The sequence below is a fragment of the Caretta caretta genome, chromosome 3 (genome assembly GCF_965140235.1).
Source record: "Caretta caretta isolate rCarCar2 chromosome 3, rCarCar1.hap1, whole genome shotgun sequence".
NCBI classification, from domain to species: Eukaryota; Metazoa; Chordata; order Testudines; family Cheloniidae; genus Caretta; species Caretta caretta.
The window spans coordinates 36,083,321-36,660,036 of record NC_134208.1 but is presented as its reverse complement, the minus strand read 5'-3'; the positions used below and the strand labels follow the sequence as shown (position 1 = coordinate 36,660,036).

General features: G+C 42.0%; 8 protein-coding genes, 2 long non-coding RNA genes, 1 other non-coding gene and 1 pseudogene across 27 annotated transcripts in view; 9 read left to right on the top strand and 3 right to left on the bottom strand.

Annotated features, from left to right (window-relative positions):
- The window catches only part of EIPR1 (EARP complex and GARP complex interacting protein 1), a 171,771-nt gene extending 21,723 nt beyond the window's left edge, over positions 1-150,048 (bottom strand). The window contains exons 1-6 of one of the 5 annotated variants that reach the window (XM_048845414.2): positions 149,860-150,048; positions 135,726-135,809; positions 128,840-128,972; positions 63,148-63,304; positions 31,652-31,751; positions 1,837-1,973 (exon numbers count right to left, since the gene is read on the bottom strand). In XM_048845414.2, coding sequence (XP_048701371.1) covers positions 1,837-1,973; positions 31,652-31,751; positions 63,148-63,304; positions 128,840-128,972; positions 135,726-135,809; positions 149,860-149,901 — 653 coding nt within the window. In that variant the 5' untranslated portion in view covers positions 149,902-150,048. Of the gene's footprint in view, positions 1-1,836; positions 1,974-31,651; positions 31,752-59,707; positions 59,807-63,147; positions 63,305-63,451; positions 63,470-128,839; positions 128,973-135,725; positions 135,810-149,859 lie in introns of those variants that run through there. The other 4 variants (XM_048845416.2, XM_048845415.1, XM_048845417.2 and 1 more) reach the window with 4 other exon arrangements.
- On the top strand, positions 81,765-125,027 carry LOC142071508 (uncharacterized). The gene is made up of 4 exons (XR_012667567.1): positions 81,765-83,475; positions 117,879-117,956; positions 120,508-120,981; positions 123,699-125,027. It is a non-coding gene; the product is annotated as an uncharacterized LOC142071508 (long non-coding RNA).
- Positions 150,047-230,493, top strand: TRAPPC12 (trafficking protein particle complex subunit 12). Of its 2 annotated transcripts, XM_048845412.2 has the most exons (12): positions 150,047-150,174; positions 153,318-154,537; positions 160,213-160,329; positions 172,434-172,547; positions 174,658-174,796; positions 203,046-203,158; positions 208,692-208,764; positions 214,090-214,163; positions 222,458-222,556; positions 227,314-227,414; positions 228,214-228,301; positions 229,732-230,493. In XM_048845412.2, the coding sequence occupies exons 2-12, from the start codon at positions 153,323-153,325 to the stop codon at positions 229,972-229,974; spliced, it is 2,376 nt and encodes a 791-aa protein (XP_048701369.2). In that variant the 5' UTR covers positions 150,047-150,174; positions 153,318-153,322; the 3' UTR covers positions 229,975-230,493. The 2 variants fall into 2 exon arrangements, with proteins under 2 accessions (XP_048701369.2, XP_048701370.2); XM_048845413.2 differs by lacking the exon at positions 172,434-172,547.
- A 27,625-nt stretch (positions 230,494-258,118) lies between these two features.
- ADI1 (acireductone dioxygenase 1) lies at positions 258,119-266,226 on the bottom strand. Of its 2 annotated transcripts, none has more exons than XM_048845428.2 (4): positions 266,094-266,226; positions 262,211-262,330; positions 260,256-260,435; positions 258,119-258,632 (listed from the first exon to the last, which is right to left on the bottom strand). In XM_048845428.2, the coding sequence occupies exons 1-4, from the start codon at positions 266,211-266,213 to the stop codon at positions 258,519-258,521; spliced, it is 534 nt and encodes a 177-aa protein (XP_048701385.2). In that variant the 5' UTR covers positions 266,214-266,226; the 3' UTR covers positions 258,119-258,518. The 2 variants fall into 2 exon arrangements, with proteins under 2 accessions (XP_048701385.2, XP_048701386.2); XM_048845429.2 differs by having other exon boundaries at positions 258,524-258,632; positions 260,223-260,435.
- Positions 266,227-266,336: 110 nt separating this feature from the next.
- Positions 266,337-290,858, top strand: LOC125634531 (uncharacterized). The gene is made up of 2 exons (XR_007355954.2): positions 266,337-266,476; positions 288,306-290,858. It is a non-coding gene; the product is annotated as an uncharacterized LOC125634531 (long non-coding RNA).
- Positions 268,649-296,318, bottom strand: RNASEH1 (ribonuclease H1). 7 transcript variants are annotated; one of them, XM_048845423.2, is made up of 9 exons: positions 296,096-296,318; positions 295,226-295,297; positions 294,831-294,952; positions 290,854-291,048; positions 289,866-289,965; positions 289,256-289,310; positions 288,226-288,310; positions 284,390-284,514; positions 277,034-280,518 (listed from the first exon to the last, which is right to left on the bottom strand). In XM_048845423.2, the coding sequence occupies exons 2-9, from the start codon at positions 295,273-295,275 to the stop codon at positions 280,432-280,434; spliced, it is 819 nt and encodes a 272-aa protein (XP_048701380.2). In that variant the 5' UTR covers positions 295,276-295,297; positions 296,096-296,318; the 3' UTR covers positions 277,034-280,431. The 7 variants fall into 7 exon arrangements, with proteins under 7 accessions (XP_048701383.2, XP_048701380.2, XP_048701379.2 ...); XM_048845422.2 differs by having other exon boundaries at positions 295,226-295,294; XM_048845424.2 differs by lacking the exon at positions 296,096-296,318 and adding an exon at positions 295,416-295,480 and having other exon boundaries at positions 295,226-295,294.
- Positions 270,792-275,886, top strand: LOC142071356 (uncharacterized; annotated as a pseudogene).
- A 12,930-nt stretch (positions 296,319-309,248) lies between the features above and the next one.
- Positions 309,249-321,527, top strand: RPS7 (ribosomal protein S7). Its single transcript, XM_048845434.2, has 7 exons — positions 309,249-309,324; positions 310,036-310,117; positions 310,845-310,916; positions 313,461-313,604; positions 316,067-316,131; positions 320,200-320,350; positions 321,411-321,527. The coding sequence occupies exons 2-7, from the start codon at positions 310,043-310,045 to the stop codon at positions 321,486-321,488; spliced, it is 585 nt and encodes a 194-aa protein (XP_048701391.1). The 5' UTR covers positions 309,249-309,324; positions 310,036-310,042; the 3' UTR covers positions 321,489-321,527.
- Positions 321,090-321,301, top strand: LOC125635031 (small nucleolar RNA SNORA73 family). Its single transcript, XR_007356127.2, has one exon. It is a non-coding gene; the product is annotated as a small nucleolar RNA SNORA73 family (small nucleolar RNA).
- A 152-nt stretch (positions 321,528-321,679) lies between the features above and the next one.
- COLEC11 (collectin subfamily member 11) lies at positions 321,680-370,332 on the top strand. 3 transcript variants are annotated; one of them, XM_075126428.1, is made up of 7 exons: positions 321,680-328,287; positions 336,236-336,391; positions 342,087-342,158; positions 363,385-363,456; positions 365,082-365,135; positions 369,091-369,186; positions 369,364-370,332. In XM_075126428.1, the coding sequence occupies exons 2-7, from the start codon at positions 336,262-336,264 to the stop codon at positions 369,753-369,755; spliced, it is 816 nt and encodes a 271-aa protein (XP_074982529.1). In that variant the 5' UTR covers positions 321,680-328,287; positions 336,236-336,261; the 3' UTR covers positions 369,756-370,332. The 3 variants fall into 3 exon arrangements, with proteins under 3 accessions (XP_074982529.1, XP_048701390.1, XP_048701389.1); XM_048845433.2 differs by having other exon boundaries at positions 369,346-370,332; XM_048845432.2 differs by having other exon boundaries at positions 328,287-328,367; positions 369,346-370,332.
- Positions 370,333-373,222: 2,890 nt separating this feature from the next.
- On the top strand, positions 373,223-421,011 carry ALLC (allantoicase). The gene is given in 15 exon segments (XM_075126181.1): positions 373,223-373,251; positions 380,638-381,449; positions 391,411-391,463; positions 393,445-393,495; positions 398,041-398,089; positions 398,092-398,124; positions 399,372-399,515; positions 405,872-405,939; positions 407,364-407,496; positions 410,078-410,233; positions 418,203-418,276; positions 419,372-419,480; positions 420,279-420,331; positions 420,333-420,407; positions 420,832-421,011. Coding segments are annotated over 15 exon segments (1,992 nt in total). The 3' UTR covers positions 420,985-421,011.
- Positions 421,012-425,627: 4,616 nt separating this feature from the next.
- On the top strand, positions 425,628-539,719 carry DCDC2C (doublecortin domain containing 2C). 3 transcript variants are annotated; one of them, XM_075126427.1, is made up of 13 exons: positions 425,628-426,375; positions 429,022-429,073; positions 445,276-445,352; positions 450,292-450,369; positions 454,035-454,172; positions 464,024-464,069; positions 480,500-480,665; positions 482,468-482,568; positions 502,956-503,018; positions 508,426-508,467; positions 513,562-513,631; positions 529,289-529,406; positions 532,038-539,719. In XM_075126427.1, exons 1-12 carry the CDS (start codon positions 426,026-426,028, stop codon positions 529,375-529,377), a joined length of 1,272 nt encoding a protein of 423 aa, XP_074982528.1. In that variant the 5' UTR covers positions 425,628-426,025; the 3' UTR covers positions 529,378-529,406; positions 532,038-539,719. The 3 variants fall into 3 exon arrangements, with proteins under 3 accessions (XP_074982528.1, XP_048701393.1, XP_048701392.1); XM_048845436.2 differs by having other exon boundaries at positions 450,238-450,369; positions 464,027-464,069; XM_048845435.2 differs by having other exon boundaries at positions 450,238-450,369.
- Positions 539,720-576,716: the final 36,997 nt, after the last annotated feature.

Here is a 576,716-nt window from a genome sequence, read left to right as displayed (position 1 = left end):
TATTGATAAGACCCTGCTTTTTTCCCCAATGCAAATCAGTTATGCACTTCTGCTCTGTCCAAGCTCAGAAGCTCCATGGGTCTGAAGAGTCCCTCCTGCAGAATTCAGTAGCTTAAAGAACAGATCCTATGCAAAAATTCTGGTGTACAACTCAGTCCCGTGAGCTCCTAAACTCTGCAGAGTGGAAGCTTCAGACAAATCTTGGGGGATGTCAGAACTGTGGTTCAATATGTCTATACACCAACAGGTCCACATGCAGTTGGTGCAACATTTTCATACACATATAAAACGTGGGGAGCTGGGGCAGAATAGTTAAACTCCAGGAAATACAGTCACTCTACTTATTTAGTAGACAAATCAGACTAGCCTCTTTCTAGAGATACCACAGTCTCTTTAGCTCAGAGTTACTCTTGTTTGTATTTTTTTTTCATGTAGATTGCAAATAGTTCATTGTCTGAAGTCCATTGCTCTTCAAACTGGTTTTGGGACTGTCTAATCTGAGCTATGATTTGTTCTATAGCTTCTATTTTGTTTAGACAAGCTGTAATTGTGAAGTTTGCTTTTGTAAACCATACCGTAGCATTTTTCTTTCAGTTACTGTTAATAACCTGAATAAATATTTTTCATTGGTGTTTACTAGGATACCTCATTAAACACAACGTTCAGAAGATTCCTCCATTAGGACTAGTAAGAAAGAGCATAAAACTTAAATGTATTGTGTGCATGGTCTTCAGCACTTAAACATAGTTAGGCTTTAAGCTCAAGTGTGAATACAACATGCTGAAATGAGATAATTACAGAAAACAAAGGAAAAGCCCCAAAAAATCCTTCTCCTTTGCCCTTCACCATTACCTCCTATATGTTTTTATTAAAGGCAGCCATATTTATAAATATGAATTTAGATTTTTGCATGTCCTCTTACAGAACAATGAAAACGACAAGATGCTACAAATACAAGAAAAAATGGTTTTTGATGATTGTATATATGTATAGTTAGCTTTGCTTTATGAAATTAAACAAACCTTTTTAGCTTGGGAAACATGGGGACTTACTGCTGCACCCTGGGCTTGCAGGAGCCACAGAACTAAATTTGAAATCATCCCCCCTTTAAGGCAACAGAAGTTATTACAAGACATCCGTTTTCTCAGTTTAGTGATAAATTACTGTGTGCTAAGGGGATAAATGGTATCTTAAAAAAGCTTGCAGGCTTCTGTTGTTATGGCAACATATGTGCACATCACCACTCCTTTGCCTATCAAAATCACAACCAGAGCAGGTAGAGAGTCCCTAACTTGGTATATCTGCAGCATTTTGTTTATCTTGGCTCACTTTTTTTTTTAAATAAAGTCTATAATTGTGTGGAACTAGTATGTTATAATCTTAGATACAGTAGTTACTAAAATGGTAAAAGTAAAAGGTAAACTTACCCCCAAAGATTAAATTACCTTTAACCATCATACTATGGAGATAACAATTAGTGCATCATCAGTACCCTGATTTAAACAGACATTGATTTTCATGCTGAATTATGAAACAGCTCTAGCTTAAGCAATACTTATATTGTGTATTGAACCATCACCTTGGGACTACTGCATAGTTCAATGACACTCAATACACAAGGTAGATTTGAAGCTTAGAAAAAACCCCATGAGTAAACCTTTTACTTGAAAGCTCTGAATACACCAACAATGCAATCCAAATCCATTCCATTTACAATTATTTATGCAGTCACATCTTTTCTATCCTTTTTTTCAAAAAACAAGTCAAAAGTGATGAAAATTAACCTCCAGTAGAGAGTCTATTCTTTAAGAACAAGAGAGCAAATTTTTTTGTTACCTCATACTTCGAGTATCCCATCCTCGAATGGCAGTATCATTAGCTGTTGCAACCTGTGTACAATTGTGGTGTGGACTCCATCGTCCAGACGTAAATTTTAATTGCCCTTTTCCTTCCAATGCAGCAGAACTGGAGAGCTGTGCATTAAAAAAATGGGGTATTTACAAATAAGGCTAAAATTAAAATAAATGTAGGCACAGTAGAAAAATTGCAAGCTGACCTATTGCTCCAAGTGCAAGAAAGTAAGGTAGAGATACTAGGATACTAATGGGGGGGAAATAAATAAACAAACACACACGTAAAAAAGTAAGTATGTAACAACCCAGACCAGTAAGTTTGTTTTCTAGCCCACACAATCTGAAGTAATTTTTATGAGGCTTATCCAGTGTAAGTTACTCAGCAGACAATGGATGTAAAGATTATTTTCTAACCTTCTTTACATTTCCAAAGAAAATTAAATTGTTTCATATAATTTGTTGAAACTTCATGGGAGTATTCAAACATCTGAAGATGGTTAACAAGCACAGATATATACGTACATTCAGTTACATGGAATTGCTCACAAGATATATCAATACTCAATGTTACTCAATACAGGAGTCCCAGGTTTAATCTAAATGAATGCACCTTCATTCAGTGTGCCCAGCCATTTCATAGCATCCTCATCAGAGCCAGAAGCCCACTGTCAAGTAACTCAGTGGGCACTTGTCAAAGATATGTGACAGAGTCTGAAGTTGCCACATCTGCATTGTGGGTCATGAGAAAAACCCCATTTGAAGCGATTGGACACATAATTGCCCTGTCTTGTTTGAAACTGGTTCAGGGATGATCACTGGTACCTTGGCAGGTCAAAACCTGGTGGGAAGATGGTTGGGTTGGTATGAGAGAGCGACTAATGACTGTCGTCGCTGACCAGTCATTAAGCCAAGCAGATGCCAGCATCTTGTCCTGTGGAGTCATACGTGACCATAAAGGGCATCCAGAAGACATACAAATTGGTGGGTGGTTGAAGAGGTCAGAGTAGAGAAGCAAGTCACTGTCCTCATGGATCTTGGCCAGGAGCATAATGGAAACCCCTTCATGGTGAATATGGGATGGTGCTATGTTACTAAGTATTGGCAGCCCTGGCAACAGTTGCACGTAAAGTCCTGGTAACAATGAGCAGAGCTTCAGTAAGTTCTACATAGACCAGCCTTGTGTGAGATGAGCAACACAAGACAGGAGCACAGTATTCTGCTGTTGAATAGCAGAGAGCAAGGGCTGATGTTCTAAGTGTCCGGGTGTTCACATCCCAGGTTGAGCCAGCCAGTTTTCTGAGCATGTTGTTTTGAGTGCTAGTGGTCTTATTCAAGTGACTGCAGTACATCAATGACCTATCCAATATCAGGCCAAGGTAAACCAGATTTGGGTCATGCTGCAGGTGTTGGCCGTTTAATAAAGGCCAATGTAATTTTAAAAAAATTAAAATCCTGGTCCATTAGCATATAATCTACTACCATATAGTGAAAGGTGGATGATAGGTCATATGGCGAGAGTAAAAAGTTCTCGTTTCAAAGTACATAAGGAGGCTTGGAAGGGAAGCAGGACATAGGTTAGGATCTCTGGTTTCCTCTCTGCACTCTCATTCACCCTCTCAACACTGACAGAAAGACCACAATAGGTAACTGACTTTCCACAGAAGATGGGAAGATAAGTTCTCTCCAAGCCAAAGCGAGCAGGAAGAGGCCTTAAATATTGGAGGGTCAGAGTAATATTATTTAATTTAAATACCCTTGCTAAAATTAGGGGTTTGTATTTTATATTTTAAAGAAAAAAAATAAACCAACCTGCTATTAGTCACAGCACAACACTGTACAATTTCCACATGACTAAGCAAAGAAGTTAAAGATGGTCATTTTGTTCATCCCCCTCCTTTCACTGCATTCTCTAAGTGATTTATGTAGAATACATTTAAATTGCTTTAGTGATACATATTCCACACACTATGAGATCTCACTGTAAGGAACTTTTGACCAACACCCAAAGCCTAACTTTTCCATGGCTCAACTCCATCCCATTACTTCTTCCCCTTTCTTGTTTTTTTACACTCCACTTACTACTATAATTTCTAAATATTTGAAGTGAGCAAGGGTTAAAAGAATGCTTATTATGTTAAGCGACCGTATTGAGTTTTCACAGGTATAACCAAAGCTAAACATATCTAGCATCCATCTACTTGTAGGACTTTTAACAACTTCAGGTCTATGTTGTCAATATTGAAGAGATGTGATGCATAAGTTTATGCTTTATCATATTATAACAACATACACCTTTGTATTTTGCAAACCTTTTACTGCATCTGATAATTCAGACACAAACTCCTCCTCACTGGGGATTTTAAACTTAGCAATCGAGAAACCTTCAAAGCCAAGTACAATTTTTCAACCGCTGAAATTATTAAACTGGCTGAGATGTGCATGTCTTCAGAAACCTTTGCAAAGTATTTGTTTGTTGTGGTATAACAATGTAAGAGACCTATATGCATGGTTATATTTTGCTTATGTTTCCATCTTTTGAGTACACTTATGCCAAACAGTACTGTGAAAATTATTATTTGCTGTCCGAACAGTTTTTAAATCTTTTTGAACTGAAAACTTTCTGTTTACCTTGGTACTCATGGTTGGTCTATCAATGTGGCATCTAAACATCTTTCTCAATAAAGTTGTCACTGAGCTCCAGTCGAAAAGACAGAATTCATCATGGAAAGATATTTCCTTTAAGTCAGGGCTTTGAGGCTCCGAAAGAAAGTGGTGCTGGGAAACTCACACAATTGTAATTGAGCTGTTTCAACTGTGTGGTTAAATGGGCACTTTTCTTTAGTGCTGTGAATCCAGCACCTACAAGGAGCACTTAAGTTTGTTTACATAAAATTCTGGTGAGCTTTAGAAGAATCCACAGATATCAACATTTGTCATCTTCCATAAAAAAAAAAAAAAAAAAAAAAGACAGCCCTTGATGCACTTCGAGCCAAACACCTCCCCTATTGCATTCAAAATGGATATTCTAATCACCATACCAAGTCCATTTAGAAGATGGCTTCCCACAGAATTCAAGGAAAGAATCTCTCTTGACCAAATTCTTTTAAAAGATTATTTTTATATTTTTCTTTAACTATTTTAGATCAGTACATTTACCACACTACTGATGTAATTCAGACAAGTTTACAACACTTGCCCTGATCACCACAAGGGATTACTCCCTCAGCTACACATCATTGTTCCATTAAAGCAGGCATTAAACAGTTTGTCCATTATCAAGATCTGCATAAAAAGGGTTCTTCCTCAACAGAAATTAACGGATGTCCACCCATTTCTCTACAGGTTGTCAGTGATTTCATTGTGGTCAAGCTTTTAAAGCCCTTCTAATATCCCCTACATCCTGTCAGAAAAGCTGAGGTTTTCCCTTGTTCAGGTAAGAATGATCTTAGCCAGGTAGGTCTGGACACAGTTTTAATGACTCGCCACATCCCTTTTTTAAAAAGCTGCAGTTTATTGATAAAGAAGAAATAAGATGGATAACATTCATCCATTGGATTCAAGATAGTAAAAATATACTATACCATACTGTTTCTGTGTATGTATCATTTCATATATAGGATTTACTCCAACCTACACAGAAGTGCACAGGACCTGAATGGGTCATCTCAAAAATTAAATTAAGCTTATTTAACCTTGAGAAAATAAACTTAGATAATCAGAGGGAAAGAAACAATAACACGGAAAATATACAAGAGTTCCAAATAAAATAAAACCACACATTTCTGTCTTATTTTTTCCATATTTACTCCTGGGGTAGGAAAGCCTCCAAGCATTGTGTATCCAAAACATACCCCAGTGGATTAGTTCTGTCAATTTTAGGAGAGATTTTTCCCATTTTAGCAGACATTTTAGGAAACTGATCTTATCTTAACCTCCACTGTCTAAAGTATTATGCACAGACCTTGTGACCCTACACTTTAATGCACAATCCCTCACTGGTCTGGATTGAACCCCAGAACATGACAGACCTCTTCCAGGCATCTAAACGTGATTTGGGACTGTCACACTTCTAAAGATCAACCTTGATTCAGGTCTGAAATATAAAGGAGAAACTGTATACATTTAGAATTTGCCATTCCACCCCAGTTCTTCTCACATAATCCTTTCACCACTTCTATGAAATGAAACATACTTTTTCCAAGAAGGGAGGGAACACATTTACGGTTCAGGTCAAGTTGCCAATCAACTCAACACAGATTCCTACTGTAAAAAACATTATTTCAAAAACAAACCTTTCTTCCCCAGTGGATAACCATTCTCTGAACCTCTCATCCACACTTCTACAGCCACTGTTACACCACACAAAATGCAGTCAAAAATGAATTATCTTCTACTAAACTGATAGTAAAGAGCTACATAAGAGTCAAACTGTCCGCACCCTGGCTCATGAGTCCTGGAACAGAAGAAAACTCAGATGGCACTGAAATAAGAGCCTGTGGGAAACAAATACAGTTTCAAAACCTTAGCTTTGGTTTTCCTTTGTACCTGAATGTGAGAAGAGGAAGACCGAAAGGAAAGGATCTATCTTCATCTCTTACTTCCCCCTCTCTGAAGGGGAAGGACGTTGATAAATTGGAGAGGGTTCGGGTAAGAGCCATCAGAAAGATTATAGGATTAGAAAATATGCCTTATGGTGACAGACTCAAGGAGCTCAATCTGTTTAGCTTAACAAAGAAAAGGTTGGGTAACTTGATTACAGTGTGTGTACCTACATTGAGAACAAATATTTAATAATGGGCTCTTCAGTCTAGCAGAGAAAGGTATAACACGATCCAATGGCTGGACATCAAAGCTAGTCAAATTCACACTAGAATTAAGGCGTACATTTTTAATGGTGACAATTAATCAATCATTGGAACAACTTATTAAATGTTATGGTGGATTCTCCACTACTGACAATTTTAAAATCAAGATTGGATGTTTTTCTGAAAGATCTGCTTTAGGACTTATTTTAGGGAAGATCTGTGGCCTGTATTATACAGGAAGTCAGACTAGATAATCACAATGGCCCCTTCTGGCCTCGGAATCTATTATTTTGGAGGGAAGGAACAGAAGAGAAAGGAAGTTACTATATTTCCAGTAGTGAACAGAGAAGGGCCTTATTACAGGTTTTGTCTACACAAACAATTAGACAGGGGAAGCTGGGGCGTGAATCTACAGGATACTAGTTTGCCCCTAGTTGACCCTGCTAATTACATTACAGCACTTTGATCTAAGTCCTCTTTGAAACAAGACTAGCTCAAAGCCCATTAACAAACTGCTAATGTGCTACTCCTGGGGGAATTCTGTGCCAAAAAATTAAAAATTCTGCAAAATTGTGCATATTTTATTTGTCAAAATAACAAAATATAATCACGGCAGTTTCAATTATTTTGATCATTTATTTTGGTATTTATTTCAAAATATCTGTGAACAAGTATGTCTGTAACAATGCAGACAAAAAAAGATTCAGGAAATGTTTTTGAGAAACAGATTCCTTACTAGGCATATTAATATATAACTGAGTAATAATTCATTTAAACTACAATACAGAAACATATTTCCCACACCTCAGAAGCAGTGCAAAGGTTTGGGGAAGTCTGGAGTAATGGAAGAGCTGAGGGAGAGGGAAATCATTGCTGGGAAGGAGCCTGGGAGTGAATGTGGAGGGTTGTTGGGTCTGGGTGCTAGAAGTATGGAACAGGTTTTTGGGGAGGCAGAGGAGGGATTGTTAGGTAGTTGGGGAGCCTCTCCCATGCAAAACCTGGCTGACCCCTAGTCTCTCCCACTCAGGCACACCTGCCCCTATCCCCATGTGTCCCTGCACTCCCTTTCCCCCATCTCCATGGGTCCCTGCACCCCCATTCAGCCACCCCTTCTCCCCACATCCCCATGTGGCCCTGCATTCCCCAGATCCCCATGTCACTCTGCATCCCCATTCCCATTTAGTCCCTGTCCCAGTCTGTCCCCCACAATAGCCTTTTTGAGCCCTAGTCTATGTGTCCTGTCCCCCCCCAGAAGCCCCATTTGCCCCACTCTATCTGTCCCCTCCATATTCCATACCTCTTCACCTGGCCCTGCAGGGCACTGTGAAGAACGCAGCCTCTCCTCCTCCCTATTGGTGCTACTATTGTTGGTGAGCTGGCTGCCCTCTGTTTTGCAGTCACAGCAGCCCTGGGTTGGTGAAAGGCATAACTGCAGAGGCTCTCTGGCAGAATGTATTTTCTAGAGAGGAAAAAAAAAATCCACTGGGGACCTGAATTTGGCGCGTGCACAATGGCACAGAATGCCCCCAGGAAAAACGTGCATCAACAGACTCCACATGGCCAGTTAGACCATTACAGGCTAGTTTCCCACCCCCCTCTCCCTCAGCTTGCTGTTGTTTAATTGTACATGTATACAAGCCCTTACAGTAAGGGATCTTTTGGATCCCTGTCTGTCCATAGTTGAAAACATTCAGTTTAGAGTAAGGAATATACAGAATGCAGAAAGAGGAAAGACACCTGTTAATATGCCATCCTGAACAGCCAAAATCTCAGACCTCAAGTTATCTGAAGTGGCTTACACATTGTAATTTTGAAAAGAGAAAAGCTTATTTGTTGTATATTTTTAGGGTATGAAAGCAATGCATATAATATTCCTAAATTGTGTAAGAAACTCACATTGATTTTAGGATAGATATCCAAGAGAAAATAAAACATGAAAAGAGAGTGGAATGATAATATATGAGGGCTCTGATCAAGCAGAACCCTTAACTATGTGCTTAACTGCTTTGCTGGATCAGGGCCTAAATTTGGTGACATACAAGGAACTGTAAGTTTATAATGTAATAAAATTATATAAGAATACTTATTTAACAAGTGAAATAGAAAAATCTGGGGGAATTTAAGGGACATGAGACGATCTACACGGTTTTGTACCTGAATAGCCCTCATGGAATGATGAGTTTCAAAGACAGAAAATATCTTGAATGGCCAAAAGTCTTCCTAGTTTTTAAGGACAGGTTTGAGTGTATTAAAGTATGAAATGTCTGGCCAATTTATCAGGATTCTGTCCCACATCACCGAAATATCAAGAAGGAATCAGATATTTCATTTTCTGCTTCAAGCTCTGGCTTCTCAAAGGCCGAATTGGAAAAAGGAGAACGAAGATATCCCATTTTCAAGCCAAAATGAAACTGAAGCCAAATTTCCTAAAACAAACATATACCATACTTAAAAAGAAAAGGAGTACTTGTGGCACCTTAGAGACTAACCAATTTATTTGAGCATAAGCTTTCGTGAGCTACAGCTCACTTCATCGGATGCATACTGTGGACACAGTTTCCACAGTATGCATTCGATGAAGTGAGCTGTAGCTCACGAATTGAGCATAAGCTTTCGTGAGCTACAGCTCACTTCATCGGATGCATACTGTGGACACAGTTTCCACAGTATGCATCCAATGAAGTGAGCTGTAGCTCACGAAAGCTTATGCTCAAATAAATTGGTTAGTCTCTAAGGTGCCACAAGTACTCCTTTTCTTTTTGCGAATACAGACTAACGCGGCTGTTACTCTGAAATATACCATACTTGTTCACTATGTAAAACGCTTAATCTAGAGTTTATCATTCCAAAGTGGAAAGAGACTGCTGCAGAATTCATAAACTAGAGGTGAGATTGAATGGAATCTGTGGTTTCTATTGCATCAACAGTACGGTCCAGCAGTAAGAGCACCAGAGTGAGAGCAATGGGTCCTAGGTTTTATTTCTAGATTTGTCATTGACAAATTGTGTACCCTTGGCAAGTCCCTTGAGTTCTGTTCCTCAGTTTCCCCATTTGGAAGATAGAAGTAATGATTATGATTGCTATTGATAAATACATCAGAGGGATAAAAACCAGGAGAGGAGCAAATTAAATTAAAGGGCAATGTTGGCACAAGAATAAACAGATATAAACTGGCCATAAACAAGTTTAGGCTAGAGATTAGAAGAAGGTTACTAACCAGCAGTGGAGTAAGGTTCTGGAACAACCTTCAACAAAAATAATGGGGGACAACTAGTTTTAAAATTATGCTTGATAAATTTATAAACTGTGTCATATTTCAGAGTAACTGCACCTGTATCCCCTCTCCACAGCCTCTACAGAGCATCTACTTAAGGTTTCTGTCTCCCTCATTGCTGACTGGGATTTCAAGGTAACACAGCTCACTGCTTTATACTGCAATATCCTTAACAAACCAGCCTATCTAAAGGCCAGCACCTAAGCTTTTCTTTTTCTTCTGGGGCCCTGAACAGTATATTGCTAGCAGTTACAAGTTACCATGCAGCTTTTTGTAAGCAAGCACATTTATTCTTAAGGTAAAAGCACTACAGAGAAAACAAAAAAAAATAAGAGTTCTGTGACAAAGCTCTGTCCTTGCCTCCGTGGGTCCCGCGTTTCCTGGCAGATTTCGCTAGCCTCAGAGGCTCACCGTGACCCTGCACGTAACCCTTCTCTCTCTGGAGACAAGGGTCACAGTCTACTGAGCCATTTTCATCATAAGCCAGTGAGGGAGGTGAGGAGAAGTTATCCTTCCTTGCACAGTCTCTGTTGTCTCCCAGTCTCAGTGATTAATCAGGGGCAAAGGTGTGTGTGTGGGGGGGAGGGAGTCCAGGCCCACCCTCTACTCCGGGCTCCAGCCCAGGAACCCTAATGGTGTCAGCTATGGTAGCTGGCCTTTTAGAAACATGACATGTACAATTCCCTGGGCTACTTCCCCCACAGCAGCCCTCACTTCCTCAAGCTCCACTTCACCCTTCCCTCAGGGCCTCCTTCCTTGTGCCTGATATGGTGTGTACTGCTCAGCCTCTCCAATAGCACAACTTCCTCCCACAGCTCCTGACATGCACACCCACCTGACTGACTGGGAGGCTTTTAACTAGTTTCAGCCAGCCCCTGATTGGCTTCAGGTGTCCCAATCAACCTAGCCTTCTCCCGGCCTTCTGGAAAGTTCTTAATTGGCCCCAGGTGTCTTAATTGACCTAGAGCACCTGCCATTTCACTTATCCTGGTACCAGGGATTTGTTTAGCCTGGACCTAATATATCTATCTCCCACTACTTTTCTATAGCCATCTGGCCTTGCCCCGTCACAGTTCCTGTACGCATGCTAGCAGCTTACCAGAGGTCACACATGAGTCTAGCCTGTTTTTGTGGTCTCCTAGTCACAAACACAGAGTCCATTTCTTTTCCATCATGTATATACCTTTAATTCTCAGTTTCCAAACATGACAGGATGTAGCTCAGGTGTACAGCAGGAGGAGCCTTTCACACAGTTTTTCTTCTCTATGCAGCTTACCCCCTTACTTCCTGTTCCTCCCAATTATATATCCTCCCCTTTACTATGCCAATTAACACATTAGACCAGCAACTATGACCTAGGGTCAGTAATCCCCACCCAGAACAGGTTGACTGATTCCAATTAAGCCTGCAGCCTTCTCTGTGCTGCAGCAACTTCAGGGACTGGGATGCTACAACTAGCTCTCCATCACAAGGTGTTTATAGCCTGAGTGATTCACCTTAATCACCCCACACTGGAGGAGCTAAAAACAACCCTCCCTTCCTGGAGTTGCACACAATCCATGGCCCAGATTGATACATAAATCATTTATAACCTTAACATAATACCTTCCCCCAAATGAAATTACATGACGGGATTATCTGCAGTAGTGGGGGACTAGATTCAATCATAGAATCATAGAACTGGAAGGGACCTTGAGAGGTCATCTAGTCCAGTCCCCTGCACTCATGGCAGGACTATATTATCTAGACCATCCCTGACAAGTGTTTGTCTAACCTGCTCTTAAAAACCTCCAATGATGGAGATTTCAGAACCTCCCTAATGCAATTTATTCCAGTGCTTAACTACTCTGACAGTTAGGAATTGTTTCCTAATGTCCAATCTAAACCTCCCTTGCTGTAATTTAAGTCCATTCCTTCTTGTCCTATTCTCAGAGGTTAAGAAAAATAATTTTTCTCCCTCCTCCTTGTAACAACCTTTTACGTACTTGAAAACTGTTATGTCCCCTCTCAGTCTTCTCTTTTCCCAACTAAAGAAACCCAATTTTTCCCGATCTTCCCTTATAGGTCATGTTTTCTAGACCTTTAATCACTTTGTTGCACTTCTCTGGACTCTCTCCAATTTGTCCATATCTTTCCTGAACTGTGGTGCCCAGAACTGGACACAATACTCCAGTTGAGGCCTAATCAGCGCAGAGTAGTGCGGAAGTATTACTTATTTTGTCTTGTTTACAACACTCCTGCTAATACATCTCAGAATGATGTTCGCTTTTTTTGCAACAGCGTTACACTGTTGACTCATATTTAGCTTGTGGTCCACTATGACCCCCAGATCCCTTTCCGCAGTACTCCTTCCTAGCCAGTCATATCCCATTTTGTACGTGTGCAACTGATCGTTCCTTCCTAAATGGAGTACTTTGCATTTGTCCTTATTGAATTTCATCCTATTTACTTGAGACCATTGCTCAAGTTTGTGCAGACCATTTTGAATTTTAGTCCTATCCTCCAAAGCACTTGCAACCCCTCTGAGTTTGGTATCGTCCACAAACTTTGTAAGTCTACTCTCTATGGCATTATCTAAATCATTGATGAAGATATGGAACAGAACCGGACCCAGAACTGATCTCTGTAGGACCCCACCTGGTATGTCCTTCCAGCATGACTGTGAACCACTGATGACTACTCTCTAGGAACGGTTTTCCAACCAGTTTTGCACCCACCTTATAATAGCTCCATCTAGGTTGCATTTCCCTAGTTTGTTTATGAGAAGGTCATGCGAGACAGTGTCAAAAGCTTTACTAAAGTCAAGATATACCATGTCTACCACTTTCCCCCCATCCACAAGGCTTATTACCCTGTCAAAGAAGGCTATCAGGTTGGTTTGGCACGATTTGTTCTTGACAAATCCATGCTGACTGTTACTTATCACCTTATTATCTTCTAGATGTTTGCAAATTGATTGCTTAATTATTTGCTCCATTATCTTTCCAGGTACAGAAGTTTAGCTGACTGGTCTGTAATTCCCTGGGTTGTCCTTATTTCCCTTTTTATAGATTGGCACTATATTTGCCCTTTTCCAGTCATCTGGAATCTCTCCCGTCTTCCATGACTTTTCAAAAATAATTGCCAATGGCTCAGATATCTCCTCAGTCAGTTCCTTGAGTATTCTGGGATGCATTTCATCAGGCCCTCATAGTATCATTAGTGTCCACATGGATGAGTAGCATGGGGTAGTAGTCAGACGGCCGGATGATCCTCAAAAATCCCTCCATAGCATCTCGGATATGGGCCCTTGGCAGGCAGCATGCTTCCTGGGATGCCATGTCAGGGTGACAGATGAGTGCCTCTGAAGAGAGTAACCAAGCACCACTACCTTACATTTCCTCCTGGGAGTGGTGGCTGTGATCCTCCCAGCCTTGTGGGTATATGGCTTCTCCTCCTCCACCTTTCCTTATCGCTCGTTGCCAGAGCAGCATATCGGTTTTCCATCACCACAGTGGATGGGTTGGGAGTAGGGATGGAGCAGTGCCTGCTGCCAGAAGTAACCAGCTGCCTGTGTCCTCCCTGTGACAGAGCCATATCCTCCTCCCCCGGTGCTCTGACAGCCGTCGTCTGTAGCTGGATAGCTTCTTCAGCCTTGGATGTCTCCATATTAATACTCTTGAGGAACTAATCATGGGAAGAGATGCTCCTCAGTCTAGCCACCTCCTTCTGTAGCTCTCTCACCTGCTTCCTGAGAGATTCCACCAGCAGGCACCTTTCACACTGGATGGTCCCCCTAGCCTGGCTTTCTGTGAGTGGGAAATAAAGGCCACAGTCTATCCAGATCCTGGTGTGGATTTTCAGAGAGGCATCCATGGTTAGGCTGTCTGTCTGGATACAGACGCAGGTGGAGGAGACAGGAGCAGCATTGCCAGTGGTGATGCAGCTCTTCCTAACTTAGCGATTATATTACAACTCCCACCTACAAACTCCCTCTCAAACTCCCTTGTTCGCTAGCTAATCCAGAAGGTCCCTTCCAGTCCTATCTCATATGTTTCTATGATCATCTACCTTTGTAAAGTACTGAGACCTAAGGATAGAAAGCTCTATAATAATAATAATCATAACAACAACACTAATGATTCGCTGAAAATATGGCAGAATGGAGGTGCATGACATTTTCATTGAGAAAGTTCAGTACGTTTGACTTTTTTTGTTTTTCACAGAAACATTTCAGTTCTTTAAATGTACAACTCTGAAATATCAAACATATTACAGTCTTATGCTTTTGAATTATTTGAAAAATCATAAATAGAAATTTGAGAAATATCTAATTTAGAGAATGAGAAAATTCCCTTTAGACCTCTCTTTCTCCTTAATGAATTTTTGTAATATTTTATTAATTTCTACAGTGCCTCTCTCCCTCTCTTCAGCAGCTAGGCACTTTAATTCCAGATAATAAACCACAAAAGAAGAACGTAATAAAAACAGTTCATCAAATGCTAACAAATGAAGCTTGCATCTTGCCCTGAAGGTTGCTAGACTAAAAACTCTGATGGACCTTCAAGTACAGTGAATTCCAATGTGAGACCCTTAATTGAGGAAGCCTTGCCTCCAAACATGAAGTATTCAGTATGTTCAGGTAGCACACACTTCTCATCATTACTGTCTTTACAGGTTATAGGGTGAAAGATGGTATCACAAGTAATGAAGTCCCTAAAGATCTAAATCGTTAAAGATCACCATCGGAGATAAATTAACTCATGGCAGTGAGCCTCACCACTCAGGAAACAGGCAGCTGCACTCTGCAGTAGCTGGAGCTAGGAGGTGGACTTCAGGGTAACCCTATGTAGAAGAAAGAAAAGGAGGACTTGGGGCACCTTAGAGACTAACCCATTTATTTGAGCATGAGCTTTCGTGAGCCACAGCTTCATCACTTCATCAGATCACGAAAACTCATGTAGCTCACGAAAGCTCATGCTCAAATAAATGGGTTAGTCTCTAAGGTGCCCCAAGTCCTCCTTTTCTTTTTGCGGATACAGACTAACACGGCTGCTACTCTGAAACCTGTATAGAAGGCACTGCAACAACCAAACAGGAAGTAACAAAGATATAGAAGACTTTTCTCAGGTTCATAATGCAATGAAATGAGTAGTCTTCTGGCTAGCTGGAGATGCTGAATGGCACTATGAACCATAATACTATCTGAGAATTCCAATTGGACCCTGATGCTATCAATCATTTTGCATAAAATTGGATACATAAAATGAGAAGAGAAGACCCAGCCTCCACTCTTCACTCCTCCATGTTTCTCATTACCAACAAGCATCCGTTCGGATCCAATTTGAGCTACAGGCAGTTCAACTTCATCCAGATTGCTCTTTAAAGTATATATTGGGAAAGTAATGAGACTGTAGAACCTGAGTTCAATAGAAAAGTATTGTAGAGGCAAGTATCATCAGTATAGTGGTAACACAAGAGCCTTCTGATCACACCCTAATGGTTTCATACTAGTATTGGGAAAACAAGGAACAGGGAAGAACACAAAATGGAAATTTGTAGGATCCCACATGCTAGTGTTTTTGGAGAGAACCAATTGCCCAGTAGTTGCTTTTAGTACTTTTCCAAGGAGTGAGCTGACAGAATTAGTATGGACACATTATCTTGTTCATTAAGAAAAAATAAACATTCATATCAATACAGTTTTAGTCCCATGCCAGGTGAACACTGACAAACAGAGATCAAAGAAAATTGTGAAATCCAAACAGGGCTGGTGCATCATCAATATTCAGAACTTCTACTGGTGAACCAGACAAACTATCGATAAAGATAGCAGTGCATCAAGGATCAGCACTGAGCCCTTTCTTGTTTATAGTTGTCCTGGATATCCTCACAAGGAACAGACAGAAGGAGGCACCTTGGTACATGCTGTTTGCAGATGGTCTATGCCAATGGTCCCCAAACTTTTCATGTCATGCCCCTCTTACCCCTGTCTGCTCCCCCACAGCTGCAGTTGGGAACTGGGCTGCAGCTCCGGGGGGTGGGGGAGGGAAAAGGGCCCGCAGACAGAGGTGCTGGGGCCAAGGCTGGGGCCAGAGCTGCAGCCAGGGCTGGGAGCCAGGTGCTGCGGCAGGGCCGGGGACTGCAGTGATGCCAGGGACCACAGCGGTGCTGGGAGCCAGGGGCTGAGGCTAGAGCTGGTGGCTGGAGATGTGACCAGGCCAAAAGCTGAGACTGTAGCCAGGAGCTAAGTTGCGGCCAGGGCCGGATAAGAGCTGGGGTCAGAGCAGGGCTGGGTGGTGCTCCCTCCCTGCCATGCCCCCCTGAACTTTCCTTTGTGCCCCACGGTTTGGGGACCACTGCTCTATGCAGTGAAGAGAAAGATGTAGAACAGGATCTGGATAAATGGAGAGATGTGTTGGAGAGACATAGGATCAAAATAAGCAGAGGAAAAATAGAGTATATAGTATGTAATTTCAAACACGTGAACACTGAAGAATTATCTTTGACGCTAGAGGGGCAGACAACAGGGGAAGTTTCAAGAACTGGATTCCACAATCTGGGGAAATGGAGGATGGAATTAGAGCTCAGATAATAAATGTCTGGCTCAGAAGGAGAGAGAGAAGTACTGTAGTATGTGATAAGAAAACACCAGTTAAGATTAAAAAGGAAAGTTTATAAAACAGTGGCTCATCCAGTTTTAATATATGGTGCTAAGCATCAGACAAAGAAGAAAGAAGAACAAATGATCTCTTCCATAGAAATGCAAATATTGAGATAGATGAGTGGTGTAAGCAAGAAAGACCGCGGGAAGAACGTATATGTTAGAGACATGCTCAAAGTAATACCAACAAATGAAAAAAAGAGGGAGTGCAAGTTCAGACGATTTGGTCCCAACAATTATGTGTGCAGGACAGTCCAAAAGACCAAAAATGAAAGAAAAAGACAGAGGCTGATCCAAGAAGTAGTAGAGGGATGTCGTAAAGCAGGGGTTCTCAAACTGGGGGTTGGGACCCCTCTGGGGGTTGTGAGGTTATTACAAGGGGGGATCCTGAGCGGTCAGCCTCCACCCCAAACTCTGTTTTTCCTCCAGCATTGATAATGGTGTTAAATATATAAAAATGTGTTTTTCATTTATGGGGGGGGGGTTGCACTCAGAGGCTTGCTATGTGAAAGGGGTCACCCGTACAAAAGTTTGAGAACCACTGTCATAAAGGAAGACAGGTTAGCATGTGGTGTGCTAGAGAATATGGAATTGAACAGGACACTTTGAAGGGAGAGGACTTGCAGAGCAGACTCCATGAATGGGATTAACACAGGAGGAGGAGGAACAAGAGAAAGAGAACACAAATAGGAAAAATGAACAATTTAGGAACAAATTTAGGAACTCTGACTCATAATGAAACTAATATTTAGCAAAACTAGGGATAATGCATACTTTCCCAATATAAATGGTCAAATACATGTAAAAGGCCCAGAAAAATAGGCGACATAGGTCATTTTGGGGAGGCAAGACAAGACAGTTTATACATTTGCTGGCAAACAACAACTCACCACAGTTCTGGTATGAGTATTTTGTGATTGAGATGCAAAGAACATGCAAAATGTCCATGATTCAATGCCTCTGTCTATTTCATTCTATTGCAATATGTTTAGGACAGCTGAAGATGGCATCTACTTGCATAGGAAGATCTACCTGATTTAGTGACCTTGGAACTATAGTCCAGTTGAGGAACTTTTTCACTTTCTCCAACAAAACCTAAAGAGATCCTGTGAATTGTTTGGGCTTTGGACCTCTTCTCAGTTCAACTAATGATTATAAATAGCAAAGAATAACTGATTTAATTTGAAAAGGTCCTTATCCCTTTTGATTAGGATGAGAATTATATGTAATGAGACAAATTTACACCAGAAGAAAGCTGTAAAATTCTTGGATCATCAAACATTAGCAATTAAGATAGGCTCTTAAGATTGTAACTTTGAAGATCTCATTACTTTCCTTAACTGATATGGATACATTGGGCCTGATTCCGCTTTCAGTCAAACCTGATTTACACTGAGGTAATTCAACTGACTTCAGAAGAATTATTCCTGATTAAAATGGATGGTGGCATATATGGCGTTATCTGAAAAAAGTTTGACAGGCAATGAGAGCAATTACTTTCCGATGGTTTGAGAAGCATGCACCTATAGAGGTATAGAAGCTCACTGGTCAATTACTTCTTCAATATTCTCTTCCACAACTAATCAAGACATCAGGACAGGATTGCTGCTGTGACATTCTAAGAAGAAATGATATCTGGGGACACAGGACTGGAAGGGTCCTCCTGGGTCACAAAGTCCAGCCCCCTGCAATCAAAGGTGATCTAGTTATGTAATCCTGTTAATAAATGTACCCATCTTCACCTTAAAACTAGTTTGCTTCCACTACTCCTACTGGAAGGCTACTGCAGAACCTCACTCCTCTGATAGTTAGAAACCTTTTAATTCCCAGCCAGAATTTATTCATAGCCAGTTTACATCCATTTGTTCTTGTGCCAACATTCTGTTCATCTTAAAGAGCTCTTCCTCCCTCCTTGGTGTTTATCACCCTGATGTACTTATAGAGAGCAATCATACTCCTTCTAAACCATTTTGCTAGGCTAAACAAACCAAGCTCTTTTGGTCTCCTTTCGTAAGATTGGCTATTAATTCCTCCGATTATCCTACTAACCTTTCTATGTACCTGTTCCAGTTTGAATTCAATAGTTTATCTTAGTAGGCATTGTTTATTGTATATTTTCTTCTGAGTAATTTGCTTGCAAATACATTGAGGAAATGGACATGGACTTTTTCCTTTACCTTGAAGACTTTTCTGGATACCTGCATTTGATGTCTTGTATAATTGATTATAACCTCCAAATCAACTGTGAAGGACTCCAATGGTCTTTCTTTAGGAGAGCTTTTACGTAAAGACTTTTTGATTATACATTTCATTTTTTGTTAAATCTGGTGAAAACAGATTTTCTGTGCCGTAGGTTAAAGCTGCATTATGTTTTGTACCTGTTTTCAAGGCCCACACAACTCTGTTCTGTTTTGTTAATCTCCCTGAGTAGCCTGCTTTTATTTTTACATACACAGACGTGCGCACAAACAGAAAAACATTTCAATTTAAAACTTTGTTTTTAAAGTTGTGATTTACTTCGTACTCAACAATCCCATACAAACAGGTTGTACAGAGACATAACAAAATTTTATCTGTATTGACATCACATTCATGTTATATGAGGAGGTGATGGCCTAAGTAAAAAAATACATTTATCATGCACTGTTAATATCAATACCTGTTTTCTGCTCACTAATCCATTTGCAAGGGATTACCTCTAACATTTCAAATCTCAGAACAGTGATTTTTTTTAAAATCATCTTGCTAAAGAAATGTTTCCTCCTCCTCCCCTCAATTTTTGAATTTCCCCTCCTTGTTATGGGCAATATTTCATTCCTGGATCAGTTTTTCTACATATCAAAGAGCCATAGTTTTGAAGCCCAGTATTTCTCAGCACTGCATGGCTAGAAACCTGAAATTAATCCCTTTGAAAAGGGAAGACTCCAAGCTTCCTAATGGAGCTCAACAATCTAGTCTAGCCCTATTTAAGCCTGGAAAGGCTAAAAATATTTGACTTAAAATTGTCATAACTTTAAGGATTAGAAAATCTATTTTAGATCTTATAAAGAGGTTTTTATGACCCCCTGTACGTCTCATACAATTGGACTCATAGTAACTAAGGCATCTAGATGGAAACATACCAGCTTTATAATAATTGATACATTTGGCCAAGATTGAAATGCTGGTAGATCTGTGATTTTGAGGGGAAAAGCCTTCATTGGTTTTCAAAATTCAGCTGTCAAAGGAGAACCCCTATCCACAAGTGGGTTCTGGTTCACTGAAGAAGCAAATATCATCTAAGGGCTTGTCTATACTGGCAATTTACAGCGCTGCAACTTTCTTGCTCAGGGGTGTGAAAAAACACTCCCCTGAGCGCAGCAAGTTGCAGAGCTGTGAAGTGTCAGTGTAGACAGTGCATCAGCGCCGGCACGTTTCTGTGGCCCCTCAGGGGGAGGGGAACAGCGGGTCTCTGTGCACTGCTTGTGCCTGCAAGTACCGCCCCCGCAGCTCCCGTTGTGTACTTTGGAAACTTCCCCCTCATGGAGGTGGTTTTTTTTTTTTAGAGATCTGGGAGAACTCTCCCCCAGCGCTCTGCCGCAACCACACAAGCCACGTTATATAGTGCTGCCACGGCACTGCTTTAGCATTGCTAGTGTAGGCTCGCCCTAAGTGAAACACTAAGAACATTGCTGGGGGCAGAAGACTCATCATGGCAGAACAAAAAGAACAGGCGTACTTGTGGCACCTTAGAAAGACTAACAAATTTATTAGAACATAAGCTTTCGTGGGCTACAGCCCACTTCATCAAATGCATAGAATGGAACATATAGTAAGAAGATTTACACATACAGAGAAGGTGGAAGTTGCCATACAAACTGTAAGAGGTTAATTAATTAAGATGAGCTATTATCAGCAGGAGAAAAAAAAAACTTTTGTAGTGATAATCAGGATGGCCCACTTAGACGGTTGACAAGAAAGCGTGAGGATACTTAACATAGGGAAATAGAATCAATATGTGTAATGACCCAGCCACTCCCAGTCTCTATTCAAACCCAAAGTTAATGGTATCTAGTTTACATATTAATTCAAGTTCAGCAGTTTCTCGTTGGAGTCTGTTTTTGAATTTTCTGTTGCAAAATTGCCACCCTTAAGTCTTTTACTGAGTGGCCAGAGAGCTTGAAGTGTTCTCCTACTGGCTTTTGAATGTTATGATTCCTGATGTCAGATTTGTGTCCATTTATTCTTTTGTGTAGAGACTGTCCCGTTTGGCCAATGTACATGGCAGAGGGGTATTGCTGGCACATATCACATTCATAGATGTGCAGGTGAACGAGCTCCTGATGGCATAGCTGATGTGATTAGGTCCTATGATGGTGTCACTTGCATCCGATGAAGTGAACTGTAGCTCACGAAAGCTTGTGCTCAAATAAATTGGTTAGTCTCTAAGGTGCCACTAGTACTCCTTTTCTTTTTGCGAATACAGACTAACATGGCTGCTACTCTGAAACCTTGAATAAATATGTGGACAGAGTTGGCATCGGGCTTTGTTGCAAGGATAGGTTCCTGGGTTAGTGTTTTTGTTGTGTGGTATGTGGTTGCTGGAGAGTATTTGCTTCAGGTTGGGGGGCTGTCTGTAATCGAGGACTGGTCTGTCTCCCAAGATCTCTGAGAGCGAGGGATCATTTTTCAGGATAGGTTGTAAATCTTTGATGATGCGCTAGAGGGGTTTTAGTTGGGGGCTGAATGTGACAGCTAGTGGTGTTCTGTTACTTTCTTTGTTGGATCTGTCCTGTAGTAGGTGACTTCTGGGTACTCTTCTGGCTCTGTCAATCTGTTTCTTCACTTCAGCAGGTGTGTATTATAGTTGTAAGAATGCTTGACAGAGATCTTGTAGGTGTTTGTTTCTGTCTGAGGGGTTGGAGCAAATGCGGTTGTATTTTAGAGCTTGCCTGTCGACAATGGATCGTGTGGTGTGTTCTGGATGGAAGCTGGAGGCATGTAAGTATGTATAGCGGTCAGTAGGTTTCCGGTATAGGGTGGTGTTTATGTGACCATCGCTTATTAGCACAGTAGTGTCCAGGAAATGGATGGCTTGTGTGGATTGGTCTAGGCTGAGGTTGATGGTGGGGCAGAACACTGATTCCTAGAGAAAAAGTTATTCAGAAATAATTGAAGTTTTCAAAGTACACGATGGAAGCAGTGTGCTCACCATGAGATATCAGAATATTTTAGATGGGGTTATGGAGGAATTGATGGAGCTTTCTATTGTCTTTCCTGAGAAAGTCCTAGAAACACTCCTAGCCTTTTCAAACTAAGGCTTTTCACAGACCATCCCAACACGCTGCAATCTAAACAACTCAGTCACATATTGATATACTACTGGCCACATACTTATCTTGGGCTGTCCTTTAGACTTCCACTGACTCTAATTTGGGTTATTCATATTTTTCAGGTGCAAGCACATAAGTGTTGTCCTTGGCTAAATTTCCTTTGTTCCTTTATCACTGACCTTGCCCCCTGGAGCCATTATTCTGCCATCAATCGCTGATGTAGTACAGGCATACTTCTATTTTGAAAGTAACAGAATTTATAAAATATACTAGCTAAGCAACACTAACTGAAATACTGATGGATCAGCAATCTTTTGAATCAGAAGCTGGATATTGCTTTAATGATATAAGCATTGATTTCAAAAGTTATGCTGAGATTAAATAATATGTATCACTTATATACCTCTTTTCATCGGTAGGTTCAAAGTGCTTTACAAAGGAAGCCAGTATCATTATCATAAACAGCTTTGTTGTGGCTTAACCAGCTAGATAGCCATGGTGAAGAATCTATTGTTCTCAAAAATCATCGGTAGACTCCAATACTGGGTGATGGAGGAAAGACCAGAAAACATAAGTATGTTCATAAATGTCTGCATGACAGAGAAAGAAAGTTAATTTAGGGGAAAGGAAAAGCAAATGGAAGGTATCTAACTGACAGCAACAAATTTTAGTAAGTAGAACCCTGGCCAAAAAATTAGGAAAAAGCCCTAACACTTAGACATTCTTTAGAAGATATTTTATTAAGAAAGTATGACTAATGACAGACTGGACAGCATCCTGAAAGAAATTATATTTGATATAGACTGGAATTAGGGAGAGGCATGGTAACTTTAAGATTGTGTCAGAGAGTGGCTAGGACAGTGAAAGTCTAATTAACATTCAAGAGAATCTTAAGCAAGGGAAGACAGAGCAGCCCAAAGGGAACATGGAAGGAAGAGAGGAAATGCTAAACACGTCTGAAAGAATCCAGCACTTCAATCGGACAAGGACAGCTACTGCATGCAAATAGACTTTATCCCAAAAAAGTAGTTTGCCAAGAGGTTTAAAGGTTCCTGTGTGTTACATAAGAGGAAATTAGAAAAATAATGCAGCATATCCAGCAATTACATCTCTTAATAAAAGTGAATGCAATGGGTATTATGCCAGAGAACACAGACTGATGAACTTTTTAGGGGCTGGATTAAGCAAATCTCATTGTCAATTTGCTAAAATAAAATATTACTTTGCAGCTCAAATGGCAATGCAGGTGGTTTGGGATACTGAACGCTGTAATACCTGGTACAAGCTGTACAGGAAAGACATTAGATTAAAGAGCTGTATGTAAAGGATATCATAGAATCTAGGAAGATAAACATTTTCAGTGGACAGAACCACACAGTCAAATGTATATGGAAACAAAACCACGATGTGAATGTAAATATATTAGTGGGATTATACTATTGGCCTCTTAATCAAGGAAATGAAATTACATGCACAATGTTGAGAGGCAACAAAATGATAATAATGGGGGACTTCAAAGACCCACATATAAACGGCCAAATGGGACAATGGGACAAAGTTTAGAAAAACAATTTCTTGACTGTTCTCAATGGTATCAGATGACAGAACGAGGAGTAATGGTCTCAAGCTGAAGTGGGGGAGGTTTAGATTGGATATTAGGAAAAACTTTTTCACTAAGAGGGTGGTGAAACACTGGAATGCGTTACCTAGGGAGGTGGTAGAATCTCCTTCCTTAGAGGTTTTTAAGGTCAGGCTTGACAAAGCCCTGGCTGGGATGATTTAACTGGGAATTGGTCCTGCTTCGAGCAGGGGGTTGGACTAGATGACCTTCTGGGGTCCCTTCCAACCCTTATATTCTATGATTCTATGACAAAAAGAAAAGGAGTACTTGTGGCACCTTAGAGACTAACCAATTTATTTCATAGAATCATAGAATATCAGGGTTGAAAGGGACCCCAGAAGGTCATCTAGTCCAACCCCCTGCTCGAAGCAGGACCAATTCCCAGTTAAATCATCCCAGCCAGGGTTTTGTCAAGCCTGACCTTAAAAACCTCTAAGGAAGGAGATTCTACCACCTCCCTAGGTAACGCATTCCAGTGTTTCACCACCCTCTTAGTGAAAAAGTTTTTCCTAATAGCCAATCTAAACCTCCCCCACTGCAACTTGAGACCATTACTCCTCGTTCTGTCATCTGCTACCATTGAGAACAGTCTAGAGCCATCCTCTTTGGAACCCCCTTTCAGGTAGTTGAAAGCAGCTATCAAATCCCCCCTCATTCTTCTCTTCTGCAGACTAAACAATCCCAGCTCCCTCAGCCTCTCCTCATAAGTCATGTGTTCTAGACCCCTAATCATTTTTGTTGCCCTTCGCTGGACTCTCTCCAATTTATCCACATCCTTCTTGTAGTGTGGGGCCCAAAACTGGACACAGTACTCCAGATGAGGCCTCACCAATGTCGAATAGAGGGGAACGATCACGTCCCTCGATCTGCTCGCTATGCCCCTACTTATACATCCCAAAATGCCATTGGCCTTCTTGGCAACAAGGGCACACTGCTGACTCATATCCAGCTTCTCATCCACTGTCACCCCTAGGTCCTTTTCCGCAGAACTGCTGCCTAGCCATTTGAGCATAAACTTTCGTGAGCTACAGCTCACTTCATCGGATGCATGTGCAAATGTGTAAATTGGTTAGTCTCTAAGGTGCCAAAAGTACTCCTTTTCTTTTTGCGAATACAGACTAACACGGCTGTTACTCTGAAATTTCTTGACACTGAGTGCTGCTTATTGGAACAAGTAGCTCTGGAGCACCCAACAAGACAGGTTATTCTTGATTTAAGTAACACACAGGAGCTAATGATAGAAGTGACAGCAGCTGAGTCACTACATAATAATGACCGCAGTACAATTTGAACCAACATTCTTGGGGCACATAGGATACCAAAAAGTGACAGTGATACTAAACTTTAGGAAAGGAGATTTCAATAAAATGAAATGCTTAGTTAAAAAAAAAATTAAAAGTAGAGGAAGTAAAATCCTTAGAGGTGATATGGATGCTACTTATAAAAAAAAAACAAAAAACCAAACACAGACTCAAAAGACAGGTGTACCACTGAACAAAACGAGAACCAGGAAGACAAAGAGTAAATCAGTATGGCTACATTGCAAGTTCTGAGATGCTATTTGAGCCAAACAGAAACCCTTCCAAAGTTTGAAGTCTGATCCTGCTGAAGCCAATAAATAGGAACATAAAGTACAGCAGGCAGGAAATAAGGGTTAAAATGGACTTTTATGAACAAATAGCCTAAGATATTAAAAAAAAACCAATGCATGGGACTCTTTAAGTGTATCAGAAACAAAGTTATTTTGATCAGTCAGATCAGAGAGACAGAGGAACGTCAACAAGAATTAAACAAGCCAGCTGAATGGTCAATACAATAACAAATTAAATTCAGTGTTGATGAATGCAAATTAGCACGCACTGGATGGAAAAATTTGAACTACTCGTACAAGTTACAGGATTCTAAATTAATTGAATCAACTCAAGAAAGGGATCTGAGTGTCACTGTAGATGGCTCAAAGGAAACCTCTACACAATATGCAGCTGCAGTCAAAAAACTAATAAGATGTTGGGCTACATAAAGAATGTGATTGTGAGTAATAATGATATTATTATAGGCTTCATACAAATCAGTAATGTGGCCTCACCTGCAACACTGTGTGCATATGAGTCACCAGATCTCAAAAATTGTATTGCAGAAGTGAGGGGGATTCAAAAAAGACCAAAGAGAATTGAAGGGCATGGAAAAACTCTCATATAAACAGAGACTGAAAAAGACTGACTGTTTACCTTAGAAAAGAGACAAATAGGAGGAGACAAGATACAATATAGGAAATAATGAACAGTAGAGAGAATGTAAATCAGGAAATACTATTCTCCCTGTCCAATAAAGCAAGAGCAAGGTGACATTTGATTAAATGGAATGATGGAAAATTCAAAATTCAAGATTTTTCACACAATCTGTATTTAAAGTTTTAAACTCATTCCCACAGGAAATTGTTGAGGCCAAGAATTTAACTAGATTCAAAAAGGTCTTTATATGACCATCAAGTACATTCAGAGTTAACATAATTAATAACAGAAGTTTTGAATGGGTTATTAAATCTCATGTTTCTGGATTAATCCAATCTCTAGTTATTAGAGATCAAGATAACACCCAAAATAGGGGACAGATGATCCCACGTCTGTTAATTGTGTACAACTTCTTCTGAATTGTCTGATACTGGCCACTTTCAGAGACAAAAATAATGGACTAGATCAGTGGTCACCAACTGGTCAATTACGATCGACTGGTTGATCCTGGAGCCTCTACCAGTCGATTGTGATCTCTGGCCGCTAAAAATCCAGCAGCACAGCAGGGCTCAGGCAGGCTGCCTGCCTGCCCTGGCCCCATGCCGTTCCCTGAAGCGGCTGGCTGCTGGCACGTCTCTGTAGCCCCTGGCCAGAGGGAGCATGAGGCAGCTCCACATGCTTCCCCCACCCCCAGATCATCCCCGCAGCTCCCATTGGCCAGGAACCGGCCAATGGGAGTGGAACTTGCAGGCGCAGGCAGCGCACAGAGACCTGCTGTTCCCCTCCCCCTCAGGGGCTGCAGAGATGTGCCAGCAGCCAGCTGCTCCAGGAGTGGTGTGGGGCCAGGGCAGGCAGGCAGCCTGCCTGAGCCCCGCTGCGCCACTGACCGGGAGCCCCCTTAAATAAGCACCCCTCTCCGAAGCCTACAACTTGCATCCCCACCCCAGCCCTGAGCCTCCTCCTGCACTCAAACTCCCTCTGAGATCCCTCACCCCCTTCTGTACCCCAACACTCTGCACCAGCCTGGAGCCCCCTCCTGCACCAAAACCCTCCCAGAGCTTGCACCCCTCACTCCTGCACCCCGACCCCCCACTCCTAGACTCAAACAATGCACACCACACAGTTGAGAACGTTATACTGATTTGTGATGTGACGTGGTTCGGTAACAGAGACCCACTTGGGACTGTCACCTGATGTGCTGGAATTACCTCTGAGCCAGTTTTCCCTGCCAGCTTGGGACTCCAGAACTCTGCCTTGTTGAGCCAGACATGCTAGCCTGCTGCAACACAGACCCAGGTCTGGTACACGCCCCTAAAGCTGCAGACTTTAACCAAAAACTGCTCAGCAGGTCACCTATCTCCAGCACCCAGACACCCAGTTCCCAATGGGATCCAAACCCCAAATAAATCCGTTTTACTCTGTATAAAGCTTATACAGGGTAAGCTCAAATTTTCTGCCCTCTATAACACTGATAGAGAGATATGGACAGCTGTTTGCTCCCACAGGTATTAATCACTTACTCTGGGTTAATTAATAAATAAAAATGATTTTATTAAGTATAAAATGTAGGATTTAAGTGGTTTCAAGTAACAACACACAGGACAAAATAAGTCACCAAGCAAAATAAAGCAAAAACACACAAGTCTAAGCCTAATACATTAAGAAACTGATTACAGGTAAAATCTCACCCTCAGAGATGTTCCAATAAGCTTCTTTCACAGACTAGACTCCTTGCTAGTCTGGGCCCAATCCTTTCCCCTGGTACAGTCCTTGTTAGTTCCAGCAGACATCTTAGGTGGAAACTAGGGGTGTTTTCACGGCTGGCAGCCCCTTTGTTCTGTTCCACCCCCTTTTATATCTTTGGCACAAGGCAGGAATCTCTTGTCTCTCTGGGCCCCCACCCCTACTTCTAAATGGAAAAGCACCAGCCCTCTAAGATGGATTCCAGTATCAGGTGACATGTTCACATGTCCTGTGAGACCCCAGCCTCCGTTCTTCCAGGGCTGCCCCGCAGGGACCCAGGAAGGTTTGTAAGTAAACAGACCATTTACAACCAATTGTCCTGGTCAATGGGAGCCATTGAGCTTCCATTAATGACCCACACTTTGTATAATTACAATAGGATCTCAGAGTTATACTTTATATTCCTAGTTTCAGATACAAGAATGATATATTCATAAAAATAGGATGAACACACTCAGTAGGTTATAAGCTTTGTAATGATACCTTACAAGAGACCTTTTGCATAAAGCATATTCCAGTTACATTATATTCATACTCATAAGCATATTTCCATAAAACATTATGGAGTGCAATGTCACATGTGACAATCCCTGAAGGATTTTGGATCTATAAACCACAAATGACACTAATAAAAAGTAAAACTCACAAAATGTCCAGTGGATTCTATGAGATTAGATGCAGTGTGACCATACGACTCCTGCATCCAAACTCCCTCCCAGAGCTTGCACCCCTCACTCCTGCATCCCAACCCCCTGTCCCAGACTCAACCCAGAACCCACTCCCACACTCTGAACCCCTCGGGCCCAGCCCAGAGCCTGCACCTCCTCCAACACTCCAACCTCCTTCCCCAGTCCAGTGAAAGTGAGTGAGGGTGGGAGAGAGCGAGCGACGGAGGGAGGGGGGAATGGAGTGAGTGGGGCAGGCCTCAGGGAAGGGGCAGTGCCTCAGGAAAGAGGTGGGGTAGATCCTGGTTCAATCTTAAATTCAAAAAGTGATCTTGTGCGTAAAGGTTGGAGACCACTGGACTAGACAGAACTTGAGTCTGATCTAGTATTGCAATTCCTATACTCCTATGGGATTCAGTTCACACCTATCCCCCAAAGAAACCTCAGAGTACAACCTCATCTCATATCTTGATGCAACATCCTTTTCTCTGGCCTTGACAAATGCAAGCTTGCTTCACTCATATGCATTCAGAATGCTGCTGCAAAGATCATTTCCCTACCTTGTCACTTTGACCACATCATCCCTCTCTTTGAATTCCTCCCTCGGTTTGTTCTTCTCTATTACATCAAACAAACTGCTTGTATTTACTTTCAAAGTCCTCCACAGTCTATCCCCACTCTACCTAATGTCTCTGATTCGATATCCAGCTATTAATTCTCGCCTCTGACTGGTACCACCGCTGTAATTAAACCGCTGTTGCATGGCCACACTATGCTCCTTGTGTCAGTGCAGCACATGCACAATAGCAGCGCTTGCATTGACAAAGAGAGCAGAGCACTGTGGGTAGCTATCTCACTGTGCAACTGGCTGCAGGGCGCTTTGGGAAGGGTTTGCAATGCCTCATGGGGCAGGTACAGTGTCAGATGAGGAAGGTTTCTCAATCCCATCGTTTCATGGGCATCCTACTGGATTGCCAGCTGCTTTTCAATTGCTCTGGTAACCTGCAACCTAGCCATCTCTGTCAGAAAACATGGATCCTGCACTGCTGTTCAGTATTGTGCTGTACGTGATAAACGAACCGCTATAAGAGGAGCCCAAGGGCGGGCTATTCGGTTGACCCTGGCATTGTTTGTTTCCACCATACCATGAACCTTGTAATTATTTCTACATGTGCCTAAAAAGTAACACATTTTTAAAGTAGCACTGAGTAATATGACCGAACTGACATAGCTGAACACAAAAACAAGAAGCCCACAGAAGTGTGTGTGTGTGTGTGGGGGGGGGTGACAGGGAGTGTGTGTGTGTGTGTGAGAATGAGAGAGAAACAGACAGAAATGGGGGAGCGCGTGTGTGTGTGTGTTGGGTGAGAATGAATGTGTCGGCATGCTGTCTCTTTACATTCAGACAGCAGCAGGAAGCAACCAATCCCGAGGCAAAAGCTGGTGCACAGACAGCTGGTGTCCCGCCCCCAACTCAGCAGAGACCAGTGCATCAGCAGTGGGAGGGGAACACCCAACATCAGACCTTGCCTCCCTCCCTGGCTCTACACAGCACAGCATGAGCCTCTCCCCCACCCGAGCAGCACCCTACCTGCCACTGTAGTCCTAGTGCCGGGAGAGCAGGATTCCATGTTCATGTTTTGATTCTGTGATTCCCTCCAAGTTCTCCCACCCCCTCCTCTCCCTGCAGAACAAGGAGATTCACCCCTCTCCTCTGTATTCCAGGTGGGAGTGTGTTTGCTGCTGGGAGCCAACATGCTCAGCTGAGAAGTAGCTATGTGAGCTCCCCATGCTGAGGAATTTCAAAGCTTCCTGGGGCTTTGAAAGGGGAGGGGCATACATGTGTGTAATTGGATGCAGGGAGGCAGAGTTCAAAACAGTGATCAGAATGCTCACAGTGGGCATTGTGGGATAACTCCTGGGGGCCGGTTACAGTGACGCAAGGAACGCAGTGTCTGTACTGATGCTTTGTCGATCTAACTTTACTGCAAAAAGCTCTACGCCTTTTGTTGAGGTGGTTTTATTTGGTCAGCAAAGCAGGAGAGTTCTGTAGGCAGGAGGAGCACTGTAATGTGTACTCCACTGTTTTGTCAACAAAAACTGCCTTTTGCCCACAAAACTGTGAAGTGCAGACAAGGCCTCAGTCTCCCTGGCTGAGAAGTGGGGAAATCCAAATCCCTCTGGGTTGTTCTTTACTTGGTGTCAGTGTCTGGGTGACTGGATTTGCCATTGTCTTCTCAAATGCTCCATTCATATAGAGACCAAGCCCAGACAGCTAGGCAACACCCACACCTATGTCACTTAGCCTGCTCTGGAAGCAAACAGTTCTTTTCCACCCACTGGGTAACTATGCAGGATAGAGGGGAAACTTAAGCACAGAGAGGACTCAAAAATATTACAAAATACTCCCACTTTCTCACAGCCCCACACGCTTGGAAGACGTTCCCCACAAACATCTGCAAAGCTAACTCATTATCCACCTTCAAATCCCTCCTCAAAATTATCCTTTGATATGATGCCTAAAAAAAACACCCCTTGAGAATGGTCAGGCTGCTGATGTGCAGAAACCACTGTTTTTCATGCTGGCCAGCACTGTTTACTTGTATTTCCCTGTTGGTCAGTCTGTATCCATCTATTGTTTCCTGTCTTATACTGAGACTGTAAGACCCTTGGGGCAGGGAACCATCTTTTTCTGTGTTTGTACAGAGCCTAGCACAACGGGATTCTAGTCCATGACTAGGGCTGCTTATGTACTACAGTAATACAGATAAATAACAGCAGTGCTCACACATTGAGATAGTGACTTGCGATACTGTGATGCTAGCAGACAGAGAATAAGTAAAAATCTCTCTCTCCACGCTCCCTCTCCCCTCTTTGGGCTCTAGGACATACATGAATACTTGTTTAAATCAATAACTTCAAGATTTAACCTCTCTTACCCAATCCTTAGACTAAGCTTTTGTTCCATTGATCTCTGATTTAACTGGATTTTCTTTAATTTGTCTAATGATCATTGCTTTATTAAAATCATTTTGACATTATACTCACTGGGGTAACAACCACAGGCAATTCAAGCAGACCTAATAAAATAAATAAATAATAAAAGGTATAACTGTTGGTAAGAGAGAAGGGGGACAAAAAGTCACCTAAGCCTGGAACATTCAAATCCAAAAAAGGACCAGAGTGCCTGTTTCAACAAGCTGCAGCCTCAGAAAGGGAAGGGAAAGCCTCAGAATTGTGAGGGGCAACAGGAAAAGGAGACTAAAGTTTCCATAAACCCAGGATTATCGCATTTAATTCACGCTAACAGTAGTCTCAATAAACAAGCTTTAAGTCCTATTCTTAGGATGTTAAAAGAAAGTTCTTATGCTAATTTTAATGAAATTGGGTAAAAATTTAACTTTTAGAAGTTAGTAGCAATATATTTGAGAATCCTTATAAAATGTTGAGTTAGATCATATACCATACCCGGCCATATTATAACTTACAAGCAATTTTTCTTACCATGGCGTTGCTTGAGCTTTCTTGCAAATCCCACAATAATAAGTGATTATCAGCCAGTGAAATTATCTTTTTACCATCTCCCATTGGCTCCCATATAACACTGTAAAACAAACATATAACATAAATAAAACACATGAAAAAAACCCAGATCAATGAAGTCTTGCAATTGTCAGTCATTTTAATTATGTGGCGCTAAATCTGTCCTCAAACACAATGGTGAAACTCCCATAATTTTCAATATAGATTGGTCCTTTTTGTCTGCAGAGCAGAATTTGACCATCCTTGTCAATATGTAGTTAGTTACATACAAAAAACGCCAACATTAAAATAATATTACAGAGGTAAAGACAAGCACTCAAAAGTTAGGAAATGCCAGAGTTAAGGTTGCCCATACAACCTTAATTTAGCCCCTTGGTGCATATATATTATGACAGTCCTGCTCAATATCACATATAAAGTCTGTGGCAGACGAAGAAACAAGTGGTGTTCAATTATCACTCAGAGCCAAGGAATCTGACAGAGGTCTGCTTCATTCAGTGTCAGAGCTCTAACTGATCAGTACTGCTTAACACGAGTAACACAACTGGTTCTAACTAGCTCTTGCCAGAGCCTCTTAAAGGTACATTTCTCCACATTGTCCTTTCCCAGGCAATTAACAAAGAACATTAGCATACTACAAAATTTCAAGTACTTATAACCAAATTACTAACCAAACTAACAATGCTCAATTTTTCTCTGAGGTGCACTGTACTGTCACGTAGACCTGTAGACCTCACTTGAGACATCTGCACCATTGTATTCAAGTGGCAGTAAGTCCATTAACTCTGGTTGTGCCATGTCCTGGGGCTCAGACTTCTCAGTCTGCTATGGTTGTAGACCTCCTCTAGCAAGACAGCCATTCAGGGCCACTTGGTTCCAAGTGGATCTTGACAGAGCCTCTTAAAGGCACAGTTCCTCACAGGACAGAACCCAGCTCTCCTGGATCCCAGTCTGCCTAATTATAAAACAACTTATTTTCTCCACTAGCATCCCTCTGCCTCAATTACTGTCCATTCTGGGCACTGGATGAGGCAACGGTCATGGAAAACAAACAATGTAATTAAACACTGAATCAGAGATCGGCAACCTTTGAGAAGTGGCGTGCCAAGTCTTCATTAATTTAAGGTTTCGCGTGCCAGTAATAAATTTTACATTTCAGGGGCCCCACGACAGAACCCCAGACTGGCAGCAGGCTGAGCAGGGCCGGTGGCCAGGACCCCAGACTGGCTAGGCGGCTCAGCGCGCTGCCGGTCTGGGGTTCCGTCTGCCACCCACGCTGCCGGTCTGGGGTCCCGGACGTCAGCCCCGCTCACCCCACTGCTGGCCTGGATGGATGGAACCCCAGACCAGCAGCAAGGGCAGCAGACGGAACCCCAGACCAGCAGCGCGCTGAGCGGTTCAGCCTACTGCCGGCCCGGGGTTCCATCCATCCAGGCCAGCAGCGGGCGGCGGCCAGGACCCCGGCTGGCAGCAGAGTGCCACTAACAATCAGCTCGCATGCCACCTTTGGCACGCATGCCGCAGGTTGCCGACCCCTGCACTGAATCATAATGCACATGCACAAAGGATCCAAATTACAGGATAACTTTAATTGTACCATATCCTAACTTTGGAGTGCTTTTGGAAGACAGTCAGACTAAATGGACGAGATTTGCCAGATTAGTTACTTGAGTTCTGCTCCCAGCTTTTATAGAAGTGACTTTTTGTAATCTCTCAGGTACCTTATCAACACAGACATGGAAGCAATCTCGACACCCAGGCGGTGGGGAACATTTCTAAAATGGGTGAAAGATTCGTACCTGCCTCCTATAGTAGGAATATAAGGCCCAGATGTATTGGGCTATGAAGTACCCAAAATTAACACCAGGTAATGGAAGAGCTGAAACAATAACTCATGGTCTTCTCCACACTCTTCACCCACTGACCCTTTCCTTAGGTGAGGTAATGGGGAGATAATGGTAGTAAGGACTGGCTACTGCCTGTACATTCCTTCTATTGTAGAGCTTTAACTCTGTAGGAGACTCAATGTAGACGGTAACATGCTCAGTGCAGTTCATTTGTAGTGAACTCCATGATGCTGCGGGATGCTCAATACATTTGGCATGTTATGAATTTTAGCACCAAGCCTCTAACACAAAACTAGGACTTCCCCTACCAGAGCATAACCAAAACTACCTAGTCTTTCCCTAATCATCATCCTAGAAATCACAAAATTATACTGGAAGGGACCTTGGAGGTCATTTAGTCCAGTCCCCTGCACTCATTGCAGGACTAAGTATTATCTAGACCATCCCTGATAGGTATTTGTCTACCATGCTCTTAAAAATCTCAAATGATGGAGATTCCACAATCTTCCTAGACAATTTATTCCAGTGCTTAACTACTCTGACAGTTAGGAATTGTTTCCTAATGTCCAAACTATACTGCCCTTGCTGCAATTTAAGCCCACTGCTTCTTGTCCTATTCTCAGAGGTTAAGAAAAACAATTTTTCTCCCTCCTCCTTGTAACAATCTTTTATGAACTTGAAAACTGTTACCATGTCCCCTCTCAGACTTCTCTTTTCCAGACTAAAACCCAATTTCTTCTAATCTTTCCTCTTAGCTCATGTTTTCTAGTCGCTCTTTAATCAATTTTGTTGCTCTTCTCTGGACTTTCTACAATTTTTCCACATCTTTCCTGAAATCTGGTGCCCAGAAGGTGGTTACAATACTCCAGTTGAGGCCTAATCAGTGCAGAGTAGAGCAGAAGAATTACTTCTTGTGTCTTGCTTACAACACTCCTGCTAATATATCCCTGAATGATGTTTGCTTTTTTTTGCAACAGTGTTACACGGTTGACTCATATTTAGCTTGTGATCCACTATGACCCCTAGATCCCCTTTTTGCAGTACTCTTTCCTAGGAAGTCATTTCCCATTTTGTATGTGTGCAACTGATTGTTCCTTCCTAAGTGGAGTACTTCGCATTTGTCCTTATTGAATTTCATTACATTTATTTCAGACTATTTCTCCAGTCTGTGCAGATCATTTTGAATTTTAATCCTTTACTCCAAAGCACTTGCAACCGCTCCCAGCTTGGTAGTGTCTGCAAACTTCATAAGTATACTCTCTATGCCATTAGCTAAATCACTGATGAAGATATTGAACAGAACTGTATCCAAAACTGGTCCCTGCAGGACCCCACTCAATATGCCCTTCCAGCTGGACTGTGAACCACAGATAATTATTCTTTGGGAATGGTTTTCCAAGCATTTACTCACCCACTTTATTGTATCTCCATCTAGGGTGTATTTCCCTAGTTTATTTATGAGAAAATCATGCAAGAAAGTATCTAAAGCCTTACGAAAGTCAAGTTATACCACATCTACCACTTCCTCTCCATACATAAGGCTTATTACCCTGTCAAAGAAAGCAATGAGGTTAGTTTGACACAATTTGGTCTTGACAAATCCATGCTGTTACCTATCACCTTATTATTTTCTAGGTGTTTGTAAACTGATTGCTTAATTATTTGCTTCATTGTCTTTCTGGGCACTGAAGTTAAGATAACTAGTCTGTAATTCCCCGGGTTGTCCTTATTTCTCTTTTTATAGATTGGCACTATGTTTGCCCTTTTCCAGTCCTCTAGAATCTCTCCCATCTTCTGTAACTTTTTGAAGAAAATTGCTAATGGCTCAGATATCTCCTCTGTCAGCTCCTTGCGTATTTTCTAGGATGTATTTCATGAGGTTCCGGTGACTTGAAGATATCTAACTTGTCTAAGTAACTTTTTACTTGTTCTTTCCCTATTTTAGCCTCTGATCCAACCTCATTTTCACTGACATTCACTATGTTAGATGTCCAATCACTACTAACCTTTTTGGTGAAAACTGAAACAAAATGACTGAACTGTTTTCATTGAAACTTCAGAAAGATTCAGTCTGAATCAGAGAGCAGGTTCAGAAAATGTCACCCCAACCAGTTATAGTTTAGCAAAATTATACACAACTGAAAACAAGTCAATACAATTGAAAACATTAAACAGCCTAAACAATAGGCATCACTATTAACTGCCTACAATAATTAGAAGTAGCTAACTGGTTTTAAAACTGTCACTTGGTATCTACAGAGACACACGGTGGGGGAGGTAATATCTTTTATTGGACCAACTTCTGCTGGTGAAAGAGACATGCTTCTGAGCTACACAGAGCTTTTTCAGGTCTCTCTAACATCCTGGGACCAACATGGCTACAACAACAACTAACTTGGTAACTACATTTCATAATGGACACGTTATTCCATAAAGTTCTGTTCCAGAAGACATGCATTAGCTCTTTGAAAAGATTAAAAGCATTTTATAAACACCATTAAAAGGATAAAATATTAAACTCATTTCAGACTTTCTACATCCAAAATGAAATAAAAAGGACTAATGACCATTCCAATTTTGAAAATGGACTGGATCATGGAACAGTGAAAGTGTTTCTCACACCAAATGATAGGGAGCATACCAAAAACCTCAGTGACTTTTTTTTTAATTCAATGATTATTTCTGGATTACAGAAGAGGACAACAATGGATATTTTGGCCTATTTTATTAGATAACATTTTTGATTACTGGCAATGAAATTTGGTTTTGCCAATTACTTCTGTAGTGATTATTTGGCAACAGAGATAAAAACTAATTTTCTAAAAGCCATTTGTTATAGGTGCTGATGTGTTTGCCCCTCACTTGAACTAATCACTGGGCATTCAGCTGTAAGGACTAAATTGGAAGCACTTTTTTGATGTTTTCAAAGGCAAGAAGAAATTTCACATCTTTGAGTGTCACTGAGCTTCAAGATAAAGAATTTTATAGCTGGAAAGTGTGGTAATTAGAGCCAATTATAACCCAACTGACATACCCCAGAATTAAAAGGTCTAGGAGCTTTGTCCTTGCAAGATGACCATTTTGCTACTCTTTAATTTATCTGATATGGAAGTTCACCGTTTTATATATGTGGCTGTAGCGATCATTCAGATTTTATGATCAAGTTGAAGGTTACCCAAATCACTCTTTGTAACATGATTTCACTTTAAGTGGAGACCATTTTTCCATAGCCATAACTCAACTGTTAGAGTAATAGGAAAACACCAGGGTTTGCAAAATTCACTCATACCTCTTACCACTGGTGAGTGAGAAGCTTTGCTTTCAAAGTAAAAGGGCTTAAGCCACCAATTTCTGCAGGATTTAAGTTATTTTTTAAGTTTCTTTTCATTATGTATATGATAATCTTCAAAAGGTGAACAGAAAGGAAACCAGTGCAGCTTTGCCTTCTTGAGTCTGCAAATAGTGGCAGTCTCTCAGTTGAAACTAGCACATTGTCAGTCTCAGAAAAGTTAGTCCTTGTCTAAAACAAGGATTTTAAACCAGATCAAATTGAGTTAATCCAGTTTGAAAATGCTTGTGTATACACAACACAATCCACACTAATTCTGCATTAATCGAGAACTCTGGAGTCCTCCAGAGTACCATTCTTGCAATACAACTTTGACAGCTCTCCGGAAGCTCTATAAAATGGCTCACGCAGACTCTCGGAGCTGTGCTGAGACCCAGGATCTCATCATCATCTGGGGAGAAGTGTTGGTTCAGGAAATTCTTGTGGCCAGCCACTGGAATAAAAATGCTTTTGTGGACATTGCCGAACAGATGCTCATGAGGGGTCACAGCCAGAATGCTAACCAATGCCAGATAAAAAGCAAGCAGCTCAAGAGAAAGTACATTCATACAAGGGACAAAAGTATAGACTCTAGCAGGGATGTGTGGCCTATCCATTTTTTTAATAAGTAGACAAGATTCAACACGATTATAGTACAACTCATTTCTGACACCATTTGGTGCCTTTTGTGTCCTACCACTGAGGACAATCGGCAAACCCATCGGAGGATGAGCAGGAGGATGCTGGACAAGAGCTGTCCCCTAAGCACCAAGGTCTTTTTGGGACCCAAGACACTGACATCAGCCAGATGGAAGGCCAGTCCTGCCCTGTGCCAACAGGCTGAGATTCCTGCCCTGCATTGTTTAGGCTTGAGTCCCAGACCAGGACCAAAGAGAGAAATCCCCTGGAGGGAACTTCAGCACATAAGAACCTATCTTTACAATTTATTTATTATTATTGGCTGTACTGAGGTTCTGGATCTGGGTGCCCTCTGGCCTCAGTCATTGTTGGCAGATGTGAGCTAGGAGCATTTCCATGTATCAAGCCCCGAACTCCCTTGGACTGTGCTGCCCATTCAGCACCCCTGTAAGTTTCCAAAATGGCAGCTGCTCTGCCCAGCAATCAGCCTCTGTGGCATGCTAAATCCATGATTTATCCACCGTTTTGGGGGCCATTGCATGGATGGCATTTGCCCATCCTTTCCCCTTCCTCCATCTGTCCTGATGGTGAAATTCGCCCCTCCCATATTTCCCGCCTCAAAATGGCAGCCTCCAATGGCTCACACTACCTCTGTCCATAATAGATTTGAACAACAAATGCATTGTGCAAAAAATCATCAGTTTATAGATAGTAAGAACAGACAGGAAAAAAGTTTGGTTAGAGTTCATTGTTTACATGAGGCATAAATGGATACTGTATAGCAAGTAAAGTCACTAACAGTACTACTCCCACTGAGGTACAAATGACACACATTCTAACCATAACCTCTGACACCACAAAAATACCTGCAAAACCTAAACAGAAACATCATTCCAACCCGCCCTATCCCCCAACCTCCCAAACAGCATAATAGCATATACAGCAAACAGAAACCCCAATACACCCAGCAACCTCCTCACATGCAGACACTTATCTCTGAGGTTCTTCCAAGATTGGTAAGAGTTTCATGGAGGTAAATTAACATATATATATTTTTAAAATGCTATTACAGCCTGACTGGAATACGAACAATAAGCAACTGATCTTTTAGCCCCTTACTCCCATAGTCATAGCATCTGCAAAAGCTAGACCATCAAGGACAGGGCTTCTATGCACTGCTCAGAGGCTGATCAACCTGAGGGGGAGAAAAAGGAAGATTCAGGATGAGATGTTTGCAGAATTTGTGGCCGACTCCCAGGGGAAAATCAGACTGGCTGAGAGGCAGAGGTTGTACATGACCCAGGGAGAGAAAGAAATGCAATTCTCCTAGAAGACAGTGGCAGTGGCCAGAGTCAGCATTGCCACAGTCAAAGAGAGGATGGAAAAGGACGGGGAGACATTGAGGCAACTCATGGAAGCTATTCTGAGTCAGAATGCTCTCCTCCAAACCATGCTCCTGGCTAGGCCAGCAGGCCCCTGATTTGGGACCCAGCCATGTCCTTCAGCCCCTGGACAATTCTGATTACTGGAACCAGCAGCAACTCCTCCCCACGGTATCCACAACAGCAGTGCTACCAGTCGCCATTCCCCTCTCAGAACTAACCTCAAGACACAGAAAATACTGGCTCTTGGGAGCCCAGTGCTTTTGAGTCCAGAAGTGCCCCTGACAATTTTGAGCCATGGCTCTCAACCCCAGATCCCAAGTGGACAGAAAGAGGCAGGGGGAAGGCAAATACATACCTGTGACTTGAAGCTCCCCACCCAACCTTGTTCTATTTGAATGGTTTGTTTTATTGCCAGTTTTGCCTGAACTATTGCTTTAATTAAATGTTTGTTTATAAGTGCATTGTTAGTAGATTGTTTAGTTAAATGTATTTTCAAATATAAAATAGTTATTTTTCCATTGGTTTACTTAAAACTTTATTTTTGGTTTTGTTATTGTTCTTTCATAATAAAAAATGTTTACAATCCATCCATTACAAGTCATTAACTTAGAAAACCTTTAAAATAAAGCTGAGATAATTCATAGGGTTTTACAAAAGTACATAGGGATAATTTCACTTCCACCACAATACACAATACAGTTATCACAATGGATCTATCCCAATACCCTCCTCCAGCAGCTAACCACATGTTCAGACATGTGGCTCAAAATATAAACAATAGGCATCCCTGACAATATTCCCATGGGTGTTAGTGTTTTCTACGGGATGCCTTGCTGGGTAGTTTAATCATCAAGCAAGTCTCTCACCCATCATTAAGGCTGTCTCCCTTGCTCTCACAAATATCATGTAGAACACAAAAAAGCAATTATAATGGTCAGAACATTTTTTCCACTGCTACCAACCTATTCCATGAACAGTGCCACCTGCCTTTTAACCAGCTAAATGTACACACGACCACCATTCTTCAGCTACCGAGGAAGTAGTTTAAATGTTCCTTCCTTCTGTCCAAACAGCCTGAAATGGCTTCATTAAGTAACACATCAGATGATAAGATGGGGTGTCTCAGAATAATTGAACTAATCTTCACACCATTAATGTTCACAGTAGTCTTGGGAGTAGCGAGCCCTTTCTCTATTAATTTAAATAGAAATGAGTTCAGAAAGATCCTAGCATCATCGACCCTTGCAGACAACCCTGCATGTGTGTCTTTAAACCTGCTATGGTGGTCAACAAGTCCTTGGAGAACCATAGAGAAATATCCCTTTCTGTTTATAAATTCCTGAGGATGGAGGGTAGTGGGGAGAAGGAAGATAATTGATAGACAAGTGAGTTCCATCAATTACCTCAATACAGTTTGGGAACTCTGTACTGTCAAAGATCTCGTGAATATTACCCAACTTTAGGATCTGGTTAGACAGAACCTTGTCAATGACCTTCATGAGAATGGCCCCAACAGTTGATCTTCCCATGCCAAATTGGCTGTCTACACAGAGGGTGGCATTCTGAGGTAGCCAGCTTCCAGATGGCAATGGTGACCTGCTTCTCCTCAGGTGTGGGGCACTGCATACGTTGGTACATTGTTGCTGCAGCTCCGGGGTCAATTCCACACAGTGTAGAAGGGTGGAATGTTGTTACTGCTGCCAAGTTCTTACAGCTGCTCGGTGCTTCAGTCCTTGGAGCTCTGGTGTCATCAGCTCTAGTAGAGAGCACAGCCTGCTAATTCAGCAGATCTCTGTGTTACTCATAGGGAAAGACCACAGGTATGGTTCAATGACAAACGCACTCAGCCAACTTTACTGCACTCAAGGCACAGTCCTAAAGACTTGTAAGACTTGTACATTAACACAGAAGTGCCCCCTGGCAAGGAGCAGCTCAATCTGCAGTGGGAGTGTCTGCTGTTCCCTCAGCCACATAAAGGGTTAAGGGGAGTGTGGTGGGGCAGAGTCACACCCCCTAAGAAAAAGGGCTGAACCAGGCCAGAGAGGCTGCGCAGACCAGCAGCCAATCAGTGAAGGCCTTCTTAGGAGTGTTTATGTTTTAGCAATGCTATCAGCAATTTTGCCAAGTTCATATACCAGATGGTGAACTTGTAAGCATCTGTTTGAATACATGGTTTGACTTGGGTTCACAGCCTCTGGTTCAGGTCATACACCAGGCCCAGAGCTCCAGGTGTGCGCATTCGCGCTCTCTCTCTCTCTCTCTCCTCTCTCTCATTTATTTATATTACACGTAGAGCTCAAACAGTTGCCTTCACCATTCTGAAATTCTCTTATCACTGCTGGTCATCTCAGGCTGCAGAATGATCCTTTCTCACCAACTCATGCTGGTTTCCCAGGATCATAAATGGTGCTGAATACTATGTAGCTGACCAAAGAACTATTCCTCTAGTTCCAACAGCTTGGCATAAACCTATTTTTTTTATTTGAACCCCCTTTGTTTCCCACTTGTCATAACATACTTTACTAAATAATTAAATTTCAGTGAAATACTTCACATGCTATATTTACTGGTAAAATGTGGGTCCAAATATTCTTCTTTCTATTAAGTTAGTGCCTAGGATTCCTAGTAACAGACCAGTATCCCATTGATAGGGCTCTACCAAATTCACAGTCCATTTTGGTCAATTTCACAGTCATAGGATTTCTAAAAATCATAAATTTCATAATTTTTGCTATTTAAATCTGAAATTTCAAGGTGCTGTAATTGTAGGGGTCCTGACCCAAAAAGGAGTTGTATGAGGATCGCAAGGTTATTGTAAGGGGGGGCTGCTACCCTTATTTCTGTGCTGTTACAGCGGCGGCACTGCCTTCAGAGCTGACTGGCCGGAGAGCAGCGGCTACAGGTCGGGAGCCCAGCTCTGAAGACAGAGCCGCTGCAAGCAACAGTGAAAACGTATGGATGGCCTGGTTAGTACTGCCATCCTTACTTCTGCGCTGCTGCCTTCAGAGCTGGGCCCTCGGTCAGCAGCCACCACTCTCTGGCTACCCATCTCTGAATGCAACAGTGCAGAAATAAGGGTGGCATAGTATGGTATTGCCACTCCTACTTCTGCGCTGCTGCTGGCAGGGCGCTACCTTCAGAGATGGGCGCCCAGCCAACAGCCGTGCTCTCCAGCCATGCAGCTCTGAAGGCAGTGCAGAAGTAAAGATGGCAATACTGCGACACCCCCCCCACACACACAAATCACTTTTGTGTCAGATGGACCCCCAATTTGGGAAACAGTAGTCTCCCCTGTGAAATCTGTATAATATAGGGTAAAAGCACACAAGACCAGATTTCACGGTCCATGACATTTTTTTATGGAGGTGAATTTGGTAGGCCCCTACCCATTGGTCTAGGCCAGAGGTGGACAAACTATGTCCCATGGGCCACATCCGGCCAGCAGGACCGTTCTGCGCAGCCCCTGAACTCCTAGCCCAGGCAGCGCTCTGGGTGACATGGCTGTGCGCTCATGCAGGGCAGTGTGGCAGCGTGTCTGGCTCCAGCCAGGCGGCATGGCTGCCATACATGCTGCTCTGAGCAGCATGGTAAGGGGGTCAGGAGGTTAGATAAGGGGCAGGGGATCCCGGGGGGGCAGTCAGGGGACTGGAAGCAGGGGGTGGTTGGACAGGGCAGAGGTTCTGGGTGGGGGCAGAGGACAGGGAACGGGGGGATTGGATAGGCTTGGGGGTCCCGGGGGGCCTGTCAGGGGGTGGGGGTGTGGATGGGGTTGGGGCAGTCAAGGGACAGGGAACCGGGGTGGGGTCGTGTGGGGCAGCTAGGGGCAGGGGTCCTGGGAGGGGGCAGTCAGGGGACAAAGCAGGGGGGGTTGGATGGGGCAGGGGTCCTGAGGGGGGCAGTCAGGGGACAGAAAGTGGGATGGGGGGAGGGGCCAGGCTATTTAGGGGTCACAGTCTTCCCTACCTGGCCCTCCATATAGTTTTGGAACCCCGATGTGGCTCTCAGGCCAAAAAGTTTGTCCACCCCTGGTCTAGGAATTGTACAAACAAAAAATAGTCCCTGTCTCAAAGAGAAAACTACAGATTTACTCAATGGAATTTGGAAGACCATATTTTCCAGTACCATTCAGACAATGATATTATTGAAAGAGTTCGACTTAATGCTGCCTCAAAGGAAATTGAAAATACCTTATTAGTCTCTATTTCTCAACATTATTCAGTATGTCTAAACAGGAACAAAACTTATCCTAATTCCATATAAGTAGTAGTTCTATAACTCGGAAGGCCAAAAAAGAACTTGAAGAGCATCTAGCCAAAGACTCAAAATAATAACAAACATTTTTTTGAAGTACATCAGAAGCAGGAAGCCACTGGACGATAGAGATGCTAAAGGAGCACTCAAGAATGATCAGGCCATTGCAGAGAAACTAAATAAATTCTTTGCATTGGTCTTCATGGCTGCAGATGTGAAGGAGACTCCCAAACCTGAGCCATTCTTTTTAGGTAACAAATCTGAGGAACTGTCCCAGAGAAGGTTTTGGAACAAATTTATAAACTCAACAGTAATAAGTCACCAGGACCAGATAGTATTCATCCAAGAGTTCTGAAGGAACTCAAATGTGAAATTGCAGGATGACTAACTGTAGTATGTAACCAATCATTTAAACCACCTACTGTACCAAATTACTTGAGGATAGCTAATGTGAAGCCAGTTTTTAAAAAGGACTCCCGAGGTGATCCCGGCAATTACAGGCTGGTAAGCCTGACTTCAGTACCGGACAAACTGGTTGAAACTATGGTACAGAACAAAATTGTCAGATACATAAATGAACATAATTTCTTGGAAGAGTCAATATGGTTTTTGTAAAGGGAAATCATGCCTCACCAATCTACTAGAATTCTTTGAGGGAGTCAACAGGCACGTGGACAAGGGTGATCCAGTGGATTTAGTGTATTTAGATTTTCAGAAAGCCTTTGACAAGGTCCCTCACCAAAGGCTCTTAAGCAAAGTAAGATAAGAAGAAAAGTCCTCTCATGGATCAGTAACTGGTTAAAAGATAGGCAATAAAGGGTAGGAATAAATGGTCAGTTTTCAAAATGGAGAGAGGTAAATAATGGTGTCCTCCAGGGGTCTGTACTGGGACAAATAGTATTATAAATGATGTGGAAAAAGGGGTGAAGACTGAGGTGACAAAATTTGCAGATGATACAAAACTACTCAAAATAGTTAAGTCCCAAGCAGACTGAGACGAGCTACAAAAGGATCTCACAAAACTAGGTGACTGGGCAACGAAATGGCAGATGAAATTCAATGTTGATAAATGCAAAGTAATGCACACTGTAAAATATAATCCCAACTATACATATAAAATGATGGGGTCTAAATTAGCTGTTACCAGTCAAGAAAGATCTTGTAGTCTTTGTGGATAGTTCTCTGAAAACATCCACTCAATGTGCAGCGGCAGTCAAAAAAGCAAACAGAATGTTGGGAATCATTAAGTAAGGGATAGAGAATAAGACAGAAAATATCATATTGCCTCCATATAAATCCATGGTATGCCCACATCTTGAATACTGCATGCAGATGTGGTCACCACATCTCAAAAAAGATATATTGGAATTGGAAAAGGTTCAGAAAATGGCAACAAATGACTGGGGGTATGGAACAACTTCCATATAAGGAGAGACTAATAAAACTGGGAATTTTCAGCTTGGAAAAGAGACTACTAACAGGGAATATGATTGAGGTCTATAAAATCATGACTGATGTGGAGAAGTAAATAGTGTTTTATTTACTTCTTCTCATAAAACAAGAACTAGGGGTCACCAAATGAAATTAATAGGCAGTAGGTTTAAAACAAAGGGAAGTATTTTTTCACACAATGCACAGTCAACCTGTGGAACTCTTTTCCAGAGGATGTTGTGAAGGCCAAGACTAACAGGATTCAAAAAACTACTAGATAAATTCATGGAGGATAGGTCCATCAATGGCTATTAGCCAACCTGGGCAAGGATGGTGTCCCTAGCCTCTGTTTGCCAGAAGCTGGGAATGGGCGACAGTGGATGGATCACTTGATTATTACCTGTTCTCTTCATTCCCTCTGGGGCACCTGGCACTGGCCCCTGTCAGAAGTCAGGATACTGGGTCTAAGGTTTGGACCTATGGATAGACCTATGGTCTGACCCAGTATGGCCATTCTTATATGAAAGCACTACAAACTCCACAACAAATATTTTTTCTCCATTCATATTATAATCATTGGGGTTGCTCAGGGCTGGAGCGCATCAAACCGTTAAAGTGCGAATAACATGCCAGGTGTACCAAAACTCAGTCAGGTGCTGCAGCAGATAGGGCTTGCAGCCCTGGCTAGCCTGGGTATAGCCCAATAACCACTCAGGCACACAGTTAAGTGAAAGGGTATTTTAGTAGGGCTGGCAGGAAAGAGAGAGGTTGCAAATACCCTAGGTACAGAGACTTATATAGTTACAGTTCACAGTGAGCAATAGTGGTTCTTGTTTGAGCCCATGGGGCAGTCCAACCGAAAGCCAAGAATCTTCAAGCCTAGTGCCTAAAGTACCCTCTACAGCCCAGTCTTTGTTTAGGCAAATAGGAGCTTGCCAGTTTTATAGGCCAGGATCACTTAGTAGTCTCTCTTTCACTGGGACCCCTACGCATTGGCTCTCTGCTCAGCCACATAAGTTCTACACAGACCTGCATTCAGCTGCAGTGTCCAGCAGTTACAGTTTGTTCCACATACAACTCTGCATCTACTCCTGGGTGTTCCTCTCTGCATCTCTCTTCCAGGCAGCTCCTTGCTTGCCAGGAGGCCACTGCTTCCCCACAAGACCCCATCAGCCAGGCCATTTCCTAGATCAGAACCTTATCCTGATCCTTGTTAAGGCAAGAGGAAGTGCAAAGGGGAGGAAGCTGATGGGACTTCAAGTCCCCTGATTGGCAGGTCCATCACAATATTTTATTTTGGAGTTAATTGATCATGTAGTGTCCAGACATTATAGGCAGAGTTTGGTCCTATTAATAAGACTCTGGTGCTACGAAGGTTGCCAGATACTTTCCATTATAAGACCCTTTTTCAGTTGTTTATAACTGCCAAATTTTAATCATTTGGCAAAAATATTTCATGTGAGATGTCTGCCTCAGGTTGATATTTATTTGATTTACCTATTTGAAATTTCAGCCAAAACGATTCAGCCATTTCTGAAAATGAGATTAAGGAAAATAACATTGATTTTCAATGTTAAAACAATTTTGGCTACCTTTTCTTTGAAACTCTAGTGTTAGTGACTTGAAACTTGGCAGGAGGGTAGACTGTGCGTCAAGGATATGCCTTTTGCCATTCCTATGAAAATCTGCCAAAATATGGTCAAATTAAAGCCTTTGAAAAAAATCAGTTCATTCATGCTCAGTAGAGATTTACAAGAGTTTAACAGGTAAAATCTGAAAATCCTGTCTTCACTGAAAATGCTCAGGCTTCTCACAGCTCCTAGTGCTGACCAAACTCCTACTGTTATCAGTTACTCCAGTAGCTCAAGAGGTAGAGGTCTGTGGCTCTGAAGGTTCTAACCCTGTTGATGAACCTGATGACATATGCTTCTCCCTCCCAGTTTACTTACAGAACAAAAATAAAAAGCAAAACTCCACTACATTAAAAACATTATTAAGGTGGTGAAGTCAAGCACTCAGAAGTTGGGAAATGCCAGAATTAAGGTTGCCTGTGCCTAGGATCCCTGCCTCATTCAGTGCACAGAATGAATGCTGTTCATGTAATAAACAGCTGTTCAATCTTTTATTTTAATTCATTGTTGTTCACTGCACACTATTCAAACCCTACACTGAGGACATAATTAAGTTCCTCATGGACTATGGTGCTCATCACTTCAGAATTTGAGAGCTTCCCAAACATCAATGAATATTGCCAACTCTCAACTTTATAGTGAGAGAGGCAATTTTGGTGCTTCCTGTAGGAGCTCTTACCAGAGGACTTAACTAATCTCAGTACCCCATTGTGCTAGGTCAGTATAAAAACATAGCAAGAGACAGCCCTTAATCCTACAATCTACTGCAAAGCATGGTGAATTTGGGACATGAAGCTGGAACTGGGATTCAAGCCCATCTTATGAAGAGGCTGCTGAAGTATCAATTCCTACTGAGATAGGGAAGAGTTAAATTGTTGATCTACAGGTGAAAGGTTCTATAATTCATTAGAAATGCCCCGATGTATGCAGTCCACTGTAAATCTAATGTTACACCTTTGAGAACAAGGCTTGCTTTCTGAAAAGATGGTTTAATGAATTTACAGGTGTGATCTTTTTGGACACCATCAGGGTATTCCACTTTCTGGACAGAAAGGCAATATCTTCCACACTTTGTTCTCAGTCTGAGACAATGTCTCCATTACGGATGCCCACTGGCACAGCTACAGCGCTGCAGCTGTGCCCCTGTAGCACTACCGTGTAGCCCAGTGGTGGGTAGCCTGTGGGCTGCATGCGGCCCATGAGGGTAATCCTCTGGGACAGACAGTTTGTTTACATTCGCAGCTCCCAGTGGCTGCGGTTCGCCATTCTCGGTCAATGGGAGCTGGGGGAAGCGGCGGCCAGCACATCCTTGTGGCCCATACCGCTTCCCGCAGCTCCCATTGGCCGGGAATGGCGAACCGTGGCTACTGGGAGCTGCAGGCAGCCGTGCAAATGTAAACAGACTGTCTGGCCTTCTGCCAGCGGATTATCCTGACAGGCAGCAGGTTGCCCACCACTGGTGTAAACACTTGCAACAGTGATAAAAGGGGTTTTCTGTCACTGTAGTTAATCCAAGCTCCAAGAGGTTGTTACCTAGCAGCTCTGTGTCCTTGGGCGCAGGACCCAGCCTGTCTGATTCACAAAAGACCATCCCCCCCGCCACCCCAGCCTCTGCTTGAACCAAATCTGCATCAGAAGAAAGCCTTACAAAAAACAATGAAAAGGCAGTGGGAGACACACCTAAACCACTGGGATAAAGATGACTGGATTATGGAAACTCCCCTAGCTTCATTTGCATCAAAGATGGGACAAGGAGGCATCTCCATTAGCATACAGAATGGAGAACAGAGATTCCAAGGCAAGAACCACAGAACTCTGGGACCAGGAAAGCACTGCATGATGGGGGATCTCTGCTCCAGATGTTAATGAACACACACCCAGTTCAGTAGTTATCAGACCAATTTTAGTAATAAATCCTTTGGTATCCAAAATAGTGAAGCTCCCTAATTGCATTGTGACTTCCCTCCAAGGAACACCGCCCACAGCTAGAAATGATCAGCTCCCATTGTCTAGCCTGAACAAAACATCTTTGGTATACTCTTGAGCCATCAGTTTACATATAAACAAATTTAGTATTTTCCCTTGAACCATTGTTTTTTCTCCACAAAAACCCCTATCCATGCTCAAGTAAGTGTTCTGATGCCTGGATCCAAAATCTGCATCAGTTCCATTGGGGACTTCATCTTCTCCTGACTGATCATGCTGGGGCCTCTACCTGTCTCCAGCACTCTGGACCCTCAGCTACCACCTGGGATCCCTGATCGATTCAATCTTCACGGAGTGGTGAGAACCTCTCTAGGTATAGTCTTCTGACCCTGACTTATGTGATCAGTTATAGTTTTGTAAACCTGACTTTTATAATCAAATTTAAGTTATAATATTAAATCTAACTGTTCTTTTTTTTGTTTTTTGGCTCGCCTATGGTTATTACCTGGCAATAAATAACTTTCATGATTAAGCTGGTTGCTTCTCTCTTCCCCCCCACCCCACTCCTGTTTGTGTTTTTTGGTTTTCTCATTCGTTCTGCAGCAATGCTCCTCGTACCTAAACTAAAAGATTCCTGCAGTGCCCAAAAATCCTGTGGGGTTTGCTCATCAAGTGGGTTACTACCAGAACAATTATAACATGAAAGTGGGGATAGAGACGTGCCAAACCTAGGACATATGAGAGTGGCAGCTTGGAAGTGCTGCTCGATCCAGTCTGCTGAGTTGAGGGGCATATGAGGGTGGCAGATCGAAAGTGATGCTTGACTCAGCCGGCTTAGGCATGCTCTATTCTGGTGCGGTGCCCAGGGCCTATGAGGGGGACAGCTTGGAGGTGCTGCTCGACGCAGCCTATGAAGTCCAGGGATATATAAGGGGTTAGCTTGGGAGTGCTAACTAATCTGGTCCTCTCAGATGTGCTCTGTTAGTGTGTGTGAGCGCGCGTTCGTTCGTCTGATTCTGGGGCTGGAAGAACCTAGCCCTGGGGAACCTAGGTCCTGCAGGACAGCTCCATTGTGAAGGAACTTGCAGCAGGGAGAAGTAGAGCTCCGTTTGAGAACACAAGTGACAAGCAACACATTGATAGCAACACCATCAACATGGTGGTGTCTGCACGAGGGCTTAGGTCAGCTTACATCTCTTAGGGGTGTGAATTTTTCACACCCACTGAACAATGTTCACCTACGGTCAACCTAAGTTTTAGGTAACCAGTTTAAAATGCACTCTGAAGGCTTGTCTTCACTGCAAAGTTAATTTGAGCATTGGAATCATAGAATATCAGGGTTGGAAGGGACCTCAGGAGATCATCTAGTCCAACCCCCTGCTCAAAGCAGGAGCAATCCCCAATTTTTGCCCCAGATCCCTAAATGGCCCCCTCAAGGATTGAACTCACAACCCTGGGTTTAGCAGGCCAGTGCTCAAACCACTGAACTATCCTCCCCCCCACCATTAGTCCTTACTCAAGTCCCGACCATTAACAAAACCCACCCCCATCTCGAGTGAGGGGATGCTTTTAACTCAAGTGGCTGGCCCAAGAATGGGTATATGCTAAAACTAGAGTGGACACAAACTGTCAGCCGTTAACATGACCATTTGGTAGTTTGGACTACTCGAGTGCAGCTAGTTCATGATGTATTATGGCCTATTCATATTAAAAGAAGGGAAGAAGAGAGGTCAAGAGTAAATCCTGTTGAACTCAGTTATGAAATAACATTATATTTTGGTTTACTAAAGGATGCTAAGTGAGGAAGTTTTATAAAGGATCAGAATACAAGGTTAGGAGGTTATTGGAAATGGGCTGGAAGTATTCTAATCAAAAGCAAATCTATTTCACTTGTTATTTGGTAAGTTTTCCCAAAATTTTCTTTTTATTATTCTTTGGATTTGATAGCTGCTTTCAACTACCTGAAAGGGGGTTCCAAAGAGGATGGCTCTAGACTGTTCTCAATGGTATCAGATGACAGAACGAGGAGTAATGGTCTCAAGCTGCAGTGGGGGAGGTTTAGATTGGATATTAGGAAAAACTTTTTCACTAAGAGGGTGGTGAAACACTGGAATGCGTTACCTAGGGAGGTGGTAGAATCTCCTTCCTTAGAGGTTTTTAAGGTCAGGCTTGACAAAGCCCTGGCTGGGATGATTTAACTGGGAATTGGTCCTGCTTCGAGCAGGGGGTTGGACTAAATGACCTTCTGGGGTCCCTTCCAACCCTTATATTCTATGATTCTATGATTCTATGATTCTACATTTTTCAGCGTACAGACAGGTCATGAAGAACATAATTTCAAGAAATTAAAGAGGTGTGAAACAATTTAAGTGCTGAAAGTTCTTTGACTCTGTCTACAATGAATCAGCTTCATATCTTGATATATCTGAAATTTTGTGCACCATGTAAAGAAAATGGAGGGTCTAGGATATGCGTAATAGACAGGGCTTAAATTTTCAGACAGTAGTTCCCAGAGCCCTCCATGCCCTTCTCCCCCACAACATGCTATAAAAACACCGGAGCGGGGGAGGGACTTGAAAATATTTACCGGGGTACGGCTCCAGACAGCTCCGCTGAATGTAAACCCTGGTAATAGACATTAGCATGTGATGTTATATTCTCTGGCAATTTCTGTAAAAGGAAAATGGTTCCTATGATCCTGATATTAAATGTGCCCAGCTGAACCTGCCGAACTTGCACAAAGCCCCTCAGATACTTTTGCACAGCCTGCAGAATTGAGCATCCCAGCCCAGGTGGACAAACTCAGGCTATTGGGGCTCACACAAGTGAACTACAAATAACTATGTAGACAATGTTTTGAAGTTGCATCTCAAGCTTCAGAGCCCATCCCATTTTCTAGGCTTCAGACCCTGAGCTCTAGCCCAAGCCACATCATCAAACTGTTGTCTACACAGCTATTTTTAGTGAACTAGTGTGAGCTCCTCTAGCCCAGTTCTGTCAACCTGGGTTGGGAGGCTCACTCCTGCAGGTTGTGTAGACATACCCTATAAGGCTTCAAAGGGGTCTACCCAACCAGGGGTCGTGAGCTCATCTATTTTTAGTAGTAGGTCCTATCATGTTAAAATAAGTGATAATTTTCATTTGTTCTCAAGGCAAAATTACTCATCAGATTGTTCTAATTACACAATTTTTCACTATGCGAACATATAACCATTTAAAATGCTATCAGCAGATTTCTGATTTTCAAAACAATTTGCTTGATATTAACTTTACTACATCAATTTATATATTCAGTTTTGTTTCCTTAAGCATGCAACCTTAATACTGCATTAATGAAATGAAATCTTAAAGACAAGTCAGGAAATATGATAATATTTGGATTAATGTTATTATCAGACCCTTAACGATAATTATTCCACAATACTACTGAGGTGGAAGTCAAACTCAAACAACTTAATGGGTCTAAATCAGGGGGCCCAGACAATTTCCATCCAAGAATATTAAAGGAACTGGCACATGAAATTGCAAGTCCAATAGGAAGGATTTTTAATGAATCTGTAAACTCAGGTGGTCATAAGCAATGACTGGAGAATTGCTAATATAGTTTCTATTTTTAAAAAAGGGAAAAATGTGATTCAGGAAACTACAGACTTGTTAGTTTGACCTCAATTGTATGCAAGATCTTTGAACAAATTTTGAAAGAAAAGTAGTTAAGGACATAGAGGTGAACAGTAATTGGGATAAAACACAACTTGGTTTTATAAAAGGTAGATCATGCCAGATCAACCTCATCTCCTTTGTCTAAAAAATCAGTTATCTTCTCAAAGGAAATGCAGTAGATCTAATCTACCTGGATTTCAGTAAGGCATTTGATATTGCTCCACATTGGAAATTATTAGTTAAATTGGAGAAGATAGGGATTAATATGAGAATTAAAAGGTGGATAAGGAACTGGTTAAAGGGGAGATTACAACTGGTCATACTGAACGGCGAACTGTCAGGCTGAATTTCCTCCGGGATCGGTCTTGGGACCAATCTTATTTAAACATTTTTATTACTGACCTTGGCACAAAAAGTGAGTGTGTGCTAATAAAATTTGCAGATCACACACAGTTGGGAGGTATTGCCAATATGGAGGAGGAAAGAATATCATACAAGATCTGGACAACCTTGTAAAACAGGAGTAATAGAAATGGGATGAAATTTAATAGCGCAAAGTGCAAGGTCATGCATTTAGGGACTAACAAGATTTTTTGCTATAAGCTGGGGATGTATCAGTTGGAAGTGACAGAGATGGAGGAAGACCTTGGTGTATTGGTTGATCGCAGGATGACAATGAGCCATCAATGTGCTGTGGAGGTGAAAAAAGCTAATGCAGTCCTATGATGCATCAGGCGAGGTATTTCCAGTAAAGACAGGGAAGTGTTAATATCATTATACAAGACAGTGGTGAGACCTCATCTGGAATAGTGTGTGCAGTTCTGGCCTCCCGTGTTTAATAAAAATGAATTCAAACAGGAATAGGTGCAGAGAAGGGCTACTAGGATGATCTGAGGAATGAAAAACCTACCTTCTGAGATGAGACTCCAAGAGCTTGGCTTGTTTAACCAAAAGATGGCTGAGGGAGATAGGATTGCTCTGTAAAAATACATCAGAGGGATATACCAGGCAGGGAGAGGAGTTATTGACGTTAAGTGCCACCGTTGACACAAGAACAAATGGATATAAACTGGCCTTCAAGTTTAGGCTTGAAATTAGGTGAAGGTTTCTAACCATCAGAAGAGTGAAGTTCTGGAACTGCCTTCCAAGGGGAGCAGTGGGGGCAAAACACCTAACTGGCTTCAAGATTGAGCTTGATAAATTTATGAAGGGGATGGTCTGATGAGACTGCCTATAATTGCATGTGGCCCATCAGCAACTGCCAGTACCAAACATCTCTAACAGCCAGAGATAGGACACTAGATGCAGAGGGCTCTAAATTAGTACAGAGAATTCTTTCCCAGGTAATCTGCCTTGTTCTTGCCGACATGCTCAGGGTCTAACTGACTACAATATTTGGGGTTGGGAAGGATTTTTCCAGTGGGTCAGATTGGCAGAGACCCTGGAAGTTTTTTGCTTTCCTCTGCAGCATGATGCATGGGTCACTTGCAGGTTTAACCTAGTGTAAATGGTGAATTCTCTATAACTTGGAAGTCTTTAAACCATGATTTGAGGACTTCAGTAACTCAGACAGAGGTTATGGGCCTATTACAGGAGTGGGTGGGTGAGGTTCTGTGGCCTGCAACATGCAGGAGTTCAGACTAGATAATCATGATGGTCCCTTCTGACCTTAAGTCTATGCATCTAATGAATATTTCTAGCTAAATATATTCATAACTAGTGCTTGAAAATGTTGCCTGCATGCAATGCAAAGTGTTACAATTATGAAAAACTTGTTTTTTGCATTTCCTGATCAAGTTTTTGTTTATTCATTTTGTTAGTGCATATGTCATTTAAAAAAAATCAAAAGAAAATAAACTTACATTATGGGATCAATAAACACCAGAAAGCACTTAAGTCCATCTCCATGTAGTATGGCACTTAAGCCTGTGCTTAATTGTCAGCATGTGATTGTGTCCCATAGAGTTCAATGGGATTTAAGCACATGCTTAAAGTGAAGCACATGATCAAATGCTGTCGTGAATGGATTTATTTTTCCAGAACTGGGGCCATAATACATTCCATATAGTAATATTATGAAGCTGTTACACTTAACTGCGAGTGAAAAAGACTTGTTTGTTAAACTAGTAGAAATCCATGTTTATTGCAGTCAAACTACCTGGCACAGTTTCTGTGACCATACCAGCTAAGAAAGGATGAGACTCGACAGTTCTCGGATAAGAAACCTCAAAGGAAAATCCAATTCGTATAAAAGAGGCACTAGTAAACCAATAAAAAGCAATGTTCTGCTACTTGCAGATTGAACCGTCCGGGGGTATTGTGCTGTGAGATGGTGGGTGCTTTTATTTTTTTTATTTATTTTTAAGATGTGACCAAACGGATATCCAGATGAGTTTTGGTCCTTTAATTTCTCATGGAACTACTTGAAATTATAGAAACAACAATCTTAGCATTCTGGCCACATTCTACTTTGGGCAATTATATTGTGCGGACTTAAATTCCCCTACCTTTTAAATTGGATGTGGTATAATTCACTTGTCCCATACCCTAAACTTTGATAGATCATGAAAAAGATGGCCCTTAATGCAGCATTTTGGTCTTAAACTTTGTAGAGAAGTAGGAGGAAACTGCTTGATTTTAGGTCTTTTTACAGAATTATCAGGTTTTCAGATCACCAAAGTGAAAATTTTCCTGATTGCCTCTTAAACTCCATTTTAGAGTACAAATGAAGGAAGGGGCTATATAACATAAAAGAAAACACAATGCCAAGAACAGAACGGAGACAGTGAAGACCAGAGAGAAGGGAAAAGGAAGGAGGGGAGACTTTGGCTGTAAAGTTAAGTATCAAGTCAAAAGAAAGGGGTCTAGTTACTGAATCAACCACACATGAAACACCTGCATGCTCTTTGTCTGGCTCCTACCCATAAGTTAAGGATAACACTGCTTAAGCTTAAGAGATGTGGAAAGACCACAACTTGTGATAGCTGGAAGTACAGTAACCATGGATTTCCATCAGTACATCATATGACCTTCTCACTAAAGAATATCTATTTCCTGTGGAGCTCATAAATGCCTCTTATTATTAAAGCCCACACTGTAAAGTTACGTAAGGATTAATAAGAAATCTTCTCTTTGAATAAAATGCTGGTTTAATTTTCAGTCATTAAGACCAACCTCCTGCATTGACAAATGGCTTTTCCTGTGCCAAACACCTGCATTTGTGCTGTCCCCAGTTCTAGTTATTAGCATAAATTGTTGCAATTGACTTAAATCCCATGAGCTTCATTGGTTGGTATATTCTGGGAAGGCATCAAATGCTTGTCTTTTTCAATCAAATTTCTGTGTATGAATTAAAGTTTTCGTGGCTCTGATCCCTCCTAATTAGAAGGATGTGGGAAGTCACAGAGAGAAACATGAGGCACTCATGCAGAAAAGAACTAGCCCTGCCACTGTTTACTCACGCAGGGGGTTAATCCTGCCATCACCAATTTGGCAGACACATGACTGCCCCAAAGGAACGGATAGGGGGGAAAAAATAAATATTGTGGATACCTCATTTCCATTAAGTCTGTCACTAATGGTTTGCTGACTTGCCTACCAACTTAAAGTGCAAGCAGAAGGAGCAACTCCGACTTAAGTAGTAAAAGGAGTATGATTTTCTGTTTTTCCACATTTTAAAAGGGATTTCCCAAATCATAAGCAATGTGAAAATAAGCCTTTTAAAGAGAGAGATTAATTTTTAATTAAAACACACTGAAGACAGATTTGGTTAGGGAAGAAAGCATTTATTTTCTATTTAATGTCTCAGTGCCTTTATAAGAGCAAAATTAGATAACTCTTTTGCTAGAAAAGCATCTTTCACTCCATAAAGAAATATTAATTTTCTCCCCTACTTGACAAAAGGCTTTTGGTACTGGTACAGTGGTTAAATTTATAGTACTATCTATATTCTTACAGTTTACTTCACATTTTTCAGATTGCTAACCAAATGCATGCTCAGAAAATTACAATGGATTATACAGAGTGATAAATACCCTATCTATCTTCTCACACAGCAGGTCTGCTCTCTTCATATACTTAGAGCAGAGGTGAGCAAACTACGGCCCACGGGCCACATCTGGCCTCTGGGACCGTCCCGCCCGGCCCCTGAGCTCACGGCTCGGGAGGCTGTCCTCCCTCCCCTGCAGCCACACCGCTATGCGGCACAATGCTCTTCAATCTCTTTGGTCACTCGATTACAGACCTAAAGTTGCAATTCTTCAACAAAAAAAACTTCAAAAACAGACTCCAACAAGAGACTGCTGAATTGGAATTAATTTGCAAACTGAATACAGTTAATTTAGGCTTGAATAGAGACTGGGAGTAGATGGGTCATTACACAAAGTAAAACTATTTCCCCATGTTTATCCCCCCCACCCCACTGTTCCTCAGACGTTCTTGTCAACTGCTGGAAATGGCCCACCTTGATTATCACTACAAAAGGTTTCCGCCGCCCCCTCCCCCCCACTCTCCTGCTGGTAATAGCTCACCTAAGTGATCACTCTCCTTACAGTGTGTATGCTAACACCCATTGTTTCATGTTCTCTATGTATATAAATCTCCCCACTGTATTTTCCACTGAATGCATCCGATGAAGTGAGCTGTAGCTCACAAAAGCTTATGCTCAAATAAATTTGTTAATTTCTAAGGTGCCACAAGTAGTCCTTTTCTTTTTGCGAATACAGACTAACACGGCTGCTACTCTGACTCCTACATCTGTAATTCCCTTTCTGATCCAGCTGTCCTCCCACTCCTGAAGGCCTATAAGTCCTAGTCTCACCTCAATGCTATCAAAGCAGAAACAAGTTTTAGGAAACCCTCACAATGCATATATTGTTAACCAAAGTAATCACAGAGTCCTATTGTTGCTTGTCTCCCCTTTCCCTTTGCATCTCCTGCCCCCACAGCTCATTGTCCAACTTCTCTTGACATGCAATATCTTAACCCCAATTGTAAGTTCTTCAGGATATTACAATCTATTTCTCTAAAATGCCACACACTATCACTATATAAATAACAATTAAATACAGGACCTTTTCTTGCAAACCCTTGTGACATGGTCAGTCCAGATGGCTATAGGAGAGTAACAGAAGGCAGATATATTAGCCCCAGGCTAAGTAGGTCCCTTTTCCCTCGGTAAGGTAACAGGGAAGGTTCCAGAACAATCAGGAACCTTCTGGAGACAATTAAGACAGGCTGATTAGAACACCTGCAGCCAATCAAGAAGCCGCTAGAATCAATAAGGCAGGCTAATCAGGGCACCTGGGTTTTCAAAAGGAGCTCACTTCAGTTTGTGGTGTGCGTGTGAGGAGCTGGGAGCAAGAGGCACTAGGAGCTGAGAGTGAGAATGCAGACCGTTTTGGGACTGAGGTGCACAAGCATAGTCAGACACCAGGAGGAAGGTCCTATGGTGAGGATAAAGAAGGTGTTGGGAGGAGGCCATGGGGAAGTAGCCCAGGGAGTTGTAGCTGTCGCACAGTTGTTCCAGGAGGCACTCTAGACAGCTGTATTCCACAGGGCCCTGGGCTGGAACCTGGAGTAGAGGGCGGGCCCGGGTTCCCCCCAAACCTCCCAACTCCTGGTCAGACACAGGAGGAGTTGACCTGGACTGTGAATTCAGAAAAATGACCAAGCTGAGGGCTGCCGTGAAGCTCCAAGGCGAGCAAATCCGCCAATGAGCGCAAGACCCACCAAGGTAGAGGAGGAACTTTGTCACACCCTTAATCTTGCAAGTTATCCCACAGAAATCAATGAAACAATTTACAGACTCAAAAGAGAAGCCGAGAAAACTCTTTAAAAGTGAACTCCGCTTTCAAAGCCAAGAGTTGGCAAGCATAATTTTATCAGCAATTTCCTGAGATTAAAATGTTTCAGTTTCTGAGCAGACTGCTTTATTTCTTTAGAGTAGAGGCCCTCCCTCTGCTACTAACTCTTGGTATGTGTAACAATAACTGTATTCTAATTTCTAGAAGTACAATAGACTAAGTTGTCAGACCTTTTCTTACGTGGTTGATACATAAGAACAGGGGTGGGCAAACTTTTTGGCCTGAGGGCCATATCTGGGTATGGAAATTGTATGGTGGGCTATGAACGTTCACGAAATTGGGGGTTGGCGCGCGGGAAGGGGTGAGGGCTCCGGCTGGGGGTGTAGGCTCTGAGGTGGGGCCAGAAATAAGGAATTCAGGGTGTGGGAGGGGGCCCTGGGCTGGGCAGAGGGTTGGCGCGGGTGAGGGCTCTGGCTGGGGATGGGGGCTCTGGGATGGGGCTGGGGTGAGGGTTTCAGGGTGCAGGAGAGTGCTCTGGGTTGGAACTGAGGGGTTCGAAGGGCAGGAGGGGGATCAGGCCTGGGACAGGGGTGTGGGAGGGGGGTCAGAGGTTCAGGCTCTGGCTAGGTAGCTCTGTGCACTGCCCTGTCCGCAGGCAGCGCCCCTGCAGCTCCCATTGGCCGTGGTTCCCGGACAATGGGAGCTGCGGGGGTGGTGCTTGTGGCAGGGGCAGCGTGCGGAGCCCCCTGGCTGCCCCTATGCGTAGGGGCTGGAGTGGAGACATGCCGCTGATTCCGGGAGCCACGACACACACAGAGCAGGGCAAGCCCTCGACCCCACTCCCCGGCGGGTGCTCGAGGGCTGGATTAAAATGTCTGAAGGGCCGGATGCGGCCCCCGGGCCACAGTTTGCCCACCCCTACATAAGAAGTACATCTAGAAAAGAGGAAACTTATTATAAAACTGTAGAAGTTATAGGTGGAAAAGACCTACGTTATTTATGCCCCAAACTAGCAAAGCACTTAACAGAACTTCACAAGTTTAAAAATAAACACATGCTTAAATGTTTTTTTGTTTTTTTTTGAAGTGGGGTTCATATTCATCTCCCTGCTCATTCAAATGCCTGCTATATCTAGAGTAAGAATTTTGCTAACTCCAAGATACATTGAAGCTTAGCAGCAGTACAGATTCGTGTAAACTGCAGATGAATAGCAGTTGGTGGTATTCAAGTACTGATAATACGCATGGCAAGAAGAGCTCCAAATGTCTTTGTCCACAGATGTCATGGTTAGTTTTGTCAGGATATGACCGGAAAAATATTCCAAAAGTCTTTGAGCAGAGGACACATGAAGCTCAGAGACAGGTAAGAAAAATTTAGAATTTTTGTCATCACACATTAGGCATTCTTTTTTTGTCTTGGCTCAGAAGAAAATACACACTGTAGTGGGTGTATTATATGGTGTGTGTGATTGTTCAAAAAACGAATTCTGCATTTCTTTGTATCTTCTTTACCTCATTTCACTTTTGAAAATCTATGTGCCAGTGTCCTTGTCACGTCTTCTTAAAACATTAAAAGAAAGAATGGTCAGTGAAATAAAATGAATACCTAGCATCCTGGCAGTGAAATAATTCCCTTCTCACCCCGTACCTCCACCCCCAAGTATTTCTAGAATACACAGTATTAGAAATATAAATAATACCAGAGACAATATTCTAACTATAAAAGGCCTTCGCCAGGAAATGAACATAGGAAAATTAGCTGTAGAGAAAAGAACCTGAGGAGCAGGATACAATGGGAACAGTGAAAGGAGAAAACATGGGCAAGAAAAGGACAGTGTGAAAAACAGGGGAGTTTGGTAATATAGTAATGCTACATGCACATTTTAAATTTAAATTTCTCTCTTTCCTTCTCTTTTCCTTATAAAATGCAGATAAAGAGATTTGATAATTGCAATCTTCTTACTAATCTTCATTCCAACCATTCATTTCAAAACTTGACTTAAAAAAAAAAACTTTTAAAATCTGTTATCACCTCAAATGTGAAATTTCAAGAGCTGTCATGATTCAGTTAACGACTCCCTTCCCCCCTCCCATCCCCCCGAAACCCCAAACTAACCTGGACGGAGTGCCAGACTGCTCAGAGAGGGTGTAATCACATTGCCTCTGATAGCTGGACTACAGAGCATATAAAACCTTTAGTTAAAACCAGCAGGAGTTCGTGTTTTTGGAATGAAACATTGACCCGGTAGTCCAGACAGCCACAGCCAGCAATCTGAATGATTAACATGACATTTATGTAACCAAAGAATCAGCCTCCTTAATTTAAGTGACCCATTTGACTATAAAAGTTTCTCATGCATTTTCATGATGATTTTTAAATACTTTGGTTTTCTTCAAATGAAGGAAGAATGTTCTTGTAGTTAAAGGTAAATTCTAATCCCAGTTCTTCCATGAATATTTGGAGTGATTTTGGACAAGCCACTTAGTTTTACAAAATACCTAAAATACAAATATTGAATTAAACAACAAAACAGATTTTTAAACGTCTAAATAGGCACTTGTCAACACATTGTTTTCTGCTTGGCAGTTAACCTACATGTGGATGAAATTAAAAAACCACTGTCTTGTGTTTCAGAATAAAACCTTAAAAGTAATATTTTGAATGATGCAAAGTGCAGAGTCCCCTGTACACCAGTTTTTTGTGTATACTTGTATAGGCACTGAAGGCCAAAGTGTTTCAGTGGAGATCTCAGGACAGGATGCTACTCTATCTGGGACCAATTCTGGTTGGTCTCTGGTCAAACTAGAGAGGTGTTCAATTAATAAAGGTAATTTAACATTGTAAAATGATTAGGGATACCTTTGGGTAGTTACTTACAAGGAAGGAGGTCTTTAAATACAGTACTATTTATTAGTTTTAATCCTTACTAAACTAATTATAAGCGATTCTGAACTGAAACCCCCTATACAAATTACCAAAGCCACACCCAAACCCCAACTGAACCCACACCAACTGGCCCTCCAGACCTTGCCTTCAGGCCCTTGTCCCGCAACCTCAGTTGGCTGAACACCATCTAGCCGATCTGTCTCTGAAACACACCCAGGAAACAATCGGTATTCACTCATGCTTCACACCATCCACATCTTTGCCCTGGTGTCCCACCCTGACACCAAGTGGCAGGACCTGCTGCCACCTAAGGAGGACCAGTCTGTACTTCACTCTGGTTCTACTGCCCTCCTGGGATACTAGCTGATGGCTCCTTCATGGAATCATGAGCACAGGCATGTACCTGGCATGGTTCAAGAACTCCCCTGACACCTGTTCTTTCTGTGGCCAGAGGGAGATTCTGGCATACTTCTATGTAAGGTGTGTCAGATTGTAGACCCTCTTCTGGCTCCACTAGAACCTCTTACAGATATCCTGGCTGCACTGTCACCCATACCTCCTTATCTCAGTACACCCCATCCATGGGCCCAGAAAGTCACGAGACCTCATAATCAACCTCCTCCTGGTGCTGGCCAAGTCAGCCATCCATCATAGTAGGAGAAGGAAGCTGAATGGGGCACGGGTGCTCTGTGACTGTGGCCTAATTCCTGTGCCTTATCTGCTCACATATCACAGAGTTCTTCTGAAGAGCATCCACTGACTCCTTAGACTCCTTTAAGGAGCAGTGGAAGCTGTCTGGCATTCTCTGCTTCGTGCGTCCCCATCCCCCCCAATCCCTCATTATTACCCTCTGACTTCACGCCTGATCCTGTTTTTTTCATTTGTTGTCTGATGTAACCACCTGATGCCTGGGTCCAGTGGTTCCTCATTCTTAATTGAGGGGGAAGGCCTTTTGTTTTGGGTAGGCCTGTGCCTGCCCACCCTCAGTGCGTCAAACAGTACCCACACCAACTCTGAAAAAGTCTGAATCCAAACTTTGCAGGTTTACTACCCAGGCACTTCCTTAAAAAAATAACAGACACACAGATTAAGGACAAAACTTTGGAACCAATGCACACCGTAGTGAGCACACTCTAGTGAGCACCTAATCACTCACGTAGTCTCATTGGGTTTCCACAATATGGCCTTAAGAAAAAAATTAGAAGAAAAATAAACAAACCAAAAATAATAGGTTGGGTTTATAAACAATAAATCCCGTTGAAAATGTGATAATTTTTGACTGAATTGCAAAATGAATAGATATATAAAAATAATTAGTCAAGCAATTTTTATAGGGCCTCACAAAATGTTAACTTGAAGTTTAAATTATATTTGTCTTAGATATAAGGCTTGAAAGCTAAACAAAGGATTGCAAACAGAAGGATAACACATTCCCCAAGACAGCAGTGGTACAGATTCAGAGAGTTAGTGGGGTTTGGGAAGTGGGTAGAGGTGAGACTAACCCACGCTGGGTCCTCTAACTGACTGGAGAAAGCCAGCAGGAGGGGAGATCTGCTGATGGCTATTCTCCAGCTTTACCTTTCACCTCTAACACAGGACAGGAACTTTTTAAACCCTGTCTTACAAAAAGGTCTAAAAGGAAGCGGAGAATTTGAGGAAATAGGGTTGAATCCAAGTGCTATTTTCTTTGATGCAATTTCAATAGACTCCCACAAGAAAGTCATAGAGCAACACCTGACACTGCATAAGTGTGTTATGCTGCATTGTCCAGATTCAATGTATGTACATATGATGCAATATCTCTCAATTCCCATATCTCATCCTCTCCCTCCTCATTCCACCCTTTTCTGGGTGATATCTTCAAAGTTCTTTGGTGGTGGTAGTGCAAGGGGTCTGTACACTCTGAGATCATGGTGCTTCGTTCCATGGTCTGGCTCACACACAAATATTAGCCAGTGCAGAGAGTTCTCCTGCGATTAGTACTGCGTTTGCTGGTGTAAGAGTGGAAAATGGCCCAGATGTCATTGAAGATGCCAAACCAGGCTGTTATGACCTATGGGCTGAGTGTCAACATTCTGTTGCCTTGCACAGAAACATGCTATATAGATACCCACACAGCTAGGTGCTCATGAATATACGGTGAGCAAATTTCACTCTCTCAATCAAATAATGAAAAGAACCTCTATGATAACACACTGCAATAATCCAGCCCTCATTACAAATTTTTAGTTGACAGAAAAGAATAAAGAGGAACCATGGAACATAATCAAATCTCCCCCCAATAAACAATAATTTACTTATATTTATACCAAATAGAGCAAAATGCAGCCAGAAAAACAAAGATAAAAATGTGATATCAAAATTATGTTCTGTACAAAGACTAAAATGTTAAGTAGAGCACCTGTTTGTGTGCAACAAAGGTCTTGTATGAAAGGGGGAAGGCACAGCAAAACAGTACACAGGCTTTTACAGCATGTGTTTTTGCAAGGACTATAATACATGTTTTTAATCTATGAAACATCTGGGACCAAGAAATCAATTTGTACCTTTTTTTTAAGATAGAATAGTTTTAAAGTTTGTAATCCAGTTTCTGCAATATAAAACTGCACAAAACTAACAGCACAGGGCTTTAGGCTTTTCTTGGGAATATAAAATATGCAGAATCCTACCAGGCCATATTGCCATGGGCTGTGTTGTCAAGGTGACAGAGTAGCTCCAGGGTTTGAGTGTTGCTTGATGAATCATCAGGGGATTCATGACTGCCTGATTCCAATTCCTTCGGCATCCTCCAAACAGCCGCACATGTCATGACTTTACTGTCTGAAGCTAAGCAACAGAGGATAATGTCAACAGATCATTGTACAGGAGACATACTGTACACATGCATCAACATCTACGCAAATCTTTAAGCAATGCACATCTGCTGTTTAAAATATTTAAAATATTATATTAAGCTGAATTCAAAGAACATACCACACAGATAAAGGCGCAGACCTCAAGTCAGCAATCAGTTCACTGCAGAACTCATAATTAGCATACATTTAACCCACTTTTCCATGTTTTAAAGCCAAAATTCAGTTCTGATGAAAACAGATTTTCCAAGTCCCATTCCCCATATGTTCCTTTCAATTAATGTTAGAAATGAAAATGACCCCTTCTCAAGTGTATAGTTTGCACCTTAATGGTAATAATTTAGCCACAATTTTAAAATTTGTTCTTGTGGATTTGCTGGGTTATCCCCAGTTTGCATGTATGGCACTAAGTCACATCCTTTGCTGTGAAAGACTGTTTAGCAAAGAGAGTTCTCCTCTAAACATATATGCATTCAAATTCCTCCCTTTAATTCCAGCTGTAAAAACAGAGTTTCCAAAAAAGACAAATACAGGATTTATTTTTATTTATTTTTAAAAAGCAGCAACATCTCTTGAAACCCCTTCATGTTTAAATTTGCCTTTTAAAAAAAAAGTGATGTTGCAAAATATAGGTGTATCTATGAGATAAGTCTATCAGCACTAAAGGGAAAAGAATGTTGTGGGACCCATCTTCATTCCTGCACCGTGTGTAGCAATTTGCATCAGTGCAAACTGGGTGTAAGCATTACTAGATCAGAATGGCAATAATTTGCAACCACTTTGCACTGGTGCAAATTGCTATGCAACAGAAAATCTGGTCCAAGGTCAACAAGGGAATAGCACAGGGGTGGGCAAACTTTTTGGCCCAAAGGCCACATCTGGGAATAGAAATTATATGGCAGGCCATGAATGCTCAGAAAATTGGGATTGGGGTGTGGGAGGGGGTGAAGGCTCTGGTTGGGGGTGTGGGATCCAGGGTGGGGCCAGAAATTAGGAGTTCAGGGTGAGGGAGGGGGCTCCAGGCTGGGGCAGAGGGATTCGGAGGATGGGAGGGGGATCAGGGCTGGGGCAAGGGATTGAGGTGCGAGAAGGGGTGCAAGCTCCAGCTGGGGGTGCGGGCTCTGGGGTGGGACTAGGGATGAGAGGTTTGGGGTGCAGGAGGGTGCTCTGGGCTGAGATTGAGGGGTTTGGAGGGCGGGAGAGGGATCAGGGTTGGAGGAGGGGGTTGGCGCGCTGGAGGGGGCCGGGTTGCAGGCTCCGGGCAGCACTTACCTCAAGCAGCTCCTGGAAACGGCAGCCATGTCCCCCCCATGTCCTATGCAGAGCCGCGGCCAGGCAGCTCTGCACACTGCCCTGTCTGCAGGCACTGCCTCTGTAGCTCCCATTGGCTGCAGTTCCCAGCCAATGGGAGCGGGGGGATGGCGCTTGGGGAGGGGGCAGCATGCAGAGCAAGAGCCAGAGCAGGGCCTTGCTGCTGTTTCCGGGAGTGGCCCCAGACTCCACTCCCCAGCGGGAGCTCGAGGGCCAGATTAAAACAGCTGGTGGGCCAGATCCAGCCCACGGGCCACAGTTTGCCCACCCCGGAATAGCAGGTCAGTACAAGATACTGCTGCACACAAAAATCTTACCATTGATGGCAATAGTGAGGAGACCACTAATAGTAGGGGATTGGGTTGGGGGGGGCAGTTTGGGGAAGATAGAATCCCTATTAAAATGGTCTATATGAAAATCCAATGGGTAAGTAATGGTTAATTTAAAAAAAAAACAAAACATTTCCTTTTGAAGAGTCGCTTTGTATTAGGAACAGAGATGAGGGACTTCCCTTTCTGAGTATATATGACTGGTTTTAGTCCGGAGCTATGAACTGAGGCGGTTCTGCTGACTTTGAGAATTGAGGGAAAGGAAACGGAAGCAACTGTACTACAAATCAGTATCTTGGACTAAGGTGTCAGCTACATGGATACAGAAACCAAACAAGTGCATATTACAAAGCAGTTTGACGCAAATATATACGAATTACTTTCCCAGGGACAGAAAGAGTGTAAGCATTTAATCCAAAATAATTATTAATAAATCCTAGTTATCAGTGAGATACAGGAAAAGTAACTAGATAAAAATTGAATGAAATTAGGAAAAACCAATGGAAGAAGATGACAAGCACTTCAAAGGAGGAGGGCTGAAGGGGAGGCTTAATTTACTGTGCAGAGTTCAGAATTTGTTATCTGGTAAATGTATACACTAGGATGCGACAAGAACAGAGTCTGGAATTTGTACATGAATTTGGTCAAAGAGGCGATTTAGAATCATACGGTGTTGGACAATCCCCTTTCGTCTGTTGCTATGCAGACAGACCTGTACTAATTGTAGTGCATGCTGAGTGATTGATCAATATTTAAAACTCAGCAAGTACTATGCCAAATTCCCCACTTCAATTCAATGTAGGTACTGAACAAAAAAGAAAAAGCAACTCTATACTGTATTGATACTTTTCCTTACGAAAGGGTAAAGCATTGCACCTAATACACTACGCACCTCCACCATACAAATAAGAACTACCTACTTAAGCTAAATTTACAGTAAGTTCGGTGAAGACATAATTTCTTGAGAATGCTATGTTTGTGTACTCCGTATCAGCGATGAGAAAGCATATGGTTTAAAAAAAAAAAAAAAGCAAGCACCTGGAGGGTGTCCCACCAGCACTGAGAGATGCACAGAGAATCATGAAAGGAGTAAGCAGCTCAGAAGAGGCCATGGCACATAGACTCTCCAGAGTCTTAACTAGGGTTAAGATCCATAGTGCCTTTGGGGAGAAAATGGCAAGTGGTTTTCAGCTAGATTCTTTTTGGAGAGTGGTGAGTTTGGTATCGTCTTTGGTAGAAACTTCATTTTCATACTGTTGGTGGTGGTGGTGGTGGTTTGGTTTGGTTTTTTTTCTGGCAAACTACCTATGACTAAGTTTGTCTAAAGGTAAAGATCATGATAAACTCCTCCTGCTCCCCATCAAAGGGTGAGGAAGATCCAGGACATCACCACTTTTTGCTTTAACAAATTTAAACCCTCTTTAACATCACTTCATTTCTTTGTCTGAGTCTGCTAGATGATCCACTATTATTATTTATATTTGTAGTGTAACCCACACACCTTCTGGGTGTGGCGTTCTGTCCCATCTAGTGGCACCAAGACCACTTAGAGCAGAGGTGGGCAAACTACGGCCTGCGGGACCTTCCTGCCTGGTCTTTGAGCTCTCATCCTCCCCTGATGTCCCCCCACCCCTGTGGCCTCAGCTTGCCATGCCACCCGCACTCTGGGCAGCGGGTCTGCGAGCACGTGCTGGGCAGCGCGGCTGCGAGACCCACCGGCCTGCCCTGGTGCCCTAGACTGCGTGGCGTTGCGACTGCCAGTCCTGGTGCTCTGAGAGGCATGGTAAGGGGGCGAGGAGATTGGATAAGGGGCAGGGAGTCTCCGGGGGCAGTCAGGAGACATGGGGTGGTTGGATAGGCGTGGGAGTCCCGGGGGGCCTGTCAAGGGGGGGAGGTGTGGATGGGGTGGGGGCAGTCAGGGGACAGGGAAGGGTTGGATAGGGGGTGGAGTCCCAGGGAGGCAGTTAGGGGTGGGGGTTTCCAGGAGGGGGCAGTCAGGGGACAAGGAGCTGGGGGGGGGAGGGTTGGAAAGGTCAGGGGTTCTGAGGGCGGGAAGTGGGAGGGGGCGGATAGCGGGTAGGGGCCAGGCGGTTTTGGGAGACACAGCCTTCCCTACCCGGCTTTCCATACAGTTTCGGAATCCGATGTGGCCAAAATGTTTGTCCACCCCTGACTTAGAGAGTTAAATGAGTCTGCTCTACAGCCTTGACTAACAGGCAGTTGGCTATTAGCTCATGCTGTAGAAGCTCATGCATTGAGCGCCAGTGGTCCCAGGTTCGATCACGCCTGCCAACAACCGGGGTCTGTCAGCATTACAGTAGTACTCAAGTGTGCTAGGCACTAAACATACGCACAGAAAGGCTTCTCTCTCTGCCTGAAGAGCTAATAGTCTAAAAACAAAGACATTTTCCTGCAGTCATCTCCAGACTGCAATGGCTATAAGCGGAAATGAGTGTACCCTAAATGAGCTGGTTAACTGAGACAGTGCCCATATGCAGCTTTACACTATCTATTATTTACTGAAAAACATGGTGGAGAACAACTGCACTCTGATAATTTCCTGTTCCATGAAACCCAAAGTGGAGATGCCGGCTCTGGAACACAGGAGTCCAGCAGAGATTGTGATCCAAATTTTAACCCTCTGAAGTTAACCCAGACTCTGAACATGTGAGCAAGACTCCTCAGCCAAGCATCTAAGAAAGAGAATTCTCCTGACCACCTCAATGCACCCTCATTTTGTGCCTTATTTCCAGCTACAGCCAAACCCTGATGCTTTAGAAGATAGCAAACAAAACAAAACAAAACAAAAACAATACAAAGAAAAAACCCAGAATACACCTGGCCAATCGTAGAAAGGGAAAAATTCCTTCAAGAGCCCTGCAGACAACCAGCTTGCACCCTGAAGCATGAGATTTTATTGTATGATTTTATTCGATTCATCTCAGCAAAGAAAGTATTTTAAGCTCTGGAAAATATATCTGGGATCTTAATTTTAACCTCGGAGTATTTCTGCAAATGTTGAGTCTAAGGAAGATAGTGTAACTTGTCAGTTGGAGCCCCACTTAAGCTATTCTCATCAGTTTGGGATTTCACCAAGACAATACAAAAGCCAGCACATCACACAGATGCTTGGAAGAGTAAAGGAAAATAATTACTAATAGCAAAGAGAGCCACCTAACGACTGGAGGGAGAATCTGAAGCGGGGCAAAGTTATCAAAAGCACCAAAGTAACTTAGGTGCTTTTAAAATTTTACCTGCAGCCACCAATAAAGAAAACCCACTTAAATTTCAAGTGTGTGCAGTAACTGGGCAAAGATTCTATCTAACTACAGTAACTATAAATGCTGTCAAGACCAAGCCGGAAATGTGCCTTACTATTGTATGCACAGGAGACACCATTGGGTGGTGAAAGCATAAAGATATATCATACTTCCACATCTTGCAGACTTGGCTATGCCATTCCTTGGAGCCCAGTATACAGTGTCCCCTCTGAGAGGCTGTTTATCTACTTTGATATGATGTATATCAGATGCCATTTGTTCTCCCAAAATGCAAGAGAAGCTTATCTTTTTGAAATGTAATTTGACCAGAACAGATTTACTGCATTAATGGCTGTTATTTTGTAGTACTTACTTGAAGCAGCAATTTTTTTAACTATTCAATTTTCATCTTAAAAAACTGTTCTAAGCTTTGCTACATTAGTGCCTATCTTTATAATACGTTACCATGAAAACTAACACACACTTACAAGGGGGCCCTCTAGCTGAGAAGTCATTTGTCCCTGTTCACTATGGGTACCTCTACACAACTTGTTGCAGTGACCCTCACAGCCCAGGCTGACAGACTTGGGCTAGTCAGGCTCAAGCTAGCACTCTAAATATGGCTGTGGAGACAGTGCTTTGAAGTTATGGCTCAGGCTGGATCTCGGGCTCTGGAGCCCTGAGCCCGGCAAGCCCAAGTCTGCGGATTAGAGCTAGGGGGCTCACTGCCGCCAGCTGAGTAGACATACTTAAAGGAGGAAGTAGTTCAGTTATTTAGCCTTCTCTGGTCCAAATTTACAGAAATCTAAATGAGAAACTTCTATCCATGATTTATCAAGATTAAAAATGACCTATTGTGATTACGCCCTCTTCCCCACTCTATAATGGAAAAAAGCATCAACCTCACTGTAATGACAGTATTTCCTAAAATTTAATATTTACTAAAAATGCTCTCCCCAATGCTAAGGAGATGGAAGTATCTGAATTTAAAGGATAGCAACCCTTCACTTCGTAAGGCAAATGCTTTTGTATGAACCAAACAGATGCCAAAAGGTCTAATGCAGAAGGGTGGCTCAGATTTTCATGTGTAAAATGGTATAACATTGCACATCAGCTTAACTTCATTTGGGAGTGGCTAGGGGATGGAATCCAGTATGCATCGAAGATGGGGAGTCTTCTTGGGACTATACAACTATCTTGCATAGTAGATGCACAAAATGCCCAAACGTATCATCTTAAAAGACTTTATTCATAGCTGGATTTGGAAATGCTCAAGGAAACTGATGGGCCAGTATCAAGCTCTCATACTATGGTCTAGTCTCAAGAACTGTATGTTCCTTGCAAGCCTTACCAGTTCTATTTTTAAATTTTGAAAGTATGCTGAAATTAGATGTTTGGCTGATTTCACTGGTGCAGAAGTACTTAATTCAGAGCACTTTTCATCTTCCCTTACACTCATTTTAATGTACTTATATACAGCTCTAACAATTCATTCCCAGAGGTGTGAAAACAAAATGGAATTGCCATGGCCTCACATGGAAGCAATTTTAGGTATGCCTAGTCTAAGCCTGGGTTTAATTTTCCTTTTATATAAAGTATTTAAAAACAGATAGTTTTCTCTCTGGTGAAAGTACCAGGAAGGCCTGGAATAGATTGTAAAGCGTCAACCCATTATTACAGATGGAGTAAAGTTCTATTGTGGGTCATAACTCCTCAAACCAAATAATCAGCAGCTACAGATCTATAGGAGACTCAGTATAAAATAGCTCCACCTACATATGAACAAGGCTCCCACAGCCAGCTTCTCAATGAATATACAACAAGGGGATCACTAACTGTACAGTACTTGCAGAATTGGCCATACATTTCACGCCCATGTTACTTTGGAAGTCTCTCATTACTTTACATTTTCCATTTTTACTACTATTGAACAGTATCACTTTAGCCCTTCATTTGTCTGTTCCCTTAGAAAAGATGTGAACCTGCACCTTCATGCAAATAGAAATGTATATTTCATTATGCAAGATGCCACCCTATGGAATTCCCTTTGGAGATCTCTGCTACAGTCTTAACTCTCCCCAGTTGTGACATGCAAATAGCTTTTTACCACCTTCTCACATACTATTTTTCAGATACAATATCAAACATTTTTTTCTATAACTTTATACACATGCAGTACTCATCATGTTACACAGTTAAATAATGATTCCAAATATATTTGACGTAAATCAAAAAAATCTTTTCTTTCGAAAACTATGTAATTTAATTTTTATTGTTTATTTTTAGGAAAGTATAAAACAAAAAGGGGACATTTAAATGAATAAAGGAGTTATTACTAATATTTAGATAAAAAATGCAAACATACAAGGCTACTGCACTGGACCTTTAAGGTTCTTTCTTTTAAGCCACTTAATCATAAGTCACATAGCATATTAATTTCTTTCCAAGCAGCCACCAAGCCTTTCTTAGGCCACATCTACATTAAAGGATTTTTCCTCCCCATTGGTGGTAGCCCATGTGTAAATATACAGCTATAGTTACTTCTACTGTTTGTTTTTACACCAACACAACCTGCTGACATTCTCTTTGACTAGACACCATTGGAACACCTATCTTAAAGAACCTTATGAGGTACATTCAAAAGGAACTACTCTCCTGCTCACCTTAAGAAGTCTGTAGATTAGAGTCCCTCAGTAAACCTTAAAAAAGTCTGAAACTCTTACCTTACAAAAAACCTCAGTGAATGAGGCAAGGACTTCTACTGAACGTTTGCCACATTCCCTGCTCATCTTACAAGGCTGAGCCCTTGTCTCATTCACTGTACACCTTCTATACATTTTTCTCTGTCGATCTACATTACTTAAATGCACCCATACAGCATGGCCTCGTTTAGCTGCACACTTTACAAGTAGAGTGAGAAAATGTACTGGCATGCACAGAGTGCAATTTTTGGTGGGTCACAATTCAGTTAAATCAATACCAATTTTCAGTGGAGTACTCAAAAGCACTTCTCAATGAGGGCTATTTCCATGCTATTTCAACTTTCCATCACAACAACTGCTCAAAAAGAAGTTGCAAGAATGTGTTGTAAACATGTAAAGTATCCTATTTTCTCACCCCCAAACATGCTCCCTCTTGGACTCCAAAACAGTTGAATAATATTTGTTCCAACTCAAAGTATTCCCCTTTGAGAAGAGGTCAAGGATGAAAGAAAAATTTGAGTCTAAAAGGTGAACACTTCAGAAAGTTGAAAGCAATGATAAGAATTAAAGGAGAAAGATGTGTAATCTTAGCTACTAGTCTGCTGCTGCTCCTGCTTTACAGTGCATTACATACAGTAATCCACTGGCTCTCAACCTTTCCAGACTACTGTACCCCTTTCAGTAGTCTGATTTGTTTTTCGTACCCCAAGTTTCACCTCACACTTAAAAACTACTTGCTTACAAAATCAGACTTAAAAATACAAAAGTGTCACAGCACTCTATTACTGAAAATTTGTTTATTTTCCTGTTATTACCATATAATTATAAAATAAATCAATTGGAATATAGACATTGTACTTATATTTCAGTGTACAGTATAAAGAGCAGTATAAACAAGTAATTGTCTGTATGAAATTTTAGTTTGTACTGACTTCGCTAGTGCTTTTTATGTAGCCTGTTCTAAAACTAGGTAAATATCTAGATGAGCTGATATAACCCCGGAAGACCTTTGTGTACCCTCAGGAGTATGCATACCCCTGGTTGAGAACTACTGCAGTAATCAACCCACTTAACCAAACATAAGCTAGAATGCAGTAGTCCCTGTACATGCCTCTGCAATGCTACACAAACATCTAGGAGCTGGAAGCAAACGAAAAATGTCAACGAAGAAAGGCAGAACTGATTCCAGATGTATATATTTGTTCAGGACACTTGGAGAGACTTCCCCTTTATGAAAGGTGGCATGGGACCTATTATAGATTCATAGAGTTTAAAGCCAAAAGGAACTGTTGTAATCACCTAATTCAGTAGTTTTCAACCTGGGAGCTGCAGACTATGTCTAATATTTCCAAAGGGCCGCACCTCCATTTTAAAATTTTTAGGGCTCCGCAAATGTAAAAAGTTTGAAAGATGACTGACCTAGTTTGACCTCACGTAAGACAAAGGCCAAAGAGTTTCACCCAATAATTCCTGCAGTTGAGGGAATTATTCTTCCCTAATATGTAAGCAAATACCTCAGGTCCACAAGTTTACAGACTGGACAGTAATGGTTGAAAGAGAGCCATTTACAATCACTACATAGAAATGGGGTTTGTTTTGGGGGCTTTTTAAGTAGAGTATATACTGGAAAGCTGCAACAAGTTGAGCGATTGGGTATTAAGTAAATTTGTATTTGGAGACTTTCTGAAAAAAATTATCTTCCTTGATAAACAGCAGCTTTAAAAAGGGACACAGCATATAATTTCAATGGATATACTGAGAAACTATTTCATATTTAGATGACTGACATGGTAAATCTGAATAGATCCATTAGAAGCAGCTGCAGTCCAGCACACCAATGTGGATAATAAGTATACTGAATTAGAGTTCTGTTATTATATAAGAAAAAAAAACTACACTCACTGGTGTTTGAATCGTAGGTGACTTTCTGAACTAAAAGAAAAGGAGTACTTGTGGCACCTTAGAGACTAACCAATTTATTTGAGCATGAGCTTTCGTGAGCTACAGCTCACTTCATCAGATGTTTACCGTGGAAACTGCAGCAGACTTTATATACACACAGAGAATATGAAACAATACCTCCTCCCACCCCACTGTCCTGCTGGTAATAGCTTATCTAAAGTGATCAACAGATGGGCCATTTCCAGCACAAATCCAGGTTTTCTCACCCTCCACCCCCCCACACAAATTCACTCTCCTGCTGGTGCTAGCCCATCCAAAGTGACAACTCTTTACATAATCAAGTCGGGCTATTTCCTGCATAGATCAAGGTTTTCTCACATCCCCCCCACCCCCATACACACACAAACTCACTCTCCTGCTGGTAATAGCTCATCTAAACTGACCACTCTTCAGGTTTAAATCCAAGTTAAACCAGAACATCTGGGGGGGGGGTAGGAAAAAACAAGAGGAAACAGGCTACCTTGCATAATGACTTAGCCACTCCCAGTCTCTATTTAAGCCTAAATTAATAGTATCCAATTTGCAAATGAATTCCAATTCAGCAGTTTCTCGCTGGAGTCTGGATTTGAAGTTTTTTTGTTTTAAGATAGCGACCTTCATGTCTGTGATTGCGTGACCAGAGAGATTGAAGTGTTCTCCGACTGGTTTATGAATGTTATAATTCTTGACATCTGATTTGTGTCCATTTATTCTTTTACGTAGAGACTGTCCCGTTTGACCAATGTACATGGCAGAGGGGCATTGCTGGCACATGATGGCATATATCACATTGGTGGATGTGCAGGTGAACGAGCCTCTGATAGTGTGGCTGATGTTATTAGACCCTGTGATGGTGTCCCCTGAATAGATATGTGGGCACAATTGGCAACGGGCTTTGTTGCAAGGATAAGTTCCTGGGTTAGTGGTTCTGTTGTGTGGTATGTGGTTGTTGGTGAGTATTTGCTTCAGGTTGCGGGGCTGTCCGTAGGCAAGGACTGGCCTGTCTCCCAAGACTTGTGAGAGTGTTGGGTCATCCTTTAGGATAGGTTGTAGATCCTTAATAATGCGTTGGAGGGGTTTTAGTTGGGGGCTGAAGGTGACGGCTAGTGGCGTTCTGTTATTTTCTTTGTTAGGCCTGTCCTGTAGTAGGTAACTTCTGGGAACTCTTCTGGCTCTATCAATCTGTTTCTTTACTTCTGCAGGTGGGTATTGTAGTTGTAAGAAAGCTTGACAGAGATCTTGTAGGTGTTTGTCTCTGTCTGAGGGGTTGGAGCAAATGCGGTTGTATCGCAGAGCTTGGCTGTAGACGATGGATCGTGTGGTGTGGTCAGGGTGAAAGCTGGAGGCATGCAGGTAGGAATAGCGGTCAGTAGGTTTCCGGTATAGGGTGGTGTTTATGTGGCCATTGTTAATTAGCAATTACAGACTAACACGGCTGTTCCTCTGAAATCTTTCTGAACTAAACAGCTTTAATTTTTAAAATTTCTCTCTCACACTATCTTCCTCCCTCCGCCCTATTCTCTCCCGTAACCCCCCCCCCCCCCCCCGAAAGTAGCTAGAGACACAAAGAAATCCAGTTAAGAAAAAAACGGTTACTAACCTTCCATAACTGTTGTTCAAGATGTGTTGCTCATGTCCATTCCATGACCTGCCCTTCTACCCTTTGTCGATGGACTGCAGGGATGACCGAGAGGGGGAAGATTCCATTTGGAGGCCCAAGTGAAATGTCTCCACTTACCCAAGTAGGCCACCTTTGTGGAGGGTTTTCTGTTACCTAGCAAGATTTTCTGGACCTGCTCCAAGCAGGCTCGCTCCTCTAGGTTCAGCCATGCAGTAGCCACGCTGTCAGGTACAGGGAGGCGAGGTTCAGGTGGAGCAAGCAGCCTTGGCTCTGCGAGATTAAGTCTGGGCGTAGTGGGAGCTCTAAGCGGGGTTGTTACCAAGAAGCCAGGAGTGTGCCAAACCAATGCTGGCATGTCCACACCGGAGCTATCAAGGTAACTTTTGCCTTGTCCTTCTTGATCTTTAGGAGGACGTTGTGAACGAAGGATATCAGTGGAAAAGCGTACACAACAGCCCCTTCATCATGAGAATAGGAAAATATCAGACAGGGAACCCTTGCTGAGCCCATGCATGAAGCAGAACTTTTAGCATTTCCTGTTCTGTCTGGTGGCAAACAGGTCCACCTGTGGAGTCCTCCATTTCTGGAAGATGGCATTGAATACCTCTGGGTGAAGGGACCACTCATGGTGAGAAGACCTGCTTAGGTGATCCGCCAACGCATTGTGGTCTCCTGGGAGGTGTGATACCTCAAAGTCCCACAGTCAGAGAGTCTCTTGACACAGGAACAAGCTCCCCCTTGCTTATTAATGTAAAGCATCGAAGCCGTGTTGTCCATCAAGACCTGCATTAGCTTCCCTGAGAGATGGGGAAGGAACACCTCGCAGGCCAAGCATTTGGCCCCGAGTTCCCTGACGTTTTTGTGCAGGGCGAGTTCTTCTTGGGACCAGAGGCCCTGTGTTCTGAGACCGCCAACTCCCCAGCGCAAGTCTGAAGTGTTGGAGACTAGAAACACTGACAGGTATGGGGCAGTGATTGGCAGCCCATTCAGCACCGACTCAGGGTCTATCCACCAAGTCAACAATTCCAAAACAGACGACGGGATCGTGAGAGTCAAGTCTAGGTGGTGCCTGCCCGGGACTAAACTGACACCAGCCACAGTTGCAGGGGTCTGAAATACAGCCGCGTGTACTGCGCCACTGTGCCATGTGGACTAGTGACTTGAGGAATACCCAAGCGGTCGTGAGCTGGTAGTCCTGACTCAGGCGATTAGCTCCAACATAGTTTGGAACCAGGATTCCAGCAGGTAGCCTCTGGCCTGAGTGGAGTCAAACACGGCCCCTATAAATTCTGTTCTCTGTACTAGAACTAGTGTTGATTTCTGCTCGTTTATTAGCAGACCCAACTCTCGACAGGTGGCCCTTACTACGTCAATGCAGTGCTGCACCTGAGCCTGCAAACAGCCCTTGAGTAGCTAATTGTCAAGGTATGGGTAGATTTGGATGCCCCGACATCTCAGGTAAGCTGCAACCACCGCCATACACTTTGTAAAAATCCTTGGGGCTGCCGATAGTCTGAAGGGCAGCAAGGTGAACTGGTAGTGGTGTTGGCCCACCGCAAATCAGTGCCCACGGAAGATGGAAATGTGGAAATACACATCCTTTAAGTCAAGGGTGGCATACTAGTCTCCTGGACCCAGGGAGGGAATGATGGAGACCATGCAGAACTTCAACTTCCTGAGATATTTGTTGAGGCAACACAAGTCCAGGATGGGCCTGAAGCCCCCTTTGGCCTTTGGGATTATGAAATATCGAGATAAAACCCCTTCCCTGTCAAATCTTGAGGAACTTCCTCCATGGCTCCCTCACGCAGGGCGGGTTACACCTCCTGAGTGAGAAGTTGCTAATGAAAAGGGTCCCTGAAAAGGGATGGGTTTGTGCAGTGGAAGGGAGGGATGCACAGAAATTGCTAGTGTGTACACAGTTGACACAGTACTGAGTGCCCAAAGGTTCAATGTTATGTGGGACCACGCAGTCTGGAAGGGAAACAAGCAGTCCAAAAACAAAAGGGGGGGGGATGGATCCAGATATGCAGTCCTCGGACACACCCTCAAAAGGCCTGCATAGACCCACCAGGGTATCTACCCAAGCTTGACTGAGAGGCTGAGGCAGAAGACAAGGACTACCAGTGTTTATAGCCCTTTCCCTTCTTTCTAAAGGGTTTGTGCCTGGGAGACCCTGAGAACCTGGGAGGCAGTTGCAGCCAGAAATGTTTTCTGGAGGTCGTAGGCATGTACCGTCCCAGAGAATGTAGCCTTGCCCTTGAATCTTTCAGGCCATTCAGCTTGGCATCCCTCTGTTCAGAGAAAAGCGCATTGCCCTTGAAAGGAAGGTCCTGGACCAACCACTGCACCTTGTGGGAAAGGCCCGATGACTGGAGCCATGAACATCACCTCATGACTGCAGTAGCCACTGATCTGGCTGCCAAGTCAGCTGCATCCAAGGCTGCCTTGAGAGAGGCTCTGACCAGTCTTGCCTTCCTCCAGGATAGCAGCGAACTCCTGCTTAGACTCCTGTGGGAAGGAGTTTCTGAAATTGGTCATTGAGTCCCACAAATTAAAGTCATAGTTCCCCAGCAGGGCCTGTTGGTTTAATCTGATGAAGTTCAACAAGGACAAGTACAGAGTCCTGCACTTAGCAAGGAAGAATCCCATGCACCGTTACAGGCTGGGGACTGATTGGCTAAGCAGCAATTCTGCAGAAAAGGACCTGAGGATTACAGTGGATGAGAAACTGGATATGAATCAGCAGTGTGCCCTTGTTGCCAAGAAGGCCAATGGCATATTGGGCTGTATTAGTAGGAGCATTGCCAGCAGATCGAGGGAAGTGATTATTCCCCTCTACTCGGCACTGGTGAGGCCACACCTGGAGTATTGTGTCCAGTTTTGGTCCCCCCACTACAGAAGGGATATGGACAAATTGGAGAGAATCCATCAGAGGGCAAAAAAACGATTAGGGGGCTGGGGCAAATGACTTACGAGGAGAGGCTGAGGGAACTTGGGGTTATTTAGTCTGCAGAAGAGAAGGGTGAGGGGGGATTTAAGCAGTGGGGGAGGTCTAGTTTGGATATTAGGAAACACTATTTCACTAGGCGGGTGGTGAAATACTGGAATGGGTTACCTAGGGAGATGGTGGAATCTCCAGCCTTAGAGGTTTTTAAGTCTCGTCTTGAAAAAGCCTTGGCTGGGATGATTTAGTTGGTGTTGGTCCTGCTTTGAGCAGGGGTTGGACTAGATGACCTCCTGAGGTCTCTTCCAACCCTAACCTTCTATGATTCTATGACAGGGGTGGGCAAACTTTTTTGCCCGAGGGCCACATCGAGGTTGTGAAACTGTATGGAGGGTCGCGTAGGGAAGGCTGTGCCTCCCCAAAAAACCTGGCCTCCACCCCCTCCCACTTCCCACTCGCTGACTGCCCCCCTCCGAAGCCCCAACCCATCCAACCCCTCACCCCCCCATCTCTCCCGCCCCCAACAGGCCCCCGGGGACCCCGCCCCCTATCCAACCCCCCCGCTCCCTGTCCCCGACTGCCCTGACCCCTATCAACACCCCCGCCCCCTGACAGGCCCTCCGGGACTCCCACACCTATCCAACCGCCCCCCAGCTCCCTTACTGCCTCCCCCACCCCAGAACCTCCGCCCCATCCAACCAACCCCCACTCCCTGCCCCCTTACCATGCCGCTCAGAGCAGCAGGCGCTCGCAGCCCCGCTGCCCAGCCGGAGCCAGCCACACCGCCGGGAACTCGACGGTCGGGCAGGATGGTCCCGTGGGCCGAACATGGCCCGCAGGACCATCCTGCCCAGCTGAGCTCCCAGCAGCATGGCTGGCGTGGATGTGGCGTGGCAGGCATGGATGTGGCCTGCGAGCCATAGTTTGCCCACCTCTCTTCTATGATATGCGAAGCTGTAGGCTGCCTCCCAAAGAAATCCAGTCTCTTGGTCTCTTTATTTTTCAGTGTGGCACTGGGCTGCCCTGCCTGTCTCTTTTGTTTGCTGCCAACACCACCAGGGTTCTAGGAGGGGGATGGGAGCATAAGTACTCATATCCTATTGCAGGCACATAGTACTTCTTCTCCACCCTTTCAGATGGGTTTGCCAGAGAGTCTTTACTTGCCCCTACTTTAGAGGGGGCCGCAAAAGCCAAGATGTCAATTACGCTGTGGGTGGACTCTTTCAGTTCCTCCACTTCCAGCCCAAGGTTCATGGCGACCCACTTCAGGAGCTCTCGATGAGCCCTAAAATCATCCGGTGGGAGCAGGTTGGAAGGTCCTGCTACCACCTCATCCGGGCATGACGATGAGGCAGCTAGTGCTACGGGAAGGGCTGGTACCTCCTCCTCAGCCTGTCCCACCTCGTCTCGGACCATTTCAGCCACCTCGGTGCTGTAATCCACATCCGGTTCCAGATGGGAAAGTACCACAGTGCGTCTCTCAGATGTCACCAAGTGGGGTAGGGGCCCCGGTACCTGGGGGAACCTCTACGGGTTCCAAGAGTGCCACTGCATTGGCCAATGCTCTGGTGGCCAAGCTGCGGCTGCAGCGCCGAAGTCTGATGCATATTCCAGTAACCGCTACCCTTTCTGTGGCACTACCAACTCAACTTCAGACTCCGACGATGACTCTTCATCCAGAGACCAACGCAGAGCTGTACCTGGTTCTGCCTCCAGGCGGTGCAGGGGAGCTGATGACTGGTGCTGGGCTGGGGGACTGTTGCATCAGGGCCATGCAACCCCTGGAAGGTGCTACTACCGCTGGTGCTGATGAGCTCTACGCGCCCCTCTGCCGCTGTGACTTTGGCAGGAGCAAGCACTTGGGGAGTGGGCAGTGCCAGGAGGGACAGCAAGTACTTCACAGTCTGGAAAGCCTCCAGAGTCGAGGGTGCCTGGAGACATGAGGGACCATAACCATTCCCAGGAGTCGGAGGTCACAAATTTGGCTCGGTGCCCTCAGCGGGGTTGCTGGAGCTGACCACTGCTTTGGGGATGATCTGTGACCCAGCACAGGTCTCATCACCTCTCCCCTTGTGTCCCTCTTTGGCACCGGCAAGCATCCTCTCTCTGCATGTTGTTTATTAGGCCTCTTCCTCGGCACCGGGGATGGCAAACGGTGCTGAGAAGAGCATGGTGCCAATGGCACACTTCATACTGAAGATGAAGAGTTCGGCATTGATTTGGAGCAGGACATTCAGGCAAACTGTCTTTTTGAATCCCCTGAGAGCCTAATACTTGTCTTTGACATGAGCTTCCCCAAGGCACTTCGGACAGGCTGAAAGTGGGTCGCTCACTTGCATAGAATTTGCTGCAGGTGGAGCATGGCTTGAAGCCTGGAGTCCCTGGGACGTCTCCCTTCAGAAATGGGACAATTAGCTATATTCTAACACTAAAATAACTATCAGTACAACTATATACAAAAACTGTGAAGACTAAACCAGTAAAGAAGGAAAGTCTTGCAAGAGCAAGAAGCCGTTTCAGCAACCGTCATGGATGGTAGGACGGAACAGAGAGGGTCAGGAACTGGTGGTACCCCTTATACCGGTGCATAGGTGCAGGGCTCCAGGGGGCACTAGGGCCAGCCCTATGGATTCCACTAAGGGGGAAAAAAACCTGGCAGCTGTGCATGTGGTGCGTGCACAACTAGCATAGAATCGACATAAGCAAGCACTCAAAGCAGAACTTTACTTTTTGTGTTCTGCACACTTAAAAAATTACATTTGAAAACTACTTTGGGGGCACTTCCAAAATTCAGATATGCTAGACCCAAGGATGACTCAGGGGACTGGTAATAGACTAGGGAGCCTATCATTAAAAACCACCATGAGAATTGGCACTAATTGAAATCCTTTGTTTACAGTCCCAACAGAGAAGCCCAGGCCTGCACAGGTGCAGAGACTCAAGAATTCCCTTAACCTTACACATGGTCCTTCCAGGTCAGAGCTGAAGCTCACTGGAAGGTCTGTGTGAAGAAACAAGCAGTGAACACAGAACAAAAATAAGGGAAAAAATTTAAAAAGGGTTGACTAAGCTGTTCCAATATTTCTTTTTTTAAATGGCAGTTTCCAGACTGGAGTACATTTTCTAATGGCAAAGTTTATTTAAATAAAAAAAATAAACCTCTTGAAAACAGGATTTTAAAATGTGAAAGCACTGACAAACCCCAAAATTGATGCCAGTAGGTGCTGCCATAATATAAAAGAGAAAACCAAGGAATAAATTAAAATGTACACACAAGAGAGTACTACAAAAAGATCCTGTAAAGACTCAACTGGATTTAGATCACAATTATGTAGGGAATTGTCAGCTAGCATTACAATTCACAGCTGTTCCAATCATCTACTTTTTATTCTTCTGGCGCCCCTTGCTGAATAAAATCTACATTGCCACAGAAGTGTGCTCTGACATATACATCAATTGCAATCTTGACTTCTGCCATGAACTTACAGCATTTACATGCAGACCAGTTCTATCTGCTGAGACCTCCCTAATTATATTATTTTATACAACTATAGATTTACACCTATATCATTCTTGACTAAATACATACAATAAGCTGTCCACGATCACTTCCCCTTTTCCATGAGAATACAGTAAGCCAGCTATTTCTAGCCTTTTGTTTCAAGACAATTTAAAAAAGGGAAAATATATTTTTCTAGGTCTCTATTAGTATATAAGATGTATTGTAATACGTTTCTGTAATTAATAACTGTACACATTAGACTTATGTAAGAGTTGCATTCTCAGTCTAATCTTTCCTGTCATTTCATTTCATTCCCCCATGTTTAACCTTGAAACCCAATTGATAATACTTTCTACATCACTGCCTGCAGATATTCACACTGGAGCAGGAGGAGCTGAAGTTTCACTGCCTGACAGGGTTTGCTCTTTGATCAGCTCAGGTGGTGCAGAGCCAGCTGGGCTGCAGTTATTCTGTTGCCCAGGGAACAACAACTGAAGTGTATGCTTCCTAAATCTGCACAGGAGGCACTTCTGCACCATTGCCACAGCAGCTCTTGCTGTGCAAAGCTGAAGTGGTGTAGCTGCTATAGCTAGAGCCCAGCTGGTGCCCATTAATGCTCTCGGTATGACAGGAACAAACAGCTAGTTTTCAGAAACCTCATTCTTTGCATTGACAAACAGATTTATGACTCTCCTTTATTAATGAATATAAACATCCTTTCCGCCCTTGAATAAAATGGAGAAATTCAAAAGAAATCATTATTTCAATGATGCTTTATTCTAAATAATACTTTTGTAGTCTTTAGTTTGCTCATAAGGAAATGAACTACATTGCCTCTATAAAGTAATGTCTTATTACAATCGCAAGATGTAAAATACTTCCTTATTCTGTCTTAATACTCAATTAACAATTTTAAAAAGGGGTTTTGCCTTTTCAAAACACAAGAATGCAAGTTTTCATTCCTGTGCATGTAGCTATTTCATATATTTAAAAAAATCCCAGTATCAGTTTGATGAAATGTAACCACTGCAAATACTTCAGATGCTTACGTCTTTTCAGACACTAAGACCAAATGTTTGCTTTTGAAGATACATTTCCACTCTGCTCCTGTGTAGGCAGTACAGTAGCTTATTGTAAATCCTGATGGAAGCATGTGTATAAGCACATCTGACAGCAGGCATGGTTCGGAGATAAACACAGTTGCCTGATATAGTACAATCCAACCCAGACATGTCCATACACAGGTCATTCTCCATGATTAGCAGCTGGATCACTGCTTCAACGTGTAGCAGGAACTATATAAATTGCAGAGTTCTCATTATTTACAGGCAGATCACAGGTAACCACTACTCATAATAAATTCACAATTACATCATATCAATCCAAAGGTTACGTTTTAGGTCTCTGGACAATCCACTTCCATATTTGTACTCTGAATACTGACATATGATTAAATTAAAAATAAAAACCACACACATTGGACAGCAAACCAGAGATCATGTTCGAAACAGAATGTGGCCAAAAGGACATTTGGATGCGACACAAAGGAGAGACAGATTTAATAGTCACATTACAGAGAACTGAGTGACAGAACCAGCACAGAGCAGGCAGCTAGCTGGTTGAATATCAGAAAGGGCACACATCAGAAAGGGCACTTCCTGCATACTGGTGTACTTTACACTCCAGATCAACAGTTTTTTCAGTGACAGCATATGAGTACTTTCTGAGTCTATGGGCTGAACATGCCCCTTTTCATTGTGATGTGCCTTACTTTGGAGATCTACAGGTACATCTATGGGGGACATTTTATGGTTTGCTTTTTTGGGACTCAGTAATATACTGCATTTACTTTCAATGCAACTTTCAAAGCCAGATTCTGAAGGTAGGAAACTGGACAACAGATACAAAGCTGTACCTGGATGGAAAAGAAATTAAACAGAAGATGCTGGGGAGTGTGATGACATTTGAAGGTGGCTGCAATACAGATATTCATACAAGATTAGGAAAAGCAAACACCACTTTCAGAAAGATGAACTATGTCTGGTCAAACAGAGGTCTTTGCACCAAATGGAAAGTCAGATTATACTATGTAACTGTACTGAGCACACTACGGTACAGAGCAGAGACTTAGCTGATGATGGTGGCTAACAAAAAAAGATCGGAAGCTGTCTATCACAGATGGCTGAGGAAGATACTACACAGTTCATAGAAAGACAAAACAACAAATGCAAAAATAAGGGAGCTGACAGAGCAGGACATGTGAGGAAATATCAAAGAAAGAAGGCTCAGACGGCTGGGACACGTACACCATATGGAAGATGGGAGACATGCTAATCAAGCATTGAATTGGGTACCCAAGGGATGAAAGAGAAAGCAAGGAAGGCGAAGTATGAACTGGCAGAAGACAGTGACAAAGAATACTGAATGCTCTGACATCATCTGGGAAGAAGTTCCACAACTAGTGAGCAACTAGTCAATGGACGAACTGGACTGCCCAATGTGTCAGCAGCACAGGAAGAACTAAGGTCTCAGGTAAGGAAATATTTTATTACAGCTAATGTTTAAAATTAAATTTACACAAGTTAAGAGGGAAAGTACTGTACATCTGGGGTCAGGCTCAAGTTATAAGGGATTACAAGTATTGGTTACAAGGTTCACAGGACACATACATGGGTTATTGCATAGAATCATAGGACTGGAAGGGACCTCGAGAGGTCAGCTAATCCAGTCCCCTGCACTCATGGCAGGACAAAGTATTATCTAGACCACCCCTGACAGGTGTTTGTCTAACCTGCTCTTAAAAATCTCCAGTGATGGAGATTCCACAGCCTCCCTAGGCATTTTATTTCAGTGCTTAACCACCCTGACAGTTAGGAAGTTTTTCCTAATGTCCAACCTAAACTTCAATGAAAAGGATGGCAACATCTCCAGGTATTTTAGCATAACGGGGCAGAACAGAAGGACTAACTCTGTCTACACTGTTCTTTGAAAGTTTTCCTACCATTGTTATACCAGTGCAGCTCCTACAGTGGTTGGAATAGTGGGAGCCTACCATAGGCCAGGTTGCAGGTGGCCACTGGCATTTTTAAACATTGTGTTGTCCAGCCCTGTACCACAAAGATCTACATGACATGGTGGTATAAACCCCATGGCCAGCTGAGCCTGACCTATTCTTGGGCTCCCACCAGTGGAGCTGAGCCAGCATTAACAATATTGAGACATTATTTCAGAAAAAAGGCTGGTATAGACAAAGCAGGAAAGTGTAGTGGGGGATTGGCTTCATCACCAATGAAAATCACCGCAAGCATCAGTTACATGAGACTGGATTAAGACAATACATTAAGATCCTTGGTTCTTTTCCTATAAAGGTTCTGAAGCACACTTGCCTATCCATTAAGTTCAATGGGAATTGAGGATGGCTCAGCACATCATGGGATCAGACCCCGACTGGTCCCTTTTCCACTAAATTACCATATTTATTTAGAATAAATAATTTGTGGAGGTCAAACATTACTGCACATTAATTCAAAGACTGGTATAACAATTTCACTTGATAGATTATAGAAATCTACCTCAAATAGACAAATCTCACTATACTCCAATAAGAGCATTTTGTTATGTAGATGCTGCCAAGGAAGTGCTGCTGGACCACCAAAATGATCATAAATGATCATTCCTCAACATAAATGAATTCAAACTAATTACGTACTTTCTAAAGTGTCCTATGCCTTTTAACCCTGTATTGGAAATTTTTGCAATCCCACTTTCTGCGTCTAGGCCTCCCTGTCAGAGGAAATTGTGTTATTACCTTTGTAAACACACAATACTTTGTTTCATCAGTGAAATGTGCTGCTCGCTTGGGATATGAGCCATTATTTTGCTCTGTGCTCTACATTATCTGGATACATTTGCTAACTTTCAGAGTCAATTGAAACATGCTCACACATCAAGCATAGAATGCAATTTACGGAAGAAAATATTAATGATAAACAACTGGTTGCTACATATAGATTCATTTTATTTATTGTCCACATAAACTTGAAAATAAAAATGCCCTGGAAAGAAAGCTATGTTACTGCAACCAGAAATTATAAAAATTACTAAAAGATAATGGTTTTCAGTTGAATCCCATATAACGGATATGTCATAATATCAACAGCCAATGGTCAAAAAGCCAACACCTCCTGCTCCAGCAAAAAACTGACAAGATCAAGCAGCTATATCAGCAGCATCCAGAGAGGCCTGCAGGGATGTTCTGACAGGCTGCTGACCCTCTGTGATGACAGCCTAGAATTGTTCTCTCTGCTCTGGTGGAAGGTGCTCAATGAAGGAATTAAACTTGGAATAATTGGTATGGTTATATTCGCCATGAGGAGCTGGTAATTGACTATTCTAAATTGTAGAGTAGCCAATGAATATGACTTACGACCCAATAAAGTCACTTTTGATCTTTAACATACAGCATCGATTTTGTGTGGTGCTGCCTTCCATGTCTGTTAACAGCATCAACCACATGGGAGCTGGGATAGGGATGAGAAAATAAAAATTCTGAATCCTTAGAGGGACAGAATACTTTTTATCATCCCTTTTACAAATGGGTGGTATTGTATCCAATTTCTTTTGAAGTGTCTAGCAGAGACTCATTAACAGGTAGCACAATGTGGGCAGATGATGTTGTGTGAAAAATGTCAAGCAATAAATGCTGTGACTCTCTAACATCCTTGAGTGGTAGCTGTACAGAGTCTGCTATCCTTTTAATGAGGTCATGGAACTGCTTTAAGTCATCAGCCAGGGATGGTGGAGGAGGCACAATGGCTTAATCTGGGGATGAGGAAGAAAAGTTGTTTGTCGGGTTGACCTCTTCATCCATCCTTGCTTCCTGCTCTTCAAAAGGACTCTTCCTGTGGATAAGGCATTCTAGAGTGTGAGGATGGTGAGGGACTGTTTGCCCTTATCATGGCGAATAGTACTAGATGCCTTGGAGAATTATTGTTGGTAAGCTGCCCAGGGACCATAGTATGGCCAATGAAGGGACCCAAATGGCATGGGTGGGGGCACCCGGGGGTGTCCATAGCATTAGGATGAAGTCTGAAGGTATCTTTCCTGGGGATGTTCTGACTCTCTGGAAGTGTCTGGGAAAAGGGGAGAAATGTGTACTGATATTTGAAAGATTGAAAAGAAGTTCCCATCATCATCATCATCACTTGGAAGAGGCAGGGCACCTGTAGAAATAGGCGGTGACTCCAACAGCACCAGACAAATACCTAGAGACAGAGGTCCTCGGTACTGAGAATGGATCAGTGCCAAACAAAGGGGATTCAGATGTGTCTGTTACCACCAAGTCCTGAGAGAATCTAACTCTTGCAGTACCAATACAGTCATTTGGTCAGAAGTAATTGTGGCAGAAGGAGCCAACAGTACCATAGGTCTTACATATTCTGAGGACTGACCACTAGGTGTATGGTTTTCTATGGTACCGAAGCGTTAGGTACTGAGGGCCTGGCAGATTCTATCAGCACTGATTTAGAGAAGATGGTCTTTTTCTTCTTGCTGCTCTGATCTCCTGATAGTACCGGAGATCTTCCAGAGCCTGAATTCCTAGAGTCTTCAAGTTTGTTACTGCTCACAGTACCTGAGGAACCTGCAGCCTCGTGGGTATCAAGCCAGAGACTAGTGGGTGCCAAAGCAGTTTTCTCAACTACGGACTGTGATCTCTGAGGTAGGTTCCGTATCAGAGGAGCTTTAAAACCATTCCATGGAGTCCTTTTCAGATGATCCTTGACTATTCCACTTGGGGGCTGTAGGAGAGTGCTGCACCAATGAGGTAGAGGCAGTTGATTTGCTGGGACACCGGTGTATGGGGAGGGGAGGACCTGGCCAGGTATAAACTCACCATAATGAGGAGACATAATTTAATCTCACAGTCCTTTCTGACCCTCAACTTTAGGGCCAGGCAGAGATGACACTTTTGAGGAGCCTGGGACTCCCCAAGGCAACAGACACACCAGGAAAGTCCATCTCTCACTAGCATGAAAGACAATGTTTAAACCTGGTAGATCCTGGAATGCCTATCCAGGATCTGAGTTCCCCATAGGGAAAAACAAAGTGAAAGGACAGCCATTCAAACACCTGCCCTCATTTTTAGATGACATTGTAAATAAGAAGCAGGCAACATTATCTCCCATAAGTGTCAACAAACTTGCTCATCTTAGTCATTCGCTGAACCAAAAGTAGCACTGAGTGGATTTGTAGGTCTAAAGTTTTACATTGTTTTGTTTCTGACTGCAGTTATGTAACCAAAAAAAAAAAAAAATCTACATTTGTAAGTTGCACTTTCATGATAAAGAGATTGCACTACAGTACTTGTATGAGGTGAACTGAAAAATACTATTTTCATTATCATTTTTACAGTGCAAATATTTGTAATCAAAAAATAAAAATATAAAGTGAGCACAATACACTTTGTATTCTCTGTTGTAAATTGAAATCAAATATTGGAAAATGTAGGAAAACATCTAAAATATTTAATAAATTTCAATTGGTATTCTATTGTTTAACAGTGCGATTAAAACTGCGATTAAGAGCAATTAATTTTTTTAATCATGATTACTTTTCTTAGTTCATCGCGAGTTCAGCATGCAATTAATCGACAGCCCTAATCCTGATTTTTAGGGTTTTTTTGTTTTTTTAAATCTTAAACCATTCTCCAGCAGCCAGACTATTCCTCGGCCCAGTTGCCTCACCCAACATCCTCCTCTGTGCTGATCTAACGTACCCTTCCAATATTCTGAACAAACATAAGAACAGTGTAAAATGAATTGAATTTAATATTAGAATAAACAGGGCTACTGTACTCATTTGCATTAATCACTGGACTAGGACTAGCTGGACAAGGACACGGGGATCCGGGAGAAGAGGAGGAAAAAAGGGAGGCTAGAATCAGCTAGCAGAGACTGGGACTGAGATGAGAAGCTTAAGGAGTAGAGACTGTTACTGTCTAGGAAAGGAGCCAGTGCTGATGAGAATATAGGACTCAGACAGGGACAGGTTGGAAGGGATGAGACAGAAGGTTCTGTAATCACTGGAACACATTCCCATCCCAAGTGTGGATGGGTACCAGGATATCCGAGACTCATCATTCCTCTGTTGTTAATAAACAGCTGTAAAACCCATGGGCAAAGTGTGTGTCTCATCCCACTCTAGTGCTGGTCCACACAGTCAGATCTGTTATGTATTTTTGATTCTTAAAGTATGCCTTATGGATAACCAGTCTTGTTGTATCTGGACCTGCTCTTTGAATCCCATGTGGTTCCAAGCCAGCTGGGTCTGGGCAGACACCACATACTGTCTCTAGCTCTAGGCTTCTAAGGGTACATTTACACAGCAGCTGGGAGGGTATTTCCCAGGACAGGTAGACAGACATGTGCTAGCTCTGCTTGAGCCAGTGCACTAAAAATAGCAGTTTAGGCACAGTGGCACGGGCAATGGCTTGGGCTAGCCACCAAGAATGTACCCAGGGGGTCACCAAAGCTCACCAAAGCTTCCAAATTCTTCAGTGGAGCCCTATCGTAAGCCAAACACTCAGTCCTGGAGGTAACAAAGGCAAGGTTAAGTGTCCGTGTGTCATGTGGATAGACTTCTCTTGCCCTCTTCCATCTGTTTCCTGGCAAGGTTTAGCTGGTGAGAGCACTAGTCTGGAGCAAACCCTGCCCTTACATAAAGTTTCAGTCCCCGCTCTCAGGTGATTCACTGACCAGCTCCAAAACCCAGTCAGGTGGCTAAAGTCCCAGCCTCCTAGCATCAAAATGGGAGAAGCCATTTTCTTTAGCTTGGTCACTCTCTTTAATAAATCCCCCTTTTCTATAAGGGAGAGCTGTTCGAAACTGATGGCCCCTTAATGGCTCTCATTCAGGATCAGACACGTAGGTACCAGGCCCTCGTAGTACAAGAGTGATGTTACAGTCCAACATTACAGTATACAGAAAAGGAATTAACCAAAGTCCCACTCCAACCGGAGGCTGAAAAACATCATGTTTTTCACAAAATCAGAATGGAGACACAGACATAACCCCAAAAGCGCAACGACTTTCTACTGCTACTGTACTCTATTAGCTCAAGTGGCAGAGATCTGTGCAGGAGATCTAGAGGTTCTAGCCCTGGTGGTGAATCATGTGGATATCAATATAATGCCACTTGATGGAATTTCTTTCAGCTTGCCTTTTTTTTTTTTTTTAAAAAAGAGAGCAAGTTACACACAAAAATACCTAAGTGAAAACAATCCTAAGGTTGCAAAGTCAGGCAATCAAAAATTAGGAAATGCTAGAACTGAGGTTACCTGTACAACCTTTCTGTTCCTTTAACAGAGTGTGAGTTACAGAGTATAGGGTAACGAGGAATCCTTGGGGCACCTTGCATGGTGACAGTTTTCAGAGTGGTAGCCGTGTTAGTCTATATAGTGTTAGTCTGTATTATGGGAGCAGTGTTAGAGTCGTATAGCTGAAATAGTCATTTTTTCTAGTTTACCAAAAGATTCCTATGCAACTTAACGCATCGTTTAATATACATCCCAGCTTCTTTCTGATACTTGATATAAATAAAATGACAATTAGTAAGCCACAGACACAAAATCACTGAATATGTACAAAGTTCAAGAATGCTTACATGATAGTGCCAGACAACTATACTTTCACCATACTGAGAACTTTGGAAAGAACTATGAATTATAAAGTATTTTTAAGATTACATTTCAGATATTTTTATCCTTATGACTCTGATCTCATATATTGTTAATTATATGAAAATCAAAGCAATATAAAAAAAATCCCAAAGAGCTAGGGTTTCTCAAACAGACTAGTCATCCCTGCTGATCAGCATGTGCAATGCAAGTCCATCTAATACACATGCATATCACAGAAAATTATTTTAGCTGAAAAAAAGAGATGTGATATGGGCTTTTAAGATCTTGTTATAAGCATGTGCAGTTATGTTTGTCCTTATGTGCTCCTCTCTGTCCTCCGTCTCCCGCCCTGGGGTAGGATGGTGCCTAGATATTTGTACTTCACGCCTTAAGTCAAGAGCAAACAAGGGCCACATCCACTTCAGAGAAAAAAAAATTAAAAAATGTTTTGCAAGGAGTTATATTTTGTAGGTAGTTAAACAGAATTTTGTAGGTAGTTAAACTGGCAATAGTTAGCTTTGTCTTTAGTCTGTAATCATCATGTAAGCATGACTGTGGGCCACATATCACTCATGGGCCACACTTTGAACACACTGAATTTAAAATAGAAGTGATTAACATACTCCATTGATTTTTTTCTTAATTCAATCTATACTATAACTCACTGATTAAGCTAAGATCTGATTAAGTTACGATAATTTTTATGCACCAGTCAACCCTAGAATTTTAAAGTTGCTTTCATAAATTAAGCTGCAGATGATGTTTTGTTTTAAAGAAAAAAATGCTGTCTGATTATTGTGGTTGGGAAGTGATTTGTATTAAAACTTTCTAAACATTTATACAGGGTTCATTTTACAAAAGTAATACTAAAATCCCAAATTAAAAGTTGATTTTGTTGATTTTATGCAATTGCTTAACATAAAAACAAATATTTAAGACTTTTTTAAAAAAAAATAGCTACCACTGTTTCTTATAGTCAATGTTAAACAACTTTCTTAAATTTCTTCACTGAATGATCAAGTTTTATCAGCTCAAAGTGAATAAATTAGGGCAGAAAAAGGTGAAGATAAATACATGCAAATTATTGGGTTCCAAAACTGTTGGTTCCAAAGTAGTAAGTGGAGGATTGTGGTAACCAGTGATTCTGTTGGAAACGTCTGCGCTGTTTATTTTGCAGTGTGTACTTACTGTATTGAATTATTTTGGAGGAGTACTAACCTATGAAAGAAACAAACATATGCTAAATGTAAATTAGATATTTATGGTACCTTGTAGTTCTTTTGTGAATGCTCAAAAAACAAAGTTTTCATCTTATTTAACCTTCTTAATCCAGTTTGTTCTGCATGTTTAATTACAGTAATCCGGGTCACACATCCAAAGCTTGACATTTAAATCATGCTATCTTCCTCTTGTTTCTTAAAAAAAAAAAAATTAAATGAATTTTGTAACCTGCCACAATTTATCATTTTTCAGATTGCACCAGATATCTACATGAGTTAAATCAATAGCTCCTACAACTGACAAAACTTCATCACCTTACTGAACTCATGCATGGCTCACAACAGTATTTATCAAAATGAAAACTTATAGTTGCTGCAGCAGTTTCTCTTAAAATAGTAGCACCTATACTCTATGTTAATGGTGTGCTAATATAGCTAGTTTATACTTCAGGGTTTTATTTTAGTCATTTGGCCACACTTTTCAGCCCTGGGCTGACAAGTGGCATATGTTGAGACGCTGTCACACAAGTGAATTCCCACATCAGACTCCCCCTCTCCCCAACAAGGATTTAGCTCAGGGAAGCTGAAGAGGGTACATCTTGGTGGTTGTGAGAGGGCTTCAGAGGCTGATGTGAAATTGGGAGAAAAAGTCTTTAAAAGATTGCTTGAGAGAAAAGACAGAATCCAACTGTAATTTCAGTTTGACTGGTATAAATTAGGAACAATCCCACTGAAGTCAATGGAGTTAATCATGCCAGTATGAAATCAGTGGAAGTGAAAAAAGAATCAAGCCTCTTCAACTTCTTGAAATTTTTTTTTGAGTCCCCTGTATCACCACACTATTCCCCAAATCTTCACATCAAGAAATCCATCCCAATGCCCAATATCAATTTAGTAACTAGTATGACAGCACAAAGCATTCAGGAACACAGAACAACAAAGTTTGAGAGGTTTCTTTAATCTTTTCTCAGGGAGCAAATGCTTCTAAGAGTAACCACTTTGAAATGTGTTGTATGACAAATGTATATAACCCAAACAAAGACGAGTGGTATGCAACACTACCTAGGCTTTGATACCTGTAACCCAGCCCAAATGTCGGATTCACTATTCAGTTTTAATTATCTACACTGCTTATCTGTAAGGAATCAAAGCAATATAACTTTCAAGAATGTGATATATATAAATAATCAAAAGCTGAAATTTGCACTCCACTATCCTTTATATATAGTACCTAGCAAAGGCATAAAGTAGTAGAATCTCTGATATAATTAGCAGAAGAATGCCAAAGAAAAGTCCACTGGCCCACCTAGCAAATTTATTGTGGCCTTTCCTACACAGATTTAAAATGAAATAAGAAACTCATATTAGGGCTGAATGAATCTTTCAAGTCAGAGGGGTGGGGAAAGGCTTCCAGGACACCAAGATATGTACAGATTGTTAAACTGGAACCAGAGAATAGCCTTCAATGCTTGGGTTCAGAATAGCTTCTCCAGTACATATAGTGCACATATTGTAAATCTTAATGCTCCACAATACCTGGCATTCAGGTAATTCATCAAAATCATTTTTAAAGTGAAAAGAAAAAACGTATTTAATTCCACTGGGACCCTACACACTTAGTTCTGTGAACCACAGTAGGAACAGGACAGAAGAATGTTAATTTCCTTCTACCCTGTGAATCCCTCTGCTCTGTCGTTTAAATTTTTCTTAATGGTATAGTGATTTCAGATATTCTTGATTAGAAAAGCAGAGGGAAATGTGCTAGCCCAAATTGTGTTTCCTCGTCTGCCATCAGGATTGCTATGCCACACCACAGCTGTAATTAAGGGCTATAATACCAGCTTACATCAGTTGCAAGCGGCCGTACAACCACCAAATTGGGCTCAACTGTGAGTGATTATAATATTTTTTAATAGGGCTCCTGAGTCGTAAAGTGAGGATTTTATCCCAGGAATGTAAAAGCTCTCAGAAGACACACTAATGCAGACAATAACTGCTGTTCAAATTTTTATCAGGTTCTATGTAGTTCTGGTATATCAGAACTTTTTGACTAACAGAAGAACCCAAACTTCTCCTGGTCCATCTGCCTGTCAACTGTTTTTATAACTAATGAAATTTTGGGAAATATTTTTTTAAATTAAAAATAAAGATGTCTTGTTGAATCCAGCAATAAGAAAGAGAATTCACATAATGACTCAGAAAATTTGTGAAGTCAGGAAAAAGAAAGGCACTCCGGGAAAGACAGAGACACATAGATTCAGGGTTTGATTTCATTTTTGTGTAGGGAAAGAAGTGAGAAAGGAAGATTCATTCAATCTGTATCAAACAACTATGAAAAGTTGGCTAGGAAACTTCATTGCATCCTAGTACACGATAATTTGGCCTCTCTTACACACACACACACACTCCTTTGTCACCTCCTGTTTGGACTACAGCAATACGATAACCTAACCATGAAGCCCTCATGAAACTCCAACTTATACACAATGTCTCCTCAGGCAACTTTGAGCAGATCGGACTTGTCCCCCTCTCTTGACAGTGGCTTCCCACAGAATATCAAGTCAAATTCAAAGTCTCATCCTTATCTTCAAAATGCTCAATAGTTTGGATCCACTTTATCTAAAAGACAGACTAAAGATCTGAGAAGATGATTGTGGAAGACTAGTTTGTTCTTTCTGGTAGAATGGAACTTGCTGCCATAATGATAAAGCTTATCTGTGCTGGAAACAGAATTTTCTCAGGGGTCAGCCTGAGATGGTGGTTCAAACTCCCAATGGAATTACGGACCTTGACAAACATCTTGCTCTCTCAGTGCAAAGTACATTTCTTTGATTTTGCCTTATTTAATAATAAACAGAGCAGCACGTACATTAACAGAACAAACAAAACACAGCACGGCACACACAATTCTCCACCTGGGAAGAGGGTGAGAGAGACCGACAAAATCACAGATAACAGATGCGCTTTAATGCACTATGGGAATGAACTAAGATATTGTGGTGGTAGGAGTAGTATAAGAACCTACATAGAAAAAAATAATGAATAGCTATAACTATCATAGCACCACAGGGAAGAACAACAAAGCAACAGTGATCCGATCCTGGTCAGACTGACTTAACTGCTCCTCTTGAGCCATGGGAACGAGCTCTCTTGCAGCAACCTTCCAGTGATGCTGAGAAAGGGATCAGGGAAAAAGAGATTTGTATCTCTTTTTCCCTTCCCTCCCTGAACAGCCCTAGCAGAAGTACTGTATGATTACACCTGTGCTTCTGCTGCATGGAATGTTTTTACTGTGGCAAAGGACAGCAAAAAATATTAGATTAATTTCACCCTGTTGTCTGCAGCACTTGAGAAGCACTGTGTGTGCATTAACAGCAGCATTATTTCAATCCTTTCTTCATGCAGGATTTGCACTGCAGGAGATTTTTTAAAATGCAAACGTGTTAATGGAGGGAAAGGATGGAATGCACCAGATACTTATGATCTCACATCAAATTCAAACCCTTGAAATGAAGGAATGGATTTTTTTTAAAAAAATAAAGAGACTGCTAATTATTTTTGACTGAACAAAGTCTGATATGTTGTGGACTTATAAAAACATTATTTATCATAAATACCAGCACAGTGGCAAGTGTCTTGTTTGCGGAAGCAAACAAACAAAAAACAATACAGAAGATATAGATGGATAATCGGCCTGCTTTACACAAACATGTTTTTGCCCTCTGGTGGCTTCATATGTCATTACATCATTATTATATTGTTCAATGGTTAAAAGTCACATGTATTAGAACAGAGCTGTCAATTAATCGCAGTTAACTCAAGTGATTAACTCAAAACAAATTAACTTGATTTAAAATTATTTGCGATGAATCAGTTTTAATTGCACTGTTAAACAATAATAGAATACCAATTTAAATTATGTTTTTAAAAAGTGTGGTCTTCCCTGCTTTTGCTGGGGGATGCCGTGGTGGTCACAGAGCATGTGCATTGTGAGCTCCAACACTAATTGATGGGAAAGAGTGTTAAATCTTGAACAAATAAACTTTTTCCAGAGTTCTATTAGTCACTGGAATTAAACAGGTTTTAAGGAAAACTAAAGAATCTTGTAAGTCTATATGGTGCCACAGGACTCTGCTGCTTTTACAGATCCAGACTAACATGGCTACCCCTCTGATACTTAAAGAATCTTAAAAACAGTTTGACTAAATGACACTTTCTTGGTCAGTACTTAGCATTCAACCTCTTAATTCTTGTGGTCAATTTCACAAGTTATCCAGTCTTCATGGTAGACAAGACCAGAATGTGTAATTTAAGAAAAGTCAGCAGGAAACAAAATTTTTGAAGAAGGAGAGGAGAAAAAAAACCCACACTCTTTTGGCCTTTTTTATAAACCAAAAAATACCACATGCTCAATTGTTTTTCCTTTGCAGGCTGATATTCAACATATATGCATTTATTAATATGTAATATAAAAACTATCTGGACAGAATTTGTTCATCAAGATTTCATTTAATAATTTTTTGCCTCCCATTTCCCCACCCTTTTTCTTAAAGAAGCCTCACTCTATAAGGAACAAGCACATGTCAGCATAGGTACACTGATTTATATCATTGTGCTTTGTAAAGTGAATGCTTGTAATTTAACAGGTCTGCCAGAAACCTTGCAAAATTAATAGTCTGTGATAAGCATATATTTCCATACCTGTGGATGCATATACTCTTAAGTGCATATTAAAGATGATCCCATGGCTTATTTATTTCAAAATGTTCATAATTTCAAAATTGCTGACCTGATTTTCTATGGAATTTTCAGATCTCAATGAAAAAATAAACCTAGTTTGAAGGAACTCTTTTCAGTAGCTTTAAATTTACTAACAAGCTGTCCTTTCCCCTACAAGCACTGTTCTAAGCCCTCTGTTGTGATGACTTCATTGTTCTGGTAGCAAAACAAAAACCAAAACAAAAATTAGGCTCTACACTGGGGAAAGTAAGTACAGAGCAACCAAACATGTAAAGGGATAGGACACCACACATGCCCTCTCTGCCTTGTCCCAAATACAGATGACTCCTGTTTCTATGATAAATTTGCATGAAAAAGCTTATTACTAAATTAGACCTTGCTTGTGCTAACTCAAATTGACTATGATCCCATGACTCCTAAGCTTCCACCAGAATATTTACTGACCGATCCACTCACAAAGCATCTGCTTACAGGCCACACACAGTCTCTTCCCCAGACATTTTGGAATTGGGGCAAAAAGCTTCCACCCCCTGCTGAAGCCAAAAAGATAAAGAGTAGCTTTTCTGGAAGAAGCATATGGATAAAAGGCGAGCCAGTATGTAAAAGTAAGGTAATCCAGTGCTGTAGAGCATAATATATTGTTGGCTCTCAATTAAGTCATCTAAAAACTTGTACCTTGGGGTGTACAGGCAATTGGAACTTTGTTATACAACTCCTTGGAAAATTCCGTGACCCAATAGTTCACCACAGGCCTTTGGCAAACAACTTGGTTAAAGATTAACCTGTCCAAAAGCCAGACAGCAAATAAAAATATATTTAGATCATGTCACTCTGCCCACTGAGTGAGTGAATGTGTTCAAAACCACCATGAAGTTCAACTAATTAAAAAAGAGGGACTGGACACTAAATGTTTTAACTTCATGAAGGATTCATGTGGGAATTTTAATGAGACAATCAGTGGATATAAACCTTTTCTCCCCCAGCGGACACCTACAAAAAGTCTGATAAACTCTATATTCATTTTACTGCACCTGTTTCTTATGAAAATTATCTCAAATGGCTTCTGCCATGCCTGCTATCATTTTAAAACCTCCTATTTTATTAAAAGCTTATTTGAACCTATTGAACTCAAGGGCACTAGACCAATTGAACCTGTATGTGGCAAATCACTAGAGAATTTTCGTTACAACTGAGGTCTGGTCTGGTCTACACTACAAACTTGGGCTGATATAAGTCACCTTCCATCAACATATTTGTGCAAGTGTCTACACTCAAATCTGTCCATCACTGATGTGAGCAACCCATTATGGAGATGGAGTAAAACCATTTCCCTGAACAACGATGAGGTCGACGCAGTGCGAGAGCAGATAACTACATAGAATCATAGGACTGGAAGGGACCTTGAGAGGTCATCTAGTCCTGTCCCTTGCATTCATGGCTGACTAAGTATTGTCTAACTTGCCCTAATAGTCGTCCAGCAGCTGTCGCACAATTCCCCATTCTCTGCAACAGTGACTGCTCTGGTAGCAATTCTGAATTCCACTGCCTCAGGGTCACAGAGACCCAAAGCCATCACCCCTTTTTAAAACACCTGTGTATTTTTGAAAGACCTTTTCTTGATTGCCCACATTGGCGGGCACACCTAGCAGCTCTCCCTTCTCCTGTGAAACTGCTGAAACGAACATGCCAGCTCCTGCCTGGATCTCCTGGGCCTGTGGGGAGAAGAACCTGCACAAGCACAGCTACAGAGCAGTGGTAGAAACGTAGACATCTATGAAAAGATTGCGAAGGGGACACGAGCAAAGGAGTATGAAAGGGTTTAGCATCAATGTCAAGTGAAAGCGAAGGAACTGTGCTAGACATACCACAAGGCCAGGAGGCCAATCAACCAATCAATCTGGTGCTGAGCCACAGACCTGCCACTTTTTACAATGAACTGCATGCCACACATGGCTGAGACCTGATCAGTATCCCACAGACCACCATGCATACATTGGAGGAGACGGATACCCCTGTCATTAACAGTGAGAAAGGAGGAAGAGGAGGAGGAGGGTGGACACATGGCGGATTGGTGGGGGTTACTCAGCCATGCCACGAGCCAGGACCTGTTCCAGACTCCACCACAATCTAGTCATTTCCACCACCTGAGCACAGATGAATGTGAAGAAGGGGAATGAACCCTATGTAAGTATGCGCATGCATTTTCACTTACAAAGTTTAAATTTAAAGATGGTGCACAGCCCATTGCCAAGATAACAAGACACAGGCTATGTCTACTCTATAGCTTATGTTGGCATAAGTTATGTTGCTCAGGGGTGGGAATAAGTGCCAACTGCCATAAGTGCCAATATGGACAGTGCTATCTCTGTGGGAGAGCTTCTCCTGCAGACATAGCTACTGTTAGGGGGCTTATTCCTTCACCCACTTACTTCCCTGGTCCTTCTCGCATGAACAGAGAGCAACAATACCCGAAGTCCAAAGGTGCAAACAATTCAATGTTTATTGGGGTGAACTTCCAGCAAGCATGATTCCAGTTTCCTTCCTTAGTATCCTCCTTCCCAGCTCTGACACCACTTACACCTGTGTCCCTGTTCCCATTCCTACCCTAGGACAAACATGATTCCAATTTTCTTACCCCCATTCCCTGTTCCCATCTCCCTCCCCCCCACACACACACCCACTTCCTCATTGACTACAGATTATATAGTAAAACTTGAGTTCTGCTTAGCTATACCTTAACCAATCATTTTCCTGAAATTTAACTAACCAATCCTAACATATTGTAACATGATTATGTAACCAATTATATCCCACCACCTTAATTAGTTTACACCCAGCAAAATTAATTATACAGCAGACTGGAACAATCACAGAACCAGAGAGATTATACAGACAAACAATAGCAAAGTGGGAACTATAATGACAAAACAATACAGAAGTGAGGATTTCACATCCCAGCTATAGATAAGTGAGTTCTTGGCAGACAGGATGCTATCAAACTAAGTTTCCTTTTACATTTTCTAGGCACTTCCCTTTCTGTGGAGGCGATAGGAATACAATCCTGTCCTGATAGTGCCTAACAGCCCAACAGCACCTTATTTCAATGTGACTAGTTTGGAATGTGAGGATGTGACTGTTCGCTTCCCAGCTTATGGCTGCCTCTGCTGCTTAGCCAAAGGCCTTAGCCTAAGAACAGGGCCTCAGACTGTCACAGTAAGAGAAGGCCCTTACACCAGCAAATAGTGATTTTGATTCTTTCTTTTATACCTCTATAATTAGCCAAGTGATAAGAATACACCTAAATTCTTAGAGTATAGGCCTTTACAGACAGGCCTGAATATCTATATCCTAACAGCTACCACTGCTCGCAGAGGTCGTTTTATTATGCTGACAGGAGAGCTCTCTCCCATCAACCTAGATCAGTGGTGGGCAAACTGCGGCCCACGCTGCTTTCCGCAGCTCTCATTGGCCGGGAACAGCAAACCGTAGCCACTGGGAGCTGTAGGCAGCCATGCCTACAGACAGTCAATGTAAACAAACTGTCTCACGGCTCGCCAGCGGATTACCCTGATGGGCCGCTGGTTGCCCACCACTGGCACAGAGCGTCTTCACCAGACACGCTGCTGCAGCGCTGTATTGTGGAAATGCCTACATATATTGTCTTTTCATTGTTTCACTTGGACAAGCAGCAGCTGTGGTACAACAGAGATAGATTTGGTATCTGCTTTTCATTCCCAGAAGGATTAGGAGGGGTTGGGGGGGGCTGTGGAGCAGTTTGTGTACGCATATAGGGATGTCCCTTATATCCTCCCAAATGAAAATGAAACTTTCATGCAGATACTCTGCAATCCTCTTCCTTAAGGTTTGTAGGGATGCCAGCTTTATTTCTACCTCTACAGTAGGACCCTTTCCCATGCTACTCCGCCATGAGTTCATCTGGCAGCATTGCAGTAAACAGATTAGTGGCATATGGGCCTGGGCTGCTTTGGGATGTCAGTAGCAGCTGTGCTCTCTGAGCCTTTATTACCCTCAGGATTTAGCTATCAACTAAAATCAACACCTCTTGTGGAAAATAATGCCAATATGCACTATGCTCTGTACTCGTACCCATGGAAGAGAGACCAAATTGTTATTGTTTCATACAACCAAAAATCTTTAATACACCCCCTCCTTTCTTCCCTCTCACCCCTGGAAGGTCATACGCACCATGGCTAGTTCTGGAGATCAGTGCTGTGCAGACACTCCAAAGCTGAAGTGTCAATAAGCATGTCTTATTAGAAGATTTTATGGGAATACGGGAAGGGAGTTTTGAAACATATCTTTCCATTTCCATTGTGACTGTAAATCCAACGATACATTTCCCTGTTTTTATAAGAAGCTACTGTTGTTGCAGCCTTGAGGGGTTCCCTCTCTATACCTGCAGAACACCTAACTCTGATCATGAAAAAGAAGAGGACTAGGGAGGACACGTTCAGCAAGTTCCTGCAAGCGAGTGCTTCAATCGGACCACAATCAAAGGGCCTGGAGGACAAACATGGCAGATGGCACGGAGAAGGAAAGAGCAGACACTAAAAAGACCGAGCAATCCCAGCAGGAAAGAGAGGGGGAGATGAACCAGGATACAATGAAGCTTCTTAGACAGGAAATCCAAACGCTGAAGACCCTGGCTGATCTACAGGTCCAAAAATCCCAGACTCCCCAGCCTTTGCAGTCCTTAGAGAACATGGTAGCTCCCTTCACGCCCAACATACCATGTAGCATCACAGGCTGTATCCTTACTCTCAGTCCTCCTCACTGGGGGACAGCAAGGAAAACCACAGCTTCATATACATCAATTGTGGTTCTCATAGGTGAGTTTATGTGTAGCCACAACAGACTACATTTCTGCAATGAAATGGACAGAAATGTTTGCTGCTTTGATCGTTTAAAAATTCCATTCTGTTAATTTATGTTAGGAATCTGTATTCCATTGTCTGTTTCTTGCACATTCTTTTTCTGTACTCCTTTTGCCATTCAATACATTTCTACTTTTTGCAAATAAAATCTTCTTTATTAGTTAGAACACACATTGTAGAATGCAGGGTGGTACCCAACCATCCAGTAGTTGTAAGCGTACTTCACCACAGAGGTCAGAGATAAAGCTCATTCAGATGTATAAGTGTATGATAAACAAGCACAGTCGTAGTTATAAGCATACAAGCAATATACAGTTCCTAACAGTTCCCAAAGCTTCAGGCCCAGAGAACAGTCCAGCACCAAACAATGTGTCTGACCGTTCAAGTGCTCTTTCAAAGACTCCCTCAACAGCATAGCTCCATGTTGAGCTCTTGGAATGGCTCACATCTGGCTGTTTAAACTCAGCAGCCAGTTTCTCCACCTCCAACCTCCATCCTGGCTTTTCCCCTTTGCCTCACAGATATTACATAGGACACAACAAGCAATTTTTCTCACAGAAGTGACAATCTAGTGAGTAAACACAGGCAGCATCCCTTCAATCTACCAAACGCAGATACAACTGTCATTCTGCCACCTGCTGAGCCGGTAGTTGAATCTTTCCCTGGTGCTACTGAAGTGGCCAGTGTGCCTTCATGAGGTGTCAAGATAGATTCATGAGCCTGGGCAGCAAGGAGTAGGTGGGTCCCCCCAGAATCACTATTGGCATTTCAATATCACCAGTGGTAAATCTGTAGGTTGGGAAAGAATGTCCCTGTCTGCAACTTCCTGAACAGTCCTGTGATCTTAAAGATGCGAATATCATGCACCTTCCCTGAACAACCCCCACTGATATCAGTGCAGCATCCCTGGGGATCCACCAACACTTGCTTAACCAAAGAAAGTTAGCTCTGTCTGTTGCTCCATGGCAAGATGGGCTGATCCCAAAACACAGATGTGTATGCCATCCAATGCCCCGCGATAGTTCAGGAACCCCACTGTTGCAAATCCATCCACTATTTCCTGCATATTGCTGAGAATCACAGTCCTGCATAGCAGAAGACGATTAATGGACCTACACACTTGCATGACAACGGCCCCCACTGTGGATTCTGCCACTGACCAGTAGCTATCCAGAATTGCAAGCTTCAAGAATATAACTGCCACTCGCTTCTCAACAGTCAATGCAGCTCTCATGCTGGTGTCACTGTGCTGGAGAGCTGGGGCAAGCTCAGCACACAGATCCAGGAATGTGGCCTTTCATATCTGAAAGTTCTACAGCTACTGCTCATCGTCCCAAACCTGCATTACAATGTGATCCCACTAGTCAGTGTTCTTTTCGCAGGCCCAGAAACAATGCTACACCGTCTGTTACTGATCTGTGAACACCAACAACCTTGAATTGTTTTTTGCCATGTCCCTTTGCAATCTGTCCTCACAGGAATAATCACATCTCCGCTATTGAGGTACTTCCTGTGGGTCTGCAAATACTGGAGGATTGCGCATCCTGTATTTGCTATGCTCATGAGAGCAGTGCAGATTTCTGCAAGCTCCAAGGTTCTGTTAGAGATGGCGGACACTGAAAAGCACTGCAGGGATTTGTGGGATTTTTTTTAAAAGGCACAAAAATATGGGATATGGCATTACGGGATGGAGAAAATTGCATGCTGAAAACTTGACACCGAGCTCCCAAAGATCCTTGGGTGAGTCATTTCTACCCCACAACACATTGCGAAAGTTTCCCAAAAGGCATTACACAGCACGGTGACATGTAGCACACTGGGATACTACCTGGGGTGCACTGTACTTTGCATCAACATAACCAGTCCTGGTGAGTAAACACAGCGACAACACAAACAGCCAAATATGCATGTGCACAAGTGATATACAAACTCTGGTGGCTGTACACCAAGTCACTTGCATCAACTGAAGACTGTAGTGTAGACATGGCCTGACTAATAGAATTACACGTGGAATGAATTTGGCATATCATGTAAACTACACAAAATATTGAGCCCAGATCCCCTACCATTACCTATGGTTCATCTCCTTTGGATGTATCTGTCAAAATATTAATCATCATGCTTTTTCTTAGCCCTATATGTTACCTTACATCCACTTATGAAAAAATACCTTTTGAGCATGTTATTCAGACTCTGATCTGTCGGTTCTGCTGTGTTGCTGGTTAACTCATTTTTACACTAACAAATTCAGCCACTTCTGGAAGTGAAGTCTCTGCTAGGTAATTTCTGCTAAATAAATAAATAACTTTTCACCTCTGAAGAGCTTCTCATCCAGCTATCTGAAAGTACTTCAAGACACATACAGGCAAAGTCATTTATCCAAAGCAACACAGCGAGTCAGTGGCAAAGCTTGAAACAGAAGCCAGATTTTCTGATACCCTGTCTGGTGCTGTATCCATAGGGCCACACAGCCAATCTAAGTGAGCTGAGCTATGAACCATAATGGTAGCTCATGTGCTCTTTCCCTATAGTACGAACCATTACTTTTTTCTAATATCAGTGCCTTCTTTTTGAGCATAATCCATTTTTATCCTTTATACCAACTCTCTCCAACATAGAATCATAGAATATAAGGGTTGGAAGGGACCCCAGAAGGTCATCTAGTCCAACCCCCTGCTCGAAGCAGGACCAATTCCCAGTTAAATCATCCCAGCCAGGGCTTTGTCAAGCCTCACCTTAAAAACCTCTAAGGAAGGAGATTCTACCACCTCCCTAGGTAACGCATTCCAGTGTTTCACCACCCTCTTAGTGAAAAAGTTTTTCCTAATATCCAATCTAAACCTCCCCCACTGCAGCTTGAGACCATTACTCCTCGTTCTGTCATCTGATACCATTGAGAACAGTCTAGAGCCATCCTCTTTGGAACCCCCTTTCAGGTAGTTGAAAGCAGCTATCAAATCCCCCCTCATTCTTCTCTTCTGCAGGCTAAACAATCCCAGCTCCCTCAGCCTCTCCTCATAACTCATGTGTTCCAGACCCCTAATCATTTTTGTTGCCCTTCGCTGGACTCTCTCCAATTTATCCACATCCTTCTTGAAGTGTGGGGCCCAAAACTGGACACAGTACTCCAGATGAGGCCTCACTAATGTCGAATAGAGGGGAACGATCACGTCCCTCGATCTGCTCGCTATGCCCCTACTTATACATCCCAAAATGCCATTGGCCTTCTTGGCAACAAGGGCACACTGCTGACTCATATCCAGCTTCTCGTCCACTGTCACCCCTAGGTCCTTTTCCGCAGAACTGCTGCCTAGCCATTCGGTCCCTAGTCTGTAGCTGTGCATTGGGTTCTTCCGTCCTAAGTGCAGGACCCTGCACTTATCCTTATTGAACCTCATCAGATTTCTTTTGGCCCAATCCTCCAATTTGTCTAGGTCCTTCTGTATCCTATCCCTCCCCTCCAGCGTATCTACCACTCCTCCCAGTTTAGTATCATCCGCAAATTTGCTGAGAGTGCAATCCACACCATCCTCCAGATCATTTATGAAGATATTGAACAAAACCGGCCCCAGGACCGACCCTTGGGGCACTCCACTTGATACCGGCTGCCAATTAGACATGGAGCCATTGATAACTACCCGTTGAGCCCGACAATCTAGCCAGCTTTCTACCCACCTTGTAGTGCATTCATCCAGCCCATACTTCCTTAACTTGCTGACAAGAATACTGTGGGAGACTGTGTCAAAAGCTTTGCTAAAGTCAAGAAACAATACATCCACTTACTAAATTTATAGATCATTACTTTGTACGTGTACAATACGTAAACCTGTAGATTATGCTTGGTTTCTTCTTTTTGCTATTAGCTTAACAGCATACTATACCTATTGCTGGTGTCCCAGAGTCTGAGGCAGTGAGCAATTAAGGATTTTTTAGTTATACATGAATTCCACAAAAGTGGAAATTAATATTTATATCTATCTTTCTATGAACATAGGAACTACCATACTGGTTACGACCTGAGGTCCACATAATCCAATATCCTGTCTCTGGCAGCAGCCAGCACCAGATACACCTTCCTCTGAAGCAAGAAAACCCCACAGTAGGCAGATAATCTGCCCCCCATAAAGGTCTCAACCCAATCTTGAATGGACAAAGGTTTAAACTTTGAAACATGTGGTTGCATCTCCCTTCCAATACCCCTTGTTGTTATTAACTATTATTTATTATTTGTATGACTATAGTACCAAGGAACCCTCATGCTAGGTGCTGCACAAACATAACAAAGACTGCCCCTGCCCCACAGACTATACCTTTGGATATTCTTGTTATCCATGAGTGTACAATCCCTCTCTGAATCTTGCTAAATTCCCGTGGCAATGAATACAACAGTCTAATTATATATTATGTGAAAAAGTATTTCCTTGTTATCAGTTTTGAATTAATCATCTTTCAATTTCATTGAATGTTCCTTTGTTCTTGTGTTAAGAGAGCGAACAGAAGTTCCTGATCTACCTTCTCTCAACCATTCATTATTTTGTATACCTTTATCATGTCCCCTTATTCATCTAATTTTAAGGTACTTCCATGGCCCTCATGAGTGAGTTTTTCCACAAATTATTAAATGAATTTTACCCTGATGACACTCCTGTAATGTAAGGAAATAATATCCTCATGTTACAGATTGGGAATTGAGGCACAGGACAGATTAAGTGACTTGCCCAGGGTCAAAGAGGAAGTCTTGTGGCACAGCCAGGAATTAAATCCAAGGGACCTTGATTCCAAGTCCAGTGTTGTATCCATGAGACCATTCTTCCTACCGTACAGATGGCAAGTTCATGCAGATATCTCCAAAATTCACCACCAACTAACATCAATTCCATACAAGCAATACTGATACAAGTCAGTAACAAGAGCACGAACATCTGATTACTTGATTTAAAAAACAAATTAAATACTCAGTAGTTTATTTGTACGGTCAGTATACCTTACCCCCATAGCCTTGCAGGAAAGAAACATTTTTAGTTGTTACCAAAACTAATTCTAACTTTTTTCAGCCTACTTTCCTTCATTTTTTCTTGTGCAATTGAGACTAATGACCTAACCAATTTCAAACACCAATCCTGAACACTGTCTTTGTGACCAACACACCACATTCAGATTCTGAAGCTTTTATTTTAAACAGTTTATACGGTTAATCTTGCAAGCACGAACCAAGTGGTATAAATCCCTGCAGTAAGATCTTCCTGAGCCCAAAAACATACAACCTGAAACAATTACTAACATTTGTGAACTATCCAGTCTCCCATTCATTTAACTGGGGTATTGATTCTAAAACCTAATGACAATAACAAATGTCAAGAAATTATTCTATTACTGATCATTTTATAGGATGGTATGGAGAGTGAATTGGGAGTTGCTCCAGGAAGGAAAATACAGAGAGAAGAAAGGAAGAACACAAAGGCAGGAAGGAAGGGAAAAAAATAGAAAAGAGGATGATTAAAAAAAAAGGGGGCGGGGGGATGTAACGGTGGTCAGAGAAATAGCATCACTCAGCAGAGAAACCTAAAATGGAAAACAAAGCACCTTACAAATCATAACAATTTACAGCAATAGTCTACCATGCTTACTGAAGTCAAGTAGTAACTTACTGTGAAGTATTCCCACTGTTTTCCATTGACCTATTGTAGAGTAAGGTACTATGCAACATCAGCAAAGGTGGCACAATCCACCCTTACATTTTTAGTTACTACATAAAGGCCATACTCTATTTCTGAACCTTATAAGACAGACCAGCCCTGCCTCCCTGCCCCAGCCAATATCTACTTCCTCCAATTTGTTCTCTCTCACAGGAGAGCTTCTTTGGCTTTAAGCACCCTAACTACGTGGAGTTTCTCCATTACAAATATGATCTCTCCATCAACCCTTACATTTTTCCTAGCCGAACAACTTTACTTCTCCACCCTGATGAACTATCTCCGTAATCCCAGCCACCCATTTGCCATATTTGACTCCTTCTTTAAAAACCTCAACACCTTTCATGCTTTCCCCTCTCAGGTCAGGATCTCACTAATGTTTTCAGTGACAAAGTTAATGAGATCTAACATGACTTACCCAGTGTCCTCTTCCCATTCACCCTTGTCCCCTTCCCTCTAACCTCTTCTCCTACCACTCTCTCCTTCTTCTCCCTTGTCACCGAGCTAAGTTTCTTGACTGTTCCTTCTCCTGCAACGTCTACCTGCCCAAGTGACTGCATCCCATCTCCAGTCTCTACCCTCACTTCCTCCCTTACCCATCATCTCAGTCTCTCACTCTGCACAAGTTCCTTCTCCTCACAAGCATGCTCTAATAACTCCCACGCTTGAATCCATCTGCCTCTCCAGTGAGAGCCTCATCTCTCCAAATATGATTAATACACAGTCTACAACCACTGCACTGACTTCCTCTACTTCAAACTTTTTTTTTTAAAACCCTCCAGTCTGACTTCTGCCCTCTTCACTGAAACTGCTCTTCTAGTCTCAAATGACCACTGCCTGGACAAATGCTAGCAGCTTACACCATTTTCAACCCTCTTTGGACTCCAGCAGTATGAGACCATTGACTACTCTCTACTTCATTAAATTCTGTCCTGCATTGGCTTTTAAGTCAATAAGAGAATCAGGAGAGAGGACCGACTCCAACTGGTCCTTCACCATCTCCTTCTTTCAGCATCTCCCAAGACTCAGTCCTTGGTCCTCTGCTCTATCAGATCTGTGACTATCAACATATTTGCTCATAAAATCAAAGACCTTAAATTCTTACTTTTTTCTGGCTATAAATTGCATCTTGTGTGTCAGAAGAGTGGGTCTTCCCTTTAGCAATCTCCTCACTTGAGGGTAAATAAAAAGGGCAGAGACAGATGGCAAAGCAGCTTCTTTAGATAGTATATCAATCAAAAACAAGAACAAGATTCACCTACACCTCCTCCTTGCTGAACAATCTCTCCTCCCACAAATTTAAAAGGTTTATTTATTTTATACTCCCAATGCCAAAGAAGAAGATTATACTGGAATTGCAACAAGCATCATCATTAATGAATCCATGTATTCTAAAGGCTCCTGTCTCTGTCTCTCCACAAGGTTTCCACTTTCCTCACCTAGCCCTGGAGTTAAGGTTAGAAATTTGTAGTTTCCTGTAACATTTAAATACAAAATTATATTAGCTACCCTCCAGTCCACAGGTACTTCCCCCCATCCTCAGCATGCTTTAAAAGTCTCTTAAAATGGCTTTCCTATTTCCCTGGATACATTGTGAAAATTAAGTAATGCAGAGAGAATATGTGTGTTGTATTTCAACTAGGCCTGGTGCTTTGTCAGCTTTTCCTTATTTTAATTTCCCCAATTTCTCCGCTCTAGCATAATCTACAGCCTTTTTGGCATTTCACCTTAATCCAGGGAAAAATTTATCCTAGTCTAAGACATGATGCTTTCCAGCTCCTGATAATATCTACTACAAACTTCAAATACTTTCCTTTGGTAGGGATACTGAATGGCTATGCTTGGATGGCTACTGGTTTCTTATATATCTGAAGCCTAATTTATCTTCATGATGGAAAGAGTCCAGCAGAGGGCAACAAAAATTATTAGGGGGCTGGAGCACATGACTTATGAGGAAATGCTGGGGAACGGGGATTATTTAGTTTGCAGAAGAGAAGAATGAGGGGGGATTTGATAGCTGCTTTTCACTACCTGAAAGGGGGTTCCAAAGAGGATGGATCTAGACTGTTCTCAGTGGTACCAGACGACAGAACAAAGAGTGCAGTGGGGGAGGTTTAGGCTGGATATTAGGAAAAACTTTTTCACTAGGAGGGTGCTGCAGCACTGGAATACTGGTTACCTAGGGAGGTGGTGGAATCTCCTTCCTTAGACATTTTTAAGGTCAGGCTTGAAAAAGCCCTGTCTGGGATGATTTTGCTGGGGATTGGTCCTGCTTTGACCAGGGGGTTGCACTAGATGACCTCCTGAGGTCCCTTCTGTCAAGGTTCCTTCCCCACTTTGAACTCTAGGGTACAGATGTGGGAACCTGCATGAAAGACCCCCTAAGCTTATTCTTACCAGCTTAGGTTAAAAACTTCCCCAAGGTACAAACTTTGCCTTGTCCTTGAACCATATGCTGCCACCACCAACCGTTTTAAACAAAGAACAGGGAAAGAGACCACTTGGAGACGTCTTCCCCCAAAATATCCCCCCAAGCCCTCACCCGCTTTCCTGGGGAAGGCTTGATAAGAATCCTCACCAATTTGTACAGATGAACACAGATCCAAACCCTTGGATCTTAAGAACAATGAAAAAACAATCAGGTTCTTAAAAGAAGAATTTTAATTAAAGAAAAGGTAAAAGAATCACCTCTGTAAAATCAGGATGGTAAATATCTTACAGGGTAATCAGATTCAAAACACAGAGAATCCCTCTAGGCAAAATCTTAAATTACAAAAAGACACAAAAACAGGAATATACATTCCATCCAGCACAGCTTATTTTACCAGCCATTAAACAAAAGGAAATCTACCGCATTTCTAGCTAGATTACTTACTAACTTAACAGAAGTGCTGAGGCTGCCTTCCTGATCTGTTCCTGGCAAAAGCATCACACAGACAGAAAAACCCTTTGTTTCCTCCCTCCTCCAGATTTGAAAGTATCTTGTCCTCTCATTGGTCATTTGGGTCAGGTGCCCGCTAGGTTACCTTAGCTTCTTAACCTTTTACAGGTGAAAGGGTTTTGCCTCTGGCCAGGAGGGATTTTATACCACTGTATACAGAAAGGTGGTTACCCTTCCCTTTATATTTATGACACCTTCCAACTCTGATATTCTATGATTTGACCCATTACTACATTATTTCTCATTCATTCATTCATATCTTTATTTTACAGTTGCATTCTTGATCCTGACTTTGTCCCGTCTTCAGTCTTCCTTGATATTTACAGAGTATATTTCCACTCAAGTTGGTTTGCTTTTGCTAATTACTTTGTCTCCCTTTTTATTCATACTTTAAAAATGTCATTCCTGCCCAGTTCTAATTTAGCAAATGTAACTCTTCACTTTTAACTGACTGGAGCTAGGTCAGGATAGTATGGGCCATGGGAGTGCAAAGTTCCCAGCATTGTTCTGCCAGTGCGCCTCATTTAACTCGAGCCTTCTTCCTATTTCACTAGTGGGCCACTCTCTGGAATATACCATAATCTGGGCCAGGCTGGAGATGGTATTTTTGTGATATGGACAAATATCCACGGGGGAATGAAACCCGAGAACCAAATTCATTTCAGTTTTGACCTAACCAAGATGAATGCAGGTTTTCAGAGTCGGACTGTTTGCCAGTTAGCCTAGTGAACTACAGTTATTCCTTATTACTATTTTTATTACTAAATGCTACTCAAAACCTATGAACCTAGGACTACTTTCTTTCAACTATCCACTATTTTCCCCCAACCACTCCAAGACCATCTGATTTTTATTTTTTTTGGGGGGGGACACGTAGTTTGCAGTCTACTGCAATTTACCATTCTGTGTTTAGTGTCAAATTTAATTTCAGGCCTAATAAACTGTTAATTGATTTCTCAAAGTCTTTGCTACTTTCGGGTTTTCAATCATAGCCTGTTCTGCGTAAAATGAAGTCTAATATGGCTTATTTTGTGATTAATTCACATACCTATATGAAGCGAGAGGGGTGGGGAAAGCTTGATGCACCAGTTTGTTTTGTGAATACATTCCAATATTGCTTACGAATGAAGAAATTCATCCTGGGTAATTTAACTCTTCTCTTTACCATTACTTGAGTCTTCCTTCCCTCCCACTCCTTGCACATTCAAACAGCTTTTAATCCATTTCTCTGTGTTGGCCTCCTCACAGCTTCAGGTATACCCCCGCGTGCCCTAAGAATTAAAGGGTCATCATTTGTTAAATGCAACTCATCTGGAGCTATATATTTTTTTTTTTATGTCATACACACATGAAAAATCCCCTTGTCTACACCAGTTTATGTTCTTATCCAAAGCCCACTGAAGTCAATTAAAAAGACTCCCACCAACTTCAGTGGGCTTTGGATGAGACCGTATGCTACCATACTCTCAAACTTTTAATTTTGTCTTGTCCATGAACTTGAAGAAAGAATAATTAGTATCTAAAAAGAGACAGCTAGCTACTAAACAGATCCTATTGCCAACCTGCCCTCGTTCCTTAAATTTGGTTTTCAGATTCTAAAATAATTCTATGACTATCCTTGGACATAACCTTCTACAATTACTGCATTATAGGCAGCGCAGGTAGCAAAACCTGTAGTTAAGGATGGCTAACACTTCCCATTCTAAGACCCTATTTTCAGTTGCTTATAACTTTGCAAAACTTTAACAGTTAGGGCTCAAGTTTTCCATGCCATGCATCTGCCTCAGACTGAATTTTTTTTGTTTTTGAAAGTTTCATAAAAAAATGACACAGCTGTTTCTCAAAAAGAGGCTAGGGAAAACTGTTTTGCCCATAATAATAAAAAAAATCTTAAATTGTTGCACTTGAGAAGCTCTTGTGTCTCCTTGTTTTGGAGCAGGGACTTGAAATTTGGGAGTTGTGTCAGGGATGAGTCTTTTCTCCATGAAAATCCAACTAAATTAGGCCAAGTTATAAGCCTTTGAAGTCTCAATACACTAGGGTGACCAGACAGCAAGTGTGAAAAATCGGGATGGGGGGGCTAATAGGAACCTATATAAGAAAAAGCCCCAAATATCAGGACTGTCCCTATAAAAATCGTGACATCTGGTCACCCTACAGTACACGTACGCTGAGACACATTCAATTTTGGCAATCAAATTGAAGACTGTCGGTACTGAGCATGCTCCAGCCGAGACTACGGAGTCTGAGCAGGACTTGCCATGCAATTGCTTCTTCCCCTGTCCTGGGTACCAGGCACAGGAACTGAGAACAAGGACATTATCTGGCCTGTGTTCTCAATATGCCCACTGCTGGCACTCAGGCAGTGAGAAGGAAAAAGGCAATCTGTCTGAATGCAGAGGGGAGGAGCAGCAGCAAGAACAGGCTTGAAGGGGTCAGAGACAAGCAGTCTGTAATACAAGGGTACACTCCTCTCAGAAACAGGAATGGATCACAGGATTCCCAAGCGTCACCATTCGTCTGCCATCAGCAAATAGCCATGAAACCCACCCACTGGCAAAATGTGTGCCTCATATAAGTCTAATGGCTGCCCCACATAGAGGATGACAACCAATTACCACCATCAATTACTCTGTCCAAATAGAAGAAACTCTGTACTGCAAATCTAAAGGCTCCAACCCTGCTGTTAAAACATGCAGATATCAATAGGGTTTCACATCATGGAACTTGTATTTTCACTTTTTTTTAATTACATACAAAAACATTAAATGAACAGTAAGGTTGCAAAGTCAGGTGTTCAAAAGTTAGGAAGCAGCAGAACAACCAACATGGCAAACAAGAATTAAGTTTGTCTGTGCAACCTTAAATTTGGCTCCCTTGTGCACATGCATTACAATATAGTCTTTAATTACATGATCACATATTATGTTTAACTTTCTACAGGATCACTGCCTAATTCAACGCCAGAATGGACAATGCTCAAATGAAGCAGGATTGCATAGTGAATGAGATTGCCTGTAGGATCCCTGCCTCATTTCTTGCAAAATTTGGAAAGTGTGTAATAAATGAAGCACTGAATTGTAGGAAGAGAATGGAGGTTCTCACGGTTAAGGCAATTGAATGGATTCTATCCCTGCCTCTAGCATGGAGTTTCTACACAATGCTAGTCAAGTCTCTTAAAAATCAAACTTTTCATAGACAGCCACTAATTGTGTTTTCACTTTCTGGGTGCCCAATTTGAGACACCTAGAGTCTGATTAGCAGACGTGCTGAGTACTCCCTCTAGTGCAACTGGAGTCAATGGGAGCTGTGCTCTGAAGAAAGTGCTATACAATGCCGAGTACACTGACAAATCAGTCCACAGCTTCTCAAGCTGATAGCCCCAAAACAGTGTGCACTTTTAATCTTGATATGAATGTGCCTCCGTTTCCCATCTTTAAAATTCAAATAATACTCTCATCTCACAGAGATGTTGGAAAAATAAACTCAATCATTTTTGTGAAGCACTCAGAAGTTATAATGATGACTGCCATAGATAAGATCGTTCTCAGAGCAGTGTTTGCTTTGCGTGTTGTAAACCAGGCCAGCAGCCACACATTGAACAAAAAGGATAAAATAAAACATAAGAGCTGTTCATTCAGTGAGCACTGCACATTTTGTCGATTGAATGAGGCAATGAGCTTGTGGAAAATGTGTGTGTCATGTCATTAAAGACTTCTTATAATGCATCTGCAAAAGGGGGCAGAATTAAGATTGCACAAGCATCCTTATTTCTGACATTTCTTAATATTTGAGTGCTTGACTTTACAACCTTAGCGGTCTTTTTAAAAAAAAAGGGCAGGGGGAGGGACATAACATGTAGTTTGCTTTTAAGGAAAGGATAGAGGGTCACTAATATAGTAGTAAAGCAAGGTATATAATAAATATTGTCTAACATACCTATAAGGTTCTTTTATTCACCATGCCCGTCTTTACCATTCCAGCTTGTAAGGTTACACAGACCCTGATAGGAATGATGAGTGATTTTAAAATGTATCTTGCAAAGCTGATTTCAACAGAAGTTGAAACATGAGAAGAGTTACGGTTTTTCTAAAAATATTTTGGTTAATCTTGATGTTAAAATCCCTACAGGAAAAGTTTAAATTGTTTCATGATCAACTCTTTATAATGAGTTAATTTATGCTCTATTTCCCTCTATCGTAAGGATCCACGCAAACGTTCCATTTCAAAAATCTAAAGGATAAGTAATTTTTAGAGGCCCTAGGTGGAGTGAAATTCTCTATGCTGCAAGAAATCTTACCATAGGGGTATGGGAAGGGAAAAGTTATTTACCTTATATTTATACTTTTCTGAAGACATGATCTTCCAGGAGTCTCACTCCTAACAGAGATTGGTTGAACCCCAAACTCTAAAGATTTTCTTTATTTCTAAAGGACAGCAGAAGCTAAAAGCACTATGAGAACATGAACTCCCTCTGTTACTGGTCGTCACCTACCAGTACCATCATCATTGGAACCTCAAATTAGTCTTCTATTACTGGGAAATGAAAGGCTGCCCACACAAAACAAAGCCAATTTCAAAAATAGGAGAAGGGGGAAGTCAGTGCCTTAAAATGGCAATAATAAAGATAAAAAACACCTAAAAAAGGCTCCCCTCCAGATTCTGAGGGAGATAGGTAGGTGAGTGAAATTCCTTCAAGATGATAATATCTTCAAAGAAGCAGAAGTAGATGCAAATGTTTCCTTTTCTAAAGACACCATCTGCGCAAGATTTCCATGCCTGGGTCATGTCCAGACTAGGAAATCAGATGTTGCTTTAAGCTGTGTTAGCTAGCACATTTTAAAACAGGTCCTTGTACCTAGAATAGACACGGCAAGTTGTGTTTAAAAACATTAGCTCATTGTAGTTAATATTGGGCTCTGCCTTAGGGATGGCTATGCTCAGCTAACACAGTTTAAAACAATCTATTTTCCTAGTGTAGACATGGCCTTGGAGAGCAGCAAGGCCCAAGCTATTACCTGCCGACTCTTACATCCTTTCTACTCATGGAACCATTCAGCTCTTGGAACCAAGGATCATTAGATACTACTGGAGATCAGCACCCTGCTGGCGCTTCTGAGCCAGCAGCAGCCTGAGAGCTGAAAGCTCAGCAAAACAAAAAGAAACTAAATGAGAACAGAACCTAATGCAAGGAGATTAATCAAAGCAAAGGAGCTGAAATGGGCTGAGAGCCAGAACGGGAGATAAAGAGGTAGACCGACAATGGGAAAGAAGGGTATGACCAGAAAATTTCAAGGGCAGTGGTTAATATCAAGGGTAGCAAGTGACCAGAAGCAGGGGGTGGTTCACAGTCCAACCCACTACCATCTTTAGGAACAGAAACACGTATTATTGATGGGGGTGGAAGTGAGGGTGGTATCTGCCTGTCTCACTTTAGGGAGCTTAAATCCAGGAGTGAGAAATATGCACAGATGGTACTCTTTAGAGAAGACAAGAAACTAGTTTCTTGCAGATCAATGAGATCAGGAATTAATGTTGTAAAAAAGAATGGATGCTGTAGAAGAGTAGTCTCAGTAGAAATTTGATGTATATCCTTACCCAAAGCATTAAAATACACACAAGAAAACCTTGAGTCATGACTAATTCTTTGATGAGCCTCACTTGTCTTTGGATGCAGTGATTTATGGCTCTAAAAGATAAAGAAATCTCCTGTGTGAAAGTAACACTTTCCTGCCATTGATCCTGAAATGACCTCCAGCTACTGGGATGGAATATTATTTCCAAGTTTACAAGAAAATAGTGGCCCTGAACAGTTTCCATTACAATCTGTCTTTAAATAAGAAAAATAAAGGAAGAAAGGTATGGCCAACTAAGTTGTAATGAAAACCCTATAAATCTAGATAAATGTAATAAAAAGCAGGCAAGAGAAATACATGGGAAAAATAAATTTATACAAAACCAGCAGGTCCAGATGCGTACATTCCAGGGTGTTTAGATTTAGCTAATTAAGCCATCCACAATTATTTCTGAAGAGATAAGAAAAACGTGAGAGATACCAGCAGTCTGGAATAAAAATAATCGTACACAAATGTGGAATGCATTTGCACATTCCTGATAAATGCAAAGTTGGGCACCTAAAAATATTAGCAAGTTTAAGGCAGGAGGGGGTGAGGAAGGAATACTTCCTTTAAAGGATAACAAAACAAAACAAAATAGAGATCAGAGGCTTCTAAAAAACACCATAAGATAAACTTTAATTTTTAAAATCAAGTTGCATAAGTAGTAGTAGAAGGGAACACAATGAATATATAATATTTAGATTTTACTTAAATAACTATTAATACAGTGCTTAGCAAAATCTTAATGGAAGAGTTAATAGAAACTGAGCTGGAAAAGAGCACTGTCACAGACTGAAAACCAATTGAAGAACCATTAACAAAAAGGCAATGATAAATGACCATATACTGAGTTTGGGGAAGGTATCCATCCAGTGGTATACCAGATGGATTGTTGTCAAATCTAGGTTTAATATCTTTATTAATTTATAGGACAAAGGGGGTAAAAACAACACAGAATCATAGAAGATTAGGGTTGGAAGAGACCTCAGGAGTTCATCTAGTCCAACCCCTTGCTCAAAACAGGACCAACATCAACTAAATCATCCCAGCCAAGGCTTTGTCAAGCCGGGCCTTAAAAACAAGTAAGGATGGAGATTCCACCACCTCCTTAGGTAACCCATTCCAATGCTTCACTCCCCTCCTAGTGAAATAGTGTTTCCGAATATCTAATGTAGACCTCCCCCACTGCAACTTGAGACCACTGCTCCTTGTTCTGTCATCTGCCACCACTGAGAACAGCCTAGCTCCATCCTTTGGAACCTCCCTTTGGTAGTTGAAGGCTACTATAAATCCCCCCTCACTCTTCTCTTCTGCAGACTAAACAAGCCCAGTTCCCTCAGCCTCTCCTTGTAAGTCATGTGCCCCAGCCCCCTAATCATTTTCATTGCCCTCCACTGGACTCTCTCCAATTTGTCCACATCCTTTCTGAAGTGGAGGGACTAAAACTGGACGCAATACTCCAGGTGTGGCCTCACCAGTCCCGAGTAGAGGGGAATAATCACTTCCCTTGATCTGCTGGCAATGCTCCTACTAATGCAGCCCAATATGCCGTTGGCCTTCTTGGCAACAAGGGCACACCGCTGACTCATAGCCAGCTTCTCATCCACTGTAATCCCCAGGTCCTTTTCTGCAGAACTGCTGCTTAGCCAGTCAGTCCCCAGCCTTTGGTGGTGCGTGGGATTCTTCTGTCCTAAGTGCAGGACTCTGCACTTGTCCTTGTAGAACCTCATATTTCTTTTGGCCCAATCCCCCAATTAGTCTAGATCACTTTGGACCCTATCCCTACCCTCCAGCGTATCTACCTCTCCCCCAAGCTTAATATCATCCACAAACTTGCTGAGAGTGCAATCCATCCCATCATTCAGATCATTAATAAAGATGTTAACCAAAACCGGCCCCGGGACCAACCTCTGGGGTACACCACTTGTTACCAGCTGCCAACTAGTCATTGAGCCGTTGATCACTACCCATTGAGCCCGACAATCTAGCCAGCTTTCTATCCACCTTATAGTCAATTCATCCAAATCCATACTTTTTTAACTTGCTGGCAAGAATACTGTGGGAGACCGTACCAAAGGCTTTGCTAAAGTCAAGATACATCACGTCCACTGCTTTCCCCATATCCACAGAGCTAATTATCTCATCATAGAAGGCAATCAGGTTGGTCAGACATGACTTGCCCTTGGTGAATCCATGTTGACCGTTCCTGATCACCTTCCTCACCTCCAAGTGCTTCAAAATGGATTCCTTGAGGAACTGCTCCATGATTTTCCCAGGGACTGAGTTGAGGCTGACTGGTCTGTAGTTCCCCAGATTCTCCCTCTTCCCCTTTTTAAAGATGGGCACTATATTTGCCTTTTTCCAATCATCCGGGACCTGCCCTGATCGCCACAAGTTTTCAAATATAACGGCCAATGGCTCTGCAATCACATCAGCCAATTCCCTCTGCACCCTTGGATTCATTAGATCTGGACCCATAGACTTGTGCATGTCCAGCTTTTCTAAATAGTCCTTAACCTGTTCTTTCACCACTGATGGCTGCTCGCCTCCTCTCCATACTGCGTTGCCCAAGACAGCAGTGTGGGAGCTGACCTTGTCTGTGAAGACTGAGGCAAAAAAAAGCATTGAGTACTTCAGCTTTTTCCACATCATCTGTCACTAGGTTGCCTTCCCCATTCAATAAGGGTCCCACACCTTCCCTGACCTTTTTCTTGTTGCTAACATACCTGTAGAAACCCTTCTTGTTACCCTTCACAGCCCTTGCTAGTTGCAACTCCAGTTGTGTTTTGGCCTTCCTGATTACACCCCTGCAAGCTCGAGCAATATATTTTTATACTCCTCCCTAGTCATCTGTCCAAGTTATCACTTCTTGTAAGCTTCCTTTTTGTGTTTAAGCTCACAGAAGATTTCGCTGTTAAGCCAAGCTGGTCGCCTGCCATATTTGCTATTATTTCTGCACATCGGGATGTTTTGTTCCTACCCCGCCCCCCCATAAGGCTTCTTTAAAGTACAGCCAGCTTTACTGGATTCCTTTCCCTGCTCATATTAGCCTCCCAGGGGATCCTGCCCATCAGTTCCCTAAGGGAGTCAAAGTCTGCTCTTCTGAAGTTCAGGGTCTGTATTGTGCTACTCTCCTTTCTTCCTTTTGTAGCTCTGGGAAGAAGGATAAAGGAGTTTGAGGCACAAGTTGTGTTCTCGTCCATCCTCCCTGTTGAAGGAAAAGACCCAGGTAGGGACCATCGAATTGTGGAGGTAAATGTGTGGTTATGCAGGTGATGTCAGAGGGAGGGCTTTGGATTTCTCGACCATGGGATGTGGTTCTGGGAAGGATTGCTAGGAAGAGATCAGATCCACCTAAGGAAGAGAGGGAAGAGTATCTTTGCAGGTGGCTTGCTAACCTAGTGAGGTGGGCTTTAAACTAGGTTCGCCGGGGGATGGTGACCTAAGCCCTGAGGTAAATGGGAAGTGGGACATCAGGAGGAAACACAAGGAGGAGGGTGCAACAGGGGAGGCCTCTTGATTCATATGGAGAAAGCAGGGCAATTGGCTAGTTATCTTAGGTGCTTGTACATGAATGCAAGAAGCCTGGGAAACAAGCAGGAAAAATTGGAAGTCCTGGCACAGTCAAAGAACTATGATGTGATTGGAATAACAGAGACTTGGGTAGGTAGCTGACATGACTGGAACACTGTCATAGATGGGTATAACCTGTTCAGGAAGGACAGGCAGGGGAGGAAAGGTGGAGGAGTAGCACTGTATAGTAAGAGAGCGGTATGATTACTCAGAGCTCCAGTATGAAACTGGAGAAAAGCCTGATGAGAGTCTTTGGCTTAAGTTTAGAAGCGAGAGCAACAAGGCTGATGTCATGGTGGGTGAGTGCTATAGACCACCGGACCAGTGGGATGAGATAGACGAGGCTTTCTTTGGACAATTAACTGAAGTTTCCAGAACACAGGCCCTGGTTCTAATGGGGGACTTCAATCACCCTGACATGTATCTTGGAAAATTATATAAAACATAGCTTCAACAGGAGTGAAATACTTGAAAAAGCACAAATTAAAGACAAAAAGCTGACTATGACCTGGGGGTGATAGAAGATACTAAATTACATAAACTTGCAACATGGCAGCAAAAAGAAATCCAATACGAGTTAGAGCAACAAAACACAAAGGTATTACTACTTTATGGAAGAGATAGTCCCTTTCTATATAGTATGTAGAACATTGCATAGCATCCTGGACACATAACTAACTGAAAGATGGGCATAATTTGTAAAAATATAGGGACGAGCAGGAGAAATGGTTACTTAAGCATTTGAGAAAAGAAAAGTTTGAGAAACAATTAAAGTTATATTTTACATATCTATCTTCACTAAACAACAATTGTGTGCATACATGCAAATACTGCGGGGAAGTGGAGGTGAGAAACAGGACAATAGCTACGACTCTTTGAAGGTCGTCAAAGCCTACAGAGGAAGTGAAAGAATTCAGAATGGTCCACCAAGATATAGCGAGGAGTAATGTGATACAACTCAAAAAACTCCAGGAAGGCAACATAGTCTAGTAGATAAAAAACCACCCAATTGGCATTTAAGAAACCTGAATTCTTATCCTGGCTCTGCCAGTAACCTACTACGTTACCTTGGCCTAAGTCACTCAACTCTGTGCTTGTATTTCCCTTCAAATCCTTTGTATGCCTTACTCCACAGCAGGGGTTCCCTAACTTGGTTCGTGGCTTGTTCAGGGTAAGCCCCTGGGCGGGCTACAAGATGCTTTGTTTACCTGAGCGTACACAGGTATGGCTGCTCGCAGCTTCCAGTGGCCACGGTTTGCCATTCCCAGCTAATGGGAGCTGCTGGAAGCGGCGAGGGCCAGGCTACTGCTTCCCGCAGCTCCCATTGCCCAGGAACAGCGAACCGCGGCCACTAGGAGCTGCAAGCAGCCGTACCTGCGGACACTCAGGTAAACAAAGCATCTTGCGGACCACCAGGGGCTTACCCTGAACAAGCCACAAACCAAGTTTGGGAACCCCTGCTCTACAGTGTAAATTTTCAAGGTATGAATAGTGTGTCTCACTGTGTGTTTGTACAATGCCTAGCACAATAAGGCCCGACTATTGGTTGGAAACTAGAATATCATAATTAACAACATACAGACTGCTGGAAACTTTTTCCAAAAAGTTTCATCTCTCTCTGTGTGGAATTATCTCCCTCAGAAATCTGAAAAAGTAGCAGAAGTCACTGTAAATGACAAAATAGGCATTTTTACATATAATAGATAAGAACCCTACAACTAGCAGAGAGATTGAAAAAAGTTAATTTGGCAATCTCAGATTCTGTGGATTTTCTAAAGTTAAAAAAACTGTTTGGATTTTTTTAAGACAGGTAGTGTCCAAGTCTATTAAGATGGGATGATCTAGATGTAAAATATGGTTGCAAGAACCAAAATATTGGTTAAAATGCTAGCAGTTGATGTGATGACAAGGAAGAACCCATTGGACTGGATTCCCTGTTAAGAATGTAATAGCAAATTAGGAAACAATAGCAACTACTGAAGTGAATGGCAACACGAGGGCTGGGTTTTGTTGTTGTGGTGGTGGTGGTGGTGGTGGTGGTGGTATGTGTGTGTCTGTTTTTAAATCAATTTAGTTAAAGGTATCCTAGTAAAATAGCTTTGGTAACTGAATTCGGAGTGTTCCAATTGAATGTATTTATTTTACAAGACATGTTTGCATAAATAGCATATTCAGTAGACGTATTAAGTTTTTCCTAATTTTTCAAGAATGAAGAGATACTTGGAATAACAACATGTTTGACCTCTCCAATTTCACATGCAGAAAATTTTACTTGTCTTCAGGAGTGACAACTTCTTCTTGAGAAAGCAGCAGGTCACCAAGCTGTTACAGGATGAAGATTGTTAACTTTGTTTCACCCACGTGCAAGCAATCAGTGAATATACAGATGAGCTTTAAGTACTATTCAGTCAGTCTAATCTGTCACTGCCAGAAGTAAGAGTGCATAGTCTATCTTCAGCTGTTGGGAGATGTTTGGTATTTTCCTGACAGGAAATCTTGTCTAATGCTTCTCACCAAACAAAGTTCATCTTGAAACGAAGGTTGGTGTATGGTTGCTGACAATGTAGTTATTCATAGGTGAGCAGTCCATGAGTTTTATGCTTTACCTGAGGAACAAAACTCTCTCTTACTACAAGTACATACTCTACTCCATGGTAAGGCATTTCTGGAGAAATACCCAGGTGAGTAAGCAGGAAAGGAATTTTCTTTGACACCAATGTCTAAGTATCTTGTTTAATGTTTGTAACTTGGATATGCACATTACTGCCAAACAGAAAAATGCCCACGGAACACTGTATTGAGTTATTGTTGACAAATCTTCAAGTCATCTAAGACTAAGGATTTTCTCATCCTTAATTATATCAATAGGTGAGCCTGTAGAACAGAGTTTAGATGCCTTTTTGCAGAACCCTTGTTTCATAGGCACAGAACATATCCTTTAGGAACATAAAGCTTTAACTCTTTTCCAAAACTAAGATTTATTTTCTTATCTTTTTGATCTGGAGAAGCACAAAACCTTCAGTAGGGAGAGTGGTCATATCAAGTAACGAAACTACAGCAGAATCCTCTGTAAGGACTTCTCTTAGAAGCTCAGAATGTGTCAGTTGCAGAGGGTAAAATAGTTTAAAAGCTTACAGATAACCATACCTTTTATATGATTCTCCCACTCACATAACTTGAGGGGAATCATGAACAGGTAGGAATGGAGAAGAGTAATTATTTCCTGATGAGCAGATTTTAGTAGGGATGAAGGTACACAATGCAATCCAAAAGCAAGTCTGCAACAATCCTGGTACTTCAGAATCAAGTTTTACCTAAATACAAGCATCCCTAAGTTCTATAAAAACATCCAAGGTAAATGCTAAATACTAAGCACACACAATACTAAGCATTTACCTTGAACAACTAATATCTAAACATCAATTATGCTCAGAGATAAAATAAGAAAAATAGAACTTTAATCAGTTAACCAGGACAACCAGTCAAATTGCTAAAGCATCAAAGACAGATTGAGTGACACACAAAAAAAGTAAACAGCAATCATGCTTATTTCAGGTACCCGATAACCTCAGATAAAATTCACACAAGAAAGAACCCAGCTATTCATCATTCGGTCCTGAACGTAAACTAGTACACACAATGCCAGCTACACAAAAAGCCCTTTCTGAATAGGAAGGTAAGTCAGAGGAACTTAGGTTCTTCTGAAAATGTAACTTTCACTCCCAAGTCACAGACAGTTTTTGAAAATTTTAGTCATGATATAATAAGTAGCCAGAGGTAGATCTTACTATGAACTGCAGTTTGTGTGGGTTACAGCTCCAAATCAGATGGAAGGAGATACTTGTGCACTGAAACAAGTACTCACATGGTTTGATCTTAAGAAACTTTCAACCCTTACTTTAAGCAGAGGTAGACTGCACAAAAATAATATGTAAATTTGATAGCTAAGTGCTATCAAAATCTGTTTTAGACTGAATGAGTTGCATAATAATGGTTATATTATTCTAAAATGTTTTCAAGTAACAGATTTTACTTCTGTCCCTCTGGATTTTGAGATCCTTAAGAAAATCTAATGTGTACATCATGAAGGCCTAGCCTAATGAATAACAAATTTTAGATATTTACTGTAATCATAACTAACGTTGGAAGTGAGATTGGAAATGAAGCATATGTGATGTTCCACCTTTGTCTGCCATTAAAAAAAAAAAAAAAAAACAGCCATCACATTACTGTGAAAAGACATTACTGGAAGTAAGATGGTGTAGTTAGCACCTCTTCTCTCACTGCTACGTGAAGTTGGTTTTTCATGTTTTTAAAATATTCTTGGTAGGTCTAGAAGTACTTTAAGTAGCATGTTTTGTATTTCTGCGTCCCCATCATCATTCCCTCCACACATTTGTATCCTTTGGTCATGTTCAGTTTGTTCTGCAAGCTGTTCTAACAAGGATTTTTAATTTCCTAAAAATATTTGAAACTATAACCCAAAATTGGTTCAGATAGTATGGTGGTGAGTGTAGTGAAAAGTGCAGTGTAAGTCACTAAACAGAACAGATCCTCTTAATAATCAAATAATGTTTCTGTACTATGTAAATACTGCTGAATGCTAGCCCCATCAGTCAGCTTACTGTATAGTAAGTCATGACTTGTGCAAGTTGTCAGTACAGTGGTGGTATTTGTGCCTTTTTTAAAATCTTTCCTGTAATTTGCCAGAAAGAGAAACAAATAGGAGGCAAAAATAAAAAATACATCCTAAAGGAAAAAATTTTTGGTATCATAAAAATCCCCACCATCATCTCTCAGTACAGTTCTGGATGGGAAGCAACACCAAAAATCTTCTGACTTTTTAATTAAGGGTTCACAGTTTCTGACAACTCAGGAGCAGATGACAAGCCTGGACATGTACTGAATTATTTAAAAAAAAAAACAAACAAACAAACCTCAGCCTCCTCACCTTTCATAAGAACAAATTCTATCACACACATAAATACAGGCCCTTCACCAGAGGGAAATGGAATGGTAGTTGTTACCTCTTTAAAATACTTTGATTTTGCCACTATTTAGGGATGTAAATAGCATTTAAAAACATAACCGTTTAAACTATTAAAACTATATCAGTTAAACATTTAACCATTAATGAGTTCACAACATAGGTGTGGGAACTAAGGATGTGGGGACTGCTCAAGCTCCCCATGTTTTACCCAGGGCCCCAGCTGCCAGCCCAGCACCCACCAGCCAGCCCCACTGAGGTCCCAGGGCTCCACTCCCAGCCCACCCCCAGCTTTGACCCCAGCCTTGGCCCCCTTACCATTTACTGAATGCATTACCGGTAAGACTGATGCTTATTGGTTAACCAGTTAACATTTTACATCCCTACCACTATCAGCTTTCTCCTCCCAAGATTCAGGTTCAGCCAGCTGTCTCATCCAGATGCTGATCGCAATCAGAAGAACCACCGTGAAGCTATTCTAAAGTGACGAACCTGTACTGCTGATATTTGAGACCACTGCACTTAGCAACTTCCCATTCATCCCCAATGGAGTCACATAGATGTTTAAAGAACAGAAGACAGAATCATGTTTTGTGGGACTCCCTCAAGTCTGGTGAGTGCTCTGAAGTAAAGGAGCACTTTCCCAACACCACACTTTGTGAGCATCCTAAAAGGAAGGACCAGAGCTATTTCAGAGACTTCCCATCAACACCTACTATGTCTCCAAGACAGGACAGTAGTTTGCCATTATCAGCACTGCACACAGATCCAGAGGGATGAGTATGAACATCCTCCCTCTGTCCATGGGCAGGGAAAGTGCCATAAGCATGAAGAACACTTTCTCTGTCCCATGACTTGGACTGAACCTCATTTGGCAAAGATCCATAATATTGGTGTGGATAGGAATGTTTAAAGATAGTTCTTTGCCAGCTTCCCAGTTATCTTGTTCAAAAATGGGAGGCTGGATACCAGGTGGTATTTTGTAATCTTTGGACTAACCAAACCTTATACAGCTAGACAGTAGCTTTAAGGTGAAAAAGTAGCACTGACACCCTCCATCAGTAGAGATCCTGGGTGTTGCTTTCACCAACAATATGCACCAGTCTCAATCACAGATAGTGAAAGATTTCTATCAGCGCTTTTACAGTGTCTTGCTCCATAAATGTACCAGATGCCACGGGGCAGCGAAGAGGTTGTGTGTTGTCCGTCTTATATTTTGTATATAGCTCCTGCTTCCAAACATGGCTTCATGCCTCTTGTGAAGGTGGTTTCCCAGCCAGATGGTTGATTCAGAAGAGAAAATCTTACTATTGCAATTGTAGCTCTGGGTGCAGCTGCTATGTATTCTGGGAAGTTAAAGGCAGGAGTAGATGCTAGAAAGAGGCTCTGACTTTTTAAAAGCCTGCCAGAGGTGCTGATGAGTATCATCATCTCGTTACTCTTGAGGAAATATATGAGAGACTCTGTAGGAGGGCACTCCTCTTGATCAATAAATTAGTTCATAGTCTCCATAACACAGGAGGAATGACCAAAAACATCACAACGCTACACAATACTGGAAGTCTGCTTTTTCTTCTGTTAATACTATCATATTATGAAGTGATTCATGTTTCCCATTTCTTCCATTTTAGATCTTGATCTCTGAATGGTGTAACTTTCTGTAATGAGTGTATGTTTCTCTTAGCCAGTTCTTACAATACTTTGAACTAAAATTAAAACAGACATCCTGTGGGTTACAAACCATTTTGTAGTACCATGGCTATGTGTGCTGTGTCTCAAAATATACAAGATAAGGGAAACATCTCAGAGTAATGAAGTCCATTAAACAGAACCAAAATGTTAGCGCCCTCTGTTGAGTAGATGCCATTACTATAACATCTAAATAACTTAAAGTTTAGATGTGTAATATCTAAATAACTTAAGTGCAAAAGATGGATGGATTGTACTGAAAATTGGAGGGAAAGGTAACAAAGAGCTTGCAAAAAATATTTTCACCCTAAGCCAGGAAGGTACAGAGAAAAATAGGGAAACAGCTAAGCTCACAAAAAAATTGTTTAGGGAAACAGAGTAGTCAAGATAATCTTGTAGCAACACAGGACAGACTAACTGAAGTTAGAGAGTTTAGGAAGAAAAGTAGTCCATCTCAAAAGTGATACATCAGATTGAGTGAAAAACACTGAAACAGAGGCAAGATTACACTAATATGCATTAAGCCTCACAACAGATGTGATATAAGTAGGGAATATTATTCAAGTAGTAAAAAATGGGGTACACAATCTGTATTATACTCAACCTCCATCTAAAAAATGGAGGTTCAAATTTCATGATAGCTTGCAAAAAAAAAAAAAGGTAATTATGTCTATCCATTTAAATATATAGAAAGAAATAATTAAGATTCACAAATACTTCGATGCATATATACTGTGCTTTTTTCTGGTTTATGAAACAATAGGAAGCCACAGTTCAGTCTTGACTTTGGTAGTTAAATATACTTCAAAAAACAAACAAACAAACAAAAGTTATTCCCACTGAGGTTATTCCCATCCAAGGCTTTTTCGTATAATAAGTTTGCTCTTGTATTTAAGGAGACTTGTACAGAAGGGGTTCATAAGTGCTTTACCCATTAGCTTTCTCTCAAAGAGCTTTGAAGTGAAAACATAATTATCCCACTTTTCTTCTTCCCCAGATTTTGCCCATCGTTTTGGTAACTTCAAAGATAGCTACTAAAAATGGCCACAAGTCACATTTTTCTTGTGTCCTGCATTAGCACAGCACATCTCTCTCTCATACGCACAATTTTGAAGTGTTATTGCCATCTTGCTGAAGTACAAGTGCTGGCAATAGACTTTTTCAGTCCCAGTTTGAAGAGGGGCAGCAGATAACCCAGACTGACCAAAATGGACAGACTTATTTGAAGGGTGGGTGTGTGTTTTTTTCTTTGAAGGGAAAGACAGTGACCTTGTATTAATTACCTAGTCTCATCCAAAAAATTTCTTATCAATTTCCAGTGAAATGTAGCACCATAACATCATCTTTTCAAGTATCAAAAATTACTAGACAGCACTTATGTAATTGTCCATTACAGAGAAGACATCTCCCTATGCGTTATAATAATCAAGTTAAAAACAAGCATATAACTAAACAAATATGTCCAAGAGAAGAAGGCAACTTCTGTTATGGATGACAAACTAATTTACAAGAAGTTCAAACAGAAGAGATCCAGAAAGAAGGAAAAATAAAATATTAGAATACCCTCTCAGTTTTCCATGTGGCACTAACATGATTTAGCAAATACTAAGTTGAGGAACACAGCTGATTAAATGGTCTATGGGGGGTAAGTAAATAGAAATAGGGAGACACAATATAGTGCAGTGACTTGAAAGCTAAAATTAATATTGTGGTTGAAAATGGGAGCCTATCTAAATTTTCCAGAAGGAGTCTTATGCTGCTAATTGAGAGATGGCTTCAATATGAATAACTAAGGCTATCCCAAGACAACCCCTCATATGTCTGGTAGCTAGACAAGAGGAAAGTTAGAGGCTCTTCTTACAGTGACAAAAATATGCAGCCAAAGTAGTAGCTTTAAAAGGGTTTTGATTGTTTCATTTGCTCGCATTACTACTTAAAGTAAGTTGCCCATTACATTCAATATTCCTTGTTATAAGAACACCACACTGTGTGTTTTCTACTCCATACATTGTTAGTTAGAAACATCAGTAATAAATTTCTGAATCAGAACTTGTTTTCTCTTAAATGCTTGTGGCTGATTATTCTAAATGAAGATGCATGAAGCCCACATAATACAACTTAATATACATAAACTTGTTGAACTAAACAAACATGAGCTAGAATACACACAGGCCAGAACAGAAAAATCAAACATGTGACCTAGACATGGGTCCAAGCTGCAGAGATAAAAAATGAATATAGATTGAAACAGAACATTACAAAAAAACTGAGGTGTTTAGATTCAGCCCCATCATCTCTAGTATAAAAATATTAAATAAGCTACCTATTAAACAAACGCAATTCTTAAACTATTACACATATTCCTATTACAAACAATGCAACATGATACAGTCTTGAACAGTGATTTTAGAAAGATTTTCATTAAAGTTTAATATTTTCTAGAAATAAAAAAGTCCGAAGATAGCTGTAGACATAGTTTAAAACTATTAATGTTTACATTCAAAATTTTATATGTAAAAACTGAAAAAATGAATGGGACATCATCTACCTACTTACTCCACTTGCTGTACAACCGTAAATAAAAACAAGTATCTAATTTGTTCTTTAACACATTTCACACTATGCACAGTTCAAAGCTCTTTAAAATTTGTACTCACCAGCTCAAGAAAACTAACAAAAAACAGCATTAAGAAACTAGGGGTTTTTTGGTTTTTTGTTTGTTTTTGTTTTTTTTATAAACAAACAGAGTATACATGCACATTACCAGGTGATTTTATCAAGGAGCTACTGAGAAACTATCCTGAAGTTGTTTAAATAGGTATAGAATTTTAGGACAGATTCCAGCTCTTTCAACCTTCCCCATGGATCACTGGCAAGGTGAGGAAGTTATGCCCAATAAGTCACGCCAGTAACATTTTGTCTCTGTCTTTCAGCCCAATTCCCCCTTCAGAAAACCAAAAAAGTTTGTTACTGTACCCATCCACTATGAATTAGTCTTAGTTTTGTTAAGTGTAAGAAAACGTTATTTATTACCATTTTTATTAATGGGTTAGAATACCAGCAGTAAGTTAACAGAGTCTTAATTTCACAGATACAGCAAAAAGGTTGAAGTATGAGAAGTAGCTGAGGCTCTGGATCGGTCTCGAGATTCAGGAAAATAAATGTTAATTTATATTCCATTCACACTGAGAAGGTTATCTTCAAAAAAGTATGGCCTAGAATTTATTTTAACGAAACTGAATATTTATTCAAACTACTATCACAGGTCCCTTTGCTTGCCAGAGATAAACTTCCCACTAACTAGTGGGAAAAGAGTGATTTTTTTCAAACCTCAGAATATGTAGTCTTCACATATTCTAGCCCAGGAAGCATACAGAGCATCTTCAGACAATAGCTGTACATGCAAGTTTAGGCTGGCCAAAGAGTCTTAAGCTGTTGCTGGTGAGATATTTTAGGTAAAAACTATACAATCCTCTATGTGTGTATGAGTATTATATATGTAATTTGTAACTACTATATTAAAATGCTTCTGCACTTTCTAGAAGAGATTAGTGATGGCAGTACACTATTTTGAAACCACCTTTTACGTTACCAGTTTGAAAAACCAGTAAACATTAACTCTAAAAGTACCGAAGCCTACAAAAATATAGATATAAGGCAACTCTAGTTCAGTAAATTTAATCGGGCAAACAACTTAGATTTATTTTTTAATCTTGCTTCAATAATGTATATTTAAGAAAGCGTTTTGGAAAAGTGCAAAGAGATCCCATTTTAAGCTACTCGTGTATTGCCAGATGTGCAGCTATTGTAAATCCCATAAATATTAAAACACAAGTTCAAATAAGTTGTGAAAATGCACTTACTTTTATTGTAGCAGGTTGCTAGCACACCTTTATCTGCAGGACTGGCACTAATGTGCCAAATTTCACCCACTTCATGGATGAGAACATTTTTGTTTATAATGTTATTTTCATCATCAAAATCTATTATGTGAATCTACAAATACAATAAAAAGATAACATTAGGGCTCCACTGTTTTCCTATGGGTCTTAATTATACATGATGACAGCACAGAACCATGTAATATGAGTTTTATGACTGATATCTACTTTAATTAATTGTTATACTAACAATATAACTCTTTAATTTCATACAGGATATTTTCTCTAAAAAAAGTGATTATCTAATTGTGAAGAAATCCCTTTTGTTTTTTTTCCCTGGTGTTGCAACTACAGCATACAACTGCATTTTCCATTTGATGGTTAACAGAAAATGAGCTACTAGAGCCCTAAACTTGCAGCTCATCACTTTGCTAGCATTCAAACCCTCCATTAGATGTCTAAGATAATTCTGTATCCAGATCAACAGAAATGAATCTCCCTTAAATGGATAGGAGGAGGGATTATTAGTAGATGTAATAGGAAAATTGATGCCCTCCTAGAAGTTTTTCAGCACTCTCTCTTCAGCTATTGTATATACATCTGCACTTATCACCGACATCAGGAAATCTGTCACCATTTAAAAAATTGACATGGAAAAAAAATTCAACCTTTCAACTTATAACAACAGTCAACTTAGAATCTAGCCAATTGTTTATAAGTTTTAACAAGTGGTTTCAGGTGTTACTCACAAACCTCCCCCTTGCCAATTTTTTCTTTTGTTTTATAAACACTTTTCCCTATTTTTAAAAATTAGCTTTATTTCCTCAGCTACCATGTGGAAGACTCACACAAAAAGCAGGGGAAACGGACTACGACTGCCCCCGAAAAACACTTAACATGCATGAGTAACTTTACCCATGCAAGTAAGCCCTATCAGAGGTTCAACAACAGAACCCTCTGCATGGCGAAGAAAAGAAATTAAACTAAGACATCCTATTCCCTACTATTAAATTAGATCATACTAAAAGCTTAGCCACACAGTGCTGTAGGCAATTTTTTGAAGTGTCAATGTGCTAGATAGAACCAATCAAGCCAGTTTTAGGATTTGTTTAGTTTTGCAGTACTGAGTATTCCCTTCACTACTAGATGATCTTGCTCTCAATCCATCAACTCCCAACCATAGCAAGGGATATATCCTCTAGTCTCGTTCATCTCAAATTAGTATTCATCTTTTCCTCACTCTCTTCAGTGCTGCCATCAGCAATTACTTTCTTAAATTGGACTTTGGTTCCCGATACTAGTACCATACTCCTAGTCTCCTGTCAGACTCTAAGACATCTAAGAATCTAAAATGCTCAAGGAGCCATCTCTCTCCAGTCATCATCTGATGACCCAAACCATGAATCCATCTATGAAGCGAAACATTATTCATCCCCTATACCAAGGCATATCCATCTTCCTGTCCAATTTAAAGTGACCCTCTCCCTTTCAAAATATTGTCCCTGGTTTCACATTACCTTAACTCTTGCTTGAGCATAATCTACTCTGCCAGACCCTACCTTGGCCTCCGCTACATCCTGTTCCCACAACTGCACATTATGACTTGTGCTGCCTCATCTATAATGATTTCTCCCTCATTTCATCTTTGTACCTGACCTTCAGGCCTTCTCTTTGTAGCTCTTGTCAGTCTCTGTAAAGCATGTTGTGAGACTCTTTATCAAAGGTAAAATGCATACTTGTACTGGATAAACTTACAATTCCAACTATTTGCAGACAAACTGGGAGCAAAATACTGTATATATTAATTTGGGACGTGAAGATAAAGAGAAGACAATAGCAATGGACACTGGAATTAGTCAGTGGAAGAATTCCTTCCTTTTATAACTCTTTGGCCTACAGTACCTCTACACAGCCCCAAAGTAAGGACTGAAGGGCAATTCCTATTATTCCTGCGACGTGAATCTTTTACAATTGCTTCTCAGTCTTACATCCCTGAGACAGTGTATTTGCCACTGAATGCATCCGATGAAGCTCACGAAAGCTCATGCTCAAATAAATTTGTTAGTCTCTAAGGTGCCACAAGTCCTCCTTTTCTTTTTGCGAATACAGACTAACACGGCTGCTACTCTGAAACCTGAGACAGACAGGATACCTCCAGTTCACCATTTCAAGTAAGAGAAAGATATATAGCAGGATGTTTAGAATGTGAGAATCACTGTACTATCCTGCATATGGGATAAAACTTTATGCCTATGCTGCAGCATGCAATACATCAGTCCTGCCTGTTTGCATCTTTTCCCTACTCTCAGCTTCCTCAAAAAATGTGAAACCTTCCACTGAAATTATTAAGTAGACTCCTTGCAGTGCAATTCGTTCCCTAAAGAAGAACTACAAATCAAAAATCCATTTACTTCAACAATGTGTATTATATGTCCCCCATTAACCAGGGTAAGTGGGTCATTCAGCACATGAACCTAAAGAATACCTTTTACCCTTATATAAGGCCCTTCAAAGTCATATAGACAGTTTCTACTCTGCTGTGAACATTCTGCTTCAGCTGATCTCACAGCTACCAGGTAACTTTGCAGAAGCGAAGAGTCAACTCATGCAGGTTGAGGATAAATCCTTGATTAAAATAAAATTTCACATTTGACAAAAGGTTATTTATTTTTATATCCTTTTGGTGTAGGGAAAAATATGAAATATCCTTCCTTGGTAGCTCTGACATGCATCCTAGGTACAAGAAGAGATGCTACAGTGAAGTGTGAACATGTTGGCCTGCTGTAAGTAAGAAGGGAGGGGGCTTAACAACGGAAAAGAAATATTTTCTCTCCACGGTTTTTGTGCTGTTCTTCTTAGCCTGGCCATTGTGAGCATTCAGCACATATTTCTAAAGCTGATGAAATCTTGTTAGTTCTTCTGTCATTCATATTTAGTATTTTCTTCAAATACATTTGGGCCAAATTTATACTTAACATAATCCGATGCCATAACGGCAAATAAGACAGACCACCTCATATCACACTCTCATATGGGCTTCAACTCTGAAATGTACTAATCAATGTTGTTCAAGACAGACATCAAAGATCACCTAGGATGCATGTCACAGCTACCAAGGAAGGATATTTCATATTTTCCCTACACCAAAAGGATATAAAAATAAATAACCTTTTGTCAAATGTGAAATTTTATTTTAATCAAGGATTTATCCTCAACCTGCATGAGTTGACTCTTCGCTTTTGCAAAGTTACCTGGTAGCTGTGAGATCAGCTGAAGCAGAATCTTCACAGCAGAGTAGAAACTGTCTATATGACTTTGAAGGGCCTTATATAAGGGTAAAAGGTATTCTTTTGCTTTATGTGCTGAATTATTATTGTTTCTACACTTTTAATATAAATGTTACAAATTAAGTGGTTTTCTGTTTTCAGTTAACCTTCTGTAAATACCTACATTTCTTCAGCTGCAAAGCTGTTTTCGAACCTCCTACCTCCATAAATCAGGACAGCTCTAGAACTAGCTCTCTTCTACAACACACCTTTATGTGACTTGAAACAGAACAAGAGATTCTGCATATATTGATGCTATATGAAAAACCCTCCTGACTGTATAGAGCCTCATTAGAAGTCACAGCACCAAAGGTGCCAGCCAGCTACTAAAGATAGGTCAAGTAATGGGAAAAAAGTGGTGCAGAATTAAGCAATAATGATTAAGGCCTATAACATTTCTTGGGGATTAATGACTAGCTGGGAGAAGATGATAGCATGAAGCACACCCAAGTGCCATTAACCACAACTATTTGTTAATAGTCAGCTAAAAGCCCTGTACCTCTAATGTTAGTTCTATTCCCTTGAAAAAGAGAAAAAAAGTCAGATAGTGAAAAAAAGTGCTTGATGCAGGGTCAACATGTACCTACCCGGTTAGAGTAAAGAATTAGTAGTGCCCACGGTCACCTTCTCAGAACCATGTCAACATTTCCCTTTCAGTAAATGTTAATGATTTGAAACTCATTGGATATTAGGTGACAACTAGAAGCTGACTTCGTCCTTAAAAACTAGTAATTAAATCCTCTGCTAAATACTCCGTGAAGTCAAAGATAGTTTATCCTAGGCACAAAATTACATATAATTACCTAGTTAGTATAAAACACCTTCACAGTCAATAGTTAATCTTCAGGCATTTCACTATCTGAGATATAACAATGAAAAAAAGTTTTGCTCCTTGGTTTTTTTTAAACTAAATTTTTTCTGTAAGTCATTTTCTTCTCCCTCTGCCAACCATAGCTTATAAAGATATATAACACTGCACCCAGATCTTTATACCTTGAACAGCTTCTCTTCTTATTATTTATACACCATGTGCTTTCCCCTCTCCAAAACTCAGTTTCAGGTAGCTTTCCATTGCTAACTTCAGCTCCAGCACTATCTGTTCTCCCTTGCATGCTAGGTTATATTTAACAGGAGAAAAACAAAATAATCTGAATTTTGAAAATACTCTAGGAACATTGATCCCTTCCCTACATTTTCTATCGCAGGGGTGGGCAAACTATGGCCCGTGAGTCAGATCCAGCGCCTCAGGGCTTTGGATCCAGCCCACAGGACTGCCAGCCCCGTGGCACCGCTGACCCCACACCAGGAATTGGCCGACACCACGTCTCTGCGGCCCCCATGGGAGCAGGGGCAGAGGGCTCTGCGTGCTGCTCTTGCTTGTGGGTACCTCCCCCGAAGCTCGGTTTGGCCAGGAACCAGAAACTGGGGCCAATGGAAGCTTCGGGGGAGGTACCCACAGGTAAAAGCAGCACACGGAGCCCTCTGCCTACCCTTCCTGAGGGGCTGCGGTGCCGGCTGCTTCCTGGAGCAGCGCAGGGCCAGGGCAGGCTCCCTGCCTGCCTGCCCTGGCCTCAGTGCGCGCCGCTGCCATCCCAGAGCCACTCCAGGTAAGCAGTGCTGGGCCGGAGCCCGCACCCCAAACCTCTCCTGCCCCTCGCACCCCAAACCCCTGTCCTGAGCCCCCTGCTGCACCCTGCACCCCAACCCCCGGCCCTGAGCCCCCTCCCACACTCTGCACCCCTCCCTGCACCACTGCCCTGAGCCCCCACCCCCTCGTGCACCCAACCCCCTTCCCTGAGCCCCCTCGTATGCCCTGCACCCCTCCTCTGCCCCAACCCCTTGCCCTGAGCCCCTTCCTGCATACTGCACCCGCTCCCACACCCCACACTCCCTCCCACACCCCAACCCCCTGCCCAAGCCCTACATTCATGGCTAATTTCCCCACCCAGATGTGGCCCTCAAGCCAAAAAGTTTGCGCACCCCTATTCTATCGTGTCTCCTCAGTCTCCCACTCTTGGTATGTTTTTATTTTTCCATCATATTCTCTGTCAATTGGAAGGAGTAAGCTTTTCAGGGCAAAGGTCTGGTTTTCATACTACAGAGTGCCAATGTGACTGTACGAACAAACAAGGTGAAACTGCTGTGTTTGCTATGCCATTATGGATGCTGTGTTCAGTGGTTAAACTGAGGTGGAAGGTGGTGGTACTGTTCCAACCATATGAACCACCAAAGTGAAACGCTGCTCACACTGGATTGTACAGCTTTTCAAAATATGATTGTGCATGTCCTCTGAACTCAGCTCCCCATTGACAGAGCTTGACTTTGTCCATGCGCTCTGCTAGGCTCCTTGGGCTCAGCTCCTTCTTGACTGGCTGGGGGGAGGGAGGGGAACATCTCTCAAACTCAACACCTACTAGTAGCACCAAAATGAGAAACAGAACATGAAAAACAAAACAGTTCATGTTGACATTTAAGTTACTACTGGGCATCTGAGACAAAACTTCACTAAGATGAATGGTGATGAGCTTCTGTTCCAGGCTCTCTCCTCTCTCTAAACATCTTTATGTCATTTATACCCTTCACATTTGAGTTTTCTTTGCAATCATAACAGCTAGAGATTGACTTTTAAAAAAAAAAAATGAAAGCTGAGATTCTGGAGAATAAGAAAGAAGCTTGAGAGAAGTGTCAGCACACTACAGCACCATGCACCTCCTGAATCCAAGCTCTGTTTGTGCGCTAAAGGTATTAGTGAATAAATACTGTTTCTGAAACTATTCTAATGTGAAAAGTCAGTGACTGTACTAACACTATGGGTTTTTTAATCTAGTTTAGGGCTCCAGCCTGCCATTCAATATAAAGGCTTATCCTAAAGTTAATCTTATAAAAAGTCAGTTATTTTACTTTTACAAGGAAAGATTGGACAAAAAAGATGGCTGTGTATAGGCTGTACGTCACTGTAGCCTTTACTCCCTGCAGAAACACAGTGATGGAAGTTTTATGGATATTCACAGGCAAAAAATGAAGTTTGTCTACAGCTCTATTCCCATGAGCCTATTACCTACACATACATGTCTTTAAGGAGTTCCACTGAAGTAAATCATGAGGGCCTAACTACAATTTCAAAATGGAAAGCAGGATTTTATTTTAATTGGGTTACCTGTTCTGCAGTTTAAACTGGTTCTACAAAATCAAAAGCAGAACTTAGTAATAGAACTGGTCAAATAATATTTGTTAAATAACTCATTTGATTCATTTGTAATTTCTCTCAAATAAGTTATGATAAACATTTTTAATTAATTATTCACCAGTCTTAGAAAATGGGGCGACTATGAAATTATATTAACCTTTTAAAAAAAAAAAAAAAAAAGACTTCTCATTCACCTAACTAGTTATCAAAATGTGTACATTTTGTTCACATAATACATTTTTTAAAATAAAGCATCTAATGCTCAAACTTGGCAGGAAAGTGAAGTAATAGACCAGTAAAAAAAGTTAAAGAATATTCCTGATACTTAACATGTATTATTCTGACAAAAGTTTACCTGATTATCATATTTGAGAGACTGTGTCCCAACCAAAAATCGAATGGCATCTGTTTCTGCTATCTGGGGTGTTAAAGCACGTGCCTAGCAAAAAAGAAAACCATTATAAAAATACAATGCAATACGTTATTGATAATTTGTGAAAAATCTTGGAACATAAAAGACATCCCAGTTGATCACCTTGAGCACCAAACTTTTACACTGCATCTTTCTCCTGAACTTTATCTGTATTTAGGCTATTTATCTAAGTTTTCTAGTGTAAGGATTGCTTCTCACATCTGTAAAGTACCTACTATACTCTCAGCGCTAAATAAATATGGACATATTTATTTATTTTTAAAAACCACGATTCAATGTTAAGGATTTCTCCCAAATTAATTATTCTTAATGAACCCAGAATCATGGAACATGGGAAGGACGCAGAAGTGGCTGCAAAAATACTTAAGCCGGCTGCAATGACAAAGGGCATTCTTGGACAAATTATTCAAAATAAATATTTTACACCTTTAAGTAAGATCCGTGAACTCACACAAAGTCACCAATTCATTCTTTTCCCTACTATTCATAGGAGAGAGCAAGCTAGAAGGAAAGAAGTTCTTGGTCCTCCTTGCTTTTTAACATTAAGCCACTGAAGCTAAATCCTACAAGAATGACCAAAATGGAAATTATCACCCTCCACCTACTCATAAAAAAGGCACAGCACTGACAGTGATAATACAGCCTTTCCCGTCCTACCCTGCCATTTGCTTCCACCCTGTCCCCAAAGGACCTCCTCTCAGCGGTAGAGGATATTTCAGTCTTTGGCCAGTTTGCTAAAGAGACCAATAAGATGCTGTAATATAACGTCAGATAACTTTGGAATTCACATCCCCACTTGCTCTTAAATATCCCAAATCTGTAGATACTCCAGGCAAAGCCAATATTTTTAAGCAGGCATTTTGGAAGGACTGAGGTAGCCAGTAGCTCTGCCCACCTCCACTACAACCATTCTTTTTGGCTGACGTAGTTAAATGCTGGGTGATTAGGTCCGGTTTTGTTTTACTATAGCCTTATTGATTAGGAATCAATTTTTAATTAATGACTAAGGTGGCTAGAACTTTAGAGAAACACGCTTTTAGGAGTATTATTATTTTATTTATTTCATTTTAACCACAAGTTAATTACAGAATAGTATTTTGGAAAAACCCACTTAGATCTTCATTGAATAAAACAAGCAGTCCAACCATCTGTTTAGGGGGTTATGATCAGATTGGACCTCAAGTTCAGAATTCATTCTGGAACATCACTGAACAGATAAACATTTCAGATGCTAGACTGAATACTGATTTTAATGAAAAACTACATTTTCTACTTTAGATTTAAATCTGACATGGGTAACAAGTGAAATGAGTTTACAGGTCAAAAACTAGTACACAGTGAGCATTTAAACAAATCATAAAGTGAGTAGAAATTTTGATTCAACTGACGGTTTATTCTCAGGACATGCTAAAATCTGAAATAATAGAAAAGAATCACTATGGATTTACAATGGCAGATCTATGCAATGAAACTTACATCGCATCTATCTGCATTGTGTCTATACAGAGCCAGCGTTGCTAGTCTGTAGTGTTCGGTGACAGCAAGAAAATTCACCAAAAAGCTTTTAATTTTTATAAAAATTTACATTGTGGATTTCCCCCCAGCCATGGTGAGAACTTCTTTTCATTCCAAATCCCCTGCCAAGTTCTTTTCACGAAAGCACCACTAGAAACAACCCAGTCATTACAAACCTTCTTCAATCAAATAGACTTCAGTTGTTTAACAAGGAGTAGAACAAAACAACAACAACAAAAGATCTCCTGGGACTTTCATGGAATAAAGAAATACTGGTAAGAACTTTGTTCCCTCCTCTTTAAAGAGCCTCTTTTTAAAAGCAGTTTAGACTCAAGGTGCACTTTAAAAAAAAAAGGGGGGGGGGGAAATGTCACCATATGCTGACATTTGTCTATCAACTTTTTCTTCTTCCTCCCCCTCCAAAAAAAAATTAAAAATGGGAATTGTATTTTTCCCCACTCTGTTGAAAAATATGAAAAGTTTGGGTTAAATATCTGAAATTGTAATACATTTCAAAATAAAGAACTGACTTCCTACATGTTATCCTTATTCAAAGGATGGAAAAATGCATCTGTGTTTATCAGATTCAGATCTGTCAATAGGGGCTTACCAGTATCTGAGACAGTTTGATTCTTAATAGGGATAATGGACCTTCAGATGGCCCATCCACAAGTATGCAAATCTGTTATTTTTTATAGTGTCTACTCAGGCAAGTTGATTCAGAGAAAGTCACAATGGCAAAACAAACAGCTATTGGTGTGCAGAAATTACTGCCTACCATGCTGACCAGTACTGCCTCTTGTTTAATTGTACTTCCTTGTTTGTGTATATCCACCTGTTGTCTTCCGTCTTAGACCTAAATTGTAAGCTCCCTGGGGCAGGGACTGTCTTTTTGTTCTGTGTTTGTACAGCACCTAGCACAATGGGGTCCTGATCCATAATTAGGGCTCCTCAGTGCTATAGTAATACAAATAAACAAACAATAATTTCAACAGGTGATAGACGTACTTCAGATGGACAGAACATGTGGTCAATGTATAGGAGAGTAGTACTTCAAGCTTTGGCAACTGGTTGTTTAAGCTCTCCTCCCCTACCCTAATGATAAGCGTTGGTATTGAGTCACTGTGCACTGCTGCTGTCCTCCTCCATTTGAAGCATGCACAGCCTAATTCACCAGAAAGCTTGAGATACAGAAAACCTCAGCCCCACAATCATATCCACAATTGAATAGGTATAGGTATACCCTAGTTAATACTGAAATACAATGGTTATACTGAAAAGCATATGAACCACAGAGACGTAATCTAGTCAAGTGAATAAAATGAACTGGCATTTTCATTTACTGCATCCTAAAGCAGGTTATAGAGCCATGAATTACATAGCTGGAGAGGAATAACCATATGCATGCAAAAAAAGGGTCTATAATGCAACATCTGTTTCCAAGGTAGTGAAACTATCATACTTTTAGTAGCAGCAGTATCAGCTCTGAATCAATTTAAAACAAACCTTCCACCCCTCCACTACAGCAAAAAAGGAGACAAAATATTACTTCAAGAAAACAGTCATGGGATAAGAGGGAAAGTCTGCTCATGGATCAGTAACTGGTTAAAAGATAGGAAACAAAGGGTAGGAATAAAAGGTCAGTTTTCACAGTTGAGAGAGGTAAACAACAGGGTTCCCCAAGGATCTGTACTGGGACCAGTGCTCTTCAACATAATCATAAATGATGTGGGAAAAGGGATAAACAGTGAGGTGCCAAAGTTTGCAGACCATACAAAATTACTGAAGACAGTTAGATCCGAAGATGACTGTGAAAAATTACAAAGGGATCTCACAAAACTAGATAACTGGACAACAAATTGGCAGATGAAATTCAATGTTGATAAATGCAAAGTAATGCACACTGGAAAATGTAATCCCAACTACACAGACAAAATGATGGGGTCTAAATTAACTGTTACCACTCAAGAACGAGATCTTGGAGTCATTGTGGATAGTTGTCTGAAAACATCCAGTCTGTGGCTGTGAACAGCTCTGAGTTACCGAGTGTTTTTTCTCTGATGGAACTGACACTATTTGTCATGAAACTGTCATCTGACGTTCTTCTCATCTGGGGCCTTTGACACATTCAGCCGATGTCAAACAGCTTGGTTTGGCATGCAAGTGGTCAGCTTAGGGCTAGTGGTTGCTGAACTGCGCAGACTAATCAAATTCCAGCATTTCCAGTTTGAGTGAGTGATATCTAGATTCTGAGTCATCTCGTCCCATCATGCCCATCTAGTAGCACCCAGTAACTCAATTAGATGGGTCAGTTACATTTGGATCACCAGAGGATTCATATTGAACGGAGAAGTTGAGCATATTTAGCATCAAGGCACAGTGTGTAGACTAGATTATGGCCATGCTTAATGGATGCGTAGGCAGCTTTGAAGATGGCTTCTCAGAAATGACTGAAAGCTACATCGACGGGGAAGATGCGCGATGGTACAGAGACAAGACCTTATTCTAAAGCATCTGTGTACTTCTTCCAGTCTGCATTTCTGAAATTCCATCTTGGTTTGTTAAAGATTCTAATGATTGGGAGCTGTAGGCCAATGTGAATAATAGAAGGTCTGTGTTGGTTGTGTGGGAATCTTCCAAGACCAGACATAATGCAGGTTGGGAGTGACCATCCACAGATAACACCCAGCACAAATCAGGAGAGTATTCACAAGATCATCTGGCTTAGCAGAAAGTGCCTCTCTGCTTTGCATCATGGAGGAGGGCAAGATCATTGTTAGATGCCCACTCCACCAGTTGGTCCCCATTAGCATCTGATGCCCCAAGTATCCCCAGTCAGGATGGTGACTGTTGAAGTCAGCAACATAGACTGCTGCGTGAGATAGTCTTGACAGAACTTTCTGGTCCCAATTAAAATACGGTGGCTTGTCAACATTTGTGATCTGGAAACTTTCCACCCGAGTCACAGAAACTAGTAGATGTAAGCTCAGTGGCATCTGAGATGTTTGAACAGATCAGCAATGGATCAGCATCTGATCTCTGTGGCAATGGATCAACATTCTTATTGCTCTCCCTGTGAATACTCAGTTCATACTTGGGAAACTGATGACCTAACCAGCAGACCACACTGAAAGTCCTTTCTAGGGCTGAATTTCGATCACTTGCCAGATGACATTCTTGATGCAATTCCTTCCTCCAACATTTGACCCATCAGGCTAGCCCTGAGTACTGCAACTCAACATTGCAGGATTGTCAGTAGCCAAATGCAGCAGCAGCAGTGATTTATCCTGTTGTCACAACAATGACATCATCTGCCTGCACGAGATGCACACTTCCACTGCAGAAACTGGGACTAGACAGCTGGGGATGGATCACTTGATAGCTGCCCTATTTTGTTCATTCCCTCTCAAGCATCTGGCATCAGCCACTATTAGAAGATACGATACTGGGATAGATGGACCATTTGTCTGACCCAGCATGACCATTCTTAGTTCTTATCACATTGGTGACTCATATTCAATTTGTGATTCACTTTTAAGCCTTATCCTTTTCAACACTACTGCTGCTTAGGCAGTTTTCCCCCATTTTGTAGTTGTATGTTTGATTTTTGCTTCCGAGATGTAGCACTTTGCACTTGTCTTTATTAAATTTCATGTTGTTGATTTCAGAGTAATTTTCCAATTCGTCAAGGTCACTCTGAAATCTAATCCTGCCCTCCAAAGTGCTTGCATCCCCTCCCAGCTTGGTGTCATCTGCAGATTTTAGAAGCATACTGTCTGTTCCATTATCCAAGTGATTAATGAAAATATTGAACAGTACTGTACCTAGGACAAATCTCTACAGGATCCTACTAGATATATCCCCAAGTCTGACAGCAAACCATTGATGATTATTCTGTCAACCAATTTTGCACTCTTCTTATGGAAATTTCATCAAGATCACATTTCCCTAATTTGTAGAGCTGTGTCAAAAGCATTACTAAAAATCAAGATATACCACATCTACAATCTCCGTCTATTCTCTAGGACAGTAACTGTGTGAAAGAAGAAAATTTGGTTGACTTGGCATGATTTGTTCCTGACAAATACGTTGGCTATGATTATTATTACCCTATTATCCTCCAGTTGCTTACAAATGATTATTTAATAATTTGTTCCAGTATCTTTCCAGGTATTGAAATTAGGCTGTCTGGTCTATAATTCCCCAGCTCCTCTTTGTTCCCATTTTTAAAAATAGGTGCTATGTTTTTCCTTCTCCAGTCCTCTGAGACCTCATCCATCGTCCATGAGCTTGCAAAGATAATCACTGACATTTCTGACATAGCTTCAGCTAGGTCCTTCAGTACCCTAGGATGAATTTCATCAGGCTCTGACTACTTGAATACATCTAACTTATCTACACGTACTCTAACTTGTTCTTTCCCTATTTTGGCTTGTATTCTTTCCTCCTTGTTGTCAATATTAATTGTGTTAAACATCTGGTCACCATCAACTTTTTTAGCGAAGACTGAAGGAAAATAGGCATTAAACACCTCTGCCTTCTTGATGTCACCTATTATTACCTCTCCTTCCCTGCTACATACTGGACCTACACTTTCCTTTGTCTTTCTCTTGCGCCTAAGGTATTTACAAAACCTCTTCTTACTGCCTTTTATGCCCCTTTCTAGGTTTAACTTATTTTGTGCCTTAGCCTTTCTGATTTTGTTCCTACATGCTTGTGCTATTCTTTTGTACTCATCCTTAGAAATATGACCATTCAGTGTTCACTCTAATTTTTCCCACACATGCACGGAATGAATTTTGTTGTGTGTCACACATCACCTCCAAATTGGTGCACGTAAGAAAATGTATGTGTTGGGGGTGAGGCTGAGGGGTTCAGAGTGTGGGAGGGGGCTCAGGACCAGGGCAGAGGGTTGGGGTGCAGGAGTGTGAGGGCTACAGCTGGGGCTGTGGGTTCTGGGTGGGGCCAGGGATGAAGGGTTTGGGGTGCAGGCTGCCCCAGGGCTATGGCAGAGGACTCTCCCCAGCTCTCTTTCCCCGCCGCGGCAGCTCAGGTCCTGGGCTGAAGGGTTGGGGTGCGGGCTCTGCGGTGGGGCCAGGGATGAGGGGTTTGGGTGCAGGCTGCCCCGGGGCTACTATGGGGAGAGAAGACTCCCCCCAGCTCTCTCTCCACAGCAGCAGCATCTGGGCGGAGCCCTAGCCGTGGCAGGTTGGGGACCAGGCTGAGTTGGGGCCGGGGCACCTATCCTCCAGCTGTGCCGGGCGAGGAGCACCTGTCCCCCCATTCGTGGCAGATCCACCGGGGTTGGGTTTCCCAAGTGCCTGCATAGCGCTTAATAGACTGCTGCTCGGCCACGCAGCTTACAGGGAATTTAGGACCATGCTTCCACTTTTGTTGGATTTCTTTTTGATTTTCAAGTCATTGAAGACCTCCTGATGGACCACACACCGCCATTCACCCAGCAAACAAGCAGCAGACATATAGTGATCCAAGGGGATCCATTCGCCACATACTCCAGTTTAGATGATCAACCTTCCCAGATGTAGTCCTGGACTGATGAAACCTGATCGGGTCCCTCAGGCTGGGACTCCCCAGGGATGAGCTACAGGAAATTTAGAAGAAAGAAAAGTTGCCTCAGGTGTAGCTTCACTCCAGAGACATCTTCATCTGCAAGCCTTCCATCCACCCTCAAATCTACTACTTAGGATATACGCACCTTCTGCTTCCATCTCCACACAAAACATGCAAATATCCAAGCACAGAAAACACAAAACACCATCATATTTTCTTCACAGCATCATCCAAACAACACTACTACAAACATACAAACAACAACTTCCCAATATGGGAAAACACTAGTACAAGCTTTTTCTACATAAACAATTTCCTCCATTTAAAAATCAAACACACAAACAAGATTAGCTAAAAATCTACACCACACACAAACACCCCCCTAACTATATACTACAATCCAACATACCAAACAGCCAAAAAATATCCATTTCTATTCTATCCGCTCTGTGTATTTGGGGATTAAAAACTGTACATTTTACATAAATATGTAAAGAAGAGATGTCATATAGGTAAGATAAAAGAGAACGCAAGCTTTGGTTGCAGACTGCCAGGGATGGCTAAGGACTTAACTAGGGATTTCCTGGACTCTTCTTTGGTTGTGCTAGAGAAACATTCACTTGCACAGCCTTAACTGATTTTTAAATGAAGATTTTTTGTTTTGTTTCGTGTAATGAAATGCTTTTTGCATGAATTTTTTCTCTGACATTCAACCTAAGTTTTCCTCTGTCATTCTGCTACTCTTTGTTGCACCCTGTATGTCACACTAAACCGTTGTTCTCCTTTATTTGCATGTGTATCTTTCAAATTTGGGGAGCCTTATATCCCTAATTGTTTTTTGGTATTACAGCAGTACATAGAGGCCCCAGTTGCGATCAGGACCACGTTGTGCTAGACTCTGTGCAATCACATAGTCCCTTCCCATCCCAGAAGAGCTTACAATAAAAATAGACAAGCCAGAAAAAGGATGGGAGGGGAAAACTGAAGCAGAGAGGTGACTTCCTCCAGCTTACAAAGCCAGTCAGCAGAAAAACTGTGAACAAAACTTGTTTCTCTCCTGAGTCCCAGTACACTGGACTACACTCTCCACCTCTGACATCATTTGTCTCTGATGCCCCTGGGTACATTTATAGACATTTCTATGGCACTCATCACTGTAGTCCAGCAAATACACACTTACAAATTATACTACAATATGGCAACTTCTTTCTGCTACAGAGATGCTCAAAAACTAATACAAGCATTCTTGATTTGGTCTTACTATTTCTGTATGGAGAAGAGCTAGTGTCTCTAGTTCAAGATATGATCCTACACAAGCAGTCAAAAAATTACTGGACATTTTTGCCACCCTCCTGCATTAAAAGCTAATTTAAATCCAACTGCTACTATTGACCCTTAATATTTTCATAATTGTTTAATTTCTGCAATGCTAATACTTAGTTTACAGATAGAAGCATGGACTAAGTTTCAGCAAGTTTTGTTTTGCAACAATACTAATTTTCAACTTTTAAGCTTACAAAGCACAACAGTCGTCCAATGTATGTCTTTTAAGACTTGAAACATATAAGCTTTCCAGATAAAACTTTATTGAAGTCACTCTCCGCAACACGAGAAGGGAAGCTCTCAAGGTACAGAAATGGAGAAAGAGGAGAAGCCTAGACAAGAGTTAATTCAGGATTACTGCACATTTTAATTATCACTTGAAAAAGTTCCATCATGGTAGGATCTGAGCCAAAAAAAGTTCAGTTATGGTTTTGTACTGAAAGCAAAACAAATTCTTAATTCACAACTATTCTAAATCCAAGGTGGGCAGAGAGAGGGAAGAGATAAGAGGAGCATTTAAATAGTAGATTAAAATCTAATCTGTGGGCCAATAGTGTTTGTTGTGGTTGTTGTTGTTTTTAAATGCTGTTCTAACCAATAAAGTACATGGATTTTAAAGTGCCATATTTTGGGGAAGATGGTCTGAAAATACATTTAGAAAATTTATTTTAAGCATTTTTTCCATTTTATCCATTCTCTCAAATACTCCAACCTATAGATTTACTTTTAGTATTTTGCTAGTGGTACAAGTTTAGGGACTGATACAGTTATACCTAGAATATCATTGTAAAATAATCTTTCAGGGCAAGATTTTGTAGTTAATGAGACTTCTGGGATACTCATTGTTTAATCTATCTGAATTAGAAGATTATATGTCACTAGTTCAATTTCAACCCAAGTAGATAGCACTGAAAAGTCAATGATATGTGATAGAGTTTGGCCGCATGCATAAAGAAAGTTTGTAGTCTCTGGCTACCACTCAAATACCACTACACCACAGCTGATACCCTTCTCAGCAGAAAGGCCAAGACAAAGGTGAGTATGATGCTGAGGCACACTGACAAGGCAACATAGGGAAATTTGTCCCGGTGCTGCACCTGTTTTGCAGATAAAAGATAATTTTAGTCTCCAGGTCAGTCAAGAGGACATCTTTCACTAGCACTAAAATCAGTCAACAACTTTAAAGAAAGTGTCTTTCTAACCCTTTGGGAATTCTGGATCATTACTCAAACAGCCAAACATTCATGGGACAGCCAGTCTGGAAAATGTCATCATTCTAAAAGCAAAACTAGTTCATAACTGATTCTGTGTAATGAGGTGCCCTATTTCTCAGTTCTTCTCTCTTTACAGCCTTCTAGCTCTAAGCAAGCCTGTTGAAACAAGTGGAAAATATGATTGGCTCAGTTCTCTTAGAACATGCAATGCTAAATTTAAACTGTTAGATACTAAAAACTAACTTAACTTAGCTTTATCAGCATTATTCAGTTCTATATTTGCCTGGGATCTAACTGTGGGAAGAGAAGAGCCACCGTTAATTCCAGGCATAGAAGGGAAAGGCAGCCCAAGGGATGGAGTTGTGCCCTTGACAAAAGAGGGCCTAAGTAACAGCTGGGCTCTCTTGACGTACTGTTACAACAAGACCTCAGCTGGAGCTGGGTCCAAGGAGGTGGACCTTCAGCAGACTGAGGGAAGAGCTTGCCTATATATATGACAGAAAAATCCTGGTCAGGGGAGTAAGAGTGGTTGACAAGAGCAAACACCAAAGGTTTGGAGGATAAGAAAGGAGTCATCCTGTGGTGACACATACGTTGGCAATCCGAGGAACTGCAGGAGGCAGCTTGTTTGTGGGCCAGCAAAATGGCAGTACATCCACTTAACAGCAGGAAGTGATCTGCCTTGGAGAACCCAGCAAACAGCAGTAGCCAAAGCCTAATCAAACAGTTAGCAATTAGCCCTACAGGAAAGGCAAGACAGACCAAAGTCAACATTCATTTGACTAAGGAACATACTGTATAAGGAGGGCACAAGTGCAGGAACTCTACTTACGTTTCCTGGGCAGCAAGGGACTGAGGCTTAGAACTGCCATTCATGAACAAATAGAAATGTTTGTGGCTTAGAACCAAGGCCCTGTGTACCATGAGATTATGTGGCTGCATAATTCTCTGTTTTGTAAGGCTGCCACATAAAGGGATGTCAGGGGCTTGGCAGCTGGGGAGTCTGGAAGTAACTGAAGGAGCCAAACAAAATACAGGCAACAGAAAGAAGCACTTGCTCCAGCAGAATTTAAGAGCTCTCCTGGAGAGGTATTTCCCACCAGTGCTTCCTCAGTGCTCCGGGAGAGGTTACGTCAAAAGCTCTACCAAAGTGGAGCTGGGGATGGCTCCTTTCCTATGTGCCTTAGGAGAGCTATAAGAGGGAATGAGTCTATCCTGCGTAGTTCATGTTTATTTATAGGCATTTCTATGGCACTCATTAATTTAATACCTAAGCACTTTACAAACTTGAATTTATTCATATGAAAAACAGAAATATTAGCCTCATTTTACAGATAGGAAACCTGAGGCACAGAGGAGTTTGCTTAAGTGGCTTGCTTAAGGTAACTCTATGGAGGCCAGAAATACCTAGGAATAACACTGTAGTCTGTGAGCTCCTTTGTGCCTCATCCACAAAACTATCCACCCTTCCTCCCCATTCCAAAACTGCTCCAGAGCAGAGCTCTGCCACATAGACACTTCCTCCTGCTCACCATTAACTTTTACAAATCCCCCGTTAGAGCTACAGTCTCAGAAGGTCCATTGCCTTCTATGCTCCCAACCAGGCCTAATTCCAGTAAAACCTAATTCCTATCATCTGCTGCATATTTCCCAAACAATAAGTGGAACTGCTCAGTGCAGACTTGTGAAAAATGGTTAGGATGAGATCTAAACGATTTGCTACACAATTTACATCTACTATATCAGATAGTACTTTGCTTAGAACACAATATACATTCTCTGATCCAAAATAAGAGCCTATGGGCTAGAGGTATTTAGGCATCTAATGCCCTTTAAAATCTGGAATTATCAACCCTGGAGAAATAGGAGGACATATAGCCTCTGTGATCCAATCACATAATGGTTATGATAGTCAGACTTGAGCTGATTTAACATCCAATAGCGTACACACAGAAACACAACTTGCAGAAACAGCCCCATGCTCTATTGATAATAAAAGCAAATACAACTGAATGGAAGGTGGCCAGATGGGGCAACAGGGCTGATACAGAGAATCATCACCAATAAGCATCATTAAGCAAATTCACTTGCCGTTTCTTCGACCATTTCAGTTCTGGGACCTGCAAAAAACTATCCTGGTGTGACATGAAAACACAATGGTATAACAAACAATTTTTCTTTGTGGGACAAATTCATAAAGGGGGCAACTATAGCACCAGCAGCAAATATCTAATGATTTAGGGTAATTTGATGAATGGTAATGTATTACAAGATGTATTTCAGTCTTCTTCATGAGCCATACAGGCTGCCTGCCCTGCAACAACGAGCCAGGAGTCTCCCCACTCTGCAGGAGAGAGAAGCAACCAAGAGCATATACCTTCAGAAATTTTTGGCATTTCTCTTCCCCTGCCCAGACCGAGGCCAAGTGTTCTCCGTGAGTGCACTGTAAGGAGGCCACTCAGGATGAGCCAGGGCTACAAAGGAGGTTGACTGGGGTGAAACTGGAACTTACAAATTCTATTCTTTTGACTATTTGTCCATAGCTCTATAGCAGTTAATCTATCCTGTCTATTAGATTGTAAGCTCTTCAGCACAGGGACTACTCTATACTACGTCTGTACACGGTCTTGCATAATGCTCCCCACCCCCATCTCCCTCCCCATTCTAGCTAGGGCACTCAAGCACTAAAGAATACAAATAAATAAAACTAACAAGAGATACAGAACACTGGTTATTGAATAAAAGAGGCCACAGCGCTTCGTACGTATCTGACATATCTTCCTACTGTTCGTCTATCCTCCCAAATATGGCACAACTCAAGTCATGCTGCACAAGCAGTTCCCTCCTCCCTGAACTACTAGCTCAGAGGTGGGCATACTACGGCCTGCGGGCCGCACCCGGCCAGCAGGACCCTCCTGCCCAGCCCCTGAGCTCCTGGCTAGGGAGACTAGGCCCCCAGGCCTTCCCCTGCTTTCCGTCCTCCCTCACCAGGCAGCAAGCACCTGCTGCTCTGAGCTGCATGGTAACTGGGCAGGGGCGTTGGATAAGGAGCACGGGGTCCCAGGGAGCAGGGGCAGGCAGTCAGGGGGCAGTTGGATGGGGCAGATGTTCTGGGGGGAGGCGGATGGTGGTCAGGGGATGGGGAACAGGGGGTTTGGATGGGGGGGTCCCATGGGGGGGCGGTTAGGGGCAGTGGGTCCCAGGAGGTGGCAGTCAGGGGACAAGAAGCAGGAGGGGTTGGATTGGTCAGCAGTTGGGGGGGGGGGGGCAGTCAGTGGGCAGGAAGTGCAAGGAGGCAGATGGCGGTAAGGAGGCCAGGCTGTTTGCGGAGGTACAGCCTTCCCAGCCCTCCACAGTTTCGCACCCTGATGTGACCCCCGAGTCAAAAAGTTTGCCCACCCCATACTAACTCCTCTTGCCCGCAGGCTGTTAGGCACCTTAACAAGTGGTTGTTATATTACATGTGAAAGCAGGCAAGGGTCAGAATTAAGGCTGTCGCATAAACATATTTCGGGGCTCAGGAAGAACCCCTGATCATCAGCTATGTCGGGGGGAGGCTGTAGAGAGTCTGATCACCTTGCCTAGTATCAGCTGCCCCCAGCGCCTGCTGCTCTGCAAGGGGCTGTCCCCTTCCACTGCCCACCACGCTGCCCCCTGAAAAGCCCTGTCACACACCCCAAGTAGGCAATGGCCACCCCCCTCCCCCGGCCAGCAACAGCCCCCCTCCAACACCCCCCTCCCCCGGCCAGCAACAGCCCCCCTCCAACACCGCCCCTCCCCCGGCCAGCAACAGCCCCCCTCCAACACCGCCCCCCCCGGCCAGCAACAGCCCCCCTCCAACACCGCCCCCCCCGGCCAGCAACAGCCCCCCTCCAACACCGCCCCCCCCCCGGCCAGCAACAGCCCCCCTCCAACACCGCCCCCCCCCGGCCAGCAACAGCCCCCCTCCAACACCGCCCCCCCCCGGCCAGCAACAGCCCCCCTCCAACACCGCCCCCCCCCGGCCAGCAACAGCCCCCCTCCAACACCGCCCCCCCCCGGCCAGCAACAGCCCCCCTCCAACACCGCCCCCCCCGGCCAGCAACAGCCCCCCCCCAACACCGCCCCCCCCCGGCCAGCAACAGCCCCCCTCCAACACCGCCCCCCCCCGGCCAGCAACAGCCCCCCTCCAACACCGCCCCCCCCCGGCCAGCAACAGCCCCCCTCCAACACCGCCCCCCCCGGCCAGCAACAGCCCCCCTCCAACACCGCCCCCCCCCGGCCAGCAACAGCCCCCCTCCAACACCGCCCCCCCCGGCCAGCAACAGCCCCCCCCCAATACCACCCCCCCTGGCCAGCAACAGCCACCTCCACGTGCTCCCTTCCAACACCGCCCCCCGGCGGGTAGTAGCTCCCCCCCTCTCCTAGGGTCTCCTCTCTCCCCTCACGCGCACCTGGAACTCCAGCCCATAGATCACTGGCGCGTCATCCTCCATAGCCTCCCCACGGCTGCGCCCGCAAGGCCCCCCGTCTCGCCCAACAGCCGCACAGCCCTTTCCCCGAGCTTGAGCCGGCCCCCCTCTTTCACGCGTTACTCGCTAGCCCAGGGGGCTTTCTGAGCCACTGCGGCATCCGTTGCTCTCCCCTTCCGGGTGATGTGAAGGAGACGCAGGCGCCGTAGAGACCGGTACCCGGTTGTGAGCGCAGGCGTAGTCGCTGCTGGAGCCGTCGGGCGGCAGCGGTGCAAGGCTGCTGCGGGCGCTAAGCAGGTGAGGGTCAGGGCCGTAGGTAGCAGGGAGCGGGAGGCCGGGCCTGGCGGGGCAGCCTGGCGTGGGGCAGGTAGCGAGCGGGCCTGGGGTTCCCTAGCGTGGAGCTGGCCGGGCAGGGGTGCGCCGGGGTCCCCGTTTGGGGTGAGGCGGCAGCAGAGGTGCCTCCCCGAGGGGCTGTCACTTGTGCCACGACTTGCCGTGGATGTGCAGGGTCTGGCTGCCACACGCAGAGCAAAATCTTTCCCCCCGCGGGGGGGGGGGGGTCGTGGGACCTGCCTGAAAGTGAACCGCAGTGAGAGGCCCTTGACCCCCCCCCCCCCCGAGGGGTTGGGACCCTTCCCTTCCTCTGTTAGACAGTGGCCACGTTCTTCCCCTGCACCCAGCACCGTGCTACCCGGAGCAGTAACCAGACTCTGTGCTGTCGCCCTGCTTCTACCCCGCTGCCTGCGGATCTTCAGCCCTGTCTGCGGTACCTACCAGGGCGTTTCAAACCCACTCGCTCTACCCATGGGAGATAGTGGGTACTGACTGGCCAGGCCAAAGGTTTAGCCTGGTGAATTAGCACAGATGCCTATGAAGACTCAGAAACGTGGAATTCCATGGCAAAGCTGTGAGCATACGTCAGGGGTAGGCAAATTTTTTGGCCCGAGGGCCACATCGGGATGCAAAACTGTGTGGAAGGCCGGGCACTCACCCCACAGTGCCTGCAGCTCCTGGACTGTGGCAGGGCTTGGCTCTCTGTTCTGGGCTTTGCAATCTCCAAGTTGCAGCGCAGCTCAGGTTTGGCGCTGCCCACTTCACTGGACCAAGTTTGAGTGAGCGGAGTTGTGACCTGGCTCATGGGGTTGCAGTGCCACTCTAAACTTTGGCCTACCCAGATGCTTGTCATCCTGATGGCTGGGCTAAACCTGCGTGGCACTGGGACTGCAGAAGTTGGAGTGCCTGGACCAGGGAGGTGAGCCCCGCCAGCCCCATGGGACAGGAGCTGCTATGTGACCCTTTGAAATATTCAGGCAACCCAGTTTTGGGTCCCGACCCACAAGTTGAGTAATCCAGTTAGAGACGACAAAGGAAGAGAATGAGCTTCTCACAGAGCAGGCTAAAAGTATTTTCAATGAGTATAACTGGTAGAAACTTTTCATTGCGATTTTAGAATCGCTTTGGCCCATCCTGCAATGAGACCCATTCCTGTGCCTGTGCAAAGCACTGTTGTTTTCAGTGGGATTCTGCATGGATTCAGTACCAGGCTAGCTATAGTTTTATATATAAAAAGAGAAGCCTTCACTTCATCAAAATAAAAAAAAAATGTAATCATTACTTAGTCTGAGATGAGAAGCAAATTAGAAGCCTCCAAGGTTAAAGAAATAAATTCATCTCCCAGAAAAATTTGCTTCTTTCTCCAAACCTGCATAGGTTTTAAAATATGGGAAAATATAGCTTTTTTGTTTGTTTAAGTTTTTCACAATCAAAGGGTAATAGGTCAAAGGTAAAATAGAGTGTATTTACTGAATTTTGCCAGAAGCAGTGATGGAGAACCCCATTTGGGGGTATCCAAAGTTTAGATGTTAAAAAGAGAGGTTTAAAAATGCCAGTTAGATTTAATGACAGGTTTCAGAATAGCAGCCGTGTTAGTCTGTATCCGCAAAAAGAACAGGAGTACTTGTGGCATGTTAGAGACTAACAAATTTATTAGAGCATAAGCTTTCGTGGGCTACAGCCCAGTTCATCGGATGCATAGAATGAAACATATAGTAAGAAGATATATAGATAGATATAGATACAGAGAAGGTGGAAGTTGCCATACAAACTGTAAGTGGCTAATTAATTAAGATGAGCTATTATCAGCAGGAGAAAAAAAAACTTTTGAAATTTGAGAGGCAAACTCCTAGACTTGAACAAAAATTTCAGAAATCTTAAGATGCGTAATCCTGTCTTTCTGTGGGTCCCAGAACTATTTTTAGTGGAATCAGTAGCAAAATGCCCACTGTCTTCAGTGGGAGCAGGAGCAGGTGCTTATTGGTTTTCTCCTTTCCCCTATACCCAAACACGTTTATTATTTATTATCATTAATATTTATATTCCAGTAATGCCTAAAGGCCTCAGCTTAAGCAAGTGTAGTAGGCACTATACAATTTAATTCCCTTCCTTAAAAAGCTTATAGTGTAAAAGGAAAGAGATATAACAGGTGACTGACAGAAGCATAAAGCAGAGCGATAACAAAAATAGTGGTTGCATGAACAATTTTTAGCCAATCAGTAGCAGTAATCACAATTCATCATCTGAATGCCACCTACCTAAATCATTATTGAATGAGTGACCAAGAAAAAGGAAAGTGTGAGCTATTAGTTTGTCAGGCAAGCAACCCCCCAAACTAGATCTTCCTGTCTCCGTTTTCCCTTTGGAAAGAATATTAACATTTTGTAGTTTAGATAAAACATTGTGAGGTACATAGATGAATAAGAACCTGTATCAGGAGAGGTGGTGATGTTGAGAGAAGTTTTCTGAACAATCCAAAGGAAGTAAACCTAGAGGGCAATGAAGTCTAATACCCATAGGATACGAAGATGTTTTTGGTCAAATAGGGAAGAGGGACTCTTGCCATGGGAGAGAGTAAGCCTACATTTTTGGCCTGCTTTAGATGTACTATTTGATTCTTGCAGTATCAAAACCAAGGAGGATCAGAATAAGTAATTTTTAGCAGAAAGATATTTTTGTAAGAAAAAGACAATCTGGTCCATTTTTAGTGTTGATTTTTGGAGCTGCCTCTCAGCTAAGTATTTTGTAATATTATTTGTTTAACTGGAAGGAAATATTTATCAGCATAATGCTAAATATCTTTCTGGGGAGGCTGGAGTGGTTGAATGGGAGCGTGTGCACGCACACTCACACACCATTGCCTTCCTGAAATTTATAATGTTTTGAGACTCACAAGTTCATAGTGGCAAAAGGTAAATTTAAAACATTTTTGTGCCAAGTACAGAATAGCTGGCCAACAATGAAGTGACAAAAATAAATATTCTAATAATCAAATGACTACATAAAAAGTCCTTCTGTGCCTTTTTAATAAATACTCTTGAGTTTCAGAACAATGATTTAAATTGATCAATAAAATTAACTTTTGGAATATATTTCTCTTTCTTTAGTCACAATGGAAAATAATCAATGTAACGATGAGGATGCTAAGAAGAGCGTTTCAGATGAGGAGGCAAGTGGAAATGTAGTTCAGCAGAGGGCTCAGGAAGAACTTCTCTTCCATGAGGAAACCATTGATCTTGGTGGAGATGAATCTGAGTCTGAAGGGAATGAGACCATCTCAGAGGATTCCAATAACTTCATAGATAAACTTAATGAACACATGATGGAGAGTGTCATTATTTCTGATTCTCCAAACAATAGTGAAGATGACACCGGTGAACTTGGTTGCCTGCAGGAGATTGTGGAACAAATGGAAGTCAAGGACATTTGTACACCAGAAGAAGAATTGAATAAGGAAGAAGCCCTAGGTAATGACAGTGAAACTGAACATGAAGAAACACCTAAAGATATTTCTGATATTGGAACAGATGATCAGGCATCTTTAAAGGAAGAGTTGATTCAAGAAGCAGTGAAAGATGAACTGAAAGTGGGAAATGAAGCTCTACGTGACTCAACACCAAGTAATATTGATGAAAGTAAATCTGAGGAGCCAATATCATCACCCCTTGCCAGCAAATCATCTCCTGAAGCTGAGCCTATCCCTGTATGCACCATTTTTAGTCAAGCAAACAATGTTAATGCTCAACCACAGTTGTTCATACATGATGGCTTTGAGCCTCAAATGGTGAAGTCTCCTAGTTTTAGTAGTGTACATGAGATTCCGGTGAAGTCTCATCCACAGGTGGTTCAACCAAGTCCTAGCCTAAGCACATTTTTTGGTGACCCTATTAACACTAATAATCTAGCTGCTGAGTTTTTTGATTCATTTACTACATCTACTTTTATTTCTGTCAGTAACCCTAATGCAGGTTCTTCAGTCCCAGAACAAATGTCATCTGTCAGTACAGTTGGAGACAATTCCAGTGACTCTGCTGACCCTACTTACTCTGTAGGAAATGAGAGATCTGAAGCAGGTAGTCCCCCTGCATCTTTAGAAATGTCACAATCTCCTAAACCATTTTCACAGATCCAAGCTGTTTTTGCTGGAAGTGATGACCCATTTGCCACAGCCTTGAATATGAGTGAATTAGATAGAAGAAATGATGCCTGGCTTCCCAGCGAGGAAACTAGAAAGGTTTTAGTTTCAGTAGCCACTCAGCAATATAGTACTCTGTTTATAGACAAAGAGAATCTCACCATGCCTGGATTAAAGTTTGACAACATCCAGGTAAGAATCTATAGCTACATCCTACTTTTTGTTCGTATGTTAGGGCAATGAAATGGGATGACACATCTAGTGGTCTATTCTTTTTATTACCCTGTTTTACAGCCTGTGTTCATCTTATGTGTACTATTGCAGTCCTTATTAGAGCATTGAAGATGACTGACTGACCAGTCATTCATGAAAGGACTCAAAAAACTGACTCGCGTGTAATGATCCGAAAGCTTTGTTACTTATTTGTAGAGACTGATGCAATCAATTTATATAGAATCTAGGTTTTCATTTAAAAAGTCATTTCTAGCTTTTGCAAAGATAACATTCCAAACCTGAACTGGATATAGATTAAAGCAATGTGGTGTCCTATGAAGTTTGCAGACTGGTAACTCCAGCGCTTTTGCTTGTAGTATTCAGTGCTACAGCAGAGTGACGAAAGTCTTGTCGTTTTTCATAGCTGATGTTCAGAATGCTACTGGTAGCACTGACATTGTCAAGAATCAGGTCATTTGCATTCTGACACTGCTTAGAAAGCTAGGAGCAGCAACAGAGGCAGGCATTGAAGCCATTTACTGGTGAGGAGGACCCAAAATGAAGGTTGGTGGAGGGATAGAGTAGTGGAGACCCATTCCCTTCTCAGCAGCCAGGCAACACTGCAAAGGAGAGAAGAAACACAAAATTCCTTTCTTCTAGATTTTAGCAAGACTAGAATTTTAAGTTTATCTGACATCTGTTGTCCAGAGGCTGATGTGAAAGCAGTATGCAGAGACTGCTTCATAATAGAGATTCTTGTATCCTCCCCTGTCCCGGCAGCTGAGACTGGCTGGGTGATTAAGCTTCTCAACAGAGTTTTGCCTCTGGACTTCACAGGTCATGTTCCTCATCCTCCTCTTTCATCTCTACACCTCTGGCTAGTAAGTTTTGCCTTTCAGATGGTAGAGGTCAGGTAATACTGGTTTTTTTTAAGCCTTATTTAGTAGTACCATAGTATAAAATTCATTATCGTTCAGTAGTGAAATAAGAAGTTTCAAAATACCTGTCAACAAGTATGTCTGTCAAAATACAGACAACAGAAAATAGTTCCTCCAGAAGTAGAGCGTTAAAGAAACCCCCTACGACAACTTAGTTCCTGTTTCTCTGTTATGCTTTTGCTGGGCACCTCAGTCTGGGTGTGTCATGTGCCAGCTGGACACATCTGGAGGGGGGGAACCTCTGGTCTCTGATACCTGCACCACCTGCCTCACAGAGCCCAGCCATGAGGCACCACCCAGCCCAGATACTTGCTGTGACCCTGCACCCCATATTTTTCACAGTGATATTATTATATGATTATGGTATAATTCTGATGTATATTAATCCATTGCACTCGCATCCCCAAAGACTAGCTGCAGAGCACCCTCCCGCATCCCAGACACCCAAACCCGCTACCCCCCATCCCAGACACCCCCCAGCCCTCCCACCCCTGCCGCCTGCTCCCCTCCCCCCCCGCACAGACATCTGCACTCCCTACCCCCAGAGCCCAGGCATTGGACAACTCTCCCAGCCCAGACACCTGCACTCCCTACCCCCCAAGAGCCTAAGGATCCAAAGAAAGAAACAGCCTGATGCTGGGACCAGGTTTGTACAAAGTTTCCTGCACGCCACCTCCTCCCTTCAGGATGTGGTGGGAACTGCAGCAGCCAGCCTCCAGCTCCCCTTCTCCCCCTGGCAAGTGTCCTCTATTTGTGAACTGGGCTCTGCTGCGTGCAGCGGTCCACAGTGGTGGCCAGCAGCTCTGCAGCACCAATTCTGTGGGGAAAAATGAAATTCTACACAGAACATTAATTCTGTGCAAATTCTGCATTGCATAGTGGTGCAGAATTCCCCCGGGAGTGTATATTACAGTAGTGCCTAGAGGTCCAAGTTGAGATTGAGGGCCCTTTATGCATGACACAGTACAATCACACACTGAGAGAAAGTCTCTGCCTCGAAGAACAGACAAGTCAGACAAAGGATGGGAAACAGGCACAGAGAGGTGAAGTGACTTACACAAGGTCACATAACAGGTGAGTGGCAGAGCCGGGAATAGAACCCAGGTCTGGATTGACTTCCAAGCCATTGCTCTCCCATTTGATCACACTGCCTACCCCAAGCAGTATAACACTACCTGCTCTTCATTCAGTGTCTCTCTAATTTGCAAACTGTTGCTTTCTGGGGTTTTTGCTACCATTAGTTATTTTTGGTCACTCCTGATTTGATGTCGTCTTTATGCTCCCTGCCATTGTCTTCTGTTTTGTGCCAATTTTTCTCTTACCTCATTTCTTCTTCCCCCTGCTTTCCCTATTTGCTCATTTATTGACCTCTATTTTACCAGCTGCCACCGTTTCCTCTTTCTTGCTCATTTAATGTATTTCTCCCAAATTAGCTTCCTTTCTAGCACGTTTAGATTCTCCTCACCACTATTGTGATTTAAATTGTCTATTTTTCAGACTATAGATGGAGGCAGCAACTAATATTGATTTTTTTTTAAGTTAAATTTGCTGGCCAGTGATGGTGATAGTAAACTATTTTCTGCCAATGAGAATAAAACTAAGTGCACTGCAAAATAACATCTTTGTAATTGTGTTTAAATTCAGAGCTGAATTGTATCTAAGTGGTGATTGTGCTTAAATTAACAGTTTTTTTAAAAATCTAATAACTCCTTTTAAATTTTACCCACTGTCAGTAAAGAGATTAGAGGATCATAAGGGCTAAATGATTCTGGCCCTCTCTGAATGTAAGGGTATTGAATTGCTGAAATCTTGTGCAGGGAACATGTTTGTATGACTCTTACCCAGCATGACATCCAGCATTCTGCTCCTGTTGTGGAACCACATATGCTGCTATATTCTCCTCTTCCTCCTGGGTGAGAATAGAGAGAATGTTGTTCTGTGTGGCTAGTGGAAAAGGGAGGCGGGGGAGGTACTACAAAACCTCCTCAGTCAGTAAGCTGTTAGTTTCTGTATACTGTTGTCCTCCAGAAATGCCCAGCAAAACTTACTGTAGCTCTCTTTTGGACTATTTTGTAAGGATGGAGTATGTGGAGGAAGGGTGGCCTAGTGGTTAAAGCGTGGACTGGGCCATGAGAGATCTGGATTAAATTCCTGGCTATGCCACAGGCTTCCTGTGTAATTTTGGATAAATTAATCTCTTTGCCTCAATTACCCCTCTATAAAAGGCAGTGATGATATTTCTTTTCTCTTACCATGAAAGAAACAGCTCTGAGAGGTGAGAACTGCTCCATTTATATCAATGGGGGATGTCAGTGCTGATGTACATGCTGAAGCCTGACAATTTAAATCCCCATATTCACATTTTTACTAATGATCTTTTTAGCAGGAGCATGCAGGTGGTGTAGAGGCACGTATTTTGGCAGGATGCAGTGGGTCAGCTATTTGCCACCAGAAAGGATGAGGAATTCAGATCCTCCTCCCTCTCCTCAAATTTGAAGTCCCTCTGCCCAAAATGGGAAGGAAAAGAGAAGACGCGTTTCTTAACCTGTGAACGTTGACTGGATCCTGGTGTGGTGCTGGCCCCTACGCCTCAACTGAACACTGACAAATACATAGCTGGGAACCACTCTGGTTCACCTATGTGTTAGTATTGTTAAAATAGGTATTAGATTTATAAAAATGTCTTTAGACTTTATGAAATATTTGTAAGTTGCTATGTGCATTAGTATCACTTATAATATCTGTATCCCATGTTATAAGGTAATATCTAAGTGTTTGCTCTGTAACTGCAAACCACCAGTCAGGAGAGAAGCATTACCAAGTGTGAAATACTAGTTTGCCACAGAAAGTTATCTTCTTCCCAGCAAAAGAAGGCCCATAGACACCAGACAAACCATTGTGGAATATCAAAGGACACAATACTTTGTTGAGTGCTTCCTTCCACAGCCGTGAAGAGGAGATGTGCTTGTGGACTTGTCCCATCAGCTTGGACTGTGGGGGAAAGGAATAAAAATCCCTAACGAGGAGAAACTGTATTTTTATGCTGCTTGGACTCTGAGGGCCAAGGATTACTAAGCATAAGCAAAAGATCCCCAGTGCTTGACCTGGGTTAGCCCTGCAGGACATATAGAGCTTGCTTATTAGAGAAGCTTCTACCACCATTTGGCACCTAAGACTCTAACTCACTTGTATATGTTTATCTGCTTTAACCATGTTGATAACTCTTATTTCTTTTTCTTAGTTAGTTAGTTTCTTGTAGGCTACAAGGGTTGTCTTTTATGTAAGATTAAAGTGTGATTGACCTGTTTCTTTGGGACTGGGAATAATTTGAATATTGTTGTGATTTTTAGTGTAAGGGACCATCTATCACAAAGGCAAATTTGCTTAGGTGGCAAGATAGACTGGATTACCCGAAGGGAGAGTCTGTGACTCAATGGTTAGACTGTTAGAATGCCTGAGGAATTTACACTTGATGCTTGGTTGGTGAAATTTAAGTATAGCAGTCACAACCAGTTTGGGGTTTGTGCCCTGCTTCATAACAGTTTGCCCTGAGTTTGGTACTCACGCTCTTGAACCACTGCAGAGAGCTTGACACCTGGTTATCAAAAACCAGTCATATTGCATGATTACAATGGTCCCTTCTGGCTTTATAATATATGAATATATCAAATCTCAGGTTTGTATAAAAGCTACCATCACTATGGTTTTGAAGTGCCTCAGTACAAGGATCCGCAGCACATTTAAAATTTGACAGAATGTAATAAGCTGAATTTAATATCAAAATAAGTAACCAGTACTTCTCTGATTGTACTACTGGACTGTGGGGGATAAAGGAGGTCAGAGATAGTGATGGGGCATTGGAAAAAGTGCTGCATAAATGTGGGTGTCTGCTGCATAATTTAGGTTAACATACCACATAGAACATGTGGCCTTGACTATGGGCAGAAGTTAGAAGAGCTCAGGGAGCCAGCCCCAGATCTGATATATCTTGGTGCTCTAAGTTGTACCATTAACATTTGCTCCACAACATTTCCTTTCTGCCCTATATCAGACATGGGAGTGGGGCCACAGGTGCCAGGACCCAACTGCAGCATACTTGTGGCAACAAGGAGGTCGTCTTCAATGGAGGAATTTTCTGCTGGGGAAGATTGACTCCTATGCTTGTCACACAGCACAATGGGGCTGTAAGCAGCAGAGTACCCGACCCTATGACAACAAGGGGAGTAATATAAGAAAAATACAAATCCCAGTGTTAGTATATATAAACTAAGCACAAAGGCATGCTGTTAAACTAGCACCCATAGCTAAACTATATCCAAAAGTATGTTATAAAACTGTCTCACTGTAGCCAAATTCATTTAATAACACGCATTAAACTAGCCTCTACTCAACTAAACTGCATGTAAAATCACAGTATAAACCAGCTTCAATATAGCTAAATATAGATCTAGTGATGGGCGGATCTCAATGCACAAAGTTTGGATGCCTATCTCATCCTAATTTTTGAACTTTTTATTTTGTGGAAAAGTCTCAAATATGTAAAGATTTGCATTCATTTTACAAAAACAATTCATCCTTGAAAACAAACACTTTCACTGAAAATATCTTTCCATTAGAAGTATTTTACTTGTCTTTTCTTTCAAAGTTTTTTGTTACTAGAAGAATGTAAAAATGTTTTTTTGGTTATAATCTGTGTTTCCTCTTTCCTTGCCACAGGGAGATGCAGTAAAAGACTTAATGCTCCGTTTCCTGGGTGAGCAAGCAGCAGTGAAGAGGCAAGTTTTAAATGCCAATTCCGTAGAACAGTCTTTTGTAGGCTTGAAACAGCTAATTGTAAGTAAAAATACTTCTAATATTCATCATTTAATTTTTATTAATGATTGTGTAACATATAAAAAAAAGTATTCATATATCTCTCCATGATTTGCTATAAAACTAGAATCAAAATACTGCCTTTGATTAGCATTTGTGCTTTTAAAGGACAAAGTATGATAATAATCAATATTTTTAACATGGGCAAGCTAAATTTAAGATTGTTTCAGATACATAGCATAGTACACATAGTACATTTTAATTTACTCCCCGGGGGAATTCTGCACCTACAAATTCTGTGCACAATATTTTAAAATTTTGCAAAATTCTGCATATTTTGCTTGTCAAAATAACACAATATAATCACACTAGTTTCAATTATTTTGGCAATTTATTTCAAAATACCTGTCAACAAATACAGACACAAAAAAAGATTCAGGAAAAAAAAATGACAAATAGATTCCTTAGTAGGCATATTAATACAGAACAGAGCAATTCATTTAAACTACAATACAGAAACGTATTTCCTGCAGCCCTCAGAATCAGTGCAAAGGCTTGGAGGAGTCAGGGGTAATGGAGGACCTGAGGTAGGTGGAAGGAGGCTGGGAGTAAATCTGGGTGGTTTCTGAGTGTGGATGGAACAGGTGTATTTTCAGGGGAAGGGATTGTCAGGGAGTTGGGGAGCCTCCCCCACGCAGACTCTGGCTGACCGCTAATCTCTCCCATTCAGTCAGGCACATCTGCCCCCATCCCTGTGTGTTCCTGCAGTCCCTCTACCCCATGTCCCTGTGTGGCCCTGCATCCCACCTCCCATTCAGCCCCTGGCTCAATGCTGTCACCCCACTAGCTCCTGAGCCCATGCTCCAGTCTGTCCCCTGCCCCCCAGCCCTTCTGAAACCCAGTCTGTGATTCTCACCACCACCTTAGCAAAAAATAAATAAATAAATAAATCTGTAGAAGACATAAATTCCACACACGCACAGTGGCGCAGAATTCCCCCAGGAATATTAATTGAATAAAAGTATCGTGAATGGTTTCAAAGCAGAGTTTGTAGTCATTGTTTACAGATTCTTACAGTTCTGCTTACCCACCATGTTTCACTAATGCTTTGTGAGTTTCTTAGTCAATGAACAAACCTGGGTTCTGAAAATCTCTCACATTATTTTGTCCTGTTTTTGGGAAGAAGGGGGTGGAGAAAGGGTATTTTTCATTTTTTGAACTTCTGTTTCACTCTGAAGCATTTACATGAACATAACATACTTGAAATTCTTTGATTCTAGGAACATTAGATTATAATTTCAATCTGTCAGTGAAAAGTTTATTTTATAAATTAAAAGGAAAATGACAACATCAGGGTTCTTGATACATTTATTAGCAGTCAGACAATAACAATGAAATGAAAAGATGAGAGCAATCATCCTGAACTTCCACATTCAGCAAACATTCAGCAAACTATTTAAGTATCAGTGTGATGCAGCTGTGAAAAAGGCAGATGTGAGTATCAGGAAAAGCATTTCCAGTAGACTTAGAGAAGTATTAATGCCATTTTACTAGGCACTGTTAAGACCTCATTTGGAATACTGTGTACAGTTCTGGTCACCCATGTTCAGGAAAGATGTATTTAAACTGGAACAGGTGCAGAGAAAAGCTATTAGGATGATCAGGGAAACAGAGGGACTGTTTTATGAAAGGAGACTGGAAGATCTTGGCTTGTTTGGCCTAACAAAAAGAAGGCTGAGGGGATATGATTGCTGTCTATAAATACATTGGAGGGTAAATATCAGAGAGGATGAAGAGCTGTTTAAACTAAAGAACAGTGTTAGCACATGAACAAATGGATATAAACTAACCATGAACAAATACAGGCTAGAAATTAGAAGACAGTTTCTAACCATCCAAAGGGTGATGTTCCGGAGAAGCCTCCCAATAGGAGTCGTGGTGTCAAACAACTTAGTTTTAAGAGAGAACTGGACAAATTTAGGAGTGTGATTTATGACAGAGGTACATGTGATGGCAGGGCTCAGCAGCCCTGGGGCTCACTTGCAGTTTACATCTTAATGTTCCTAAGTGCTCATACTCCAGAGTTTCAGCCAGACACCTGCAGGGGTCAGGAAGGGATATTCTCTCCCCCCTCTCCCCCCCACCCCCCCGTGTATTCTAGGTAAGGGTATTTTGATCTCCATCCTCTGAAGGAGGATGTCCACTGCTTGAAATGGGACATTGTGTGGGGTGCACCAGGGCTCTGAGGTGGCACCAAGCTTTCTCTCTCTCAGTGGCTTGGCTGGCTGGTTCTTGAGCACATGCTTATGGGTCTAACTGATTCCCATTCCCAGGTACAGCGGCAGCTCTTACAGTGGCTGGTGAGTTCCAGTGAGGGAACTGGAAGTTGGGTGATAGGCCAGAACTACCTAAAATAACTCTGTGGGATGACCCTGATGTCTTTTTGCCAACCTTTAAACAGGTAGCTGTTAATGCCAGATGGGACAAGGGTGCATGGGCACTGCAGCTAGCCCCTTACCTGACCAATGAGGTTCAGGTGGCTTATATGGCCCTAAGCAAACACCAAGCTAAAAACTATGTATGATGGGTTGCCCCCCTTTAAGGTGCCACCTGATGTACTGGGATACCACTGAGTCTGCCTGTTCTTCCAGCCTGGGCCCCCTTACACTGTCTTGCTGAGCCAGGCTCTTAAGCCTCCTCTAGTGCACATGCAGGCAGGGCCACGCCCAGCTGCAGAAAGACACAGACACTGAGATCAGCTCTGGGAAGACTCAGTTTAAGGGACTTGCCGCAGAATTCAGGTACCCACCTCCCTTGGAGTTCAGACCCAAAGGTATATTGTCTTGTGCTGTATAGAAAAATCTGCACAGCACAAGCTCATAAAAATGCGCCCTCTCCGTCAATATGAAGAGAGATATGCACAGCTTCTTGCGCCTCCCGCCCCTTCCTTATATGAATTGCACAAACTGGGTTATGTTATAAACAAACAAGAAATAAGTTTATTAACTACAAAAGACAGATGTTAAGTGATTATAAGGGATAGCAAACAGAACAAAGCAGATTACTAAACAAATAACACAAAATACACAGACAGCTTAATTCACTAAAGAAACTGGTTACAAAATGTAATTTCTCACTCTAAATGTTGAATTAGGTGGGATGTAGAGTTTCTATAGCTTAGAGTTCCAGTTATCTCGTCTTACAGACTGGACCCCTGTCTCAGTCTGGACTCACCTCTTAGGTACTTTCAGCGGTCTTTCTTCTTGGGTAGGCAATGGAGGAGAGTCTAGATTAACCTCTTCCCCAGCCTTAAAAAGGATTTACCTAAGGCAGGAAACCTTTGTTCGATCCCCATCCCCCTACAGAGTACCAGCAGTGTCCAAGGTGATATTTTGTATCAGGTGACAGGACCACCTGACCTTGTAGTGTCACAGCTACATCCCAGGATGCCTCTCAGGAAGGAGAGAGATTAGTATCTTCACAGTCTTACTGTTTCTTCCTAATGGCCCATCAAGGCTGTGATGGCCGATTGTCTGGTGGGTGTCTCCTAAATACACACACAGTTGTCATTTGTTACATAGTCCACGTTCTTAACTTTAGATAGAGAAACGATACATGCATTCAAATTGGATAATCACATTCAGTAAATCATAACCTTTCCAATGATATCTTACATGAGCCATCTTGCTTAAAGTATATCTTAATTATACCATATTCATATCATAACTATATTTCTGTAAAGAATATGGGGTGTAACATCATACTATGGGTACACTTAAAGATGCTATTTTGGACAGGGTGGGCTTGTTGGTGAAAGAATACCACCAAAAATCCCGAGCAGCTAGATAGAATGGTGGGATATGTCCCGGGGCTTTTGCACAGAAATTGTCAGACTGGGCCAGTCATTGTTTAAGGCCAGAGAGTCAGAACTTTAAAGGCCCTCACGGACTCAATTATTCTGGAACAGTTTACACTGAGCCTCCCCAAGGCTATGAGAGTCTGGAGACATCAGTCAGAATTGTTAGAGGCCACTGTAAAATTAAAAAAAGGAGCATGTGCAAGCAGACTTTCCATGAAAAGAGCTCTGTTCTCTACAGCAAGGAAGGGAGGAAAGAAGCTTGAGGAACCTTTTTTATTGAAGGCCTGGAATTGGTCACGAGAGGTAAACAAGGGTGCCCCAATTGCCTGCTTAGTGATTTGTTACCAGTGCAGTGGCAAAGCTCATATAAAAAAATACTGCACCTATAGGACTGTGGGTTTGCAGAATTCTGTGAGTGGACAGGTGTAAAAGGAGGACCTGAGATAAAGAAAATTCCCATCAAAGTAGGCCGGATAATTACAAAGGTATATTATGGATTCAGTGGAAGCATGTTCCCTTGTACAGAGCACCTTGGTTAGACCACAGTGTCAACAGGAGAGAGTGACAATAACCGTGTACTGTGACGTTATTGATTTGAACTGGGACCATATAGATCATTGTTGCAACCAAGATCCTGTAGTGGCACCAAATCTTATATAAAGGGGGTCAAATGAGGTGTCTAAGACAAGGTTATGGTTTGCTGGTTATGATTATGCTATCTGTGTATGTGTATCATTTTATAGTTGAAGTTATGAATATTGGCTCTATACTGTCTGTATTTCAAACTTATGCTATGCTTCTGGGTGACACCCCAGACAAGTTGGTGTCAGCTCTGTCTAGCCTGCTTGATGGCCCATTAAGGACCATCAGCCATACAATTGACCCATTGAGAGAAGGCAGACATGTCTTGGGACTCAGCAAGGTATGCAGGAACATGCCTATGGACAGAACTCTGAAGTTTTTCCAGGCCATGTGATGGACAGCTTGTTTTGGAACAAAGAAAGAAAGATGACATGGCAAGAGAATATAAAAAGCTGCTGCAGCTCCTCCATTGGGTCTTCAGTCCTGCTTCATACCTCTGGAGGAACTTTGCTACACTGAAGCTTTGAACCAAGGACTGAAAGACCCATCCCAGCTGTGGATGTACTCCAGAGACTTGATTTGAACCTGCAGTTTATTCTATCACTGCTGCAAGCCTGAACCAAGAACTTTGCCATTACTGTATGTAATTGATTTCTTTTAACCAATTCTAGCTCTCATCTATATCTTTTCCTTTTATGAATAAGCCTGTAGATTTTAGATTCTAAAGGATTGGCAACAGCGTGATTTGTGGGTAAGATCTGATTTGTATATTGACCTGGATTTGGGGCTTGGTCCTTTGGGATCGAGAGAACCTCTTTTTCTTTTACTGGGGTATTGGTTTTCATAGCCATTTGTCCCCATAACGAGTAGCACTGGTGGTGATACTGGGAAACTGGAGTGTCTAAGGGAATTGCTTGTGTGACTCATGGTTAGCCAGTGGGGTAAAACCAAAGTCTTCTCTGTTTGGCTCGTTTGGTTTGCCTTGGTGTGCATAGAAACCCCAGCCTTGGGCTGAAATTGCCCTGCTTTAAGCAATTTGTCCTGAATTGGCACTCTCAGTTGGGTCCCGCCAGAACCAGCACTGTTACATGTACATGAGGAAAAGAACACTTATCCCATGGCAGTTGTTCCATTGGAAGTGGAAGGAAAGTTTAAATGGCAGAGAGTGGGTGTACTAAATCCATTGCCTTACTTGATAACACTAGGAACTTTCTGGAGTCCATTTCTCATAGTAAAAGGGCAGATGAGGGGAGTGAGCAACCCCAACAGATAGGTCCGTGTAAAGAGAGCACTAATGTAGACCCTCCAAGTAGCCTTCCAGGTGCAGTGTTTAATAACTGTAGACATCCTATAACAAGCCCAGAAAGAACAGATGTGCTGGAGGATTTAGGAAAGAAAAACTTGAAGAAGGTACTAGATCAGGGAGTACTAGATCAGGGATACCTAAAGGAGCAGGAGGGCAGAGGCTCAACCAACTCCCAGGAGGACCAAGCCATGTGCAAGGTACATGATGATGAACATACAGAAGAGAGGGAGAAGAGTCCCAGTAAAGAGGACTTGGCAGGCAAACTTGCCCCAATAGTCCCAAGCCCAGGGGTATGAGAAGTCAGGAGTTAGTATTACTCATTGAATTTACTGACACTCAGTACTACTTTAAAGGTGAAATTATAAAAGGAAGATCTGCCTATTTCAGCTATTTATTTTTTATCACAACTGCATCTAAAATGATAGTATCATAGAGTAACAACTAAATTTTTTGCTCAAACATGAGAATCCTTAGGAAAGAAGTATGAAATAAAAAAGTTTTCCAACCTGAATATCCTGCATTTTCAGACATGTTCGTTTCATCATCTTCAACGCAGCTTCCTCCTGAGAAGGAACACTTCTCATGACGTTGTTTCATTCGGGCAACTGGGCCTTGCATTTCTTTGGTGCACTGTTTGCATTTTGCACTTATGCTTGTCTTACCCAGAGGTAGAGGAACTTCATTAAAATATTCCCAAACTGGATCTCTTTTACGGCCTGCTCCCAGAGGTTTTCCCTTAATGAGAGAATGGTATGGTAGATCTCAAATCAACGAAGGCTACACTCAGAAAGACTTCAAAACTTCTGGAATATGCAGCTCAAACAGGTTCACTTTAGTTTCTACTGCCTGTCCCTCCCTTCTCACATTTATCTCCAGGCTTCTTCTCCTTTTCCAGATCTATTCTGCGCCCAACAATCTTCTATTCATTGAACTTTTTGAAACTTTGCACTTTTAGAGAGAGGTAAGGGATTGACTCTGTGTACACAAATTTGCAGAGGGACAATGAGGTTGAGGTCTGTTATTTCTCACCTCTATATATTTATTTATTTAAAAATATTTTTTGCTGTTAACAAGCATGTTATCTATGGAGACACAAATCCATAGTTTGAGAACTGCAAAACTAAGCATCTCTAATGGTATCTTCTAGACTGAGCTCTGAGTCCCATTGGGTAGATAGAAATATTAACCTAAATAATCTGTACAGAAGCCCCTGGAACCCCATAAAATTGGGTCCCTAATCCATGAACTATTGGAACTCATTTACAAAACTTTTCTTAAACGTATGAATATATTGTCTTATACTTTAGAATTTATAATCCCTATTCCAGGATGGGATATCCATGAGTTATAATATATCTTAATTAAAACTATCTTTAGATAGGTTTTTCCCTCAAAAAGCATTTTATCAAAAAAATCTAATTTAAATAAAACAAATTATATATTTTTTATTTTTATTTTTTTAAATCATTGATTTTTATCCACCCTGCTGAGAAGTACCACCAGAGGGCAATATGACCATCTTGGCCAGTCCCTATGTGTTGCCCTGAATTAAAGAGTTGAAGAAAGGCAGCTACAGTTGGAGGTTTCTCCCGAAAAGGTACAGGGGAAATGCCCCATCCCAGAACCATCCTACTTAGATCTGTGACTCATGCTAATACCAGGGGAAGAGTCTCCTTTGCTTGTCCCCAGTATGCTGTCTGAAGAAAAACTAAAGAGGCCTATCGAACTTCTGGATACAGAGCCAGATGTTCAAACTTTGCCAGATGATAATGTGGATACGTCGTCATCTTCCCCTCCAGAAAGTATGCTCCAGTTACACAAACTCCTACAAAGGATGGTTCTACCTAAACATCCCTTTGTTAACCTTAGAGGAAACTGTACACCCAGTTTTCAGTATTTGGGTTCACCCTTCAGGAGTTCTGGATGGTTTATTGCAGCCAGCAAAAATACCTAATTAAACCCAGCATCTGAACCATGACTAGTTAACCATCTGTCACTTGGGAAGTTCTTGTTTATCCAGACCATCCAGCTCCAGATTCATTGGCAGTGTTGACTGCCACGAAAAGAGATGAAGGGTAGCAACTCCACTATGCCATTTCAGCTAGAGAGGGTGAGAAGCTAGACTCTGCATGGAAAGTATATTCTCCTCTGCCACATTTGGACATTACAGTGGTAACCTATCAGACAGTAGTGTCCACATACAAATATTGGGAGAAAATAGCATTGCTTGTCCAGTCATTACCTGAGGACCAAAGAAAACTGGCCAAAGCTCTGACTACGCATGCCTTGAGAGCATCCTTTAACACTTCTGATGTGGTATGTGGCGCTGTTGTGGCATCCCAAAGTAATTTGAATAACCACTCATGACTACATTCATTTGGACTTCCTCTGGAAACAAAAACCCAGATAGAGGATCTCCCATTTGATAGCGAAGTGCTGTTTAGCTTTTGAACTGACAGACTTCTAGAGAAGTTGAACCTGCAGTGTCCCTGAGGATTTCTCAGAAAAAGATCTGATGTACTAGCCTTTTGTTACCAGAGGCAATCATATCCTTCCTCTACTTCCTGTTCATTTATAATGAAGCAGTACCCACAAGAGCCTACTATTCAGCAACAGTAGAGAAGCGCAAACTATAAACCATGGGCTAAAGGAAGACCATCTCCCTCTGTTCTGGCCCCTTTTACTCAGGTTTTACAAGACGCATGAGAATCCCAGATTAGTTTTAAACCTACAAGTTGCTATCACTTCATTTTAAAACTACATCTCCTGTTTCTTAGATCCGTAGACTGCTATCACCACGGATCTTGCAGATTGTCCAGCAGGATTACTGCATTCAATTCTATGCACTCCCTCCCTTCCACCCTTCTTACCCATCTCTCTTCAGGAACTCTTTTCAAGAGAACTCACTAAGATCAGAAGTCTATTTACTACTTGAGCCAGGTGCCATAGAGGAAGTTTCTGAAGAGTTTGAGGGGAAAGGCTTTAGTCCAGGTACTTTCTGATCCCAAAAGAAAGATAGACGTCTCTGACCCATTCTAGGCCCTAAGTAGCTGAACTCTTTCATCAGAAAGTTTAAATTCCACATAGCTTCAGTTATCCCCTTCTTATATTCCCCACCCCTCCCCCCCATCTCAATCAGACCTTCACATTTGAGGAATTAAAGGCAGCGTGTTAGACTTTCAAGTCCTTTCTCTCTCAGCTATAGAGCAGAGTGGCTCAAATAGTTACTGACAATACTTCATTAATATTTTACATGAACAAGCAGACTAGAGCACATTCCAGCGAACTGTGCAAAGAGGCCATAGCTCTCGGGCAGTGGTGCATGCTACAGCAAATTCATTCTATAGCTCACCACCTTGCAGACAGGGACAACGTAAAAGGTAAGTCAGCTGAGCAGAGGCTTACACAGTCAATGCTAGTGGTCGCTCAGGAATTCAGTAGAAAATTATATCCTCTCCCTGTGGGGGTATAGATTGAATAAGAGTTGAAATTGGATTTATGCTTTTGGTTGCCCATAAAAAGAACCTTTCCCACTTGTGATCATAACACTGAACAGCCTAAATCTTCAGGAGATAGACATGATTGTAATAAGACACAGTTCAAAATGTCAAAGGTTTGCCCCAGAGCAACCAGTCCATTTCAGATGTGTCTCTTCTGGACTGCAGGGTAGGTCACTTCTAGGTGTTCCCTCCAATTCCTCTGATTTTCCTGAGGACTCTCTAAATTAAAGAAGACAGAGTCAGGATTGTTTTGATTACCCCAGTGTAGATGAGACAACAATGATTCTTGGATCTCCTGCAGCTATCACAAGACTATCTGTCTCTCCCTGAAGTTCCAGGTCCAGCAGATAGGTTGGATTTGCCAGCTGGACCCAGACTCTCTCCACTTGAAAGCATTGGCCTTAGGATTTTTACAGATCTAGACTATCCAGTGTTATGATGGCAAATGGGAAAGGTTCTTTTTATGGGCAACCAACAAAAGCATAAACCCAATTTCAGCTCTTATTCACTCTATGCTGAATTACTTACTTCATTTGAAATCCTTGGGACTCTCCATATCATTGGGAAAAGTACATTGCTAGTCATCTCTGCTTATTATAGCTTAGTAAAGCAAATGACTGAATTCGGCCAGGATATAATAAAACAGTTCTTGAAGAGGTTAATAAATGTCTACCCAACAGAGAACCTGGATGTACATGGTACCTCAATCTAGTATTTAGTCAGCTCATGAAACCTTTCTTCAAACCTATGGGAGAATGAAACTGGGGACATCTTTCAGTTAAAACTTTTACTGTAGCTACTTCATCTGCTAGTGAACAAGCTGCAGGCACTCATGGCTAACACCACCCCCTTTTTGCAATCAGTCACAAAGATAAATTGGTCCTTTGTCCACATCTCATATGTCTCCCGAAGACTGTAACAGAATTCCATCTAAACCAGTCCATAAAATTGCCTGTATTTTTCTGTAGTTCTCACACTCACTTGGGAAGTTAAGTTACACACTTTAGATGCTAAGAGAGCATTAATAAGCCTAAGGAATATAGGAAATCACCTAGACTGTCACTTAGGGGAAAAGACGTAACTTCAAGAAATTTCCTCCCAATGCCATTGCAAGTTGGTTACATACTGTACTAATGTGTGTTTTAAACACATTGCTGTTCTTCTTCCAGAAGGGCACGGAGTATACTTGGCTAGAGTGAGGGCTATGTCTATGGTTTGCCTTAGACATTCCCATATTAGAAATCTGTAGAGTTACCACTTGTAAATCAGTTCATACTTTCACAAAACATTATTCTCTAGATCTGGCATCTAGATCAGATGCACAATTTGGTAAAGCAGTATTACATTCTCTATTTAACTCGACATCCTTGTCCCACTGTCCAGGGAGGAGTACTGCTTACTAAACTCCGACAAGTGGGAATGTGTAAAGGTCACTTCAAGAAGAAATGAAGGTTACTTTGAGATTAGTTCTGCACACACTCACTCCCTTCCCACCTTCTCCACTTGGAGTCCTAATTTCAGTTTGGACTTAAAGAGGTGCTGGAAGGCACTTAAGTGGTCATTGCACTATGCCCTCTCTTATAGCTCTGTCCTTTGAACATTCACAACAGCAAGGAGAGGGGCAGGAACAACAAGAAGGCTTCAATAGGCACAGCTATTAGAAGTTTTCTCCAGTTCAAGATGCACCATCGGTGCACCCCAAGAATGTGACACTGCAGGGGTCATCCCAGAGAATACTGTTTACAGGTGAATCTTCATTTTTAAAACTTTGAAAGGTGTGTCTAATGCATTCAATCCAACTGCATTTTCTGCACCTTAACCTTCATCGCTGTCAGTATGGCAACTTCCTGTTCTGTTAATTATTATTTTTATTACATGTAAGAGATTTTTATTTTGGAAAAAAAATAGTGATTTACTCTTTTGTTATGAAGTGTAGTGTAATTTTGTGATCTCTAGTGGGCTATTAGACATTACAATAATACAGATGATGATGATAATAATAATACAGTAATCTTCATTAAAGTTTTTCTACAAAACAGAAAATTTTTGAGATTATCAATAGAATATCAATAGTTGCTCCAGAGTCCAGGTTAAAGTCTCTGGAAATGTATTTGGTGTTTAATAGGCTTCAGTAGAGTACACAACAAGGTAGAAATTTAAATTTGCTAGTAAGTGCATAGTTATAAAGCATGATATGTCAGTGCAACATATTGAGCTGAGTTGAGGTTGATTTTTTTTTATTTATGAAAATAAATATTTAAGTATCATATGGTGTTTGCCCTTGAGAAAGATTAAATGTAAATTCAAATGTTTAAATAAAAAACAACCCTGCAATCTGTAATTTTAAATTTTACATTTATTCTCTTAAAAAACAAACTATTTTCTCCTCCCTCATTGTTGTTAATTATTACAAGACATCCTGTGATTGAATGAACTTCACCAAAGAATTGATCCTACGCTATTGAAATCAATAGGAACAGCATCGGACCGTAAATGTGTTATAATATTAGAGTACTTTGGGTAAAGTGGATATGATAGGACTTGTTTTTATTCTACATTCTTTGAGATGGCAAAAAGTGTTGAGTATTGTGGACGGATTAGAAAAATATGATAGATGGCTTTAACTGGAAAACCCCTGTGATGTTTTTATACTTTGTGTATACTTTTGTTTTAGTGATCTAGGCATCTTAAACTATATCTCATGCTCAACTTCATTTTTTGCCTAATTACATATGTGCCTAATTTACTCTTTTTACTGGCCAGTTTTACCTACCTTGTCATTTTTATTAATGGCTAGATATAGTTGCTTCAAGCAAAATAAGCAGCTGTGCATTTTAGTAGCTCATTTGTTGGTTGGTTACTTCATTCTTTTTCACAGAACAGCAAAAACTGGAGAGCAGCAGTTGACCTGTGTGGACGACTTCTGACTGCCCATGGTCAAGGCTATGGCAAAAATGGGCTACCTACTAATCATACAACAGATTCTTTGCAGGTATGGTCACCTTACAATCATGTGTGGTGGTTAAGGCCCCATTCCTGTAAAGGAATCCGCATGGGCAGACTCTTAAGTGTAGTCAGATCCCTTTGCTGGATCAGTGTCTAAAGTTGTACCCTATTGGTACACAAAATAGTTCTCCCATCCAGTTTTATAAAAGTAGATTTTACTTTAAATGACTGCTTAATAAAAGTAAGTTGATTACACACATTTACATATAGCAATATAGCACACTTAATTTCTTTTGACTAATGTGAGTATCTCCAAAGGTTCATGCTGTTTTTTTCCTTCATGATCATTATAATTAGATTATGACGACTTTTTAAAACGAACAATCTATACAAATGTTAATCTGGTTATTTTAGATAATGTTGATTCAGATATTGTAAACATGTTTTGTGATCATGTTGAAATAAGTTGCTAAACTTACCTTTTAAGAACCTTAAATCAGTAAAACTTCATGGAAGAATGACAGATGTTCAGATTTATAAAATGTTACTGGCTGAAAACACATACCACTCTTCTGATTCTTTTCTGCTAGTAACTAGCAAGATCATGAAAGTTCATGAAAGTCAGAGCAATTTTTTAAAACTGCAGAAGAAAGGAAAAATGAACATACAAACCTCAAATATAAATTTATTGAATTATAATTACCTGAAATTTCTGGTAAAATAACTTGAAAATTGTAATGAGGCTTAGAACCAGGTTTGCAATATTGGCCTGTTGTGATAATTGGACCTAGCCTAATTATGATCTCAACTGTGAGAAGTGAGTAAAGATTATAAAGTGTCTCAATAATCTGTAACACCAAATGTTGGAAAAAAGGTGCAAAAAGGAGACAGACTGAATTAGTCCAAACAAAAAGGCTTACTGATATAACTCAAGAACTGTGTTAAGATCATACCCGGTAAAGAACTAAGTATGGAACCAGACATCAATGGACCCTAATTGATGTGTTGGAAACTAGTCCTAATTGGTAGACAAAATAAAGAGGAGGTGGGCTTTTCCACCCATCACTCCCTTTTGAAGTCCTTAAAGAAAGAGACTTTGGCTACTGGAACAAGCTTCACCCTCATGGCTTCCATCCCCTCGGAGCTAGGGCCTTCGTCATCCTGATCTCAAGAGGTGTCCCAACTAGATCGGGCCAGGGAGAGGGTAGCAAGTGGAAGGTAGGAGTGGAGGTGCAGAATTCCACCAGGAGTAAAGCAGGAAAGAGCAGTCTCTCTCCTCCACTTGCTACCTGCTTTCCCTAGGTGCCTGGCTAGACTGGATGTAAACTACCTTGTGGGTATTACCACAGTAGCAAACACATTTGAAATACAGGTACATAGTCAATATTCATAACTTCAGATACTAACATGATACGTGCATGCAAATTGAACAATCATATTGAGCAAACCATAAATTTTCCATTAACACCTTGCATGACATATTTTGTACAAGATTTGTTGTAATTACATAACAGTGGTAGCAACGATGATCTACATAATCATATTTTAATCATATAACGTCACAACCAGAATGACATTATTACCATCTTTAATACCATCTAAGAGATGCTCAGTCAAGAAGGGTGGGGAGTTTTTTTTCCTTCCAAAGACTTCAGCTAAAGGCAGAGGGAACAAAGATGTTGTTAAAATGAAAGCCTTACTTAATATTTTACATTTCAGATGCTTTAACTGTTTTTCCATCTTAATTGTGTGTTCGGCATGGTACTGAACAGGCTGAGGTCTCCGTATACCAAACCCCAAACTTTGTTTAAAATTTTTAAGTGTTGGACAGTTTTAGGGCTGTTTGGGGTTCTTTGGACCCCTTTATTCCATCTAACTTAATGATACAGATCTCTCTAGAAACTTCCACTCAAAGGTTCAATACATCACAACTGATCAAAATATCATTTTCCTGGGTTCTACTCTTTTGTTAACTTTTTTTCAAAACTGCTACATGACAAGCATATATGTTTTACTCATGCAGATCTGAGATTAGTTTTTTGACTGTTTAATTTACTAGACCTGAAATGATTCAAACACTGAGAGTAATTTTTAAGTTTGATTTACAATAGAAGCCGATAACTGATCTGGGATTTTCATATCTGTTGCAATTTTAGCTATGGTTTGTCAGACTAGCACTGCTGGTGAAGTTGAATCTTTTCCAAAATGCAGAAGCGGAATTTGAGCCATTTGGAAACCTGGACCAACCTGATCTGTACTATGAATATTACCCTCATGTATACCCAGGACGCAAAGGTAAGGCATTTGGTTTATGCTATACTTTTATCTCAGCTGTGAACAATCTCCTCCTCATTAAGTCCACAGATTTCAAATAAGGAACCCAAACTATCATCCATTTTTTAAATGAAGTGAATTCTAGCTGCTGTTTAGAAGAAAATCATTAACGGTTATGCAGATGCATTTCTTATAATATAGAGAAAGGATAACAAGAGCTTTTAATATTGTAGGCAGGTAGAGTTCTGTGTATAATCCAGTACAGTAATATAGCATCTGTTCCAGAGACACATGGTTTTAGTTGGTATTTTACCCTTAATTTAGTGATCACATTTTATATATAGTTTTTATCTAATGCACTTAGTATTTAAAAAAAATAAAGAAATAAAAATAAGAGGTTGTAGTATATGTTTCTGGTGGGGAAGTGGGCAGATGAGCATTGACAAAGTCGCACAGAATGAGGAAAAAAGGATTCCTGGATTAAAGTAAATTATCTCTTTTGCCTTCCTTCCTAAACTCATTCAATGTGCTGTGAACAGGCTAAATTTGCAGGAGTTTGCATAAACATTTTAAGAGTTGAGTAGAGGAATAGGTAGTGAAGAAAGATTAAAAGGTAGCAAAAAAAAAAGAAACTTAGACTTTTGCTGGGGTGTTGTTTTAAGCAGGTTACAAGCAACTAAATACATAGTGATGTATTAACTATAGTATTGGTATTATAATTTTAAAATAGAATACAACAATCTGGATAAAAGGAAAGTATAATACCAATTACAATATGTAGAAAATGATAACCTGCTTCTCATACTATACTACTTGTACCTTTTGTTCAGAGTATTCCAAAGCTTTTCTTAAATCAAAGCTGTTTGTAACTGATTGAAAAATGTTAGTTACTATAAGAAAAAGAGGTAAAATTAAACTAAGCTAATCTGAGAATTAGAAATTGTTTTCATGAAAAAATACTAATCAAATGTGATATTGACCCCCATTTAGTAATTAAAACTAAAAAGATAATAATAATAGGTCTTTAGGCAAATCCTCCTGCTGCATGAAAAGATATTGCTAATATTTTAAGAGATCTCTGTCCTCCTGTTCATGCTGTCTCATTGAGGAGGTTCCATAAATTTCAAGTATCACTGCTGAAGTTCAAAACGTGAACTTTTGCTAACTATATGTGGGCGCTTTTCACCGTTTTAAACTTCAATAACACCACAGCATTGGTGCTAGATGATCCCCAGGTTTATCATAGTTGTTCTTTATTTGAACAAAAAATTATTGTCCAGTGGTTCATAAGCAATAAAATAGTAAAAGAGAGATTTTTATGTTCCACTTGAACAATCTGGGGGGGGGGGGGAAGCCATAACATATTTCTCATTGTTGAGAGTAGGGTTGTTTATAATATCACACTTACAATCTATTGATCCACATTCTCCTCCACCCTGAGTATTAAATTTAAACTGGTTCTTGCTACTTAAAATGGTTGCCATGTGGCAGCAGGATTTTAATTTTAAGTGTAGCCTAGCTCCTTTGTCCAGCACTACATAGGAACCCTCCAGTTCTTCTCTCTTACTAGGCATAGCAGCCTTCCCTAACTCCATGAGTTACTTTCCACAGTATTCTAATTCACAGTTGATCGCCGTTGCCAAGGAAGGACGTTAAGAATATCCAGGATCTTTCACATTTATAGAAGACGAAATTATTTAATGCAGTGCATTGTATGACTTTTTCTTCCATTGAAGCATCTCAGTAGACCAGCACGGCCAGAAAAGACGAGTTTGGACTCTCTCAAGTGCCAACTCTCATAGGTGAGGGGCAATCACCAAACAGAGTCATTGATAGTGAACTTGGCAGAGATTCTGTGTAGCACCTTTAAAATGCATAACACAACTCGCAGCACATCTTATGTAGATTTGCGGATAGCTATGGTGTCTTTAAGCCATCTATGAGCTCTTGCAGTCCTGGGCTGATCTGAGGTTTGGAGAGGCCTCTGATGTAACTTAAACAGCCTTGGAGGCCCAGAATCTCCACAGTGCTGTAAGCTGTAGCTGTTTCCTTCTCAGCACCCTTCTCCTGCAAGGTTTGCAAGAAGTTCCTTGGTAATTGGCCTTCCCAGGTTCCTAAACTAGGGGAATCCTCCTTAGCTGGATATGGGGCTTGTAGGGCCCCTTTTTGTCACTCTGGCTTTTTTAGGCTACTTAAAGGGGCTAGAGCGGGGATGAGGATCTCACTCCTTATCTCTAAGCTTTCATACTCCCCCCCCCCCTTTTTTTTTTTTTTTTTTTTTTACATTTTGATGCTTTACAAGTATTTTTCTTCTTTCTTGCTGTGTTCCTTAGGATGTGATGTTAGCAGTAAAGGTGATATGTTGACAACTTCTTCAGCTTTAAAAATAAGTAATTTTAGCCCAGAAAAAAGTGTGTACAGTTTGTGCCAATGCATGAGAGCTTTTAGCCACAGGAGAGTTTTGAGTAATATGCAGAATTTAGAGTGGCTAAGTCATTATGCAAGGTAACCTATTTCCCCTTGTTTTTTCCTACCCCCCCACCCCCTTCCTCAGACATTCTTGTTAAACCCTGGATTTGTGCTGGAAATGGCCCACCTTGATTATCATACACATTGTAAGGAGAGTGATCACTTTAGATAAGCTATTACCAGCAGGAGAGTGGGGTGGGGGGGGAGAGGGAGAGAGAAAACCTTTTGAAGTGATAAACACCCATTTTTTCATGGTCTGTGTGTATAAAAACATCCTCACTGCATTTTCCACTTTTATGCATCTTATGAAGTGAGCTGTAGCTCACGAAAGCTTATGCTCAAATAAATTGGTTAGGCTCTAAGGTGCCACAAGTACTCCTTCTCTTTTTGTGAATACAGACTAACACGGCTGCTACTCTGAAACCTGTCAGAATTTAGATAGCAGACTGTATATAGTAAGCTATTCGGCAGATATTGCATTGACTCCTCCTTCTGAGACTGGATATGAAATACTCTGTTTCTGCAGTGCCATTACACCCAAGATCTGAAATGTCTTTCTTTAACAACAGCTTGTCATGAACTTCATACAATTGCTAAAATTATCTGTAGTGGAAGGTATGAGCTGTCGGCAAGCATTCTATTTCAAGATTACATATCTGAGGTGCCAAGATCACAGAATGAAGATCTTACAACAGGGAGATTTTGACCTCATGCCTCACTTCTTATTTACAGTAAGATGTATCAACCTGCTCTGTAATCTGATCACCTCTAAGAGAAATCAGCTGAAGATTGTATGGAGCTGACCTGCTTCTTATAAGGCATGGGCTGAGTACTAGATTAAGGCTTGGAAGCACCTATCAAACCTGCATGACTCAAGTTTGGGAAGCGAACTACGCTATCTTGCAGAGGACGAGAGAGAGAGAGAGCAATTCTGATTCTGCCTTGAATTAAATCACACAGTGTTGGGATATGAATAAAAGGAAGATAGAATCTATGCATCATTAACCAGCTAATTTAAATGATGAACACAAATCATACATATATTTTTCGATAAAGTGCATGAACATGTATCCACAATACACTGCTGTTTTCTAATTTTTCTTCTAATTTTGTGGTGTAACAAGCATAAAAGTAAGAATTTTTTATTCACAATATATAGATGAAGCAGGCGATTAAAATTCACTTTAAGAAGAGTATATATACAAATAACTTACACAAATTAGTTTTAATACATTTATTTTAAATAGTGTGCATAATATCTACCCATTGGAAATATTAGTAACAGGAAATTTAATAAATTACAAACTGAAACCATTAACTTTTTATGCTCCAGCCAAGAAATGTTAAATATTTCTCTGGGCTGCTTTTAACATGATTTGCTCCTGCAGGATTGGAGAGGCTTGCAGCAGAATCCGGTTTTAGTTCTTAGCCCCAAAATTTCCCTTCTCCTAATTTAGCTCCCACTTCCCATGGAACCCCACTGGACTCTGTCATCTCCCTTTTACACCCTGTCTTGCGTTCTATTGCAGCTGGTACTCACAGATCTACCTCTCTACTTCTAACTCATCTCTTTCAATCCAGTCAGACATCTGTCTTTGTCTCTGACATCTCTTCTTTGAATACCTTTGTATTACAGTAGTGCTTGGAAGCCTCCAACTAAGGTCAGGGCCTTATTCTGCTAAGAACTGCACAAACGTGTAGTCAGACACTATCCTTGCCTCAAAGAGCTTACATTCTAAGTAGGTGAGAGAGAGAAGGTAGAAGAAAAAATCTCTGTCAATTAAACTTATTTTGGCCAACGTGTACCTCTCCTATTTCCTCTGAAGCTCACCAGGTCTCTCAGTTTTCTATCACTGTTGACAACGCTACCAGTGATGCCAGCCTTGTTGTCCCATGTGACAGTTTAGGAATATGTTGTCCCTCAAGGGTATAACTAGGAAATCAATGCTCTCGGAGCCAGGTGGACTCTGGGGAAAACATGTTTAAGCAACTCTGGGCTCAGAAGAGGTCTGGCACTGGTTTAGGGGGTCTAGACAGTTGGACTCCAGGGATCCCATTGCTCAAGAAGGGTGTCAAACATAGAGTCTGCAGCTGGGAGTGTACTTGAGACCCAGAGCTAGAAACAGTGATCAGTCACTAATAGTACTGGCCAGAAAACAAGAACACAGTTTCACAAAAAAGTTGAGGTTTTGACTTTTTTTTATTCCAGTGCAGAAGGAAGATGAGACCCTGTTGTATTTTTTAAAAAAAAAACATGTGTGAGAGACCCACTCAAGAATAGCCTGTAGCCCTAGGTGGTAGGGCACCCAACTGGGTTGTGAGAGACTCAGGTCAAGTCTGAATGAGGCAGAGTAGGGGCTTGAACCTTGATCTCCTACATCCCAAGCAAGTGCCCCGATCAGTAGGCTATCAAGTCAGTCGTTCTTTTTGTGGCCCAATGAATATTTAATTGATCGTATAACATGGAACAGCTCCAACTGGAGAGACTGAGAGAGAGAGACTGAGACTATAGCCTAGAACAGGGGTTCTCAAATTGGGGGTCACGAGGTTATTACGTGGGGGGTTGCGAGCTGTCAGCCTCCACCCCAAACCCCGCTTTGCCTCCAGCATTTATAATGGTGTTAAATATATTAAAAAGTGTTTTTAATTTATTAGGGGGATCAGAAGCTTGCTATATGAAAGGGGTCACCAGTACAAAAGTTTGAGAACCACTGGCCTAGAATATAGGAGATGCAGGTTCAAATCCCTGCTCCAAATTGGGCAGATCAGGAATTTGAACGTGGGTCTTCGGTGAATGCGATAATCAGTGGGTCGTTGGCTATTTTGTAGTGGGTTTTTCTTTCTTTGGTGTTGGTCTTAACTAATTTGCATTATTCAGTTAAAAACATATCAAAAAATTTCTGACCAGCTCTAGTCACAATTCAGGGCTGAGAAGCACATGGGATTCAGTGTTTGGATTCTTTCACAACAGATTGGTATATGTCCAGAGAGTGGGACTGGGCTAGGTTGTGATGCCGCATTAATCTGATCTTCACACAATCATGTCCATGTTTTTGTCTGTGTTGCCCTCTATGCTTCTGGAGCTAATATGCTAGGTCACTACTCTCTGTTTAAATTCATCCTTAAAACTCACTAACAGCAGCAACCAGGGAGTAACAGGACAGAAATTGGTGGATAGTTTATGCGATTAAAATAAAAGCTACCAATATATGTGGCAACCTTTGCCCTGGCCATTCTGCTTGTATGCTTCATCCCCTTTTTCCACCTTCAGTCAGTTTTCTGTATTTCAGATTATAAAGTCTTTTGTTCCTGTATTGCTACATTCTTTTGTGGGTGAGGTCTGAAGAAGAGCTCTGTGGAGTTCGAAGGCTTGTCTCCTTCACCAACAGAAGTTGGTCCAATCAAAGATATTACCTCACCCACCCTGAGTCTCTCATATCCTGGCACCAACAGAGCTACAATAACACTGCAATGATTCTTCTGTGGCACTTTCCAAAGTGACTGGTGGTACGTTTGGCCAACTGTAAATCCAGTAAAACAAAAATGTATTTGTGTGGATGATTACCCCCATTTGTGAGCCAGAGCAGATGCTTGTTTCAGGAACAGGTTTTGGTCTCTGTAATTACTATTCCTTAACCCTTCTGTGTGCATTGCTACTGTCTGCTAATCTATCAAGGGATCTGCCAAGGCAATTTCATTCGGGAAGAAAGGAAGGCTATTTTGTCTGTACATACAAATACATACTGATATCCCATAATCCCCTTTTTCTTTGGAATCTGCAAACAGCCTTGAGGCTGAAGAGAACAGAGAAGGTGAGGTGAATATGGCCTTTATATTTGCAGTTGGAATTTATAGTCCATGCATGTGAGCTCCTAATGAATTTACCGGTTTTGAATTGTTTTGTGGTTGGCAAGGCATGGTGTGCAACATCCTACACAGTGGTTCTGTGGAGGCAATATAATCCTATAGCACTCTGTTGTCAGTTGGCTTGTATTCTTTTGATGTGCTGTCCCAGCTCTGCGCAGATAGCTGGTTCAATAGACCAAGTGCTGAAGGCTGGAGTGTCGTTGCCTCAATAATGCTGTTCATGCTGCCCAGTGCTTCTGTCCTTGAAGCTCCAATGTTATCACTACTAACAGCAAATAAGGCAGCCTGCTCATTCAGCAAATCTTGATGTTACTCATAAAGACCACAGGCACGGTTTGGTGACAGACACTTGGCCAAGTTTATTGCCTCCTATGCACAATATTGGTGCTCTGGCTCTGTGATTACAGGCAGGCTAACACATGAGTGCCTAATAGCAAGGAGAGGCTCAGTCAGCAGTGGGAATTTCTGCTCTCCCCTAGGCCACACAAAGGATTAAGGCGAGGTACCCCAACATTTATAGGCTGAGACAAACAACTGGAAAACACAACTTACATGACACCTTATATAGTTCATGACATCTGTTACCTCTCCTTGTTCCTGATACCTTGAACAAAACATCCCTATTCATTATTCTGTCAAACCATCTTATCTTGTACTATATTGGTGTATAGCTATACTAGCATTGAAATATATTTATGTAAATATCTAAATCTTAATACGCTAGCAACAACTCTATCAAATTCATAAACTTATAACCAGCTACTTTAATACTTGGCCTAGCGTTAATTCACGGCCTCTGATTCAGGCCTCAGATCTTGTACCAAGCCCAGTGCTCCAGACTCTCTCTACTACAGACTCCATCCTAACTTCACCTGTGATATGGTATGCCCCTTTTCCCTTTTTTAGAATTAAACTTACTCTATCTCACACTAGTTTTCTGTAGGTTTCAGAGTAGCAGCTGTGTTAGTCTGTATACTCAAAAAGAAAGAGTACTTGTGGCACCTTAGAGACTGTAGGGAGCCAGGGTGGCTCCCCTCCGAACCAGAGGGTAAAGAGCCACCCTCTGAGCCTGAGTGGGTGGGGCCAGGCCACGCTTCTGCCAATCCCTGGAAGGGGAAGGGTGGGACAGGAAGTACAAAGGGCAGGGCCCTCTGCCCAGTGAAGAGAGCACCAAGGAGGGAGACAGACACAGGCTGCTGGCTGCTCCCTCGCGATCCTGCTGTTGACCCAGGCAAAGCCCTGGGCAAGGAGGAGCCTGACCGGGGGGAAGGCCTGTGGCAACCAGGGCTGCCGGCCGCTGAATACCCAGAGGACCTGGAGGGGCCTGACTGCAGCCCGGGCCAGCGTGAGTCTGATACCGAGCGGGAGTGGCCCGCAGCGGAATACTCGGACGAGATGGAAGGACGGGAGTGGCCCGCAGCGGAATACTCGGACGAGATGGAAGGATGGGAGTGGCCCGCAGCGGAATACTCGGACGAGATGGAAGGACGGGAGTGGCCCGCAGCGGAATACTCGGACGAGATGGAAGGATGGGAGTGGCCCGCAGCGGAATACTCGGACGAGATGGAAGGACGGGAGTGGCCCGCAGCGGAATACTCGGACGAGATGGAAGGACCGGAGTGGCCCGCAGCGGAATACCCGGAGGAGATGGAGGGACCGGAGCGACCCTCCTGAGAGACCGGGTAGGAAGTAGCCCGGGGCCGAACTACACTGTGGGGTGGGTGTGTTTGGTCAGCGGGCGCGGACAGCCCCGCTGACCCAGCGGCGGGACTTTTGCCTCCTGCCACTGTCAGGGCCCTGGGCTGGAACGCAGTAGAGTTGGGTGGGCCTGCGTTCCTCTACCCCGGCGCTCCCCTGCCTGAGGGGTGCGCTGTTGACTCTTGCCGGCGCTCCCCTGCCTGAGGGGCGCGCTGTTGACTCTTGCCGGCGCTCCCCTGCCTGAGGGGCGCGCTGTTGACTCTTGCCGGCGCTCCCCTGCCTGAGGGGCGCGCTGTTGACTCCGGCCAGCACACCTTCCCGCTAATTCCCCAATGCCCGGAAGGTGTGGCCAAGGTCAGCCACGGAGACCATAGCTCTCCATCGCCCCTAGGGGCTCGGAAGACCGACCGACACCTGTCACAGAGACTAACAAATTTATTTGAGCATAAGCTTTCGTGAGCTACAGCTCACTTCATTGGATGCATTCAGTGGAAGAAATTTCTGTAGGCACACATTTGTTGGAGTCTTTCTTTTATGCCTACTGCTGTATCTACATAATTCTCCCCAGCTCTTCTAATTTACCTTTATTTCCTTGTCTCCTTTCTCAGCGGTTTCCTGTACTGAAGTCTTTTCTGTATGATACTCACTAACTTTCCTCATAGATGTCCTTATTTTTAAAGTAAATTTTCAGCTCCATTTATAAAATACTTGTGTTCTCAATTGTTTGAGTGGCCACATAAATACTTTGCTTCAGGCAAGATTTATACACATACAAAGAAATCCAAAAGACTGCCAGCTTGTGGAATAGAATAGCATCTGAAAAGAAACAAAGTTGTTTACTTGGATTGCTTTCTTTCAATGGACCAGCCAGATTTCAATAAATTATCTAAAACCATATCTGTTAGTTCTGTTTTAAAAAGAAAAAATCCATACGCTGAATGTTCTGGGAATTTATTACATTTCTTAGGCGATGTCTACACTTACCAGGGATCGACGCTACGGCGATCGATGCAGTGGGGGTTGATTTAGTGCGGCTATTGAAGACCCGCTAAAATGACCACAGAGCGCTCTCTGGTTGACTCTAGTACTCCACCAGAACGAGAGCATCTCCAGTCAACGCAGTGCAGTGTAGACAGTGCAGTAAGTCAACCTAAGCTGTGTCAACTCCACCTACATTATTCACATAGTTGTAGTAACGTAACTTAGGTCGACTTACCCCAGTAGTGTAGACAAGGCCTTAGTCTTTGAAATCCTTAAATTGTAAACTGAAAAGGGAAACACACTAACCTGTTTTCTTATAGTTGATACTTTGGACCTGGTTCCAGAGATTATTTTGGTAAAAGAGAACATTAGTGTGAGTAAGAAATCAAGTTTGATCTGAGGAGACATTTTAAGGTGAAATAAGATAACCAGCCTATGTTGCCTGTATTTGACCTGCTGATTCAGAATATCTAGAATATCAACACTATCTCCAGGAGTAAAAATAGTCTCCAGAAAACTTGCCTCCAAGTTTCTTACCTCTAATATGCAACTTCAGATATTTTGGAACATATCATGCATTGTCTAAGCTGGAGAAAGAGGTAAACGTCGTTTGAAAGCTGTTGACAGTTATTTTTATTTCTAATTCTATAGTCTTAATGTGACTAGCTTTAAACTAAAGTTGCTTACAGAAAATAGTTTGATATATTTTGAGAAATCACATCTAGAAATACAAACAAGTGATTTTAATGTGTACTGAACGATATTAATGAATAACTGTAGTTTGTTATAATCAGACTTTATTCTTAGAAAAAAAAGGAGTACTTGTGGCACCTTAGAGACTAACAAATGTATTTGAGCATAAGCTTTCGTGAGCTACAGCTCACTTCATCGGATGCATTCAGTGGAAAATGCAGAGGTCTGTTTTGCTCTTCTTTCTGCTCTGTAATAGCTAATGAAAGTAGGCTCGGTATTTGGGCAATGAGCTGTCTTCAAAATTGCTGCCTGCACGTCTGCTTTATATAATACACTGGGGCATCTGAGGCTAAATATTTGTCATGGCTTTCATGAGTCATGGATTCCATGATTTTTCATGGGGTTGTGGTTTTTCGTTTGTGTGTACACAACCTACGCTATTATTAAACATAGCGGTTGTGTCTGTGTTCATTACAATAGCAGCTTATAAAGCCACCAGCAATAATAGAGGTCTTTTTCCATTTCTGATTCCTATGTTTCTGTGAGAGGATTGATGGAAAAGATTTCAATTGCTATCCAGTTCACACCTGGGATGATTTGGGTTTGTTTCTGGTTAATAGACTATTGAAAATTAACATTTTCTATTACATTAAATTTAAACTCTAAATTAAAATCTCTATTTGAATGTTTTAAATGCTACAGAAATTGAAGATACTATATCTTGTGTTTTTTCCCAAATTCACAACACAGATAGAAGGTGTCAGTCTGAACTCTAGGGTACAGATGTGGGGACCCGCATGAAAGACCCCCTAAGCTTATTTTTACCAGCTTACGTTAAAAACTTTCCCAAGGCACAAATTTCGTCTTGTCCTTGAACAGTATGCTGCCACCATCAAGTGATTTAGACAAAGAACAGGGAAAGGACCACTTGGAGTTCCTATTTCCCCAAAATATCCTCTCAAGTCCTTACACCCGCTTTCCTGGGGAGGCTTGAGAATAAACAAGATGAGCACAAACCAGCCTTGGATTTTTAAGACCCAAAAAACCCAATCAGATTCTTAAAAAACAGAACAAAAAAAGATAAGAGAACAACTCTGTAAGATCAGAATGGAACATAATCTTACAGGCAGTCAGATTAAAAACATAGAGAATCCCTCTAGGCAAAACCTTAAGTTACAAAAAGACACACAAACAGGAATACATATTTCCTCCTGCACAGTGAATTTCACAAGCCAAAACAAAGAAAACATAACGCATTTTCCAGCTAGATTACTTTCTAACTTTATAGGAGATGGAGGGCTTGCATCCTTGATCTGTTCCCAGCAAAGGTATCACACAGACAGACAAAAGCCTTTCCCCCCCCCCCCCCCCTCCAGATTTGAAAGTATCTTGTCCCCTCATTCATCATTTTGGGTCAGATGCCAGCCAGGTTACCTGAGTTTCTAAACCCTTTACAGGTAAAAGGACTTTGCCTCTGCCCAGGAGGGATTTTATAGCCATGTATACAGAAAGGTGGTTACCCTTCCCTTTATATTTATGACAGAAGGGGTGGGAGGTTGACCTACTAAAGTTCCCTTGCATGCACAATTCACTACCTTCTTTCTTTTAACTTCCTCCCAGTGTTGTCATTGTTCTTATTCCTTTGAAATAAAATCAGCCACCCAGTCCCTCATTGTCTTGTGGAAAGTTAAATGTAGATGCTAACTAAGGAACATGTTCTTCAATATTTTATTGTAGAAGTCCAAGAAACTGATTTCGCACTGTGCACCTTCTCATGAACAATGTTACTAGTCTTAGTACAAGTACTTGGGTTTTCAAGTTGCAGCTGTATTGTAGCCACAGGATGATACTTCCGGGTGACTGGTAAAGGCAGAAAATCTTATGGTGAGAGTCTGTGAATGGTGTGAGTCTAAACAGCCCTCAACTATTTATTCTAGCGGTTTTTGCTTTTTGCTCCCTGTAACTAGGACTATGTTCCCTTTGTGGCTGACTCCTATCCAAGAATAATTTGAGGTTTTAATAGAAAGTAGGGCTGCCAATTAATAGCAGTTAACTTAAGCGATTAACTCAAAACAAATTAACTTGATTTAAAAAATTATTCACAATTAATTGCAATTTTAATATCACTGTTAATAGAATACCAATTTAAATTTATTATAAATATTTTGGATGTTTTCTACATTTTCAAATTTGTTGATTTCAGTTACAACACAGAATACAAAGTATACAGTGCTCACATTATATTATTTTTGATTACAAATATTTGCACTGTAAAAAAGGAAACAAAAGAAATTGTATTTTTCAATTCACCTCGTACAAGTACTGTAGTGCAATCTCTTTATCTTGGAAATGCAACTTATAAATGTAGATTTTTTTTTTTGGTTACGTAACTGCACTCAAACAAAACAATGTAAAACTTTAGAACCTACATGTCCACTCGGTCCGAGTTCTTGTTCAGCCAATCACTTAGACAAACAAGGGGTTTTTTTTTTTTTTTACGTTTATGGAAGATAATGCTGCCCACTTCTTATTTACAATGTCACCTGAAAGTAAGAACAGGCGTTCACATGGCACTTTAGTAGCCAGCGTTGCAAGGTTATTTACGTGCCAGATATAGTAAACATTCGTATACTAAACATTTGTGCCTCGGGCACCAATATGCTAACCCGTAAAGTAACTCATGCTGTTGAAAAGTCCCTTGTGCTGATTTCTTGTGTGGGACATAATATATACAAGATGAAATTGCACCTGGTAAATGCATGTGATCGCAAAGAAGCTACTGAAGATCTAACAGGAAACTTGCCGTATGCCTCTTTGTCACAGAGGCACATTTATTTTCTGTGCCTACACTTATTCAGAGTTTTTGACCAATAGCTGGTGAATGTGTAATACAAAAATGTGTCATGTCCTGCTTACATGCCTGAGTTCTTCTGGAACCTCTGCTCCCAGATGGGTTCCAAAAAGACTAGTTTCGAGGGGCATAGACAAAACAGAAGATCACTGTGGGTTGGGAAACTACGTATCCACACAGTCTCACAGCAAATGTGCTGCTGCATCTTCAGGTGAAGTGGCAGCTGACTGCTTGAAAGCCCCCTGTCTTGCTCTTGTGTGGCCCCAAAGTAGCTGAATATGTGGAACAACTCACTTGTATAGGGTTGAAGATTCAGAGAGCAGCCTCCTGGCCCAAGCTTTTCCCCATTTTTGTGACTTGACTCAGCTTTGAATGATATTGGTGGATGTCCATCAACAAATAACCTTCTGGTGAATGGGGAAATTGAAGTGAGATTGGAGCTACCAGAGAGTTGTGAAGGAATAGGGAGTAGGAGAAAAGTGGTGGGTAGGTAAGAAACAGAACAAGTGGGGAGGGAAAACAACGAAAAAAGAACAGACAGGAAAAAGAAAAGTGTGAGAGAAAACACAGGAAAAAAAAGATGGCAGAAGCTGTGTCAACTTATGGGTAGCAGACATTTGCTAATCTATTCCACAGGTAAATTGCGCCCAAAAACAAAAAGTGGGACCCTTGTTATATATGCTGTCAACATTCCTATCTGTTGCCACATGCAATGCAGTTGTGGCAGACCTCCAGCGTTAGCAAAGAGTTCATCCCTCAAGCCCCTGATGATGGCAGGAAAGATACTAAAATCTCTAGCAGAGCTGGAGAAGTTTGTCAGCTATTGTGTTTGGGTTGTGTGACAGATCTTTACAATCCCTTTAAATTTATGTGTATTTTGATGCTCAGCCTTTATCTTGTTCTGTCTTTGAATAAATCTTCTAATACAGCATTTCACAAATTGTGATTAACACCAGGTGGTTCAGGGTGGGTATATTTGTCTGTTTAATTTATGCAGCACCATGGCAAAAAGGTAAGTTATGTAGTCACTTGTATGGCTGCTTAGTCTAGTTACACATGGCACTCTTTAGAAGTGAGCAACCAAAAGTGGAGATTGGTTACTCACTTCCAAATTCTAGCATGCTATGTAATTTTCAGTGGAGAAAAATTACGATGGTCACCAGTGGTAAGAGAACCACTGTTATTTCTGTTCTGCCATCTTCGTATTTCTTTATCTCTTTCTTCCAGCTTCATTATCCTCCAAACCCTTGAAAAAGTATTTTTGCAAGATTTCCAAACTACCTCTCAACTCATAATAGCAACCAATGCATTATATGTATCCAACTGGTTTGTGTGTGTTTAATTTGTAAACTGTTTGATGTGGGTACCAGCAAATAAAATTTTCAGAAGTGCCTAAATCCCATTTTCAAAAATGGCAGGCACTTGGGGAGCCTAAATCTCATTGAAAGTCTGTGGGACTTAGGAGCCTAAGTGACTAAGGATTGTCTACAAAGTGGAATAATGTATACTACGGGGGTGTGATTTCTAAAGTGCGCTAATGTGTGTTATGCATTAATTGGTCTGTATAGACCCTACTCATATGCACTAAAGGTTCCCTAGTCCACTTTAATGTAGTACTGTTTCAAATAGCACTGCATTAGCTTTAGGAACCTTTAGTGTGCACCAGCAGGGTCTGCACAGACCAGTTAATGCACAACACATTAGTGTGCTTTGGAAATCACACCCCCATAGTGCATATTAGCCCAATGTGTAGACAAGCCCTAAGTCACTTCTGAAAATGGGCTTTAGGCACTTTTGAAAATTGTGCCTATGTCTCCATATACATTTGTGCACTTCCAAGTATACAGTTGGAGCTAAATAATTTGTATTTTTTTCTTTCTCCTTTTGCTTTCTCTTTTTTCCTTTCCTTTTCCCCACTCCCTCCTTTTAGTTTTCTGTATTTCCTCCTTACAAGGATGCTTGTTTCCTTATACAACCTTTCTAGGTGGAAAATGTTTAGTGTGTAGGAAGATTATAGAAAGGTATGAAAGAAATGGTACAGATCCAACATGACTTCCGGAGACTGGGGTTAGTATTTTTCCTTCTACATCAAGGGTTTTCTTACAGATGAAATTCATTAGGATCACATAGCTAATCCTAAATAGTTTCTCTTCACAGTGAGCGCCACAGCCTAGTTAAGCACTAATTTGATTGCTGCTGGTATTTACCACCCATGATGCATTTGGGCAGGCTGTAGACAGCAGATCAGGAAGCATATCTAGGCATTTTGGGTGTGAAGGGGAAGCACTCAATTGCCAGCCGTTGAAATCCTCATTTTTTTGGTCTAGAACTGTTGCAGCTACATTCTGGTCTCTCATTTTAAATTTGGTGATTGGCATCAGGTGGTGTTTGTTATGACACCTGTCAAAATATGTAGCTGTTCTTACTGGAACATGAATTGGAATGTTTGGCCTTAGCAAATTTTACCTGATCTTACTGATTGTTCCATCTGTTCCAAGGTCTTTGCATTATCTATCCTGCTTTTAAGAGAGATTTATTTTTTCTGGTACCATTCAATTTTGCCTTCTTTTATGCTATTAATATATTAAAAGGACAATGTCAACCTGAAAATTATATTCTCTGAAAATGTTGAACCTACTATAATTAAAAGTAACACCTAAGGTAACTCATTGGGGAAAAAAGTAACTTAAATTCCCATTGTCTATACTTTTTACTATACACAAAGCTGCTTTTAGAACCCCAAAAGCTATCAACAGTGTTTAAATTTAGGGACCTTGAGTATGGAGACCTCCAGCACCTGAGTTAAAGGAGAACTCCAGTAGCTGGCAGTAGAAGTAGGCTGTTCTCTTTTGTTCACTAGCTTTTCAAGTGAGTAATACTGTCAGTGTTACTTTAGCTGTTCTGCTGGATAGCCAGTCAATTTCTCCCTTGCTGAAGAAAACCTTATAAACATCAACTGGAGAGTAGAAAACCCTTTTAGCAATATATATGCTTTTGAATTTCAGGACCTACTATTTGTTTTTATATACTGCTATTTGGAGGTGTACTTGTTATTTGATCAGCATCAGTATATTTGGTACAGTATTCAATAATATATAATAGAGGACCTGGTCTCTACCCGAAGGAGTTTATAATCAAAGTCTCTGATCTTGCGGAGGGCTGCATACAGCCGGTCCTCGATGTGTGCATCACATCCCTTTGCCTAGTGGGATTCTACATGGATGTATATGTCCACCTATGTAAGGGCCCTTTGCAGGGCTGGGCTTAAGTTAGGCAGTGCAGTTCAGACCACAGAACAGCAGGTAACCAAGTACAGGGAACGCTTTCAGACAATATAGTTGACACTTAATTCTGTAGAATCCGAGGCTGGGAAAGACCACTGTGATAATCTAATCTGACCTCCTGTATAACACAGGCCAGAGAACTTCCCCAAAATAATTCCTAGAATATATCTTTTTAGAAAAACATCCTATCTTGATTTTGAAATTGTCAGTGATGAAGAGTTCACCATGACCTTTGTTAAATTGTTCCACTGGTTGATTAATTATGTAATATAGCACATTTATTTCTGTCATAGATTAGTATTAATATACTCATACTTTCTTGCTTTCTCTTTTCCCATGTAATCCATTGGTTATTGAAGCAGATATATTCCCTTTTACTGTCTTTGATCCATAGGTTGATGAGATTAAATTTCATTTGATGAATTCTGTAATCCGTTTATCAGATCTTTATAATACTATTGTTGTTATTGAGAGGTTATAATACTCAACAAATATCATTGCTGCTTCTCATTTTTTTTCCAGGTAGTTGAAACAATGTATAAAACAAAAATAACAATCCTTTCTCCATACTGATATACTCTCTGTCAATCACCTCTTCCATCTTGAAATACTTCCATTCAAAAGCACCCAGTGTTTTCAACATGCAAATGATTACTTCATCCATTCACGCTGCTCACTCTCCCCAACTCTTCCACTATGACTACTTCCCTCTTCGAGGAAGGATGGTGTTATGATTATGTCAGTGGACTCAGTGCCCAGACTCTCTGGGGGACTTTGAGCAAGTCACTTGCCCCAACTGTAAAGGAGGATAATGGTACTTCCTTTCTCTCATGGTTGGTCTATATTGTCTGTTTAGATTGTAAATTCTTCAGGGAAAGATTTGTCTCTTACTACGGTATTTTCTTTTATGGTACCTAGCACAATGTGGCCACAATCTTGGTTGGTGCATGTAGTCATTGTATGTAAATTTCATATCTGAATGTTAACATTATGTCTGTCGTATTTCCGTGCACCTCATACATGGTTGCACAACATTGATTTTCTTTGGTCTACAAATTAAATATAGCAGGAAACTAGTTATGACCCACTCTGATTAAATTTGGGAAGTGGTTTCCATTCTAAGCCCATTTATTCAATTATTCAGAACTTCCTGAAACTTTCAGATCATGTGCTGAAATTTTCCATACTTGGTTTCTACCTGAAAGTTTTGGACAGTTTCAACAAAACAGTTCAAATACTTTTAAGCAAAGGAAACGTGAGGAAAAAATACTGTAAATAATAATAATAAAATTATTTTTGTAACTTTGTTGCTTAGTAATATAATCCTAAAGCTGAAATTATTGAAATTTGCCATGGAAATTTACTTCAATTTTACTGAATTGTGGGCATTGGGAAAAATCACATACTTATCATGTGTCACAGAGTGCACTTAGGGCCTGATTCCATTTAAAATAAAATGTTATTTTTTAATATAGCCAAATGCAAAGGTATACACTAGGAACAAGGACTGCAGATCATATCTATAGAATCGGGGACTGTATGCTGGAAAGCAGTGATCTGAAAAGGATTTTCCAGCATCATAGTTGACAAGCAAGACAAGACATAACAAGAACCAGTGGCTCAAAGCTGAAGCCAGACAAATTCAAATTAGAAATTAGGCACACATTTTTAACTGGAACAACGTACCAAGGGATATGGTGGATTCTCTCCTCCTTTTGATTGATGTTCTCAAATCAAGACTGGATGGCTTTCTGGAAGATATATTTTAGCCAAACACAGGTTATGTTTTAGTCAAAAATAAGTTGTTGGGCTCAGTAAAGGGGTAGCAGGGTGAGTTTTAATGGCCTATGATATACACGAGATCATATTAAATGATCTAATGTACGCTTCTGACCTGAAACTCTGTGAATCCAGTGCCTATTGAAGTCAATGGGAGCCTTTCCATTGATCTAAATGGCTGTTGGATAAGGCCCTTGAGGAAGGCTGTGCATTCATATGTACTCAAATTAGTTTTCTAGGCAACTGACTGATCACTTGTAAATCTCCTAAAGAGTATGGGATAGGGCATGCCAGGTGTGTCTAGCCAACATGGAGGAGATGGTATGATGGGATAACATGGTTTTGGTAATTAAATATTCATGGTAAATAGGCCCAATGGCCTGTGATGGGTTTTTAGATGGGGTAAGATCCAAGTTACCCGGGAAAGAATTTTCTGTAGTATCTGGCTGATGAATCTTGCCCATATGCTCAGGGTTTAGCTGATCGCCATATTTGGGGTCGAGAAGGAATTTTCCTCCAGGGCAGATTGGAAGGCCCTGGAGGTTTTTCGCCTTCCTCTGTAGCATGGGGCACGGGTCACTTGCTGGAGGATTCTCTGCTCCTTGAGGTCTTCAAACTACAATTTGAGGACTTCAATAGCACAGATATAGGTGTGAGGTCTTTTTTAGGAGTGGTGGGTGAAATTCTGTGGCCTGCATTGTGCAGGAGGTCAGACTAGATGATCATAATGGTCCCTTCTGGCCTAAATATCTATGAATCTATGAATCTAAATAGTTCTTCAATATGTAATTTACCATGCTGCTTTTTTTTGCAAGCAAGCAGAACTTTGAAATCTTGGAGAAGGATACTTTGTTTTTGGCGTGTCCACCTTTTTTCTTTTTAAATTTTAAAAAAATGAGTTGTTTTGTTTTAAACTATATTAATAGACTGTTAAAGTTGCATGGTTAAGTATTCAAAAGGCATGAAGTGACAATTATGGTTCCCCTTGTGCGTATATGTTACAATATTGGACTACATGATGTCATATTATTTCTCAGTTAATAAAGCAGAAGAGCCCTATATACAGGATTTTACGTTCTGTTTGGATATACAAAGAAGTGCACAATACTGTGTGTGTGTGTAAAAACCATACTAGTTCAGCACACTACATAGAACAACATGTGACAGTGAAAATTTGCTGGTTATGGAAAGGCCATCAAAGTTCACAGGCAGATGAACTTTGATTAATTCTCTCATCCTTTGATGTACACTGTCTGAGGAAGACTGTGCTGGTGATTCAGAAGAAAATGCACTCTATGAAGTTTACTGACCAAAGGCCTGGCTGATTGATTCTTTCTGTTGGTTTCAGTGAGTGCTGAATCAGGCCCAAAGGCCTGCAAAAAAATTATGCATTTGAGTAGTCCCATTGAATTGAATTACTCATGTGCATAAGTGAGTTCAGTTGAATTACTTGTGTTCATAAGTGTTGGCAGGTTCTGGACCAAAATTATTAAAACTGAATATGTTAGAGAAAAGATACTTTATCATATAGAAAGTGTCAGTAATAGTTTAAATTGTTTTCACAGTGAATATAGTGTAAATATGTAAGAATACAATATGCTGTAAAGTTGCAGAAAAAGTATATTACAGTTGTATTACTTTAGAGATTGTATAAAATCATGTGACCAAGACTATATTGTATTGTATGTGCACAAGGGAAGAGATAAAAGTTGTGCCTGAAACCTTAAGTTTGCACACTTAATCATGGATCCTCAGTGTTCTATTAACTTTGTTTTATGTATGGGAGTCTAAGAAATTCCTATTCCTTGCATCTGTTGTTCTTTATTCTACTTCAACTACTTTTTGCACTACCTTGCTTAAGCCTTGTCAGGTTTCCTTTCCCTCTCTGAACTCTGTGGTACAGATGTGGGGAGCTGCATGCAAGACCCCCTAAGCTTATTTTTACCAGCTTACGTTAAAAACTTTCCCAAGGCACAAATTCCACCTTGTCCTTGAACAGTATGCTGCCACCACCAAGTGATTTAGACAGAGAATCATGGAAAGGACCACTTGGAGTTCCTGTTCCCCCAAGCCCTTACACCCCCTTTCTGGGGGGAGGGGCTTGAGAATAAAATCCTAACCAATTGGTTACAAAGTGAACACAGACCCAAATCCCTGGATCTTTGGACACTGAAAAAAAATCAATCAGTTTTTAAAAGAATTTTTTTTAAAAGGTAAAAATCCCCTCTGTAAAATCAGGTTGGAAGATAACTTTACGGGGTAACAAAAGATGCACAAAACACAGAGGAACCCCCCTTTAGCCTTAGTTTCAAAGTTAAAACAAAACAGGGATGAACCTCCCTCCAGCAAAGGGAAAATTCACAAGTTGAGAAAACAAAGATAAACTAATACGCCTTCCCTGGCTGTACTTACAATTTCTGTAATATGAGAGACTGGTTCAGAATGGTTTGGAGGACATGGATTAATGTCCAGTCCCTCTTAGTCCCAAGAGCAAATGAATACAGAAACAAAGAACCCAAAACAAAGTCTCTCCCCCACCCCAGATTTGAAAGTATCTTTTGTCCCCCTAGCTTCCTTTGGTCAGGTGCCAACCAGGTTATTTGAGCTTTTTAACCCCTTACAGGTAAGGAGGAATTTTAGGCTACCCTTGTGGTTATGACAGGCCTTACTTAGCCATACTTATGGATCTGCATTAATCTGTGAACACCTTTTTTATTTTTCTCTATTTTCTGTTACTTCAAGTACTTGATTAAGTTTCAACAATTTCATGGATTTTTCCAAAAGTTTCTCTACTGAAGTGTAACATCTTGTTTTATCCTTTCTTAGTGAATTATCTGGATGTTAGTTATTGTCCACGTCTTTTTCACTTTTTGTTTTTCGTGATCTATTAAAGTGATGCAGGAGAACATTTTAAATAAAAAAATCATAAATTGTTAGTTTATAAACCATGGGGCCCTGAGCAACATAGTTATACCAACCTAGCTCCCAGTGTAGACAGTGCTATGTCAACAGGATGGCTTCTCCATCGACATAGCTACAGCCTCTCGGGGGGGGTGGAGTACCTACACTGACAGGAGAAGCTCTCTCGTCCGTATAGGTCCCATCTTCAGTAAGTGCTGCAGTGGTACAGCTGCACCAGTGCATCTCTTTTAACTAACTTTTTTCGCTTTTCCTTTTAACTTATTTTCTTCTCCTTTATTCTCTGACTATATCATTCATGATTTCACTTTATTCTGAGTCTTAAATATTATTTGGTTCATTTACATGCGACTTTTATCAAAGTAAATCTGGAATTTGGCCCTCTTCATATTTACAGTATCGTATCGCTTATTGCCAACTCCAAATGTTCAGAAATCATAAATACCCCCCAAAAAATCATGAAATTGACTTTAAGATCATGAGACTTAAGAAAGTAATAAATGTGGGGTTCTTGTGATTTGCTTTCTAGTTTCTGAGCCTTTAATGTACACTTGGGCCGTGTTTCCAAGCTTTTCTTCACCGCCATGAAGGCTAGAAAGTTACTTTTCCTTTTATTGTGAGAGTCTCACCTTTCATTAGCACTTGTTTTCAGGCACTGGGTCTTTAAATAAAACCTAAAATAAAACATAATATATCCCAAGACTCATGATAAAGTTGCAAGAGTTGGCAACTCTGAAAACTTACCAGAGTAGTAATTTAGCAGGTTTGAAATGAAGAGAAATATTTTCCCTATTTTACATCTGAGATTTTTAGTTTTCTTTTCTTTATACAATGTAGATTTATATAAATACAGAAGATTAGTCTTTTAAAAGCTTAAATATCTCAAGAAGAATGAATTCTTAGTGCCTGAATTTTCACCTTTCCCTCCCCCCAAGTGTGTTTTTTGTTTTTTGTTTTGTTTTTCCTTAATACTTTTTTGGCCTAGGTCTGGATCTTGCTCCCTTTAATGTCAGTGGCAAAATTCCCTTTGACTTTAGTAGGGTCAAAATTAAGCTTGTAGTGCTGAGTAACACTAAAGCTGTTTAAACAATAATTATTGCAAATATTTGTTTTGAGCTGTAAGAGCATGCTTAGAAGAGAACTGCAGCAGGTTTTCTTCCACTGCAGTTTACTGGGGAGCTGTTGCAGAGAGGATTGGGTGTTGCTTACAAGCTGCCAAGTTTTGATGAATTGGGACTGAGAGTTTTGTTTACTTTGTAGAAACAATGAGGGGAAAAAAAGAGACAAGACTTGAGGGAATATTGCAATAATAATGAGAGAACAACAGTTTCCTGTTCTTGCCTTCATTTCTACAAAGCTTCGAAGGATCCCTTCCTTTTCATAGCAGAAATATTAATCACTAGTGGCTATCACAGATAGCGTGTAGTCATCAAAAGTTTACGTAGCGTTAAAGCTCCAGAATACTAATTGTTGCAACTTCTTCTTTAGGCAACTGTTGTGAAATACATATGGTCTTAAAGAATTCTCTTTATATTCCATAGATAATGTTTTTTGTGCATTCCTGGGTAAATCTGATTATATGATCCTGTTCAACTTGAATTTTTTTTTTTTTATTGTAAGAGGGTAGTGGTGCTCTCACAGCTCATAACCTAGATATCTCCAACATAATCACATGCAAGACAATTCACATAGAAATGCTTTACAACAATATAAAATATTTAAATTTCACATTTCTTGTTCAGCTACGGTTTTAGTTTTCATGTTTTCTCATCACTATAATTGATTTATATTGTAAATATACCTAAGTTCTCCTATTTATAGATTCAGCAGCATGCTATTTTAAAACTACTTATTGTATTATTCATGTTTCATATTGCAAAGTCCGGTCTGTCCGCTTAACATTGGCGCCCATCACCCTGTATCTGAGTACCTTCCACATCAAATCAGTAGCAGTAGTGAACTCCCTAATGAACTGCTTGGAGTCTCCAGCTGTCATCCCTTTTTAAGGAAAATACTGTGGTGTTTTTTTTGTTTGCTTGTGTTTTAGGTTGTTTTGATTTGTTACATATTTTTATTTTTTGTGGGAGGTGCTTGAGTAGATGGAGAGGCAGAGTGTCAATGTTGTGAGTCATTCTCTCCATCAGTGTTTATTAGTTTGGCAGTATACTTGAATTTCTTTCTTTCCAAACTGGAACAGTAGATTTTTATCCTGTGTTTTGCTTATAGTAGCAAATATATTTTTTCTGGTGTCTCAATATGCACATACAAAACTCCTCAATTTGTCACATTTAACAAAAAATACTGTTTGGGTGACTTATTACCTCACAATTTAAGCAAATCTTTATAATTACATATTCAACTATGACATTATTAAACTAATGTAGAATTGTTTTGTTTCATCTTGTTTCAGTAATTATTTAAAACCATATGTATTCATTTCAGAGAGCAAAATTTTAAGTATTATATTTTTACTATAGATATGTTTTTCCTTCAATATTTTAATTAATAGAAAGATGAGCTTATATTATTTTCAGTGATCCTCTATGCTAACTTCTGAAAATTTATTTAGATTATTTTCTTTGGTTCTGTGTTTAGTATATCTTTTTTAGTATATTTAGTATTTTTTTTATCTTTAGGATATTTTCATTGTCTTTTTTTGGGGGGGGGGGGAGCAAGGTTTGTTACATTTGCAGTACTAATATTCTCGGTATATTTTTCCTTTGTTACTATCCTTATATTAAGACCATCAAAAAGATTTTTTTTTTTTTAAATCAAAAGGCTCAACATCCATAGGACAGTGGAAGCTGTGTTTGGGGTTGGTTTTTTTTTGTTTTTTTTTTTGTAGATTTGCCCTTTCCTACTAGAATGGGCTCTTCCATGTCAGCTCCTTTGGCACTGGTTTTCTTACTCTCGGCAGGAGGAAACTGAAAGACATGCTTTTGATTCAATATGATGTGGTGGTGTCACAGAGCAACAAATCAAAGTCCTATTGTTTAGACCAAAATTCTTATTGAGCTCTGTTAAGTCTTCAAAGTCAGCACTTTCTGTGATTCTCTCATTAGATTGCTTTTTACCTTTTATCAGTAGAGCTTGATGAGACTTCACTGAAGATTCAGAAGAGTCATATTGCAGTTTGGTCTTTGCCTTTTTCATTCTCCGTTCTCCCCATGAAATTCTACTGACCTGCTTTTAGAGCCCATTATGCTCATAACCTTCCCTTCCACCGTGATACCCACATAGGTCACCTTGCAGAGTCTTTTGATAACAAAGATTCACAATCATCCACCTTCTCAAAAGATTTTTAGTAACTTGCTATTGCTTCTGTCATGATCTCACGGTCTTTCTCAATGTTTTTCTGTCACAGCAGTTTAAAGATAATTATTCCTCTTCCTCAATCTGAAAAAAAGCCACCGATTCAATTTTTGGATGTTAGAGATTGTACAGTAGGTAGAAAATATTGAAGTATTTTTGTTGGTTTCTTTTAAAAAATTATTCTAGAGTAAAAATAAAACTTTTTATGAACAAACCCTTTTAGATGCAATTTATAGGGATGCCATAAAAATTTTCAAGAGAAGTTGATTTGTTTGTTTTATGTCTATGTATTTTGAAGGTTTTAACACTTACACACCAGTGAAGACTTTTAATGTCTAACATAAAGTAATGATCATTATTTTTCCCCAGAAAAATAAGTCCCCAATTGTTTCTTAAATTAACGTAATGTCATGTTTTCATATGGGTGCTGCTGAGTTGTACCTAAGAGTAACCACATCAAAATCATTTAATAAAAATGAAGATAGATGTTTCTAGATCCAATATGGGGTAGGAGATCAAGCTGATTTATCTGAGAACAGTTTTTGGATCTCAAACTTTATTGTCCAACAAGGAAAACATCCCAGGGTTTTTCTGTAAACAAAGTTAGTTCTTAAAATTAAGATGTGTATGTACATACGTTTCTCCCTTTCAAAGGACCATTTCCTGATCTGATTTGACTGGCAGTTAGAAAATATTGGGGAAGTTGACTGATTGGAGTGCCCTATCAGAAGTTCAAGTTAAAAGTTGTTTTCTCTCCTCACTGGATGGCAACAGTTCCTTTTACCACATTTTCATGAGAGCATATGCATAGCTATGTGCATTCCTCCCAAAGTGAAACTTACCAAGAAAAATAATTTAGCAAAGAAAGTAACCAACCAACCAAGCAAATCATCCTTTTTTTTTTTTTCTGCTATTCAATAGGATATGCAAGGAAACTGAGGTGGGAGGGCAGTACAGTCAGTGCCTTCAGGATTTTTAAGTTCAGGTTGGCAGCCTGTTCAGTGAACAGTAAGTAACTGAATTTCAGTTGTCTGATCCTCGTGTATACTTGCCCTGGCTGCTGGCCAATAAAATTTTTCCAGATATGCTTGGATCACATTACTATAGTAAAAATTATTTTACTTAAAAGGATTCTAACTATATTATCAAGATTTATTCCAGGAGAGGCAACAGAGCGAAGAAAAACCACCAGTGTGTTGGATCCTTCTGGGATGTCAGCATGGGCCACAAAGAGCATAAAATAAAAATCTAGGGGTGGAAGCAAGGTATTGATCTCTTACTTCCTGTGAACTGGCTCCATGCTGCGGTACTCTTTGATGGACGCTGTGACATCACAGCAAGGTTCATACTAATGGTTCACATTTGAGTGGTTTCTGGCCAGCTGCCCTCAATGAAGTAGCGCTTCATTTGTGCTTAACAAATAATAAATTAATAATACAAATAAAGTATATTTTTAGGTAATACTATGCTGGATGCCCATCCTAACTGAGCTGTTGGGGACTTTCAGCGTGTACCAAAATTGGTATGTGACTTTTTGCAGGACACTATGAGTTCCCATAGCTTTCTGCATCAGAAAATAATGAAATGAGTTTTTCTACTCACACAGGAAGTGTGATTTATAAGCCAGATACAGTCGGCCTTCAGCTCCATTCATCTCTCTAACATAAGGTGACACCAGCTTTGGTGATACGGCTTAGTAATGTGGTTCTGGGTTACTCCTTCCCTTGCTGCCTCTGATAGCATACCGCCACACACACTAGTGGCCTCATGCAGCAATGTAGAGGATCAATAACTTTCCAAAATAGACAGTTCCAAAGCTGGTTTACATATTCTGTGATGTGTTAGTGAGAGGCATGTTTCCTCTGTGGAACTGCCTATGGGCTGAACTATGCTGATTTGGTTCCCAAGTCAGGTCTCCCACATGATATTACTGCTGCTGTGTTACTGGGTTGATTAGTTTGTACAAAGAGAGCCAATAATACAGCCTTGTTCTGAGTTCTTTTCAGGGTTGTTACTGGTATAACCCTTTCATCAACAAAAATTGATTCAAAGCCTTTAAATGTTTTTCCATTTTATAGTCCACATTCTCTGAATCTTTGCTACACAAACTGGACCTAATTTGCCTTTTGCTTGACACAGAAAAATCTATTAGAGTATATCATGAGTTGCATGGATCATACCACACCAGTATGTGCCAACTTTTCTCCAAAATAACCATACTGTCTATGCATTTCTCGTTATTACTTCTTAGGAGAATTATTACTTGAAGGTTGAATTACAGCTCATTGATCCAACGTTGTGGTAGAGAATATGGCCAACCTTAGGTCATGTTTTTAGATTTGCAAGACAGGCATTTGAGGTTCATAGCATTCTGCTACAAAACCGTTTTAGCGCAGTGTTCCCTGATGAAGAGTCTGCAGTGCTTACACTTTGGTTGTCCCCAGCTTGCATGCCTGGCTCTCTAGCGATCTAGGCACTTTTCCTTATCTTGTTTTGTCCTGTATTGTGCTTGATTACTAGTCAGTATAAGGACATACTAATCTCTTTGCTATTGGTTTGATAACGTTTTTAAATGTTTCCTTAAAAAGAATTCCAAAGACATTTTTGCTTTCTTTAGCTGCATAACGCATAAGGTATACAACACAGATTGTGTGTACTCCTACAGGGGGAACACTTCAGTCTCTAAGAGGAGCCTTTGGGGATACTTACCTTTGGAGAAAGGGAATTTACTTAGATGTAATTGGAGTTCTCTTAAGGTCATAATTAGTGAGTGGTTTTCTGGTTAAGATTCTGTCTTGTTTTTTAAAAAAATCTTTAGAGACAATAACTCCTTGTATATTTCCCCCTTTGATACATGTGCCTTATTAGAGCAGATGCAAAATCTCAAAAAAGCTCCTGAATCTTGTTTATGAAAACTGGTGGGCCAAAAATGAGACTCTGTGGAGGATAATCCCTTTAGTTTAGAGTATGCCATCAGGTTAGTGTACTAGACTTTTATAGACAAGCGTGTTTTCTCTCTCTCTCTCTGTCATCTTCTCCCCCATCATAGCTTTCCCGTTTGTTACTAATAACTTTGTTTCTTAGGATCTGATTCTTACCTCAGATAGTTTTGCTCAGTGTCCATTGAAGTGTGCAAATATCTGAGAGCAAATAAGGTGCAAAGTGGCTCTGAGTCTCATTGAAGTCAATTAGGATGCCGAGATACTTGCAGGATTGGGTCCTTAGATTACTGGGTGTTTTTTTTTTTTTTTTTTTTTTACTTTCTAATAACATTGAAAGAAGGCAATCTTTTTGTTGCAAATATTGGTTAAAGTTCTCTTTCCCCACCCCTTCCGTTTGGTATCCTTCTGTCTCATTGAAAGGAAGACTTTATTCAGTATGGGATTCACAGCGTAATGAGTCCCTCCATAGGAACACTACTGTCTTCACTGGAGACAATATTTAACACAATAAAAACTGAACTAAAGGGGTAGGGGGAGAGGTGGGGAGCTGTTTGGTGTTGCAGGGATGAGCACATTGGATCCCAGATCCTTACTGGGGCCTTTGGGCACTATTACAATACAAAGTACTGATAATAGAATCTCAAATAACATATTTTACTTCCTTGTTTTTCTTTAATTACACATCAGATTTAATATACCTTTGTTACAGTATTCCTCTTAAGTTTTTGTTCAATTTGCTATTTTCATTCTCTTACCTAGTTTCTTTTAACATATGTGGGTTTTCTATCTTTATTTTTTTCTTTTTGTCTTTTTTTTTTTTTAAGGGGCCCTTTAAATCTGCTTTTTATTTATTTGGAGGAAGCGTGAGTGCAGGGGACTGGACTAGATGATCTCTCAAGGTCCCTTCCAGTCCTATGATTCTGTGATTTAATTTTCATTTAATTTGTGTTCCTTTCTTATTTGGTTATCTGTCTCTCTCAATGTGTGTGTCATCTTTAAGAGCTACCATCAGAAAATCCATCTTAAATTCTTCAGTACTATTGTTAAATTAGGGGTTATTGTATTTCTGTAGCAATTTTGTAGTTAAATTGTAGATGAGTTTCCATTCTAAACCCTTATTTTTCAGTTGCTAATAAATTTCTCTAATTTCTTTTGGACTTCTAGACACACCATATGCTATTATTTTAAGGATGAATTGGTTGCACACTTTTACCATTGTGATTATGCTTGTCTGTAGATATTTATATTTCTCTGTTCAAAAATATATTATTCTATAAAGTAGCAAACATTTTCCTCATTTAACATTTAGTTATTAAATCAAGGGAAGAAGAGAATTTAGAGATTTTAATTCCTAATCACTTACTCTAGTGAATATGCCTAGGATATGTTTTAAGAAATACCATATAGACCATTGGCAACAATATGCATTGATAACTGTAGCAATCAAATTCAGAAACATTTCATTATGATTCTAGGTTCCATGGTTCCCTTTTCCATGCGGATTTTACATGCTGAACTTGAACAGTACCTAGGAAATCCCCAGGAGTCACTTGATAGACTGCACAGCATGAAAACAATCTGCACAAAGGTAAAAGCTTCTTTAGACCAGAGGTTCCCAAACTTTTTTTGCTGTGCCCTATTCTCCATGGGAGTCATATAGCCCGCCTACCCTCCCCCTTCCAACTCCTGGTTGTCCAAGGCAGAAAGTGACTCACTGAGGGGAACAGGCAATGCACACTTGGGACGTCAGCAGGACGTGACTGGCTCCATGCCTGGAGGACTCCAGGTGGTGTGGTGTGGAGCAGAGCAGGCTGGGGCTCCTTGTCCTCCCCATGCCAAGAGCTTCTTGCTTCTGCAAGCTCCGGAGGGTTTAAAATACATGAGGCTGCAGCCGGCTGGGTGTCTGGGCTGCAGCAGGGCAGTACATAGGAGAGGACATAGGGAGTCCCCAGCAGTCAGGGAGGTGAGGAGAGGGAGAGTAGCAGGCTGCTCCTGGGACAGGGCTGGGCAGGACTATGCCCCCTGAAAACCTCCTCGTGCCCTCCCCCCCAGGGCAGTACACCACACAGTTAGACAAAACTGTGCTCTATACAATAGAATCTCTTAATGTTTATGCAGGTATATTTTACTGCCTTTACCCAGAGGATCCAGTGTAGGACTAGATTTAGGCTTTAGACTAGCCCCGACAATGGGATGGTATTTAAGTGCAGGGCCCCAGAAATTGCACAAGGAAAGGATTGTGCCACTCCTTCCATAGCTTCTGGGGAGTAATTTACTTTCACTCCTTTTTGGGATGTAGAATTCTTCCCTCTCTCACCATGCCTGCCAGCTCTGTTGACTGGGGTAAGGGAGACAATAGCTGGGTAGAAAAATGGCTGCATCCTGATAGAGACTGTGCATGCCTGAGTAGGAGGGTTTATCTTCTTGTACAGCTGCATGAAACGAGAGCATAGTATAGCTCTTACTGACCAAGAAGTCTGCTTCCCCCCATCAAAAGATATTAGCACTCTGGATAACTTACAGTGGAAGTGAGAAAGTGACTGAGATAGTGTCTTCTATTGGACCAACTTCTGTTGGTGAAAGAGAGACACTTTCGAGTTTACACAGAGCTCTTCTTACGCTCTTTTCTTACTCAAAAGCTCGGCTTTTTCACCAGCAGAAGTTGGTCCAATAAAAGATATTACCTCACCCACCTTGTCTCTCTAATATCCTGGAACCAAGATGGCTACAACAACACTGCATACAGTGATGGAAGTGACAGTTATTTGGAAATTCTAATCAGTTATTTTTAAAAGATTGATATTTAATGCAGTGTTAGTTCTTGTTTTTAACAAGCGCTTTTCAGTGCTGAAGTTAGACTAGTACTGTTGTGGGTACTCCTTGTACGCAAATGTGACAAAAGCTTCCCTGTACAAAGTTTACAACAAATACCTCTTCTAGTATCTCAGATTAAGAGATACTGTTTTTATTTATTGTAAACTCTATTATAAATTCCAGATTAGCTCTTTAAAGAACTGTAACGTTGCATACAGTTGTGATACTGAAAAATTTTGCAACTTTACCAAAGATAAATAAATATGAATACCTCAGTGTTTGTTGTATTTGCTATACTTACTCTCAGAAATACCTTGAATAATACAAATGCAGAAGATAGATAATTTCCAATGTTATTTTGTTGTTTAAGACAGTTGGCAAGTTTTACCAATGTATTTAATAAAACAAAACATAGCAGAATAACTAGGATTTTAAACCAAAAACCAGGACTCCATTCTTTCTGCTGTGTACAGGGTTTGGCAAATGAAGGGTTCTGTGGCTCTTGCCGTACTGTTAGAAAGAAGAACTGTTTGGAAACACTTATGGGATGTACAGAGTTTGGCAATTGGGAGAAATTCTTTTTGGGACATTTTTCATCATCTTGCAGAGTGTATCTGCTGTTGTTGGGTTTAGTGTGTGGGTAGTGTTGGTGGCCTCTCATCTGCGGATCCCTTCTGGCCTTAGACTGTGACTCTGACTTTCTGACCCACTGGCTTTATGTCCTGCCTCTTCTCTGACTTTCCTTTACATGCTCCTGGATAAGCACTCTTCCTTATCTTAAAGAGACTCACCTCCTAACTGCTTCTGAGCTCAGCATCAGCATGGTACCTCCATATTGAATTTTGCATACACTGGCATACAATATATTATAGTGTTTCAAATGTGTGTCTTGTGCTATCTGGTATTTGAAGTGCCACACTCTTTGGCATGTGTCAGAGCTTGCAGCTGGCTATGTTAAAATGGACAAATCCCACTTATGACATAATTAGCCATGATTCCCTGCCAGAACAAAGATGTCTGGTCACCCTTGAGATGAAAGATATGCATTTCCTCTTTTTATTTTTATTTTTAAAGGATATATTGCTATTCAGTTATTTTAAAGGCCTAACAACCATATGGCTTTAGTTGTGTGCCATCAGATACATATTTTGTCTTCCAGTGCACCTCTAAGACAGGAATTGCAGGAACTGGTGTAAGGGAGAGAGAATGAAATAAAGAGGAAGATGCATAAACAGGACAGATGAGAAATTTTACAAAGTTGGCAATTTAACCACCTAAAACATTTGAAATTGCTTAGAAAAAATTACTAAATCTGACATTTCTGCATATATAATTGGTCACACAAATCTGTTAATCAGGACATTGTCTGCATTGTTCATAAGTAGAACACGTTCTCCACATTAAAAGAAAAAGTCATGGCACAACCAAAAAAATAACATTAAAAATAGGGGGAATTGATGACGGGGGATCTTTGCAGCCATAAACCAATAGTGTTTTGTTTTATTACTTTAAAAGTGAAGGAGGAATATTTCAAAATCCTTAGCCCTCCTTCTCAAGTACAGAAGTGTCTGTGGATACCTATTATGTAAATCTGATGATCTTGGAATCATAAAAGCTAGAGGTGCGAAAAGACGTATTAGCTCACCTTTTAGCTCCCTGCCAATGCATGATTGTTTTCTAATGCTTAGTCTAGTTTTTAATGAACCAGCCTGTGAGGTTGACACCACTTCCCTTGGGAGACTATTCCACGCTAATACAGTAAGAAAATTTCCTAGTATTCTGTTTTCCTTTACTTAATTTCATCACATTACCCCTAATTTAAACTCTGTATAATCCTAAATATTACCTCTCACTCCATGGTGTTTAACCCATTCAGATATTTGGCTAAAGTGACATCTACAATCTATGCACATCACATTTAACTCTTTCATTCTGCTCTTAACTTGGTCTCTCCAGCCCCCTGATCATTTTACTCTTATGTGAACTCTCTCGCATTTGCCAGTGTGTTTCTATAATCAGGTACACACAATTGCACTCAATATTCAAGATGAGTTCTGATGATGTTGCACCCAAAACTTCATCAGATATAAACATGAGGCATGAAGTCATCTCTAAGCCAGCCAATCAGTTTTAGTCATATTAAATATTTAGTCATGTTACAGTATAAACTGTAGCCAAAGGGGCAGATCCTATTCAAGAGAGCTCAAGGACTGGCATAACCAAAGCTTTTCAAGTGCATATCAAGGGGCATAATCAAAGTTTCTGTGGTCAGGTAGTACAGCGCCTGCCTGCGTAATCCTTATTAGGATTATAATATTAATATAGAGTATTATAATTCTCCTATTGTGATAAACACCAAGTGCACACAGAAAAATAAAGTTTACCCTAATCAGGGTCATGCATGCATAACTAGAGTTTTGTTTTGCATTCCTTATGCAGATTGTTGAATGGAAACTTTTCCCAGAATCTAGTTTTATTTAATCAAATGTATAGCTGTGGATATGCCTCAAGGAGGAATTTAGATCATGTACATTTTTCCACTGAGTTCAAATACAGCTATGAATATAACCAGTGAAACAATCACAGGAACTGCAGAAATTGCATGTTCTACAATTTGTGTCTCATTGCAAATTCTGCCTTTTTCTGCATAAGTTAAGTTTCTTGTTTTAGGGCAGGGAAACGGGGTGGAAATTGCTAATACACTGTGTGGTACCACTAGTCTTCCCTGCATAAATCAATATGCTGTTGCCCTGTTAAGCCAGCATTGCAGAGAACTGTCTCCAGACAAACAGTAGCATCAGCAGCAAAGGTATAAACTGTTTCTTCCATTTACCTCAAAGATGTGTTCACTTGAAAATCTAGCTGGGACCATTTAAATGCTAATACTACCGTGAAAGAAACTCTAACAAACACATACCTGGAGACAAAAATTTAAAGAGAAGAGAAACCTGCCTTGGACTAAAATCATTCCTGGTGTAACCAGAATGAAATCAGTGTAATTACTTCAGAGTTGCATTTTAACACATGATTCTCTTCTGTTGCAAAATAAACTTTCCTTTTGCCTGCCTGTTGACCTAAATGGCCATTTTTTAATACACTGCTGAAGAGGCACTAGGCTCCTAGCTGCATCTTTTGGCACCTAAACTTCTTTAAAAATCTATTCTTTAAGTTCCTGAACCCCATTTTCAAAAGGCTCTTCATGCCTAAGGCACTTTTCAAAATAGAACTTAAGCTCTGGAATCAATTGATCTCTTTTGACAATTTTACCTATTTCTTTTATTGTTTGGAAAGCACAAAGCACATTTTGAGTGCTACTGCACTGTAAATAATCTCTCTTTAAACTGTCATGAGCTGAAAGCACTAGGTACGCAGTGCACTGGGCTCCTAGGAGAGGGAGTGCCTCCTATGTTGCTGATAAACTAAACCCACCAGCTAATTAAAGAGTGAGTGGCTTAACAGGCTCTTAAGGGAGTCCCACTCAGTCTACTGTGACCAAAAAGATGAAACTGAAATGCGGTGATTTATGAGGGGATGGGAATCAGCAAAAATAGGGTAATCTTCAGGAGTCAGAGAGACATTTGGATACACCATAGCGGGATTGGAGAAATGCAATTGGCTTAAATTGCAAATGAAACTGTAGATATATATATATATATATATATATATATTCAAAGTGCAGATATCTTAAACCAGATGCTCCAATAGTTATACATATTCATTCTCCAGATAATCCAGCAAACATAATTTTTTGCTCACTCCGTAGCTTATATTATTTAAATCTCAAATAAAAAACAGCAACAAAATCCCAACTTTGGGAAGCAAATGGAGCTGAGAGTTAGAAGGATCATTATTTAATTTAAGAACAAAAAGGGGGCAAATTCTGTTTAAAACCAGAGCATCAATGAATTTATGGGATACATAAAATAAAATTTAAAAAAACCTCTTAGTTCTCTTCTGGAATCAGTTTGACATTTTTGCAAGAGCTGAATCATTCTCTTCTGGAGCATATTTGATATTTTGCTTAACAAAATGCATATGTCCCTGGTATATGCTGTCTTTTAATGCTTTGTGAGTATCATAAACCTGAACTCTAACATCAGCACTACAGTTCAAAGGCTTTCTGTTATGATTGATCTAGCTATAGTAATAATCAGTGATTTTGAAATCTGTCCATGTGAAACACTCCTGTTTGAATTGTTTTACATACAGACTATGACAACTGTAGATAACTTGCATATAATACAAAATGCTGCCTAATTCCAGAATGCCTGTTTAAACTCATGTTAGTTTTAAAAAATTTGCTACAGATACTAGAAAATTTGGCGCAAGGCTTAGCAGAAGATGGACGTATGACTAACATTACACAAGAGAACAGACAAGGTAGGCATTTTTTTAAAATTTCTTTTTACAGGCAGTGTATTTTTATAACTTGCCCAGGTATGCCAAAAGTTTTCAAAAGACTTCCCCAAAGCTGTTAAAAGAGTACTTTTGTGATATTATAGTCTCTTCAGCCCCTGAAATGATACATCTTGTATTTTTATTTGCTGGAATTCATTTAACAATTTCACCTTTTATTTTGATCAAATTGGTGAATTAAATCAAATCTCCTTTGTAGTTTGAAGAAACAGAGAGTATGACTGCCATTCTTTAGTGTTAGGTGTACAAGAAAATCAATGCATTGCTGAGGCATTGGAGACAGACCAGATGGGTATCTGTCTTAAGAGGCTCATTGCCTCCATCAATCTTCTCCCCTGAAATCTGAGAAACTTCTTGAGATCCAAATTTTCCCTCCTTCCCTGTTGGTCCCAGCAGATTATATTAATTTGAAAGGTCTTTTGCTATGTATTACCATATTTTGATTTAATATTTATAGGAGACATTTTCTTTTTTCCTTTTTATTTTAATTAACTTATTTATTAAAGATCATGGGGCAGGAAGAAAGGGGATTGCATCGGGAGCTGCTGATAGAGAATCCTGACAAGAAAAACATTCCTTTTTCCCACTTGAGAGCCTAAGGCTCACTGAAAATCAGTGAGATTTGTGGATCTGGGCCTTAGCATCCCAAAGAGACTTAGGCTCCTAAACTCCACTACAATTCATAAAACCCTGTTTGGCTGCCTCCTAACCCTAAATTCACTGAGTACCTAAATTTTTGCTTTAAAAGTTCCCAAGACACCAAAGATTTTGCCTCTGTGCATGTGCACAACACCTCACTCGTGGCGTCCAGATGCCTAACCTGCAGCGGGATCCTCAAATCAGGGGAAAATAGGCGGGGAGATGCCTATCTTTTCTGTTGGGCCCAGTCCGGTAAGCATGCAAAGAGCGTGCTTAATGGATGGGGACTCTTCAGAATCCAGCTGGAGGAGGGAGAAGTGGTGGTTGTGCTCTCCCTTATAACATTTAGCACAGTGGTTCGAGCACTTGCCTGGGATATGGGAGACCTAGGTTCAGTCTCCCTCTACTTGATGGGGGTACTGGATTTAAACAGGGGACTCACACCTCTCAGGAAGGTGCTCTAACCATTGAGCTATGGGATATTCTGATGTGGAGTGCTCTCAATCTTTCCTGCTGAAGTTGGATGTGAAAGAGTGATTGGAGCTGGGGGACTGGATCTAGGGTCTCCCACATCCCAGGTGGGTGCCCTAACCACTGGCCTATAGTCTCATTTGCACTTTCTCTCTCTCTGGCCCTATGCTTATGTAAGTATTAATATAAAGTGGAACAGCTTCAGTAGGAGAGACTGAGGGAGCCCCACATCAGACTATTCCTTACCACATGGTTAGTACACTCTTCTGAGACGTGAGAGGCCCCGGCTTAAATCCTTTGGTCCCATCAAACAGAGGTGAGATTTGAGCCCAGGTCTTCCACATCCTGCGTAAGTGTTTTAACCACTGGGCTAAAAATTATACGGGAGATACCATCGCCACCTCCTCCAGCATTTCTTGCAAGGAACCACTTAGGCACCTAAGTCATCTGACACCATGAGAGGGGTTTCCAGCTGGGGATTGCAAGCAGACATAAGCTCCTCCCTGACTTAGGCACCTAACTTTGTCAGAGGAGTGGGGCTAAGGATACACCCCTCTCATCAGCCTCTCCCATTGGCTAGCTTAGACATCCCAGCATCATCCTTTTTATGAGGTAGTTGTCCCAATAAATCTATAAGGGAGCTCAGTACACTGTCAGCTTTCAAGTTTTATGGGCTGAGCGTCATCCTGGATGTGCCTGTATTTTGTACTTCAGAAGTGGCAACCCTAGTCACTTTTTTGAAAAACGGGACTTAGGCACCTAAGTAATTTAAGTGCTCTTGAAAATTTTATCTGACGTGAGGTTTTAGGCACTGTAACAGGGCAGGTGTACCCCTTACCATGTCTAGCAAGCTAGGGGTTAAAACATCTATCACAGGAAGCCAGAAGCCTTTCTTCCACTACCAACAATCTATGAGTTAACCTGGTTAACATTCCTCAGGACACTGTTCCCCTACAGGGTCTAGGAAATCATTGTCTACCATTAGGGTGGGAGGAGAATAAATCAGTTTGTCTGGGTATAGTTGCCAACCAATGTGAAATTTTGCTTTAGACAAATCTCTAAGTGCTTTTTAGGGGGAAGGGGCATGTGCAAGAACCCATCAGCCAGTTATTTGCATATGTATTCTGGTGAATATTAAATTTACTTCTTTCTGGGGACAAGACCAAAAAGCAGAGAGAAATACTTGGCCTTTCTCAAAAATTATTTGAAAAAATGAAGCTCCTTCTCTATGTGGCTCTGTTTTCACCTTCTATTCCCTCTCCATACCTGGCTTCCTTCATAGGATTTCACTCTTTTCCACTCATTGGCTTTCTCCCACATGGATTCCCTCCTCATTTTCCCCAGGTCTTTTTGCCATTCCCCACCCTCTCTCTAAAAGACTGACTGCTTTTTGTCACATATGCAGAGACTTCTCTCCTAGCCACTTACTAGCTCTGTCCCCTGCAGGCTGCCCCTCTGACCTGCGGGTAACTGGCTCCTTGCTCTACGCCACTGTGTCTGCAACTGCCTTTAGAGCTGTGCTCAACTCAGCAGGGGGAAGAGCTAGAAAAAAGGTAGTCAGCAGGAACCAGGGGAGGGAGTAGCTGAACAGCTGGGAGAGATGCTGCTGTGCTTGGAGTACAACTGCCTGTCTGCCTAACAGTGCCAAAGGACTCTGGGGATGCTTGCAGGGACTGTTGGCTGCTCTTGCCTGATGGGGTTGGTCGGCTCTGCTCCCTACTTGCCCCTGTGCTGCGCTTTGAGCTGCAGGACGCTTTTATTTTTGTGGAAAATCCAGCTGATACAAACCTTATTAACTGTGGCTGAAGACAACCTTAAGTCATTATGGGGATTATGTCTGGGGAGTAATTTCCTTATTGCCAGTGTGAGTAGGTGCTGCACCAACCAGCCCATGACATACATCTTCTCTAGTGTGGAGCAGAATGTCTCATTTTCCAATTGTTCAGTAGGAGAGATTTAGCACTGCACCATTTGCCTGGCAGCACGTTTGTTTTCTGTAAGGAACCAAGTCTGCAGCTGCACCACGCACAGAGCTCCCATTGAAATGAATGGGAGCACATAGAGCCACTGTACAATCAGAGCCTAAATTAATAACCATTAGGAAGGAATGTTCAGATGGATAGTGTAACAGCAAGGGCTTGCAAGGTGAGTTATTGTCATTTCTACTACTGGGTTACTACTAATAATCATCAGGTATTGGGTTTCTATTTTTTGTTTTCCCATGTCATTCTTTAGCCCCTTGCTGCCAGCAATAAGAATCCCTCCTGAGTGTCCTTTTAGTGCATCTTGCATATTTATTCAGCCTTCGGACTTACTGGGCCTGAGCTTGTAGCTGCTCAATGTTCAGAACTCCCATTGTCTTCTGTGTATTGAGCAGCTGTAGAAATGTACGCAGCCATCTAGGTTCCATTTTCCAGCATATTTGAAACTTCTCATTAGCTGCTGTTTTTACTTTATTCTCTGCCTGTCCTGGCTACCACACAGACATTTTAATAGTGCCAGCAATAACAGAAAGTGTTCTTTATAACCAAGTGATGTCACAACACAAAACAATAAACTATAATCAAATGCATTCTTTTTTAAACACATCACAGTAAGTTTGAAATATGTTATGAGCTACATAATAGCTTAATTTTCAATCAACTGACTGGATCTCAGATCAATGTAACCCAGATTTTTTTAATATTAACGTTTAGAGACAACACAAGCACAAAAACATCAGGAAATGCACTTGACAAACCTAAAATTGCTTCAAAAATGGGATGTTAACATCATTGGAAAGAGTTATTTAACACTGCCCTGTTTCTGCCATGGGCTCAGAAAGAAACAAAAGGTAGAAAACATGGGGTAGAATGTCCTCTCATGGTATGCAATGTACTCTCCAGTAATGGCAATACATGTTTTACATGAACTTGGGGTGGAAAATATATAAAATATGACTTCATACTGCTGAATGATATAAGAGAGCTATGACTAAGGAAGCTATTATAAATTAAATACCAGGTCCAATCTTGGAGACACAACTATGCACTCAATTTTTAATGTGTCTAGAACATAAAGTTATATTTTTTTACCTGTCTCACCAAGCTTTTATTACTTGTAATGAATGGCATTTGTAAATCCATTAAAAAAAATTAACTCTCTGTAACCTGCCATGGTTTTTATAACAGACCCCTTTATTGCTACACAAGAACAAACAGTTATCACTGTTCTGTTGCAATCCACCCTTTTTCTTCCTGTCTTTCCAACCCCAATACAGTAACTTTGAGAGTTGATCGTCGGGGTGAGCCGTAATATTTGTTTTCAAATAATTTAATTCAAAATCAATCATGTACCAAATTAATATCCCTAATGTCTATTTTTGAAGGACAGAAGACTACATTTATTTCTAGTACTGATCTATAGAGCCCTGCACGAATACAAAATTTTTATGTGCATCCAATCCGTGATCTGTAAACGTGGTCTGAAGATATAAAGCGGATATCCTCAGATTTGCACGTCTCTCTGATCTATGGTCCCTGTGACAGTGGATACATAGGGAGAACCATTCTCTTACAACATCATGAGTCTGTCTCAAACCAAGGGAATGAGCAATCTGCTGCTGCAGCCTTTAAAGCCTGCAAACTCCAGGAGCGTGGAAAAGACAGACAGACTTGGCAGATTTTTCCACCAGATCACTAAGCCAGAGGAAAACAAATAGTCCCAGACTGAGTGAGCTCTGACCCTGCATGTTCTGGCTTTGAGATGAGATTTCAGGCTACGTTTGGGTTTTTAGTTGATTAAATTTAATCCCATAAATTACACAGTTGTATGCTGATGGTAATAATTATTTAGATGTTTCTATGTATCTTCTGTTCTGATATTAGAAAATGTGTGGCTTCTTTTAATATTTAATATGTTGCCTGAACTAAAAGCTGAAAGGTTGTCTGTTGCTTTTGCATCGTTGCATCATTTATGCAGATATTCTTTTCCTAGAACCAATCGAATTAGTCCTTTTAAGAGAGGCAGTATTTTCTATCTGACAGTATGGTGTGGCAAAGAATTAAAAATTCTATGCTAAAACCCAGTGATTTTAACAAGGGGGATCTTTTAAATCAGAATTCATAGGACCAATAATTGATGGCTAGAAAAAACCTCTAATTTATTTGTGCACATTCACAAGCTGCTCTTATTTTGTAGCCTCTGTTGAGCTGTGGAGGTCACGTCTGGGCCGGGTGATGTACTCCATGGCAAACTGTCTGCTAATGATGAAGGTACGTGGGTGGCAATAACTGCAGAGTTACCGTATATACTAGAATAGAATGTCAGAGAAAGTGCAAGAGAATTACTGGTGCGTGGATAGGGGAAGACTACCTGACTGTACAAGGTTTAGCTTAGTGAAGAATTAATTAGACTTAGTAATTACTTACTTAATAGATAACCACTTGCAGCAGTGTTCTTTAGGACCATATCTACACTTATTTCTCCTGAAATCATTTCAGAGCACATGCAATAACAATACAGAATTTGCATTTTTAAATTGAATTTTTCAAACACTTAACTAAATACTGTAATTAAAACCAATTATATGCTCTCTCTGTCTTTCTCAAACGATGTACTAGGAATGTTGCTCTAGTTGCACACAGTAATGATACTGTAGGCTTTGTGTGTGACAGAGACTCGAAGCATCCAAATACATCTTCTGCTTTGTCCATATGTCTGTGCAACTAGATTCTGACCCTGGAGTTTTTAGTCTCCTATAGCTGCAAAGGAAGGAACAGTCAGAGTGGAGTTGGCTATTTTTTGCCTGTTTTTCCACCCTTTCCTGTAAGCCTTCCTACTCCATTTGGTGCAACAGCTTCTCCTTGCATTCAGAAAGAGGGAACAACAAACTTCTTCCAAAGTAGACCTCGTTGCCATGGGAATAGGGATGCCCCTGTGCTAAGCTTGTGGCAAGAGCTATGGACTGCCTCAATCCAGATCTTAAAGCTACTTTATGGATCAGTTAGCAGCAAAACCCCAGAGCATCACTGTCCGCACTATAACCTCTCACAGACCAGGCTCTGAACTTCTCCATATTCCTAGTGTTCAAAACTGTAACGGTTCAAAAAAGAATTAGATAAGTTCATGGAGGATAGGTCCATCAGTGGATATTAGCCAAGATGGTCAGAGATGCAACCCCATGCTCTGGGTTTACTTAGCCTCTGACTGACTGCCAGAAGTTGGGAGTGGACAACGGGGGGGTGGATACCTTGACAATTGCCTGTTCTGGTCATTCCTTCTGAAGCACCTGGCATTGGCCACTGCCGGAAGACAGAATACTGGGCCAGATGGACCATTGGTCTGACCCAGTATGACTGTTCTTATGATCCTAGTTACCCAACAGCATTCCTGAACCTAGCTTTCCATAAAGCTGAATAAGCTGTTCGTAAGCCTTGTTTTCTTGATGGTTTTTAACACTCAAATAATATCTCAAATAGAGTACAGGTATGAAAGTGTCAGTTACTCAGAGACTGCCTTAAAATGCAGCATTCTGCTCTTATGAGGATCCCAGGAGATGGAAATGCATATTCGGAATAGTTAGAGTGAGATCAGCACTATTCCCTCTTACGTAAATACAACAGCACAGCAAATCAGGGTGGTTAGAAAGAAGCCCCATTCTGTCTTTAAACCAAACAAGTCTTTGTTTTGAATCAGAATCCTGAGACACAGTTAGTTTTCAGGAAACTCTCCTTTTTCAAATGCAGGTGGGAAAAAAATTTAAACACTGAGTCTCCATCCCAAACTTAAATGTATAACTGGAGTATAAAAATATCCAGTTAAAGAAATATAGTTAGCAAACACTGCAGGTTTTCAACAAGTTATACAGTAACTTTGCTTTTAACTATACTAATTTTTTCCCTAAGCTCCCTATATCTCCTTTAGTCACTTCTACTCTCCTCTTCTTTTCTGCTTCTGTATGCCTTTCTTGCTTCTATTCCCGTTTCATCCTTTTCATGATATTTTCTTCTCACTTCAATAGTGGCATGAACTCCAATTTCTAAGCAAGTCATCAGTGTTTCTGACAAGGTTGCTTCAAGAGAACTGCAACTCATTCTCCTTCCTTCATTTCTCAAAACCAAGTGTATTCACAATCTGTATTATAACTCTCAATCTAGGAAACTAGAATTCCAAGATTTATTTCCAGAATTCAGATTTCCCACATGACAATTATATGTTGCTATTGAACCCCCAACATAGCCATTACCTGTATTAAACTTGTCCTTGAATATGTTGCATGTGCCTTTCCATAATGCACATAATTTTCAAGAACTGCCTTATAAGAGTCAACGAGGAGTCTGGTGACACCTTAAAGACTAACAGATTTTTTCTGGGCATAAGCTTTTGTGGGTAAAAAACACACTTCTTCAGATGCACTTCTTCAGAATCCCAAGCACCGCTACAGGATGGGGACTGACTGGCTAAGCAGCAGTTCTGTAGAAAAGGACCTGGGATGAGAAGCTGGATATGAGTCATCAGTGTGCCCTCATTGCCAAGAAGGCCAATGGCATATTGGACTGTATTAGTAGGAGCATTTCCAGCAGATCGAGGGAATCTCTGGTGAGGCCACACCTCGAGTATTGCATCCAGTTTTGGTCCCCCCCCACTACAGAAGGGATGTGGACAAATTGGAGAGAGTCCAACAAAAATTATTGCGGAGGGCAACAAAAATTATTAGGGGACTTAAGAGGAGAGGCTGAGGGAACTGGGCTTGTTTAGTCTGCAGAAGAGAGTGAGGGGGGTTTTGATGGCAGCCTTCAACTACCTGAAGGGGGGTTCCAAAGAGGATGGAGCTAGGCTGTTCTCAGTGGTGGCAGATGACGGAACAAGAAGCCATGGTCTCAAGTTTCAGTGTGGGAGGTCTAGGTTGGATATTAGGAAACACTATTTCACTAGGAGGGTGGTGAAGCACTGCAATGGCTTACCTAGAAAGGTGGTAGAATCTCCATCCTTAGAGGTTTTTGAGGCACGGCTTGACAAAGCCCTGGCTGGGATGATTTAGTTGGGGTTGGTCCTGCTTTGAGCAGGGGATTGGACTGGATGACCTCCTGAGGTCTCTTCCAACCCTAATATTCTATGAAGATGTATGAAGAAGTGGGTTTTTTACCCACGAAAGCTTATGCCCAAATAGATCCGTTAGTCTTTAAGGTGTCACCAGACTCCTCGTTGTTTTTGTGGATACAGAATAACACAGCTACCCCCTGATACTTGACACTTATAAGAGTCAGAATATTTTAAGAGCAGTTTTCAAACATAAATCATATTGCAGTTAAAATCAGGGCAAAGTGTGAAGATAATCTATACGGTATATGCCACAAACCCTCTGATGGGTAAATGGGCTTCTTGTTTATTTTTTCCTTTAAATTTTCCCAAATGTTAAAACAGTCTTAATAACAAACAATGCTCAGATATTCATCTCTGCTTTAATTGATTATTTTTTCAAATAATGATTTTTAAACGTGATCTTTCTTGAGGATAAGTGTTTTTTGAAGAAACGAATTACACAAAAGCTTCAGATATGTGTAAAAGATATCAGTTGTCTGTAATATACTTCTAGAGGAGTATTCATTGTAAAATATATCATTCAAAATTGAAGCTTTTTGTTTTCCAGTGTAATGAATAAACAAACAAATTCTGGGTTTCTCCTGAACTGAGTCAGTGCAATCTATCGCCATCTAGTGACAATATATTATATTGGGATGTAATCCTGTGTTGATTCTGAAATACTGTTTGTTACTTGAATCATTTGTGATGTTGGATAGAGTGGTGATGATGACCACAGTTATTTTCTGAACTATAATAACGTTCCCTGTAACCTTGGTGTAAAAAACATTGACTAATTTCCAGCTGTAAATTTTATTAACCTTTTCCTTTGGCCAAAAAAGTTAACTAGTATTTGTTGAAATATAATTATAGATTATCTTTAAGGCTACGGTTGTCAAAGGACCCTAAAATAATTAGTTTCCATGGGAGTTGGGTACCTAACTCCTTTAGGCTCTTTTAACAATCCCAGCCTTAAATATTAAACCCAATAAATTCCCCTCAGTGTCATTCTTGTTGACCATCCTGAAAGGAAAACTTACGTGGCCCATGGAGTTCTGTACTTACATGGCCACATTACCACAGTATATGAGCACCTCACTAATAGCCCTGTTAGGTAGAAAAGGTGGTGATTTGAGGCACAGAGAAGTGACCCACGATCACACCGGAAACCTGTGATGCAACAGAGAATTGAACCTGGGTCTCCTTTCCCAAGGCTAGTCCTCTAACCTAGTGGTTTTCAAACTTTTTTTTCTGACTACCCAATTGAAGAAAATTGTTGATGCCCGCGACACAACAGAGCTGGGGATGAGGGGTTTGAGGTGTGGGAAGGGCTCAAGGCTTGGGCAGAGGGTTAGGGTACAGGGGTGGGGGGTGCAGGATGTGGGAGGGGGCTGTGGGCTGGGGCAGGAGGTTAGGGTGCAGGAGGGGGTCTGGGCTGGGGGTGCAGGCTCTGGTGTGGGGCCAGGTATGAGGGGTTTAGGGTGCAGGAAGGGGCTCTGGGTTTGTGGGGGGGCTCAGGGCTGCGGCAGGGGATTGGTGCGCATGGTCGGGGCACGGGCTTACCTCAGGTGGCTCCAGGTCAGCAGCGTAGCGGGGGTGCTGTGGCAGGCTTCCAGCCTGTCCTGGCACCGCAGATCGCGCTGCGCCCTAGAAGCTGCCAGCAGCAGGTCCAGCTCCTAGGCGGAGGAGTGCAAGCGGCTCCTTGTGGCTCTCACCCGTGGGCACCGCTCCCTAGCTCCCATTGGCCGGTTCTCAGCCAATGGGAGTGTGGAGTCGGTGCTCAGGGTGGGGGCAGCACTGGCTCTACTGCAGTTAAAACGATGTGGAGGAGGAAGGGAAGACCACAGTCTATACTAGTGACAGAAGAGTCTGATGTCTGAGCATTCTCTTCTGATCTGGATTCTCTTTTGATTTAAAAGACAGAGACAGCATAAATTGTCCTCTCTCCTATCTCAGGACCAGTTTCTCAGGACTAATCCTAATGACCAGTTGAGGGTGCAAAAACATATTTTACTTTTCTTCACGCAAATAGCCCGATTGGATTTATTGGGACTATTTACATGAGTTAGTCTATCTAGGTTTAGGTCTAAATAGTGCTTGATTCAAAAGTTATTAAAATTTAACACAGTTTTGTCCATTCTCATAAATTAATCATGAGTAATGCAAATTTGTCCCCTCCTGCAGGCATTCTCATGATGATGCAAAAATCTTCAGCCTTCGTGTGATTTTTTTTTTTTTTTTTTAGGAAGCAGTGTGTGAGAGAGAGAACTCCCTACTTCTGTTTTATAGTTTAGTGAAGGTGCATGAACCTTTTAAGCCCAAAGACCATGAGTTCTAGTCCTAATGCTTCCAGTGACTGCTGTTAACGTTTCTGTACCCTTCTCAACCCTTATTATAAGCCAAGATTTCATATCATATAGGAGGGTAACTGTCCTTCACCATTTGCACAGATAACTGGGAGCTTACACAAACCTGCTTCAAGCAGAGCTGAGAATGAAACACAGGTCTCTAATATAACAGAGCTAAGTTTATCCACTTTGCAACATAGTCATCCAGAAGGAACCTGTCAAATCAGGTGCTTGTGTAACTAACATTAGTGCCATGTGGCTCTGTGCCATAGTGTAGTGGGTAAGCCCACAGATTAATGACTCTCTTCTACTGCATCCATGCAAAGAGGTGTGGTTCTTTAGCTGAAGTGGTGGAATCTCCTTCCTTAGAAGTTTTTAAGGTCAGGCTTGACAAAGCCCTGGCTGGGATGATTTAATTGGGGATTGGTCCTGCTTTTGAGCAGGGGGTTGGACTAGATGACCTCCTGAGGTCCCTTCCAACCCTGATATTCTATGATTCTGTGATAAGTGTTAGCGACTCACCCTTTTACACCCAGAATACAACCCTACGTATGTCCCAAGCAGGGGCATTGTTTCATTAGGTTATGCTCTCTGTAACCGCTACACCACCATCTGCTCCCAGAACACGGAATAGAAACCAGTCACCCTGTTGTCCAGCCTTCCATTTCTGTAACCCACTCACTGTGTGTGGTGTCTCCCTATATGGGCTGGTCTTCATACAGATAACGGCATGCTTTCCTCTTACCACTTACTCTTTAAGCTAAAGTGGAGGAGGTCTATGCTTTGGATCAGAATATTGTGGTTTCCAGCCCTGCTCATATCCATGTGGGGCTGAAAACTACATATATGTATAAAAGTTAGGGTAAGGACCACAGAGTGATAATTGGAATTATTTTATTTTGTAAAACATTGCATTTAAAAGTGAATTAGTATAACATCCCATTTATTTTACTGTTGCATTTTTATTATGTGTAATTGGTTACGTATAATTGTCCCTTTAGACATAATATGTTGTGACAGACTGCTTTGTCTCTTCACTGAAGAGTTAACTCAAGTTCTCTACCCTCAAGTTATTCCTCTCAAGTTAGCATAGCTCAAGGTGGAGCAGCCACACTGCAAAATAATATTCAAGCAGCTGCATTCACTCATATGTGGTACAAAGACTTCTGGGTACACATCCCATGATTCTTAGCACTGCAATAAGTTGAGCTGCTCTATTAATTCTTTCCCAGTGATTTGTGGGAGAACTTTTCTGCCCTATCTGGCTATTGGAGGTGGGGGAAGAATTGTGGGAAGGCAGTGGAGGTCTAGCAGCACTTGAGTAGTGTTAACCTGTATCCACACGTGCTCTCTCGAGTTTTAAAATATGCCCCCTCTTGGGCTAGCCACTCAAGTTAAAAACTCCAGCACACTTGAGGTAAGAGGTTTTATATATGGATGGGACTCAAGTTATAACTCAAGTTAACTTTAAGGTGCAAGAAAAGCCTTTAGTGTGTGTTTAAGACTAAGACTAACAGAATGTGGGAGGTTTTGCCTGTGTCCAGAGTGGAAGAGCTGTTGGTGAACTCCCCTAAAAGATCAGAATTTGATTTAATAAACGTATTATTCCAGAAAGCTAGCCTTGTTCTCAATGGTGTAACATTAATGCTTATGGAAGCATCTCACGAAATGACAAGACTATAGAGCCTTTCACCTGTCTATCACCAGTTTGAATCATAGCTAGCTCAACAGGGATTAAAAGCTGTTCCTACCTAATACAAGTCTGGTGGTCCCTATATGAGGTGAGTTTGGTGAATTCCAGTTCCTGCCTCACAAAGTCACTACCATGCTTTTCACTAGACTGTAAGCTCTTCAGCGCAGGTACTGTTTCATACTATGTGTTATTTATACGATGCTTAATACAATGGGCCCCCAATCTCGGTTGAGTTCTCTACCAAGAGTTCCAGTAGCAGAGGCCAAAATCACCTTACTCACTATAAATTTGTGAGAGTTCTCAACAGTGTAAATATCACACACACATTGATGGAAAAGGGAGTTCAAAAGAAAGCGGACCAAATAAAACCACCTGACTTTTTTAGGGTCTGTCTGTTGGATTTTTGAACTTCTGGGGTAGCCAATATTGATACAGTAACATTTAATGTGACATGGTGCATCAGAGTGAGAACAAGAGCTCTAAATATGTCAGTTATTAAATATTATACATGTATCATTGTTAATGAAGTATAGTCACAGTTTGCAAATTGTTTGCAATTGAAGATCTCTTTGATTTTTGTTACTGCAAAATTGGATTATTACAGGTCATGATCTGGGTCAGAAATAGGCAGGTCTTAGTCATTTTAAATATAGCCTTAAGAAAACATAACACAGTTCACAATATCTGCCATCAGTTATGGAGTAGAGGAGAAGGCAAAAGAAATGCCTGTGGCATTTTTTCCAAGTAAGTTGGGGGGGAAAGTGACCCCTGTTGCTTTTCAGCATTAAAATTTGCAGAGATTAGAGCACCTTCAAGAGGCAAAACAAAACAAAATGGTAGGCTACTAGGCAGAGTGTATACACAAGCGTCTCAAGATAGCTGGCAAAGCCTGGAACGAGCAGGCTGTGCCCTTTAGTCTCTGATATGGTTTTGATTCTGAGCATCGCACACTAGAAGTCCTTGTATTACAATTTACACATGGAATTTTCAGAAGTGCCAAAATCACTTGGGTGCATAATCCCCATTGATTTAGACTAAATGGCACCTGTGCTTTTAATTCACTTAGGTGCTTTTGAAAATGCCACCCGAAATCATTATTGGAAGCTGAAGAGTAAATAGTCAGGTTGTGTTGCTAATTTTGCTGAGGAGAGACGTGACCCAGTTGGAAAAAGAAATGTAAAGAAAAATCTGCCACTTTATCACTGGGTGTAGTGTACATTTCCAATAGAACTGAATAGTCAGAAGGTTAGCATAGCCGGCAGCTAGCACTGCCATGTTGGGAGGAAATTCCATTAACATTAAATATTTGAAATGATTTTAATTCTGTACTCGTTCGTTCTCATTAATATCTGTTTACTGCATACACACTTTTTAAAATGAGCGTACATAAAACAATGAGTGAATGCTGATCTTAAAATCTAGTCATGTGCTTTTTCCCCCTTAGGACTATGTGCTTGCTGTAGATGCATATCACACAGTCATCAAATATTACCCAGAACAGGAACCTCAGCTGTTGAGTGGAATTGGAAGGATTTTTCTTCAGGTATATATGTTACTCTGAATATGCTAAGTAACATTGTTGACAGTAATGTAATGTAATGAGTAATTGCTGTATTTAAAACTCTGTTGTTCTTCTTATTAGGTGTATATATGGCAACCTATATGTCGTAGAGACTTTAAAATAAGATGAAACAGCAGAATTTCTACCATGAAACATTTGACTAGATTAGAAAATGTAAAGTATTTACAGTGGTGAATCAAACTTTAATTACATTATCTAACAAAGATCACACTATGGAAATTATACCTAATAATTATATCAGCTCAAATGGTGAGACCCTGGTCCCACTAGAGTCTATAGCAAAATTCCCACAGACTTTAATGGGGCCAGGATTTTACCCCAAATCTAATTTCCCTCTTCTTCAAACCCAGACAGGCTTCTGGTGTTTAATCAAACTGCTCCCTAAACAGCTTAATCCAAAAGCCATGTCAGAATTTCCTCACCTTCCTTTTGCCATAGCATTATTTCCATTGTGGAAAGAAAAGCCAGTAGTGTTTCATGTGTACAAAGAACGTGCATATGGCTGTGTAGATGACACCTATTAAATACTGTTGGAATATTACATTGTTTTTCAAAAAATGATCTCTTATTGCTATGCTACATAGTTATCTGATGAAAATTTAAGTCCTAATATTTCGTATCCAACAAATCCATAAAGAATAGGTTTGTAACATTCCTTAATGTTAAACACTTCAGACTTTCTCTTTTATTAATAAAGAACAATATTAGTGCTTAAATGATGTATTTATAAACTTTCTTCTTGTCTGTGGTGATAAGGCTAGAAAATTAAACTGTTCTATTTGGGGTTTCTTTTTAGTTGGACAAAAGATAATTACATTATTATTGTTCATTTGAAATCATATAAGTTGTCATTCAAACAAATCCAATTATGGAATTTTCAGTTTTTCTAGCAGAAATTTTATTTCAAGGTAGTTGATCATTCAGTAGAGTGGAGGTGGTGTTTGAAGGTCTTTTTCTGAATCAGAATTGATCTGAACGTTGAAGTGAAATTCCTATACAATTGAAAAATATGAAAGTTAATTATAACCTGAATAGACAACTTCTACTAACTATGAATAAAGCTACTCAAAATCCACATAACTAATAATTCTGGGTCATAATAGAAAAATCGATCAGCCAGTTTGGATGCTTTACTTGGCACTGTCATGTGACAAAGCAGAGATCACTTCCTGTCCCTGGATTCTTTCTCTCAGATACATCAGTGACTTCATGGACACTATCAACCTCGAGAGAGTGTGCGCAGACTGCCCCATGTCTCTGAAGAGCAGACTGTCCATCCAATTTAAAGAGTGGTGTTAACAGGCTCTGAGATGAATCCTGTCAAGTTGTTATCCTCCTTGATGGTTGGCTATGACATGGGATTATTTGAATTAGTGGTTTTACTGCCAGAACTGGACCTTTCCTAATAGAGTAGCAGAAGGGAAAATAAAGCATGAGGTGCCTGTTGGCCTGCTTACATAACCCTGGACAATAGTTAATGAAAACACAACTTCTAAATGCAAATAGTTCTTTGGCCTGGTGCATCAGGGAAAATGTCTTTATTGCTTGGCAATATCTCCTGTTTTTATTTGGTAGTTTTGAATAAAAGAAGGATTCAAATTGCCTGTTTATGAAAATAAGAATAAAACCTCATTGAGAGAGGGTAAACTCGACTGAAATTTAATAACAAGAAATTCCATCTTGAGAGTGCTAAGCAACTGATACAGGAATTTAATGTCAAAAGATGCTCCCCGACTTGTGCAATCGTTCCATTCCGGAACGCCTTGCGTCACTCGAGTTTTGCGTAAATTGGAAATGTATACCCGACCACTACACCAAAAAAAACCTCCTGTCTGTGTGTTGCTTTTGCCAGGAACAGATCAGGAATGGAGCCTTCCAACTCCTGTTAAGTTACTAAGTAATATAGCTAGAAAATGAGTTAAATTTCCTTTTGTTTAATGGCTGGTAAAATAAGCTGTGCTGGAGGGAATGTATATTCCTGTTTTTGTGTCTTTTGGTAACTTAAGGTTTTGCCTAAAGGGATTCTCTGTTTTGAATCTGATTACCCTGTAAGATATTTACCATCCTGATTTTACAGAGGTAATTCTTTTACCTTTTCTTTAATTAAACTCGGGGAGAGAGAGAGAGAGAGAGAGAGAAAGGTGCAGCAAAGAGGAGTTGGGAGCCAGCATGTGTAGGTGTCAGCTGTGTAGCATGTTTGAACTCTAGAACAGGCAAACTCCATGAGAAGAAGACAAAACCTTTTGCAAAAACTGAGGGGAAAGGCAAAGGGAACTTTTCAGCACTCAAGCCTCACAGTTTCTCAGAAAAATGGTGCCAAGTGATTCCCAAGTAGTCTCAAACTGATCTGCTAGCCATGACTTGCAACCAGAAGAGGCACAATGAGCCAGATTTTACCCATTTATGAAAGTACCAAAGGTATTTTGGGAGTGGAATTCAACTCCTAAGTGTGAAGTAATGCAATGGTGAATTACTAGATAAACCCAGGGTTGTGAGTTCAATCCTTGTAGGGGGCCATTTAGGGATCTGGGGCAAAAATTGGGGATTGGTCCTGCTTTGAGCAGGGGGTTGGACTAGATGACCTCCGGAGGTCCCTTCCAACCCTGATATTCTATGATTCTATATGATTAGTGAAGAAGTTCTATGAATATGAAGTCAAGGGTGGAGTCTTGGGAGACGTAACATTGGCATAAGGCTAAACTACGTGTTGTATTCTCTCTTACTTCAAATTTCTCACAAGACCCAATTCTTCTGTAATGCCTACAAGAATATGTTGGTTCAGGAGCTGTGAGATATAGTTGAACGGTTTTTAATTTTCTTTTTAAGTATACAAAATAGTGTGTGTGATGTTTTATGTTTAATGTTACCTATATCCTTCACCTTCCAAATGTCACTTATTTGTTATGAGCTTCTTAGGGCAGGAATCATGTCTTCCTAGCCCAGTGGGTCCCTGATTTTGAATGAGGCCTTCAATAGCTACCATCATATAAATACTAAATGAGGGGAGAGATTTGGAAAAAGCAGAAAAGGCCACAGTCTACCCCAGAGATGCTTTAAGAGGTAATGTGAGTAAAGCTGTCAGCAACCACTTGGGACACATCAGAGACAAAGTCAGCCTGATAGGTTAGGAGGAAACAATGAAGATGGTTTGGTCTTCAGTATTTCATTTTATGCTCCTAAAGTACTCTGAATCTGCTTGCTAGCTAACCCTTATTTGCTATTTGAATAACTCCATCAAAGGACTTGAAAAGTGAAATTACTGTTTAATTTACAAACCAGTGCTTTTAAGTTGTTCTGTGACTATTTTAAACCCAGTTTCTGCAATAAATTACAGCAAAGGGGACTTAAAAATAGCCCCCAAAATATTTTTTGAAAAATAATCCTATTTTTCAGACTAACGGAAACCATGGTTAGTCAGTGCAGATTACATTGGAGGAACATTAACCATGGGTTTGATTATTTGAGGCTAACAAGAGGGTTTTGTGTTAATTTGGAAGCATTCATAATCATAATAGTTACATTAGTTCAGAAAAAGTGACTGAAATTCCTAAATTAATTAAATAAAATCCGGTGGGAAAGTAATTTTAAATGGTTAAAATTCCAGGACTAATTTAAACTGATTCTTGTATGTCAGATATCCTGGAAAAGCGAAAGAGATAAATACTTTCCATTTATTTAATGGAGTAAGGGCACTTAACAAATGAATAGTTTATGTATAGTAATTGCATATTATTCAGACACTTGAATGCTGAGATACAGTTAAGAAATAAGAATTGTTCATGATAAGTTTTGTAAACTACCATATTTTTGCTAAAAGAGAAGAAAAAGCTTATTTCCTAAAATAATCACTCCTAACTTAAAAACTGTGACATTTGATTTACTTTACACCTTGACCACCCTCCCAAAAGAATTATGAATTCTGTTTTCTGACAGTTCCCAAATCCATCACTCCTTCCACCCACGCACTCCCTTTATCATCTAGCCCAATAATTCTGAATCCACCACATTATCCCTTCCCCAGTACCCTAACTGAGACTCTTCTAAGTGGCTTCTCTACCTGGTATTTTTGTCTCCGTAGCAGCAATGGCGGGGGTTGTTCTCTGGTCTCTGGCTGTGGGGTGATTGCTCAGGAGGGAACTAGATCTCCTCTGGTCATAGGTGGGGTGGCCATCTGAAGAATGGATCTTCCACAAGCTACCTGGCTACCATGCTCCATCTCACTTATGATTGGTGGCTCCTAGCTTTGAGGAGTGATCCTGTTTCCTCTCTTGTGTAGTAGCTATTGGAGGTAGCTCTGCTATCTTCTCATTTCCAGCTAATTTTGCAAACCCCTAGGGTTTTCTTTACAATGGAGAGCCTAGACACCTGTCAAAGCTGTTAGAAATGAGGAGACAAAGCCACCACTACGTAATATTCTAATGTTCCACTGAGCCCAGTTTAAGAACCAGGTCCTTAGGGAAGAGGACACTGTATGTGTTTTTTGTTATTCACTTCTATGAGCTTAATGAGGAATTGTAAAAGTCAGCCTTGATATCGGCTTTAGTCCATTCACAGTGAATAATGGCTAATCGGAGAGGTAGAATTATGATGCCAGTTACTTTAATACTTCATATGTTTTCACGTTTTGGTTCTTTGTGGAAGGATGTCCCATGAAGAGCTCATTTGAATGGGTCTTTCTCATGCATTGTCCTAACTTTCTTGTAATTTTTGTCATCCAGATTGGAGATATAAAAACCGCAGAAAAATATTTTCACGATGTTGAGAAAATGAGTCAGAAATGGGATGGACTACAGCACCAAATTATGGTTTTAATGAACAGGTAGATAATTTAAGAGCTAAATAAAACTTTAAAATATGATTTTGCAAAATGTGCATTGTGAGTTTTAAAGTACCCTTGAGAGTATCTCTTTCTCTTTCTTGCTCTCTTTTATGTAACCACATCTGTCAGAAGTGAGACTGAATGGCATGTACACCCATGAGATCTGTATTACTTGGTGTAGTCATCTTATCCTGGCTTGAAACTCTTTAGTTACAAGAGTTGATTTTACAAAGTTATTTCTCATTCTTCAAAGCATTGCATATTTTACCCTATTTTTTCAATATATACTTTTAGGAACAAAGAAGCTCTTTTGGATTCTGATCCTGCAATCAGATTTGCTAGTGCAGACCCAGCACTTGCTAGCTTCAAATGGATGCCAAGATATGCACTAGTAAATCAGATTGCATGATGGAGTCCTCAGGTTTTGGTGTTTATCATATTAGCTAAATATATTTTGACAAGTAAAATAATACTACAGGTGTGTTCTGGAAACAGATATAACACTTTTAGTTTCACAGAGAAATTATTTTAGGAAGACTCTCTGTATTTTAATAACAAATATAGAAAAGCATTGCTTTGTTGGCAGAATATCTGAAGTGGTCAGTGATCTGAATTGTCACTTCATTTGTCTGTAAATCTGTGTCTCGCAGCTGGCTCACGATTACACTGAGAAGAGCAAATGTCAAAAACTCTTCGCATTTATAATAGGGAAAATAAAAAGTGGTCTCCGTTCCATTTGAATTGTATTATCACCTTGGGTTTTTCAGGATAACTGACTCATGTGTCACTTACTTTCTAGAGCATTTCTCTATCTTGGTCAGAATAACTTTGCAGACGCTCACAGAGCCTTCACAGAAATTTTAAAGATTGACCCTGCAAATGCTGTGGTAAGACTCCGGATGTACTACATTGAATTGACACCTGAGTGGTTCCTGTCTTATCTTATCCCTAAGATATAGATAGCACCCAAAGGGTGCTTGGAGCTCTATAGAAAAATTAGATATGGTCCACGCTCCAAAGGGCTTTCTCTATACATAAAGATAAGATACAAATAAAAACAAAGGGATGAGTAGGGGAAGGCAGGACCAGTTTACCTGAAGAGCATGATTGTTTACTGCATGCACTGTAATGGGTTACATGTTAAGGGGGCTCTGTGAGGGCTTTTATATGTTGGCTTTGTTTTGTTAGAGGTACATATTGGAAAACAAAATGGTAATTGCAAACATATGAGGAAATAATTTATCATCGGATAGTATTAAAGGGACACTATCCACTTGAAAAATCACACTTTTTTACCCCATTTTAATTACTGTATTTAGAAATAACACTAAAGGCTCCTGATCCTGAAACTGCATCTGTGCATGCACATGGGTCTGCCCATATAGAGCCAGCTGTAAATCAGAGTCTAAAATTCTTATCACTGAAAGACATTACAGAAGAATTGTCAAGTTTTTTCATCTTGTTTACTTGTATATTTGGCAGCCCTCTGACTATAGGGATGTATCGGTATGCTGATCCTTGGGCATATATTCCCAGTGCCATATTCCCGGGCCCCTTTAAGACTGAGGGAACCAAGTTCAGGGAGCACATGCTTGGAGTCCTGTGACTGCCGGCTGTAAATGCCACCTGCTATAACTAGAGACCACTTCCCCTCATTTGTGGGAGACCTACTTAGGAAAGAGGGTTGTGTCTTCCCCTATCCCCAGCTTTCAGAAAGTGTGAAAATTTCCATTGCTAAGTATTTCATACTACTTTTATCTCTTTTGTACCTTGTGTTACTTAATAAATTCTGCTCTGATGAACAGGATATGGAACCTGATGAGCATTTGGGATTTATTTGGACTGCCCTAGTTAGTGAATCTACCCATTGACTTAAAAGTCAGTTTCAGTAAATCAGTTTCCCCTGTTTGCATCTGTGTTTCATGTAGCTGCAGGGGAGAGAAGGACATTTTTAAAAATAGGAATATGCAAGTGTAAAACTAGAATAATTGGCAGGAGGATTCAAGGACAAATGTGGTATCTGAAACCACTTTCAGCTCACTTTTAACATTATCTGTTGAGCCCCTTTACCAATCTGAATTCCAGCTTGGATTCTTCTATCTTTTAGAACTTCAGATGTTGGAGGTCAGCTAGTTTTTCTTATGGGATAGACACTGAAAGTAACCAAGCTCCCCATGCCAAGGATAAAAGAATTGAATTGTAGGATAAATAATACATTTCAACAATTGCAAATATTTGCAAAAAAAAAAAAAGTAAAGACTTATTAAATTTGGTTTGACTCCAGACTCAATATATATATTATAATCTTTTTCTCTAGGCTAATAACAATGCGGCTGTTTGTTTGCTTTATCTGGGAAAATTGAAGGATTCCCTCCGGCAGTTGGAAGGAATGGTTCAGCAGGACCCTAAACACTACCTACATGAGAGTGTTCTTTTCAATTTGACAACTATGTATGAATTGGAGTCATCCCGCAGTATGCAGAAGAAGCAAGTGCTGCTTGAGGCTGTAGCTGTCAAAGAGGGTGATAGCTTTAACACTCAGTGTCTCAAGTTAGGATAGTTTGTTTTCATCTACCAATTTTTTTATGAAAGGCTGATTTTTAAAATTGTACATACTCGTGAATATGTAAATGTTCCTCTTATGAATGAAATGTAATAAAATCTCTAATTATGAACATATAGCAGAATTACTACACTATCTACACGGTCTGGAACAATAATCCTTGCCTGTCACTATTGGGATTTTGTGCTGATCTATAGCCAGCTTCATCTCTGCAGGTCTGTTACTATTCAGTTATTCTTAACTGTCGTATCCATAATCACATTTACTCAGATGGATTCCTTTTTTCAGAAGTGACACGTTTGAGCTGACTTGTATTGATGGTTGTTATTATAAATTCTTCAGTGATTGCGGGAGAAACATGATATTATCAACTCTCATAACATGGCTAAGGGTTCCAGAGAATGTCTGTATAAGTAGCATTTATCATAAAAGTTAAATCCTGAATGCAGATTTGCTTTCAGCATCTTCTAGTGTGTATATCCCACCCTCCCAAGCCAATAAACTCAGTTCCTCCTATTTGTGCACTCACAGTTGATTGTTTCATTTTTTTAATTCAGTATTTAAAACCCTGTATTTTCAAATGAGGTCTCTGGATCAACAGAAGAACCGCTACCATCCCTTAATTTATCCCTATTTGATAGAGAATCAATCCAGATACTCTGTTAATTTGTAAAACAGTTCTAAGTACGACAAATAGAGAGAGCTATACATTGTGCTCAAGCACAATAATGGTCAGGAGTAAGATTCTCTTACAGCAGTTGGAGTAGCCTATCATCATGAATTACTGCAGTGGGACAATGTGCAGTCTTGAGCTACGATGGTTCAACACCACGTCTTCTAGTCAGGTTTTTATACTACTCCTCCCACTGTGATATCTCAATGCTTGTAAACAGTACAGGCCTACATTTTTAAAAGTAGCTAGTAAGATTGATTTATTTATTTTATTTATTTATTGAGATGTCCAACTTGAGGCACATCCTAAAGGGACCTGATTTTCAGAAAGTTTTAAGTGTTCACCTCTGAAAATCAGACCTCTTTGAGGTGTCCAAGTTGGGCAGCCAAATACTGAAGTATCTATAATTACTGATCACTTTTGAAAACTTTGTCAGCACAATAACAGCTGTATGGCTAAGTGTTTTGGCCCATTATTCTAGAATGCTGCTATTTCTCCCATAAGGTATTGGTATGTTGATGCAATGGATAGCCAGGCTCCCGAAAGTTTTAAAAAATTAAATCTATATAGGACTTCTGTGGTTAAGGTCAGTGTTCCACAGCGGAATCTGATCCCACCTAGTCCAAGAAGGACAGGCATTCGATTAAACTAGTTATAAGATATCATTGCTAACACTTATTTAAGAGCCACCTAGGGTTTTTTTGGCAACTATTTTAGCACAGTGAGATAAAACTATTGGTAGTTTATATCTCTTTTTGATAAGCACAACATATTGCTATAATTTTAGATGTAATATAAAGACTATGGAGCAGATCCTCAACTTGAGTATATTGTCATTACTCAATTGAAGTCAGCGTAGTTTACGGCAGATGAGGATCTGGTCCAAGATGTTGTTCAGTGAAACCCAAGATAATACTGTTTTTCAGTATAATTTATTATATGCACAGTCTTCCCTACCTGATCTCCTTTTCCCATGTTTAATATTTCTTCTAGACAGTTATGTAACCAAGATATATTTCTACCACACATTTTCCTTGTAGACATGGAAGATAGCAGAAAGCAATTCCAATTAAATAGCTCAATTTATAAGGCAGTGTAAATAACATTATTGTGGGACACAGCTTCTCTTGACATCTTGCTTAAGACCAAGTGTAGCATCAGTTTAGTATCTGATATGGTCTGTTGTGCAACTATAACTGCACTTTTAGCTGGCCTGAATAGGTCTTCACGATTTCCAACTACTATGGACCAGATTCACCATTGCCCTGCATTTTGTTGTAGTAATTTGTACCAGTGCAAAGTGGGAGTAAATTGCTACCGCTCTGATTTTGTAGCATCTTACACTCACTTGGCATTAGCGTAAAGGACTACAACAAGGTGCAGGGGGACAACAGAGAATCGGATTGTGTCCTACTTGGGGAATCAACTTTAAAAAAACAAAACACTAAAGATCTTCTGAAGCATATGATAAATTGCCTGCAAAATGTTTTTTTTCATTACCCAGCTTTTCTTTTTCCTATTATGTAACCAGAGACCGCCCGACACAAATCACTTTAAACACAGATACACTGCCTATTGCACAGATGCCATTTCAGCATGTTTTCTATGTTTTTTATTTCCAGAAGTCTTTATTCTGATAACAATGTTATTGAGGAAGCTTGGACTATAAAACCTCTAAGCTCAATGAGCCATTAAACAAATTATATCGTTGGTAAACTTACAGAATATTTAATTAAATTTTAAAATGTAGAAAGTAGGATTTGATTATTACTACAGAATCTATTTAAATGTACTGCTTACAAAATGCAAGAAATTGTTAGTGTTGCAATATGGTTGAGATTTTACATACATACAGCTTAGTAGCTTCAGAGTTCCCCATATCTCAGCCAGACAGCACACATCTAGGATTTTTAATAACTATATATGGTGTTAATTTTAATGCCTTATGGCCAAATTTTGCCCTTAGTGATACCCAGGCAATCCTGAGGTTTCCTGAGTGTAAATGAAGGCAGAATTCCACCCTCACTCCAGCCTGATGTGTCATCTGGCCAAGTTTTGGGAGGATGTAGAAAGCATAGCTTGGAATAAATTTATATTGTTAAAATCTCAAGTATAACGTTGCCTTAACATCAATTTTTAAATACGCTTTGATTTATTTCACACATTCAAATAGACGTCTTATGTATGGAATATCCATCCTGAACAGATCTGTAAGTTTCTATCCTTTCCTCCTTCAAATCTCTCTTCAACACCCACTTCAACACTGCAGCAAATTGGCCATCCAAAAATGGACAGGTTGAAGGGCAACTGAGTATATTATTTGTATTACAGTATCTCCTAGGGACCCCTGTATTGAGGCCTCATTTTTATGTTCTGAACTAACATAAAAAGATGATCCTTGACCTAAACTGTTTAAATCATAGAATCATAGAATATCAGGGTTGGAAGGGACCTCAGAAGGTCATCTAGTCCAACCCCCTTCTCAAAGCAGGACCAATCCCCAACTAAATCATCCCAGCCAGGGCTTTGTCAAGCCTGACATTAAAAACTTCTAAGGAAGGAGATTCCACCACCTCCCTAGGTAACGCATTCCAGTGCTTCACCACGCTCCTAGTGAAAAGGTTTTTCCTAATATCCAACCTAAACCTCCCCCACTGCAACTTGAAGTTGCAACTTTACAATCTAAGTCCCCAAAATAAGGCATAAGCTGTGTATGAGCTCTCTGCATAGGGGTGAACTTAACTCATAGTGTATATCTGCACTTGAATTTTTAGTTGTGATTTTATACATGCTAACATGATTGTGAGTAATACTGTATACACTACATAAAGGTTTGTTCTTGGACCCACCATTTTTCCCAGTCATGTTTAACCTTAGCTGCAGCTGTAAACCTGTGTCCTATCTCTACTAGAACTTAAAATCATGTTGATCAGCATGTTTAAAAATGACTAAAAATTCAACATACCATACAGAATGCAGGTGGCAACATATCAGTCAGTGTGCCTATATATCTCAAGCTGCTACCGACTCAACTGCTATTATCCAGGTTGCTACAAGGAGCCCTCAGAATGACTGACTAGAAAGGTTTCTGAAACAGGATGTGAGCTAATGGATGAAAGAACAATCTACTATAACAGAGTGCCAGAAGATACCACTCTCCGCCCTTACATAGAAATCAGTGGTTGGGAGTGATGTGCTGTAAGTAGCAGGACACTTGCTCATTTACGTAGTAGTTGCGGCATAAGTATTAAAATAGGTATAGCAGTTCAGCAGCACTGAATGCAAACAAGATCCAGGGCTGGCTAACTTTCAGGCAATTATAGTAGAAAGCTGCTTTCCTGCTCAGCTCTTCAAGTCAGTTTGAGGATTACAAGATTCTTATCTCAATGGAATGGGTGAAATGGTCACAATCACAGTGTTAGAGAAGGAGTAAAAGAAAAAAAAAGGAGGGGGTCTGATTGCTGAATTATCCAGGATATTCTGGATCAACACTTGATCCAGCTAGGGCTCTGTCCAATCATTTGCAGATGTTCAAACATTACAAAGGAAAGTCATTGTCAATAACAGGAGTCCAGTCTAAAACCATCAAGTGTGGATTGTAAATTGCCCGTCCCCTATTGGTATGGGTAATGTGGAAACTAGTTCTAGGTGGGGAGGGATGTCCTCTGACCTAAAACAAACAAAAAAAACTGTCAAACTTAAAATGAAAAAGTAAAGTTAAAAGCTGCACAATGTAATTTCTAAAGCATTTTTTAAATCCATTGTTCAAAGAGCAGGGTCTGAGCACACACTTCAAAAGCTGGTGCACACTCTAGTGGCAAACTTCAGAACTTACTTCCTCCTCCAATACAAACCAGGGCTGCTCTACCGCATCTTTGTAATTTAGCCACTTGACTTTATTTACAGTTAGTAAATCCATCAGATAATAACTTCCCTTCACTCCGTTTTATAATATGGTCAGTTTGTAACTGCCAGCATCATTGGAGATAGTGGGAAGGATGTGCATGAAATGGGGCCTAAACTAAAATTCTCTGTGTCCCATCATCTGTGATCCTTGAGGAAAATCTGAGTCCAGAGCCAAACTTTACTGTTTGGGGCCATTTCTGCTAAATGACAGCGAGTCCAGGGTCCCACATTGCCACCAAGGTGAGAAAAATGTAGAATATTTAATAAATTCGAAATATCTATTTGCAGTAAGTGCTGGTCAGGTACATCAGTTATTTCTTGTCATCCAGGATAAGAACATATAAAACAAAAAAGCTGGCATTTCTGAATAGTATGGGTAGTCCACAGAGACCTGCTTACTGAACAATAGAATAATTCAGAGTAAGAAAAGTTATTCAAAATTAACAAATTATTGCCAAAGCTGCAAAAAATTAGAATTTATTTGTATTACAGTAATGTCCTGCTGTCTTCAACCAACTGACTGGCTAGGCACTGTATATACACATACAGAGAGACTGTGCCGGCTCTGTATATCTAAATAGACCAGACAGACAAAGGATGAGAAGGAAACTTGAATGTTACTTCATATCTCTCTCTGCGTCTGAGTCACACAGCAGGGCAGTGGCAGGCTGGGATTAGAAGCCAGTTGTTTTACCTGTTAGTCTACTACCCTCTCCAGGAAGCCAATAGACATGTAAAATGTCACCCTGTCTGAACGACTCCTCTTCAGAGCCAGATTTTTGTAAATCAAGAATATCTGAATCTTTACACAAAAAGAGATGAAGGTTGCTCTAGTATAATTGCTGAGCCCCAAACTGTGTTCAGCAATTTAAATCCTCAAGCAGGAAGCCTTTTGATTTTATTATTTTCCTAAAGAAAGGTTCATTCTCATTGGTTGCTAACCATTAAAAACAAGTTGATTTGCCACTTGATAGAGCCTTTCCACTAAACCTAGTGCTTTTTGCTAACCAGGAGAATATGTACTACATCTAAGGCTAAGATTTTAACACGCATGTTTTTAGTAGGTGAAGTACCACTAGTAATGAGAGACACCAACATCATCACTCTCTATAAAAACAATGGTGACAGGAGCAACTGTAAAAACTATCGTGGCATTTCCTGTCTTAGTATTATGGGAAAAGCCTTTGCCCGAGTTGCCCTGAACAGACTTCAGACCCTTGCAGACAGAATCTATCCTGAATGACAGTGCAGCTTCAGAGCTGAAAGGTCTACTATCGACATGATCTTCTCGCTGAGACAACTACAAGAGAAATGCAGAGAACAAAAAAGCCTCTCCACATAACCTTTGTCGATCTCACAAAGGCTTTTGACTTTGTCAGTAGAAGTGAACTATTTGCACTTCTAGAAAAGATTGGATGTCCCCCCAAGCTCTTAAGCATAATTCGATCATTCCGTGAAAACATGTATGTCACAGTCCAAATCTCTCAGGCTTTTCAGAGTCATAGTGGAGTTAAGTAAGCTTGTGTACTTGCCCCAACTCTGTTTGGGATCTTCCCTGCTACTGAAACAAGCTTTTGGTTCCTCAACTGAGGGAATCTATTTGCACACAAAATCTGATGGAAAGCTGTTCAGACTTGCAAGACTCAGATCTAAAACCAAGACTTGGGAGGCCCTTATCCAACACCACCTCTTTGCTGAGGATGCAGCAGTGACAACCCACATAAAAGCTCATCTTCAAAGCCTAATGGACAGTTTTTCCAAAGCCTGCCAAGACTTCGGGCTAAAAGACTAACATAACATGCCAAGTTGTTGAGAAAGCACCCTCCATCAAGATCAACAACTATGAACTTGAAGTGGTGAACGAGTTCATATACCTGGGGTCCACTATCACCGTCAACCTTTCTCTTGAAACAGAACTCAACATCCTCATTGGAAAAGCCATCACAACAATGTATAGACTGAACAAGAGGGTATGGCAAAACAACAAACACACAAAGATCTGTGTGTATCATGCATGTATTATCAGCACACTTTTGTATGGGAGTGAGACTCTTCTACTCTCATCAGGAAAAGAGGCTCAACAGCTTTCAAAAGCGTTGCCTTCGTCGAATCTTTGGAATCTCCTGGAGGGACAGAGTCACGAATGCTGTGGTGCTCAAACAGACCAGCATACCCAGCATGCAAATGCTCCTCAAACACAGACGATTCCACTGGCTTGGGCATGTGTGCCGAATGAATGATGGGTTCATCCCAAAGGACATCCTCTACGGCGAATTGGCATCTGAGAAAAGACCCAAAGGATGCCCAAAATTGCATTTCAAGGATATATGCTGGCGAGACCTCCGAGAAATAGACATGGATGTGGACAAATGGGAAGATCATACTCAAGACCACAGCCTTTGGCAACAAGAGTTTAACAAATGTCTCCAGAGTTACAAGAGGAAGCAGTCCAGCTTAGCAGAGGAGAAAGGAGCTTGCAGAAGGTAGAACCCAAAGGGTCGAAACATCACCTTTAAATGTGACAGATACAGTAGAGATTCTCTCTCTCGAGTGGGTCTCTTCAGCCACATCCGCGGCTGCCATAAAACCGATTGAGTAAATTTTTTACCTCTCAGGGGCACATATCCACAGTCTCTTGAGACTGAAGGATGCCTTCACAAATCTTTAGTAAAAGTCACGGACGGGTCATGGGCAATAAAGAAAAATTCATGGAAGCCCATAACCTATTGTGACCTTTACTAAAAATATGCATGACAAAATGGGGAGCTGCAGGTCCCCACACCACCCTCAGGGGGCCCTAGCACAGATCCCCCCACCGTCCATGGCTCAGAGCTGTGGGGTGCTCCACTGCCTATGGCTCAGAGCTCCCCCATTACCCCTGCCGCCCATGGGAGCTAGGAGCTCTGGGATACCCCCTGCCACCCGTGGGGGCTGGGAGCTGTGGGGCACCTCCACTGCCTGCAGTGGCTGGGAGCTCCCAGGGCCTCACTATCCATGGCAGCTGGGAGCTGTAGGGTCCCCTGCCAGCCACCTGCAGCAGCTGGGAGCTCCCGAGGCCCCTCTGCCCGTGACAGCTAGGTGCTCCCAGGGCCCCGCTGTGCACAGCAGCTGGGAGCTGCAGGGTCCCCGTGCCAGCTGCCTGGGTGGCTTGGAGCTCTGGGATACCCCCACTGCCCACAGCAGTTCAGAGCTCCCAGGGCCCTGCTGCCTGCAGCACCTGGGAGCTATGGGGTCCCCCCGCCACCTGCAGGGGCTCGGAGCTCCAAGGTGCCCCGACCAGAGTCTCGGAACTCCAAGGTTCCCCCACAGAGCCTCGGAACTCCAGGGCACCCGCACCGTGTCCCGCAGTTCCTAGCCGCCACGGGCAGCGAACCCTGAAGAATCCATGACTTCCACAACCTCTGTGAGAAAATCATAGCCTTAACTATATCTATACACATGTATTTATGTAGCTTCACATACATTTATTCAGATTCTTCATTTCTACATTTTTATGGTGTGGTGGATGATGTATTTTTCACTTACTAGATAATTTTTTTACTCATGATTTGTACCAAGCTGTGTTTAGATGGAAATTGGAATTCAATTAAAAATACACAAAACCAGCATTGTAAAATTATTGGTTAAATAAAACTACACGAAATGTCCTGGATGCATAAGAAACAAAGTAAGGTTATCAAAACATGTTTGTATTTAAAACTGATCACTAAACAAAGAGAAGACTGAGTGGAGAAATAACAGTTTTCAAGTACATAAAGGTTGTTATAAGGAGGAAGATGGAAAAATTGTTCTTGTTAACCTCTGAAGATAGGACAAGCAGCAATGGGCTTAAATTGCAGCAAGGGTGCTTTAGATTGGACATTAGGAAAAACTTCCTGTCAGGGTAATTAAGCACTGGAATAAATTGCCTAGGGCAGTGTTTCCCAAACTTGGGATGCCACTTGTTCAGGGAAAGCCCCTGGCGGGCCCGGCCAGTTTGTTTACCTGCCGCGTCTGCAGCTTTGGCCGATTGCGGTTCCCACTGGCCGCTGTTCGCTGTGCCCGGCCAATGGGGGCTGCGGGAAGTGGTGCGGACCGAGGGACATGAGCTGTGCAGCAACATCAGAATTTAGTCAGCTTTGCACATGCCCATTTGTGGAAACTTAGGTGACCTGGGGGTCTTAGGCACTTACGGGTTGGGCAATAGCTGAGAGGAGGTTTTGATGAATGTCAGTAGCACATAAATGTTGGATTTAGGCATCCAAAGAGACAGGTGCCTAAGTCCCTTTGTGAGTCTAACTCTATGTGGCTAACCTGCTTAGGTGTTTTGAAAAAATTTCACTATCTGTACCTTTAGGTACCTAAAAATCTATCCCCATGTCCTTCCAGCTTTTAAAATGACTAGAGCTCATCCCTTCCCATCTGGATTTTATTCACAGATTGGAAGAGGAAAACAAGCATTCCTGCTTTCTTAACCCCCAATCACATTGAAGTAGTCCAAATGAAGAAAATACTTGTTTTCCACCTGCTAGCGAAACTGAAACCAAAATTAATTAAGGCAAACCATTTTTCTGCACAACAGAAAAGAAAGTTCTAACATGAAGAAAGCTGTAAATACCAGCATTCGCTCCATGGTAAAGAGTAAAAAAATATAGCTACTTACTGTACTACGTGACACTGCCATATTTATAAAGCTTGAGTTGACCATTAAAGATTTTTTTCACCTCTGTTCCTTTGTGTAATTATAAAAAAGCAGCACTCTTTAACTCACTCAGACTTGAGAAGGGGTCATTGATACAGATTTTTAATTATTATTTCAATTAGTTCAATAGATTAAATTTAGAATAAAGTTAGGCTTTAACATAATTTCAAATGTAATGTTACACAGGTTTATTTTTAAAAAATGTATTTAAGTTAAATAACATTGATTTAAGAACATAAGAATGGCCATACTGGGTCAGACCAAAGGTCCATCCAGCCCATATCCTGTCTACCAACAGTGGCCAATGCCAGGAGCCCCAGAGGGAGTGAACCTAACAGGTAACAATCTAGTGATCTCTCTCTTGCCATCCATCTCCACCCTCTGACAAACAGAAGCTAGGGACACCATTCCTTACCCATCCTGGCTAATAGCCATTAGCTTATAAAAATAACACTATCCAGTTTTCATTTATTTTAACCATTGATTTTTATCCATGCTGTCTCCAGCTGTGACCAATGGAACATATTTCAAGAAAACACAAAATAATGCAGCTGTCTATGCAATACTGAACCAGGAGCAGGGAAAGCGTGGGGGTAGGGGGCATCTTATATTCTAAAGCATAAAGCTTTATAGCCCTTAATATTTTCCATCTCAGTCCTGTAACTGAAGAGGCTAATTTAAATCATACTATATTAAAATATACATCAAAAGAATGTTAAGGTTGCAAAGTCAAGCATTCAGAAGTGACTAAATGCCAGAATTAAGGTTACCAGTGCAACCTTAATTCTGCCCCTTAACTTTTAGATTCTTTGCTGCCCAGTGGAATCCTCAGCCCTGAGTTAGGCACCCAGGCTCCCTCTGCACTGCATGGGGACAATCAGGAGCCTAAGAAAGGGAATCACCAAATACCCGGTAGCCTGAGAGTTCAGGCACTCACCTGCAAGGTGGGAGACCTGGATTCAAATCCCTGCTCCAAAGCAGGGAAAATGCAGATTTTCTACCTTCCAAATGAGTGTGCAAACCAATGGGTTATTGGGTAGTCTGGAAAAAAACCCACCCCCACCCCCAATCAGGTCACCCCCTCCTAGTGCTGATTTGTGCCCCACAGGTGAGATAGGTTTCAGAGGAACAGCCGTGTTAGTCTGTATTCGCAAAAAGAAAAGGAGTACTTGTGGCACCTTAGAGACTAACCAATTTATTTGAGCATGAGCTTTCGTGAGCCACAGCTCACTTCATCAGATGTGTACCGTGGAAACTGCAGCAGACTTTATATACACACAGAGAATATGAAACAATACCTCCTCCCACCCCACTGTCCTGCTGGTAATAGCTTATCTAAAGTGATCAACAGGTGGGCCATTTCCAGCACAAATCCAGGTTTTCTCACCCTCCACCCCCCCACACAAATTCACTCTCCTGCTGGTGCTAGCCCATCCAAAGTGACAACTCTTTACATAATCAAGTCGGGCTATTTCCTGCATAGATCCAGGTTTTCTCACTTCCCCCCCACCCCCATACACACACAAACTCACTCTCCTGCTGGTAATAGCTCATCTAAACTGACCACTCTCCAAGTTTAAATCCAAGTTAAACCAGAATATCGGGGGGGGTAGGAAAAAACAAGAGGAAACAGGCTACCTTGCATAATGACTTAGCCACTCCCAGTCTCTATTTAAGCCTAAGTTAATTGTATCCAATTTGCAAATGAATTCCAATTCAGCAGTTTCTCGCTGGAGTCTGGATTTGAAGTTTTTTTGTTTTAAGATAGCGACCTTCATGTCTGTGATTGCGTGACCAGAGAGATTGAAGTGTTCTCCGACTGGTTTATGAATGTTAGAATTCTTGACATCTGATTTGTGTCCATTTATTCTTTTATGTAGAGACTGTCCAGTTTGACCAATGTACATGGCAGAGGGGCATTGCTGGCACATGATGGCATATATCACATTGGTGGATGTGCAGGTGAACGAGCCTCTGATAGTGTGGCTGATGTTATTAGGCCCTGTGATGGTGTCCCCTGAATAGATATGTGGGCACAATTGGCAACGGGCTTTGTTGCAAGGATAAGTTCCTGGGTTAGTGGTTCTGTTGTGTGGTATGTGGTTGTTGGTGAGTATTTGCTTCAGGTTGCGGGGCTGTCTGTAGGCAAGGACTGGCCTGTCACCCAAGACTTGTGAGAGTGTTGGGTCATCCTTTAGGATAGGTTGTAGATCCTTAATAATGCGTTGGAGGGGTTTTAGTTGGGGGCTGAAGGTGACCGCTAGTGGCGTTCTGTTATTTTCTTTGTTAGGCCTGTCCTGTAGTAGGTAACTTCTGGGAACTCTTCTGGCTCTATCAATCTGTTTCTTTACTTCTGCAGGTGGGTATTGTAGTTGTAAGAAAGGTTGACAGAGATCTTGTAGGTGTTTGTCTCTGTCTGAGGGGTTGGAGCAAATGCGGTTGTATCGCAGAGCTTGGCTGTAGACGATGGATCGTGTGGTGTGGTCAGGGTGAAAGCTGGAGGCATGCAGGTAGGAATAGCGGTCAGTAGGTTTCCGGTATAGGGTGGTGTTTATGTGGCCATTGTTTATTAGCACTGTAGTGTCCAGGAAGTGGATCTCTTGTGTGGACTGGACCAGGCTGAGGTTGGTGGTGGGATGGAAATTGTTGAAATCATGGTGGAATTCCTCAAGGGCTTCTTTTCCATGGGTCCAGATGATGAAGATGTCATCAATATAGCGCAAGTAGAGTAGAGGCTTTAGGGGACGAGAGCTGAGGAAGCCTTGTTCTAAATCAGCCATAAAAATGTTGGCATACTGTGGGGCCATGCGGGTACCCATAGCAGTGCCGCTGATCTGAAGGTATACATTGTCCCCAAATGTGAAATAGTTATGGGTAAGGACAAAGTCACAAAGTTCAGCCACCAGGTTAGCCGTGACATTATCGGGGATAGTGTTCCTGACGGCCTGTAGTCCATCTTTGTGTGGAATGTTGGTGTAGAGGGCTTCTACATCCATAGTAGCCAGGATGGTGTTATCAGGAAGATCACCGATGGATTGAAGTTTCCTCAGGAAGTCAGTGGTGTCTCGAAGGTAGCTGGGAGTGCTGGTAGCGCAGGGCCTGAGGAGGGAGTCTACATAGCCAGACAATCCTGCTGTCAGGGTGCCAATGCCTGAGATGATGGGGCGCCCAGGATTTCCAGGTTTATGGATCTTGGGTAGTAGATAGAATATCCCAGGTCAGGGTTCCAGGGGTGTGTCTGTGCGGATTTGATCTTGTGCTTTTTCAGGAAGTTTCTTGAGCAAATGCTGTAGTTGCTTTTGGTAACTCTCAGTGGGATCATAGGGTAATGGCTTGTAGAAACTCGTGTTGGAGAGCTGCCGAGCAGCCTCTTGTTCATATTCCGACCTATTCATGATGACAACAGCAGGGTCATTTCTAATTTGAGAAACCTTGGTGGCAGTGTTTGAACTAAAGCAGTTTTGTGCATGCCCACCAGCAGAAACTAAGCCCTGGTCTACACTAGGACTTTAGGTCGAATTTAGCAGCGTTAAATCGATATAAACCTGCACCCGTCCACACAATGAAGCCCTTTATTTCGACTTAAAGGGCTCCTAAAATTGATTTCCTTACTCCACCCCTGACAAGTGGATTAGCGCTTAAATCGACCTTGCCGGCTCGAATTTGGGGTACTGTGGACACAATTCGATGGTATTGGCCTCCGGGAGCTATCCCAGAGTGCTCCATTGTGACCGCTCTGGACAGCACTCTCAACTCAGATGCACTGGCCAGGTAGACAGGAAAAGAACCGCGAACTTTTAAATCTCATTTCCTGTTCGGCCAGCGTGGCAAGCTGCAGGTGACCATGCAGAGCTCATCAGCAGAGGTGACCATGATGGAGTCCCAGAATCGCAAAAGAGCTCCAGCATGGACTGAACGGGAGGTACAGGATCTGATCGCTGTTTGGGGAGAGGAATCCGTGCTATCAGAACTCCGTTCCAGTTTTCGAAATGCCAAAACCTTTGTCAAAATCTCCCAGGGCATGAAGGACAGAGGCCATAACAGGGACCCGAAGCAATGCCACGTGAAACTGAAGGAGCTGAGGCAAGCCTACCAGAAAACCAGAGAGGCGAACGGCCGCTCCGGGTCAGAGCCCCAAACATGCCGCTTCTATGATGAGCTGCATGCCATTTGAGGGGGTTCAGCCACCACTACCCCAGCCATGTTGTTTGACTCCTTCAATGGAGATGGAGACAATACGGAAGCAGGTTTTGGGGACGAAGAAGATGATGATGAGGAGGAGGTTGTAGATAGCTCACAGCAAGCAAGCGGAGAAACCGGTTTTCCCGACAGCCAGGAACTGTTTCTCACCCTGGACCTGGAGCCAGTACCCCCCGAACCCACCCAAGGCTGCCTCCTGGACCCAGCAGGCAGAGAAGGGACCTCTGGTGAGTGTACCTTTTAAAATACTATACATGGTTTAAAAGCAAGCATGTGAAAGGATTACTTTGCCCTGGCATTCGCGGTTCTCCTAGATGTACTCCTAAAGCCTTTGCAAAAGGTTTCTGGGGAGAGCAGTCTTATTGCCTCCTTCATGGTAGGACACTTTACCACTCCAGGCCAGTAACACATACTCGGGAATCATTGTAGAACAAAGCATTGCAGTGTATGTTTGCTGGCATTCAAACAACATCCGTTCTTTATCTCTCTGTGTTATCCTCAGGAGAGTGAGATATAATTCATGGTCACCTGGTTGAAATAGAGTGCTTTTCTTCAGGGGACACTCAGAGGAGCCCATTCCTGCTGGGCTGTTTGGCTGTGGCTAAACAGAAATGTTCCCCGCTGTTAGCCACAGGGAGGGGGGAAGGTTGAGGGGGTAGCCACGCGGTGGGGGGAGGCAAAATGCGACCTTGTAACGAAAGCACATGTGCTATGTATGTAATGTTAACAGCAAGGATTACCCTGAAAGAGTGTAGCCACTGTTTTATAAAATGTGTCTTTTTAAATACTGCTGTCCCTTTTTTTTTCTCCACCAGCTGCACGTGTTTCAATGATCACAGGATCTTCTCCTTCCCAGAGGCTAGTGAAGCTTAGAAAGAAAAAAAAACGCACTCGCGATGAAATGTTCTCCGAGCTCATGCTGTCCTCCCACACTGACAGAGCACAGACGAATGCGTGGAGGCAAATAATGTCAGAGTGCAGGAAAGCACAAAATGACCGGGAGGAGAGGTGGCGAGCTGAAGAGAGTAAGTGGTGGGCTGAAGAGAGTAAGTGGCGGGCTGAAGAGAGGGCTGAAGCTCAAATGTGGCGGCAGCGTGATGAGAGGAGGCAGGATTCAATGCTGAGGCTGCTGCAGGACCAAACCAGTGTGCTCCAGTGTATGGTTGAGCTGCAGCAAAGGCAGCTGGAGAACAGACTGCCACTGCAGCCCCTCTGTAACCAACCGCCCTCCTCCCCAAGTTCCATAGCCTCCACACCCAGACGCCCAAGAACGTGGTGGGGGGGCCTCCAGCCAACCAGCCACTCCACCACAGAGGATTGCCCAAAAAAAAGAAGGCTGGCATTTAATAAATTTTAAAGTTGTAAACTTTTAAAGTGCTGTGCTTAAAGTGCTGTGTGACATTTTCCTTCCCTCCTCCACCACCCCTCCTGGGCTACCTTGGTAGTCATCCCCCTATTTGTGTGATGAATGAATAAAGAATGCATGAATGTGAAGCAACAATGACTTTATTGCCTCTGCAAGCGGTGATTGAAGGGAGGAGGGGCGGGTGGTTAGCTTACAGGGAAGTAGAGTGAACCAAGGGGCGGGGGGTTTCATCAAGGAGAAACAAACAGAACTTTCACACCGTAGCATGGCCAGTCATGAAACTGGTTTTCAAAGCTTCTCTGATGTGTACCGCGCCCTCCTGTGCTCTTCTAACCGCCCTGGTGTCTGGCTGCGCGTAACCAGCAGCCAGGCGATTTGCCTCAACCTCCCACCCCGCCATAAACGTCTCCCCCTTACTCTCACAGATATTGTGAAGCACACAGCAAGCAGTAATAACAGTGGGAATATTGGTTTCGCTGAGGTCTAAGCGAGTCAGTAAACTGCGCCAACACGCCTTTAAACATCCAAATGCACCATTCTACCACCATTCTGCACTTGCTCAGCCTGTAGTTGAACAGCTCCTGACTACTGTCCAGGCTGCCTGTGTATGGCTTCATGAACCATGGCATTAAGGGGTAGGCTGGGTCCCCAAGGATACATATAGGCATTTCAACATCCCCAACAGTTATTTTCTGGTCTGGGAATAAAGTCCCTTCCTGCAGCTTTTGAAACAGACCAGAGTTCCTGAAGATGCGAGGGTCATGTACCTTTCCCGGCCATCCCACGTTGATGTTGGTGAAACGTCCCTTGTGATCCACCAGAGCTTGCAGCACTATAGAAAAGTACCCCTTGCGGTTTATGTACTCGGCGGCTTGGTGCTCCGGTGCCAAGATAGGGATATGGGTTCCGTCTATGGCCCCACCACAGTTAGGGAATCCCATTGCAGCAAAGCCATCCACTATGACCTGCACATTTCCCAGGGTCACTACCCTTGATATCAGCAGATCTTTGATTGCGTGGGCTACTTGCATCACAGCAGTCCCCACAGTAGATTTGCCCACTCCAAATTGATTCCCAACTGACCGGTAGCTGTCTGGCGTTGCAAGCTTCCACAGGGCTATCACCACTCGCTTCTCAACTGTGAGGGCTGCTCTCATCTTGGTATTCATGCGCCTCAGGGCAGGGGAAAGCAAGTCACAAAGTTCCATGAAAGTGCCCTTACGCATGCGAAAGTTTCGCAGCCACTGGGAATCGTCCCAGACCTGCAACACTATGCGGACCCACCAGTCTGTGCTTGTTTCCCGAGCCCAGAATCGGCGTTCCACAGCATGAACCTGCCCCATTAGCACCATGATGCATGCATTGGCAGGGCCCATGCTTTCAGAGAAATCTGTGTCCATGTCCTGATCACTCACGTGACCGCACTGACGTCGCCTCCTCGCCCGGTATCGCTTTGCCAGGTTCCGGTGCTGCATATACTGCTGGATAATGCGTGTAGTGTTTAATGTGCTCCTAATTGCCAAAGTGAGCTGAGCGGCCTCCGTGCTTGCCTTGGTATGGCGTCCGCACAGAAAAAAGGCGCGGAACGATTGTTTGCCGTTGCTCTGACGGAGGGAGGGGCGACTGACGACACGGCTTACAGGGTTGGCTTCAGGGAGCTAAAATCAACAAAGGGGGTGTCTTTACATCAAGGAGTATTTCAGGCAGGACTTCACGGAGGGTTCCAATAAGAAATGGTGCACCTAAGTTATTGTTCTTATTGGAACAAGAAGGTTAGCCTGGCCTCTGATTGATACATGGCTAGATTTACCTCGCTGCACCTTCTCTGTGAGTGACTGCAGTGTGACCTAGAGGAATGAGTCCCCTAGATGGGGGACGGGGGGAAGCAAATGAGTACAAAACAAATCTGGTCTATTTCTTGTTTTGATCCACTCCATCTATCTTTTACATCTTTGGCTGGCAGCAGACGGTGCAGAAGGACTGCATGCCATCCACATCTCATCGCTGCTCGGCAGAAGATGGTACAGTACAACTGCTAGCAATCCGTATCGCCTGCCTGCTCACCAAAAGACGGTTCAATAGGACTGACTGCAGGACTAAAGAGAATGACCTGGTCAAGTCACTCTAAATTAAGTCCCTGCGCCCATGTCTGTCCAGGCGCTCCCAGCCGACCTGGCCAGGAGCACCTCAGACATGATGAGGACGGCTACCAGTCGTACTGTACCGTCTGCTGCCACAAGGCAAGGGGTTGCTGCTACTGTGTAGCAAAGCCGTACCGCGTCTGCCAGCACCCACGAGACATAGGGTGACGGTTACCTGAGCGGGCTCCATGCTTGCCGTGGTATGGCGTCTGCACAGGTAACTCAGGAAAAAAGGCGCGAAACGATTGTCTGCCCTTGCTTTCACGGAGGGAGGGAGGGAACGGGGGCCTGACGATATGTACCGAGAACCACCCGCGACAATGTTTTAGCCCCATCAGGCATTGGGATCTCAACCCAGAATTCCAATGGGCAGCGGAGACTGCGGGAACTGTGGGATAGCTATCCACAGTGCAACGCTCCGGAAGTCGACTCTAGCCTCGGTACTGTGGAAGCGCTCCGCCGAGTTAATGCACTTAATGCACTTAGAGCATTTTCTGTGGGGACACACACACTCGAATATATAAAACCGATTTCTAAAAAACCGACTTCTATAAATTCGACCTTATTCCGTAGTGTAGACCTACCCTTAGACATCCATGGGGACTTTACTGCCAGAGACTTAGGCCTGGTCTACACTACAAAGTTAGGTCACGTCAACCTAGTGGTACAGGTGTCTACACTTAAAATTGGTCTCCAACTGCTGTAAGCACCTCTTGCACTGGCATAGTAACACCATCTCCTCAAGTGACATAGAGCCATGGTGGATGTACTTAGGCCGATCCTGTGTGAGTCAAGGCACTGTGTTGGTTATATCGACACTAACTGTCCTCCAGCAGCTGTCCCACAATACTTCACACGGACTGCTCTAGGCTCCATTGTGAACCCCCCTGCCCCTCATATTTAAAGCAGTGCTAGTTTTTGACATTATTTTTCCTGATTGCTCAGCGTGGTGAGTACACCTAACAGCTCTCCATTGTAGAGTGCAACTGCCCAGCTGACCACGCCGGCGACATGCTCCAGACATGCTCCTGCCTGGAGTAGACAGCAGATATTGGATCTCCCGGGCCTGTGGGGAGAAGAGGCTGTGCAGGCACAGCTCCAAGCCAACCGTAGAAACGTCAACATCTACAAGCAGATCGCATGGGGGATGCAGGCGGAGGGCTCTGACAGGAACCAGCAGCAGTGCTGTGTGAAAGCCAAGGGGCTGCATCAGGCATACCAGAAGGTCAGGGAGGCCAACAATTGACCTGGTGCGAAGCCACAGACCTGCCACTGTTATAAAGATCTACTCAGTGGAGATCTCACCATCATCCCCCACAGCACCACAGCTACCGCCAAGGAGCCCAAGTCCCAGGCCCCTGCCAGGAACAGCAAGGAGAAGGAGGTAGTGGAGGAGGAAGAGTATGATGGACAGGTGAGCGGGGGACCCAGCTGCTCAATGAGCCAGGACCTGTTTTTGACTCCACTACAGTCCAGTCAGTCCCACCAGTCAAGCACAGCGAGCCCAATACAGGTGAAAGAGCCTCAGGGAAGAGTGTAGATATATTTTCAATTACAGGGATGGCACCCCCCAAGCAGCAGGACACATCTTTTGGCTTTTCATTAATTTTCTCATGCTAGAAGAGGTAATGGTGCAACCAAGAGAGGTAGAGTTGCGATCTGCTTTTCATTCCCCTCTAAGGATGGGGGTGGGGGAGGAGGAGGGCATACAAAGCAATTTGATTATGTACACAGGGACATCCTTTGAATCCTCCATAAAGTTCTCAATGAAGCTTTCATGGAGGTACTCTGCAATCCTCTGCCAAAGGGTTTTTGGCAGGGCTGCCTTATTTCTTCCTCCACACTAGGACACTTTCCTACACCACTCAGCACTAACTTCAGCAGGCACCATTGCTGTACACAAGATAGCAGCATGTGGGCCGGGCAGCTTCGGGATGCCAGCTGCAGCTGTGCACTCTCTGCCTTTGTTACCCTCAGGAGTGAGATACCAGCTAAAATCACCACTGCCTATGGAAAATGATGCCAGTATTCAGTGCCATTGCCCTATACTACTAGAATCATGCAACCGAGCTATTCCCTCCTCATTTCCCCAACCCCAGGTAGGTCACACTAACCACGCCTGGTACCATGCACAAGCAATCCCAAGCAGAAGGGAGAATGTAGTACTTACAACTTTAGTGGAGCAAGGGGAGTGAGTCCAGCACCTGAAGTTCCGCTGAATATGCTGACAATGGTACCTCTGCACGTTTTATCTTCATCTGCTGACACTGCCACCTTCAGGGTCTCCCCCTCCACACCCGTGGAACGCCTGAGCCAGGTAAGGAGGAGAAAGAAGAGGACTTGGGATGACAGGTTCAATGAAATTCTGCATGCCAACACTGCATCCAACCGTGAGCACAGGGCCTGGAAGATTAACATTGCAGACAGCCTGGAGAAGGAAAGAGTGGAGAAGAGTAAGGCCTACAAGTCCTAGCAGGAAAAGGAGAGGAAGATGAACCAGGACATAATGGGGCTTCTCAGACAGCAAACACATGGGATGATTTAATTGGGGATTGGTCCTGCTTTGAGCAGGGGGTTGGACTAGATGACCTCCTGAGGTCCCTTCCAACCCTGATATTCTATGATTCTATGATTCTATGAACACAGATGCGGCAGACTCTGGTGGACCTGCAGATTCAACAATCCCAGGCTCACCTTCCTCTGCAGCCCACTGAGAACTCAATATAGGGACATTCCCTGTGCCCACCCCTCTGCCCCCGCCAACATTCACATGGCATTGGGGTCACTGCGCTACCCATACCAGTCCACCTGGGGGTCATTAAAGACATTCACAGCTTCCCATACACTGATCAGTGAAAGCCATTCTACTATTTGAAGATATTTCATCTTTATTCGTTCACATTTTCTGCAGAATGTTCAGCAGTTCTGAATGCAACCAATTTCCTGTTACTGTTAGTGTCACACAACTCATAGAATCGTTCACAAACAAAATGAATAGGTACATTGACAATGTTATATTCCTACATGTACAGCAATCACCACACAATTCCTCCTAGGCCACAAAAGAGCAAAGCCAGGGAGAGCACACTGCAACACCACACACTACTTTGGCTCACTGTTAAAATGGTCTTTCAAAGCCTCCCTGAGCCACATAGCTCCATGTTGAGCCCTTTTAGTAGCCCTTGTATCTGGCTGATCAAATTCAGCAGACAGCCACTCCACCTTCGCCCTCCAGCCTACTGGAAACTTCTCCTCTTTGCTTCACAGGTATTATGCAGCACACAGCAGGCAGCTATAAACATTGGGATATTTTTCTCACCAAGGTCTAATCTTGTGAGTAAACAATGCCAGCAACCCTTCAAACAACCAAAAGCACATTCAACTGTCATTCTGCACTTGCTGAGCTGGTAGTTGAATCATTCCTTGGTGCTATCTAGGTGAATGGCTTCATGAGCCAGGGGAGCAAGGGGTAGGCTAGGTTGCCCAAGATAACCATTGGCATTTCAACATTTCCAATGGTAATCTACTAGTCGGGAAAGAAAGTCCCTGCTTGTAGCTTTCTGAACAGCACTGTGTTTTTAAAGATGCAAGCGTAATGCACCTTCTCTGACCAGCCCACACTGATGTCGGTGAAGTGTCCCCAGTGATCCACCAATGCTTGCATAAATATGGTAGCCCTTTCCGTTGATATACCCAGTGGGCTGGCAAGGTGGTCTGGTGCCAAAGGCATATGCATGCTGTTTATCACTCACCACAATTTGGGAACCCCATTGCTACAATTCCAGCCACAATGTCCTGCACATTTCTGAGAATCACAGTCCTGCATAGCAGGAGGCGATTAATTACTTTGCACACTTGCATCACAATGGCCCCCACAGTGGATTTCCCAACTCCAGATTGCTACCGGTCAGACAGGACTCCATCTGGCATTGGAAGTTTCCACAGTGCAAGCACCACTTGCTTCTCCATTGTCAGTGCAGCTCTTATTTTGGTGTCCCTGCTCTGGACAGCTGGGACAAGCTTGGTGCGCAGATCCAGGAATGTAGCCTTTTGCATCCAAAAATTCTGCAGCCACTGCTCATCATCTCAAACCTACATTATGATGTAATCTCACCAGTCAGTGCTTGTTTCTCAGGGCCAGAAGTGGTGCTCTACCATCTGCTGCTGCACCAGGAAGAACCTTGAATTGTTTCTTGCAATGTCCCACAGCAATCTGTCCTCCAAAGAATCGTCATGCTCCCCACTCATTCAGTTCTTCTTGGGGCTCTGTAAATACTCTGGGATCATGCACCTTGGTTGTTTGCAATGCTCATGACAATAGTGCAGTGCTGTGGAGGACCCATGTTTCTGTCAGAGATGGTGAACAGTGAGGAGGGCAAGTTTGTGGGATTTGAAAAAAGGCAGGAAAATTATGGGATGGAGACAGTTGCAAACTGGGAAGTTGACCCCATGCTCCCAGTCATCCCTGCATTACTTGTTTTGGCCCCATCATGCATTGACAAAACTTCCCAAAAGACAGTGCACTGGACAGTGGCAGATCCACAGTGGGATACCTACCTATGGTGCATTGCACTCTGCAGCAATATAAGCACTCCTGGTGAATACACACACCGCCAACAAAAGGAGTCAAGTAGGCATGTGCACAAGTGATGTAATAACTGCAGCAGCTGTATGTCAACATAACTTGAGGCAACATAAGGTTGTAGTGTAGCCATGGCTGTAGGCACTTAAGGAATTTAGGCATCTCCAGGTTAGGTGGTAACTGAATGGGGGTTTTTGAGGATCTCAGTGCCACTTAAATGTTGGACTTTGATGCCGAACTGCCCATTTGGCATCTAAATACTGCAACGGGAAACTGAACCGCATCCAATTCCCCTACATAATATTCAGCTGCTTTACTCATGAGACCATCCTTACCCCTTTCTGCAATCCCCTGCCTCAAAGTTAACCATGGGGACAATGTTCACTTAGCCAAACAATTCAGTGTAACAGACTTATGAAATGCCCTTCAATTTGCATAAAAATGTCAGAGAATCATGGAGAACAGAAGTACAGGGATTTTTTAAATATTACGAAATATTTATTAACAATGAACAGAACAGCTAACAAACAGCTTTAATGCGTTTATAGGTACCCCTCAACCATATTGGATACTTCACTATAATAGAAAATTTATTTACTGTAAAGAACACACCCGTGACGCTGTGACCAGGCTGGGCTTCCCCTTGCAGCTGGAGGAGGAGGCTGGGGCTGCTGCCCAGAAGACTCCTTCCATGTTGGCAGCTGTGACCCTCCATCAACTGTGGCACCCTCCCCACCACCTCTGGGAACACTCACTCTTCAGCCCTGTGGTATTTGCCCAGGTGGGCGTGGCCCCATCTGCTGCCACATCGCCACCTGCTGTGGCCCCTCCATCCGCTACTGCTGCTGCTGCCTCCTCTTTTCACATCAATGGCAGCCAGAGTCCCATCCCCACCGTCACCAGTAGCCACGGCATCCATCGCCGCCTGGCGGCTGCCTCACACCACATTGAAACCTATGCACGGGTGTTGACAAGGGTGGTGGGGCCCTCAGCTATAGTGGCAGCCTCCAAGGTGTATGGGAACGCCATCTTCTTCCTGGCACATGCACACGCCCCTGCCTGATGGCAGCGGGAATGCTGATAGAGCCCAGCTGGAGGACGACCGGGTGTCTGTGGGCTTAGTTGAAGCTACAGAGCTCTCGGCCCCTGCCATCCTGAGGTCACCTGCTGTGATTCTGCACTTCGACCTACCAAGTTGATATAATCTTAGGAGCTGAAGGGTTCGAAGGCAAAGGAGCTCCAGTGGATTCCCCTGCCCCCCTGTAGCTAAATCCTAATACTATTCTTACTTCCAAAGATTCTCCTTTAGTTACAGTGATACAGGCCTGTGGGTTTGAAGCAGAAAGTTTTCATTTCTACCCTCACTTAATTCTAGAGCTAGTCCATGCTGTGAAAATGGCACATGAGCCGAAATGTGTTGTTCTTGACAGAAGAGAGACGGGTACCATACTGTGCTGTACGACCAGGGTGTATATATCCATCTGTGGAGGCAACACAGCAAGGAGGCACTTCAGTTTTGTTTCCAATATCGTATTCTGTATAATGACAGTGAGATTTCCACAGAAATCGCTGTGGACATGACAGCTGGGAGGAAAGGGGAGGGAATAGATGGCAAAGGTAAAGGCATTGGTTAGTAGCATTAGCCTGCTGGTTACATTAGCCTCCAATGTCTCAGCGAGAGCTCCCCCAGATAGGGTGACTAGATAGCAAATATGAAAAATCAGGTCATTTTATTGGAGGGGTGAAGGGAATGTATAGTTGCCTGTATAAGACAAAGCCCCTAATACGGGGCTGGCCAACCTGACCCTGAGAAGGAGCCAGAATTTACCAATGTACATTGCCAAAGAACCACAGTAATATGTCAGGTTTCAGAGTAACAGCCATGTTAGTCTGTATTCGCAAAAAGAAAAGGAGTACTTGTGGCACCTTAGAGACTAACCAATTTATTTGAGCATAAGCTTTCGTGAGCTACAGCTCACTTCATCGGATGCATACTGTGGAAAGTGTAGAAGATCTTTTTATACACACAAAGCATGAAAAAATACCTCCCTAACCCCACTCTCCTGCTGGTAATAGCTAAAGTGATCACTCTCCTTACAATGTGTATGATAATCAAGGTGGGCCATTTCCAGCACAAATCCAGGGTTTAACAAGAGCGTCTGAGGAAGGGGGGGGGGGGGGGAACAAGGGGAAATAGGTTACCTTACATAATGACTTAGCCACTCCCCGTCTCTATTCAAGCCTAAGTTAATTGTATCCAATTTGCAAATGAATTCCAATTCAACAGTCTCTCGCTGGAGTCTGGATTTGAAGTTTTTTTGTTGTAATATCGCAACTTTCATGTCTGTAATCACATGACCAGAAAGAGTGAAGTGTTCTCCGATTGGTTTATGAATGTTATAATTCTTGACATCTGATTTGTGTCCATTTATTCTTTTACGTAGAGACTGTCCAGTTTGACCAATGTACATGGCAGAGGGGTATTGCTTGCACATGATGGCATATATCACATTGGTGGATGTGCAGGTGAACGAGCCTCTGATAGTCCGGCTGATGTTATTAGGCCCTGTGATGGTGTCCCCTGAATAGATATGTGGGCACAGTTGGCAACGGGCTTTGTTGCAAGGATAGGTTCCTGGGTTAGTGGTTCTGTTGTGTGGTATGTGGTTGTTGGTGAGTATTTGCTTCAGGTTGGGGGGCTGTCTGTAGGCAAGGACTGGCCTGTCTCCCAAGATTTGTGAGAGTGTTGGGTCATCCTTCAGGATAGGTTGTAGATCTTTAATAATGCGTTGGAGGGCTTTTAGTTGGGGGCTGAAGTTGACAGCTAGTGGAGTTCTGTTATTTTCTTTGTTAGGCCTGTCCTGTAGTAGGTGACTTCTGGGAACTCTTCTGGCTCTATCAATCTGTTTCTTCACTTCCGCAGGTGGGTATTGTAGTTGTAAGAATGCTTGATAGAGATCTTGTAGGAGTTTGTCTGAGGGGTTGGAGCAAATGTGGTTATATCGTAGAGCTTGGCTGTAGACAATGGATCATGTGGTGTGGTCAGGGTGAAAGCTGGAGGCATGTAGGTAGGAATAGCAGTCAGTAGGTTTCCGGTATAGGGTGGTGTTTTTGTGACCATCGTTTATTAGCACTGTAGTGTCCAGGAAGTGGATCTCTTGTGTGGACTGGACCAGGCGGAGGTTGATGGTGGGATGGAAATTATTGAAATCATGGTGGAATTCCTCAAGGGCTTCTTTTCCATGGGTCCAGATGATGAAGATGTCATCAATATAGCGCAAGTAGAGGTGTTATGGGACGAGAGCTGAGGAAGCGTTGTTCTAAGTCAGCCATAAAAATGTTGGCATGCTGTGGGGTCATGCGGGTACCCATAGCAGTGCCGCTGATTTGAAGGTATACATTGTCCCCAAATGTAAAATAGTTATGGGTAAGGACAAAGTCACAAAGTTCAACCACCAGGTTAGCCGTGACATTATCGGGGATAGTGTTCTTGGCGGCTTGTAGTCCATCTTTGTGTGGAATGTTTGTGTAGAGGGCTTCTACATCTATAGTGGCCAGAATGGTGTTATATGTAATATGTCAGCAGCCCCCCATCAGCACCCCCACCCCGCTGCCCTGCTCCCAGAACCTCCCACCCAACAGCAGTCCTGCCGATCAGCACCTCCCCCTCCCTCCCCGCACCTCTCGGTCAGCTGTTTCGTGGCATGCAGGAGGCTCAGGGGAGGGGACAGGGCCTGTGGCAGAGCCAGGGCTTGAGCAGTGAGCACCCCCCAGCACATTGGAAAGTTGGCACCTATAGCTCCAGCCCCGGAATCAGTGCCTATACAAGGAGCTGCATATTAACTCTGTGGCTCTGGAGACACAGGTTGGCCACCCCGCCCTAATATCTGGACAGTCCCCCATACACGTACTTAAGTGCAATCTCTTTATTGTGAAAGTGCAACATACAGATGTAGAATTATTATTTTTACATAACTGCACTCAAAAATAAAACAATTAAAATTTTAGCACCTACAAGCCAAAGCATGAAGGGCCATACAAATGTTTACCATATCTGGCACATAAATACCTTGCAATGCCGGCTACAACAGTGCCATGTGAATGCCTGTTCTCACTTTCAGGTGAAATTGTAAATAAGAAGCAGGCAGCATTATCTCCCAGAAATGTAAACAAACTTGTTTGTCTTAGCGATTAGCTGAACAAGAAGTAGGACTGAGTGGATTTGTATGAGGTGAATTGAAAAATACTATTTATCTTTTTTACAGGGCAAATATTTGTAATAAAAACAACATTAAGTGAGCACTGTACACTTTGTATTCTGTGTTATAATTGAAATCAATATTTGAAAATGTAGAAAAACATCCAAAAATATTTATAATAAAGTTGAATTGATATTTATTATTAACAGTGCAATTAAAATTGTGAAAAATAGCAAATTTTGTTTTAATCTCGTTAATTTGTTTTGCATTAATCGCACAGCAATTAATTGATAATCCTAGTTTTAAGTAACTTTTTTTAAATCTGCAAGTACTTTTCGAAATATTTGTTGGGAACAATCATATGCCTCCCCCTTGTCCCAGATACTGGTTGACCCCCAAAACACATTCTCCTGGCTTGTCTAGGCCCTGAGTTCCACCTGCGAGGGCTTTTTTCTGTTGGCCCTGCTGTTGCAGGCTCTGCCCCCTTCACTTCTGATTGGTCACTGCAACCAGCAGTGGGGAGATTCGCTTCCTAGTCCACCAGCAGCAGGGAGACTCCCGGAAAAGAATCATCTTCAGAATGATATGGTTGCTGTTACTGAAATATCCATTTTATGGAATGATGCTATCTGTACATAATATCATTACATATATAAAATGGAAAGGAAATTTATAAATGTATTTACAATTGAGAGATTTTTTTCATTGTTATTCCAGGTTTACTTCTGCATATGAATAAAGTTTCATTGTTCCTCTTTTTCTTTCTCTTCCACTATGTGCTTATATAATTTAGCTAGTTGTCCACATATTGACAATTGCAGGGAATACAGGAGTTGAAAGTACTCACGCTTAGACCTATACTTTAACTTGTAAATACATACGTACTATTTCCACAGCATACTTGGACTTAAGTACTTCTGTAGTGGTGTACTTGGCACTAACACTTATGTCTTTTTTATCAGTGCTTACACCACCATCCAAACCACTCCCACACTTGCAGGGCTTGAGATTTCAGTCTCTCTTCCTATTCCTTTTGGTCATCCATCCTATTCTCAGGATGCTGACTTGCACGGCTGCTCCCCTCATTTCTTGCCTCCTCTTCCTAGGGCCCACCATAGGAGTAATGCTCTCCTGCTGTTTCTCTGAATACCTTTATCCTTGGTTCTTGCCAGTCCTTTCCCCTCAGTCCAGGGCCTTCTCTGTTTGACTGCCCTGTGCTCCTTGCTTTAATTTCCCCTCAGCCTACCACCTGCTTTCCAGGTGATGTTAATGGCATTAACTAGAGCAAGAAAGCTCTAGTTAACCTCTTCATGGCCTGTATGTGGTTTACATCCCCCTCACACTAGCTAGGATGATAAGTGACATACAAAAGGTTGGAGCCATTTCTATATACATTTGTGATTTTTAAGATTCTAAATAGTACATCTTTTCTTCAAAACCACGACTTCATTTTCAGAAAAATTTAAGGGATTAAAAATAACTGCAAGTCTTTATAAATCCAGACTCTGCAATATAATGAAAAGTTGTCACTACAAAAGGGAACTTAGGATCTTGGCAATTGGAAGAACCTTTTTAGTAAGGTGGACAGAATCAACCTAATCCAATGAATACAATATGAAGACTCACATGGTACGTCTACACGGAGATAAAAAAGCCAGCTGGCCCAGCTGACTTGGGCTCGTGGGGCTCAAAAATTGCTGTATAGATCTTTGAGCTCAGGTTGGAGCCAGAGGTCTGGGAGGATGGAGGGTCCCAGAGCTCGGGCTCCACTCTGAGCATCTACACAGCAATTTTTAACCCTGCAACCTGAACTCCACAAGCCCGGGCCAGCCACAGCTGTGCCGCAGGGCTTTTATCCCCATATATGCCCCAGGCCTCCATTCCCACTATCCTGTAGAGTCATTTGCACCTGTGCAAACCGGGTTTAAAATGTTACTAATTTTGAATGGTATCAGTTCACATCCACTGTGCACAGCTGTAAACAACTGCACACAGGGCCCAGCAGTGAAGAATCTGCATGCCTTGATCTACACTCCAATTACAGCCTTATCAGGAGACTGAGCAGGCAGAGCACTCTGCACTGCAGGCAAACTTTCCTTTGAAAGCAAACATTTAGACAAAAAACATTGTCATTTTTGACATTGCTGAGGTTTATTTCAATAATAGTCCTGCAATTACACAGTGTCTGAAGATCTCAAAACACTGGACTAAGGTGGATAACTCTACTTATCTCCATTTTACAAATGGTGAAATGAAAGCAGAGTTAATGATTTGTCCAATGTCAAAAAGCAAGTCAGTGACAGAGCTGGGACCGGAACCCAGGTAGCACAGTCACAGAAACACTATTGTCCAATGGGTTCTTAGTGTCAGGACATGAAAATAGCTAACAGACCTTTAAAGGTAGAAAATCATTTTATTAAAATGCTGCAAAAGTAAATCACTGCAATTCATTATAACAAAGTCACAGACATTGTACCAGGGCAGAGCTAGGTAAGCTGCATATGAAGGTTCTGATTATGTGAATTCATCTTGTGCAGATTCTTTGAGAGAATGCAGCAGTTTTTTAATTAAATACAATCACCTTAAGTAGTTTGATAGCATCATTTCAGACTAGGATGAACATTCAGCGTTTGCCATACTCCCCATTCACCCTCCCAAAATTAGAGCTAGAGAAGCACGTTTGGACAGGGGAAACGGAACACATCCCGCAGTGAGTGGTACTGAAGTACAAGATTCCCAATTTACATTCTGCTCAGGCTTGAGGACATTCCGCACATTAGACTTCAGAGAGTATTACTGTGCCAAAAACTTCACGTACTGTCCTCGAGCAGGAAAGTGATCAGCTGGCCGGTTGTATGCTGTCCAGACTGGCTCTCCAACAAACAGCCTCATTGCCTTCACGTAGTTCTGCGGAAGGAAAAGGAAATGGCAAATGGCATAACAGCTCCTTTTGGAGGCGTCTAAATAGTAGAGTTAACAACTCCTGTTGAGGTTTATGGTACTTTCCACCTTTTCAAGGCGCTTTAGGAGCGTCACACCAACCTGGGAGTTCCATCACTATTTTGCTTCGGTGTTCCCAGCAACCTGGCCATTGTAGTAGTAACGGTACTTTGCGCTTATATACGGTTTTAAAAACTTCAGAGGACCCTCAACCCCCCTCTAAGGCAGATAAAGTATTATCCCATTTCACAGATGGGGAAATTCCATGACCTTGAGCAAGTCCCTCAGGCTTTGCCTGTATTGGGACATCGGCCTTGGTGTAGCTGCACCAGCACAGACCCCTGAATGTAGACGTGCAACGCTGGGGTTTGCACCAAGTGAGCACATCCTTGGCTACACGTGGGAGTCAGCACCGGTGCAGCTACACTGATTGCTGATTCAAGGCTATTCCCACAGACAGATAAGGCCTTTGGGCTATATTACACATATAACCCCTCTCAGCAGGTCAGAGAGCAAGTCAATGGCAGAGCCGGGAATTCATCTAGGATTTCTGACTGCCAGCTGTGGCTCTAGCCACTAGACTACACTCCCTCTCTACAGGCGAGTTTAGTACTCATGAAAGATGCCAAGACAAGTATGCTCAATTTATCCACAGAAGAGGTACAGAACAGAGGCAATTCAAACTTCCCTATGCGGATCTGCCTTCAGCCTGGATGAATCAGTCTCCATGCCTCAGCCAACTGTGGTGGTAGTTTGTGCGATGGATAGCTGTAGAACAGAGGTGGGCAATCTATAGCCCACGGGCCGGATACCGTCCTGCCCGGCCCTTGAGCTCCAAGGCTTGTGCCCGTGCACCTCCCAGGCTTTCCAATAAGCCAGTCCTGCCACTCTGAGCGGCATGGTAAGGGGATGGGGAGTGGGGGTGTTAATGGGGCAGAGGGTTCCAGGGGGCAGTCAGGGACGGGGAGCAAGGGGCGGTTGGATAGGTGAGAGAGTCCTGGGGGACCTGTCAGAGGGCGGGGATGTGGATAGGGGTCGGGGCAGTCAGGGGACAGGGAGCGGGGAGGTTGGATGGGGAGAGGTTCCGGGGCGGGGGTCCTGGGGGGGGGCAGTTAGGGGACAAGGAGCAGGGGGTGTTGGATGGGTCAGGGGTTCTGAGGGGGACAGTCAGGAGGTGGGAAGCGGGAGGGGTCAGATAGGGGTCAGGGGCCAGGCTGTTTGGGGAGACACAGCCTTCCCTACCCAGCCCTCCATACAGTTTTGCAACCCTGATGTGGCCCTCGGGCCAAAAAGTTTGCCCACCCCTGCTGTAGAATCTCTGGACTCAGACTATACGCTGATTTCACACAAGATACAGAACATGTCTAAGATGGCAGCGACTTGAAGTCACTACTGATGAGCTGCATGTGAACTGGCAACTATGAGGTGAAAGCTCAGATTCTATAAATCATTTTGTATTCCTCACGTTCCTGGTTTAATGAACTGCAGATCTGAAATAGCATATTTAGTCACCAATATGCAATATGCCTTTGTACACTTGTCTGTCAACACATATACCTAGGAGTGTAATAGATGAAGCCATATACAAACATTTTCATCCAGTGTAAATCGGTGATATATGCCAGCAGGAAGAGTTATCATGTCTCCCTTTTCCATGAAAATCCGGATCCACTTGTCATCTTTGTCTCGAACATCAAAGTAGCCACTTCCTTCAAGGATGTAGCGAATTTCATCATCCAAATGCAAATGTTCTTCATAAAATATTTTTATCTAGGGTAGGAAGGAGAGGATATTACATTTCTTTTTAAGTTTGTTGAACAAAGAAATAAATCTAAATACAAGGGCATATGGAGATAAGTATCAGAGAGGTAGCCGTGTTAGTCTGGATCTGTAAAAGCGGCAAAGAGGCCTGTGGCACCTTATAGATAGTCTCCCAACGTCTGGGAGACTCTTTACAAAGGAGTCCAGAAAGATATAAAACTCTGACCAATGCACTACTAGACTATGTTAACAGCACATAAAGTCAGGTCTATGCTTGGTAGGATAATATTCATCTATAGTTATACAATTATCTGGGATGCACAAATATGACAGAGCTGAAGTCCCCTGTCACTTTACACTGGAATAAGTCAAATGCAACATCACTGCCTACTGTAGCTAATCATCTACATGAGAACAATATAAGTAATTATTGCCAACCAGGTTTCCCGCTGCATAATGATTTGTACTGTCAACAAGAGACAGACCCTGGGCCACAGTCCCAAATTCAAGGCCTCGCTCCCTAACCAGCAGCGATAATGTTCTCTCAGATCTTTGGGAGAGGAAGGATACTTTGTCTTTCAGGCAATTTAGGAGCAATAATGCCAGGCTCTGAAGGAGTCCCATGAGGACTTGTGGGGTGGGGAAGAAGAGAGAGAGAAAGGAAACTACTGCAATGCCATGGGTAGGGAAGGAAGTGATGAACCCTTGAGGAACAACTCCATTTAAGATGGATATGGAGAAACCTCACCATCCGCACCGAACTCCTGAGTTACCATACCATTCCCATTCAGTTGGAGTGGCACATCTTTATGTTTAACTGGTGAGGAAGGAGTTTCATTATAAAATGCATAACTGAGAACTTGACATTGTTCCTGCTGATCTGTTCTGAAGCAACCAGGACATTAGTTCCCCAAATTAAAACATTTCTCAGCTGGGGAACTGCACAAATCCCTCATAACCCTCAAGTGTTTAGCACATTTCAGACTTTACAAAAATGTACTGGAGACAAAAGAACTAATTACCAACTAATACATTTTGCAGGCTGACAATCCCCAAAGTGCATGTAGCTGTAGGCGTGTTTCAACTTTGAAAACTGTCAAGTGGGCATGCTCACAAGTTATTTCAAATCATATGTATGGGAGGTCACAAATTCCCATCAAAATGAATTTGACAGAAGTTCCAATTCCCTCCAATGGTGAGTATGTTAAAATATTCTTAGCACTAAAATCAATCACCTTGACAACCAGGCCAAGAGTGGCCTCCTTTTTCTGAGAACACTGTGAAATTATTTATGACAGTACTGAGGGATTTGTTATTGTTGATTAAAATTACCACCATGTCCTAGGGCAGCAGTGACCAAGCACAGGGCTTGCTGCTCTGAAGTTCACTGGGGAAAGATTGTGCCAAAGCCCCAAGCTGGCAATGGTCTGACTTAGTTTGGATGACAATCTAATAATGTTTGCAGGGCTTCATTTGCATATGTGCAGTTTCAACATGACAAGTGAGAGCCACTCTTATTAATGGGAACCATTCTAAAAGGCATCATATGTAAGCTACTAAAGGGAAAGCAATTACAGAAAACACAAAACCCTCTCTCGTTTTAAAAATGGAATCCAAGCAGTCATTTGAAAAGCTAAAAACTAAACAATGTGATTTTTAAAAATGGGGGAAAATCCATTGTTCAAAGAGCAGGTTCTGAGCGTGCACTTCAAAAGCTGGTGCACATTCTAGTTGCAGACTTCAGAACTTACTCCCTTCCCAGATCCAAACCAGGGCTGCTTTACCTTGTCTTGATAATTTGGCAGCTTATCTTTATGTATCGTTATTATATCCATCCAAGAATAGTTTTTCTCTTTCCGAATCCTTGCTAGGTCTGGGTCAGTCTCATAGTTGTCAGCATCCAACTGTGTGATTTTTTGGAGGAGGAATTAAAAACAAACAAACATCCATGAGAGATAGCCAGGATACCCAAACGACCGCTTCCAAAACCAAGAAGTGCAGCCAGTTAATGTATAAATAACATTTCAAGTTACATACTAGTTACTAACAAGTCCAGCAAGGTTATTTATTTGTTATTGTGTAGTCTAAAGGGAAAAAAGGGATTATAGAAAAGCTAGCTTTTCAGAGTCAGTGTGGGTGTCTCAGCGGGACATACTGGGGAAGCGAGCTCAATCTGCCTTCAGACGCTGCTCCCACAGAGTCTGCTTCTTCTTCTTGTTCCAGAGCCAGAATCCCAGTGTTGGAGTGAATCGTGTCTGTTCCTCACAAAGAAAACAACTGGGAGTCCCTCATGACTAATCAGCAGGATTGCCATTGTCCCTGCACAGTTGCTGAAGTTTGGAGTTACCAGGAGGAACATTCTCGTTGTTCGTAGTTACTTCACTACCATTTTCCCACCAGGCAGCCTGCCAACCCTGGCAAGGCATGCTTCCAAAACAAATTAGCCTTGGTAGGGGAAGCAGCAGCATGACAGCAAAATAAATAAATAAATAACATTCGGTTGAAAGTTGGCGGCAACAACAATGTGGGGAGGGAGGGCGGGTGTCTTCATCGATTATTTTAAAACTTCATTAAACTGCTCTGGTTACAGACTTTCTTTGCTCAGTATCTATTATTGTTCTACCTTCCCAGATGTGGGAAACATTTTAATAAGCCAAATGAAAGAGGCTGTGTGAGGCTCCACATTTTCAGCTCTAATTTTTTTTTGGTAGGAATTAACAATATGCTCAGTGACTTGTTACTGATAAGCCTACACTTTATGCAATAAATACCATGCTACAAAAACCTTTATAAATCTCACCAGAGGTACATATCACAGCCCTAAAAGAGTTTCTCATATCAGGCTTATAAGAGTCTCTTATAAAGGCTACTTGCTCTAGTGAACCCAGCATGTGACTGGGAGACAGGAATTATTGAATTCTATCTTGTGTATCCATAAGGGATACATTTTACAGTACAAGACTGTCTGGCTTGTAGCCTAGGTGCCAGAATTGCTCAATTATGCAGTTCTTCTGTCTGACCCACCCATTATAGCAGGGGTCAGCAACCTTTCAGAAGTGGTGTGCCGAGTCTTCATTTATTCACTTTAATTTAGGGTTTCGCATGCCAGTAATACATTTTAACGTTTTTTAGAAGGTCTCTCTCTATAAGTCTTAAACTAAACTAAAGTAAAGTAAAGTATGTAAAGTAAACAAGGTTTTCAAAATGTTTAAGAAGCTTCATTTAAAATTAAATTAAAATGCTAATCTTACACCGCCGGCCCACTCAGCCCCTGCCAGCCTGGGGTTCTGTTCACCTAGGCCGGCAGCAGGCTGAGCGGGGCCAGCGGCCAGGACCCCAGACCGGCAGTGGGCTGAGTGGCTCAGCCCGCTGCCGGTCTGGGGTTCCGTCCACCGGCTCCTGCCAGCCACGGTCCCGGCTGCTGACCCCGCTCAGCCCACTGCCGGTCTGGGATCCCAGCCCTGCTCACATAGAGTGGGTACCTATCTTCTCCCTGGTTCTAGCCCATTCTCTTCCTCTCTGTCTGCACTGAACTGAGGGTAGGAGCGCACTGAGCACAGGGCTGGGGGTGAAGGAGCAGGCTGGGGGTTGGGGTGCAGGGTCTGGCCAGGAGCTAGAATGGGGGAGGAGGCTCAGGGTTGGGGCAGGAGGTTTGGGTGTGGAGTGCTTACCAGGGCAGCTCCCATTTGGTGCGAGGGGTGCAGGTGGGAATGTGGGGGGGGGGTGCAGGAGCTCCTGTTTGATGCTCAGGGTGGGGGTGGGAATGTGGGGGTGCAAGAGGCAGGGCATGGGATGTGGGGGGGCTGGGTATGTGTGGCGGGTGCTGGAGTCAGGGCTGGGGTCGTTGGAGGGTGCAGAGGTCAGGGTAGAGGGCTGGGTGTGTGTGAGGGGGTGCAGGGGTCAGGACAGAGGGCTGGGGGGGTGAGGGTACAGGAGTCAGGGCAGAGGGCTAGAAGTGTGTGAAGGGGGTGCAAGGGTAAGGGCTGGGGTGTGTGTGAGGGGGTGCAGGGGTCAGGGCGGGGGCTGGGGGTGTGGGCTAGGGTCCTGGGGGTGCGGGCTAGGGTCCTGGGGGTGCTCCCAGTCCCCTGCCCAGAGTGGCTCACAGCAGGGGGCTGGAGGGGATATGCCCTGATTCCACCCCACTTCCCCAAGGCCTCATCCCCACCTCTTCTCCGCCTCCTCCCTGGGGCAGTGAGGATGCTGCGGCTCCCCTTCTCCCCATCAGCTGATCAGTGGCAGGGAGGGAGAGGAGGAGGGGCAGAGGCAGGGGAGGGGAGACCTTGCCTGCCCTGCAGCAGCAGCCAGCAGGACCAAGCTTCTTCACCCTGCCCCTGCCGGAGGAAGGGGGGAGTGGAGAAGAGCGGGCCGGGGCGGGCAGGATTTTTAATGGTACGCTGCTGCCTGCCGGAGTCCCAGCCGCAGGCCTTCTCAGCCCGCTGCTGGCCTGGGTTCTGCAGCGGGCTGAGCAGGGCCAGCGGCTGGGACCCGTCAGGCAGCAGCGTGCCATTAAAAATCGGCTCGCATGCTGTCTTTGGCACGCATGCTATAGTTTGCCGACCCCTGCATTATAGACCACCACCAATGTACATGTACTTCACTTTAGGAACCCCTTGAATTAGCCTGTGGGAAGGAGAGATCATGGTTAGCTGCCCAAATGTACTGAGTTAGGTAAAGCAGTACAATTCTTGAGTTTAGACAAGGCCTCAGACTTAAGCTAAATCAGTTTTGAAAAGTGGGAACTTAAGAGGCTAAGCCATTTATGCAGTTTTTGTCTTGTGTACATTAAACCTCACACGAGGATGGAAAGCATATGATACCACCTTTACATTTAAGCAGGCACGCATGCTTCCAATTCCAGCAGGGAACTTAGGTTTTCACTTCTATTTAAAAAAAACAAATCATGATTTTTAAATTACAAGGGCAGGACACTGACACTCCTTTGGCCCTCCCTGCACTGAGATTCAATTCCTTATTAGCACCTCTATCAAGAGCCATGTCTGGGCCCAGACAAGCCTTTTAGGCTACCTGATACATTTGGATTCCCTTTGGCACAGGCTCTGACCCACTGGACCGTGAAGATGGGTCTCCATTATCTCCAATATTAACAGGCAAAGCCAGGCCATGTGGATGTGCCACTACGCGTTAAGGAAGTGAAGGGGTATTTCAGGAATAAGCAGGAGCATCAGTCAAACTGCTGCGGTTGCTAGTGCTGCGGCACAGACTCTCAGCAAAGGCAGGGGCTGAAGTGCGGAGAGTTCATTTAAAAGACAAATGGTAAGTGAGTCGAGCAGAGGAGAGGACCCACCCTGGGCTGGTAACAGTAAAGCAGTACCCCCCTTCCCCGATCAAAGGCCAGCGGAGATCCTCAACCCCCCCCGCCGCAGCGGGGTTTGGGAACGGGGATCGGGCCGTGGCCAGCGCCGGGCTGCAGCGTGCGACGAGCCACGCTGGCGCTCACACGCTGCAAACAAGTCTGTGGGCGGAGGCAAAGGCCAGAGATGTCCGGGCCCAGGGGCCCGCACTGCGCAAGCAGCTGCAGCGAGTCCCGGCGGGAGCCGGGCGGGCGGGAGGCTGCGGCCCAGGGGCTCCCGGGGGCCCCGGCTGAGTGGCCGGGCTACAGGCGCCGCCCGCTCCCCCTCCCGCGCTGCAGCCAGTCTCGCCGCCTACTTTCCAGTGGAAGACTCCGAGCCGGCGCAGCTGCTCCAGGCTGACGGGCCGGTGCGGCTCCTGCCGGTGCTGGGCCCTCTGGTCCTCTCCGGACTCGTCCATGTACCACGCTTCCACCATCCTGCCCCGCGGCTGCTCCGCGGCGTGCCGGCCCGGCTCTAAGCCAGCCAATCGGGCCCTCCCGCCGCGCAGCCGGGCTGGCTGCAGCCCCCGAGCGGGGCGCGTGATCCGCAGGGCGCCCGCTGCCAAAGCGCCCGGCCAGCAAAGGGGCCGCGGCTTCCACCCCCGCCCGGCCGGGAGCTCGCGAGCCACACGCTCTGTGGGACTGGGCAGAAACAGGCTGCATCGGTCATAGGAACAAGTACTAAGGCTTAGCCTCCTAGGTAAGACACGGGTTGCCTTGGAAGAGGAAATCCAGCAGCTGCACTGAAACGCTTGGGCAGTAGCATTACAATATTCCAGTACCCCCGGAGTTAGTTTACCCATGCCGAGGGGGACCGTCTGGCTGGTATTGGACCAGCCTGGCTGGCCTTTTTTTTTTTTTTTTAATGGATTTGCCAATTGCCAGAAAAATAATGTAATCTGATGGGGTTTTTTTTACGTGGGTCTAAAGATTTGCATTATTGTCACAATACTAATGTTAAACGTTTCTGTGTCCAGCTAAAGTTGCTGCATTGGTCCCGTTTCTGCAGTTTAAGTAAGAAAATGGTGTTATAACACATAATTTATAGATAAGATTTATATCTAGATCAGTGGTCCCAAACTAGTGGTGGGCAACCTGCCATGGGCTGCACGCGGCCCATCAGGGTAATCCGCTGGCCGGCCATGAGACAGTCTTTAGAATCACAGACTATCAGGGTTGGAAGGGACCTCAGGAGGTCATCTAGACCAACGCTCTGCTCAAAGCAGGACTGATCCCCAATTTTTGCCCCAGCTCCCTAAATGGCCCCCTCAAGGGTTGAACTCACAACCCTGGGTTTAGCAGGCCAATGCTCAAACCACTGAGCTATCCCTCATCCACAGGCAGGGCCACCCACAGCTCCCAGTGGCAGCAGTTTGCCGTTCCCGGCCAATGGGAGCTGCAGTATGCAGCACGGACTTCAGGGTGCTGCTTCTCGCAGCTCCCATTGGCCTGGAATGGCGAACTGCGGCCACTGGGGGCTGCAGGCAGCCGTGCAAATGTAAACAAACTGTCTGGCGGCCCACCAGCGGATTACCCTGACGGGCCACAGATTGCCCACCACTGTCCCAAAATGTGGGTCGTGCCCCCCCCCCCCCCCCCGGGGGATGTGGAGGAATGTTCGGGGGCACGGCAGGGCCCCAGGTCAGCCCCCATGGGGGGTGGGGAGGGAATGTCATCCAGCCCCACTCCACCCCCAGCCAAGGCCCTGGCTCCCGGCCAGGGCTCGCACCCAGCTGCCTAGCTCCATTCCAGGCCCCAGCTGTCACCGGTCTTGGCCCCCTTACTCCTGTCAGTGGCAAGAGATTAAGAGCAAAAGTGTCCACTAATTTTTGGCACCAAATTTGAAGCACATATGATTTGATTTTTCAGAGAATTTAGGCCATGTCCACTACAAAATTAAGTTGACCTAATTAATGTTAGTGTATAGCTGCCAGAGTAATTAAATCACTTGTGCATGTCTAAACTTTGCACCTTATGTTGATGGTGTGTGTCCTCACCAGGGACGCTTACTCTGATTGAACTGTCAGTGTAAGGCATTGTGGGACAGCTTCTGAAAGCCAGCAACAGTCAATGTAAGCAACAGTGTCTACACTGACGCTGCGTTGACCTAACTACATTGACAGTGACTCTACACCTCTCATGGAGGTGTAGTTATTAAGTTGGTGGAGTGGATGAGTCACGTCAGCAGGAACGAAATTTTAGTGTAGACACTTACATAGTTAGGTTGACATAAGCTGTCTTGCATTAACCTAACTCTGCAGTGTAGGCCAGGGCTTAGGGTGACACTGAGGCCCATTGATGTTCACTACTGGGTCAGCAACTCTTGTCAGGCCTCACATACTTAGTATATCTAACACTCTGTTGCCATAATCTGTATCTAAAAGTTGTCATGTAAGATATCATATACAAACTGGTAACACTTGTCCTGAAAATCATTGTGTGGTGTATGTACAATGTTATAAATATGTGCTAGAATTATGTCCTTAAAATGTGTTTGGCAAGCAATGCATAAACCCAGTCAGCCATAGACAAAGGAATCTGTATTTGTGTAAGCGGGGGAATAGTCCCGCTATTGTGGGGAACTTTCCTGGCTTCTGCATTACCCCGGTGAAGTGGGCTAGCGAAAGGATCTGAGTCCTTGCTCCCACTTCCTTTACCCAGTGGCCTCCCTGCCCTTGAGGACTCCCCTTCCACTCTCCTGTCTGGCACAGTCCTCGTAACCCCAACAAGGCTGGGCCCAGGATTCCTGGGGGGCTCGACCCCCAACCCTGCTGTGGTCACCTAGGGCAGGGGCTAGGGTGTCCCCACTGCGGGGTACTCTCTCTGCAATGGGCAGTTCTCTGACCCACTGACCATTATATATAAGTTAAAGCAAATGCAAGTTATTTAATCAACAATTAATTTTAAAAAGAATAAGGAAAAATGGGAAAGGTTAAAGGAAACACATCAACCCGCCCTGTGGCAGGGAACATCACAAACAGTGTCTCTGGAATGTCAGGGCAGTTCACAGTCTGTTCCTTGTAAGTCCCAGGCCTTCTTCTCAGGCCCTGGCTGTGCTGCAGGGATGCTGTGGGTTGGACACTTGCGCTGGTGGTGGCCACACGCTCTCAGGCTCCAAGTGGTAGGACCCTCCTTCCCAGTGTCGCCCCCGTCCTGTCGGGGATACGATCCAAGCCTGGCCTGCAGAGCCTCTTGCCTGAGGTGTCTCCCTGTGCCGGGCCCGCTGTCCAGAGCCCCCTTGCTCTCCCCAGCTGCTCACCGCACCCAGCTCCGGACTGCTCCAGCCCCAGCTCCACCACTCTGTCTCAGCACTGCTGCTGCTGCTCTGCCTCCAGCTCCCTGGGCTGCTTCTTTGGCCCCTCTGCCTCTGGTTGCTACAGCTTTGCTCCCAGGACAGGTCTGCTCTGCAGGCTGCTTTTGTGACTCTGTTCCTAGCACTGACCTGCTTCGTGGGCTGCTTTTCTGGTCCTTCTGGCTCTGGGTGCTGCAGCTCTCCTCCCAGGGCAAGTCTGCTCTCTCTGGGCTGTGCCTCTGGCTGGGCTTCAGCTCTGCTCTCTCTGGATCTGGCACAGCTCTGCTCCCCAGCTCTTTAGCTCGACCCCACTCTGTCTGACCCAGGCAATTTCAGCTCACACGGACGACGGGACCTCCCTGGCCTCCTGACTCCCTGATTAGCCTGCCCACCCTGTCATTCAGGCTGACCTGGAGCATTGGCCTCTCCCCATTGTTCCTGGGGACTATCAGTCTCAGGGTCCTGATTTCCTATAGACCCTTTCCCTTTTAGTACTGGGAACTAGCCAACTAAAATACTCCAACTGAATGTTAGTAAGGGGGCAACAATCCCCTTACATTTGCATGTCTGACCAGCCTGGTCATCAGGCAGAGATGATGAAGGTACACTTACATGCGTGGTAAACAAAGCCATCAGGAGAGCAAGTGGGGAAAGATGCAGCGGGGTCAATGAACTTTATGAAGATATAAGGAGAGAGAAAAAACCATTTTGGTATCCTTAACTTGAAGGGACAAAGGAACTGATCAATTGGAGCTCTGTGGAGGCTCTGGCTTGAGAGTCTGGTCAACCCTGCTGGAAAAGAGACTTGATCAGAAACACTTTGAACAAGAGAGTCTAGTTGGTTAAATCAGGTCTTAGTCTTAGAAGCATATAGTTACTTTTGTTTGGTTGTAACTCTTTCTATCTTTATTCCTTATACTTAGTATCACTTAAACCTATGACTTTTTGATTAAAGAAACTTGTTTTTACTTTTAATATAAGCCAAGACAGTGCTGTGATTGAAATAAGAGTGTCAAACACCAGTTAAATTAATGGGTTGCTGTTTTCTGACTCTTTAAAGAAGTAGTGATTTTAACTTCTGTGAGTGTTCCAGGAGAGAGCTGACACTACAGGGAAGGTGGTTTGGGGTAGGTGTTGGCGTCACCTTGCAAGGAATAACCAAGGCTGGTGGAAGCCAGGGTGAGGCTATTGTGCTGCTGGTGCCAGGGCTTTCAGCCAGGGCTGCACGGTACAGATAAGCCCAGGGCTATAGAACAGGCAGTGACACAATCCCTTACTGATCTGAGTTGGTATTGCCATCTTTACTTCTGCACTGCTGCCTGCAGAGTTGGACCCTTATTCAGCAGCTGCCTCTCCGGCCGCCCAGCACTGAAGGCAGCAACACAGAAGTAAGGGTGGCAATACTGTGATCCCCCCGATATTTCCTTTTTGGTCAGGACCCCTAATTTGAGAAATGCTGGTATCCCCTGTGAAATCTGTATAGTCTACGGTAAAAGCACACAAAAGACCAGATTTCACAGGGGCAGACCAGATTTCATGGTCCATGACGCATTTTTCATGGCCGCAAATTTGGTAGGGCCCTACACATAGGGAGCCAAATTAACCTTGATTTTGTCCTTTCCTAACTTTTGAGTGCTTGACTTTGCAACTTCATTGTTCTTTTAACAGATAGTGTCATTTCCTAGGGTTTTGAAAAAGCAAATTGAAAACAAAAAATTCCTTTATGCGGCATCATATTGACACACGATTCATCAGCATTTCTGTACATGTAAGCTTCTAAATGGGTTTAGCTCCAGCTTTGAGCAAGGCATCATTGGTGTTCCTCCAACCTCACTGTCTAAACATTTCACCCAGGGCTAGTTTACAATTTGCAGAGCCACAAAGCTGCTAGAAAGCAAGCTGTGAGACACTTGCCTCTCCATTCCCACTGCCAGAGCACAAAGATCAGGTGTTCCAGGCTCATTGCCACAGTGGGGATAGGCCTATTCCTTTTGTTCTTCTGCCAGAGGGGAAAATCAAGTGGAAGGTTGCCACAAATTTGGAGCTGCTTTTGGAGGGGGAAGTCAGGAGGTATTATCTCCTTTTGACCACGGGGGAGTTTGAGGGAGACTGTAAGTCTGTGTAGGACTTGAAGCTCTCATGCTTAAGTCTGGATCTACATACACAAATATGCTTAAACCTTAAATTTTTTCCCAAGTAGGTAGACTGTAGCAAAAGCCAGAGGAAATGCACATTGTTTTGATTCTTGTTTTCTTCCATTATTTTAAACCCATTTTCTCTCTTTTGTTCCTGTTCTCATTACATATGCTGAGAATAGCATGATGGGTATCAAATTATTTTTATTTTTCTGATGTACCTAAAACTGACAAAGGGAAAGATCAAAAGTGATCAGCAGGATTTCTCTAAAGCACAGGCTCTCACCAATGCCTGGAGGCTGCATCTCTTTCAGCTCCCTGTGCTGCTGGAAATTCAGTTTATGAAATGCTTGAGCAAATCATTTCTGAGTCAGATGCTCCTCACAGTATCCTTTGGTCCCCAAGGCAAAACTGAGGGAATTTCTTCTATGCTAAGCAAGCTGGAGGGGCTGTCTGAAAAAGACAGATAGGCATAGAGAAGAAGTGCTCTAAGGTACAAGGAATGGAAGATTATTTTAAATCTTTCAGCTCAGGTTTCTTGGGAGGACGATCACCAGTTGGCATCAGGCCATCTGAGTTTTAGGTTTTGTTACATTCAGTTTAAGAAATTAAAGGAAATAATACAACAGTTTGGGGTATTTTGGGGAGGCTGGGGTTCCAGATTAAAAATCTTATTTTTGAAATTCAGTTTTTCTCTGTATTTTATGTAAAAGTTGATCATTTCTCCAACTATATATTTTAAAGCAAACACATTCACTCCTAACTGGAACAACTTGACATGCTTCATCAGTTACATTTTCAATGTGTATTCTGGATTGGTGTTTCATTCAGCAACTGCCCTAATTTTTCACCTGTAATACAGATGCTGAGAGCAAATGCGGGCTCAATGTAAGTTTTTGGACTAGAAAACAGTGTGATATAGTTAGTTGTATGTGGCAGGGCACTAACCAGAGGGAGGATATGTTTTTAAATTCTGTGCAAATAACGAGAGGGTGGATATGTTTTTAAATTCTACTGTGCAAATAACTAAAGGAGATAATGGAACTAAGCATGTGCTTTGACATTAACAGAGAATATCATCTTAATGTGACTTAATTGTTTGTATTAGTAAACAAAGTAGCATGGACAGTTGTATGTGGCAAAGTACACTTTTCTTTGTCTTTTTTGTCCTGGTATGTGCCCCATTGGGCCAAAATAGGACAAACTATACTGTTACAGATAAGATATTCCCCAGCAGATACCACTTACGATACAGCCTTGCAGGAAACCTTTGTACTCACTGGGAAATGTAACTAAAATAAGAGTGAATTATGTGAAAGAGCACCAAATATATTGAGCAAACCAACTAAATACCAGCGGCCTGTGGTAAAATAGGGAGACAGGTAATGGTGAATGTAGCACTCCTCCAATAGCCTTATATGTCTGTGTAAAGGATGCATGGGTGCGCTAATGACTTCGAGCTTAAAGGGTCCATGGAAGATATGAGGGCCTGAGGAGCTTATTGAAGAATTCTCAATAATTCCTGCCCTTCCCTGTAATGTTTCAAAAATAGGACCCTCTGTGGTAAAGCGTGATCATGTACAAGAATTGCTAACTGGGCCAGTTTGGTCATTAAAAATGGACAAATAAGTTGGAAGCTGCAACATTCAGGATGCAAGGCTTGTTGAAACCTTCAAACTCATCCTTATCAGAACTGAGAATGGGTGAATGGTTAATATGTTTTGCCAGAATGCGAAAAGATAAATGAACAAGATGACCAATTAGTTGTGAAGGCTCTTGGTGTTAAACAGCGTAGTGTTTCTTTGGCCTTAAGCTGCATGCAAGCCGGGGTACAAAATGTTGTCATAAATCTTAGAGATGGCACAATGGAATTTTACCTGTAGAAATTTGGAAAATCATATGGGATGCTGCCACACAAAAGGAGCGACAGTTACAAGCTCGGTGGAGATTAGTAAATTTTACTTATAATATTAACATCAATCGTTGCCTATGTATTGACAATAGCAGAAGCTACCGTTGAAAAGGTGTATCCCATTGTAGTCCTACATATTAACTGAAAGGGTTCTGTACTTTATCCAATGGACCATAGAGCAGGGGTCAGCAGCCTTTCAGAAGTGGTGTGCTGAGTCTTCATTTATTCACTCTAATTTAAGGTTTCGCATGGCAGTAATACATTTTAACGTTTTTAGAAGGTCTCTTTCTATAAGTCTATAATATATAACTAAACTATTGTTGTATGTAAAGTAAATGAGGTTTTTAAAATGTTTAAGAAGCTTCATTTAAATTAAAATGCAGAGCCCGCCGAACCGGTGGCCAGGACCTAGGCAGTGTGAGTGCCACTGAAAATCAGCTCGTGTGCTGCCTTTGGCATGCATGCCATAGGTTGCCTACCCCTGCCATAGAGGGTATGGGCTGTATGGCACAATGATAAATGGCAGTCAGTAGATTTAGAAGCCTGTGTTGTAGATCAAGGATTAGGATTTATATGAGAAGAATCTGCTTTTAAGATCAGCAATGCATGTTTTAATAATAATGAAGGAGTGTGCCATTTGAAGTACATCGTGAAGAGACTGATAGGAAAACAGTGGTGTAAATAGGAAAAAGATGTGTGTTTTAGAACTATTTATAAATATGTGATAATTAATGGAATGTATAATCAAGCTATATATAATTATCCCAATGTTTGTAATGTCATAAAAATTGAAGGTTGTGATTTTATGTTTACATCACCAGTGTTTACAAGTCAGTTGTTAATTGAAAATTTCACCATGTATCGAGGTTAACTGAAGTGAGAGAAAAGTGGTTAAAAGTCAACCATGGTTACTCATAGGAAGAAATGTTTGTGTAACCTGGATTTTTCTGATTTTCATAATCTCCTCCTCCCCCACCTCTGGGTGGTGCCTGTAGGGAAGGAGACATAAGGTTTGACTGGGCAAATTGCTTTGCATGGATGGATACCTGCACCACTGCTGAGCCACATCTCCACAAAGGGACAGAACAATTTTCAAGATTAGGCCCTTTAGGGAGATGCTCTTATGTTACCAGGTAGATATGCTGGAGGATAGGGATAGGATACGGAGGGACCTAGACAAATTGGAGGTTTGGGCCAAAAGAAATCTGATGAGGTTCAACAAGGACAAGTGCAGAGTCCTGCACTTAGGACGGAAGAATCCAATGCACCGCTACAGACTGGGGACCGAATGGCTCGGCAGCAGTTCTGCAGAAAAGGACCTAGGGGTTACAGTGGACGAGAAGCTGGATATGAGTCAACAGTGTGCCTTTGTTGCCAAGAAGGCCAATGGCATTTTGGGATGTACAAGTAGGGGCATTGCCAGCAAATCGAGGGACGTGATCGTTCCCCTCTATTCGACACTGGTGAGGCCTCATCTGGAGTACTGTTTTCAGTTTTGGGCCCCACACTACAAGAAGGATGTGGAAAAATTGGAAAGAGTCCAGCGGAGGGCAAAAAAAATGATTAGGGGACTGGAACACATGACTTATGAGGAGAGGCTGAGGGAACTGGGGATGTTTAGTCTACGGAAGAGAAGAATGAGGGGGAATTTGATAGCTGCTTTCAACTACCTGAAAGGGGGTTCTAAAGAGGATGGCTCTAGACTGTTCTCAGTGGTAGCAGATGACGGAACAAGGAGTAATGGTCTCAAGTTGTAGAATGGGAGGTTTAGGTTGGATATTAGGAAAAAAATTTTCACTAGAAGGGTGGTGAAACACTGGAATGTGTTACCTAGGGAGGTGGTGGAATCGCCTTCCTTAGAAGTTTTTAAGGTCAGGCTTGACAAAGCCTTGGCTGGGATGATTTAATTGGGGATCGGTCCTGCTTTGAACAGGGGGTTGGACTAGATGACCTCCTGAGGTCCCTTCCAACCCTGATATTCTATGATTGATTCTCTTTTTACTATAGGGTCCGTGGCAGGGAGGGATGGGGTAAAAATAATAAAAAAATAGATCTGATGGCATTCCGGACCTTCATCTTGGAAAGAGAGGTTCACACCTCACGTTCATTGGTATGAATTTGTCATTAATAGCAGAACTTCTAGAACATCAGAATTTACATGGTTAACAAAGGCTAAAGAGCCTGCAAAGAAAATTTTAGTTACTGTACACCATAATGGTGAAAACATAAAACAAATACTAGAGAAAGTAAAAAAGGTTAGAGAACATCAGTGGTGGGAAACACTGGGGATGGTTCCCTACTGCAACTAAGATGTTTGATGTCTTTTTACATCCAATTATAATATTATTACAAATTGTAATTTTAGTTGTGTTAATATGTATATATTGTTGGATAAGGCAGGTAAAGTGACAATTCGAGTGGACAAACCAAGAATATCATATCACACATCGCCTCATCGTGTAGCTGGAGCAGAACTGGATTGGGATATGAGAGTTGCCACCAAGACCTATTATGCTCCACTGATGTCTGCAACGTGCTAGGTGTTGAGGAGGTGGATGCTTGCCCCATACCACTTTAATTGAAATCAATTGGCTGCCAAGGAGGGAATTGTTGTAGATTAAAAGGGGGTTAGCCTGACTCTAAATGGTCCAGAATTACACCTTACAGAAGCTCATGGTAAAACTGTCTGAGACTGGGTAGAACTAGTTAAAGAGAAGGGGGCAAGAACGTAGCAAGCAAGAGAGAGAAGGTTCCAGAATAGGAAAAGTGCACAGTGTGGTTGATAAGACAACACAACAGAGTAGAAAAGACAGACTGTGAGGAGAAGTTTGGCACACTGTGGGACTTCTGAGACTCTCACAGGCTACCATCAAGATCCATTGATGCAGACTCCGAGGACTCATTCTGGTGCCCCAATTCATCCACAAAATTCAGTCAGCAGTTGTGGAATCCCTCATTGGAGGTTTTAAAGAACAGGTGGGCCGGGGATGGTCTATGTTTACTTGGTCCTGCCTCAGTGCAAGGAAATGGACTAGATGACCTCTCAAGGTCCCTTCCAGTTCTACATTTCTATGTACAGTTCTACAATCCTGGCCCTATCACAGATTCACCTTGTACATCCTCTCCCCTCCCCCCCAATCAGGTTACTTAACATCTCTGCTTCAGCTTCCCCATCTGTGTACTAAGGAAGATAATGCTTGCAGGGATCGAGTGAGAAGTGATGTCTGTAAAGTGCTTTGAAATTTTGGATGAAAGCTGCTGTCGAACTATAAGAACTGCCATCTGTTCAATGAAATCAAGAGCCTCCTATCTGCGTCTCCTTGGCCATTCAGTGATACCAGAGATTCTCTTTTAGCTCCAGTGCCAGCCTGTGGGTCTGGAGTAGGATGAGAGGTCTATTTACACTGTTGCTGTGAAATTCTAAATGGCTATGATGCGCAGCCTGCAGCGTTCAAAATTGGAGCCTGCATATACTGCAGGTGTAATACACAAAATCCCCTCTAGCAACTCTCCAACATCACAAACTAATCACGGGGGAGGGAAGGTTGATGAGGTAGTATCTTTTATTGGACCAACTTCTGGTGGTGAGAGGGGCAAACTTTCAAGCCACAGAGCTCTTCAGGTCTGGGAAAGGTCCTCTGTGGGTCAGCTAAATGCAAGGTGGAACAGATTGTTTAGCATAAGCAGTTAATGTATATTCTAAGGGGCCACTATAGATTGGTGTTTGATGAAGAAAAAAAGGCAGAAATACTGTAGAAGAGATGCTTAGAAGCATTTGTGCTTGCTGTACACAGCATAAATGTAGAGTGTTGATGATTCCTCAGAAAGGCCCTCTCCCCTCCCATATAATTACATAAAGCTATGCTAAAGCAGTGTCAAGAATGCAAAGTCAAGAATTCAAGTTAAGAAATCCCAGAATTAAGGTTGTTCCATCTTTATTTGGTCCACTTTTTGTGTACATATTAGTGACTTCACTTACATGATTGCATTGTTTTTGCCACAGTATCCCTGCCACATAGGTGGCTGTTCAATATTTCCATTAGTTCTGTTCATTGCTCAAGTGTGTGGCTTTGGCTTTATTTACAGCCCACCATCTAAATCCTAGGCCTACTACAAAATTGTTTATTCATGAGCTTTTCTGTGGCTCAAGTGACTTGCCCAGCATTATACAAAAATTTTGAAGCAGAGGGAGAGAAAGAATCCAACCAAATTTCCAGGGTGGCATTCGATTGGATAGAATTTCCTGGATGGGGGACATATGGAAAAATTAGGAACTGGTCATTTAATTAAAAACAGCCAATGCCTACACACAAGGGAACCAAAGTAAGGTTACACGGGCAACCTTAATTCTCAGATTTCCCAATTTTTGAGTGCTTACATTACAGGCATAATATTCTTTTAACTTGGAACTAAGGAAGCATAAAAAGTTTATTAAACCAGTAAAATTAAGGCTTTTATAAATGCTCCCTGACAAAGTTAAGCTGGAATTAAACCTCCAATACACAAGGCTGCATTTTCACCCAAAGTGACTATTAGAATAGGGTTCTTACATGAATTTAAATGGACTCGAGGTTTGTTTTTTTTGAGCTGGCAACTATGGTAAACTGTCTGATGAACCATGAATGCTAGCAGAAGTTCTGCAGGCCACATACACCCTGCAATACATCTCTGAAGCCAACATTACCCTCAAGTAACCCCAGTGTGAATCCACTTAGAGATACAGCAGTTGCACAGGTATGAAGCTATAATCAGGCCTGCTGAACCTCAGCCAGTGATAGTGATTTGTAATGCAGGAAAAGTCCAGTTTACCCATCAAAGCCTACAGTGCTCACTTTGAAAGTAAATGTTTAATGTATCAGCAAGACACCATGTAGGGAACTCTACAGCTGAGTTTAATAAAGGCCTTGACTAGAGTGGAGATTTGCTCCTTTATAGTCATCCATCTGGTTTAAATGGTATAATCCCTAAGCATAGGAAGGCAAAGCCGTTCTGAGCAGTGGAGCTTATCCTGGTTTCAAGTGGAATAAGTGCCAAAATTACTATCTTTGCCCATCTACATAAGAAATGAGTGGTTCAGCTTATACCAATGACTGGATTTGGGGCAAGACGCCAATTTAGACACAGCCCATGTCATTTGAAGATAATTTTTCATATTGTATAATTCTAAGAATGTAGGATTTTAAAGAAATTGATATTTTAAAGAACAAAATTTTAGTAAGTATAGAAATGCTAGCATAGAGGTGGTGTTCAGATGGGAAAAGGATCAAAGTGACAGCAATGCAACAAAGAGGGTGTAGCTATAGAGGATCCCCTGCTATTGCGAGGGAAAAGACAAAAAGGTGAATTAAACAGCATGTCTCAAGGTTGACGAGGAATGACTGATGCTGAGGAAAGGTGGCAATGGTCAGAACCCGCCAAGTGAATGACCGAGTTGATGGCTAAGTGTCAATCCACTACTGAATGTCAGAAAGAGGAAAAGCTTTAGTGTCAGAGCATCAAACAAACTTAAACAGCATCGAATAATATAGGGGAAACAGAGGGGAGAGGCAGGAAGTGAAGCTAGGATGGCATAGAGGATTCCACCAAGGGGGGGAAGAAAGAGGCATGGGAAGGGGCTAGAAACAGGAGCCAAATGCATCTTAGAGGGTAAGATATATGGGCCAAAAAAAAAAAAAAAAAAGGGGCCGATATGGAAGAATGACCATGAAAACAGATTAAGGTAGAGAGCAATGTATAGAGATTGTGAGCAGTCAAGTATGTTTGGAACGGGACTGAAAGAAAGGAAATCAATTAGAATGAGGTCAGCAGAATCAGATGATAGGTAAAGAGAGAAAAGAATAGAAATGAGGCAGGAATGGGGTTAACAGTGGAGCAAGAGAGGGGGTGAGCATGTCAGGACAAAGAGCACAATGTGTTAAATTCTTGTTCATGGGGAAAGAAGAATGGGACAGACATAGGGGAGAGGGAAACAGAACAAAAATTACGAAGGTTTAAGAAGGGGAAAACCAGCAAAATAACTTGAAAATCATGGTAGTGCTAGAGAAGCAGGGGGCAGAAAAAACAGTGGGAACTCAAATGTGGCACAGGAACAAATTTGCAAAAGCAGGAATCAAGTAGTATGTCACATGATATGGTTATATGTAGATAAGACTCTGACCAGCATGAAAATCACCAGAATGCACATGGATTAGAGTGTGAAACAATCACTCTCAGTGAACAGGTGTAAGACAATGTAACAGTCAACATGGCAGTTTTCAGTATGAAGTCACTCAGGAGCCCATCTTGTGATGGCAATAGCTGACTAGGGGCCAGTTCGAGGTTGCTTCAGGAAGAAGCTGGAAGCAAAGTCTACAGGGGACTTGAAATTCAAGTGGCTGGAAAAGGAAACCTGTCTAATACTTCCCTGCAGCCTGCTTTGTTGATTGTTACGTCTGCAAGTCTGGACGAACAAATACTTTACAGCAGCTTATACGGATACTATTTAGGGATGTAAAAGGTTAACCAGTAAGCATTAGGCTTACTGTTATATGGGCCTTAACCATCTTAACCGTTTATCCTGACGAGCGGCTGGCCACGTTGGGCTGCCTGGAGCGGGCCCCCGGGCCACCTGGAGCTCAGCCCCTGCCTGCCTGAGCAACCTAGGTTAATGGTTAACCGGTTAAATGATCAAAATTAACCAGTTAACTTTTTTAACCAATATTTACATCCCTAATACTCTTACGAGCTAACACACAAACAAACACTTATTAGCATTTGAGGAGGTGCGGTGGGGGAAGTTATGTTTTATAGGATTATGCAGTTCAAATAATTGCCATTGCACTTCAGTATTTTCTAAACTATTTGCTTAAAAACAGTGACAAACCTATCAAGTTTAAATTTATTTCAATACTCTTGGTAAAGGGAAAACGTCTATCATTCAGATTGCAACATATTTCCCTTCATAAACTTTTTGAAACAATTATACTTTATAAAACCTAAAGTTCTCTCTCAGTTATGGAACATCTAAAAAAATTAACAGGTACTGTGGCAAATGGAACTAAAAACACTGGACACCTTACTTTTACCAAAATTTGAATGTTCAGTAAGCCTCTACCAACAAAGCAGCGATTAACCAAGTAACCTGAACACTCTAAAAAAGTAGGTGTGTTTATACAGGACAGCATATATTTAAAATTTTTAAACCAGAAATAAGGTAAGGATAAATTAACTTATTTTGAACAATTCCAACAGGAAGTTTTCAAACTGAAAAGAGTATGTCTTATGGCTTAAACAGTCTTTAGTTAGCAAGAACGAAGTTTCCTAGTCTTGATAGCATGCTAGGAGTTTTGTTTTCCAGCTCCTTCTCTTGCAAGTCTATCAGCCACTTCATTTCCTATAAAGCCAGCATGACCGGGAACATGCATCTGTTGAGAGATAAGTCTACAGTTATTTGACACAACACTATCAAGATTCAAATAGTCAAGAGAGACTACACCAAATACACGAGATCTGATCACCTGGTCTGTCTTTATTAATCCCAAGTATCACAGCACCTTTCTAGAGCATTAAGTGATTTCTTCTGCATATAGCAGGGCTTCTCACAGCTAGGATTCTTTTAACTGGTTCCTATCTCAGAGTCAGAGCCCCATTTTATTTATTAAAATGTAGGTAAGCTTCGATAAGTTCCAAGTTCATGAAATGCAGCACTGTCTGGTTTTCAGACTAGCAGAGGACACTCCTCTTATTGTGGTGATTTGTTTTGTTAAAATCTGAACAGTTCCACCAATTCTATTCCCAATGCAGCACTACTGGAGAGGGCGTGTAGAGGGGAAGCCTATAAAGCCAGGACTCCCTGAAGTGCCAGAATACAGTGCTCCAGCCACTGTCAGATGGATTTTCTGCTGTATTTGGAGGTTTGTTTTGTTTAGAGCTAGGGGGAAGTTACATAAAGGACAACAGCTTTAAATTTTAGTTCAGTAAAGTTGTTTGTTTAACTGCAACCTGGAGATTATATTTCTACTAGTGAGACAAGGTGGGGGAAGACAGCATCTAGTTAGCCTTTGACATCTGAACAGAATACATCAGTGAAGTACAATAAGGGAAGGAACTTCCTTTAGGAAAATCCCCCAAGAGAAGTATAAAGTTTCCACTTATGCCCACTGTATTGTTTTGTATGGATTACTTAATGGTACATTTCCTTGGATTCTGTTTCACTAGCCATAAAGGCAATGGTGCAGAGATTTGTTTCCGAGTTAGGTATCTTTGGAAGGTTACAGGCAAATTTAGAATAATTAGAAACGTGGCTACGGGGACAATATGTTCTTCTCAATGCTGAATTTATATCTACTAGAAGAGTTAAAGGTTACAGACTCAATTTAAAATACTATCACTAGTTACTCAGCAAAAAGCTACTGTATCCTGCTTCTACGTTTGAGATAGTTCTTACCAAATTGAGAGCCAACATGGGTATTCTAAGGACTGCCATATTCATGCTTCTAATATTATTGGAAAAGCTTTGAATGTGCCACAGAAAATCTGAGTTAGACAGTTTGTTTTGCACCCTGCTGGCAACTGACCAGTTCTGCTAAAGTAAAAAGTTTACTGTGTCAACTTACACACCCCTGAAGACTAATTTAAGAATTCTTATCTTAAATTTTTGACCTTCAGGCCTAACCATCCTCTGTTAGTTTCTCAGTATTCTAGTTTAGATCTGAGCTTTGCTCCCTTTTCCTGGAAATACCCTAGAGATTTAACAGTGTGGGGCTTTTCTTGGTGGGAAATATATGAGCAAATGTTTAAGTATATTGTTTGATAGAATCTAGTAGATCCTTTTGTGTATTTCTTAAATTACTTGGTAACAGAATCTTGCTGATTATTTTGGATGGAGCTAATAATTTTCCTGGTACTTATGTGGATTCATGGTAGCTTTACATTTATTAAAATTCCTTATGATGCTCTTATCTGTGAAAATGTATAAAATATATTTAGTGGCAAAAGTACATAAAAAAGTTATTTGTGCTTATTCAGTCACACTTAACACCAAATTACTCAGCAGGGTGCACAAAAATCAATTTTAAAAAAATACTATCTAAAGATAGTTTTAATTAAGATACATTATAGCTCAAAGATATCTTCATGGAATAAGGATTATAAATTCTAATTCTATAGTATGAGACAATATATTCATGTAATGTTTAAGAAAAGTTTTGTAAAGGAGTTCCAATAGTTCATGGATTAGGGACCCAATCTTATGGGCCTCCAGGGGCTTCTGGACAGATTATTTAGGTTAATCTTCTATTTACCCAATGGGACTCAGCATCAGAGATGCTCAGTTTTGCAGTTCTCAAACTGTGGATTTGTGTCTCCAGAGATAACATGCTTGTTAACAGCAAAAATGTTTTAAAATAAATAAATTATATATAGAGGTGAGAAGTAACACATCTCAAACCCTATTGTCCCTCTGCAAATGTGTGTACACAGAGTCAATCCCTTACCTCTCTCTAAAAGTGCAAAGTTTCAAAAAGTTCAATGAATAAAAGGTTGTTGGGGCGGAATAGAACTGGACAAGGAGAAGTCTGGAGATAAAATGTGAGACCAGAGGGACAGGCAACAGAAACAAAAGTGAACCTGTTTGAGCAGCTTATTCCAGAAGTCTTAGGTCTTTCCGAGTGTAGCCTTCATTGATTTGAAATCTACCATACCATTCTCTCACTAGAAAGAAAAACCTATAATGGCAGCAGGCCATAAAAGAGACCCAGTTTGGGAATATTTTAATGAAGTTCCTCTACCTGTGGTTAAGACAGGCATGTGTGCAAAATGCAAACAAAGAAATACAAGGCCTGGTTGCCCGAATGAAACATCATGAGAAGTGTTCCTTCTCAGGAGGAAGCTGCATTGAAGATGATGAAAGGAACATGCAGGATCTTCAGGCTGGTAAACTTTTTTATTTCATACTTCTTTCCTAAGGACTGCCTGTCTTCCTTCTGGACTTTTCTTGAATTCTCATGTTTGAGCAAAAAATATAGTTGTTACTCTATGCTACCACCATTTCTGATGCAGTTGTGATAAGAAATAAACTGCCTATTTCAGCTAATCTTCCTCTTACAATTTCACCTTTAAAGTAGTACTGAGTGTCAGTGAATGCAATGAATAATACTAAATGAGCAGTATGGTAATAATTAAATAACTGCATTGACTTATTTTGTTTAGGAGAATCCATCCTCAACCTACAGGATTCTGAAGGCTATCCACCTTCAAGATCATCATTTTCTATAGTTTCAGAGTTATCTGCCAATGATAGTGTTTCAGTCACATCATGTATGTCACATGACCACAATATATAACCCGTGGCAAAAAGGAAAAAAAAATCTCTGTCATCCAAAAACCACCATAGATAAATTTGTGATAAGAACCAGCAGATTACCAAAAAAAAAAAAAAAAAGGTAACTGACGAAAAAATTGCCTGGTTTGTTTATGCGACAAACTCTCCTTTCTGTGTGATTGAGAACCCACACTTCATTAACATGGTTCAGTCATTAAGACCAGGGTACAGTCTACCCAAGAGAGCAGATGTCACAGGCAAATTGCTGGATAAAGTATATGAAAGAAATTGAGCAGTGTGCAAAAGGTCTAGGGCCAGAGTGGGCAAACTTTTTGGCCTGAGGGCCACATCTGGGTATGGAAATTGTATGGCGGGCCATGAATGCTCACAAAATTGGGGTGGAATGGGATGAGGGCTCCGGCTAGGGTTATAGGAGGGTGCTCCAGGCTGGGACTGAGGGATCTGGAGGAAGGGAGGGGGATCAGGGCTGGGGAAGGGGGTCGGAGTGCAGGAGGGGGTCAGAGGTGCAGTCTCCAGGCAGTGCTTACCTCAAGCAGCTCCTAGAAGCAGCGGCATGTCTCCACTCCAGCTTCTATGCAGAGGCGTGGCTAGGAGACTCTGTACACTGCCCTGACCCTGCCGTTCCCATGGGCTACAGTTCCTGGCCAATGGGAGCTGTGTAGGCACTGTGCGGAGCCCCTTTGCTGCCCCTACATATAGGCGCTGGAGGGGGGACATGCCACTGCTTCTGGGAGCCGTGTGTAGTGGATCAAGCCTCCGACCCCACTCCCTGGCTGGAGCAGGTAAAGCCCTGGACCCTGCTCCCTGGTGGGAACTCGAGGGCCGGATTAAAATGTCTGGAGGGCTGGATGCGGCTCCCAGGCGGTAGTTTGCCCACCCTGGTCTAGAGGGTAAAATTGTTAACCTGAATCTGGATGGGTGAATTTAAAAATCAAATCCACCCTGTTACTCACCCACTGAATTTCCATTCCCTCCGAAAGCTCATCAAGTCTTTCAAAGTCTTCTTTATTTATTACATCTTTTCCTGTGCTTGTTCTCCAGCCATTACTTTTCCAGTTGTCTACCCAACTTGTTATACCTATGAAAAACAAATTAATGTTTTATTGGAAGACTGTAACTTGTAACTGGAAACTGTAACTAACTGGATATATTTTTAAAATTCAGCAGGAATGTAAATAACTTGTGGTTACTGCATAGGAAGACTACCCATGACCATGCCTTTAAAAAGGAAGTTATTTAGGAAGTTTTAACAGTTTTACAAATCCTTGCCATGTAAATATCAGGACCAAACACTAGTCACTTCAACAGCAACAGGGTATTTATTTTTTTTAGTAGAAGTCAGGGACAGGTCTTGGGCTTCCATTAATTATTGCTTATTGTCCGTGACCCGTCCATGACTTTTACTAAAAAATACCCATGACAAAATTTTAGTCTTAGTCACTATCTCTGTAACATGCTTTGTAGTTACTCTAGAAACTTCCTGTTATCTCTACAGACTATGGGCATGGTCCCACTCCCAATGACTTTAGTGCTGCAAGACCATACTGCTATCAGTTACTAACTTTCTCCACAATTGCATTAAAGACACAGGTGACAATCTGTGAAATATGCTGATTTCATTCTCTAATACAGTTTTTCAGAATGACTGTCTTTCTAGCATCTTTCCTTACACCTATGCTTCCCCATTGACTGGTACTGATGCTCACCGTTTGTGAGCACAATAGATGAGTTTAGATTCACTTAAGTGCAAGTTTTCCAGGTGAACAGCAATAAATTGAAGTTGAGGGTCTGTTTGCCAATGGAGCTAACAGTGTGCAGCTCTAACTAGAGCTTTACTAACTTATTTTATTTGAAGGTCAAAAGAGGAGCACGTGGTGGGAACGCACAACCACCTAAAAAAGAAGGCATAAAGCAGAACATATTCAGAACAACAAGAAGGGTTACATTAACCTAAAAGTCAGAGAAAAAACGTAACAATATTTTAATTAAGAGTTAGAAAGTCCTCTACTATTGGTCAAAGAATGTATTAATTATTAGACAATTTATCCAAGACAGGAGCACCCTTCATTAAACAACTCTACTAGTGAAATAGTTACCAGAATAGAGTTGACCACTTTATGCCTGGCAGTATGAACAAACTGAGCTGTTAATTCTCATTCTGCTAAGGACTCTTTGCAGGAAGCCAGATCAAAAGCTCCTATAACCAGTCCCATCTCCATATTTGTATGAACTGGGAAAGGAACTGCTCAGTAGGAATGGTTAAGAGATGACTGCCCCCTGGTGGGGCAACTGAAGAGAAGGAAACAGATTACTTAATGGATCTGCTCTGCTCCGCCCCATCTTCTGCCTCCTTGCTGGTTTTAATTCCCTGGTCCACTGAGCCCTTGCTTAGCAACTCCTCCACTTCCTGGGGCCAATGCGCCACTCTTTCTCCCACACAGAAGCAGGAGCTACCAGAGTCTGAGACAGTGGGAAATCAGGACAGCTCCTGCATCTCTTCTTCCACCCAAGCATCCCCCTTTCCCTGCCCAGTAGCTCCTTGGCCTCTTCAGGGTGTGGGCATCACCCCTTAGAGGAGGCATCAGATTACTTCCAGCTCATTTGCCTTCTGAGCTGCTGGCTCATGCTTTGGGGGAAAAACAGAAAGATGAAAGTTCTCACCCCCCATGCAAAAATATAAAGTCATTCTTCTGCCCAAGAGCCTCTCATATTTTGGGAAAGTATAGAAAAAAAAAGTTACACAAAGAATCTCACTCAATTATCTGATCAACAAGGAAGCCTGACTTGATACTGCTCCCAAATCATTAAGCACATACAAACTTTGTCTTGAAAGCACTTAAATGTATCAACTCATCCCAAAAGCCAGGAGTCAACATTCACATTTTACAATGGGAAAAACTGAGGCATACAAATTGACTTGCCAAAGACAAAGTGATTGTTAGTTTATTAGATCTCAGGAGTTCCCATCAAGAGCTTGTGCTCAGACAATAACAAAAATTAAAAAGGACTCTGGGATGGTGTGGATTGCACCCTCAGCAAGTTTGCAGATGACACTAAACTGGGAGGAAAGGTAGATATGCTGGAGGGTAGGGATAGGATACAGAGGGACCTAGACAAATTGGAGGATTAAGCCAAAAGAAATCTGATGAGGTTCAACAAGGGTAAGTGCAGAGTCCTGCACTTAGGACGGAAGAATCCAATGTACTGCTACAGACTAGGGACCGAATGGCTAGGCAGCAGTTCTGCAGAAAAGGACCTACGGGTTACAGTGGACGAGAAGCTGGATATGAGTCAGTGTGCCCTTGTTGCCAAGGCCAATGGCATTTTGGGATGTATGTGTAGGGGCACTGCCAGCAGATCGAGGGACGTGATTGTTCCCCTCTATTCGACACTGGTGAGGCCTCACCTGGAGTACTGTGTCCAGTTTTGGGCCCCACACTACAAGAAGGATGTGGAAAAATTGGAAAGAGTCCAGCGGAGGGCAACAAAAATGATTAGGGGACTGGAACACGTGAGTTATGAGGAGAGGCTGAGGGAACCGGGGATGTTTAGTTTACGGAAGAGAAGAATGAGGGGGGATTTGATAGCTGCTTTTAACTACCTGAAAGGGGGTTCCAAAGAGGACGGCTCTAGACTGTTCTCAGTGGTAGCAGATGACAGAACAAGGAATAATGGTCTCAAGTTGCAGTGGGGGAGATTTACTTTGAATATTAGGAAAAACTTTCACTAGGAGGGTGGTGAAACACTGGAATGCGTTACCTAGGGAGGTGGTGGAATCTCCTTCCTTAGAGGTTTTTAAGGTCAAGCTTGGCAAAGCCCTGGCTGGGATGATTTAGTTGGGGATCGGTCCTGCTTTGAGCAAGGGGTTGGACTAGATGACCTCCTGAGGTCCCTTCCAACCCTGATATTCTATGATTCTATGGTCTAGTCTGTTAGAAGTGACCAGCAAAGAACAAGATGCAATTGTGCCTTTTACTTCTTTATGATACATAAAAGATCTGCTTTCATGTTTAGAAATTCATGATATGCCTATACTCTGAAATTATAAGTCACAAGGAACTGAAAGTTGAGTAACTGAAGGGAAAAAGGGGTTAGGTCTATTAGAGACCACATTAACACCACTGCCTACTACTTATAGGAGGTCTTGTAAAAAATTCAACATCGTAACCCCTAAGGTGAAACCTCACAATATACACTGGGAGACACCATCCTCCAGCAGTCCTCCATTTAAACCAGGGAAGGATAGACTTGAACAACATTTATAGAGGTAAAAACAAGCAGAACAATCTTGAAGTGTTTCAGGCTCTGTTTTTGTATCAAAGCAAAAAAAAAAAAAAAAAAAAAAAAAAAGAAGGGGGGGAGAAGAGAAAGAACAGCCATTTTCCTAATGCTACTTGCTGGCCACTTTTCAGATATACAGCCTACATTTATAGGTTTGGTATTAAAATGAATACACCATTTTGTATACTGCACCCTTTGCTTCTGCCAGAGGATCTTTTATTATAGATGTTCAGTATCTGATATTTTAAAATATTTCCTACATCAGTTGCTAAACTAGGTATCCTGTCTATTCCAGAGTTTGATACAAAAACAGTAGATATGATTTTGGCAAGCTATGGAGAATGTTCTTTTCCCTGCTATTACTGGGAACTGAAATGAGTTATGAAGAATCCCTTCACACACACACACATCCCCCAAACAGTTTTACAGAAACAGATTTGTAAGGCTTATACAGTGAAGGTACATGTTCTACATTCAATACACAGTAGAACTGAAATAGTTAACTTACCATTTATAGTGAACTTGCTGTCAGTGTAAATAACCAGTTTCTTGATGTTTTGACTCTTTGCTTGCTCTATTGCTTTGCAGGCTGCCTAAAGGATGTGTTTCAATCATAATTCAGAAGATTGTGAACAAAAAAATACATACAGAAGAAATACAACTAGAGAATTTACTGTGAAGACAGACACACAAAAATTGCAGGAACATATCAGACATCCCACAGTCTAGAAGTCTGTCAGAGACAAGATACAGCGTGCCTCAGTGGAAGACAGAGAAGCCAATTATGGAATAACTAGTCCACAGAAGAAACTTCTTAATCCTGCCAGCTAATGATTGGCTCACCCCTTCAACCATGAGGGTTTACATCCTGGCTATTTTCCTCTAATAGAACTGTGGATGTTCTGATTATCCACATAAATGTCTAATGCTGTTTTGAATCCTAAGGTCTTGACATCAGTGATATTTTGTTGTTTAAAAGGTTAGTGATGCATTGTGTTAAAAAGTATTTTCTTGTATCGTTTCTGAATGTCCTTTCAATTTCATTGGATTTTCCTTTTCTTTCCAATAGGAGCACCATTTTATCTTCATTACACTAGATATCGTTCTGTAGACCTCCACCATGCCCACTGTTGTTCATTTCATATCTAAAACTGAACAGTCCTAATGTTATCTTTTATAGGAAAGTCTTGCCATCATTTGTCTCTGAACTCCTCTCTACTTCTGAGCTGTCTTCCTTGAGACAGGATGAACAGAACTAAATACAAAAAATATTTGAGGTAGAAACCCCAGAAACAGAGAACAAGCCAATGGGAGTTCCAGAAAGCAACTCTGCCAACTCCTATGCAGAAATACTGTTAGCAGAATCAGCAGCTTCCTTTTTGACTTGTATCATTGCAAAATCCCTCACAGCAGAGCCCTACTAAAACTATTGAATGTGTGAGAATATCTAGGAGCTTCTGCAGCTAATTAAGTTGTGGCATTATAGTGCTCAATTCTTTTCCACAAGTATAAAACAATTTTAAAACTCCACAACTTACATGTATTTCAGCTCTTTGGTTGGTCTGCCGTCCAGAAAGCCTATCACTAGTATTTCTGTTTAAAAGCAACACAAAATAAATTAATGGTTCACACTACTGCAGAAGTGTATAGCCACAGATTAGGGGCATAACTAAAACCTCCCCTTCAGGGGGACTAAAGTTTTTAAGTGGCAAACAATCTGAAATTTGGGCATGCTTGGCCCTGTTCCTACTGCAGGTTGAGAACAAATCAGTCAATTTAATATAATTATATGTAAACTTATGAAACCACTTAATGAGAACCTAAATTAAACCTTCCCCAAGATATTAGCCTGGACAAATGCAAGGTGAGTCTTGTTATATTTTGCCTACATTTCTAACCTCTACAGGCACCTTTATTTCTGCATTCAGTGATGGCTGTCATTCAATATTCCAATTTAATAACTGAGTTTACTCTTTCTAGCTCTTTATCTATCTAATTTGGTGAAAGTCTTAGTCAACTAACTGTGTTTTGCATTCTGAAGTTGCTGAATTTAAAGGCCATACAATTTAAGTGTTAAATTACACAAGACCAATATTAGTAAGTTTTTCTACAGCAAGCGATTTAACTATGATCTCAAAAGTTACTTACAAAGGGTGGCCTGGTCCCCAATAGACTCCTACTCCAGCACGTGCCTTACGACGCCCATTACTTGAGCAGCAGCCATCTGTATAAACAACTACAGAGTCACCTGTAAGAGATGGATACATGCAACCTATTTAAAAAGTCACAAAACAATTTTCAATTATTCAAAAGCATAAGCCTCTTTAAAATACATAAAATTGTTAACATTTATATTTCCTCCAATAATGCTCTAGCAACTTCTACACATAGAAGTTGTATATATCATTTTGCACAGGTGCATAATCTTTAAAATAATTTTAGCCCCCCCCTTTTTCACAAGAACTTAAATTTTTGCCAACCCTGAAGAAGATGCTTGTGTGGAAGAGCTTCATGCCCCCAACTCCAGGTCCCAATTTTTTTAAGATGGCCATCAGCCACAATGAAAAGTTAAAATACATGTTTAAATGTGTTCTCGCAAGTGTATTTACTTAGGGTTCTGACATGGTTCTGTATCAGTTAAAATATTATTTCATCCTGTCTACAGTGGCCAAATCAACCTATGTAATAAAGGCTAGTGTTATATACTCAAAATATGCTTGACCATAACATTACTTAAATTTATTATTGCTCTGAAGGCACTCGAAACATTATTATTAGAAAGCCAGAATTGTAATGCTTGCATTCAGATATCCCGTTCTCCCACGCAAAACAATAAAAGGTTCTTCAATGCCCTACCTGGATCACCCATTAGGGAAGACTAGGGGCTAGAAGAGATAACATTCCAGGCATACCGTAAAATGTTAGATTTACACTGTTAAACCAAGCAGCAAGAGTTGAGGGCTTCTCACAGAAAAAAAAACATGCCAAAGCTTCTTCACACTAGAGAATTTCAACTTGAACCAGGTTTTGGCTGTTAGCGAGAGAAGTAACTTTAGGCAGTTGTTAAATACTCTGTTTAAAATACTTTATATTCATTCAATGTACTCCAATAAATTGTAGTCCCAAAGAGGCTTACCCATATATGAGAATTTATCTTTGCTCACTGAAGGTGCCGAATATGTCTCATTGTATTTTACATGTTTTTTGTTAGGTTCTTCCTCAGAAGACTGCTCATATGGTCTCTTGCATGTGCTGTAACTTGGGCTTGCTGTTTCCAGTTCATTCCAGTAGCTGTCACTCTCTTGTGTTAAACTAGATATGCCACTAGTACCTTAGGAAAAAACCAGTATTATACACAAATATAAAAAAAAGTTATAATATGCATGCCTAATTGTAGTAGTATTAGAAGTTATTTGTTGAACTAGGGAAAACATTAGGGCAGAAGTACCAAGTTAAAGTTCACACCATCCCTTTAATCCCGAACAATTTCTTTTTTAAAAAGAGAACACAAATAAACGTACAAGTCATCATTAACGCTATGCTGAAATTTCAGCAATCGGGACATGCAGACATTAAGGTTCATAAATTAACGCAGCCATGTTGCACACATGTAGTATTTTCTATATTGTGTATAGCGGAGCACGCTTCATGTTTTAATGTTAGAAATTTGCTTTTGTGTTTCCTGGATATTTTTATCTGTGGCAATATTTTTAAACAGGAGTAAATATATTAAAATAAAATTGATAATTAGAAATGAAAAATCTAGTAGTAGCATAATGAATTTAACTTTAGAAGAGGAGTTCAATACTAAGGCTGAGCATTAAAGTTCCACAGAAAACAACAATACCTCACATAACTAATCCAAAGCCATCTTTGATTTTTCCTTATCCTGTATGTTTTACTAGATACTGAGGATAGAGGAGCTCAGAGCAGATTTTCAGAAGCACTCAGCATTGCCTTAACTCTACAACCATTAAAAGCCAGTGCTGGGCCCTTTTGAAAATGCCACCCTGTGACAGAGTGCTAGGCAACAGCAGATGAACTACCACTCTGGTCACTGTATCTCCAATTAGCTGCCTGGAAATAAAACTGATTATGACAGTTGTGACTAACGGACAGATTGGGGATGGGCTGCAGAGAGCTATAAGGCTAATAAACTCATTAGCTCAGAAGGTAGATAAAGCACAGGGGGAGAGAAACAGTGTCTCAGAGTTAGTCCCAAGACAGATTTCCCACTTTTCCTGTCCTTGACCTAGGGGGTTAAAGATAATATGCTGTTGTAAATAAGATGCTGCAAAGGGGAGGGGGAAACACCATAAATAAACCACACGTTGTGTTTACAATCAGAGTCTCCAAGTGCTCTCTGTATGCAGTGGAAGAAGAGCAGAGGGCATGCCTTGTTAAACACCCCTTCAACTATAACAGTAGGGAAAATTATGGAAATATTCTAGTTAGCTTCATGATAAAAGAAGTTTTTCTGACAGTAATTCATCAGTCCCTCTGTGCAACAGCAACTGATTTACATTCAGTTATAACAGTGGTCCCCAAACTTTGTAACACCCCTCCCTTGCCAATAACGGAATCTGTGCCCCCCCCCCGCCCCACATAGCCACATTCAGAAGCTGGACCAGTGCTGGGGTGGCACTCCTTCCCTGTCCCCCCGGATGGCAGGCCCGGGCCCCACTATGCCCCCCTGAACTTTCCTCCATGCCCCCCTAGGGAGGCACACCCCAGTTTGAGGACCTCTTGAGTTATAGGATACAAAATATAATATATACCACACAACATGGTATAGTTTTCAGAGACGCTGAGCAGGGAGGAAGTTGTGAGGGTGCCTGCATCTCAGAAAAAAAAATCAGACTATTATATCCTACTTTTACCTGCTGTTGCTTTGGAAGCAACACCCATTAGTTCTGGAACAGCCTTCCAACTGTGGTAAGGACAAGAAACCTAGCTTGTTTTTTAAGATGAAGCTTTGGTGTGCTGAGACCACTGCTTCTCATGGCGACCTATATGATCTCATTGTTTACTTGTACTCCCCATCTACCGGTATGCATCTGTCTCTTGTCAGATACTAAAAAGTATGTCCACAGTACTGAAACTCAACTACAATGCTGCAGCTGTGCCACTGTAGTGCCATAGCATAGGTGCTTCCTACATCTAGATCCCATCAACATAGCTAATCCACTTCTCAGAGATGGTACCTAGGGCAATGGAAGAATTCTGCAGCTGACCTAGATCTACACAGGGGGTTAAAATCGACCCAAGTACATGACTCCAGGTGTGAAATTTTTCACACCTCTCAGGGATGTAGCTAGGTCATCCCAATTTTTAAGTGCAGTCCAGGCCTTGGGCTTTGTCTACACTATACTTTTGTTGGTTAGAGTTGTGAAAAAAAAAAAAAACAAAAAACCACACACATACCCTGGATGGTCATAAATTTCACTGACAAAAGTGCTAGTGTGGGCAGCTCTTGACAACACAGCTAATGCTGCTCATTGGAGGTGGTTTAATTATGCTGGCAGGAGAGCTCTCTTCTGCCAGCAAAGAACAGATACACGGGAGACCTTACAGCAGTACAGCACAGTTGCCAACTTTCATGCAGTAGATAGGCATCCCAACTTTCACAATAAGACAAAAAACAAGCTAATCCCATTCCAAAATGAGGCCCAAACAAGCCAATCCCTTAAGAATCCCAACACTCTATGTGACTAGATCCCGCCAGCATGCGGTCTGCACTTCAACAACAACAAAAACTTCAAAAACAGACTCCAAGGAGAGACTGCTGAATTGGAATTCATTTGCAAACTGGATACAATTAACTTAGGCTTGAATAGAGACTGGGAGTGGATGGGTCATTACACAAAGTAAACTATTTCCCCATGTTTATTCCCCCCTCCACCCCCCACTGTTCCTCAAACATTCTCATCAACTGCTGGAAATGGCCCACACCTTGATCATCACTACAAAAGGGTGTCTCCCCCCCTGCCCCCCCACGCTCTCCTGCTGGTAATAGCTCACCTTAAGTGATCACTCTCCTTACAGTTTCAGAGTAACAGCCCTGTTAGTCTGTATTCGCAAAAAGAAAAGGAGGACTTGTGGCACCTTCGAGACTAACCAATTTATTTGAGCATAAGCTTTTGTGAGCTACAGTTCACTTCATCGGATGCATTCAGTGGAAACTGCAGAAGACATTATATACACAGAGACCATGAAACAATACCTCCTCCCACCCCACTCTCCTGCTGGTAATAGCTTATCTAAAGTGATCACTCTCCTTACAATGTGTATGATAATCAAGTTGGGCCATTTCCAGTACAAATCCAGGTTCTCTCACACACACAGACCCCCACACACACTCACACCAGGGGGAGAGTGGGGTGAGAAAACCTGGATTTGTGCTGGAAATGGCCCAACTAGATCATCATACACATTGTAAGGAGAGTGATCACTTTATATAAGCTATTACCAGCAGGAGAGTGCGGTGGGGAGAGGTATTGTTTCATGCTTTGTGTGTATAAAAAAAAATCTTGTACACTTTCCACAGTATGCATCCGATGAAGTGAGCTGTAGCTCACGAAAGCTTATGCTCAAATAAATTGGTTAGCCTCGAAGGTGCCACAAGTCCTCCTTTTCTTTTTGCGAATACAAACTAACACGGCTGCTACTCTGAAACCTGTGCACCCCTGACCCTCGCTCCCTCCCTTGCCCCTGCTTGCCTGGAGCAGAATTAAAAAAGAGCAACAAGCTACAGCAAGAAACAGGACAAACAAACAAGCTAAAAACTAGCCAACGAGCAATTCACAAGCCAATTAGGCCAAAAACAAGCCCAATTTGTGCTTTTTTTTTTGGCAGGTTTGGCATGTCTGCAGTACAGCTATGCTGCTGTTAGGTTCGTAGTGGAGACCTAGCCTTAGAGCCTAAGTTGCTTGGAGCAAGAGCTGTCACCATCGCAATACACATAATTCTAACAGGAAATACACCTGGAGACATGTGATGGGGTTGCCAGCAGGGCACTGGACTGGATACCCCTGGCCGTCCTGCCAAACCTATGTTCCTGTACAGACGCTGCCCGCTGGAGGGAAGGGTGGACGGGGCTCGCTGCGGCACTACCTGCTGAATAGGATGAGGACTGCCGCGCCTCGCTGCCCACAAAGGACAAAGCCTCTGCCTCGCTGGCAAATTTCTTGAAGCTGGCGGCCGGGTACCTGTTCACCTGCTCTCGGCACTCCTCCCTGCAACACAGCAGCGACAGGCGGGCCGTCAGCAGGAGCCGTGCGGCCACAGGGATGGGACAGGACCCCGCGGGCTCCTCCTCCTCCTCCCCCGGGGCGACGCGCAAGCCCGGGCTCCCTGGCCGCTCAGGCGACACGGCGCCCCGACCTGAGGGGCTGAAGGAGCCCGCCGGGCAAGGCCTAGTAGGGGAGGGGGATCCAGCCTTGCCCCGTACGGGGAGGAGGCCCCAGCCGGCATGGGAGTGGGGACCACCCGGAAGCAGCCACCCTCACCAGCTCTGATAGACTCCGATCCTCCTGCCTCTGCGCACCGCGTAGAACATGCTGCTCCCGTCGCCGCCGCTGCTGGGGACAAAACAAGGGTGAATAAGCGCCGCGAGCAGTCGCCGCAACATGGCGGCGGTACCGCCACCCGGCTCGCCCCTACCGGCCCTCAGCCTCGAGCCTGCTGCCGCCCACCAACCTGCCTCCCACACAGACGCTTTGCCCTGCAGCGGCCCCGCTCGCCACCGCCTACTGCGCAGGCGCAAGGCACAGCCACATTCCCCCACCCTTTGCGCAGGCGCAACCTAGCGGCGGTACGCCACTAGCGCACGCGCAATGCGGCGGCCTCACAGCGGGCTAACTTGGCCTGCCTATTGCGCAGGCACCGCCCCATTCCGTCGCCCAACGTCTCCTACCGCGCAAGAACCTCGACTGCGCAGGCGCATTGCGCAGTCTTCTTCGGAGTTCCTTCCTTTCCTCCTAGGACTCGCTGGACCAGCGAGGGCTGGGAGAGAAGGGGCCGGCGGCGCGTTACAGGTCCCGCGCGGGACCAAACTGACAGAACATGCGTTTTCATTAAAGCTGTTCTGGTGGAAGCGGGTCGCCCCCAAATGCAGGCTGGAGCCGATACGTCTCCATGCGCCAGACCCCTCTCGCCAGAGCACAGGCCACGTGGCCGACCCCCACAGTCACACCCAGCTCTCCAAACCATAGAATCATAGACTATCAGGGTTGGAAGGGACCCCAGAAGGTCATCTAGTCCAACCCCCTGCTCGAAGCAGGACCAATCCCCAGTTACATCATCCCAGCAACGCCCTACTGAACTCGCAGGGCCGGGGCCAGGTGCCTTCACCTGCCCGGCAATTCCCCGCGCCTAACCTCGCCTCTTGCTGGGCTTCGCTGTCCCTTTCCTCGGCCTGGCGGATGGGCAGCGGCCGGGCTGCTCCTGCCTTCCAGTCTCAGGCGTGCTGCTGCGGGGCGGAGGGAAGAACCGTCTGGTTGCCCCTCAGGAGTGCAGGGGGAGTAGAGCTGCCGGACTCCCAGCGGCTCTTCCGGGTTCGGCCCCTAGGCTGGCGGCGTGCTGCGGTGCTGGAGGGGGCAGCGCCAGGGAGAGAGTTTTGAAGCAGCTCTGCCCAGGAGGGGGCAAATGGGGGCAGGCGTCGCGACCAGTCAGAGCCGCAGCGGCTGAGGCGGGAGCGAGGCATGGCGCCGAGTGGCTTTGGCGCAGCAGGGGCAGAATCTCTTGACAAAGTGGTTTGCCCGCGGTGACGCCCAACTCTGTGCCGAAGGGGCTCCCCTTTGAATAGAGGTCGGTCATGGTTAAATGTTTCTCCATTGTTAGCCCTGCGTGGCCACTTATCACCCCTTCGGATTTCATCCCAAGAGGGAGGTAAAAAGACAGAGCACGAAGAGCATCCTTACAGTCAAAATTGAGTTTGCAGCTTAATAAAGATAGATACAGAGTTCAAAATCCCACACAAAATCCATAAATGGTACATAGACTGATTCCTTAAATTGTCACACGTGGGTTCCACGTTCATTACAAACTGTAAAAAGAAAAGGAGTACTTGTGGCACCTTAGAGACTAACCAATTTATTTGAGCATGAGCTTTCGTGAGCTACAGCTCACTTCATCAAACTGTGACTCTTGCATTTTACTTCCCTAGCTGCTGCCCTTGAAACCTCTCTGTGCATAGTTGGCCAGACAAAGATGAAAGTAAGTGTTCCTGGCCCCACTCTGGAAATCCAGGGGCAGCAATAAGTTTAGTAAAATACAAAGACTATGGACCCCTTTGACATCAATTTTGCCTTCAACCGAGAGGGAGTGATTTTAGATTTCACCACATCCTTAATATGCTTGCCAATCAGCATTACCATTTTCTTACCCAAATTAAGATATGTATATTTTTGACAGGCATTGGGGTGAAAGGATAATTGATTTGGTCTGAGTCCCATGAAAATATAACAACTATGGCATTTTTCTTACTTCTGACGATTTATTGGTGACACTCTGCATTATACCCATTAAGAAAATGGCTGCTTTTGGTATTTTCACCCAAGGCTTATTCATTTATATTTATTTTCATTAAGATATTAACGTTCTCAAGGTTTTTACTGAGATTCTCAGCATTTTTTACTCTTTGGATTTGCAGCATATTGTGCGTGACTGTCCTTGCTTAGCTTTTCCTTTAATTAAAGGCTTGCTATAGCAGAAGGTTTTCACATTCATTTTATTTATATTCTCTTTTGGGCAATAGATAATAAAAGAGCGACCAGCAATAAATGAAGGGGAGAGAAAAGACCTCCTGTTAAATTCATCTAATTAATTCTTGGGTTGAACAGACAGGTCCATAAATTCAATTTACATGCAAGGACTGATCAGTAACTCTTCTACTGTCATGACCAACATACTGAGCTCAGATTCAAAGACAGAGAAAAATGACTTTGAGGTCCATTGAATGCCATCCACATTCACCTTTGTTCCTCTCTGTCAATAACACTGAAGCTGCAGGTAATCAAATAATTCCATCACTTTTGCTTCATCTACATGGATTTTCTTCTGAAATATTCCTAGCATTGCTGTAGCGCTGCAGTGACAGAAAAAATGGGAGTACTAATGTCGATGGAAACTGGCATTTTTGCTACTGTACTTTGTCCTCTAGCACTGCTGCGTAGGAAGTAAAAATGCCAGTGGCTAGTTTACACCAGCTTTCCCATGGTTGTCATACCACTGGTGGGTTTGTGGAGATTTTCAAAAGAAGCTCAGTGTTGATGACGCAATCCAGAGAAGGCATTCCAGGTGACATAACTCACACTATATGCATTAAGTGACAGGACTCACAGAGAAGTATAATAGGAATCATTTAGTCCCCATCTATACCAGAAAGTATGACAAAATCAGGGGAGATATAGCTGTGTAGGTCCCAGGATAGTAGAGAGAGAAAGTGGATGAGGTAATATCTTTCATTGGACCAACTTCTGTTGGCAGCGGTTCTCAGACTTCATTGCATCACAACCCCCTTCTGACAACAAAAATTACTACATGACCCCAGTTGGGGGGAACCGAAACCTGAGCCAGAATGCCGCCTTCAGCCCCAGGTCGGGGGGGCTCAGGTTTTGACTTCAGCCCCAGGCCCCCAGCAAGTCTAATGCCAGGCCTGGAGACCCCATTAAAATGGGGTCATGACCCACTTTGGGATCCTGAGCCACAGTTTGAGAACTGCTGGGTAAAAGAGACAAGCTTTTGAGCCACTCTACCTTGAATGATCCCTTAGAACACGGTCCTCAACCTTTTTCTTTCTGAGTCCCTTCAAACATAGGCGCCGACTCTGTGGGTGCTCCGGGGCTAGAGCACCCACGGGGAAAAATTGGTGGGTGTTCTGCACCCACCGGCAGCCAAGCTCCCCTCACCGCCCCCCCTCACCTCCGCCTCCTCCCCTGAACGCGCCGTGTCCCCACTTCTCCCAGCGCTTGCCGCTGCAAAACAGCTGTTTCGCAGCGTAACAAGCTCTGGGAGGGAGGGGGGAGGAGCGGGAATGCTACGCGCTCAGGGGAAGAGGTGGGGCCAGGGCAGGGATTTTGGGAAGGGGTTGGAATAGGGGCAGAGAGGGAGTGGGGATTTTGGGGAAGGGGTTGGAATGGAGGCAGGGATGGGGTGGAGTTGGGGCAGGGACTTTGAGGAAGAGGTTGGAATGGGGGCGGGGGCGGAATGGGGGCGGGGGCGGAATGGGGGTCGGGTGCCTATGTCCCCAAACATGCTAGCCCTGTGGCAGGGGGTGTCTGGGCTCCAGCTACCGGGCGGGGAGGGGAAAAGTGGCGCTGGAACACTTTTACTAGTGGGGAAAAACAACCCCTCCCCCTTCCCTCCAGCGGTGGGTCTGGGAGCAGGGCCATGTCTATGGGAATGGGGGACCCCGATAGAGGTAAGGGGGTTGAGGTTGGGAGTGGGCGTCAGGCCAGCAGCTGGGACCCCGTATGTGCGGGACTGGGACCACATGTGTGGGGCAGGGAGCAGAGCCCCAGGTGCGGGGCTGGGACCCTGCATGTGGGGCCAGGAGCTGAATCCTTGTCTCGGGGCTGGCAGCTGGGACCCCGCATTGGGGGACAGAAGCAGAACCCCAGGCGTGGGACTGGGACCCTGCATGTGGGGCCGGGAGCAGAGCCCCACATAAAACCTGGGGTGCTGCAGCACCCCCACATCCCTAGGTCCCACATCTATGGAGGGGCTTGGGGCTTTAGCCCTGTGGGGCGCTAGACATGGGGGTGCCCTCCGTAGATGTAGTTTGACTTCTATTTTGGGAGGCCAGCTCTGCACAACAGGGCCCAGGGAGGGATCGCCACCTCCACTCCCTGACTCACCTCAGCAGGCCATCTAGCCTGTTGGGCTGGGGGGCAGAACAACCAAAAATTATAACTGAAAGGGAGAAGCTCAGCTCAAAAAGTTTAAAAATCACTCAGAATGCAGGCAGGGGATAGCTGGGGCTGTGAGCAAGCAGGGGTGGGTAGCTCAGGATACAGGGAGGGGGTAGCAAGGGACTGTGTGTAGGCAGGGAGTAGCTCAGCATGCAGGGAGGGGGAGCTAGGGGCTGTGTGCAGTTGTGGGGGTACCTCAGGGTGTAATGAGTAGGGTTGCTAGGGGCTGTGTGCAGGTGGGGAGGGTAGCTCAGGGTGCAGGGAGAGGGGTAGCTTAAGGGCTGTGTGCGGGTAGCTCAGGTGCAGGAAGGGATAGCTAGGGCAGTGGTTCTCAGCCAGAGGTCCAGGGCTCCCAGGGGGGCCACGAGCAGGTTTCAGGGGGTCTGTCAAGCAGGGCCAGCATTAGACTTGCTGGGGCCCAGAGCAGAAAGCCAAACCCACACCATTCAGGGCTGAAGCCCTAAGCCCTGTCACTTGTAGCTGAAGTAGAAGCCTGAGCAACATAGTGTTGTGTCATAGGGCCTCAGGCAATTGCCATGCTTGATACTCCTTAATACCGGCCCTGTCTTTTATATGCAGAAAACCAGTTGTTGTGGCACAGTGGGTCATGGAGTTTTTATAACATGTTGTGGTGGCCTCAGAAAGAAAATGGTTGAAAACCTCTGAGCTAGAGGGTGTGTGCAGGCATGGGGGTAGTTCAGGGTGCAGGGAGTGGGGTAGCTCAGCATGCAGGGAGAGGAGTAGCTAAGGGCTGTGTGCGGGTAGCTCAGGATACAGGAACAGGGTAGCTAGGGGCTGGAGGACCCCCTCCTGCCAGCCCTGGAGCCGGTTCTCCCCACCAGGCAGCTCTTATCTGCTGCACAAGCAGTCAAAGGAGCCTGGGAGCTGAGGAGCAGCTGCATCCCTTGAGCCGGAGCACCAGCAGCAGACAGAGGAGGTGGCTGACCGCTCCATGGCACCAGCAAGAGCAGCAGCCGCCCCACAATGCCTGGCTCCAGCTTCTGGCCTCTGACCTGGCTGCGAGACGGGGCCCTGGGGAAGTGGAGGAGAGGAGGCAAGGGGGAAGTGTGGAGCTGTCCCTGGGACTGCCTGCTCTGGTTAGGGCTCTGCAGTTTGGGGGGGCAATGCCCCCCATGTGCCCGTCCAACTCCGCTCATGGGCTCAGGGCTTCTGCCTCACAGGGCACCGCAGCTCGCGGACTCCCTGAAACTGGCTCCCAGCTCCCCAGGGAGCTGCTGACCCATGGTTGAGAACCACTGCCTTAAAATATGTGCTTATGCTAAACAGAGGGGGATTAGGGGTTTGTGGGGCCCTTGGCCAGAGCAAGTGGGGGCCTCTCCCCACCCCTTCTGCCTGCAGTCCTCCCTCTGTTCCCCCGCCCCGCTCCGTGCTCCTGCTGGGAAATGCGGTTGGGGCACAGGGGCTTGCTCTGCTCTTGTTAGGATATAGATATTCAAGCCTGTCTGCAAAGGCCTATTCTTTAAGAATTTAGGTATATGTTTATCATTTAGCTAGTTATAGAGGTACAAAAGAAAGAATCAAAATCACTGTCTGACTTTTCTCACTGTGACGGTCTGAGACCCTGTTCTTAGGTAAGGTCTCTGGCTAAGCAGCAGAGGCAGCCATAAACTGGGAAGCGAACGGTCACATCCTCACATTCCAAACTAGTCACATTGAAATCAGGTGCTATTGGGCTGTTAGCAATACAATTCTGTCCTGATAATGCCTATCCCCTCCAGAGAAAGAGAAGTGCCTAGAAAATGTAAAAGGAAGCTTAGTTTGATAGCATCCTGTCTGCCAAGAGCTCACTTATCAATAGCTGGGATGTGAAATCCTCATTTCTTTGTTATTCTATCACTGTAGTCCCCCTTTCCCTATTGTTTGTCTATGTAATCTCTGTCTGGTTCTGTGATTGTTTCTGTCTGCTGTATAATTAATTTTGCTGGGTGTAAACTAATTAAGGTGGTGGGATATAATTGGTTACATAATCATGTTACAATATGTTAGGATTGGTTACTTAAATTTCAGCAAAGTGATTGGTTAAAGTATAGCTAAGCAGAACTCAACTTTTACTATATAATCTGCAGTCAATGAGGAAGAAGGGGGTGGGGAATAGGAACAGGGATACAGGCAAGGTTCTGTAGTGTCAGAGCTGGAAGGGGGACACTAAGGAAGGAAATTGGAATCATTGTTTGCTGGAAGTTCACCCCAATAAACATCAAATTGTTTGTACCTTTGGACATTGTTGCTCTCTGTTCATGCAAGAAGGACCAGGGAAGTGAGTGGGTGAAGGAATAGCCCCTAACAGCTCCCCTTGGCACTCCTGCCAGGGAGGAGAGGTGGAGCAGATTGGGGCATCTGTTTTTCCAGGGGCACCCAACTGCCTGGGGCCCCTAGGCATGGACACAGTTGGCCCAGTGGCTAATCTGCCACTGATTCTGAACAATCTGTTCCACCTTACATTGAGCTGTGGTGCTTGGAGTACTTTTCCAGAACCTGAAGAAGAACTCTATGTGGCTCAAAAGTTTGTCTCTCTCACCAACAGAAGTTGGTTCCAATAAAAGATACTACCTCACCCACCTTGCCTCTCTAAAGTCACGGGAGCTAATTACCAGAGTTCTTCCCTTCCCTGCATAGTTACAGCACAGTTTTAGTTTGTAATATAGGTGAGAGACCTTAACTGTGTTCCCTAAGTAGGCTAAAGTTTGAAAGCTTTGAAGTGAGGCCCCTGATGCAGCTACAATTGCAATATAGCTGCAGTCTTAATCTGGGGGTGATCCATTGTTTTTTTGCCAGAAATGTTATAAATGGCTCCCAGATTAAGGTGTTTAACAAAGTATGGAAAACAGTACTTCCAGCATTTTTTCTTACCACTGTTTTGTCTAACCCTGGTCTTCATATCAGTGTGGCAGCCAGTCTACTCTTATGCCTTCCATAGTTGACACACCAGTGCTAATGCAACTGAGAAATTGTCAGTGCTTGACAGGTTATATTGAGATGAACTGAGGCATGGGAGGTAGAGGTTACACCTTTTGTACTGCTGTAATTTGTATGGGGACAGTTTTTCTACAAAGCATAGGTATTCGTTTCCATTGAAAAGGTCAAATATTACACAAGGCTCTAAAACAGAGAGATCTGCAATTTTCTTTTCACTCAAATGATCTTCTACTAGTCGTAGGCATAACCCTCTCCAGCTGTGAAGGCCCTAATATATCATTAGACTTTCTAATACATGTCAAAGGTCCCACATGTGGGAAACAGGGAAACAAAAACTAGAGAATAAATCAGAGCTTTTCGGGGCACTTCCCTGCTTTCTCCTTCTATCACAAGTGTGTAACAGCACAAGTTCTTAAGTCACTGAAACAACTATATCAATCAAATCAATCATCTCAGGCATTGGCACCCTGACAGCAGGATTGTCTCGCTATGTAGACTCCCTCCTCAGGCCCTACGCTACCAGCACTCCCAGCTACCTTCGAGACACCAATGACTTCCTGAGGAAACTACAATCCATCGGTGATCTTCCTGATAACACCATCCTGGCCACAATGGATGTAGAAGCCCTCTACACCAACATTCCACACAAAGATGGACTACAAGCCGTCAAGAACACTATCCCCGACAATGTCACGGCTAACCTGGTGGCTGAACTTTCTGACTTTGTACCCATAACTATTTTACATTTGGGGACAATGTATACCTTCAGATCAGCGGCACTGCTATAGGTACCCGCATGGCCCCACAGTATGTCAACATTTTTATGGCTGACTTAGAACAACGCTTCCTCAGCTCTTGTCCCCTAACGCCCCTACTCTACTTGCGCTACATTGATGACATCTTCATCATCTGGACCCATAGAAAAGAAGCCCTTGAGGAATTCCACCATGATTTCAATAATTTCCATCCCACCATCAACCTCAGCCTGGTCCAGTCCACACAAGAGATCCACTTCCTGGACACTACAGTGCTAATAAACGATGGTCACATAAACACCACCCTATACCGGAAACCTACTGACCGCTATTCCTACCTACATGCCTCCAGCTTTCACCCTGACCACACCACACGATCCATCGTCCACAGCCAAGCTCTGCGATACAACCGCATTTGCTCCAACCCCTCAGACAGAGACAAACACCTATAAGATCTCTATCAAGCATTCTTAAAACTACAATACCCACCTGCGGAAGTGAAGAAACAGATTGATAGAGCCAGAAGAGTTCCCAGAAGTCACCTACTACAGGACAGGCCTAACAAAGAAAATAACAGAACGCCACTAGCCGTCACCTTCAACCCGCAACTAAAAGCCCTCCAACGTATTATTAAGGATCTACAACTTATCCTGAAGGATGACCCAACACTCTCACAAATCTTGGGAGACAGGCCAGTCCTTGCCTACAGACAGCCCCCCAACCTGAAGCAAATACTCACCAGCAACCACATACCACACAACAGAACCACTAACCCAGGAACCTATCCTTGCAACAAAGCCCGTTGCCAATTGTGCCCACATATCTATTCAGGGGACACCATCACAGGGCCTAATAACATCAGCCACACTATCAGAGGCTCGTTCACCTGCACATCCACCAATGTGATATATGCCATCATGTGCCAGCAATGCCCCTCTGCCAAGTACATTGGTCAAACTGGACAGTCTCTATGTAAAAGAATAAATGGTCACAAATCAGATGTCAAGAATTATAACATTCATAAACCAGTCGGAGAACACTTCAATCTCTCTGGTCACGCGATTACAGACATGAAAGTTGCTATATTACAACAAAAAAACTTCAAATCCAGACTCCAGCGAGAAACTGTTGAATTGGAATTCATTTGCAAATTGGATACAATTAACTTAGGCTTGAATAGAGACTGGGAGTGGCTAAGTCATTATGCAAGGTAACCTATTTCCCCTTGTTTTTTCCTACCCCCCCCCCTCCTCAGACACTCTTGTTAAACCCTGGATTTGTGCTGGAAATGGCCCACCTTGATTATCATACACATTGTAAGGAGAGTGATCACTTTAGATAAGCTATTACCAGCAGGAGAGTGGTGTGGGAGGAGGTATTTTTTCATGCTTTGTGTGTATATAAAAAGATCTTCTACACTTTCCACAGTAGACATCCGATGAAGTGAGCTGTAGCTCACGAAAGCTTATGCTCAGATAAATTGGTTAGTCTCTAAGGTACCACAAGTACTCCTTTTCTTTTTGCGAATACAGACTAACACGGCTGTTACTCTGAAACCAATCAAATAAGACACACACATAGGGACTGGGGTCTAGAATCCCCTGAAATACAGCTCCAGAAACACAGGCTGCTATTAGTTGATCCAAAAGAGAATTTCTTTATCTGGTGATAGTAGTAGCAAGTTATTTATCCTCTCTGTGGGCCAGTTGCTAGATTGCAACATCACATGCTCTCTCATTCACACAAAGGCATGATCTCTACTGACTTCGGTGGGGCTCCAGATGTCTACCACAGTACACTGCACAGATCTCATTGCAGGATCAAGGCCAAAGCCTCTCCTTGGTTAGATAAAGCCTGAGCTTCTGTGATTCACAAGAGTTCAGCGATCGGGCAGCAATCTATAATTAATCCATATGCTGCATAAAACAGACATAATTACTGTATATATATATATATATATATATATATCACATGTCCCCTGCAGAGTAAGGACTAAACCTCTCATGCTTAAGCCCTCTACGCTCAGGCTTCTATTACTTGAACTAAAAGAACTTTTTTTTGTAGTAGCAGTAGCTGCTAATGTATTTGCTCAGTAGGCCATCCACTAGTAGTAGAGCTGGTCAGAAATGTTTTAATCTAAAAGTTATTTTAATATAAAAACAGGGAAAATTTAAACTAAAATTTGCACACAGACACACAAAAGTTACCCTGTTTCTCCAGAAGCTGCTGTACTAACAGATACAATATTTCTCTCACTCATACCCACAAGGACCTGACTCTGCAAAGATTTAAGCACATGTTTAAGTTTACACGCTGTGAGTAGTCCCAGTGAAGTTAATGAGAATAGTCACAGGGCTAAAATCAAGACAAGCACATGTGTATGTCTTTGCAGGATCAGGGCCAAAGTCAGTATATTAAAAGTGGTAATGAGAGAAAACCAGCACATTAAAGAGTTAAGTTTCCTGTGGGGGCACTGTGACTGCAGAACTCTCTGCTATAAATTCAGCCATGTTTTACTACCCCTTTTATTCAAATTCTCTTTAAACTGCACTATTGGGTTTAGTTTGGCCTTGATTTTACACTAGGTAAGTTTTCAAAATATTTTTTAAAATCTTTTCCTTTCTTAAACTCAAACATATAGGCTATCCCTTCAGTTCTGTCTATTTAATTTTAATGAAATTTTATTTATGGTTTTTCTTTTACTTGAAGTCTGGAGAAAGAATAAGGTTTTCATATAGCTGAGGGAATGATGCAAACAAAAAGAAGGAGAAATAGGCAGAAAAAATAGTGAATAAATTTGTTAGTCTCTAAGGTGCCACAAGTACTCCTAGTCTTGAGTTTCTGCCCTTTTAGGGGCTTCCCTCCCCCTATCATACAGATCCATACTAAAATTTATTGTAAATTCTGTTTAGCTAAAATTATTACTGACAACATTTGGTTGGTCAGAGTTGATGGGTGGGAGGGGAGCAGGGAGGATAATCTGTGTTAGATAATGCATTGGCTTGGAGCATGTTTAAACTGAACTTAAAATTTGTTCCCTAGGATGGGTAAAAATATCCCCTTAATAAAGTCTTCAAGAAACTAAATGCATCTTATTTTAAGCTATTCAGGAATTAAATAGTCTCTTACAACCTCAGGACTGTCACTTGGTGTATTGCAGAATAACTATGCAGGTATACATTTAGTTACTATGATGGCAAGTGTTATATCATTACTGAAATAGTCAAAAACTGAGGAAAAGAAGCCACCATATTTACCTGCTTCTGGGGACACCTTTCTCAGAGATCTTCTAAAAGAAAAGGCTTTCTGGTTTTGAATTTTCAATTTGACAACTAATACACGTCATGGGTGCAATTGCTATCACTTAGTATTTTCTTTAAAAAATTATGTATATACCTTCATACTGGTGGGCTCTGTTTCTTGCATGGAAAATTGTACTACTATATGATCATGGAGAGCTATTCTAGGAGCTCTTAATACCAAAGAAGCATTAGTTTGCTTAGAGGAATAATCATAGGACTGGGAACTAGAAATAGCGGAGTTATACTCAAGTTTCTATAATTGACTTATTGTGACTTTGAGAAGTCACTTGACTTCCTTGTTCCTTCTCTGTTTTCCTCCTGTAAAATGAGGTATTCAAATATCCCATTTCTGTTGTGAGGACTAAGGGCTTGATTCACAAAAGGATTTAGGTGTCTAACTGCCACTTTAGGCACTTAAGTCCTAGAACCAGGCCCCACTGGCATTCACAAAGCCCCCACTCAGCTGCCATCAAACCCTGTAGGTGTCTAAATTCACTCAGCACCTAAACTTTTGCAGTACAAGTTCCCTAGGTGCCTGTGTTTCTTCTTCTGAGTATGCACACTGGAGCACCACAACAGGGATCTAGGTGTCCAAGCTTCAGAGCGTTACATGAACCATGGGAAGATAGGCAGTCTTCCACCTAACTCACTGCTGGGGCCCCAAGCTCACTTATAGATGAATGTATGCAGAATGGGGAGACCTTTCCTTTTAACTTTCAGCTCAATGGCTAGTATACTTGGCTGGGATGTGGAAGACCTCTGGTTCAAGTCCCCAGAGAGAGGGAGAGGATTTGAACGGGGACCTGTAACCCAGGGACTTCTTAGTGTCAACTGGCAGAGGGCACAGGGGTGCATAAGGGTTACAGGGATCATCTACATAGTTAGCCAAAGAACTTCATGAAAGATGTCTACTGAAAGGATGATCAGTAAGATATAGGCTAATACTTGCAAAATGTATGGATAGATAATATATAAGGAGTTATGTGAAATGTTATTAAGGTCTGTGATGGGGCTGGTCATCAAAAGATGAGAAAAACAGCCTTCTTTCAGGCAAGAGATGTTTATCTATTTGTCTGACTACATGGAAATTGAGTATTGTATGGTTCACAATAGACAGCCATTTACAGTCTGAGCCTAATGCTGATGAAGGTATTGTAAATTCCCTTTCTGGAAGTTCTTACAGAAGAATTAAACCAGGAGGAAGGAGCCCTCTTTATAAGATAAGACAATGGATTTTTGGACTATAACTGTAGGTACAGGCTATACTCTGCATCCTTTACTGAGGGGACAGGCTGAGAGAATGGCTTGTTTCATGATGATAAAGAGATCACAGCCTACCTGGCTGAAAGGCGTTAGTGAGCAATACTAAGTTCTAGAATGCATATTATAATTTTATTTTATATGTAGTTAGTTTTCAATACTTCCATCAATATGCTGCTTCTTGAATCTATTAGATATGTTTATAATAAAAACAAGAAGTATGTTTAAGCGCTGTGTGTGGAGTGGAACGATGATCTTGAGGTGTAACTGGCAAACTGAGGTGTACTGTTCCTTTGGGAGTAGCAGATCTGTGAGTGTCTAGTGGAACTGGTTTTGTATAGTTTAGATGGATGCTCAGAGTACTCCGAGTAGGGCTGCTGGAACAACTTTTGTAATGGGACTGCTGAGAGCCATTGACCCAAACTTTAAACCCTGTTATGTGATGTAAACCACTTCAAGCTGGGGGGTGTGCCATCACCCCTCCACCCCTAGTTTCAGCATCTATGGCTCAGGGTTTGGTGTGCACCTATTGTTAATCTGTAGAGAGCTAGGGCTGACTTCTGGAGGCTTGGAAGGCAAGGGGGAACTGACCCACAGTAGGCACAGACAAGGAAGGCTGAAAGCAGATAGTAAGGAAGTGCCACACAACCATGGGTACCATCACACTTTCCAACATCTCAATGCTCTAACCATTGAGCTATGGGTTATTTTGTTGCGGTGGGGGTCCTTTAGTCTCTCCTCTTGAAGTTGTTCCACTGTGGATTAAATTAAGTCACTGGATGAAAGAGCAACTCTGTAGCTTCATGGATAAAGCACTCATCTGGGAGGTGGGAGACCCAGGATTCAGTTTCCCTGCTCCAATAACTTCATATACAATTTATTCACAGTGGAACAGCTGTAACAGAGAACACTGTAGACTAGGAGCATAAAACGGGCTTGAATTAACATAAAATTATAGAAGAAACTTAAATCTGCTGAAGGGCCAGAAAAAGAACATAGCACAAGAATGGCCCGGCCCTGGCAGCTCCACATGGCCACCTGCAGACAGAAAAGAGGAGCCTTCCACCCATCTTCCACACACCCCTTAACTTGGTAACATTAAGAGGTGCTACTCTGAACCGCACACATGCGCCCCGTGCCACTATAGTGCTATGGCAAGGCGACTGCGCATGCGTCATCCTGCATCCTCTTTTCCACGGCTTCATCCTAGAGCCACGCTCGCCTGAGCCGGCTAGGACAACACTAGTTAGCGCCCATGCCAATAGCTGAATCCCCCTGTTCGGCTTCACTCTGGCGGAAGTGGCTCGGGACGCTATAGGTCGGACTGCCCCTCTTCCGGGTTTGGCTTCAGGTCTGTGTGGGCGGGGCGAGTCCTTCCCGGGCAGGGACCTGAGCGGTTCTCGCGAGAGCTCTCCCTCTTCCTAGGCCGGCGCTGTGAGAGGTAGGTGCTAGGGCCGCCGACGCGGAATCGCGTTTTAGCCGCTGTCCCCGCAATACCGCGCCGAGCGGGCACCAGCCCCTCGGCCCGGAGGGGTCGGTTGGGGATGTGTCCGATTAGCGGCCTCCCGCGGCCCGATGGCCGCTCAGGAACCCGGCGCACCCCGCCTGGAGCCAGGGGGCACCCGGCCCCGCGGAGCCTGTCTCCTCCGGGCAGAGCTGGGGCCTCCGTCCGGGCCCGGGGGTCGCGGCTGTGGGGCTTCTGAGCCGGGGCCCCGTGGCCTCTGTCCAGGCCCGGGATCCCTACGGCTTCTCCGTACAGAGGCCGCCCCAGTAAATGATGGGCTCAGCGTGTGGGCTCCTGCCGGGCTCTGGCAGCGGGGGGAAGGGAGCAGCCCTCCGACCCGCCCCGCTCGAAGAGGCCGTGGCTTCTGCAGCGTGGCGTGGCTTCTGTCAGGAGCCTGATCCCAGAGACGTCTGACTTCTGGGACTCCACTGCTCGCTTTTCCCCATGTGACCGCTTTGAACTGTGCGCGGCTTGTGAAGCGTCTCACCTCTCCTCTCAGGGCTGACACAAAGATGATTTGCCTAGTGAGACGGATGAAGGGCCTAAATCTTTGCTGTGTCCAACTAACAGAAAGCCCTTGGCTGTGCATTGTGGCTAGTAGTCATGTGTCTGCTGACAACTGAGATGTTTCTGTTCTTTGGGTTGCAGAAAGGCCATGTTCAGTTCTAGCGCGAAGATTGTGAAGCCCAATGGTGAGAAGCCAGATGAATTCGAGTCTGGTATTTCCCAGGTATGTTAGTTTAACTCCACTATCCCCTAATAACGTGAACTAATGAAAGCACAGGTATAATCCTAGCTTGATTCAAAACTGAAGTTAAACTGCCTGAATAAGTCTCAGTTTCCTAAGGAATATAGGAATTGCAGATTTTTGCTTCATATTCTGCTTCTGATGGTAGCAAATACCTTATGCTTCAGAGGGAAGTGTAAGAACTGGTCAGTCATGCAGTGAATGGGCTATTACCAGCAGGAGAGTGAATTTGTGTGTGGGGGGGTGGAGGGTGAGAAAACCTGGATTTGTGCTGGAAATGGCCCAACTTGATGATCACTTTAGATAAGCTATTACCAGCAGGACAGTGGGGTGGGAGGAGGTATTGTTTCATATTCTCTGTGTGTATATAAAGTCTGCTGCAGTTTTCACGGTATGCATCCGATGAAGTGAGCTGTAGCTCACAAAAGCTCGTGCTCAAATAAATTGGTTAGTCTCTAAGGTGCCACAAGTACTCCTTTTCTTTTTGCAGTGAATGATGTATGCATTTTGGGTGGTGAGGGTTAGGGTGTGTGTTCTTGACCCCATGGATCAGTTTATGCTTGGAAACAAATATATATAGACCGTTTATAGCAGATGATTGATTAGTGTTTAGCAAACTAGTGCATGTACACAAATGCATCAGAAAGTAAAAGGATGTAACTTAAAACTGACAGTAATCAAAACTGTTCTCTCTGATTCTTCTCTGTAGGCTCTCCTGGAGTTGGAGATGAACTCTGACTTAAAAGCTCAGCTGAGAGAGTTGAACATCACAGCAGCTAAGGTAGGTTTCAAAAAACGTGCACCCCATCCAAAAAAGGTGACTGACTTTGTTGCTAACTGACAATTCTGTATGTTGATATCTATCTTAAATGGATATTAATATGCCATGTGACAAGTGGTCAAAAAGTTTGAATTAAAGATGAATGCAAGATTTCATGGGATTGTCTTGCTGGATACTGTTGTGACTTAACGGGAGGAGGCAGACATCAAGCTTTGTAACCCTGCTTATTGGAGCTGACTGCCAATTTTATTTTTTATTTAAAATACAGTTCTAGTCTTAAAAGTGACTGTAAAAAATGCCATTAGAGCTTCCACAATTCTGACTCCAGATAAACTGATCAAATTTAACAAGTATAAAACCTATTTCTAACTTCCCAGACCAAGTTTGCAGGACTGGATCTGAAAATCCAAATGACTTCTTGCTTGCTTTACTAACCCTGAAGTTGCAATTGCAGAATCTTCATCAATGAAATGCAGACTAGAATTGTTCTGTTTTTAAAGAACAGCTCTGGGGTGTCTAACATATGTCTCATAATATTCATGTCATTATATAAAAAAAAAAACCACTAACTTGGCCTATATAAAATGGGAGTAGATCAAGATACCAGTCTCACATAGTCACAGAGTAAGTGTCAGCTCTTCAGAGTTTAGTTTTAGTCTAGGATGTGATTGTTAAAATGGCATGAGGTCTATATTTAAAACAAAAAATATTTCAGAACAAAATTTGTTCAAATTACAAATTCTTCTGCCAGCCCTGCAAAGCAAACCTAAGATTCAAAGTGATCTTTGTACATAAGCAGTAATAAAACTTATGCAGGTTCTTTTGTCCCTAATGGTACCTGTGCAAACTTGTTGGGGTCTATACAGGTATATTGACTGGAATTCAGTAAACAAATCTGAAGATGCAAACTGAATTGTGGACTTTAGGCAAGTGGCTGGGGTGTGCACACTGACTTCTAATGGGGCCTGAATCTGTCTCAAGAAGCATGCTCTTGGGAAGTGCAGTACTTGTGCCAAGAGGGCTGTTCCTAATGAGATAAGAAGGGCTGTTGTTGAACAGATTTTGAAACAGTGAGGGACACAATGCATTTTAGTAAATCCAACATGGGCCTCCAGTGAGGTGGGTCTCAGAGGGCTCTACCCAAGTGGTTTTTTGGAGCATAGCTCTAAGACAGAGATGGGGAACCTTTTTTCTATCAGGGGCAATTGACCCACAGAAAAAAATTAGTGTGGGCCACGCACAGGGGTGGGGCGCAGAGACTCGAGGCTTAGGCTCTGGGGTGGGGCCAAAAATGAGGGGTTCAGGGTATGGGAGGGGGTGCGAGATCTGGGGTGGGGATGAAGGGTTTGTGGTTTAGGAAGGGGCTCTAGGCTGGGGCCAAGAGGTTTGGAGTGCGGAAGGGGGCTCAGGACTGGAGCAGAGGGTTGGGCTGTGGGTGGGAATGTGGGATGCAGACTCTGGGAAGAGGCTGGGGCAGGGAGGTGGGGTGCAGGCTCAGGCTGGGTGGCACTTACCTCAGGAGGCTCCTGGTTGATGGGGCTAAGGCAGGCTCCCTGGTTCTGCACTGCTCCGGGAAGCTACTGGCATGTCCCTAGGCTGAGGCCCAGCCAGGCAGCTCTATGCAGTGTTCTCTTCCTGCGTCCACAGCTCCCATTGGCTGCAGTTCCTAGCCAATGGGAGCTGCGGAGGTGGAGCTTGGGACTGGCACAGAGCTTCCCTGAATGCACCTGTGCCTGGGGGCCGCAGGGACATACCAGTCGCTTCCAGGAGAAATTTCCAGATGAAATTAGGCAGGGGGCTCGATCCAGCACCCGGGCTGTAGGTTCCTCACCCCTGCTCTGAAGAGTAATGACCTAGAGTCCCATTCCATGATGTTGGAGGATAAGCTTGTGCCCAGCAGTAAGGCTGGTGAGGGAAGCATCAACTTCCTAGTACTTGATCGCATACTAGGGAGGTAAACCATGCAGGACACAATCATGTTACCACGGTTATAAAAGTATTTGCAGGGAGACAAAGTACTATTGAAATAGCAGTGTGGATCTTGGCAAATCAGTAGATGTAACTGACTAAGCTACCTGACTATTTGTATGAAGATGTTGCGTGGAAGACAGTTAGTGGAGGGTGTTTAAGCGATCAACCTGTTTGTGTTGATTTTTATCTTCCATGTACGCCATGGGCAACATTATTTTATTTGAAACTTGATCTCAATACCAGCCCCATGCAATTCTGTTGCACTGGAGACCCATTCAGTCTACGTATTGATGTCTGCTTTTGTGAGATTCTCCTGTTTGAAAGGGTCAGTGAATCTGAATTGTAATTGTGACATGTAGGGATACTAGCCTAATGGGTGAAAAGGCTATTCATTTCATACAGCAATTTACAATTGTAACAAAATACATTGCAACAAAGCTTGATGAGAAAACTGCCATTATTATTATGTTTAATGGATTTGGTAAAGTGCTTGCTGTTACTTCAAAGCTGACCTGTGTTCAGGGGATTTAAAATCAAAGGTAACTTAAGTGTATATTTTGTCTTCTATCTTAGGAAATTGAAGTAGGGGGTGGTAGAAAAGCAATCATAATCTTTGTACCAGTTCCTCAGCTGAAATCTTTCCAGAAGATCCAGGTCCGATTAGTTCGTGAGCTGGAGAAAAAATTCAGCGGCAAGCATGTGGTGTTCATTGCTCAGGTAAATAGTTTATTTTGTGGTTTATCACTCTGTATGTGGCATATTGGTTCCCTGAACCTGTTGGGGCTGGGAAGGTAAATGTATCGAATGTGTGGTTGGTTTGTTTGTTCTTGCTGTAGATCAAATACCTTTCTAGACACTGTCAGTCTGTGGCTATACATAAGTCTCAGAAAACCTGGATTTGTGCAGGAAATAGCCCGACTTGATTATGTAAAGAGTTGTCACTTTGGATGGGCTAGCACCAGCAGGAGAGTGAATTTGTGTGGGGGGGTGGAGGGTGAGAAAACCTGGATTTGTGCTGGAAATGGCCCACCTGATGATCACTTTAGATAAGCTATTACCAGCAGGACAGTGGGGTGGGAGGAGGTATTGTTTCATATTCTCTGTGTATATATAAAGTCTGCTGCAGTTTCCACGGTATGCATCCGATGAAGTGAGCTGTAGCTCACGAAAGCTCATGCTCAAATAAATTGGTTAGTCTCTAAGGTGCCACAAGTACTCCTTTTCTTTTTGCGAATACAGACTAACACGGCTGTTACTCTGAAGCTTGCTTTAAGAAGCACTAGAGAAAAACTATATAGGATGGCCGAACCGTACTCTGAAAAGGAGAAATAACATGTAGCTGAAGTAGAGTCCTAGAAGTAATGAAACTTAAGCAGGAAAAATGTAAGCATAGTATTTTTGCAGACTCTGCAGTGAAAGTAGAATAGAAGTAAGCTTTAATACAAATGGTAGGGAGAGGGTGAGTTTTATTTGCTGTCTTTTAAAGTGAAAAGGAAGAAGGGGCAATGCTAGTGAGATCTCACTTCCTTTAATCTTAACCTCCCCCCCCATCCCCCTCAGTTTAAGCCAAGAAAAGCTTTTTAAGATGGGAATAGATGGATGGGAAGCCAGCATTAGGAAGAGAACAAGCCCCTGGAGTTCTTATTACCATGAGGGTAACTTTAAATGGATGTATGTGTGTTTTTTTAATAGTTATGAAGGCTGCACTTCACCTGTGAAGGGAAGAAGAGATCCATTTTTTGTATTGTGGTTTAAAAGGATCAAAATACCTGAATTGAATTCATGTGACTGAGTATATTCTGCACAATGAAATGTCTCTGCTAGTCCTGCATTTTAAACTTTGGGCTCTAGAGCCCAAAGTTTAAACATCAGATGTCTTATACTCATATGTGATAGCTCACACCCAGCTTTGTCTTAACACAATAACAAATGTATAACATTGTTAATTATTGAAATCTTTAATGATATAGAAAGGGTGACAAATTTGTTTTAAAGGAATATAACAAATCATACTACTGTTCATTGGGTACTTTAGAACATTTGTCTTCAGTGGTAGTGGCTTGGCGATAGCAAGCATGACAGTTCTGATACTGCATATTGGAGCCAAGGCTCAGCGGGCTTGTCTTCACTATGGGGGTAAGTCGACCTAAGTTATGATACTCCAGCTACATGAATATGATACTCCATCAACGTAGCTTTGGTCAGCTTGCCCCAGTGTCACTGCGCTACGTCAATGGGAGACACTCTCCGGTTGACTTCCCTTACTCTTCCTGGAGAGCTGGAGTACTGGGCTCGACCAGAGAGCGCTTTGCTGTCAATTTAGCGGATCTTCGCTATAGCTGCTAAATCAGTCCCTGCTGAATTGATTACAGCAGCATCGATCTCCCCATAGTGAAGACCAACCCTAGAACTCCTGCCTTCCTAGTTAAACAATGAATCTTCTCACAACATAAGATAAGGCTGCCTATGATGAGTTGCACTTGCTTAACTAAAGAGATATTTTATGCTGATTTTTAAACTGTTGTAGACTTCTGTGTGGACATTCTAACTTAGGAATCCATTTAAGCTAAACCAAAGTAACCCACTTTTAAACTAAAATAAGTGTCCATGTGGGGACAGTCTGCAGAAGTTTAACAAATGCAGTGTAAATATCCCTTTAGTCAAACGTCTACAACTTCCTCATGTAGACATAGCACAGGTGTCCAAAGAACTGACACCAGGAGCAGATGAATAACAATCTCAAGAATAATCTAGCAGGAAATCGTGGTGGGCAAAACCTTCTGCAGTGTTTTTTAGCAACCATTTCTAAAAAAGGCTCCCCCACCCCCTGATGTGGGTGAACAGATTATCTTGGCTATTAGCTTTGTTAAATACAAACTGTTCTCCCCAAACCTTTCCTTCTTCCCACTGAACATACTTGGCATGAGAATTTGTCAGAGGTTGCAGCAATGCACTACAGAAACTGACTTTATCATAAAGCTCAACTTCTACAATTGGAATGTGGTTTTGGGTATTTCCTGAGCATTCCTTGATGCTGTGTGGAAACAATTGTGGGACTTCTGCAGGAGAATGGTAACCCTTGAAAGAAAGTCATATTTATGACTTCAAATCTGAACATCTCTGATTCTGAGGATATTGACTAAATGTTTCATGAGGCTTGATATCACCTTCTTTCACAGAGAAGGATTTTGCCCAAACCAACAAGGAAAAGCCGTACAAAAAACAAGCAAAAGCGTCCCAGGAGGTAAGTAAATGTTACGCTGCTGAAATGTGTGCCATTCCTCTTATATGACTTGCATGACAGCCATTTTGATCATACGTAAAGGGTCTGAGAAAGATGACAAGACAAATATTCTGGGACACTGGCTCTGCAAAGACTCTTCCTTTCAGCATGTAAAGTTTAAGGTACGAATAGTGCCCTTTACCACCCCGAACTTCCTTGCATCTTCAGTATTCAGATCGCTTCTCTTCAAAATCAATCCCTCAATGTGTTTCAAAAACTTATTACTGTCACTTTCTAATCTTGCAGTTCTAGAATGGCTGTGGGATAGCAGTGAGGACTGTGTACAACAGGGGTCAGCAACCTATGGCATGCAAGCCAATTTTTAATGGCACACTGCTGTCTGCTGGGGTCCAGCAACATGCCATTAAAAATCTGGCCCGGCCTGCTCTTCTCCACCCACCGCTCTCTCCTTGCAGGGCCGGCAAGCTTCCCCCTCCCCCAACCTCTTCCCCCCCTCCCCCCGCATGCTGGGTTCCTGCCCCTCCTTCTCTCCCTCCCTGCAGCTGGTCAGCCCTTGCTATGGAGGGGGAGAGGGAAAAGCATATCCCCTCCAGCCCCCTGGTCAGGGCAGGGGGCTGGGAGCACCTCCACAAACCCAGCCCACGCTCCCCAGTCCTCTGCCCTGACTTCTGAACCCTCCTCACACACACCCAGCCCTCTACCCTCGCCCCTGCACCACCCTCCCCACACCACAGCCCTGACTCCGGCACCCCCCACACATACCCAGCTCCCCCATGCCCTGACTCTTGCACCCTCCACATCCCCACCCTGAGCACCAAATGGGAGCTCCTGTGCGCGTGCACCCCCCCACCCCCACATTCCCACCTGCACCCCTTGCACCAAATGGGAGCTGCCCAGGTAAGCGCTCCACACCCAAACCTCCTGCCCCAACCCTGAGCCCCCTCCCTCATTCTAGCTCCTGGCCAGACCCTGCATCCCAACCCCCAGCCTGCTTCTTCACCCCCAGCCCTGTTCTCAGCGCACTCCCACCCTCATCTCAGTGCAGCGAGAGGAAGAGAATGGTAGAACCAGGGAGAAGGTAGGTACCTACTCTTTGCGGACAGGGCCGGGACCCCAAACGAGCAGTGGGTTGAGCGGCAGCGGGCTGAGCTGCTCAGCCCATTGCTGGTCTGGTGTCCCGGCCACTGGTCCTGTTCAGCCCACTGCCAGTCTGGGGTTCTGGCTGCCGGCCCCTTGCCAGCCGGGGTCCCGTCCGCAGGCCCCGCTCAGCCCACTGCCGGCCTAGGTGAACAGAACCCCAGACTGGCAGTGGGCTGGTGGTGTAAGATCAGCATTTTAATTTAATTTTAAATAAAGCTGCTTAAACATTTTGAAAACCTTGTTTACATACGACAATAGTTTAATTATATAATATAGAGAGACCTTCTAAAAAACATTAAAATGTAGTATTGGCACGCAAAATCTTAAATTAAAGTGAATAAATGAAGACTCGGCATGCCACTTCTGAAAGGTTGCCAACCCCTGTTCTACAACATTGACTTAGTTGTCAATTCTGAGATTTTTGGTGTATTTCTTGATTTGCCTGATTTTTGGCCTTGCATGGAAACTGGCAGTACGTTCCAAATGTAGTACACGTTTTCCTAATCTTTCCATCTACATCCAGCACTCTTCTTTTTCCTATTTGCTAGCAGCAATTACAAATAACTGACTTCTCTTTTTCTGGTCTGCCCAGCCACTGTCTTAAGATTGTGGGCATCTTGCAAAACAATGAAGCAATGTATGTAAACTGAGTAACTTAAGTGGATTGGGTTGGGTTCCCCTCCCTCCTCCCAATAACTTGTTCGTCTGTTGTAATGCTAGCCTTGGAACAGATGAACATCTAGGGAATGGACGCTAACTCTTCATCTGTACTGCAGAGAATTCAGTCCAGGAATTACGTTCTAGCTAAATTCTCTCTAAGCTGTGTGGTTGTGCAGTAGGCTATCAAGGGCTGTGCAGGCAGGAAGAGGCGTCTCTCCCCAGGCCGCGGCCATGAGAGAGGGCTTGGGGAAGTCCTTTCTCTCCCTGGGGCAACCTGCACCCCAGCCAGAGCCCTCACTCCCCAGCCCTGAGCCCGTCCCACACTCTGAACTCCTCAGCCCCACCCCTGCCACACATCACCTCCGTATTGGTGCACATAACAAAATTCATTCCGCACATGGATGTAAAAAATTAGAGGGAACACTGCATGTTAGCGTTAATTAGGCAAGGTAAAATTATAAAATTTGAATGGTGATTCACAGTGTGTGTGCTGATGGATATACATATAACATTTCCTTACGTTTTGCCCCAAGAGATTTGATTTTTATTTGTGTAATTTTTGGATAGACTCACTTTTGTAGTTTGTTTGCTACCTGAGTGGGTGGGGAAGGAGGCTGGGCTTGCATGGGAAGCTGTGATCTAGGAGGTAATTTTTTTATTATTATTTTTTATTCTGACTTGGGGTAGAGCTAAATTCTAAAGGAAAAAAGTGTCCTTGGTACTGTAAGTTCAAATTTAAGCAACAGTTTGCTTCTGTTAAACATTTTTCTCTAACTAGTTGATCTGACTGAAATTGTTGACTACTGTCTACATTCACTGAGTGATTTGCACTTGGTGTTGGTTTCATTCTGGGATACAATCAATTTCACTGTAATTGTAATGTTAAAGATAATATTTAATACTGTGGGTTTTTTTTGTTTTGGAACATATGTAAATTGGCATTCAAAGAACTTCATAGGGCACTTACAGGAATTTTTGTGGTCTTAAGATGTAGAAAACTCTATCTGACGCTGCAGCAATAGGGCTGTATGGGGGGAAACTTGCATTAGAATTCCCTTTAAATTGCAAACACTGTTCTACGGAACCTGCTAGATGAGAGTCTGTGTTCCATTACAGAATCATCTCTAACACTGCAAGAAGTGGGGCATTGGAGGGGAATAACCAAATATTTTTGCTGAAATGTCCGGTTGTTACATCCTAACCTAATGCAGTAAATACACTCTTAAAGGTAGAAAGAACGAGGAGTACTTGTGGCACCTTAGAGACGAACAAATTTATTTGAGCGTTAGCTTTTGTGGGCTAAAGCCCACTTCATCAGATGCATGCAGTGGAAAATACAGTAGGAAGGTGTGTGTGTCTGTCTATATATATATATATATATATATATATATATATATATATATATATACAGAGAACATGAAAAAATGGGGGATACCATACTAACTCTTAAGAGTTGGTATGGCAACCCCCATTTTTTTTCCAGTGTGTGTGTTGTGTATATATATAATCTTACCTACTGTATTTTCCACTGCATGCATCTGATGAAGTGAGCTTTAGCCCACGAAAGCTTATGCTCCAATAAAATTGTTAGTCTCCAAGGTGCCACAAGTACTCCTCATTCTTTCTGCTGATACAGACTAACACGGCTACCACTCTGAACTCTTAAAAGTAGTATTCCTCAAATTCTTCATTTGAGGAAGTATTACACTTACAGGTGGCACTATTAACTTGTGTAAATACAACTTGCTTACACTGAATAGTGAAGCATTGATAGAAATAGTGTAGTCTCAAATATCGCTTTCACTACAAACTGCTCAGTTTTATTTTGTACTGCCATGTCCCTGGCTCCTGGAATAGCTGCTGAGATGAATTGTGGCGTGGTCACAACTAACTTTTTGATATGGTGGAGTAAGGAATTCATGTTTACTGTTTATTTACCAGCCCATACATTCCTTTGTCCCAAGAATTATGGTAGTATCTCTCTGGCAGATTATAGGGGAAGTATGTTTTATAGTCATCGGACTAAGCTTGCCAATCCCTTGAAGGTTTAATTCAGGGGTTCTCAAACTGGGGGTTGGGACCCCTGGGGGGGTCACAAGCCACCCCAAACCCCGCTGTGCATCCAGAATTTATAATGGTGTTAAATATATAAAAAAGTGTTTTTAATTTATAAGGGGGGTGGCACTCAGAGGCTTGCTATGTGAAAGGGATCACCAGTACAAAAGTTTGAAAACCACTGGTTTAATTCATGAAAATATTGTATTTCAGCCGTACACTTACTGCAGTGCATGATGCCATTCTCGAAGATCTGGTCTTCCCTAGTGAAATTGTGGGCAAGAGAATCCGCGTGAAACTAGACGGCAGCAGACTCATAAAGGTCCATTTGGACAAAGCACAACAGAATAATGTTGAACACAAGGTAAGGAACTAACTTTATACTCTTCTCTGTAACACGGGAATTGTGATGAGTCATATAGTTGAGTGTAAAACTCAGAACTGGCAGTGGCAAGAGTGTGAGAACTCTGCCCTGATCTTTAATTACATTTTGGACTAAGGAGATGCAAAGAGAAGTTTTGAAATCAAGCTTTAGTTTGACTGCACTTGGCTGCTTTACACTCTGCTTTTGGTTAACTAATTTGTGGTGACCTTTTTCCTACTTGCTCCCTCTTAGTATGAGTGGTAGAAGATGGGTTTCTTATTTATAATGAAACACTTGATCTTCAAAGCCAATGTACCAGCTACATCATGGGGTAGGGGCCCCCACATATCTCTGTTACTTCGCTTCAGCTGCCTTGTGGATTGAATAGCTCTGAAAGTCTTTGAGTCTGTTCTGCTGGCAAATCTATATGATTGATGGGTTGAGTCTTAATGTTCTACAGAACATTATCACCTCCCAAATAAAGAATTCTGGGAAGTAATCTCAATATGGAAGAATTGTCATCAATTTAGTATTTCACTTAGTCTAATTTTTCAGGAAATGTGGCTTCATTAGTGCTGGTACATAACATAAAACTTGTTCAGAATGAGGTGGGAAGCCTATCATTTCCTGTTGATATAGGATTTCTTAGCAGTAACTTAAGAAACTAGCCAAATTAAACTTGGAATAAAATGAGTTTTGAATGCTGGACTGAATCAGTTCCTGAATGAATCTGTCATCTTCAACATAGTCATCCGTTGAGGTTACTTGTGGGTCTGTCCAACTGGTATATGGGAGTATAGCCCTAAGTGCAGTGATGTACAATCCCCTTCCACAGTGTTGAAGAGCAAGCCTGTCCCTGGTTCTAGAGCTGATGAGGGCAGCATCCTTTATATTCCTATAACTTCTCAGTCTCTAGACAATTACTGAGGAGAAACCATGCGGGGTGCAACTTGAAACATAATATATAAAATTATGTCTGAACTATACAGCAGAACATGCAGCTTTTAGAAAACTTATAGAAAGTAAACTAATGCTGTTATACTTGACTTTTTCTTTCCAGGTGGAAACATTTTCTGGTGTCTACAAGAAGCTCACTGGCAAAGATGTTATTTTTGAGTTCCCAGAATTCCAGCTGTAAAGTGCAAGAATGACTGAATAAACAGTTTAATTGTTCATATCTTAAGCAATTTCATTAAACTAAACACTTTATAAAAGCACACTACAGAAGGAGGAACTAGCTGACGTAGGTAACTGGTAATGGCTTGGCTATGGAACCTTCTAGTTTAACTGAGTTGCATTTATTAAAGTAGGTAAGAACTCATGTCACCAGAACCTAATGGTAACTAGGTAAGAGCCTTCAGTTTCTAGTGGACATGTCCATATCCTAAATCACACAGAAAGCCTTGGTAGGGAAGTACACTAAACAGGTCTAAATAATAATACCTTCTCCGAGGATGAATTGGTCTGGCAAGGTTGTGTATGCAAACTTAAACTCATGAATTTTCCATTTATTTTAGAAACTCAGGTAGAATGAAAATTGACAGTTCCCAAGGTTGGTGGGAACATTAATCTACATAATAAATACTTGGCTTTAGATATGACAGCCTTGTATGGGGCGGAGGCAGACAAAATTCCACTTGCTTATGGAACACAATTCTTAAACACCTATTTCAAAGGTCACAAGGCTGAAATTTAAGCAGTGTTCTTCCATGCAGGTTAAGCTGTCTTGCTTTGTTATAAATTGTAGACTACTACTAATGGGAGAACATAGAACTACAATGCAGGTTTTGTCAGTCCACAGGTTCTAGCTATATTCTTGCAAGTCTGTAGGATATCAAAATAGATAAATATGGTTTTCTAGTTGCTTCAGAGCTGGAGGGTTGTGCTACACGCTGGGAGGTGGTCAGTGGGATTTGTTTGAAGTGGTGTTGGGAAGCCTACATTGTTTACCTCAACAGCTTGAGACATTGCCAATACTTCTGAAAGACAGATGGGGCGCCTATGAAATGGGTGACTTTTAAAAGTCCACAAGCAAGTCCAAGGCATAGGGTGACACTCCAAGTATGTAAACAGTAACTTGTCTTCCTGTGGGATGAGGATGGACAGTTGAAGTCACTGGGAATCTGAGTTCTTAGCTAAGCAAGACTTCACTAAATATTAGGGCTGTCAAGCAATTTAAAAAAAAATTAATCATGATTAATTGCATGATTAAACAATAATAGAATAGCATTTATTTAAATATTTTTGGTTCTCTGCATTTTAAAATACATAGATTTCAGTTACAACACAGAATACAAAGACTAACAAATTTATTAGAGTGTAAGCTTTCGTGGGCTACAGCCCACTTCATCGGATGCACAGAATGGAACATACAGTAAGAAGATTATACACATATAGATAAGTTGGAAGTTACCATACAAACTGTGAGAGACTAATTAATTAAGATGAGCTATTATCAGCAGGAGAGAAGAACTTTTGTAGTGATAATCAAGATGGCCCATTTAGACGGTTAACAAGAAGGTGTGAGGATACTTAACTTAAGGAAATAGATTCAATATGTGTAATGACCCAGCCACTCCCAGTCTCTATTCAAACCCAAGTTAATGGTATCTAGTTTGCATATTAATTCAAGCTCAGCAGTTTCTCACTGGAGTCTGTTTTGAAGCTTTTCTCTTGCAAAATTGCCACCCTTAAATCTTTCACTGAGTGGCCAGAGAGGTTGAAGTGTTCTTCTACCAGTTTTTGAATGTTATGATTCCTGATGTCAGATTTGTGTCCATTTATTCTTTTGCGTATTCTTTTGGTTTTAATCCAATCCCTTTTTTCATTTCATTCACTGAGTTGATTAGTGACATCTAATGAAATGTTTTGGGTTTCAAATTTTATGCTCCAATTAAGTTAATAGAGGACAGGAGCCCTAACGTGGTCTGAAGCAGTCTGCAGACTCACAACAACATCCCTGCATTGGTTCATATTGTGAAGGCTTTTCGCAGCCTAGACACTTCAGAATCTAGCTTCCATTATTAATAAAAACAAATGTCCTGAAGGCCACAAATACAAGCAGGTTGAATTTGGTTTCTGAGCCATATGTTGGACAGCCTTGCTTCAAGGATCAAGAATAGCACCTCTCTCCTGCTTCCTTATTACATCTCTAGAGCCCTTGTTTGCAACCTTTTTTCATGGGCGGGCCACTAAAACATTTCAAATGGAGGTGTGGACCCCTTTGGAAATCTTAGACCTAGCTTGCCTAGTGTGCTAGAGTTTGGTCAGACGCTTGCCCGACTATTGAGGCTGATATTTGGGAAGGCGGTGTGTTCACAGGCAGTCTAGTAATGGAGATCTCTGGGATCAAAATTGGTGCTTTTGAGTCAGTAACCCTTTGCAATCTCTCATCAGCTGGTAGTCTGTCTACTCATTAAGGTGGAGTGGGCTGAGTGTGGGGGGAGATCTTGACTCTTACAGAACTTGTGACAGAGCAACATGTTCAGAAATTAGTACATCTAAGTATTGTGCAGTTCAGATGTGCAGGCCTATCTCACAGCATTCTAGTTGCCCACTAGTACTGTAATGTCTGAGCATCTCACAGTTTCTGAACTCTTTATCTCCCCATTCTCCTGTGAGATAAGGAAGTGCTATTATCCCTTGTGCTTAAGTGACTTGCCCAAGGATACATGGGAGGCCTTTCTCTTACTAAATCCTAGGCTAGTGCCCGAACTACATCCTTCTTCATTTTAGGAGGCTTGTAGAACCTTCAAGCTGTATTAAAATTTTATAAACTGTTTGCAAATAATTGATTATATTAGGTTTAAAAACTGGCACAATCCCACTCTAATGAAATCCCAATAGACTAGGTTGTCCTTAGCTGTAATGTGCTGAGCAGGTAAGGACTCTGCCCCCTTCCTGGCCCCACTGCCTTAATTGCACCTTTGGTCACAAGTTGCATAAACAGGACTCATGCAAGTGGCTCTCATGCTGAGCAAGGGGGTAGAGCTGTAGCTCTGATATGTCTCCCTTAGCCCCTCTTGCAATGATTACTAGAATTGGACAGATGGGACAGAGGAATAAGTAGCACCCTGAAAATTGCTGCAGTAACTTCCACTACACTGTCACAGAGTAAGAGGGGAACAGGGGAAGAATTGACACTCAAACTTTATCTCCTGGTAAGCTGCTCCCTACGCAGAGTTGAGCCTAACGGCTTCATCTAGCCATTGTTTGGGTTTGTGGACTCTTCTGTGACCAAGAAGAGGAAAGTTTCTTACTGGAAGATTTCCTTCCTCACAGCACACAGATTCACAGATCCACGCCACCCTATTAATTACTGCAATCAAGTGTTTCTCTTTTATGGGCTTTGCAACAAGTTGCTATAGTCACAGTTAAATGATAAATTTACTGTTTAGCCAGCAAGCGTTCTCAACTCTGGACAATATTGCACTGGCAAGCTCTTCAGGAGGAAGCACATCCCCCTGTGTCTCTGACTCAGATTTGATTTGTCTCCAAAGCGGCAAGGGAGAGACTGTGGGTATGTCTGCGCAGTAGTTGTGCAGGTGCTTCCCAGCACGGGTAGACAGACACGTGTTAGCTCTGCTTGAGCTAGTGTGCTAAAAGTAGCAATGTGCTGGTGGCGACTTGGGCTAGCCACCTCAATATGCACTTGGGGTCACATGGGATCGTACCTGGGTGACTAGACTGAGCTGCCCCTGTGGCCACGCTGCTATTTTTAGTGAGATCTGCTTGAGCTATCAGTCGTGTCTGTATAATCATGCTGGGAAGCTGCTGTGTTGACCTAAGGGCAAGATTTATAAATATTGAGGTGCCTATAGTTGCAGATTGACTATCCACCTATCTGCAGCTGTAAGCACCTAAATACCTTTATAAATCTGGCCTTAAAACTCAGTGGCTGTTACATTAACCTTTTCCTCCTGATATTTCCCATGTTTGTAGATCTATGTTGGTAGCAATGGTGGGAATACTAATGTAGATCAGCTTTGTTTGTTTCCCATCGTAAAATGGGAATACTTATCCCACAGGTGTATTAATGCTTATGAAATGTTCTAAGATCCTCAGAGGGTAGGGCCTACAAAAGTGATAGGTGGTATTATTACTATTTATCCCTAGATTTTTCTTGGTCCTGAATAACCCTCTACCTGCTATTGTCTATTTCTCGTGTTGCCATTCTTGTCTATTAAAGTGTCCTCTTATCTGCTTCAGGCAGGGCCAAAGTGTGTTTAGATACCGGTCCAAATAAAAAGTGGCATAGATTTGAACTGCCACAGGGTGAGCACAAGAAGGTACATTCTCTTTTTGAATGGCCCAAAGGGCAGGGGTTCTGCACTGGCTGCACCACCAGTGAGCTGTTGCACAGGAGGGCAGGATCCCAGAGCTGCTGCCTCTCTTCCCTGCCCCTTTGTGGGGTGCTGAGTGCCCACAGAAGAATAGAGGGAACAGTTGCTACTCTCAGAAGTACTGGAATTGTATCTGTGGTGATCTCACCATGGCCATCATGGTTAAAACTGTTTGATTTATTATTTTAAATAGTTTAAGGTTGTTGATGGGTTTTGGTCCTTTGGCAGAACTTTCTCCCCTGCACTCCATTGACTTCAGTGGGAGTTGTTTCAACTGGGTTAAGATCGCCCTCCGTTTTTTTTTTTTCTATTTATTTCTTTAAGAAGTGGGTTTAGGGATCAATCCTTTATTCCATGTGCAGGGTGAACTCCCAGTGGTTTTGGGGGAAAGCACCTTCCAGCTTTCAAGTGGTTTTGTTCGATTATTTTTTCTTATTTCCTGCTAGGAAATCTGCCCTTACCTCTCTGTTAGAGAAACTATTTCTTTCTCCTTAAATGAACCAAAGTCATTAATGGTTTCTCTTTATTTTTTTCCCTTTTCTTGGGGAGAAAAGCACTCAGGAATGCATTCTCGTTACAGTGCCTGGTCTTCCCCTTAGCACTCTTCAATTTATTTATTCTTCTTTTATTCAACCTTTCTGTATTCTTATTTACTTGTAAATCACTTAATGTTTAATATCTACTTTGCTGCTAACTTCCTTCAAAGATTTTTAATTCCCTTTATACTTCCCTTCTTGTCCCTCCAAGTTGTGTTTATGTAGAGAGATTTAAATATGTATGTAAATATATGTTACATTGCTGTTGTAACATGATCTTCAAGGACTTGGACTGAATTCATTTTGCTGCATTCTTTGTAAAACAGTTTCCTTAACATTCCATTGATAGCACTTGCTATAAGGACCCAATTCTGTGTGTTGCTAATTGCTCCTTTTATTGTCACTGAAGTCAGTGGCACTTCATATGTAAGTAAAGGTAAATAGGATTGGACCCTTAATTTGACATTGTGGCCTTTCTACATTTACATTAGTATGTCCCCTCTCTTTGAGCTTTTGCACTGACATAATTTTACCATCATCTAGTCAAGTTTTAATCTCTCTAATAATTATTGAAAAATAATAAAAAAGTGGGTTGTTTGCCAGGTTCCAGCCTAATGTGGAAATGAAATGGCCAAGAGATTAAACCATGAGGATCTACATTTATAATGGAAAAAGCTGTTCAGACTCTTAACTGTAGCTGTGCTGTTGATATTTCTGTAAGAAACTTTACACTGCAAGTTACCAACAAATGTATGAGTCCTTTGTTAGAGACTAGTTAATTGTTAGTATAATGTGGGCCACAGTTGTTGGTTGTGGTGACAAAAAGGTTTTTTTAACGAATCTGCCTTTGCACATCCAAATGGCTCCCTAAGGGCTTTGTTAGTGATACTGACTGTACAAAAATGCACATGGGGCTTAATCCTGAGCTGTGCTAAGCATGAGCTTGACAGAGCTTGTGCAGGGGTAGTGGAAAGGGAGGCAAAGGTGTCTAAGTCACCTTTTATGTCCTCCTTGATCATCCATCCAACCAGGGCCAAGATCAATCAGAATGAAATGGACTTATCTCTGATGCTTGTCCGTCCTTGATGTGTTGCCTATGAGGGTAGGAGAGCCAGCAACAATGACTTCAGGACACCTGAGGACTCCCATTGGCAAGGTGACTCTTTGGCTATTCCTTCAGGACCGGGGGGAATCTGATGCTTGAAGTATGTATTAATTACTTCTCTCTGCACTGAAGTGCCATTATATACCGAAGGGTTAAAGTGTGACAACTGTTTAAGTGTGAACAGCAACAACATAGTAGACCAATTCAGAAATTCTACAGTATAATTTCTGAATGTCTGTTCTACTCCTTCAACAGGCATGGAACTTCCCTTTGTCAATGGGTAATTCCATATGGGTGAAGAAAACAGGCTTGGAAGAGACCAGCCAGGTGGAGAATTGAGTATTTACGTTATTGTGCAGTGTGTGGAGTTTCTGCTCTTTAAACAGTGGCATGCTTTACTCCAGAAGTGAAAAATACTTTAGCCAGTTGCAAAAATAAGGGAAATTGGGATAGGCAAAGAATGTATTAATTACATACATTGGAATTTGAGTAGGACCCTTGACTCACCATCTTTTGAATATCAGCTGCTGAAATTCAATGCAGGAAAAGTTGTGCTCTGGTGGGAATGTGTGTGTGTGTGTGTGTGTTTAGTTGGATCTAAATGGTTACAAAGGGGTTCTCTGCTAGTGAGGGGGAGGGGACAGTGAGAGTGCATTCCCAAAAAAGTACATTCCCAAAATAAGCAGCTTACATCATAGACCTCTTCAGTTTTCCCACACTTCTTTCCTAATTATTATCCTGCAGGACAGCTGATCTATTTCAAACAGGAAGTTGTTTACAGATAACACTTGCAACTGTTCTGTCTGATTTGTTGAACTGTCCAATAGCAAAAGACATCATCTTTTCAAATTAAAAACTGTCAGATTTCTGTAAACAGCAGCATGAGGGTCATCTGTGCAATTTCCCTGCAGGCAGAGTGTGCTCTGCAGTCCCCATTTTCTCAGCAATCATAAGGTAGGAGAGACTTTTGCGGTTTTACTGGTTAGAAGCATGTAAGGAGGAAAAAGTCTGGATGTACGATAGAGACTGGACATGTGAGTGGAAACATTCAAAGTATGTCTGACCACTGGTGTGGGTTAGCTGCAGAATAAGAAACAAAAGCTTGATGTACTGTATTCTGAGAGATAATGTGGACCTTACTGCTTGCAAAAGCCTGATTTAGCTGAAAAAATCCCTGTTTAACCTGGGATTTGTAACCGTGTCAAAGATACTTCTGAGCAAGAGAAAGTGAACTAAAATAAGATTTTTAATTTTTTTTGTTTGTTTTTAACAACTGAAATTGAAATGTATTAACTTTTTTATAGCCACTGGTTCTGATTTTAGTAATTTCAGCATAGCATGTTTGGTTAGAACACACATGATTTAATTGCCAGAGTGGCAAGAGAGAACTGGCTGTGATTCTTCGTAACATAATCAATATAGCCATTTAAGACTAGAAATGTGAAACACATTTCTCAGTCTCTCTGTCTGTTCTGGGGCACCAGAATGTCTTCATCTATTACGAATGATGAGTTTATAATATAGCCCCCAAAGCAAAGGATAGAAGACATGTGGCAATGGTGTCATGCTGAAGTAGACTGTAGAGAAGCGGTGTCCAATAGAAATTCGATGCTTGCCACACTGGTAGCCAGACTTGTGGCTTTGAATTTTAGTTATTAGCTACATTATAAAAATGCCACATGCATTAGCCACAATTCAATAGCCTATTAGCCACATGTGGCTAGTGGCGAACGTATTGGACAGTGCTGCTCTAGAGGTTCCGATAATGACAGAATACACCAATGGCTAGTAAAGGGGTAACTGTAGAGATTGAGTCAAGGATAATTAGGACTGGGATTAGTGGTATATTGGATAAAGGGAAACTTTATTAAAATTAAAGGTTCATATATATGCAGCTTATAGATGTGAATATTGTCTGTGAGGTTTGGGAGGGGAAACGTTTCTTACAAAATTGCGTGCCTAATTAGAGAAGTGAAATGCACCACTTTTTATTTTTCACTTCTCATACAAAGAAATAAAAAAAACTCCTGAGATTAAATTATTACAAATTACTAGTCACTAGTTACTCTGAAAATGTAGCTGAAAGATAATAGCAATTTTTCCACTCTCAGCAGCTGATTTTTGGAGTATTTTGGTGTTAGCTATTTCATATTTACAAGCATGCTCATTTAAAGCAGTAAAGATATTGGAGGATGTAAACCTGTAAGCCAACCATTGATTTAAAGAAAAGATCATTGATGTCATTTTTATGAATCAAATTCTCAATCCTTCTATGATATCACTTACTAAAAATGCCTGTAAAATTTTGATCAAGCTACCTAAATGTCTATTCTTAAAAAGGTATTGCATTTTAGTTTTAATGCTTTGAAATCCAGCTGATTTTGATTAGAACTGAAACAGATACCAGGCGAAAAGATGATATTGTTGCTCTGATTCTGTGAATATTTTCTTCCATAATCCTTTCATTTATAGTAACCTCAGGGATTACTTGTAAGCTTCTGGGGCAGAGACTGACTTTACTGTGTTTATTCAGCGTGTGACATAATGCAGTGCTGATGTTGGTTAGGGTCTCTAGACACTGCTGTAATACAAATAAGAAATTTAAAAAAATGTTTCTGACAAGAAGTGGGTGGCTTTTGTTTGTGGGGTTTTTTACGTTGAATGTGTCCCTCTAAGAATGTTTGATTGTCTTTAGATAATTCACCCTAGATGTGAACATCTGCCAACATAGAATCACCTAAAAATAGCATGTTCTGTATCACTAACACTTTTCATAGGTGTATGTAAGTCATAATCCAAATTCATAGCCAAACCTGTGACTTTGCCTGATGACCAATACAGAACTGCATTGTGGAAGCAGCAGAGTCCAATTGCATAACTTGTAGTGGGGCTACCATGTTGAAATCTCTCTGAATGAATTCACATAACTTTAAAAACTTCATTTTTACTCTACATTAGGATTGCTCAAAAGTTTTCAGTTTAAACTTTTTTTGGACAGAAAATTGGGTTTTTGACACAACTTTTTTTGTAAAGTGTCTTTTCTGTGGAAAATTTTGTTAGTTTTCCTTTTAATCAAAATATTTCAGCCAAAACCCAAAAGTATTTTGGCTAAAAATGGAAGTTGTGGTTTGCTGCAAGTCCCCATTCTTCTCTATGGGCTGGGATCCCTAGCTGCACTACATCTCCTACACTACATCACCCTTTTGCAGAGGTAAACCTGTGCATTATGGGAGATGTAGTCCAGCTGGTGACCTTGGCCCACAGAAGAGAGTGCGGACGTGAGCATACTGCAACTCCTCGGAGGCATTACACCTCTTGATTTTGGCCAAAAACTTTCAGTTTTGCCAAAAACTCAACATTTCGTATGGAAATCTTCCACAAAAATATTTATTTTTTTCCATTTTTTGGTCAAATTTCTGTGGGGGAAAAATACTCTGTTCTACTCTCCCACCCACACTTCACCAGCCCCGAAAAAACCCAGAAAATTAGCCCAATTCTAGTCTTCAGCCATCTGCAAACTAGCCAGCCTCTGACATGTTAGCAGTTGAAAACTTCATCTGTGTTTGGAAAGCCATGTTTACTCATAGGCAGTATCAAATCCCAGTGATTATCATGGATTCACTCCTATCGATCTAAGGTACTTCTGTGGCCTCCAGATCCTAAAGTGATGAACACCTCACCATGATTAATTTAGTTATCTTCACAGTCCCCTGTGAGGTAGGGAAGTGTTATCCCCATTTTACAGAGGGGGAACTGAAGGACAGAGAGAGACTGAGGGACCGATTTTTGAAGATATTTAGGATTCTAAAGTTGTAATTAGGTGTATAGTGGGATTTTCAAAAGTACCTAGGAGCCTAACTCCCAATCTAAAATGCCATGAAGAGTGGGATCCTAAAGGGACTTATGGGTAGCAATGCTGAGCATCACGGAGCCTAGAAAATGAAAGGGACAACACTCTGATCCACAAAACCTGAGTTGGACACCTAAGTTTCCTATACAAACATGGGTGGACAGAGATGCCTACCAATGCCATCTCCAAAAGCCAGGATGCTAGGTGGGGCAGAACTGCCTAAATTAGCCATGGGGAAGTGTTGAGGGGGGAGAGTGTGCTAAGCTCTTCCCCTCTCTCAGAGATAGGCACCTATGCCCAGACTGCAGGGAGATGCCTAGCTTTGCTTAGCATTACACGAACGGGAATGTGCCTCCTGACTTCCGTTGGCTTAGGCACCTAAGATATTTCTTGTGGGACTGAGTTAGGCTCTCCACACAAAACAGGGGGAAGAGGAGGTGGTGGTCCCCACCTGTATAACTCTTAGCCTAGCAGTTAGAGCACTTGTCTGGGATGTGGGGACCCAGATTCAATTTCCCCCTCTTTGCCAGAAGAGGGGAGAGGATTTGAACAAGGAGTCTTTTAAGAGTGCTCTAACCAGTGGACTTTGGAATAGTCTGATGTGGGGGCTCCCTCATTCTCTCCTGTTGAAACCATTCCATTGTGGATAAATAATGAAAGAGCGAGTGGAGTAGGGGGATTGGACCCAGGGTCTTCTACCTCCCAGGGGGGTGCCCTACCCAGCAGACAACAGCATCATTCTCTCTCTGGTGTTTGACACTTCTGTCATTAATGGGGTCACTGCAAGTAACCTTCTAGACCGAATCACAGAAGAGAAGGATCTCATAAAATGTATACAGGACGTTGGTAGGGTATGGCAGAAATGGCCAGCTGAGAGAAGAACCAGTGCAGATAATAAAAAGGGGCAGCACCCTATGTAACCTGCATTGACTGTGAGTAGAGCTCAAGGTGTTGGTTTTAACCTCTAAAGCCTTAAATAATTTAGGAGTGAGTTACTGCTAGATCACCCCTCTATGGTGTCGTATTACTGCGCTTGAGCCCAGAACCTGAGCTAGTGCTCTCTGAATGTAGAAAGGAGGAAGCTGCTGGCAGCTGTTGGTTGTGTTTCGCTCTGCAGCCTTTTGGGGAGGATTTGAGACTAGAAGGGCTTAGTTTATTAATATCCTTATTTGCCGTGGAGTTTAAGCCATTACAGCTGTATGAAGGGGTTGCCAACTCTCATGAATTTATTGTGAGAATTTGGAATATTTGGTAGTTTTTTTTGAAAGCCTCAGCTTTCTTTTCTTCTCTTTTTAAATAAGTTTATAGTACTTGGGGTTGTAGAGAAGCTTGTAAATATGACCTGAATGCACCCCAAAGGCTCAGCAATCAATGACAAACTAAAATAAATTGGCTTAAAAATCATGAGATTTTTTTAAAATCATGATTCTTTGCCACTTGATTCATGATTTTTGAATACTTGGGTTGGTAACAATGTAGATCCCTTCCAGCTGAAAGTGCCAAATTTCACACAGCTCTCCTCGATCTTGCTACATAGTAAAGAAACAACCTTTATGACAATGTATGGCCAATATTTTCAAAAGCATCCACTAAACTGGACTGCCTCACTCTCTTGGTTCCTACAAATAAATGCAACTGGCTGCACTACTGAGGTCACATGCAGTCATTTTTACAGGGTTAGGGCATAACTGAGACAATGGGGGGACCTGGTTTTCAGAAGCGTTGAGCATTTATAATTAAACCCCTGGGGAAGTTTGGGTGCTCAGCATAAAAGAAAATTAGATCCAATGTGTCTCAAGGTGCCTCCAAATTCTTGGAAAATTTAAATCCGGATCTGTATTTGAACTTTCCAGCTTGGGCTTACCTCTAGTTTCATAATCAGAATGGTTGTATACTGTGTTCCCGCTACACCGCACAGTTGCGTGGTCGCCCAGGAGTGAATCAAGGGCCGTGCACTTCGTTAACAGAGCTGCGCACAGTGGCAACATGTTCAGGTGCCCCTCTCCCTGCAGCTCTGCAGCTGCGTTGCTCCTCTGCCTTGAAGCTCCTGGCCATCTGCTCCCGGGATCCTCCTGCTTGCTGTGCAGAGTAGGGGATGGAGGATGACGTCAGGATGTCCCCCTCTCCCTGCTTTCCTCCTGCCCATGTACCCCATCTCCACAGAGCAGGAGACAGGGCTCAGGAGCAGGAGAGCTCAGCTGCTGCAGTCTGAGACTTCGGGTTTGTGTGCCTTAAAGAGACAGTGCATGGTCTCCCATAGACTTCCCCAGCAGCCAGCACACACACAATCTCTGTGTGTGTGTGTCACGCATATGCACATGCGCACACACACTGTGTGTGTGTCTGTCACACACAAACACTGTCTCTGTGTCTGTCTCACGCACATACATACACACACACACACACACTGTCTCTGTCTCATAGAATCATAGAATATCAGGGTTGGAAGGGACCCCAGAAGGTCATCTAGTCCAACCCCCTGCTCGAAGCAGGACCAATTCCCAGTTAAATCATCCCAGCCAGGGCTTTGTCAAGCCTGACCTTGAAAACCTCTAAGGAAGGAGATTCTACCACCTCCCTAGGTAACGCATTCCAGTGTTTCACCACCCTCTTAGTGAAAAAGTTTTTCCTAATATCCAATCTAAACCTCCCCCACTGCAACTTACCCTTTATTTACTATCTTTTAACCAGTTACTGATTCATGAGTGGACTTGCCCTCTTATCCCGTGACTGCTTACTTTGCTTAAAAGCCTTTGGTGAGGGACCTTGTCAAAGGCTTTCTGAAAGTCCAAGTACACTATATACACTGGATCATCCTTGTCTACATGTTGTTGACCCCTCAAAGAATTCTAATAGAGCAGTGAAGCATGATTTCCTTTACAAAAGCTGTGTTGACTCTTCCCCAACATACTGTGTTCATCTATGTGTCTGATAATTCTGTTCTTTACTATAGTTTCAACCAATTTGCCTGGTACTTAAATTAGGTTTACCAGCCTGTTATTGTCAGGATTACCTCTGGAGCCTTTTTTTAAAAATCAGCATTGCATTAGCTATCGTTCTGTCATTTCTGGTACTGAGGCTGATTTAAGCGATAGGTTACATACCACAGTAAGTACTTTCATATTAGAGAGCCTTCAGAACTCTTGGGAGAATACTATCTGGTCCTGGTCACTTATTACTGTTTAAGTTATCAATTTGTTCCAAAACCTCCTGTGCTGACACTTCAATCTGGGACAGTTCCTCAGATTTGTCACCTAAAAGGAATGGTTCAGGTGTGGAATTTCTCTCACATCCTTTGCAGTGAAGACTGATACAAATAATTCATTTAGCTTCTTTTCAATGTCCTTGTCTTCCTTGAGTGTCCCTGACTGCTCGCCCCTCCCAGGATATGGTAGCCTATGCGGGGGAATAAGGGAACCCTTTTGTGCTCTTATTCCTCTGTGTGGAAGCATAGCCAGGGTCACATTTTAGCCATTAACATTGTGAGGGTGATTCAGACTGTATGCTCATTCAGTATTTAGCCTCCCTGCTGAGATTCCCAGCAAATGTACCATTTCTGATGGTGGGGTTTATAATGTGGATTGCATCTGTGACTGGATTGAGATCACCTGCTTATTTCACATTGGCTACTGAATACAGCAATCACATGGCAGGGACTTTCAATTACAATCACATTAGGCTAGATTTAAATTGATGGCATGGGGTGAAAGACTTCATGTCCCATTACTGATCTTTTGGGCTACCCCCATAATAGCCTGATATCAATTTGTTCAGTCTAGCCATAAACCTGCACACAAGTGTGCAGTGGCTAATGCAGGAGAACCAGAATTGGTGACAGACATCTTCTCCATATCTTGATGCTTTGATCTGGTTTTCACTTTCTCCCTACTCCTGCTACTACGAAGTGCTAAGTGCTACTGAAAGGAAGAAATCAGGAGGACTGTGATAATTCTTTTCTTTCCTGAAAGAGCATTTTTGCAGTCCTCTTGTAGATCAGCTTTTGGTGACCTATTCAATCAAACTATATTTCTGGGCAGTTTCTTTTCCCAAAGGGTCTACCTACAGCATAACAGTATGAAGCCCGTTCCACTGACAGATTTGTAGGAGGCTGTGATTTCCATGAGCTAAGGGCTTGTACACACTACAATTTATGTTGGTGTAATTTATGTCAGTGAGGGGTGTGAATAAGCTACCTCCTGAGCGATGTAAGTTACACCAAACTACCTGCTGGTTTGGACAATGTTATGTCAATGGAGAGCTTCTCCCACGACATAGCTATCGCCTCTCGGGGAGGTGGTTTTATTATGCCGCCGGGAGAGCTCTCTTCTGTCAGCATAGAGCATCTTCACCACACACGCTACAGTGGCACAGCTGTACTGATGAAGCTGCGCCAATGTAGCACTTCAAGTGTAGACTAGTCTTAAGTCTCTTTCCAAAGTTGTTATTCACCTTGCTCAGGTGTAGATAACCTCCTGGATTTATTAAAGACTCTGGTGTATTTACATTCCATGATGAAATTGAAGAGATAAGGGCTCTTGCATCAAACACTGTAAAGATACCAGTGGCAGCTATCAAAGCTGTGAAAGGTAAAATTTATGCATTCTCCTACCCTGGGCTGTCAACTCAGATATTTGTATCTTTCCATGTAAATCCCTGGTACATTTCTTCATTCAACATTGATGGTAACCTCACCTTTAGTGGGCATCTTTTCCATTGACAGATATGGAAAATAGAAAATAAGTCTTACATATCAGTGGTCTTTTTTTGTTTTGTTAAGAGAAGGGAATTTTTTACCATCCTTTTTACCTAATTTGTCTTCTGAATTTTACCTCAACCAGTGTATTCTTAAAAGGAACAGCTGAATGACCATAAATCCCTATTGTATTGTACAACATATGTTTATTAGGCATACAACCTGTACACATTCTTTTCATGCTATTTAGACTATAGTACACACAAACATACTCCATTCGTGGTGCCACACTGCATGCTCTCAGAAACTATTAGAAGCCTTTGGAATTCCCATGACTGTTTATTCATTCTTTTGTTTAGGAGTCAGTGACCTGCAAGCACTCATTATGAAGAGAGATCTGTGTTTTCTGGTGACTCTAATTAGCCTTGCCTTCCTGTCACTGTTAAGATCTGGATATCCTCAACATATTGCAGAAGAGTCCTGCTCTGTTCAGATTCTTGTTCCAGGCCTCAAAGGTAATGTTTGAGTCTCTCCCTCTGCCTAAATAGTAATCTCTTTTTTTTTTTTACAGGTTTATTTGAACCAATGACAAGTCATATGCAATTTCTAGCAGGGACTAACATCTCTACAAGGTGCCTTATAATTGCCCTTTCCATAGTAGGATTTGGAATAATTTTCCAAACATGGCCAAGCACAGTCTGTAACATGATTTGTGTCCATTAAAACAACATGGTTACAAACTGCAGGCCTGACTCTGCAAAGCCCACTCATGAGGAATAGCCCTCGTTACTAGATGGGTTTTCCTTATGACTTCAGTGGGTTTATGCTCATGGGTAGTACTCAGCGTACATAAAGGTTGCAGAATCTGGCTCTGTGTTATGACTGTCTAGAAAACATTTTATAAGCCTTTATTGCCCCTTTGAGAGGGACTACTTGGAAATAATCAATAACTCTATATTTGCTAAACTGAAATACACTTTTCTTTGTGGCAAACTCTGAGAATGCTGAGCACCTTCAACTTCCATTGACTTAAATGCTCAGTGCCTCTCAGAGTTTGGCCAGGTATGATTATGAAAATAAAGCTGCCTACTATTTGCTCTACATTTTGGCCAAGAATATTGCCTGATACAGATGGTATGACAAAATATTGGTCTCTTCAAGTAAAGGAATACCTTGGCATCCATACTTTAAATAGCACAGAACTTCTAACTTAATTCTTGTTCTGAAGCAGTAGCATGTATTGCCAATGTTATACCTAATGATCCGAATTAAGGGTGTGTGCGAAATCTTGGCCCAATTGAAGTCAATAGCAAAACTCCCATTGACTTCAATAGGGCCAGGATTTTGCCTGAGATGTATGTAAGGATGCTATATGTGCCATTCCTAATAAGTGTGTGGCAAGAGACTCTGTGAGCTATAGACCAGGAACAGTTAACATATCATCAGCTGACAAACTTGCATTGTCTAAAAACTATACAATTTATCAACATATTAAACCTTACAGTTTTTCTTGTGGTTGTGCCTCTATTGTCAAATGATGTCACTCATATAAGATGGCTGCCACCAGCGTTAAGAAAACTTTTTTTTATTTTTACTGCACAACTGAGAAATGCTTTTCCTTCAGATTGCTGACCTGAGAACAAGGGTAGAGTTTTCTTTTCACGGGCTGGCCCCTGAACTCTTAGCCATGTTGACACCTAAGGTGGGGGTGAAAAGTCGAGCAGTGTTAGTTTGATGCATTCAGACAATCCATGATTTGACTGAGCCTTAATTGTTTCCATTCATCTCCCATCTTTAGTATGTATCTCACACAAATAACAGCATTATCAAATTTATTATTGCATAGCCTAGTGATAGAGAAGATTGATCAAGTGGTCAGAACGCGGCATGGGGAACTAGGAACTTTAATCCTGGTTCTGTTGTTGACTTTCTCTGGGTCCTTGGGCCAGTCCCTTAGTCTCTCTCCTTTCACTTCCCCATTTGTATAATCAGGGTAATTCTGTGTACAGACATTCACCACCTCACAGTAGTGTTGGTAAGATTAGTTAGTTAATGCTTATGAAGCACTTAGTGCCATCTAAATGCTAAAAGTGCTATTATTACAATGTAGAACTTTCCCAGCAATAATTCTGGCCTCTTTTTTTAGTAAGGCAATCAGGAATAGAGCCATAAAACAATGAGGAAGCTTGAAAACCAGAATGCTTTAGTGCTTTCACTCCACCTAATTAGAAACAGTCATTGACATGGCAAGGGAGATTGATGTACAATTTCAGTGAAGCACATAATGACCTGCTAAGCTTAATGTAAAATCTCTAAAAAGCCACCAATGCCCAAACTAAACTGTCGGGGGACTGACTGTCTCAGAGGCGTGGTAGTAATATACAGAGCCTTTCATCTGTTGGCTCAAATCCAGTGCATGTCAGGAATGACCAAGATTTCCGCTAAACTGAGTATATGTATGGCCACATGCCCAAAACTCAGCTCGTGAGCAGCATTCAGCTCTGCACAGAAGCAACACTTAAATATGCCATAGCTCCTCCACTGCTGAGCTGCCACTGATATCTGTGGCCACAGTGGAGCAAAGCATCTCATAATGGAGCCCAACACAGCCAGCTGGGCTCTGACTGCCTTAGAAGGATGTCCCAGAAGATCTCCCATCCCTGTTCCTTACTGGGAGCTTATACCTGAAACATGTCTGTAGCAGGCTTTGGGGAGAATGGGGGAAGAAGAGAGGTTATGGGGAACAGAGGAAAGAGATGTTGGGGACCCTGGGAAGTGGGGAATTGGGATACCCTAGGAAGGGAAAGAGATTTCTAGGAGGGGTAGAAAAAAAGATAACAAGGGAGACTTAGGAATGGACAGAGAGAGCATAGCATGCCAGAGGCACCAAGTGAGATGACGAGAGGGAAGGGGACGCAAGAGATGGAGAGGCACTGAGAAGTGTGTGTGTGTGTGTTTGTGTGTGAAAAGAAACATACAAAAGAAGAAGGAAAGAGAGGACCCAAAGAAAAGAACAAGGGAGAGAAAATGGGAACCCATTGAAGAAGAAAACGGAAAATAGAGAAGGAAGGAAAATTGAAATGAAAATAAGACTGGAAAAAGAAGGGAATAAAAAATAAAGTCACACACCGATTTATTCATTCATGTACTTACATCTTAGGTTTGCTTTTTTTTAAAAAAAAATAAACCTAATGAAATAGACAAGATGATTTATCCTGGGACCTAGATGGGGGTGGGAAGAGGAAGGATACTGTGGTTCTGGGAGTCCACATGGCACAATGATGCATGCTTTAGAAATCCAGAAGTATAAGATTAATAATTAGAAAAGCATGATAGTACATGAGAGAAGAGATGGAGGATTCAGACCGACTACATTGCTCATTCAAACCTCTCTTAAAACACTACTACTTCTGCCAGGCCCAAAAGAAGTGAGTTTTTTATTATTCTGGAGAATAAATATATATAAAAAACCACCTGAGCTATTCTAAGCTTTGGATTTGCCAATTTGTCCTGTCTTCTGTCTTTAAGACTGTAAGCTCTTCAGAGCAGGGACTGTTTAATATTCTCAATGATATGTCACGCACAAAAAAAGTTGACACGAAATACATAAAAATAATTATCATAATCTTTCTTCCTGTGTATTCACTCAGTTAATAGTTCTACTCACATATAGGGCACGCTGGTAATGACAGAAAGTTATCACCAGCTAATGGGTTCTCCATAACCTATGTGTTTATTATTACTATTATTATTTGTATTATGGTAGAGCTTAGAGACTCCAACTGAAAACAGGGGATCTCCTTGTACTAGATACTGTACAAACACATACTGAGGCATAGCTCCTACCCCAGATTGCTTACAAGGCAAGGAAAAGATACAAGGAAGTGGAAAAAAGGCAATATTATTATTGACGCCCCCTTACAGATGGTCAAACAAATAGAGGCAGAAACTGAACTTCGATAGTCTAAGTCCTAGTCCAGTGTCTTAACTGGAAAGACCAGTCTTTCTCTCTTTGGTGGTCTTAGTCCGCATCACAAAACCCACAATAGTATTAGGCACTGACTGGCACATCAGGCAGTCTGAGAGGAAAGCCAAGGACTGAATGGGCCTAGAAACTGATGTATTCTTTCACCCTTAGAAATGGTCCCTCCAGGTCAAGGTCACTGCAAGGAAACCTGCTACTGTTGCCCTCAAACTAGGAAAAAAATGCAGACAAGCACAATTCCTGAAGCAGTCGTGATCTATCTTAGTGACCCCTGATGCATGGCTTTCACTCTGGAGTGACTCATGAAGTAATAGGCTGTAGTATCTTGCTCTGCGTCTCCACAGAAAAAAAGGCTAGAGGGAAAATACTATCAAGATTTATGTTTGGCAAGTAAGGAGTCTATAATCATCTCAACGGGGGGGAGGGGAGATAGTAATATGGAGCCTGTTGGCTACTCGAGGATAAAAAAACAGAAATTCTTTAATGTGCCAAAGACAAGTAAAAGTCACACAAATTATACCATTAACTCTGAGTTGTCAGTAGTATTTTCTTATGGAGAGCAAGGGCCTCCCCGTAGCTTTGACCACCTGAAGGTGGCATTGGAAGATGGTCAGGAGCCTGAATACGTTAGTTGGAGCTGCTATCCTTTGGAGGCACAGGCAGCCTTAGAATTCTGAATGCTGCCCTCGAATAAGGAGCAGAGGCTTGTGGAGATTGCTGCTTTCAAGTATGTGAGACTCCATTTTGTTCTCGGCAATCTTTCTTGTCTATGCACTTCCTTATGGTGGCTGTGGTTTGTGTTAGAGAACTCCATGACTACACGTGGACCATAAGCTTCATGTTGGCTACCCTGCTTTACATACAAGATAGAGAATTATTGGAAAACTTATCAATATTCATATTCCTGGGTCCACAGAGTATGATGGCAACAGCTTTGCCTTTAGTTTCAAGATGTCAATTCGTCTCATTGTAGTCATTGACATTGTTTTCTTTTATGTTTGTGGTTTTCTTCTTTTTCACAGAAGCTTTTGTTTTCTTAGCTGGGACTTTGTTAAATTGATGATCGAGATTCTTAGTTATTTAATTAGTACAGATATTTGAATTGTATTTTAAGTAACGAAATATAGTAGCGGGGGTACAGAGCAAACCACTCAACCACAAATACCTAGTTAATGAAAACAAGACAGCTTACATTTATTAAGGCTGCTATTTAAATATGAAGAGTCTATATTTTATGCCCTGAGCTAGTTGAACATGAATATAATACATAGGGGTTCCAACTAAAAAAATTAAGAGATGCAGCAAATTATCAGGAATGAAGGCATTTCCTCCTACAGGTCCCAATCTATCATTACTCAGCAAAACACTTAAGCATGCTTAATGAGACTTAATATATGCATCAAGTTAAGCATATGCTTATGTGCTTTGCTGAAGAGGGATGGATTTAAGCATGTGCTTATGTGCTTTGCTGAATTGGGACGTAATACAATCATGCAGTCAAAATGATATAAGATTGATGGTGCTGATGTACTACTGGATGTGTCTTTTGTGTCTACTCGTGAATAATCTTATTGGCTGCAGATGAATAAGGGCTGCAGAATCAGAACTTTGGTTTAGGCTATGTCTGCACTGCAAATTATTGGCTGCAGATGAATAAGGGCTGCAGAATCAGAACTTTGGTTTAGGCTATGTCTGCACTGCAGATTACTTCAGTTTAATTTACGTTGCTTAAGGGTGTGAATAATCCATGCCCCTGAGCGATTTGAGTTATACTGACCTAAGCCATGGTGTAGACAATGCTATGTCAATGGAAGAGATTCTCTCACCAATATAGCCTACTACGTTTTGTGGAGGTAGGAATTATTAAGCCGACAGGAGAGCTCTCTCCCATTGACTTAGTGTCACTGACTTCACCAGAAGTGCTAGAGCGGTGCAGCTGCACCTACCCTTAAGAGTCAGTTATGTATTCTCTGCCCTTACCGTAGGTATCCATGTGACTGGTTAATGGCTGTATCATGTTCTTCATTCAAAACATGAAGGCTACCAAAGTCAAAATCCTCCAGCTTTTTCCTTAATGTACATGTGGCTTTTTTCCAAAGGCAAAACAAAATGAAGTTCCTCTAGTCATTTATTACTGATGGCTATTCAGACTGACTGAGATATCTATAGGAAGTGATGGATCAATATGTTTTATTCTTTCTTCTTCTTTCCTTTTATATTAATAGGGGAGGCTGGAGAAAAAGGGGAGAAAGGTGCTCCAGGGCGTCCGGGGAGAGTTGGACCTTCAGGAGAAAAAGGTAACTTGGTTAAAGAAGATAGACTAAGAAAGTTATTCTGGATCAAAAGTTTTCCTGGTGGATGATGAGAATCCTTTCTGTTTTTGCTAAAACTAAGGCTTCCCTGGCCATTTCCCTGTGACCTACAGACCCCATTTGGAGATTGTGTCTACCACCTTTCTGGTCAGAGACTCATTTTGGAACCCTTTAATGCTGTTTCTTGATTTGCCAGAGGGATCCCAGTTGAGAAAGACATTACATTATGTGGCCTCCATGTTATTCTTAGCTTTTGCTGCCTGGGTGGTACCTGCTGCATATCAGTGTGAGGAATTAGCACTAGATCACTGAAAAAACAAGTTCAAAACCTGCTTTTCAGACCCTGTTCTCTACTGCTGTTTGCACACACACGTGCATGCCCTTTTGACACATTAATACCTGCAAATACAGGTGTTAGAATTTTCACAGGCAAAAAACGTTTTGACACTTGTGTGACCTTGGGTGAGTTACACACTTCTTGTGTCACAGTGTAGCCCTCTGTAAAATGAGTACACTAATATTTGTGGTGAAGGTCATTTAATTAAAGCTTATGAAGGACTTTGTGATCTTCAGGTGAATGACATTTTATAAATACATAATTATCAGAGCTGACATTTCAACATTTGATTTTATCCTGAAATGGCATTTTTGATCGAAATTAAATATTTTGACATTCCAGAAATAAAAATGTTTCATTTCAGTTTATTGAACTGACCTGAAATGCTTCTTTTAAAATAATATCAATATTAAGCTGCATTTCCATCTGGTGATGCATCATGTGACTGCCATGATACATTATGGCAACTGTAGTCAGGGAACCTGATGTACCCATTCTCTACTGTGGGCCAGGCTTCCTGACTGGACTACATCTCCCACACAATGCACCAAAACTCATGTGACTGCCATGATGCACCATGAAGCTCAGCCTACATGAAATCAGCTCATTGCCTTATGGGAGATATTGTTAGACCCTGCAGGGCTGGAACCTGGAAGGTTCAGGACCGCTGATGCCTCTGTATTGCCATGGGAGGCTTAGGCTTAGGCTAGGCTAGGCTCCCATGGGAGGATGCTGTGAGGCTGAGCTTGGCAGGAAGTACTTCCCAACAGGACTGGAGTGGTGGCCCCTCACAGCCCCCTGATTGGCTGATACCAGTATATAAATCAGGAAGCCATGAAGGGGAACTGTCTGAGCAACAACGTAGACTCCCTCACCCATTTCTGCTTCAGACCCTGATTGTGATAGGCCCTAGACTCTGGTTTCTGACCCTGGTTTGTCCTCGACTTTGCTATTCGATTGCTGTCTGTAACCTGGTGCCCGACCCCAGTCTCCTGGTAACCTGACACTGCTGTCTCCTGATGCTTGACTCTCAGTTCACCCTCTGGCCTGTCTTGGACTCTGACCTCCTGGTACCTGATTCAGCCCGACTAATGACTCCTGCTCCAACCACTTAGTCTCACTACCTTCTTCCTGGTTGTGACAGATCTAATCCTTCAGGGAGTCTGGCCCATAAGAGAGAATGGGGCCTGGAATTATAACTCCCATAAGACAATTTGCCATTAGTTAGGTTGTTTGCACCCCTACTGAAAGGCTGTTCCAGAACCTCACTCCTTTGATGGTTAGAAGCCATCTCCTAATTTCCAGCCTAGATTTCTTCTTCTAATTTTCAGCGTAAACATTTTGGATCAGTTCAGAAATCCATGTATTCAGATTTGGGTCAAAATGACCTGAAATAAAATATTTCATTTAGATTTTCCTGACTGAAAATAATAATAAAAAAAAACCTGTCAAAATTTTTGGAGAAACTACATTTTCTGATGGAAAAGTTGTTACAATAGAAAATTTCTGCCTCGCTCTAATAATTATAATGCTTTTTCATTCCTGTGTGCCTCTGCAATTCTGATTTCATGCTGGGCCTGGAGGAGGAAGTGCTGAAATAAAAATACCTTGCAAGAAAAAACATCAAAACCAGCAAGAGACAAAGGAAAATAGGAGTTTCATGGCCTATGTATTGGTATTTTTCCAGATGATGCTTCCAGAATGACTGAACAGAGGCAAAACCTTTTATACCAGTCAAAAAAATTAAAGAGCAAGACATTTTTTCATCTCTCCTTTATCCAGTCAGGTTCAGCAAAGTAGATCGTATTGGACGTATTCTCAGAACACCTGAAGATGGAAATATTTTGTTTTAGCAAAGTGTGAAGGGTTTATAAAACAAACTCCTATGTGAAATGGACTCTAATTAGGTCATCTTTTCATTAATATTTTATAGTTTTTAAAAATTTGTCTACATTAATTGCTCTCCACAAATGCTTTTTTCATATGAATATAGGTTGTTATTTTTAAAATAATGTGGAATACATGATACAAAAATTATTCAAGGCAATTAAAAACCCTTTATTAGAGACCCCCCCCCAGTAGAGTATATTTGGTTCACCAGGCTTTAAGAAGTGCCTTACTAGCAAGGAAGCAATCCTGATTGCAGACAAGCACTCCCTGTGCATCTGCTGCCTCAGGGAAGGCCACATCCAGCAAAAGTGTGGTCTCTGCCAGCAAATCCAGCCACGATCTTGTAAGGGCAGAGAGCTCTGACAGAACATTATCTTCATGGAGGCGGCTCTCAGGCCCTCACAGGATCCACACCATGAGTCACCTGGCAGATGTCAGTCTTCCCCACAGCTCTCTACATCTAAAGGCTGTGGGTCAAGGAAAAAGATTGCTGCCCCCTCTCACAAGTCATCTAAGAAAAGAGCAGACAGTCTTCATACTGAGCCCCGAGATAGCTGTAAGTGGTCCCTATCTCGCTCGGTATCTTTGGCACCATCGGTACTGAGACCATCTCAGTCCAGTACCCATTGCTCATGGAAACCAACAGCAGCCTGTTCCACTGACATGCTAATGGACCCTATGGGCATGGGCACTGGGGAATGGGCACCGAAGGACAGGAGTAAGCACTCCGCTAAAAAGGAGCTCCCAGTATGTGAATCTACATCGGTACCATCATCACTGCCTCATCCAGCTCCGGAGAGACCGGTACAGATAAGATCCCTGTCTCCCCCAGCACTGCCCCTAACACCGGGGTGGTCAGTACTGGCGAACCAGAGGAGGTGGTGTCACAGTACTCCTCTCAGGCTCCATATGGTGCTCAGTACCAGCAAGGCCCATGTCCGCAGATGGCCCCATCACCACCATTGTGGTATGGCCACCCATGGGCACCACCACCAGGCTCTATGCCACCATCATCCCAGTGGTCTTATTGGGACCCGTGGGCAGCATATCACCAAAATGCCTCTCAGGCTTTAAACCTCACCCAAGAACCCTCAAGGCACACCACCTCAGCTGCAGCATCCAGTGCTTTGGAGCCTCCACAAAATATCATAGAGGGACGGGAGGGTGGGGCCAAAGAAGCAATGACACTGAGGAGCATATCCTCCTTCTCCCTGGATGAAGCTGTCATTGCCTTCCCCACCATCTCTGGTGGACAACTTTTGTCTCTTCCAGGAATTGGCAAAGACAGTTGCAGGCACTCTCCAAATACTCCTGGAAGAAATCAAGGATATTCATCATCGGCTCCTTGACATCCTCCATTCTTCCTCCTCCTCCTCCAAGATTGCCCTCCCTATTAATGAGGCCACCTTAGACCCGGCAAGAACCATCTGGCAAACCCCAGCATCGGTAGCACCAACCTCCAAGTGGGTAGACAAAAAATACGATGTCCCCACGAATGAATCTAAATTCCTCTTCTCCCACCCCCCCCCCAACTCCATCATGGTGGACACCATTAATTCCTGCGGCTGCCAACACCAGTCGAGGGCCACTCCCTAAGATAGAGACTGGAAGCGCCTAGCCATGCTTCAAATCCATATCACCAACTACCAGGCCCTCACAGCGAAATATGATTATATAAACTATTCAAAACTGAATTACTTTATTGAGCAGATACCAGAATTACATTGTCACCATTTAAGGCTATTATCCAGGAGGGCCAGTTAGTGGCAAAGACATTGCTGCATTCTGCCTTTGATGCGGCTGACACAGCAGCTAGTGGTGATGCGAGGGCATCATGGCTCCATCTGTCGGGCTTCTGGAAGGAAGTACAGTCTCCTGTTGAGGCCCTCCCTTTTGAGGGCACAGAGCTCTTTGCAGAGAAGACTGATGCTCCCTTCAAACCCTGAAGGACTCTAGGGCCACTCCCCAGTTGCTGGGCATCTGTGCACCAGGACAAAAAAGACTATTTAGTCCCCAGTCCCTGCATAGACCACACACATTTCAATATCAACTTCATTGCCACCATGAGTCACAAAGAAAGAAAGGAAAATTTCCGAAGTGCAGACCAGCTGGACCACAATCTTCTTCGTCCCAGCCCTCTATGTCCAAACACCAGTTTTGACGGGTGGGTCAAGGAGCTGTTAGACTGCTCCCCCCAACTGATACAGCCGATAAACGCTTTACACCCATTTGGCCACCAATTGGCAACATGCTGCAGTGCCTGGGAATTCATAACATCAGGCCAGTGGGTCCCAGAGATCAATCAAACTGGGTGCACCATACATTTTACTTCCCTACCATCTCCACAACACCACTATTTTTTTTCCTATGGGTGCTTGAGCCCCTCACCATCCATGGAGTTAGTACGTATGCTGCTCAGGAGTCACCTACAGTGGAGCACCCATCGGGACACTACTCGAAGAAGAGGTTACTAACCTTGTGCAGTAATGGTGGTTCTTCAAGATGTTTGTCCCTATGGGTCCTCCACAACTCACCCTCCTCCCCTCTACTTCGGAGTTCTTGTCTATGGCTTGGCAGTAGAGAAGGAACTGAGAGGGGTTAACCTGCATGTGCTGACTAGCCTCGTGGCAGGGCACAAGTCTAATCGCCTTCTATGATGAGATTACTGGTTCTGTGGATGAAGGGAAAGCAGTGGATGTATTGTTTCTTGACTTTAGCAAAGCTTTCGACACGGTCTCCCACAGTATTCTTGTCAGCAAGTTAAAGAAGTATGGGCTGGATGAATGCACTATAAGGGGGGTAGAAAGTTGGCTAGATTGTCGGGCTCAGCGGGTAGTGATCAATGGCTCCATGTCTAGTTGGCAGCTGGTGTCAAGTGGAGTGCCCCAGGGGTCGGTCCTGGGGCCGGTTTTGTTCAATATCTTCATAAATGATCTAGAGGATGGTGTGGATTGCACCCTCAGCAAATTTGCGGATGATACTAAACTAGGAGGAGTGGTAGATACGCTGGAGGGCAGGGATAGGATACAGAGGGACCTAGACAAATTGGAGGATTGGGCCAAAAGAAATCTGATGAGGTTCAATAAGGATAAGTGCAGGGTCCTGCATTTAGGACGGAAGAACCCAATGCACTGCTACAGACTAGGGACTGAATGGCTAGGCAGCAGTTCTGCGGAAAAGGACCTGGGGTGACAGTGGACGAGAAGCTGGATATGAGTCAGCAGTGTGCCCTTGTTGCCAAGAAGGCCAATGTCATTTTGGGATGTATAAGCAGGGGCATAGCGAGCAGATCGAGGGACGTGATCGTCCCCCTCTATTCGACATTGGTGAGGCCTCATCTGGAGTACTGTGTCCAGTTTTGGGCCCCACACTACAAGAAGGATGTGGATAAATTGGAGAGAGTCCAGCGAAGGGCAATAAAAATGATTAGGGGTCTGGAACACATGACTTAAGAGGAGAGGCTGAGGGAACTGGGATTGTTTAGTCTGCAGAAGAGAAGAATGAGGGGGGATTTGATAGCTGCTTTCAACTACCTGGTTCCAGAGAGGATGGTTCTAGACTATTCTCAGTGGTAGAAGAGGACAGGACAAGGAGTAATGGTCTCAAGTTGCAGTGGGGGAGGTTTAGGTTGGATATTAGGAAAAACTTTTTCACTATGAGGGTTGTGAAACACTGGAATGCGTTATCTAGGGAGGTGGTAGAATCTCCTTCCTTAGAAGTTTTTAAGGTCAGGCTTGACAAAGCCCTGGCTGGAATGATTTAATTGGGGATTGGTCCTGCTTTGAGCAGGGGGTTGGACTAGATGACCTCCTGAGGTCCCTTCCAACCCTGATATTCTATGATTCTAAGTGCATGTGTGGGCCTAACAGACACCGCTACTGAAGTTCTTCGATCAATAGCACAGAGATGCAAACACACCTACGGTGGAGCACCCATAGAGACACAGCTCTCGAAAACCATTGTTACTGCACAAGGTGAGTAACTTCTTCATCTTCTGCCATCTGGAAGGGACACAAGGTTATTCTGAATTTTATCCAGAATAGTCTTTAAGCACATGCTTAACTTTAAGCATGTGTGTAGTCTCCTTGGCTTCGGTGCAACTACTCCTGCATGTAAAGTTAGGCACACGTTAAGTGCTTTCCTGCCTCTCAGAGAGGAAGTGTGAATGGAACAGCAGTACCAGCAATAGTAGGTGAGCTACCTGTGGATTCTCTCCCAATAAGAAACAGATGAGGTTTGTTTAATGAACTCTTGTGCTTGCTGTCATTTTTCCAGGGATTGGGTCTATTTATTATCTAGAAACAGGGACTTTAAGAAAAACACCAAATATTGCAAGACTTGTGGTAAAATCACAAGAGTTGGTAATACTGAAATAGCCAACACATGGCCGTTTTTTCCAGTATTCTCCCACCTAAGTTTTTATCTAGTGCTAAGAGCTGGTGATCACCTGGAGGATACTTATTTATTTCATATTATAGAAGTGCTAAAAAAGCATGTCCATCCACATGCTCTAAGCTATTAAGTGTTCCACTATCTAAAGAGCTCAGCCTGTTATTGGAGCAGTAAACTTTATAGCTCCGTCTTTAACCTCTTTGTGGGCCTGATTTCGCACCATCAGAGACCATGTAGGTGTTAGATGACTATGTCCTTTAATTACTAAGTTATACTATAATTTTTAAGCACATTCGTACTGAGTTTTATAGTTTGTTATTCTTTTGTGACGCACAGGCATTAAGTAAAAGAGAGGCGTTTTCAATTTTTGGGTCGCCCAATAGGGAAGACTGTCAGTCAAAATCTTTATAGTAGTAACACTGTTAATGTTTGTTATATTCTGATGCTATTTAAGTAAATGGTGGCTGACTTGAGAGTGTGTATGTAATCCCTTTGTAGTTTTTGCAGTATTTTTCTATTTATAATATCACTGTGATCTCGAACATTTCTGTAATTCCTTTTGTGCCCTCTATCTGTTTTATTTGTTGGACAAGTTAATTCTAAGATACTGTAACTACTATCTTTGGGTTTATAAGTGTTCAAAAATCAATGAATAAATAAATTAAATATGTAAGAAATGCTGTCCTCCTATTTCTGGCCTGATCAGAGGGAGGAAGTACTGGGAACTTTGTGAGAAAATCTCTACTCTAGTGATATTTGCAGCCCAATTTTGCAGAGCCAAAAGATTTTGATAATTCAAATAAACAATCAGATGTTTGGATACTTATGTAAAATAAACCCAAATACTAAGCTGTTTGATGTTTCCATGTCACTAGACGTTGGTTAAGAATAAATTCATGTTACTTTCCTCATTGCTTTTGATTATTCTGCAAGTAGATTACCACCTGTATATCAGCATTTTATAAAGCATTGGGTAAGATTTAGATTAAACACAAATCACTAGAACAATTATAATCAGTCTTCCAAAGTAATTTAGACCACTTCCAAAGTAATTTAGTAATTTAGATATAGTATAAGCAAGAGGAAACTATTCTGTATAAGAGATTCTATGACTGACGATTAAATGTCATAAGCCAGCTTCTGTCTTTGAATGAATATAGGCCTCTACTGAAGTTATGAAAACATTGCATGCATAGCTGAGAGAGAATTTAGCCTTAAATTATGGTTCACGGGTGAATAATATAGTACAAAGGATTAGCCTTCCACTTGAGTTTTTAAATCCTGATGACAGTTACAAATGGAAATGAGTTAGGTGACCTCATCAAAGTCTCCTTTTGTGCCCATTATGAAATGACTGTCCACCTCAACACAACCGACATTCTCCCCTCAGAAGATGGATTACTTGGTCAGGAGTGATCTGAATGATTTCATAGAGCCATGAGCCTGTGTGTTAGGCCCAAACTTCCAGGAGCACAAACTCCTCATAACAATTTAAATTAAAAAAATATAGTGAAGCAAACAATCAATCAATACAAATGCCCCCCGATCAATACAAATGCCCTCTCAGTGCAACCCAAGGTAGACGTTCGAAAGCATTTAAAATAAGAAATGGGGGGGAGAGGTCGGCAGGAGATAGGGGAGTAATGTTGGAAAGCACTGTCAAGCTAACTGGACTCTTAAAAATAAAAGGGGCCCTACAAGGCATTTTAATTTATCTGCAGTCTTAAGTAAACACCTGAAAATATACAGAATGTATCTGAACTTTTCTGCTACTACACTGCATAGATCTACAAATTAGGTTTCCTCAAAATGTTGTGGAATAGCTTGAACGTACAAGTTGCTGAGCACTCTGGGGGTGATCTGGTGAAGCATGTTACCACATGCTAATCTTAATGAATAATCTCATTAACTTCACTGGACTGAGGTCCAAATGCTCAGCAGTTTGCAGGATCAATGTCTAAGAGAGAGGTAATACTATCTCAAGAGATATTTTAATATTACCTACTGCTCATTAAAGTGCAATCTCCTTCATGTCTGATTCAATATTCACATGACTTTTCTGCTCCCTTAGGGGTGTTGCTGGCAGAATTCTGTACAAAAGCCCTGGTGAAAGATGTCTCATGTAGACAATTATATATACACAAAGTTGCCATCTGATTCAAAAATATTTTCCAGTTCTACTTTAAAATGCATATATATTTTGACAAAAGTGAGGCTGATGGATGTCTTCAATTTCTCATCATGTTAGATGAAAGTTTATTTACATAGCTTATTGATACATTAGCACGGTAATTCAGTCTAAATTGTAAACCCCAATGAGAAGCTGCTTGGTAGTTTAAAGTGCAAAAATCATCACTCAGAGCCACATTTTTAAGCATGTGTGCATAAGTTGTGCCCACAAAAGGTACACGTGTGTATGGCACAGACAGATCATGCAGTTTTATGTGTTTTGCATGTGCAACTGCATATTTGACATGCCTTTGCACCTCACAGACGTATCTTGCTGGTACAACTCAAGTATGTCATATATATTTGCCCCGAAAGCTGTTGTGTAGAATTGTTGTATTTTAGAGACCGTGATCAGTTTTAAGAGCTGCTTTTTGACTTCCTATTATATCTCACCATTTGCCACTTGCATAATTTATTATTATTTATTTATTTGTATTGCTATACAATAATAATGGGTGATTTCAACTATCCTCATATTGACTGGGTAAATGTCACCTCAGGGTTTGATGCAGAGGTAAAATTTTTAGACACCATAAATGACTGCTTCTTGGAGCAGCTAGTTCTGGAACCCACAGAAGGAGAGGCAATTCCTGATTTAGTTGTAAGTGGAGCACAGGATTTGGTCCAAGAGGTAATGATAGCTGAACTGCTCAATAATAGTGACCATAATGTAATTACATTTAACATCCTTATGGAAGGAATAGTACCAAAAAAACCCCACCACGATAATATCGATCTTTAAAGAGGAGAATTACCTAAAAATGAGGACGCTTGTTAGATGGAAATTAAAAGGAGCTGTCACCAGGGTTAAATGCCTGCAAGTAGTAAGGGGACTATTTAAAAACATGTTGACAGAGGCTCAAACTAAATGCATACCCCAAATCAGAAGAGACAATAAGAGGACCAAAAGAATAGCATCATGGCTAAACAGCAGAATAACGGAGACCATTTTTAGAGGCAAAAAGGCATCTTTTAAAATTTGGAAGTCAAATCCTAGTGAGGATACTAATAAGGTGCACAAACTCTAGCAGGTTAAGTGTAAAGACATAACAAGGCAGGCCAAGAAAGAATTTGAGACACAACTTGCTAAAGGCTAAAGATAATAAGAATTTTTTAAAGTACATTAGAATCAGGAAGCCTGCCAAAAGGGGAGTAAGGGCCTCTATGTGACCAAAGTATTAAAAGACAACTCAAGGAATACAAGGTTACAGGGGTGCTGAGAGCCATTGAACCAAACTGTAAACCCTGTATATGATGGAAACCACTTCAAGCCAGGGGTGCGGGAGCACCCCTAGTTCCAGCACCTATGCAAGGTCATTGCAAAGAAGAGAAATGAATTCTTTGCATCAGTCTTCACTGCAGAGAGTGTTGGGGAGATACCCACATCAGAGCTAGCCTTTCTGGGCAACATAGGATCATAGAATCATAGAATATCAGGGTTGGAAGGGACCCCAGAAGGTCATCTAGTCCAACCCCCTGCTCGAAGCAGGACCAATTCCCAGTTAAATCATCCCAGCCAGGGCTTTGTCAAGCCTGACCTTAAAAACCTCTAAGGAAGGAGATTCTACCACCTCCCTAGGTAACTCATTCCAGTGTTTCACCACCCTCTTAGTGAAAAAGTTTTTCCTAATATCCAATCTAAACCTCCCCCACTGCAACTTGAGACCATTACTCCTTGTTCTGTCATCTGCTACCACTGAGAACAGTCTAGAGCCATCCTCTTTGGAACCCCCTTTCAGGTAGTTGAAAGCAGCTATCAAATCCCCCCTCATTCTTCTCTTCTGCAGGCTAAACAATCCCAGCTCCCTCAGCCTCTCCTCATAACTCATGTGTTCCAGACCCCTAATCATTTTTGTTGTCCTTCGCTGGACTCTCTCCAATTTATCCACATCCTCCTTGTAGTGTGGGGCCCAAAACTGGACACAGTACTCCAGATGAGGCCTCACCAATGTCGAATAGAGGGGAACGATCACGTCCCTCGATCTGCTCGCTATGCCCCTACTTATACATCCCAAAATGCCATTGGCCTTCTTGGCAACAAGGGCACACTGCTGACTCATATCCAGCTTCTCGTCCACTGTCACCCCTAGGTCCTTTTCCGCAGAACTGCTGCCTAGCCATTCGGTCCCTAGTCTGTAGCTGTGCATTGGGTTCTTCCGTCCTAAGTGCAGGACCCTGCACTTATCCTTATTGAACCTCATCAGATTTCTTTTGGCCCAATCCTCCAATTTGTCTAGGTCCTTCTGTATCCTATCCCTCCCCTCCAGCGTATCTACCACTCCTCCCAGTTTAGTATCATCCGCAAATTTGCTGAGAGTGCAATCCACACCATCCTCCAGATCATTTATGAAGATATTGAACAAAACCGGCCCCAGGACCGACCCTTGGGGCACTCCACTTGATACCGGCTGCCAACTAGACATGGAGCCATTGATCACTACCTGTTGAGCCCGACAATCTAGCCAGCTTTCTACCCACCTTATATTGCATTCATCCAGCCCATACTTCCTTAACTTGCTGACAAGAATACTGTGGGAGACCGTGTCAAAAGCTTTGCTAAAGTCAAGAAACAATACATCCACTAAAGTCAAGAAACAATACATCCACTTCATCCACAGAACCAGTAATCTCATCATAAAAGGCGATTAGATTAGTCAGGCATGACCTTCCCTTGGTTAATCCATGCTGGCTTTTCCTGATCACTTTCCTCTCATGCAAGTGCTTCAGGATTGATTCTTTGAGGACCTGCTCCATGATTTTTCCAGGGACTGAGGTGAGGCTGACTGGCCTGTAGTTCCCAGGATCCTCCTTCTTCCCTTTTTTAAAGATTGGCACTACATTAGCCTTTTTCCAGTCATCCGGGACTTCCCCCGTTCGCCACGAGTTTTCAAAGATAATGGCCAATGGCTCTGCAATCACAGCCGCCAATTCCTTCAGCACTCTCGGATGCAACTCGTCCGGCCCCATGGACTTGTGCAAGTCCAGCTTTTCTAAATAGTCCCTAACCACCTCTATCTCCACAGAGGGCTGGCCATCTCTTCCCCATTTTGCGATGCCCAGCGCAGCAGTCTGGGAGCTGACCTTGTTAGTGAAAACAGAGGCAAAAAAAGCATTGAGTACATTAGCTTTTTCCACATCCTCTGTCACTAGGTTGCCTCCCTCATTCAGTAAGGGGCCCATACTTTCCTTGGCTTTCTTCTTGTTGCCAACATACCTGAAGAAACCCTTCTTGTTACTCTTGACATCTCTGGCTAGCTGCAGCTCCAGGTGCGATTTGGCCCTCCTGATATCATTCCTACATGCCTGAGCAATATTTTTATACTCTTCCCTGGTCATATGTCCAACCTTCCACTTCTTGTAAGCTTCTTTTTTATGTTTAAGATCCGCTAGGATTTCACCATTAAGCCAAGCTGGTCGCCTGCCATATTTACTATTCTTTCGACTCATCGGGATGGTTTGTCCCTGTAACCTCAACAGGGATTCCTTGAAATACAGCCAGCTCTCCTGGACTCCTTTCCCCTTGAAGTTAGTCCCCCAGGGGATCCTGGCCATCCGTTCCCTGAGGGAGTCGAAGTCTGCTTTCCTGAAGTCCAGGGTCCGTATCCTGCTGCTTACCTTTCTTCCCTGCGTCAGGATCCTGAACTCAACCAACTCATGGTCACTGCCTCCCAGATTCCCATCCACTTTTGCTTCCCCCACTAATTCTACCCGGTTTGTGAGCAGCAGGTCAAGAAAAGCGCCCCCCCTAGTTGGCTCCTCTAGCACTTGCGCCAGGAAATTGTCCCCTACGCTTTCCAAAAACTTCCTGGATTGTCTATGCACCGCTGTATTGCTCTCCCAGCAGATATCAGGAAAATTAAAGTCACCCATGAGAATCAGGGCATGCGATCTAGTAGCTTCCGTGAGCTGCCGGAAGAAAGCCTCATCTACCTCATCCCCCTGGTCCGGTGGTCTATAGCAGACTCCCACCACTACATCACTCTTGTTGCACACACTTCTAAACTTAATCCAGAGACACTCAGGTTTTTCTGCAGTTTCGTACCGGAGCTCTGAGCAGTCATACTGCTCCCTTACATACAGTGCTACTCCCCCACCTTTTCTGCCCTGCCTGTCCTTCCTGAAAAGTTTATAACCATCCATGACAGTACTCCAGTCATGTGAGTTTTCCCACCAAGTCTCTGTTATTCCGATCACGTCATAGTTCCTTGACATCACCAGGACCTCCAGTTCTCCCTGCTTGTTTCCAAGGCTTTGTGCATTTGTATATAAGCACTTGAGATAACCTGTTGATCGCCCCTCATTCCCAGTATGAGGCAGGAGCCCTCCCCTCACAGATATTCCTGCCTGTGCTTCCTCCCGGTATCCCGCTTTCCCACTTACCTCAGGGCTTTGGTCTCCTTCCCCCGGTGAACCTAGTTTAAAGCCCTCCTCACTAGGTTAGCCAGCCTGCTGGCAAAGATGGTCTTCCCTCTCTTCGTAAGATGGAGCCCGTCTCTGCCCAGCACGCCTCCTTCATGGAACACCATCCCATGGTCAAAGTATCCAAAGCCTTCTCTCCGACACCACCTGCGTAGCCATTCGTTGACTTCCACGATTCGACGGTCCCTACCTAGGCCTTTTCCTTCCACGGGGAGGATGGACGAGAACACCACTTGCGCCTCCAACTCCTTTATCCTTCTTCCTAGAGCCACATAGTCCGCAGTGATCCGCTCAAGGTCATTCTTGTCAGTATCATTGGTGCCCACGTGGAGAAGCAGGAAGGGGTAGCGATCCGAGGGCTTGATGAGTCTCGGCAGTCTCTCCGTCACATCGCGAATCTTAGCCCCCGGCAAGCAGCAGACTTCTCGGTTTTCCCGGTCAGGGCGGCAGATAGATGACTCAGTCCCCCGGAGGAGAGAGTCCCCGACCACCACCACCCGCCTTCTCCTCTTGGGAGTGGTGGTCGTGGAACTCCCAACCTCAGGACATAGCATCTCATGCCTTCCAACCAGCGGAGTCTCCTTCTTCTTTCTCGCCCCAGACATATCATCTGGTCCACTCTCCGCAACGGTACCTGTGGAGAGAACATGAAAGCGGTTAGTTACCTGTGTCTGTGTTACTGGAACCCGGACATTCCGCTTACCTCTTCTGGAGGTCACATGTTGCCAAGCTTCTTCACTGGCCTCTTGGCTCCTCTGTGCAACCTGCTCTATATCTGTAGAGCTTTGTGCCCCTAGAAGCCTATCCTGAGTTTTGTCCAGAAAATCCTCAGTTTCTCGTATGCAACGCAGGGTTGTTATCTGTTGCTCCAGACCTTCAATCTTCTCTTCCAATATGGAGACCAGCTTTCACTTTGTACAGACAAAGTCGCTTCTGTCCTGTGGAAGAAAGACAAACATGGCACATCCAGTGCAGGTCACAACAGCTGAACCCCCCCCCTTCCATATCACCTTCCTACTATGAGCTTCCTCAGAGCAGTTTGCAAGACGTAAGCCTCACTGGGCTCACTCCAGGCGAACTCCCAGGCAAACTCCTGCTGTGAGCTGCTCAGCTGGTTCACCGCCGCTCAGCTGGTTCACCGCCGCTCAGCTGGTTCGCGAAGCTCTGGCTATTTTTAAACAGCCAGGCTTCCCTGACGCAAACAAACAGACACCCTACTGCCCATATCTGAAGTAGTGTCTCGCATTGTTGAATCAATGGAAGAAGTTTCAGAACAAACTGATAAATTAAACAGTAATAAGTCACCAGGAGCAGATGATATTCACCCAAGAATACCGAAGGAATTCAAAATACGAAATTTCAGAACTACTAACTGATACTTGTTGCTGAAACAAGCCTCCATACCAGATGGCTGAAGGTACCTGGCAAATTGGTAGAAGCTGTAGCAAAGAACAGACTTATCAGACAGGTTAACGTTTGTTGGGCAAGAGTCAACATGGCTTTTGTAAAGGGAAATCATGCCTCACAAATCTATTAGAATTCTCTGAGGGAGTCAACAAGCATGTGGATAAGGGTGAGCCAGTTGATACAGTGTGCTTGAATTTTCAGAAAGCCATGGACTTATCGAATTCTTTTTTGAACCCAGTTATACTTTTGGCTATTTACAATGTCCCATGGCAATGAGTGACACGGGTTAATTGTGCGTTATGTGAAAAAGTACTTTCTCTTGTTTGTATTAAACCTGCAGCCTATTCATTTTATTGGATGCCCCTGGTTTTGGTATTGTGGGAAAGGTTAAATAACACTTCTATTATAAGACAAGAGCCAATGCATGGAGACAGACAGACAGGAGTACAAAGAAACGAGACAATATAGGTCAGCATGAGAGGCATGGTCTCAGCACATCAGCAGCCTAACTTTTGTCAAACGTTTTTGTCATTATTTCAGCAAAGGAGAGCTGTAAAGAGAGATTTGCAGCTTTGCAGATTTTTATGGGGAGTTCTTTCCAAGCATGAAGGGCAGCATGGGAGAAAGCATGAAGGTGCTTGTTTGCAAATTTAACCAGTGGGTGATGGAGGCTGGCATCATAGGCCAGTCAGAGGCGGGACCTTTTGATAGAGAGAGATAATGAGTGGCGTGGGGATAGGGTGCAAAAAGGTCTTTAAAGTACATACAGGTAGCTTATGTTTGATGTGATAGAGAAGAGGGAGCCAGTGGAGGGATACAAAGAGACGGATGACACGGTCAGAGTGACAGGCTAGGAAAATGATCTTTGCAGCAGCATTCGGAATGGAAATGAGTAGGGTAAGACTGCATTTGTCAAGGCCAGAAAGAAGGATGTTGTAATGATCAAGATATGAGTTAATGAGAGCCTGGATGAGAGTTTTAGCTGCTTGGATGGATAGGAAAGGTCGTCTCTTAAAGATATACCAAAAGAATCTGCAAGATTTAGACATAGCCTTGATGTGAGAACTTAGAGGTCTGAGCTGAAGATAACATCCAGGTTATGGGCCTGAATGACTGGCAGAATGGTTTACATAACTATCAGCCAGTGGCATCCCATAAAAGATGGATCCTGTTTTTTAATTTCATATATTCATAAAGTTTTAAGGCCAGAAGGGACCATTGGATCATCCAGTCTGGCGCAGGCCATTACATCTCATCCAGTTACCCTGCACTGATCTCAATAACTTGTATTTGACTAAAGCATAACTTCTGTGTTTGGCTAAAGCATTTTTTCCAGAAAGACATCCAGCCTTGATATGAAGAGATGAGAGATGGAGAATCTCCCTCTTCCCTGGTAGTTTGTTCCAATGGTTAATCACACTCACTTTTTAAAAAAAAATTGTGCTAATATCTAATTTGAATTTATTTGGCTTCAGCTGCTAGCCATTGGTTCTTGTTCTGCCTTTGTCCACTAGAATGGTACCCAATATTTTCTTCCCTTGAAGGTACTTGTAAATTGTGATCAAGTCACCTCTGAGTCATCTTTTTGATAACAGATTGAGCTCTTTATGTCTCTTGCTGTAAGGCATTTTCTCCCCCCCAAAATCATTTTTTTGGCTCTTGTCTGTGCACCATCTCCAGTTTTTCAATATCCTTATTAAAATGTGGATAGCAAAACTGGACACAGTATTCCAATGCTGGTCTCACCAATGCCATACACAGAGGTAAAAATCACCTTCCTACTCCTGCTTCATTACTCCCCCATTTATGCACCCCAGGGTGAGATTAGCCCCTTTTGCCACAGTATCACCCTGAGAGCTCATGTTGGGTTGCTTGTCCACTGTGACCCCCTAAATCCCTTTCAGTCACTGCCTTCCAGGATACAGTCTCCCTTTCTGTTGTTATGGCCTGTATTCCTTGTTCCTTTGCATTTGGCTGTATTAAAATGCATTTGGTTTGAATGGGCTCAATAGTTCACTTCTAGTATTTTCTGCCTTCTCTTGCTCATGGGAAGGATCTCCAAGAAGATCAGTTGGCCTTTCCTCTTCTAGTTCACTTCCAAGATCCTGAAGTCTTCTATCATCTGTGGAGTTCCATGTGATGCTGAAGCATTTGTTTCAAAGTGTATCATCACCAGTAGACACTTGCAGATGACTGTTTGTACTGTTTGTCCAAATTTGTAGTTACCCCATCTCTTTTGGTCACTCCAGGGAGACAGCATGAGGACTGCATTCCCTCCGAGCTTCCATCCTCCCCAATTTCCTCATGCCTCTTTTGGATTGCTCTTTTGTGGTGTGCTAGAATGGACTCCACAGGTGGTCCCCAAATCATAGTTTGAGAACCAATGATGTAGAGGAATCTCTCTTTAAATTGTTTACTCCATAGGAAGAAATAATTACATGGAGAGAGGCTTTCCCATGGGGAAATTAAATGGTTATCCCACAAGGAGATTAAATCACAGAGAAAAAGAGTTATAAAGCAAGTTTGATGAAACCCTTGAATGACACTATAGTTTGCTACCAGCCAATGAGTGTTTCTGTGAGATGGAACAAGCAAACTCCTGTAGGGGGAGAGAGACTGTAGAAAAAAATAAAATCCAAACAATTCTTTTAATGAGCACAGGATAATTAATATATGTTTCCTGGGTTTGAGATAAACAAACTCTTATTTCTGAGTAGAACACATAGGCTTCATTTTACTGGTTATTATTGATAAGTAGTCTCTTCTGTTTGCATAAAAGGATGTGAAGTCACAAGAAGCAAATTAGTTGTGTTTATATATCGTGTTATATTTATGGGCTGAATACATGTCTGTTTCATTTCAGATACAGCTGTTTGAAATGAATTATTAAGGACCCCTAGGACTGGGTGTTCAAACCTCTGATATAATCCTTTTATTATAACCCCCAGTCTTCCTGTAACCAATTCATATCTGAGTGAGCAAGGCCACTTTCTGATAAGCTTAATAAGGTCATAACAGGCTAACACTTTTTGACACACTTGGAGTTCCTGGGAAATACATCCCCAACATTCATCACATTCCAGCAAAAATAACTGCAGTTAATACAGTACCATAGACTGAAGCCTTAAAGTGTTCAAGGAATCTTGAATCCAACATGTGAGTTGAGGCTATCTCCCAGACAGTACTTTTTCAATTGATTGTACATATTGCTTCTGTTTTTCTACTGGGATCACATGCATTAGGAAGAAAATACCTGTGGTTTCATGTACAGTTTCCTAATTCCACAATGACTCTGTACACATCATTCCTTTTAGAACTTTTGGTCCTTTTTCATAATCATTTGGTGCATAGACACCAAGTTAAAGATGCCTAGGAAATACCATAGATAATAAAAGAAGGACATTGGTCATATGACTTGCCATTTTGAATCAGGCCAGTTAGCCTTTAAGACCTCAACCAACCACAGATGCATCCAAGGAAGGTGGAATCTGAGCTTCCTACCCCAGCATAATGCATCTACTGGTAGCTAGTTGTGTGAAACTTCCGCCCAGGGTAATAAGGAGATTTCTTCCTGACCCTATGGAGACTAGGTTTTGCCTGGAAGCATGCTATTTGATTGTTGTTATCTTAAAATTATATTTTTAGTTATAAAAGTATCTAGGCTTTAAAAAAAAATCCAGCCAAAATATGTGACTGTGATCTGCAGCGAAGAATTACACAGGTTGATAATCTGTTGGGCCAGATCCTCAGCTGGCATAAATTGTCATAGCTCTAGTGACTTCAACTAAACTATGACAATTTATAAGCTGAAGATCTGGCCTATTGTGTATAGTAATATTTCCTTGAATTCATCTCATTGAATGAATGGTTCTTTCATTTTGGGACAATGCATAAAATATGTTGCACAGTTTAAAATAAGACTAGATTTCCTTTGAGAAGAAGGCCACATAGAATTTTTAGTGGAAACAGTTATAGACCAAGCTGCTAAATGCTGGGCGAGATTGTCTCCCCTGCTCTAGTCCACTTATGCAGACTCATCGGGCAATTGGGACTGAAAGCTCTTGGAGCTCCTTAGCTGGTGTATAGCTGGCATAGCTAGTTGCTACGCCATTCCCTGTGGAGTCCCTAGTATAGAGGGCTTACTGGTACGAGGAGGGTGTATGGCCAGAATGTGGCTCTCGCATGTCTGTGTGGGATGAGTGGGAGGGCATAGCCAGTGGGCATACACTGAGCAGTAGGATCAGAGTGCTCTTTTGAGCCCTCCTTCCACCATGCCTGATGGTGGGATGTGCAGCAAAAAACCAAGGCTACTCCCTTTTAATGCTGTTTACAAGTCAGGTCAGGGACATTTCCTGGAAAGCCTACTTGAAACAAGTCATCTGACACAGCAGGTATTCACCAGATCCAGATTATCCCCCGCTTCCCTCCCCCCAAGGATGAATGATCTTGCTGGCTTCAGAGTTACTACGCTACAGGCAAAGAGCAACTTCCAGCTCAGACAAACTAAGTATATATGGCACATGTATATCCACTTGGATTTGCTTAGAAGAGCTGTGGCTTACTAACCATGGGTGGCATGGTTTAAGCCAAAGCTTCAGTAATGTGCAGTAATTAGCAATTGTTGTCAGATCCTGGTCCTCCTAGCACTGAAAATGTTTTGGCTGCTAGTGTAGACAGGGCCAAACCATTTTCAGTATTCATTACAGAAAGCATTCTAGACACTGGGTAGCAGGAGATATCTCCCATGCTTTCGAATAGTGGGTTTTGAAGTCTGTTGACACTGTCTATACCAACAGAATAACAATTTCCCATATTGGTTGAAGGGTGTGAAGGAGAAGAGCCACACTTGAGACTTCTTGGTCACTTTCCTACCTTAGACACATATGGTGGACCAAATTCCACTTTTGGCTAGTGATGGTAGAATGTGGACATTGATTCCAGCCAGCCGATCGTAACATCACTTTTGATTAAAACTACTTCTGTGATAAATGACATGACAGATACCTTCTGGGGAAGAGTTCAGATAAATGATACCAAGACCCACTCTATAATGACTCGTTGGTCAGATAACAGTGGTTTCTCTTCTTCAGCTTACTTTGTGTGATGTATGAGGATAAAGCATGACACATACCTCCTACAATGCACTTGTTTTCCATGAGCTATCTGAATATTCTGTTATATGGTACAACCAAGGTAAAAGGGGTCAAAGTCAGATGAAGAAAGTGAATCAAACCCTTTTCTATTGGATTTCTGTGTATACACAATGGAAAGCCAGGACAAACACTGAAAGAAGAGGGTAAATTATGGCAACTTTGACAATTTATGTCAGCTTTTGTAATGTGCATATTTATCCTTTATTCATTAAAAATTGCTGAGGAAGATAATTTTCAAGTGGCTCATTTACCACAACTCCACTGTAAAGTACTGCATGGTATCTTCCTTAAAATTAATAACACTTTACATTCCTGCTGTGAATTACTTAGACTGTGTGTGTGTGCGCACGCGCGCCCCTAGAGGGCAAACATAAGGCTTTCACTATTTCTCATTATAATACTATTGAGATGTTTAGAGTATAGAGAAAAGAATAAGTATGCAACTGCCTTCCACTGAATTTACAGAACGCAAAGACTAAATTCTGCTCTTAGTTACTTTGTTGCTACTCCATTAGATCAGAGCTTCACAACCTTTCCAGACTACTTTACCCCTTTCAGGAGTTTGATTTGTCTTGCGTACCCCACGTTTCACCTCACTTAAAAACTACTTGCTTACAAAATCAGACCTAAAAATACAGAAGTGTCACAGCATGCTATTACTGAAAAATGGCTTACATTCTCATTTTTACCATATAATTATAAAATAAATCAATTGGAATATAAATATTGTACTTACATTTCAGTGTATAGTATATAGAGCAGTATAAACTAGTCATTGTATGAAATTTTAGTTTGTACTGGCTTCCCTAGTGCTTTTTATGTAGCCTGTTGTAAAACTAGGCAAATATCTAGCTGAGTGGCTGTACCCCCTGGAATACCTCTGTGTATCTCCAGAGGTACGTGTACCCATGGTTGAGAACCACTGCATTAGACGAATTGACTCATTATGCTTGAAGACCTGTAAATCTCTTAAATTCCGTAATAGATTCAGCCTTTTGGTCCACAAGTTTTTCTGGAAACTCCCTTTATTTTCAACAATACATTGGCATGACAAATTATCTGAGTGGAGTCATACAAAACCTTTTTTTATGGCTTTCAGTCAAATTCTATTTTCATTTACACCTGTGCAGTCCCAGTGAAGTCAACTGCACTGAGAAGATTAAATGTGCTTCTGTGTTATTTATGTAGCAGGCCATGGATGAGGAAAGAGCTGGACTTCTGGAATTTGACAAACCTTGGTGATCATTCATTGTAATTACAAAGAAAATTTCCTACAACATTTTCTGCTGCCTGCCATAGAAAATGATACTGAAGTGCTGCTGGGGGTCTGAATAAAGCAGACAATGTTTTTAACTTGTGTCTTTGATCTTTTTGTTATGTTTAGGAGAAATGGGGGACAAAGGACAGAAAGGCAGTATGGGTCGACATGGAAAAATTGGTCCCATCGGTTCAAAAGGTATATTTGATTCAATCTTTTTTTCTCCCATGGTGTCTCAACTGAATACTCAAGGGCCATTTATCTTTGAGATGAGTCCAGTTCATAATTAAAATTACTCAGATTGTCTCAGGGCTTACCACAATTGTCATAAATATAAAGGGAAGGGTAAGCACCTTTAAAATCCCTCCTGGCCAGAGGAAAAACCCTTTCACCTGTAAAGGGTTAAGAAGCGAGGATAACTTCTCTGGCAACTGACCAAAATGACCAATGAGGAGACAAGATACTTTCAAAAGCTGGGGGGAGGGAAAAACAAAGCCTTTCTCTCTGTCTGTGTCATGCTTTTGCCGGGGACAGAACAGGAATGGAGTCTTAGAACTTAGTAAGTAATCTAGCTAGATATGCGTTAGATTCTGTTTGTTTAAATGGCTGAGAAAATAAGCTGTGCTGAATGGAATGGATATTCCTGTTTTTGTGTCTTTTTGTAACTTAAGGTTTTGCCTAGAGGGATTCTCTATGTTTTGAATATAATTACCCTGTAAGGTATTCACCATCCTGATTTTACAGAGGTGATTCTTTTTATGTTTTCTTCTATTAAAATTCTTTTAAGAAACTGAATGCTTTTTCATTATTCTTAAGATCCAAGGGTTTGGGTCTGTGTTCACCTATGCAAATTGGTGATCAAACCTTCCCCAGGGAAGGGGGTGTAACATTTGAGAGGATTCTGGGGGGAAAGACGTTTCCAAATGGACTCGTTCCCAGTAACTGATGTTAGACGTTTGGTGGTGGCAGCAAAAGTTCAAGGGAAAAAGGAAAATAATTTGTACCTTGGGGAAGTTTAACCTAAGTGGGTAAAAGTAAGCTTAGGAGGTTTTCATGCAGGTCCCCACATCTGTACCCTAGAGTTCAGAGTGGGGAAGGAACCTTGATACAATAGATAGCAAGTCCTATAATTAAATCACATTCTAGTCAATCAAATGATGGAGATCTCTGGACTAGTTATCTTATACCCTGACACACAGCAGGATCAAGAGGTCTCAGAAAGCTGACTTTTGGGTAGATTAAAGAGTTTTTAAGTTACATCAACCTCCAAGTATAGGTATTTAAAGGAGAGCGGGTGGGAAGTAGGATTGTACTTTGGTAGAGGCACAGATTCAGGAGCCATGAGGTCTGAATTCCTTGGACTTCCCACTTCTTCTGTGACATTGGTCAAATCATTTTGAACAGCATTTTCAATGGAGTTGTCTAATTTTAGGCTTCTAAATCAAAATTTAGGTACCTAAATAAAAGTGGCCTGATTTTCAGAAGTGCTACTTCCTTACAGGTTCCACGGAAGTCATTGCTCTGTAAAGTGCCTAAGCAAGTGCTGACACAAATAACAGGAAATGGAACAGAATGAAACTAGTCATGATGTTTGTCCCTGAATCCCAACTACACAGTTTGAGCCTGTCTTGATGATGAACTGACTGGGACAACAAATCCAAATTCTCCATCGTTTGGGGCCTATCTCTACATTATGCATTTGTTTTTTGCCTTAAATCTTAGTCATTAACACAAAAACCCTGTTTAGAAACTTCCTGTTAATGAAATTGGTGACCCAATCTGTTTGTTGAGCAGCAAAATTGATGATATTTTTCATTTTTTAGGTGAAAAGGGAGATAATGGGGATATAGGGCCACCTGGTCCTAATGGAGACCCAGGTAAACCATGATAGATCTTCAAAGTGTATTGTTTTTTTAAAAAAATGTATAAATTATGTATAGTACACATTTCTTTTAAAAATGCTGAAGAATGCTGTTGGAAGTAAAAATTTTGAATAACCTCTTCTGATTTACGCATTGTAATTTGGATTATACTGCACATCTACAGGGTACTTTTACAAAAAGTTTGTTGAGGATGCAATGGCTGCTGGGAGTTGTACTGTAATTCCTTCTGGGGGGGTGGACAATTGCTTGAAAGAATGCTCAATAGTTCCCCACTAACTCAATGTGGATTTAGTTATTCCAGAAAGCTAATGGGAGCAGGAATGCAACTTGTTCCCAGTCATTCACCACTGTGTAAAAAGACATCTCTGGAGATCCTACTTAGGCCCTGATTCTGCACTGAGAACCTTGTGGGGGACCCCTGCACCTTCATTGACTTCAGTGGGACATCTCATGGGCACAAAGCTGGTCTGTGTATGTGGTTCTTAGTGCATGAACAGGGCCTAAGGAGCGATTTAGGGACTTCATGCCAGTGTCTACAAGGCCAACAGGCTTAGGCTTTGCAGAATTTATTGGCAGGGTAGGAGGGCATATTTTCATCCACAGCTGTTGTTCTCAAACTGCAGGGGCAGGTGCCCTGAGATGGGGATGGGGTGCGGAATGTATTCTGGGGGGCATGAAAAGCTTTTGGGGGAAAAGAACTTACTGCACACATTTTACCCCCAGCAATGAATAAATAACTAAGCAGATTCCTCCAGACACATCAGGTCCTCAGATGGCACTGTGCATTTTCATGGATTTCTGCTAAGCTTGCCTAGCATTATTCAAAGTCATCGCCCTCTGTACTTTAATCCATTCTTTGCTGTGACATGGTGTGTACATTTAATTGTAAGCATCGACCACAATTGCAGTTTTTCTTTTGCTCTTATTATAGTGGATCGTTGGCTCTGTTTGAATCAATGCCTTGCTGTTTTTAATGTTTAATGAGAGTTGCATGTTGATTTTTTTTTTTTATGGGTATATGTACTTGTGTGTTGCGGGGTGGGGGGCTGTAAACTACTACAAGCACAAAAAAGGGGACACAATCAAATACATTTGAGAACCACTGATCTACAGAACTCACCTTATTTTGGTTTTCAAGAATACTGTGATTTTTGCCAGCTATGCTGGTGGAGAGAAGCTGTTTTGCAAAGCCCTTCTACACATTGTTTGAGAATCTGAAAAACCACTGGATGATCAACAGGAACACAATATCTTGTTAGGAGTATGAAAAGCTTAGGGCCAGTCTAAACATAAAATATTGCAGCGGCACATCTGTACCAGTGCAGCTGCGTCAGTGAAGATGCTGCTGTACTGATGGGAGAGCTTCTCCTATCGGCGCAGTTAATCCATCTCCATGAGAGGCAATAACTATGTTGACAGGAGAAGCCCACCCCTTGACATAGTGCTGTCTATGTAGGGGAGCTAAGTCAGTATAACTGCATCGCTCAGGGGTGTGAATTTTTCACACCCCTGAGTGACATAGTTATACCAATGTAAGTTTGTAGCGTAGACCTGGCCTTAGACTCAGAAGATGGAAAATAATAGACTATCGGTGCTTTTAGGACAAAAATGCAGCCCCTCCCCTGCATTCTAATATCTTTAATAGATTTTATCTTAGATAATGGAAACGTAAAAATGGAAATGTTGTTTGCATTAATTATGTGTTTGTTAACCACATTGTTACATTTGTATCATTCAGTGGTTGCTATTAGGCAGTGAGTAATGAACAATCAATGTTTACTAAAACATCTGCTCTTATGGGAAGGTTAGGAAGGAGCAAGGCTATGCAGTGCCTTGTATGTGAGGAGAAGAGTCTTAGGGATGGATAGTGACTTGGACTGTGCCCATTCAAAAGGAGAAGGAACCCCCCTTTCACTCCTACATTTGCTACTTAGACCCTGGGTCCAGGCATACAGCAGTAAGCAGCAAAGGGCCTGCAAAGTACTTTAGCACATGTGTAAGTTCAAAATGTTTTTAAGAGGTTTGCTGAAGTGGCATGGATTTAGACAGGTGTTTAAAAGCTTTGCTGAGTCAGGGGCTTAGTATGTGCTAGCTACACTAGCCTAGGAATAGCTGCAGGAGACACACTTCTGAGTCGCATTTCCTTCCCTGCTTTCTCCTTGCTCCATTGGGGGTTAGTAATTTACAGCTGATCTACACTACTCAAATTTCAGAGTGGTAGCTGTGTTAGTTTGTATCAGCAAAAACGATGAGGAGTCCTTGTGGCACCGCAGAGACTAACACATTTTATTTGGGCATAAGCTTTCGTAGGCTAGAACCCACTTCATCAGATGCATGGAGTGGAAAATACAGTAACAGGTATGTATACATAGTACATGAAGAGATGGGAGTTGCCTTACCAAGTGGGGGGGGTCAGTCTAACAAGACAATTCAATTAACAGTAGATTACCAAGGGAGGAAAAATCACTTTAGTAGTGGTAACGAGGGTGGCCCATTTCAAACAGTTGACAAGAAGGTGTGAGTAAAAGTATGGGGAAATTAGTTTTTGTAATGACCCATCCACTCTTTGTCTTTATTCAGGCCTAATTTGATGGTGTCCAGTTTGAAAATTAATTCCAGTTCTGCAGTTTCACATTGGAGTCTATTTTTGAAGGATTTTTTTTTTTTTGAAGAATTGCCACTTTTAAGTCTGTTATTGAGTGACCAGGGAGATTGAAGTGTTCTCCTACTGATTTTTGAATGTTATAATTCCTGATGTCAGATTTGTGTCCATTTATTCTTTTGTGTAGAGACTGTCCGGTTTGGCCAATGTACATGGCAAAGGAGCATTGCTGGCACATGATGGCATATATCCCATTGGTAGATGTGCAGGTTAATGAGCCTCTGCAGTATCAGTGCGCCAGCAGCCTAACTCTTGTTGAATTTTTGTGTAGGCATTGTGGCAAAGAGGAGTTATAAGGAGGGTTTTGAAGAATAACAATGAAGTGGCTTTGTGGATATTTACAGGGAGCTCCTCCCACCTGTGATGGGCAGAATTGGAGAAAGCACAAAAGTGCTTGTTTGAAAATTTAACAAATGGGCCATAGAGGCTGACATTACAGGCAGATCTGGGGCAGGATACTGAATGAGAGCTGATAGGTGGGGGTGGGATTAGACAGTTAAGTAGATAAACTGGATATTAGCATGATTAAATACAGGTTTGAATACCCATATGCAGAACTGGGTGCCTTACCTGAAACCTAGTTTTCAAATCTGGGCTCACAGAAGTTACCTTTTTAATAATCTCATTAAAATTGCTTTTTTCAGACCAATGTAAATTTGGGATAATGGGCAGAATTTTAGAGTCTTAAGTCTTTTATTGGAAGAACTATAACAAACAAACACTTTTGAAATGGCCAGAACTGTCTTTTAGGGCTAATTCTGAGCATTACATAATAGGAGCAACATCTGCCTCTGATCTGTTGTGCAGATAGATCCCTCATGCAGAGCAAATGCAGAATATACCATACAGATTTCCTGTGTGGAAAAGAGATCTGCATTGAAGATGGAAGAGGAGATTTTTGCCTTATATATGCATCACTGAGAACTAAGAAGTTTAAAGACGTCCTATTTTTGTTCCTAGTGGACCGGTGTCTGCCACATGTTTGGCACTAATTGGCACCATCATTTGGGATCTCCTCAGAGAGGCCAAGGATTGAGGTAGCATAGAAAGTGAAGTGAACTGAACTCCTATAGGTAGACCCACAGGTCAGAGTGAAGGATGTTGGTGGGTCAACATGGGGAAGTTTGCACAGTTGCTGCCTATTATTTGGACAGAGAATTTCACTCTCTGGGGTCATCAGGCTAGCCCCTTTTGTGAGCAATACAGTCACATAAATATATTTCACAAAACATTTTTATTTATGATTGTATATACAATTTAACAGCAAGCACCCCCCGATCTCTGCAGGCATCCCTTGTGAATGCAGCCAGCTAAGGAAGGCTATTGGTGAAATGGATATCCAAGTGGCCCAGCTGACAACTGAATTAAAATTCATAAAAAATGGTATGTTTATTTTAAATGTTTCTCCCTTTCCAAGTGCCCTATTTTTTTTAATGATGAAGCTGCTCTTAAAGAATATGGCCATTTCATATTTGATTTGTGTATCTATTTTTGTGGTGTGCATTAAGTTGGTTTATAGAAATGCGAGTGCTCACTTTTCAGCACTGCCCTCCCCCGCAGCTGTCGCTGGTGTGCGTGAGACAGATAATAAGATATACCTACTGGTGAAAGAAGAGAAAAGATATATGGATGCCCAGCTCTACTGCCATGGAAGAGGAGGAACACTGAGCATGCCCAAGGATGAGAATACAAATAGTCTGATTGCTTCTTACATCAATCAAGCAGGGCTCACCAGAGTTTTCATTGGGATCAATGACCTGGAAAAAGAGGGCAATTTTGTGTATTCTGATCGATCACCCATGCAGACCTTCAACAAATGGCGCAGCGGCGAACCCAATAATGCCTATGATGAGGAGGACTGTGTGGAAATGGTGGCCTCCGGTGGATGGAATGACGTTGCCTGTCACATTACAATGTATTTTGTTTGTGAATTTGACAAAGAAAATGTGTGAGGATGTCTGCTCCCCCGTTTGAAGCAGATTGTATCACTTACCCCTTGTTTATAAAGTACTAGTTATATTTTACAAGTATATAACATCAGTGTTGTACAGCTGTAAATATAATTAGGTATTTCAAATATCAATATTTACCCTTCAGAAGGGAAGATCAGAGTTAAATAAGACATAGTTTGTCTTGCCCTAAGAAAATATGTATTTAGATAAGGTCTATATTCTGCCCTCCCTGCAATTAATGAATGAGGTTGCATGACAGCAATGGAGGGCAGAATTTGGCTCTATGTTGTTATAATGTTGTTTCTGAAGACGTAGATTCTTGATATTGTTTTATCTTAACAACATTTTTAATTGTTAATGTTAATTGCTCATATTGGTTTACAAAGATGACATTTCTGGCTATTTCAAGCCATAAGGAAAAGTTTTTGTATACCCCAGCTACTTAGTACAACTATTGCAGTAGGGTTCTGAAAGGACAGGCTTTGTACCTGTTTCTGTGACACATGCACAAGCCAACTAACCCATCAGTTCTACCATTTTTGTAACATCTTTTTATTAAACTGTTTGCAAGTAACAACACAGAGACTCACTTCAGTGAGCGAACCCATTTACAGTGCCTTGGGGAGTCGAAATGGCTCATAATTCAGTACTAGAAGGAGATAAGTCAACTTTGTGTTTCTTCAGAAAATGCAATGCCAGGTTCTGTCTGTTTTACACGTTGTTTAACTGAGGGTGGGATAAAAGAATTTGCCAAAGTAAGCCAGTACTCTAAAGTTGTATTTGAGCCCTGCTGGAACACTCTTGGATGGCATTCCAGCACCTTTTTGGAAAGCTGGAATGGCATTTTATGGCCCTTCAGATACCTGCATTCTGGCACTTCTCGAGCGCAGCACTCGCTAGTCTATTTTTGCTTCAGATATTCGCGATTGATATTTTTGGTTACAAAACACAAGGAGGGCTTCCTGAGTACATCATGAGTCTCACAAAACCTTTGTTGTCCAACAGTTCCTTTCACTGGGACAAATACTGAAGTCTTCACTTAGCTTTCACTCAGTCCTTAACTTGATGTCAGCGGAAGATTGGCCTCAGAAATGACTCTCTAAAAAGGGCCAAATTCTCTGCAGGCATAAATGAGCACAGCTCCATTGACTTCAATGGATTTCATTCATTTGTCCCAGCAGAGAATTTATCTCTGAGTAAGGACTTCAGGAATTGGTCCCTTATTTTGTTCCTGTGATTACTACTCTTCCTTGCTACTTTTCATGGCTATGTCTTCTCTTAAATAAAATCTTATTTATTTTTTTTAAAAATCAGTACATCTATAGGGATATAGTTCTAAAGGAATGCAGTAAGTCATTTTGCCCCACTTATTTGTGTATCCAATTCACAACTGCATGTGACTGAAAAATGTGGTATATTTTTGAAGGGTATAACTGGACAAAAAGAGTGATGAATATTGGATATTTGTAGTGGCCTGTTGCAATTCCTCTCATCTTTTAGTCAACTACTCTACATATGAAGGTCACTGGGAAACCTCTGTCGATTGTGTTTTTCAGACAGTGTGTGCTTTCAATGTTTTAAATAATTTTTAAGGGTAAATAACACTAAATATGAAACAATCACAAAGCATGTCTGATCAATCTGGAAGAAATATCTAGAAGAAACTCAAAACAGGCTTGCTGTGTGATTTCAGGTAGCCTCCACGTATTAGGCAAGACCAAATTAATAAGTTACTGTACAGTGGTACAGTTAATGGAAGACTACTGACCATAGGACTTTTGCTCAGTTCCTCAAAGCATGACAACATTTGAAATTACATGTTAATTTTATTCTCAAGGAAATAGTTTCATCCTGGCATGCTAACTGTTGTGAAGTTGAACCTGTTATATATAAAGGTTTACTCATGAACTCCTAAAACTGGTAGAATATTATTCTAATATATGAAAACCATGCAGACCATAGTGCTACAGAGACATAACCTGAATGAACAATTCAGATGGTGACTGGTTCTGCTTGCCAGTGTTTCTTTCTGGTACAGGTAAAGTATGGCTCATGTGTGTTTGGCTTTTCCAGGGCTTTAACTGAGATCTCAGATAATCTTGGTGTGGTTGTACACTTACATGCAAAGGTTCTTATTCTACAAAATCTGAGAAGGACTACAAATGTATCCCTGTGGGTCAATTTGCACCCAGGGAATATTCCCTTTGAATTTTGTAATGGTTTGCCTCCTGATGATAAAACCCCTCCGAGGCTTTTAAACCACCAATATGGTTGGGTCAAGGCATTATAGCTGTATCGTAATAAATAAGGGCAATCTGAGCCTGGGTTCCTGCCTGCCTAGGATGGCACATAAAGACACTTTGTGTGCCTAAGCTGTCAGCTTTGCCCACTCTTTACCCATTTTTGCAAGATGCTGATGTGGTTGGTTGATTCTGCGTGTATGAATCTCTTTGCAGATTCCTTTGGATGAGGTAGAAAACAGGCCTGCAGGCCTAAAAGCCTTAGTTGAGCTGGGCAGCAGGCATGCAACATTTCACAGATTTTATAGAGTGTTTCGTGAATAATCTGAATTTCTGATCAAATGGCTAATTAATATTAAGCAGCAGAAAACCCATTTATTTTCCTCCATTTTTCATGGTACTTGTGTAACCCAGACACCTCCTGGGTGTGGTGCTCTGTCCCATCTAGTGGCACCGAGGCCAGAGAGAGATTAATGAGTCTGCTCTACAGCCTTAGCTAACCGCCAGTTGGCTTTTCGCTTATGCGGTAGAGCCTCATGCACTATGCTCCCGAGGCCCCAGGTTTGATTCCGCCTTCCAACGACTGGGGTTTGTCAGTGTTACACTTACACCATTTTTTCAATAGCTTTTGAAGTATGAAATAAAAGGGAAACCAACTGTATTGTTAAGGTCTTTCTATATCCTTGTTCACTATAGGTTGTCAGAGCCCTAACTCCACTGTGTGGGGAGGTAGGGCTCAACATTACTCAGTCCTCATTGCTCAGGATGGGTCTTTGGCTGTGCTGCGGGGAGTCACAACTCACTCTCTGTTCTGCTGTGAGGAAGGGGGACCTCTGCACTGTGCCTTACGTGGGGCAGATTATAAAGCTACAGTCTAGCCCTGGGGTGGGCAAACTGTGGCCCATGGGCCGGATCTAGCCCACCAGCTGTTTTAAGCCAGCCCTCAAGCTTCTGCTGGGGAGCGCAGTCTGGGGCTTGCCCCGCTCCGCGGCTCCAACTGGGGAGCAGGGTCAGGGGCTGTTCCACGCTGCTTCCGGAAGCAGTGGCATGGCCCTGCTCCTGCTCCTATATGTAGGGGCAGCCAGGGGGCTCTGCTCTGCACGCTGCCCCCACAGCTCCCATTGGCCGGGAACTATGGCCAATGGGAGCTGCAGGGGTGGCATCTGCGGACGGGGCAGCACGCAGAGCCGCCTGGCTGCGGATCTGTGTAGGAGCTAGAGTGGGGACATGGCCGCTGCTTCCAGGAGCTGCCTGAGGTAAGTGCCCCCCGGAGCCTGCACCACTGAGCCTCTTCCCGAGCCTCAACCCCCAGTCCCAGCCCTGATCCCCCTCCTGCCCTCTGAACCCCTCGGTCCCAGCCCGGAGCACACTCTTACACCCCAAACTCCTCATCCCCAGCCCCACCCCAGACCCCGTACCCCCAGCCAGAGCCCTCCTCCCTCACCCTACTCCCCTGCCCCAGCCCGGAGCCCCCTCCTGCACCATGAACTCCTTATCTCCAGCCCCACCCCAGAGCTCACACCCCCAACCGCAGCCTTCATCCCCCTCTGCACCCCAACCCCAATTTTGTGAGCTTTATTCATGGCCCGCCATACAATTTCTATTTCCAGATGTGGCCCTTGGGCCAAAAAGTTTGCCCACCCCTGGTCTAGCCCTATGGGCCTGGTCCAAAGACTACTGAAGTGAATGGCAAGACTCCTAGGGTATGTCTACTCTGAATCCGAGCTTGTGGACTCAGTGTTTCCAAGTCCGTGCTTGAGCGTCCTACTGCATTATAAATCTGGGTTTAAAATGTCTTGACCTGGGACTCACAGCCATGCTAATTTGTCCATACTGCACTGTGTGGACCTTCTGACTTGGGCCTGTAACTTAACCTGCATCCACAGTGCAAAGTGACAGAGCTTGGACCTGAGTCACAGTAGGACATAGGCTCTAACCCATCCCCCTAGTATGGTCCTAGGATCTAGGACCTGAGTTCTTGCTGACTCATGTTGGACTGATAGGTGTGTGGACGTAAGTGGGGAAGTTGTCAGAGCCGAGGCTTAGTCTGCAATTTAGCCATACCCCTATTGAGTTCAATAGTCATTAGATCAGCTCCTGTCACTAGTGATGGAACCAGTGACCACTGACTATTCTAATAAATAAGGGAGATTAAACCATAACATTTTATGGCATGGACTTTGTTTGAACAATCGTTGTATTGGTGAGATTACTTTTTTTTTAGTTGGGAAAGGAAAAATTATTGGTATTTTTCATACACATTAAGAAACATATACTTGTTATGTACTTCTATGGAAGACGTTAAGAACGCATGAGCAAAAAGCAATTGTAAGTGTGAAGTAGACTGTCTTCCCAAGAAGTTAATACAAGGTTTATGTCAATCTGCACTTGATTGTCTTTTTTTCTTGTTTAATATTTGTCCCTAAATATTAAAAGAAAACGTTTTTACCGAAGTGATGGACATGTAGGGTGTGTTTTGGAAAAACTGTCAATCAATCGAACAGTCTTCTCTATAGTGATTTCTTCAGGCCCCTGAATCAATCTTTCATATGAAACACATTTATTTTAGTCAAAATAATGTATTCAGTGTATTTTACATAGTAAGGATGTTTTGTTATGTATCACCAGCATACTTGAAAATATGTTTCAAAGACACTTGACAGGTGAACAGCTCACTCACGCTGTGGCTATTATGTATCCATGAGTTATAAACTTGTTTAGATCAAAAAGAAGAGGAAGACTAAGGATAAGTCCATTTTATACCAAAAATAGAGCACTTTTATTGGAATTCTATAAGGAAAATGATTGACTCTCTTTACATAAGTTCAGGTAACACCGGTTGAGATAATAATGAACCTGTTACCAAATTAGTGGGAACCTTTGGCCCTTGTAGCGCTCTGGCCTGAACTGGTCCACATCCTAGAGACTTATTTCGTAGGGCTCTAGCTTTCATTTTGTTTCAGCCTATCAGCTAACTCCTAACTTTCCAGTTCCCAATCCCATAGTTTTGTGTGTATGTGTGTGTCATATCTATTAAGTCTCCAGCTTTTAACTGGAGAGTCCAGCTTTCTTTCTCTCTCTTGCCTCTGGTGTTGAGTGATCATCTGCTACCTTGGAATTTGTAGTGATTTTTCTGTGCCTCCTACTTGCGTCAGGCAAGGCACACAGGAGGTGTAACCAGGAGCAGATACAGCATCCTCTCCCTCCTGACTCTACAAGGGTGTCTCTGCCTTCCCGTTCCTTCCCCTCACTGAAGGACCCTGCAGCACCGAACCCATCCATCAGCATCATTCCCTGTGAAACAGTGCTCTCAGCGGGGACCTGAGCCTGCTGTTGTAATGGAGAAGTGACTGACCGCTATGAGGTACTGGAGGGAAAAAATGATTTTGTGTTGTGATAAGTTTTGACTGTTTGGGAGGGAAAATTTTTTTTGTTGGGAATTGATTTTATGGAGGGAAAGAACTGATCATGTGAATGGAGAACTGATTAATTTTGGCAGGTGAAGAGAGAACTGATTCTGTGTGGATGAAATCTTGGTGGACTATGGAGGAGGGGTTTGAGGAGAGTTGCATAGTTAAGGTGTTTAGAAGGGAGCATTTCAATTTAGCATGGGGAGGAAATAACTTTTAGGGTAAGGGAGGGATAAAGAGGGAGGAAAAGGTGAGAAGTAGCTATGGTGGAGTTAACAAAGAGTAAGCACACCTCATGTAAATATTACCTAGATGAGTGCTCAGGCTTTTTGGTCGGCCAGGGTAGGCAAGTCTGTAGATGAATGCCTGTGTGTGTGTTAAACCAGAACAAAACAGTCTGCTCCCTTCCAGCAGGAAGCATGGGAACACCAACATCAACCACCTATCAAAATAGAGTTATAGAGTCAGAAGGAACCACCAGATCATCTAATCTGATCTCCTGTATACCACAGGCCACCGACACCACCCATCCACCTGCACACTAAACACAATAACTGGAATTAGACCATAGTATTATAGCTTTTGGAAGGCTAAGCAATTGCGTGCCACAGGCAAAGAACAGAAGGATCAAGATGTACCAGTGCCAAACATGAAAGTTAGGAAAACAAACCAGCACTTCCCGTTCCTCCTGAGGTGACTGACAGAGTGAGGAGATGAGGGTAGAGGAGAGATGGAGAGATAAAGCTGAAGGAAGAAGAGCATGTGGTAGAGGGGAGTGAGAATGAGTGTGTGCATGCTTGTGTGAAAGAAAAGAGTAAAGGAGGAGCCCAACTGAACATCTGATCTCTGGCCACATGGGGGACATGTACACTTTGATATAAAAGACCCAGGTCGTGGGTGCGGCTGGCCCGGGTCAGCTGACTCAGGAATGTGGAACTCAGGCTGCTGGACTATAAAATGACAGTGTAGATGTACGAACTCAGGCTGGAGCCCTGGCTGTGCAATTCCGTGAGGGAGAAGGTCTCAGAGCCTGGGTTCCAGCCTGTGGCTGAACAGCTACATAACAATTTTTAGACCCGCCGCCTAAGCCCCACAAGCCCGAGTCAGCTGACCTGGGCTCTGAGACTTGGTGGCATGGTATTTTTTAATTGCAGTGTAGACGTACCCATAATTCATGACTGTGGGCCTGTGAACAAGTACCAGTGCCCTCCACACTAGTGATACAGTAGGGATAATAGAGAGACAGGGGTGAGGTAATATGTTTTATTGGACCACCTTCTGCTGGTGAGAGCAGTGGTGGATTAATGCATGGGGTCCGGGCCCCGGAGCCTCGGCCAATTTGGGGGCCTCTGCAGGAGCTCCAGAACTTGTGTAGAAGTCGGGGGGCCAGTGGCACTGGAACTGTGGCCCTGCCGCCTGCTCCTCTTCCCCCGAGGCAAAGCCAGAAGCCAGAACTGGGCAGTGATGCCTGGGCTGCTGTGGAGAGCCCTGGCCCCTCCACCTGCTCTGGCCAGGGTGCCCTAGAGCAGCCCCTGGCCCATGTCCCTGGGGCGCGCTGCCCAAGACAGGCGGAGGGTCCAGGGCTTCCCACAGTGGCCCGGGCTCCATGGACAGCTCTTACTATGGCCCGGCTCTGGTTTCTGGCATGGCCAGAGAGCAAGGCCATGGGGGAAGAGGAGGAGCATGGGGTGGAGCCCCATGGCGAGGGGGGTCAGGCCCACCTCAGCCATTCACCGGGAAGATGCTGGTGCCACGAGCAGAGATTATGCTTCATGGCAGGGGACTTTATCAACTCCCCTGCAGAGAAGCACAGCCCCTTCCACTGCTGTTCCTCACCTGCCCAAGGCTATTACGCCCATGTTAAAAAGTGAATGGGCATGCCCTTCCCAACCCGCCTTCCCCCAGTTCAGCACACCTGAGCCCCTGGAGTGTGGGGGGCCCAAATGTTCTTTGTGCCCAGGACCCCAATAAATCTTAATCTACTTCTGGATGAGGGAGACAAGTTTTTGAGTTTACACATAGAATCATAGAATATCAGGGTTGGAAGGGACCCCAGAAGGTCATCTAGTCCAACCCCCTGCTTGAAGCAGGACCAATTCCCAGTTAAATCATCCCAGCCAGGGCTTTGTCAAGCCTGACCTTAAAAACCTCTAAGGAAGGAGATTCTACCACCTCCCTAGGTAACGCATTCCAGTGTTTCACCACCCTCTTAGTGAAAAAGTTTTTCCTAATATCCAATCTAAACCTCCCCCACTGCAACTTGAGACCATTACTCCTCGTTCTGTCATCTGCTACCATTGAGAACAGTCTAGAGCCATCCTCTTTGGAACCCCCTTTCAGGTAGTTGAAAGCAGCTATCAAATCCCCCCTCATTCTTCTCTTCTGCAGACTAAACAATCCCAGCTCCCTCAGCCTCTCCTCCTAAGTCACGTGTTCTAGACCCCTAATCATTTTTGTTGCCCTTCGCTGGACTCTCTCCAATTTATCCACATCCTTCTTGTAGTGTGGGGCCCAAAACTGGACACAGTACTCCAGATGAGCCCTCACCAATGTCAAAAAGAGGGGAACGATCACGTCCCTCGATCTGCTCGCTATGCCCCTACTTATACATCCCAAAATGCCATTGGCCTTCTTGGCAACAAGGGCACACTGCTGACTCATATCCAGCTTCTCATCCACTGTCACCCCTAGGTCCTTTTCCGCAGAACTGCTGCCTAGCCATTCGGCCCCTAGTCTGTAGCAGTGCATTGGATTCTTCTGTCCTAAGTGCAGGACCCTGCACTTATCTTTATTGAACCTCATCAGATTTCTTTTGGCCCAATCCTCCAATTTGTCTAGGTCCTTCTGTATCCTATCCCTCCCCTCCAGCGTATCTACCTCTCCTCACAGTTTAGTATCATCCGCAAATTTGCTGAGAGTGCAATCTACACCATCCTCCAGATCATTTATGAAGATATTGAACAAAACCGGCACAGAGCTCTTCTTCAGGTCTGGGGTTCTCTCGGAGTATTTGGGTGGCCTGTTCCATGATGTGATCCACTTTTCTGGCAGAGAGTCCTCTCACCAACAGAAGCTGGCCCAGTAAAAGATATCAGCTCACCTGCCTTGTCTCTCTAATATCCTGGGGCTGACATAGCAACAACAACCCTGCATACTAGTAGGGATATAAAGAAAAGGAGGACTTGTGGCACCTTAGAGACTAACAAATTAATTTGTTAGTCTCTAAGGTGCCACAAGTCCTCCTTTTCTTTTTGCAGATACAGACTACATGGCTGCTACTCTGAAACCTGTCATTATGGTAGGGATATGTTACTACATTCACTTTACTGGGAGCATAATCCAGTGCTGATAATTCAAAGGTTAGATACCTAGCATCGGTGCCTGTCTGTTCTAGTAAGTATAAAAATATTAAATATTGTCAAAAATTCAGCAACTGCTGGTCTGGTGTGCAGTGTAATGATCTCTGTGTTACCATACTATCATCTAGTGGCAGTAAGAGGCAACTAAGGCTATATCTACACTACAGCTTATGTCAGCATCATTTATGTCGCTTAGGGGTGTGAATAAACTACCCCCCCAAGTGACATAAATTACACTGACATAAGTGCTGGTGTGAGTACCCCTATGTTGGTGGGCGAGCTTTTGCCCCCGACATAGTTACTGCTGCTCGCTGGGGCTGGAGTAGTTAAGCCGATAGGATTGCTGTGGACTCTCTAGTGTAGCCATGCCTTAAGCGTTCTACGCTCTTGGCTTTACTGAAAGCTGATTTATAACAGGTTGGTGCCACCTACTAAAGGAAAGGTATGTTACACATTGCAACATCCACAAGTCAAATTTTATCTCTGCTTCTTCCTTCAGTGCAGTCATAATCATAAGTAGGTACAACATTTCAGGACTAGGAGAATTAAGTTATGCATTCAATTAATTGTGTTTGTCTTTCACTGATGAAAACAGTGAAACGTTGAGATGAAACGTAGCAAAATAGGATGGTATAAAAGTGCAATTCATTAACTTTATTATTACAAAATAGCATCCTTTTCTACACATCAGCGTTATTGTTTTTGTCTTAATCTAGTTCCCTGCTGTTTTATCCCCATAAATTCTATCCTGCTCTGGACACAAATTTAATAGGGAAAATTTGTCCTTTAAACCAGATAAGGTGTGAAATCTCTTCTAAATCACCAAGAAGTGTATGTAGAGGAAAAGACTGTACCTGATCACTGTGCAAGGTATTACCATGGCACACTGATTTCATGGTTGTTTCTTACCATGTCTTAAATTCATACATCTTGGGAATAGACTAGAACTCCTGCACCTTTTAGCCTTGCCCTTGTAGAAGCATAGGTATCTGTCCAGAAGCCAGGAACAATATCGTTTCTTCTATTATTCTGGTAATCAGAGAAATTGCATTTCTTCTTCAAGTGATTGCTCACGTGTATCCCACAATAGGTGTGCGTGCTCGCCACATGCACCGGTGCTGGAAGCTTTTCCCCCAGCAGTACCCGTAGGGGGGAGCGCCCCCTCGAACCCTGGAGTGGCACCTGCCTGGCGCGGTATAAGGGGAGTTGCGCACTCCCCCCGCCCTCAGTTCCTTCTTGCCGCCAGTGAAGGTGCATTGGAACTGCTCTGCTCCAGCTTGCTTTAGCTCGTCCCCAGAACTGTTTGTTCGTTCAGCGTTAGTACGTTAGTTCGTTCAGCGTGTAGTTAGTTAGCTGTTTAATTAGTTTAGTTAGTCAGTGAGCATGCCCCAGGGTTTAAGTCGTACGGCTCTTGTAGGCGTTCTATGCCAAGAAGTGACCCACATGCAGACTATTTGCGCTGCTTGAGAGAAACCTATATCAGCAAAAGGTGCAAGGTTTGCAAGTCGTTTAAACCTACGGACCAAAAGAGAAAGGGACATTAGGCTCAGGGCCATCCTGATGGAGTCGGCGCTGACCCCGACCCTGGCATGCTGCTCTGAACCGGTACCTTGCACCGCGGCATCAGTACATGGCAACCCTCCGGTGCCATCGACCAGTTGGCACCGCTCCCCATCCACGGGGCACGCCAAGAGGGCCAGGAAGACTCCCTCTTCGCAGCGGCACCGAGGGAAGTCTGGGACAGAGGCTAGGCCCATGTTGGGCAGTCCTCGATCCCTGCCAGGCCCCAGGTCTCCTACTCACTTTGAGTGGAGTAGCCTGGCCCCTTCAGAACAGGCCTCTCTGGATGTCCGGATGCTGTCCATGTCTGAAGCCCTCCAGGCGGCCCGGGACATTATGTCCATGCCGGTGCCCGGAGCGCCGCCAACGTCAGCCCCGCACTCCAGAGGCAAGCCGCTGCTGGGATCTCTGCAGTTGCCACTGGCTCGGTACCGGTCTCGGTCGAGGGAACATTCCCAACGCTGATCACCGCCCAGCGATTGTTCGGGGCAGAGTCCAGGTGGATTTGTTCTCGACGCCAACCAGACTGTCTGGCTGGGTTCCGTCCCTCCGGGATTCGCGGCACCGCCCGTCCTCAAGGAGCGAATATTGGCGGGACTGCGGCGGGCGTTGCTATCGGTCCTCGTCTCGGAGAGGGTACCACAGTCAATCACGGCACGGTCATCGACGCCGTTCCTGCTCGGACTCCTGCTCCAAGTCTCTGCCAAGACATCGCAGCCCCGGGCGTCGATTTCCGGCGTTTCGCCGTCGTGGGTCTGCCCGTCGAGGTCATTTGCAGAGCAGCTGTTACTGCCGGTACTGGTCCTCCACGTCGAGATTGCGGTCCCATGGCTGTCGTAGATCCCAGCACCGCCACTTCTCCCGGACCAGAGACAGCAGCAGATCTTATGCCAGCCCGGTCTCCATTTGTAGCCGTCCTTCGATGGGCCAGGCCAGGCCAGCCAACGCGAACAGCTGGCCCCACCAGTGCCACACCAGGTGCAGTGGCACCGAGCGTAGTGGCTGGCCCAATGGTACCAGTGGGCACTGTGGCCTCCGGTGCAGCCCCCGGTGGGAGCTCGCTGGGTGGCCGGAACTTCGGGGGCACTGTTGGCCTCCCTCTCCAGACCCCCGAGAAAGGAGGCGGTGGGACGTGTGTCCTCAGCACCATGCCCAGAGTCCAACCAGGTGGTGGACCCTCTGGTGCCGACCAACACCCAGAGCACCGCACCGGCCTCTTCTCCCCTCCCGGAGGAAGAGATTGCGGCCCCATCCCCCTCCGTCCCACAGGAGGACTTCAGGGCCCACCAAGAACTCTTAAAGAGGGTGGCAACAAGCCTCCACCTCCAGGCAGAGGAGATGGAGGAGCCCTCAGACTCCCTGTTTTATGTGTTGTCCCCAGCGGCACCAGGTAGGGTGGCCTTGCCTCTCCATGAAGAGATGTCTAAGATTTCAAATGCCCTGTGGCAAACATCGGCCTCGTTGGCCCCCATCTCTAAAAAGGCAGAAGACAAGTACTTTGTACCAGCTAAGGGGGCTCTGGCTTCCTACCTCGAGCAGACCAAGCCGTTAAGAAAGTCCTCACAACTGTTCATCGCCACGGCTGAGCGCGCGAGGGGCCAGCCAATTTCCACTCAGCGGCTTTCCAATCGGATCACTTCGTGCATCCGGTCCTATTATGAGCTGGCAGGTGTGCCATTGTGAGGGCACACTCGACTCGGGCACAGGCCTCGTTGGTTGCCTTCGTGGCCCACGTCCCCATCCAGGACATTTGTAGGGCTGCCACGTGGTCTTCGGTTCACACGTTCATCTCACACTATGCAATCGTCCCCAAAACCAGGGATGACGCTGGGTTCAGCAGGGTTGTCCTCCGTCCTGGGAACTTGTGAACTCCGACCCACCTCCAACAGGTATAGCTTGGAATCACCTACACATGAGCAATCACTCAAAGAAGAAAAGACAGTTACCTTTTCAGTAACTGGCGTTCTTTGAGATGTGTTGCTCATGTCTATTCCACATCCCCCCCCTCCTTTCCCTCTGTTGGAGTTGTCTGGCAAGAAGGAACTGAGGGTGGGGGGAGTGCGCAGCTCTTCTTATACCGCGCCAGGCAGGCACCACTCCAGAGGTTGCAGGGGGCGCTCCCCTCTACGGGTACTGCTAGGGGAAAAACTTCTGGCACCGGTGCACATGGCGAGCACGCACACCTATTGTGGAATAGACATGAGCAACACATCTCGAAGAACACCAGTTACAGAAAAGGTAACTGTCCTTTTCTCTTTAAAGAGCCTCTCTTTTCTTGCATCTATGCAAGCCCACAGGGCCAATTTAACATACTTTTTAAAAGTTTATATTATATGTCTTATTATCATGGACACTGATTTGCATGTACAATCATATATGTGTATTACCTACTTAAAATACATTAAATGAAAATTTAGCCCAAAACATTAGCTAATGTGGACCCACTTAAACTTATAGGTTTTGAGGATAAACAAATTAAGTCCTTCAGTCTCTTCAGGAGGTACCTGTATTGGTTTTGTCACCTTTTTTTGTCTCACCTTTTTCTATTTTGATATGTGCAGATAAGAACTGTGTACACTATTCCAGATGCAATGTAAAGTGATATTATAACATCTCTTATCCTACAATAAAAATTTCTTCATATATACCCATCCATCAATTATCCTCTTTGCATCTGCACTTTGCTAGAATCATAGAATATTAGGGTTGGAAAAGACCTCAGGAGTTCATCTAGTCCAATCCCCTGCTCAAAGCAGGATCAACACCAACTAAATCATCTCAGCCAAGGCTTTGTTAATCCAGGCTTTAAAAACCTCTAAGGATGGAGATTCCACCACTTCCCTAGGTAACCCATTCCAGTGCTTCACCACCCTCCTAGTGAAATAGTTTTTCCTAATATCCAGCCTAAACCCCCACCCCCCGCACTGCAACTTGAGACCATTGCTTCTTGTTCTGTCATCTGCCACCACTGAGAACAGCCTAGCTCCATCCTCTTTGGAACCCCCCTTCAGGTAGTTGAAGGCTGCTATCAAATCCCACCTCACTCTTCTCTTCTGCAGACTAAATAACCCCAGTTCCCTCAGCCTCTTCTTGTAAGTCATGTGCCCCAGCCCCCTAATCATTTTTGTTGCCCTCCACTGGACTCTCTCCAATTTGTCCACATCCCTTCTGTAATTGGGGACCAAAACTAGACGCAGTACTCCAGGTGTGGCCTCATCAGTGCCAGATAAAGGGGAATAATCACTTCCCCCAATCTGCTGGCAATGCTCCTACTAATACAGCCCAATATGCCATTGGCCTTCTTGGCAACAAGGGCACACTGCTAACTCATATCCATCTTCTCGTCCACTGTAATCCCCAGGTCCTTTACTGCAGAACTGCTGCTTAGCCAGTCAGTCCCCAGCCTGTAGCGGTGCATGGGATTCTTCCTTCCTAAGTGCAGGACTCTGCACTTGTCCTTGTTGAACCTCATCAGATTTCTTTTGGCCCAATCCTCTAATTTGTCTAGGTCCCTCTGTATCCTATCCCTACCCTCCAGCGTATCTACCTCTCCTTCCAGTTTAGTGTCACCTGCAAACTTGCTGAGGGTGCAATCCACACCATCCTCCAGATCATTTATGAAGATATTGAACAAAACCAGCCCCAGGACCGACCCTTGGGGCACTTAATACTGGCTGCCAATTAGACATGGAGCCATTGATCACTACCCGTTGAGCCCAACAATCTAGCCAACTTTCTATCCACCTTATAGTCCATTCATCCAGCCCATACTTCTTTAACTTACTGGCAAGAATACTGTGGGAGACCATGTCAAAAGCTTTGCTAAAGTCAAGGAACAACACGTCCACCGCTTTCCCCTCATCCACAGAGCCAGTTATCTCGTCATAGAAGGCGATTAGATTAGTCAGGCATGACTTGCCCTTGGTGAATCCATGCTGACTGTTCCTGATCACTTTCCTCTCCTCTAAGTGCTTCAGAATTGATTCCTTGAGGACCTGCTCCATGATTTTTCCAGGGACTGAGGTGAGGCTGACTGGCCTGTAGTTCCCAGGATCCTCCTTCTTCCCTTTTTTAAAGATGGGCACTACATTAGCCTTTTTCCAGTTGTCCGGGACTACCCCGGATCACCATGAGTGTTCAAAGATAATGGCCAATGGCTCTGCAATCACATCCGCCAACTCCTTTAGCACTCTTGGATGCAGCACATCCGGCCCCATGGACTTGTGCTCGTCCAGCTTTTCTAAATAGTCCCAAACCACTCCTTTCTCCACAGAGGGCTGGTCACCTCCTCCCCATGCTGTGCTGCCCAGTGCAGTAGTCTGGGAGCTGACCTTGTTCGAGAAGACAGAGGCAAAAAAAGCATTGAGTACATTAGCTTTTTCCACATCCTCTGTCACTAAATGTTTATGCACATTGATTCCAAGTCCGTTTTCCCACTTATCTAGATTATTAATATTTGTAGGATTTTCAGAGGCGTTCTGTAATGGCTTAACTCTCCTATTGACTTCAGTGGGAGCAGAGCTAGGCAATGCTGGAGGGCTTTTGAAAATCTCACTCATTGTGTCAAAAGTGTGCCAAGTGCTGTAAAACAGTCCTCTAATTTCCATCTATGCTGTGTTTAATACCCTTCCCCATACGGCTCTGTTTTGATCTCCCCACTCTTACGTACTTCATACTTATCTTCATACTGAGTATGAACTAAAGAACAGATTCCAGCACTGTTTAAACAAAGCAATATATACATACGATGGAGCAGCCTACAGTTGGATGTCCTCTCAGAGATGCATATTTAATAGTAAACAGACTGTGGGAGATTATTTGTCACAGGTTAAAAAGAAGAGAATATTTAAACCAGTAATGCAAGTTTAAAAGATCTAATGGAGCATGATTGAGATTATGTATGCTAAATTTGTTGCTAGGAATACAATGAAAATGAAGAGGATTCAAAGAGAAACACACAGTAGGAAGCAATATTAAATAAGGTAGCCGAGGAAAGAAGAGATTTTTTAAAAAATCTAATAAGGGAAGGTGTTGGGTTTAGTAATATTTCATGTAAAAAGAGCTGTGGGAGAAATGCAGTCATAGCGCATAATTAACCTGGTATTTCCTTGCTTTTATGGTTTTGAATGGGTAGATATTGCCTTTAATCAGCCTTAACTCGTTTGTAATGAAGTTTTGCTTGGGTGAATTAGATATTTCAGTTTATCTTCACATGTTTCTTACATCTTCGTAATTCCTGAATTTATTGGTGGTAAATGGTGTAGTCTGCTTTAACTGACAGTGCTTAATGTGTGAATCTTTTGGGAACATTATTGCAATAGTAAATGAGTAGACAAGCTGACCTCTGAGATGTTTTACTCATTTGAGGCTAAGATGTGGCTTTTCCACAAACCCTGAGTAAGAGACAGCACACTATTGCATTGCCCCAAGAGCTGACTGGGAACCAGACAGTGACTCTGATTATGCCTGTGCCTGACAGAGTTCTGTGCCTGGTGCAGATTCCTTCCCCTGGCAGACTGGCTTGGCTGTGCTGACCAGCATGTTAGAGGGAGGACCCAAGCGTCTTCTCTTATCGTCCCCCTCCCAGCCCACCTGCACGAGAGGGGGACTAATGCCCCCTGGAGGCTGCTTTTCTCCCTGTTGCACTCAGCAATATCTAGGAGCCAGTAGCCCCCTAGCTCATTTGTGCAGCAGCATTAGGCTAGTGATCTAGTCCTCTAGTTGGAGTGCACATAGCTAAATGTCAGAGAGAGACAGGATACAGTGGTCAGCACAGTGATTAAGCCCCAAGAAGGTAACTTGGGTGCCCTTTGGGTGAGGGGAGGATTGCCAGCCTACATCCAGTGGCAAAAGCTTGAAGTAGAAGCATGGGGGTAGGTGCCAAATCCCGCTTAGGAACCATAGTGTTAAGTGTTTATGTCTGAGGAACTGGGCCTACAAGGATTTTTAAGTCCTGTGGTTGGGCAGGACTCTTGTAGTGTGGGCAATGGAAGGGCAGGGCTCTGACATCTACACTGGAATAAAAGACCCATGGCATGGCCATGGCTGGCCCAGTCAGCTGACTTGAGCTTGAGGGGCTTGGACTGTGGGGCTAAAAATTGCTGTAAAGATGTTTGGGGTTGGGCTGGAGTTCAGGCTCTGGGAGCTCCCCACCTAGGGTTGCATGTCGGAGGCTCGTTTGCTGCTCAAGGTTCTCTTCTGTAACAGGCCAGTTACTGAACCAAATACATAGTGAGGGTTGTTTTGGGGGAGGGATGAAGGGGATTAGCCTGTAGTAGGGATTGATTTCTTAGGGATGGGGAATGGGTAGGGGGCATACAATGTAAGGGGGTGTATAGACCCCAGTTACCTTGAAGACAGGGGAGGGGGCAATGAAGGAAGCTCAGGGGAAGGCAGAAGCTGAGCCAGCTGGGCTCAATTGCAGCTCCACCAGCAACAGGCTTTGTTTCAGTGTGCATCAGAGCTGGGAGGGGTAGAAAGAAGGAAACTCTCCCTGAGACCTCTTTGGAAAGGGCTTGAGACACCTGTCTCAAAAGACCCTCTGAGCCTTATCTGCATTTCTTTTAAAAGGAAGCCCTAAGAGACCCCTCTTTACCTAGACCTTCTGAGAGTGAAGAGGATGTTGTATGGTGCAACCCCCTTTTTAGTGTAAAAGAGAAAAAAAATCTTTGTTTGTGAATCTAAAATACAGGTGTGGGAGCCTTTCTCAAAGGGATGGAAGCTGCCAGTGGAGGTATCCACGGCAGGGAGTCTCTCACACGTGGCACTAGGGGAGGGATTGTGTTGATGTCTTTTTGGAACATTCTGCAGGGAAAGGGTGCCTCCTGATACAGCAGCTGCACGTGGACAGGGAGCAATAGAAGCAGATGAAAGCATGGTGACTCAGTTTCTGCAGATCCAGCATCAGCAGAAGACACAATCGGCCTCATAATGCCAGGAAAGAAGTGCACTTGGCTGCACAACAGAGTCCTCCGATGCTTTACTGTAGTACAGCTATTGTAACTACTGTATACCGTTCATCTGAGGAAACCTTTGTCTACCTCATACCACTGTATATAAAGGCCCAGAACCTCAGGTGTAGCCATGGAATGCACAGCAGAACTTGGGAGAGAAGCTGCACCAGTAACTGCAAGTTTCACAATCCTAGGCTGTCTTGGTCCAGTGTCTGGGGAAAGTCTGAGCAGCCTAGCCACTGCACAAAGTTAAAGTGGCTTCTAATGGCCCTAAGAACATTAGAGCAATCAGGAATTGCTGGGGTTCAGGGATTACTTCACCAAGACCCCTTTTCCCTAGTCACATCTCCTGTGCCAACAACCAGTGTGTGTGTGGCATAGCAGCCAGTATGCTGGCTCTGTACCAAGGGAAGATCACAGGACAAAGGGATAATCCTCCTATGGCTAGTTATGCCAGCTTTAGGGCTGCTTTATGCTTGTGGCATGGTGCAAAGCAGCCAAGTACAGCCAAGAAAACGTGCCCTGAGCTAAATCCCTCCTTGAATCAGTTAGGCCAACCGTGGAATATGCTGCACAAGTCAAGATACAAATAAGCTGTGGCTGTACATGTTTAAGCTCCAAAAAGAACTGCACAGAAAAATATTTATATCAATCTAAAACAAGGAAAGATGAGCTGTTAATCTTTGCTTTTCAGAATCAATAAGTCCAGTGGCTGTTTACTGATCAATTGCATCACTATGCTTACTTTGGGCTGCAGACAAACATTTAAAAACGTTGACCTCTTAAAAATTTCTTATTTCTTTAGCAGACACAGGAGTGGAACAAATCATAAGGTAACATGAAAAAGCCAATGCTGACAAGTTTTTTATTTTTTGATAGGCTATTTTACATTGCATGGGAGTATAGGGATATTTCAGATGGAATTAATCTTTATAAGAATTTAAGTATTTGTTTTCCAAAGTAAAGTAACTTCTAAGGTATTCTCTCAAACAATGTTTAATAACTTTTGGGTTGTCTAATTTATTTGTAATGGTAGCCTAGATCAGACAATGATGGGTCCATTTAGAAACCTAAATGGTATCTGAATTATGAAATACTTCAGCACAAGAAAACTATAATTTTTCCCTTGACATCTGAAGAGACATGGTTTTGGAAAATACCAGTATGAAACATAAAGGCAATACCCTGACCTTTCATCTTGTGTCTGCAATTGATTACAGACACAAATCATAGAATTCAGACCTCAAACTTCCTAATTGGAACTGTTAGTTGTGCCTGCAGATCAGATAGACCCTGAAGTGTGTATCCACAATCTATTGTGACTATAAAATTGCACCACAATCAATTGCAGGTGCCAGAGTAGAGGCGGCTGTTGAAAATATCTCTTTTAATATTTTGTGGTAGCAATGTGACAGACGTAAATTTGGGTGTAAAATGAAAGAGGTCCCTTTTTTGGTAACAGAAATACTGAAGAATATAGCGATATTAGAAATTCTATATGAGATTTCCCAAAAGACACTGCACCAAATTTTTGATATTTTTTCCCTAATCCTGATCAATGTCAATGTAACTTCATGGCATTCATTTCTAATAATGGACAGTGCCATTTGCTCAGTACAAGATATACAAAGAGCACTGAAAGAATCACTTTTCTCTAAAAAGTAAAGTATCTACTGTATAGTGGAGGTTTTATTGCCGGAGTTGTTCAGAAAATGCATGTTTAACAATAGGAACCTGTAGAGTAGCCTCTTGGTGGCAGAGTGTAGTAACATGGAAGAAGCTAAATACATCAACAGGCTGCTGATTGCTCTAATTACAGTTGGAAAACATTAATGAGATAACTAAATCAGATTATAAAGAAAGCATAAAATAACCAACTAACCATTATGGAGAAAAAAATCATATTTAGTAGGTATAATGGAAGTACTGTTCAGGGCAATGTGTGGTAAATTATAACAACAGGACTGGGCTTAAGGGTCTGTCATGATGCGGCGAGGACAGAATCCTTTCCTTTCAGGTCCTGAGGGTGGGAACAAGATAATCTCCTCCCATCTTGTGGAGCAACAGCAGACCTGCTCCACAGCTCTGAACTGTAGTCTCAGAGCTACAATAGTACCCACAGCAACTGCATCCCCAAGCACTGAAGAGAATAAGTGGTGAATCTGAAAATTCTGGATCACTGGCTGCTCCTCTTTCCCAAACCCTATGCTATAATCACTTCCAGGGAGCTACTGCACAGCGGATATCTACACTGAACACAGGTGCAAACCTCTTGCACAGGCTTCATAAATCTTGTCCCACTATCCAGTAGAATCACATCAACTATGCATCAGCCTGGGGTTTCCTCAGCTGTAGAGGAGATGGCAAGGTTTGCTTCTTAGGGTCCTTGTCAGTGCTGTGGTGGCAAACCACTGTTGAGTTCTGAGGTCAACCTAGAATGAAGCCTTCAGGCTTTTGTACACTCCTTTCTCTGTCCTCCTCCTCCCTATCTTTCTGTGCTATCCCATTCTGCTGTAAATTTGAAAACCGCAAATACTGTTTCTGTAGCCAAATGAAATGGGTCATTTCTCATTATTGCAGGCTCACTGCGGAAATGTCACCCAAGTAGGTGCTGATGTTCTTAAGGGGCAGCATATGTATTACTACTAGGATTACAGTATTGCCGAGGTGCCTGGTGCTTTACAAATCAACTAGAGATGGAGTCCCTGACCTGAAGAGCTCGTAGTTAGACAAGAACATAAACACAGGGAGAAGCTATGAGGAAACCAGGGTGGCCCTATATGTAGTTCCCCTCCCCAAGCTGGCAGGAGCATGAAGTATCTGCACAAGGAGTATGTGCATATACCTCCTGACAAAGGAACCGTTTGCAGACCATGCCACCTGGCCCCTAGACAGTGGTCTGGGATACAGTGATTATTCTAATCTGATTGTTGGTATAATGTTTATCTATAGACCAAGGAAGGGTTCCAACCTTGGACTAGGGTCACCCACACTAGATGCACATTTCCCTGCACCTGAATGACAAGGGGTTTCACCCTGAAGGAGGGCAGGCAGTGCTGCTCTTACCCTTCCTCATGATCTTTGCAGTGAAATGGCAGCTTTCAGTCAAGGCTTGTGGCATTGAGGAACCCCACTGATGACAGCTGCTTAGCTGTTGTGGCTGATACAGTGCATTCACTAGCTCCCTGGGCTATGCTTGCTCTCCTGCTAGCATTGTCCTCCTTTATGTCGCACACTCAAGAGAAGTCAACTAGCACTTGATTCTCCCAAAAGATTTCCCACCACGGGGAGCATCCTATCGAGTCTAGGCTGGCACAAAGAGACATGGACCTGAAGCAATTCTGAACCCTCTTAGAACATGCCATATTTCATCTGCAGAAAAGAAGAGTGAGGGGGAGTGATTAATAGAAGGTGAACTTTGATATCATGATGCAAGAAGGTAAATTAAGAATCTACTATTTACAGCTTTGAAAAATATGTGGACTTTTTATTTATTAAAATTTGATTTAACTCCCACACCTAATCATATTTTTGTTTATCTCCAATAGATGCATATTATAAATCAATGGAGATGATAAAAGCATATCCTGACTGTTCAGATAGTTATTTTTCTTCCAGCAAGTAAATAACCCATTCCTGGAGTCCAAGTTTTCTCTGACGGCTGAGAAGCCAGGACAGAATTAATGAAATGAGAAGTTTCAGAGTAACAGCCGTGTTAGTCTGTCTTTGCAAAAAGAAAAGGAGTACTTGTGGCACCTTAGAGACTAACCAATTTATTTGAGCATGAGCTTTCGTGAGCTACAGCTCACTTCATCGGATGCATACCGTGGAAACTGCAGTAGACATTATATACACTCTATATATATGTACACTCTGTGTGTATATAATGTCTACTGCAGTTTCCACGGTATGCATCCGATGAAGTGAGCTGTAGCTCACGAAAGCTCATGCTCAAATAAATTGGTTAGTCTCTAAGGTGCCACAAGTACTCCTTTTCTTTTTGCAATGAAATGAGAAGTTATGCTGAACATGCTCCTTCTCATTTCTCTCGTTTCATCTTCGAATAGAATACTTCACTTCTGCTTTTAGAGGAAAGATGGCTGCTCATCTCAAAGGAGAAAAACCTCACGTTTGACCTGACTTTCTCCACCGGAATGATTTGGCGTGTGAAGCTGTAGGAGGAAAGGTAAATGTATGCAATTCAAAACACAAATTGTTCTTTTAGCGCAGATTATACTTGACATTTCTACAGCTATTTCCTACTGAGGATCTAAAAGTGTTTTGCAGACACCAATGAATTAAGTCTCTCAACATTCCTGTGTGCTAAGTATTATTATCCACATTTTACAGACGGGAAAAAGGAGACACAGAGAAATTAAGAGATTTGCCAAAGGTCACACAGGAAGTCTTTGGCAGAGCCAGGAATAGAACCCACAAGTCTTAATTTGCAGTTTTATAATCTGAACACAGTCTTTCCTAGTGTTCAAATTCTGAAGATCTAGTCAACACAATTTTTACCTATGTTGGAGCAATCCGATGAAAGGAGCTAGATATACCCAATGATATACATCCACTTTGCAACAGAGAAAATTGTCATCGTGTTTGGGTTTTCTGGGTCCTGGCTTCCTATGCTCCAAAGAAGGGCAAGTCAGTAATAATGCTATTGATGATGCATTACGACAAGGTTATAGAAGGAGACAAAAAAGAAAGCCCACATAATTCTCCAGTAGAGTGACAAAAGTGGTGTCGATAACAATGACCATCTTGCAGAAATGTACTTCGTACAGATGCAAGACAAATAGGTGACCAATGGTTCTTTTCTTCAACATGCTTGATGTTGCTGGCATTGCAAGTTTCATCACTTAGGTCAGTGACAATCCTGCTTGGCGCCACACTTGCCCAAGACAAAGAAGGCTCTTGTTCCTTGTCACTCGAGGAGAATGACTTGTAGATGCACATATAAAGAGAAGAATCCTTCACACACAACATCTCACCATCCCGATCAAAGCAGCACTCTCATCCCTTGGCTACCATCAAAAAACAGCCACCACGGGAGCACCTAGCAAACTCAGCAGTGGACTCTGCTAAATTTGCCTAAGGTCAGCTGATCGGAAGGACAAGCAATGTGGAGAATGCAGTGAATTTGTATGCTCTGACAACTCCATACTGATGCTGACGTGTAAAAATTGTATACTGACTCACACTGAATGAGACTCCAGCTAGTTCTTTCAATTTGCTCGTTAAATAAAGATTTTTCACCTAAAACATTAAAGAATTATTATTAAAGAATTATTCTTAGTTTCTGAATGCATTTGGGGGACAAAAGTCCCCCACAATATAGTTAATGTAACTTTTTTCTCAATACTGCATGAAGGTTAAAGAAAAAAGTGCTCTGCTGTAAAATGAACCATGTCCTTAAGATTGTTCAGTTTAGCATATGTATGTACAAAACAGAAATACATATTCACAAATATAGGATTGTATCTCATTGATGGAGGTACTAGTAGTATACCTCCACGAACAGGGCTTCTTGTCCTGCAGCTATGGGGAGATAAGAATCCTGAGTGGAAGGCCAGGTGTGGCCTGGTTTGTGATTAAAAAGATATTTTGTCCACTTGTTTTTTCTGCATCATGTCATATGAATCCTTATAGCAATGCTTCTAGTCTGAAGAACCACTCACGAAGGTGGAGGTTTTTCAGGTGTACGCATCATGAGTTATTTACAAAGAAAATGAAACAAACCCTTCCCTATGTCACAGAGGTAGGTAAATTTTTTGTAAATAAAGATGCGGAAAGAAGAGTAAGGCTCTGATCCTCAAGCAAACAAAATTGAACTCAATGGGGTTCTGTGCAGGTTCATTGGAGTACAGTATTGGAAAGAGAAATGCATACAAAGATGGAGAAAGAAGAGTAAGGTCCCGATCCTCAAACAAACAATTGAATTCAGTGGGGTTCTATGCAGGTTCATTGGAGTATTGGAAAGAGAAATGCATACAAAGAAATAATTTTTTTTTTAAAATATGGTCTTATATGTATATGTCTATAAGCCTTTAGGCAACTTAATATTTTCTTTTTACTGGATAACTTAACATTGCACTAGGAAATGAAATGAAATAAAATAGTACATATTTAAAATTATTTTATTTTTATTTTTTTTATTTGTGTAGGTTTTATTTGCAACGGACGACTTTTTTGCTCCTGCGGAGAATCTCTGGAAGGTATAGTAGGCTGACATTCCCCACTTTGGAGGGTATGCCTGGACTGTTAAGATTTTAGGCTTCAGAGGCAGGGACTGTAACTTACTGTCAGAGACCAGGACGTGGGCAGTCATACCTAGTGGTTAGAGCGGGAGTCAGCTGTCAGAACCTAGGGTCACAGCCAAAGACAGAAGTGAGGCGTCAGAGGAGAGGGTCAGAGTTGGGTTACTTGGAGTGAGACAGAGCTAAGAACAAGCAAGTCCCGGAGCCAGGGGTGAAAGTGGGCTGGTACGGGCTGGTACGGCGTACTGGTAAGAAGGCAGTACTGGCCTGTACCCAACCGATATTAAAGCACTGCTGCAGCAGCACTTGAACGTTGATGACCCCCCTGTTGGTGGCCCTTCCGGTAGGGACCCTACCACCAGGGCTGCCAACAGGGGGAAAAGGGGCAGCTGCCCTGGGGCCAGCGATTTAAAAGGGCCCAGGGCTCCCGGCCACCGCTGCTGCTACCATTGTCTTTACTGGAAATTACTTACCTTGTAATTATGCTTCTCCCTTTGCAAGATTCTTGTTCTTGGCTCCCTAGTTGAGACAGGCAGAACTTCCTTAGTTGTCTAAGGGCCGTGGGAGTGGGTAGAAGCACAAGACCTCCTTGGTCCCCAATGGTGCTTGTGTGTGGAATATAACTGTAATCCCTAGAACCTTCCAGTCACATCCTGAATTAGCAAGAAGTAAAAGCTCACCAAATAGTATCAACCCAATCATTGAAAAATTAATGCCTCTGAAATGCAGCACAATACAAACCGATCAAGATGTAGAGATAAACACCACTAGCTGGAGATGTCTGTGCAGGAAGCAAACCCCATTGTGATTATGCAAAAACATGCTTGCATTATTATGAGAACATAAGAATGGCCAGACTGCATCAAACCAACAGTCTATATAGCCCCGTATCCTGTCTTCTGACAGTGGCTGGTGCCAGAAGCTTTGGAGGGAAAGAACAGAACAGGGCAATTATTGAGAGATCCATCCCCTGTTATCCAGTCCCACCTTCTGACAGTTAGAGATTTAGGGACACCCAGAGCACGGCGTTGCATCCTTGAATTTGTTGGCTAATAGCCATTGATGGACCTATGCTCCATGAACTTGTCTAATTCTTTTTTGAACCCTGTTATACTTTTGGCCTTTAAAACTTCTCCTGGCAATATGTTCCACAAGTTGTCTGTGCGTTATGTGGAGTACTTCCCATTGCTACTTCATCTTTTGCATCCCACCCATTAGCTGGTTTCGTCCAACTCTTGCCTCTTGTCGTTAACCTGGATTGCTGTTTGGGGTAGTGACTACCTTTTTACGGTGTGTTTGTACAGTGCCAAGCACAATAGGAGCTAGTGCAATACAAATAAATAAAAATAAATAGGCTTCCCTTCAAACTTTGAGGGGGTGGGTGGATGAATGTGAATCCTAAATGATAAAATCTTCTGAGAAGCAGAATTACTAGGTAGGAGATTTTTCTTTCTCTAAAGATGCCATCCAGGCAGGAGTCTCACCCCTAAGATATATCTACACTTTGAGAAGGGGAGGTTGAGGACAAATACCCAGTCCAACTGTGATCAAACTATTGTCGAGGTATTCAACCTTATTTCATTTATGGACCCTTAAAATTTTTTGAATGGAGGTGTGGACACCTTTGAAAATCTTAGACATAGTCTACGGACCCCCCAAAATCCACGGACCACGGGTTATTGAAAACCACAGTTCTGTGGTAACGACAACATATCACAGACCCCTTAGACATAGTCTTCAGACCCCCGGGGATCCATGGACCACAGGTTGAAAACCCCTGAGCTAGTGCATTAAAAATAGATTGTAGTTGTGGAGATTGGAGCAGCATGAGGAGCTAGTGCCCCCCCTGCTGAGTACAATCCTGTCAGAGATGCTAGTGTGGCTAGCCCCTCCCACCACTTGCACCACCACAGCTACACTCTATTTTTAGTGTGCTAGCTCGATCAGTGCAGGTGCAGGTATGTCTCCTCAAGCCGGGGACATACCCTTAGAGATTGAGAAACTTGAGGGATGCACCAAGCAAAAACCATGAATAAAACCACAACAAGGCCCAAGAACAAGCCCAGTGTTAACAACATGAATATAGCTGGCTGAAAAATGGAAATTCCTTCCCAGGAAAGACTATATATGCTTGAATTTTGTTTTTTTTTAACCAGACCAGAACAAAATGTTAAAAAATTGAAATTTTGTGCAGGAAGGAATTTCCAGAAACATTCAGTTTTGGGAGAACCAAAATGGAGGTTTTTGGCTTGCTGGCTGCCTGCCTGTCAGGCTCCCTGGCTGGCTGGCTTCCCTGGGAGCCTGGGGAAGTGACTAGCAGGCAGCTGGGCAGCCTGGGAACAGGCTGTCTCGGGAGCCTGGAAATCAGGCCTGCTGGGGAGTCAGCCAGGTGGGCTGCTAGGTAACAGGGACCTGGCCACCCCACAGAAGCCAGCTAATCAGGGAGATGGCCAGTGGCTCCCCAAGTACCCCTTAGAGCCAGGAAGCTAGCAAGGCCGGAAGTGGGCCACCAAGCTTTCTGAGTAGCCCATAGAGCTGGCTGCCAGACCACTCAGCTCCCTTAGCAGGCTGGGAGCTGGGGAGCCTGGAACAGGCTAGCCTAGTGACCCTGGCAGCCCTTGCTCCTCAACATCTCACTTGGTGGGCTGCTGGAGAGCCTGAGCCCAGAAAGCTGGCCACCCTGGGGAGCTGGGCTGTCTGTCTGGCTTCCCTGGCTGTGCAGTGGATGCCTGCCAGGTGAGAAGCTGGGCAGCCTAGGGAGCCGGAGGGACCCTAGGCTCTCCAATATCCTACCAGGCAGCCTGCCAAGCAGCTGGTGGGGAGCCCAGGGAGGCAGGCAGTGGGTGGGCACGCTGGCAGGAAACCAGATGCCTGGCTTCCATCAAACATTATGACAGAATGGACACATTCCACAGGAATACGTCAATTCCACAGAACAGAATTTTCCACAAGAAAACATCTGACCAGTACTAGACATGAAAAAGAAGGAATGTTTGCATGTGCATTTTTGTTTGGAGCATAAAAGAAGGGCCAGATACCTCCCTGTTTCAGGGCACCTCAGTCACTACCCCATGTAGTGCACTGCCTGGGCAGTCCGTGTGGTGTCTCAATCACAAACACCCCTCACACGTTCACCGCATGTGTATTTATTCTTTCCTTACAAAGTATCACAGGGTAGTGCAGGGTTACAGCAAGTAGAGGATTCCACACAACCTTCACTCCTCAGCCCAGGCTCACCCTCTGAATGCTATGTTCCGCCCACTAATATCCTCCCAATTACTGAGCCAATTGCCCCATTAGCCTAGCAATCGCCACCCAATTGTCAGTGATCCCCAAAGGAAATTGATTAATTGGTTTCAATTAAGCCCGTACTCTTCTCACTGCTGGAGCAACCTCAGTGACCAAGATGCTACTAATAGTGCGCGGTCACATGCCCCAAAACACTAGGCTTAATATTATAGCCTGTAGGCAACCAGAAACAAAGGATCTGGTTCTGCATTGTCTTTTCCATTATGGAGTCATTTACACTTGTGCAAAGTGACGGTAAGGTAGCTGTACAATGAGCCAGTTGGTAATAATGAAGGGTGGTGGCCCCTGTTACCTCTCTGACATCTTCATTGTGACAGGTGGCTCTTGCTACTTTTGATAAAAGAAACATTTGTACAGTCTTGTTTATGATTACCAAACTTTTTGATTCTTGATTACTGATTTATTTCAACTGCTGTCTCATTACTACTGTAATAATAACTTCTGAAAGGTACCCAGGTGTAATCAGAATTCAGGCATTACAGTACAGTGGAAACTATTTCAATGAATCAAGTGGGATTTCCCCTCTCCCCCTGCCTCAACTACCATTTCCTTTAATCTCCTAGTAAATAATAGCACAAACATTTAGGAACATAGGAACTGAAGAGTGGAAGGGACCTCCTATGTCCCAGAGTCCAGTTCCCTGCTTTTTGATGACAACCCTGCCATATAATCCTGTTCATACATCTTTCAAGCTCCATCTTAAAACTAGTTAGGTTAACAAATTTTCTTTGCACACATTCTTCCTCTGACTGCACCTCTTTTGAGGAAGCAACTTTAAAATACATTTTAGCTTTGATTAGAATTTATGACGACTTTCAAATACTTCCATTTAAAATACAAAAACAGTTAGCAAACTGTTCCTACGGTCATTACACATGCAAAAATCTCTCTGATATCGGTGGGGTTACTCTGGATTGATACCATATATGTAACTGAAAGAAAAAAAACTGGCACATGGAAGTCCAGCTCCTCAGTTGAAGTAGATCAGTATAAATTCATTATTTGATGCATCTGATATTTTTCTAGAGACAAGAATGAGACCTATATGCTCCTTTACTAATAAAATCAGTCAAGCGGCTTGAAACCTGCATGTTCTATGCTGGTCAAAATTCTGTGCTCAATACGCTAAGCTTAGTGGAGTTGTATTGGTGTAAGTGAGGAGAGAATATGGCCTGTTCTTATTTATTTTTTTAGAAAAAGAGTCCAGTTTTTAAACCAGATGAATTGACTGATTATGGCAGATGGATGGATGGGAGACAAGGAGGAAAAGGGTTCCAGGTAATACGCTTAAGATTAGTCACTTAATAAATAGTAACAGTAGAGGATTTGCAGAAGAGGTGGGAAGAGGAGAGGAAATTGACTGACATCATTATGAAGCCTTCCAGTTTTGAGAGTGGTGAGTTTGGAGTTGTTGGGACTGAATGAACCAGAAACGCCAAATGAATCTTTCACAGTGTGAACCACCACATGGACTAAAACTACTGGCTTGGGTTCATCCAATCTATAGGAATCCAGACCTTCAATTTTTGCACAGTCATACTGAATGGCAAGAGTTTAACCAGTAGATAAATTCATGAGTTTAATGCATACTGAAAAAGCTCCAGAAACTGCTTACAAACTTCCTGGGAGTTTGAGTTCTTTTTGTGCTTTAAGTATCCATTCTGTGATGGCTCTTGTTGTCAAGACCTGCTCTTTTGTATTTTGTTTTTATTTGAAGTCCAAGTACTGTATATACACTTGTAGTGATTTGGGGAGACTCCTAAACCTGTCATTGCTCATTCCAAAATAGAGATGGACCCAAACCAAAATGCTGGATCCAAATACCCCTAAACTTAGATGTATTCAAAATCCAGACTTAGGTCTTTGTCTGAATTTTTAAAATGTCTTCTATTTTATAATGGTGTGAACCAAACTCCCAGGTATGAGCACACTCAAAATTCTGGGGTTTTGAAATCCAGACCTGAATTCAAATTCTGTGGTGTGAGCTCATCTTTTCTCCCAAATACACGCACATTGCCACATTTTGAGAAAAGGCAACCAGATAGCCAAGTTTGGAATAATTCTTTCTTAAAGAGTTGTTGACCTATCCTTTGATTTTCTGTCCAAGGCCTTAGGAAACCACACACCTTTTTAAAATCCAAACATCTAATGCTCTTCAAAATGCCACTATAACAATCAGCAATTTGGTACTATTCATGTTTTGTCAAGTATGCTTAGTGTCTTTATGGAGTTCTTCAGGTTTTGATTACATGCAAATTCCTTCAAAAATAAATTGGAATGTGTTGTAGCTTTTTGATTGTTTTACACATAAGTTGATTTTACAAAAGCACAGATCTGAACACCTCCAAATTTTGGTGGTGTTGAGGACTGTATCTGGATCTAAAGTTAACCACTTGAGCCCTTTTCTTAAACATATTTAAAAAGAAGTGTTGTACTCGCTAAATATTGTTGAAGAGAATTGATACTTTTATTCCCTGGTGATATATTAAACTTGTTAGAAAAGCAGTTTGTCCTCTGTCTTTCAGGACATGATTGGTGTATTATCCATTTGGGAGTACCAGGTATTGTCCGTGGATTTGAGGTAAACACATCTTTCTTTGCTGGAAACTGTGCTCCTCGTATATATTCAAGCAGCCAATCACTTCAGCAGCTCCGGACTTTGCAATTAAGTAAAACACACTATATGAAGCTTCCAAAGCTTTCATATTTTCACCTCCTGTCACATTACGAATATTTTTCTGCGACTTTTGGAGATCTTTGCACCTATTTTCAAAGAATTCTACAGGTTTTTCCTCATATTCTTTGTTTGCTATCAAAATGGCATTTTAGATTGGATGGTTTCATACTTTTCATTTGTGAGTCTCTCGTAACAAATCACACATAGTGGAACAGGCCCCACCTCATCGCCACTCCACGAAAATCCCAATTTAAGATATTCTTCAACATATTTGCGGGCTTTTTTCATTTTTCTTTGCAGCTGGTACATTCAATAAACTTACAGATGGTTCATACGGTTCACTAATTTTGTCATCACAATTGTCTGATGTAGCCATATCACTGCATTTTTCGCCATAATTATCACTAACATTCGTATTTCCTTCATTATTTTCTTTTGTATGTTTCAAACTTCCTGTTTTTAGCCAGCGATCCATTGTAAATAAAGGAACTATGTCATAAAGGAACTATGACGTGATCGGAATAACAGAGACTTGGTGGGATAACTCACATGACTGGAGTACTGTCATGGATGGTTATAAACTGTTCAGGAAGGACAGGCAGGGCAGAAAAGGTGGGGGAGTAGCACTGTATGTAAGGGAGCAGTATGACTGCTCAGAGCTCCGGTACGAAACTGCAGAAAAACCTGAGTGTCTCTGGATTAAGTTTAGAAATGTGTGCAACAAGAGTGATGTAGTGGTGGGAGTCTGCTATAGACCACCGGACCAGGGGGATGAGGTAGATGAGGCTTTCTTCCGGCAGCTCACGGAAGCTACTGGATCGCATGCCCTGATTCTCATGGGTGACTTTAATTTTCCTGATATCTGCTGGGAGAGCAATACAGCGGTGCATAGACAATCCAGGAAGTTTTTGGAAAGCGTAGGGGACAATTTCCTGGCGCAAGTGCTAGAGGAGCCAACTAGGGGGGGCGCTTTTCTTGACCTGCTGCTCACAAACCGGGTAGAATTAGTGGGGGAAGCAAAAGTGGATGGGAATCTGGGAGGCAGTGACCATGAGTTGGTTGAGTTCAGGATCCTGACGCAAGGAAGAAAGGTAAGCAGCAGGATACGAACCCTGGACTTCAGGAAAGCAGACTTCGACTCCCTCAGGGAACGGATGGCCAGGATCCCCTGGGGGACTAACTTCAAGGGGAAAGGAGTCCAGGAGAGCTGGCTGTATTTCAAGGAATCCCTGTTGAGGTTACAGGGACAAACCATCCCGATGAGTCGAAAGAATAGTAAATATGGCAGGCGACCAGCATGGCTTAATGGTGAAATCTTAGCGGATCTTAAACATAAAAAAGAAGCTTACAAGAAGTGGAAGGTTGGACATATGACCAGGGAAGAGTATAAAAATATTGCTCGGGCATGTAGGAATGATATCAGGAGGGCCAAATCGCACCTGGAGCTGCAGCTAGCCAGAGATGTCAAGAGTAACAAGAAGGGTTTCTTCAGGTATGTTGGCAACAAGAAGAAAGCCAAGGAAAGTGTGGGCCCCTTACTGAATGAGGGAGGCAACCTAGTGACAGAGGATGTGGAAAAAGCTAATGTACTCAATGCTTTTTTTGCCTCTGTTTTCACTAACAAGGTCAGCTCCCAGACTGCTGCGCTGGGCATCGCAAAATGGGGAAGAGATGGCCAGCCCTCTGTGGAGATAGAGGTGGTTAGGGACTATTTAGAAAAGCTGGACGTGCACAAGTCCATGGGGCCGGACGAGTTGCATCCGAGAGTGCTGAAGGAATTGGCGGCTGTGATTGCAGAGCCATTGGCCATTATCTTTGAAAACTCGTGGCGAACGGGGGAAGTCCCGGATGACTGGAAAAAGGCTAATGTAGTGCCAATCTTTAAAAAAGGGAAGAAGGAGGATCCTGGGAACTACAGGCCAGTCAGCCTCACCTCAGTCCCTGGAAAAATCATGGAGCAGGTCCTCAAAGAATCAATCCTGAAGCACTTGCATGAGAGGAAAGTGATCAGGAACAGCCAGCATGGATTCACCAAGGGAAGGTCATGCCTGACTAATCTAATCGCCTTTTATGATGAGATTACTGGTTCTGTGGATGAAGGGAAAGCAGTGGATGTATTGTTTCTTGACTTTAGCAAAGCTTTTGACACGGTCTCCCACAGTATTCTTGTCAGCAAGTTAAGGAAGTATGGGCTGGATGAATGCACTATAAGGTGGGTAGAAAGCTGGCTAGATTGTCGGGCTCAACGGGTAGTGATCAATGGCTCCATGTCTAGTTGGCAGCCGGTATCAAGTGGAGTGCCCCAAGGGTCGGTCCTGGGGCCGGTTTTGTTCAATATCTTCATAAATGATCTGGAGGATGGTGTGGATTGCACTCTCAGCAAATTTGCGGATGATACTAAACTGGGAGGAGTGGTAGATACGCTGGAGGGGAGGGATAGGATACAGAAGGACCTAGACAAATTGGAGGATTGGGCCAAAAGAAATCTGATGAGGTTCAATAAGGATAAGTGCAGGGTCCTGCACTTAGGACGGAAGAACCCAATGCACAGCTACAGACTAGGGACCGAATGGCTAGGCAGCAGTTCTGCGGAAAAGGACCTAGGGGTGATAGTGGACGAGAAGCTGGATATGAGTCAGCAGTGTGCCCTTGTTGCCAAGAAGGCCAATGGCATTTTGGGATGTATAAGTAGGGGCATAGCGAGCAGATCGAGGGACGTGATCGTTCCCCTCTATTCGACATTGGTGAGGCCTCATCTGGAGTACTGTGTCCAGTTTTGGGCCCCACACTTCAAGAAGAATGTGGATAAATTGGAGAGAGTCCAGCGAAGGGCAACAAAAATGATTAGGGGTCTGGAACACATGAGTTATGAGGAGAGGCTGAGGGAGCTGGGATTGTTTAGCCTGCAGAAGAGAAGAATGAGGGGGGATTTGATAGCTGCTTTCAACTACCTGAAAGGGGGTTCCAAAGAGGATGGCTCTAGACTGTTCTCAATGGTAGCAGATGACAGAACGAGGAGTAATGGTCTCAAGTTGCAGTGGGGGAGGTTTAGATTGGATATTAGGAAAAACTTTTTCACTAAGAGGGTGGTGAAACACTGGAATGCGTTACCTAGGGAGGTGGTAGAATCTCCTTCCTTAGAGGTTTTTAAGGTCAGGCTTGACAAAGCCCTGGCTGGGATGATTTAACTGGGAATTGGTCCTGCTTCGAGCAGGGGGTTGGACTAGATGACCTTCTGGGGTCCCTTCCAACCCTGATATTCTATGATTCTATGATTCTCTTTACATTGTATTGCTAATATTAGAGCCTTATTATTATGGGGTAAGTTAAGTGCAATAATTTGTTTCTTATGGTAGTTAAAATAGTTACATTTCAGGCATTGCATGGTTAGTAGTTGGAGTGATGTAATTCCTGGAAATATCGCCTTGGGAAAACAGCACTTCTGGCAACGCAGTGTCAGTAACGCTGGGCGACCAAGGCTGTGAATGATGGGGGAATACAGCTGTTGCTTCAATTGTTTTATATCACAAGTTCACACCACTTACCCCACGGTGTTGGGTGTGCTTAATAACAAAACACATTTCAGAGAATTGCTGAAAAAGCACAAGAACAAATCTGCACAGACACACCCCTGGAGCCCCGACCTGGGGTATTCTATCTGCTACTCAAGATCCATAAACCTGGAAATCCTGGATGCCCCATCATCTCAGGCATTGGTACCCTGACAGCAGGATTGTCTGGCTGTGTAGATTCCCTCCTCAGGCCCTACGCTACCAGCACTCCCAGCTATCTTCGAGACACCACTGACTTCCTGAGGAAACTACAATCCATCGGTGATCTTCCTGAAAACACCATCCTAGCCACTATGGATGTAGAAGCCCTCTACACCAACATTCCACACATAGATGGACTACAAGCTGTCAGGAACAGTATCCCCGATAATGTCACAACAAACTTGGTGGCTGAACTTTGTGACTTTGTCCTCACCCATAAATATTTCACATTTGGGGACAATGTATACCTTCAAATCAGCGGCATTGCTATGAGTACCCGCATGGCCCCACAGTATGCCAACATTTTTATGGCTGACTAAGAACAACACTTCCTCAGCTCTCGTCCCCTAACGCCTCTACTCTACTTGCGCTATATTGATGACATCTTCATCATCTGGACCCATGGAAAAGAAGCCCTTGAGGAATGCCACCATGATTTCAACAATTTCCATCCCACCATCAACCTCAGCCTGGACCAGTCCACGCAAGAGATCCACTTCCTGGACACTACGGTTCTAATAAGCGATGATCACATAAACATCACCCTATACCGGAAACCTACTGACCACTATTCCTACCTACATGCCTCCAGCTTTCACCAAGACCACACAACACGATCCATCGTCTACAGCCAAGCTCTACGATACAACCGCATTTGCTCCAACCCCTCAGACAGAGACAAACACCTACAAGATCTCTATCAAGCATTCTTACAACTACAATACTCACCTGCTGAAGTGAAGAAACAAATTGACAGAGCCAGAAGTCACCTGCTACAGGACAGGCCCAACAAAGATAATAACAGAACGCCACTAGCCATCACCTTCAGCCCCCAACTAAAACCTCTCCAACACATCATCAAGGATCTACAACCTATCCTGAAGGATGACCCATCACTCTCACAAATCTTGGGAGACAGGCCAGTCCTTGCTTACAGCAGCCCCCCAACCTGAAGCAAATACTCTCCAGCAACCACATACCACACAACAGAACCACTAACCCAGGAACCTATCCTTGCAACAAAGCCCGTTGCCAACTGTGTCCACATATCTATTCAGGGGACACCATCATAGGGCCTAATCACATCAGCCACGCTATCAGAGGCTCGTTCACCTGAGCATCTACCAATATGATACGTGCAATCATGTGCCAGCAATGTTCCTCTGCCATGTACATTGGTCAAACTGGACAGTCTCTACATAAAAAAAATAAATGGACACAAATCAGATGTCAAGAATTATAAAATTCATAAACCAGTCGGAGAACACTTCAATCTCTCTGGTCACTAGATTACAGACCTAAAGGTTGCAATATTACAACAAAAAGACTTCAAAAACAGACTCCAACGAGAGACTGCTGAATTGGAATTAATTTGCAAACTGGATACAATTAATTTAGGCTTGAATAGAGACTGGGAGTGGATGTGTCATTACACAAAGTAAAACTATTTCCCCATGTTTATTCCCCCCCACATACCGTTCCTCAGACGTTCCTGTTAACTGCTGGAAATGGCCCAACTTGATTATCACTACAAAAGGTTTTCTTTCCCACCCCTGCTCTCCAGCTGGTAATAACTCATCTTAAGTGATCACTCTCCTTACAGTGTGTATGATAACACCCATTTTTTCATGTTCTGTGTGTATATAAATCTCCTCACTGTATTTTCCACTGAATGCATCCGATGAAGTGAGCTGTAGCTCACGAAAGCTTATGATCAAGTAAATTGGTTCGTCTCTAAGGTGCCACAAGAACTCCTTTTCTTTTTGCGAATACAGAATAACATGGCTGCTACTCTGAAACAACACATTTTTTAGTTCTTAAGGAAAGAAAATTCTCCATAAAGGGCTAAATCCAGAGTCCAAAAAACCAGCCTGAGTAGTCAGGCTAGGTGCCAAGCAGATGTACCATGGGAGAAATCCTACCAACCTTTCTCAGGCTTTAGATGGCTCAAGAACTACTCCATTAGAATGAATGAAGTGTATCCATGGCTCTGGATGTGGCCTTTCCACAGTGAATGATGGGAAAAACCATGTAGGAGTAAATCTTTTAGCATCATTTCTCCCCCTTCTTGCCCTGGCTCTATCTTCTCCTTTCCCTGCCTGGTGCCATACTGGTTGCTCGAGGAGGTCTGTTCCGCGCTGATATTACATATCCCTGCTATGTTCCTCCACTGTCCTCTATACAGCTATCCCTTTGTACAGCAGAACTGCACTGGTTCCACTGGCAGGGATCATGCTGGGGCTGCAGAAGAGGAGCCTGGATTTAGCTCCAAGAGAAGAACCGGAGCTATTGTAAAACAAAAAAAATTGAAATAATTCAGCTAAAATGTTTTTGTTAGTAGAAATAATATATCAAATACACTTCCAGCATAATATATTTTTATAGGCATGGTCCACCTAAAATAAGTATTCCTACAAAATGATCAGCTTCTTGCGATGGCATTACTCAGCTGATCAAATAGTGCTTTTACTACTTCTGTCATTCTATATATTTTAATTTAAAAACAAAAATATTTCAATAGCCCTAGTTACTGACTGGGTGTGTGTTTATATTACTCCTGCGGTGGATTTACCAGAGTTTTGGCCAAGAGGGGACAGGATAGGAACTGCAGCTTCAGATGAAGAGTTAAAAGCTGTCAGGAAGGTATATGATGTTGGAGGCTGGCCGGTTCTTGGGATTCTAATGGGATACAGAAGCTTTTACTTCTAGACCATAGTTTGAATTAGGCCTAATTTGATTCTGAGTTAATGTTGAACTGTGATGGCTTTTCAGAGATCTATTATTAGAATGAGTGTTGGTCTGAATCCAGATCCTTGTGAGCAGGTGCCCATAATACCAATTGTGCTGATGGCTTTAATGAGCATATTTACTTTGGCAGCGTCATCAAAGAGGACAACAATTTAGTGGGCATGGACACTGAATTATCTTTTCACACTTAGAGGGAGCACCTTCAAAATGGTGTTGAGACATATCTGTAGGACAACCTAGGGAAGTTTGCATGCCGGTGCTGTATCTCTGTATTGAGTACAGGACTTCATTTCTCAGGGCTGGCACCTTTCAAGAGTTCTCAAATCACTTATTATGTTTTAAAAAAAATAAACAGGCCATTAATGTGACGTATCTAATTGCCATGACAGTTTTGTTGTCCTGTACAAGGCTTTTCTTCATTTAATTCCAGTTTGTTCCAATGAATCTTGCTTACCTGTGGCCTCGTGTTGGATGCCTCCATTTTGAGGCGCCAGGCTTTAGATACTTTAAATATATTAAGCTGGGTACCCAAACTTAAGGCACTTTTGAAAATGGTCTTGTACAGGTCACATAGGAAATCTGTGGAAGACCTGGGAATAAAAATCAATTTCCTGACTCCAAACCACAAGATCATCCATTCTTCCCTCCTTGAATGCTGTGGGATATTTGCCTGAGTAAGGACTGCAGAATCAGACCCATAAAGTCTGTATTGCATTACATATGGATTGAAGGTTGTTCTAGGAATATATACTAGATTTACACTAGTGTAAATCAAAAGTCACCCCCAATAGAGTTACTTCAGACTGACACCAAATGTAACTGAGAGCAGAATATAGCCCCTTAACTCTTTATTTAATTTTTGTTTTGCAATGAAAATCTCAGTTTTGACATTATATTAGCATCATGTATTTATTTATTTGTAAATAAAAAATTGGGAAAATAAAAAGTACTTCCCTACACATTTAATCAAAGAACACCCCACTTTCATTTGAATGGTCAGTCCTCAAAAATGGATGGTTTATTTCAAACTTTCTTAGATGACAGATGGATTTCTTTGAAAGTTCAACTCAAAGGTACTTATTTTGGAACTGTATAAGCTGCTGAACACTGGGGCTTAGAATGCAAATACCATCCCAACCCTACCTGTAAAACACAGGTGATTAATAAAGGAATTCTAGCAAGTATGGGGTAGAGAAATAAGGGCTCAAATATATCAGAACATACTGGGATGTATTAATTCTAATTAATAAACATATGGACTAAAGAAGAATATCCGTCACGTTGACCCAGACAACTAATTAATTAATATTTGTTATCAGATGAAGTCAGATGAATGGACTCTTCTGGTTCCTATGAAAGAGTTGAAACCAAGATACCTTGATACTAGCCACAATTATTTTTCTGCCAGCTGTAAGAGAGAATGGACTCACATAAGGCTCAATATCTATCCAGGTAATTGATTTTTATATATCCAGGTAATATATATTATGTAGTGTGTGTGTGTGTGTGTGTATGTATATATATATATATATATATATATATATACAGAGAGAGAGAGAGAGAGAGAGAGAGAGACATGAACTATGGTATTTAACAACTTCTTGGCTGGTTCTGTGTCTATCCAATCTCACGTACTGCTGCCATCGGAACAGGAAGAGAGCAAGTACTTTGAAATAAAGTAACTAGGAAAGTGCTGGGCTAGGTATAAGGCTTGGTATGAGGATTAGGTTTTTGCTGCTTTTGGTTGGCTAGTGGGATGATCAAGCAGAAACAAGACACGACAATAGGCAGTAAAGTCTATTAGCAGGGCATAATCTTTATAAATACAAAGCAAACAAGTTAACAAAAGCAAAAGGGTTACAAACCAAATTTTTCCCAGCCTAGAGATTAGCCTAACCTTCAGAGTCTAGGTAGGGAGCCCTGACTTCCTCCAAATATTATCCTCTTCTCTTCTTCCCTTCCTCTTTCTCTCTAGCAGCCCTTCCTTTTACACAGGTGTTCAAAAGGCATCTGGAGTTCGCCCCTTGTGCTCTGGGGACTAGACTGTGTTCCTGAACCCTCCAACACATGGGGTTCATGATTCTAAGTCAGTCGTTTACATTTACGTTTACTAAGTCAAGTTCACTTGGTGTTTTGGGGTTCAGAACCAGAAAATGTCCTGTGAAATTCAAAGTGAATGCAGCAAGATCTGACAATTCTAGAAATCAGCAGAAAAGCAAGGAAATGTACCCCCAAATGCTGGGCTCCTCGTGCAATGAATGCTAATGTTTTAGGCTTGGGTCTTTTTTGCCTTAAATATGCTGAGGTTTCTTTATCTTTGGGTCACAGGATCAGGCAACCCTGCCTCAGACAATTGATAGTGAATAGTTCCAAAATGAACACATCAGCTAACAGGGAAATAGTGGAAATCTATTTTAGGCACATAACCCTCTCTGTGACCATTGGATTGCATTTAGTGATCCAAAGGTGATTGTAATTATGTGAGATGGACTTCAGTCCTTAGGAAACTAGCCTGTCCCGAGCAGTTTAATACCTTCAGGGGTCTGGCAGTTTTCCAGGGCCAGAGCGCTAGACTGTGAAGGAAGGAGGACCTGAGATGGAGGAGGTGCCAGACCAGGCCTCCTGAGCAATGTCAGTCCTGGCTAACACTGTTGTTTCTGGTAGGAACAACCTGTTTTCTCCCAGCCTTCTTTCCTTCATTTCCCTGCCTCCCCCTGATGCTGATCTCACTTATGTATTTGTGTGTGAAGCATGCACAGGAAGCAGTATGGGGTGAACAGGGGAGAGAAAGTGGCTGAGGATGGAACAGAACAGGGAGACAGAAAAAGTAGCTCTGCACATAAAAGTTGGTGGCTTGGAGCAGAAAGCTCATTGCCAGTCAGAATGGGGCCTTCCTGCGGCAATTACGAGGGACCAGAGGTCAGCCAGAGAAGCCTCTTTCTGTTATGTGCATATCTTGGGATTTCCAAATTTGTGAGTTTAATTAGTTTTTTGGTGAGTTCAATTTAAAAAATATATACACCACTGCCGGCAGCCATGCACACGGTTGTGTAGCTCCTGTGGAGATAAACACCACAAGAAGTACCATCTCAGAAACACAGGTTCATTTGTGGCCCCTGATTGGTCCAGACACCCTGTTTAAGCCCAGGAGAAGTTCCAGGAATTGGACTCTATTGCCACTGCCAGTTGTAGTGTTGGGCCTGCCCCTCTTGATCTTGGACTCCTGGTTCCTGACTCTAGCTCTGATCTTTGGTGCTGTTCCTGGCCTCTGACCATCACTGCTCCGACCAGTAGGCATGACTACCCAATCCACAGTCATGACAGTTGCCTGATTTAAATTTCCTAATGCATTAGTATACATCTGGATAAAGGATGCACTGTATAACAGCAGCTTCTTTTGTAATAAACTGTTCAAATGGAATTTAAAATAATATTTTGCTTTTTAACAAATTTCTGAAATGCTCGTGAGAAGGCATACTCCTAGAAGAAACTTTGGAGCAATCATAGAAATGTCAGGCTGGAAGGAATCTCAAGAGATCATCTAATCCATTCCCACCACACTGAGGCAGGACCGAGTATATCTAGAATGCACAAATATATCCAGAACTGTGTTGTTATAAAGCTTGTTTGATCCTTCTATCAGTTTTGCTCTTTGATTCTCAGTGTGAATTTTATAAAATTTTATAAACTCTACACAATGGTTTAAAGGGTTTGACAGTATTCTCAGATACTACTGCACTGGGATTATTAGTGCACTGACATGTATCATGGATATCCTTCTGGCCTTGATGTTTATTAATGACATAATAAATTGAAGAACCCCAGTGTGGAAACGTGTCATGATCAGCTTCCACACTGAAATCCAAACCCTTTCCTTTTATTCCAGTGTCTGTACATTAAAAGGAAAGTACAGTATATCTTGCATTTGCCATCTGTGCTGTACACTGCATCTGAATATGTATAAGCATGGCCCTCATGGTTCTATTCATTCTTAAAGATAAAAATCATTCACTTTAATTTTATTTTTTGACAGATGGTGGGATTGCACATTTCAAAGTGTATGGTGTTGTGCAGAAAGACTGGTCAGCTTCTGGCCCAAATGACTTGGATGACTTGGTGGCAATGGAGAATGGGGGTATTTGTGTTGGATTTAGCAGTGCTCAATGAGGCCACCCAAGAAATATTCTAGGTAAGTTAAAGGCATTTACTATTTCTGGTTTTAAATACTAAAAGTAAACTGTATTCACAGCATAGAATCAATGTTAATCATTCTCCTATGTAGTTTAACAAAAACTTCCTCTTTGGTCACAGTAGTTACGATAACTGGTTTAAAGTTGAATTTACTGAACTATGATTCAGTCCTGTAGTCTTTTCTCAAACAAAACTCACATGAGATGCAGGTCTGGGCCCTACCCACATAGTTATATGAACTTACCAATTAAATATATTTGTTTTATTAACTTAATTTATGATAGATGCAATCTTCCATATGGGCCAGGATTTCTAATGCCATCTGTAAACAAGGATTTCACTTCTAGGCCACTGCTCAGTAGTAAATTTAAATTGTTACATTTAGAGGGCTCATTCTGTAGCCAGAGCTCAGATTATCTTCTCCTGTGGCAAAAACTTTGGGAAGGAACTTTTTAAAAAGAAGACCACAAGGATTTCCTCATGGAGAATCCCCTGTAGCATGTAGATAGTATGGTTTTATTCCTTCCACCACAGAAAAGCTGCCCCAAACAGGGCAGATGTCCTGAAATCTGCAGGATACATCCATATAGAGCAGGGGTCGGCAACCTTTAAGAAGTGGTATGCCAAGTCTTCCTTTATTCACTCTAATTTAAGGTTTTGCTTGCCAGTAATACATTTTAACGTTTTTAGAAGGTCTCTTTCTGTAAGTCTTTAATATATAACTAAACTATTGTTGTATGTAAAGTAGATAAGGTTTTTAAAATGTTTAAGAAGCTTCATTTAAAATTAAATTAAAATGCAGAGCCCTCTGGACCGGTGGCCAGGACCCGGGCAGTGTGAGTGCCACTGAAAATCAGCTTGCGGGCTCCCTTTGGCACATGTGCTATAGGTTGCCTAACCCTGATATAGAGGTTCTGAACTCCCTGGCATGGTCTTTCCCCATACCCCTCACCTCCCTGGTAGTGAGCTGCCACTGGAGCCATGCTACCAGGGACTCCCTTTTGGCTTCAAGTGGCTCGCAGGGACCCCAGTGTGTTCTGGGAATGGTGGAGGGCGTGTTATGCAAAATAGTGACTAGTCTAGGGTGGTATTAACTCTTTCAAGGAAATTCTTCCGGGCTAGGACGGCGGCTTTAATGTTTCCACCACTGGTCTGCCCCTTCCCAAATTCCATCCTCTCTCTCACAAAGACCCCAGATCATGTGGAGAAGAGGTCTGGAAAGTCAGGGAGGGAGAGGAAATGGTGCTTTGGAGGTGCCAGAGCCTTCCTTCCATGGTGGAGCACTCCTCTACATGTGATTCTTGGGGGATCTGATCTGTCCTCTCTTTTGATGCTCTCAGTCTATATCCCTGTGGAGAAGTGTTCACATCACAAAACCCACCACCACTGGCAGTCTCAACAGAAGCAAAGGACTGAATTGAACATAGTAACAACCATTCTGGCCCCCCTAGAAATGGGCGTGCCTGGTTATGGTTGTGGCATACTGGTGAGGCAAAGTGATGAAAATAGCATATCCATTGCCTGCATTGTACATGTTCAGTGGATATACAGCAAGGTGACATACCTGAAAACTACACTCTAGCATCTTTCATGAGCACTGAATTCAGAAAAAACATTGAAAGCAGAGAGAAACCACAGGTGATTTATAGAGAATACCTTCTAGTTACCTATATTCTATATAGGTAACTAGAATATATATATATATAGTTACCTATATTCTAGTTACCTTCTATTCTCTACCTATAGAGAATACCTTCTAGTTAGGGCTAGTCTACACTAGACGCGCTCCAGCGGCGCAGTTGCACTGATGCAGCTGCATCGCTGTAGCATGTCTGGTGAAGAGGCTATATGCTGACAGGAGAGAGCTCTCCCATTGGCATAATAAAACCACCTCCATAAAGGGAGCAGCTATTTCCGTGGGAGAAGCTCTCCCACTGACATAGAACTGTCCATATTAGTGCTTAGGCTGGTGTAGCTTACATAAGTTATATCAACATAACCTATAGTGTAGCCAAGCCCTCAGAGTAGGAGGGACTTAGTTTGGGTTTGAAAGGGCAGAAGAGATCACTTGCACCTGTAGAAAACCTGAGGAGCTAATGAGGAAATTAGCTCACCAGCTGGGTAGCTCTGAGTAGAACGCAAGCAGTAAAAAAGGCAGAGCTAAGGAACAGCATGGGACAGACTGAGAGCTGGGCTTGGAACTCAGGGGCAGTTTGGGCTGGTGGCTGACCAGAGCTGGAAATACAGACTGAAAGTGAAAGGCTGGAAGTTATGTTGGAAAACGAGGGAGAAGAAATAATGGGTGAGGAATTGCTTCAGATTAGGAAGAAGAAAAAGGAATAGAAGAATTTGTATCCAAAGAATACGGAGCAGAGATGGATGGATGTATTCTTACATGGCTGAGTAGAATATAAAGATAACATATTGAATGAAAATGTCAGCATATAGAGGGGTTCTCAAACTGGGGTTGTGAGGTTATTATGTGGGGGGTTATGAGATGTCAGCCTCCACCCCAAACCTTGCTTTGCCTCTAGCATTTATAATGGTGTTAAATATACAAAAAAGTGTTTTTTTAATTTATATGGGGGCAGGGTCACACTCAGAGGTGTGCTGTGTGAAAGGGGTCACCAGTACAAAAGTTTGAGAATCACTGGCATATAGGAACTCAAAAAAGCTATAGACAAAAGTAAAAACAGTCCCAGGTAAAGATAGTATATGTAATGAAATGCTTAAGCACCTATCAGAAGGGAGTTTAAGAGTTTTACTGAAATTATATAATAATACATGGGGAAAAGGAATACTATTGGCAACAAGCAAAACATGGTAAATTACGCACAGTACCTGATGCGTATAGACCTATTGCCCTCACATCGTGTGTGGGCAAAATGATAAATTAGAGAATTGTAGCATACTTGGGAAAAAAAAGAAATAAATTGTGTACAAAATGGTTTCAGGAAAGTAAGATGCACAGCTGATCATACTGTAAGATTAGAAACAGAAATACAAAAAACCATGAGGAACAGAGAGTTTGACAGTTTTTTGGACATTGAAAAAGCATCTTACATGGTATGGAGGGAAGGCTTGCTGTATACGCTAGCCGCAACTGGAATAAAAAGAAGAATGTTCTGATGGATAAGAGATTTCTTAAGTGATAGAACCATACAAGTCAGGGTGGTGGTGGCTTTTTAAAATATTTATAAACTTACTAACGGCAGCGCACAGGGGAGCATTATCAGCCCAACCCTATTTAACATTACGATTAATGATGTCCCGGAGAATATATGGGCAGGAATAGGTATTACTCTATTTGCTGATGATGGTGTTATATGGGCCAAGCATAGAAGACTTAAGATAGCAGTGGAGACAATGAAAGAGGCGTTCGGGAATTTCAGAATGTGGAGATACTTGGGGATTTAAGTTCACTTGCTAAAGCAAAGGGAATGAACTTCACAACAAGGAAGTTTGGGAAAGAATGAAAGCTATATCTCTATACAGAAAGAATACAGGTAGTTCAAAATATTACATTTTTAGGAGTTATGTTAGATGATAAACTAACTTGAAAAGGTCATATAGATAATATCAAGACTAAATGTAAAGGTAGGATGAATCTTCTGGGAATAATTGAGGTGCAGATAAGAACACATTGTTATTGCTATATAGGACATTAAAAAGACCAGTTATATATTATGGATGCTAAGCCTTTAGAATTCAGCTTCTAAATCAGCACACACAAGAAAAGAAAGCTGATCCAAGCCCAAGCTCTGTGAATTGTATGTGGTGCAAGTATTACGACTCCTTTGTGTGCTTCACATAGCAACCGGAGAAATGCCTATAAATTTAAGGATAAAATTGTTAGATTTTGCCTTTTGGGCTCAGGTTAATGTAAATAGTGAAGATAAGAGTACAAAACAAGTATATGAGGATTGTTGGGAATTAAGTCAACAAGAAGTAACTGGGCATCACAAAAACTCCCATATGCTAATAGAGTCAAAAGGCGGGTATGTTGTACCAATAAAATAAAAACCAGCAGGATCTTATTAAAGGGAAAAAGGCAAAATACCACATTTATTGTGAATACAGAAAGAATCATAGTAAGCAGTTAGTTATAGTTATAACATTCCATTCAATCTCATATTTATTCACACATTCATTCATACAAACATACACACACAGGTTCTGCAAGGTTGTTATCATAGTTACCAGCCTTAGAGTTGCTCATGCCAAGCCACTGGCCAGGTGGCCTGGACATGAGGAGGGAGCAGGGCCTTGTCAGATGCTCATCTGATGCTCCTGGAAGTTGGTTTGCAGAATCAGACCCCAAAGTTCTCACTTTTTAGAGTCTATTTTTATAGGAATTTCTTCCTATGCCAGTCTATGGGAATTGCTTCATCATGCTGTTGCTGAATCAATCAGCAGATAGCACATTCCTGACGGCTCCAAGATGTTATCTTGTTCTTTGGTTCTCCCATTCTTGAGGCTGTTGGGTGGATTCCAGTCTGCCCTCCGGGTGGGGTCCTCTGGTTATTTCCACTTGACGCCTTCTTCAGCCGATGGACACTGGATTCTTAGGCTGGCACCTCCCTGATCATTCAGTTATTATCCACACCAAGCATCCATCCACATACATCCTCTATCTCTATTTTAATCACAATTGTTAATACAACAAAAGGGTGGGGAGTCTCTGGGTGCTGTTTCTGTTGTTAGAGTATTGCTTTGAGTCTCTCTCTCTCTGTGAATTGCTTTGAGAATAGACTCTGTCTTAGAATGTACTAACACAATTAGCAGCTTGCAAGTTTCACACATAGAGGGAGAGAAACAGTACCAAAAACCAAGAGACCTCTTAATTAGTAATACCCTGGAATTTAAACTCTGGGGAATCAAACTCATTTGTGATTTTAATACAGAACTTCTTTAATATGATCCAACAGGTATAAGACTTGGGTGAAAAGGAAGATCTGGGAGAAATTAAAATCTTTAGTCATGGGAAATTGAACTACAGCTGGACAGTTATCTCTCTAGCTGTGGATTTGGAATTATATGAAAAAACAAAGGGAAGAGCAGGACCATTAAATATGATGACTATGATTTAGGAGTTTATATATGGCAAATCTCTACCAATGACTCTACAGAAGTCTACAGGTAGGGTGGGAATGGCCTTTTGTATCCCTGAATTTGGAATTCAGAGATCTATGAGTCTATCCAATTTTGTGGTCATTATGATGGCTGAATTGACGGGCACACTGTTAGCACAGTGTTAATTGCTTTGCAAACCTGCACAACCATGATGCCAACAGTGGACTTTACAACCCCTCATTGGTTTGCAACTGTCAGGTAGCTGTCTGGTGTTGCTAGCTTCCACAAGGCAATAGTCCCTTGGTTCTGCATTAGTATGGCTTATCATAGAATCATAGAATATAAGGGTTGGAAGGGACCCCAGAAGGTCATCTAGTCCAACCCCCTGCTCGAAGCAGGACCAAATCCCAGTTAAATCATCCCAGCCAGGGCTTTGTCAAGCCTGACCTTAAAAACCTCTAAGGAAGGAGATTCTACCACCTCCCTAGGTAACGCATTCCAGTGTTTCACCACCCTCTTAGTGAAAAAGTTTTTCCTAATATCCAATCTAAACCTCCCCCACTGCAACTTGAGACCATTACTCCTCGTTCTGTCATCTGCTACCATTGAGAACAGTCTAGAGCCATCCTCTTTGGAACCCCCTTTCAGGTAGTTGAAAGCAGCTATCAAATCCCCCCTCATTCTTCTCTTCTGCAGGCTAAACAATCCCAGCTCCCTCAGCCTCTCCTCATAACTCATGTGTTCCAGACCCCTAATCATTTTTGTTGCCCTTCGCTGGACTCTCTCCAATTTATCCACATTCTTCTTGAAGTGTGGGGCCCAAAACTGGACACAGTACTCCAGATGAGGCCTCACCAATGTCGAATAGAGGGGAACGATCACGTCCCTCGATCTGCTCGCTATGCCCCTACTTATACATCCCAAAATGCCATTGGCCTTCTTGGCAACAAGGGCACACTGCTGACTCATATCCAGCTTCTCGTCCACTATCACCCCTAGGTCCTTTTCCGCAGAACTGCTGCCTAGCCATTCGGTCCCTAGTCTGTAGCTGTGCATTGGGTTCTTCCGTCCTAAGTGCAGGACCCTGCACTTATCCTTATTGAACCTCATCAGATTTCTTTTGGCCCAATCCTCCAATTTGTCTAGGTCCTTCTGTATCCTATCCCTCCCCTCCAGCGTATCTACCACTCCTCCCAGTTTAGTATCATCCGCAAATTTGCTGAGAGTGCAATCCACACCATCCTCCAGATCATTTATGAAGATATTGAACAAAACCGGCCCCAGGACCGACCCTTGGGGCACTCCACTTGATACCGGCTGCCAACTAGACATGGAGCCATTGATCACTACCCGTTGAGCCCGACAATCTAGCCAGCTTTCTACCCACCTTATAGTGCATTCATCCAGCCCATACTTCCTTAACTTGCTGACAAGAATACTGTGGGAGACCGTGTCAAAAGCTTTGCTAAAGTCAAGAAACAATACATCCACTGCTTTCCCTTCATCCACAGAACCAGTTATCTCATCATAAAAGGCGATTAGATTAGTCAGGCATGACCTTCCCTTGGTGAATCCATGCTGGCTGTTCCTGATCACTTTCCTCTCATGCAAGTGCTTCAGGATTGATTCTTTGAGGACCTGCTCCATGATTTTTCCAGGGATTGAGGTGAGGCTGACTGGCCTGAATCAAGTGTTCTGGTGTGGGAGGTTTGGTGCAAGCTCATCGCACATCTCCATGAAGGTCTGTTTCCTAATTTAGAAGTTCTGAAGCCACTGCTGGTTATCCCAGGTTTCCAATACGATGTGATCCCACTACACCATATGATTCTCCTGCACCAAAAAGGGTGGTCCAATCATAGGCATATTGTGGCTATAGCAGCATTCACCATATCTGTTCCATGGGACACAAATAGATTCACCTGGATAAGAGATGTATGCCTAGCTATGACTGTTCTATCCTATCTGACTCTTTATCAGGTATAGTGGTGATTAGAAAAGAAGCCACATAAAACAGGAATGACTTAATCAATGAACTATTGTTCTGTACTACAGAGGTAGTACAAATGGGTATACACATTGTAATAGTGTGGATTCCAGTGCATGTTGGGGTACTGGGCAATGAAATGGCAGATAAAGCAGTGACAAATGCCTTAAAATGGGGAGGTTGATATACAGATACCTTTGCATAAACAGGACATCAGAAGTTTGGTTAAGAGAGAACTTAAGAAGCAATGGTAAGAACTATGGGCCAAAGAGAAAAAAGGAAGAAGGTTCTATGAAATGTGTGCTAAACTTGAGGATAGTAGTGTACTTAATAACTATGATAGAAGAAGTAAATTAACTATATTTAGTGTGCTAACAGGTCACTGTGATCTGAATGGTAACTTAAATTTGCTAAACAAGCACAAAGATGGGTTGTGTGATGCATGCAAAGTCAAGAAAGAGTTGAGCATCTGCTGTGGCAATGCAAGGACAATTACATCGAGAGAAAGTTAGTCATAAAGAATCCAAGATGCCTCGGGATGAGAGAAGATAGTCCAAAAGGACTGGTGAGAGTACTGGGAAAGTGGAGTAGCATTTAAAAAAAGCATCACTTCACTTTTTTAAGGATACAGGACATTGATTTTTTTGCTTATGTGAAAACTGAGGTAGGTGACGCTCATAGTCTCACATGCTGAGTCTGCTGCACCATAAAACGACAGGAAAAGAAAGGAGCGGGGCTACACATGACGGCTGCTATGTTGTGATGCACTTGGGATATAAACATCAATAAAGACACTTGGTGGAGGTACTCTGCTGGACTGTATGTGCTGCTTAATTCACAAAAAGGATTAATCAGCCAGGGTTTCCAGGAGCTGAAGGGGGAGCCAGTTCACAGTTTCCTATTTTTGTAGGGATAGGAAGAGCAACATCCATAGAAGATGGTTGGGAAACAGCAAGAAGACCGGACAGGCCACCAGTTTTAAAAGTAAGGAATATGTGAGTTACAGTTCTTATTTTGGATCTGTTTACAATTATTTTTTTCATAAAGATTTTCATTTTAAATCCCCAAGAGGGGTGTGTGTGTGTGTGTGTGTGTTAGTGAAACTTGTGAAGATTTAAAATAAATTTTTCTTAGTGTGTGTTGTGTTCCCAGGAAGTAGCAGCAACTCATATTGTAGACATTGCAATATATTCTCTAGGTCTAGTTCAAAACTATTAGGCCCCCTATGGTCTGTCTTTTTCTCACCATCTCTATCTGGATTCTTAACCTTTCTTGATAATGAAATGAACTATACTTAAAGGAGAGATGATTATCATCTTTGGGAATCCAGGTTCTTAACAGAGAGACAAATGGATATAATAATAAAGTTAAAGGATGCAATATTTATTGAGAAATGTGCAAGCAGGTTTAAAGGGAGCAAATTATTAATGGCCTAATCCTGCATTCATTGCAGTCAATAGGAGTTTTGCCACTGGCCTCAAAAGAAGCCCTAAATAATGGAAAACAGGTTGAATGCTTATTGTAAGAATTACATGTGATGTGATATGTGGAATGATTGAAATGCCGGCACTTGCAACGGGAAAGGGATCACTTTATTTACTCCTTTAGTTCACTTTTGTTTAATGGAACCTTAAGATTAGGATGATTTTGGCTTTCAGACTCTAAAAATGGGATTTCTTCTTGAAGAGAAACTACTTGTCATCCTACAGCTATCCATAAGAAAACATACTGAATTGCTTGTGAATTCTCTCTTTAAATGCATTATATTTGTATTGACCTGCAGATTCCATATCTTACTCAGTCCTATTAATAGAGCTCTAAACCATTCCGTGAAGGTAGCTTATATATTATTTAATATAATTCTTTGCAGAAAAATTTCTCATTGTTAGAAGGGAGGTGGGGGATCCTGTGTTCAATCAGATTAATTCAATAGTTTGAAAGTAAAACGTACCTTATACTTTTTTCCTTTAAGAAATCAAGTTCAGCTAGTAAATGCAAAAATGTACCGTCTTGCCTTTACCTTTTTGATTTTTTGTAATTCACTGAACCATGTAAAAGGCTTTTCCCTCTTATTTTCAGGCTGATGACAAAGGTATCCTCCTCATACCAGGGAATGAATGGGCAGTTTTCCGGCTGGCACATCCTTGTGTAATAACTCACATTGAAATAGACACTTATCACTTTAAAGGTAAAACAAATGCTGCTTGTTTGGCCCCTGTATTTTACTGATCATACCAAAACCATATGTTGTACCATAGATATATTGTGCAGGACCATTGGTTACTGGGCAAAGGTGGAGTTAAACTGTTTCAGCAGTTGATGATCAGCTAAGCTCAGGGGCACCTAGGTTGTATCTTCCTTCTGCTGGGCATAACGGCACCAGGACTGGGTAGCATAGAAGCCACTATAGCTGCCCTAATCAGGGGAGGATTCCTCAATGCTGGGGGAATCTTTGAGGGCAGTCACTGAGTGAAATCCTGACTCCATTGAAGTCCATGAGTATTTTGCCATTAAAACCTTGGTTTCATTGAAGTCACGATCGAATGGATTGGAGAATCTGAGCACTTTATATCAGTTCTTACAAAGAGTCAAACCATATTCATCCAAGCAGTAGGTTTTAAATATTTGTAGAAAAAATGTATTTTATTGAACAAATATAGTATGACAAATGTGGAATTTATGGAATAAATTATGTGGATGTTATTGGTCCTGGTGATAGAGGTGGGTGCATAATTCACTAATATTCATGAATAAATAGAAGTGTTGTGATTTTTTTATATTAAAATATTTGTAAATAGCTTTTTAATTATTTGTGCAGCTCTATTTATTTCTTCTAGTCATAATTGCAGTATAAACATAAAGAATCAATTCTGTGTTTTGTGAAATTCATTACTCTGTGTTTCAGCTCTGAAAGCCTAAATTTATCTTAAGAAAATAATTATAATGCAACAAAAATATACAAAAACATGTTACTGTTTGCTGTCAGGTAACTTTCCAGATACCTGCAAACTTGAGGCCTGTGTTCTGAACACACAAGAAGGAAAAAGATTGCATAACACAGAAATGGAACCTTAAACAGGATCCAAAATGGAACCCTTTGCTTTCTGTTACAAAGGTAAGGCTTTTATTTCTAGATCACATGAATACTGTGGACTGTTAGCTTATAGCCTATTGGTTGTATTGAAATAATGCTTTTTTAAAAAAGTGTTTTGTAGGTGTTTATATGAGTAGATCAATTTACAAACACTACAAGGACAAAACTACACAGTATAGTAAGCAAAAGTGGACACACACCTTGTTTTCATGATTTTTTTTCCCCTTGGGGGATGGAGAAGCATTATACAGTATATCAAATAATAATGAGATTTATTTTAGATTCTTGAATTTTGTAGTTTCTTCTCTGTGTATCTGAATTTCATCTATTCTATCTGTAACTAAAGTGTTAGTGGACATATGCACCCTTCTGTCTATATGTAACAGTTATTCTGTTAAAAGGCAGTATTTAAGTATGCCAGTTTTACCTTACATTTTTGTTTTAGCTTAAGCCTAACAAGAGGCATTTCTTTGACGGTACTGCCCTGGAAATGCAGGATGTAATCACTCATGTGAGACTCATTATTGTTCCTGATGGAGGTGTAAGTAGGATGCGTCTCTGGGGTTTCCCACGGGCTCTATTTTATACAAGCAAATGAACAAAGAGGATTTTCTAAAAAAGGCTTTAAGGGTTATAGAATGGATGTTCACTTTTTTCCGTATTATATAAACTTGAATATATTTGTTGAATGGTACACATTCATTAAACTAAGCATGACTTTTTCCCAGCAATAATTCAAACATAACAATTCTGTATGTCTCATGGCTGTACAATAATACAATGACTTCTCTACTCCTAGGAATATAAGGAAAGTAATATATTTTTGCTGAAATTGATTTTCTCCAAAAAATACATCAATGATAACACAGTGCACAGTGCACATCTTTGTGAGAATCAAAATTGAAGGCCAAATTATTTTAACCACTTTGTAAATCCACTAATTACCCTAAAATGTACTGCCTGTAGTGTCTTAGTGGTGAAAAGAAATGGCATTTTTAAATACAAATAAATCAGAGACAGGCTATGCTTTATTGTTATGTCTGTCTTAATTATAAGCCAATCAAAAAGATCTACGTATGTTCTACAGCTTTCACTCATGTCTACAGTTCTCATATACAGCCATTTCATAATTATTCATTATATAAATTATGTATTCATAAGCATCTCTACAGCCTATCCTTCTGATAGTACAAAGTGCGCTCATGGATTATTTTGCCAAGATTCCAAACCCTAAGAAGAAAGACAGGTTGTGTCTCTCTGTCAGCTTCAAGTGTGTCAATATATTGGTGGAATTTGGAAACATATATTTCTTTATGAAAACACACAGAATGATTTAACCCTCCTTTGCCTTGCACTTTTTTTGCTGTAATCTAACACCCAAATATTGTCTGTTTCTCTACGAGCCTATGCTTGAAAGTTATGCTTAAAGAGTGCTTAAAGTTATGCTTCTAAACCCCTATTTAGCGATCTAAATTAGTGACCTGATTTTCAAAAATACTGAGCATCCCGGAGTTCTCTTTGACATTAGTGGGAGCTATTGGGTGCTCAGCACTTAAAAAAAAAAATCAGGTCAGTGCCTAAATATGTCTTCAGAAGCATAGCTCTAAGCACGCAGTTTTGTGACCCTGGGCCTAGATTATGCTGAATGAGGAGAGAAAAAAGTGCTCAGCCTGGGGCTGACTCCACAAGGCATGGTGAGGCTTTTTGTGTGATGACACATGATCATGATATACTGCAGACAGGAAAAGGTGGCCCCACCTTCTGCTTTGCTTTCCTTACTCTGGGCACACACCAGCCTTGTTCCCCATGCACCTCTCATTTGCACGATGGCTTCTGGGGGGAAGTGGTGTGATGGAGATGGAGAGTAGTTAGGGCCATGGGCAGGCATCTTTATGGGGGGTGAGTGTGGGTGGGTTTTTAATTGTTTGTACTCAAGCTTATATTGTAGTAATTAAAATGCTGCATGATATATATATGAAGGCAGATATGGCAAACAATTTTCTGGAATTTTGCATAATAATTGAATGTAAAATAGCATTGTCTGTAACAATTATGGAGGCACTGGCAGTGATTCTGTAGTTAAAGCTGAATTGCCCATGAAATGGGGACTGCTTTTTCTTTATATGTAAGTAGTCTGTCACTGTGAAATTTGACATAAATGTATATTTTATATAGGGTCAAAACTGGGTATTACAGAATTGTATCTGACTTTACTTGTTTAATGCACTGTATTTGAGAGCATTCAAAATATGTTGTGGCATAACATATACTGTTTGTAATCTATGCTTTTGATTTACACCTAATTAATATTCCTGACATCATTAGTATTATGTTGTTTATCACTCTTATGAAGTGTCAGTGAAAAGTGCTTATTCTGTAATACTACAATCTATCCAAGGTATTTGTAATCCCTATCTTTAATGTATTTCTCCTCATAACACCCTGCTGGATAGGGAAATGCAGCTATCCCCATTTTGCAGATGGAGAATGGAGGCACAGAGAGATTAAATACCTTGCTAAACGTCACATAAGAAACCTGTTGCAGAACAGGGGATTGGACCCACAAGTGCCAGGCCAGCATCCTCCCCACTGGACCATCCTTCCTCTCATGAGTCATCTAATATGTGTCATCTCTTGTTCTAAGAAAGAAGCTTTTCTCCATTTTGTTTATTAACCTTTATAGCTTACTTTGTATTCTATCCTTTAGTTAAAAGTAAAGGAGTACTTGTGGCACCTTAGAGACTAACCAATTTATTTGAGCATAAGCTTTCGTGAGCTACAGCTCACTTCATCGGATGCATTCAGTGGAAACTGCAGAAGACATTATATACACAGAGACCATGAAACAATACCTCCTCCCACCCCACTCTCCTGCTGGTAATAGCTTATTTAAAGGTTTCAGAGGAACAGCCGTGTTAGTCTGTATTCGCAAAAAGAAAAGGAGGACTTGTGGCACCTTAGAGACTAACCAATTTATTTGAGCATGAGCTTTCGTGAGCTACAGCTCACTTCATCAGATGTATATCGTGGAATACGTTTCCACGGTATACATCTGATGAAGTGAGCTGTAGCTCACGAAAGCTCATGCTCAAATAAATTGGTTAGTCTCTAAGCTTATTTAAAGTGATCACTCTCCTTACAATAAGAAAAGGAGTACTTGTGCCACCTTAGACACTAACCAATTTATTTGAGCATAAGCTTTCGCGAGCTACAGCTCACTTCATTGGATGCGCATCCGATGAAGTGAGCTATAGCTCACAAAAGCTTATGCTCAAATAAATTGGTTAGTCTCTAAGGTGCCACAAGTACTCCTTTTCTTTTTGCGAATACAGACTAACACGGCTGTTATTCTGAAACCTCTCCTTACAATGTGTATGATAATCAAGTTGGGCCATTTCCAGCAAAAATCCAGGTTTTCTCACCCTCCGCTCCCCCCCTCCAAACTCACTCTCCTGCTGGTAATAGCCCATCCAAAGTGACCACTCTCTTTACAATGTGTAAGTATAATCTCATTTGGAAGGAGAGACTCTCTAACACTCAATACATTTTGAAGTTTTTAAAATCTGCCCCATAATTATGAGATTTTTTTCAACACCATATTTCAAATTTCTGTCTACAAATATTCTGAAAGTTCACTCCTTCACCGTGTCACAGCATGAGAATTTCCCACCAATAAATCTCACACAAGAGAAGCATGACAAAGTCCCTAAGGAGCCTGAAAATAATTCTAAAACTGGTAACAAATAATCACTCACAAACTGAAATGATCTATTTAAAGCAATAGCAATCAAGCTTTTGCAGTTGGAGAACCACAGAAGTGATTGCACTATTTTTTTAAAATTGCTTTTTTCCCTCCCTGGGGACAGCTGCCAGAATGTTGTCAAGCAGTCCTGTGCCACCTTACTCTAATGTGGAACCAATGACTTTAAAATGAGTCTTCTACCGGTTTTTCCTCTTTAACTAGGGGTGTTTTCTCTGACAAAAATTCTACTAGCTTGTTTGTGCGAAAGGGAGTTCTCTGGGATTTTGGAAGGGCTACAACGTAGCAGGAGGGAGCAATGACAGACCTGAATTTAAGGTGACATGATGGGAGAATAGTAAGTAGCAGGAAGGGAAGGAAGAGAGTTTGAGGAAATTTTGTGCTAGGGAGAAAGGAGGAGAGACTGAGGGGATTTCTGCAAAGGGGGTGAAGTGGTTGCAGGTCAAGAGGAAGGAAGGGGATCTGATGGGAGTGGGAGAAAGGGGTGGAGTGATGGCGGGTGGGGAGGAAGGAAGGGGATCCGATGGTGGGTGGGAGATGGGGTGAAGTGACTGGGGCTGGGGAGGGAGGAATGGGATCTGAGTGGGGTGGGAGAAGGGGGTGGAGTGATGGCAGGTGGGGAGGAAAGAAGGGGATCTGATGGTGACTGGGGGAGGAAGGAAGGGGATCTGGGTGGGGTGGGAGAAAGGGGTTAAGGGGGTAGGAAGGAAGGGGATCTGATGGGGGCTGGGGAGAAGTGACTGGGGGAGGGAGGAAGGAAGGGGATCTGATGGGGGCTGGGGAGAGGTGACTGGGGAAGGGAGGAAGAAAGGGGATCTGATGGGGGCTGGGGAGAGGTGACTGGGGGAGGGAGGAAGGGGATTTGAGTGGGGTAGGAGAAGGGGGTTAAGGGGGCAGGAAGGAGGGGGATCTGATGGGGGCTGGGGAGAGGTGACTGGGGGAGGGAGGAAGGGGATTTGAGTGGGGTAGGAGAAGGGAGTTAAGGGGGCAGGAAGGAAGGGGATCTGATGGGGGCCAGGGAGAAGTGACTGGGGGAGGGAGGAAGGAAGGGGATCTGATGGGGGCCGGGGAGAGGTGACTGGGGAAGGGAGGAAGGAAGGGGATCTGATGGGGGCTGGGGAGAGGTGACTGGGGGAGGGAGGAAGGAAGGGGATCTGATGGGGGCCGGGGAGAGGTGACTGGGGGAGGAAGGAAGGGGATCTGAGTGGGGTGGGAGAAGGGGGTTAAAGGGGAAGGAAGGAAGGGGATCTGATGGGTGCCGGGGAGAGGTGACTGGGGGAGGAAGGAAGGGGATCTGATGGGGTAGGAGAAGGGGCTTAAGGGGGCAGGAAGGAGGGGGATCTGATGGGGGCCGGGGAGAGGTGACTGGGGGAGGGAGGAAGGAAGGGGATCTGATGGGGTGGGAGAAGGCGGTGAAGTGGAGGAGGACGGAAGGGGACCCGGCGCGGGGCAGACTCCGCGCGGAGGGATCTGAGTGCCCGCAGAGGAGGTGCGGTGGCCGCGGAGGAAGGAGAGACTGGGCGAGACCAGGACGGGTTTTTCGTCCAGACCCCCCGGCCGCGCTGTCCTGGTGGCGGGCCCCCGCTCGGCAGGTTGCCGGGGAGACCAGTCAGTGCCCCGGGGCCCGGCTTGCCCCCTGCCTGCGGGGATGGGGATCACAATCCCCGCGGGCCACGTCAGCCCAGTGCCGGGAGGGGAGAGGGGCCGGCTCGGGACAGCTGCTGCGATCCGGGGGTGGGGGCCGGGCCGGGCCGCCTGGGGACGCTATGAATTAGGAGGCCTGGGGAGCAGCCCCAGCTGGTGCCTGGTACAGCTCAGGAGGCCGGACAGCGGCTGTGAATAGCCCCCCACCCGTGCCCTGGCTGGGGGCGGGGGGGTTATGGTGTGTGTTAGCCTCACCTGCCCCTCCCAGCCCACCTTCCCCGGGGCCATGGTGCCATCGCCACGCCCCCGGGCCAGCTACAGCCTGACGGGGGTGACCCCGGCCAGCACGGTGCTGGTGTACCGCAACGGGGACCCCTTCTTTTCGGGCAGGAAGTTCGTGATCCACCATCGCTACGTGAAGACTTTCGAGGCGCTGATCGCCCTGCTGAACGAAGGGGTGGAGGTGCCCTTTGGGGTGAGGACCCTGTACACCCCCCAGGAAGGGCACCGCCTCCGCAACCTGTCCGACCTAAAGCAGGGCGGCAAATACGTGGCTGCCGGGCGGGAAAAGTTTAAAAAACTGGAGTAAGTATGAAAAACTGGCTCAACATTTAAATTTTGTACAAATCTTTTATTATTACCATAGTTCCGAGAAACCCTAATAGAGATCGGGGGTCCATTGCGTTAGGTGCTATATAAATGCATAATAGGAGACAGTCCCTGCCCCAAAGAGCTGACAAAACTAATTAGAGAAAACTAACAAAGGGCGAAAGGGCCTGAAACATTGCACAAAGATGTGAGTTACCTACGATTACACAGTAAATCTGTGGCCAAGAGAGGAATGGAATACTGTTTTTCTGAGTCCGACACCACTGCCCTCCATACCCACTGGAATACATTGACAAACCAAAGCCAACAGAAGTGTTTCCAAAAGTTAAAATGGGGAAAAAAATAGCTAATGGAAATAGTTGGCTTTAAACAACTCTACATTTCTCTGCAGGGTTTGCAATAAAAATGTGGCTGCACTGAGAACCTGAAACTGACTGTGGTATCTGGCTGGTGAATCTTGCCCATATGCTCAGGGTTTAGCTGATCGCCATATTTGGGGTCAGAAAGGAATTTTCCTCCAGGGCAGATTGGAAGACGCCCTGGAGGTTTTTCGCCTTCCTCTGTAGCATGGGGCACGGGTCACTTGCTGGAGGATTCTCTGCTCCTTGAAGTCTTTAAACCACGATTTGAGGACTTCAATAGCTCAGACATAGGTGAGAGGTTTTTCGCAAGGGTGGGTGGGTGAAATTCTGTGGCCTGCGTTGTGCAGGAGGTCAGACTAGATGATCATAATGGTCCCTTCTGACCTTAGTATCTATGAATAAATGTGAAACTGGCAACACTGAGTTTTACTTGTCCAAGCTGATAAAAATGCAAAAAGCAAACAAAGTATAAATAGTGAAAAGTAATTTGCCTTTTTAAAATGTGAACTTGTTATGATTAATTCATATAATTACCCATTTCTTTACCCACCTGTAAAGTGTCCCTTCTAGCGAAGACAGTTTCAAAGCAGGTGGTACCAACACTTAGGCCTTCTCTTCACCAGGAACAAAGGTGTGTTTTTTAATAAGTGGTAAAATCCTAGTGAAGACAAGGCAATTTGTAGGTTTAACATGAGTTAATGGGTTAAAGATCAATTTGGTTTAAAGAGAATCTCCACTATTAGTATAAGGACAAAGTTTGGAGTCTACCCCAATGAGGGCAGTGGTACTGACAGCAGCTGGTAAATTACAATAGGAAGGGCCGTCTTGCAGATACTATAGCTTCTAAAATGTTATGCTCTATATTGAGCTTGAATGGAAATGATGGAGTTGTGATTCCAGATGTTCAAACAACTCCACTGCCTCTGCTGTGTCTCCTAGTTTTGCAAAGGAAGAACAGAGTGAAATTAACAAGATTCCAGTCAGCTTCACTGAAAAACTGTAGGCAGCACAAATTTCATGCACCAGCTGTGGTTGCTGCTGCTGGTTGGGGAAACTGGAAATTATTCCTGAGTAGATTTGGGCTGGTTAAATGCTGTAGAAGAAGTGCTCAAGAACATTTATTTGAATTCTGAATTACTGTTTGATCAGATGTGTTTATGGCCTTGATTGTGCTTTTTAAAAAAACATCTGTGAGCATGTTTTTGTTTGCAGAAACTCACAGAGAATAGGTGCAGTTTGTATGAATACCCATATTTGCCTGGGTGTTTGTGCATGAACAAAATTGCATTATTGTTTGTTGTTCCAACAGCAAGTAACTGAAAGGGACATAACTGAGCACTACTGATTATTTTTTCCCTGCATTTTGAATGTGAAACTGAAATTCACATAGTAGTTTTTAACGGAAATCAATTTATATAGTTTCTTATCAAGTCCAAAGATCTGATGTTGACACACTTCTGGCAAGAGTGTAAGATAACTGCTGTTATAGTGCCATTAGTGGGCCCATAAACATTTTTGTTTATTCCAAATAACAGCTGCTTTTTGAACAAAACTTGGCATTGGAGAAGATGACGTAATAACACAAAACAAATCAAAACAAAATACCACAAAACAAATAAAGAACATCATATTTGGAATCCATATGGGATTTTATAACAGTTTTAAAATAGAGTAGTTCAAATTTAGGACCCAATCATACAAGCTGCTGAAGAATCTTCTGGAGAGGTGTTGTGCATTCTCAACTCCGACTCAAGATCATGGAGAGGATCTTTGCAGGATACTCAATAACTCAGCAGTGTTCTTTTGAACTTACAATATCAGCATCTTAAAAAATAAAAAGCATCCAGAGACCCCAAATGAGATTGAAGCTCCATTGTGCTGTGCACTGTATACACACACAGTTCCTGCCCCTTAGAATTTACAATCTAAAATAAATGGACAAGACAGACAAAGTCTGAAAAGACGGGAGTATTATTTCCTCTTTACAGATGGGGAGCGAAGGTCCAGAGGTTAAATGACTTGCCAACAAGTCTGTTGGAGAGCCATGGAATAAATTTAAATATACTGAATCCCAGTCCAGTGCCTAAACCACAAGCCCATCCTCCCAATTTATAAAATATACCAAAACTGACTAAAACCTGCAATATTTTGTCACTAATTAAGGGTGTCACAACTCGGTTAAATGTTTTATGAAATTACTACTCTATTGAAACAGATGAATATATTTTGTCTAATTTTCCTTTTTCTCCCCCTTCTGCAGTTATATTCATATAAGCATAAAAAAACCACAAAGACGACGGAAGGTAGTGGTGGTAAGTATATAACTCTTAACACTACCCTTTTAACATATTGTCAGGACTTAGGTTATTAATTGGCAGTATCTTTGTTTCTTTCATAAGGAAAATTTTGAAGCACAAAAAAAATAAAAAAAGATTGCACTCCAATACTTTCTAATCACTGGACATATCCTTGAAATCTCTCTTGCCACAATTTCTCCAACTCTTAATACCATACAGTTTATATATGTGTTTCTCTAAACAAAGGTTCACTATTGTAATCATTATTGTTTTATATCCAATATTTACATGGTAAGGATTTGTAAACCTATTAAAACTTCCTAAATAAATAAGTAGTTAAAGATTTCATTTGCAATTTTATCGGAAAAGATAATGTACAGTCATGACGCTCATGAAGAACAAGACGTGCCTGAAATTAATTGTCTCAAATTTTAGATTCCTGCACTTACCTTTGAGATACACATCACACTTGCAGGTTGTCATGGCTTTTCTTGTCTGTATCACTATGTTCTCCATTACCTGTAGACTGCCTCAAAGAACAAATTTTATGAATTTTTACCAAACAGACAGTAATTATTGCACCTTCTCTTTTTTTATAGGCTGTGCACCTAATAGTATTTGAAAGTGTTAATTTCAGGTGACATTGATTGATAACAGTGCTTTATAAATAATGTAAGCAATCTATAGCTAGAATTTAAGGGATATTAATTTCTGTTACAAAAATAACCCATAAACATAGGGTTAAGGATTTGCATCCAAAGATGAAAATAAAAAGGCTTAACCCATATCCATATTACATTTTTATTTAACATGGATATGGTTACTCAGGAAGACCAGGGCTACTCAGGAAGGCTTGGAAGGTTTGAAGGCTACTCTGGAAGACCAGGGCTTCAAAAAGCCTGCTCCTAGTGACCAGAAGAGCTAGCAAACAGAAGCGACTAATAGGGCAGTTTTGCAAAGGAGTTTACAGGGGGAGCGTGAGAGAGGGCTAGATACACTTAACATTTCTTAAACGTCTTTAAACTTAAGCCAAAAAACACCCCCCGATAAAAACAAAACAACAACAAAGGAACGAGCTTCAGGAATAAAAAGAGAATGAAGGCAGAAGTCCAGCAACAGAGTGGGGGCTACCCAGTTTATTGCACCCAATGCAGCATGTATGATTACCTACCCTATGGGCAAGTGGCCTATGTGTGCATTCAGTGCAAGGAGCTCCTGGCACTCAGAGACCGTGTACGGGCTTTGGAGACCAGGGTGGCTGAGCTGGAGGAGCTAAGGAAGACAGAGAGGTACATAGATGAGACTTCGGGACACAGTAGAACGGTCCCACTCTTGGTATGACAGCTTCTGTGCTGTTGAGGAGATTGAAAGTCTCAGGGAAAGAGAACATCCAACTGAAGCAGAGGGAAACGATTCCATAGTTGGGACCCTCCTTCCAGATGATGTTGTGGTATCCTCTTGCACTGAGGGTACCTCTCCGGGGGAGGGAACTCCAGTTATTAGGAAGAGACAGGTATTAGTAATGGATGATTCGATCATTAGAAACATAGCTGAGTTTGCGATGACCGGGAGAACCGCATCGTGACTTGCCTGCCTGGTGCAAAGGTTGTGGATCTCTCGAGACATCTAGATAGACTTACGTGTAGTGCTGGGGAGGAACCGGTGGTTGTGGTACATGTAGGTACCATTGACATAGGAAGGATAGGAGAAAAATCCTGGAGGCCAAATAAGAGATTGAAGTCCAGGACCTCCATGGTAACGTTCTCTGAAATGCTTCCAGTTCCATGTGCAGGGCCAGTTAGAAAGGCAGAACTGCAGGGTCTCAATGCGTGGATGAGATGATAGTGTAGGGAAGAGGGTTTTAGATTTATTAGGAACTGGGGAAACTTTTGGGAAAGGGGGAGCCTATACAGGAAGGATGGACTCCACGTAAACCAAAATGGAACCAGATTGTTGGCACATAAAATTAAAAAGGTCGTAGAGCAGTTTTTAAACTAAGGGCTGGGGGAAAGCCGACAGGTGAGGAAGAGCATGTGGTTCGGACAGAGACATCCCTTAGGGGAGGATCTACTAATGGAGATTCTCTACATCCTAGTAAAGAGAAGAGAAGATGATAAAATACAGGTAGGATCTGATGAGAAACAATCAAATGAAAAAAAGTCTCATTCAGTTACATCATGTAATGTGAGACAGCTAAAAAGTGAAAGGTTTTTAAAGTGCTTATATACCAATGCTAGAAGTCTAAATAATAAGATGGGTGAAGTAGAGTGCCTCATATTAAATGAGGATATTGATATAACCGGCATCACAGAAACTTGGTGGAATGAGGATAATCAATGGGACACAGCAATACCAAGGTACAAAATATATCTGAAGGACAGAACAGGTTGTGCTGGTGGGGGAGTGGCACTATATGTGAAAGAAAGCATAGAATCAAATGAAGTAAAAATCTTAAATGAACCAAACTGTATCATAGAATCTCTATGGATAGTAATTTCATGCTTGAATAATAAGAATATAGCAGTCGGGATATATTACAGACCACCTGACCAGGATGGTGATAGTGGCTGTGAAATGCTCAGGGAGATTAGAGAGGCTATTAAAATTAAAAACTCAATAATAATGGGGGATTTCAATTATATTGACCTCAGGACAGGATGCAGAGATAAAGTTTCTTTACACCTTAAATGACTGCTTCTTGGAGCAGCTAGTCCCGGCAGGGAAAAACACCATAGTGGCTCAACACTGTAGCATTTAATTTCAGAAAGGGAAACTACACAAAAATGAGGAGGTTAGTTAAACAGAAATTAAAAGGTACAGCACCAAAAATAAAATCTCTGCAAGCTGCATGGAAACTTTTTAAAGACACCACAATAGAGGCTGTTCAACATAAATATATAACCCAAATTAAAAAACATAGTAAGAGAACCAAAAAAGAGCCCCCATAGCTAAACAACAAAGTAAGAGAAGCAGTGTGAGGCAAAAAGGCATCCTTTAAAAAGTGGAAGTTAAATCCTAATGAGGAAAATAGAAAGAAACATAAACTCTGGTAAATGAAGTGTAAAAATATAATTAGGAAGGCCAAAATAGAATTTGAAGAACAGCTAGCCAAAGACTCAAAAAGTAATAGCAAATTTTTTTTAAGTACATCAGAAGCAGGAAGCCTGCTAAACAACCAGTGGGGCCAGTGGACTATAGAGATGCTAAAGGAGCACTCAAGGATGATAAGGCCATTGCGGAGAAACGGAATGAATTCTTTGCATCGGTCTTCATAGCTGAGAATGTGAGGGAGATTCCCAAGCCTGAACCGTTCTTTTTAGGTGACAAATCTGAGGAAATGTCCCAGATTGAGGTGTCATTAAAGGAGGTTTTTGGAACAAACTTGCTAAACTAAACAGTAATAAGTCACCAGGACCAGATGGTATTCACCCAAGAGTTCTGAAGGAATTCAAATGTGAAATTACAGAACTACTAACTCTAGTCTGTAACCTATCATTTAAATCAGCTTCTGTACCAGATGACTGGAGGATAGCTAATGTGATGCCAATTTTTAAAAAGGGCTCTGGAGGTGACCCTGGCAATTACAGGCCAGTAAGCCAGTCTTCAGTACCAGGCAACCTGATTGAAACTATAGTAAAGAACAAAATTGTCAGACACCTAGATGAACATAATTTGTTGGGGAAGAGTCAACATGACTGGTGTGGAGAAATTAAATAAGGAAGTGTTATTTACTCCTTCTCATTACACAAGAAGTAGGGTCACCAAATGAAATTAATAGGCAGCAGGTTTAAAACAAACAAAAGAAGTATTTTTTCACATGAAGCACAGCCAACCTGTGGAACTCCTTGCCAGAGGATGTTGCGAAGGTCAAAAATGTAACAAGTTTAAAAAAAGAACTAGATAAATTCATGGAGGATAGGTCCATCAATGGCTATTACCAGGACGGGAAAGGATTGTGTCCCTAGACTCTGTTTGCCAGAAGCTGGAAATTGGTGACAAGGAATGGATCATTTGATGATTACCTGTTCTGTTCATTCCCTCTGGGGCACCTGGCATTGGCCACTGTCGGAAGACCAGATACTGGGCTAGATGGACCTTTGGTCTGAGCCAGTATGGCCATTTCTATGTTCTTATGTTATGTTTTCTTTACCTTGCACCTTCCATGGAAGTGAGACAGAAATGAGAATTGAAGACTAGAAAAATTAAAGGAGAGATTATGCAAAACTATTAAAGGGTGATTTCGATTTCAAATCTGTAAACTTGTACGTGACAAATCCTTCGTCTCTACCCACTATTTATTTATTACCCCTTTAAAAAGGGGAGTTGGAAATACAACCGCTGCCATTTCATGTCTTCATCGTTTGGTGGGCCAAGTAGGCTTAGTACTCATTTTGCAAACACATGCAGACCTGTTTCCTGTATCTTGTATTTTGAATTTTTCATGCTACTGTATTTTGCATTATGGGCTCTGGTATTGCACGCAGTGCATAGCGTGGTAGCATGCTAAATTCAGACACAATAGGGCAAGTGGTGTTAACTCAAACGGACACATGAATCCCCACCTCCTGGACCTCTTAGCCCTCTCTTCTCCAAAAATAGTTGCCACAGTTGGATCTGTGGCTAATTTCTTTTGGGCCATGGATCCCTGACAGCCAGGATACAGATGCAGAGATCCAGGGGATCTGTGATTAATTTGCCAGTGCTTGGAGTCTTTAGAGTCTTCTAGGAAATTTCTCTTAATCCTTGGATGCCATTCGAAACATGGTGAGAAAGGAATACTCAAAGGAGAAAGTGGCAAGATCAAGACCATTGTCACAGAGTTTTTTCAAGGTACACGTAACTTCTGGTCACATGCAAAGAAATGCCGGGACATCTCTAGCTTTAGAAAGTGTACTTACCTCGACTTCGACTAAAAATTTCAAAAGTCCAATCCACAGACAAATTAGTTGGTCTGGTGTATTTTAAGTCTCTCTTCACCTCTTCAGTCCCTTCATCACCTTCTCAACAGCATTCCAGATCATCCTAATGTTCTAAACTCCTCAACATGCTGCTTAGCTCAGAATCAGAACCTGCACGAGCCTAGCAAGGTCTACATCACGCAGAGCCCAGTTTTGTCACTTGGTGTGTAAGTGAGGGAGCCCAGTACTTCACTGGGGCTGTTAAATTTGCATGTAGGTTTCGATTTAGATTGTAAGACTTTTTGGATGATGGGGATTACATCTTTCTTTTTCATTTTATGTAGTACTGAGCCCACTGTCTGCGCTCAACAAATACTTACAGGAGGAGCTGATATAAAGTTTGCCCAACATTTTGAATTATAAAGGATTCTTGCAACCTTTTCTTTGAGAATTGTTAACACTTACCAGTACTATGTTGTATGTAGAGGGTTGGAGAAAAAAGCCAGTTTGGGTTCCCTTCATGACACTCCCGGACCCAGCACATGGCCCCAACAGCCCACAGAATTTCAGGGTTGAAAGGACCTCAGGAGGTCATCTAGTCCAACCCCCTGCTCAAAGCAGAACCAATCCCCAATTTTTGGCCCAGATCCCTAAATGGCCCCCTCAAGGATTGAGCTCACAACCGTGGGTTTAGCGGGCTAATGGTCAAACCACTGAGCTATCTCTCCCCCCATCACCCTGTCCTGTGGGTACCACATGGGCAAGGAGACTCATGAGGTGGGAAAGCAGGAGAGCTAGGCTGCATATTGCCCCAGCAACCCATCCTTTCAACTCTGGGATAAGAGGCTTCCCCTGCTGCTAGCTTATGTAGTTGGTTCTGTAGGTTGGTTGGTTTGTTTGTTTGTTTGAAGTGGTAGTTGTCTCTCCTGAAGCCTCAGGGTTCAAACAGTACTTGGAGGTTGGTACCTTGAACAGGAGGGGATTAAAAAGTGGAAAAAAATCACTGCACAAGTAGTTAACATGTGCTCTACCTTGGGCTGTAATGGCACTCATTGAGGCGGAAGGAGAGGGGGGAAGGGAAGGCTAAATATGACACATGATAACAAGAAATTTGTGGTTTCTTACACATGGCCACTGCATCCCTTTAATATTGTTTGTTAAAAGTCCTCTGGGAGAATCTGTGCTATACATGTTTATCATTAAGGTTAAGAATCCATCACAGGTATTTTTAGTAAAAGTCAGGGACAGGTTGTGGGCAATAACCAAAAATTTATGGAAGCCCATGACTAGTCCCTGACTTTTACTAAAAATACCCTTGGGGAGAATAACAGTTGAGCACAGCTGGGAAGCTGACCTCCGGCAGCTGCTCCATACCCGCTGCTGCTCCTGCAGCCCTAGGGGGGCTGACCCAACCCCAGCTGCTACTTCAGCCCTGGGCTGTTTCTCCAGTGGCCAGGGGATTGCTACTACAAAGGTCAGCCTGCTCGCCAGCTGCTCCGGCAGCCCCAGGGCTGACTGCTGCTCCGGCCGCCCTGGAGACTGCTGCTCAGGCAGGTCGGGCCTGGCTGCTGACCAGCTGCTGTAGCCCCTCTGCCGCTCTGCTGCTGCTCCAGCCCCAGGAAGGCTGACCCAGTCCCGGGTGCTGCTTTAGCCCTGGGGCTGCTGTTTCAGTGGCCCTGGGGCTGACAGTTGCTCCAGCCCTGCCACTGTGGAAGAAGTCCCGGAAAGTCACAGAATCTGTGATCTCTGTGACAGAATCATACCCTTATATATCATCAGAGGCTTTTCTGTGTTGCCAGTCGCTTTCATACCTAAGCCCAGGATCCTTGACTGGAAAAACTGTCTGTGCCACTCCTGCTTTTGGTACTTTGCCAGCAGCACTAGTGAGCGTGGTAAGGTAGAACTGATGCAATTCTACTTTGGTTTTGATTTTTACTTCTGCTAGGTCCTCAGTACTGAACATATGCTACTGTCAGGGAAGAGGAGGAAGGGGGAGGGAAAGGCTAGCATTCCCAGTGGCAGAGTAGGATCATTCATGTGCAGCTCTGGCATAGTGTGCCTCGCTATGGTACAGCTGGCGAAGTAGTGAAACTGAGTAGGATAATGTCAATTATTGCTTTTTGGTGCCATGGAGAAAAGTAATAAAAATACAACAAACAGTTGCTCTTACTCCTGTAGGAACTGAAACACCTTAGTTCAAATTAAACTGATGAATTATCTGAATCGTGCTTCTGACCTAGTTTTTAACAGTTAATCTAAACTGCTACATTTTCTGTATTCTCTGTTTGTCACCCATTATGCTTTGCAAAATGTCTCCTAGTTTATAGTGTTTTCTGAAAGTGAAACCACTGTTCAAGCTCCCTAAGGAATAGTTGTTCATTGAAATTCCATATACAGATTATGGGCCCTGTGAAGGTATAAGGGTTATTATTTGACTGAGGTTAGAGGCCAGCAGTGGGTTGACTGGCTGATTAGCCCCTCCTGCTGCACCTGCAGGAATAGACCTGCAGCTTAACTTGCTGATCCTCATAAAAAGAGTAGCAGGAAACGGAAAGGAGGAACTGCAGTACCTACTAGAGGCTGGAGCAACTGCTGGGAAGAACTGCTCCTGGAAGCAAAAATGGACAGAAAGGAGACTGGGGAAATCCTGTTATCAAAAGCTCTGAGGTAAGAGCCAGGATCTTTGGACTGAGGAACTACAGGGGGTGAGGGACAGACTTTGGGAAGTTTTGATCTTGTTTGTTGAGGAGACTTGAAATAAAAGCAAAAAGGAAACCACAAAAACTGACCCTGCTGGAAATTGCCTTCCCTGGACGCAGTGAGAAGATTCCAGGTAGAATTCCACCAGGGAGTTCACTGGCTCAGAAAGAGCAAGCTGGGGTGCAGCCAGAAGAAGGAGTTATAAGACAGGCTCCAATCTCTTACATATAGTACCTGTAGATCTGAACCCCTTCCATAAAGAAGGGCCGTGGAGGAGATACTCCAGATGATTGTGAATCAAGAGCAGGTGGAAAATGAAAGGAACCACCAGTCCCAGAAGGTACTCCTGGCCTCTCAGCAATGTTTGCAGGAAGCCCAGCTATCTGAGCTTGAGTGGAACAGACTGTTCCAAGTAGATATGGCCTGCTTAATCTCATAGCAGCTGAGGTGAGACAGAAACAGCCATGGAGGGATGGATCTGCCCCAGAGTTTCACCCAGTCTCACCTTGACCAAGATGGGCAGCACCTGATGACCCAGAGACCTACCTGACCTACCTTCGAGTGGGCTGGGAGAAGAGTTCCTGGGCAGCGTAACTGGTCCCATAACTCACTGGTGAGGCCCAAGCAGTGTATTGATCACCGAGTGTGGATGAAGCACAATCCTCTGCAATGCAAAAGGCTGCCATCATGGACTGCCCTGGTCTCTCTACAGAAGCTTATTGGAAGATATTTTGGTTGGAGACATTCCTTAATGGGGCATACCCCTGGGCAGTAGGTCAGTGGCTCTGGGACTACCCAATAACTAAACCCAGAGGCCGAGACTATGGTGGAACTTATTGACAATATTGGCCTAGAACAGTGTTTCCCAAACCTGGGACACCGCTTGTTCAGGGAAAGCCTCTGGTGGGTCAGGCCGGTTTGTTTACCTGCCGATTCCACAGGTTCGACCGGCTCCCACTGGCCGCGGTTCGCTGCTGCAGGCCAATGGGGGCTGCGGGAAGTGGCGGCCTGTACGTCCCTTGGTCCGTGATGCTTTCTGCAGCCCCACTGGCCTGCAGCAGCGAACTGCGGCCACTGGGAGCTGCGATCGGCCGAACCTGCGGATGCGGCAGGTAAACAAACCGGCCGGGCCCGCCAGGGGCTTTCCCTGCACAAGCAGCGTCCCAAGTCTGGGAAACACTGGCCTAGAACAATACCTACACATATGCTGGTACAAGCCTGGGTTCGACGGTTTTGGCCCGCATCCATGGCAGAGGTGGTCGAGACAACTGAGAGATTTCTGGAGGTTGAATTACCTGCAGATGGGAAGGCCAGACTCTCAGTCAGCTAGCCACACTTAGAAAGGCAGCGAGAGATGATAACCTACCAACCCAGCGAGAATCTACCAAAATTTTACCCCACCCATGGGACCCTACACCCAGGGGCTCCAAAGTCCCAGGCTTTCAAGGAACCACCATTGCCCTCCTGTGAATGGCTCTGGTATGTTACTGCTGCAGGCAACCTGGGCTCATCCAACAGGGAATGACTCATGATGGACTGTGCCAGTATAATAAAGGGGATAGAGCCAGGGAATTCCAGTTGGGTGACCAAGTGCTCCCACTTCTTCCCAGGTCAGAGAGTGGCTTAGGGACAGACTTGGGGAAGTTTTGATCTTGTTTGTTGAGGAGACTTGAAATAAAAGGAAAAAGAAACCACAACAACTGATCATGCTGAAAACTACTTTCCCTGGACTCGACGAGACAGTTCCGGCAGAGTTCACCCAGGGAAGGCACTGGGTCAGCAAGAGCAAGCCAGGGTCCAGCTGGAAGAGGGTACTATAAGACAGGCCCCAATCTCTTACAGGCCTAGTCCACAAAACCTTTGCATGAGTGGTCCTTACTCATGTGAGTAGTCCCATTGTGTTTGCAGGAGTGATTCCTTCATGATTTCTGGTTTAGGGCTTTGCCCTTAAGGTAATGGCTAACCCAGAAATGATTGTTGGACTCAGTGTTATAAGTTGAGCCCCATGACATTGTTTTATAATTTTTCATTTTAGTTTTTGGGAATTATTTGTTTCATTTTATCCATTAAAACCATTTTATTATATTTATGTGAATAAAATAACTCAAATGACCGTACATAAATAAAACTAGTGTATAAATCCATATTTATGTGTACTACATCATTTTATTAAGCACTGTTTATTATTCCATGCCTTCAGACCTCACCAACCCCATCGCAGTCAGTCACCCCAAAATACTCTGGACAGCTCCTTAACACCAGCCATAGCACTTCCCCAAAATAATTCCTGGAGCATATCTTTTAGAAAAAACATCCAGTCTTGATTTAAAAATTGCCCGGGATGGAGAATCCACCATAACTCTTAGTAAATTGTTCCAATGGCATTACCTTCACTAATAAAATTTTACACCTTATTTCCAGTCTGAATTTGTCTAGCTTCAACTTCTAGTCATTGGATTGTGTTATAACTTTGTCTGCTAGATTGAAGAGCGTATTATCAAATATTTGTTCCTCATGTAGGTACTTGAAGAGTGTAAATTGGATTGTGTTATAACTTTGTCTGCTAGATTGAAGAGCGTATTATCAAATATTTGTTCCTCATGTAGGTACTTGAAGAGTGTAATCAAGTCACACCTTGACCTTTTCTTTGTTTAAGCTAAATAGCTTGAGTTTATCACTATAAGGCATATTTTCTAATCCTTTAATCATTTTTGTGGCTCTTCTCTGTACCCTCTCCAATTTGTCAACATCTTTCTTGAATTGGACACAGTATTTCAGCAGGGGTCACATTAGTGCCATATACAGATGTAAAATAATCTCTCTACTCCTACTCAAGATTCCCCTGTTTTATGCATTCAAGGATTGCCTTTGTCCTTTTGGCACAGTGTTGCACTGGGATTTTATGTTCACCTGATTATCCAGCGTGACCCCCAAGTCTTTTTCCGAGTCACTGCTTCCCAGGTTAGAGTTCCCCATCATGTAAGTATGGCCAGCATTCATTGTTCCTAGATGTATATCTTTACATTTGGCCATATTAAAAACACTTTATTTTTTGCTTGCACCCATCTTACCAAATGATCCAGATCTCTCTGTATTAGTGACCTGTCCTCTTCATTATTTACCATTCCCCCAATTTTTATGTAATCTGCAAACTTTATCAGTGATGATTTTTATGTTCTCTTCCAGGCCATTGATAAAAATGTTAAATAGCATAGGGCCAAGAAGTGATCCTTGCTGGACCTCATTAGAAACATACCCATTTCAAGATTCCCTGCTTACAGTTACATTTTGAGACTTCTCTATTAGCCATCTTTTAACGAGTTCAATGTGTGCCGCATTCATTTTGTATTGTTCTAGTTTTTTAATCAAAATGTCATGTGGTACCAAGTGAGATGCCTTAAAGATGTCAAAATATATTACATTAACGCTATTACCTTTATCAACCAAACTTGTAAAGTAATAAAGAAAAAAATTCAAATTACTTTGACAGGGTCTATTTTCTATAAACCCATCTTGATTGGCATTCATTGTATTACCTTTCTTTAATTCTTTATTAATCTTTCCATTATTTTACCAGAAATTGCTGCAGGCTGATAGACCTATAGTTATCCGGGTCATCTCACTTATCCTTTTAAAATATTGGCACAACCGTTATACCAATGTTGTTAAACTGATACAGTTATACTGGTGGTATCCCCAGGTGGACATACTTATCTCAGAATAAGAGTGTGGGTTTTTTGGTTGAGCTTAAACCCCTTCCAAAGTGACACAAGCTAAACTGAAAAAAGGCACTTTCATACTCGAGTGTCCATCTAGGGAGTTATTCTGTTGTAACTATATTGGTTTAAATTCACACCTTAGCTTATAACTTTGTTGTGTAGATGAGCATTTCTGGGCCTCAGTTGTCCTTCTCTAAAATGCTGTAGTAGCGCTTCCCTGTCTTGCTGGGATTTTGGGAACATAAACACATTAAAGACTATGAAGGTGTCAAGATACTTTGGTAATGGGTGCCATAAAAGTACCTAAAATGGATAGTGGGAGTAATGGTAGTAAACACTGTACCTGGTAATAAGAGTTGGCAAGATGAGGACTATTGTTTGTGTATTATTACAACACAAGCAACAAAACATGCTTGATGTTTCTCAGTGTTTTACTTGAAAAACTTCAAAATTGAGTACAGTCCATTATTGGCAATATCTTAAGGGGAAAGGGCACACTTGTGAATCCTACTGCACTAAATTAAATGTTAATAGATGAGGAGTGGTCACAGGTGGTTCCTGATGTGTTATAAAACAGTTAACCGAGAACATTGACTGGAAGTCTGTTTTCATATTGTCAAGGTTCCTTCCCCACTCTGAACACTAGGGTACAAATGTGGGGACCTGCATGAAAAACCTCCTAAGCTTATCTTTACCAGCTTAGGTCAAAACTTCCCCAAGGTACAAAGTATTCCACCCTTTGTCCTTGGATTGGCCGCTACCACCACCAAACAAATATTGGTTACTGGGGAAGAGCTGTTTGGAAACGTCTTTCCCCCCAAAATACTTCCCAAAACCTTGCACCCCACTTCCTAGACAAGGTTTGGTAAAAAGCCTCACCAATTTGCCTAGGTGACTACAGACCCAGACCCTTGGATCTTAAGAACAATGAACAATCCTCCCAACACTTGCACCCCCCCCTTTCCTGGGAAATGTTGGATAAAAAGCCGCACCAATTTGCATAGGTGACCACAGACCCAAACCATTGGATCTGAGAACAATGAAAAAGCATTCAGTTTTCTTACAAGAAGACTTTTAATAGAAATAGAAGTAAATAGAAGTAAAGAAATCACCTCTGTAAAATCAGGATGGTAGATACCTTACAGGGTAATTAGATTCAAAACATAGAGAATCCCTCTAGGCAAAAACTTAAGTTACAAAAAAGATACACAGACAGAAATAGTTATTCTATTCAGCACAGTTCTTTTCTCAGCCATTTAAAGAAATCATAATCTAACACGTACCTAGCTAGATTACTTACTAAAAGTTCTAAGACTCCATTCCTGGTCTATCCCTGGCAGAAAAACAGCATATAGACAGACAGACCAGACCCTTTGTTTCTCTCCCTCCTCCCAGCTTTTGAAAGTATCTTGTCTCCTCATTGGTCATTTTGGTCAGGTGCCAGCGAGGTTACCTTTAGCTTCTTAACCCTTTACAGGTGAGAGGAGTTTTTCCTCTGGCCAAGAGGGATTTCAAAGGGGTTTACCCTTCCCCTTATATTTATGACACATATTTTGACACAATCATACAGAAGATCGTTCCATAGTTTTATTGCTCAGTGATATTAGTAAATACACACCCACATAGGCAATCCTCAAAGCATAAGTAAATATACTGTTATGGTCTGCATATTGAATCAGTTTTTGTCTTTTTTGTCTTTTCACTAACCTTTGGAAGAGAAGAGCCAACTTCTGCAATGGTTTATAGCCCCTGCAAAGTAATTAATTGCATTGGGATTGCGTAGGTTATAAATAAGGCTAAGATTTAGTCATGGGTATTTTTAATAAAAATCATGGACAGGTCATAGGCAATAAACAAAAATTCATGGCCTGTGACCCGTCCATGACTTTTACTATAAATAGGCCTGATGGCCAACCCTTGCTCCAGTGGCGGAAGCTGACTGCCCCTCGGCCACCCACTGCTCCGAGGATCCCGGGGACCACTACTCTGGGTCCGCTCTGGGACTGCTGCTGCTCCGGGACCGCTGCTCCTGGGCCTCCCCAGGACCGCTGCTGCTCCATGGCCCCTGGGGCCAGCCGGATCGGGCCACTTGAGCAGCAGCTGGTGCAGCTGGCCCCAGGACTGCCTGAGCAGCTGGCCTCAAGCCGCTCCAGCAGTGGCCGGTGTGGCTGACCCCAGGGCTGCTCCAACAGTGGTGGACCCAGAGCTGCCCCAACAGCGGTTGGTGCAGCTGGCCCTGGGGCCGTCTCAGTAGCTAGCTCCGGGGCCAGCTGCTGGGGTGACCCTGGGGTCAGCTGCACCGGCCGCTGCACCTGTGGAAGTCACAGAGGTCCAGGAAATTCATGGCATCCGTGACCTCCGTGACAGACTCGCATCCTTAATTATAAATTAATGCAGAATTTGGCCACTGGTATCTCGGTTAATGTGTTTGTGTGCTAATCCTCATGTATCTCTCTTAATGTTTTCTTTGTGACTTTTAGCACTTTGTTTCCAGCCATTGTTCATGTGGGTAGCTTTCAAGGGGTTTGATGCACTTGCAGTTTTATGATCTGAGTATGTATTACTGGGTGCCCTGTTAGTGTTACTCCTTCTGTCTCCTTAGTTTGCTGTTACATGTTCTTAGGATCCCAAACTGGCTCTAGAATTCAAATTCAAGCAGTTGGGAGTCAATATGCAAATACTTACATGATGGTCTCTCTTTTTTTTTTTTTAAGTACTTGTGTAGGGGTGCTTTTTGAAAAATCAGGACAGCTTAGTATCCGTGTTCTGCTGTGATTACTATATTCTGAACTGTTGTGTGAGACCCTGTTTGAGTCTTAGTCCCAGTTTCTCACTTCTTGGAAAGGCTGCTGAGTCTCTCAGGGAAAGGAGTTTATTATGCCACTTGACAGTGATCCCTCTGGTTGATCAAACTGTGTCAGCAGTCTCTGAACAGAATCCTCTCCCGGAAGGATGCGGGATGGCGGTGACACTAAGCCTTGAGGATGGGAGAGGTAAAGCAATGAAAAACTTGGGGCTCTTCGAGCCTCCGACAGTTTCTCCAAAATGATGCTCTTCAGAATCTGACCATTGGATGGGACGGAGCTAAAGTATAATCTAAGTATGGCCCAAAAATGAAATGAATACTTTGCCTCAGTTTTCAGGGAGGATGATAATATGGAACATGTGCGTGAAGGCAGTATGGCTGAGGGAAGTTAGTGTCTAGAAATGGAAATTTCAGGTGGAAGAAAATCTTAAAGAGCTTGATGTACTCCAGTCAGGGGGATTGGATAATTTCCATCCCAGAATACTGAAAGAACTAGCACATAAGATTGCTGGTCTTGTAGCAAGGATTTTTAATAAATCTATCTATTTAGGGGTAGAACCATATAGCTAACATCATACCTGCATTTAAGAAAGGGGAAAAAATGTGATCCAGGCAATTACAGACCTGTTAGTCTGACCTCAGTAGTATACAAATTAGAACAAATTGAGAAGGAAATGATAATTAAATTAATGGAAATAAATGGTAAAGGGAATGTTGAGACATTATTGACATGAACTGTGACCGTATAGATCATTGTTGCAACCAAGGTCCTATAGTTGCACCAAATCTTGTATAAAGAAGGTCAAATAAGGTGTCTATGAAAAGGTTGTAATTTGCTGGTCATGATTATGCTGTCTGTATGTGTCTATTATTTTTGTATTTGAAGTTATGAATATTGGCTATGTACTTGTATCTCAATGTGTTCGATTCTAAGTAGCACTAGTGAAGCAGTTGGCCAGCTTATTGAGAAGGGACTCTTTAGATTAAGTACCCAATCAAGAAACACTTAACTGACAATGGACCTTGGGAGACTCCAAACACTTAACTGAGAATGGACCTTGGGAGACTCCAATCCACATATGAGGAATCTTCCTGGGAACGTTCAAGGTAGCATGTGAGCAATGGTTGCTCTACCTGTAAAGAACTGAGTCATGCATGGACATGTGATTTGCCCATGTGACTCCAAACTCCATCTTGCTGCTGTGCTGTGGATGTACTCCAGAGACAGATTTGAGCCTGCAGTTTATTCCATCACTGCTACAAGCCTGAACCAAGAACTTTGCGATTGCTGTATGCAATTGATTACTTTGACCAATTTTAACTCTCATCTATATTTCTTTCTTTTTATGAATAAACCTTTAGATTTTAGATTCTAAAGGATTTGCAACGGCGTGATTTGTGGGTAAGATCTGACTGGTATATTGACCTGGGTCTGGGGCTTGGGCCTTTGGGATCGGGAAAACCTTTTTTCTTTTACTGGGGTATTGATTTTCATAACCATTCATCCCCATAAGGCGCGGTGCTAGTGGTGATATCGGGAAACTGGAGATGAGACTCGGAAGGGGAGGAGGGCATGGCTCTGAGTTGGCACCAATAATTCTTTCTCTCAGTTGCTTTGCTGGCTGGTTCTTGCTCATATACTTAGGGTCTAACTGCTTGCCATATGTTGGATCTGGACAGAATCTTCCCCCAGGTCAGATTGGCCATGATCTTGGGATTTTCTTCACCTTCCTCTGCAGTATGTAGGTGTGGGCTGGGTATATCTCACTTAATCATTTCCCTGCCATTGTGGAGGCCTTGATCACTGGTGCACATTGGTCCCTCATGTTCACTGCCTGTGGACATAATAGTGTAGTCTCCTATAGTCTATAATACTGTGGTCTAATTTTGGTTGTTGGGTTTAGTGGTGTTGTAGCCTTTGAGTTACAGGAGGGCAGACTAGATGATCTGGTGGTCTCTTCTGGCCTTAAACTCTATGGCTCTATGACTCTATAACATTTGAACCTGGGTCTGCCATGTATATAACTGAGCAGCACTTTTAAGATTAAAATGTTTTAAACATCCCGCATAATGTGTGTTTTATTTTTCTTGCAGATTAAACCAGTAGTTCATAGTAAAATACGTGTGCCTTCCAGGTGGCAACTGATCTATAATAAGCCACGTAATATCAAGTAAGTATGTTGTGAATCAAAACTCTAGATTTGGTTTTAAATATTCTGCAAAACTCCAAATGTCTAGTTCAGTGGAAAGATTATGTTTATAATGAAGCCCAGGTACAACAAACGTAATTTGGAAGGGCCAAATTCAGTCTTGATTTACACACTGTGTAGCTCCTATTAATTTAAATGTAATTTGTATCATGTGTGAGCCAGAGCAGAATTTGGGTCCCTCTATCATTGTGGAGGGATGGAGGGAGGGGCGAGAAAGAGGGCACCACATTCCTTATAATTATATTGATTTTTTTTTTTTGCAGCAAACTATTTTTTGGAAAAAAAATTACATATTCTAGGGAGTTATGTGATGTAGCTTTTTTGTGTCACAGATAATATTGTAAAAGGACACTTAGGATGAAAGTCATATTTAAAAAAATCTGTATTAGAATCACTAAAATAGATTTTTAAAACAGTGAAGTGCCATGAATGGAGGGATCAGAAATGAGCAGATTCTCATAGGGGTATAGAAGGAGGGAGTTCCAAAGGGATGGTCACACTTGATATTGATCTGTGGTGAAATATACTGCCCTCCATATGTTGTTAATAAGGAAGCGTGTTGTATGGCTGCACTACCTCCACTAAAAGTGTGATGTTCTGCGGGCAGTGGAAGCAGTGCAGTTCTGTTGCACAAGAAGTGGGGAAGGAATAACTGGATGTGGAGGAGAAGAGCCAAAAATGCGTTGTGCCTTAACATATGATGCCACTTTAAGTTCCATTTGAGAGAACTACAGTGGTAATACTCATAGGTTACTTAAAGCGATGAGCATTCCAAGAAGAGCCCTTTTAAAAGTTTATGTATTTTATTTACGTATTTTTTCAACTTTTAAAATGCCCATTGTTCCCACTGGATGCATGTACAAATATTTAAATTACAAGAAGTGACAGAATCCAAAAGACAATAATAAGATTATCTGAATCCCACCAATTAATCATTAAGCCTCTATCATCACCCTCTGCCAACAATTTATCTTTCCTAGTTGAAGCTTGGGAAAAATAAATGAGGTTGCACTAGGACCTAAAGTTAACAGATTTGGGCTCTGGCAAATGTAGAATTCATTTTACACCTCCATTTGAGGATTCTACTCTAAGAATGCCCTGCCTTCCATACTCCATGCAATTAAATAAAGAGATTTTTAGCCCAGGAGTTTTGTATAATCTCATCTGTTATGGTATCATGTGGGGAAAGAGGTGGTTTCAGATGTAATCATGATCCAATCCATTCAAGGCTTTTGAGGTCAAAACCAATAACTTTTAAATTGCACCCAGAAGTAAATAGGAAGCCAGTGCAGTTTTCAGAATCCAGAGGTATTGTGCTTCTGGTGATAAATGTAACTAACAAGCTAGTGCTGAAATATTTAATCTTCCATAGCCTTAAAGCAGTTCAAACTAATTTCAGCATCAAACCCAAAAAGAGTTGAGATTAAAAAATGTAGACTAAAGAGTATTTATGATATCACGTATGATTTGAATTGCTACTTCAAAGAAAGGAAGAGGGTGTTTATTTATATACATAACTCTCAAACATTGGATGTTTTCCATGAGTACATTAATATAACTGAACTTAGAGATAAAAAAGACCCATTAGGTCATCTAGTTCATTCCCATGACAGTCATGGCTTGCTCCCTACAATATGTTTTCTAGTGCTTTGTCTAATCTAGTTTTAAATTATTAAATTAAATTGAAATTGGACCCTCCAAATCATCGTTCGGGATTATTCTATGGTTTTATATTTCTCACCAACAGGCACTTTTCCCCTTGTGTGGGCTGTTTTGTTCTTAATTTTATTCTGTAAAAATTATATCCATTAACATAGTTCAGAAAATAATGGTATTTAAAATGTACCATAGCAACACTTTTTTGGTAAATCTAATTCACTGTTTTAATGTATGATCTCTGTGTTTTATATTAATTTACTGAAAATTCCACTAGATGGCCCCAAATATCTTCCAAACCCAGCCTTTCTCATTTTAAAATATTGTTTTAAAGTGGCATCCGGACACACATATCTGCTCTTGACTGCAATTTGACATACTGTATTATTCATCCCAGGAATTATGATTATTATTTTTTATACTTTTTAAGAGTAGAGTTCATGAGAAGCATTGGCCATACAACAATATTAACCTATATAGGGAGTTGTACTATGGCACAATGTGTAACTTCAATGTGTATTTACAAAATATAGTGCACAGATGCTCTTGGAGAAAAAGGCATAATGAGGAAAATTAAAAGTCAAAGGGATGGGTGGAAGCCCCAGTGCATAGGGTATTTAAAGCTGAACTGAATAAAACACTTATACATTCATAATAGGCAATTAATTAATTATTACAGTGTTCAAACATATGCTAGGTGCCCTGAATTACACGTAACTAGTACCTGGTCCCTGTTTCAAGTGACCTATAATCTAAGTTCCCATGTGATGTAATAAAACAGTGTTGGGATGGAGAAGGAGAAACATGAAGGTAGAGTCTCACAGGTATTGCAGCAGCTTTTCAGCACTTGGGCATCATAAAGTGGTTGAACTCCCGCTATAGCTGGCCAGTGGAGAATTCTTCTTGCGTAGCAAAATTCTCTGGCATAAAGCTAGCAGAGCTGGCTCCTTTTCCAGCCCTCCCCTCTTGCCCCAATGTAGCATTCTCCAAAATGCTACATTCATTCTGCACAGATGCAAGGTCAATTATGGAACTTACAGCAAAGGTGGGAGTTAGAACAGGCTCTCAACTACTATATACTGGTGTAGGATCTGGAAGCTGTAACTAGTGGAGACTCTCTAAGCTGATGGGAGAGCTCTCCCATTGACTTAATTACGCTACCTCTGCAAGAGGTGATAGCTATGTTCTCCCACTGACCTAGCGCTATCTACACCGGCACTAACTTTGGTGTAATTTATGTCGCTCAGGGGTGTGGATTATTCACTCTCCTGAGTGACGTAAATTATACTGAAGTAAGTGGTAGTGTAGACAAGAGTTGAAAGGGAACAAAATAAGGGAAGAGAAAAAGGGGAAGGGAAACATGGTTTTAGTAGGACTAACATTTATGGAGTCGGTATTACTCACTGTGAGTGAGAGTCGCAGCATATGACCCTGAACATTCAGTTGCTACATACAGGCCATATACTATCTGTGATCTCTGTGCAAACCTCCCACTTACAATGTGGGAGATCTGCTCTTGCGTAAATCTGTTTTTACATAGTAAACAGCCGAAGTGTATATTCCAGTCCACCAACTATACCTACGAATGTAGCTCAGCCCTCCACACAGGAGGAGTTTGACAGCCCTGCTTTAGGGCTTTTGTGTAGGCTGCAGTCACCTGATGCCAATTCTTGTGTACACCACATGGTTGTAAAGCATGGTTCAGCCTCATGCAGTTTTGGCATTTTGGATGTGCCATACTATGCTAAGCAGAACCAGATACGTAGCACGGTTTGGTGCTTCAATGTAGGCAGGTCCACAAAAAATGTAGTCAGTTTTGGATTGTTGCACTAATCATTTTTGTTAATGGGATAAAATCTCATTAGAATGTTAGTGGCATCATGAAGAGTAATAAGGAAATAAAACATATTCAAACGTTGTTCAAATCACCATCTGTGCTTTATAGAGACAAGACGGTCGGGTTGAACTAATAGACTAGTTTTAGTCTTTTTAATTTAGCTGGTTTGAAGAAGAGAGGTGCTTTCTCTCCACTCCCTGGGTTAGCCAAGCTGCGCTCCCCCATAGCTGGTCCTCTTCCTTGGTGAGAAGGTCAAAGCTTCTCCTGTTTCAATCTACTTTGGCCTGCAAGATCCCTCACCCTTTCTAGGGAGAGAAACCCTATTATCTCCTTGAAATTGCTCCCTATGTAATCAGCACAAGTGTGTGGGGGTGGGATAGCAGAAGCTGCTTGTTCTTCTGAGAGAAAAGAACACCTATGCCTCAAAAAAGTCTGGGTGGAGTGTGTGGCGGTAAGGAGAAATATCAATGTACAACTATGTGGCTATGCAGGGGGAGAGCTCATTTCACACTGTATATGGGTTACCTTGACTGCCCCCTCCTCCTCCATCAAAGGAGCACATCCTCTGTCATTCCTCAGAGTTTCTGTCCATTTTGTGGGCTAGGGATGCTGCTTTTCTGCATGTGAAGAAGCACAAGTACTCCTTCCCCTCTACAGCAAAATGTTCTAGGGCCACTGGAGTTACTGGAAGCTGCACCAAGAGCCTGAACATTCTCTGCAGTCAGCCAGTGCTTACTCTTGGCCCTGCCCCCTGCTGCTGATATAAAATGCCACCTTCCCAGCAGAGAGTGAGGCTGCTTTTGTGGAGGGGGCCTATAAGGCTGATGGCCCAAATAGCAACATTATTTTTAAAGAGACCAACACTGCTCTATTCTTTACTGTGACTCCTTCTAAGAAGTGAGGGGTCAGCCAAAAAGTGATTCCAGCTACTCTTAAAGGTTGAGTAGGAACAGCTTTCTAATATGGGCACCAGTGAAGAAATCAATTGATTCTATTATCTCTTTTAAAGGATTGTACATTATTTCCTCTGGGAATTGTGAGGACATCTTTGGACAATATGGAGAGAAAGTAATTGAATTTTCAAGGGCTATATTCTTCTTGGCTTCTCCAAGTGGACATATTTCACTGACTCTCCCATCATGTCAGACAGAAACATATTAAAGGATACAATTCTTTCTTTTTATGGATGAGTTTTATGAAATGGACTAAGATTTAAAATGTATTGTTGAAATCTTCATGGCTACACTACTAACGATCCAGATTACATAAAGTTGTCAACTGATATTTTTAGTTTTTCTTTTGTCTATGTCTTTCACTACTGAAGAAATATGGCTTTTTTTTGTCTTTTGGCAGTGTTTTCACAAATGGAGATATGCTTAAACCACCTGTAAAATTTATCATACCCAGGTTTACTTTGAAAAGCTGGAATTGCGTCCTTGCACTAATAAATGAAAAAATCTTTCTTCGCTGCGGTGGTGTTCATAGGTAAGATTACAACTGGTAATTTAATACAAAAGTCCTGAGTCTTGCAATTTAGGGTTCTTTTTGTATTCATATGCTACACCAGTTATTAATGACAATCTAATATTTTGATTGGTTGTGTATGAAAGAAAACGGAATATGAAGGGCAGGACTTTTCCAGGTTTCTGAGAATTTGTGTTTCCTATTGCATTTAGTTTAGTACCTTTTTATATATTTTCATTTAATAAATGTTCATAGCAGTTGTTTTGGTTCATCAGGACACCATTGTATGTATCTTTGCTTTAAAAACCTGGTGTTTTGTATTTAGTACAGACATTAATGGAGAAGATCACAAGAGTAACATAAAAGACACCTTTTCTACCCTTGAAAAAGAACAATCTTTATGGAAGGGCTGGGGTCAGGAAGATAAAATGGACTAGTGTTAACATAATGGTGAAGATAAGATTAACCAATGCTTTAATTGTGAAATAGTGCGTCAAATTTATAACTGGCGTAACTTCAGCTGACTTCCTGTTTGGCTAAGGTGGTTGTTTTATTAGTGACTATTTTTTTTTCGTAGTGATCAGTGTGTGTTATGTGGTTTCAAAACAGAAAAGAAGGCATGAAAGGAGGCAGAAAAGAAGACAAATCATGCCCTGAGGAGCTTGCAGTATATAGACAGACGAATGAGGGCAAAAGGAAGGGGTTCAACATATATGCCCAATTTAGATTTTTTTGGGTTCAAAGCTCTTGGATGCCTTTCAAATTAATGGGAAGTTTATTTTCTTTTCTGCTCACAGATCCTCTCCTTAGAATTTAAATAAAATGCGCACACCATGGGCAGACTTCTGTCCCTTCCTCAGCTTAGTAGTTTAGAGACAATCCATACTGTTCAAAGCACCCACTTAGGAAACAGCTTTAAACTGTGAAACCATTTTTGTGATTACACCAGAAAGTATATTATATCCTCCTCACATATGGTAATTAAAAAATGGCTCAACCATTCTTTCTCAGATTTTCCAGGAAAATGTCCCATTAGGTTAAGCGTGTAAAGTTTTGGCACTCTAAGCAGTTTCATTCAGTGCCTCCTGGTGTCAAGCATGGTATTGCAGAGTCTTTGCCCCTAGCGCCCTCTGTTGATCTTTTGGTTCTGCAGCAGCCTGTTTCTGTTCACACCTACCTCTCTGGCTAGGTCATGTCTAGTCCGGACCCCCTTCAGGGGTAACAAAAATAAAAAACACGTTCACATAAACAAAAGGTTAGACTCACAGACTTTAAGGCCAGAAGGGACCATCATAATCATAGTCATTGCAGGCCACGGCATCTTACCCACACTCTTCTGTAATAGGCTCGTAACTTCTGGTTGAGTTACTGAAGTCCTCAAATCTTAGTTTAAAGACTTCAAGCTACAGATAATCCATCATTCACTCTGGTTCAAACCAGCAAGTGACCCCATGCTCCATGCTGCAGAGGATGAGGAAACCCCCCCAGGATCTCTGCAAATCTGACCTGGGGGAAAACTCCTTCCTTGTCCCAAATACGGTGATTAGCTAGACTCTGAGCATGTGGGTGAGAACCATTAGCCAGACACCTGGAAAATAATTCTCTTGGTAAGTATCCATCTCATTTCTTATCTCTGACTGCTGGAGATATTTGCTAATAGAAGTTGCATATGCCATTATAGGCAGTCTCATCATACCATCCCCTCATAAACCTATCAAGCTCAGTCTTAAAACAAGTGAGGCTTTTTGTCCCCATTACTCCCCTTAGGGGGCTGTTCCAGAACTTCATTTCTCTGATGGTTAGAAACGTTTGTCTAATTTCAAGGCTAAACGTATTGATGGCCAGTTTATATCCATTTGTTCTTGTGCCAACATTGCCCCTTAACTTAAAAACTCCTCTCCCTCACTGGTGTTTGTCCCTCTGATGTATTTATAGAAAGCAATCATATTTCCCCTCATCTTTCATTTTGATTAGGCCAAACAAGCCAACCTCCATTCCTTGGTATATACACTTTGGAATTCAGTGGTCTTCCATTCTAATGATATGTTCATACCAAGAAAGCTGCTGAAACTGAACCAGCGCTGATGGAGGTGGTTGCTGGGTTTGGCTTCAAATATCCTAAATTTCTGATCTTGTTCTGCCACTTGATGTGAAGCAGCTGACAAGAACTGAAAATGTCAATCCAGTGTTCTTCAGCCTTCCTCAGTTCCCATGTTTCACTGCAATGCTGATTTGCAACTTCATAGGAACCTTAATGTCACAACGATCCCACAAGGTTGCTGAAGGTCCAAAACATGTCACCAGCTGCTGCTACTATAAGTGTCTATATCTTTTGAACATCCTCCAGCACTATCTATGGTGCTTGCAAATATATAAAATATGTCATTATTATTTAATAAATATTTAATTTGCTTTCTAAGGCTTTGCAATAAAATGTTAAATTGTCCTCCCGTATTAAAATAGTAACTTAATTTATGTGTATTGTTAGGATATAGCTATTCAGGCCTGTCTGTAAAGGCCTATACTCTAAGAATTTAGGTGTATTCTTATCACTTGGCTAGTTATAGAGGTATAAAAGGAAGAATCAAAATCACTGTCTGCCGGTGTAAGGTCAGGCTAAGGCCTTTGGCTAAGCAACAGAGGCAGCCATAAGCTGGGAAGCGACCGGTCACATCCTCACATTCCAAACTAGTCACATTGAAAGAAGGTGCTATTGGGCTGTTAGGAATACAATCCTGTCCTGATAATGCCTATCGCCTCCAGAGAAAGGGAAGTGCCTAGAAGATGTAAAAGGAAATTTAGTTTGATAGCATCCTGTCTGGCAAGAACTCACTTATCAATAGCTGGGATGTGAAATCCTCACTTCTGTATTGTTTTGTCATTATAGTTCCCACTTTGCTATTGTTTGTCTGTATAATCTCTGTCTGGTTCTGTGATTGTTTCTGTCTGCTGTATAATTAATTTTGCTGGGTGTAAACTAATTAAGGTGGTGGGATTTAATTGGTTACATAATCATGTTACAATATGTTAGGATTGGTTAGTTAAATTTCAGGAAAATGATTCGCAAAAAGAAAAGGAGTACTTGTGGCACCTTAGAGACTAACCAATTTAATTGGTTAGTCTCTAAGGTGCCACAAGTACTCCTTTTCTTTTTGCGAATACAGACTAACACGGCTGTTACTCTGAAACAGGAAAATGATTGGTAAGGTATAGCTAAGCAGAACTCAAGTTTTACTACATAGTCTGCAGTCAATCAGGAAGTGAGTGTGTGTGTGGTGGGGGAAATGGGAACAGGGAATGGGGGTGGGGAAATTGGAATCATTTTTAGCTAAACGGGGAAATGGGAACAGGGACACAGGTAAGGCTCTGTGGTGTCAGAGCTGGGAAGGGGAACACTAAGGAAGGAAACTGAAATCATGCTTGCTGAAAGTTCACCCCAGTAAACATGGAATTGTTTGCGCCTTTGGACTTTGGGTATTGTTGCTCTCTGTTCATGCGAGAAGGACCAGGGAAGTAAGTGGGTGAAGGAATAAGCCCCCTAACATGTATAATTCCTCTGTTCTCCTGAATCACAGCTGGGTGGAGCATTGAAAAAACCCTGAAACTTGCACTGCAAGTCTGAGTATTGCATTATACTCTATTCATTGTTACTTCCTAATCTTTATTTCTATTTCTTTTGCTTAAAGCCTCTACACATTGGATGGTCATGCTGTACATGACTCAGATGGCTTAGAAGATGATCATTATTATGTTGCAGTGGGCAAAGAAAAGTTTAAATCTTTGCCATACTGGCGTTCTTCCAGAGTTTCACCAGAAGTTCAGCGGTAAGCTCTTTCTTTCAACATCCATTTTTTCATGTTCTACATATCTTCCTACCGTATTTTCCACTGCATGCATCCAATGAAGTGGATTTTAGCTCACGAAAGCGTATGCCCAAATACATGTTAGTCTCTAAGGTGCCACAAGTACTCCTTGTTCTTTTTGCTGATACAGACTAACACAGCTACCACTCTGAAACCTCTTTTGTAATGTAATCTTAATTTGGAGGGCTTGATCATACAAGATGCTGAGGACTCTGACAGTGAACCAGCAAAGAACTTAAGCATGCGCTTAATTTTAAGCACACGAGTTGTCCCATAGGATTTCAGAGTTTGACTAGTTCAGAGTCAGAGTGCTCAGTGGGATTAAAGTCCATAGTTATAGTTTCTGACAGATAGATTTTGGATTTTCTGGATTCAATGCATTGTCTCATATTTCTTAGTTTGACTGTATCAATACATTCATTTAACTGAAACAACGAGGAGTCCGGTGGCACCTTAAAGACTAACAGATTTATTTGGGCATAAGCTTTCGTGAGTAAAAAACCCACTTCTTCCATGCATCTGAAGAAGTGGGGTTTTTTACTCACGAAAGCTTATGCCCAAATAAATCTGTTAGTCTTTAAGGTGCCACCGGACGCCTCGTTGTTTTTGTGGATACAGACTAACACGGCTACCCCTCTGATACTTGGATTCATTTCACTGAAGTGTTTCAGTCTTTGTTGTTTTTTTTTAAATATTGAAGGCAAATGGTGACCTAACCTTGCTAATGTTCTTAGTGACTGCTGTCATTGCTAGTTTGTAGATTATCTAACGTATAATAGTAAAGGCAGGGCAAGTGCCGTCTTTGGGAAACTGAGACGTGTTTCTGCATAACCAGCCTTATACAGCTTCACCATTAAAATATCTGCCATTTCTATACTGGCATATATTGGCATTCATTTCTGCAACAAATGTTTGCCAAAGAGTTATAGTATGTGATGCTTTTAAAACACCCTTTCATAGTGCACATTGTTGTTGTGAAGTTTTCTCTGAATTTCTTAATTCTGTGTATTTTAAATCACAGCCTTACCACTGCATTTTCTCTCTCTCTCTCACTCTCAGTCACACACACACACACACATTCATTGCATTTTCTTATTATTTAAACATAATTATCATTCATATCTAAAATGTATTTTCAATTACTTTTACAGGGTTATATTGCTGGAGCTTTTACTTTTTTTAAAATAAAAGCTAAAAGTGTAATTTTATTGAATTCAATTATTAAATTGGTTTCTTTCTTGGAATGTCTGTGAACTGCTTTCTAGACTGTAGAAAATGTCAGTTAAAGGGCACCGACAAAGGTATTGCTGAACAGTGACTAGTTTTCATGCCTATCAGGAATTGCTGAGTTAAGCAGTTTTTGTAAAGTGTCTCTATGGGATGTGTGTTGACTGCTCTGAACTGATTGCTGTACTGAAAATACGGTTGAAGTATCAGGCAATATTTGTGGGTTTTCTAGTAATCTTTGCTAAAGCTATTTTTCTGTCAAGTTTTTTAATGGTCATTATTATCAAGAGAAGAAAAATATCCATCATTTTCTCTCGTATAGTGGAACTGGATGGATGGTTCAGACTGTTCAGCTTATTCATATGGCTTCTGCTTTTTTGTTTTTGTTGTCCTTCCAACTTCATTTTTATTTTTATATTTCACAAAAATACTACAAGCATTAATTTGCAATGACCAATCAGCCGAATGCATGGAATCTCACTTTTTTCCATAAATTGCCTGTTGTATATAAAGTGCTTCATATCAGTTTGATATTAGAAAATTCATATTTTTAGTGGGTTTATTCTTATCAAGCTTTCTTTTATTAGTTTTTGAACTAATGTCATGAATGGTAGAACCTAGACCCAGTAGGATTAGAGTTGATGTTGATCTACACATATCTTTTGGCAGTTTTATCATTTGGAAATATACAAGGGCCTAATAAATTTTATACAGTATAATGCAAAATTACAGCTCTAAACACTAGCTTCCCCAAAAACCCTAATGGTGAAATTCAGCCCTGGTGGAGATAGACAGCTCAAGGTTCTCCACACTGCAGAATTCATCTTGGGGAGCACTCGCCCAGAACGGTCTCCATGCTGGTCAGATGTGGTAGATTCTCTTTGTAGCGATGGTCACAGTCTATAAAAGTGTATTTGGTTGATTGGTCACTGAAATATAAATTATGTGGTGGATTTCTGCATTTTGAGTCTGTCAACTTGTATCTTTCAGACCTTAAATTGGATATACAAGAGAAATTTCAGCTTCCATTTCAGTCTATTGCTTTTGCTTTTTTGGGAATTGTTGGAGACTCCATTAAGTCAGCAGCCTTCCTCCTGTTTCTGGGAAGTTGCTTATCCAGCATTCAGATTTCTTTCAAATGACTGTGTTGTATTAGAATGTTAGAGCTCATAACAGCATTAATCCTAATAGATTTGGCCTGTATACAGTATGCGCACACTTCCTTAGTTTATGCCCACATCGTTTTTCTTCTTCCAGGAGAAATTGCTTGATCAAGACTATTCATCTTTTTCCAACTGTAGTGAAATCAGTTAAGTGGTGGGTTCAGCTAATTAAAGACATGGTAGGATTCCACTATATTAACATTTCTCTGTGGTGATTGGCAGTTCCAATACTACTAATCATTTGCTTGGTAACTTAGAAGGCCCAATTTACTTTTTATCTAACTTTATTGCCAGTGCTCTGATACGGGGTGATAAACACAGTAAAAAAACTTTGATCATCTCATCATTCATAAACGGTTATAGATGAAATGTAAATGATAGGTGATCTGGCATCTGCTGTTCTGGAAATTCTAGTGGCAATCTCTGAATCCTTCCACCTGTTTATATAAATATTGTATTTGAGTTATCATCGTCTCAATCTGTGAATCCAGCTCATCTTTAATTGAACTGTAAGAAGTCTTTATAGAAAGTGATCAGTGTTTTGGATTTCACCTGAAACTGAATTGGCAAACAGCACAGAATATGGAGCACAGAGATACCATGGCTATCAGAACGGGGGCCGGAATATACTCCTCTAGCTAAGGCTGCTGGGTGATTTTGAAGAGTAGTAAATAGGAGGTTAGCATAGAGATCATAGATAATTGTAGCAAGGATTGCATCTGTGATGAAAGGATGCAATCCTTTGTCCAGTTGAAGAAGAAATAACCAGTTTCTAGTCACCCACTGTTATCAGGAGCAGAAATTACACCACTAAAATCCTGAGATTGCAAATCACTTCGAAAATTTGTAGGCAGAGGCCCTCATTTGCAGGTATTGCAGTAACCTCTGCCAACTCCACTTCTCTCTGCCAAAAAACCCCTTATCCCATCTGAACTGACTCTAGTTTCACCAAGGTTCTTATCTCAGCCAGATACTGAGAACACAGGGAAACAGTTATGTTCAGGGCTGATATAACTCAGCTGTAAGTATCCTTTACATCAGCATATCTGTAACACTGTAAACCATAATGCCTTGCAGTCTTCCCCAGTTTCTTTAAATATACATTGAGTAAAAGGGGTCACAACAAGATTTTCAAACTGTGTGAGACTTCACAAGTGATAACACTCAGGGAAGACCTGCCCAACACAGACCTCTGGGCTTTTCCAAAAGGAATGTGTAATCACTTTAATAGCTCTGTCCACTCATTCCCAAATGTGAGTTCTCTTGAAGCTAAGAAATTCCTTATCCATAAAGCCTCTTCTCTTAAGCATATACTTGCTTAGATGGGTGGTATCTGGTAGATTGCTTCTTGTTTCTTTATGTGTATTGGATTTCATTGACATGTCTGGGTTGAAGACTAATCCATCAAAACTCACCTAGGATTGCTTGCAATTGATCTTGTAACGATTGAAGTTCTCCCTGTGAATCATAGGTCAGGCACTTTCTAAAAGGCCTTACATATTTATGTACCAGTTTGGCTTCTGTGCATGATTTGAATCTAATTTAGACTTGAACAAGTGAGAAGATCCTCCCTCTGAGCCTATTAATGATTGTCACTTGCGTTTCATATTCTTTATTTGGGGCAATTACATTAGATAGATGGGGAAGCGAGCTTCAAGCCCTTATAGGCCTTTTTGTTTTTTTCTGAAGGACAAAGTAGGTAGTAAAAGCCCATACAAAGACTGTTAAAGTCAATGGGAGTCTTTTTTTTTATATGAACCAATTTTTCCCTCTTCTAGTGTTCGTTCCCCAAGCTAAGCTGTTTATCATAAGATTGGTGTCAAATGAGCTCTTTGTTGCTACACTTACGATTTGAGGGACTTTTACAAATCCCCTCATCTCCTTTTGACTTATATTGGGTTAAAGCTGAGGGAAACTCATTTTCAAGCTACACTTGTCAGAGTGGATAGTTGAATGTACTTCCATTTGCCTTGATTTAGCTCAGGTGCCCATTCTTAAAGGTCAGTGAACTTATTTTACTGGAATGCCTCTTGTGCAGTCTGTATTGTCAGGTACCTATAGCTGAGTTCCATGTGGTAGAGTTCTTACCACACACTTATTCAGTATATTGACTTGATATATTTCCTGAATAGATACTTTTTTAGAAGACTTATTCTTTATTCTTTGTTTAATAAAGAACAGTTTCTTCTGATAGCTTTGACCCTTCCTGGGGGTACCCAGAGCTGTGAGGCACCTCGCTACAAACCTGTGCCTGCCAGGGGTCAGCTTCCCAACTCCACTGGCTACGGGCAACACAAGCACACCCCAAAAGGTCTGTGCATGCCAAAATGTCTCTTTGCAGGTTAGCAATAGGCACACTCCAACCTCTAAGCATCTCCCTGGAATATCCAGCCCCTGATCCATTGGATATTCACAGTATTTACAGATTTGCTGCTCCCAAAGAATCAATATACCCCAACTTATCAGTTCCACCTTAGATCACCACTCTTCTTAACAGACAGCACTTAGATATGGTTATAATGAAAACAAATATAAGTTTATTTAACAAATGATAGAGATTCTGGTATTAGCAAATAGAAGTATTGGAAACAAATGGTTACATATAAAATACAATCATGACATACATTCTAGACCCTAGACTTATTTACATTGCAGAACAATGCTCACCCAAAGTCCTAGCAGAATTTTACAGCCAGGCTGGGCTGTGATCCCACTTTCATGAAGCAAACACACACTTTCAGTTTGTTTCCTGGGTGAAGGATAAAATCTTGTTCCCTCTCCTTTTTTGAAATTTAGTTACAGGCTATTGTCTCTTACCCCAGTAGGTCCCCTTTTCAGAAACTTAGCTTGGGGTTCCTTTGTTTCTGTAAATTCTCAGGTCTGCACCTGGTTCATATAGGAAACATAGCCTGTCTCCATGGATGTTTTTTGTTCTACATGGTGATTAAGTTAGCTCTGAGGTTCACCTCGCCTCAGGTCACAAGCTTTGCTTCAACCGTTTTGGAACCTAATATTTTACATTTTATATATCTCTTGAACTATTTCCTATACAAACTTCTTGCAACAATTGTGACCAGTGGGCTTCTAGCTTTTGGTAGAGACCTCAGATGCCACACTTTAGTGAACTAATATACTTATATTTAACCCTGTAAAACTGTATGCACCCTACTGTGCCCTCTGTCAGTTGGCACCAGGAGGTCCTTGGGTCATAACAGTATTTGTGGCTCTTTAACAAATTGTTTGCATAGATATTCTGTTTGCGATGTGTGAACCCTTGGTGCATAATCCTGGACCTTTTTGGAAAGCATTGGATGTGCACCCTACTTATGCAGGTAGCATAAATCTATGGAAGCATGCAATCTTTCCCACCCTCCCACAATTTAACTTGGTAAGTAACCGTTCTTTTTCTTCAACAATTCCCACTATAATTGATTAAAAAACAATCCCCAGACCCAAAGGAGGTGGGGTCTGAGGAGCCTTACTTGGATAGATTGCAAGAGTGCTATCCCAGGCTGAACATCTTAGCCTCAAGGGTAGTCCAAGGAGTAATGAAGGTGTGAGCCTTTTATATCTCAACAAAGGGGGCATTAGTGGTTTTTGACTTGTGAAATCTCTTCTAAATGCATGTTTGCTGAACTGTGGGAGAGACCTGATTATTTTAAAGTGAAGAGATAGTACAGATTGAAGAAAATGGAAGACTGGTGACGATGAGATCCTTTTTGTTTTGCTTAAATGAAGAACCTCTTGCATTTCACAGAGCAGAAGATTTTCTGGACTCTCTCAGAGCCATCACAGTCCAAGTTGCTTAGCCAGTTGGCATCTTTGTTCTCAGACTTGGGCACCTTGGATTGAGGTGTAGAATCTGATCCTATTCCTGGGATAAAAGTTCTGGCAGGCTGGGGAGAGGCACTGAAGTTTATGCTGCCTGGACCAGCAGGTTGAACCACCAAAATTGATAGGCCCATTCTAGACCTATGAGTAGTAGCATCTGTATTCTATCTTGTCTGATCTTCATCAGCATTTTGGGATGCGAGAAATAAAAGGGAACACACTGAAAAAACATCTGGTCCAAGAGGGATGCATCTATTGGAGACCCAGGATTATGCACTTGATATTGTGCTGTTTGGCAACCAGGTCTTCTGAAGTGTTCTCCAGACTGGGAACAGAATGTTGATGAATGACACTTTCAGAATTACTCTTACTGTGCACTGTATTTCCAGCTGAGATTTTCCATTAGGATTTTTACTTTTACTGGAAGACAGAGACCTGTGTCTGTGATATGGTGATGAACATGAATTCCAAAATATCATGGTTTTACCACATTGATGTCTTGATAAGGGCAGTTTTGCAATTTATGCAGAGAGCCATACACTTTTGCAAAATGGTTGTACATATACATTTTGCAAAATGTGCTGTTCATTTTTGCATAATATTGTGATTGCCTTCACATTTACTGGAATCAAATCTGGTCTTTGTAGGTTGCTTAGTATCTGTCTTGGTTGTATTCTCCATCACTGGTTGTAATCTCCATCACTGGAGATTTTAAACAGCAGGTTAGACAAACACTTGTCAGGAATGGTCTAGATAATACTTATTCCTGCCATGAGTGCAGGGGGCTGGACTACATGACCTCTCAAGGTCTCTTCCAGTCCTATGATTCTGTGATTCTATTTTTAATTAGATGTGATCAGTTCTTTCACTGCTTGCTAGCATTTTCATTTGTAAGGCGTAGTTTTTGCTAATTCTGCAAATATCCTTTTGTTTGCAAAGTCAAATCAATTTCTCTCAATAACCTAGCAACTAATGTAGTCTCTAATTAGTGCATCTGTTAATTGTTCAAATTCATATGGAGTGATGTGCTCAGTGAAAAGTATATGTATTTGTTTCATCTTGGTATCTCTTAATATATCTCCAGAAACAATTTATGGTGCCACAGTAATATCCTGTGGCGCTATGGCATAATGAATGTCTCCCTGAAGCCTTTCAAAGAACTATGTGGAAAATATAAGCACTAATACAATGAACACAAATACCTGCAATATAAATACTGGACCTCCGAAACATCCTTATTTTTTTATATTTGAATAACTGCAGATTATATTATAATTTAAATAGTTTGTAGTTTTGTTAAAAACTTTGATTTAAAAATATTTTTGTAAAAGTATTTTTGCAAATAGTATGTAGATAATCTCTATATTTTTAAAATTTGCTTTGCCGTTAGGTTTTAATGAATTTTGACATTTTATATTTCTGAGTATTGTTAAAACTGTCTGCCTCAGGTACTTCAAGTACCTGAAGAAGAACTATGTGTAACCTCAAAAGCTTCTCTCTCACCAACAGAAATTGGTCCAGTAAAATATTTACCTCACTCACCTTGTCTCTCAAGTACTTAAAGCAGTCTTTTTTGGAACTTGTTAAATCTGCTGTCCAGTTCAAAAGACTCTATGAAGAGAATTCACATTATTATTGTGCATTGATAGGGACTGGATGATTCAGGGGGATTTGCACAGAGATACAGAACCTTTCACCTGTAGGTAATCAGTTCAATCTAGATCAGTAGTGACTAAAAGTTGTCACCATTTCAAGGTCTTTTGAGGGACCTAAGTAAAGAGAGTTAAAGTTCTAACTGTAGTTGCTAGTGGCCACGTGCATACTTCACAATAATCCCAAATGCACAAACAGAAATCCATTTCAGCCTTGGAAATTGAATGCTTTCACCCTCAAGTCAGCGTTTGAAGCATATTGAGGAATATTGTGCCATCAGTTTTTGGGCAGAATTCTTCTTCACTGGTTTCTGTGGGGATCTCTGCTCAAATAATTATGGCAAGGTATGGCCCATGAGCAGGCAGCTGTATGGGATTTTTCACTGCTGCTTATGATTCTGTGGCTTGACTGACTTTATAGTCATCAGCTACACTACAAGTTGTGATGACATGGACTCAGGGCTGCCAGTGAAGATTAAAATTCACTATGTTCTATGCTAAAAACCACATGATGCTATAACTTACAAAATGAGACCTTGATTTTGGAAACAGATGAACTGGTGCAGAGCCTCATTCCTGCACTGAGTCCTAATAAAGTCAGAAAATATTAACCAAAGGGGTTCTGTGTGGGACTAAGAGTCAGCACTGACTGATCCTGTTTGCAGGATCAGGGTCTAAATAAGACATCTTCTGTTGCATTAGTATTCAGGTTCATGTCCTAACCACTAGTGGAAGACATGATCACAAACACGTGAGTAGGTCTGAAAGTCCAGCCAAGAGAGGTCAGTGGTGCACATAAAAGCTATCCCATTTCAGTATGTTACAAACTATGCCGTAAACAGGTTCTTGGATCCCAGCAAAAAGTTGTCATTATCTGAAAGTTGCCAATAAGTGAAAGGGCTCCCCATTTTCAAATGGATGTATACAGTACATACCAGTATACATGTACAATGATATACTATAGTCGTATTTTTGTATTGTATTTTTGTTTGATACAATGTTAAAAATAAACAGGAAACATGAAAAAGCCATACATACAAAATTGTTTCCTTTAACATTGCAATTTTTCTCTGTGTAGCTTCTGAAGTAAGATGGTAGGTTAAGCAAATGAAGTAAAACAGTCAGACTGTATTCTCCCTCCCTGCCAACTGTTTATGTGGCAGGCACAGGTAAATTAAAAAAGGAAATTTTGGTATACTTACAGTCAATGCTTCAGGTGTGTCACACAAAGTAAAATGTCACACAGTTTTAAGCCACAATTTGTCCAGTGTCATCACTGTTCTTTAGAATCCACAAAACAACAAATTTTAAAGACACCACACTTCTCAGCTATTCACACTAGCTTAGTCTGGGATTCACATGGGGCCTCTAGAGCCTGAGCTTTACTGGTGAGACAGTCGATAAGTTTGAAGTTGTGACACAAAGCCGAAAGTGCACAACTGTGCAGTGTGTTATGAATGTTGGCTAAAGCATGTACAGCAGTAATGTGTGTGCACTGTAGGTCCGGGAGGTCCGGGAGACACACAAACAGTCATGTACTACCTCACATTTGGAGCCAGCAGATTCATTACAAGTGGAACCTGTTCTAAGTTGTCGATAAGTGACATGAGAGTTGCTCATATATGAATTCTGTTAATACTAAAGTCAGTGAGATGTGGTCGGTTCTTGGGAAAATGTTGCTAATAACTGAAAGTTGTCTTTATCAAGATTGCAAATAACTAGCATTAACTGTATGATCTTTTACAATGTGTTATACACTTCCCATGTTGTATCTTTTCAATAAATGGAAATAGGAGTTCAGTTTTTAGGGCTGTCATAAGTAGTGCATTCATTTAAAATATGTTTAAAATAGCAAGAAATGGATCGGCATGGATAGTATTCTTTTTTAGTTTAAAATTGACAAATACTCATATTAGGGTAACTATATTTTTTTTTATAGCAGATATGGTGAGTCTCCAAAAAGGCCCAGAAAGAAAAAGGCAAGAGTAAGTGAAAAAATAAAATTAATATTTTTTATACTTTACTTTAGTTTCTTTTGTACAATCAACACTGTAGAAGTAATAAAATATTTCAGTGTTAACAGTTTGATAAAAATAACTCATTACATAATGGGAAATCTGCTTTAATTTATATTTCAGCTCAAATGGTCTTAATTTTAGGCTTTTGCCACATCAAGTAGATAAAATGCAAACAAACATTAAAAACATATTGATACATTTTAAAACTGGGTAATCTTTAAAAAAATTTCATTCTAATCCAATTGAAGAAAATTGTTACTAAATCCCTATTTTTGCTGCCCTCCCCATCTTGGCTTTACTTGTTTATGTAAATCCCAGTGGAAGATTCAGTAGTTTCATTATTTAAATTTAGAGAAATTAGATATTTTATGAGAAGAGTCTTCATGCTATGGAATAGGGTTAAAAAACCCCCCAAATGAACCAAAAATTGTATTGCTTCCTTTATCCAGGGCACTGTCAATTGTCTGTTTAGATTGTGAGCACTTAAGAGCAGTGACCATTTCTACTTAGGAACTAGATTGTTTATCATTTTGTTTATCATTTTTACATTGCAGATATTTGTAATAAAAATAATATAAAGTGAATCCTGTACACTTTATATTCTGTGTTGTAATTGAAATCAATATATTTGAAAATGTAGAAAAACATCCAAAATATTTATGATAAATTTCATTTGGTATTCTATTATTGTTTAACAGTATGATTAAAACTGCGATTAATCATGATTAAATTTTTTGAGTTAATCGCATGAGTTAACTGTGATTAATCAACAGCCCCAGTATAATTATTTTTTTGTACATTGGATTGTTGCTGTGACTTTAAGCTACAGAAAAGAATTGGGAATTATCTTTTTGGAAAGCAAGATTATGCTGAATTATGAAGAGCTCATATAGAACTAAAATGACAGAAGAAGATGGATGTGGATAGGGTGGAGAAGGGATTAATGGATTGATTTACCTGTGGCAGTAAAGCATGGGAAGATATGCTTTCTGGTTGTGAAAATATCTAGTAGATGTTAAACTCCAGAGCAGAAGAATCTATGGACTATGAATAAGGTAAATCCCACTGGACACTTGATGCAAACAACCTAATGTTTTTCTATCAACTTTTTATTAAATTTTTAATTTAATTTAATAGCTCACCTTAAGTGATCACTCTCGTTACAGTGTGTATGGTAACACCTATTGTTTCATGTTCTCTATGTATATAAATCTCCCCACTGTATTTTCCACTGAATGCATCCAATGAAGTGAGCTGTAGCTCATGAAAGTTTATGCTCAAATAAATTTGTTAATTTCTGAGATGCCACAAGTACTCCTTTTCTTTTTGCAAATACAGACTAACACGGCTGCTACTCTGAAAACAGAAAAAAACATAAACTATATATAAACTCGTCATAATGCGTAAACTTCTCGTAATATATTAATCATGTGCTACCTTATTTTAGCTATACTTGAAACATTTAATTATATATAATATGAATGGTTACAAATAATTTGATTTATATTTTATTACTCAGTTAACAAACAACTGAAAGTTGTTTATAAAAATCCAGCAAGCTATAGGGAATTTATTAAAATAAGATAAAAATAGAAGCAATATTCAGAGAAGGGGGATAAAGACAGGGAGGGAAGGAAGTTGGTTGAGAGAGAAGGGGAAGAAAAAGAAGAGGCCCGTGAATTTGAGAGTCATTCAAATACTCCCAGATGAGCATCCCATATCTGAGAGTTTTTCTAGGGTATTTCTGTTGTGGAATACAATTCTTTTCATAGTGGCCAAGTTTATGATATCTATGCTCCAGTCTTCGTTTCCGTTTTTGTAGTACTAGTCTTTTAGAAGTTTGGTGCTCCGCTGAGCCAAAGTTTTTTCAGATGTATTCAGCTTCCAATTAACATCCATTAGGTTTAAGATGACCTGTTTAGCTTGTAACACAATTTTATTTGATAGGAAAAAATTAACTCTGCATTGTGCCAAAAGCATTGGTAAAGTAGCATTCCCAGAGCATATGGGTTAAGTTAGCGTCTGCTGTCAGTTTCAGAATGGAGAGAGGTAAATAATGGTGTCCCCCAGGGGTCTGTTCTGGGACCAGTCCTATTCAACATATTCATAAATGATCTGGAAAAAGGGGTAAACAGTGAGGTGGCAAAATTTGCAGATGATAACTATCTTTAGTAATTTTGTAAGACCCAGGCAGACTGCAAAGAGCTACAGAAGGATCTCTCAAAACTGGGTGACTGAGCAACAAAATGGCAGATGAAATTTCATGTTGATAAATGCAAAGTAATGCGCATTGGAAAGCATAATCCCAACTATACATATAAAATGATGGGGTCTAAATTGGAAAGCATAATCCCAACTATACATATAAAATGATGGGGTCTAAATTAGCTGTTACCAGTCAATGGAGTCATTGTGGATAGTTCTCTGAAAACATCCACTCAATGTGCAGCGGCAGTCAAAAAAGCAAACAGAATGCTGGGAATAATTAAGAAAGGGATAGATAATAGGACAGAAAATATTATGTTGCCTCTATATAAATCCATGGTATGCCCACATCTTGAATACTGTGTGCAGATGTGGTCACCCCATCTCAAAAAAGAGATATTGGAATTGGAAAAGGTTCAGAAAAGGGCAACAAAAATGATTAGGGTTATGGAACTCCTTGCTGGAGGACGTTGTGAAGGCCAAGAGCATAACAGGGTTCAAAAAATAACTAGATACATTCATGGAGGATAGGTCTATCAATGGCTATTAGCCAACCTGGGCAGGGATGGTGTCCCTAGCCTCTGTTTGCCAGAAGCTGGGAATGAGTGACAGGGGACAGGTTACTTGATGATTACCTGTTCTGTTCATTCCCTCTGGGGCACCTGGCACTGGCCACTGTTGGTAGACAAAAAGAAAAGGAGTACTTGTGGCACCTTAGAGACTACCACAAGTACTCCTTTTCTTTTTGCGAATACAGACTAACACGGCTGTTCCTCTGAAACCTGTTGGTAGACAGGATACTGGGTTAGATGGACCTTTGATCTGACCCAGTAGGACCGTTCTTATGTCCTTATGAATCACAGTGCCTACATTTATCTGATGTAGTGGCACGTGGTTTGAACAGTTTGAGAGGGGTCCAATGCATTTCTAATATGATTTTCTGCTGGATTAATCTTAAAAGGAGGTCTAAGAAACAGGTCAGAGCACTGGTTAAAATTTGTTTCCATTGTTTAACAGAGCTGGAATAATTTGTCTAGTTCCTCCTCCCATTTCTTATTTAGGGAATCAGTGTTTAATTAAAATTTCTTGGCCAAGTGTGCATGTACTGTTGCCATAGGTTTTGGCAATCTGAGTAATATTTGGAGAAATGGGTAGGGGGTAGTGCAGGTATTGGGGCCAAACAGATGGGAGATGGCATGTTTAAATTGGATATATTGCCACTTCTTCTTAGTCTGTAGACTGAAACTTTCTCTTAGTATTGTAAAAGGGAAAAAGGTATAATTTTCAATAAATTGACTGACGGTCAAAATCCCTTTTCTAATCCAATCTGGCCCGATGATGGGGTTGCCAGCTCTAGAGTTTTGAGTTACTGCAGCTAGATGCTTTGGTATGTAGAAGAGGGTGGTTTTTAGATTTAGTAGACTTGGTATGCCATGTATTTCTGGCTGCCACAATAGTTGGTAATTGTTCTTTAGGGAATCAATAGTAATCCAAGTGCAGCGCATTGGAAAGTGGTAAAGGAACAACCAATTCTTCTTCCATCTGGACCTAATCCAGGATTCTATAGCATAAGGGAATGAGCCACTGTGTTTCTGGCTAAGAATTATTGCATGATGGTAAAGTTTAAAGTTCAGAAATCTAAAATCACCTGTTTTGACAGGGGCTGTAACTTGGTCAGGAGATTCTGGGTTTGTTACCAGCACCCCACAAGAAGGACCTGAACATGGTGTCTATTTTGGTAAAATAAAATAGGAATGTGGATAGGGAGGAAATTCAGCATAAAAGGATTCTAGAAAGGGCATTCATTTTGATTTTGTTTTTTCCCCCAAACAGGGAGAGGTAGTATCTGTCATCTATTTAAATCATGATTAATAGGGGCTTGACTATGTTTTTAATTTAATTAGGGAACAGGATGTCCAAATATCTGAGGTGCATCTGTTGCCATCTAAATATCCCAATAGGAGAGCTACTGCCAGCTAAATCCAATAAGGTCTTCATTGTTTCCGACTTATCCCAATTTATTTTGTAGTCAGATAATTTACCAAAGTTATCTATTGTTTGTACAATATTTGAACTAGCTTGATCCGGATTTTTAATCAATAGGAGGATGTCATCTGCATATAGAATAATTTTTGTCTCTGGAGGCCCTGATTTGATCCCTTGAATCCCTTGGTTCCCTAATTAGTTCTGCATGTGGTTCTAATGTTAGATTGAACATGGTAGGGCAGGGTGAGGGACATCCCTGTTTAGTTCCCTGAAACATATCAGAGAGGGGGGATATTGTGCTGTTTGTTAGAAGATGAGAGTTGGGATTGGAATATAACAGCTTGATCCATGAAATAAAGGATTTCCCCAACACAAATTTATCCAGGGTAAGAAACAGATATGTCCAGTTCACTCTGTCAGAGGCTTTCTATGCATCAAGTGAAATGATTGCATGGGAATTTCAGGACTGATGCTGGAATGCCATAACATTAATCAACAGATATGTGTTGTCTGCACTATGTCTTTTTAATAAAACACAGTGATTGGGGTGAACCAAATCACTCATTACTTTTTCAAATATCTTAGCCAATATTTTTGAGTATTTTTATACCAGTATTGATTAAAGAGCTGAGTCTATAACTGTAAGACATTTGTACATCCTTACCAGGTTTACGTAGTACAGTAATTAGGGCTTCCCTCATAGTAGGAGGTAATGTACCTTTCTTTAAGGCATCTTTATAAATATTTAACAGCTTAGGGGCTAGAATATCTTTGAAACTTTGATATAATTCTATCAGAAGGTCATTAGGGCTGGTGGTCTTGCCCAGACTTATTTCTTCCATGGGTTTGATTATTCCCTCTGATTGCAAGGGAGAGGTTAGCCTCGGGTGCTGCTCTTCTGAGATTTCTGGAAGGTTAAGAGTTCCAACAAAACTATTCAGTTCTTCTGGGTGAGGTGGTAAATCATCATTGTAAAGAGCCTGATAGAATTTCAAAAATAGATCACTGATCTCTTTTTGATTAGTAATAATTGGCCCTTGTTCTGATTTGAGTGATGTTTTTGGAACCTTTGATCTCTCTCTTTTAATCTGTATGAGAGAGGTTTCCCCATTTTCTCCCCGACTCCCAGTATGTTTGACTCTAAAAAAAAAAAAAAAAAAGAGCAAATTCCAGCTTGTGCTGAAGTCAGTCTGTTTACTTCATATGTTAGATTAATTAATTTTTAAAGATTTTCTTGGGTGGGGTAGTTTTCACATTTTAAATCTATAGCTTTAAGTAGAACATACAATTTCAATAACTGAGCCTGGCTAGCTTTCTTCCTACCTGCTGAGTAGGAAATGAACCTGCTCCTAATAAATGCTTTTAGTGTATCCCATAGAATGGATGGGAATATCTCTGGTGTGTCGTTTTGAAGAAAAACTTTAGTTTCTTCTGTGACACAGTTCTGAAAATCTTTATTTTTCAAAAGAGAGGGGTTCAGTCTCCATCTTTTATGAGTTTAGTTCAGCTCAGGAGGAGAAAATCATAATGTCTCTGATCATGATAGACTTGATTTCTTTATTAAGCACCGAGTCCACCAGATTTGTAGAAATCGGAAGAAATGTATTTGTGAATATGGGGCATGTGGGGAAGAAAAAAAAGTGAAATCCTTCATTGTTGGGTTCTGTAACTACCATATATCTTTTAACCCGAATTCTTCTATGTAATCTTATAATTTTTCTAGCATATGATTGTGTACACTGGGGCTGACTGGCTAGTCTATAAAGGGGTTCAACACCTCATTAAAATCTCTTGCTAGGATTGATTCTAGTGGGATATTAATTAATTTTAGAAGAAAAACTTGGATCATCTTTATTGGGTCCATATATGTTAATTAAGGTATATATAGTTTAAGAGATCTTAGCCTTCACCAGTAAAAATCTACCTTCCTCATCTTTATTTACGCCTAAAATTTGTAATTTGAGTCTTCTGTGAAATGAAATTGATACACTGTTGGCAGTGGAGGAGAAATTGTTAAAACACCCTTTTTCCCCAACCTCTTTTCCTAAATTTTCTGCATCCAAATCATTAAGGTAGGTTTCCTGTAGGAAGATATCTTTTATTTGAATAATTAGTGCAAAGGAGGAGGTTAGGCATCAATTATAAAGGCTGAGCCCTTATAGTGAAGGAATGAGAAATGCCCTGCTGTGAAAGGTGTACGATTATAAAAATATGGATCAAGGTAAAAAGATCATAGTAAATTAGGGTTGGCATACTACAGTTTGATTATCAATAGTGCAGGATGATAATGGTGCCAGGGGAGGCATTGTAGCTATTTTTATAATGTAGGAAACAAATAGAATGTACATAGGCCTGTGGTATTTTTGTGTATATCTTTAATAACGATCTGCATGTGTGCAAATGCTAGGGTGACCAGATGTTCCGATTTTATAGGGACAGTCCCGATATTTGGGACTTATATGGGCTCCTATTACCCCCTACCCCCATCCCGATTTTTCACACTTGCTATCTGGTCACCCTAGCACGTGCACATGCATTCACATTTGAAAGATGAATCATGGGAGGAACTGCCAAGGTAAGTAACAGTATTTAAGGAATATTATACAATACTATAGAATAGAGCACTAAGTATAGTGTATTGCACTAAGCACTTAGGAAATATTTATTTACACAAACTCTTTTCTGGGAGTTGTTCTTTATTTTTGTGTAATTTAAATATAGAATGAATCTTAATTTGAGCAAAATGGTGTTTGTCGGATTTGCCTCTTATGTATCTGATTCTTTTTTCAGTTTAATAGAATTATCGTCATCCAGCTATAGTGAATTGGAAGAAGGCTTGAAAGAGTAGCAGAAATGTGACCTTACAAGAGTGTTAGTGATTACAGACAATATAGAGTATCATAGATGAGTGCAATGTGTTAAAGTGTAGCTTGATTGCTTATTTGATTCAGATGGATGAATATCTGAAGTTATATATCGAAACCAACCTTTCAAAATTCATGTGCTGTAGAGCTGGCTTGTTAATATGAACATTTCTAACATAATGAAAAAAGATGTGGACTATAGGATATATTTTGTATTATTACACATGCAATAAGGATTACCCATGTCTAACACGTAAGGTTGTAATCACTATTCCAGCTGCTAGAAAGAAAGTTTTAGTAAGATTGTAACTACTGAATGCAGAAATTAAACGCAATAAAGCTTGTTAATATAAGACTTCTGTATTAAAAACAACTAGTTCATTCACAAAAATTGCTGAAGAGAAAAATTATGTAACTAGTGAAAAATTCAGGTAAGGGTAAGATTTAATTTTTTGCAATTTTTTTTTGTACATAGCATGGGCACTGCAGTTTAATAAATTAAGCCGAAAATATAAATAAAACTCAGTGAAGGCCACATGCTTCTTACTTGACATTTTAGGTTAGTAATTTCAGGGACAAGGCAGTATCTCACGATAAATGTGAAACATTCCTGTCATCAATCAACATCATAAAGGAGCAACACTGGAGTTCAAATGTTAGCAAATCTTCCATTTTAATACATCTTCAGATTAGATATGTCATATGATGGAAAACACAGACAACGTTGCTCTGATGAGATTCACTTGAGAAAACAGCACGTCTTTTGCATGCACCTTCAGTCATTTTGTTATGGAGATGGATTGACTTCAGAACAGGCTGCTACTGTTCTTTGTTTAGGTGGCTATATAGTTCATCCAAGGCTGTCTTGGGAAACTATTTTTTTAGTATCTGAGTTTTCTAACCTATTACAATAATACTGAAATGTAACTAGGTTTCTTGAAATAAGTGTTATTAATGAATAAATATAGTATTAGTAATAGAATGTTGCATGTTTAGTGCTTTCTTTCCTTTTCTGTAATTGTAACTTCTGAATATGGATTGGTTAAATGGTGTTTATTTTTAAGTGAATTAAGAACACCAAAAAGGTGCCAGAGCAAAAGCTGAGTGACTGGGGATGGATCACTCAATAAATTGCCCTGTTCTGTTCACTCCCTCTGAAGCATTGGGAGCAGCCACTGTTGGAAGACAGAACACTGGGCTAGATGGACCCTTAATGTGACCCTGTATGACCATTCTTATGTTCTTATGTAAAGCAATGGAAACTGAAGGTCTCTACTTATAAAATAAGCACAGTGTGGATAATTACAATGAAATCTTCCATGTACTGCCTTTACTAGCATAATTCTATCCAACTGAGAAACTACATCTAGAAATGAGAAAGTAGTTCAAATCCCTTGCTGATTTATGTCTTGGATTATAGTTGTTAGCTAGGGTGACAATTGGCATCAATTATGATACTTCACTAGGAACTGTACTGAGACTACTTGCTAATTTCAGATAGGCCACGGAACAGACATCAGATATTAACAACATTCAGTCATTTCCAATCCAGTATGGACTGAGACTGTAAGCAAGAAGTGAAAGATTCTGTATTCTAACTATGTGTATTTTTATGGATTGTTAAGGCAATATAGGTTAAACCTAAAAGACACATGTACTGTATATAAATCTCCTATAAGTGTCCTGTTCTGCAGACACTTACTACTGGGCACAGTGCTTACTATTGTGAGTTGTCTCCCTGACTTCAGTACAGGGACAGGTTTATTTGTGGAAGGAGTTCAATGGAAGCGTGCCCGTTTACAGCAGTGCTGAACTTGATCACTTCGATAATTTTTGACATCTTACCTGGAACAAAGTTAAAAGTGAATGTATCCTTAGGAATTTAGACTATAAAAATTACAAATATATTCTAAAATAAAATATTTGACATTCAGTTTCTTTTCAGTTCTTCATGCACATTGCCCTAGCCCAATTATCCATTAGCCAAATATAATAATCTACATTATCTGGTCTGAAATTAAATGAGCAAATGTACCAGCACAATGTCGTTAGTCGACACTATCTTTAGATGACATTTTGCTGCCCCATCTTGCAGTACTTATGAATGTGAATAGTTCCAGTGACTTAAATGACAACCAACAGTCATTTCACAAGTATTTGTTAGACAACCTCTTAAGTCATGCTGATCTATACAATAACAATGGTCAATGTAACAGCAGAACTGATGATACTAGCAGCAAAAGAACTATGTATTTATAATTTAGATTGGGTAGATAGTATAAAATCTGCAAAGTCTTTAGTATTTGGATTCATAGGAGCAGCAGTAGCCAACATCTCCTATTGACATTTCTCTTTTGTATTATGTTTGATAAAGATACTTGTTGCACTACTCTATGGGATTGGGCTGAGGTGATGGAACTTCTTTGAAATATAGATGCACCTCAGACATGCGCACACACACACATACCTATAATACATTGCAGTGACAAATTTCTGTTGGAAGCTGATCTAGTGAGATAAAATTCCTGATGCACTAATAGAGAATATTTGAACCACCAAACTGAAGAGCACTTTTTAAGGTGTGACTCTTGGTCACAGTAGTTTTCTATAAATAAGTTCCTAGTTAACTTACCAACCAAGCATTCCCTGTCTCCCCTCCCCCGCCCTTGCAAAAGATAAAAATGATGTCGATACAAGCATAAGAAAGGATAGGGAACAAATTAAAGTAGCTGACAGAATGTTGTAGTTACATCAGAGAACTAAAGTGCAACCTCTAGAGCAGTAGAACACATTTCTACAGAATGCTTAATACATTTTACTGTCTTTTGAATCTGGTTTGAATGAGTACCTCCGGATGATGTATGGTCCAGTATCACTAATAAGTATACAGTACTTCCCTTTTTCTGGATCTGTTCTCTAATATCCATTTTTAACAAATCATATATTTTTCTCAGATTTGCTTTAAAATAATCTATAAATGTAATTTTAGTGTAACATTTTTCATATCTAATTAAAGCAACAGTATATCTTTTACGTTAAAGGTATAAAGGTGTTTCTTACTGTACAGTGAAATCCCTAATATAAGAAATCAGATGAGAAGAAAATGTTTACTTTTATGTTTTAAACGTTGTAATTTAAAAAGATTTCTTTAAAAAAAAATCACAGCTCACCGTAAATTGATACATACATATCTGAATGCCACTTGAAAGAGGAAAGGTGGTCATCGTAAAGTCAATATAGCAACAGGAAAGTAAGAAAGATTCTGTTCTGGCTCCCAAGTCATCAACCAAATAATTAACTGAGGCCAAAATTTTCAAACTTGAGACCTTAAAATCAGGCATCTAAATCCATGTTTAGGCACTCAAATAAAGTGTCTGGATTTTCAGTCTGCCTTCACTGCCAAAAAAGGAGTATTTTTACAATTAGATAGTTAACTTGAATTAGCTATCTTGCTTTAAAATCCTTGTGAAGTCAAGGCACAGGTAGTTTTTATTTCAGTGTCGCTAATCGAGGTCAACCTTGTACCCCTCATCTGGAGTTTACCTCAACTAGGTACATAGAGGTAAAAACTACAGTATGTTGTGGTAGGAATTTTGCCATAAGATATCTAACTCAAGTTAAAACATACCATTTTTGGCAGTGAAAACAACCTCCAAGTACTAATCACTGGGAGCATCTATGAAAATCAGGCCATGTTTTTGGATTTGGGCAACAAAGTTTGAAAATTTTGACCTAAATTCCAATTGCAGGCCCAAATTATACTGTTGGTTACACCCTACTGAAAGCACTATTTAAAGAAGAAGAACACGCCCCCTCACTCCCAGCCTATGAAACCGCAGCTTGAATTTTCAGAGCTAGCAATTACAATAACCATATTTCTGCTTGCAAACAAAGTGAACTTAAAACATAGAAATGTAGGGCTGGCAGGGACCTTGGAGGTCATCTAGTCCAGCCCTCTGTGCTGAGGCAGGACCAAGTATAGCTAGACCTTCTCTGACAGGTTTTAGTTTAATCTGTTCTTAAAAATCTCCAATGATGTGGATTCCATAGCTTCCCTTGGAAGCCTATTTCAGATCTTAACTACCTTTATAGTTAGAAAGTTTTTCCTAATACCTAACTGTGGTGGGGTATACAAACACCAAACTGGAGAGCAAAGGGTTATGAAGCTCCTCTGGGCCAGGAGGCCCTGCCCCACTGCACCTGCACAGGCTGGAGGAGGAACTTAGAAAGGGGAGCAGAGTAGCTCAGTGGCAGGCAGATAGTGGAGGTGAGCTGACCTGCACTCTGAGCTCTGCTGCTTGCGGCCTGGCTATAGTGATGTGAACAAGCCTACAAAGAAAGGACCGTTGACTCTGAAGGTTAGAGACTTTATCTTTGTGTTTAATTCTTTACTTTACCCTGTGGGAAGAGAGGGGACTGGTAGGAAGTTATCCAAGGAGGTAGCTGCATAGCACCTGAAGGTGCAGGATTTAGCTACCTAACATTATGCTCTGGATTAGGGCCCAATGGAAAGAGTGGGCCTGGGCTCCCTTACCAGCCCTAAAGAGGGACAGCTAGGGAAATCCATTTCTTGGTGGGGAACCTAGTTGGGGGAAGACTCTAAAGATGCAAGGGTCTGGACCACAAGACCCCCAACCCAAAGGGAAGCCCTGAATCCCTTGCTTAATCATGATGACCTCCCTGTTATTGGAGACTCTATATATACCCTGAAAGGGGTGGACTTGAAAATGTGACTTGTCTGGAGAACTAAGTCACTGAAAAGACAGATCACTGCAGGGTAGAGCAGTAACAAGAAAAGTGAATGCTGGGGAAGAAGTCAACCTGCCACATCCCCTCCTGATCATTAGGCAGCCTTGGTGGTGAGTGTTCCCCTTCACACTAACCGAAGTCTCCCTTGCTGCAGATGAAGCCAATTACTTCTTGTCCTACCTTCAGTGGACATGGAACACTGATAATCATTCTCTTTAACTGCCCAGAACCGGACACAGTACTCCAACTGACCAGTGCAGAGTAGAGTGGGACAGTTGCCTCCTTTGTCTTACATACAACATTCGGGTTGATACACCCCAGAACGATATTAGCTTTTTTCTCAACTGCATTACATTGTTGACTCAGATTCAATTTCTGATCCACTATAACCCCCAGATCCTTTTCAGCAGGACTACTGCTTATCAAGTTATTCCCCATTTTGTAGTTTATTCATTTTGATTTTTTTCTTTGTACTTGTCTTTATTGAATTTCATCCTGTTGATTTTAGACCAATTCTCTAATTTGTCAAGGTCCTTTTGAATTTTATTCCTGTCCTCCAAAGTGCTTGCAGTCTTTCCCAGGTTGGTGTCATCTGCAGGTTTTATAAGTATACCCTCCACTCCATTATCCAGTGAAAATACTGAATAGTATCAGACCAAGGAGAGACCCCTGAAGGACTCTACTAGATATATTCCCCCAGTTTGATAGCAAACCCATTGACAATTATTCTTTGAGTTTGGTCTTCCAACCAGTTTTGCACCTACCTTATAGTAATTTCATCTAGGCCACATTTCTCTAGTTTGCCTATGAGTATGTCCTAAGGGACTGTGTTAAAAGACTTATAGAGATTAAGTCATACCATGTCCAGCTTCTCTCCTATCCACTAGGCCAATAACCCTGTCAATGAAGGAAATGAGTTGGTTTAGTACAATTTGCTGTTGACAAATCCATGTTGGCTATTACTAATCATCCTATTATCATCTAGGTGCTTATAAATTGATTATTTAATAATTTGTTCTGGTAACTTTCTAGATATCAAAGTTAGGCTGACTGGTCCTGTCAAGGTTCCTTCCCCACTCTGAACTCTAGGGTACAGATGTGGGGACCTGCATGAAAAACCCCCTAAGCTTATTTTTACCAGCTTAGGTTAAAACTTCCCCAAGGTACAAACTATTTTACCTTTTGTCCCTGGACCTTATTGCTACCACCACCAAGCTTCTAACAAAAATAACAGGGAAAGAGCCCACTTGGAAACGTCTTTCCTCCCAAAATCCCCCCCAAGCCCTACACCCCCTTTCTTGGGGAAGACTTGATAAAAATCCTCACCAATTTGCATAGGTGAACACAGACCCAAACCCTTGGATCTTAAGAACAATGAAAAAGCAATCAGGTTCTTAAAAGAAGAATTTTAATTAAAGAAACAGTAAAAGAATCACCTCTGTAAAATCAGAATGGTAAATAGCTTACAGGGTAATCAGATTCAAAACATAGAGAATCCCTCTAGGAAAAACCTTAAGTTACAAAAAGACACAAAAACAGGAATCTACATTCCATTCAGCACAACTTATTTTATCAGCCATTTAAATAAAACAGAATCTAATGCATATCTAACTAGATTGCTTATTAATTCTTTACAGGAGTTCTGACCTTCATTCCTGCTCTGGTCCCGGCAAAAGCAACACATAGACAGAGAGAACCCTTTGTTTTCCCTCCCCCTTCAGCTTTGAAAATATCTTGTCTCCTCATTGGTCATTTTGGTCAGGTGCCAGCGAGGTTATCATAAAATCATAGAATATCAGGGTTGGAAGGGACCTCAGGAGGTCATCTAGTCCAACCCCCTGCTCAAAGCAGGACCGATCCCCGACTAAATCATCCCAGCCAGGGCTTTGTCAAGTCTGACCTTAAAAACTTCTAGGGAAGGAGATTCCACCACCTCACTAGGTAACGCATTCCAGTGTTTCACCACCCTTGTCGTGAAAAAGTTTTTCCTAATATCCAACCTAAATCTCCTCCACTGCAACTTGAGACCATTACTCCTTGTTCTGTCATCTGCTACCACTGGTTATCTTAGCTTCTTAACCCTTTACAGATGAAAGGGTTTTTCCTCTGGCCAGGAGGGATTTAAAGGTGTTTACCCTTCCCTTTATATTTATGACAGGTCCATAATTCCTTGGGTCCTCTTTGTTCCCCTTTTAAAGTTAGGTACTATGTTTGCCCTTCTTCAGTTCTGTGGAACCTCACTTGCCCTCCATGAGTTCTCCAAGATAATTGGTAACAGTTCCAAGATTGCTTCAGCTAGTTCCTTCAGTACTCTAAGGTGAATTTCGTCAAGCCCTGCTGACGAGAATACATCTAAATATTCTTAACATGTTCTTTCCCTATTTTGTCTTGCGTTCCTTCCCCCTTGTTAATATCTGGTCACAATTCACCTTTTTAATGAAGACTGAAGCAAAATAGTCACTAAACACCTGAGCCTTCTTGAGGTCATTCCTTATTAGCTCTCTTTCCCCAATAAAAAGAGCACCTACACTTTCCTTTTTCCTTCTCTTGTACCTAATGTATTTATATAACCTCTTCTTATTGCCTTATGTCCCTTGCTAGGTATAACTCATTTTCTGCCTTAGCCTTTCTGATTTTGTCTCTATATACCGGTGCTATTCTTTTGAACTCATTCTTAGACATTTGCCCATGTTTTCACTTTTTGTAGGATTCTTTTTTGATTTTTCAGGCCATTAAAGAGCTCCTGATGGAGCTATATTGGCCTCTTCCTTTTCTTTTTGTCTTTCCTTCACATCGGGATAGTGTACTGTTGCTCCTTTAATATTATCTCTCTGAGAAACTGCTAGCTCTCTTGAACTCCTTTTCCCCTTAGATTTTCTTCCCATGGGGGTTTACCTAAAATTTTCTGACTTTTTTGACTTCTGTTGTACTTATTCCACTGTTCTCACTCCGTCCTTTCCTTAGAATCATGAATCTATCATTTCATCCTCACTTTCACCCAGATTGCCTTCAGATTTGCAACTAGTTCCTCCCTGTTAGTCAGAATGATTTTTAAATGTCTGTTCCCCTTGTTACTTCTTCCACCTTCTGAAACAAAAGGTTGTCCTCAGTACATTTCAAGAACTCATTGGACATTTTGGGTTTTGCTGATTAAAGTCTCCTATTACTACCACGGCTTGTGTGATTTTGCTCTGGAAGTGGAACCCTGGAATACCATTTTCACAGTAATTTTGCTGAGTAGTTCCACACCTTAACTCTTGTTAATAAATGTGCTATTTTGTTTGGTTTTTCACTAGTGTTTGTTTGCTTTAGCAAAGCTAACACAGGACAAGCTGATGGGCTGTCTGTTTAAAGTGGCAAAACCAAGGGGGTTGCAAGTAGAGCTGGTTGGAAACTGGAATTTCCATTCTGTGGGAAATGCCAACATTTTTAAAAGTTTTTTTTTTTTTGGTTCCAAATTGGAACAAAAAGCAAAAGCTAAACTTTGAAGTTTCCTATGAAGTGAAACCCCCAAAAATGTTTGTTTGGAACTTTTGAAACGTTTCATTTTGATAATGTTGAATCATTTCATTTACATAAAAACATGTTACTGCAATAACAAAATGTTTCATCTTTTCATTTTGACTCATTTAATTTAGACTTTTATATTAAAAACATTAATGTGCCTACTTATATATAATATAATATAAGTCTAAATGCAATGAATCAAAATGAATTAAAACATTTTCACTTTATCCAATGAAACATTGTGACCTCATCAAAATGAAATGAGAAAATCTAAATTGTTTTAACCTTTTCCCTGTTGCAAAACTCATTAAAAACTATGAATTCTCACAAAATGTTTTCTTTGACAGAAAATTGTTCCATCATATTTTTCAACCAGCTTTAATTGCAAATCTGATTAGTCTTTCCTGCTATCTTAATGCTATTTCTACATAAGGACTGCTGTATTAGAAGTCTCATAAAGATATGTTTATTGTCTATATATATGTAAGTACAACTTCTCAGTGTTATGTCCCTACCTACAGTGGAAATCTAATGAGCTGACCCCCACACACAGGAACCTAGCAGCTTCTCTGGAAAAAGCATAGTCATAATTTTTAGCCACATGCATCTAAAACTGCAACTATAACAGTATGAAAATCTACATTATAACAGCAATAATCATGATATGGATTAGTTCTTTGCCATTGTAAATTACAGTCATGGTCTGGTTACGGAAAAAGGCTTTAGAGGCTAATAGAAATATCCTTGATATTGCAGTAAAAATTGATGAAAGCCATTTAGTAATTTTTAATAGTCTAAAATCCATTTAATCTCCCAATTCCAGCTGTTGCTCCTTGTTGAGCCCTGTAACAGCGGCAGTGCAGGAATGAAAGTGGAAGGGCTATTGCTCTTTTCCAGCCTTTGCAAAGTCAAAAGGCCTTCTAAGAAACTAAAGCAATAAAGCAGATGTGTGTGAAGGATTCTGAAATGCATTGTTGTTAATGCTGAATGTTCACAGTTGCAAACAAATTACTTGGGCATATGTAACAGTTAATATAAAAGAGATTGTTAATCATTTGGATGTTCTCTGTTTAATGTTTCATTTAGTCAGAGAAACACAGTGCAAGTCAACCTTCTTGTAAACATTCAGCAAAATCACAGAAAAGTCCCAAACCAGCAGATGGAAAAGCACACTCAGTTTTTTATGCCAAAGAAAGCAAAGAAGTCAAGAAGGCAAGACCTGAAAGGACTACACCCCTGGGATCTGATAAGGGTAATATGAAATACTGCTTCTGTTGTGTAAGGCAACAATTATGTTTTAAGAATTTTATTTTGATGAACTATTTCCATTTTTGTTTTTTTAAGTCTATGGAATGGTTGTTGAAATGTTTCTATTAAATATAATGTATGAGGAGCAGAGAAGTGAAAATATTTATTGCTCCTTTGGAAGTAGTACAGAGAAAACACACAAACCAATATTTAGAATATAGGTGCATATAGACAGACTTCTTAATCCATAATTCCCTCGCAATGTCCATGTCATTTGGTCAGCCATTTTAGAATGGTTTATGGTGAACATGGTGAACGGTTTATGGTGAACGTAACAGTGTGAAAATATATCCATTTATAACATTTATATCCCTTATTTCTTGTATAAAATCATACTTTAGGAAAAAACATAGCTGTTGTACTGTATACATACTATGTATATTTGTGTACATATTTCTAAACTTTTCTTAGATTGTAAGATCATTAGCCTGGGGTGTCAGGATCCCAGCTATTGGGGTGCAGGGTTGAGGCTAAGGCTTGGGTTGGAGGGAACTTGAGAATATGGTCTGAATTCAGTCTAGAGGGTCAAGGCCAGAAGCAGCAGTCCGTACCAGCGTCATGCCATAGGATCAGGTCGTAGTTGAGGTCAATGAGCTGCATCGGGTTGGAGCCAAATGAGCCAGCCAAAGTAGGATTAGTGGAACCACGGCAGGGCTAGGCATTAGAAGTGGAGCAGGGGACCAGGAACTGAGGTGTCAGGAGCAGAGCAGGGGTCCAGGAGTGAGGCCAGGTGTCAAGAGCAGGGCTATGGTCAGAAACCAGGAGTAAGGTAAGGTATCAGGAATGTGCAGCACAATCTGTTTGCAGGAGCAATCCAGGGACCCAAATAGTTGTGCAGACAGACTCCAGGTGTTTACCCTAGACCTTAAATAGCATTCTTGGGCCAATCAGGGAACACAGTAGGCTTTGCCACTCAGGACTGCTATAGGTGGGACATCCAGTATGCTTGAACCTATAGGGCTCATAATCTGCTGTTCCATGCTTCACTGGAGCTGTTGGGTAGCAGTGTGGATTGAACCAGCAGACATGGGTTTTAGAGCCCGAGCACCTCACGTGGGGATTGTGTCCACCTGCCTACCTCTGTTTATATGCAAGTTTCTTCTAAACATCTTAGGTTGTAAACTCATTAGACTGCGCGTTGTGTCTACCTGCCTACTTACATTTGTACAAAACCTAGCACATGAGGGGTAATCAGGTCCTCTGCACACATTAATATTAAATTATGCAAATTGATGATCTTCATTCTGTCTCAAACTTCTGAATGTATATTCTTGCTTTTTATTAAGAAATAAAACATAATAAATTAAGAGAAGACAAGAAGAAATTATGTTTTGGCTATTTGATTGCCCTTTACTCTTCTAGGGCATGAAGACTGATAATTCAACATTTTTAGTCTGTTTCTGTAATAGTTTTAGTTTACTGGACATTGATATTTGCACTGCTACATAACCCTTTTTTGGCCAAGTGTTCTGCACAACACTTCCTAGTAAGTCCTTTCAGGCAAAAATAAAATATTTCAACAGGAATACATTTTTTTTCCTTGAAACTGATTAGGTTCTGCAACTTTTGGAAATAAAGCCAATAAGATTAACGTTTTTTCTTATTATAGAATTGATTCTTTACTTACTAAGAAAAATAATGAATTTTAATAATCCTACATGTCAGTTTGATGAACAAGGAACTGTGACATGTTCATGGAGGTGTACAAGCAGTATTTGATAACTAATGTTTTCCATTACTTTCCAGCACCAAGTATTTTTAAAGCTGGTAAACCCCGGGGAGAAGTTCAAGGGGCAGCAGAGGTACAAGAAGACAAAAATCTGAAAGTGGAAATGCCTATTGATCAGGTAAATTCAAGGCAAACTTATTGCCCTCTAATAAATTTATTGGTATAAAATATTCTTGGCCCTTTAAAATAGGAAGAAAGAATTTAATTAGCACATCCCTCTCTCCCTCTGTCTGTCTTTGACAAGAATAAGGTAGAAATAGATTTCCTAGAGTCTCTGGGCAAAAGCAGCCCTTTGTTTAAGTTACTGTAACTATTATATTAGAAAAATTAGTGAGACCTGACTAAGCTACTAGTCTGTAAAAATCCCATGGTTGAATTAAAGATAGAAGTAGTGAAAAAACTTGGTGTATGATCTTCCACTTTCCTTGCTGAATTATACATATCAAAGCACATGTCTTCTCTATTAGTCTTAATGAAAAAGATCAGCAAGCCTTAAATAAGGCCTTGCCTAGATGAGGTCTTAATTTGCACTGATATTTCTTGCACATTGATTGGTGCATATTAGACAGTCTGCAATAATTGTGCATCCACTGTAAAATATTTTCTGTTTCAGTATGGATTGGTTTGTATACATGGCATGGACTTTGGGCGGAGTAGGTGAGCAACATTCTGTGCAAGTATCCCGGAGTGCTTTGCTGCTATTCTGTATGCATTCTGGGACTTCTCTTGCTTTGCATTGTGGGATACTGTAGCAGTGTGCACTCACTGCTGCAGCGCCTCCCGCTGGTCATCCAGGAATTAACTCATCCCAGCCTCAGAGCGCCTCCTGTTGGCCGGTATCTGCTTACTGGTCAATCTCGACCACTTATGGTACTTCTGATGCCGCATCCCTCACCGGACCACAGTGCCTCCTCTCCTGGGTACTGCCAGTGACAGTACCCCCACACTTGGGCTCCTCCCTTCCCCAGGGAACCCCAATCCTCTAAGCCCCCCTCACCTCAGTGACCCACTGCCAGTCTTCATCTAGCCCCTTCCCTCAGGGGCAAACTGTAGTCTGAAGTGGCCACTCATCATCAGCCAGGGGGTTGGACCTGCTGCCTTTTCCTACTCTGGCTGCTCCCCACAGTCCCAGTGCCCCCTCAAGCCTAAGAAGCAAAGCCTCAGCCTGGGAGTTTGCCAGGTTGGAGCTCCTCAGCTCCTCCTGCTGCTTCTCCCAGCACTACTCTGCCCAAGGTACGCCCCTTCTGCTTGCAGGCAGCCAGTCCTTCCCTCTCCAAGGCTGGAGAAAGACTGACTGCCTTCTGAGCCTGCAGCCCTTTTATAGGGCCCTGCCTGGCCCTGATTGGCTGCCTCCCAGTCTTTTCTGATTGACTCCTAGCCCCAGCCCTCTCCAAGGGCTGGCTTTTAACCCTTTCTGAGCCGGAGTGGGGTGACCGCCCTGCTACAGATACATAGCAGAAGTTAGCTGGGAGTGAGTGGAATTGTGGCACTTGGGGATAAGCTCAACAGTGCCCATGATTCCTCTCCTGCCGTCTTATTCATTTCTTGTGCGCAAGCCTGTTCCATTTTCAAAACATCCGGCATTTTGTGTCTGCTATCCTGGAATAGTGCTCCAAGTTGTGATGCTGACAACTGCCAATCCACAGAGACTGGTGAACATTTATTTGAGATCTTATCGCCAGGTGACTGTGGCTTTGGATGCCATATGCCGAGCACTTTTGGCAGCTGCAACAGCAGCTGTACCAGATTGTTTTGGAGACTTGGGGTGATCAGTCATTGTGGCAGAATGTGAGGATGACAAAGGGCACTGTAATAGGGTGCACTTTGTCCCTGTTTGCAGATACCCCAGGAACCTCTGAGACTCTCCCCATTGAGTGGCAACCTCAATTTATTTATTTACATTTCTAGCACCAATATGGGAATGCAGACCCATGCAGCAATATAATATACAGTGCTTCTCTATGTTTAAACCTTTCCCACCAGGCCAGAAGTCTCCCTTCCTTGAGATTTCTGAACACACTGGACTCAGCTAGCCCAGGTCCTCTCCTGACTCCCTTCCTTCCTGTGTCTTTCTATACTCCTCAGCTGATGGGCTAATTGGTTCATCAGCCCTCCTAGCCTGATCGGCTAATTAGCTTGCATATCTCCAGTCAGCCTTTTCCAAAGGCTATGTCTATACTGCAGTGTAAACCCAGAGTTAGCAGAACTTTACTTAACAGACCATGGTTTATTAATCTAGGGTTTGAGCATCTACATTCATTTGTAACCCTAGATTAGGAATGGGAATCTACACTGCATTATGTGGGCCCAAGTCCAATCCCCCATATCCGAGACTTCCTAGCGCCCTCCCAAAAGGTGTCCTTTGCTTGTGGTGCAGTGAGGGAAAACTTGACTATCCACCAAACTTAACTGTCCAGAGGACAATGAAAGCTGTCCTGTGGAATTGTGGAATACTTTTCGTGGGGTCCCAGAGCATGAGTCCAGCAGGTCTGTGTTTACACTGCAAAGCAATAGGGTTTGAACCCAGGGTCCCGGCTTGAGTCCTGTGTCCCAGGTCCTATGCTTGACTCAAGCTCAGACCCTTCACCTCTGTGGGGTCCTGGGACCCTTCGTCTGAGCCCTGGGTTAGCTCAGTTTATGTGTAGATAAAGAGGAGTTAGGCGTGACGCTGAATTTGTAACCAGGGCTTACATTGCAGTGTAGACTTACCCTAAGTGATTAGAGTGCTGGCTCCCTTAGTGTCCAGCATTCTGCCAGAGGCACTTTCCGAAATCTGCCCTGGGCTCACCCCTGAGCTGCAGCTGTAGCACACTGTCATGAATACTCCCACAACCATTCAGAGCCATGCGGCCATCATCACCTGGAAGCTTGCCACCCCAGACAGCTACTGGTCAGTAGCCAACCAAGCAGTCAGAATTACAAATTTCAAAGTTTCTGTCCCCTTTCTCCTTAACAGATCAAATATCAGTCAGTACAGCTCTCTTGTGGGCAGCAGGACCAGGCTTACTCTAGAAAATTTATATGTGCGCCAAGCTATGGTGGTATTCAGCACTGGAATAGAAATGTAGCTTGTTCTTTAAAAAAAGAAACATTTCCCTCTGTAAACTCTGGCACTTTGAGGTTTATTAAGAACATAAGAACAGCCATACTGGGTCAGATCAATTGTTTGACCCAGATCAATAGCCTGGTATGCTGTCTTTCAACAGTGGCCAGTGCCAGATGCTTCAGAGGGAATAAACAGAACATGGCAATTATCAAGCGATTCATCCCCTGTCTTCCAGTCCCAGCTTCTGTCAGTTGGATGTTTACGGACACCCAGAGCATTGGGTTGTATCCCCGACCATCTTGGCTAATAATAATTAATGGACCTATCCTCCAGGAACTTTTCTAATTCTTTTTTGAACCCAGTTATACTTGTGGCCTTCACAACATCCCCTGGCAATTAGCTGAACAGGTTGACTGTGCATTGTGTGAAAGTACTTCCTTGTTTTTGTTTTAAACCTGCTGCAATTGGTGGCTCCTGGTTTTGGGAATTTATATAGTGGCATTATGATATTTTTTGCCTTATTACCTGTCCCTTTCCTAATAGTTCCCAACAGTCTGTTGCTTTTTTGGACTGCTGCTGCATATTGAGCAGATGTTTTCAGAGAAATATTCACGATGACTCCAAGATCTTTCTTTAGTGGTAAAAATTTAGACCCATCATTTGGTATGTTTAGTTTGGACTACATTTTCCAATCTGCATTACTTTGCTTTCTGAGATCCCTCTGTGACTCTTTACAGTCAGCATTGACATTAACTATCTTGAGTAATAACTTTGCCACCTCATTATTTATTCATTTTCCTAGATCATTAATGAAAATGTTGAACAGCACTGGTCCCAGTATAGATGCCTGGGGGACCCTGCTATTACCTCTCTCCACCGAGAAAACTGACCATTTATTCCTATCCTCTGTTTCCTATCTTTTAACTAGTTACTGATGCATGAGAGGACCTTCCCTCTTAGCCGATGACTGCTTTCTTTACTTAATAGCCTTTGGTGTGGGACCTTGTCAAAGGCTTTCTGAAAATCCAAGTACCCTTATTCAACTGGATCAGACTTGTCCATATGCTTGTTGACACCCTCAAAGAATTGTAATAGGTTCGTAAGGCATGATTTCCCTTTACAAAAGCCATTTTGACTCTTACCCAACATACCATGTTCATCTATGTGTCTGATAATTTACCTGGTATTGAAGTTAGCCTTACTGGCCTGTAATTGCCAAGATCACTTCTGGAGCTGTTTTAAAAAATCAGTTATATTAGATATCTGCCAATCATCTGGTACAGAGACTGATTGAAGTAATAGGTTACATACCACAGGTAATAATTCTGCAGTTTCGTATATGAGTTCCTTCAGAACACTTGGGTGAATACCAGGTCTTGGTGACTTATTGTTTAATGTATCAATTTGTACCAACACCTCCCTCTAACACCTCAGTCTAGGACAGCTCCTCAGATTTGTCACCTAAAAAGAATGGCTCACGTCCTCTGTAGTGAAAACTGATGCAAAAAATTCATTTAGCTTCTCTTCAACAACCTTGTCTTCCTTGAGTTCTTCTTTAGCACTTCGATTGCCCAGTGGCCCCACTGATTGTTTGGCAGGCTTCCTGCTTCTGATGTACTTTAAAAAATGATTAGTTTTTGTGTCTCTTGCTAGCTGCTCTTCAGATTCTTTTTGGCCTGCCTACTTATACTTTTACACTTGACTTGCCAGAGTTTATGCTCCTTTCTATTTCCCTCAGTAGGTTTTAACTTCTAACGTTTAAAAGATGCCTTCTTTTGTTTTTTGCCTCTGACCACTTCTTTTACTTTGCTTAACCATGGTGGCGCTTTTTTGGTCTTCTTACTATGTTTTATAATTTGGGGTATACATTTAATTTGAGTCTCTATTATGGTGTTTTTAATAACATGCAGCTTGCAGGCATTTCACTTTTGTGACTGTACCTTTTAATTTCCATTTAACTAGCATCCTCATTTTTGTTTAGGTCCCTTTCTTTAAATTAAATGCTAATGTACTGGGCTTCTTTGATGTCCCCCTCCCCATAAGGATGTTACATTTAATTACATTATATTCACTATTACTATTACTACCACTATTACTGAGCAGTTCAGGTATAGTCACCTCTTGGACAAGATCCTGTGTTCCATTTAGGACTAAATGAAGAATTGCCTCTCCCCCTGTGGGTTCCAGGACTAGCTGTTCCAAGAAGCAATCATTAGTGCTATCTAAAATTTTATCTTTGCATCTGGTCCTGAGGTGACACATACCCAGTCATTATGTGGATAGTTGAAATCCCCCATTATTATTGAGTTTTCAGTTTTTGTAGCCTCTCTAATTTCCCTGAGCATTTCACAATCACCGTTAGGTTGGTAGTGTATTCCTACTGCTATGCTCTTATTATTGAAGCATGGCATTTCTATCCATAGAGATTCTATGGTACTGTTTGGTTTAAGATTTTACTATATTTAACTCCATGCTTTCTTTTACATATAGTGCCACTCCGCAACCAGCACAACCTACTCTGTTATTCCTGTATATTTTGTACCCTGGTATTATCGTATCCCATTGATTATGATTGTTCCACAAAGTTTCTGTGATGCCTATTTTATCAATATCCTCATTTAATACCAGGCGTCAAGTTCACCCATCTTAGTATTTAGACTTCTAGCATTTGTATACAAGCACTTATAAAATTTATCAATATTTAGTTTTCTGCATTTGTGTGATGTAATTGAACGGGACTCTTTTTCTTTTGACTGTTTCTCTTTAGTTCCTACTTGTACTTTATCAACTTCTGTCCTCTCATCTCTACGAGGATATAGCGTATCCCCTTTAATAAATCCTCCGCTCAGGGATGTCTCTGTCTGAACCATGTGCTCCTCTGAACCAGTCGGCTTTCTCCCAGCCCTTAGTTTAAAACCTCCTCTAAGACCTTTTTAATTTTACATACTAGAAATCTAGTTCCATTTTGATTTAGATGGAGCCCATCTTTCCTGTATATGCTCCTCCTTTCTCCAAGGATTCACCAGGTTCTAAAAGACTTAAATCCCCTCTCTGAACATCATCTGAACATCGTTGTCTCATCCATGCATTGAGACCCTGCAGTTCTGCCTGTCTAGCTGGCTCTTTGTGTGGACTGGAAGCATTTCAGAGAATGCTACCATGGAAGTTCTCGATTTTAATCTCTTACCTAGGAGCCTAAATTTGGCCTCCAAGACCTCCCTTACCTTTCCCTATGTCACTGGTACATACATGTACCATGACCACCATCTCCTCCCCCAACACAGAATGTTAGTGTATCTAAATGTCTCAAGAGGTCTGCAGCCTTCACACCTGACAGGCAATTCACAATGTGGTTCTCCTGGTTATCACAAACCCAACTATCTATGTTTTTAATCGAATCCCCATTACTATTGCCTGGCTATTCCTAATAACTGGGGTCCGCTCCCCTGAGAGGGAATGAGAGGATGACATCATCTGTAGGAGAGTCTTAATTATGGGATTGTTTCCCTGTACTCCAGCTTGATGTTCTCCTTCCCCCAGACTTTCGTACTCCTCCACAGCACAGAAGCTGTCTGAGTGGGGGTAGGACTGTTCTGTTGTGTTCTTGAAGGTCTCATCTAGGTACCTCTCTGTTTGCCTTATCTCTTCCAGTTCACTCTGGTCTCAAGAGTGCACTGAATGCACACATACACCACCTGCCCACAAGGCAGGTAATCACACATGCTGCATTCAATGCAATAAAAGACATTCCAGAATGCATTATTCTCTTCTGTCTTTGCTGTGGTGTCGGTAATGTTTTTAGGAAATCAAAAAGTTGTATGATCTGATGGATAAGGGTTGTCTTGATACCAGTAAGTTTTTAAAGTAGCATGTATTGAAGGCAGCTTCATAAAACTTTTTCCTCTGCTACTTAAATACTATTCCTTAAATTTTTAAACCATCAAGGTAGGGAAAAATGCTAAAATCAAGTTTATTCATGCATCTGCCAAAAACTATGGGCTAAGTATTTGCATGTTACTCAGGTGTATGAACCAGGGATTTAAATTGCGGTATATAAACTATAAAACATAAAACATGTATTTATAACATTTTAGTCCCTCTGATGATGATAGAAATGAGAGAAAAATCTTCAGTCTTTGAACTTAAAATAGCCTTGTAAGGGGTCACAGCTTTTTACTTGCTCCCTTGCACTATCTCCTCCAATGATTCAAAGCATAGCTTCCAGCTTTATACTCCTGAGCAAGGGTATGCCTTCTAATCCCTGACAGACACTGGATCAGTTAGCCCCCAAGAAAAAGATGCTTTAGAATGTTAATTGCTTGGTGCCTGGGAGATGATGTGTGGATACTTGCTGAAATTCTGTGGCCTCTGGGAGAATACTCCGATTTCCCTGTGTGTGTATGTACTAAATTTTTTTTTTGATCTGGAATCTATTAGATTCCCTGGAGATAAACACTGTCAGGTTTTGTGTCTATTTTCTGTACAGCACATGTGGAAGGGAGATGTAACCAGTTTCATTAGCAAAATGAGAGCAGAGTGGGGACTTGGATCTAGCTGAACAGCATATGAAATGGCAAGATTCTTCTAGTGTTTACACTCAGTTACTTTGTGACACAACTGTACCTACAGATCATAGAATATCAGGGTTGGAAGGGATCTCAGGAGGTCATCTAGTCCAACCCCCTGCTCAGAACAGGACCAGTCTCCAACTAAATCATCCCAGCCAGGGCTTTGTCAAGCCTGACCTTAAAAACTTTCAAGGAAGGAGATTCCACCACCTCCCAAGGTAACGCATTCCAATGTTTAACCACTCTCGTTGTGAAAAAGTTTTTCCTAATATCCAACCTAAACCTCCCCCACTTCAACTTGAGACCATTACTCCTTGTTCTGTCATCAGCTACCACTGGGAACAGTCTAGGTCCATCCTCTTTGGAACCCCTTTCAGGTAGTTGAAAGCAGCTATCAAATCCCCCCCCATTCTTCTCTTCCTCAGACTAAACGATCCTGGTTCCCTCAGCCTCTCCTCATAAGTCATGTGTTCTAGTCCCCTAATCATTTTTGTTGCCCTCCACTGGACTCTTTCCAATTTTTCCACATCCTTCTTGTAGTGTGGGGCCCAAAACTGGACACAGTACTCCAGATGAGGCCTCACCAATGTCGAATAGAGGGGAATGATCATGTCCCTCGATCTGCTGGCAGTGCCCCTACATATACATCCCAAAATGCCATTGGCCTTCTTGGTAACAAGGGCATACTGTTGACTCATATCCAGCTTCTCGTGCACTGTAAGCCCTAGGTCCTTTTCTGCAGAACTGCTGCCGAGCCATTCGGTCCCTAGTCTGTAGCGATGCATGGGATTCTTCCGTCCTAAGTGCAGGACTCTGCATTTGTCCTTGTTGAACCTCATCAGATTTCTTTTGGCCCAATTCTCTAATTTGTCTAGGTCCCTCTGTATCCTATCCCTACCCTCCAGCGTATCTACCTCTCCTCCCAGTTTCGTGTCATCTGCAAACTTGCTGAGGGTACAGTCCACACCATCCTCCAGATCATTTATGAAGATATTGAACAAAACCGGCCCGAGGACCGACCCTTGGGGCTCTCCACTTGATACCGGCTGCCAACTAGACATGGAGACATGGATCACTAAATGTACAGACTGAAACAGACAACTGCGTATTATTATGCAGAAATGCAGACACTCCTAGGCAATATAACAACACAATATTACAAAAACTTACTACTGGACAGTTGTTGAGCACAACTGAGTGTGAATGCATTATTCATTTCAAGTGAACTTCAGGCTTTTTCTTGCAGTGTGGGTAAGAATCATTCAGCCTTTACTGAACAGATGAAAAACAAGCTTTATTGAATAAAGAAAAGCAAATTCAGGCTCTCTAGCCTTGAAGTGTTTGAATCACATAACTGATTCTCTTTGTGTGTCTCTGTCTGTCTGTCTTTCTGTCTGCTTGAATATCTGGAAACACATTAAAGGATCTCATGTCAACTTGCTTATTTCCTTGAGTACCCCCAGTTAGAAAATTGTAGAAATATTGCCGGCAATATATATGGGTTGAAGTAGAGAGGCTGGTTTCTAAGATTGTACAGTCTCTTAATCCATGGTTAGCTGACTGGAGCGCTGTGCTTTGCTATCAGCTATCAACTGCTGCAGAAGTTTTATCAGCACTGTTATCCAGATGTTTCAGAATGGCTATGAATCTTAAATTTGACCTTGTTTTATGTTTCCACAAATTATCTAAGTTTTGGAGTTGCTTCTATTAATTTCTTTGCTATTGAGCCATGGTATATGTCTGTGTATATTGCACCAGGCTACACCTCTCCAACTATGGTAAGTTAGGCATTAAAAGCCAAATTAAGCTACTGAAAGTAGAACCAGCCCCTGTAGTGGGGAGGAAGAAGGAGCTGCACCAGACAAACAATAGTGCCTGGAGGCATTTCTTCTGTTCAGGGCATGAGCAAACATAAAGTCTCTGGAGTTGTGAACAGCTGTCAGTGAGCATGCTCCTTTGTACTTCTTTTCAAAAGCTGTAAGTGAAGCTCTCCAGTGCAGCTCTCAAGGCTTAAAGGCTCATCTAGCAGTTTCAAAATATCTCCCACAATACATTTCAACCATCCCATGGCTCACTGAATAGTTTGTAAATTGTGGTGATAAGGGATGGGAAATAAAACTGGTTATGTCCAGTTCGGCAGTATTTGACAAATGGAAAGATAAGACCCCAGTCGGGTGTTCAGGAGGCTTCAACCTCAAGAAGCATTTTGAAAATACCTGTCTTTTGATGCATTCTAAAACCAGACTAACCCTCTGCTTTTCAAATGTATTTTTTGGATCTAGAACTATACGTTATTCCTGGAAAGACTAATGTATAGTCATGTACAGAGGTGGAGATGAATTGAAAGTTTGCTGGAGGCAGGGAAATCTCTTTATCCCACTTCAGTTTCAACGCTTAATTGTGTGAACACGCACACTTATTGTATTGTTACATATTAACATTCACTTTAAGCTAATGGATGCTTAGTTGCCTCCTTTTATTCAGATCTAAGTATATGGTATTTAAAGATTTTGTGCCTCAAATAGGACAGATTTTTCCTTCCATCAAGAGTTTTGGTAACACCAAGATAAGTGTGACTTTGCATGAAGGGTATGAAGCACAACTCCATTTGTTCATAAGAATTCTGCCTCCAAAACCAAGAACTTCATTATGAGCTGATAAATATTAAAGTGCCCAGGTTTACCTTATTGCAGAAAAGTCAGTCAGTCAAATCTTTGGAGCTCTATGTGAGGCAAGCATGAAGCTCTCTTCATATGTATTTAAGGAACATCTCCACTGGGTTATTTGAAATTGTAATCCTTGCGCTGCTGTATTATAAGCTGAGTAAGAAGATAAAAATACAACTCTGTTTACTTCTTCATTCAGAGAATGGAAGGGTGGTCTTGTGGCTAAGGCATGCAATGAGAACTCAGAAGATCTGGGTTCAGTTTCTGATTTCCAGCACACTTCCTGTGTGGCCTTGGTCAAATCACTTAATCTCTCTGTGCTTTAAAAGTCCATCTCTAGAACAGGGATAATCAATCTTCTAGTCTCTTTAGACTGTAACATCTTTTGGGAGGAGGAGATCTCTTACTTTGAGTATGTACAGCACCTAGCATAGTGGGGCCTTGATTGTGTTTGGGCTTCTAGGTACTATCCTAATTCAAATAATTAAAGATTCAACCAGTTAGTTCCTTAAAATGCCTCTGCTATACTCTGAAGACAACTTTGAATGGAAGGCTTGCCTCATGTCTCCAGACTCAGCTTGGTTCCTACCTCAAGCTGTTTGCTTTACAGAAAATCCCCCTTAAAAGATTCAGAGATCACTTGATCATTGAGAACTGGGATAAAATTTGTGGTAGTTAGGATCCTCAAAGTTGGAACTGTTTATTGTTCCACATAATAGTTTAGGCTGTCTTCTGCATAAAGGACCTGCATATCAGGGGCTGTTATAAAGAGGATGGTGATCAGCTGTTCTCCATGTCCACAGAAGGTAGGGTAAGAAGTAATTGCTGTAATCTGCAGCAAGGGAGATTTAGGTTACGTATGAGGAAAGACTTTCTAACTATATGGATAGTTAAGGTTACCAAGGATGATTGTGGAATCCCCACAATTGGAGGTTTTTAAGCACAGGTTAGACCAGGGATGGTCTAGGTTTACTTGGTCCTGCTGCAGTACTGGGTGCTGGACTAGATGACCTCTCATGGTCCCTTCCAGCTTGACATTTCTCTGATTTTATGATCTAACATGATATCTTTGTGACTGTTCTGTACATTTGTGGCATCTTTCAGGACAAGACCCAAACTATTTTTGTTTCTTGTATTTGTGGACTGTATGGCAGATTCAGGTTATGTTTGCCAGCTTCTGAATTTTTTTTAAAGGCTTGTTGTCTTTTGTTGTAAGTTTATTCTTAGTTATTGTCTAAGGCAACCATAAGACATTGGTCTACATACTTTAATCTAGGTAGTCTGGGTAACAACAGTAGTGAAGTCATGGTGTCATTGGTTACCTCACAAGGGACCCTGGGTACATACTCGGATTGCTAGCCTGTGTCAGGGTCTGTGCCACGTTTTATGTACGCTAGCTAGATTAAAGCTGTCATGGGTATGTCTACCCATGCTACAGTTAATTTGTGGTGTAGACATAGCCAATGAAGAGCATAGATCTCATGTTTAATTTAACAGATACAGTTCTCAGTCTGCTCTGTGTATAGAGGAAGGGATTAGACCAGTTCCATGTTTTAAACATCTGGATAACAATACTTGCACAGTACTCCAACAGACTGGTTAAAACATCAGTGTTGCTGATACTTTAAAAATGAAGCAAGGAGAAGTGTTTACCAGTCAGGATACATGATATATGCTACTTCATCTCTATCTTGATCTTCTCCAAATACAAATAATGGCTTTTATGTTTCTTTTTTGCATAAACAAATCTGATTAAAGACACCATCATCTTTCAGTTTCAGGAAGAATGAGAGAGATTGCCTAAGGGCAATGAACTATTACCTCCTGTGAACTCTCTCATTCAGTTCATCTATCAGGTCAAACCACTTGTGACAGTAAAATCTTTGTTTGTATTTTAAATTGAATTTAGAGCTTGTGAAAGGTGCCAGATGGACAGCCCAGGGAAGTGAAGTCATCTGTTTATTCATGGAACAGATGCTGCTCAAGATGCAGCAGTGGGTTGCTGCTTACTAGCCCACCAATATGTAGGAACTGATCTGGAGTGATTAGCTCAGGTTAGCTTGGTTCATGACCTGACACTCCTTTGCCTCTCTGTTCATATACATTCTAATCATATAGAGACTGAAAGTCATATTCCTCCTTAAGACATCCCAGTGCCAGCTGCTGTTATAAAAGGAGACATAGTTTCTTTTAATTTCCCCACAAAGTCCCCTAATTCTAGTAACAACTGGAAGTTACTATTCTCAGAGTAAGAGATAAACTTGGTCCTGCCTGCACTCTAAGCTACATAGCGTTACTTTTGGAGACTGAGAAAAAGACAGCTGTTTGTTGAGGGCATGCTAGCTTTCTCTTGTGTTCTGTGACTAGTTTTAATTGGCCTTCAAAGGAAGTGGGTCACACACTCTTGCACAGAAAATGCTTTATCATCACCGCTCTCTGAATTTCCCTGGGTATTTCACCGGACACTTTTTTTTTTTTTGTAGCTCTGTATACAGGTGCAGAATGAAACCTGACTCTATAGGCTTTATTAACGAGGCTTCCCATATATTAGTGCTCCATTTCGGCCAAACACTACATCACCTCCTTGGTGAAAAATGGCTCTTGTACAGACCCATTATTTACTTATAATTATAAATCCATCTAACTGATAACTAGATCAATAAAAAATTTGCCAGAATACTTTTGTTCTCCACTGTGAATACTTAAGCACAAGAACCATGTGCTCATTGGTTGAGAGACAAAGATAATACCTGTGTTGTTCACCTCTATGATACTAATACTAAAAGAAGTCTTTAGTGACTCATGTTCACAGTTTGCATGGGTTTGCATATACATTTCAGCTGTCTACTCATGATGCTTTATTAACTCTACTAGCCATATAGAGATTGGAAACTGGTCAGCTATTGTAAGAATTTCTTTGCTGCCATTTTTGAACTCATATAATATTTCAGGAACTGGGCCTGCCTGTTACACAGCTCCTTCCTGATATTATCACAAGATAGACCTCAACCTGTTACATATGAAAAGATTATCCTGAAAATAAAGTGGCTTCATCTGTCTCTTTTACTAAGAAATTAAATACAACTTTGGTGTCTCTCTAACTGATACTATATTTACAATGCTGAAATTCTTTGAAGATTTCATTCAAGAGACTGGCAGGAAGTAACACTGCATTTCCATTATTCTACCATCAGTGGACACTTTCAAATTATACTTCAGGGCAAAAAATACAGATAAGTGGAATTACAAAATCAGAAATATTAAACTGTGTTTCTTCACTGTTTAGCCACACTAAATCATTAGGTCGACCCAACTACAATGCACAGGGTGCAAAATTTTTCACAGGCCTGAGAAATGGAGCTAGGTCAATCCAATTTTTAAATGAAGACTAGGACTAAGACTAGCAGGAAAAAAAAATCAGCTAAAGAATACAAATATAATTCCCATTGAAATAACACCAAAAAGTGAAATGTAATCACCAGTCAAGAAATTTTGTTGGATAATACAAGCCTTTGGGACTTGTGATAAAATTTGCAATGGGGATAGTTAACATAGAACCAACCTGGCTTGGTAAACGCGACCTCGTGGAAAGATGAAAACAGAGAGCTTATCTGATTTCCACATCTTGCTGCAATCTTAAAAGGTGTATCTTGGAGGCCCTCCAAGCAGTTTTCCAGAAGACAGTCTGTTCAGTTTTGCTGAAGATATCAATGCAGAACACCACTGCAGACTTTACTAGAAAAGTCAGACGGGCTTTTGATATTTGCCCATAATTAAAGGGAGACCAACAATTTAAAAAGAAAAGGAGGACTTGTGGCACCTTAGAGAGTAACACATTTATTTGAGCATAAGCTTTCATGAGCTACAGCTCACTTCATCGGATGCACGAAAGCTTATGCTCAAATAAATTGGTTAGTCTCTAAGGTGCCACAAGTACTCCTTTTCTTTTTGCGAATACAGTCTAACATGGCTGCTACTCTGAAATCTGTCAAAAATTTAAAAGTCACACTTATTTCTGAAGATATTTTGTTTACTATTGATACAAGTAACCCCTAAAATCCAGTATAATTGAAAGTTTAGGCATTTCATAGCCCATTGTGTAAAGTTAGTTTTCATTGTCTCCACTGTATAGTCCATTAGTTGGTCACTTCCCTCTTTTGTGTGTGTGTGAATCTTTTACACAGCAACAGGGAAGATAAATGTATTTTTAAAAATAAATAGGGCTCTGAAACCCCAACAACGGGCAGGGTACTCAACTTTCAACACACTTTTTAACTGAAAGAAAAGGAGTACTTGTGACACCTTAGAGACTAACCAGTTTATTTGAGCATAAGCTTTCGTGAGCTACAGCTCACTTCATCAGATGCAGACTAACACGGCTGTTACTCTGAAACCTGTCACTTTTTAACTGAGAATTTCAAACTGATATTGTGCCTTTAATGCTAAAGTACTTGGGGTCAAATCCTGGTCCACTGAAGAAAACAGGATTTTTGCCACCAACTTCATTGGCATCAGGATTTGGTCCGAAGGTGAAGATGAAAAGCTTTCAGCAATCAGGTTTGGGTCTCCTGATGCGTTAGGCTTTGTTTAAACACTTAGGAAACCTTGGTCTGCGGCCTGGTCTACATTTAAAAGTTTTGCCAGCACAGCTATACAGTAAAGAGCATAGACACAGTGATAGCGACATCAAAGTCCTTTTGCTTGTTTTTTTCAGGGAACTGGTATAAACTATACTGGCAAAATAATTAAAATAAAATAGACTGCATCTATACTAGGAGAGGTTGCAGGCATAGCTCTTCTGGTATAGCTATACCAGCAAAGTCTATCTAGTGTAGACAAGACCAGTGTCTCAAAGAGTTTCTAATATAGAGCAGCAAATACCAACATTGCAAACTACTAATTTTATTTATATTTTTAAATAATCGCATATGCTGCGCATGCATTTTACTACATTTAGTCATAAAGCACTTTTAATCAAATTGCATGGCTTTAAATATTAAAATATTTGAAAACTATATTTTAATTTTAGATCATATTTCGGAAAAAAGAGTATTCAACAGGGCAGGTTGCCATTATTGGGGCACTGCTCAAAAAAAAATCTCATGAAGTTAAGGGTCTCAGTCTCTAACATTTAATTTTTGGGGAGGTTATTGGAAAGGTGGTGTCTGAATAGCTCCAGCTGTATCTTGAACTTGCAAATGTTGCAGATCACTATCAGTTTTGTTTTAGCTGCACAGGTGGTTTTGTTGATGGCAATCTCTCTCAGCAATGGTGTACATGCTGATGAGGATCAAAAGCTATCAGCAGCCTTTGATACTAATAACTACTAGGCTTTGATAACTTGTCTGTGGGATCTTTCAGGAAGATAACCCTTCAGTGGACTCTTTCCTTCCTCTTTGAAAGGTGCTAAAGGGTAGAATGAAAGCATTATTTTAGTTCCCCAAGATCTTTGACAAGCAGAATACTGCAGGGTTCCAACTTGCCAACCATCCTCTCCAATATATATGTCAAGACTTCAGGGGAAATAGTGAGAATTTTTTGTTTTGCAGTGTCATCAATCTGACAAGTGTGGTGAAGTGGTTGGGAGGAAACTGGTTAAAAATGAGCCCAGATAAGATGGAGGAGATGCTGATTTGAGGAGGAGGAAATATCTAGAAGGCATGGTCTTCTATTTGAAGTGTCTTTGATCTTCATTATTCTCATTCTTGGGCAGGAGGAGGAAAGTTTTGGATGCATCTCTGCTCTTGGTGGTGATGCTATTTCAGATACAGCTATCCCAGACTGCTATCATTTCTTTCTGATTCTTCATAGTTTCATAGAGTTTAAGGCAGAGGTTCTCAAACTGGGAGTCGTGACCCTCAGGGGGTCATGAGATTATTACATGGGGGGTCGCAAGCTGTCTACCTCCACCCGAAACCCCACGTTGCCTCCAGCTTTAATAGTGGTGTTAAATATATTTAAAAGTGTTTTTAATTTATAAGGAGGGTCACATTCAGAGGCTTGCTGTGTGAAAGGCGTCCCCAGTACAAAAGTTTGAGAACCACTGGTTTAAGGCCAGAAGGTACCATTAGGTGTCATCTAATCTAACCCCCTCTATATAACAGGCCATCACATTTCATCTGGTTACCTAGCATTGAACCAAATAACTTGATTTGACGACATCAAGAGGTAGAGAATCTCTACCACTTCCTTTGGTAAGTGTACCAATGGTTAATCACTCTGACAGTTAAAAATGCATACCTAACTTTTCATTTGAATTTGACTGGTTGCAGTTTCCAGTCATTAGTTTTTGTTTATGCTTTTCTCTGATAGAGTCTGGTATTTTCTCCTCATGAAAGTATGTATAAACTGTAATTAAGTCATCTCTCAATCTTTTTTTTTTTTAAAAAAGATAAAGAGATTGAGCTCTTTAAATGTATCACTTTAAGATATTTTCTCCAGCTCTTGGTCCTGCTTTGAGCAGGGGGTTGGACTAAATGACCTCCTGAGGTCCCTTCCAACTCTGATATTCTATGAGTCTATGATTCTATTCTATGAATCGGTTTTGTCACTCTTTTCTGTACCCTCTCAGATTTTTCAACATCCTTTTAAAAATGTGGGTGGAAGAACGATAAGCAATATTCAAATATTGGTCTCACCAATGCTGTACACCGGGGTAGGCAACCTATGGCACATGTGCCAAAGGCAGCCCGCAAGCTGATTTTCAGTGGCACTCTGACTGCCCGGGTCCTGGCCACCGGTCCGGAGAGCTCTGCATTTTAATTTAATTTTAAATGAAGCTTCTTACACATTTTAAAAACCTTATCTACTTTACATACAACAGTAGTTTAGTTATATATTATAGACTTATAGAAAGAGACCTTCTAAAAATGTTAAAATGTATTACTGCCATGCGAAACCTTAAATTAGAGTGATGAAGACTCAGCACACCACTTCTGAAAGGTTGCTGACCCCTGCTGTACACGATGCAAAATCACTTGCCTACCTTTACTTTCTATCCCCCCAGTTTATACATCCAAGGATCTTTTATATTCTTTCTTTATCAATTAAATCCTGTATAATTGTTTATCAATTAAATCCAGTACCAGCTTTTCCATTATCTTTCCTGGAATTGATGTGTGGTTAACTGACCAATATTTACCTGGGTCATCCTGCTTTCTCTTTTTGAATATTGCCACTTTCAACATTAACACTCCTACAGTGTTCTGGAATTTCCCTAGTCTTCCAAGACTTATTAAAAATTAACATCAGTGTGCCAAAGATTTTTTCAGCCAATTCTTTTAAGACTCTTTAGTGCAAGCTATTTAGGTCTGTTGATTTTAAAATGTTTATCACTAGTAGATGATGATGTCTAGCATCCTCCTCAGCAACTAACAGACTGGAAATTGCTTCATCATCCTCATGTGATATGAATACATCCTCCCTCTTATTTAAAAAAAAGTCAGAAATATTTATTGAACACTTCTGTCTTTTCTGCACCATTATTAATAATTTTACCATCTCCATCTACCATTGCTAGGATTTCTTTTGTCCCTAATATACCAGGGATGGCCAAACTTTGGCTCATGAACCACATGCGGCTCTTTTATAATTAAAGTGCAGCTCACAGATTCCCCCTCGGGGTTCCCCCATTCTCCACCTACCAGACTGAGGAGGGAGCTTGGGACTCTGCCTTGCAGCAGGGTGGTGGGATAGAGGCTTCTGCCCAGTGGGGAGGAGGATCTTGGGCCTTCAGCCTCACAGGGCGTGCCTGCTTGGGTTCTGGGCTTCAGCAGGAGCAGGGCTGAAACCCTGAGCCCCGGCACCTGACTCCCAGCAGGTGTGCCCTGGCTTGCAAACTTCTGAAAATTGTCGTATGCTGCTCAGGGGTCTGTAAGTTTGGCCACCCCTGTAATATACTTAAAAAACTCCTTCCTATTGTCCTTAGCCCTGTTAGCATGGATTTTTCCCTATGTGAATGGAGTCCCAGTGGGGGCCAGCTATGGTCACTCAATTAGGGTGAACTGCAACAAATGGGGCAGACAATCCCTATAAAGCTGGTGGATATTCCAATACTTAGATTTACCAAGACAGCATAAAACAGCTTCTTTATTACCTTACTGGTTACTCAGAAGTCCAAACAATACAGTTCCCTTAAAGTGATCCAGCCTCAGGCCTCCATCCAGGTACCTAAGTCAAATATTTCATAGGTTATAGTCTAATGTTCAAATCTCATATTCAGGGCATACCAGCATAACTGGCCAGACTCCACCCATCTGGGTTCGAGGGGCAACACCTCCCCCTCTGCATCAGTGGGAGGCCACTCTGCCTCACCAGATGGCCATCCAAGAAATTCATCTTAAAGAATTCCCAATTTTCATTCATGTATTTCTGTCTAAATTTTTCCTCCCAATTAGTTTTGCCCATAATTTCCCTCAGTTTCGGGAAATAAACCCTTTTGAAGTCGCCACCACAATAATCTGTGCCTAAGTAACTATAAGGCTAGAATGCAATGTGCTTTACTGGGGGATATCCTTGGAAAGGCATAGTTAAGCTTCTAGGAAATGGTGCAGGATGCATGAGAGAAGGGCAAAGGGTAAAGAAAGACAGCTGCGGAGAGTTGGTGGTTCAGGAAGATGTGTGAAGGAAAGCCATCAGAAGATATGGGGATAGCCCTAGAGGGGGAAAAATGATAACGGTCCTAAGGAAAGAGAAAGAATGGGACAAATGGAGGATGGGAACAGAAATAATAAATGATAGAGAGGAAAACAGAAAGAAATTAAATATGATACAAAAGAATAGAATGTGTGTGTAAATGAGAGAATGAGAGAGAGAGCCGTAAATACACATTTCTTTTTTCTATTTGCCAGGTAGTCTTGTAGGGTTGATCCCATCACGGATATGATTTTATATTTGTAGTATAAAATTCTGATGATTTATTTTTGTTTGGTTTGGGGAGATGCATTGTGGGAGGGGCAGCAAAATTTTTCTTTGCCTGGAAAAACAATACATCTAAGGTTATTTCTACTCTAAAGCTACTTTGCATTACTCTGACTGTTAATTGTTTCCTTCTCTTATATTTTTCTTAGAATGTATTTAGTCAGGTAGTTTCCCAAAATTTATTTTACTCCATCAAGCCAAAATGAAGTTCCTTGACTTTATGCAGAGCATTTGCAGCTTTCTGCTCTCACAAACCTTCCTAGCTAAATTTTCTCTCTGCTCCTAGTCCCTTTCACTCCCTATGTTCCATTAGTGTTTACAATTAATTCTTGTTTTAAAATTCCAAAGCACCTGCTAAGCTGGTACTTGCAAAGTAAAATACCTATGTTTCTATGGAGAAAGTGGTGTCATAACATTGCAAAGGAAACTAAGGTGTCCTGACATGGATCAAGTGCTGCTTGCTTTACTCATACACCTTGTCCCTACAAAGTCAATATAACTACTTATGTGAGAAAGAAGTGCAGATTGTGGCCCAGTGTGTTTAATCTATATCCTCATTGTATAGCAGGAAAAGATGGTTTACTTTTCTTTTACTTTGCTTTTTACTTTTAGTGGTATATTGTGGAAAAGAGATTTTTCCTTTTCACTGTTAGAATTACTTTCTGAAGTTTTTTTAATTCCAAATTCAGTCTAGTGCGGATTTAAATTTCTGTAAACTTTATAGAGATTGTCATAACTGTGCTATTTTGTAAACTTCCTTAAATGACCTGTTTACTCAGAAACCTTCTACTAAGCTGATCATTAGCCATTTCAGCATAATGGAAGGAGGTTTTGGTATTTGGTATAATGTTTTTGGTATTGTAAACCACACTCATTCCTTGTGGTTGTGATAAATCACTTTCAAACATTAATGCTGATTATGAGTTCATATAAATTATTTATGAACTGACTTTCTTTTACTGATATGAAATATACACATTTCGTTATTTAAATACTTTGAGCCAAATCCTTCAGCCATAACTTAGGCAAAAGTCCCATTGAAGTCCATACTCAGCCTGAAGTCAAAGTAAAGTCTGCTGGATCAGCGCTTCTGTTTCTTAACAAGTACATAATTTTTGTGCGTACATATTTTGAAGCACAAATTATTAAGCTAGTATTTCTCTGTCTATTATTACTGTTGGGTAGACTAAAATTTTATTTTAAAATGTATGTTAAAATGAAATTGAAACCAAAATAAGTGTAATAGAAAAGTAGTTAGTAGCTAGGATACAAATTCTGTCTATTACATTGATTTTTTTTCACCTAGGTTCCAGCTCAGATTGTCCAAGAAGAAGAAATTGTGGCACCTGCCAGTACTCCTGCTGATGAGGTCAGATTTTTTTGTTTTCTCAGTAGGGAGGAAAGTGTATAAATCTGTAAATTAAGAGTGGACTAGACTAGCAACCCTTGAATCTAACCACTTTTTGAATTTCAGGATTGAATGTGAAACACTTGTATTTGATTCTGAGATCCAAACCAACTAATGTAGCTTTAGTCCTATGTTGGATCCCAAACTGGGCTGGATCTATTTTCTTCTTTTGGTTTTGATGCCATTGAACTCTCAAAAGAACATCTGATCTCATGAAATATACATTATTCAAAGGTAGTGGAAATCTTGCAGGATCATCTGAACTAACTATATTTCTGTCATTTGGGGCCTCAGATTTACAATAACAGTTCATAAAATTTCAGTGGCTGCTGAACCAGCCTTGACTGAGACTTGAACCTAGCCTATAGCTAATCATCACTTCCTTAACCCATCTGTACCATAAATTAAAATGCACTACATTTGTAGTGATGTAAATGTCCTTAATTTTCAAAACCAAGTGCCTAAAGTTAGGTTCCTAAGTCCATATTTAGGCACTTAAATAAGTAGTTTGATTTTCCAAAGTGCTGAGCATCTAGCAGCCAACATAGAAGTCAAGGGAAGTAGCTGGCTGTTGAGCACTTTTGAAACTCAGGACATGTATTTTTGTCCCTAAATTTGGATTCACAAACCTAACATTAGGCACTTGTTTTTGAAAATCTTGGCCTAGATTTTTATTCATATTTTATTTAAAAAAGATTTTAAGACAAAGTGCTAACTCTCAGCCTTGTGCAGTACACACTGTGGCAGAAATCCTAGCCCCATAAAAGTCAGTGGAATTTTGCCATTGATTACAATAGGGCTAGGATTTCATCCAGTATGTAGTTTTCATTCTGAGAGAATTGTTAATCTGCAAAGCATTGCTCCTGTATCAATGTCTTCCCCTTTGGGCACTATAAAATGAAAAACAGAGTCAGTGTGGTCTAGTAATTAGAACAGAACACTGCACAAAGGATTCCGAGGTTCTCTTCCTAGGGACAGGTCTACACTATCACTTAAGTTGGTCTAACTTACATCGCTCAGGGGTGTGAAAAAAACCTGCCCCGAGCCATACAAGTTTTGCACTTTCCACACAGCGCTTTGTCAGCAGGAGATGCTTTCCCGCCAATATAGCTTCTGCTTCTTGCTGAGATGGAGTAATTATGCCGATGGGAGAGCACTCTCCTGTCAGCATAGCGCATCTTCACCAGATACGCTACAGTGGTGCAGCTGCACTGATGTAGCGCTGCAGTGTAGAATTGCCCTAATTCTCCCACAAAGTGTGACCATGGACAAGGTCTCTGTGCCTTGCTTTAGCCATCTGTAAAATGTATGTAATAGTATCTACTTCACAAGTGTGTTGTAAGGTTTGCTTAATTCGTGTCTTTCATGTGCGTTAAAAACTGACAATTATCAAAGCTTGTTCAGCACCTAGAGCCTAATGCACACAAATTCCACCACTTTCAAGCCCAGAGCAGCTGTGAAAGGCAGTGTATGCTGGCTCCAAGGTACACCAACCTGTACAGATGACAGGCTGGTCTGCCACAGTTGTGATAACTACAAGATTTTGGTTGGATAGCTTTACTTTTAATTAAGGTTCGATGCACCCAAAAATAATTATCTTTATTGTAGGCCGAAGGTGTGTGATATTGTACAAGACAGTTTTCTCAGATTAATTAAAGGATATAAAAAAGGAATAAAAAGAAGAAAAGTGTTTGTAATCAATATCGTTTAATCAAAATGGTTCAAGCCTGTATTAAACACACATTTGCTTCTGTTTTTATTTCAATGCCACAAGTAAGCCAAGGGGTGGTTTGTAGGCACTGTGCCCTTTGCAACATAAATAATAAGTAACTAAATGGTTCAGTAATGGAGTAAGTACTTTGATCCCAGATTCCACAGGATAATTAGAAACAAACCTTTGATAATTATTTGTAAAAATATGCCCAATAATTATTAATCACATTGTTTACTAACACACATCCCCTTCCATAGATTTATAACCAATTTATACTCTGTAGCTAGAGAACTGGACATACTGTTAATAATCTGATAGATTATTTTAAAGATTTAATGCACAACTAGATGTTATTCTCATAATCTCTCACATAGTGCTTTCCATTTACAAACATCAGTTAATGATCACAATGAGCCTTTGAGTAAGGCATTATCTAGAGCAGGGATGGGCAAATTTTTTGGGCCGAGGGCCCCATCTGGGTGGGGAAATTGTATGCATGGCCAGGGCAGGGGGTTGGGGTGAGGGAGGGAGTGCGGGATGTGGGAGGGGGTGCGGGGTGCAGGAATGGGCTCAGGGCAAGGGATTGGGGGCAGAGGAGGGGTGCAGACTGCGGGAGGGAGCTCAGGGCAGGGGGTTGGGGTGCAGGAGGGATGCGGGGTGCAGGAATGGGCTCAGGGCAAGGGATTGGGGGCAGAGGAGGGGTGCGGACTGCGGGAGGGAGCTCAGGGCAGGGGGTTGGGATGCAGGAGGGGTGCAGGGTGCAGCAGGGGGCTCAGGGCAGGGGGTTGGGATGCAGGAGGGGTGCGGGGTGCAGCAGGAGGCTCAGGGCAGGGAGTTGGGATGCAAGAGGGGTGCGGGGTGCAGCGGGGGCTCAAGGCAGGGAGTTGGGGTGCACCAGGGTGCAGGGGGCTCAGGGCAGGGAGTTGAGGTGCAGGCAGGGGGCTTAGGGCAGGGAGTTATGGGGTAGGATTCAGGAGGGGTTCGGGCTCCGGCCCGACGCTGCTTACTTAAAGCGGCTCTGGGGTGGCAGCGGCACACAATGGGGCCAGGGCAGGCTCCCTGCACACCTGTCTTGCCCCATGCCACGCCGGACGGCTGGAACCACGTCCCTGCGCGGCCCCTGGGGTAGGAGGGGCACATGGCTCCATGCGCTGCCCTTGCCACGCCTCCACCTCCCCCGAAGCTCCCATTAGCTGTGATTCCCTGTTCCCAGGCAATGGGAGCTTCGGGGGGTGGTACCTGGAGGCAAGGGCAATGCACGGAGCTCTCTGCCCCCCCTGCCCCCGGGGCCGCAGGGACATGATGGCGTTCAATTCTGAGAGTAGCACGGGGCCTGCCACACCATGGGGGGCAATCCTGCGGACCAGATCCAAAGCCCTGACGGGCTGGATGCGGCCCACAGGCTGTAGTTTGACCACCCCGATCTAGAGTTTATATGGAAGAAACAAGGATGCTAAATGATATGCCTGAAACACAGAGTTAATCAGTATCAGAACAGGGATTAATAGTATCACAAATAATAAACAATATATAAATCCATGAACTAACGGTTCACTTCCAGCAAACCGTTTTTTCTTTTAGTGGGGTTTTCATAATGAGGAGTGGGGAGGAGGTACTTGCAAACCACAGTGATCACAAGAAACAGTGGTGAAAACTAAGGCCAACTATGGTACCTGGATCTTGAAACCTTTTGTTCTGAATGTGTTTGCTGATACACACTCACTCTCTTTTTCCTAGCTGGAACGGGGAAATATATATTTTTTCATTATTTGATTCTTTTTTTGGTGGAAAAAAGAAAAGATTATGGGTGAGGCAGTTACTACTTGTAATGACTCAACAGCTGGGAGATGCATTGCCATCTGCTGCTGAGGCAGTTTAATAGCTTAGTCCAAGATTTAAAAAAAAGGGTGCCTAAAGTTCGGGCCCTGTAATCCTTATTTGGGTGCCTTAATATGGATTTAGGAGCCTGACTTTAAGCACCTTATTTTGCAAATTTTGGACTCAGAGCTTGAAGTCACTGTCAAAACTGTGATCAGGCCCAAGTCATATGCAGGGAACGTGGGCATAGGAGTTTGGATCTGCCTGAAACAGACAATAACTACATAAAACTATTTTTTGTTTTATCATTCCAAGTGTGAAGGACACACACAAATGAAATATAGAGAGTCTCTTATTTCAGTAAGAACTCAAATAAAGTCAGGATGTGGGCGTTAGTTCTTTACTGGCATTGTGTGGAAGGAAACGGGGAATCTTCTAGATTTATTGTGGCATTGCCCAAAAACAGATACTGGGAAGAGGAAGCTAAATATAATTTTAAATACAAATCTACCCCTGAGAGATCGGATATCAAAGGAGTGCTCTGATTAGCAAATATATAAATGAATAAATCTGAAAGTTGTTAGGGGTTTGTGTTCCTCCAAAACAGTTCTAAGAATGTCTTCATTTGTGAAAAGAACATTTGAAAGAAACTGAAAATCATCTATCATTCTGAACATGGAGGACTGAAATAATGAAATGAGTGACCTTCTGGCACTTGAAGGGATACTGTTTAAGAGGAAGAACAAAGAATTTTGAAGAAACATGGAGAGTTTTTGTACCTTTATATGACCTTTAACAGTTATAACAGATCAAATCCAGAAGTATTTTCAGTTTTGTCTGAGAAAAAAATAAGTAAAAGCAGAGTAAGGACTTTAGGCTCTGTATGTCTGTGTCTGATCATACTTCCAGTGAACTGTACTGTCATTGTTGTACTGCTTCTAATATAGTTCTAATGGATATTTTAAAATACCCTTTTATTCCAAGTTCTAATTTTACATTTTTAGATCCATATTGCAGCTTTAAGCCTCTCTTAACGTGCAATTTTGCTAGGAGTGTCAGGGGAGCAAAGTGTGGCACTTACTCTACACCCTTTCAAAGAGTATAGCATGTTCCACTCTGCAGTCTTCACCTGCCTAGCTCTTTGCAGATTTGGGGAGAGAAGACTTCTCCCTAGTCCCTTCCAACTCCATAATCGGCCGGAGACACAAGACTCTGGCAGGCTATTCACAGGATGATCTCAAGGCTCAGATTACAGAATGCTTCTGCTTGAGAAGAGGATGAGCTACTTGTGGCTTTCCTTCTCTTCTACACACATCTTCAAAGGGCTAATCCCAGTTTTGCCCTGAGGGCCATACTCTGCCCTTAGAATTGAACCCAAAGGGAATTGTGCCTGCATATCTGAAAGCAGAACTCAACCCCTTGTATAGTGATAAAAAAAAATTAAATGACAAAATATGTATAGTTTGGAATATTGATCCAAAATGTTAGCATAACTGAGTGTTTGTGATAATGTCATTATATTCTTCATGGAAAAAAGATTAAACTTGTCTGTCTTTGTAATTCTTCAAGCACTATGTTTCTTGAGAAATTGATGCCTATAACTTACTTTTAGTAAAAATGTACAAACACTGTTCAGGTCATTAAAATACAGTGAAAAAGTCAATTTGAGATTTAATAGAATTTACAATAAAGGAAAATGGTGTGCATGTCAAAACTATTCTTTATATGTTGTCCGTGTGTGAGATTAAAACTGAGAGCAAAGAAAGAGTGATAAACGTTAGTAATGGCATTGCAACTGAAAGTGCAAGTGACTAATCGTGTATCTTTTTTTTATAGGTCGAGGAAGATGGAAGTGCCTATGAGGATATTGAAAAAAAGGTTTGTATAAAAAAGAATGTCAAGTTACTGGTTTCAGAGTAGCAGCCATGTTAGTCTGTAGCTGCAAAAAGAACAGGAGTACTTGTGGCACCTTAGAGACTAACACATTTATTGGAGCATAAGCTTTCGTGGGTTATAGCCCACTTCATCAGAGGCATAGAATGGAACATGTAGTAAGAAGATATATATACGTACAGAGAACATGAAAAGGTGGAAGTTGCCACACCAATTCTAAGAGGCTAATTAATTAAGATGAGCTATTATCAACAGGAGAAAAAAACTTTTGTAGTGATAATCAAGATGGCCCATTTCAGACAATTGACAAGAAGGTGTGAGGATACTTAACATGGGGAAATAGATTCAATTTGTGTAATGACCCAGCCACTCCCAGTCTCTATTCAAGCCCAGGTTAATGGTATCTAGTTTGCAAATTAATTCTAGTTCAGCAGTTTCTTGTTGGAGTCTGTTCTTAAAGCTTTTCTGTTGCAAAATTGCCAAAGTTGTCTGTTACTGAATGACCAGAGAGGTTGAAGTGTTCTACTGGTTTTTGAATGTTATGATTCCTGATGTTGGATTTGTGTCCATTTATTCTTTTGCGTAGAGACTGTCCAGTTTGGCCAATGTACATGGCAGAGGAGCATTGCTGGCACATGATGGCATATATCACGTTGGTAGATGTGCAGGTGAACAAGCCCCTGATGGCGTGGCTGATGTGATTAGGTCCTCTGATGGTGTCACTTGAATAGATATGTGGACAGAGTTAGCATCGGACTTTGTTGCAAGGATAGGTTCTTGGGTTAGTGTTTTTGTTGTGTGGTGTGTGGTTGCTGGTGAGTATTTGTATCAGGTTGAGGGGCTGTCTGTAAGTGAGGATTGGTCTGTCTCCCAAGATCCGTGAGTGAGGGATCGTCTTTCAGGATAGGTTGTAGATCTTTGATGATGTGCTGGAGAGGTTTTAGTTGGGGGCTGAAGGTGACAGCTAGTGGAGTTCTGTTATTTTCTTTGTTGGGCCTGTCCTGTAGTAGGTGACTTCTGGGTACTCTTCTGGCTCTGTCAATCTGTTCTTTCACTTCAGCAGGTGGGTACTGTAGTTTTAAGAATGCTTGATAGAGATCTTGTAGGTGTTTGTCTCTGTCTGAGGGATTGGAGCAAATGTGGTTGTATCTTAGAGCTTGGCTGTCACCAGTGGATCGTGTGGTGTGTCCTGGATGGAAGCTGGAAGCATGTATAAGGATAGCGGTCAGTAGGTTTCCGGTATAGGGTGGTGTTTATGTGACCATCGCTTATTAGCACTGTAGTATCCAGGAAATGGACCACTGTTGTGGATTGGTCCAGGCTGAGGTTGATGGTGGGATGGAAATTGTTGAAATCATGGTGGAATTCCTCACGGGCTTCTTTTCCATGGGTCCAGATGATGAAGATGGCATCAATGTAGCACAAGTAGAGTAGGGGTACCTGCATGGCCCCACAGTATGCCAACATTTTTATGGCTGACTTAGAACGACGCTTCCTTAGTGCTCGTCCCCTAACGCTCCTATTACAAAGAAGATCGGGTGGGTTAACACTGGGGCTGCTCTATTGGAGAGAGATTTAGAGCACAATTCTAATCTCCTGATTTACAGAGGATTTTTAGGGGCATCATGAATCTCATTCATATCTATGGAAAGGGTAACATTGCAGACAGCAAAGAAACTGGGTTTTCAAATGGGGTCGAAATAGTTTCATGTGGAAGCCCAAGCACAGGGATGGAATTTAAAGGGCTCTAGGACTGAAGACCCTGCAAAGGGCCAATCATTTGTTACTCCAAGAAGGGGACTGAACTTGAAGAAGTGATCTGGCTGGAGAGCTGGGGCAATAAAAACTGAGAAGGCAGAGTCTCCAGAGATGAAGCCCTGGGGGCATTGCTTTATAGCAGGGCCGGTAAGGACTTAAAGCTAGCCGAGAAGGGGCTGAGGACTGAGCCTAGAGACAGGCTAAAGACTAACGAGGGCACAGGGATAGGCCCTGTTGGACCTTTTACCCTGGAAGGGATTTGTCTGTGCATAGAGACCGTATGGGACTTGGCCAGAGGGCTGGGCCGCTCAAGTCCCACCTGACAAGGTTAACAACTCACAGGGGGTGCTGGGAGCAGAGAGAGTGAGTGCAGGTTCACACCGAATGGACAAGAAGTGAGTGAGCCCCCTCACAGTGAGTTGTCATGCTATTTTCAGGAATGATTTGTCTAAGGCTATTGTATTAGAAACATGATCATACATGCTGTACCCTATGGGAATTTTGGCATTGAAACTTGGCCAACGCTTAGGAGAAATGTATAATTACCCATTGTTAAGAGGCAATATCTTCCTATAGTGTACAAAGATCACTTAATAAAACTGCATTAGTCGGATTAAATATATGACAGAGAATCTGTAAAACATTTGTAGAGCTCAGAGTGAAAATTTTGTGTTTCAGAAGTAGTAAACAAATTAATTATATATACAGGAGTAGCCCATTAACAGTCACCAATTCAGGAAAGCATCTTGATTTAGGAAAGCATTTCTATTCAGTGTACCACTTAAGCATGTTCTTAACTTTAAGCATGTGCTTGAGTCCCATTGATGTCAATGGGACTCAAATACATGCTTAAAGTTAAGCATGACCACAAATTCGTAAGTTCTTTCCTGAGACAAGGCCTTAAACAACTTTATGTTGGAGTAAAATGTTATTAATGTGAGTAAAATAGTTTACATCTTTTACTTGTGATTCTAATGAAGGGACTGTATGTGTGTGTGCATTTCTATATATATTTAGTTTAGTTTCATGTGCCACCAATACATTAGTTTAACCTACATGTCAGCATGATTATCCTTTAGTATTTACAATTCATTATGTCCTGTGGACCAAATTCTGCTTCCAGCTATACTCTCTATAATTTATGGGGTTTGGATCTGTGCATGTTACTAACTTTTAAGCATTCAAATTCAGATAAGTTCCCCCCCCCCCCATAATCTCTAATATGTTGTAGAACACATTATATATCAAAATAGTATTAATTTGCAAAAACAACAGACGTAAGATACATAGATGCTTCAAGGAAACTAAGAGGGTAAAGTGAAGAGTTTAATACTCAGAAAGGGAATATAATAACAATTGTATTTGAAATGTACATTTGAAATAGGTTTGCAGGCATGTAACTTAAAGCAAAACTTGACTTTGGATGTTTAAAATTTAATACCCAAAAGAATTGTATAGTTTGATTGTTACAAATCTTCTTCCTTTATGAGTATTAAACTCTTTCCTATTTTTTGTGTGTGTCTAAAGAATGTGAAGGTTAATGTTTGTAAAATGCTTTGAGACCCTCAGCTAAAGGTGACAAGTATCATGGAGAAATTATTATTTTTCCCTCTCATGAAAATTTTAAACTGAAAATTAGATATTTGCACTGGCAATATTATCAGTGTGTACAGCTGGTTACGTAGGTTTAAACAAGTTATGGGACTTGAATATATGCAAAAAACTATAACAGTAATTGATAATTTTTGGTTGCTTTATCAGTATACTAGCAAAGGGTTTCTCTTTAATTAATATTGTTAGAACTGCCAATAAAACTCAGATTGTTTGATCAAGTGTCTCTTGCATAGAAATTTTGTGATTAAAAAATCAAAGTCACATTGATTCTGTTTATTGATTTTTATAATATGTTGCCCACACAGTATCTTTAATTTTTTTTCTCCACTTATTTTCTTTATATGTTCTCTGGCTACAATTAAGTATTTTAGTACTTCCCACCTAGACAAGGTCACCATTGATCACCGAGAAGTTGTATAAACTAAGCATCAGTCATCAATAATGCTAAACAGGAAAACAATGGAGAGAACATTCAAAACTGAACTTTTAAATGTCCTATCCATCCATTTAGGTTTTTATCCATATTCATTAGCATATTGTATGTAGAGGAAGATCAAGTATTAATGCAACAATGAGTTAGAGCAGTCACAGGTGCTGGCTTCTAATTTTCCCCACTCAGCCCCAGGCCCTACCCCAAATCCACACCTTTCCCCAAGCCCCCAACCCACCTCTTCTGCCCCCACTCCACCCCTTCCCCCAGACCCCACCCTTGCCTTGCCTCTTCCCACCCTGCTCCTCCCCACTCCCGCCTCTTCCTCACCTCTTTCCGCGTGCACCCCATCTCCACTCCTCCCCCTCCCTCCCAGCACCTCCTTCATGCTGCAGAACATCTGTTCTGCGGCATGCAGGAGGCACTCGGAGGAAGGGGGAGGAGTTGATTGTCAGGAGGCTGCTGGCGGGTGGGAGTGTGGGGAGGGGAGCTTGGCACCCACTAATTTTTGTGCACAAACTAGAAGGCATGCCTCTCTGGGGGGGGGGGTACCAGAGGTTCTTTGGGGAGGCACAAAGAAACTGGGATTCTGCAGGACTCACTGCCATAATAGCAGGAATGGGATAAAAATAGAGTGGTTATTGCAGAGTGGTACGGGAGCGGGATTAAAAAAAAAAGATGATCCTTCCGGGCCACAAACAACATATATGTTCCAACCAGCAGCTGCGCCTCTCTGATCACCCAGCTATGAAGGCAGGGCTGCTGCCAGCAGAAGCAGCATTGCCACCCTTACTTCTGCTGGCCTTCAGAGCAGGTGACGGGAAGTTGGTGGGGGACAAATTCTGTGAATGGTAAGGGTGGCGTGACAGGAAAAGTTTGCGTACTCACTTAGGAGCTCTTTTACAGCCTAATGCTGTAATAATGTCCCACTGGGAAGTTTTTCACTATATCTAACCTTCCATGATTCCATCTGATTACTCCAAATTACACCCAAATAATTCTCTTTTATCTTTTGGGCCAAATTCTTCCTTGGAAATGTTCTGGACATTTCCAGTGACTTCAGTGGGAATTGCATTTGTATATCAAGAAAATAATTTAAATTGTGTTTGAATTTGTTTTTTTGTATGCTTCAGATATTTGTAGCCTGCCAGCAAGTCTCCCCTTATTTTCTTGTAGCCATTCTATACATGTTAGCTGTTTTAATTTTTCCTTACAAGTCAATGCGTCACCGTCTCTGAACCTGTTGCATAGAAAAATACCAATGATTTGTATTTCAGGAAAAGAAGAAAGAATGGAGCTTCAAAAATATGTTTGGATTCTTTCTCAAAAAGCCTGAAGAATCTAAAGGTATGTTATGCAGTTATTGATGGATTAGAAAGAACTTATGCACAAAACAAATTTACAACAGAAAACTGTAATACAGTCATCCTAATTTTGTGTTAGATGTAGCTGACTTTCACCTTCCTGCATAAACTCTCCCAGTCAAATCTCTATTTGTAGGTTTCCTACACTGAATGATGTAGATTAGGAATCTTTTGAATCAGCAGATTTGAAATTTGAGCTGCAAGTCAGCATGTATAAGTGTATTGAACTGGCTGATGAGGGTATAAGTATGAGTGAAAAAAGAACTTGGCATCAGTTTTCCCCTGCTGCTAAATTATGAATTTGCTCTTTGAAATAAAGTTGGCTAACAATCTGACAAAGTTATTTTTATGCTGCCTCACATAGCTAATAGATTGGTTAGTGCCATGGCACTGTTAGTGGAACAGGCCTGTGTGAAATATCTAGTGCTGGTGATCAAGATAGCGATTCTACTACTATCTTCATTGGCTGCCTAATCTAGGTGAAAAGGAGACCAAGTGCATGAATCTTCCCTGCTGGTACATAGCCCCTGCATAGGCAAGATCCTCGCAGTACCTCCTAAGTGGTACCAACTGGCAACTGGGTCCTTGCATGCCCAGGCAAATTCTGTGAGGGATCTTGGAGCAGCAAGGGGTCCCAGAAATGTAGTGAACATGCCCTGACACTCACTAACCTATGCCCCTAATTACTATGTTGATTTCTGTGGTTTCTGTGGCTGATGAGAGTATTCTACTCTACAATGGCATTGCAAGACGATGTCTACTACTATAGAGCAGTGGTTCTCAAACTATGGGGTGGGCTACACAAGAGAGGCGTGGGAATGTATCAAGGGAGGTGTGAGCTGTGTGCTTTTTTTTTTTTTTTAAAGAGCTCTGGCTGTCAACCCTTGGTGGCTGGGGCTCATGCAGAAGGGCTATGCACACCTGGGAGGCGAGGATAAAAGGGACAGCTGGAGCCCCAACATCCTGGGGCCGACAGCCAGAGCCCCACCACCTGGATTTGCTCTAACCCCTCCTCCCCCCCCCCCCCACACACAGTTAGTCCCTCACTGGGAGGTAGCCTGGGCTTGGGCTCTCCTTCCCTCAGTCCCTCACCTGGAGGTGGCAGGACTCTGGCTGTCAACCTCGGGATGGCAGCAGCAGCGCAGAAGTAAGGGTGGCAATGGGGAGTTAAGTCTGCTGTGAAAAGTGATATTGATAAATACCACTTTTCACATTGCCTCCCTTACTTCTGTGCTGCTGCTGGCAGCGGTGCTGCCTTCAGAGCTGGGTGCCTGGCCAGCAGCCGCTACTCTCTGCTCTGTCTTCAGAGCTGGGTTGCTGTATGTGTACTTTGTGTGTGTACTTTGTGTGTGTGTGTGTGTAAACGACTGCAGACACAAAGAAAGGGGCCCCAATCAAATAAGTTTGAGAATCACTGCTATAGAGGGCTCATGGAATAATTCCACGTTGACAGCTATAGCCTGAACCCTAACTCTTACCAGTTCTCTTGGGAATGCGTGCTGCTGGAGCACTGCTGAATGGAAAAGAGAGCATGGATGGTGTGACACAAGCCATCACCACAGAAAATAATTCATGCCCGTGATCTGATGATGGGGGAAAGTTTTACAGTGATGGGCAAGTGGCAAAGCCACAGGTGTGGTAATGCTGGTGGTTGTAGTCACACATTTGAATGTAGGTGGCTCACAACACCAATTATAAATGTTTCATGGAATATTAGGACTTTATGCAACAACGCTACTGCCAGCCGACCTGAGAGAGGCATAGCACTTGTAAGGGAGTATGTTTAGCCATGTAAATTTAAATCACATTCAAAAATCAACCACAAGAGGGGGAGGTTGCTCACACTGAATAAGTAACACTGGTACTTTCAGTAAAATTTAGTTAATAGTTAATATATGTTTTTATTTTTTCACAAAATGTAAAAATTAAAGATTCTATAAAAACGCAAATTCCATGTTTTTCTGTGGGAAATGGATTTCTAGGGTCCCTGGTCATGAGATCCAGTCTAAGCTTAGAGACGTACAGAATCAATGGTAGAATGCCAAGGCAGATGAAATCCAGGGCTATGCTGACCCTCATGAGAACAAAGACTTTGTGCTGCTTTGAAGACATATATGTTCCTACACATACCACTACAGTGGTATTGAAGAGTGTGGACAGCCTAACACTGACTGTTGACAAAAGAGAAATCCTTCAGTGGTGACAACAGCGTTTAAGTGATCTAACACACTGTCCAACATCAGAGACAAGACATTAATAACAGTAATTGATCAGCCAACATGTAATAACATGAATGCAACCCCATCCTGTGACAAAGTCAGCACTGCAGTCAGTGCCACAAAGAAGTTCAGGGCTCCTAGATCTGATGGCATTCCTGCAGAAATATTCCAGTATGGAGGTGAGATCCTGCTGAGGTGACTGCAAAGACTATTTCTCAATACGCGGAGTACAGAAGATGTACCGCAAGACTTCAAAGACACCACCATTGTCACCATATACAAAAGGAAAAGTTAAAAGTCCAGTTGTGGTAACTATTGCGGTATCTCATTACTTTCCATGGCTGGAAAGATTCTGACTAAAATATTCTTTGATCATCTACTATGCAACATAGAATCATAGAACTGGAAGGGACCTCGAGAGGTCATCTAGTCCAGTTCCCTGCACTCAAGGGAGGACTAAGTATTTAGACCATCTCTGACAGGTGTTTGTCCAACCTTCTCTTAAAAATCCCCAATGATGGAGATTCCACCACCTCCATAGGCAATTTGTTCCAGTGCTTAATCACTCTGACAGTTAGGAAGTTTTTCCTAATGTCCAACCTAAATCGCCCTTGCTGCAATTTAAGCCCATTGCTTCTTGTCCTATCCTCAGAGTTAAGAACAGTTTTTCTCCCTTCTCCTTGTAAAAACTTTTTATGTACTTGAAAACTGTTATCATGTCCCCTCTCAGTCTTCTCTTCTCCAGATTAAACAAACCCATTTTTTTTCAATCTTCTTTTATAGGTCTTGTTGACCTTTCCTGGACTTTCTCCAATTTGTCCACATCTTTCCTAAAATGTGGCGCGCAGAACTAGACACAATACTCCAGTTGAGGCCTAATCAGCGTGGAGTAGAGCGGAAGAATTACTTCTCATGGATTGCTTACAATACTCCTGCTAATACATCCCAGAATGATTACTTTTTTTGCAACAGAGTTACAGTTAACTCATATTTAGCTTGTGATTCACTATGACCCCAAGATCCCTTTTTGTAGTACTCCTTCCTAGGCAGTCATTTCCCATTTTGTATGTGTGCAACTAATTGTTCCTTCCTAAGTGGAGTACTTAGCATTTGTCCTTATTGAATTTCATCCTGTTTATTTCAGACCATTTCTCTAGTTTATCCAGATCACTTTGAATTTTAATCCTATCTTCCAAAGCACTTGCAAACCCTCCCAGCTTGGTATCATCCTCAAACTTTATTAAGTGTACTCTGTATGCCATTATCTAAATCATTGATGAAGATATTGAACAGAACCGGATCCAGAACCGATCCCTGCAGGATCCCACTCGTTATGCCCTTACAGCATGACTGTGAACCACTCATAACTACTCTCTGGGAACGATTTTCCAACAAGTTATACACTCACCTTGTAGTAGCTCCATCTGTGTGAGACAGTGGGTATGTCTGCACTCACATTTTATAACGCTCTAACTTGCTGGCTCAGGAGTGTGAAAAATCACCCCCCTGAGCACAGCAAGTCTGAGTGCTTTAAAGCGCTAGTGTAGACAGGCTCTGAGCGCTGGGAGCTGGGCTTCCAGCACTCAGAGCTAATCCCCTCAGCAGCACTTTGAAGTTTCCATTGTAGACATACCCAGTATCAAAAGCCTTCCTACAGTCAAGATATACCACATCTACCGCTTCCCCACTATCCACAAGGCTTGTTACCCTGTCAAAGAAAGCTATCAGGTTGGTTTGACACTATTTGTTCTTGACCAATCCATGCTGACTGTTATTTATCACCTTATTATCTTCTAGGTGTTTGCAAATTGATTGCTTAATTATTTGCTCCATTATCTTTCTGGGTACAGAAATTAAGATGACTGGTCTGTAATTTCCCAGGTTGTCCTTATTTCCCTTTTTATAGGTGGGCACTATATTTGCCCTTTTCAAGTCTTCTGGAATGTCTCCCATTTTCCACGACTTTTCAAAGATAACTGCTAATGGCTCAGATATCTCCTCAGTCAGCTCCTTGAGTATTCTAGGATGCATTTCATCAGGCCCTGGTGATTTGAAGACATCTAACTTGTCTAAATAATTTTTGACTTGTTCTTTCCCTATTTTAGACTCTGATCCTACCTCATTTTTACTGGCATTCACTATGTTAGATGTTCAATTGCCACCAACCTTCTGGGTGGAGACTGAAAGAAAGAAGTCATTAAGCACCTCTGCAATTTCCACATTTTCTGTTGTTGTCTTTCCCCCCTCATTGAGTAATGGGTCTACTCTGTCCTTGGTCTTCCTCTTGCTTCTAATATATTTGGAGTACTTGTTTCCTTTTATGTCCCTAGCTAGTATGATCTCATTTTGTGCCTCGGCTTCCCCCCACCCCGTCATTAACTTCACGCTACTGGAATCGCAATGCGGTTTTGGGCCAACATGAGGTATGGCAGACTTGATATTGGTAGTCCATCAGATGCATAAGAAATGCAGATAACAGCACCTGTCTTTATAGACCTGGCTAAAGCATTTGACACCATCAGTAGACCTGGCCTTTGGTAAGTGTTATGTAAGTTTTGTTGTCCAGAAAAATTGACCAACATTCTGAGACTATTTCATGATGGAAATAGTAGATGGTGTTCTGTCCAACCCATTTCCTATTACTAATGGTATTAAGCATGGCTCCATTATTGGTCCACTCTTTTTCAATCTCTTCTATGCAGCAATGCTTGATGATGCTACAAAAAACCTGAATGCCGGTATCAGGATAAATTTCCAATCCTCAGGAAAATTATTTAATCTGAACAGGCTGCAATCTTCCATGAAGATCTTCAAGGCAATTATTTATGAGCTGCTGTATGCCGATGACTGTGCTCTAGAGATACATACTCCAGAAGATATTCAATGGATTACAGACAGATTCACGCAGTCTGCAGAGAGGTAAGGGGTGACAATCAATCTGAAAAAGACAGAGGTCATGTCACCAGGAAAACCCTACATGAAACCAAAAGTCACTATCAGCAACACACATCTGAATGCTGTTACAGACTTTTACTATCTTGGTAGTATATTGTTGAATGATGTTACTGTAGACAAGGAGCTGATAAGTTGTATCAACAAGACCAGTTCATCATCTGTCAAACTATAAGGCAGTCTGGCAGCAACATGTTATTAAGCTTCAAACTAAGTTAAACTCTATAAAGTGGTTGTACTGTCAAACTTCTTGTATGGGCATAAGACCTGGACCTGCTACAGGCATCATATTAAGCTGCTAGATAAGTTCCATTTACAACATCTGTATGCCGTACCTTGCATCAAATATGGCAGATAAAGTTACCAGTAATGAGGTTCTGGAATGTAGTCACTCTACACAAATTGAAGCCATGTTTATCACATCACAGTTACCCTGGGCTGGTCGGGTGTTGAGGATGGATGACACCAGCATGCCAAAGCAGTAGCTGTCTGGCAAACACAGTGTGCAACTGCATATGAGGCAGCACAAGAAACGCTTCAAGGACACACTGAAACATAACTTGAAACAGTTCAATGTTGATTTTGACAGCTGGACTGATGTTTACAGATCATGCTGGCAAGAAGTGGTCAATGATGGATTTACCCAATTCAAGATTAACTGCAGTATGGATCTTAAAGGATACAGGCAGAGTTGTAAACCTCAGCAGGCACAGACTGTAATCCCTTCCTCGGCATCAAGACATAAAACCGCCTCAGCAGCATCTTTGGTCATGAAGGACACCAACAACAATGTGAGCTATTAAATAGATGTCTGCTGGATAGCATGTGGTTAGATTATGGGGAAGAGTAGAACTCAAGACATTATGGATCCTACTTTGTACTTAGACCTCAAGCTCACATTTCCTTTCATATACAGATAAGAACTCTGAACTTCCACCTTCCTTTTCAATGTATTAAGCTTAGCTATAAAATGGTTTCTATTGATGTTGTTATCTCTACAATAAACTGAAAAGAGTTTATCTGAATCTTATAATAGGAGGCATGGCAAAATGCACTTGGAATTGTGAATTTAAGAACATAAGAATGGCCATACTGGATCAGACCAATGTTCCATCTAGCCTAGTACCTATTTTCTGACAGTGGCCAATGCCAGATGCTTCAGAGGGAATAAATAGAACAAGACAATTATCAAATGTTGTCCAGTCCCAGCTTTTGGCAGTCAGAGGCTTAGGGACACCCAGAGCATGGAATTGCATCCCTGACCATCTTGGCTAATACCCATTGAAGGACCTATTCTCCATGAACATATCTGATTCTCTTTTGAATACTGTTATACTTTTGGCCTTCACAACATCCCCTAAAGATGAGTTTAACAGATTGTCTGTGCATTTTGTAAAGAAGTTCTTCCTTATATTTGTTTTAAACCTGCTCCCTATTAATTTCATTGGATGACTTTCACTTTCTCCCCACCAGTCATGATTTTATAGACTTCTATCATATGCTCCTTTATTCATCCAATTTCTAAACTGTACAGTCCAAATCTGTTTAATCTCTCCTCATATGGAAGCTGTTTTATATCCCTAATAATTTTTGTTGCTCTCTCTGTACTTTTTCCAGTTCTAAGATACCTTTTTTGAGATGGGGCAAGCAGAACAGCATGCAGTATTAAAGGTGTGAGTGTACCGTGGAATTTGTATAGTGGCATTATATTTTCTGTCTTGTTATCTCTTTCCTAATGGTTCCAAACATTCTATTAGTTTTTTTGACTGCTGCTGCATATTGTGCAGATGTTTTCAGAGAAATATTCATGATGACTCCAAGATCTCTTTCTTGAGTGGTAACAGCTAATTTAGCTTATTAATGACAGGTTTCAGAGTAACAGCTGTGTTAGTCTGTATTCGCAAAAAGAAAAGGAGTACTTGTGGCACCTTAGAGACTAACCAATTTATTTGAGCATGAGCTTGCTAGCACCAGCAGGAGAGTGAATTTGTGTGGGGGGGTGGAGGGTGAGAAAACCTGGATTTGTGCTGGAAATGGCCCACCTGATGATCACTTTAGATAAGCTATTACCAGCAGGACAGTGGGGTGGGAGGAGGTATTGTTTCATATTCTCTGTGTATATATAAAGTCTGCTGCAGTTCCACGGTATGCATCCGATGAAGTGAGCTGTAGCTCACGAAAGCTCATGCTCAAATAAATTGGTTAGTCTCTAAGGTGCCACAAGTACTCCTTTTCTTTTAGCTTATTAAGTGGCTGTTGGGTGGCTCGGCAAGCACTACAAATGCTAGAAGAAGCTAATTTAGACCCCATTATTTTATATACATAGTTGGGATAATGTTTTGCAATGTGCATTACTTTGCATTGGTTTTCACGTGCCATTTTGTTGCTCAGTCACCCAGTTTTGTGAGATCCCTTTGTAACTCCTCACAGTTAGCTTTGAACTTAACTATTTTGAGTAATTTTGTATCTTCTGCAAACTTTTCTACCTCACTGTTTACTCCTTTTCCTGATCATTAATGTTGAACAGCACTGATCCCAGTACAGATCCTTGGGGGACACCACTATTTATCTCTCTCTATTGTGAATACTGACCATTTATTCCTACCTTTTGCTTCCTATCTTTTAACCAGTTACTGATGCATGATAGGACCTTCCCTCTTATCCCATGACTGCTTACTTTGCTTAAGACCCTTTGGTGAGGGACAATCTCAGACTGGATCACCCTTTCCACACATTTGTTGACACCCTCAAAAATTCTAATAGATTAGTGAGGCATGATCTCTCTTTACAAAAACCATGTGTGCAATGTCATGGGGTTCACTCACCACTAGGGGTGCCTCCTCCTGGCCACTCTGGGGATTAGCTCCTTCCACATGCTGCACTTTCCTTTGGCAGTCTCTCCACCCATCTTTGCAACTCCAGGTACTCCTTCTTTGTAACTTGGCCCTCAAGCCAGGTCACTATGCGCCCTCATCTCTCGGGGTATCAAAGTCTTTCAGGACAAACTGTCCCAGGAAGTCCGCTCTCCCCTGCCTGGTCTGTGCCACTTCGCCAGTGCCTGGTAAGGGAACATGAGCCCACTCTCTACTCCAGGACCCAGTTCTGGGGCCCTCTCATCAGCACCCAAGTTCTGCCCTATGCCATACCTTGCTGCTTTTCCCCTGAGCCTTTCCTACCTTTCTGGCTCTCCCTGAAGTCTGGGTTTGCCACTCACACACCCTCCTCCCAGGGAGTAACTGTAGACTATCCTCTATAGTCCCAAACATACCTCCCTTCTTCCAGAGGGTGACTGCAGACTCCTTCCCTGCAGCCCCTAGCTGCTCTCAGCTCCTGGGCTTTATACAGGCTCCTCCTGTTCCTGCCCAGTCGAGCCTTATCTAATTAATCCCTGCTCCCTGACTCCTCCAGATGCAGTCTGGGGACTTAATTGGCCCAGCTAGCCAGTGTAACCCCACAGACCTTGTGTGGGGTGGACACCCCATCACATGCACCTCCTTTGGTGTGACGGTTTCCATTTATGCATATAACTAGCTGTTTATGTGCACAGATACAGGAAATGGACATTCAGGGTTGGCATGCAATAGTTCATGTGTTTTTACACACATTTGTGAGAATTTGACCCATCTTGTCTAATTTTTAAAACTTACTTAGCTGTTAGACAAATCAAAGGACAAAGATAGAATGATTTTAAAGTTACTGCTGTGATTAAGTTTAGGCCTTGTCTACACTAGAAACGATTTGTCGGTATCACTACGCCTGTACAATTATAACCGCAAACATTCCAAGTGTAGATGCAATTGACACCAACAAAAGAGTGCTTTGCTGGTATGGCTTATACCAGTTCCCTGAAAAAACGTTTTTGTTGGTAAAGTAATTGCATCTACACTTTTGATGGTATAAAAATGTCATAAAAAGAAAAATCACAGCCCTAAGAGATATTACCACACTGGCAAAGGCCTCTAATATAGACGAAGACATAGTGAAAGAATTGTTTTGTTCTGAGCACCCTTTCAGATTTCAAATCAGGCTAATCTCTTTGATTGTTGATAGCTTTCAGAGTAACAGCCGTGTTAGTCTGTATTCTCAAAAAGAAAAGGAGTACTTGTGGCACCTTAGAGACTAACCAATTTATTTGAGCATAAGCTTTCGTGAGCTACAGCTCACTTCATCGGATGTTGATGATCATGTGGACAATTCAAGTGTGAGAGTATTTGGATATAATGGACAATGAGGAAGTGTTGGAGTAATCAGTGGAGCATGCAAAAGGACTGATTAAATTGACTTGCCTTGTGATCAACAATTTTTAATTTTAAAGGTTCATTGTGACTTTGTGATTAATTTAAATCCTGTCTATTTTGACATCTACTTCAGACACGCAGAATCAGCCTACTCAAAGCCAAATAAATTATATTATTCTCTAGCTCTCACTTCCCTTCTTTCCATTAACTTGGTATACTTAGAGTCATAGAATCATAGAATATCAGGGTTGGAAGGGACCCCAGAAGGTCATCTAGTCCAACCCCCTGCTCGAAGCAGGATCAATTCCCAGTTAAATCATCCCAGCCAGGGCTTTGTCAAGCCTGACCTTAAAAACCTCTAAGGAAGGAGATTCTACCACCTCCCTAGGTAACGCATTCCAGTGTTTCACCACCCTCATAGTGAAAAAGTTTTTCCTAATATCCAATCTAAACCTCCCCCCCTGCAACTTGAGACCATTACTCCTTGTTCTGTCATCTGCTACCATTGAGAACAGTCTAGAGCCATCCTCTTTGGAACCCCCTTTCAGGTAGTTGAAAGCAGCTATCAAATCCCCCCTCATTCTTCTCTTCTGCAGACTAAACAATCCCAGCTCCCTCAGCCTCTCCTCATAAGTCATGTGTTCTAGACCCCTAATCATTTTTGTTGCCCTTCGCTGGACTCTCTCCTATTTATCCACATCCTTCTTGTAGTGTGGGGCCCAAAACTGGACACAGTACTCCAGATGAGGCCTCACCAATGTCGAATAGAGGGGAATTATCACGTCCCTCGATCTGCTTGCTATGCCCCTACTTATACATCCCAAAATGCCATTGGCCTTCTTGGCAACAAGGGCACACTGCTGACTCATATCCAGCTTCTCATCCACTGTCACCCCTAGGTCCTTTTCCGCAGAACTGCTGCCTAGCCATTCGGCCCCTAGTCTGTAGCGGTGCATTGGATTCTTCCGTCCTAAGTGCAGGACCCTGCACTTATCCTTATTGAACCTCATCAGATTTCTTTTGGCCCAATCCTCCAATTTGTCTAGGTCCTTCTGTATCCTATCCCTCCCCTCCAGCGTATCTACCACTCCTCCCAGTTTAGTATCATCCGCAAATTTGCTGAGAGTGCAATCCACACCATCGTCCAGATCATTTATGAAGATATTGAACAAAACCGGCCCCAGGACCGACCCCTGGGGCACTCCACTTGACACCGGCTGCCAACTAGACATGGAGCCAACTAGACTTGGAATACTGTATACAGGGCTTCTCCCTATTTCACGTGCTGTTCTTTGGTAGATATTGTAAGAAAGATTAACTTCATAGAATGCCTTTTTTAAAGCTCAGTTTTGTTTTTAGATGTACTGGATACAGAGAGAAGAGATGTGTTTAGGTTCTTCTGAGAGGCATTGTGTTACAGAGAATTGAACAGGGTGCTGGGGGCATGGGGATAGTGGGTAATCCCACTTCTATTTTTGAGTCATGCAACTTTGTGTAAGTCATACTAGATCAAATTCCAATTTTATTTTACAATTTAATTGACTTCACATGAGTTGTACATTAGCTCACAATTAGACCCTGTGTCTGTTACTTCCACTGTCAAATGTTGATAATGCTTACCTACCTCACCTGCAGTCAGAAAGGGTTCCCAATGAGTACAAGTTATTGTTTCTCTTGTCATCCACTTCTTTTAGGGCTACTTATGTCAGGTAACTCACATCATTCTGAATTGTAGGAATGAGTATGTCATGGAGAATATGATGATGATGTCCTTTTAGCAGAAACTGAGATTTGTGATCTGCTAGGTGAAGAAAAAAAAGAGATGTGTACAGGTTCCTGTCATGAAACAACCATTTGACTAGAACGCCATGTCAGTTAGTTACTGCAAATGTTACTGTATGTACTGCTATCAATTCCTGCAATCTCTTTCCTGTTTTCTTTATTGGAAATCAGACCCCTGACAACAATCAGTTACATCTATGGACCTTTAACTTCTGTGGATTTACACCAAGGGAAAATCTGGCCCAGGAACAATAATAATTCTATAACTGGACACTTCACTCAGTTACATCATATTGTAGAACTGCTTCCTTGTCCAGTGTTTAGGGTAAATATTGTGACTGAAAATTCTGTTTTTCATTTTCTTCATTTAGAAGTGAAACTTAATTAAAAGATGATGGCTAATACAGTAGCACTATTTATTTCTGGATAGATGCAGCAGATGAGTGCTTAGTTTTCATTGAACTGGAGATCATAATGTGATAGGGTCTTTTTAGTTTAATATTCAATAATTTAGTTAAATATCTATATATTAGCCTTGCTATTGAAAGGGGGTTACGGAAGTAATCTATTTTTATACTGAATATTATCGTTCTATTCCTACTTTTTCTATAGATGGTCTTTATTGCATGGATTTCAAAGGATGCTGCTCTTTCCATGGGACTGTATTTAATTTTGTCACTCAAAAGCTTGTCTCTTCACCAACAGAAGTTTGTCTCAGAAAATATATTACCTCACCCACCTTGTCACCCTATCCAATGTTACTGTTATTTGAGACCCTGATTCAACAAAGCACAAACATGTACTTAACTTTAAGCATGTGCTTTAGTCCCATTTAAGTCAATGGAACTTAAGCAAGTGCTTAAATAAACTTCTGAATCAGGGCCTGAGTTAGGTGTTTCATGCAGCCTTTCATGTCATATCACAGTCATATCTGATTTATAATACTGTGTGTATATCCTTCATAATTTCATAACATAGCAGTAGGACACTGTGCCTATGCTTCTTTTTGCAAAGTTATAATGTAAAGGTATTATAACATTTTGACCTTTTATTATATGAACACACCTCACTGGAAGACACATCTGGAAATAGTTTGTTATTAACTGTACTGTATTTTAATTATATGAATTATAAAGTACATATTTTGGGTATTTTTAGATGCACATTTTTAAAGATGTAGTTATGTGTTCACCTGGCTGGTGTACATCAGGTGCATGCAGAGTTGTGCCTTTAAAAATCTGTTCTGTAACTGCTTCGTGATAGAGAAATTTGCAGAGACATAGGTTCATATATTATTTTATATTCAAAATAACAATTTGTTAACATTTGATGACTGTGGTTATGGTGCAGAGATTTATTTCCTTGTCAAGGCAGTGGACTCAGGCTTTTACTTACAGCAGGAGGGCTGTTTTAATGCTTGTCCTAGGTAGTTATTTCATTCATCTAATCCATTCTGAACTGTCTTCCTCTTTATTCTTCCAGTAGTGTGATCTTTACTACTACGGTATTCTAGCTATTAGCTGTTTAGTGTGAGATAGACCTTCACTGTTTCACCCTTTCATGAGAATTATTATTTTTCCGACTGTCAAGGCTATTATGAGCCATTTTGTCAATAGTAAGGGTGTATTAATTTGGAAGGACAAGGAGTCATATAATATCTTGATTAGGGGATATTTATTTCTAAGGCTGTGGAGAGGTTATTAAGTATTTCTGGCCAAAAAAGTCAGTTCAGAATATGAAAATCTTATGTGTGAAATACTAGCTGTTTGCTGATGTTCAGAGAATTGTAATCCTTCGCAGACGTTTCTTTTATCCAGTCATCCTGATTTTGAGGGTGACTTCAACAATCATAGTTTGTAGCAGGGGATCTTTGCATGGATCCATAGAGCCAGTGTCTGGTTGTGTTGACAACCATGTTGTTTCTGTACCTGGCGCTGTGCTTCCAGCTGTGGAACGTCTTCTTAAAGTTGCAGACACCCATGCTTACAGCATGGTGCCGTGCTATGTGGTCAGCTGCCAGATGCTCGAAGATCAGATCAGAACTGTTCATCGTATGCAGATTTTGTTTTGAGTATCTTTGAAGTGTTTCATCTCCCCTCCACATTTACAATTGCCAGAGCTTAATTTGGAATATAGTATTTGTTTTGATAGACAGGTCTCAGGCATATGAATTATATGACCAGCCCATCCCAGCTGGACATAAATCAAATGAGCCTCAATACGAACCAAACCGGCTTTTGCCAAAACTTCTGTGTTGGACACCAAATCCTGCCATTAAATGCCCAGAAGATGTTATGTGTGTCACAAATGGAAACTGTCAAGCTTCTTAATGTGCCATTGATAACAGGGCCATGTTTCACATCCATAGAGTAATGTTGTGAGGACAATAGCATTATACACTTTGATTTTTTTCTGTAAACAGGTTCTGTTACTTCCAGATTTGGTGATAAAGGTAACCATATGCAATACTGGCTTTCTTAATTCATGGGTCTGCAAAGATGTACTTAGAGGCTTATTGCATTTTTACCCTGATAGAGTCCTACTTTATATACTCTATGGGGGGAGGAGGGCTTTACAGTAAAACCTATTGTGTATCTTTCTGAAAACCCCTTAATACTGCTGAGTTGGTGTTTGTCATTTTCCGTACTGTTTTCCAGTCTCTTTTGTTGAACTGGAGTTTTTAGTTCATTTGCCTATTTGATTTTTTTACTTTTGTGGCAACAGATTTGATAGAGTTCAGCTATCAACATATATTGTATAAAACCTGCTCTATTTCCAAAACTCTTTCTTGTATGGAACTCTTAGAGGTTCTGAACCTACATTCTTTATACACCTAAAAGTTCCACTGCTTCCAGTGATGGCTTTTGGTGCCCAAGGAATGCAAGATTAGGCTAATTATTTGCACAGCTCTGGCTACTAGTGGTAAAATGGGTTGCTTTGCAATATCCTTGCAATACCGTTTGTTCTCTGTGTTGGCAGCCTTACTGATGTGCTAAATAGTGTATTATGGAACACACACCATTGGCTGTTCTTCTCAAATGTAGATTTCATATGTCTTCAATCTTTGGTTGACTTATTGTGAGTAGATGACCGATGAGAGGAATGTGTCATGAATGTAGTAACAAAATAAAGTGTGCTTTCATTGATTTTTTTATAAACTGTGAATGCAGAATCGTATATGCAAACAGTATATGTCTTGTGTATATATTTTTTATGTATATATACATACTACATATACAATGTACTCTATATATTTCATATGCCTGATGAACATATAATGTTTTTAGATATTGCTTTTTGTCTTCCCGTTTTATTTTAGTTTTATATTATTTTCATTAGTAGCTTGGCTATTTTGTAACAACTGTGATCAACTATGCCTAGTTGTTTGACTTCTTTCAGTGAATCTGCCTACTCTGTAAGCATGCAGGTGCATCACTTTAACATGCATTAGTTTTGTTGTATATTCTTGGTTGTTGCCTTGGCAGATCTTCTGCGTCAGGAAAAAAATCACCTCTTGCCATTTTCTTTCACAGTAGCACAGAACACACAAACGATGTCTACTCAAACTATCATTCAGATATCAATATCCATAAAAACTCCTCCCAACTTCTGACCTGCAAAAGGCCATACATGCTGTGAAACATTACATCTTGCCTGGGCCTATGCACCATGAAAGGACAAGAGTTGTTACTGAATCTGACCACAAAAACAACTGTCCTTAAAGCGATGATACTAATGGACTAGATAGACAACAGTGAATTAGATGACTAGATGGCAGTGGTTACTCGTAGCTTTTAGGTGATTTATCTGTTTGTTTATTAAATTGTAAATCCCGTTTTTGGCACCTGTGACCGTTCTGCTGGAAGTAGCTGTACTTAGGCTTCCCCGCTCTTGGAATGCAGTGGAGATGTGAGTTGCCTCCCCCTTCCCCCTTAATTTCAGAGACAAAAAGATCCGTGTAGCCCAGAGCCTTTACACTGGCCTCTCTGGAGGGGAAGAGAAGAAGCCCCAGCTGCTCTTTTTTTAAGTACAAAGCAGGAAGACAGAAGAAACATAGGCCAGGGGAGGGACTGCCAATGAAGAGTGAGAAGAAGAAATAAGATAATCCAACCACATTCTGCACTCAACTGGACATGTGGATGTCTCATTGAGATCAATAGGAGCTCTACGTACATATCTGGGGATAGAATTGAGTCCATCATGTCTAGTGAACCCTGACACATGGTTATTTAGCATGGAAGTTGTTTTTGCTTTCTTTTCCTGGAGCTATAAATGTTATTTCTTGAAAGGGTACTAGTTACTTTAATGAAAGCATAACTTAGTATTTATATAGTGTTTTACATAGTTTAGGGAGACTAACTTATTGCAGTCAAAATCTGTATTATTTTAAAGTAAAACAAAGAATCTAATTATAAAATGTTTTATCACATTTATTTATTTATTTTGTAGACAAAGAGGGAGAATCCGAACAAAATCAGCCTGCAGAGGAACCCATACCAGAAGAAATTAATGAAAAAAAAAGGAACATAAAAAGATGATTTCAAATGTCATGTCATGTGCTATAGAGGTACGAAAGATGTTAATACTTAATTTTCCCCTTATTCTCTTCCTTTCTGATTTGCAAAATGAGCTGGATTGAAATGATTGGCTTTAAGATTTTTTAAAAAACAATAGAAACTGGAGATTAAATATGCCTGATTCTGAAAATATCTCACTAGTGTGCTGGAATATAAGGCCCATGCCTGCACTATAAACTTACACTGGTATAACTACGTTGCTGAAGGGTGTGAAAAATCCACACCCCTGAGTGATGCAGTTATATTGAGCTTACCCCACTCTCATGGAGGTGGATTAACTATGCCTATGGGAGCAGCTGTCCCATCAGCATAGTAGCATCTTCACTGAAGCACTACAGCGGCACAGCTGCACTGCTTCAGTGTTTTAAGTGTAGACCTGCCCTAAGGCTCTGGCAATTGTCCAAGAATCAAGTGAAAATGTTCCTTTATTCCTATATTGATTTGTGACCCACATTTTTTGAAGGCATTCTTTAAATTTTTCAGTAAATGTATAGATTTTTGAGGCCAGAAGAGACCATGATAGTCTAGTCTGACCACCTGCATAACACGTCATAGAATTTCACCCCACCCATAACTTGTGGCTGAACAAGTGCATACCTTTTAGAAGCCATCCAGTCTCAATGTAAAGATTCCAACTGGTGGAAAGGGTACTGAATTCCTTAGTAAGATGTTCCACTACTTTATTATCCTCCCTATTAAAAATGTCATCTTTCCAGTTTGAACTTTTTTGACTAAATGAAGGAAATATATTTTGCCTCATAAATGTAATACTTTACTTTCTACCTATATGTAATAACTATATGATATAAAATCATGGTGTTCGATCCATATTATTATTGCTAAAATTACTGCTTCAGGGCATGGATTTCCCCTACCCTTTTCTTGAGGATACCATCGTATCTGGTAGCATCCATTGATTCAGGGTGTCTAGTATCCTGTTTGAAATGCTGTTCCTGAGGATGGGAAGGAAGGTGAAAGCCATGACTGAAAGCCATGAAAGCCATGGTGAAGCCATGACTGTTCTACAATCATCTCACAGTAGCTGCTGGACACTGGCCTGATCCTCAGGGCTGGCCAGGTTCTCCTGGACACAGAACTTGAGTGGGGGCCTGAGGGTGGCTTTATGCTGTCTGTGGCTTTTCAGGAGGAGTTTAAGGTACAGGTTTTGATCTATAGAGCCCTAAATGGCTTAGCGCATACTGACCAAAGAAATCACCATCCCAGCATGCCATGCGTTTGTGTTGTAAATCAGTAAAGTGCTTGAGCTGATGCCCTGCTGATGTAGCAAGAGGCCTCAGGGCTTTGGAACCTCCCTCGGTCCATAGCAGCACAGAGGTAGGGTATGCTGCAAAGCTAGTCTTCAACCTTTTTTGAAAAAAGCCGGAGGAGAATTGTTGGAGCAGGATGGTGATTTAAGTTGGCTAGCTTGCTGGCTATAGGCTGTACTGAGCAGTATAGCTGCTGTTTAGGGATACTGAAGTGTTATTTTAGAGGTGGGTCTCTAATTTACGGGAAGGACTCCTAGAGTATATGACAGCTCAAGTGCCTCTGATGACATCCACTACGATAATGTGGGGTGGGGACAGAGGTGGTTTTTCAGGTAGGTAAATCCTAAACCATTAGTTTAAATTCCATGGGGAAAACCACAGGCATCGTAAAGCCACCTTTTTAGTGTATGTATAAATGCAAATACATTAATAAATAATTCTTAAAAGTGAAACTCGTAAGCAGATGTGCAGGGCGGGGGGCAGGGAATGGGGATAAGCAAACCTGATTTAAACATTAAGTAGTTAGTCCTGATTGAGTAATCATAATAGTGCATCTCTATATAACTTTTAAAGGCAGCTACAGTGCTTGCAAATTCATATGGCCAGTGAGGGAGACAGTGTTTTCCAGTGATAACAGTAGTGGACTGGGAGTCTAGAGACCTTGGGTTCTATCACTGATTCAGCCACGGACTTTTTATGTGAACCTGGGTACTTGTGCCTCACTTGTGTGTAAAAAGATGGTAATAATGATACCTACTTTTGTATATTATTTTGAGATCCTTGACTGAAGGAACCTATATAGGTGCCAGTGAGTTTTATTTATCTGTCAATGAACTCTATCTCAGATCAGGATTGAGCTTTAAATGTCAAATTGTTTCAGACTGGGATTTTAGTAGGTAAATTGGTGAACTCTTCAGTGCCTTACAGTGATAGTTTTTCTTTGTGCACTTTCATATACATTTTGTTAGGCTCCTAACCTGCAATTTATAGTGTGATGCACTGTTGCAGAGCCCCATTGACTTCAGTGGGGCTCTGTGTGCATGTAGCCGTCTGCTTGTGTACTGTCACCTATAGGACCAGAGCCTTAGGCTCCCAATCCTGCAAAGACTTTTGCACCTGTTTAATTTTATGCACTGTGAATAGTCCAACTGAAGTCAATGGGACTGTTCACAGTGCATAAAGTTAAGCACGCTAGCAAGATTGAGGCCTTAGATTGTAAATTGTTGTTTGTGGGGACTGTGTCATCCTAGGTGTCTATACAACATCTATCATATTTTGAGGGACTTCAGTAATAATAACAAACAACCACAGTCATCTGTGTTTTGACATTATCTTTTCATTTCTCTGTTTCAGGATTTTAATGATGCAGGCCAGGATGTAGTTTGCAACTCATGAAATATCATGCTTACTACAGGGGACTATCTTCTGCACCATCAGTTAAGACATAAAGTTCCTCATAAAGAAACAAATACATTCCTCCATCTTTCTTGCACAATTAGAAGTGTAAACCTTTAGTGAGTGGTTATGTGATCTATACTCAGTCATTGGGTATGTATACATGCCTCCTATTAAGCCTTGACTAGTACGTTTGAGAATGAAGGAGTTTAATTAGTGACTACCAAGTACTGCAATCTTTACTGTACATGTTATTGATGATTAATTTTTTTTGTAATTTTCTGATGAGTTATTTCTCTGTTTCTGCCTAATCAGCAGGCATACTGCGAAATATAACGCACTTGCAAGAATATTACCGTCTCATAAGATGAATATGTTTGATGATTAAATTAGGTAGAATAAAGTAATAACAGTCACATACTCAAGGAGAATGACATGCTGATCCTTTGCTTTGGTTTGATGACCTTTATAAAAAACAGAATAGCATTTTAGAAACAATCCAATCTATTTCAAGTCAGTCCCAACATAACAAGGAAATGTAAAGAATCCTCAATAAGCCATATGCTTTTGCAAAATGAAGGAATTTCTCCTCAGTTAAATTAAAAATACCAGCCTTGATCTGAGGTCAACATGACATAAATCACTGAGGTAGCAAAAAATTCTCAAACCTGATAAGAAAACATATTTGCTGCTAAATTTAATTACTAACCTTGATCAGAAATGTGCTTGCAGCCTAGCATTCATATCAGGAAGAGACAGACTTCTGTGCAAACAAAATGAAATATCTGTTGTTTCCTGCATATAAAATAAATCCTTTCCTACCCACATTTTCCCTAATGATAAGCACCAGTTTTTAGCCATATCTTTACACAATGTAGTATTCATGAACTCGTAACTGTTTTCCATGAAATACAATTGTTTGATGTAGGGCCAGCACAATTCTGATTGAGAACTAACATGCAGAAGATGAAAGATTTGGAACAACTTAGGCAATATTACTCCTTGAGCTGTCTGTGACTAAGGCCCTGATTCAGGACAGTACTTCAGCACATGCTCATGTGCTGTCCTGAATCGTGCTTTCCTGAATCATGGCCTATATGCTTAGTGTTTGGAGAACAGAGTGAGCGAATATGTATTCACACCCAGAAGGAAAAACCCTGGTGCTCCCCTGTCATTCTGTTTGTATCCATGTATTGTAAGCTCTTTGGACTGTCTTTCTCTTCTGTGTCTGTACAGCTGCTAGCGCAATGGGGTCGTGGTCCATGACTGGGGCTCCTTGGTATTATGATAATATGCATAATACATAATAGTAGAATAGTGTTTTCACTAATTAAGTCTCTTCCCAAGAAGAAAGACAGGAGATGAAAAAGAGGTCTTTGTAAGGTATTGGTTTGGTTTGGCAACCTTTGATTCAGGAATTATGGTGGTAAGAGCTGTTGCTTTAAATTAGATATCCATGGCTGCATATATGTATCATTCAGAAGCTAATCAACCTCTCCTATTCTGTGGAGAATCATTTTGGTGAAAAGGTTGAGGTCAGTATACAGAGTTAAAGGAAACCAAGGCCTGCTTTGTTCTCTGTATTTCACAAACTCTTCTACTGTAGAGAGGCAAACGGGAAAGTGCTAGTCCTAAGGGACCTTATGCCAATGGAGGCTCATCATAGGGGAACAGATTCCACCCTTAGCACCCTCTACACTGCAATCAGGACAGCTGGGGCAGGAAATGTTGCTGCCAGCATTCCTCCAGTTCGCTTCCTTCTCCTTCAGCGAAATTCTTTGCTGGTGGGTTATGGTTAGAATCTGGTTCCTTTGTGCAGCTCAGGTGATGTGAAAGGGCTGGAGTATAATGCAAAATCTAGCCTTTAAAGTAAAGAAAATTGTTCATGTGTAATTCTTTTTCTTTTGAAGACTACACAAGATTTCCACTCACCCACATACCAAACCAAACTCTGCTCATTACATTGATTTTTGTTCATCCTGGCAGATAACTCTTGTGTGTTTGTTTCAACAGCGTATTTATGGGAATTTTTGCTTGCTGTGTTGTCAGGAAGTTACTGGATGGTTCTAAGGAGGACCCTGACAATTGGAATAGAGGGATTTGGGTGGGGGCTCAACTACCAGTACTGCAGAGGTCCTAAAAGCTAGCAGAATTCTTGGGACATTGTGTTTCCAACATAAGGAGCCAAGAGTCTGAGTAATTTGATGCTATCTTTACAGAAGAGTTATTACAGGTAAGCAATTTTCTTTACTAGTAAGCTGAAATTTAATTTGAATGTAGAAAAATAATACTCACTTTGGGATACACAATGCAGCATAAGGTACAGATACTGGTCTAATTAAGTTTGTTTCCCATTATAGTATAATAAAAATAGCTCTGAAACATCAAGTTAGTGCAACTCTGAACTGCATAGCCTCCTTAAGTAGCTGTCAGACCTTGCATCTTTGTGCATGAAGTATAGGACAGTTCCCATTCTAACTTGTGAAATTTGTATTTCTGGAGCTTTTACCAGGTTTAACCTTCATAAACTCAGATGGCTCAAGAAAATGGAATAGAGGGTAATATCTCATGTCCTAGACAAATTTCTTTAAATCACAAGGTCACCTTGTGCCTCAGCAAATTAAAAAACCACAAATTACAAGAACAAATTAACTTAGAAGAAGAAAGGTACAAATGACATAACTACAGAGCACTGAACAGGAAAGCATTGTTGTGTAGCTTCCGGATGCCAAGTACATGTTTAACACAAGATCTTGCATGGAAAAGCTGAACCTGCAGTTTTTTGGTTAGGATCTGTTTATTGGGAGGGAGAGAGAAACTGGGTATGCTATTGACATCTTGACTGAAGTAATGTAAACAATGAGATGTTGGTCTTAATGCTATCAAAGATGAGAAGAGCTCTCAAGTTACAGGTAACGGAGAGATGAACAAGATATTTACTAATTATGCAGAGTTTATTTGACCCAGATATGAGATCATTTTTTTTAAAGAGCACTTGATACTGGTAGCCAGCATTTGATATGGTTGAATAAGGTCAAGATACCAGCATGGAGGATATTATATTTTGGGTATGTTTAATGTGATTTAAACATTTTACACATGTACCCCAGCCACGTTAGAAACAGAACACGTTAGCTATATATATAAAAACCTCATGGAAACCAGATTTACTTACCTTTTTACACTTATTTTAAATGTTATGATTAGAGCTAGCAAGGTCACCTTCCAAGAGTTCATAAAGTGTGAAATATCCTTGAAAAACAGGTTTAACCTTAATGTCACTGCTGGCACTGCTAGATTTGTCAAGAGGTGTTGGAGTGGGGCTCAGGGTCCCCAGACTCTTCTGCAGAGGCTATTGTCAGAAGCCAGCACGGCAGAAAGGAAGGCAGCACATGCCATGCCTTGTTTCAGAGTACAGCAATGGCTGCATGAGCATGTGGTCCTCTCCCTGACAATGCTACTGTGCATCTCTATGAAACATCAAGGCAGTTGAATTTCTCTGGAATGATGTCAAGGAGAAAGTGCATGAGAGTTAGAGATAACTTGTTCTTAGCCGAAAGGAATCCAGTTTGGTCCAGCATTCCAACAGAAGCCTGAGAAAGACAACCCAATATCTATCTTAATGCTGTTCATTTTTCAAATATTAGATGCTAATCCTGGATTCAGAGCCAAGGGTATGTCATTCAACAAAACATCCAAGATAGGCTAGGACCAGTGGTGTGCAGAGTGAAGGGGTGAAGAGGTAGAATTACTCCTTTTTGAGAAACTATGGGTCAGAGGCTCAGCTGGTGTAAATTGGTGCAGCACCATGTAAGTCAGTGCAACTAGGCCAATTTGCAACAGCTGAGGATCTGGCCCCATAACTCCGCATTTCCAACTTTCAGGCCTTTACTCGTTTTAGGGTGGTCTTAACTCAGAGTGTTTTTGGATTTCAAATGTTTTATTTTTAAAGAAGTTATAGCTCTAATTAGAGATGGGTCCAAGCCAGGCCATTTGAGCATCACTGAACTTTTGTAGGGGAGGGGTGCCAGATCACAGATGCAAACTATAATGGATGGTTCCATTCTCTACAACTGGCTAAATCAAAACTCTGGAACCAAACACTCCTGCCATTTGGGAGTTTTCCAACTTTGGATCTGAATTTTGCAGCTCTGACTCATCTATTGATTTGAAAGGTTTGGATTATTTTCCTTATGTTGTTGATACAAGTTTAGTGTTAATCCCAGTTTAGTAAAGTCTTTGGTCTAGGGCTGAGACCTTTGAGTCCTGATTCCCAATTTTGTTAAATAATCAGTAGATCACAACGAAGATAGACTTTCTTTTCTTTCCTGGGTCATATGAATTAATCTGTTCCTTGCCATTGTTCCTTGTTCCATAGCTATTATAGAACTTCAGTCCTTTTTTTTGTTTTTTTTACATGTAGTTTAGAGACAAACTGATTATAACAAAGATAACAGTGGGAAGGGAGGGGCATCTTTCGATATAAAACTATGTAAGAATTTCCAAATATTAAAAAATACTCTTTAAACTCATAGTAAACATTAAGCTTCTACCAAGCAAGCTATAGGAGAACGCTCATTCTTTCTGAGCTGTGATGTTAATCAGCTATTGTCACTCAAGACACATAAGTGGACATTGAGTTATGAGACACTGTTTTATTTGATAAATGACATTTCCAACTAGTATTTAAAAAATCAATTTCTACATAGCAATTGTCATGTTTCACCTTATATTTGAACTGAAGTGCTATAGTGAAACTCATGAGAATGCAGATTATCAATCATTTTAACCTTCTTCACAATTTTTTTAACTCCCAGTTTAGCACATATTGAAAATAGCGGCAGATAAGACCATAAGGATTAGGTGGAAAATGTGGAACACACTAGCTGACCTTTACATATAAACTCTGTTGTTGCAAGCCCTACACACCTGTGAGCTGCAAAAGAAAGTAATAGATTCTTGTGGAAATAAAAAAAAACGTATAAAAATTTTTAAACACACACACCAAGACACCAGCCTTTTAGAATATCTTCTGTGGCAGTTGCTAATAATTTCTGGATTATAATAAGTAACATAAAACACTTTGAATGAGAACAGCTGTAGATACAGGTTTTTGGGTTTTTTTACAGATGCTGTATCTATTTTTGAGCAGTGAGTGCATTTGGAGAAGAAGGGACCCAATCATCTGAGTGCTCAGCTCCCAGTGGCTTTATGGAGGTGCTCATCCTCTTACAGAGCTGGAGTCAAAGGGGGAAATTTAGTTTAGGAAGGGATGGAATTTTGTTTTGTCATCATTTAGACTGTATATAGCCTTATTAGTCTTTGAAGCCACGAGGGATTTAAAATACAGAATTGCTTATGAAAGCCCAACAGCTGTAAGATAGGGAAAATACATGTTCCTTTTACAAGTGGTAAATATATGGGCATAAGTAGGCCAAAGAGCTAGCTATGAATATGACAAGATACTTCTTGTTAATGAAAAAATAGGACTAAAACTATACTTTTGCGGAGCTATATCTGGACTCATTCTGAAAATTAAGTTTCAACTTTCATGTGAGTTTCACCTTAAATTGATCTCTAGGCTTTTCCAATCAATCTTCACACATTAGATTGCTAATTCTGAGTTATAACGTCCATTGACAGTCTACACTATGGATTAAGTGTGAAATCATGCAAATACAAGTCACAAATCACAAAAGAAGAGGTTAGCCTCTGGCATGCTTAGCTGACATCTCTAGAGAAATTTCTCAGAAAGTGCTTATAGTATAGATCTTTGCCAAGATTGAAGTGCAAGATAGCAAATCCCTCTGGTCCAGTCTAACTCTTTCTACCTTAGTGCAGTAATTGCAAACAGGTCAGGAAAATTTGGTTTCTAGAGGAAATAATTTATCAAAACAACTTCAAGTGATTCCCAAAATGGAATTTGGAATTATGACTCTCTGGCTTATTAAAGTATTGATAGTTGTGATATTGACTTGCAGTAGGAAATTTTACATCATATTGTCAAGTAACACTATAGTATGTAGAAGTAAAAGACAAACAAAACAGAAATTTGCTATTGATTTCCTCCCAGAATGAAAACACAGCAGTCCAGATGGTCAGCTGCAGAAAATCAGTGCAGCTCCCTTGTCTTCTGTGGAGCTATGTCAGTGTATACCAATTGAGTATGAGGTGTTTTAAATACATAATAGAAATACATGCTAAATAAGCTTCCATTTTACATTGTGCTGTCAGCCTAAAGTATCCTGAAACATAGGCGCCGACTCCGTGGGTGCTCCGGGGCTGGAGCACTCAGGGGGAAAAATTGGTGGGTGCTCTGCACCCACTGGCAGCTCCCTGCCCCAGCTCGCCTCTGCTCCGCCTCCTCCCCTGAGCGTTCCGCTTGATTCTGCTTCTCTCCCCCTCCCAGCGCTTGAGCCGCAAAACAGCTGTTTCGCGCAACAAGCCTGGGAGGGAGTGGGGATGAGGGGGAATGTGGCGCTCGTGGGGGAGGAGGCAGGGCTGGGGCGGGGATTTGTGGAAAGATCCAATAGGGGCGGGGCGGGCGCAAGCACCCACCGGCACCAACAAAAGTTGGCGCCTGTGTCCTGAAAGTCTTCATGTACTGAGGGCTAACGCCTGCCCTGTGGTGCACGAGTGTGCAAGGCTGGGAACTTGGGAATAGGGAGCCCTTCCCACTGCACACACAGCCAGGCAGCTCCCTCCATAGTTCACAGGACTTGTGCTTGGTTATAATGCTGGAGAATGCACCATGTCCCCAAGCTGTGCCTTGCCAAAATTGACCTCAGGTGCAGGAATTCACTGGCAGATGGTTGGGTGTGCTCATGTCCAGGGCCAGATTAAGACCTTTAAAGGCCCTAAGAACGGAAAAGATTATTGTGCCCCCCATATGTAATTCAAAATAAAAACAATACTATACCATAAAATAAAATTTTATTTTTTGAAATGACACAAAACTTACATGTATGCTGAAATTAAAATAGCTTCTTTCTAGATTTTCTGATTGCAAAATTCTGGATAAGTTCATCGAAGCTGACTCGACGAAGCATGTCTGCTTCCATACACACTAGGGAAAGTGAATCAAGTCTGTCCTGACACATTGTTGTTCTCTGAGGGTTTTTTATTCTTTTCAGCTGAGAAAAAGAGCATTCTGTGGAGCAGTTAGTAATCATCAATGTTAGAAAAATACGTAGTGCGATTTCTACATTTGGAAACACACATTGTATTCCGTCTTTCAGTATTGTGTCATGAAGATCAATGTGACTGAATTTTGTTTTTCCTGTTTCATTAAACTTTGCGTGCATATAACAGTGGAACTGCCGTACTTCTCCACAGAGATTCATATTCAAGTCAACAGGGTATGAGTCAACTAGCTCTTGGAAACCTTGTGAATATTATTCGTCAGATAAGTTCACATCGTTTAGAAAAGAAAATCTATTTGATACTTCTTTGTACACTTCGCCTCTCCTCTTCATATGAGCTTCAAGTGTATCAATTATAGCGTAGTAAGTAGATGCGCAATATTACACAATGTACACTATATCTATCTATCTATATCTATATATATATGAAAGAAAATGAATCAAGTACGTATAACTCAGAAGAATTTATCAATAATAAAACAAATTTATTGCAATACATGACAGGATCTGATTTCCTCGCATTATTTCGATCTACGTTAGCAGGACACTCTCCTGGTTTAGGTGGGGATAAGTAATAAAAAGAGAACAGAAAAACGGGGGAAGTGTGTATAGTGGAGTGTAAGGAAGTCTAAAAAAGTTCTGATTTTTCTCATGATGACTACTTCGATACTTTTTTTGAAATATCAAATTTATTTTTAAAAAATCTTTTTTTTTTGGTGCCCCCTGCTTTGCTGGTGGCCTAAGTACGTGCTTATTGTGCCTATTGGGTAATCCAGCCCTGCTCATCTTCCTTGCTCAGAGAAGCAGCAGAAGATTCCAGCCTGTGGATTCTTGTCTTCCACACAGAACTGACCTTGGATTCACCTTTGAAAGAAATGTTTGCTGCCCACCCTTGCACAAAAACTAACGGTAACTGATTCCTTTTCACCAGAGTCCTACTGCTATACACAGGGCTGGCCTAAGGATTTTAGGGAGGGTGGGGGAGATGATGCGTTGAAATACATACCAAACTTAGTAACTCATTTTTGTTACAAATATGTTTGGTATTTTATGTCTTCCCAGCTTTCTGCTGCAGAAATGGAACCCAGTTACTTTCCCCTTTCGGTCAGAGGGATCAATTCATGTCAGTGTATATTTATTTATTTATTATTATTTAGAGCTGTCTTCACTTAGTTTAAAAAAAAAATAACAAAGGGAGGTCCACAGCTTCTGCTGTCACAGGACTCAAGGCCAGTGCTGAGCATCCCTGTGTCAGAAGATGTGTGGATGGCATATATTAATTTAATTTACTGAACTGGCAATGTGTGGGGCTGCACATATGGCACTGGTCTGGGAGGCAGCAAACCTGGCTTCTATTACTGGCTCTGCCGCAGATTTGCTGCATGACCCTGGGCAAGTCACTTCCCTTCTCTGTGCCTTCACTGAGGTCAAACTAGGTCATCTAGTGGTCCTTCAGGCCTTAAACTCTGTGAAACTGGACAGAGTAATATTCAAGCTTATACATATTTATGTATAAAATATATCATAAAGACTCTTATCTACTCCATGGCTGCCCCTCTCTGCACAATTGTTCCATGGAGCAGATAAGGTGCAACCTGTCTTTGCTCCTGATCTCAGGGCTGTGATTCTGGGGAGCCATTACATAGCTCAACCAAGGTCTGCTTTATTCCTCTCTGCTTCCCTGCACTTTCCTTGCATAAGGCAAGGGCACAGTCAAGCCTCAAGGCTTTTGGAGGGGGTGGGACGTGATGGAGGTCAAGGCTTGCGTGAAGGTTGGGAGCTTTATAGTCATTGATTGATGGGTGTCTAGCTGGTATTTGTGGTTAGTTTCTTTGAATCACCTGCCTCCACTGATTCTCCTGGGGCATTTCAGCTTCCATGCCAGCCCTTACTTTGGCCTGTGCTTGGACAGTACAAGCACTCCCTTGATAAATAGCTTTTACTGCGTGCTCTGTGGTGTGCGGGTCTGGGCTCAGACCAAGGAGGGAGCTGGTCCATAGCTGACAGTCCTACATAGTGAACATTTTGCTATCAGCTCCCCATCTTTTAAACTAAGAATGATCAAATTTGAGAGCTTCCACTTATTTGTGGTAATATGGCACAGGGAGAGAGGCATTCCCTCAAGTAAGAAGACCTGAAGCCATTTAGGGATTTAAGGGTCAAAAACTACACTTTACACTCCATCTAGAAACTAATAAGCAGCCAGCGCAGACCACAGAGCACCTTGGCAAATGTCAGGAAATTTGTCTATAAGAGGCAAAATAAATGTTGTCTTTGGCAGGTTTCAAAGTCAACAAAACATGTGCTTCATCCATAGATTTAGGGGACAACGGATTCTGGGAATTTATCAGACAAATTTGCAAGCTTGAAAATCCATCAGGATCTGGCCACTTGCCGGCAAGAATCTGTTTAATTACACTATGAACCTTGTAAGAAATATAGGGTATAAAGCAAATCTTAGTTAAGCAAACTGCTTAGCTGAATACCCATGCCACCTTTCTTTGGGTTCTTTTAGTTTCAATAGCGTAACTATCCTTAGCAAAAGCATCCAAAAGTATAGGATATAAGGAGGTAAAAATAGTGTTGGACTACAGTTTTGATAATATAAAAAAATTGGTTGATATGTTAACTATCCAGGTTTTCAGAATCAAATAATACAACCACAATAGACAATAACTGCTACTTAACCACTATTCTGGAAAGGGATTTTGTTTAGACTTTTGACTAAACGTCGCTCAAAATAGGACCTCACTTGTGTCAGTTTAATTTGTTATGAGCTCTGCAGTTGGTAACACAACAGAGGAAAAGCAATCCAAAGTTAAAGCATAAGACAATTGCTTACATACCAGTTCACTAAAGTCTCCATCCCAATGGGTCCATAGCAGTATACCCTTTTAACCTACTTCCCAAACAAGTTACATTAGCCCCAAGATCTTATTAGCACATGTAGACACAAAGAACTTGAAAGGTTGTCTGTATCTGGTACTGCAAGTCTCAAGCTCAGGCCCCTAGAGCTGCCAAGCGGGTGCTTGATCCTCTACACCATGAAGCTCTGAGGACTAGTTAAGGGTACTGCTGCTAATACACCACCAGGAGAGGCTACAACCACTGACTCACCAGGGTGAGATGACTAACAGAAGACTGCTGATTGGCCTCCTCTTCCTCTTCCTGTCCCATCCCTTGTCTGAGCAATTAGTTGTGTGGCCTGTTGCTGTCCAGACCTCTGAGACTGGGTGCCTGGTTCCTGATACCATATGTTGTCCCTGTCACTATGCCTGATTCCTGCATCCTTGCCAGGTATTAATTGTTGACTCTGGTATTAACCCTGGGTGTGACTTTGGATCCTGACTCTGGCTTTGATCCTTGGTGTGATTTCTGACCCTGATTCTACTCCTGGCTCTAACCAGTAGGTCAGACAGCCTACATTATGGGCCCTAATTGTCCTCTCACCATCCAATCAGGGAATGAGGCATCACCTTTGAGTTCTTGCAGCTGGGGCTAGAATTTTCCAGAGGTTTTTTCCAAAACATCTTGTCACACCTCTTGTGTAAGACACATTAGGCCATAGCTGTTGGTACAATCACCTTAGGACATACATTGAACACTGGCTTGTTTGCTTTGGTCAGCAACTTATCGCTGCAAGTCCTTTTCATGGACCCCTCTGCAGTGCATCCAATAGCCAACTTTGCATGCTATGCTTGGTCAAGTTGCAGTTTCTCCATCAACACTCTGCTAGCTGCTGAAATGTCCAGTTTAAAGTTCATATAGTTTATACAAAGTTCCTCCACATTCTTTGAACTTGTTTTAACAGTCCATTATACAATGCAAAGTCACTTCAAGAACTGTTGTTCTCCAGCAGGTTGCGACAGCTGTATAAATATTCCATTTCTGTTCTCCTTGTTTTAACAACAATGTTGGGATCTTTGTATGTATGGGTGAGTTGCCTCTGTGCCTTATTGATCAAACAGTTACATTTCTGAAACAACTAGGAGTCCGGTGGCACCTTAAAGACTAACAGATTTATTTGGGCATAAGCTTTCATGGGTAAAAAACCCCACTTCTTCAGATGCATGGAGTGAAAATTACAGACACAGGCATAAATATATGTTGGCACATGGAGAGAAGGGAGTCACCTTACACGTGGAGAACCAGTGTTAAAGGCCAATTCAGTTAGGGTGGATGTGGTCCACTCCCAATAATTGAGGAGGAGGTGTCAATACAAGAGAGGGAAAATTGCTTTTGTAGTGAGCGAGCCACTCCCAGTCCCTGTTCATTTCAATTCATTCATATTTCAATTCATTTGCAAACTTAACACTGTCACTGTGCCCTCCTGATTCTGGGCTGCTCTGGGGACTGGACATGCCCTGATGTAACTACAACTTTGGGGGACTTTCTAAGTTATGGCAGCCTCCCTGGAGTTGCCTTATGGACCAAAACACTTCCTGGAATCTCTGTAGCACTGAGTGCTGTGGCCCCTCATATGCTTCCTGCCCTGCCTTTGGGGCTTGTGAAAGGGTCCTTGAAAGACACAGTTGCTGGACTGGGGCATCCTCATCCAGCACTAACTGGGGCATCTCAGGTACCTTTATGCTGCTCTGGCCTTCTTAGGTGGTGTAAAGGGCTAGGGGATGGGGCTGATGATCTCATCCAAGGTCTTTAGTAAGTAGGTAAATTCACACATGCTGATCTGATCTTCATTATTTCGCCTTTCACTCATATATAATAAGGTACAAAAATTCTCAGAGACTGTGTATTTCTTCTGTTTAGAGTTAACTTTGTCTTTACCCCCCTTTTGCAAGTATGTTTTTCTTTTGTTCTCTAGCCTCAGTTTACAAGTTATTATTTTATGAGATGTAGTACCCTACGTAATTAGGTGGCTGCATGAGCTTTATTGCTTGACTTGAAGCAGTCAACACACTTGGTTTCAGAAGTAACCATTTTTTCCCAGACTAGTTTGGTTCCTCTTCGTTTGACATGTTATCTAGATCAGGGGCTCTCAGTTTTTCTTTCTGAGGGACCCCTGAAACCTGCTTACGTCCCCGGATCTAGATAACATGTCAAACCCATAAGGTTTCAGAATAAAAACTGGAATAGCAATGGCATTTTTTATTTTAAAAGAATTTCTATTTACAATATTGCTGCAGCATGTCACATTTGAAGAGGTTCCTGCATTCCATACAGAGGAGAAATTCATACTGGTAAGTACTAGCATGTTTCAACCTCTTAGTTTCAGTGGCTAAGAAAAAATGCAGGCATTTGGAAGCTGTTGAAATACAGGCACAATAGAGATGATGATGGTCTATTGCAGTATTTCTCAACCTTTTCAGGTTGGCAATCCCTTATCCAAAGTCAAATGTTCATGACCCTCTTACATTTACTGTAAATGTTAGAGTAAAACATGTGTCAATGACAGGCCTATCTAATTTATTCGTGTGAGAGTATTTCAAGAGGATGACAGAGCATTGAACCGTGAAGGATAAAGCTGTGAGGGGAATGGAAAAGTGAGATTTTCTTTGCTGTAGAATGTAATAAAATTAGCAACACCATTTAATGGTCGCCTGGGGGGTCACGATCTACTGATTGAGAAACACTGGTCTATAGATTTGTTAGCTAATCTGTGCATACTAAACTATGGGAGAATATTAGGGAAAGTCTGTGAAGGTAAAATAATGTCTTTGCTTACAGACAGCCCCCAACCTGAAGCAAATACTCACCAGCAACCATACACCACACAACAAAAACACTAACCCAGGAACCTACCCTTTCAACAAAGCCCGTTGCCAACTGTGTCCACATATCTATTCAGGGGACACCATCATAGGGCCTAATCACATCAGCCACACTATCAGAGGCTCATTCATCTGCATATCTACCAATGTGATATATGCCATCATGTGCCAGCAATTCCCTTCTGCCATGTACATTGGCCAAACCGGACAGTTTCTACATAAAAGAATAAATGGACACAAATCAGACGTCAGGAATTATAACATTCAAAAACCAGTCGGAGAACACTTCAATCTCTCTGGTCACTCGATTACAGACCTAAAAGTTGCAATTCTTCAACAAAAAAAACTTCAAAAACAGACTCCAATGAGAGAGTGCTGAATTGGAAGTAATTTGCGAACTGGACACCATTAAATTAGGCTTGAATAAAGACTGGGAGTGGATGTGTCATTACACAAAGTAAAACTATTTCCCCATGTTTATTTTCTCTCCCTACTGTTCCTCAGACATTCTTGTCAACTGCTGGAAATGGCCTACCTTGATTATCACTACAAAAGGTGGTTTGTTTGTTTTTTTCTCTCTCCTGCTGTAATAGCTCACCTTACCTGATCACTCTCGTTACAGTGTGTATGGTAGCACCCATTGTTTCATGTTTTCTGTGTATATAAAATCTGCCCACTGTATTTTCCACTGCATGCCTCCGATGAAGTGAGCTGTAGCTCACGAAAGCTTATGCTCAAATAAATTTGTTAGTCTCTAAGGTGCCACAAGTACTCCTTTTCTTTTTGTAAAATAAGGTGTACTTCCCTTTTAAATTAAAGCCTGAAACTACTGCAAGATTTTATTTAGAACTTGCCTGAGTGCCTTTTTCCCTACAAAATATGATATAGTTTACTTTAAAATTCATGTTACAATAGAATCTCATTTGACACAGCTCTTTGCCAAAATGACAAAAGTTAATTTCAAGGGAAGTTTGAGCTCTCTATCTTTGTACTTTTCCATAATAGCCATGTTTCCCAGACTCTACTGTGTGATAGCTCAGTTTTGGTGTACCGCACAGAATAAGAAAAAAGGTAATATAATGGAGAGAAATTTTTTTTCCAGCTCATTTCTGACATGCCTTATTCAAGAAAATGATTGTTCACACTTCACAGTTTGGTCTGTCTATCAGGCTGGGAGTACTGCAGCGTGCAATAGTAATTGGGATGACGATTGTGGTGAACTCTCTCTTTGACCCGTGCTTTAACAAAGAGGCTTCTATTTGTCACTCCAGTGTTCAAAATGCTCATTTCTGATCTCACAAGGTGCACATTTATTTAAAAGATTTTAATACAGGTATAAAAACAATGCTTTATCTGCAGATTTAGTACACCATCAGCTGGTGCAGCCTTCTTTTGGGATTACACATTTCAGCAATCACCGTTCTCTTCAATGAGACGGTGTATAATTGTTATGCCACTGAATTTCAGTAATTTTCTCGGGTGCAGGGCCAGATGTTAAAGGAGGAGTGTAGATCTTAGGAATCTGGTTTATTTATATGTTTAAAGGGGAAAACCAGCAGTGTCTGCATGCAATTAAAGATCCCCTGGTATGTTCCTGCCCCCTACAAGATCTGCTTCTTCTCCATTTGTGAGCTATCAGAATTTCTCAAATGGATGTGGTGTGAACGTGTCTAGAATTAGCAAATCTCCCCTCATCCCCCATTATTTGGTGTGATACTATCAAGAAGAAAAGGCAGATTTTGTCCATAAATTACATGCAATGTTTAGTATTTGTCTACATCATGTGGATTCATGAGACACTATGGAAACAAAGCAGTGGCCTTGATCCTGTGCTGTGGATGAGTAGCCAGTATTGCCAACATGAGGCACTCAAAAATCATTAGTCAAAAATTGCAATTATGGGGGTTGCTCTGTACACCAAGCTCCTAAGATTCCAGTTGTTTGCCAAGTAGTCCATGACTCTGAGGCAAGCACTGTTGGGGCTTCAGCAGCTAGGCCTTGTAGGCGCTAGCCCTGCTGGGTCCCAGTAATCACTCAGACACATGGCTAAGGGAAAGGATATTTTACTAGGGCTGGCGGAAAAGAGAAAGGTTGCAAATACCTTAGGTTCAGAGGCATAAAACAGTTACAGTTCAAAGTGAGCGACAGTGGTAAATGTTTGGGTCCTGAGATCTTGCAGGTTTACAGGCAGAAGCAGTTAGTGTCTCTGAGTGGGGCCCTTTGCACTAACTTCCTGCCCAGCGACTGCTGCTCCCCCTCAAGGCCCACATGGCCTGCACCAACGGTAATGTCTGGTGGTCTCCATCTGTTCCATACTTGGCTCTGCATATGGTTCCTGAGGATTTACCTCTGATTTCAGCTTCTCTCCAGCTCTCTGCTTGCCATGTAGCAGCTCCTGGCTTGCCAGGTGGCTGACACTTCCAAACGGAGCCCAGCCATTTCCTGGTTCAGGCCTTTACCGTTACCCAGCCAGCAGGAAGGGGTTGTGCTGTAGGGATAGGGCTGATGGTAGTTTAGTCCGCTGCTTAGCGGACCCCTCACAACATCAGGTGCAGGCCCAGATGCTAAAGTAGGAGTGCAGAACTTAGGAATTTGATTTTATTTATATTTTATTTTATTTGCCTTAAAAAAAAGTCTGTAGGGTTCAAGGTTTTTTCTCAAACCATTGGGCTAGAACTTTACTTTTAAAAAAAATGAAAGCTGAAGTTCTCACATAATCACCTGGGCCCTGGGCTTCTGAGACAAAAACATCAAAGACTGATGATAAAAATCACAATAGTTGGTAACCAAGATTTGCTCATGAGTGAACTGTGGATCTGGGGTAAGGGCATGTAAAGGTGTTTTTAAATCACCTTGCTTTTCCCCAATCAGGGATGGACTGTGTGGTGGTCCAGTTTCCTAGCATAAATTGCAACAACCTGAGCTCTGTACTAACTGCTGCTGGGAGCCAATAGCCCCAAAGAACTATTATAGAAACCAGGGCTCTCTAGGGCACAGGGAAACTCTTGCCACACCCTTATGCTGGTTGCAGGGCCACATTGTGCTGGGTGCTTCAAACAAATATAAAATGAAAGACAGTCCCTCCCCCCAAAGATCCATGAATATTAATTGTGTAAGGCACAAGATAGAGAAGAAGGGGGAGACAAGGCTAATAGTAGATGGAACACCAATTGTTACTTTCAAGATGACATACTCTTTTCATTTGAATTGGTCCCTTTTTATCATATTCAGCAAATATGAAAACATCTTTCAATGGGGTTCTGTATGCAAAGGAATCTTACCACATGCCTTCAAACACAGAGGGACTTGATTTTTCCCCTTCTTCATTCATTCTTAAGACCATAAAAAGAGCCATGCTGGGTCAGACCATTGATCCATGTAGCCTCTAGCCTGTCTCTGACTTGGGCCAGTGCCTGATGCTTCTGAGGGAATGAACAGAACAGGGCAATTTATCAAGTGATCCATCACCATGTTGGCCAGTCCCAGCTTTTGGATATTTAGGCACACCCAGAGCATGGGGTTGTGTCCCTGACCATCTGGGTTAACAGCCATTGAGACTCCTGTCCTCCCTGAATTTATCTAAAATCTTTTTGAATCCACTTATACTTTTGGGCTTCACAACATCCCTTGGCAATGAGTTACACAGATTGGCTGTGCATTGTGTGAAGTACTTTTGTTTGTTTTAAACCTGCTGCCTATTAATTTCATCAGGTGACTGCTGGTTCTTGTGTTATGTGAAGGGGTAAATAACACTTCCTTATTCACTCTCTCCACACCATTCATGATTTTATAGACCTGGATGATATCCCCTCTTAGTCATCTCTTTTCTAAGCTGAACAGTTCCTGTCTTTGTAATTTCTCCCCAAATGGAAGCTGTTCCGTACCCCTAATCATTTTGTTGCCCTTCTCTGCACATTTTCCAATTTTAATATTTCATTTTTGAGATGGCATGATCAGAACTGCATGAAGGGTTCAAGGTGTGGGAGTACCATGGCCTTATGTAGTGGCATTATGATATTTTCTGTCTTATTATCTATCCCTTTCCTAATGGTTCCTAACATTCTATAAGCTTTTTTGACTGCTATTGCACACTGGGTAGATGTTTTCAGGGAATTATTCATGATGACTTCAAGATCTTGTTCTTGAGTGGTAGTACCTAGGTTAGATCCCATCATTTTGTATTGTATAGTTGGGGTTATTTTTTCCAAAGTTCATTACTTTTGCACTTATCAACATTGAATTTCATCAGCCATTTTGTTGCCCAGTCACCCAGTTTTGTGAGAGACTTTGTAACTCTTCACAGTCATCTTTGGACTTGACTATCTTGAGTAATTTTTTATTATTATTATTTTGCTACCTCACAGTTCACCCCCTTTTCCAGATCATTTATGAATATGTTGAACAGCACAGGTCATGGTATAGACCCTTAGGGGACCCTGCTATTTATCTCTTTCCACTGTGAAACCTGACCATTTACTCATACTCTTTGTTTCCTATCTTTAACAGTCACTAATGCATGAGAGGACCTTCACTCTTATCCCATGGCTGCTTAGTTGGCTTAGGGCCTTTAGGGAGGGATTTTGTCAAAGGCTTTCCTATGGAAGTTTTTCATAGTTTTTTAGGTATGAACTTTGTCAAGGTTCCTCCCCCACTCTGAACTCTAGGGTACAGATGTGGGGACCTGCATGAAAAACCTCCTAAGCTTATCTTTACCAGCTTAGGTCAAAACTTCCCCAAGGTACAAAATATTCCACCCGTCGTCCTTGGATTGGCCGCTACCACCACCAAACAAATACGGTTACTGGGGAAGAGCTGTTTGGACACGTCTTTCCCCCCAAAATACTTCCCAAAACCTTGCACCCCACTTCCTGGACAAGGTTTGGTAAAAAGCCTCACCAATTTGCCTAGGTGACTACAGACCCAGACCCTTGGATCTTAAGAACAATGAACAATCCTCCCAACACTTGCACCCCCCCTTTCCTGGGAAATGTTGGATAAAAAGCCTCACCAATTTGCATAGGTGACCACAGACCCAAACCCTTGGATCTGAGAACAATGAAAAAACATTCAGTTTTCTTACAAGAAGACTTTTAATAGAGATAGAAGTAAATAGAAGTAAAGAAATCCCCCCTGTAAAATCAGGATGGTAGATATCTTACAGGGTAATTAGATTCAAAAACATAGAGAACCCCTCTCGGCAAAACCTTAAGTTACAAAAAAGATAGACAGAAATAGTTATTCTATTCAGCACAATTCTTTTCTCAGCCATTTAAAGAAATCATAATCTAACACATACCTAGCTAGATTACTTACTAAAAGTTCTAAGACTCCATTCCTGGTCTATCCCCAGCAGAAACCAGCATATAGACAGACACACAGACCCTTTGTTTCTCTCCCTCCTCCCAGCTTTTGAAAGTATCTTGTCTCCTCATTGGTCATTTTGGTCAGGTGCCAGCGAGGTTACCTTTAGCTTCTTAACCCTTTACAGGTGAGAGGAGCTTTCCCCTGGCCAGGAGGGATTTCAAAGGGGTTTACCCTTCCCTTTATATTTATGACAAACTTAGACCCAGTATTCTTGATACCGCTGTTTTCCCCTCACTTATCCTATAGCTCGTGATAAACTGGTGCCAAAAAATGGTAAGTGAGAATAATAATTTATAAAAGGGTGAATTGAGATGTGAAAACTCATATTTTTCTACAGAGGTGAGCTCTCCCATTGTTTTTAAATGAATATGTCAGAATAGAAATGGGGCCTATATGAATGCAATTTATAAGCATCAAATGTCAAAATAGATTGAAATTGGCAGTGGAAGGATGGACAAGCTGGAGCTGCAGTGAGCTGTTAACTAGACACTCCTTCAAGTACATGGAATGCAGACCTCTTTCAGCTGTTGTTCCCACTACCAAGTCTACTTCAAAATTTAAACCATCATGTATTGTTAAACTTTATGTTGTTTTAAGAAACACACTGAAAGTGACTATATTTTTAAGTCTCCATTTTTAGCCCTCATCTCCATTTCCTGATTTGAGATAGGGCGGCTGCCTGGATGACCTCATAACCAGGAGTCCTCAGAGCAGAGAGGTTTTTCCAGTCTTGTGCCACATGCTGCTTGGCTGGACTGGAGGATAGAGGCCATATTTTACTAAATGTATAGTAAGGATCTAAAAAGTAATGTAGTCCTAGGATAACCTTTAGGTTTGTCAGAGTTCTGTGTGTTTTCAAATTGTGTTCATGGAATGGAAGTGTAAACCCTATGGCCAGAAACTCCAGAGGGGAAAGCACTTTTTACTCCCTCTACTGGTGAAAAGAGAAAAATGCTGCCAGCGAGCATATTAAATGCATAGGCTACCTACCCACAATTCCTCTAGTGAGGAATTACCATAACTGTACATAAACTTGGATTTTGGGGGTAGTGGGGAAAGAGCTGTGAGAGTAAGAGATGATGTGGAGGAGAGTAACAGAGCAGAGTGGACTTGGTGAGGCCCTGTTCCCCCAGCACCTTAATAAAGCTTACTCACTAGCTGGGTTAGGAGATGGTGCTTCCAGGCAGACCGGGCAAGATGCTCCTTTGGGATTGGAGACAGAGCTGTAAAGAGACGCTTGCATATCTGCTACTTGCTGATCCAAAGAGTGAGTTCAGGTTGGTGGGTGGGTGAGGTCAAGGGACTATCACCTGGTGAACAGTCTCACCAGTGAGTGGGAAGAGAGTTAGATTACTGCCATGTTATTGGAAGAGGCATGGTATTTTACTCTTTATTTACATATATTTTGTTACTGGCTCTTCCCAAATGTATGCCTCTGTTTCCTTTCCCTAATAAAGATTTCCTTGTTTGTACACAGTCTTGAAGTGTTTGAGAGTGGGGAAACCCAGTACTAAGGGCACAGAGAAGGCACATTTAGTTTTCCCAGGTTTCTGGGTGGTGGCTCAAGCCAGTTTAACTGTTTGTCAAGAGGGACCCTCGATATATTGAACACAGCCCTTATTTGCTGCTGTTAACCACATCACAGAAGGGTTACAGAAGAATATTTTTATGAACAGAATTGGAATGATTTATCTGTGTGATGTTATGAAACATGTTTATTACATGGTGGTTTAGGTTTATTTAAGTGTCTATAGACCTTGCAAATTTGTTTTTTTTTAAACTATATTGTGTAGAAGCCTAGTTTCAGCCTTAACTTTAGAATGACTAATTGGGCTAACTTCATCCCTGGCACAATAACAAATCCATTGTTTTCCACAGTCCTATATTACTGGAGAAGATGAGTTTGGCTCTCAAACTCCAAAAAAGATAAATGAAACCCTAAATTCAAAGGAAAATATCACTTGCATTTGCCCCAAATAGAAAACACACAAGAAAATCTTTTCAATTGTATTTATTTTTGCTTTCAGTGTCAGGGAAATGTATTTAATGTTTTGTATCCCTTAGTGCAGTGCTACTCAAAGTGATGGTCCGCGGACCGGTGCTGGTCCACGAGCCATCGGCTGCTGGTCTGCGCACACATTGGAAAAAAAAATTGCCAGTCCCCTACATCAGACAGCTTGAGAAGCACTGCCTTAGTGTACCCATCTTAGCTAAGAGGCTGGAATGTGTATGATTGATCCCAAGAACAAACAGAGCTCTGGATGTCAGTGTTCAATTTCATCACTGAGATCTTCCTTCAAAGTGAAAGATGCAGAGATGCATTCTGAGGAAAAAGAGATCTTTTCAGAATCCTTACTGCTGTCCCTCTCAATTGCTATCAGAACTTATCTGTAGAGCTGTTAAGTTTCTGCTAATCTTAATAATTTTTAAAGACTTTCATACTAACTATTATAGTTTGACATTTAGGGTATAGTGCTACTATTGTAGTTTAGAATATAGTACAATGGTTTCAAACTGTGCCTAGAACCTGAATATATATTAAAAAAGAAAAGAAACTCCAAAGACCACAATGTGAGGATACGTGCTCTGTTTCTTTAACTCTTTAACAGGAATCCAGTCTGGAGGGGGCTAGGGATGCTGGAGATGCTGGACAGAGTAGCTTTAGGGGTAATACTGTTTTCCTTATTCTAATGCAGTCCCTTGTTCAGTGAAAAAGTTCCCCTTTCTGTGATTCTTTGTCATTGTCACATGACACTGCATGGCCATTCCATTCTGAGGCCTTGTTTACACTGGCAAGTTGCTGCACAGTAAAGCAGCTTTCTGCGGTGTAACTCCCGAGATTTACACACGGCCAAGCCACTTAGTGCGCAGAAACTCCTCAATTGCAGCATTGCAAAAAAACCCACCTCGACGAGAGTCATAAGCCTTACAGCGGCGAGGGTCCAGCGCTATATTGACAGTGTAAACACATTGCAGCGCAGAAAGCAATCAGTTGCCTCCGAAGTGTCCCATAATCCCTCAAGTGGCCGCTCTGCTCATTGTTTTGAACTAGGCTGCCCTGGAGACATGTGCCCCTCCCCTTTCAAAGCTCCCTTTCTGACAGCCGTTGTGTACTGTGCTGATCTGCTCCAGGACACAAAGCAAACCATTAATGTGGAATGCTTGTGCTGTTGAACACTTAGGCAGGGGTGTGTGTGTGAGAGAGAGAGAGTGAGAGCAATTGCTGCGCAGAGAGCTGGGGAGGGAGGCAGGGGCTGATGTTGGGGTTTCCCCCTCCCCCTGCCTCAGGACTGGTTGCTTCCTGCCGCTGTCTGAACTTACAAGACAGCATGTTGACACACTATCTGTCCCCCAAAACACACTGTCTCTCCTCCCTCCATACACATACACACTCCCTGTCACACACTCTGCCACCTTCAGTGGAAAAGCAGCTGGCAATGTAGTAGGATGCCCATGGAACAATGGGATTGGGAAACCTGCATCACCATGAAGCTAGGGTGACCAGATAGCAAGTGTGAAAAATCGGGACGGGGGTAGGGGGTAATTGGGGCCTCTATAAGAAAAAGCCCTGGATATCGGGACTGTCCCCATAAAATTGGGACATCTGGTCACCCTACATGAAGCATTGCAAACCCTTCCCAAAGCACCCTGTGGCCAGTTGCACAGTGGGGTAGCTACCACAATGCACTGCTCTCTTTGCCATTGCAAGCGCTGCTTATGTGGATGCGCTCCAGCGTCACAAGGAGCGCAGTGTGGACACGCAACAGAGGTTTAATTCCAGCGCTTTAATAAAAGTGGTATAACTTCTTGTGCAGAAACTTGCCAGTGTAGACATACAAGTCAAAACTTGTAAGCAAAAGCTAGAGATTAAAAGTGATTCTGACAACCTCTGGAACTTCCCTGGGGAACGGATGTGATAAACTGGGACATTCCTGACATCCATTAAGGAGGTCACATTCTGATAATATTCAATTAGCGAGGGGAAAAAATAAACATATGAGTCACCAATTACCTAGTTCAATTAATGAGCAGCGACTGGTATGAATACAAAAAGGGAAACTGGAGATATTTTCATTCATTACATTCACTTCAATAAATGGTCAATAAATCTTAAGAATGATAAAACCAGTAAAGGGGAGCAGATGAAAGGTGTTGCTCAGTGATGTGTGCATTTCACTTTAACCCAGTTCAAATATAAGCTACTTCATGACTGATAACCCTGTCAGTTTGTGATTAGGGACAAATACATCATCACATACTTATAACAAGATATCTAGCCCAGTCACAGACAAAACAAACATTCCAGATTAGACCAAAATGCTATTGGAGAAAGATTAATAAAAATGCCCAAACCTATGAGAATCTTGAAAAAATGTCCCTTTTTTTCTGGCAATGTTTAAAGTGCAGTAGTAAGCATTTGGTGCACATTTCAGCAGAGAGGGATTTGTTCTCAAGAAAAACCGGCCCCTCTGGAATAGAGTTGAGAAGCATTCATGTGATACTTTGGGCAGCATTTGCATGGCAGGATCAGGCAGTATGCTGCTTGATCTGGATCTATTAGGAGAATGCCGACTCTAGGGCTATCATGCTGAACCCTTCTCAAACACTAAAATAGCCTTTCACTGAAAATTGTAAAATGGGGTAAATGCAGAAACTCTCGTCATAGGCCCAGATTTTTAAAGGGGTTTTGACATTGCACTCAGTGCTGCAATGCCTAATTTATTTAGTAGCCTAAATCTTATTTTCAAAAGGGCGTTAGGTTCCTAAGAACCTGAATTCCTTTTGAAAATGAGATTTAGGGCTTGTCTAGACTAGCACTTTACAGCGCTGCAACTTTCTCGCTCGGGGGTGTGAAAAAACATCCCCCTGAGTGCAGCAAGTTTCAGCGCTGGAAAGCGCCAGTGTAGACAGTGCACCAGCGCTGGGAGCTGCGCCCCCCGTGGAGGTGGGTTTTATAGAGATTTTTAAAGAGTTTTTTTAGCGCTCTCTCCCAGTGCTCTGCTCTGCCATGGCAGCGCTTTAACGTTGCCAGTGTAGACTAGCCCTTAGGCTCTCAAATCGCTTAGGTTTCGCAGCACTGAGTGCAGCAACCCCTACATATCTTTAAAAAGCCAGGCCATAAGCCCCGAAGCCCAGGTGTCCATAAGAGACTTGGCAAATGGACAAAGTGCTGGAGTTTCTCTTTCTGAAACAGAATTAGGTGGTGCTAATCCCATTCGGGAGCTCTGTATATAAATTGTCTTTCGTTTCAGCACCAGCTAAGTAATTCTGCTATGCTAGTGCCACGCCTCCCTTCCAAAACTGACATGTGGGAAGCTGAGGGACATTTTATAAGCCAAGTTTTTCTTACTTATCTATAAAATACCAAGCAGCTGCAATGATGAACAATACAAGCATATATTTAATTGTGTGTATAATTCTGATTTCTGCATGCAGAGTAAATTAACAAACTCCTACTTACTAGCTAATTCAGAATTCAGTATAGAGCTGGGGCCTGACAAATACACACTAGAAACCTGCTCCATGGAAGAACAAATCCAGCCTGTCTCATCATCTACATGTCCAGTATATGTTACAAATCTGGTCTTACCAACAAGGTAAAAATACATGCAGGAGTTTTAACAACATAGAGAAAATAAGTAATCATGATAATTTGGATTTCTCATACATATAACTGCTCCTTTGTAAATAATACAATCGTGCAAACACATGCTTCACTTCAGGTACATGAGTAGTCCCATCAATGAGACTACTAATTTGTCTAAAGCCAAAAGCATGATCTGTGTAGGAGACAGAGCTTTCTCAGGAGCTGGTCTGAGACTGTGGAATGAACTGCCCTGGGAACTAAAGAGCATCAGAAACCTCACCATCTTCCATTCTGACTGCAAGGCATAATTCCACATTCTTGCCTACACTAACAAACACATACCAATATTTACACATTCAAACAAAAAATACAACCACCAGCCTACCAAAGCAAAACACTGCAATGCACACACAATTCTCGCCTTGGGAAGAGGATAAAAGAGAATGAACCACATGTGACAGACGTTAGTCAATTAATATTAACATGTGAAGGTGCTCAGAAACTATGGTGATGAGGGCAGTTTAAAACCCCATCTAAAATAGATGTATTTTTAGGATCAGGGCCAAAGATTGCTCTTTGAGAGAGAGACGCTGGGGCCAGATTCTGATCTCTATTACGCCAGTGTAATTCTTGAGAAATGCCATTTGTTTTAATGGCATTGACAAAGATTAGATGAAATTAGAATATTGTCCAGTGTTGCTGCCTTAAGGAGCTTGTAATCTTTTACTGGTCTATGAAGAACTACCATAGCTCTGGTGTTGTATAAATAAATAATAGTGCTCTGCGTGAGATGCTTTCCACCCTTCTTTTCAAAGCACAAAAGAAATTTGAATCTTCAGATCTGTCACATGCTAATTTATCAAGCTGTATGTACACTTTCTTTTAGATAGTCTGCACCTTTTCCCACAAGATTTCAATGCCACTTCATTGGTATGGCAACTGTTTATCTTAAGTCTAGCTTCTGTGTACAAGTATTGCAATATTTGTGTTTTTTTTTTAAATCTGACTTAAGGAAAACTGAATTCTTTTTCTTTTAGCTGAATACTGTAGGTATTTATAAATGATCCTCCCAAAGAGCACAAACTTCCTGGTGACTCATGTGACCTATGACTTTTGCTCCTCACTCTGGGAATTCAGTAACTGTGGAAACTAAAAAATGATCACACTTTAAAAAAAGCAGTGGCTTTTTAAAATTAGGCTGCAGGCTGCAGATTGTAAGCTTTAATACATTTGCTGAAATAAATGGTTATCTTTAAGCTGTTTAGATTTACCTTGTAGTGACTTCATACATGGGAAAATATCAGATGAAATCTGTCTCTTGTTAATTTTTAAATGGTTTTATCTCTTAAACTTTACTATCTTATTAAATCAATAGGTGAACCTTGGATATGAGACTTGTGTAAAATTTCCCATGTTGGTGGAAGAATTCATCATATGTGCCAATACAAGCATGTCTCAGAAATTCCCTGGTTGTAATTTAATTTTATGGGGTGAGAATCATGCAGCTCATCATATTTCTAAATTTAAATTAATAGGTCTAATCTCCCAACTTCCACTTCCCAGTTTCAACTGCAAAGTCAATATGCTTGAAAAAAACAACTCTGAAGTTGTTTATATATATATATACACACACACACCAAAAGGTAGGCATATATATATAGTTTATCGTTATATAGAAACTGTCATTTCCCTCTTTTAAGACCATCAGGCAGTACCTTGTGCTATGTAGCTATACTGTGGTTTACATTCACTAGTAGTAATGGAGATGTATACATCGGGAAAAAATGCACCTATCTATATACACACCAAAAGGTAGGCAAGCCTTGTCAGGAGTATTATTCTTGTTTATTGTAACATTTAATATTGTGCTAGTGCACAGAATCAGAGCCTCATTGTGCTAAGCACTTTACAAACCTACGTCTCCATCTTGCAACTGGATCTGTGCAGACCCCCATGTCCATGTTGAGACTGTTCATTGACTTTAAGGGCCATTTCTCTGTAGTGGTGACTAACTTTAATGCTTGAGCTAAAAGACTCAGGCCTATTAGCCATGGCTGAGTACTAGCGATCACTATGTGGTGGCCTACCCACCACTAGAGGGGACAGTGTCACACCAAGCTGACGGGGGGTTACATAGCATAAAATCCTTTGTGTTTAAAAGTAAGCATGTGTTTAAAAGCTTAGACAAGAAGGAGTTTGGTGGCACCTTAAACACTAACAGATTTATTTGGGCATAAGCTTTTGTGGGCTACAACCCACTTCATCGGATGCATGGAGTGAAAATTACAGATGCAGGCATTATTATACTGACACATGAAGAGAAGGGAGTTACCTCACAAGTGGAGACCCAGTGTTGACAGGGCCAATTTGATCCCATTCCCAATAATAGATGAGGAGGTGTCAATTCCAGGAGAGGCAAAGCTGCTTTTGTAATGAGCCAGCCACTCTCAGTCCCTATTCAGGCTCAAATTAATGGTGTTAAATTTGCAAATGAATTTTAGTTCTGCTGTTTCTCTTTGAAGTCTGTTTCTGAAGTCTTTTTGTTCAAATATAGCTACTTTTACATCTGTTATAGAATGTCCAGGAAGATTGAAGTGTTCTCCTACTGGCTTTTGTATGTTACCATTCCTAATGTCCGATTTGTGTGCATTTATTCTTTTACGTAGGGACTGTCCGGTTTGGCCAATGTACATGGCAAAAGGACATTGCTGGCACATATAACATAGTAGACGTGCAGGTGAATGAGCCTCTGATGGTGTGGCTGATGTTTTTGGGTCCTATGATGGTGTCGCTAGAGTAGATATGGGGACAGAGTAGGCAACAACGATTGGTTCCTGGGTTAGTGTTTCTGTGGTGTGGTGTATAGTTGCTGGTGAGTATTCAGGTTGGGGGGCTGTCTGTAAGCGAGGACTGGCCTGCCTCCCAAGGTCTGTGAGAGTGAGGGATTGTTTTCCAGGATAGGTTGTAGATCGTTGATAATGTGTTGGAGAGGTTTTAGCTGGGGACTGTATGTGATGGCCAGTGGTGTTCTGTGATTTTCCTTGTTGGGCCTGTCCCATAGTAGGTGATTTCTGGGTACCCGTCTTTTAGGGGCAAGGTTGCGAAAGATTGGCGAGGGGCTAAGTGGTGGACTGAGTATGTGACTGGATGTAAGCAGAGGATGCAGGCAGTTCCAATGAACTTTGTCCGACAGACCCTGCCAAAAGACATTGTAGCATAGCTCAGCATATTTTTGCCTGTAAACGAGTCAGTTTATGTAATAAGTATAAATCGTACATATAAGAATGTAGCCAGCTGTTGACCCCATGTAACCCCAAGATAAGCGTGGAGAATATAGCGCTGCAGAGGACTCCCCCCCGGCGGAGTCCTGCCTGGTCAGCTGTCCCGAACGGCCAGAGTCCCCTGCAGCCCCTCCACGTATCCTAGGGGCTCCCTGCGCAGTTTGGAGCGTAAGTTCTTCCTTCCTTCAATAAAGCATAGTTTACTATTCTTAGGCCTGAGTGTACTCCTTTCGCTGGTATCTTCCCCCACAGCCCTTGCGGGCACACGTCTCACTCTGTCAATCTGTTTCCTCACTTCCCCAGGTGGGTATTGTAGTATTGTATTCTTAAAACTAAAAATGTTCACTCCATGCATCCGATGAAGTGGGTTCTAGCTCACGAAAGCTTATGCTCAGATAAATCTGTTAGTCTTTAAGGTGCCACCAGACTCCTTGTTGTTTTTGTGGATACAGACTAGCATGGCTACCCCTTGATATTTAAAAGCTTAGGTTGTTCTGCTCTCTTACATCTGTGTTAGATTACTTTTATTAATTTTGTTCTTGGATAAATTCCAGGGGAAATCCTGTTCATTTTTCTCTTGTTAGTAGTTTAATGGACTACTTCTCTGAGATATACAGGGGACCAAATCCTGTTTGCCTAATTTTTTGTTTAGCTAGCAAAGAGTTTTTATTTCCTAACATGACTCTAGTCAGGTCATGTGAGCTAATGAGGTTATGCCCACCAGTTAAAGCAAATGCGTGTCCACTCAAATGTAGACGTTAACCCCAGTAAGTAGAGTGGCTCATTGACACAACTACAAATCATCACTCCCAGACATGCTGGAAAATAGAGACTTTCTATTATATTTCTCTGTAAGACAGACCAAGATCCTGAAGGCTAATCATTCACATGTGCAGCATTCAATTAAATATTGTTCTCTACTATTCTGTAAAAAATGGAGTGGAAACGGCAAAAGCTGAAGGCACCATTATCTTATTATTAGTCATATTTATATTACCGGGGTGCCCAGAGGCCCTAATTGGTATCAGAGTCCCATTGTACTAGGCATTATACAAAGCAATGCAAAGACATGGTCCCTATTCCAAAAAGCTAAAAATGAAAGAAATCCTGGACTAGCATGACATTTTAATGCTTGATGATTTTAGACAGTATCTATCAGATTTAAACATCAAACCCTTAAAACTGGTTGTTTTTTTTTTGGCCGGTGTATGGGCTGCATCATACACTATCGTTTTAGCTGGAAGCAGAAAGCAGGCACAACACATTTGGCATAACTGAGGTAAAGTGTGAGATAATTTAACAGATGAAATTGTTTTGCAACCAGTCATTCCACTTACTGAAAACTTGATGCAGAATGCTCAGCTTGATGCTTCTTTTGTCAATCAGGCAAGCTGTTTATAAATCTTTTAAACTGCGGGTAGAGTAAATCTTAGAAAAATCAATGTATATTTGGTTAGTGATCTTAAAACAGCCTTAAAGCAATTTATTAACCCATCTCAAGAGGAATGTGTATATTTATGGTTACAGTGTGACATGAAAGCATTGGGGAGAACAAAGACCATGCTGCTTCTGGAGGCCCAGGAGAAATTCTGGCTGACTCAGCCAAAATTCTTCCTGGGGGACAGCAAGTTGAAGTGGCAGCTATGTCACTATTTGAATACTTTGTTCTGCTATGCAGGACAAATGCAGGCAGTGGATGAGTCTCTAGTCCACTCGTCAGTGTGTTGTGTGTTCTCCTCTGTGCCCAATACACAGAGGATGGTAAAGTCCATTACAGTCCCCAACTATAGAGGCTGGCTCTTTAGCTCAAGCTGTAGCAGCTGGTGCTTTCAGCTCTGGAGACGTCTGGCTCAATCCCTTGTGGTGACTGTCATATAAGCAAAAGTCTCGACTCTTATTCAACCCTGTATCAGGAAGCTAGCTCTACCAGAGAGCAGCGGCTCCACTCCCAAGCCATAGTGTGGCTGGACACTGTACAGTGTTGATAGAGGTGGGCACAGGGAAATCTCATTGTGCCTGTCTCCTGCATTTCTCCTGCTCCCTGTACACCTGCACAGGGACAGCCACAGTCTTGGCCCACACATACAGCATGTCTGAGGCTTAATGTTTGCAGTTTAACATTGATTTCCTTCTGGGTTCACTTAGACATGTTTTAATATTCAATATATTTTCCTAGATTTAAAATGTGTCTTAGTTCTTGATGAATGTGAAAGAAAAAAACAGAGAAAAATGTGCAAGTGGAAAAAATAGAAATAGCATGTTTGTGCAATCTATGCTTTGTAATCTACTGTGGGGGAAAAGGTCTATTTGAATTCAATATCTCATTTCAGCTCTTGTTTCAGCTGGCTGTCCATAATAACATTCATTTCACAGCTATTATTTTGTCCTGTTAGAGCTGCTGTTTCAAATAGATGGGTACATGTACTTGATCAAACACCACATCCATCCAACCCTGAAGATGCTAAAGTTACCTCTTAGGGGACAATTCAGCCCTTAGATCTGTCTCACATCTCTTTGTAATACAGAATAATGATCCTAACTGTCACTTTCATCCAAGGCACTCTCGGGGTTGTACTGTCAAAGCTCTTAGTCACACAGGGGAACAAGGAAGAGTAAGGCCCACCATACTCTCTCATGTGGTCCTGCTCAGATTGTGTCTCTGGCCATAGTTGAAAGGGGAAAGAAAGCATACTCCTTTCTGTATGCAAGCAAGCAGGTAGTGGCGGTGAGCGGGAGTCATGGCTCTGTCCCCCTTACTAGCTAGTCAGGGTAGCTGGCTGGGTACACAGCAGGGAGTAAGTTGCCCCATGAAAAAAAATGAAGTAACTTACTTCCTCCGCAGAGCACAGGAGGAAACCTGACAGTCTGTTTGTTCTCTGGCCTATTCCTGGGGCACTGTAGCTACTTGTGCCCCTTGCTCAGCGAAGAGTGTAAAGGTACATTTTTGTCCTAATTGTTAAAACCATGAATCAGGCCTCACAGCAACCCTGTGAAGCAGGTCAGTATTAGCAGTGTATTAGAGATGGGGAAACAGAGAGAGACTTACCCAAGGTCATGCAGCAAGGCAGAGACAGTTATAGGGGGTTCGAAGAGCCATGCACCTTCCTTCTAGCCCCTTGCTCCTCTGTCAGGGCAGTAGAGGTACCTGTTCCCAACCTTAAGCTTGGGGTTTTCGGCTTTCCCCCCACATCTGGGCCTAGTCCCTTAAGGAGTGTGATAGAAGGACCTGGGCCCTTCTTCTCCACCAGGTCCCAGCCCAGGGCCCTGTGAGAAGTAGCACCAGCGGGGTCCTCCCTGAAGTGAGTCTTAGTTGCTTCCCTGGGCTACTTCCTACCCATAGATCCCTTCAGTTTGGGGCATAGCCCCTTAGTCCAAACAGTCAATCATCTTACAACAAAAGAAACCTAGGAAGCAGGGCCCTGCAGGACCTACTGGTTCTCAAAGTTAGTGGTGGCTAGAGAAGGCTCAGTCTGTGAGTCTTTATTGTTCTGTGGTCCCCTTTCAGGCTTACTCTTCTATCTGGCTTCCCGAAGAAGGATTCCTCTTTGTTCCAGCCTGTCCAGCATCCTTTGCCTGGGCTTCTGAGCCCCTTTTAATCTGCTCCTCCAGTCAGAGCATGGTCGGCAGCTCTGGAGGCACATGGCTACCTGGGCCCATTATTGCCTTTTAAACCCTTAGGGTCCAGTGTAGGGTTTGTATACCATACCATACACCCTCCCCCTCGGCCCCTGAGTTGCTGTGTCACAGGGCTGATCCAGGTCTCCTCCATCATATTTGCCATGCCTCTGTGATGGGACACTTGAAAGCTATCCCTCTGCAGTGAGAGGTACTACTGCAGGATGCACAGGTTATGGTCTTTCATGGAGTTCAGCCACCAGAGTGGTGCACGGTCAGTTATGGGGACAGTCCTTCTGCTTAGTAAGTAATATCAAAGGGTATCAACAGCCCATTTTACTGCCAAGGTCTCTTTCACAATGACCAAGTATGCTATCTCCAAGGGAAAAACTTTCTGCTGAGAGAGAAGATGGGATGCTCTTTTCCGAATTCCTGAGACAATACTGCTCTGAGCCTGATATCGGGTGTGTTGATCTGTACAATCATTGGCTTCGTGAAGTCTGGGATAGCACTGGTTTCTGGCTCAAACTGTCTTTCAGTGCTTTAAGTGCTTTTCACCCAACAGATTTTTTTGGGCACCATATTCTTTACCAGGTCCATCAAAGGGGCAGCAATGGTAGTGAAGTTCAGGATGAATCACTCATAGTACCCCACCAATCCCAAGAAATGGCAAACCTGCTTCTTGGTGGAGGGGACAGGGCAGTCATTTACGGCTTAGACTTTGCCCAGCAAAGGTTGTAACTGTCCCCCTCCCACTGTATGCCCAGGGGTGAAAGTAAGGTGGTAAGGGCCGGTATGGTGTACTGGTAAAAGGTAGCTGCCAGTACCAGCCTGTATCTCTGACTTTAAAGTGCTTCCGTGGCAGCACTTTAACATTGTTGCCCCTTTTGAGCCCCCAATCGGCGGCCCTGCCTTCTTTTTAGACTTGGGTGTCAAAGGGATCTGCCAATACCCCTTCATTTGGCCAAGAGTGAATATATACTTGGCCACCCTCAGTCTTTCTAGTGGTCTGTTATCCTGGGCATGGAGTATGCGTTGAATCTGAAATTTCATTCCTCTTGTGGAAATTGATACAGTACTACATTGACCTGTCATGTTTGGGCACAAGCACAATGGGGCTTCTCCACTAACTCTGAACTCTTCCGCAATGCCTAGATCTAACATGACCCAGAGTGCCTGGCATATCGTCTCCCACTCATCTTTGGAAGAGGTTGCAGACTCCAACACACCTTTCATATGGGTTTGGTGTCAATATCGTGGGACACCAGAGGCATTTGTCTTGGAAACACCAAGAATACCTCTAGAAATGAGGCAACCAGCTGACAAACTTGTTGCTCCTAGTCAGGCTGCAGATGTCTCCCTACCAGTACAGGGGTAGGATCTTGGGTCATAGAAGCCCATGGACCCCAGTTTGGGGTTAGGGAGGGAACAGGGTGTTGAGGAGACCCACCTGGTCCTTCCATGCCTTCAAGAGGCTGACGTGATAACCTGGGAGGAAGAAGCTGACTCGAGTGTGTCAGACCTCATAGTCAACTTCCCCCACTCATCTCACCACCTTGAAAGGGCCCTGCCATTGGGCCAATAACTTTGATTCCAATGTCAGAAGCAGGAGTAACATTCAGTCTCCTGGCTGGTACTCACATAGATGGGCCCACCAGTCTCCTGGCTGGTACTCTCCTAGATGGGCCCTCTTGTTACAGGTTTGCTGTTCAAAACTCATTATTTCCATTTTCACAGATTGAATTCTGAGATTGAAAATTTGGTTTAATTCTGAATCATAATGAAAAACAAAAATAAAAATTGAAACTCCTTCAAAATGAAATTTGAGAAAAAAATCATTTGAGGTAAATTAAAATATTCTATTTCAATCAAACAGAAACATTGTTCCTATTTTGACTTTTCATATTATAATTACATTTTGAAACAAAAAGCTATTTTGATATGAAAAATAAAATGTTCTGTTCTAATAGGGTCAAAATGGAATGTTTTGATCTTATCAAAATATTTTTCAATTTTTTTAAAACAAAATTTCGTCAAAATCAGTATGTTCCTGCAGAAAGTTAAGATTTTGACAAATTGGAAGTTTTTTTCATTTGAAAATGGAAATTGGAAAATTTTTGAACAGCTCTAGTAATTTTTATATATATGATATAATATAATATATAATAATTATTTTACTGCGTAGTTTGAACATCAGACAGATCTGAATCACCACAACTAGAGCTGGCCACAATTTTCATCCAGAATTTCTTTTCCATTGAAAAATATAGTTTTGTCAAAGTAGAATTTTTTCACAGCAACATGTCAATTCAACAAAATTTCAGTTTTCTGGCAAGAAATGTTGAAATGAAGTTTTTCATTTAATTCACATTTCAAGACATTTATCATAAATATCACTTTGTTTTTCAGTGTAAAAAATTGACCCATTTTATGTCACCGTCTATACACAAAAAGTTAATTTAGTTTCAATTTAAAACTGTTGACATTTTTCATTTTGACATTTCTGATTCAAAACTCTTCAGAATTTTCACTGAGACTTTTTTTTATATTTCAACTTTCTATTCTGATTCTGAATGGTAACTAATTTTTGAAATGTTGAACTTTCCTACAGGACAAAAATTCTATTTTCCAAAGAGCTGTAATTATAATTAGGGCTGTCAAGCAACTAAAAAAAATAAAAAAAAATAAAAAAAAATAATTGTGATTAATCGCATTGTTAAACAATAATAGAATACCATTTATTTAAATATTTTTGAATGTTTTCTACATTTTCAAATATATTGATTTCAATTACAACACAGAATACAAAGTGTACAGTGCTCACTTTATATTTATTTTTGATTACAAGTATTTGCACTGTAAAAAACAAAAGAAATAGTATTTCAATTCACCTAAAACAAATACTGTAGTGCAATCTCAATTGCAATCTCAATAGTATTTCAATTCACCTAAAACAAATACTGTAGTGCAATCTCTTTATCATGAAAGTTGAACTTACAAATGTAGAATTATGTACAAAAAATAACTGCATTCAAAAATAAAACAATGTAAAACTTTAGAACCTACAAGTCCACTCAGTCCTACTTCAGCCAATCGATAAGACAAACAAGTTTGGTTACAATTTGCAGGAGATAATGCTGCCCATGTCTTGTTTACAATGTCACCTGAAAGTGAGAACAGGTGTTCGCACTATTGTAGCTGGTGTCGCATATTATTTACTTGCCAGATGCGCAAAGGATGCATATGTCCTTTCATGCTTCAACCACCATTCCAGAATGTATGTGTCCATGCTGATGATGGGTTCTGCTCAATAATGATCCAAAGCAGAGCAGATCGACACATGTTCATTTTCATCACCTGAGTCAGATGCCACCAGCAGAAGGTTGATTTTCTTTTTTGGTGGTTCAGGTTCTGTAGTTTCTGCATTGGAGTGTTGCTCTTTTAAGACATCTGAAAGCATTCTCCACACCTCATCCCTCTCAGATTTTGGAAGGCACTTCAGATTCTTAAATCTTGGGTCAAGTGCTGAATCTATTCTTAGAAATCTCACATTGGTACCTTCTTTGCGTTTTGTCAAATCTGCTGTGAAAGTGTTCTTAAAACAAACGTGCTGGGTCATCATCTGAGACTGCTATAACATGAAATATGTGACAGAATGTGGGTAAAACAAAACAGGAGACATACAATTCTCCCCCAAGGAGTTCAATCACAAATGTAATTAACACATTATTTTTTTAACGAGCATCATCAGCATGGAAGCATGTCCTCTGGAATGGTGGCTGAAGCGGCATATGAATCTTTAGCATATCTGGCATGTAAATACCTTGCAATGCTGGCTACAAAAGTGCCATGCAAACTCCTGTTCTCACTTTCAGGTGACACTGTAAATAAGAAGCAGTCAGCAGTCTCTCCCATAAATGTAAACAAATTTGTTTGTCTTAACAATTGGTTGAACAAGAAGTAGGACTGAGTGGTCTTGTAGGCACTAAAGTTTTACATTGTTTTGTTTTTGAGTGCAGTTATGTAACAAAAAAAATCTACATTTGTAAGTTACATGGTCACGATAAAGAGATTGCACTATAGTACTTGTATGAGGTGAATTGAAAAATGCAATTTCTTTTGTTTATCAATTTACAGTGCAAATATTTGTAATAAAAATAATAATATAAAGTGAGCACTGTATACTTTGTATTCTGTGTTATAATAGAAATCAATATATTTGAAAATGTAGAAAAACATCCAAAATATTTAATAAATTTCAATTGTTATTCTATTGTTTAACAGGGAGATTAATCACAATACATATTTAATTGCAGTTAATTTTTTTGAGTTAATCATGTGAGTTAACTGTGATTAATTCACAGCCCTAATTATAATCAAATGAAATAACTTGTGGCATGCTGATAGTGAATTTTACCTCACTGAGCTGCACTGAATTTCTCAGTAGACTACAGTTACCAGTAATGGAGGGAAATGAATCAAATACTTTGAGAATAGCATATACAAATTGTCTACCATTGAAAACCATCTCTCTGCTTGTCTACATATTTTGCTGGTCACAAGGCAAATTCAAAACAGATTAGTTTGACAATGAATGAAGATTGCATCACACTGACAATGCTTTTGGCAGAAAGTCTTGAATTTCCCCTCTTGCCCCTGGAAAATTATACTATCATGCAGTACAGCCATAACTTTTTTTCACGTTAACTCCCCTACTGTTGTGTAGTTGGAACAATATATCAATAATATCTGCTGCTTGCAATGATAGCAAAGAAATCATGGACTGACGCACTTTACAAGATACCTTGTTTTTTGTTAGCTTGTTTTGGTTGTTATTTTTTATTTTATTTGGGGCAATCTGCAAGAAACAGTTTACATCTTATCTAGAAGTCCCAATCTGTAGTTAATGGAGAAAGATTAAAAACCTACCTCCTAAATCCCCAGCTGATTTCTTCAAGTTCTTAAGATGACCACTGTCTATTCTTGTGGATATTTTAAGATCCATCCTCAGCTGCAATTTTGTGTGTTTACAACACTTTGCTGACTTAACTGCTAGTTGGGAATCCCTACCTACCGCTCCATGGAGCAGGAATCCCCAGGTGGCACAGAATTATTGTAGCGGTTCTATACCACCTTTCCTTTGCAGCCCCTAGTGTTGATGGACGGCCAAGGAAGGAGAGAGTAGCTGCTGTCCTCAGGCTGTTGGAATGGCCTGCTGGGGGATAGGCCACCAAGTTAGAGCAGCTCTGAGGCTGCTCCAGTTTATTCCTGAGGCTGAATTCTTTCCATTACATGGAACCAAAGGTAAGGTAAAGCTGCATTTACCCATTCCCCCACTCCAAACTCTTTAAAGAGGGCAATTTCAAATGATGTGACTAATTTGTTGTGTGGAAAAGAGAGCAAGCAATATTAAAAAGCTTTTACATCATCTTGTATCATTCATAAATACAGTAGTGTAAGGGACCAGGGAATAGGCAGTCTGGCCTAGAAGGCACAGTTAGGCTAGTATCCACAGGTCAAGGACAGCCAGATGGCAGCAGGATTCAGTGTAGCTGATAGAGCTGGGATCAATAAGCAAGAGTCAGGGTCAGAGTCAGGCTGGAGTTGGAGAACAGAGAGCAAAGATAGTTACCAGGCTGGAATCAGAAGGTCAGGGTTAAAATCCGGCTGGGGTCAGAGACTGGCTATCAGAAAGCAAGGTGACGTCTGAAGCTGCAGCAGGCCCAGAGTCTTTGTAGTTGCCCAGACAACTGCCTGGGCCACCCTCCAGGGTTAAATAGTGAGCATGACCAATCAGAGGGCGTCAAGGTATTGTCACTCTAGACCCTTTAGGTGGTACTTCCTGCAGTGCCTAATCTCCACAATGGTTCTTGGCTGCACCTCTGTATGACCTTCTGGTGGTAAGTACAAATATCACCTATCCTAGGCTCTACAGACCTGGGTTTTAGTCCCACAGATCCTTACAAGCAGGAACAGATAATCTCACCAGACTGATAATAATGTCTTAAGCTCCGCAGAGTATGCATGATTTCTTCCAATGACACAAAGAAATTTTCTGTATAAATATCTTCATGCCCATTCATCTGCTTACTATAGTTGTACTAACTGCACACAACCGATTGGACATGGCAAGATCATTTTACCGCTCATAACATCTCATTTTAATTGGCAGTTTGATGCCATTGAAACTGTATCTGCCCTGACCTGTCATCATAATTTCTTCAGTAGCTTCCCTTGAACAGCCTGTTTGTTTTGTGCTTTTAGTAGGAGGTAGGTTACAGATCATCCTAACCCTTCAAAGGCCTAAAATTCCAGTAATAATGAATCAAGGTTTCTATATTTCATATAGTTTAAAGCCAGAAGGCACCATCTAATATGACCTCCTGTATATCACAGACCATTAATTTCACCCATTTACTCCTATATTTAGCCCAATAACTTGGGTTCAGCTGAAGTAGGTCAGTCCTCGGGAGACTTAACTGTTGTGTGCCACAGAGAACAGAAGAGACAGAATCGTGCATGTTAGAGACCCATACTGGTCTCTAATACAGAGCCATGAAGACGCCCTCAGCTAGAAAATAACAGGGAGGGACATACTTCCTAAAGGTGGTGTTACTGCTGTGGAACAATCACCATCATCAACACTATTTACCAGAAATGTCAGGAAACAATCCCTGCCCCACACCCCACCGTAGCCATCCACAGTTTTTGAAATGTTGATTAGAAATGAAAATTTTCATTTCAAAATTCCCCCCAAGGAAACAATTTTTTTCCCCTGGAATTGACATTTTCATGCAAATTTTTTTGGTTTCAATTAAATGGCATTTTTCAACAGGAAAGCTTTTCACACACAAAAAATTTAACCAGCTGTAATAAAGACCAAATGGATTAATTTTTTTTTTATTTCAAGCTGAATTATGTAAACCTCTGTCCACACTTTATCTACTAGTTGGGTTTTGTGAGATACCCTAGTAATTTTCTAGAAGTACAACTCAAGGCCTGATCTGTAAGGTCCAGACACCCTCCTCCAAGATTCAGAATACTCTCAGATCTCAGTGATTCATTGAATGGGATTTGAGGGTGCTGGTCATCTTGTAGAAGTTGCTCAGCACCTTGCGGGATTGGGTTTTAGATTAGGCTTTCTGGGATGCATAATTTAACTTCTCCTGTTAAGGAGTCTTACTCACTATGCTCCTAGAACCTTAAGTTATATCAATAACTGAGGAAGAAACATAACTGTCACCAATGCACAAAAGAATGTTCAGAAAAGGACAAAGATCAATTATTCCCATTAGCAAATGAAGGTTGAAGAAGAAATGTTTTTAAACTACAGAAGGAAAAGTGCAGGGTAGATATTAGATGAAACTTCGATAAAAATTAACTATAACAAGCAATTCAATGAGAGAGGTTACAATAGAGTGCAAGGTGACAATAGATACTCAGCTTTAGGGATGATTAAATATATTAATGCTGATCTTATACAGTGAGTGGATAGATTAATGACCATCTAGAAGTTTCTTCAAACCCAAATTATTCTAGAAATTGCATTCAATCTGGTGACTATAGCACGTGTTCACAAACATGTCTGTGGTGCACTTGCAATAAAGCCAGCTACAAATAGCTTCCAAGGGCAGTGAAAGCCAAGATCCAGATTCTAGAGAACATTAGTCTTTCTGCTACCTCCTGCAGCCGAGGCAGATCATGTATAATGACATTCCATTTGTTTGCATGCTCATTGCTTGTACAAATTTCATATAATAATAGGTTCAGAGCTGTGCTTTGTGTTACATATTATGCATGGCACCCCATATTTTATGCCACAGAAGGTGCTGAACATGCTCCCCATCTATCTCTTGCCACAGATTCCTCCCTCACACATCTGACTTCTGCCTAAATGGGGAGTTGACAAATGGAATCTAAAATAGCTGTCTGACACCGCCTCTCCTCTAAGCCATAATATATGCATTTGAGAGCATCCTCTCTCTCAAAAAAAGAAAAGAGAAAAAGAAATCAAAACATTTCTGTATATAAGCACATTTAATTAGAAGCATCAGGTCTTACTAGAGAACAAACTGTATCTTAGATTAAATGCTGGGAGGACATGTCAGGCAGTACTACAGCTTTCTCAGGTACCTTCAACTGTTTAGTTGGAAGGACACCAGACAAGATCATGGGCCAATTCCAAGTTCACTTGACTCACAGATAATGCTTTGGGCATTGATTACTCTGGCTTATAGGGTTGATTGATAGTAAATCTCCCCAATTACCATTTATTAAGCTGGTGTTTTGCAAAATGTGGGGTGCACTCCTCTGAGGAAGGGAGTGAGCTAAAGACTAGCTGAGGGTATGAAGACAGAATCTCCTCTCAGCTGCTCTCTGGAGCCTTAGCTTTCATTTAATGAAAAATTAGTCTCTGGCTGTAATGATTGTGAAGAAAACCTTCAAAATGTACCAGAGTGTAAATAATGCAACCTGACTTTGCAGAGAGCCTGAAACAATAGCTCTCAGGTGTTGTGATGTCCTGTCTCTTTAAATATTTGGATTCTGTGCTCACTTAGACAAGAACATCACTTTAGTTTCAGTTCTGCTGCCAGAACAATAAAGCTATCACAGTAGACAGCTGTGTTTCTGTCTGCCCCCTCTGTGTCTATCTCCTCCTCTGCTGGATCCAAATATCACATATTGACAACACAAATCTTGTATCCCAGAAGTCTCCTGTGCTTCCAGTGCCCGACTAAGAAGAAGAAACAGTAAGCAAATAATATATTAAAAAGGGAGAAAAAGATCACCTAGAAGCACAAGGTGGCAGACTGCTGCTTTTTATGCTGCAGGGACAGCTGGAGAATTAGGCGATTAAAGGGAGAACAAAGGAGGTGGTTTCTGCCATTGCTATCCAATTTTTGGAAAGACAGAGCAGTGGAGGAAGTAAGAAGCCATTTTGGCTGACCACCTGCAAGCCTGCATTAAGGGTCTATAGCCAGCAGAGGGAGCCCAACTACAACCAAAGGAGTGAATCTGCAGTCTAAGCATACCGACAGCAGAGGGAAATCAAGCACAGGTAGCACTCACTTTAAAAAAAAAAAAAGTTTCCCTGTGCCAGTGAAGACATTCGGGAGGCCCAAAGTCTGACAAGAGAGAAGAGAAAAGGCAACTTTTGTGGACAAAGTTGGTGAGTTTGCTGAAGACCGCAAATCATAGGTGGTATACTTTGAGCATTGAGAACAATGCTTTCTCTTGTGAAGGGAATGGTACTACAAAGTACTGTGTTGGATCATAAGAATCCCCAGTGTACACAATTCATGTCACATCAACATGAATTATCTGTGACTCAAGGTTGATCTTATGGGGAATGCATGTGATCATTCTGAAATCACGTCAATCTCAGGTTTTGGAAGCTTCTTCATAAAGGTCATTTTGGCATTGCACAGATGAAGGGCATAGCCTGGAGTCATGTCTGGTGGCTAGGGACTGACAAAGATATTGAGAGGAATGCAATGTGATGTACTACATTTCAGCAAATTCAGCATGATTTTGGCCTAGCTCATTCACACCTTGGCTTGTGGCCTCAGACACTTTGGACATGTATTCACATGGACTTTGCCAGACCATTCAAAGGTTATATGTTTTTGGTTGTAGTAAACGCCCATTCAAAATAGCTAGAAGTTTTCAGAATGGCTTCTATTACAGCTACCAGGACAACTGGACATCTTTGTACCTTGTTTAGCCAATTTGGTTTGCCACTACAGTTGTTGCATGACAATAGATCTCAGTGCTGTTCTGAAGAATTTCAGAGGTTCCTACCTTCAGATGGCATTCAGCACATACATTCTACTCCTTGTCATGCTGCTACACAGAGACTAGTGGAATACTCTGTGCAGACATTTAAGTATGGTTTAAGAGCTAGCAAGTCTATTTTGCATCATCAACAGAAACTGGACCATTTTTTGCTTGTTGACTGGGACACACCACTGTCAGGGCTGCGGTATTGACCTCAGGCCTCCCAGGTCCTTAGGCAGCATCCTTAGCCACTGTGCCACAGTAACGCATTAAACTACTGGTGCTGACTCCCAGTCTTATTGCTAAAGGCCTACAGGCTCAGATCACCCATGCCTCAAGCCCCTGATTAGGTCGACAGGCAGCACTCTCATTGGGTAGCTGGACTATATAACACCTCCCCAGGAGGAGGTGGAAGCTGTCTGAGCAACAGGCCACTGCTGGTTGCTGCCAAGACTGTCTTCTTGTGCTGCCTCTTCTGACCCTACCTTGTTGCCTTACTGCATCGCCTGACCTTTCTTTGTTGTCCTGCTATCTCGCCTGCCCCTACCTTCCTGCCTCACCTCCCCAACCCACTGAACTGGCCATCTTCCAGCTGCTGACTCCTGCGAGAATGCCAAGCTGCCTCTGATACAGCTTGACTTGCCAGTTATCCGGCCACCTGCGCATGCTTGGCTACTGCTCTGGGCTGCCCTCTAGCCTGTCTGAGCCACTTAGCATTACAGTTTGTTCAGCTCGTTTTAGTTTCCCCATACCCAAAAAGGGTATAGAAGCTACAGGTATGGTGCCCCATGCACCCCAGGAGACACTGAATCTCCAGGAACAGAGCACTTGCCTACAGATGGAAAACCAAGACTTACAGGCCACAGTGGACCGACTTCAGGTGGAAAACTGCACCTTGTGAGAACAGATCTTAGGAGTGCAAGCAGCCCCATGGCCCATGTTGCCTTCAGGACCTGAACCCCCTGTACCTTTACCAGAGTGCTACGACAGTATCCGCAGCAAGTTTTGAGGTGTTGTGAACCAGTGCAGGCTTTATTTCCGCTGTCATCCAACACCTACCAGACAGACCAGGTAAAGGTGAGACTGGTCATCAGCTTTCTAACAGGTGAGACCCTGGACTGGTTGTCCTCTCTGCTAGAGCAGGATCACCCATGCTGGATGGCTGGGACACCTTCCTGAGAGCATTTGTGACAATCTTCAGTGACCCATACTGAGCTTGCACCACTGAGGTGGCCCTACAGAGACTTCGCCAGGCTTTGGGATCCTCAGCAATGTATTGAACCCTCTTTCAACACCTGATGGTGGATACAGCTTGGAATGGGCTGGCCCAGCTGTCATGCTGTCTGGAGTGGCTCACAACTGTGAGTGCTTACCTCAGGGCAGACTGTCAGAAAACAGGACAGACACTCCAAGCCGGTGATATGTTCTACAAGTAGATTTCACCAAGCCAATAACAAATGTGAACTCTTGGATCACTGTGCCAGTCTTACCATGGAGTCACAGACAGTTCCCTTGGACCCTGCAGTCTATCTTACCACCCAGACAAACTGGACTTTATGATAAAAGGTCACTTACACCAAAGATCACATCACATTTAGGTTGCTTCCAGTCCCAAGAGACTAGTCACTTACCCCAGGTCAACTGGTACTCTGGATCTTTCACCAAAGACAACGCTGCCAGCCAATTGGCTTCACCTTTGCTGACCCAAGATGGCATCCTCCCCACCCCAGAGAAACAGATTCATAATCCATGTGAGGCTGTGTGTGATTCTTATTCAGATGTTGTCTGAAAAATGGGCCACTTAATTTAATTTTCAGCAGGAGTTCTTTTAAACTATCCCTTAGTCATTGCTAATTTTCGTACAATGTTATAATGATGACAATCCTTTCAAATGTATACAACACATTTCATCTTCAAAATGCTTTTTCAGTACTAATTAATCCTCACTGAGAAGTTTAATGAGCACATGCCAGAGAATTGTATGCTGACTTCATGCCAATTACCAATACGTTTACAAGATGCATATTCAAGAAGTTTTCCAGAGAAGAAAAAGACATGATTTAAATTAGCCTGGGAGGTGGCTTTGTGTGGAGTGAAGTTATATGCTGGCTTGGTAAATATTCTAAATGTCGGTATGCTTTGCTTAGAGGTTCAATTGTCCTTCTCTGTGAGCAGGTCAGGCTTCAAGTTCAATGGTTGAGGCTAAAAAAGAGAGCATTTTTATTAGTATTATCATAGTGCCTGGGAGCCCTAGTCATGGACCAGGATCCCATTGTGCTAGGTGCTGTACAAGCACAGAAAAAAAGGCAGCCTGTGTCCCAGAGAGGTTACAATCTAAGTAAGAGCATCTCCAATCAAAAAACATTTAAATTAAGGGTACTTTGGGAGCTAAAGACTCATTTAAAAAAAAAAAAGTTTGAAAAGCTATGCCATACACTATTAACTCATTGGTTAGGGATTGTCAGTAGCCAGATTCACAGTAGTCTGTGGAGACAGGTAAGGATTATTAGCCTCACTTTACGTGTGGAGAAGGGAAGGCAGAGAGGTTAAATGACTTGGCCAAAGCCCCAGGAGACATCACTGTAAGATCCGGGATAGAACTCAGGGATTCCTAGTTTCCAGGCCTATGTTTGCTGCTCAGTCAATGTACATGCTTTTAAGGAATGTGCTTTATATAGAGCTATATATAAACTGTCTTTTTATATAACTGTCTTTTTGTTACTTTGTATGTAACATTTGGGTGGGCTAGAGTTTACTTCACTGCCCTGCTCCTAGTACCACAAACAAACAACCTTCTATGGAAAAGCACATAGGGACACAGAATTCATAGAATCATAGATGATTAGGGTTGGAAGAGACCTCAGGAGGTCATCTAGTCCAACCCCCCGATCAAAGCAGGACCAGCACCAACTAAATCATCCCAGCCAGGGCTTTTTCAAGCTGGACCTTAAAAATCTCTAAGGATGGAGATTCCACCACCTCCCTAGGTAACCCATTCCAGTGCTTCACCACCCTCCTAGTGAAATAGATTTTCCTAATATCCAACCTAGACCTCCCTCACTGCAACTTGAGACTATTGCTCCTCGTTCTGTCATCTGCCACCACTGAGACTGGCCTAGCTTCATCCTCTTTGGAACCCCCCTTCAGGTAGTTGAAGGCTGCCATCAAATCCCCCCTCAGTCTTCTCTTCTGCAGACTCAAAAAGCCCAGTTCCCTCAGCCTCTCCTTGTAAGTCATATGCCTCAGCCCCCTAATCATTTTCGTTGCCCTCCACTGGACTCTCTCCAATTTGTCCACATCCTTTCTGTAGGGGGGGGGGGGCAAAACTGGACTCAATACTACAGATGTGGCCTCAGCAGTGCTGAATAGAGGGGAATAATCACTTCCCTCAATCTAAGGCCAATGCTCCTACTAATGCAGCCCAATATGCTGTTAGCCTTCTTGGCAACAAGGGCACACTGCTGACTCATATCCAGCTTCTCGTCCACTGTAATCCCCAGGTCCTTTTCTGCAGAACTGCTGCTTAGCCAGTCGGTCCCCAGCCTGTAGCAGTGCATGGGATTCTTCTGTCCTAAGTGCAGGACTCTGCACTTGTCCTTGTTGAACCTCATTGGATGTCTTTTGGCCCAATCCTCCAAGTTGTCTAGGTCACTCTGGACCCTATCCAGCAAGGAGTGCACAGGGTCAACTTCCCCACAATCAAGTACAAAAAGAACAAATGAAATGAATTTAAGAATTAAGTACCAATTATATAAGGATAAAGAAACATAAATTATAACAACCACAATTTAATTTCTCCAACATAACATGTCTACTTTATAATCCACAGACATTATCCTCGCAGTTATACATAAACATAAATAAAGAAAACAAATGAAATCTTAACAGGTCAGTCCTCACAGAAACACAGTGAGAAGAAATTCAGAGTTCCCAAAAGCTTAGGTTGAGTTCACCTAAGTCTTAGTTACAGTCTTGGATCACCAAATCTATACAGTCTGCTTACTCAGTCAAAAGCACTGCAACAATATCTTCTCTTCTCCTGTTTGTAGAAACCTTGAACTGGGATCCATGCAGACTTTTTTGCCTCCTCTGCTGAAATCACTCAGTTTAAGTATCTGTATTAAAAAAAATCCCGTGACAAG

Bases quoted from the DNA above. Each gene is read 5' to 3' on its own strand.
- TRAPPC12 (XM_048845412.2), top strand. From the start codon at position 153,323: ATGGAAAATAATCAATGTAACGATGAGGATGCTAAGAAGAGCGTTTCA. The intron at 172,548-174,657 runs GTATGGTCACCT...TTGCAATTTTAG, and splicing joins ATACAACAGATTCTTTGCAG to CTATGGTTTGTCAGACTAGC. The intron at 214,164-222,457 runs GTACGTGGGTGG...TTTCCCCCTTAG, and splicing joins ACTGTCTGCTAATGATGAAG to GACTATGTGCTTGCTGTAGA.
- ADI1 (XM_048845428.2), bottom strand. From the start codon at position 266,213: ATGGTGGAAGCGTGGTACATGGACGAGTCCGGAGAGGACCAGAGGGCC. The intron at 262,331-266,093 runs GTAGGCGGCGAG...AAAATCACACAG, and splicing joins TCGGAGTCTTCCACTGGAAA to TTGGATGCTGACAACTATGA. The intron at 260,436-262,210 runs GTAAAGCAGCCC...TTCCTACCCTAG, and splicing joins TGCCAAATTATCAAGACAAG to ATAAAAATATTTTATGAAGA.
- RNASEH1 (XM_048845421.2), bottom strand. From the start codon at position 295,347: ATGTTGCGGCGACTGCTCGCGGCGCTTATTCACCCTTGTTTTGTCCCC. The intron at 289,966-290,853 runs GTAAGCCTCTTT...CATCTCTTACAG, and splicing joins AGATAAATTCTCATATATGG to GTGACTCTGTAGTTGTTTAT. The intron at 280,519-284,389 runs GTGAGTAACAGG...ATCTCTCAACAG, and splicing joins AGGGAATGGAAATTCAGTGG to ATGCATGTTCCCGGTCATGC.
- RPS7 (XM_048845434.2), top strand. From the start codon at position 310,043: ATGTTCAGTTCTAGCGCGAAGATTGTGAAGCCCAATGGTGAGAAGCCA. The intron at 313,605-316,066 runs GTAAATAGTTTA...CTTCTTTCACAG, and splicing joins ATGTGGTGTTCATTGCTCAG to AGAAGGATTTTGCCCAAACC. The intron at 320,351-321,410 runs GTAAGGAACTAA...TTTTCTTTCCAG, and splicing joins AGAATAATGTTGAACACAAG to GTGGAAACATTTTCTGGTGT.
- COLEC11 (XM_048845433.2), top strand. From the start codon at position 336,262: ATGAAGAGAGATCTGTGTTTTCTGGTGACTCTAATTAGCCTTGCCTTC. The intron at 342,159-363,384 runs GTAACTTGGTTA...TGTTATGTTTAG, and splicing joins TGGACCTTCAGGAGAAAAAG to GAGAAATGGGGGACAAAGGA. The intron at 365,136-369,090 runs GTAAACCATGAT...CGATCTCTGCAG, and splicing joins TGGTCCTAATGGAGACCCAG to GCATCCCTTGTGAATGCAGC.
- DCDC2C (XM_048845435.2), top strand. From the start codon at position 426,026: ATGGTGTGTGTTAGCCTCACCTGCCCCTCCCAGCCCACCTTCCCCGGG. The intron at 429,074-445,275 runs GTAAGTATATAA...TTTTTCTTGCAG, and splicing joins GACGACGGAAGGTAGTGGTG to ATTAAACCAGTAGTTCATAG. The intron at 513,632-529,288 runs GTATGTTATGCA...TTTATTTTGTAG, and splicing joins AAAGCCTGAAGAATCTAAAG to ACAAAGAGGGAGAATCCGAA.